General features: G+C 44.8%; 3 protein-coding genes across 8 annotated transcripts in view; 2 read left to right on the top strand and 1 right to left on the bottom strand.

Moving 5' to 3' along the window:
* Positions 1-27595: 27595 nt before the first annotated feature.
* On the top strand, positions 27596-46309 carry LOC138259700 (zinc finger BED domain-containing protein 5-like). The gene is made up of 3 exons (XM_069207592.1): positions 27596-27933; positions 28051-29017; positions 46199-46309. The coding sequence occupies exons 1-3, from the start codon at positions 27596-27598 to the stop codon at positions 46307-46309; spliced, it is 1416 nt and encodes a 471-aa protein (XP_069063693.1).
* A 99729-nt stretch (positions 46310-146038) lies between these two features.
* Positions 146039-393962, bottom strand: ACTR10 (actin related protein 10). 2 transcript variants are annotated; one of them, XM_069207450.1, is made up of 13 exons: positions 393809-393962; positions 363268-363340; positions 361340-361422; positions 351503-351611; positions 344148-344255; positions 342312-342379; positions 337874-337953; positions 325151-325186; positions 308227-308306; positions 308053-308126; positions 292300-292381; positions 257283-257484; positions 146039-147709 (listed from the first exon to the last, which is right to left on the bottom strand). In XM_069207450.1, the coding sequence occupies exons 1-13, from the start codon at positions 393883-393885 to the stop codon at positions 147528-147530; spliced, it is 1254 nt and encodes a 417-aa protein (XP_069063551.1). In that variant the 5' UTR covers positions 393886-393962; the 3' UTR covers positions 146039-147527. The 2 variants fall into 2 exon arrangements, with proteins under 2 accessions (XP_069063551.1, XP_069063552.1); XM_069207451.1 differs by having other exon boundaries at positions 393746-393913.
* Positions 393963-576409: 182447 nt separating this feature from the next.
* Positions 576410-576716, top strand: part of ARMH4 (armadillo like helical domain containing 4) — a 645165-nt gene continuing 644858 nt past the window's right edge. For 3 of the 5 annotated variants that reach the window (XM_069207447.1, XM_069207446.1, XM_069207445.1), the window contains exon 1: positions 576410-576556. The gene's annotated coding sequence lies outside the window, so the exon portion shown is untranslated. The remainder of the gene's footprint in view (positions 576557-576716) is intronic. The other 2 variants (XM_069207449.1, XM_069207448.1) reach the window with 2 other exon arrangements.

Genomic DNA, 576716 nt, shown 5'->3' with positions numbered 1-576716 from the left:
AAGCAGCATCTCTGACTATCACAGTTGGAGTCAGGGCTTGAGGGGCCCTGATCTCCCTAATTAGGACTGGAGGGGGGGAATTCTCCTCCAAGTCACTAGCTTCATCCTCTGGGAGGTCATCCTCAGAGGGGTTGGCTTTGTCAAACTCTGCCAGCAGCTGTGCTTTGGAAGGGCTTATGCCAACTTGTATTTTCTTTATTTTGCAGAGAGACCTTAGCTCCCTCATTTTAAGATGGAGGTAAGGTGTGAGGTCGAGTTCCATCACACTCTCTTCTACATTAGACATTATGGGGGTCATTCCGACCTCGGCGGTAAAAGTCGCTTACCGCCGGCCAGAAGGCCGCCATACCACCGCCGCGGTAAACCGCCACGGTCATTCTGACCCGCAACTGGCAAACCGCCAAAAACCCGACATCCACAAAAGTCCGCCACAACAAAGGTCAGCGGGAAACTGGCGATGACCAAACCTCCACCGTCACGCCAACAGAAATACGCCCATGCCATTCCGACCCACAAATCCCCGCAGCGGTCTTTCAACCGCGGTATTCCATTGGCGGTTCACACCGCCGCGCTCAAAATACACACACCTTTACAAAACACTACCACATTGGATAATTCAAAATACACACACCTGAGACACATACACACACCACTCCCACACACCCAATTAAATATAAAACACACACCCACATCACCCACAAACCCCTACGACCACAATTGCGAGTGAAGGACAGAGAGAGAGAGCACAGCATAGAGTACACCATCACACAGAGGCAAATCACAACATCACCCACACAATTTCCACGCACAAAACACCATACACCACCACACTCACCACAATCTACAACACATACACCACCCCTCACCTCATCCATACCACCCCATGGCACCCCAAAGACACCCCAGGTTCTCTGACGCAGAACTCAGGGTCATGGTGGAGGAAATAGTTCGTGTAGAGCCCCAGCTCTTCGGGGCACAGGTGCAGCACACCACCATTGCCAGGAAGATGGAGCTATGGAGCAGAATAGTGGACAGGGTCAACGCTGTGGGATAGCATCCACGCAATTGGGACGACATCAGGAAGCGGTGGAACGACCTACGGGGGAAGGTGCGTTTCATGGTATCAAGGCACAACATCGCGGTACAGCGGACTGGCGGCAGACCCCCACCTACTCCCCCAGAATTCACAGCATGGGAGGAGGAAGTCTTGCACATCCTGCATCCTGAGGGCCTCGCAGGAGTAGGCGGAGGAATGGACTCTGGTAAGTCAAATCTTCACCACTCCATTCCCCCCACCCCACCTGCATGCCAAATCATACCCCCACCCTCACCCCCACCCCCATCACACCAACTCCTTGCAAATGGCTCACCATCACATCCCACCCATCCCAAAACCTAGCCCTGCGTGCGTCCCCAAAGCATGGACACCCATCCCCAAAGCATGCCCACTGCACACACCCATCACCCCCACAAGCCACCGTCACAAAAGCCCCCACAAGGGAATGCCAGCACTGGGGGACACGGCCACCCACCCATTACACGAAATGCCACACACAGAAGCAATAACCATACTCTTATACCCCTGCAGGACCCGAACGCCACCACACCGCCACGGAGGGTCCAGAGATGTCCATCCCACCCCCAGAAGAGGCCCCCAGTGATGACAGCAGCTCTGTCTCCCTGGACCCTGATGACCAGCCCGGCCCATCGGGGACCTCGGGACAGTCGGTTCCCCACAGACAGCCACAGGCTACATCAGACCTAACCCCCTCTGGGAACACCAGCACAGCTCCCACCCAGCGGGCCCATGCCTCTGTCTCCAGGACACATCAATCAGCGGTGTGTCCACCACTACAGGGCACCCAGGTTGACCCACCACCCCAACAACAACAGGGACCTGGGGGCAGTGGTAGTGGGCACACCGTCCATGGGACAGAGGCCCAGGGAAACAGGGGAACATGGGAGGGCTGCTGTGCGACAGGGGAGGGACAGGCCCAGGGAACCGACTCTCCAAGAGGCCCTCTCCTCCATCATGGGAGCATACCACCACTCCCAGGAGACGATGGCTACGGTACTGGCCAGGTTCCAGGAGATCCAGGTCATGCAGGAGCAACAGTACATGGGGTTCAGAGAGGAACTGAGGAACATTAGTTCCGCAATGGGGACCATCGTTGTGGCCCTAACCCAGATAGTCACCACATTGCGGGACCATGTGGCACCACAAAGGGCCCCTGTGTTAGGGTTTGTGCACAGCAAAGAGCATGTCCCCTCTCACTGCACTAGTGGGTTCTGTAATAGCTCCCTTTTAAACTTACTATTGAAAGCCTTTCTTGTTATCTCACCTTCCCCCCCCCCTAGGCTTCTGTGTATGTTGTTTAATGTGCTGTTTTGTTTACACATTGGGCCTTGCTTTTACCAAGGCTTCTTTAAAACACTCCTCTCTAGGCCATGTGTTAATTTAACTAATTTGCATAATAACTGAAACTCTGCACACCTTTCAAGAACATGTGCAGCATATGAGGACCACACCCAGCTCTTCAAACCACACCCAGCTCTGCACACCTTTCAAGAACATGTGCAGCATGTGAGGACCACACCCAGCCCTGTCTATAAAAGGCAGCCCCCGAGCCTCACCCAGTGCTTGTGCTCGTCTACCTCCCGCTTACCTGAGGACAGATCCCTCGGCGCTGGCACTCCTGCTCTCTACAGACTTTCATTGGCTTCAATGGGCGCAGCTGCTGGCTCTTCCTTCTTCCGGTTTCCGGTTCCTCCTTGCCTCAGCCTCTCTCCTACAAGCAACCTGCAAAAGAGAAAGAACACAAGGTTAGACTGATCAGTATCTCTTGCCAGCAACAAGTAAGTGCAAAACTTTTATTACCTGAAAGAACTTTGACAACAATTTCTGGATTCGTGTATAGACAATTTGAAACAAGATACCTTCCACGAACATTGTGATTCACACTCTTTGTTACAAGAATACTTTGCGGAACTTTGTGAAGCAAACATTTTTTTATGGAACTTTTAAGAATCGAACCGTGGAAACCATTAACAGCAAGGCAAACAGTAAATCAAGGACTTGCACAAATTACATGCTGTATTTTGACGTAAAAGTACAGTATTTGTTTTATAAAAGATTCTGGAAATATGGGAAAAGTGAGTCTGCTATTGGCAATTTAGGCTTTAGTTATATTAAGATGAATGTTTGATATTGGTAATTCTGATAACGGTATTTGTTTAATGTTTTAGAAGCTTTAGAGTAATAGAAAGCACATCCCAGAGCAGTAACACATTCCAAACCTGGAAACTAGAGACCAGGATCCAAGAGGTACTTTTAGAAGAAAATTTCTAATAAATAAAGGGATAGTCAGGAACCCAGTTAGGAATAGGATGTACTTATCTGTTCTTTGTTTATGTTTCATTAGGCACCAGTTTCTACAGAAGTCAGAGAGGGCCGCAGATTTGTGCAGCACTTCAACAGTGGAAACGCAAGAACGCTGTTGTCTCTTTATTTTATTTTATCCACTTCCCCCCTTCCCTTGAGCTTCTGTTCTTAGTGCACTGTTTTAAAAACTAGTGTGCTGGAACAAGCAGTTTCAGGGTGGGGTCGGATTGTCTTCAACCTCCATCAGAACTGAACAAGGACTCAGGTGAGCTGGGCTTTGATACCCTGTCACTAGCCTGGACCAGGAACAGCCTACCACCTCCGCCGGCACTAGTGGACAGGAGGCCCCCACACAACGACAGGCCACCAGAACCCCACCTCCTGCAGAAGAAGAACCACCCCGCAAGCGGAACCTGAGATCTCACAAGAAGACAGAGTAGGATTGCAAGACCCCCGCCAGCAAACGATACCCCCTGATGTCATCCCACTGTCCCACATTGTCACCCTGTCCAACCTTGAACTGCCCCTGCTCCATCCTTCCACAGGCATATGGACAATGCACCTGTGCGACTGAGAACTGGACTCTGCCATGGACATTACTCCACCATCACCCATCCCCGTTTTACAATCATGTTCCTTAAATTTAGCACTTTAATTAAATCACTTCTTTCACTAAAAAAATCTTGAGTCTGCTTGTATTTTGAACAAATGTATTAGACATAACGGTGCCAAAATGTTCAGTTATATTGTGATGACAACATACCACTGTCACACAGCTGTAGTCCATGGGCAAACAAAGCAGAGGTCACGCAGTGGGGCCCACAGCTCTGAAAACGGAAGGGAAAGTCACAACTCAGTTAACAGGAACTGGGGGGGAACTCAGACAGTCGAGAGGCAGGAGACTTTAAGTAAATGTAAAATGGCGTGGTTGATTCGTACCTGTGTGCTACTAAAAATACTGTTGTATCACTGTGTCCCTTTTGTCTGTGTCGTCCCCGTCGTCCTCCTCCTCTTCACTCTCCACAGGCTCCACAGCTGCTACAACACCACCATCTGGACCATCCTCCTGCAGGAAAGGCACCTGGCGTCGCAAAGCCAGGTTGTGAAGCATACAGCAGGCCACAATGATATGGCTCACCTTCTTTGGTGAGTACATTAGGGATCCCCCTGTCATATGCAGGCACCTAAACCTGGCCTTCAGGAGGCCGAAGGTTCTTTCTATAATCCTCCTAGTTCGCCCATGGGCCTCATTGTAGCGTTCCTCTGCCCTTGTCCTGGGATTCCTCACTGGGGTCAGTAGCCACGACAGGTTAGGGTAACCAGAGTCACCTATTAGCCACACACGGTGTCTCTGTAGCTGTTCCATCACATAAGGGATGCTGCTATTTCGCATGATGTACGCGTCATGCACTGACCCAGGGAACTTGGCATTTACATGGGAGATGTACTGGTCAGCCAAACAGACCACCTGGACATTCATAGAATTATAACTTTTTCTGTTCCTGTACACCTGCTCACTTCCACTGGGGGGAACCAAGGCCACATGGGTCCCATCAATGGCACCAATGATGTTGGGGATATGTCCAAGGGCATAGAAATCACCCTTCACTGTAGCCAAATATCCCACCTCAGGGAAAATAATGTAGCTCTGCATGTATTTCATCAGGGCAGACAACACTCTGGACAAAACCTTAGAAAACATAGGCTGAGACATCCCTGATGATATGGCCACTGTTGTTTGGAATGATCCACTTGCCAAAAAATGGAGTACTGACAGAACCTGCACCAGAGGGGGAATCCCTGTGGGTTGGCGAATGGGGGACATCAGGTCTGGCTCCAGCTGGGCACACAGTTCCTGTATAGTGGCTCGGTCCAGTCTGTATGTAAGTATGACATGTCTTTCTTCCATTGTCGACTGGTCCACCAGCGGTCTGTACACGGGAGGATTCCTCCATCTCCTCGCAAGTCCCAGCGGACGGTGCCTAGGAAGGACAACAGCGAGAACAGAGTCAATCAACCCACAGGTACGTAACCACAGCTTGCACATTACACGATTCGCTATGCATTGAATGGCTTGTATGAGTGGCAATGCAAGGCCTAGGCCTGTGTGACGCTGTAGAAATTCAGCCATGTGGGCCCTTGAAATGGCGGCTGCCTGACCTGTGAAGTGTGACAATGGGATGTGAGGTCAATGCGCTGGCGTGGCACACCGTGGCGGTAGGCGGTCGAAGACCGCGGCGCAAAGCAGCATTGGTTAACATTGAACCCTATGGGTCTCAGGAGCCAATGACGATGTGCGCCGGCGGTCGCGGTACGCACCGCCGCGGTACGCACCGCCGCGGGCGTGACCGCCATTTTCTACTTGCTTAATCACTCGAGACCTGATCATCCACAGGAGAGGACCTATACTGCAAGTGCTGCTGTGAACTCGGTCTGGAAGAGACAATGGCTGCTGCGACTGGGGAAAGGGCCCCTGCCTTCACATCTGAGGAATTGGATAAACTTGTTGATGGGGTCCTCCCCCAGTATGCGCTACTCTACGGTCCTCCAGACCAACAGGTAAGTACACTGGGAGCACGTAGTATGGGCTATGCCTGTGTTGAGTGGGGTGGATGTAAGATGGTGGGGAGGGGAGCGAATGAGGAGTGCAACGCACGACAGATGAGAGCATGTGCCACATGGCAAGGTTGGGGAGGGGGGGCCGCGCACATCGACCATGCAGAAAAGTGATGAAATCTATTTTTCAACCCTGTACATGTCACATAGGTCAGTGCCCATCAGAAGATCGACATTTGGCGTGCCATCGCCAAGGACGTCCGGGCCCTGGGGGTCCACAACAGACGGGGCACCCACTGCCGCAAGAGGTGGGAGGACATCCGCCGCGGGAGCAGAAAGACCGCCGAGGCTCTGCTGGGGATGGCCTCCCAACATAGGAGGGGTGCCAGTCGTCAATTGACCCCCCTGATGTCCCGGATCCTGGCGGTGGCCTACCCCGATTTAGATGGGCGCGTGAGGACATCACAGCAGACACAAGGGGGTGAGTATCAGCACATTCCGCTCTATTAGCGCACAGTGGAGGCGTCTGTGTGGGGGAGGAGGGCTGTGGCTATCTCTAGGCCAGGCCGGTTTCTGTAGGCTAGGCCCCTCCGTTAGACATGGCCCTGTGCCCCCGCCCCCCACCTCTGTAGGGTGCTAAGTACAGCTATCCATGGCCCGGGCTCACCTATGTGTGCATTTGTCGTCCATAGACTTGTAGGCCAAGTCACTATCATTGAGTAGTGTACCCCGAGTGCGTGGCGTAGTGCAGGGGGCTTCTGTGTCTGTCCTCTCCGCCAACGGTGCTGCCAATGCATGCACTCAACATGTCTTCCTTTCTTCTCCCCACCCCTCTTTTTTGGTTTTCCTGTTCATGTGTGCATTAGCATCATCAGGCGGAGGAGAAGTGGCATCGGCGCATGAGGGAGCTGCATCTCACATGGCCCTGGAGGGCCCTGCAACCGACTCCGAGTTCACCAGTGAGACGGAGGGCGAGGGGGGCTCCACAACGGGGACCCGTGGAGACGTCAGCGACACCGACATGTCCTCGGAAGGGAGCTCCCTTGTGGTGGCAGCAACATCCGTGCCCACTGCAACAACAGGTACAGCGGCCACCCAGCGCACCAGCTCTGCCCTCCCAGCAGCCCCTCAGCTTTCGCCCCGTGCCCGCTCGGCCAGGAAGCCGGGCATCTCCTTCGCCCCTGGCACCTCAGGTCCTGCCCCAGTTACCCCTGCTGCCCTCAGTGCGGAGATCATTGACCTCCTCCAGACGCTCATTGTTGGGCAGTCTACCCTTTTGAATGCCATCCAGGGGGTAGAAAGGGAGGTGCATCGGAGCAATGCATACCTGGAGGGCATTCATTCGGGTCAGGCTGCCCATCAGCGATCGTTCAACGCTCTGGCCTCAGCACTGACGGCAGCAATTGTCCCTGTGTCTAGCCTCCCCCCTCCAACTTCCTCAACCCAGTCCCACTCCCCTGTTCCTCTGCCTATCCCAGACACACCTACAGACCAGCTTGCACACACATCAACACCCAAGGGAAGCTCATCCAGACATAAGCACCACAGATCACACAAGCATTCACCCAAGCAACATCCACATGCAGACACAGCAACACCCACTGCCTCCACTGTGTCCCCCTCCTCCTCGTCTCCCTCCTCCCTCCTCCCTCCCTGTGACGTCTCTACTCACACCTGCATGCACACCACCATCAGCCAGTACGTCCATCACCACCACACCCACCAGAACAGTCCGCACACGTGCAGTCACCACCCCCACTACCATTTGCACGTCCCCTGTGTCCTCTCCCAGTGTGTCTGTCACCCCCTCTTCCAAACCACACAAACGCAGGCAGCCACCCACTCAAAAGCCATCCACCTCACGACAGCCTCCGTCACAAGCACCTGCACCCAAAGACAGCACACTTGACTCTCCTACAACCACATCCTCTTCCTCCACTCCCATACCCACTACAACTACCCGTCCTTGTCTTTCTAAATTGATTTTCCTTTCCAACCTTGACCTCTTTCCAACAACTGACCCACCCCCTCCATCTCGTAAGACTCCAACCAGCACCTCAGCCACCACAAGCCCTGCACCTACTAGGACCATCGTTCAGGGCTATTGGAGTCCACCAGCTCCTAGGGCAGGAACATCGGCTAGCAGCAAGGGGACAGCCAGCCCACCCCCTGGGAAAAGAAGCAAAAAAGGGAAGGGCCGGCGCCACAGGCCTGAGACGGCTGCCCCCAAGGACACCAGCCTTGCACCGTCACCTGGCCCATCCACCAAGGGAGGCAAGGGCCCCAGAGATTCTTCCAAGGGAGGCAAGGGCCCCAGAGATTCTTCCAAGGAAGGCAAGGGCCCCAGAGATTCTTCCAAGGGAGGCAAGGGCCCCAGAGATTCTTCCAAGGAGGGCAAGGGCAGCAAGGCGAAGAAGTCCGGCAGCAGGCGAGCTGCCCAGGAGGGCCCCACCAGCCCCATTTGGGGTGTGACGGAGGACACCCAGGGGCCCAGGAGTCCAGCACAGGAGGGCCCCGCAAGCGATAGGTCGGATGGTGCCTGAGCGGGAATGATTGCCCAGATCTGGTTCCCTAGGAACACAAGAGAAGCACCGCTGAACAGGGCCCCGCCGTGAGAAGCACCGCTGAACAGGGCCCCGCCGTGAGAAGCACCGCTGAACAGGGCCCCGCCGTGAGAAGCACCGCTGAACAGGGCCCCGCCGAGAGAAGCACCGCTGAACAGGGCCCCGCCGTGAACAGGGCCCCGCCGTGAGAAGCACCGCTGAACAGGGCCCCGCCGTGAGAAGCACCGCTGAACAGGGCCCCGCCGTGAGAAGCACCGCTGAACAGGGCCCCGCCAAGAGAAGCACCGCTGGACAGGGCCCCGCCGTCTCTGCACCGCTCTGCTGGGCCCTTCCTGTCAAGCACCGCTCCGCTGGGCCCTTCCTGTCAAGCACCGCTCCGCTGGGCCCCGCCGTCTCTGCACCGCTCCGCTGGGCCCTTCCTGTCAAGCACCGCTCCGCTGGGCCCTTCCTGTCAGGCACCGCTCCGCTGGGCCCTTCCTGTCAAGCACCGCTCCGCTGGGCCCCACCGTCTCTGCACCGCTCCGCTGGGCCCTTCCTGTCAAGCACCGCTCCGCTGGGCCCTTCCTGTCAAGCACCGCTCCGCTGGGCCCTTCCTGTCAAGCACCGCTCCGCTGGGCCCCGCCGTCTCTGCACCGCTCCGCTGGGCCCTTCCTGTCAAGCACCGCTCCGCTGGGCCCCGCCGTCTCTGCACCGCTCCGCTGGGCCCTTCCTGTCAAGCACCGCTCCGCTGGGCCCTTCCTGTCAAGCACCGCTCCGCTGGGCCCCGCCGTCTCTGCACCGCTCCGCTGGACCCTTCCTGTCAAGCACTGCTCCGCTGGGCCCTTCCTGTCAAGCACCGCTCCGCTGGGCCCTTCATCTCAAGCACCGCTCCGCTAGGCCCTTCATCTCAAGCACCGCTGGCCCATTGGCAGGGCCGGATCTGTGTCGGGCAGGGCTTCACAAAGCACTCTGGGCACCATTCCTCCTCCATAACCAGTGGAGTCTGTAATCCACCAGATGGACTGTGGCTTTGCACTCCCCAGGATGGTACAGTGGGCAATCCACCCACTGTAGAGACTTGTGAGACTGTGGCTTTGCACTCCCCAGGATGGTACAGTGGGCAATCCACCCACTGAAAAGACTTGTGGGACTGTGGCTTTGTACTCCCCAGGATGGTACAGTGGGCATGGAGGCCCCTCGTGGATCTGGCGTCGTGGACTCATGTGGCTGAGGTGCCCCACCTTCCCTTCCCCCTGAGGTGCCTGTGGTTTTATTATCTGATGCCCCAGCAGTGTTCTCTCCAATGGAATCGGGTCTCGTGTGTGGGCTTTGCCCATGTGTTTATGCACATTGGCCCACGAACAATGGCATGTAGCCAAGATGTGCCGGACTTTTGGAATATGTATACATTGTTCATGTTGTGATTTATTTGTTTTAAAAATCTCATATTTCACTTAAGTTCAAATATGCTTTAATATACTTCTATTTTAATGATCAATTTATTTTGTCTTTGAATTATTCCGGTGGGTTTGGGGGGTGTAAATCTGACTTGTTGCTCTGCATTGGTTGTGGGGATTTGGGGGGGGGGGGGGGGGGTCGCGTATGTGTGTGCCCGTAATCTTTTCTCCTCCCCCCTCCCCTGTGTCGTAGGTGCAGTACTCACCGTTGTCTCCTGCGGCGGCGTTCGTGCTCCTGGTAGAGGAGCAGGTAGACAATCGCTGGTAGGATGTTTAATTCGGGTTCCATGCTGTCCAGATTCCTCGTGGAGTGTATAGAGGTGAGCGTTTTCCCGTTCGTGGTCTGTTTCCGCCGTGTTTTTATCGGCAGGGCTCCCGCCCCGGAAAAGGTGGAGGAATGGCGGGTCGTGATAGGGTGGGCGGTACATTGTCTGCCGCCTGTCTGTTGGCGGTGGCCGCCGCGCTGTTTGTTTGCCCCGCCGTGGCGGTCGGAGTGTTAAAGTGGCGGGCTGTGTTGGCGGTTCCCGCCAGGGTCAGAATTCCATTTTTTTTACCGCCTGCCTGTTGGCGGGTTGGCCGCCGCTTTAACACCGACCGCCAGGGTCGGAATGAACCCCTATGTTTCTAAAAGTTGGAATACTTTTTAAGAATCGAAAACTATCTCTAGAACTTAATTCAAACTTTCACAAAACTTTTAAACTCTAAAAGAAATGCTAACAGGGACTAACACAAGGCCCTAGCAGGACTTTTAAAAATTTAGAAAAATAGCTCAAATTGCAAAAATCAGTTTCTAATGAAAAGTTTTGGAATTTGGTTGTGTGATCAGGTATTGGCTGAGTAGTCCAGCAAATGCAAAGTCTTGTACCCCACCGCTGATCCACCAATGTAGGAAGTTGGCTCTGTATGCACTATTTCAAAGTAAGGAATAGTATGCACAGAGTCCAAGGGTTCCCCTTAGAGGTAAGATAGTGGCAAAAAGAGATAATTCTAATGCTCTATTTTGTGGTAGTGTGGTCGAGCAGTAGGCTTATCAAAGGAGTAGTGTTAAGCATTTGTTGTACATACACAAGCAATAAATGAGGAACACACACTCAAAGACAATTCCAGGCCAATAGGTTTTTGTATAGAAAAATATATTTTCTTAGTTTATTTTAAGAACCACAGGTTCAAGATTTACATGTAATACTTTAAATGAAAGGTATTGCAGGTAGGTACTTTAGGAACTTTGAATTAGCAAAATAGCATATACACTTTTCACATAAATCACATATAGCTATTTTAAAACTAGACACAGTGCAATTTTCAACAGTTTCTAGGGGGAGTAAGAGTTTGTTAGTTTTTGCAGGTAAGTAAACCACCTACGGGGTTCAAGTTTGGGTCCAACGTAGCCCACCGTTGGGGGTTCAGAGCAACCCCAAAGTTACCACACCAGCAGCTCAGGGCCGGTCAGGTGCAGATGTCAAAGTGGTGCCCAAAACGTATAGGCTTCAATTGAGAAGGGGGTGCCCCGGTTCCAATCTGCCAGCAGGTAAGAACCCGCGTCTTCGGAGGGCAGACCAGGGGTTTTTGTAGGGCACGGGGGGGACACAAGTCCACACAGAAAGAACACCCTCAGTAGCGCGGGGGCAGCCGGGTGCAGTGTGCAAACACGCGTCGGGTTTGTAATTGAAATCAATGGGAGACCAAGGGGTCTCTTCAGCGATGCAGGCAGGCAAGGGGGGGGCTCCTCGGGGTAGCCACCACCTGGGCAAGGGAGAGGGTCTCCTGGGGGTCACTCCTGCACTGGAGTTCGGATCCTTCAGGTCCTGGGGGCTGCGGGTGCAGAGTCTTTACCAGGCGTCGGGATCTGAGGAGCAGGCAGTCGCGGTCAGGGGGAGCCTCGGGATTCCCTCTGCAGGCGTCGCTGTGGGAGTTCAGGGGGGGCAACTCTGGCTACTCACGGTCTCGCAGTCGCCGAGGAGTCCTCCCTGAAGTGATTGTTCTCCACAAGTCGAGCCGGGAGCATCGGGTGCAGAGTAGCAAGTCTCACGCTTCCGGCGGGAAACGCAAGTTGTTTCAAAGTTGCTGCTTTGTTTCAAAGTTGCAGTCTTTGGTGAACAGGGCCGCTGTCCTCGGGAGTTCTTGGTCCTTCTAGAGCAGGGCAGTCCTCTGAGGATTCAGAGGTCGCTGGTCCCTGGGGAAAGCGTCGCTGGAGCAGTGTCTTTAGAAGTGGGGAGACAGGCCGGTAGAGCCTGGGCAAAAGCAGTTGGTGTCTCCGTCTTCTCTGCAGGGTTTTTCAGCTTAGCAGTCCTCTTCTTCTTAGGTTGCAGGAATCTGATTTCCTAGGTTCTGGGGTGCCCCTAAATACTGAATTTAGGGGTGTGTTTAGTTCTGGGAGGGCAGTAGCCAATGGCTACTGTCCTTGAGGGTGGCTACACCCTCTTTGTGCCTCCTCCCTGAGGGGAGGGGGGCACATCCCTAATCCTATTGGGGGAATCCTCCATCTGCAAGATGGAGGATTTCTAAAAGTCAGAGTCACCTCAGCTCAGGACACCTTAGGGGCTGTCCTGACTGGCCAGTGACTCCTCCTTGTTTTTCTCATTATCTCTCCTGGACTTGCCGCCAAAAGTGGGGGCTGTGTCCAGGGGGCGGGCATCTCCACTAGCTGGAGTGCCCTGGGGCATTGTAACACGAAGCCTGAGCCTTTGAGGCTATATGCTAGGTGTTACAGTTCCTGCAGGGGGGAGGTGTGAAGCACCTCCACCCAGAGCAGACTTTTGTTTCTGTCCTCAGAGAGCACAAAGGCGCTCACCCCATGGGGTCAGAAACTCGTCTCTCAGCAGCAGGCTGGCACAGACCAGTCAGTGCTGCACTGAACAATTGGGTAAAATACAGGGGGCATCTCTAAGATGCACTCTGTGTGCATTTTTTAATAAATCCAACACTGGCATCAGTGTGGGTTTATTATTCTGAGTAGTTTGATACTAAACTTCCCAGTATTCAGTGTAGCCATCATGGAGCTGTGGAGTTCGTTTTTGACAGACTCCCAGACCATATACTCTTATGGCTACCCTGCACTTACAATGTCTAAGGTTTTGCTTAGACACTGTAGGGGCATAGTGCTCATGCACCTATGCCCTCACCTGTGGTATAGTGCACCCTGCCTTAGGGCTGTAAGGCCTGCTAGAGGGGTGACTTACCTATGCCACAGGCAGTGTGAGGTTGGCATGGCACCCTGAGGGAAGTGCCATGTCGACTTAGTCATTTTATCCCCACTAGCACACACAAGCTGGCAAGCAGTGTGTCTGGGCTGAGTGAGGGGTCCCCAGGGTGGCATAAGATATGCTGCAGCCCTTAGAGACCTTCCCTGGCATCAGGGCCCTTGGTACCAGGGGTACCAGTTACAAGGGACTTACCTGGATGCCAGGGTGTGCCAATTGTGGAAACAATGGTACATTTTAGGTGAAAGAACACTGGTGCTGGGGCCTGGTTAGCAGGGTCCCAGCACACTTCTCAGTCAAGTCAGCATCAGTATCAGGCAAAAAGTGGGGGGTAACTGCAACAGGGAGCCATTTCCTTACATTGTATCACTGGGAAATGGATATGTGGATCAAGTCACAAGGTTTTGCTCATTTACTTGTATATCTTTCAAAGACAGGTGGTAACTATTACCTGAGGAAGAGATTTGCACGAATTATGCTTTGTTGTGATTAACACTTGGGAAGAGCTAAAAGCTCTCTAAGAAAATGTTGACACAGATGAAAAGAAAATGTGGATTAGAATGAAGTGTATGCAAAGGGAGGATGACATTTGGGGGTTAGTGAAAGCCAAATAGTCCTGCCAAACAACCAAATGGCTAGATATTATCATGGTCAAGCACATGTTGTGAGGGATGCTATGATTCATACTTTTAAGGAGTTTTAGTTCAATCCAAAGTTTAGAAAGGTTGCGGAAGCAGTTTCCCACTGTTGCATCACTTGCCAGCAGATGAATGTGGGTAATAGGACTGTGGTTAACATGAGCCACATTGGAAGAATGGTAGGTCCATGTAGCAGAATTCAGATGGACTTTATTGAGATGCCTATGTGCGGAGGATTGAGATACAAGCTGGTGACTGTTTGCATTTTTAGTCACTGGATTGAAGCCTACCCCAAACGACGGACTGACAGCCTTACTGTAGCAAAGCTATTTCTTAGGGAACTGAAACTTTGTTTTGGTTTTCCGGTCTCTTTAGAATCAGATAGAGGAAGTCACTTTAACAATGAAGTGATTAAATTACCATGTTCAGCCTTAAACATTGAGCAGAAGTTGCATTGTTGTTACCGCCGTGAAGCATCAGGACTTGTTGAGCAAATGAATGGTACCCTGAAGTTGAGACTTGCAAAGATGTGGGCTTCCACAAATCTAAAGTGGCCAGACGCACTACCGCTATTTCTGATGAGTATGAGAAACACACCCGGCAGGAAGACTGGACTGTCGCCACATGAACTTCTCATGGGCAGAGCAATGAGATTGCCAGAGGTTCCTGCCAATGCTCTTCTGAACATAACAGATGATATTGTGTTGGACTACTGCAGGGGTCTGGCTGATGTGGTTTCTCTTTCTCTCATCAGGTGGAGCCATCCCAAGATCAAAGCCACAACCTGAGGGTGGGAGACTGGGTTGTGATCAGAAAAAACATGAGGAAGGCTTGTTTGGTACCACGGTGGAAGGGTCCTCACCGAGTAGTACTGGTTACTACTACTTCTGTGAAGTGTGCAGGAGTTCTGAAACTGATTCATGCCAACCATACTCGGAAAGTACCCTGTTCTCTGGACAATGAAGAAGGTTTGTTGAGAGTACCAACAACTTCCAGACAAACTCCAGAATCAGAGAAAGAAGCTGGAGAATCAGAGACCGACTCTGAGCAGACCGAAGACAATCCAAACTCTCCTGTGAGGGACGAAAAGGAGGACGTACAGGAGAGTGACACTGAGCTGACTGCCACTGAGGTAGCAGGAGAGTCTAGTCAGAGGTGGGCTCACCATAAGCAGACAATCTTGAAAGACAAACAGAGCATTAACCAAGGGTCCACTGAAAGAAGAGAAGTGGCAGAAATCACAAGCTAAGAGAAAAGAATCAATTACAGTATCAACAATCAAAGAAGAAGTAGACACCACAAGAAGGGAAGATTTAAGTGATGGAGAGTTAAATGGAGATCGAAGACTAAAAAAAAGTGAATTGCATATCAAAGATACACAGGTCCTTAATGGGCATATGCAACAACTAGGGCCACATGTACAAAATATAGGTTTTGTGACTCGCAAATTGCCTTAAAGAAAAATGAGATGCATTTCAAAAACAAAAAACAAAAAGTTTTCTTTTCATTTTTTGCAGAGCAGGCAGTGGTCCTGAAAAAATCCCCATAGGCCCCCTTCCCATTTGCGAATGGGTTAGCACCAGTTTGATCGCTAACTCGGTCACAAAACAATCATACATGGGACTACGACAATTAGGAAGGGAACACCCCTTTTTAATTGTGACTAGCAAACCCTTTTTGCGATTCGGTAAATAGATCACCGAATCGCAAAAATGGGTCTGTACATCCCAAATTGCATTTTGGACATCGCAAACATCCCAATTCGCCATTTGCGACGTGCAAAATGCTTCGTACATGTTGCCCTTAGTGATTGTCATTTTGTTTTGATCATGAAATTCCAGGTCCATACTTTGGTATGTGAAGTTGGTCTATGTACTGAACTTTGAGAGTTCTGTGAAATGGAGAAGAGAAAAGAGACAACTGAAACAACCCGAAGACACTCTTGAAGTAAACTGATTTGATAAGCTGCTAAGTTGATTTTGACAACAGTTAACCAAATTGACAAAAGGTTCTGGAAAAAATACTGAAAGCTGTAAATAATTGCAAAGAAGACATTTGTTTTGCTGCATAGTTATACATATTTTTCCTTATTCTTTTCGAACCTTTAGAGATCATGAGTAACCACAACGAGCAGGTTAGAAAGAATAGGTGTTGTTAATGCATCGGTATTGGCTTAGCAATTGCGTGTATGATAGTATGTCTGCTGTTGATCGTGAGTATAAGCTTTCTTAATAAAGCTGTAGCAGATCATACCTCTGCTTCAGAAACTACTACTACACTTACAGAGTTAGACAAGTTAAAAAATGATGAGAAATATTTACAAGTATATAATCCACAAGATCTTTCCTCTAATGTTTTCTATCGCTTATTGCATGAATACGTTGAGACAATAAATGTGATAGAGTGTTATGTTTGCACGCAAATAACCTATCATAGTTTGTCACTAACATATGGAATTAGTTGCAGCCTTTTATTAACAAGGTTCTAAAACCAAGAATATATCCAGTATTTTTAGTCAACTCATGATTTGGTGTTTTTGTTTGTTGTTATTATTAGATACCTGAGTAGAGTGGCTAAGGAAAATAATATAGAATTAGTGAGGGGTTTCTTCGAACCACCACTGACATTTGGCACAGCTTACGCGCACAGGAACAATCTCACATGCTTGCTTACACCAATAGAAAAGAGTTTCTTAGATCAAACTGATGATAGGAGAAAGGCATTAAAGGAGAAATTAAATAAGGGCTTAGTGAAAAGGACATTAAATATGTCTCTGCATTTAGTGAAATTAAAACACAAGGGAAGTTAGCTTTAGATGTGCGCATGTAGGGAAGCTTTGTATATATAGGCCAAAATCTAAAACTGATACATTGTTTGTGCGAACAAGTGAATGCAGACATGTTTCTCTTCCAGAATAAACTGACTTTTATGTAAAATGGACAAGACCCAGCAATTCTAGGGGTTTATTACATATATGGACCAAATGCTTATTACCATCTTCCGAGAGGATGGTATGGCAAATGTTACTTGGGAATAGTTTTCCCAAAGATTCATCAACTTAAGAACCTGAATGAGACACCTAAACGGAATGAATTACACCTTGCTAGACCAAAGAGAGAATCTTACTCTGGCATAACTGGAGATATTTTTGGAGCAATAATTCATTCAGTGAGAGTTACTCTAAATTCTATGAAAATTAGAAAGTTGTCTACTATTATGGATAACATGCTAATTTTTCAGGAGCCATGATCCTAATGGACACAGAAATGGCTGTGGTAAGATCTATGGGCCAGATGTAAGAAGGCTTTTGTGCCTCGCAAACGGCGAAAAACGCCGTTTGCGAGGCGCAAAAGCCCTTACGCAATGCTGAAACACATTTTGTGAGTCGGTACGGACTCGCAAAATGTGTTTCAGACTTGCAAATAGGAAGGGGTGTTCCCTACCTATTTGCTGTCGCACCGCGATGTAGAGTTGATTTGTGACCGCGAAAGCGGTTGCAAATCAACTCGCCGTTACCATCCACTTGAAGTGGATGGTAACTCATTTGCAAACCATGGGACCCCTTCCACTTTGTGAATGCTCACAATAATATTTTTTCAGAGCAGGCAGTGGTCCTATGGACCACTGCCTACTCTGAAAAAAAACGAAACAAAAAGGTTTCGGTATTTTTTCTATTTGCAGCACGTTTTTCTTTAAGGAAAACGGTCTGCAAAGACAAAAAAAAAACAGCTTTATTGAAAATCAGTCACGGACATGGAGGTCTGCTGTCTCCAGCAGGCCACCATCCCCGTGAGTGCCTAGACTCGCTGTGGGGTCGCAAACTGCGACCCACCTCATAAATATTTATGAGGTGGGTCTTTGCGACCCCATAGTGAGTCGCAGAAGGTGTCTGAGACACCTTTCTGCATAACATTTTGCGAGGTGCAAATTGCGAGTCGCTGGGACTCGCAATTTGCACCTCGCAAAAAGTTTTCTACCTACATCTGGCCCTATGACTCTTCAGAACCACCTTACGTTAGACATCCTTTTACCAAAGGAAGGCAGATTTTTAAAAATGCTGAAATCACAACACTGTTGCACATTTATTCCTAACAATAGTAGGGAGATTAAGGCCCTCATTACAACCCTGGCGGTTGGTGTAAAAGTGGCGGTAATAGGCGCCAACAGGCTGGTGGTAACTACCGCCAAATTATTAACAATACGGTGAGAACTCAGATAGACAGCCACTTTACCACACCGACCGCCAGGGCGGAAACAACAGGCACCACGAAGTCAACGTTCCGCCCACTGTACTAAGACATGCCAATCCGCCACCTTTTCCGGGGCAGTACCAACGACATCAAAAGCCTGGCAGAAACACTGCACAGAAGGGAAAGGACTCATCATTAGAGACACAGGGAAGAACCACGCCGCCATGGAGCCCGAGCTGCATGTCTTCCCCATGGTCTTCTACGTGCTGCTCCACCACGAACACGAATGATGGCGAAGATGACGACGGTGAGTACAGACGCCTAGCACACGAGGGGGGAGAGGAAAAAGAGAGTGACGCACACACGCACAACACACACACACCCACCCCCAACACCATACACACAATCAGCTGAAGTACTAAAACATATTTACCCCGTACCTCGGATGAATAATGCAAGGACAACAGGAATTTACTAAAGTAAGTGTAATAGGATCAACACAGTATAAATAAGAAATATGCAATGTAACAGATATATACAATTGTACAGTTCAAGGGACACTGCCCAGTCCTCAGTGTGCGTGGGCCACAGGGCCACAGGCCAAATTCCAAGGCCCCACCTGTCACCTGCATCAACACGGAGAGAACACTGCAGGGGCATCAGTTGGTAAATAGGCAGGCACCTCAGGGAAACGGGGGGCCACCTCAGCCGGGAGATGAAACAAGACCACTGGTTCTGGAGGGGGGCATTGTGCCCTGTGCTCTTGATCCTGGGGAGGCTGGGGTTGGTGGGTGTCTTACCCACTGGTTCTGGAGGGGGCATCATGCCCTGTGCTCTTGATCTTGGGGAGACAGGGGTTGGTGGGTGTCTTACCCACTGGTTCTGGAGGGGGCATTGTGCCCTGTGCTCTTGATTCTGGGGAGTGCAAAGTCACAGTCTCTCGGGTGGGTGTCATACCCATTGGATTTGCAGGGGGCAGGCCACACAGCAGCCCATGGACGCAAGATTACATACCATCCGCTGGCGGTAACGGCTGCTCAGTGGTGGTAGTGGTGCTGCTGGTGGGGGGAGGCTCCAGCCCATCCCCTGCAGCCTCGGATGGCTGCACAACCATGGTTGGTGTTGGGGGCAACGTCAGAGTCCCTGCCCCAGGCCCCTTGCCCTTCCTGCCTGCTGGGTAGGGAAGAGGTCAATGGTGGATAAGAAAAGCTTTTTAGGGACAATGGGGTGGGAAGAGGGCAGAGGTTTGCGAGTGGAGGAAGACGTAGTGGTTGTAGAAAGTGTCTGTCTGCTGATTATGGGTGCAGATGCATGGGCTGGATGCTGTTGTGAGGTGGATGGCTGTTGGGTGTCTGAGTACTTGCGTTTGTGTACTTTAGGAGGGGGTGGGACAGACACAGTGGGAGAGGACACAGGGGACGTGTGCATGGCTGTTGTGGAGGTGTCTGCCAGTGAGGTGTGTGTTCTGCTAGGTGTAGTGGTGATGCTGGTAGTGTATGAGGATGCAGTGCATTCAGGTGTGTGTGTAGGCAGAACTGGGAAGGAGGTAGAGGAGGAGGAGAAGGGAGAGGGGACACAGTGGAAACTGTGGATGTTGGTATGTCTACATCTGGATGGTGTTTGTGTGAGTGCCTGTGGGATGATATGTGGTGCTTGTGTTTGCCTGTGCCACTCTTGTGTGTTGTCTTGTGTGCATACTCGTCTGCCTGTGGGCTTGGGATAGGTTGGGGTTGATGGGAATGGGAGTGGGAAGTGGTATATGGAGGGGGGAGGGGGGAAACAGGGACAATGGCTGCTATCAGAGAGGAGGCCAGAGCCTGGATCGATCTCTGTTGGGCTGCCAAGCCAGTGTGAATGCCCTCCAGAAATGCATTAGTTTGTTGCATCTGGGCTACCAGCCCCTGGATGGCATTCACAATGGTTGACTGCCCTACAGAGAATGATCTCAGGAGGTCAATAGCCTCCTCACTCAGGGCAGGAGGGCTAACTGGGGCAGGGACTGAGGTGCCTGGGGTGATGGAGATGCCCACCCTCTTGGGTGAGCGGGCACCGGCAACTCGCTGAGGGGCTGCTGGGAGGGCGGTGCTGGTATGGGGGCGGCTGTACCTGTAGCTGGGGTGGTCACAGAGGTGTCCGCCACCACCAGGGACCTTCCATCGGAGGAGGTATCTGTGTCAGAACTGTCCCCGCCAGTCTCCGACGTGGTGCTCCCCTCGCCGTCCGTCCCACTGGTGCTGCCACCGTCGGTGGACTCCACCTCCTGGGTCCTGTGGGATGCAGCTCCCTCCGTCGCCAGTAACTCTGCTCCTCCACCAGATGATGCTAATGCACAGAAGGACAGGGTGACAAAACAAAAAGGGGGTGGGGGAGAGACAAAGGATACACTTGGTCAATGGCTGCACCAACACCACTGTTGGCGTACACACCACCCTCACACACAGGGAACAGCCCTATGCACTATGCATTGCACTACCAGTGATATTGCTAGCCACCGAGGGATGGGGAGGGGCACACACCACCAAATGCAGCACTCCTGGGACCCACGCAGCCCTGACCAGTAGTGGATAGCTACGAGCTAGGTAGCAGGGTTATCCCTTCAGGACCCTTGCCACCAGGGGACCTACTCTGCAATGTCAGGCCTGGCCTAGGGGCACCCACTGACGCCCAACCCCACCCGGATACCACCCTACCATGCGTAATTTGTAATGATGGGTACTGTACTCACCCTCTTGAGGCTGCTGTGATGCCCTCAAGCGCCCATCCAGCTCAAGATAGGCCACTGCCAGTATGCGGGCCATCAGGGTGTTACGGAGGCTCTCATTATTCTGTTGAGACTACTGGATTTTGAGTGGCAGAATTGCCCGCGGTGTGGGAGACTGATTCTGACCCACTGCAGGTGACACCTGTCGCTCCAGTCCGGGTTTTGCTCCGTCCAACTAGCAGTGCCTCATCCCTTCCCAAGGGCAGGGATGACTGGGCAGCCGAGCGCATGTCATAATTGGTTTCTCAGGGAAGCCGTGGTCACTCAGGTCTCATCAGTTTCTCTCAGTTACGTTAGTCTCATATATAAAATGACAAACAGAGGCAGTATATGTTTCAATAATGATTTTATGGATTAAATCTGTTTATTGTTTTAAACATATCAACATATAAACAAAACACATCACAATATGATAAACACGCTGCAGGACCCCTTATTGAGAAACTCTCCCTCGACCCCCATGAGATCGTCCCTTTTGTGGCCATATCAGGAGGCCCCTTTATCAGTATCATCCATGCTACTCGAAAAAAAAGTGGGCCCTAGAGAAAGGTCCGTAGCGTTACAAGTCAAGTCTCATACTTGTAATACATGACATATCATTAACAAATAAAACATAAAACATTAACAGTGCTTCCCGTAAGAGACCCCGGCCCTTCATCTCTCCGGTCCCCACCCCATCCCCACCTCATTGCTCTCATTCTCCACAGGATCCTGTCAGTCAGGCATGCACCCAATAGTTCAGGTCAGCCCTAGTACTCGCAAGTACGCGGGGCATGTGAGCTCAGTAAATTCAGTGGATAGGATCTGGAGGAACAGTCTCCACAGCGTGGGCAGGTCACCCGTTCGCTGCTGAGAGACCAGGGTAAGCTTCTCCATCGCCAGAATGAACTACAGTTTCTGCAGCCAAGATACATATGTCGGTAGTCTATCTGTGCCCCACAAGGCTAGGATCAGCTGCAGCGCCGCATTAAGGGCCAAGGCCATCTGCCACCCCTTCAGCGATCGCAGAGGGAAGGTGAGGGGGTTAGGCAGACCCAGCAGGATATACAAAGGAAATCTAGGAATCGTAGTGTTGAACGCTGCATCAACCCCTTCTACAACACTCTCCCAAAATCTATGGAGCTTGGGGCAATGACACAACAAATGCACCAGTGTTCCCCTCCACCCACAGCCCCTCCAACAGAGGTTAGATCTAGTGGGGTCCCATGCATGCATCCTTGCTGGGGTGTAGTACCAGTAAGAGGTCACCTTATATGCTGTCTCTGTCCCAGCCGCATTATAGGCCGTGTGGTGTATTCTATAAAAGATACTATCCCACTCTTCATCAGAAAGTTCCCTTTCCAACTCCTTTTCCCATCTCAACTGTCCCTTAGTTTTAGGCGGGTGCCCCTCTCCCTGTAAAAACCTCTAAAGCTCTGAAATTACTCGTTTATCATCCTTCTTCATCAGGAGCCACTTCTCAAACGATGTTAACGGTCTGTCTATTAATGCCCTATTAGCCGGCAACAGGGCCCAGTGCCAAATCTGATACTACATCATCCTATCCGCCTCTGTCAAGCCGTAGGCCTCTCTCATCTGATCAAAGGGAATCACCCCTTGCTCATCAAAAATGCTCCACACCCTTTTACAGCCTCCCTCATACCAGCGTCGCAATCCCTCCCCTCGTAGCCCTGGTTCAAAGTCTGGATTCGTACCCATGGGTGTCATTGGAGATGGGAACGTCGTCAACCCCAACCGGCCTGCCACCGCATCCCATATGCGCAACGTCGCTCCCGTAATCGGGGAAGAGTAGAGTCCCCCCGCCCTGTGCCGACGCCGGTGCCAGGGATCCTTCCATATATGAGAGCCCGCCACCGCCTGGTCCATAAAGCACCAGTGTTTCTCAGTAAGTGGGCGACTCCACTCTAGAAGGAAATGCAGCTGTGTCGCCTGATAATAACGCAGAAGGCAGGGAACCGCAAGCCCCTCCTCCCCCTTGGACGATACAGGACTCGCCGCGGGAGCCGCGCCGGACGACCCTCCCAGATAAATCTCATAATCGCTGCTTGAAGAGTCACTATTGTCTGGGGAGGTGGGGTCAGCGGAAGCACCTGAAACACATACAATATGCGCGGCAGGACTGTCATCTTTACCGCCGCCACTCTGCCCAGCCAGGACAGTTTTAGTCTCCCCCAGGCCTCCAGGTCCCGCTTCACTTCCCGAACTAGCTTAGTGGTTACAGCAGTAGGCGCTAGGTCAATCCCCAAGTAAGAAAGCCGCGAGGACGACCAAAGAAAGGGGTAACGGGCCCTCAAAACCTCCTCTTTCTCCGGGATTAAGAATCGACCAAGGACCTGGGACTTCTGCATATTCACCCAGAATCCTGAGACCCGACCGAACTCAACAAGTATCACCATAAGCGCCGGCAGTGATGTCGCGGGCTCCGCCAGGGTAAGTATCACATCATCTGCATATAAGGTGATGAGGTGATGATCGGCACCAAACTTTATGCCAGAGACTGAAGAGCTATCCCGCAGGCGCTGCGCCAGGGGCTCCATGTATAGCGCAAACAAGAGAGGAGAAAGCGGGCACCCCTGTCTCGTCCCTCGCTTGATTGGGAACGGCAGGGAAAGCGTACCATTGACTCGGACCGCAGCCCTGGGGGACTGGTAGATACAACGAATCCACGCCATAAAGCCGCTCCAACACTTTAAAGAGATACGGCCAATGAACCCTATCGAACGCCTTCTCCGTGTCAATAGAAAGGAAGAGTGCCTCCCGGCGAGAACGATCCATTTTATCTAGCAAATGAAGCAGCCGCTTTGTATTGTCACTGCACTGGCGATGCGGAATGAAACCCGCCTGATCTGGGTCCACAAGACCCGACATGTAGAGATTAAGGCGATGGGCGAGTATACCTATAAATAGTTTAGCATCTACATTCAGGAGCGAAATCGGCCTAAAGGAAGCGCACTCCTCTGGGTCCTTTCCTGGCTTATGTATAACTGCAATGGTAGCATCGAGCATGCTGGGCGCTAGGGTTCCCGACTCCCGGAAGGAATTAAAGAGCTGCACTAAATGTGGCACAATTTCCACACTGAAGGTCTTGTAAAAGAGTGCCGTAAAACCGTCGGACCCGGGGATTTCCCCACCTTTAGACGCGAGATCGCTGAAATGACCTCTTCCGCCCTTATCGGCTGGTCCAATAAAGACGCCTCCTGCTCCCCAAGAGGGGTAATTGCTATGCCATCCAGAAATGGGTCTAGAGCCACACCGCCCCTGTCGTCCTCCACATAAACCCCCCGGTAAAACTCCGCAAATGCCTCTGCAATCCGATCACTTGTTCTTGCTTCCATTCCAGACGGGGAACGGACCGACTTTATCGCCGACGCTTCTCGCTGCGCACGCAATCGATGCTCAAAAGCTTCACACCTGTTGCTCCCAATATAGTATTTATGTTTAAGGCGTGCTATCGCGTACTCCGCCCTGTCCCAGTCTAGGTGTTTCAGTTGTTGCCGCACCTTCTCCAGCTCCCTCCAGATTCTGAGTGCTCCAGTGGACTTGTGGGAGCGCTCCAGTGCAGCCACCCTCTGCTCCAGCTCTGCCCTCTTCTCCCTCCTTGCCTTATTGTCTCTAGCTGACAGCGCAATCACCTGCCCCCTCACCACTGCCTTCAGCTGTGCCTCTTGTTCTGAGGCTAAAGAGCGTTCAGACACCTCAGGCCGGCAGGAAGGCAGACACTTTTCCTGCTGAGACGGTGGGCCTGAGAAACATGTGAGTGGTTTTACATTTATTATTAATTATAAGAGGCATGGGGACAGTTAGTTGAAAATTATTTTGGTATGAGAGCAAAAAGCCTAGTTTCAAAAGAAAGTGGTATTTTTTTCATCAAGCTGCATTGTGAAATTTGTGAGAGCAGCAACATGTGTTTTTACTTTGTTTAGGCCAGGGCAGTTTATATCTATAAAAGAGATCCTGTTATATTTTCTATAAATATGCACATTTGATTAGGGATCCTATTTAAATAAGCACTTTCAGCCATAAAAACAGTTGTTGACTGCTAAAGACGCTATACCTACATGTCTGCATTTAACTACAGAAAAAAAATTGTGTTGCACTTCCAGGCTGTCTCCGCATCAGCTTTTCCCCAACTGCAGTAGTAGACATTCAAATTACAGGGTAATTATTACACACATAACAGAGCCTCAAACTTCAAGATTAGATAATGGCTTTTTATTCATCTGTTTTTCATAATTATGTTTCTTTACTATCATGGATTCCCATTTTGATGCTCCAGCTTCTGATGTTCTTTTTTATTTGAATAGTTCACCTTGCTCTGACAGCATTTTCTTATCTTTAGAATAATTACCAGTTTAATATTTAATGCACCCATTTATTGTCAAACACATTGGCATTGTGTGCTGTCACATAAATATGATAAATAGATTAAAACAAATAACCATATAAATAAATAGAAATGACGCAAAAACACTACATGTTTGGTGTCAATGTCGCATATCAAACGTGGCCTAATGTTAAAGAGCCTCCCACTTCAGTCAGTGACTTTGGTGTGAGATGTACACAAGTTGACCATGACTGGAAGAAACCTCCACCTGGTGGCCATGTAGTGATGAGTAGAGACAAAACAAGCCTTTTAATGTCAGTTTGTTTCATAGTGGTTTCCTCCAGAAAAAAGGAAAGACTTCGCATTGTAAATAATTTTTTGTAATGGAATTATAATTGTGATTATATAGTGCTTCATACCTCTGCTGTGCTGCTCAAGTACGTATCTGTAGCGTGCTACACCTGCAACCACCATTGGGCAGTGCTTGGTTGGGAAAATGTTAAACAGGACCGGAGAGACCTTTTATTCTACCAGACATTTCCCCACTGAGCTGGAGGATGTTGTTGAACGTCCAGGCTGCCCCTGGCACCTCAGTCGCTTCCCCAGCTCCTCAATATTAATTACAGCAGGCACGGGAGGCTTGGAGAGAGAGAAAGAGGGAGCGAGGGAGAAGGAAGGTAGAGAGAAAGTGATCAGAGAGGGAGAAGAGGAAAGAAGGGACTAGAAATAGAGAATGGATGGAACGAGAAAGAGCTAGCATGAGGAGACCATGGACGTGGGGCTGGTTTAAACTTTTTTGCATGACTGCTTTTGATTTCTCAGTCCTGCCCTTGTGGTAAGTTGCAAGTTGGCTTGTGGGATTTCTTTTTGTGTCATATGTAAGTGCCCAGAGTAGTGTGTTATCCTTTCTTGCATCATAGTGCTTATGTATGTGATGGTAGAATTAAATTGAAAAATTGCACAGAGTCACTTTACATAAATTTAAGTGGAGATCTAGAAATCAACCAAGGAGTAAGTCAGTGGCATGCACTGAATACAGTCTGAGCACATGTTCTATTAATACATTCTCCCAAATATTTTTTGTATCTAAAATGTTGGCAAGTATGTGTATGTATTTAACTATTCTCACTGTCACATCAGCTGCTTATGCCACGTCCCCTGGCTGCCAGCAAACCATACACAAAACTTTGTTGACACTCTGGTTTAAATTGACTCTCAACCTCAACACAGATACAGGCAGTGTGTTGCATACAAATTGACTTTCTCACCTAACTCCAACCCTGCTCATATTTTCCCATACTGTTGTGGGAACCTCTCTGTGCAGTCAACAATGGACTACTTCCACGATGGAGGCCAAATGAATGAGCTAGCTATATTTAATTAAACTGAGCAAATGAAATTATCTTAAAGCAGCATTCATAAGATTGTCATATCCATGCATATGATTTGCTAGTGTCCTCTGTCTTTTCCACAAAAGCAGTGCTGATACAGTGTTAAAATCTTCTTACAGGAGCAGCTTGATCTCTAAATGTCAGAGCAGATGTAGTCTGGAAACAGCTGATGAGGGCAACCTGTAGTAGGTAAAGTAGTGAAGGTCTATTATGTGGTTACCAAATAGCTTTGCTAGAAATTGATTTCATAACCGAATGTTGTGATTCAAAAGACTTGTCATTTGTGGGTATCCTAAACAAACATAAGGACAATGGATCGATGGCTTAAACCTAAGCGGAAAGCCACTGAAGACATCATTGATGGACCATCATGCTCAAAACAAAGGCCCTCATTCTGACCTTGGCGGGCGGCGGAGGCCGCCCGCCAAAGTCCCGCCGTCAGATTACCGTTCCGCGGTCGAAAGACCGCGGCGGTAATTCTGACTTTCCCGCTGGGCTGGCGGGCGGTCGCCTTCAGACCGCCCGCCAGCCCAGCGGGAAAGAGGCTTCCACGATGAAGCCGGCTCGGAATCGAGCCGGCGGAGTGGAAGCTGTGCAACGGGTGCAGTTGCACCCGTCGCGTATTTCACTGTCTGCGCAGCAGACAGTGAAATACTTGTAGGGGCCCTCTTACGGGGGCCCCTGCAATGCCCATGCCAGTGGCATGGGCACTGCAGGGGCCCCCAGGGGCCCCGCGACCCCCCCTACCGCCATCCGGATCCCAGCGGTCCGACCGCCGGGATCTGGATGGCGGTAGGGGGGGTCGGAATCCCCGCGGCGGTGCAGCAAGCTGCGCCGCCGCGGAGGATTCAATGGGGCGGCGGTACACTGGCGGGACCCCGCCAGTGGTGCCGGTCCGACCGCGGCTTTACCGCCGCGGTCGGAATCCCCATTGGAGCACCGCCGGCCTGTCGGCGGTGCTCCCGCGGTCCTCCGCCCTGGCGGTCAAAGACCGCCAGGGTCAGAATGACCACCAAAGTGATTTAAGTAAAAAGAAAACGAAGTGTCGCAAATACGATGTTGAATATTTATCAATGGGTTTCACGTGTTCAGGTTCAGAACATGAACAACAACCACAATGCGTGCTATGTTATGAAATTTGTCAAATGAGGCCATGAAACCTTCTAAATTACGAAGGCACTTGGAAACAAAGCATAGAGAACATGCTACCAAATGCACAGAATTCTTCAAAAATAAAGAGCAAGAGCTCGGACAAAGTAGAAAAATAATTAAGAAAACTGCAATAGGATCATTTAAGGAAAATGCTCTTAAAGCTTCATATGAAGTGTCGATGCTCATAGCAAAAGCTGGAAAACCTCATACCATCGCTGAAGAACTAATAGTACCTGCTGCTAAAGCCATGGTGAGTGCAATGGTTGGAGAGAAAGCAGCAAAAGATTTAGATTTGGTGCCATTATCTAACAACACTGTAAAAAGGCGAATTGACAAAATGTCAGACAACATAAAATAACAGTTGATTGAAAGGATTTGTAAAAGTCAGTATTATAGCCTACAAGTAGATGAAAGTACAGACATAGCAAATAAATCTCATCTCCTGTGTTACGTTAGATACAAGTTTGAAAGGAACATTATTGAAGATTTACTGTTCTGCCGCTACTTGATACATGCCACTGCTGAAGAGGTCTTCAGCACTTTCAATGAATTTCTGACATCAAATGGAATTCAGTGGTCCAAATGCATAGGAATCAGCACAGATGGGGCTCGTGCCATGTCTGGGAGACTAACTGGACTTGTTGCACGAATAAGGGAAATTAACTCTTCAGTTGTATGGCATCATTGTTGCATTCATAGAGAATCATTAGCCACTAAGAAGATGCCAGAGGAATTAAAAAAGGTCTTGAATGAGTCAGTCAAAATTGTAAATTTGATCAAAGCTAGGTCACTAAATTCAAGGCTTTTTGAGCAGCTTTGTCAGTCCATGGATAGTGATCATCGTCAGCTTTTGCTGCATATAGAAGTCCGATGGCTGTTACGTGGTAGAGTTTTGTCTCGGGTTTTTGAATTGAGAGATGAAATCAGAGTATTCTTCACTGAACTGGAATCTCCATTTGCACTTGATGAGCGCTTACATGACTATACTTGGTTAGCCATGCTGGCGTATGTGGCAGACATCTTCACTCACTTAAATGTACTTAATTTGAGTATGCAAGGAGTTGGCATCACAATTTTTAATGTCGAAGACAAGATTGAGGCAATGATAAAAAAGTTAGACTTGTGGGCTCGTCGCTTATCACAAAGAAATTTTGATTCTTTTCGAAACCTGACGACGTTCTTGGAATCTGCTGATGATGAATTAGCAAAAGAAGTCTTGGATTTTTTTATCCAGCATCTTCAAGATATGCGGTGTAGTTTTCGTCAGTACTTTCCACTTCCAGATGAAAGCAAAAACTGGATTAAAGATCCTTTCAGTTTAGATATTGACAATTTAATGGGGCTGACATCAGCTGAAGAAAATGGTTTGATTGAAATCTCCACAGATAGTGCACTTAAGCTTCAATTTAAAGAAAATTATCTGGTGAATTTTTGGCTGTATGTACGAAAAGATTATCCTGAATTAACCCACAAAGCACTGAAGGTTTTACTACCTTTCCCCACCACATATTTATGCGAAAAAGCTTTCTCAGATCTTATGTACTTAAAAAATAAATACAGAAATCGCTTGGAAAATGTAGAATCTGATCTGAGGATTCAACTTTCCGAAATAAAACCAAACATTGAAAAGTTAGTCACCGAGATGCAGCACCACCTTCCCATTAAAAGTTTTTGAATTTTGCATATTTTTCAATATAAAATAATAAAAGCTTTAGTAATTTGAGTATTTATTTGGTGTGTACCTAGTTTGTGTATCTTTTGCGTATTACTGTTTTAATGTTTGAAATTTAAATCGTACAAATTGGTTGGGGGTCCCCGGCTTCCAGTACTGATTCACTGGGGGTCCTCGGGAGTCAAAAGGTTGGGAACCAATGATATTTATAGCTAGGGTCCGGCCTATTGGTTCTAAAACCCCCCGAGGAGTTGATGAAACATTGGTGACACCCATTGGTATCTACTGGCCACAATAACCACCCGCCAGGACGTGTCAGTGAAACATTAAATGTACCATTCTGGTCCCATTCATCGAGCTGATCTTCAGTTTCATTTATATATTTTTGCCATTTATAAACATTTCCAGGGGCAGGTATACTGGGCGTATTCAATTCTTTGATCTTTGCTAAGCCTAGACAACTTGTTTGTTGTACTGTTTCATTTAAGAAAGTCATTTGTACAGGTATCAGGCATGCCCTGAATAAAGCTTCCTCCCCCCTTATTTGCCAATGTCTAGTTCCCCACACACTTTTTAAGTCAATCGACTTCAGCCAATATTCTTAGCCTTCTATAGTCAAAAGGGAAACAAAGGATTCCGAATATATAAAGTTTGAATTCGTCAATAATATGTGTATGTTTTTAGTAGGTGGTAATTTGAAATAATACCACTCAGAATTTTTAACATCATGCCCAGAAAAGTATGTAAATTCTTCAGAATACTTTTTGGAACTCCCTTGTGGTGGAGTCAGACAATGTTCCCATTGTGTATAATTAAAAACAGTTTTGGGGCTGCTTGCTCTGTGTATGAAATGGTGCCCATAATAATTATAGCAAAACATATCACCAAAATTTTCTTTAGATTGATAAACATCTTCGTTCTCAAATACAGTATAATGCTGCAATTCGGTCATCATAGAATCAACTGTTTTCACATCCTAATCATCAGAAACAATGCCTGGTATTATTATATAAGTCATGGAAATTTTGAACACATCTGGTATTTGTTTAACCTCCGTGGGACCGTATATATCAAATGTTACTTTATCCCAAACAATCCCATCAAGAATTGGTATCGCGGAAATGTTCACAAAAGACAAGTCTCTTCGGACCTTGTGCGATGAAAAATGTGGTTTTAGGACCTCACCCACCAATTCAACTGTTGATTTTTCAGGAAGAAAATGACCATGTATTAACAAAAAGAAAGTGATGACAAAACTAATCCAAAGTAGGGAAGCTAGTACAGTCAAGGAAAGCCACAGATAGTTCCATGGAAAAATGAAGTATGTTATTTTAAGCCAGTTCATTAGTTTACGTGTTCTTGACAGTTCAGGTGTTGAAGAGGTGAATGAGTCTGAGACGCCATCATTGATGTCAGCAAAATATCTGGAAGCAGTTTGTGCAAAAACCAGAGCTGTGTTAGTTGGTGGAGTTGGTGTTTCTCGTGGTGGCACAGAATAAATAGCACCATCCGCTTGTGTTGAAGTTGCATCGAATCGATCAACCATTTCTGTATTATTTGATGTTAGTGGAACCAATGCAAGATCATTTTCCACCCTCCCCAAGCTCGGAGAGGTGTCGGTGTTACTGCTTACAACGTGTAGCGGGACTTCTTGACCAGTAGCTAGAGGGTTTCGGTAACTACTGGTTTTTCTTCTTGGTCTGCTGTGCAGAATCGGCCACATGGTGTAGTCTGACATTGTCGATAGAGACGAAACAATTTTCTTTGGCACCTGCCAACAGAGGTAGAATTACAGTTCTGGTACCGTGTAACCCCAAGACTGGGACTGGTGCTCAGTAAGAAGGACCAAATTCCTTTTTCACAGCGACCTTTTCACATACTTGATCCCCCAACTCTAGGAATCCAGCTGGTAGATGTTACAGGTACATCCTTAATTCCTACAGAGGCAGTACTGGCAGAAGAATTGTCATCACAGAACTGTTGTAATTCCTGTAAGACAGTGAAACGTTCATTTATGTCAAAAGGTGTATCTGGCGCCTCCATGCCAGGACCATCAAGATCTGGAACATACATTCGAGTTCCAAACAGGCACTCATATGAAGTACGAACCCCCAGGGACCTTCTAGGCAGATCGTTAAGTGCTCTCTGAACTCCATACAGGTGATTAAGCCAACTACGACCCATACCTAAAACTTTGGTTGTTAAGGATTGCTTTAAATCGCGGTTTAATCACTCCACAACACTATTTCCCTCGGGATGAAATGGAGACGAGTACTGGAGTTGGACCCCCAACGAAGCCATGGTGTCCCTGAACACCCTTGAGACAAAAGCAGGGCCCTAGTCCGAGTGGAAAGTTGCAACTGCATATGTACCGATAAAGACTCTCAAATCTTTAATAACTGTCGGAGTGTCAGCCGAGCGTTGTGGCCACACACATAGAAATCTGGAGCAAGAGTCAACAGCGACGAAAATATACTTGCATGCACTGTCCGGTGTTAGGGGACCGCAATGGTCCAAGTATACACACTGTAAAGGTTTATTTGAAATCAAGAGTACTGAATCTGAAATCTGCGGTGGGCGTTTGGCAGTAGAAACTTTAATTTGTTGGCAGATGTCACAACAAAGGACATACTGCTTGGTCTCTTTGTAAAGGCCTGGCCACCAATAGCGGGCTTGTAAGATTGAAATTGTAGCCGCCACACCAGCATGGGCAGATGCTACCCCTTCATGCGTTGCTTAAATCAATTGTGGTCTCACATCTCTGTTGGGAATATCTGGCACCCCTACGCCTGTTATCTTAACTTCAGTGTTCAGGGAACCTCACATTCGGTAGGAATATTTGTTAGGAAATGCTTTTGGATAGGGCGTACCATCAGCCGTATGTGTCTGTGTCCGGTTTTGAACTCAAACAAGTTACTGCAGCAACAGGAGCCACAGCCACTGCTGACTTTGCGGCTTCATCAGCCAGTGTATTCCCAGCAACGTGTATTCCAACGCATTGGTGTCCAAGTGTGTGTACAACATGGACATTTGGTAGCGTTTCTTTCAGATCTGCTACTTTTCCCTACAGAAGTCTGTGTTTAATGGTGTTGCCTTTAGAATCTCTGAACCCATTCTAGCGACAGTAATGCAGGTATTCATTGAAGGACTGGACACACTAATATGAATCACAAACAATCAGCGTTGTCTGTGCAGGATCTGTGTGTTCCAGTGCCATCAGCAGAGCTTTCAGCTCTGCCAATTGTGCTGTGCAATCCCCTGGGGTTTGCGTGAATGTATGCAGAGGACAAAATTTATTGTCCTCCATATGGCCGCTTACGACTGTGCAAGCAGCGGAATATTGGTGTTTTGTGCCAATTGCAGGTTGTCCAGAGCCATCAGTATACATGACTCTATGATATTGTTCGATAGGCAATGTATTTGCTGGAAATGGGTATTCTAGTTCGTACTGCAAAAATTCTTGAGTTTGTAATTTTAGGTCAAAAATGTAGTCTACATCAGGCTGTCAAAGACGTGGCCCATTGTGTCCAACGTGGATGTAATGCTTTTGCGTTTGGAACACTGGCTTTTGTGACAGCCTCTAGGGCTGGGATTGGGGAAACAAAAATTATAATTTTGCCCTGGGCTAGAGGTCTTTCTTTAATGACACCAATCTGTACAGCAGTGAGAATTTTCTCAGTGGGAGCAAAGCGTTGTTCTGCTGCAGAGTACAAGTGTGATTTGTATGCAATCGGGACTGTCTAACCTTCATTAAATGTCACATAGGTGAAACCGATGGCATCAGCAATTACTCTGATGACCAAGTGCGTTTTGTTGTCCCTTGTATGTAGATGTTGTGCTGCAAGCATGTCTGTCTGCAGATCTCTGAGAATACGTGTATGTTCAATAGTCCAAAATTTACTTGAAAAATCAGGACGTTTCAAGTCATGTAAAGGTTTTTGCTTGGAGCGTAATCTGGAATGGAAGTTCTGCCAAAAGTTAGGAAACCCAATAGAGAATGGAGTTTTTTTATCGTGTTTGGAGGTTGTAGTTATGCGCATCATTTTTCGAAGAATTGTGGCACTATATTCTGGCAGAAGAAACCAATGGAAATGTCCAGTGTTGTTTTGTATTTTTTACGGACTATATTGTTCATCAATGCTGTGCTATGTGAGTTTTGTTTAGCATATGTGCGTGTATGACTGTTTAAGTGTCTGTAGTCTAAGACTATTCTATATGAATGGTCTGGTTTAGCTACTGGGAATAAAGGATTATTCATTGGGGAAACACAGGGTTCCATTACGCCCTGGCACTCTAGTTGTGTGAGTATTACCCTTACAGGTGCTTTAGCATCATGTTTTATTGGGTACTGAGGTTGTGGTTGGGGTTGATTTTTAATAGGAATTACATGGTAGGGGGATTCTTTATCCCATCCTACATGATTGCGATATAACGCAGGTGCCTGTGCCAAAGCCCAATCAATGGCATAGGATTCAGCGAGTTCCTCCTGAACAAGGGGCGAAAAAGAATGTTTATTAACAGCTTCTCCGTATGGGCAGGTACGGACAAATTCAGGTGGCCAGTCTTGTTCGGACAATAAAACATCATATTTGTTTACTACACGATCCCAAAAGATTGCATCTATTATGCGTTCAATGTCTCCTTCTAACTGTAGCGTTACTTTATAAACCCTATCAGGCGTGGAGACATGCATGTCCGTGGTTTCTACTTGTAGAAAGTCATCAGTTGCTTTCACCTCCAGATGCTCTAGAAGACTCCGGCGAACTATTGTGACCTCTGCCGCGTTGTCTAGCAGTGCTAGTGCCAACTTCCTGTTCTTCAAGAGGACCCTCTTCTTGAGTGGCATGTCGAACTGCGACTGCTGCCACTTTTTTCTTTTTGAATTGGGGTTTTTGTTGGGCAGGTTTCTCTTCCTTTTTAACAGAAACCTCCAATGAGCATTGTGATTCCTGTCTCAGTTTCAAGTACTCTGTTGTAAAGAAATGGCTCCCTGTTGCAGTTACCCCCCACTTTTTGCCTGATACTGATGCTGACTTGACTGAGAAGAGTGCTGGGACCCTGCTAACCAGGCCCCAGCACCAGTGTTCCTTCACCTAAAATGTACCATTGTATCCACAATTGGCACACCCTGGCATTCAGATAAGTCCCTTGTAACTGGTACTTCTAGTATCAAGGGCCCTGATGCCAAGGAAGGTCTGTAAGGGCTGCAGCATGTCTTATGCCACCCTAGAGACCCCTCACTCAGCACAGACATACTGCTTACAAGCCTGTGTGTGCTAGTGAGAACAAAATGAGTAAGTCGACATGGCACTCCCCTCAGGGTGCCATGCCAGCCTCTCACTGCCTATGCAGTATAGGTAAGACACCCCTCTAGCAGGCCTTACAGCCCTAAGGCAGGGTGCACTATACCATAGGTGAGGGTACCAGTGCATGAGCATGGTACCCCTACAGTGTCTAAACAAAACCTTAGACATTGTAAGTGCAGGGTAGCCATAAGAGTATATGGTCTGGGAGTCTGTCAAACACGAACTCCACAGCACCATAATGGCTACACTGAAAACTGGGAAGTTTGGTATCAAACTTCTCAGCACAATAAATGCACACTGATGCCAGTGTACATTTTATTGTAAAATACACCACAGAGGGCACCTTAGAGGTGCCCCCTGAAACTTAACCGACTGTCTGTGTAGGCTGACTAGTTCCAGCAGCCTGCCACACCAGAGACATGTTGCTGGCCCCATGGGGAGAGTGCCTTTGTCACTCTGAGGCCAGTAACAAAGCCTGCACTGGGTGGAGATGCTAACACCTCCCCCAGGCAGGAGCTGTGACACCTGGCGGTGAGCCTCAAAGGCTCACCCCTTTGTCACAGCCCAGCAGGGCACTCCTGCTTAGTGGAGTTGCCCGCCCCCTCCGGCCACGGCCCCCACTTTTGGCGGCGAGGCTGGAGGGAACAAAGAAAGCAACAAGGAGGAGTCACTGGCCAGTCAGGACAGCCCCTAAGGTGTCCTGAGCTGAAGTGACTCTAACTTTTAGAAATCCTCCATCTTGCAGATGGAGGATTCCCCCAATAGGGTTAGGATTGTGACCCCCTCCCCTTGGGAGGAGGCACAAAGAGGGTGTACCCACCCTCAGGGCTAGTAGCCATTGGCTACTAACCCCCAGACCTAAACACGCCCTTAAATTTAGTATTTAAGGGCTACCCTGAACCCTAGAAAATCAGATTCCTGCAACTACAAGAAGAAGGACTGCCTAGCTGAAAAACCCCTGCAGAGGAAGACCAGAAGACGACAACTGCCTTGGCTCCAGAAACTCACCGGCCTGTCTCCTGCCTTCCAAAGATCCTGCGCCAGCGACGCCTTCCGAAGGGACCAGCGACCTCGACATCCTCTGAGGACTGCCCCTGCTTCGAAAAGACAAGAAACTCCCGAGGACAGCGGACCTGCTCCAAGAAGAGCTGCAACTTTGTTTCCAACAGCTTTAAAGATCCCTGCAAGCTCCCCGCAAGAAGCGTGAGACTTGCAACACTGCACCCGGCGACCCCGACTCGGCTGGTGGCGATCCAACACCTCAGGAGGGACCCCAGGACTACTCTGATACTGTGAGTACCAAAACCTGTCCCCCCTGAGCCCCCCCAGCGCCGCCTGCAGAGGGAATCCCGAGGCTTCCCCTGACCGCGACTCTTTGAATCCAAAGTCCCGACACCTGGGAGAGACCCTGCACCCGCAGCCCCCAGGACCTGAAGGACCGGACTTTCACTGGAGAAGTGACCCCCAGGAGTCCCTCTCCCTTGCCCAAGTGGAGGTTTCCCCGAGGAACCCCCCCCTTGCCTGCCTGCAGCGCTGAAGAGATCCCGAGATCTCTCATAGACTAACATTGCGAACCCGACGCTTGTTTCTACACTGCACCCGGCCGCCCCCGCGCCGCTGAGGGTGAAATTTCTGTGTGGACTTGTGTCCCCCCCGGTGCCCTACAAAACCCCCCTGGTCTGCCCTCCGAAGACGCGGGTACTTACCTGCAAGCAGACCGGAACCGGGGCACCCCCTTCTCTCCATTCTAGCCTATGTGTTTTGGGCACCCCTTTGAACTCTGCACCTGACCGGCCCTGAGCTGCTGGTGTGGTGACTTTGGGGTTGCTCTGAACCCCCAACGGTGGGCTACCTTGGACCACGAACTGAACCCTGTAAGTGTCTTACTTACCTGGTAAAACTAACAAAAACTTACCTCCCCCAGGAACTGTGAAAATTGCACTGTGTCCACTTTTAAAACAGCTATTTGTCAATAACTCGAAAAGTATACATGCAATTTTTATGATTTAAAGTTCCTAAAGTACTTACCTGCAATACCTTTCAAATGAGATATTACATGTAGAATTTGAACCTGTGGTTCTTAAAATAAACTAAGAAAAGATATTCTTCTATACAAAACCTATTGGCTGGATTTGTCTCTGAGTGTGTGTACCTCATTTATTGTCTATGTGTATGTACAACAAATGCTTAACACTACTCCTTGGATAAGCCTACTGCTCGACCACACTACCACAAAATAGAGCATTAGTATTATCTATTTTTACCACTATTTTACCTCTAAGGGGAACCCTTGGACTCTGTGCATGCTATTCCTTACTTTGAAATAGCACATACAGAGCCAACTTCCTACATTGGTGGATCAGCGGTGGGGTACAAGACTTTGCATTTGCTGGACTACTCAGCCAATACCTGATCACACGACAAATTCCAAAATTGTCATTAGAAATTGATTTTTGCAATTTGAAAAGTTTTCTAAATTCTTAAAAGACCTGCTAGGGCCTTGTGTTAGATCCTGTTTAGCATTTCTTTTAGAGTTTAAAAGTTTGTAAAAGTTTGAATTAGATTCTAGAACCAGTTGTAGATTCTTAAAAAGTATTCCAACTTTTAGAAGCAAAATGTCTAGCACAGATGTGACTGTGGTGGAACTCGACACCACACCTTACCTCCATCTTAAGATGAGGGAGCTAAGGTCACTCTGTAAAATAAAGAAAATAACAATGGGCCCCAAACCTACCAAAATACAGCTCCAGGAGCTTTTGGCAGAGTTTGAAAAGGCCAACCCCTCTGAGGGTGGCAACTCAGAGGAAGAGGATAGTGACTTGGAGGAAAATTCCCCCCTACCAGTCCTATCTAGGGAGAACAGGGTCCCTCAAACCCTGACTCCAAAAATAATAGTCAGAGATGCTGGTTCCCTCACAGGAGAGACCAACACCTCTGAAATCACTGAGGATAACTCCAGTGAAGATGACCCCCTGTTAGCCAGGATGGTCAAAAGATTGGCTTTGGAAAAGCAGCTCCTAGCCATAGAAAGGGAAAGAAAAGAGATGGGCCTAGGTCCCATCGATGGTGGCAGCAACTTAAATAGGGTCAGAGATTCTCCTGACATCCTAAAAATCCCCAAAGGGATTGTAACAAAATATGAAGATGGTGATGACATCACCAAATGGTTCACAGCTTTTGAGAGGGCTTGTGTAACCAGAAAAGTAAACAGATCTCACTGGGGTGCTCTCCTTTGGGAAATGTTCACTGGAAAGTGTAGGGATAGACTCCTCACACTCTCTGGAAAAGATGCAGAATCTTATGACCTCATGAAGGGTACCCTGATTGAGGGCTTTGGATTCTCCACTGAGGAGTATAGAATTAGATTCAGGGGGGCTCAAAAATCCTCGAGCCAGACCTGGGTTGATTTTGTAGACTACTCAGTAAAAACACTAGATGGTTGGTTAACTGGAAATGAAGTGTGTGACTATGTTGGGCTTTATAATTTGTTTATGAAAGAACACATTTTAAGTAACTGCTTCAATGAAAAGTTGCATCAGTATCTGGTAGACCTAGGTCCAATTTCTCCCCAAGAATTGGGAAAGAAGGCAGACCACTGGGTCAAGACTAGGGTAACCAAAACTTCCACTGGGGGTGACCAAAAGAAAGGGGTTACAAAAACTCCCCAGGAGAAAGTGGGTGACACTAGAAACAAAGAAAAAGAGTCCTCTGTAGGCCCCCAAAAACCAGAACAGGTGGGTGGGCCCCAAGACACAACCCAAAACAAAGGTGGGTACCAGGGTAAGAACTGGGATGCCACTAAGGCATGGTGCCACAACTGTAAACAGTCTGGGCACCACACCAAGGACACTTCTTGTCCCAAAAACAAACCCCAGAACAAAATTCCAGGGGTAACCAGTGTAGCCATGGGAGATGACTCCTCAGATGAGGAGGTCTTCATAGCCTTCAACTGGAAACAGGGCCCAACAGGTGAGTTGGAGATTCCAGAGGGAAGTAGACACTTCCACCACCTACTGGTGAATGGAATCCCCACCACTGCCCTGAGAGACACTTGTGCCAGTCACACTATTGTGCATGACAGGCTGGTGCTCTCAAACCAGTACATCCCAGGTGAGACTGCCAGGGTAAGAGTTAGCCTAGACCGGGTCACTAAGAGGCCTGTGGCTTTAGTACCCATAGAAGTGGGTGGCACTCTTAGCTGGAGAAGGGTAGTAGTCAGTACAGACCTCCCCCTTGATTGTCTCCTTGGAAATGACTACCCAGAGGTTAGTCAGAGCCCAAGAGAGGAACTGGTCCAGGGCCAGTCCTCTCCCAAGGATTCTGGAAGTCCTGCCTCTGCAGTAAATGCAAGCAGGCCCCAGAAGAAGAAGAAAAGAAAACAGAGTAGGAAGGGTGGACAACCTTTAGCCAAGGTTACAGCAAGCCAAGGAGATTCTGCTCCAGTAGGGGAGAACTCCAAAAATGGCCCTGATAAAGTCCAACCTGACCCACAAGAAGTCCTGGCTAGTCAGGCAACTGTTAAACCTGAGTGGGTGGCTCCTCAGCTAACAGAAGAAAGAGTGGAAGAAGGGTGTTTACTACAAGATGTGGTAACCCCCCACTCTAATACAGCAGACAGGCAACCTGAACCCAAAGAGGCCTGTAACTTAGCCCCTTCCCTTTTAGGTGAAGAGCTAAAGGTGTGGTTCTGGGCACTGACAGCTGTCAGTGGCCTCTGCTGGGTGTTAGCCTTTATGGCTGCACTATCCTTAGCATGGTGGTCTGACCCCATGCCAAATAGCAAGTTAGGCCCCCTGACCCTATTGGTCATGGTGGGGTTACTCCAGCTCTGGGTAACCTCTCTGGGTAAGCTAGGGGTAACCCTGGCCAAGATAAGGTTAGCAGAGGTGGATACCTCTAAGACCAAAATAGAAAGAATGGGTGGAGACATTGAAGAGGCAGACAAGAGGCAATTCAGACTAGGTCCTATCACTGTGGAAGTAGGTCAGTTCCCCAAAGGGAATGACCTGAACAGAAGGATGTAAGGCAGAGTAGGCCCTGCAACTAACCAGCCTATTTCTCCTACTCTTCCTCGTCTGACAGACTAGGAAGACTCTCCCAGCTTGGGCTGAGTCTCCTGGCCTGTGGGCTGGGGGGGGCTTGTGTAAAGAAATGGCTCCCTGTTGCAGTTACCCCCCCACTTTTTGCCTGATACTGATGCTGACTTGACTGAGAAGAGTGCTGGGACCCTGCTAACCAGGCCCCAGCACCAGTGTTCCTTCACCTAAAATGTACCATTGTATCCACAATTGGCACACCCTGGCATTCAGATAAGTCCCTTGTAACTGGTACTTCTAGTACCAAGGGCCCTGATGCCAAGGAAGGTCTGTAAGGGCTGCAGCATGTCTTATGCCACCCTAGAGACCCCTCACTCAGCACAGACACACTGCTTACAAGCCTGTGTGTGCTAATGAGAACAAAATGAGTAAGTCGACATGGCACTCCCCTCAGGGTGCCATGCCAGCCTCTCACTGCCTATGCAGTATAGGTAAGACACCCCTCTAGCAGGCCTTACAGCCCTAAGGCAGGGTGCACTATACCATAGGTGAGGGTACCAGTGCATGAGCATGGTACCCCTACAGTGTCTAAACAAAACCTTAGACATTGTAAGTGCAGGGTAGCCATAAGAGTATATGGTCTGGGAGTCTGTCAAACACGAACTCCACAGCACCATAATGGCTACACTGAAAACTGGGAAGTTTGGTATCAAACTTCTCAGCACAATAAATGCACACTGATGCCAGTGTACATTTTATTGTAAAATACACCACAGAGGGCACCTTAGAGGTGCCCCCTGAAACTTAACCGACTGTCTGTGTAGGCTGACTAGTTCCAGCAGCCTGCCACACCAGAGACATGTTGCTGGCCCCATGGGGAGAGTGCCTTTGTCACTCTGAGGCCAGTAACAAAGCCTGCACTGGGTGGAGATGCTAACACCTCCCCCAGGCAGGAGCTGTGACACCTGGCGGTGAGCCTCAAAGGCTCACCCCTTTGTCACAGCCCAGCAGGGCACTCCAGCTTAGTGGAGTTGCCCGCCCCCTCCGGCCACGGCCCCCACTTTTGGCGGCAAGGCTGGAGGGAACAAAGAAAGCAACAAGGAGGAGTCACTGGCCAGTCAGGACAGCCCCTAAGGTGTCCTGAGCTGAAGTGACTCTAACTTTTAGAAATCCTCCATCTTGCAGATGGAGGATTCCCCCAATAGGGTTAGGATTGTGACCCCCTCCCCTTGGGAGGAGGCACAAAGAGGGTGTACCCACCCTCAGGGCTAGTAGCCATTGGCTACTAACCCCCCAGACCTAAACACGCCCTTAAATTTAGTATTTAAGGGCTACCCTGAACCCTAGAAAATCAGATTCCTGCAACTACAAGAAGAAGGACTGCCTAGCTGAAAAACCCCTGCAGAGGAAGACCAGAAGACGACAACTGCCTTGGCTCCAGAAACTCACCGGCCTGCGCCAGCGACGCCTTCCGAAGGGACCAGCGACCTCGACATCCTCTGAGGACTGCCCCTGCTTCGAAAAGACAAGAAACTCCCGAGGACAGCGGACCTGCTCCAAGAAGAGCTGCAACTTTGTTTCCAACAGCTTTAAAGATCCCTGCAAGCTCCCCGCAAGAAGCGTGAGACTTGCAACACTGCACCCGGCGACCCCGACTCGGCTGGTGGCGATCCAACACCTCAGGAGGGACCCCAGGACTACTCTGATACTGTGAGTACCAAAACCTGTCCCCCCTGAGCCCCCCCAGCGCAGCCTGCAGAGGGAATCCCGAGGCTTCCCCTGACCGCGACTCTTTGAATCCAAAGTCCCGACACCTGGGAGAGACCCTGCACCCGCAGCCCCCAGGACCTGAAGGACCGGACTTTCACTGGAGAAGTGACCCCCAGGAGTCCCTCTCCCTTGCCCAAGTGGAGGTTTCCCCGAGGAACCCCCCCCTTGCCTGCCTGCAGCGCTGAAGAGATCCCGAGATCTCTCATAGACTAACATTGCGAACCCGACGCTTGTTTCTACACTGCACCCGGCCGCCCCCGCGCCGCTGAGGGTGAAATTTCTGTGTGGACTTGTGTCCCCCCCGGTGCCCTACAAACCCCCCCTGGTCTGCCCTCCGAAGACGCGGGTACTTACCTGCAAGCAGACCGGAACCGGGGCACCCCCTTCTCTCCATTCTAGCCTATGTGTTTTGGGCACCCCTTTGAACTCTGCACCTGACCGGCCCTGAGCTGCTGGTGTGGTGACTTTGGGGTTGCTCTGAACCCCCAACGGTGGGCTACCTTGGACCACGAACTGAACCCTGTAAGTGTCTTACTTACCTGGTAAAACTAACAAAAACTTACCTCCCCCAGGAACTGTGAAAATTGCACTAAGTGTCCACTTTTAAAACAGCTATTTGTCAATAACTCGAAAAGTATACATGCAATTTTTATGATTTAAAGTTCCTAAAGTACTTACCTGCAATACCTTTCAAATGAGATATTACATGTAGAATTTGAACCTGTGGTTCTTAAAATAAACTAAGAAAAGATATTCTTCTATACAAAACCTATTGGCTGGATTTGTCTCTGAGTGTGTGTACCTCATTTATTGTCTATGTGTATGTACAACAAATGCTTAACACTACTCCTTGGATAAGCCTACTGCTCGACCACACTACCACAAAATAGAGCATTAGTATTATCTATTTTTACCACTATTTTACCTCTAAGGGGAACCCTTGGACTCTGTGCATGCTATTCCTTACTTTGAAATAGCACATACAGAGCCAACTTCCTACATGTTCTTCGCTCTTATCGGCCACCTCTCTCATTTTGTTTTACCATTGAGTCCTGAAATGAGCGAGATTGGCGTGTATCAGGCATTTTTATATTATCTCTATTTCTGAGATTATATCTATTTTGTGGGGTCTCCGTTCGTGGAGATTCTCCTCTTTCTTTTATAGGTGTCTGTTGTTTTTTATCCCAGCGTTTCTAATTACCCTCAGGAGCTTGCTTGGAAAAATCTTTATTAGATTTGCCCTGAAATTGTGGTTTAGTTGGTCTGGCCCGTAGACTATCTCGACCAATGCTAGAACAGGTCTCTGTGATAACCTTTGGCAGCTCGCATTCCTGATCCTGTTGTGGAACATCACGGAGCCGCATGCGCACTGCTAATGCAACTGCTTCCCCTTTAAGATTACTTAAAATAATTGAGGATACTGCGGCAAAATTGCCCATTAGTTGCATTCCCAAATCCAGGGCCAGGGCAGCCCCGTATTCATCTTGAATTTGCTTCAACACTTCCGGCAAATTGGCAAGTGTTGGTGTACTGTGTGCGGTTGTATAGAGCGCTGCAAATAACGTGCCCCAGGTATTACAGTTATCCACTGTAGGGACCATCCCAAATGACAATCTCATCATTAGAATTCCATGTTTATCCTGAGGTCCCGTATGGGGAAATACTGCTTCCAGCGCATTTTTTTTTTTGTGCTAACCAAAACTGAGTTTCCTCTCGTTTGGCGGGTACCTTAGCCATGATCATGTATAGTCGCAGGGTTTATACCTGGCATGACTGCAATTGGTTGTGCTGGAGCAGCATGTGCTGGGTTTATACTTAATGTTTGCATCACAAACTGTACTAATCATCTATATGTCGCTGTTAGTTCAGTATATAAGTGACGAACCTCAGCTACTGCTAAAGTCGCTACTGCAGGGTGTGGTGTATAGGTGGTCAATAAAGGCCGGGTAGGATCATCATTACTTGGAGGACCTAACCTTACTGGTTTTATTGTGTGGGGTAGGGCACCATCAAGCCAATTATTATGTTCTTGATAAGATAATGGTATTTCTAAATATGCAAATGCCCTGTATTGTCCAGGTACGTTTGCAAGTGTATAATGATGAATTGTGTTTGCTGGAAACGTGACCCATGAATAAAAAAGTTCTGTTCTATAAGCTGGATGGGCATCCACCACGAATGTGACTGGACACCCCTGGGCCGTTAGGACATTTTCAAATAAATGTGCAGTCAGAGGTTGTCTCATATTGACTGCTATTGCTACCTGCTGCGGATTCACCATACTAGATAGAAGATATGTTCAGAGAAGGCACACCAAATAGGGTTTTTCCTTTTAAAGTTCAAGCTTGAACAACCTCCAGCACCAGATAGGATAACCTACGTAGCGGGGGCAGAAATCCTCAGTACCACGGACGTCTCTGTATACAGTACTGCGGTATCATTGTATATAACGAGACAGAGATACTCCGGAGGACCCAAAAGTTAGAGCCTGACCAAATGTTGGCGGCGCCATGTCACGTGGGCTCTCACTATTCTAATGAGACTACTGGATTTTGAGTGGCAGAATTGCCCGCGGTGTGGGAGACTGAGTCTGACCCACTACAGGTGACACCTGTTGCTCCAATCTGGGTTTTGTTCCAGTCAACTAGCAGTGCCTCATCCCTTCCCAAGGGCAGGGATGACTGGACAGCCAAGCGCATGACATATTGGTTTCTCAGGGAAGCCATGGTCACTCAGGTCTCATCAGTTTCTCTCAGTTACGTTAGTCTCATATATAAAATGACAAACAGAGGCAGTATATGTTTCAATAATGATTTTAAGAAAATGCCTGCTTCTTAGATTGCAAAGCATGAGCTGTAATAACCAGGACTACAAAGCATGACACTATGACGAGGAGAGTGAAGCACAAAAATAACGCTATCATATTGTCACTACGGTCAGTAGACTAACTCCTACCTAGGCTATAATAGAGCACAGCGTAATTCTGCCCTTCAGGTTCCCCTGGTAAGACATCATCCCCCATATCTGAGCAAAGGCCTGTGGTCTGCGTTAGCATCTGTAGCGAAGCATTCGGCAATCAGCATACAGCCATGGTTCTCTGGCTGGAATCTCCCTCTAACGTGCAAGGGACAAGAAGGTGTTTTTATAACAACACAGCTGATGTTCTGAGAAAAAGTCCCTATTTAAGGATGTGTGTTTTCTACAAATGTCGGAGACTAAACTTATACCAAGTTCACCTGCAATGTACCGTGCTGTAGCCTTGGAAGAAGCACACAGTGAGCAAGAATGTCTTGTTTGAGAACAGAGTGCTGGCCCAGGCAAAAACAGTTAGATAAACAAAAAATAAAACAAGACCGTAAAATTGGCTATTGTAACAATAATAAAATGAAGCCGAATAAAATATATCTAGGTTAGAGTGCACAGTGGCTTGGCCTAGTGTGTTAAAATAACGTGCATGGAGCTATAGCTAAAATGGCTACACAACAAGGGGAGTCAGGGTTCGATGGGCACCCCTTCCTCATTGGGAGGCCATCCCCAGCTGGGCCTCTGCTGTCTTCCTGTGTCCAGCGTCTCAGGCCCTCCCACCGTCTCCGATAGTGGGTGCGCCGCCTGTCGTAGACCCCCAGGGTCCACACGTCCTTGGCAATGGCATGCCATATACCCTTCCTTTGATGGGCGCTGACCTGCAGAGGAAATACACACAGGAAAATAGTATCAGTCAGGTAGTCCTGGCTGTGACACTTGTGGCCCCCAATACCCCTTCACATCACCATTTACACACACATGGCCCAACACACAACCTGTACGCCACCAAGGGGACATCCACCCACCCCCCTTACACGAGGTCTTCACACACCACTCCCTGCATTCATGCCACATGCATCGTGCCCACAGTGTACTCACCTGTTGGTCTGGAGGCCCATAGAGCAGTCCGTACTGGGGTAGGACCCCATCCACCAGTCTCTCCAACTCCACCGAGGTGAAGGCAGAGGCCCTTTCCCCAGTCACACGGGCCATGGTAGGTTCCAGACACAGATCACAGCAGCACATGCAGTGTAGGTCCTCTCCTGTTGAAGGTCAGGTAGCAAGTGAGGAATCAGATAGAAAATGGCAGTCACGTCCGCAGCGGTGTATACCGTTACCGCCGGCGTACATCACCATTTGGCCACTATAACCCATAGGGCCCTATGTTAACCAATGAGGAGTTGCACGGTGGTTCCCGGCCGCCTCCTGCAACAGCGCACAACGTCAGCGGAATTACCTCACTTCCACCTGTCCCTCCACACAGGATAGGCGGACGCCATTTCAGGGGGCAGGCCCTGGATAATTACTGCGTCACTGTTTAAATTTGGACATACAGGACAATTCTCACTGATCCATTACAATTTGACAGCATGCATTGTACTGTTGTGGCCCCATTATTCATCATTATTTGTGACCAGCTCCTCACTCTTTTGTCCCTTAGATTGCTACCGCTGCAGATGAATAGGAGAAGGAGACATACCCCCGTGTACAGATCCCTGGTGGACTTGGCAACAATGGAGGACAGGCACATCATCCTCACCTATAGACTTGACAGAGCCACAATCATAGAGCCGTGTGCCCAATCGGAGCCTGACCTGATATCTGATATCCGTCACCCCTTTGGGATCCCCCCTCTTGTGCAAGTTCTATCAGTGCTCAATTTCCTGGCAACTGGTTCTTTCCAAGTGACAGTGGGCTTGTCAGCAGGAATGTCAGAGCCAATGTTCTCAATAACGCTGATCAGAGTGTTGTCTGCCCTGATTAAACACATGTGCAGCTACATTGTATTTCTCTAGGTGGAGGATTTTTCCACAGTGAAGATTGACTTCTATGCAATGGGGCACATCCCAAACATAACTGGTGCGATTGATGGAACACATATTGCATTTATCCCCCCGTCAAAATGAACAGGTGTTCAGAAATCGTAAGAGTTTCCACTCAATGAATGTACAGATGGTGTGCTTGGCATACCAGTACATCTCCCATGTCAATACTAAGTATCCTGGGTCTGTGCATGATGCCTTTATCCTGAGGAATAGCAGCATCCTAAATGTGATGGGCCAACTACATAAGCACAGGGTGTGGCTAATAGGTGAGACCTGGTCCCCACCCAGTATATGTTGGTGTATGGGTATGGTGTGGGCCATATGGGGTAGTGGGTGGCTAACTGTTGTCCCTCAACATTTGCAGGTGACTCTGGTTACCCCAACCTATCATGGCTACTGACCCCTGTGAGGAATGCCAGGATAAGGGCAGAAGAACGTTACAATGAGGCAAATGGGCGAACCAGAAGGATCATAGTTTCTGAGCCTCCATCTAACAGGTGGATCCCTGTGCCCCTCACCCAAGAAGGTCTGGCAGATAATAGTGGCATGCTGCATGCTGCATGTTGTACAACCTTGCCCTGAGACACCAAGTACCTTTTCTGCAGGAGGAGGAGGCTGGAGATGCCCGTGTGGCAGCAGTGGACCCTGTGGACAGTGAGGATGAGGACAACAGCAGTGATACAGCAATATTTCCAATGACACACAGGTAAGACACTGTTACTTCACATTTCATTTTCATTATTTTGAAATACTTTGGCACTAGCATGCTGTTATTTCCCACTTCTATGCCCACTTACTGTACCCTTTTGGCAAGTCATTTTACAGATGTTGGTGCCTCACTATAGCTCCTGGTGTGATCACTTCAGGCAACTACAGGTCTTTCTTATGAGCTCATTTACTGTACAGTTGAATTGCAATGTTTGTACCTGGTTAAACGTGTACATACTTGAAAAATGTGACATACTCCATACTTGTATTTTTTCCAAGGGTGTTTATTGAAGTGCTAAGAAAAAGAGGGGCGAGTGCAATGGGATGGGGTGATGATGGAGGAAAGTCCAGTGTATTGTTCAGTCTATTTGTAGCACAGATGCATTGTCCAAGGGGGCATAGGAAGGGGAGCAATGGCAGTTCAAGGTGGGCAGGGTGACAGAGTGGGACACAAGGGTGACAATCAGGAGAGTCTAATTTCCTGGCGGGGGTCTTGGCAATAGTCTCTGGCTTCTGCCTGGATCGCAGGGAACGTTTGCGGGGTGGTTCTCCTTTTGCAGGGGGAGGAGTGCTGGTGGCATGTGAGTCCTGTGGCAGGGCCTCCTGTCCACTAGCCGCAGCCGAGGTGGAAGGCAGTTCAGATGTCTGGCTAGTAGCAGGGGCCCGCTGTTGTGAGACTGCCTCCCTCATAATGTTGGCCATGTCTGCCACCACCCCTGCTATGGAGACCAGGGTGGTGTTGATGGCCTGCAAGTCCTCCCTGATCCCCTGGTAATGTCCCTCCTGGAGCCGCCTGCTCTCCTGCATATTATCCAGGATATGGCCCATCGTGTCCTGGGAATGTTGGTATGCTCCCAAGATCTCTGCAAGTGCCTCCTGGAGAGTTGGTTGCCTAGGCCTGTCCTCCCCCTGGCGCACAGCAGTCCTCCCAGTTTCCCTGTTGTCCTGTGCCTCTGTTCCCTGAACTGTGTGCCCACTGCCACTGACCCCAGGTCCCTGGCTGTCTTGGGTATGAGGTGTGCCTTGGGGTCCATGTAGAGGTAGACACACTGCTGATTGACGTGTCCTGGGGACAATGGTATGGGTACGCTGGGTGGGTGCTGTGGTGGTGTTTCCAGGAGGGGGTGTGTGACTGGGCTTGGGTAACCGACTGTCCGGATGTCTCTGATGGGCCAAGTTGCTCATCCAGATCCAGGCGACCAGAGTTGCTGTCAACACTGTAGGCCTCCTCAGTTGGGGGACTGGATATTGCTGGCACCTCCTGTCCGGTGACATTGGCTGGGATACCTGTAGGGATGTAAATGCTGTGTTATTGTTTCTGTGTGTGACATATTGTGCATCGGTGGGTTGTCCTCTTTGGTTGTATTTGCCCTGGCAGCTTTAACTTGTGTAAGTTGGAATGTGGTGGGCTAGCTGATTCTCCCTAGTGTGCATGCTTTGGTGATAGGTGTCCATGCAGGCTGTGAGTGATGTCCATGCATTGGTAGAGCATGCAGGGCTTCGCAATGGAATGAGTGAGATATGATGATGGGTGTGTGGGAGGTGGTGGAGTGATGGGAGTGGGGGTGGGGGTATGTGATGGCATGCAGGTGGGGGGTGATAGTAGTAGAGAGTTGACTTACCAGAATCCAGTCCTCCTTCGGCCAGGTCCTCAGGATGCATGATTGCCAAAACTTGCTCCTCCCATGCTGTTAGTTGTGGGGAAGGAGATGGGGGTCCACCACCAGTCCTCTGTACAGCGAGTTGGTGCCATGGAACGTACCGTCCACCGTAGGTCTTTCCACCTCTTTCTGATGTCATCCCTTGTTCTTGGGTGCTGCCCCACAGCATTGCCCCTGTCCACGATCCTCCGCCATAACTCCATCTTCCTAGCTATCGATATCTGCTGCACCTGTGCTACAAATAGCTGAGGCTCTACCTTGATGATTTCCTCCACCATGACCCTTAGCTCCTCATCTGAGAATCGGAGGTGTCTTTGGGGTGCCATGGGTGTTGTGTGAGGTGTGTAGGTGAGAGTTTGTAGGGTAATGTGCTGGGGCGAGTAATGTGGGGTGCGTGAGTGGTGTATAGGTGTGAGTAGTGTATGGCTCTGGTTGTGTTTGTGGTCTTGCTGTCTCTCTCTGGCGGCTATTGTTTGAAATGGTAAAGGGTTGTGGGTAATGTGGGTGTGTGTTTTATAGTGGTGTGACTGGGTGTGTGTGGTTATGGGTGTCAGGTGTGTGTTGTTTGAATTGTCCATTGTGTTGTTATTTTGTTTGTGTGTGTGTGTATTTTGAGCGCAGCGGTATGTAGCGCCAATGGTTTATCGCCACTGAATGTCCGCTGTGGTGATTCGTGGGTCATAATGTGGTGGGGGTTGTTCTGTTGGTGTAACGGTGTGGGTTTGGATACCGCCAGTTTATCACTGACCTTTGGTGTGGCAGAATTGTGTATGTGGCTGAATAGTGACGAATTGGTGTGTGTGTCATAACATGGTGAGCGGATATCTGCCGCTGCGGCGGTATGTTGGCAACAGTCAGCATGGCGGTAAGTGGGATTTACCGCCAATGTCATAATGATGGCCTAAATGTTTTATTAACAAACTGACTAATATTAACTCTGACTTAAAAGTTTGGAAGAACCTGTAGTATGGGAAAAGGTTGGCACAGGTTTTGCTTCTGTGGGAAATTGGCTGGGAAACCTCGGGAAAGGTATAATTATGAAAGTAATGCAGATAATATTGAATAATGTGACTTGCATAGTTGGAATATGGGGAATTCATAAATTGTATAATGTGATTAAAATGCAGAAGTTGAAAAATGATCAGAGGAGGAAAGAAATTAAATTAGAAAGATACTTTGATGAAAATTGGAAAAAGAAAAGAAATGTGAAAGGTTATAATGAAACAACATTTTAGGTTAACAAAATTATGTTGTATGATGTAAGGTGTGATGACACATTTAGTCATCAGAGGAGGGATTGTGAAAGCTGAATTAATTACTAATAAATTTGCATTGATTAATAGCTAAGAATTTACATGAATTAATAACATAGAGAAAATTGTGTGTCTTAGAGAATGTGCCCACTTGAGTGGCCACCATGGCTTGTACGACAATTAGTAATGAATACACACTTATAATTAATGTACACATGTGGAATAAATGTATTAGTGGATCATGTTAACGTATTAGTATTATGTATTTGCTTAAATATAATAAGGTATTGATTAATTATGAGGTTTGGGCCAAGTCGACAAAGCCATATGCTAAGTTCCATGGCATAAAATAAATGTTCGTAAATGTTTTGTGAAAGCAGAGAGTTAATATTGTTTATTGTTCTCACGGAGCTGACCAATCGATTTTTAGATATCTTAAACTTTTCTCATGCAAACTACTTGCTGAAACGTCTACACTAGAAGTTGATACTTTGTAGACTTGAAGCGTGAAAAGATGCTGTTCCCAGCCCATCATCGACATGTGAAAGACTGTCTGGTTATATTTAAGATTCAGAATTTTGTGTTTATTGGTCCTACTGTGAACATACGATATTCTGACCAATGAGGGCGTGAGAAGATACTTTATGGAGTTTTAACTGAGCCTGACCGCACTTAGAAGATCTAGCCCATTTTTCCTTGTCTTTTGTTCAGTCAGTTCAGTCTAGTCTTGTTCTAGTCCTTTTAAAGGAGCTGAGCAGTTCCTGGTGTCTTTCCTAACTTAAACTTAGTTGTTAGTGCTTTTGATGCTGTTTCCTTAGTTTAATGTTTTCTGAGCAGGTTCATCTAACTTAGAGCCCACTGTGGCTGAGCCAATCCCTTTCACTGCCCATTGCTGACGGTGACCAGACGGATGCCAAACTGACGAAGAAATTGCAGCTTGCTGATCCTCTGAGGAGAGGTATAACGAGATGTTAATGATTCTGTTGTAGATTTTGCTCTTCCTTTTTAGGTACCAACTGCTATTTTGATGGAACTCTAGTTAAATGTTTCCCAAATTACTTTTTGACTAAATTGCTTTTGCATGAAGCCCAAACATGCTATTCTAATTGGAGGGTTAGTTAGCATGCCCAAGATATTGAAAAATGTTATTAACAAAGGATTGATTTTGTCCACCTGTTGAATCTAGATGTATGCTACCTCTGTTGTTCAGTTATTGATGTTAATTTGTACTGTAACTCTTGATTGGCTAATAATAAACGTTTTAGTTAAACTGAGGTTCTTCCGCTGCTTTGGTCAGCCTGCGTTGATTCTATATGCTTATCATTTGGTTTTGAGAATAATTTACCTGATATTAGCATTGTTAATAAAGGGAAATAAACTTTCTAATTTGACTAAAAGGCGTGGTTATTCATGGCCTCATGGGTCATGGTGCCTGAAAATTACGGACTCAAAGCTTTTGATAATTGATTATTTGAACATGTCATGTGGTTGCTGGTTAGTTTATGTGTAAAGATTGTGAACATGGTGGAATCACTCTAAGCGAAGTCAAAAGGTCCATCTAACCTCTAATGCGTCCCCTTTTAAATAAAGTACCAGAGATCAAATAAGGCCAGACGCGCTTGCACATGCAAATTGTGGTTGCAAACCTGTTGAAAGAAACAGCTTCAAAGATTCTTCTCACAGTAAAAAAGGAAACACAGTGTGACAAATAAGAGTCTCTTTTTATATATGTATTACTATACTATAAAGTACTGTTAGAGTTTATGCAAATTATATGCACCATAAACAATATATATTATAAAAATGTTATGTAAACACCCCACCAACCTAAAAATATAACAAGGCAATTAATAGAGACACATTCCAGTAACGATTAGTATATTCAGTGCCATGTTTGTCACCCATTCAATGTCTGGTTTGTAAGGTACTGTTCCCTTCATCTGCCCCAAGGGCAGCCCCACAGAACAGACACCACACAATGTCTTGCAGAATGCATATGTCTGGGGATCCTTCTTCTAGGATTCACCCAGTCTTGTATGCTTCTCTTTTGTTTTTACTGCAAACACTTCAACCAATAACAACGTGAAAAATAAACACTAAATTACCCCTAAGTCCAACCCATCCTATGTCTGACCCACCAATCAAGTCCCATCAACCCCTTTAAAGTGCACAAAACTCAAACTCCTTCCTCTTTCTTTACTGCTTAGCTATAGATAAGTGCCATTCTCTACTACTTGATATGCTAATATTGTCTGATATGTGCTCTAGCTTGCAGCGGCGCGCTTAAATGTGCTCAGCTACATCATCTTTTGCAGGTTTTACTTAGCCTGAGACAATGTTCTTCATCGCGGCACACTTCGTGTCCCCAGGTGCCCTTTCAATCAATGTGCCTTTAATTTCTTGAACGTGCAGTGAAGGCACGCATTTTGCATTAGTTATCACCTCAGGTGTGAGCGCATGTCTTATCTGTTTTTTCATTTTACTAGCATGAAGCGGGGATACTGACAGTGGCGGAGAGAGAGGGAGCAGACTTCTTTGTCACTCTAAGCTTTCTCATATGCACAGCCTCCCTGATCATCAAATTGGCTGTGTTCACACTTTCTACCACCAGGACAATCTGTTCAATGTCTTTGAGCAATCATCCTATTATATGCCCGGTTTCCCCTTATGCCCGACGGGGCTGCAATAATAGTTCAGAGCCTGCTCTAAGAGGTGTGTAGGTGCCTCCCTCCACAATTAGTCTGCCGGTTAGAGCAATATATATTTTGCTTTTTTGCACCTGGGGCTAACCCTCCCCCACAGCCTTGCCCTTTACCACTTTGTCTCTGCTGGCGAGGTTTCTGCTTGTGACAACATGGGCCAATATCCAGAGGATGATCAGTATGGGGAGTATGTTGAAGGGCCTTATGACCAGCAAATGGAAGAGTGCCTAGTGGAAGCCTTAGACTTCCATGTACAGGAGTCGCTCAATAAGGCGTTGATGAGTGCTCTTCATCGTTTTGCTCAGCCCATTTTCAACTTTGGTAGAAGAAAATTTGGCACAGGCTTGGGGTCCCCCACCCCAGTAGAGGTTAATATTTCAGAGCCTAGTACATCTCACAGAGACCCATTTGAGAAAACTATCAAGTTTGTCTTTCTTGATCATGGTTATGGATATTCGACAAACCAAGAATCTTCCACCTCGGGTCAAGACCTTCAACATACAACAGACGATTCAACTCCCTCTGACTCGGATGAAGAGCGCTTATTGAATCCGCAAGCTAGTGGGAAATGAAAACGGGTCACGAAATACAGGAGTGGCTTCCTACTTCCTTCAGAATAAGGACTTGCACTTCAATCCCAATGAAATTATTAATCCTAGATCATCAGGTGGGTCCCTTGCCAAGAGGTAGCTGAATATGTCCTGGTGCAACTGAAAAAAGGGTTTTAAAAGGTGGTACGCAATACTTTGCGATCTGGATGTCATAGATCTTCGCTTCCCGGGAGGGTAGCAGACACAACAGAACTAGATCCTAACATGGCTACTTTCTTAAAAAAATATGCCAAAGATCCAAAAAAGGGAATCAACAGGGCATGGAGTAGGTGCCAGGATAAGCGGTTAGATTTATCAGAATTTAGCAGTGCTGGCAAAAGAATCCTATGCTGCAGTGGACCCTGATCTTCTCTTGGAATGGTCTCAACGAGCTAAATGCTTGCTTGGTAATGCCAATTGCGCTATTTCTACAGAACGGTGTATGTAACATGTTAGAAATGGAGTCTCTAGTTGGCAGAGGTATTCACCTTTGTCCAAATAGGGACCACAATTCCTAGTCAGGGTAGGTCACACACAATCCACATTTTTCTGTGCCCATCCTCTGGGAGCTTAGCACTGAGCAGTCAGGCTTCACTTAGAAGGCAATGTGTAAAGTATTTGTGCAATAAGTCATACAGAAACACAGTGAAAAAAAACACAGTTTTAGAAAATTATATGATATTTATCTGGTTACATTATGGTCAAAACGATAAAGATTCAATAAGCACAAGTTGAGATATCACTTTTGAAAGATTAAAGATGGTCTTAAATCTCAGAAATCAACAGTTGTCTCTTATTTTCACATAAGTACCTGGTTTGCATAAAAAATAACCCGCACGGAAACAGGAGTGGAGGAGATACTTGCTAAAATAGGCAATGCGTCAGATTTTCCTGCGCGGCACAGACGATGCATTGCTTCTTTCCACGCTGCAAGTAGCTTTGCATCAATTTTCGGCACACAGTCTTGGTGCCTCACTGTGATGTGGGGATCTTTTTAACACCCAGGGACGATGTGTGGAAATCCTGGGCGTGCAACATGAAGTCACAGGTGTTGCGTCAATCCAGTGTGGTGATGCGGCAATTCTTCACTCAGGAAGTCCGGCTGCATCATACTGGATCGGCTGTGTGTGAAATTTCCGGTTGCAAGGCAGGCTCTGCATTGAATCTTCACTCCGGAAGTCGGGCTACGTCTTCCCGTTTCGGCTGTGCAGTGATTTTCACATCGAAAGGCAGGCTGTGCATTGTTTCTGGCAAGCTGTGCATCGCTTTTCGGCACACAAGGAGTTCCTTGAAGAGATTAAGTCTTTTTTGCCCCTGAGACTTGAGAAAACAGGAGGCAAGCTCAATCCAAGCCCTTGGAGAGCACTTCTCAGCAAAGTCAGAGGGCAGCAAGGAAGCAGGGCGACAGCAGGGCAACAGTCCTTCTCAGCAAAGCAGTCCAGATGAGTCCTTTGGGCAGCCAGGCAGTTCCTCTTGACAGGTTGCAGGTTCAGGCCCAGAAGTGTCTAATTTAGTGGGGTCAGAGACCCAGTTTATATACCCCAAAATGCATGTGAAGTGGGGGAGACTTCAAAGTGTGGTTTTGAAGTGCACAAGGTCACCTTTCAGTACAGGTCTGTCTGCCAGGGTCCCAGTAGGGGGTTTGGCAGTCCATTGTGTGAGGGCAAGTCACTAGCCTTTGAAAAGTAAGTGTCAGGCCCTCCACCCTTCCAGCCCAGAAAGACCCATTCAGTATGCAGATGAGTGCAGGTGTGACTGAGTATCCTGTTTTTTTTGGTTGTCTGAGTGAAATGTACAATGGAGCTGTCAACCAGCCCATCCCAGACGTAGACTAGAGACAGGCTGTAAGGCACAGATTGATTTTAAGTGCAGAGAAATGCTCACTTTATAAAAACGGCATTTGTAAAATAGTAATAAGAAACCCGACTTCACCAATAAGCAGGATTTTGTAATACCCTTCTGGCAATACTAAACATGACATATTTACCCCTTTCTGATCAGAATCTACCACTCAGGCAGTATGTGAGGGCAGACCTAATGCTAGCCTATGAAAGGAGCAGGCCTCACAGTAGTGGAAAATTAATTTAGGAGTTTTACACTACCAGGACATATAAAACACTCCTGTATACGTTCTGCCTTCTATCTACATAGCACCTTGCCCTGTGGGTTACCTAGGGCCTACGTTAGGGGTGACTTATAATTAGAAAAAAGGGAGTTTAAGGCTTGGCAAGTACTTTTCACTGCTAAGTCGAAGTGGCAGTGAACCTGCACACACAGGCCTTGCAATGGCAGGCCTGAGACATGTTTAAGGGGCTACTTATTTGGGAGGCACAACCAGTTCTGCAGGCCCACTAGTAGAATTCAATTTACAGGCCCTGGGCACATGTAATGCACTTTATTGGGGACTTACAAGTAAATCCAACATGCCAGTTGGGAATGAACCAATGTTACCATGTTTATGGGAGAGAGCATATGCACTTTAGCACTGGTTATCAGTGGTAAAGTGCACAGAGTCCTAAAACCAGCAACAACAGTGTCAGAAAAGTGGAGGGAGGCAGGCAAAAAGTTGAGGGATGACCACCGTAAGGTTTAACATCACTCCTAATTCAAACAGACCATAACTGGCCGAACTAGCTCCTTCTCACGCTGGACAATCTGATGATGATCTCTTGTTTGGAGACAAATTTGTCAAAGATGTGGCCACATTTTCCATATTGGATAACGCCCAAACAACAATTAAAAAAGTATTTAAAAGTGGCCTTTTCGCCAGGGCCGGATGCTCAAGAGGTCGTTCATCAGGCCATGGTTCTTACCAGACCACCCCTAAGCTATACTACACCGGCAGAGGCACAGGAACTTCCAATTACTCTGGTTCTGCCTATTTCTACCCCTCTTGCAACAGTAGTGGCAGAGGCCGCTTTAACAGGGACTGTTCCAGAGGCTCCTTTGTGATAAAAGCCTTTTCACCTCTCCAGACAAAATGCTGTATCCTTCTAAAGATGTACAACATTTCTGCGGGGACATATGTCAACAAGTTGGGGACAACTCGATCCCGACTTCTAACGAGATAGCCAAAGATTTCTGGCACTAATGCCTAAGTCATCAGATCTCAGTAACAGCAGAATACATACCAGGCAAGGTGTACGTAGTTGTGGATTGAAACCTTAATTTCTCCGGAATTCCAGTGACTGGACACTTCATCCTTGGGTTTTTTCAGTTTCTGACTCCACAATTGTTCTGCTTTCCTACTTATCTCGTATCAGAGCTTACAGAACATATCAAGAATGCACTTCTGAGTTCAAAGAAGACCTTTATAGTTGTTAATTCCTCCCCACCCACAAGTTCTTGAGGGACGAATTATTAGATTTCAAGCACAAAAGTAGTCACAGCATTAAAACAAAATATATCACAGTACTTCTCAGTTGCAATGTACACAGCAGGTTATATTTATAAGATATTGAATGCAAAGCGTATAAAATCAAATACTTCACCGTGTGAGAAACTATTTACAGCTTCATCTTTCTGGGGTCTGCAAGTTGATGACTCCGGACAACTGCGAGAAAGAGATTATCTACCCACACGGGAGACTGGCAACTGGCACCAAGTTCCAGCCCGAAGTCCAGCAGATTTCAATCTAATTCTCTGAAGCCCGAGTCATCCGTTACAAAAGCGTGCCACCTCCTCTCAGACTCGGGAAAACTACCCAAGCCTTTGGAGACTGGCCAGATCTCCTAGACTGCTCCTCTTCCCAGGCCTGAGCAGAAAGGAAAACACCAAATGTACTCTCTCTTATCAGGTCTAGTCTAGTGTGAGAAGAAAACATCTTGGTTCATCTTGTGCAAAAACACAGATTGGAAAAATACAGCTTGGATTCTCAACTGCAATGTCTAACTCCACGTTAAAGGCAATAGGCAGCTAACCTAAATATCAAATGTAATGTCTAATGTCATGTCAAAGCCAATAGGCAGCTGAACTGAATACAAAATGCAATGTCTAATATCATGTCAAAGCCAATAGGCAGCTGAGCTGAATACAAAATGTAATTTCTAATATCATGTCAAAGCCAATAGGCAGCTGAGCTGAATACAAAATGCAATGTCTAATATCATGTCAAAGCCAATAGGCAGCTAAACTGATAATGTGCTACTGGTGAACATTGAGCAACTAATATGCGCAGTGGTGAAACACAAAGTCATTGGTCAAACACCATTAATAGCATCACATTCCACCCTATGACCAATGAATTTTTGTTTCACATATCTCTTGTTTCAAACAAAAACAAAAAAACATCAGCACAAAAAAAAAAAAACATTATCAGCAAATCAGATTTGAATGATCAAAGCAATCACTGTAAAGCAATAGAAGTGGATTAACATATAGATCTCATAACCTTGCACATCAGAAACATCTACACAGAAAAGACTGAAACTTTTATACTCTAAATGAGATGATAGTGTCTCTAAAATAGCAATTTGATGCAGCATGAGTTCTACTCATGTAAAGGTGCACAGTCCACCTGAAAGGTTTGCTGGAAGGTAAGTGAAAGTCAGAGTTCCACATGAAAAAACACAGACAGTTAACTGTTAAGGTTGCTTAGTTCCAGTGGAAGAATGCAATCAAACAAGTTGAACTTGAACTGAAGGCGCCATTTGCGCAAAATGGATCCATGGTGCTTGTATTGTACTCAGTCAGGTTCAGGTTGGGGGTTCGGTCCCTTCCCCGACCCCACACGCACACACCCGAAGGGGGACCACACAGCACACTCAGGGACAGTGGCGAAACATGGTAGGATCTGCAAAAGAAAAAAGTATGACTTTTCTTGCAAATAACATTTGTCATTTGAAATGTACCCTTCCTCTTCCTTTCCCTGTTTTATAATCAGCAGGACATTTTTGGGGCCCTTTATTATGATTTCTGCAGGTTCTGGAGGCTTCAACCCACATCTCAGCACTGAGGTTTTTATCTGCTGTGCCACAGCTTCCTTTTTCTTTCACTGTCAGAAGGGCTGGGGCAGACTCATTCTTTACCAAACCTCCATTCACTGCACTTTTGACAATTTGGGCCATTCTGTCTCCAATTTGTATGTATAAATCAGATTCTTTTCCAATTATCAGCATAATTTTGATTTCTCCTTGGTAATCTGCAGCAATCACTCCCCCTAAAACCTGATCAATTTGCCATTTCTGTCCTGGTAACTTTCCTCTCTCCAACTGCTCTGTGACTGCTTGCATGACAGATTGCTCTTGTGCGTGCTGCACAGATTTTATCAAATCTAGGGGACTGTGCATCTCTCTCATCTCTGCCCACCTGTAAGTGTCTTTTTCTCTCAGCTGTTCACATTTCTGGTGCACCCACTTAGCCATCCCCACTAAATCAGAATTCTGGGTGAACACTTCTCTCTCTGAATTTTTCACTTTAACATCTGCAAGGGAATTGAACCAGTTAGGTGCAAGCCATGTGGAAAACCAAACGACTAAACCATTGGCAGTGAACCAAGAATCAGTGTAAAAATGACACATCTCACGTAGCTCTTGCTTTAAAATCTGACACACATTGTACAACACTGTTCCTTCTCCTGTGCCAGAAAACAACATTTCAGTCAATGAATCATTAGTCAAACAAACATGCTTTTTATCTTCAGTGGACACGAATTCAAATGGTGCACTCAATTTCACTGGTGACTCTTTTACCTGTGGTACTCTAGCCCTGTCTTGCAAGTACCAGATCCAGTGCATGATCCTAGCTAGGGGCACTCTTTTCTTCCCCTGTTCCTGATTTACATGTACATCAGTGTTTCCCTCTTGCACTGCGCAGAAACCTAGAGTCTGAATTATTTCATTTGCCAAATCACAAGCGAGCAGCTGCATATAATTTTTCCTAGTGACCATATACCAAAGTGTTAGGATTTCACTCAGATGAGGGCTATTCTGTTTCCAAAAATCAAACAAGCTAATGAAACTCGGTGTCTCTTGCTTAGTGCAAACAGTAAGAAATTCTAAAATCTTTCGTTTTACTTCATTTTGCAACGGTAACTCGTAAATCACATTCTGAGCTCCGTCGTTCTCGTCCGTGTTATCAGTTAAGGAATGCACTTTGACTGCCAAAAAACCTGGCTCACACGGAGGCTCAGAGCAGCTCAAAGCTGTCTTAACCCCCTCATTACTGGAATGGGAAAAGACGGATTCTTCTAAAACAGCATTTTTATAACTTTCAGCATTATCTTGCATTAATGTATTCTTGCTAATTTGCTCACGTAAATTCTCATTTTCATGTTCTAACTGCCTACATTTCTCCTGCATTTCTCTGTAAGCAGATAAAAGTATCCAAACCCTTCTGTCAAAAACAAAAGGAACATCATTGCTTCCAAAAGGCACATTTTCTAAATATGCTTTATCACAACAAGAAAACATGTTTCTTACAGGCAGTTTAACTACACATGCATTTTCAAACACGGTCTTCCCTGCTTCTGTAATTCTCCAAACAACAAAAAACAATTACACCTTTAAATTGTGCACGTAGAAATCTATAATTCGACCCTGCCCCACTTCTGGTACCAAAATGTTCTGCTTTCCTACTTATCTCGTATCAGAGCTTACAGAACATATCAAGAATGCACTTCTGAGTTCAAAGAAGACCTTTATAGTTGTTAATTCCTCCCCAACCACAAGTTCTTGAGGGACGAATTATTAGATTTCAAGCACAAAAGTAGTCACAGCATTAAAACAAAATATATCACAGTACTTCTCAGTTGCAATGTACACAGCAGGTTATATTTATAAGATATTGAATGCAAAGCGTATAAAATCAAATACTTCACCGTGTGAGAAACTATTTACAGCTTCATCTTTCTGGGGTCTGCAAGTTGATGACTCCGGTCAACTGCGAGAAAGAGATTATCTACCCACACGGGAGACTGGCAACTGGCACCAAGTTCCAGCCCAAAGTCCAGCAGATTTCAATCTAATTCTCTGAAGCCCGAGTCATCCGTTACAAAAGCGTGCCCCCTCCTCTCAGACTCGGGAAAACTACGCAAGCCTTTGGAGACTGGCCAGATCTCCTAGACTGCTCCTCTTCCCAGGCCTGAGCAGAAAGGAAAACACCAAATGTACTCTCTCTTATCAGGTCTAGTCTAGTGTGAGAAGAAAACATCTTGGTTCATCTTGTGCAAAAACACAGCTTGGAAAAATACAGCTTGGATTCTCAACTGCAATGTCTAACTCCACGTTAAAGGCAATAGGCAGCTAACCTAAATATCAAATGTAATGTCTAATGTCATGTCAAAGCCAATAGGCAGCTGAACTGAATACAAAATGCAATGTCTAATATCATGTCAAAGCCAATAGGCAGCTGAGCTGAATACAAAATGTAATTTCTAATATCATGTCAAAGCCAATAGGCAGCTGAGCTGCATACAAAATGCAATGTCTAATATCATGTCAAAGCCAATAGGCAGCTAAACTGATAATGTGCTACTGGTTAACATTGAGCAACTAATATGCGCAGTGGTGAAACACAAAGTCATTGGTCAAACATCATTAATAGCATCACAACAATGAAGTCCTTACCTGATGAGTATTTCTGCGTCACGTCTGAATTCTCATCTTCCTCAGTTTTAAAGTTAGAGACCATATCCTCTGGCGGGGACTTCAGATGCATTTCCACAGTCTTATATGGGGGGTTCTGATGTATGCTTTTCTCCCTTTCGCGATGATTCACAGACCCATGTCCCAAGTCGGACAAAGGACAGGGGAAATAGTCCTAGTAACTCTGTATTGGAGGGAACAATCGTGGTTCCCAGTAGCAATGGCCCTGTGTTGTGCCCCTCCCATTCGGATTCTGTCATCTCGGGACCTTTCTCTGGATCCAATGGGTTCTCCTCATCCTCTAATTCTGGAGGGATGATTGTCCCTCATGGCATGGAGACTATTGGGAGACTTTAACAAATCTCAGACATTTCAGATCACAGTAGGTTCTTCATTTCACAATCAATGGCCCCTAGTACACACAAGTGATATGCCTCTGGCTGGAAATGATGGGTTTGTTGATGCAATCCCCGATGTGTTGATCCCTTGAGGACCACAGTGCTAACAATAGCTCATTTTTATCCCACTTAGCCTCCCAAGGTCTGACTTGTAGAACAATTAACAATTTTCGATCTGCCATCTCGGCGAAACATCCTCAGATAGATGGCAAACGAGCAGGTGAGCTCCCCACAATAAGTAAATTACTACGAGGTGTGCACATGGTAAGACCCCCAGTTCCCAAATATTCAATTCTTTGGCATGTTAATGTGGTTCTCAAATTTTTGCAAGCTCAGCCTTCTAATGTAGATCTCTCCAGAAAGCAATTGTGTGCTAAACTGACACACTTACTATGTTTGATTTCTTGTTGAAGAGTGTCTGATGTCAAGGCTTTGGATACAGCAGGTAGAGTATTTACTCTCTCGTTCTGTTATTCCAAGTGTACTTTAAAAATGTATAAGTTATCCCAGTTTTCCAAATAATTTTAAACTTTGTGTTGTCAAGTATATCAAGGTTTATGAGAATATAACTTGAGAATTACGTAAAGACCAAGTTGGTCAACTGTTGATCTCTCTTCTGAAGCCGTTTGGAGGCCTTTGAAAAACTGTTGTTGACAGTCAGGGATGACTATGGCTATAGTGCCCCTCTAACTCAGGTATGGGGTGATTCGCTGGATCCTTCCAGACCCACTAATTCAGACTCCTAGTCCGCAAACCATACCAACAGCAATCAAGATAACATTCCAGGCCCTAGTAAAAAGAGGCGGGCTGAGCACCCCCCAGAGTCCCACAACACCCCTTAAGTGCTAACATATACCCCTGGATAGATTGTGCGTCCACAATCCTCTAGTTGGACCCCTCTGTAAGAAGTGACGGAATACATCCAGGAACACATCAGACAGAGCTTCAACGAGGAAGTGCACGCTGAATGTCCCAGGCCTCATCTAGCAGGGAAAGTTACAGAGACCCCAGAAGTGGAGCCCACAATGGTTAGCTTCGTAAAAAAAAGTGGGCTAAAGAGCCTAAGAAGGGCCTTGATAGAGCCTGGTGTTCGTGCTAGGCCAAGCTGTTATACATTTCCTGCCCCCTTACTGAAATTTTGGAGCTGGGCTTTCAAGCCAAGGAAACAAACTCCTCCATAGACTCAGACATTCTGGTGGGCTGGGCGCAACAGGTGGTATGCCAACTAGGAAATGCCATTGTGGCATCTCCACAGAGTGTCATCACTCTAGCCTGATGAGAATTGACCCTCAGCTTAATGATCTGTCATCTTCCGAAGCAGAGTCAGTGGAGCAGGGACTCCTCTTTGGTACTCTTTTTATTAAGGACTTAGCCAAATTTGCTGCAACATTCAGTTCCATGGACAAAGCACAACTGTCCTTAAAGAAGGTGTTCTGCAAAACGTTTTTACGCAGGCCTGGACGACTGCGGGGCCGATCGTCAGGCCGTTTCTCCCAACAGGGCTCCCAGCGAGATTCCTCCGACTGTGGTCATAGTTATGGGCAGTACCAATTGTCTGACAACATCTTCTACCCTACACATTCACATGCTGGACGTCAACATTTCTGTAAGGGGTACGGCAGAGGTCAACAAGGAACGTCACAAGACTCTTTCTCAGGTGAGCATTGTTTCTCATTCAGAAATAATCCTGGGGGGGGCAAGACAAGTTGGTTTTTACAAAATTGACAACTTCTGACCAAAGACTCATGGTTTCTCGAAACTATCCAGGGTTACAAACTGATATTTTACAGATCCCCCTCTCAAATGTGTCACCTCCCCGGAGCTACGTTATTCCCTACAAGAGCAAGAGGTCATCTTAAAGAAATTCGGTCCCTCTTACACAAAGAAACCAATGGCCTTTCTTCCCCTCATCCAGGAATCCTCATCAGCAACATTTTCTTGGTAGACCACAGAGGAGGCGGATCCCATTTAGTCTTAAATATAAAGGACTGGGTAGTGTACAGGCATTTCAAAATGGAGGGGATCCATATTTTACAGCACATTCTGCAGGAGGGCATTTGGATGGTCCGCTTGGACTTGAAGGACACATATTTGACAATCCTCATAATCCCTCCTCATCGTTGATTTCTACAGTTCATTTGGCTCTCAAGTTGCTTCAAGTTCAAAGTCCTGGCCTTTGGGCTCTCCTCAGCCTCTTGGTGCTTCAGCAAACTAATGAGGCCAACACGCCAGAGGAGTGAGGTTGATTATTTACCTCAACGACCTGATCCTAGTAGCCCAAGATCTGCAACTGGTGAGCCTCCACTTGTCCTGGACAATTCAACTACTCCAGGAGCTGGGATTTTTCATCAATTCAAGTTGTGTCTGACCCCTTCACAATCTATGGAATTATTAAGGTTTCAGATAGACTTGATACTCTTCCAATTGATTCTTGCGGTCCAAAAGAAGCAGAATATAAAAAAAGAACTGAGGTTGGCATTAAGCAAACAGACGATCTCGCTGAGGTCTGTGGCACGGATTTTGGGTCTCTAAGCTTCATCCAGGCAATATTTCCAGGTCCCCTTCACCACAGACCCTTCAGAGGCTCAAGATATTACATCTGCAAAAGGGCCTTTCCTATTCAGATCATAGTCTCCTGTCAGAGGAGGCCAGGACCTAGATGATTTGGTGGCTCGACCACATGGACGCCTGGAACAGGAAGGAGTTATTCGTCAGCTCCCCAGATGTTGTCCTGGAATCGGACTCCAGCACATGGGGCTGGGGAGCCATGTGTGGATCAATGACCATGGGAGGCCATTGGTCAGAGATGGAACTTCATCTCCACATAAACTGTCTAGAGCTTCTGACAGGCTCTTTCGCAATCAAGTCTTTTCCCTCATCAAACAGATTGTTGCATTCTACTGCAGAAGGACAGCGTCTGAGCAGTCAAGTATGTGAACAAGCTGGGCAGTACAAGGTCATGGTTGTTAGCAGAGATTGTGAAGGACTTCTGGCACTTCTTCCTTCAGCATCGGATCTCGGTTATAGCGGAATACCTACTGGGGGAGAGGAACTCAGTAGCTGATTGTATGCCCGATTTCTAGAGGATTTCAGCAATTGGAGACTCCAGCCAAGGGTGTTTTCATATCCCAATCGCAAGTGGGGCCCTTGTTCAGAGGACCTCTTCGCCCGATGACTAAACCAGAAATTTCCACAATTTTTCAGTTGGAGACCGGATCCGGAAGCGATAGCGACGGATGCTTTCCTACAGGATTGGTCTCTCCATCGAGGGTATGCCTTCCCCCATTCAGTATAATCCCAAGGGTCCTGGTTAAGATGCATCGGCAGAAAGCAAAGATTGTGTTAGTTACTCTGCTCTGGAGAGTACAGGCCTGGTTCCCAATCACTCTAGAGTTGTCATACGACATTCCAAGGTTACTTCTTGCTCAACACAATCTACTCCTGGACCTGGTAGGGACCCCTCATCTGTTGATCATATCGGGTCAACTTCGCTTGGTAGCCTGGAGGGTTTCCGGAGTCATTGGCAAATGCCAAACAGTTCTCCACAGACCTCCTTCTACATCAACCAAGCATTTAGTTTTTCTTTGTTGTATTGTTATTGGCTGCTTAATTTTCACGATAAAGAAAGAGAAATATAATCCTTGCCTCCTTGTCATTAATGGAACTGAAAATTCTTATTGTGTAAAAAATAACCCGCACGGAGACCGGAGAGGAGGAGATGCTTGCTAAAATAGGGAATGCGTCGGATTTTCCTGCGCGGCACAGACGATGCATCGCTTCTTTCCACGCTGCAAGTAGCTTTGCATCAATTTTCGGCACAAAGTCTTGGTTCCTCACTGTGATGTGGGGATCTTTTTAACACCCAGGAACGATGTGTGGAAATCCTGGGCGTGCAACATGAAGTCACAGGTGTTGCGTCAATCCAGTGTGGCGATGCAGCAATTCTTCACTCAGGAAGTCGGGCTGCGTCATACTGGTTCGGCTGTGTGTGAAATTTCCGGTTGCAAGGCAGGCTCTGCATTGAATCTTCACTCCGGAAGTCAGGCTACGTCTTTTCGTTTCGGCTGTGCAGCGATTTTCACATCGAAAGGCAGGCTGTGCATTGTTTCTGGCAAGCTGTGCATCGCTTTTCGGCACACAAGGAGTTCCTTGAAGAGATGAAGTCTTTTTTGCCCCTGAGACTTGAGAAAACAGGAGGCAAGCTCAATCCAAGCCCTTGGAGAGCACTTCTCAGCAAAGTCAGAGGGCAGCAAGGCAGCAGGGCAACAGCAGGGCAACAGCAGGGCAACAGTCCTTCTCAGCAAAGCAGTCCAGATGAGTCCTTTGGGCATCCAGGCAGTTCCTCTTGACAGGTTGCAGGTTCAGGCCCAAAGTGTCTAATTTAGTGGGGTCAGAGACTCAGTTTATATACCCCAAAATGCATGTGAAGTGGGGGAGACTTCAAAGTGTGGTTTTGAAGTGCACAAGGTCCCCTTTCAGTACAGGTCTGTCTACCAGGGTCCCAGTAGGGGGTTTGGCAGTCCATTGTGTAAGGGCAGGCCACTACTCTTTGAAAAGTAAGTGTCAGGCCCTCCACCCTTCCAGCCCAGAAAGACCCATTCAGTATGCAGATGAGTGCAGGTGTGACTGAGTATCCTGTTTTTTTTGGTTGTCTATGTGAAATGTACAATGGAGCTGTCAACCAGCCCAGGCCAGACGTAGACTGGAGACAGGCTGTAAGGCACAGATTGATTTTAAGTGCAGAGAAATGCTCACTTTATAAAAATGGCATTTGTAAAATAGTAATAAAAAACCCGACTTCACCAATAAGCAGGATTTTGTAATACCCTTCTGGCCTTACTATACATGACATATTTACCCCTTTCTGATCAGAATCTACCACTCAGCCAGTATGTGAGGGCAGACCTAATGCTAGCCTATGAAAGGAGCAGGCCTCACAGTAGTGGAAAATTAATTTAGGAGTTTTACACTACCAGGACATATAAAACACTCCTGTATACGTTCTGCCTTCTATCTACATAGCACCTTGCCCTGTGGGTTACCTAGGGCCTACGTTAGGGGTGACTTATAATTAGAAAAAGGGAGTTTAAGGCTTGGCACGTACTTTTCACTGCTAAGTCGAAGTGGCAGTGAACCTGCACACACAGGCCTTGCAATGGCAGGCCTGAGACATGTTTAAGGGGCTACTTATTTGGGAGGCACAACCAGTTCTGCAGGCCCACTAGTAGAATTCAATTTACAGGCCCTGGGCACATGTAATGCACTTTATTGGGGACTTACAAGTAAATCCAACATGCCAGTTGGGAATGAACCAATGTTACCATGTTTATGGGAGAGAGCATATGCACTTTAGCACTGGTTATCAGTGGTAAAGTGCACAGAGTCCTAAAACCAGCAACAACAGTGTCAGAAAAGTGGAGGGAGGCAGGCAAAAAGTTGAGGGATTACCACCTTAAGGTTTAACATCACTCCTAATTCAAACAGACCATAACTGGCCGAACTAGCTCCTTCTCACGCTGGACAATCTGATGATGATCTCTTGTTTGGAGACAAATTTGTCAAAGATGTGGCCGGATGCTCTAGAGGTCGTTCATCAGGCCATGGTTCTTACCAGACCACCCCTAAGCTATACTACACCGGCAGAGGCACAGGAACTTCCAATTACTCTGGTTCTGCCTATTTCTACCCCTCTCGCAACAGTAGGGGCAGAGGCCGCTTTAACAGGGGCAGTTCCAGAGGCTCCTTTGTGATAAAAGCCTTTTCCCCTCTCCAGACAAAATGATGTATCCTTCTAAAGATGTACAACATTTCTGCGGGGACATATGTCAACAAGTTGGGGGCAACTCGATCCCGACTTCTAGCGGAGATAGTCAAAGATTTCTGGCACTAATGCCTAAGTCATCAGATCTCAGTAACAGCAGAATACATACCAGGCAAGGTGTACGTAGTTGTGGATTGAAACCTTAATTTATTTGGGATTCCAGTGACTGGAGACTTCATCCTTGGTTTTTTTCAGTTTCTGACTCCACAATGAAGTCCTTACCTGATGAGTATTTCTGCGTCACGTCTGAATTCTCATCTTCCTCAGTTTTACAGTTAGAGACCATATCCTCTGGCGGGGACTTCAGATGCATTTCCAGAGCCTTGGATGGGGGGTTCTGATGTATGCTTTTCTCCCTTTCGCAATGATTCACAGACCCATGTCCCAAGTCGGACAAAGGTCAGGGGAAATAGTCCTAGTAACTCCGTATTGGAGGGAACAATCGTGGTTCCCAGTAGCGATGGCCCTGTGTTGTGCCCCTCCCATTTGGATTCTGTCATCTCGGGACCTTCCTCTGGATCCAATGGGTTCTCCTCATCCTCTAATTCTGGAGGGATGATTGTCCCTCATGGCATTGAGACTATTGGGAGACTTTAACAAATCTCAGACATTTCAGATCACAATAGGTTCTTCATTTCACAATCAATGGCCCCTAGTACACGCAAGTGATATGCCTCTGGCTGGAAATGATGGGTTGGTTGGTGCAATCACCGATGTGTTGATCCCTTGAGGACCACAGTGCTAACAATAGTTCATTTTTATCCCACTTAGCCTCCCAAGGTCTGACTTGTAGATCAATTAACAATTTTCGATCTGCCATCTCGACGAAACATCCTCAGATAGATGGCAAACCAGTAGGTGAGCACCCCACAATAAGTAAATTACTACGAGGTGTGCACATGGTAAGACCCTCAGTTCCCAAATATTCAATTCTTTGGCATGTTAATGTGGTTCTCAAATTTTTGCAAGCTCAGTCTTCTAATGTAGATCTCTCCAGAAAGCAATTGTCTGCTAAACTGACACTCTTACTATGTTTGCTTTCTTGTTGAAGAGTGTCTGATGTCAAGGCTTTGGATACAGCAGGTAGAGTATTTACTCTCTCGTTCTGTTTTTCCAAGTGTACTAAAACTAATTCAAAATGTATACGTTTTCCAAGTTTTCTAAATAATTTTAAACTTTGTGTTGTCAAATATATCAAGGTTTATGAGAATATAACTTGAGAATTACGTAAAGACCAAGTTGGTCAACTGTTGATCTCTCTTCTGAAGCCGTTTGGAGGCCTTTGAAAAACTGTTGTTGACAGTCAGGGACGACCATGGCTATAGTTCTCCTCTAACTAAGGTATGGGGTGATTCGCTGGATCCTTCCAGACCCACTAATTCGGACTCCTAGTCCGCAAACTATACCAACAGCAATCAAGATAACATTCCAGGCCCTAGTAAAAAGAGGTGGGCTGAGCACCCCCCAGAGTCCCATAACACCCCTTAAGTGCTAACATTTACCCCTGGATAGATCGTGCATCCGCAATCCTCTAGTTGGACCCCTCTGTAAGAAGTGATGGAATACATCCAGGAACACATCAGACAGAGCTTCAACAAGGAATTGCACGCTGAATGTCCCAGGCCTTATCTAGCAGGGAAAGTTACAGAGACCCCAGAAGTGGAGCCCACAATGGTTACCTTCGTAAAAAAAAAGTGGGCTAAAGAGCCTAAGAAGGGCCTTGATAGAGCCTGGTGCTCGTGCTAGGCCAAACTGTTATACATTTCCTGCCCCCTTACTGAAATTTTGGAGCTGGGCTTTCAAGCCAAGGAAACAAACTCCTCCATAGACTCAGACATTCTGTTGGGCTGGGCGCAACGGGTGGTATGCCAACTAGGAAATGCCATTGTGGCATCTCCACAGAGTGTCATCACTCTAGCCTGATGAGAATCGACCCTCAGCTTAATGATCTGTCATCTTCTGAAGCAGAGTCAGTGGAACAGGGACTCCTGTTTGGTGCTCTTTTTATTAAGGACTTAGACAAATTTGCCGCAACATTCAGTTCCATGGACAAAGCACAACTGTCCTTAAAGAAGGTGTTCTGCAAAACTTTTTTACGCAGGCATGGACGACTGCGGGGCAGATCGTCAGGCTGTTTCTCCCAACAGGGCTCCCAGCGAGATTTCTCCTACTGTGGTCATAGTTATGGGCAGTACCGATCGTCTGACAACATCTTCTACCCTACACATTCACATGCTGGACGTCAACATTTCTGTAAGGGGTACGGCAGAGGTCAACAAGGAACGTCACAAGACTCTTTCTCAGGCGAGCATTGTTTCTCATTCAGAAATAATCCTGGGGGGGCAAGACAAGTTGGTTTTTACAAAATTGACAACTTCCGACCAAAGACTCATGGTTTCTCGAAACTATCCAGGGCTACAAACTGGAATTTTACAGATCCCCCTCTCAAATGTGTCACCTCCCCGGAGCTACGTTATTCCCTACAAGAGCAAGAGGTCATCTTAAAAGAAATTCGGTCCCTCTTACACAAAGAAACCAATGGCCTTTCTTCCCTTCAACCAGGAATCGTCATCAGCAACATTTTCTTGGTAGACAAGAGAGGGGGCGGATCCCATTTAGTCTTGAATATAATGGACTGGGTAGTGTACAGGCATTTCAAAATGGAGGGGATCCATATTTTACAGGACATTCTGCAGGAGGGCGTTTGGATGGTCCCCTTGGACTTGAAGGACACATATTTGACAATCCCCATAATCCCTCCTCATCCTTGATTTCTACAGTTCATTTGGCTCTCAAGTTGCTTCAAGTTCAAGGTCCTGGACTTTGGACTCTCGTCAGCCCCTTGGTGCTTCACCAAACTAATGAGGCCAACACACCAGAGGAGTGAGGTTGATTATTTACCTCAACGACCTGATCCTAGTAGCCCAAGATCTGCGACTGGTGAGCCTTCACTTGTCCTGGACAATTCAACTACTCCAGGAGCTGGGATTTTTCATCAATTCAAGTTGTGTCTGACCCCTTCACAATCTATGGAATTCTTGGGGTTTCAGATAGACTTGATACTCTCCCAATTGATTCTTGCGGTCCAAAAGAAGCAGAATATAAAAAAAGAATTGAGGTTGGCATTAAGCAAACAGACGATCTCGCTGAGGTCTGTGGCACGGATTTTGGGTCTCCAAGCTTCATCCAGGCAATATTTCCAGGTCCCCTTCACCACAGACCCTTCAGAGGCTCAAGATATTACATCTGCAAAGGGGCCTTTCCTATTCAGATCAAAGTCTCCTGTCAGAGGAGGCCAGGACCTAGATGATTTGGTGGCTCGACCACATGGACGCCTGGAACAGGAAGGAGTTATTCGTCAGCTCCCCAGATGTTGTCCTGGAATCGGACTCCAGCACATGGGGCTGGGGAGCCATGGGATCCCCAAGTCGGGATCCCGACTTCTAGCGGAGATAGTCAAAGATTTCTGGCACTAATGCCTAAGTCATCAGATCTCAGTAACAGCAGAATACATACCAGGCAAGGTGTACGTAGTTGTGGATTGAAACCTTAATTTATTTGGGATTCCAGTGACTGGAGACTTCATCCTTGGGTTTTTTCAGTTTCTGACTCCACAATGAAGTCATTACCTGATGAGTATTTCTGCGTCACGTCTGAATTCTCATCTTCCTCAGTTTTACAGTTAGAGACCATATCCTCTGGCGGGGACTTCAGATGCATTTCCAGAGCCTTGGATGGGGGGTTCTGATGTATGCTTTTCTCCCTTTCGCAATGATTCACAGACCCATGTCCCAAGTCGGACAAAGGTCAGGGGAAATAGTCCTAGTAACTCCGTATTGGAGGGAACAATCGTGGTTCCCAGTAGCGATGGCCCTGTGTTGTGCCCCTCCCATTTGGATTCTGTCATCTCAGGACCTTCCTCTGGATCCAATGGGTTCTCCTCATCCTCTAATTCTGGAGGGATGATTGTCCCTCATGGCATTGAGACTATTGGGAGACTTTAACAAATCTCAGACATTTCAGATCACAATAGGTTCTTCATTTCACAATCAATGGCCCCTAGTACACGCAAGTGATATGCCTCTGGCTGGAAATGATGGGTTGGTTGGTGCAATCACCGATGTGTTGATCCCTTGAGGACCACAGTGCTAACAATAGTTCATTTTTATCCCACTTAGCCTCCCAAGGTCTGACTTGTAGAACAATTAACAATTTTCGATCTGCCATCTCGACGAAACATCCTCAGATAGATGGCAAACCAGTAGGTGAGCACCCCACAATAAGTAAATTACTACGAGGTGTGCACATGGTAAGACCCTCAGTTCCCAAATATTCAATTCTTTGGCATGTTAATGTGGTTCTCAAATTTTTGCAAGCTCAGTCTTCTAATGTAGATCTCTCCAGAAAGCAATTGTCTGCTAAACTGACACTCTTACTATGTTTGCTTTCTTGTTGAAGAGTGTCTGATGTCAAGGCTTTGGATACAGCAGGTAGAGTATTTACTCTCTCGTTCTCTTTTTCCAAGTGTACTAAAACTAATTCAAAATGTATACGTTTTCCAAGTTTTCTAAATAATTTTAAACTTTGTGTTGTCAAATATATCAAGGTTTATGAGAATATAACTTGAGAATTACGTAAAGACCAAGTTGGTCAACTGTTGATCTCTCTTCTGAAGCCGTTTGGAGGCCTTTGAAAAACTGTTGTTGACAGTCAGGGACGACCATGGCTATAGTTCTCCTCTAACTAAGGTATGGGGTGATTCGCTGGATCCTTCCAGACCCACTAATTCGGACTCCTAGTCCGCAAACTATACCAACAGCAATCAAGATAACATTCCAGGCCCTAGTAAAAAGAGGCGGGCTGAGCACCCCCCAGAGTCCCATAACACCCCTTAAGTGCTAACATTTACCCCTGGATAGATCGTGCATCCGCAATCCTCTAGTTGGACCCCTCTGTAAGAAGTGATGGAATACATCCAGGAACACATCAGACAGAGCTTCAACAAGGAATTGCACGCTGAATGTCCCAGGCCTTATCTAGCAGGGAAAGTTACAGAGACCCCAGAAGTGGAGCCCACAATGGTTACCTTCGTAAAAAAAAAGTGGGCTAAAGAGCCTAAGAAGGGCCTTGATAGAGCCTGGTGCTCGTGCTAGGCCAAACTGTTATACATTTCCTGCCCCCTTACTGAAATTTTGGAGCTGGGCTTTCAAGCCAAGGAAACAAACTCCTCCATAGACTCAGACATTCTGTTGGGCTGGGCGCAACGGGTGGTATGCCAACTAGGAAATGCCATTGTGGCATCTCCACAGAGTGTCATCACTCTAGCCTGATGAGAATCGACCCTCAGCTTAATGATCTGTCATCTTCTGAAGCAGAGTCAGTGGAACAGGGACTCCTGTTTGGTGCTCTTTTTATTAAGGACTTAGACAAATTTGCCGCAACATTCAGTTCCATGGACAAAGCACATCTGTCCTTAAAGAAGGTGTTCTGCAAAACTTTTTTACGCAGGCATGGACGACTGCGGGGCAGATCGTCAGGCTGTTTCTCCCAACAGGGCTCCCAGCGAGATTTCTCCTACTGTGGTCATAGTTATGGGCAGTACCGATCGTCTGACAACATCTTCTACCCTACACATTCACATGCTGGACGTCAACATTTCTGTAAGGGGTACGGCAGAGGTCAACAAGGAACGTCACAAGACTCTTTCTCAGGCGAGCATTGTTTCTCATTCAGAAATAATCCTGGGGGGGCAAGACAAGTTGGTTTTTACAAAATTGACAACTTCCGACCAAAGACTCATGGTTTCTCGAAACTATCCAGGGCTACAAACTGGAATTTTACAGATCCCCCTCTCAAATGTGTCACCTCCCCGGAGCTACGTTATTCCCTACAAGAGCAAGAGGTCATCTTAAAAGAAATTCGGTCCCTCTTACACAAAGAAACCAATGGCCTTTCTTCCCTTCAACCAGGAATCGTCATCAGCAACATTTTCTTGGTAGACAAGAGAGGGGGCGGATCCCATTTAGTCTTGAATATAATGGACTGGGTAGTGTACAGGCATTTCAAAATGGAGGGGATCCATATTTTACAGGACATTCTGCAGGAGGGCGTTTGGATGGTCCCCTTGGACTTGAAGGACACATATTTGACAATCCCCATAATCCCTCCTCATCCTTGATTTCTACAGTTCATTTGGCTCTCAAGTTGCTTCAAGTTCAAGGTCCTGGACTTTGGACTCTCGTCAGCCCCTTGGTGCTTCACCAAACTAATGAGGCCAACACACCAGAGGAGTGAGGTTGATTATTTACCTCAACGACCTGATCCTAGTAGCCCAAGATCTGCGACTGGTGAGCCTTCACTTGTCCTGGACAATTCAACTACTCCAGGAGCTGGGATTTTTCATCAATTCAAGTTGTGTCTGACCCCTTCACAATCTATGGAATTCTTGGGGTTTCAGATAGACTTGATACTCTCCCAATTGATTCTTGCGGTCCAAAAGAAGCAGAATATAAAAAAAGAATTGAGGTTGGCATTAAGCAAACAGACGATCTCGCTGAGGTCTGTGGCACGGATTTTGGGTCTCCAAGCTTCATCCAGGCAATATTTCCAGGTCCCCTTCACCACAGACCCTTCAGAGGCTCAAGATATTACATCTGCAAAGGGGCCTTTCCTATTCAGATCAAAGTCTCCTGTCAGAGGAGGCCAGGACCTAGATGATTTGGTGGCTCGACCACATGGACGCCTGGAACAGGAAGGAGTTATTCGTCAGCTCCCCAGATGTTGTCCTGGAATCGGACTCCAGCACATGGGGCTGGGGAGCCATGTGTGGATCAATGACCTTGGGAGGCCATTGGTCAGAGATGGAACTTCAACTCCACATAAACTGTCTAGAGCTTCTAACAGGCTCTTTCACAATCAAGAGTCTTTTCCCTCATCAAACAGATTGTTGCATTCTACTGCGGAAGGACAACATCTGAGCAGTCAAGTATGTGAACAAGCTGGGCAGTACAAGGTCATGGTTGTTAGCAGAGATTGCGAAGGACTTTTGGCACTTCTTCCTTCAGCATCGGATCTCGGTTATAGCGGAATACCTACTGGGGGAGAGGAACTCAGTAGCTGATTGCATGCCCGATTTCTACAGGATTTGAGCAATTGGAGACTCCAGCCAAGGGTGTTTTCATATCCCAATCGCAAGTGGGGCCCTTGTTCAGTGGACCTCTTCGCCTGATGACTAAACCAGAAATGTCCACTATTTTCCAGTTGGAGACCGGATCCGGAAGCGATAGCGACATATGCCTTCCTACAGGATTGGTCTCTCCATCGGGGGTATGGCTTCCCCCGTTCAGTATAATCCCAAGGGTCCTTGCTCAGATGCATCGGCAGAAAGCAAAGATTGTGTTAGTGACTCTGCTCTGGAGAGTACAGGCCTGGTTCCCAATCGCTCTAGAGTTGTCATACGACATTCCAAGGTTAATTCTTGCTCAACACAATCTACTTCTGGACCTGGTATGACCCCTCATCCGTTGATCATAGCGGGTCAACTTCGCTTGGTGGCCTGGAGGGTATCCGGAGTCATTGGCAAATGCCAGACAGTTCTCCACAAACCTCCTTCTACATCAACCACGCATGGGTGTATGACACCTACAAACGTTTTACTTCAACATGGTGACGATGGATGCATTGGTGTGAGGAACAGGGTTTAGATCCCTTTAGGGCAGATGTCAATGTTGTGATTAACTTCCATGCCTCTTTGCTGGCCTCCGGCCTGGCTTTTAGGTCCATTAACAAATATAGGTCAGGCATCTCAGCAGGGCATCTTCCTATTTCAGGAAAGCCAGTGGGAAAACACCTTGTGGTGTGTAAACCCATTAGGGGCATGCGTTTTTGTAAACATTCTCAAGCCAGATACACTTCCCTTTGGAATGTTAATGTGGTATTATCATGCCTAGAAAAGTGGCCAGAGAGCAAGTATTTTTGCAGCAAACAACTATCTGCCAAATTGACGATGTTGCTTTTGTTTGATATCAAGTGAAAGGGTCTCAGACATCAGGACCCTTGATCTATCTGCAGTTTCCTTCTTCATTTCTAGAGTGACACTATTGTACCCTGTGTTTCCTTATAATTCTAAATTATGTGTATTACAATGTCTTAAAGCTTATGAAGCTGTCATGAGTGAATTTAGAGGAGACCCTGGAGGTCAAGTTCTCATTGCCCTTCAGAAGTCATTTAAACCAGTCGCAGCTGCTACTTTGGCTAGATGGATGTATTAGTTAATGACCGAAGTCGGAACTGCTGGTTCCATTTTCAGAGCCCATTCAGCCCGATGAGCTATGGCTTCAAAATCATTCTCTTTGGGCTCACAATTAGAGAATATTTTGAGAGTGATGGACTGGCCATCAGAATCAACATTCACGTCCTTTTATTATAAACCAATTGTGGACATAGCTGCAGTGGTGGTAGGCCAGCTTTAATCCAGGATAATCAGAGCCTCCTGGCCTGACATGGAATAAAACTATTTTTTAGCATATGTGTTAAGAATTTTCAATTCTTTTAAGGACACAGAGGCGATACTCTATACTATGCTATACTATTTTTACATAAAGGCTAAGTATATAAGTTATTATTACCTTGTCAGATTGTTCAACATTGCATTCCCGCCCTACGTATTATTGAAATTATGATGCAGTGATTCAATTTGTCCAATTACTTTCAATAATGTTTTTTTGTCTGAATATGGATATTGTGGTTCTTTTTTCTGGCTTCCCAGTAAAGGACCAGAAATCAAGCTGAGTTAAATGATTCTCTTGGTATGTTTGGCCTAGTCGGCTGCTAGATTCCTTACAACAGATCTCTGGGGTCTTCCTTTTTCATCCCCGTTGGATGTGGATTCCGTACGACTATGGATGTTTTCTAATGAAATTGACTATTTTGTTAAGTTTTACCTTTGATGTTTTGACTTTAAACTGCAAAAAAGAGGACACTAAATGGACTATTCTATACATATAGGGACAGCTTTTATGTGATTGGGGCATGTGATATGGGTGACATGTTGATACATACATAATTTAGTTTTTCTTTGTTGTATTGTGATTGGCTGCTTCATTTTTACGATAAAGAAAGAGAAATATAATCCTTGCCTCCTTGTCATTAAAGGAACTGAAAATTCTTATTGCGTAAGCTAAAACATTTTTATTGTTTGTCCCGGAAGAGAAGGACAGTCAGTGTTACAGAATTAAGAATGTCCTAGTTATTGAGAGGGAAAGTTTCAATTAGGGCACTGAGGCAAGGATTATGCATTTCTTTCTTCACTTTAGCAAGTTAAAAGATTATGTGTAAAAAAATAAACAATCACGACATGTTCCATGAACACCAGGGTCAGGTAGCAATGACAACCAATAATCCATTCACAACACAGTCCGATGTGTATATATATCTGATGACTTCTGTTCCCCTTCCTCTTCTTCACTGTATGACGTTAAGGCTCAGGCTCCTTTTATCGGCTTTTGAATCATTGCCTATGAGATAATTAACAATCATTAGCACTGTTCCTCAATAGCACCCCGTTAAAACGAGTTAGAACAAGTCTACAGTCAGTACAGTAAAATCAAATTGATCACCAATGCACAGCATAACAAAATTAAGCCTATTTACCATACTTTCTGTAAAGAACTGCTTCTGGGTGGGTAGAATTATCTCCTCTGGAGGCTCAGGGTGACATAATCCTAGCCTCGGTGTCTTTAATAGAAATGGAACTTTCCTTCTCAATAGCCACGAAAGGTTTCATTCTATGTCAGGACCAGAGATGATGATTATGCATGTTTAAAGTTTACTTACCACCAAAGCTGTGGCATCTGAAATATATTTAAAGTAAAACCTATTAAAAGTGGACTCTGACACCCAGTCTGCCACCTAAGTGGATGGACGTAGATGCCATGGCCCCCCTTGAGGAATGTGCTTCAGACCAGTGGATATTGATACCTGCTTCCGCCATAATCCACCTTACCCATCTGGCAATGGAAGGGGAGAATACTGCCTTGAAAGTCTTCTTGAAGGAAATCAAAAGTTGTTGTTCCCCCGGTGGTCTGATCTCTGCTGTCATTTTCTCATAGGCTTTAAGGCATCTGACCACAAAGAGCTTAGGAGAGCCCTCCAAAGCTGAATATGTTACTGACCTGATATTTTTTTATTCCGCCTGGATATGGTGAATGTGACACTGTCTGGTGTGAAATCCCTTGCCGTGATATCCAAGGCCCTGATGTGAGAAACTCTCTTGCAAGAGATAAGGCAGAGTAACATAGCCAATTTTGCTGAAATCTCCTTCCTAGATAGGTATTGATTATCCTGCCACTTAGAAGTAACTGCAAGACCAGGTTAACATCCCAAAGGCCAGAATATCTGGGTTCCAGAGGTCTAGAAAAGTGAATGCCGTTCATTACCTTACGTCCCCAGGGTGTTCACCCATCAGCATGTTGTTTATGGGATAGTGCCCTGCCGAGATTGCTGATCTGAAGGAATTCACTGTGCAGTTGGACAGGCCCAACTTCGTTAGTTCTGCCAGGAAATTCATAATACCTGTAACTTCTGCCCCCATGGGATACAAGGATCTCTACACATACCAATGAAGCCACCTGCTCCAAGCTGACTTGAATTGTTTCACGGCACTGTCAGCCTAAGCCTGTTGTATGAGTCATTCAGCATCAACCGAAAGGTTGTTTTCCCATTTTTGCCTGAAAAATTAGGGAAAAAGGTGCCCTGTTGGCCATTGTTCCAACTGTTGTTTTGTCTGGCTTGAGGTTTGTAGGAGCCTTTGTTGGAGGAAGTGGCCAGAGGAGCGACCCCTTCCCCTTCTGGCCGCAGCCAAAACCTTCCCCAGGAAAATCTTTTTGATAGAGATCTGTCTGGGCCCTATCAAGAGATATCAACAAATTTGCCTAGCTCCTTCACAAACGGATCGCTGAAGAGGATGCCCTGAGCCACTGCCCCGGCCTGTGATGTCATTAGTTCCCCTAATTTAGGGTCTATTTGTATAAGCAGGGACCTACGTCTTTCAACAGAAAGGGCGCAGTTGGCATTGCTGAGCAGACGCACGGCCCTGTGCACCCAGCCCGTCACCATGTCGGTAGGAAGGGGGTACCAGTCTGTTTTGCATGTTCTGCGAGTTTGATTATTTTTGTGAGCGGGCCAAAGATGTCCAGAAGCATATCATGGCACACTCTCCAGGAAAGGCCAATTCCTTTTTAGGGTCCCTCATGTTTTTAGAAAGAAAAGTACACATTCTGGGGTCAATATCTAGAGTTGTCGCTGCTTTCCCCACGTGAAGAGGGTCTAGGGCACTTCACGTGAAGGCAATTTCTAACATCCTTATCTAAAAGTTGCCTGGTTTTACTGGCCACACATTTTACCACTTTGTGATCCGGCAGCCACTCAGATGATCTTGGATGCTATATGCCATCTGATTCAAACATTTCAGCGGAGCTTACATCGGCTTCAACAGAGCTTGAGGCCACAGAACCAGGGTGTCTTGGTTGCCCACAGTCATAGGGGGTGATTCTGATTCTGGCGGGCGGCGGAGGCCGCCCGCCAGAATTCCGCCCCCATTATACCGCTCCGCGGTCAGAAGACCGCGGAGGGTATTATGAGTTTTTCCCTGGGCTGGCGGGCGGTCTCCAAAAGACCGCCCGCCAGCCCAGGGAAAAACTCCCTTCCCACGAGGATGCCGGCTCGTAATCGAGCCGGCGGAGTGGGAAGGTGCGACGGGTGCAGTGGCACCCGTCGCGTATTTCAGTGTCTGCAAGGCAGACACTGAAATACTTTGCGGGGCCCTCTTACGGGGGCCCCTGCCGTGCCCATGCCATTGGCATGGGCACGGCAGGGGCACCCAGGGGCCCCGCGACCCCCCCTACCGCCATCCTGTTCATGGCGGCTTTCCCGCCATGAACAGGATGGCGGTAGGGGGGGGTCAGAATCCTCATGGCGGCGGAGCGCGCTCCGCCGCCATGAAGGATTCCCCCGAGCAGCGGTAAGTCGGCGGGAGCCCGCCGACTTGCCGCTTCTGACCGCGGCTGAACCGCCGCGGTCAGAATGCTCGTGGGAGCACCGCCAGCCTGTTGGCGGTGCTCCCGTGGTCGGTGGCCCTGGCCAGAATGACCCCCATAGTCTTCATTTGAGGAAATCTCATCATCTGAATCATCCTCCTTTTTGGTAGGGTACCTCCCTAGAGGGTCCAACTTGGGGGCAACAGTATCGTGATTTTCCCCAGGGAAATCTTGCTCCCAGTAGGGTGCATTCTTTAACGTGAGTGCACTCTCACGGAAAGTTTCTCTTAACCGATCAAAACCTTCCAGGTGCCCTGCTTCATGTTTCTTAGTTTTCTGCAGTACCGAGGAGGACATACCACTGGGACCTGCCTCCTCATCCTTAAGAACCCCCCGATTGCTCCCCAAAAACTTGGTTCATCAAAATGTCCACCTTCTCTGGTAGAGATTCCAGGGCTCTGGAAATCACCTGGAAGAACAACCTGTCCAATTCAGCAGGGAGATGGTGTTGTGGAGGTCGTTGTTCCTCAGTGGTAAAGTCTGGGGTATATGTATGATCACTAAAGGAATCCATTTGGAGGTTAAAAGCACCATTAAGCTGTAATGGTGTGCTCTTACATAAAGTTGTATCAGTCAGCCCCTTTGCACAGTGCTTGATCAGGTCCTACAAGGGACCATGCAGTAATTTATAAGACTAGTCACCAAGTGACGTAGACTTGTGAGCCTCGAGGGCTGGGAGTGGAGTAGTTCAACTGCTGTAGCGTGGTCAGGCGATGGTTGGTAGGCAGAAAGGAATTACCCTGCAGGGAAAACCTTGTATAATCTCCCTAACCTGCGACGGGACCCTGGGGCGCTGCCCAAAGAGGTTCCAATGCACCTGACAGGTTCCTACAGTGGCGCAAAAGAGCACCACCTGTCAGGCTCACATGGTAGAAGGAAAGCGTGCTCGGACTAAAGCCTACTGTGCGCAGTGATCACAATACCAATATCTCTATAACAATGCTAGTGAATATAACAGTACAACAATAAGGTACAATCCCCACTATAGTACCCCAAACAAGAATAGAATAAAGGAGGGACTTAACTGATGTGAGCAGTGAACAATGAGGAAGGGGAACAGACGTCATCAGATATATATATACTTCGGACTGTGTTGTGATTGGATTATTGGTCGTCATGGCTACCTGACCCTGGTGTTCATGGGACATGTAATGATTGTTTCTTTTTTACACGTAATCTTTGAACTTGCTGTCAATAAAAAGTGAAGAAAGAAATGCATAATCCTCACCTCCGGTCCTGACATAAATTTGAACGATTCTCTTTATGTTTTTTACTCCAGTCCTTCTGCTGGTATGTAGATTAGTTCTAAAAGTGTAGTGATTAAGCCAGGCATTCCAGGAATTGGTACCTCAACCTGCCCATGAAAAAGCCTTGTTCACAAGACTTTAGCCAGAAACTTCAATCTTCTACTGAGGTTTAGTTGCCATTTCTTTAATAGCATCTAAATTGAGATTTAAACTTAGGAGATGTGGCCTAATGTCCCAAACTGCCGACTTTTGAAATAAGGTTCCAGACCCTGCCTCAGCTCAACATCCTAGGTTTGTGGTAAATCACTAAGGGCCAGATGTATCAAGATTTTTTGCATTCGATTGCAGATCACAAGATTCCACCATTTGCGAATGCAAAATCGCCTTTCACGATGTATGAAAGGCATTGCAGTGCAATTTCAGGAGATCACATTTTTTTGAGATTCTCTAAAATTGAGACTCTGAAAAGGGAATCTCATATTGGGATTCCCTAAACAGGAAATCGCAAATAGGGAATACCTATTTGCGATTACCTATGTACATGTATCATAAATTTCCTAAATGCGAACTGGACATTTAGGAAATGCAATTACTACCAATTCCAGTTTCGTGGTAACCATGTGCAATTAAAAAAAATGCATTACACATGCTTTACATGTGCACAGTTTTTTTTCGGGGGTGCATCATAGGGGGATTTCGGCCCCCATCACCCTTGGATTTGCATTACCTACGTTGCGAATTCCTAAAAGGAATTCGCAAATGAGGAAGTGCAAAACCATTTTATGGGCCTTCATAGGGATGAATGGGGTCCCATTCTCTAAAAGCGATCCCCCAATAGCGATTGCGAATTTTAAGAAATTGCTATTAGGGATTCGCCATTTTCTTACATACCATTTTGCATTTCTCAAAAAGCGGTTTCTTAAAATTCACTATTTAGGAAATGCAAAACGGGTCTTTCCTACATCTGGCCCTAAATCACCCGGTGGCTTAATGTAAAGCACTCCAATACCCAAGGGCCAAGTTTGAGCTATAAAAAAAATGCAAAACATAAAACTATTTCTTCTGTATATTGGGGCTTGTCTACTCCCCGTACACCTTTTATTTTAATCAGACTGACATGTCAGTCTCTGTTAACTTTGCCACTCCCATTATAATGAAGACCAGCACAACAGCAATCCTGATATTTGCAGCCACCTTCAAATTGATGTCAAGGAAGCTCATATTGTGCTATCTTTTTGATATATATATGTATATATATATATACATATATATATATATATAGGTTTGTGCATTTCAAATGTGAGACCAGCAATAACGCCCCTATAATCTTTGTTGTTTTCAGCGAATTTCTAAGGTTTTTTAATACTATTTCCGATCTATAATGTCCCTGTAAACTCTGTTTTTTTTCAGTGAATTTCAAAGTTTTTCTAAAATCTGTTTCCTAACTATAATGTGCTTTTAACCTTAGGCTTTTTAGGTGAATTTCTATGCTTTTGTACATTTTATTTACTAACTATAATGATACATAGTATCAGGATAAAGTCAGTATTCTTTAGGCTGCAGCACCTAAAGCACCTATGTATCTTTCTGTGGCACAGGAATAAAGCATTACTTTAAAGAGTGTTGTATTCTATTTCTGCTTGTGACTTATTTTAATCAGTAGTGTAAATGTTATATCCAAAGCATATAGTACTGTTGGGAGAGCTGGCACATGGCCTGTCCAGCTCGTGACACCTCGTCCCTATGTGGCCCCTTCTGGTAGGTGTTTGGAATGTCAAAGGGTGATGTGGCAGTTGAAGGTATCAGTGAGCCGGAGGTGTCAGCGAGTGGCTGCCTGTAAGAAGTTTGGCATTATCTTGAAGAAAATACTGTCCACCACCCTGAAGTGTGTTGAGTCCTTTACCTCCCTGCAACAGTGAGCTTTGTAGAATTTCTTAAAATATATAGCAAACTATTAATATGGATGCAAAGATTATAAATTTGTTTAGTAATCCTATGTCTTAACTTTCATATTTGCACAATAAAGTACTATTTTTCATATTTTTATGGAATTCGCAGCGCTGGATCCACGGATAGTCCTGATACATGGTTCCTGGTTTTGGTCCAGGTGAGGATCCGCAGATTCAGTGTATTTTTTAAACTAGTAAAAACATATAAGGAGACTAATTAATATTTGAGGTAAGAGGTTTGCTAAAAAGTCATAAAAAGTTATATTCTAAAAAATTATTATACGTTACAACGTTGTTTAATACATACTTCTCGATTTGTGGTCACGTGACTGATCTGTGAATCCCATGTGACACAGCAAGAAAATTATTTTATTGGTTACAACACCTTTAATGCTTGCATACAGGATGTCACTCACAGTTCTTTTTCATCATTTGCGTGTGGTGTTAGAAATCACACCATCTGTAGTGAAATATGTGTTTTGACCACTGACTTTGTGTTGCACCACTTTGCACCTGGATTAGCTGTCCAGTGTTCAACAGTTGCAGACACTGCCATGTTAAATCTGTTCGTACTTTTCCACATTGTAAACTGTGCTTGTTTTCATGCACCTTGGGATTGTGGACAAACCCCAACTTGTTATTTTCAAAGCAGACCTAAACTAGCCAGCATGTTTGAATTGCTAAATGAAGGGGTTTTCCAGAAAGCTCCTTCTGTTTTTCTAAGATATAAAAAGACCCAGTGCGACAATGAGATTGAGAGTTACCTCAATCAGGATTCTTGACTTCGGATGCCTGATATCTGTCCCGTGAGGGTGGAGATCTCTTTCTCTTTTGCAGTCAAATGGGGTCATCATCTTGCTGGCATGAGAAAGATGAAGAACTTGGCAGGCCCTTGGCAGGCTAGTTTAGGTCTGCTTTGAAAATAACAAGTTGGGGTTTGGCCACAATCCCAGGGTGTCAAATCAAATCAAGGCAGTACCTTGCAGTCTGAGTACATCCTTATCAACCACAGACCTTGGTGAGAAAAAGCACGAAACCAAGCACAGTTTACAATGTGGAAAACTACGAACAGATTTAACATGACAATGTGTAATGCTACGATAATGTCAATAGGCAGCTAAACTGAATGCAAAATGTAGTCTGCAACTGGTGAACACTGGACAGCTAATCCAGGTGCAAAGTGGTCCAACACAAAGTCAGTGGTGAAAACACATATTTCACTACATTCCACCCTTTGATCAACGACTTTGTGTACCTCTCTCTTATTTTTTTCTCCCCCTTAATAAAAAAAAACATTACAAGCCATTGTACACAGCAACATAATGAAATGATAAAAGCAATGACTAGAAAGCAATAGAAGTGGATTAACGTAATGATTTTATAAACAGTTAAACCAGACACACCTACAATCAAAAGACTGAAGCTTATATATTCTTATTGGGATAATAACTGATTGAATAGTGTCTCTAGGACAGCAAGTTGGTATAGAATTAGATGGAAGCATCATGAGTTCTAATCATGTAAAGGCACACGGTCCACCTGTAAGGTTTGCTGGAATATAAGTGTTCCCATACAGAATAGTCAGCCAACTGGCAATTTTGCTTAATGAGACTGGCAGCAGTCATCAGGTGATAACAAGTACATGGTTTAGTTTGAAGAAAAATGTAATCAAACAGGTTGACAGAACATCCATGGTACTCTGTATTGTTCCCATGCAGAACTTGAATCTGTGAAGTACAATAGCGCAAAATAAATCCATAGGTTTTGTACTTTAAAAGCAGCAGGAGCGTTGCATAATGGTGATCAGTCAAGTTCAAGTTGGGGGTGCAGTCCCTCCACCGACCCCACACGCAAACGCCCGAAGGGAGACCACACAGCACACTCATGGCCAATTGCAAGTCGTAGTAAGATCTGTAAAAGAAACAAGTATGATTTTTCTTGCAAATAACATTTGTCATCTAAATTGTGCTTCCCTTTTTCCTTTCCTTGTTTTATAATCAGCAGGACATTATTGGGGCCCTTGGCTATAATTTGTGCAGGTTCTGGAGGGCCATTTGGGGATTCAACCCACACCTTAGCACTGGGGTGTTTATCATCTGAACTTCCCTTTCCTTGCACTGTCAGAAGGGCTGGGGCAGTCCCCTTAATCACCAATCCTCCATACACTGCACTTATGACAAGTTGGGCAATTCTGTCTCCAATCTGTATGAATAAATCAGCTGTTCTACTATTTAACAGAATAGCTTTGATCTCTATCTGCCCTGGTAACTTTCCTCTCCCCAATTGATCTTTGACTGCTTGTGGGACAGATCTCTGTTATGTGTGCTGACAAATAAGACATTGCAAAATCACTGTTTTTATCAATTTCAGGGGAATGTGCATCCCTCTAATCTTTTCCCACCTGTAAGTGGCTTTTTCTCCCAGGTGTCCATATTTCTGGTGCGCCCACTTAGCCATCCCCACCAAGTCAGAATTCTGGGTTGACACTTCTGCCTCTGAACTTTTGTCTTTGTCATCTGCATTGGAATTGAACCAGCTTTCTAATGAGTCAAAGGGACAATGAGCATCTCTGACTTTATTCTGTTCTAACATTTCCCAAATTTCCTGCCACAGCTCTTTGCTCCACACCTCCTTTGTGTCAATGAACCAGCTATGTGCATGCCATGTGGGAAGCCAAATGGCTAATCCATTGGCAGTGGACCAAGAATCAATGTAAATATGACAAGCCCCAGGCATCTCTTGCTTTAGAATCTGATACACAGCGTACAACTCTGCATATTGTCTACTTTGTCCTTCTCCTGTGGTATACAACACCTTTTCAGTAACTGGATTATGTAACACGGCTTTCTAATGCCTTTTAGTATCCACGTATTTGAATGAATCATTAGTGAACCAAAAATGCTTCCTATCCTCAGGGGACAAGAATTTAAATGGCACACTCCATTTCACTGGTGTCTCTTTTACCTGTGGTACCTCCTGCACCCTCTCCTCATTCTGTACAGGGGCTTCTGACACCTGTTCATGTAGGGCTGCAGTACCTGCTGGTCCTACTCGAGCACTGTCTTGTACGTACCAGATCCAGCGTATGATACTAGCCTCTTGTGCATGTACTATACGGTGAGACTCATCACCTACTGCATAATTGGTATTTCAGGTCTCAAAATTACATTATGACCTAGCGTTTTTTGCTCAGTATCCACTAGAGCCCAATAACAAGCCAAAAGCTGTTATTCAAAAGGAGTATAGTGCTCCCCAAAGTCAGGTAGTTTTCCAGTTCAAAATCCTAGGGGCATCCTCATCCTCCCCTCTTTCTGCCACATACTCCAATTTGTATATTGTCCCTGAACAGTTACATGTAACTCAATGTCTCCCTCTTGCACTGGCCACAAGTCTGAGGTCTATTGAATTATTTCATTTGCCAAATCAAAAGCACACTGCTGTTCTTTACCCCATTCAAACTCATATTTTTTCCTGGTTACTTTGTACCAAAGGGTTGAGATTTTACTCAGATGAGGGTCATACTGTTTCCACAAATCAAACAATCTCATGAAACTCCGTGTCTTTTGCTTAGTGCCAGGAGTAGCAAACTCCAAAATCTTTTGTTTTACCTGTAACAAGATCTCTCTATGTTCTGGATTCCACTGAATTCCTATACACTGCACATTTTGCAACAGTACCTGTGTCTTGTCTGAATTAATTGTACACATCGTACTCTGCAACAGTTGTCTGGATATACCAGTAACATCGTCAACTTCTTGCTGAGTGTAATCTTTTAAAAAATGCATTTCAACTCCTGCCAAAAACTGTAGGCTACTCTGCGCACGAACTACGTTCTTCTCATGCAGCTCACCCTGGCCTCCACCTTTTTTAACCTCCTCATTACTGGAATGTGAAAAGTCAGATTCCCCTGTAACAGCTTGGTAGATTTAAGCTTTATTTTGTAATAAATTGTTCTGGCTAACTTGCTCTCTTGGTTTCTTAATTTCATATTCTAACTGTTTATATCTCTCATGCATTTTTCTGCAAGCAGACAAAAGTATCCAACCCGTCTTTCTTATCAAGAACAAAAGGGATATCATTCCATTCAAAAAGCACATTTTCTAAACATAAAAACACATTTAGTACTTTTGTTTTATCCAAGCACCCATCCCAACATTTTGAAAGTGCTGATAAACAAGAAAACACATTTGCCAAGACATCATAAGGCATTTTAATTTCACATGCATTTTCAAACATGGTTTGCAGTGCTTCGCTTCCTTTAACTCTCTGAATAAAAACATATTTACACTTTTAAATTGTGCACTCTTAACCTCCAACCTCTCTCTTTTAGACTGTTCGATCTACGCCAAAATGTTTTTGCTTTCACTAATGACCGAGCTGACAAAAATCTCTGGAATGCACTTCTCAGTTCAAAGAAGACATTTATTATTATTTCATCACAAGGTTCCTAAAAAGGAGATTAGCATGTTGAAAGCACACGTTTAAAAATAGTCAGAGTAAAGAAAGGAATACACACCAAAATGGTTCTCCACTGCAATGTACACAGCAAATATATGTATTTACATTATATTATGCAAAGCAAATAATGAAGAAATTATTAATCACCGTAGGGCCTGCCAAGTTCTTCATCTTTCTCATGCCAGCAAGATGATGACCCCATTTGACTGCAAAAGAGAAAGAGATCTCCACCCTCACGGGACAGATATCAGGCATCCGATGTCAAGAATCCTGATTGAGGTAACTCTCACTCTCATTGTCGCACTGGGTCTTTTTATATCTTAGAAAAATATATGAGTTTTTTTTTCCAGAAAGCTCCTTCTGTTTTTTAAAGATATAAAAAGACCCAGTGCAACAATGAGAGTGAGAGTGACATGAATCAGGATTCTTGATTTCAGATGCCTGGTAGCTGTCCCATGAGGGTGGAGATCTCTTTCTCTTTTGCAGTCAAACGGGGTCATCGTCTTGCTGGCATGAGAAAGATGAAGAGCTTGGCAGGCCCTACGGTGATGAATTTTTACTTCATTATTTGCTTTGCATAATATAATGTAAGTACATATATTTACTGTGTATGTTGCAGTGGAGAATCATTTTGGTGTGTTTTCCTTTCATTGCTGTGACTATTTTTAAACGTGTGCTTTCAACATGCTAATCTCCTTTTTAGGAACCTTGTGGTGAAATAATAATAAATGTCTTCTTTGAACTGAGAAGTGCATTCCAGAGATTTTTGTCAGCAAAACACCATCTGATAGCAGTGGTGGCGGGTGAGATTTGAAAGTGGTGGGGGCGTAAATAATGGGTATGACTTTTATATAGCGAGTGAAGCAAGCAAGTTTATTGGACAAACAAGGGATCCAAGGAGAGTTCTCCTCCCAAGAAAAAAATTGAAAAAGATTGACAAATGGTGCATTTGAAAGCAAATGAATTTAGTGACAAAGCAAGATTTATAAAGCAGTAGGACCGTATAGTCGTAAAATACTAAACACATTAAAAACTGCCCCATATGTTACTGTATTCATACATTCAACAGTTACTTTAATGTGCAAATTGAACAGCATGACAACTTCAGTCACTTTAAAGTGTGTGCTTGGCCAGTGTTTTGCACTGCGTGCAGCATCAACTTCAGAAGAAAATGCTCTAACCAGGCTTCACGAAGCACACACAGCTGCTGGCTGCAATCAATCATACAGAAATATGTGCAGACAGGTCTTCAAGTGGGGTGAAAAAAGAGGGATCTCTCTAAAAGGGAACATGTCAAATACATTTCTGTGATTTCCATAGTTTGCCACTCGGTCTGTATTTTGGTTTCTCTCTAAGATGATATTGCGTCCAGAAATATAACACAACTGAAATACACCTAAACCTGTCAGTGTTATTGGCTTTGTCAATGGTTGTTAGCTGTTTAAGAAAAATGAAGAACAACAATGATTAGTTTTAAATAATTAACATTGGAAATGTTTCAATTCTGAAATTGTGAGACTGTGAATTAAGTATTATTGAGGGTATGGAAGGAGTATTGCCTTCAGGTATGTGTGCTTTACGTTAGATATGTATGCCCTTTTTCTCTTCACATCTCATCCATCTGCACATTTTCTAACCTCCTCTCTTTCCTATTCAGCACCCTCTTTTCACTCTCGCCTGAATGCACTCCTCACATCTCTCTCATTTTACCAACCCAAACATACACTGCATTCATTCACATTTAAGAACTTTATTTAATTTTGCTCTTGCCTTCTAAATATTTTGTACTGAACGCAGTGGCGACTGGTGACATTTGAAAGTGGTGGACGTAAAAGTTTAGGAGGAGTGCCCTGTAGCCTCCAACTATAAGGAGCAATCCTGACCTGCATAATGGCAGTGGGTTATCTCCTACCGGGAACATTTTGAACAAAGAATGGGGAAATGGTGCATTTTCAAGCAAATCTGAGAAAGCAAGAAGGTTAATAAAGCACCTGTGAAAGAGTAGTTGTGAGATTCTTCAGTAAAGTATTTGTAACAGTGTGCCCCAAATGTACCACCACCAAGCTACACACTACACTCTTACCACTTTAGTGCTGAATGTGTGTAGCTGTTACAAATTTGCAAACTCTTGTCCTTTGTGCACTGCTCCCCTTGTGTTTTTCACAATCCCCGTGACTTCAGTCAGGCACGCAACATTGATGACAGCACCCTCGCCCTATTCTGAAAATTGTTCCAACACCACTGCAGCCTTCAATCCTGGCAGACAAGATTAATAGACCTTCACCCAGTGCCTGTGCACGCACTTTCTCATTCTGGAACTGGGCCCAAGGGTGCTGATGGTAAGTATCACATTCAGCAACTTCACCTCAGGCCCAGATGGAATCTGCTCATCTGCTCTGCATTTAAATGGGGGTTTTGCATTTTCACTGCACATTCGATGCCAGAGGACAGCCTGCATAGTGCTGCTTGCTTGCACAAATACCTTCATTGAAGGAAGGCGCTTCTGCAACAGGGAACAGGAGAGTTTATTTCATGGATTTGTATGCTGGACTATGATAAGCACTTTTATACTAAAGCACTTTGCAACATTTAATGAGACAGTACAATATAATGAGAAGAGTACAAATGGATATTAATGAAATGAACAACAATACGAGATCTGAAAAGAAGAGTTGATGGTGAAAAGGAAGGATGGAAGCCTGTTAAGCATGCTGGTAAATAATAAAGCCACTGCAGGCTGAATCATTAAGGTAGAACAATGACAACTACTAGAAAGTGTTACATCTCTAGTTATCTTCCTGTTAATTAATATAGAGACGAGCTTTGGTAGATCAAAAATGTAGCAGCACTGCCAACAGTCTAAATGCTAAGCACATGAGTGTGGACGCTGATATAGATAGTAAACAAACAACTACAGCTAGATATCTAGATATCATGATAACATGAGACTGGCAATGGCCTAGATAGTAAACACAAGTTATGTCACTGGTCTAAATGGTAAAGGTATTCGTTCCTCGATTAATCTAGATAGTAAGCTGCTCACTATTGCCAGTAATCTAGATAGTAAACACAGGAGTACTGTCAGTGATGTAAGGTTAAGGTACTGCCGGTGAATTAAATAGTAAACACAAACGTACTGCTGCCAGTACTAGAGATGGTGCAGATGAAATAGTCTGGTGCTAAAGGCACATCAACAAAGCAGCAAACACAAACAGACAAATGAAACCGGAACATAAGCAACTTTTTCGCATGTGCGGAGATGCAGATTAACGCTGATGGATGTGAGTAGCCACTGAGACTGTCTTCAAAGCACAAAGTGAGAAAGGAAACGGGGCCCTTGAGTGGCTGCAGAGTGAATGTCAGGCATCTACAGCAATCTAGTCCATCACAGCAGACATAGGGGGTCATTACAACCCTGGCGGTCTGAGTCCGCCAGGGCTAAAGTGGCGTCCGTACCGCCAACAGGCTGGCGGTATGGAGACCCGTATTTCGACCGCGGCGGTAGCGCCGCGGTTGCACCGCCGGGGCTGGCGTTTTCCCGCCGTTTTAGCCCCAGCGGTGATAATCCGCCAGGGCAGCGCTGCAAGCAGTGCTGCCCTGGGGATTATGACTTCCCTACCGCCAGCCTGTTTCTGGCGGTTTGCACCGCCAGGAAGAGGCTGGCTGTAATGGGAGTCCTGGGGCCCCTGGGGGCCCCTGCCCATGCCACTGGCATGGGCAGTGCAGGGGCCCCCTAACAGGCCCCCGTGCAGCTTTTCACTGTCTGCATAGCAGAAAGTGAAAAGCGCGACGGGTGCAACTGCACCCGTCGCATGGCCACTACACCGCCGGCTCCTTTAGGAGCCGGCTCCTATGTTGCGGCCGCATCCCCGCTGGGCCGGCGGGCGTAAACTAGGTTTGCGCCCGCCGGCCCAGCGGGGATGTTGTAATGGGCACCGCGGGAGTGCGGTTACAGCTTGGCAGGCGGCAGAAGCCGCCCGCCAATGTTGTAATGACCCCCATAGTGTTTGCTAGACAATCGAATGGCTGAAGATGCAGCAGATGGCCCACAGCAATCGGGACACAGTCAGTGACACAGTGTTTACATAGTATAAAAGGCCACTATTTAGGACAGGGTTGTATCTTATAACATTGTACATACTCAACTTCAAACTAACTTTAAAACCCTGTCCTTTTGAAACTTCTTCCCAGTCCTCCTTTTCACTCATTCCCTCACTTTGCCTCCATTCACCCATCTTCCACTTCAATTCACCCACACATCCTTTTTTTCCTTTCATCCCCTGCCTGCTTCGGGCATCCCCCACGCTATCATCCTTCACCTGCTTCTTTCTCCCCTGCAAAAGGGTGGCCAGGCCCGCACTTGACTCTCCACCCTCCCCCATCTACTGCCACACAACCACGGCAGCAACCTGCCCTAATTGGCGCTCACCAAAACCCACACAATCACTCCACCAACCCATTCAAAAACCATTCCGCACGTAGGGCGGGTGGGTGGCCAATCTTCCGACCATGTGATGGGATGGCGCGGAAGAGGCCGGACCCTCCCACCTCAACCCTATATAAACCTTTCTCCTATCCCCAACCCCAAGCACCCTGGCCCAATCCAATCCCCTAACGCCACTTCCCCTCCCGAAAGCTCCCATGGAGAGACTAGACTGTGTCTGTTCTCCACAGGGCCCTCCATCGGGACACAGTCAGTGACACTGTGCTTACATAGTGTAAAAGGCCATTTATTTAGGACATGGTTGCATCTTATACATAACATACTACATACTTAACTTCAAACTAACTTTAAAAACCCACCCTTTTGAAACTTCTCCCCAGTCCTCCTTTTCACTCATTCCCTCACTTTGCCTCTGTTCACCCATCTTCCACTTCAATTCACCCACACATCCCCCTTTTCCTTTCATCCTGTGCCTGCTTTGGGATTCCCTCGCGCTATCATCCTTCACCTGCTTCTTTCTCCCTCCTGGAAGGGTGGCCAGGCCTGCATCTGACTCTTCATCCTCCCTCATCTACTGCCACACAGCACAAACCCGTTAGGCATTTTACTGCCCCACCAGCGAGCCCACTGCAACATTGCACAACTTTACACCTTTTCCTTGAGCCACATCCTTTCCCCCACAAGTCCCCCAAATTAAGCAAAGCTCTGTAAGATAATATGCATTGCCCAATTCAGACAGGTGCACACAATCCATCCTGAATAGCCTGCCTCCTCTTCTGTAGTGTCCTCGTGCTTCAGCACCTTAATACCATGCGCCCAGCAGAAAACCCTCATTGCTCTACTGAGTTTCCTCAGAGCCCTCTCGATAGCCCCATGTTTCATCGCCCCTCTCTACTTCCTCCTAGGTACAAACTAAGTCCAGACTAAACAGGCACTGTGCATCTTCTGACAAAGCAACTCCAGATCCCATTACATATGTTCTAGTAGGGTGAGCCCTGACAGTTTCACCAGGTCATTTTCCCTCAGGTGCTATAGCAGAAGATCCGGACCACCCCAGTTTGGCATCATTGATGATAGAAAAGGAAGCAAGTTACCCCACCTCATACCATTCTTCCCCCACCACAAGACTTTTTGACGGCTACTTAACAGTTCCAATGAGCGTCCATAGATCTGCCTCTCTGCATATTTAGCCGTCCAATGTTTGAACAAATGACCGACCGGCCGTCCAAGTGACCATCTTCCCACTCCTAGGGCCAGTCATGCAACCTGCAAAAGGAATAATTGTTAGTACAACAACTACAAATCCCCCCCACCCTTTTTATCCCAGTCCTGGTCCTGTCCTACTCCTCAGTACCTGCCCCACAAGTCACCTACATCATATATCGCTCACATCATCTAGACCTCCACCTACCAATTCGCCGAATGTGAGCCCAGCCCAACCCAGATGAGCTGCCGCTGTAGCAGCCCCTATTCTGAATGAATGTGTCCCATAGCACTGGGCCTGTCTCCCTATCCGTCTCCTATCCTTCTCAGCGCCATCTGCAAAACGGACAACAACTGGAATGCTGGGAGCTCCTCGCCACTCGAATGGCTAAAAACGCCGACCCCACCTGTCGTCCATTGTGACCGAAAACTGATCCACTCAACAACCGGACAAGCAGCTGTATACCCACCTTTCTTCAACCACACTCACTTCCCCTTTCCCAACTGATCCATCTTGGACTTTCAAAGCCATATGTCCAAACGCCCCCCTCGCAGTCATACTTCACCCACTTTCACACCTATGGACCTACCTACGCCCCAAAGCTCAGACACCCGAAACGCCCCAAAAAACATCCACACCATGCACAGCCTAAACAACACAAGTTCACGAGCGTCTGTACAACAAACTGGCAGCACATGCAACAGCTCCAACTAAAGGTCAAATGTAATGGGTTCCCACGCCGCCTTGTCCGTACCCGCTCTACCTCTAACCCACCCTTTCAACATTCTACCCAGAATATCATCTTTTGTTGCGTCGGAACCAAAAAACAATTTACCATAAAAAGACACACCTGCCAACTTGCCCCCAATGGTTGCGGGCAACAAATCTCTTTGTATCAAAAACAGCACAAAACGTAAAGTTCGAGATTGCAGCATGTCAGCACTCTGCCCCCAAAACTCTTCAAATATTCAAGACTCTGAAATTCCATCCATGCCAGACAATAACTCTTCCGAGTGGATTCCACTAATGACATCTCCACCAGCCCAATGATCATCACGCCCCCTACTCCAAAATGTTTGCCGGGGCTGCTGTCCTGTGCCGCTCTGCTCCTGGTGCCAAACTGCGAAACCGTTGCCACTGTGAACGAGAAAGGGAATCTGCATTGGCATTGTTTACCCCAGGAATGTGTGCTGCTTTAAATATGACATTTAAAGATAAATATCTGAGCATGAAACACCTCAATAAACGCAACACCCTCAGATCTTTAGCCCTGTCTGTTCACCAGTTTTACAACCGTCATGTTGTCCACGTGAAAAACTACCGTACTATTGGCAAGTTTGTCTCCCCAAACAGTCAAGGCAACCAACAGGGGAAACAATTCTAGAAAAGTAATACTCCTGCCTTGTGTCATCCAATGTGCTGGCCACTGCTATGCACACCACCGACCGTGCCAAAAAAGACCAAAACCCAAGGACCCGGCTGCATCCGAGAAGATTTGTACCTGCCAGATCATGTCCTCCTTCCGAAAATTCATGGAAACCCAATTGAACTGTGTTAAGAATGTCTCCCATACTCTGATGTCTTCTTGCAGACCCACCGACACACGAATCCTATTGTGCAGGAGGGCGGCACCTGACATAGCTAGTCCCAGGCACCTGCAAAATTTTCTGCCCCCGACTACCCAACATGTAAAGTTGAGGAAACCCAGGAGCTGTTGTGCCATGCGCAAATTGATCTTGTGCAGAGACCGGACCTACCTCAAAAATTCCAGAATATCTGCCACCTTTCCAACCAGTAATCATGCTACCAACGCTTCAGTGTCCAGTTCAATCCCCAAGAATGTCAGCACACAACTGGTGCCCTCAGTTTTTTCAGGTGCCAAAGGAACCCCATCTCCTGGGCCAGTCTTTTAAAACCTGTCAAAGCTCTCCTTCAAGACTCAGAGCCAGCCTTACCCATGAAAAGGAAATCATCCAAGTAATGTGTCACCTCACGATGCCCACACACTTTCACAAAAACCCATTGGAGGAAAGTACTAAAAGCCTCAAACAGTGCACAGGAAATGGCACAGCCCTTCGGGAGTACTCTGTCCACATAGATTACCACATCGAGCTGCATGGCCAATAATGCAAAATCCTCAGGATGGAGGGGAAGGAGTCGAAAAGCCACTTTAATGTCACATTTGGGTAGCTCAGACCCCCTGCCACACCCTTGAACGAGCCGAATGGCATCATCCACTAACGCGTACACCACCTCCGTGTCTTCCTGAGCTATGAAGTCATTCACCGATGCACCCTCCAGAAATGACAAGTGATGGATGAGTCAAAACTCACCATTAGTCTTTTTGGGCACCACACCTAGAGGTGAAATCATCAAAGTTTCCATAGGCCATTCGAAGAATGGACCCGCAATTCTGCCCTCTGCAACTTCTTTCGCCAATTTATCTGCTACCACCCTAGGCATTTCTTTGGCAGACCACAAATTGTCCGCCCATCTCTTCTGACACGGCCCTTGGTAACCTATCCGGAACCCTTCTTTGAAACCCCACTCCAGTTTGCACGCTATGTCCCCGTCCGGGTACATGCACAACCATGGCAGCAAGACCTCCAGTTTAATTGGCATAGGTGCCCTTTGGTGCAGGAGCACCTTGCATCCCTCTACACCTGTCTGTTCTCCACTGCTCTGCTGGACTGGTGAGTGAAATGTACTGCATGACCGGGTGTCGTGCCCGCATTTGGAATACTCATGTTTGAATTTACAAGGATGCATTGTGCAGAAACCCTTGTTAAAGTTCCAACATGCTCCTGAGCTAGTAATCTGGGGTCTCTGTACGTTACAAGCCCCACATTGGGTGGGACGGGACTGAAAAGGCTTGTACACCACCAGTAGGCCACTAGCGGTATGCGTTGATGCCCCAGAATGTGATGACGCCATCCACTGCATCCATAATCCTACTTCCCCCAGGATTTATCAGGATTCACGATGACGCGTGCCTGAAACTCCTCGTCGTAGCTCAGCCATGTAAAAACCCCAAAATGCATTTGGGCTTTGCGGATAATATCCATAGATTTAAAAAGTGCAAAGGCCCTATCGGGAAATTTCTCACAATAGATACTGGCATATATCAAAAAGGTTGAGGTCCAATTGTCCATAAAGATCGGTACCCTGAGCCGTCGAGCTAACTCCCGCTCCTTAGCCTGTATGTCTCTATGGAGTAGTTTGAAGACATACTTGTGCGGCCAAATCCTAGCCTTTGTCTTGTCAGCCACAAGGGAACTTAAAGGCATTGCAAGGCCCATATAAGGAAGCCGCTTCTTGTGCCCCTCTCCGACCTTGTCATCCCCCTCCTTACCGTCTCCTGTTGCTGTTCCCCCAGCGTCACCTGCAGTAGCCGTATCCTGTATTGCCGTCTGCTTACCGTCCTTAACCTGTGCCGCACTAGCGCCAGGTGTGTCATGTATTGATTGATCACCCAAACCTATGGACTTTGGCATTTTAGTCACAGCCGTAACTTGACCCTCGCCCAAACAGACCACCATCCTTACCTTGAACACAGGGAATCGTTCCCTTTGATGCTGGCAGAACCTGGCGACCACGCACCTCCTTGTGTGCTGCGTCTTGTAACGTCCCACTGTCCACATTCTCCTGTAAGACAGAAATTGAAGAGGGGGTTGCACCGCTCTTGCGCCCTTTCCCCTTCCCTTGTTTCCCCTCTTACCTCGCTTTCGCGAATCTCCCCTTCTTCCCATTCGTCTGGCTCATCCTCATAGTCAAGTTCCACCACTACCTCCTCCTCCATCTCACACTCTTCCTCATATCCCTTCGCATCCATTGCATCACTCCACTCGTCCTGAGCTTGTCCCACATGGCGTCCGCCATACTTTCGACCCGCACGTTCCTGCGCTGTAGAGAAGGCGGCCGAAGACCTCTCAATTGCTTCAGACCAACGTCCCATGGCCGCACAAGCCTCCTGACTGCTCTCCCGCTCCTATGGAACCCACACCCAACTGCCCTGCCCTGTCCCAGAGCCTGAAATGCCCACTGACCCCGCTTTTCCCACCTTCCTCTTGGACTGCCGCTCTCTACCTAAGGCTTCTTCCCTGTCCCTGCATAGCTGGGTCCACCTCTTATTCGTCTCCACCACAGCTCTCCTCTGTTCCCTAATCCTGGCCTCTATGTCCACTGTGGACCAGTCCTGTGCCTTGAGCTGCCCTGCTGCCACACATGAAGGCACCTCCTCACATGTCCAGGGGGAGCCCTCAGTGGCCCTAATGCCCTGCTCTGTCACACCCCCAAGCTCTGACTGCCAACCCTTTTGTCCTTTTTCTTTCCTGGGGCCCTGCCCTTGCCTACAGCCCTGGCTCCCTCCCTGCCCAAAGAGAGGTCACAAAGGGAGCTGCCCTGGTTACAGGGCCCAGCCACATCGCTCTCCTGCTCCCCTTGAGGGCTACACACCTGCCCCATGATATCTGGCCCAACCATGCCCAATGCGAGCTCCTCGCCGGGGGGGCCCCACCCATCCCCCATCGACTTCATGAACGGTATGCCCCTTCAAGAAAGGCTCTGGTTTGGAGTCCGGAGGGGTGGACGCACAGTGCCCCCCTCTGATTCCTTTCTTTGTGCCTGATCGGGTGAACCGCACGCTGCAATAGCAGCTGCGACGCTGCTAGAGGCTGCGCGCATAGGGCGCATCATGCCGACCAAAGCCTGGTCTAAAACACCAGGCCTGAGTAAATCAGCATGGCCTGCTTCGCCGAGCACACGAAGCGTGGCCGACCCAAGCCTGGTCTAAAACACCAGGCTTGAGTAAATCAGCACGGCTGGCTTCGCCGAGCACGCGAAATGCGACCCGCACCACAGCAGCATCATAGCTCTGAACCATGCCGCTGACCACTACACAACCCTCCTACGCCTACCTGCTTCCTACAGTCCTCCGTTCCACCAACTAAGCTACTCAAAACTCAGGACTGGCCAATCTTCCGACCCCACGATGAGCTTGTGCAAAAGAGGCATGTCCCTCCCACATCAAATCTATTTAACCCCTTCTTCTATTCTCATCCCCATGCACCCTGGCCCAATTCTGTCCTCTAATGCCACTTCCCCTCCCAAAAGCTCCCGTGGAGAGATTAGACTGCGTCTGCTCTCCACGGGGCCCTCCATAAAATACAGTCAGCACACAATTTATCTCTCTCGTCTAGTGAGGATGCAAGAGCCTGCACAGCAGAGCGTTAATCCCACAGAGCAAACAAGTACATTGCACAAGCAACCCATACTCAAGTTGTCCATTTCATTTATGTCTGTGCTAAATCTAGTTAGGAGTGTTAAGATAATTTAGAGAAAAGTGGAAAACTCATCAGCAAATGTCCAGGACTCCAATTGCTAGTATTCAATGGGTGAAAACACCCGTAATTTAATGATATATATCAATCTTGTTGTAAAAACAATTGTTGGTCCCTATGTTATGGGTCTAATCCTACCCTTTCAACAGTGTCATGTTTCCTCCAGTCACTAAATCTATCTAACTACTGTGATTTTAATTCAGTTGGGAGAAAAAAATTGTATAGAACAAAACAACTTTCTGTTTATCTTAAGCAGCATTTGATTCGAGGGTTGTGGGGTGGTTTTGCACTGGGGAGGGATGCCCAGGATAAGGGCGGGGTGGGAGGTTGGTGCAACTAAACAGACTGCCTAATGTTCATTTCGGTGTTGTAAAAGAAACACTTTTTAGTTTTTTATCTGAAGCTGCTCAGCTTTTCTTTGATGGTCGGAAATTGATTTCAGGTAGCGAGTTCCAGCTAGCGGGAGCTGCACCCACAAACAATTTATGTAGTGCGGTAGTCATTGTCGGGTCCAATTTGATTTTTTTAATTTAACCTGAAGCATGTCTTGCTCCTTAACTCTTTTGTCCCCGGGCAGACATTAAGGGACGCGATGGCACTTACTGTGTGACCAAGGCCATTCAAACCAAATACGTTTTGCCCCATTTTCTTCTCCTTATTTGTTACTGTGCAAAGCTGTGTGGGACGTGGGGACATGATGGTAATTGTTCTTTAAAGCGCATGAATACCCTGTGGATTATTGCAGTTTAATAAACCAAGCATGCTTTTTCATAAAGAGAAGGACTTAGCCTTTGCATAGTTACTCCCTAGAACGACTCAAGGCATTATTTAGGGGCACCACTGACTCTGCGAATGTGTTATCTCCTCGAGCCAACCATCCTACCATTGTCGCCCTGCGAATGCAGCCCAGAATCATCATTACCACGTGATGCCATAGAGCTGTGCGGTTTACTGGCCTGGTTGGATTGACAGTATATTTTCGGAAGTAATGCAACTGCCAATTTGAAAAGGAGACTGTTTCCTTAGGAGACAAGCCAGCACAAGTCTTACCTGATTTAGTGGTTAGCTCAGAACTCATGCGGTGCCTCCAGGAGTGGCGTGCATTGCTAATGGAAGTTGTTGTGACCATGCTTTGTTCGTCAGCGTACACTCGGCCCTCCAGCTCCACTCCTGCCTCTACTGAGCCAATCTTCATGCTGCTCCCTTGCTGTTTATATCAGTAAAAAATATGGAAGGAGTGCGAGGATTGACTCGGTCAGGCGAACCCAGCGCTCCTTCGGAGACTTGGAGGTTGTGGATGTAATCCCCTAGTCTCCTAACATTGCACTAGTAGGAGACGGTTCAAGTGCGCATGTCGGGCTGGGAGCATAAAGGCACCTGTCCAAACTGACTTGCACACTTAACTCCAAGGCCCAGCTGAATTTCTGTCAATCAATTATTAAGCCACCCACCATCCACGTCACCCTCACTCACGGAGAATGCAAACTTGGCCCAGGCGTGCTGAAATAAAACGAGTGCAAAGCAGCCGGGCTGCGGCAACTGATTGAAAACATTTAGGGGGCCCGATCCCGGGGGCACAAAACAACAAGGGGGGCAACGCCCCCATGCCCCAATAAAGAAACCACTCCTTTTTAATAGACTGTGTCGGGGCATTTGCTTTTGAATTGCTGTTTCTGCAATTGCATTGCTGTGTTTTTTCCTCAAATATGGCATCACCAGAAAATACAGAGAAGGACCACAGAGATATTTCATCTGAGGGAGGCCACCCACCACAAAATAAATATATATTCATGGTTCCCTCTAGAGAGAGAAGGTTGTGGCAAACGTGGTCCAGTGTACTCTTTGCAAAATATATATATATATATATATATATATATATATATATATATATATATATATATTGAAGGGCACTTCTAAGACATATAGTCATGGCACTAGCAACATGATTAAACACCTAAGAGCAATTCATCCTTGCTACCTGATGAGAGCACAGCGAGAAAATGATGCACTGCAAGCATCAACGTCTACTGCGGTGCAGGTAGTTCCTGGTGACCAGCTGCCACCTACAGCGCTGGATAACATGTCTGCTACAATTTGTGAATTTAGGGATGCTGGCACTTTTTGCACAAAATGCAAATCAGTTCTTACTGTTAGGGAGCAGTCCATCCCTGCAGTGATTGAGGGTAGAAGAAGCCATAAATGTAAATAATTTTTTGAGTTTCACCAAGTGATGCACAAATTTACTGCATTTAGTTTCACGACATCATGTTTTTTTTATTTTGTGTTAAAAACAAAGAAAAAAATACAAAAGAAATAACAAAATGTTTGAAAAACACAAAAACAAACCTCAAGTTTAAAAAAACGGTTCTTGTTAAAACCATCTTTTCTGGTTTAAAGAAAGAAAATCTATATGTTATATGCTTGTTTGTAAATATGTGACTTTGATTGGGTGTTTCATTGTTGTGAGAGGCTGTATTGGTGTGTGTCTGGATATGTCAGTGTATGTATCAGTGTGTGTGCTTGGGTGGGTTAGAGGCTATACTGGTGTGTTCCTGGATATGTCAGTGCATGTATCAGTGTGAGTCTGGACGTGTTAGGGGCTGCATCGTTGTGAGCCTGGGTATGTGAGTGGCTGTATCATTGCGTGGGCGTGGAGGGATCGTATTGGTATGTGCCTGGGTAAGTCATTGCCTGTATCTGTGTGTGTGCGTGGGTGTGTTAGAGGTTGTATCGGTGTGTGTCTGGGTATGTCAGTGCATGTAAGAGTGTGTGTGCCTGGGTGTGTGAAAGGTATTGATTGTGTCTGGGTATGTCAGTGCGTGTATCAGTGTGTGAGTGCCTGGGTGTGTTAGAGGCTGTATTGGCGTGTGCCTGGGCATGTGTTCTGCTTTACTTCAGACTGAGACAAAATGAAAGGAATGCCAAGAATGCAGCACTCTTGGTCTGAGTAATGAATTTATTAAGACGCTTCTCAAGTCTCATGCAAAGACAAAAATAACATGAGCTTTTATTTCAGATGCAAAAACACATGTGCAACTCTGAAAATAATCACAGCAGTGAAATAATACTGATCACAGAATTTAACAATGGTTATTATATATATTTATATGTATATATATATATATATATATATATATATATATATATATATATAGAGAGAGAGAGAGAGAGAGATATTACACATTCATGCATGCACAATACAAAGCTAAAAATAGGAATTTAAAAATGCATCACCATGGGGCTTGACAACATCATTCCTTTGTTTTCCAGCATCAGGCCGAGGAACACTCATAACCGAGCCAAAGGAAGTTTTTCCAACCACCTGGGATTCTGAGCAAGGCGTCCCCCCTCAGAATGAGTTCCTTTTAACCCAGTTGTCAAGCTTCCTCCCCTTATATACTTTAAACAAACTGGAGAGGAGAGTTCTAGAAACTACCCCTCACATGGGGTAAGTTGTTGTTCAAACGCTGGCCGCACCAGGTCCGTGTTGGAAAGGAGCACGCGTAAGACTGGCCAACTCTCACAGTGTTTTTCCAAGACCTAGCTGTTTCCTGCCTTACCATAAATATTCTCAGCCTGGTACATCTGATCTTCCATGTTCCTCACTCCCCCATGTTAGGTACCAATCCTTCAGTGAGAAAGAGCAAAAATATGTTGCTCAAGCTGTGCGCGGAAAAATACTTCATGGTGTGTGAAGCTAAGCAGAAGATGGAGTCAGTGGTCAAGATGGAGCTGGTGGTTAAATACCAATAGCATTATAGTATGTCACTGCCTGTATCTGTGTGTGTGCCTGGGAGTGTGTGAGGCTGTATCAGCATGTGCCTGGTTATGACAGTGTCTGTGTCAGTGTGTGTGCCTCAGAGTGTCAGAGGCTGCATCGGCATGCGTGTGGATATGTCAGTGCAGGTATCAGCGTGTGTGCTTGGGTGTGTTACAGGATGTATTTTTGTATGTCTGTGTATGTCCGTGCATGTATCAGTGTGTGTGTCTGGGTTTTTTGGAGGCTGCATTAGCATGAGCCTGGGTATTTGAGTGGCTGTATCAGTGTTTCTGCGTGTGTGAGAGATTGTATTGGTATGTGCCTGAGTATGTCATTGCCTGTATCAGTTAGTGTGCCTGGGTGTGTGTGAGGTTGTATTTGTGTGTGTTGGGGTATGTCAGTGTATGTATCAGTGTGTTCCTTTGGCATGTGAGAGTCTGTATCAATGTGTGCTTGGGCATGTCAGTACCTGTATCAGATGTGGGCTTCTGTGTGTTAGAGTCTGTATCAGTGTTTGCCTGGGTACGTGAGTGGCTGTATCAGTGTGTGTGCCTGACTGTGTGAGAGGTTGTATTCGTATATGCCTGGGTATGTCATTGCCTGTATCTCTGTGTGTGCCTGGGTGTGTGAGTGGTCATATCGGTGGCTATATCATTGTGAATGCCTCGATGTGTGAGAGACTATCGGTATGTGCCTGGATATGCCATTGCCTATATCATTGTGTGTGTTTGGGTGTGTGAGAGGTTGTATCTGTGTATGTCTGGGTATGTCAGTGCATATATCAGTGTGTGTTCCTTTGGTACGTGGAAAGTCTCTATTCATGTGTGCTTGGATATGTCAGTGCCTATATCAGTGTGCGTCTTGGTGTGTTAGAAGCTGTATCAGTGGGAGCCTGGGTATGTCAGTGCCTGCATCAGTTTGTGTGACTGGGTATATGAGAGGTTGTGTTGGTGTGTGTCTGGGTATGTTAGTGTCTGTATTAGTGTGTGTTACTGGGTGTGTGAGAGGCTGTATTGGTGTGTGCCTCGGTATGCCAGTGCATGTATTGGTGTGGGTGTGTTAGAGGCTGCATCTGCATGAACCTGGGTATATGAGTGGCGGTATCAGTTTGTGTGCCTAGGTGTGTGAGAGTTTGTATTGGTATGTGCCTGGGTATGTCATTGCCTGTATCAGTGTGTGTTCCTGGGTGTGTGAGAGGTTGTATCGGTGTGTGTCTGGGTATGTCAGAGCATGTATCAGTGTGTGCCTGGATGTGTGAGAGCTTGTAATAGTATGTGCCTGGGTGTGTCAGAGGTTGTATCGGTGTGTGCCTGAGTATGTCACTGCTGTATCGTCTCTGTGCCTGGGTGCGTGAAAGTTTGTGTCAGTGTGTATCTGGGTATGTCTGTGTCTATATCAGTGTGTGTGTCTGGGTGTATGAGAGGATGTATCCGTGTCTACCTGGGTGTGTTTTCTGAGAATTTATTGTTATTGAAGAACACTGAGAGAACTCATTAGTAAAATACATTACTACAATGGATGATGCAATTGATCTGTATGAAAAGAAAAAAACACAAGTATGAGTTAGAATTATAATTTATAAAAATGAGACAATATACTTACAATGTTAATAATGCATAATTTCATAATATGAACAGATTACTATACATTTCTTATGCTGTAATACTATGTTACATTAAATTTAAGCATTTCATTTTCCCTTTTGTACTATTCTCAGGTTTTATATGTATACACCATAACCGATGTACCGTATAAAGAATAATCCTTGAACAGTGGGGAAAAATCAATCATATAGATTGTAGAAAACAAAACAAAACTGCATACTGTGTCACTGTACACAAGCAACAGTGTGCTTGCACTCACTACAATTCTTCAAATTATCGTTTTACCTATACTTGCTGTACTAATATAAAGTTAAATATTTAAAAAATAACTCCTTCATCATTAGAAGCGCTACAGTACTACTAATAGATATATAAGACACCAGCATATGCAAAGCCTTATGAAGACATCACCCCTGGTAGGTAGGATGTCATAAATACTGATAATGCATCAACTAAAACTAAACTATTGCACTTTTACATGTGTAATCCTCCTTGGTAGCTTATAAGGCATTGTTTCTTTAAATTTCAGGTTGCTGTCATTACATTGTTTGAATACAGTTTTGCTTTTTAAATAGTCAGTGTAGTGTCCAGATATAAAGAAACTCCTTTATGAAACATGATAGCCATATGTTTTCCAGAAATAGAAATTTGTTCCGCTTTAAACTAAATAAAATCTATGTTTCCAGATTACTGCCATGTGCCTTGCATTATTATAGCATTGGGTGTACACGAGCATATCATAAGCCTTATAAAGACATCACCCCTGGTAGGCCGTATGATGTCATAAATTCTGACAATACATGTTCTAAAACTACACTATTTCACTTTTTCAATTGTAATTCTCCTTAAAACTTACTTTCAAGAAACAGAAGAAACAATTTGGTAGCTTATAAGGCAATCTTTGCTTGAACTTCAGATTGCAGTCAATACAATCTGTACATCCAGTTTTACTTTTTAAATAGGCAGTGTAGTGTCCAGTTGTAACACTAACTCCTTCACGAAATATTATAACAATAGTAGTATATTTTTTTCCAGAAATTGATATTTGTCTTGCTTTAAAGTTTGTAATCACTATTTTCAATGTAGTGCCATCGGCTCTGCATCGTTGTAGCATTAGAATAATATCCTTGCCACTTCTTCATATATGTAAAGTCGCCATAATATCCGTTCGACAATTTTTGCAGCTATTGTTTTGTGCAGCTTGTTTAAACAATCTGTCCAAATCACAGTTTTGCAAACTGATAGTGTTAGATAAATAAATAGTCCTGCATCTATTTCTGTATTTGATGTAAATGAGCGATCTTCACATTCATGGTTCCATGAGTAACCAAGTCCAAATAACTTCTAAATAGGTACTTCCTCTTCTTCTACAACACCAAACATCACCATTAAAAATTCCTGTGCATTTTCTTGAGTGTTTTGTGTAAGCTGTACAGATACAGTGCATACATCTAAAGGTCTTGAATGTGTGACGCACAATGTGTTTTAGTTCTATCACTGCGCACATGTTACAACAAAGCAAACAGTGAGAACACAATGGCCCTCATTCTGACCTTGGCGGTCTTTTCGCGAGACCGCCGAGTTACCGCCGCGGAGAAGACCGCCGACCGCGGCGGTATGCTGCTGTGCGCATTCCGACCGCTGGGAGCGTTCCGCCGGGAAACCGCCAGCAGCCACACTGGCGGTCGGCGGAAAAGTGGAGACTGGTCAACCTCCACCGCCACGCCAGCAGAACACCGCCCACAGAATTACGACCCACATATCTGTGTGGCGGTCTTCTGTTGGCGGTGTTCTGTTGGCGGTCACCTCCCCATGGCTCCCGTCGCCTCCCGGAGGACCAACGCACAAGGTAAGTTGACCGTCCGTGAGGGGAGGGGAAGGGGGGTGTTGTGTGATGTGGGCGTGCATGGGGGTGTGCGTGTGAGTGTGTAGAGGGGGTGTGTGAGTGCGTGTATGCGGGCGGGGGTGCTGCTGTGTCTATGGGTAATGTGTGCTGTTCGGCAGGTGCGCATGTCTGCATGTATGTGTGCGGGTATGTGTCCCCGTTGTGTATGTGTGTGTAGGGGGTGTGTATATGTGCATGTTGGGGGTGTGTGCATGTCGGGGTGCATGTATGTGCATGTCGGGGTGGGGGTGGGGAGGGGGTTCGTACCACCTCTGAGGGGTGGCAGGGGGGTCGAGGGTGTGGGGGGAGGACTCGGGTGGGTAGTGGGGGGTGGGGGAGACCCCTATCAGTGCCAGGGAAGGAATTCCCTGGCCCCGATAGTGCTTACCGCCATGGTTCGCATGGCGGTTCCCGACCGCCAGAAACCGCGGCGGTAGGCAGGGTCATGATACCGTTGGCGGTCTTGGGACGACCGCCGGGCCAGAGTGCGCAAACTCCAGCCCGGCGGTCATGACCGCCGTGGCGGTCGGAGTGGGGAAGTGGCGGTTGATCGCGGCGGTGACCGCCGCGGTCAGTATGCCATTTTTCTGACCGCCGGTCTGTTCGCGGTCCGACCGCCGCCTCTCCGCCGACCGCCAAGGTCAGAATGAGGGCCAATGTCTTCTGCTGTTTCGGTTCAATTACATGAACAACATGAATTGTTGTAAAAAGCATCTTTAGAACAACATCAGCATAGCAGTTGACACCAGAGTGCTTTGACAACTGGTAACCAACAATATCTGCCCATTGTCATTTTTCTTTTTCTTAACAACTTCCTTGTTGTCTTTCTTTTCTTTCTTTTGAGCAACATCCCTACAATCCTTTGAAAGTTTTTGCTTTGGACAAATGGTGCATTTTTCATAAACTGGATTCTGTCCTAAATGAGAAGCATAAACACTTCTTAATTGGTTGTATTATTTCAGACAACTTCGATCTGCATTTACTTTGCTGTCATCAAATTCAACAAGATTGGGAACGGGAATTATGTCTTATCTCGAGATAAGGCTACATATGACATACCGTCATAAAACACTCTACTACCAATATGTAAAAACGTTGCATCCACACTTAAACCTTGAGATTTGTGAATACTCACAGAATATGCTAGAGAAACAGGAAACTGTTTCACACATACAAGTTTTTCACAAGCACAAACATACAATAGATCTTCCTATCTGCTTTACACCATCAATCTGAGCAACTCTCTAGATATTTCACCTCATTCCTACTAGGAAAGCAAATTAAATCAATCACTTTGCCCATAGCACTATTAAATAATCATTTTTCAACATTTACATTTCGACGCAAGATTACTCTACAATTCTTACATACACTTAAACCTTTCTCTAATCCTGCAGTTCTGGAAACAGATTAATCTAGTTTCTCTTGTAGCTTTTCATTTAGGAATACTGTCACACCCTGTTGTTCCATTTTGTCTATTGCTGTAAGTTGCAAAAATTCGTCTTTTATGAATTCCACAATTCCAGCAATTGTTTGTTAAAAGAGACACACTCCTCCAGTGCAGGGATTAGACATACAATTGATTTCCTTCTTGAATGAAACCATCCATTGGCTCTGCTGCTGTCTTGTTTGTAAGAAACATTTTTTTCAGAAGCCGGCTTTCTAGGAGACGCTTCCCCTCCTTTGACAGAACTTCTACTCTAATATTCTTTCAAATATTTCCATATTTAACCCAGATTATCTTGTGGCGCATTTAAGGGGTGGCGCGGTGCAAGGAAGGGAAAGATTAATTTGAAAAAAAAACACTTACCTGAATCACCAGCGCTGTACCTCTTGCTTTCACTGCAGCTGCACGCACAGGCTTCCAGCCTGCCCTGCTGCCATTCTGAACTCTGCTCTAATGCTGCTGGCAGCATAACAGCAGCATTTGGATTGGCCAGGGTACCCAGCCAGAGGGCTCCAAGGCAGAGTGGGAGTCTCTGCCTGCTCACTCCAACCTGACAACACAGTGCCAGGTTTGACAGAGCCTAGTGTGCATGTGTGTTTGGCTGGCCTGAGACGGCTAGCAAAACATACATGTGCACTGAGGTGCTCGTCACAGCCTCATGTCACCGCCCCTTTTACTATAAAATGATAATAAATGTAGTTTATTATTGTTTTATACTAAATGTTTTTCACCTGCTGCTGCTGGGGGAGTGACTCTCCTCTGCCCTAGCGGAGGAGCCGCACCTGTATTTAGCACCAGATGTTTGTCGCATATTCCTAAATAGTTCTTTTAATTTGAAGTCTAACCAAATAGTTACATTTCCAATATTCCCCAAAGAATTCTGCGTTTCATTGGGGTCAGTGGTTTCAACACATGCTGTCCTTTGACCGTTGTAAGTTATAGTAGACCACCAAACACAATCATTTGTTTTCATTCCAATAGCACTTCGTAGTTGTAGGAAAGTACCCTCTTTTTGGCATGGTTACCCCCACTTTTGCCTGCTATCAGTGTGCTTAGACTGCTTTTACTAGGATCCTGCTATCCAGGACCTCAGGGATTGTGCTCTCTCCCTCCAGATTTGGTTACCTTGCACTTTTGTGCACTCCACAATTGGCATACTAGTGGCCCCTTATAAGTACCTAGTATGGGGTACTTAGGTACCCAGGGCACTGGGGCACAAGGGGTCTCATACAGTCTTCAGCATGTATTATGCTACCCATGGCAGCCCATGCAAAATGTGTCTGCAGGCCTGCCATTGCAGCCTGAAAGAAAAGGTGCATACACCCTTTCACCACACGTCACTACACCAGGTCATTGTATGTCACCCCTATGGTCGGCCCTCTTAGCCCTGAGGGCAGAGTTCAGGTCCCTGTGTTTGAGGGCACCCCTTCATGACCAGAGTGGCCCCTACGAACTCCAGTTTCATTGTACTGGACTTCGTAAGTGTAGGTAAGCCATTGTACCCGTGTACTGGACACAGGTTGCTACCTGTGTCCAGCTACATAACTGTAACTCCGAACCTGGGCATGTTTGGTATCAAACGTTTCAGAATCATACCCCAATATTGTTGCCAGTATTGGTTGCATGATTCCATGTACTCTGGGGGCTCCTGAGAGGACCCCCCAGTATTGCTCCTACCAGTCTTCCAGGGTTTTCCATGCAGCCCGCGCTCCTGCAGCCCTTCAGACAGGTTTCTGCCCTCCTGCTGCTTGACCTGCTCCTGATGGATCAGTGTTGTCTTATAAAAAAAGCCTGACCAGCTCAGGCCATTGAAGGCAGACCAAGAGATATCCTGTGGAAGAGGGAAGACAACACCCTCTGCCTTGGAAATAGGTGTTGCAAGGCTTTGGAGGGGTAGCTTACCCAAGCCACTGGTTTGCATTGAAGGGCACATTTGGTGCCCGCCTTCCATAAACCTGTTTGTACCAGCTCAGGGACCCCCAGTGCCTGCTCTGGTGCGAAACTGGACAAAGGAAAGGGGAGTGACCACTCCCCTGTCCATCACCACCCCAGCGGTGGTACCCAGAGATCCTCCAAGAGGCCACTTGATTCTGCCATCTTGAAACCAAGATGTGCAGAGGCCCCTGGGAGCATCTGCGCACTAACAGAAAGGCCTTCTGGTTTACCGCCGACCTCCACGAATCTAAGCAAAGCTGCTGAATACTTGAAAGAAAGTGGCGCCAAGATCGGACTCTGGACAACCTCACAGCCTTCAAAAACACCATCCAGACACAACCAACTCATCCGAGCCGCCAAAAGAACAGCCTTCAAAGACCGAATCAACAACGCACACAGCCAAAGGAGCTCTTCAACGTCGTGAAGGAACTCTCCAACCCCAGCTCCAATGCCAATGACATCCCGCCATCCCAAGACCTCTTCGACTCCCTAGCCTCCTATTTCCACCGCAAGATTACAGACATCCACAACAGCTTCAGCACCGAGACCCCCTAGCTACTACGAACAGCACAGATTCACCTCCAACCAACCTCCTGCTCTCCTGGACTCCCGTCAACGACAACTACACCATCGAAATCATGAACACCGTCTACTCCAGCTCTCCATCTGACCCCTGCCCTCACCACATCCTCAACAAAGCAAGCTCTGTCATCGCCCCCCAACTACGGAAGATCATCAACAGCTCCTTCGAGTCTGCCACCTTCCCCGAGAGCTGGAAATACGCCAAGATCAACGCCCTCCTCAAAAAACCCAAGGCAGACCTCACGAACTTCCGGCCTATCTCCCTGCTCCCCTTCCCGGCAAAAGTAATCGAGAAGGCTGTCAACAGACAACTAACCCACTTCCTCGAGGAGAACCACACCCTGGACCCTTCCCAATCCAGATTCCGCAGCAAACACAACACCGAAACCGCACTCATCGCCGCCACCGACCACATCAGAGCCAGACTGGTCAGCGATGAAACCTCTGCCCTCATCCTCCTGGACCTCTCGGCCACGTTCAATACCGTCTGCCATCACACCCTACGCTTACGCCTCAGCAATGCTGAAATCCGCGACAGAGCCCTGGACTGGGTCACCTCCTTTCTCACCGGCAGAACCCAGAGAGTCCACCTCACCCCATTCCGCTTGGAGGCCACCAAAATCATCTGCAGCGTACCCCAGGGTTCGTCCCTCAGCCTGACCCTCTTCAATGTCTACATGGCCCGCTCGCTAATATCGCCCGATCCCACAACCTCAACATCATCCCATATGCCGACTGCACCCAGCTGATCCTCTCCCTCACCAAGGACTCCGCCAAGACCCACCTCCATGAAGGAATGAAGGCCATCGCCAAATGGATGAAGAGCAGCTGCCTCAAACTTAATTCCGACAAGACGGAAGTCCTCATCTTCGGCTCCACCCCGTCTGCATGGGATGACTCCTGGTGGCCTGCCACTCTCGGAAGCACTCCAACTCCCACCGACCACACACGCAACCTAGGATTCATCTTGTACCCCTCACTATCCATGACCCAGCAAGTCAACACCATTGCCTCCTCCTGCTTCAACACCCTCTGCATGCTCTGAAAGATTTACAAATGGATACCCACAAAAACCAGAAGAACAGTCACCCAAGTTGGACTACGGCAATGCCCTCTATGCAGGAACCACGGCCAAACTCCAGAAGAGGCTGCAACGCATCCAGAACGCCTTTGCACAACTCATCCTGGACACCCCCACCACTGGCACATCACAGACCACCTGAAAAACCTGCACTGGCTCACAGTCAACAAGAGAATCACCTTCAAACTCCTCACACATGCTCACAAAGCAATGCACAACACCGGACCAGAATACCACAACAGACGACTCTCCTTCTATACCCCGACCCAGCATCTCCGCTCAGCTGACTTCACCCTCACAACCGTCCCACGCATCCGCAAAACTATAACCGGCGGTAGATCATTCTCGCACCTCGCTGCCAAAACGTGGAACACTCTTCCCACCCATCTGCGCCAGACCAAAGACCTCCTTACCTTCAGGAAACTTCTCAAGACCTGGCTATTCGAGCAGTAGCAGTACCTCTCCCCCACGCCTTCTCCCCTCTCCACTCCTCAGCGCCTTGAGACCCTCACGGGTGAGTAGTGCGCTTTACAAATTCCTGATTGATTCCTGATTGATTGATCTGAGTGGCCAGGTCAGGTAAGTGACGTGAGAGTCCCCTCCTGGTAGGTGGTCACTGTGCAAGGTGACCAACCCCACTTTTAGGGGTATTTAGGGACTCCCTTGCGGGTGGGACCCAAGATTTGACTTGCAAGACTCCACCATGACTCCTCTGCATTGTTTACTTCTGCTCCTGGTCACTGGAACCGCAAATGGACGCTTCAGGAACCGACAAGACTGCAACCCCTGAATCGACCTCGCCTTGCAGCACTGTTTCCCTGCCTCTTTCCAGCAACTGCAACATTTCCCTGGCTGTGCATCCTCTGGGGTCAGCAAGACTTCAACTGCACTAGGAAGCAAGAAGAAATCTACCTTGGAGTGAAGGAGTCACTCCCCTGCATCTGCAGGCACCTACAGCAATGATGTCTGGCTGCGTTGATCTGCTCTCCTCCGGAACTGCGTGGATCCTTCATCACAGGTGGTGGTCTGGAGTGGTCCCCTTAGTCCTCTCTGCCCTCTGTCCAACTTAGGAGATGGTGAGCCCTTGCCTTTCCTAGCAGTACAGTACCCCTGTGCACCACGACTCTTGCAGCAACCAAGGCTTGTTGTCTCCTGCCCAAAGGGACCTCAGTGCTCCAAGTAGCCCCAGCCCCCAGCACTTCATCCTTGCAGGGACAGTCACTCCTCTGCTGCTCCAGCGACGGGGACTCCTTTCCATGTGTGCTGTTTGGCCCTCCTTGCAACTTACTGTGCCTGCTATCAGTGGGTTGCCTGTGGGAGCTGCGACTGCTTCTGCTGACTCTCCTGACTGCTGAGTGTTAGACCTGGCAGCTTTTTAGGTGTCTCCCCTGTCTTTTTGCCTTCTGACCTCCTGGTTTTGGACTCTGTTTTAGCTGGTTTATTGTCTCTGCACACTTTACCACTGCTAATCCGTGCTAAAGTGCAAATGCTCCCCGTATAAATTGTACTGTGGATTGGTTTATCCATAATTGGCATATAGAGGTGCCCAGGGCCTGTGAATCAAATTCTACTAGTGGGCCTGCAGCACTGGTTGTGCCATCCACATTAGTAGACCTGTAAACATGACTCAGATCTGCCATTGCAGTGTCTGTGTGTTGAGTTTTGAAACTGCGAATTCGACTTGGCAAATGTACCCACTTGCCAGGCCTCAACCTCCCCTTTTACTACAAGTAAGGCACCCCTAAGTTAGGACCTAGGTAGCCCCATGGGCAGGGTGCAGTGTATGTTTAAGGTAGGACATATACTAGTGTGTTTTATATGTCCTAACAGTGAAATGCTGCCAAATTCGGGGTTCACTGCGCAAGGCCTATCTCTCTCATAGGTTAACATGGGGGCTGCTTTTAAATATACTTAAAGTGCAGATTCTCTTTAAGAACAGATACGATTTTGGAGTTTAGTATCTCTGAGCTCACAATTTAAAAAAACATCTTTTAGTGAAGTTGGTTTTTAGATTGTTAGTTTGAAAATGCCACTTTTAGAAAGTAGGCATTTTCTTGCTTAATCCATTCTGTGACTCTGCCTGTTTGTGGATTCCCCGTCTTGGTCAGTTTGACAGTTGGGCTGTTCACACCTCTCCTCTAGACAGTGACACAAAGGTGGCTCGGTGTAGCCTGCATATCTTGAATAGACATCTGTGCTGGAGGGGAGGAGTGGTCACTCACACCTGAAAGGACTGTGCTTGCTCTCACACAATACCATCTCCGAGTCTCTGGGGCCTGGCCTGGACAGGACAAGGAAGGATCTTGCAAATATTTGAGACTTTGCTTTGAAGTTTGCCAACTTCAAAGGCAGAACTGGGTATAAAAAGAAGACCCAAAACCCCAGACTTGTAGAATCTTTCTGGAATCAAGAGGAACCTCTGCAAGGAGAAGAGCCGAAGAGCCGAAGGAGGAGTACTGTCCCTTTGCTGTGCTGCTTTGCTAGATTTGCCTGCAGTTGCTGCTTCTGCCTGAAAAGAGTACAAAGGGTGAACTTTGCTGTGTGCCCTGCTTGAGAAAATTCTCCAAGGGCTCGGAGTAGAGCTTGCCTCCTGTTGGAAGTCTCAGGGACACCAAAGACTTCAGTTTCCTCGACCTGCAGCACTGGGAACTGTGTGTTTTGTGGTGTGGAGTTGCATAGCCCCGCTTCGCACCACGACCCTGGTCTCCCAGACGGGGACTTCACCGAGCCACTGCTCGCACCACGACCTGTGGGCCCGCACTCCAGCATCGCCTGCTCACGCCGCATCATGGGCATCCCCGACGAGGCCACTCCTGCTGACACGGGCGCCGCTGCCTGCACCGTGGCCTGTGGACAACGCTCGTGAGGTACACGAAGCACCGTCCCCTCCCACACCGCAGCCCTGGTCCACCGAAGCCAGCACCATCGATTCCTGTGTCATCACCAAGCATTCTGCCTGCACCGTGGCCTGTGGACACCGCTCGGGAGGGTCACGAAGCACTGTCCCGTCCAGCACCGCTGGCTTGGGCCTACCGATGACAGCGCTTCAGCAACGACGCCGCCGCCGCCTGCTCCGTGACCTGTGGACACCGCACATTGCACCGCCCCGCTTCACACCGCAGCCCTGGTCTCACCAACGCTACTGGACGCCGTCACCGAGCCGCTGCCTTCACCGCAGCCCCACGCCATCCACGCCGGTGTACCTGACTTCATCAGCCTGTAGTTCGATCCGCAACGCATGTGACCTCAAGGGCCCGATGACTCCTGCACTGACTCCAGGAACCAACACTGTGATGTCAGCGACACCGCTCTCCGGAGCTCACCGCAAGGATCACGACGCCCTGCAAATCCAAGGTACTGTGTGTGGGTCTTCCCGACACCGTAGCTGGCCTGCTACGCCGTGGCTGGCCTGAACTGTTGGTTTTGTTGATCATGATGTTGTGATAGCCCCAGGTGGAGCTATCGACTTCAAGGGGACTGTATTTTTGAGTAAATCTTGCAGAATTCATATTTTTATTAATGTACGTTGGATTTTTATCGTATTTGGTCTTGTTTAATACAGATAAATATTGGATTTTTCTAAAACTGGTGTAGTGTCCGTTTGTAGTGTTTTCACTTATTACTGTGTGTAATGTGCAAATGCTTTAGACATTGCTCCTGAGATAAGCCCGACTGCTTGTGCCAAGCTACCAAGTGGGTGAGCATGGGTTATCTGAGTGGGTATCACCATTATCCTGACTAGGGTGAGGGTCCCTACTTGGACAGGGTGCAAACCGACTGCCAACTAGAGACCCCATTTCTAACGCTGGGGGGTCAGCCTGGAGTCCCATCCAAGGGTTGAATCCCCTGGACCTTGCTGGTCCTCTTCAGCCCTGCAACTCTTATTTTGCCTCCTCATTTGCCACGGCTTGTTGGTGGTTCTCTTAAACCACTGACCATCTGCGACTCAACAACTGACGTGGGACACCATCTGCACTTCTCCAAGGACTCCGCTGCAGCTCCTGGACTCCACAGCTGGTCTTTTTCCCCCGTTGATCCAGATCTACATCCACAGAAGGGTGGGTAGTGGCTCTTACCCTAATGGTACACTCCATTGTGGACTGAACGCTGTCCCCTTCTTTTACAGGTCCTCTTCTTCCAGAATCCACCTTTGGTCTACTCCGGTCCTGTTCTTGCACAATCCATTACCTAAGTCCTCTTGTTAGTCCTTGGGAAAACCAGGTAATTACCTCTGCTCTCCTGGTCACTGGGGGTCACTAAGGTACTCACCTCTTGAGGTCCTGAGTTCTCAGAGCTCCCCTCTAACTACTCCATACCTTTGGGTGGGGAAAGTCACTTCACATTCTACTATTTTAGCATATGGTTTGGCCCTCCCCTAGGGCCCTATTTTCTACAATTCTTGCCAATGCTCGTTGTTTTATTGTTTCTGTGCTCATTTCTGATTGCTATTGTGTGTGTGTGTGTTTGTATATATATATATATATAGTGTATACTTACCTCCAGTTGGGGGACTGCCTATAAATAACCTAGTGTAGTGTTATTGTAATAAAGTACCTTTATTTTTTTAACAATGTGTGATTCCTTTCATGTATGATAAGTTACTGTGTGACTATTGTGGTATTGCATAAGCTTTGCATGTCTCCTAGATAAGTCTTGGCTGCTCATCCACAGCTACCTCTAGAGAGCCCTGGCTTCCTAGCCACTGTCTTCATTCACTAATAGGAGTTGCCTGGACCTGGTATAAGGTGCCAACACCATTGTTTTCCACCACACACCAGGCCAGCTTCCTACAGTAGTCTGTTAATATAATGTGTTGCATTTTCAAGTGTACAAAGGCAAGAATTAACTTTGAGACCATGCTCACCTCAACGCTGATTAAAAGTTAAAACTTTTTAGTACTCTTGAGACTTTATCACAAGCTTCACCGGATAACTTTTAGTAATCCCGCTTGTTGTCATGCTCCACGGGGAGTATGAGAAGTCAATGCAAAGTAATTCCTTTAATATTGTGTTCATCTAATTCAGTGGTTGCTGTTACTACATATGAAAAATTACACTATGTAGTCTTCTGTAGGAAAGCATTGAGAACTTGTATTAAAAAGCTTGTACCAGTGCCAGCTTGACCGCTGACATACGTGAGTATAGGCTTAGATGATGGGCATGCATAGTTTTTCTCACAAAGAAAAGGAAACACTCACCTCCAGAAGTAAGGTCCTTAGTTATGGAGGTGTTTTTTTTTTTCCTTGTTGGTTTCTGTCCCTGTCCCACTCCATTAGCAATTTGATTTGCAGAGGACGCTTTCTTTTGTGGTTTGCAAAGTATTTCTTCGAATGGAGGAGTCCATGCTCAACTCTGTCTTTGACCTTCATATATATTTATTTTTGCTTATTGTTTAGGTGTCCTACTAACTCTTCCAATTCAATACTTTCCTGTCTTGCTTGTTGCATTGCAGTTTCCACCTCATTCATTGCAAGTTTCAATAATTGGCTATCCAAGATGATCTTCACTTAGAGATCCTGAAGTTTGGCTGCTTTGTGAACTCTCCTTAGCTATCTCAGCAGCAATTGTTTCTTCCTCTTTAATCTCATCAGTTTAACATTCTTAAAATGTGAGGAAATACTGAGCACTCAATATTGTCCTTTGCAGCATTGAAAGAGTCTTCGTAGAAGTAAAACTCTTCAAATAATTTAGATTCAGAACACTAAAGCTTAAACAGTTGTAAAACTGCCAAAGAGAAAAATTCTTTTTTTCTGGAGTTTGTCAACTAAGTTTTCTGTGGTTAATTAAACTGCCTTTCGTGTGTCATACTAAACCACAATCGCAACCACTTACCGCAAATTTACCTTCATCTACATTTTCTGTTCAATTGTTTTTATATCTATGGTATTGAAGTGTTTCATAAAGACAAACATTTTCAAGATGTGGACTCCTTTTTTGATAGCAGGTGTCCACCAGGTCAAGTTCTGCAAGGTGATGAATTTCTGGAAAAGGCCTCAACCCTTTAGGGCTAGACGTACTCAAACAATTCCTCTTGACTTCGAGTATAACCTAGCTGAACTCAACCGGTCACAGCACTCATAGGATCCAATTTCTCTGTGTGAAAGCATCATCAAACTGAAGCTGTGCAATTTTTTTGGTTACAGACTTTTTAGCAGAAATCCCCTTCCACATATCTTTAGTCCTTGTCTTCTCTGATTTTGTTATATATGAATTCACAAAGCGAGCAACAACTATGGAGTTGTCTGCTAGAAACTGAATATCCATATTAGCATTCCACATCTTCAAAATGACAGGTTTGTAGTCATTAATCCATTTAGAAGCCTCTGTTCTTTTCAGGTTCTATGTGTCTTTTTTTCTGTGATTTTCAAGGAAGTGTATGTCTCACTGCAGACAAAAAAATGTTCACTCTTCCATTGGAAATTACAGGTCTTGGAAATCCAAAACGACATTGTGTAAATGTTTCCTTTAGCTATCAATTTCCACTGACAGTATCTCCTACACCTATGTGATTGAAAGCTTTGAATTTGATTTTTCAGGCCTTTCTCATCTGTCTTTTGGGAAGGCACATGAAACATATTGTTCTATGAAAGTAAGCACAGACTGGTGTCTGTTCCAAATTTTGGTGCATCTTTAATCCATAACAGCATATGAATATAAGGAGCATCTCTTGCTTGGTACTCTTTATGCCAAAGTAAAAAAACCTTGGTGTCTACCAGGCTTTCTGCAGGTAAATACCCCGCCCTGCTTGTCATTTCACTCAAACTAAAAGTAGCCTCTGGAGCTGGGAAACCTCTTTCTCAGATCCCGAGGCTATTTTTACAAAAAACAAATCCCTCTGTTGTAAACAGCAGAGGGATTTGGGGCTCATGTGATGAGGACGGAATGGTTCCGTCCTCCGTACACGAGTATCAGTGCACATGACTGAATCATTCCGTCATGCGCACTGAAGGGGTTAAGAGCTTTCTTTAGCTCAGTTGGTGGTAATTTCCCAGTCTTTGATTCCATAGGCATTTTTGCTTGAAAAAGGTGAAAAGACTGTATCAGTATTGTTTCATAAATATTTAAATGTCTAAGTTCCTCTGGAATTTGAGCCAAATCCAACGTATTATGTATTGCTCTGCCATGCATTTTGTTGTCCTCTTTTTATCATAGCAATATTTACATATGATTTGACGCATTGACAAATCGAAGCGCACCTCCACAAATAACTACACAGCAAATTCTAGACGCTTATCTCTCTTTTCTTGTTCAGTTTTTTAGAACAAATCAACATTTTGAGCGTGACTTTTGTAGTGAGTGCGTTGGCAACATATACAAACACAGTTTGGTTTCTCACTAAAACCTGAATTAAACTTTGCAATTTCTCATGCTGTTCTGCTTTCCTGCCCTTATCTCATAACCGAGCTTACAGAACCTCTCTGGAATGCACTTCTGAGTTTAAAGAAGACATTTATTGTTATTATTTCTTCACCGCAAGGTTCTTGAGAGACGAAATTAGTAGATTGGAAGCACACGTTCAAAAGTAGTCGCAGCAATGAAAGCAAAATATATCAAAGTACTTCTCAGTTACAATGTACATAGCAAATATATGTGATTATATTATAGCATAACTTCAAAGCAAAGCATAAAAGTCAAAATACATCACCGTAGGGCCTATAGCTCAGCTTCATCTTTCTGGGGTCTGCAACTTGATGACTCCGGTCAACTGCGAGAAAGAGATTTTCTACCCAAACGGGAGAGAGAGGCAACTGACGTCTCCGTTCCTGTCTGAAGTCAAGCAGATTCAATCTACCTCTGCTGTAGCCCAGAGTCATCCTTCCAAAAACGTGCCCCCTCCTCTCAGACTCAGGAAAACTACGCAAGCCTTTGGAGACTGGCCAGATCTCCTAGACTTCTCCTCTTCCCAAGGCTGAGCAGAAAGGAAAACACCAAATGTACTCTCTCTTATCAGCTATAGTCTGGTCTGAAGAACACAGCTTGGTCTATCTTGTGGAAACACACAGCTTGGAAATACACAGCTCATCTGCAATGTCTCAACTGCAATGTCTAACCCCACGTTAAAGCCAATAGGCAGCTAACCTAAATATCAAATGTAATGTCTAATGTCATGTCAAAGCCAATAGGGAGCTAAACTGAATACAGAAGGTAATGGCTAATGCCATGTCAAAGCCAATAGGCAGCTAACCTAAATATCAAATGTAATGTCTAATGTCATGTCAAAGCCAATAGGCAGCTAAACTGAATACAGAATGTAATGGCTAACGCCATGTCAAAGCCAATAGGCGGCTAAACTGAATACAGAACGTAATGGCTAACTCCATGTTAAAGCCAATAGGCAGCTAAACTGAACAAAACATATCATGTGCTACTGGTGAACATTGAGCAACTAATATGCGCAGTGGTGAAACACAAACTAATTGGTCAAACACAATTAATAGCATCACACATGCAAAGCTATCATTACTGATATCTATGTTTTGTTCTTCTACAGCTTGAATACCAACTTCTAATTTTCCCTGCACTCCTCTTCAGTACCTTAGAAAGGTAACTGAACATCTTCATACACTTTTTCTACCTCTGAGAGTGTACCATAAAATGTGCTTTATTCATTTGTCCTAAACATAGTGCTGGATTCTTTACAAACTAAAGTCTCCTAACTAAATTTCACATTCTAGAATGATGAAAAGGCAACATTTAAAAATGATGAAAGGTGCTTGAACACACTTTCTTGTATAGACATACCAGTGAATGGCTTTGTAAACTAGTATGTTTTCTCATTTTGCACTGATGCAATCCTTGCAACGCTGCAATTTTACGCTTCACACTTCTATTTGGAAATTGACATAGACTCAATATATCAATTGGTTCCTGGCAAACACTACAAATACTGCTACAGTCCCATTTATTCACCTGGGTATGTCTACACCTTCTTTGTGCCTCTTCAACTATCTCTTAGTTTACATTTCTAGAAACCATCACCTCCTTTGCAATGACAGTACCATCTTTTATCTTAAAGCACTGACCAATTGTTTCAACTGCATGCACTAATGTGTTGTCTTGTAAATAGCTTTCTTCATAGAAGAAAGGCTCTGTACTAGAAGTGTGCTTTCATTCACCTTTAAATTTTATGAAAATTACTTTTATTAATAAGCTTTCTTTCTCTTCATACGCAATACTATTTTATCCAGAGTACTCATTCTGTTGAGTATAAAGATAAATAGTTTCCGCTTCTAGTCAAATGCTTTATCAACTATGCCCTCAATATGTTGTTTTTGCTTTAGTGCTGCAGTATTCCTTTTATACTCCTTTATATTTCACACCAACTTCTGTACTATTGTTTTTCAAAACATTCTTATTTATGTTAATTGTTTCTGATTCCTTGTCAAACTACCTGTTTTCTCAGGAAATTTTCTTACTCTCAACGTCATTTACTCCTTGTCATTTCTCAGTTGATTTCAAACCTCATTTTTTATCAGCAACTTTTCCCTTATTTTGCATTTTCCCACATTTTAAGAAACTCCTTAGTTCTCTTACCAGCAACTGTTTTTTTCCTAACACATTCTCAAAATCATGTTCCTTTTCATTCTGAATTTTAAACATATAGTACTGTTTCTGTTGTTTCTTTCTTCTTTGTCTCTTTTCTGGCAATGTTAATTCACCTCTTTATAGACAAGTAGATATCTAGAAAGCATATAAATAATACATTTATGTTTACAGTGCATAGTATTATTACATTATACACTATATGGAAATAAATAGGTACATAAGTGGTAATCTAACCGTGTAACAGGTTGTATAAGTCTCCCAGTATGGATGTATAAATGTGTATATCGGTTACCATATGGATAGGTGACTAGGTGTCTCACTACTTGAGTACATATCTGAGTGAGTGTATCAGTACCTCCCTGAGCATGTGACTGGATATGTAACAAACTATGTTGTTGTGTAACTGGCTATTTTATTAACTCTGTAGGTCTCTATATGGTTATGTAGGTGGCTATATGGATTGCTTACTGGCTATGTTGTGGTATGTAACTGTGTGTAGAAGTGGCTCTGTTTCTGCTGGATATAAAATTACTGTGTAGGTGTGTGACTGACTGTGTAAGTACCTCTCTTGTTTTCTCACTGGGTGTCTGTATGGTTTTGTAAATAGGTATTTAAGTGACTGCATGGGTGGGTGACTGTATGTATAGGTAGGTATATGGCTTTGTATGTCTGTTTATAATTAGGTGCTGGGTACATGAATGGCTGTATATATCTGTGAGTGGACCTGACAGTGCTTGCATTGGGGTGTGAATGACTATGTAAGAGGATGTGTACATCAGTGAAACGTTTTATTGGTGTCCTCCTAGGTGTGCCAGGTACTGTTTGGCTACATCAGTGGTGAGTACATAAGTGGTTTGCTGAGATTGTTAGTGGTTGTGTCACTGAAGTGGTTATGCAGTGTGTAACAGGCAGTGTATGTCCCTCAGTATGGATGTATAAATGCATATATGAGTTAATGTATAGATGAGTGACTAGGTGTATAAGTGGCTAGCTGGGTGTGTGACTGGATGTGTAAGGGTCTCTTAATGGGTATATAAGTGGCTGTCTGCATTAGTTATTGACTGTTGAATATACATTTCTGCTCTGTTACTGATAAGATCCGCAGGTAGCAGTAGGTCAATAGTTCACAACAATTTCTGTCAGTTGCGTACTAGCTTCAAATTCGGCTGTAGCAGTAGACTGTTTGGAATTCTAAGCATATCCCAAACAACATAACTTTTGTTTCCCAAAGCCAATCACACAGTAAGTTACTTTTTTCAGAATACCACTACCTAGTTTAGTTTTAGCCACCTGCATATTTACACCATCCAATCAGATATATTTTTTGAACTTTTAAGTGTTGTCCCCCATTTTAACTGCCTATTGTTTTAAAAAGCGGATGTGTAAGCCCTTCTGTTGCTCTGTGACTAGCTCAGTGACTAGCTGTATTTGTTTTTTAAATAGGTATGTGTCTGACTGATGGTATAGCTATATGTTTCTACCTTATTGTGTACAGCATACATAAATGCATGTACATAATTCTGAGTGGATCTCACAGAGCCTGCATGAGTGTCTGAATCTCTCTGTGTTGGAAAATGGGTTATTGGTAAGGGCAGGTAGGTACCTACACTTAGCAATAGGCCACTAACCTCCAGTAAAGTCCAGTTAGGTCTCAGTAAATTAACCCCAGCTCAACCCTTGGTAGCTTGGCAACGAGCGTCAAGGCTTAACTTAGGAGACAGAGTGTAAAGCATTCAAATATCACAAAACAGTAATTAAATAAAACACAGGAAACAGTTTAAAAATCCAAAACCAATTTATAAAAATAGATTATATTTTTATCTTTAAAATGACACCAAAACGAATAAAATCGGATAAGGGGAACCGGAGATATGAATTTTTAAAGAATTATTATTTTTCTAGCGCTTAGAAACAAAAAGCGCCAATCGGGTCATCTGGTTGCACCTCGACCGGGGCAAAGTCAAAGTTTCAGGCCGACCGCGATGGAGCCCTGCTCGGCTACAAGTCGCGGGAGGCCTCGGTTAAAAAGTTACCTTCTGACTTAGTCTTTATTTTGAAGATTTTCTTCAGCGGGACGAACCTGCCAGTTGAATCCGACCTCCTGGAGCCCTTGTCCGGATACGCGATGCTGGATTCCTCGGTGGAGATTTTTACCTTCGGACTTAGTCGTTTTTTCGAGGTGAAAATCCTTCGACCGGGGTAAACCTGGATCTTGATCCGACGTCCATGGAGCCCTTCTCGGATACGATGGCTGGGAGGTCCCGGTCAACTTTTTACCTTCGGACTTAGTCTCTTTTTCGGAGATTTTTCTTTACCGGGACGAACCACCAAATCAGGCCGGGTCGCGGTTGAGGCAAGCCGGCTAGAATTTCCGCGGCGGGTCGGTCCCTCTCTGGAGCTTTTTTACAAAAATTCTCAAATCTTCTCCAAACTTCTGGGGCTTCTCCCAGATGTCTTTTTAAGGTTCTTTTGGGGTCCACAGCTCACCCCAAGGGTCCAGAAGTTCTGAGATGGTCCTTGGGGGGTGCGGACTACAACTCCCAGAATGCACCTGGCACAAACTCCTTTTTGGCCACTGGACAGTGGTCAGCTGGTCGCTTTCTTCAGGAGTTGGTGCAGGGGACTCTGGATAGCAATTTTTCACCTGTAGCAAACAGGGAGTCCCTCCTTGAACCAGTTGAAGCCAGGCAAAGTCCTTCTTGTGGTGAAGCCCAAGTGTGCAGCTGGTGCAGTCCTTCTGAGTGCAGGTTCCAGGTGCAGGCCAGGGGTCCAGCAGGGCAGTCCTTCTTCTCCTTTGGTTCTTCCTTGTTGGAATCTGATGGGGATCTGAGGTGTGGGTGCAGGCCTGCCAGTTTTATCCATGCTCCTGGGTGAAAAACAGGGGGGTCCTGGTTCTCCAATCAGGTGCAGGGTCATTCCCCCTGTGATGACCACTTCCTGGGAAGTGTGGCAAAAATCAATCCCAGGAGGCAACATTCTCTAAAAATCCAACATGGCTGAATCTGATTTTTGGAGGTTACATCTGGCTGAGCCCACCCACTGGTGTGGCTAAAAATCATAAACACACCCCTCTCCTGCCCTCTCCTAATCTAATCAAGGGGGCACCTAGTTGTCTGGGGTTGCAGGATGTGGGGGTGTTGCTGGTTGCTCCAAATGTCCTTCTCTGTCTTTGAAGACCAGTTTGGCAGCCCTCCCCCTTCCTGCCTCACCATCTGCTGAGGGGAGATTCCCTCCCACAGGCACATTCCTTTGTGTGAAGCCAGGCCACTTCACACCTCATCAAGGCAGCTTGGCCAAGCTTGCTAGAGCTGGCCAATCAGAGCACAGCAGCAAAAACAATGCAGGGCTGAAATGGGCAACTTTTCAGGTAAAGTTTAAAACTCTTTTCCTGAACAAGATATATTAAATCCAACAACTGGAAGTTGTGGGATTTATTACAACAATTAATTTGATACCAAACTCTTGGTATGCATCATTTAAGGTGACTTTAAAAATTAAAATAAAGTCTCCCCATTCTAGCCTATGAAGGCCATTTACTACAATGAGGGAAAAACGAATTTGGCTGTTTTTACCTCACCAGGGCTTATAAAACTATTTTTATAAGGTCCCTGCTTATAGTTACATGGCACCCAGCCCTAGGGGCACATAGGGCACACCTTAGGGGTGACTTATATGTAAAGATAAGGTAGTTTAAGACTTTGGAACTACTTTTAATTCCAAAGTCGAATTTGCATATAACTTTAATTTAAAAGCAGCCAGCAAGGCAGGCCTGCCTTTAAAATGACACTGGGCACCTCAGCAGTGCACCTATGGGTGCACTACCTATGCTGTGGTCCCTAACCCTACATGCCCTACCATATACTAGGGACTTATAGGTAGGTTAATTTAGCCAATTATAATTAGCCTAATTTGCATATCCATTTTACACAGAGCACTGGCCCTGGGACTGGTAAGCAGTACCCAGGGCCCAGCCAAGAGTCAGTAACCACCAGTATCTGTCCAAAAAGTGTGGGGGTGACCAGGGCAAAAAGGAGGACTTTCCTACACTCTGTAACTGTATGGATAGGGGAGTAAGTGTTTTATTGGTATCATTCTCACTATGTCAGTTACTGTCTCGCTAGATTTTTCTTGGGTTCATACGAGCTATTCTGAGACTATAATTGTATGCATGAGTGCCTGCCTATGTCCATGAGTGGGTACAAATTATATATTTACGTAATAATTCACCAACATCTACTTCCAAACACATTAATTCATTGCAGCTGAACCAAATGACTATATTTTCTCTTCACGTATTTTCTTTCTCCCCTGTATTGCTCATTATCTTTTTCCTTACTTTCATCATCTACCTTCCCTTTTATTTTCCCACTTACTCTTGTGTACAACCTAAACAGTTTATTTCCTTTATATATGCTCATAAATTAGTACATACAAATACTTTTTAAAACTACTACTTTATACCTGTGAGCTTTCTTTGCTGTTCTCTAATTTTATCTCAGTATCAGTTACAATTTCTTGTCACTCACAATCTAAAGTCAGAGGCACTGGAATGGTATACCACTCTCCATTAATGGCAACCATTCCCACTCTAATTTCAGTGATACTGCTGTAGTAAGCACATCACAACCTTCCCTTCAATTTTTAATTATGTTAGGTCACTTGTAAATTGTCACTCTTTATTAAACCTTTGTGAGATAGCCCAATTTGGTAGTGGTTTTGGGTGGATATGCGGTCCGCTGCAGTGCTCAGCGTGACCCCGTGTAAAATTGCAGTGGACCTGCGTATATACACAGGAGCCCGTAAAACCTAACAATCTCCTGTGGAAGCATAGTATATATAGTTTCCTTTGTATAAAGTATTGAATGTCAACCCAAACATTCCCTAATGAGCAATTTTCAGATTAACAGTCTAGTCCTTTTTGTTCCCATCCCCATGCTCTAATAGCTGCATTTCAATGGTCACCATGTTTGAAAGATCCACAGGTAGCAGTAGGTCAACAGTTCACAACAATTTCTGTCAGTCACGTACTAGCTTCAAATTCAACTGTAGCAGTAGACTGTTTGGAATTCTAAGCATATCCCAAACAACATAACTTTTTTTCCCAAAGCCAATCACATAGTAAGTTACTTTTTTCAGAATATCACTACCTAGTTTAGTTTTAGACACCTGCATATTTACACCATCCAATCAGATATATATTTTGAAATTTTAAGTGCTGTCCTCCATTTTAACTGCCTATCGTTTTAAAAAGTGTCTCATTCAGCTGCACCCTTCTCCTGTGTGCTACTCCTACTTTCCTCTAAAATGGTCTGAGTATGGATTGTGGTTCATAGTTTTGTGTTTCGGGCAGAGAGTGTGCTAAAAATGTGGTACTGACAAGGATATAGGTTTACCTAATGTAGACTTACTTGGGTTGGCCAGAGAGGACTAAAGTGGTATTAATGGCTGCCTTTGGTTAAAAGCATCGTGGATTGGCAACATCTAGACCTCATGATCTTGCACTGTAGTGACAATGACCTAGGCACAATTACTGGGGTAGGTCTTTAAATACTAATGAAGGACACCTTTGGTAAATAATTGGCACCTTTCCCACACACACTGCCTTAGTGTTATTTAACATTAGCAAAAGGCAGAATTGGGAGGGGGCAAACAAATTCTGTCCACAGATAGACAAATCCAGGAAACACATCATGGACTCTACATACCACAATGATTTACGCTTTAGATATGGATGGAATATATAGAAATGATGGGGTTCATTTCACAGAGAAAGGCAACAAGGTGTTTTTCAACAACTTGAGAATGCATCCTGTTACATGTGTAGTAATAACCTACACATCATAAGCACAAAGGCTCTTTCCAGAGCCAACCCTATTTCCAAACTCTTCCTAAATTGTTTTTCAATGCACTCTTTTTCTTATCTCACATGGATTCCTGGATTCACAAACCAAATGGAAACATTCAGCATGAAATAGCAGCACATTTTGAATCTGTGATGGGTCTGTGGTTGCATTCCTAACCCAAAGCATTAATACAAACCAGTAATACATTTAAGATACTCCTTATAACTGCCTACATCATATATCATAGAATTCGGAAATCACTGTCTACCTATGTGAGTGCTTTTCTCACTTCCTCTATGGATCTGTGACTGTGCATATGAGTAGGTATTTGAATAACTGGGTATATGAGTGGGTGTATTACTGCCTTTATGGGTATTTAACTGGGCTTCTGAATGGCTATATGGGCTTGTGAGTAGGTGTGTGAGTGTCTGCATGGTTCTGTGAGTGGGAGTGGGAGTGTCTGTGAGCGTGTGTGTGGTTGTCTGTGTGGCTCTGTGAGTAGCTATGATAGTCTTTGTGTGTTTCTGTGAGTAGATGTGTGAGCACATGTATGCGTCTGCGGGTGGCTGTTTAAATGTCTGTGTTGGTCTGTGAGTGGGTGGGTGTGTGAGTGTCTGCGTTAGTCTGTGAGTGGGTGTGTGAGTGTCTGACAGGGTCTGTCAGTGGGTGTGTGAGTGCCTGTGAGTGGGTGTGTGAGTGTCTACAAGGGTAGGTCTGTGAGTGGGTCTGTATTGGTCTGTGAGTGGGTGTCTCAGTGTCTGCATGGGTGTGTGAGAAGGTATATCAATGTCTGCATGAGTCTGTGAGTGGGCATGTGAGTGTCTTAGTGGGTCTGTGCGTGGGTGTGTAAGTCTCTGTATGCATCTGTAACTGTCTGTCAGAGTGTCTCTGTGGGTCTGTGAGTGGGTGTATGAGTAAGTCTGTGTGGGTGTGTAACTGTCTCAGTGGATCTGTCAGTGGTCATGGAAGTGTGTGTGGGTGTGTCAGTGGGTGTCTGAGTATTGGAGTGAGCATGTGAGTGTCTGACTAGGTCTGTGAGTGTGTGTGTGTTTTTGTGTGGGTTTGTGAGTGGGTGGGTGAGTGCCTGTGAATGGGTTTGTGAGTGTATACAAGGGTCTGTAAGAGCCTGTGTGGGTCTGTGAATGGGTGTGTGAGTACCTGTGTGGGTGTGTGAGTGTCTGCATTCATCTGTGAGTGGGTGAATGAGTGTCTCTGTGGGTGCATGAGTAGGTGTATTAATGTCTGTGTGGGATTGTGAGTGGGTGTGTCAGTGTCTAAGTGGGTGTGTGAGTGGGCGTGTGAGGGTCTTGGTGGGTCTATGTGTGGGTGTGTAAGTCTCTGTGTGCATCTCTGACTGGCTGTGTGAGTGTCTCTGTGGGCCTGTGAGTGGGTATATGAGTAAGTCTGAGTGTTTGTGTAACTGTCTCAGTGGATCTGTCAGTGGTCATGAAAGTGTGTGTATGGGTTGTCATTGGGTGTCTGAGAGTTGGAGTGAGCATGTGAGTGTCTTATTAGGTCTGTGAGTGGGTGTGTCAGTGTCTAAGTGGGTCTGTAAGTGGGCGTGTGAGTGTCTTAGTGGGTCTATGTGTGGGTGTGTAAGTCTCTGTGTGCATCTCTGACTGGCTGTGTGAGTGTCTCTGTGGGTCTGTGAGTGGGTGTTTAAGTGTCTGAGTGGGTGTCTGAGTAAGTGTGTAACTGTCTCAGTGGGTCTGCCAGTGTTCATGGAAGTGTGTATGTGGGTGTTCCAGTGGATGTATGAGTGTCTGATTGGTTCGCTGAGTGAGTTTGTGAGTGTCTGACGAGGTCTGTGAGTGGGTGTGTGAGTTTCTGTGTGGGTCTGTGAGTGGGCGTGGAAGTGTTTGTGTGTGGGAGTGTGTGCATGAGTGTCTCAGTGGGTCTGTGACTGGATGTGTGAGTGTCTGAGTAAGTGTGTGAGTGGGTGTGTGAATGTCTGAGTGGGTCTGTGGCTGGGGTTGTCAGTGTCTGTGTGGGTCTGTGTGTGCATGTTTCGGAGTGGGTGTGTGAGTGAGCATGTGAGTGTCTCCGTGGGTCTGTCAGTGGTTGTGGGAGCATCTGGTGTATGAGTGTCGTGAGTGGGCGTATTAGTGTCTGACATGGACTGTGAGTCGCAGTGGAAGTGTCTGTATGAATGTGTGCATGGATTTATGAGTGTCTCAGTGAGTCTGTAAGTGGGTATGTGAGTGTGTGTAGGTATGTGAGTGGGTGTGTGAGGGTCTCAGTGAGTTTATGAGTAGGAGTTTGAGTGTCTTTGTGGATCTGTGAGAGGGTGTCTAACAGTCTGGGTCTCTGAGTAGGTGTGTGAGTGTCTGACTGAATCTGTAAATGAGTGTCTGTGAATGTCTGTGTAGTTGTGTGTGAGTGTCTCAGTGAGTCTGTGAGTGGGCGTATGAGCATCAGTGTGGGTCTGTGTGTGGGTGTATGAGTGTCTGTGTGGGTTTGTAAGCGGGTATGTGAGTGTCTGACTGGGTCTGTGAGCAGGTATGTGAATGTCTGAGTCAGTGTGTGAGTGCCTCAGTGGGTGTGTGAGTGTCTGACTGGGTCTGTGAGTCTGTGTTTTTTTAAATCAGCAGGATTCGCTTATCCATTGTGGATTCACATGGGGGCTGCGCTGAGCACCGTAATGGATCCACGTAAGTGGAAAAAAATAGTTTTTAGGCAATTTGTTGCCCATCAGGGGTTCTTCACAGATCCCTATATTGCACCCATGGAGTCAGGGTACCCCTACCCAGACCCTTTATGTCACATTTTACTTTAATTTTGTCACCCTAGGACCATTCTCCGATACATTCCATGGCTGCTGCAACTTTCCAGTCAGGTTGCGACCAGCTAATCACAGCATTGCTGGAGGCGTGAGGATCCACAGAGCAGTCTCAGTGGATCCACAATGGATCCGCGTCCCTAGATATCAATTTTATTTTACTTTAATATCTGCAAAACTACTGAACAGATTTACACCAAATTACAAAAATCACCCTTTGTGGACCATGATCTAGCTTTCTACCAAAATTTGGTGTAATTCCATCCAAAGGTCCGGACTGTAGTTGTGTCTAAAATGCATGGGGCAAAACTGCTTTAGGACCCCACATTTTTTTCGGCCCCCGTGTGAGGAAGCACCCCAAAACAGCAGCTGTAGTGAGTGGCAAACTAGTTTCGAAAATTCCCTGAGGATTTGTCAAACTGCGTTAAAAAAAAATAGATATCCAGGGATGTGGGTCCTCCGCGGATCCAACTCTCCCCGTGCTGCTGATTGGCTGCCAACTCTTCAACAAAGGTGTGTTGGCAGCCATCTTGGGACTCGGCTTCAGCAGATGGTGGAGCTTGGGGATGGGGTCCCCCAGGCCAAGATCGCCCAGGGAGGGAGACATTTACTGAAAAAAACAAAGGTTACAGGGATGGTATAGTTAGGAAATAGAATTAAAAAACCATGGAAACTCATCTAAAAAACAAACGTTACAGGGTCGTTGTAGTTAGGTTCTGAATTTACTCGCACAAAACGAGAGAAATTCAGCAGTTATAGTTAGAGTTATTTTAACTAACTATAATTCGAGGCAAAGGTAACTATAACTCTCGCCCTCGCCATGCACTGCTGATTACCCCAGATATTACAGCACTCATGACAACTTTTATAACGTTAATAAAAATATCAATGAAACAAGTCAAATTATTGAAGAAAAAACTGCATGGCGGGGGTGCGAGTTGTGAAAAAAAATCACAGATTAATTCATACACTAAATCAATCACTCATGGAAGCACTCAGACACTCATGCACCCGCTCACAGATTCACTAAGAGAGTCATACACCCACTTTCAAACACACTCAGACACTCATGTACCCACTCACAGATCCACTCAGACACTTATGCACCAACTCACAAACCCACTCAGACCCTCATGCACCTACTCACAGACCCACTCACACCCACATGCACCCAGTCACAGACCGACTCACACCCTCATGCACCCACTTACAGACCCACTCAGACCCTTACGCATCCACTCACAGACCCACTCAAACACTGATGCACCCACTCACATAGCCACTGAAACTCTGCCAAACCCACTCACAGAACCACTCAGAGACTCATGCACCCACTCAGACCCTCATGCATCAACTTAGGGACCCACCCAGACCATCATTCACCCACTCACAGACCCACTCAGCCCCTGATGCACCCACTCACAGAACTACCCAGACCCTCACTCACCCTGTCACAGACCACTCGGGGACTCATGCACCCACTCACTGACCCACTCAAACACTGATGCACACACTCACAAACCCACTCAGACCCTCATGTGCCCACTCAGAACTTCACATACCCACTTACAGACCCACTCAAACACTGAGCATCCACTCACACACATGCTCAGTACTCATACACCCCTCTCACAGACCTACTCAATCACTGACGCATCCACTCACATAGACACTGAGAGACTGTTACACCCACTCACAGTCCCACTAAGAGTCTCATGCAGCCACTCATAGACCCACCCAGGCCCTCACATATCCACTTACAGACCCACTCATACACTCATGCACCCACTCACACACCTACTCAGACATTGATGCACCCACTCACAAACCCACTTAGACCCTCACGAACCCACTCACAGACCCACTGAAACACTGACACACCCAATCACATAGCCACTGAGACACTGTCACACCCTCTCACAGACCCAATCAGAGACTCACACAGCCACACACACAGCAAGTCAGATTCATGCACCCACTCACAGAACCACAGACAGTCTCATGCACTTACTCATAGACCCACTTAGGCCCTCACACACCTACCTACAGACCCACTCATGCACCCACTCACATACCTACTCAGACAATGATGCACCCACTTACAAACCCAGTCAGACACTCACGCACCCACTCACAGACCCACTGAAACACCGATGAACCCAATCACATAGCCACTGAGACACCGACACACCTTTTCACAGACCCACCCAGAGTCTCATGCACCCACACTCAAAACAAGTCGGACTCATGCACCAACAGACCCACTGACAGACTCCTGCACTCACTCACAAACCTACTCAGTGACTCATGCACCCTTTCAGACACATAAAACATCTAACACACTCACTGCCAGACCCACATATCTACGCATACATCCACTTACCAACCTATACAAGCAGTCACACACCCATTTTAAAACCATACAGATAATAGTTACAAAACACAGTTGAAATATACTAATAAAATTAAAAGTTACAGGGGAGTTATAGTTATAAAACAGAATTAAAAAACAGAAATTCACTGAAAAAAACAAAAGGCTACAGGGAGCAGGGTGCAGGGTGCGTGAGAGACATACACTTACACACCCACTATGACTCTCACACAGCCACTCAGAGACCCACTGGCACCTTCATGCGGCCACTCACAGACACTCACACCCAGACAGAGACTCTCACAGCTACTCTGATCCCGAGATATACCCTCTTACACCTATTCTCACACCCAGAAAGATAGGCCACAGTCAACTCCAAAGGGCAGTGCGCAGTGTAGTGTTGGGTGCTTAGGGGAGTAGGCCGCAGGGTGTGGCTGCATGGTGCAAGGTTGGGTGCTTATAGGGTGTTGGCCTCAGGGTCTGGCCAAGGGCTGTGCATGGCGGTGGTTGGATTAACGTACAGTAATGAAAATTACTATATGTTAAAAAATCATAGAGATTCACTGAAAAAAACAAAGGTTACAGGGATATTATAGATAGGTAAGAGAATTAAAAAAAAAACATAAAATCTCACTTAAAAAAAAAAAGGTTACAGGGATGTTATAGTTAAGCTCACATTTTAAACATACAAAACCACAGAAATTCACCAGTTATCATTAGAGTTATCTGAAGTAACTATACCTTTTGCCCTAAGGTAACTACAATTCACTGCCCTGGCCATGCACTGCTAATTTCTCCACAAATTATACCACTCATGACATCTTTAATAACATCCTTGATAATATCACTGAAATATTAACAGTAAAATTGTTGATGAATAACTGTAGATGGAGAGGGGACAAGTTATAGTTACCTTAGGGCACGAGTTATAGTTACTTCAGATATCTCTAACTATAACTGGTGAATTTCAATGGTTTTGTACGTTTAAAATGTGAGCCTAACTATAAAGTCCCTGTAACCTCTGTTTTTTAAGTAAATTTCATTTTTTTAATTTCTATTTCCGAACTATAACATCCATGTAACCTTTGTTTTTTCAGTGAATATATGTATATATTTTATATATGTATATATATCATCCAGTAAAAAAACAGGCTAAACCATATTTAAGGGTGGATTGTTATTTGGTGTTGGTTCCCCCATGACAAAAGCTATGGGTAGATTTGACCACTGAAAAACTTTGTTATGCCCTATTTGGAGGGGTTGTATATTGTTTTGGCATCCGTAATTTTATACATATTTTTTTAATGATATTAATTTATATTGATAATTTCTTTGTGGCAAAGCCCGGGCTCACTACTTTAGGCCAGCTTTCTTACAGTGACAAGCCATTAATAAAGGCTTTAGGTCTCCTTTGTTTACCAGGCAGAGTTATGTCACATGCCATGGTTGGCATCTGTTCATTATGAAAAGCTAAGACAAAAGCAGAAAGTCTGACTTATTTATTGAGAAAAACATTTTAAGGTCAATAGGCCGTTAAGGATGGATGGGAATTACCCTGTATTAAAGTCTGTAAACAGGCACTGAGTTACATAGGTTCTTTTGGATTACTGTAATAGGCCGGGGTCTGGTGTGGGTTAATTCTTTGAATAAATCCTAGGGGGGCACACGGTTTGTGCCATAAGAATCCTTGGTCAACTCTCATCCAAGGGTTGTTTTTTATACTGAATCAATACATGAATCAGTATTTCATGAAGTGCATGATTACCCAGGAAGAGAGTGTCTTGGTGCTAGCACAAATAGAAGCATACTGGATGTTATCTATTGTTTTGTAAGCTCTAAACGTAGGTATATTTCTAATTTCATGACTGTATTCTTGATGGTTACCTAGTAGGAAATGGTGTGTTCAAAATAGTAGGCCTGAGATTGATATTGCGATGAGCCCCTGATAAAGGATTTTGGCCTATTTGTTTCATTAGGAAAAGAGATGTCAAAGGCCATAGCTCCATTCTGTTTACTGTGATAAATTACAGCAAAGGCAGTAGGCCCGAGTTATTTGTTGTGGAAAATTGTGTCAACGTCAATAGGTTTTTAAGCGGGTATTGCTATTATGCTATGTTAATGCCAGTAGGCGAGCATTTTGTTACATGGAATCTCATATAGTACTGTGGTAAGCAAGGAGTTTAGTGTGGGTTGCATTCATTGGAAAATACCGGAGGTAGATGATTTATTTGCACTTGGATAAACCTTGGTAGACACTCTTAAAAAGACTTGCCAGGTGCAGTTGTCTTCTAGGGTCAGCCCTCTTTCGTCTGGTAGAGTATCATTCATGTTCTGCTTCTCTTCATAACAGCACATCACCAAAGGCAATAGGTTAGATAATTTCTGCTGTTGGGTCAAGTGTTCTTTGAATAACAAAAGTTTTTTAAATCACACATGCCTATCCACCTCAAAATTAGCATACTTCAGTGTCTGGGCTGGTGGCCAATCATGTTATTGCCCCCTTTTCATTTCTTTCCCTTTTTGTCAGAATGTTCAGGGACTATTTCTAAATTGGGCGGCCATCTTGGAGTGGTATTGTCATTATTTTACTTTTCCAAGATGAGTACCATGTTTAGAAGCATTATGTTGCCTCTTTGGAGCAGCAGAACAGTAATGTACTACAATTGTCTTGTTCATAGTGTAGCATTATTTTTACCGTTCCAAAAAAGCAAACATGTTGCAAGACCGCCACCCTCTGCTATGTTTTTTTTTTTTTTCAAACAAATGTCCAACAAGTTTAAGTGGTAGCTTGTTTTCTTTATTTCTACTTTAATTCTCATAATTTATCTACCAAACGTCCCTATCCTTGTTGAGTTTGTCTCTCTTTTATTGGCAATGGGTAAGTGGATGAATGCAAGAATGAGTCAGAGGAGGGATGAATGGATGTGAGTGCAAGGATGAATGAAAGAATACATGTATGAGGACTTTTGAATGCCTGAATCCACCAGTACCTGAGGTTATAAAACATACATTCTGATATTGCCAATGCTTGTTTTAGTTTCTAAAAGTTCTAGAGGCTGGTACTTGAATAAGCTATTGCGTATAATAATCTGTATTCTTTCTTCGCATTAGAAGACTGCCTCTTGTTACTTTAATAGTCATTTAGCATACACGGAGGAGCCTTACAATATCTGTAAAGTGATTTTTAATGTATTCACTTTGTTAAGTCCACACTTCAAAGTGACGCAAATACTGGATTTTGCTCATTTTCGCAATTTATTACTGGCCTGGATGTAAAAATGTCTGCTACGTCAGTAAAATACTGGTATGTATGCCAGCATACCCAGGTCGGGCAAGACACTTTAGTTTCTGCTAAAACATGTCATGTTTAAAATTACTTCTGTTTCAATGTTAGCTAATGGGTAATGCCCACATTCCTTTAATCTCCCTCTCTCCTGTTTCCAAATGTTGATGTCCATGTACTAGTCATGTGGCAAACCTATTACTGGGTAAACAAAACTATAAGACTTAACAAATTATATGAGCAACATATATCACTTAGCCAGAGCACACAACTCCTCTTTCATGCTGCTCAGCCAAGATAAGTGTTTTTTTTCTGAAGGGATTTTGCTTACATTTATGACTATAATTTTATGTTTTTTGTTTTCAGGTTTTGATAAGCGGTCCGACTTTGCTTGCACTGCTACCTTTCTGTAAATTCCCTCTATGGTTGTCGGGCTTGCCTGGCTTTCGACCTGTGGATCCAGCGGCCATGTTAGAGGAGTAGTGCGTCGGCTTTAAAGCCTCATGGGGCACAAAAAGTTGCTTGTTGGTCTAGTTCTTGTTGGTTTGCAACTTCTTGTTATTGACACTTATCTTGGCTTTGGAGGTAAGCTTGTGTTCTATATTATGGTTTGTTTGAGAATGAAGATGTTGGAAATGGGGTTTCTGGTTGGATAGGATAGGCACCTCCGCCAGGCAGAAACCACCACTCTAGTCAGGGCAAGTCAAATAAATACACACACTAAAGTAACCCTCTGGTAGCTTGGCACAGAGCAGGCAGGCTTAACTTAGGGTGCAATGTGTAAAGTGTTTTGTGCAATCCCACACACAGTAACTCAATGAAGATGCCACAAAAGGAATGGGACTCCACACAATATTAGAAAAATACTACAGAATACTTTATAGTTTTAAATTAGGTCAAAAACAGCAATAACTCAGTTGATTAGGCTTAAAATACATATTCGTGTCAGAATCAATAATTTGATATACTCCCGTGGTCGGGACAGAAAAAAAAGAAAGGAATGTTGTGGAGGTGCTTCATCTATGGTGAATACAGTACTTCCCCGGATGCGCTCTCGAGAAACAGCAGCCAGAAATGGGGGCTCTGTTGCAGTTCAACTTTCCTCCGTGGGCTGCAGAAATGTTGTTGTGAGCGGGACTGCAGAGAGGAGGTAAAAAATGAGGGCTCTTCTCATTGCGCCAAGACCCAGACTCATCATTTCAGGTGAGTAGTGGGGTCTAGGGCGGAAGCGGCTTCCCATTGGTAGACGATCCAAGTGCACCTGCACGACAGCTGGGCCGAAACCTGCTAAGCCCGGACAAAGCTGCGGACGGCGACACAGAGGGCAGAGGGAGGCCTCGCTTCCCTGTTGGAAGCAGCCCAAGTACCCGGATGCGACAGCTGAAAGACTTCTTCTGGCAGGAGCGACCTGAGGCTGGGTACCCCGGAGGGTCAAGTGCTCGGCGAAGGTCTCGGGGATGGTGCAGGACCACCGGGTCGATCTGAGGGGGAAAGGGTGCAGCGACAAAGGGCATTCCCTCAGGGAGTGGCTGGTTCTTGGGCAGATCGGCTGATCACTCCGTCTGCAGTGGACGTCTCCGCGGTTCCTTGAGACAGCTGGTCGCGGCTGATCGAGCAGAGTTGGACGCAGTTCGTGGCAGAGCAGGGCATGCAAACAAGGCCCTGGAGATACACTGGGGGATGCTTGGGGTGATGTTATGCTGGGCAGAAGTCAGCAGGCAGTGGGGCAGCCTAGTAATGTCAGGTAGCAATTCATAGAAAAAGTCAAACACAGTGAGGTGGCAGCCCTTCTGATACAGAAGCCTCTACTCCGGAAGGATTCCTTCTTGGTCCATAGGTGTAATACTGAGTGGGTCAGGAGGCCCACTACTTATACAGGAAAGTGCTTTTGATGTGGGGGATGACTAACAAAGAAATATTTTGAAGTGCGCAGGTCCCCCTTTCAAGTCAGCCTCGGCTCCAGGCAGCCAGTGAGAGGTAATCAGCCCTCTTGTGTGGACCCCAGTCTATCCCTTTGAGATGCACGTGAGAGATCCTCCCCAACTTCTTCCCCAGGAAGACCCAACAGAATGTAGAGGAGTGCAGATATGGCTGAGCAGCCTGTGTTGTGCATGCCTGAAGGGAATGCACAAGTGGAACTGTCACCAAACCCAAGCCAGACGTGTATTTGAGAGAGGCTGTAGGCTCACAGAGCAGTAAGTGCAGAGAAATGTCCATTTTCTAAAAGTGGTATTTCTAAAATACTAGTAATAAATCTGACTTTGTTAGTAAAGAGGAGTTATTATTACTATTTCAATGGTAGTAAGCATGACCCAGCCACCCATCTCATTTATTATAAGGAATTCCTAATGCTGGCCCATGAGAGGGGTAGGAGTCAAAGTGATGAAAAACACTTGAGGGGTTTTTAATGACCAGGAAATAGAAACTGGAAGGTATATGTACTGCCTTTTTACTTACATGGACCCCCTGCCTCATGGGATCCCCAGGGCCTACATGAAGGGTGACTTACGTGTAAGAAAAAGGGATTGTAGGGCTTGGCAAGAGGTTCTAAATGCCTAGTCGTGGTGACACTCTGCAGTGGCAGGCCTGGGACATGTTTACAAGGCTACTTAAGTGGATGGCACAATCAGTGCTGCCGGCCCACTAGGAGCATTTAACCTACACCTACAGGCCCTGGGTATGTGAATTACCACTCTACAAGGGACTTACAGGTACATTAAATATGCCAATTGTGGATACACCAAGATTACCATATTTTAGGTAAGAAGCACATGCACTTTAGCACTGGTTAGCAGTGGTAAAGTGCTCAGAGGCATAAGGCCAACAAAGAGATACAGCAACAAAACAGGAAGCAAAGGCAAAACGCTTGGGGTAAGACCACCCTAAGGATGCAAGGCCTTACAGAAGACATATGCGAATAAGATATCCTTTAGTATTCTGTACATGTGCATGATCAATTCCAGAAGTCTACTCCTGCTCATAAGAGGTTCCACCATTTATTCATTACTCACTTTACACCACTAGCGGGAGATGGGAATAGTCAGGTAGATATTAAGAAAGCCAGGGATTATATAGGTGAATGGGATATTTTTGTAAATCATTTATTTATGGTCTGGGCATTGACTTTGGAGGTGCTTAAGAGCAGCAGAAGTGCTTCACGAAGCAGTCGTCAATTGAAGCATTGTTTGTTTCTCTGTCTATTTCCCTCTCCCCCGCTGGACACGAGTAGCTTTGACTATTGTTGGAATCGGTTGTCTTTTGAGGAAGTTGGAACATAGCTTTGTGTTGTGCGCACACTCCTGCAGAAATCCAGGTGAGGTCCTGATGATGGTGGCCACCTTGTTGCATTTTTTCACAAACCCTGTTCACAGTCATGAGCATTCATGTGATACCCTAATACATTCTGGATGTTATAGATGTGGTTTGTTTTCATTTAAATAGTTTAGCAGCTCTGCCATCAGTGATATGTAGGTTACAAGCCCATCACTAGAACCAGTGTCCGTGATGACATAAAGCAAGATACTTCCCTTTTGGCCTTTGTTTTGTCTTGGCCCTCTTTCGGAGCTAGTGCTCCATTGTCTCAAGACCACTTTCTTTATCTTCTTCCCTCCCGCTCCAACATCTTTTTTCATTGCCTGTCTTTTTCTGTAGTTCCTGTCCACTTTGTTCTAAGCATTTGGTGCAAGGGTCTGTCCATTTTCCAGTTCATGCGCACTGCTGGCTTTTTTGGTTTGCGCGGTGCAACCCAGAGGCAGTTCGCTTCTTGTTGCAAAGTGTGTTCCGCCCACGTAATCCCCCTAGATTTTTCAGTCATGACTGCATAGTTTTTAGACTTTTACTGTGAGGGAGCCTCACTACCGGAGTCTCACGCACTGTAAATTAATGGTAAATGGACTGAAACTGCTAACTGCCAGTGTCAACTTTTTAAGATAAGGCTGCTATTGTGCAACTAGTGTAAGAAACTTTAGGCTTTTTACACGTAAACACATGAGCACACTGTTGTGCGCAGGCCGGTATCTGCACACAGGTAGCCTGTCACAGAAGGGACACTTAAGGGACTGGTACTGACCTGAGGTAGGCCTTACAATATGAGTGGGCATTCAGAGTGTAGGTCTGTAGCGCTTACTAAAGGCCTGTAGTACTTACAATGTACTACACGTTATCGGTGAGTTCTGTACTGTACAGTTTCTCCTCACTTGGGCCTACAGAGTTGGTTGATTATCCATGTACAGGTGAACATGCAGCCTGGGTGGAGATTTACAGTCGGTACAATCATAGCCACATTCATTATGACACTTTAAGAATTGTAATAGTTCTCTCACTCAGGACAAAATCATATTTTAGGACTTTGCCCCCCGTACTAGGCCAAGTTATTTACTATGCTTTCCAGTTGGAGGATTAAGGTTTACCACACAATGGGGCCATTAACAGTGCTTGACCCAGTTCCTGGGAAAGGGAATAGTGGGGATGAATCTACCTGTGTTAATTAGCTTGCCACAATGCACTTGGGCCTGGACAGCCCAGTCTCACCAAAACAGAGGAGAGCCAGACCGCTAAAGCCATACACAGGAGGGGCTCCCTTTGGAAGTTGTGGCAGGAAAGAATCAGGCAGGGAGTCAGCCTGGCACAGATCTGAGGTTCTCAGAAGCTCTTTCCACAGACAAATTGGAGTCGCCATATTACAGTGTCTCAGAATGCTGTGCAGGAGGGTGGGTACAGGGGTGGAGTGATGATGTGGCACCCTAGCATCGGCCAAGGGTGCCTGGCATCTAGAAATGTCCACATTTACCCCCTACTTAAGGAAGAAATAGATGAGAAGACAAGGGATCTAGGAGTGATGATGGTGAAAGAATGCTGAGCTGGAAGGAGAAGCCACTCAATGTCACTGCAAGGATGGACTGAAGGATTTTAACTCAAGCTGACCCCAGGACTAGGAAGAGTCTTTCCTCCAGGACCAGTTGCACTGCCCCTCTTATGCCCCCAGAGGAACAGATGGGGGAAAGGACTGGCTGGGGTGCCCAGAAGAGTTCACCTGGGACCCCTATCAAGGAGGTTAGCACTGACATATAGTGGCCCTGCAAGACAACCAAAGCCATGGGGGATAGAAAGTGTAGCAAGGAAGGTTCTTCAGAGTCATCAAACCATGCTCAATCCAAAAGTGTCCCTTTGGATGCCCAAAATAAATTAACCTGGTGGTAAGGCTGGCATGCAGGAGCAAAACAAGCCCAATAATGGCAAAAGAGTCCCACAGGGCCAGAGATACAGCTTGGTCTCCTGGGGGACCGAGCAATGCATATGAGTTGTGGTGCTTTACTCACATTTCTGAAAATTATCTGAGAGGGTTAAGCCACCCAGGTGTCACCAGAACCTTCATTTTGTTTATTTGAACAGGTAGGGGGCATGCTTGGGGCCCCCCTGCCCAGATTCATTCTCAGCCCAGGGACACTATCCCCCAGGACAGAAGGCAAGGCAAGGAGACTCACAAGACTGGCTAGAGCGCCGGGAGCACAACTAGTACTCTCCCGCCAGCCTGTGCCCATGTGAGGGGTGGAGGGAGGATGGTTGCTCCAGTCAGCAGTTCCCACTCATTTGGAGCACAGTTAGTAGAAGAACAAAGCAGTTTCCAGCACAGCCTTGTTGGAGGCTAAGTGCTGGGACGTGGAGCTAACCCAGCTGAATTGGAGCATCGGGGTGCCTGGTGGCCATGGAATGAAACAAGAGAACTTGGCACAAGGCTGCCAAGGTAAGACAAGAGCATTTCAATTTGCAGCAAAGTCAATCTTTTTTGCACACAGTGGAGCAACGGATGATCTCCTATGCCACTGTAAGTGCACAGCAATTTGCAAATTTCTCATTAGTGCCCCTGGAAGCGGCATTCGGGGCGATCCGGTCTCAGGCAATATTCAATTTACAGATTCATTGGGGGGAGCATCTTGGGAGCCATTTGCCAATGTGGGGGAGCAGAGTCTGTAGGTTGTGCCTAAGTGGACCCTGCTGGAGTGTTCTTTATCCATGGGATTTACCACGTTCCCTCCAATGGTCCTCTATTGTTTTGCCCTAGAGTGAACATCCCTGTGCTGTATCAGAGTTATTGTTCAGACCATGTGGTGCACAAGGTATCTTGGCTAGTCAGGGTTCTGTCAGCCCTTTGATCACCTGTAACACTTATTCCATACATGTGCAATTGGTCTCTTCTGCATTTCCCTGTTTTCCTCGCTGTGAGGGCTATACTCTTCATCTCACCCCATCTTTGTACCCAGTCTATCCATTATAAAGAGGGGGAGCCCCTGGTGATTTAAAGTAATCTGCTGTAACCCTCTTCTCCAACAAAAAAGGCCAATACTGGAGGCATCTTCGGTATTCTTGCGAAATCAAAGATCTTGAATATGAGGACAACTGAGTATAAGCGATTATCCTAACACAAAACAAGGCTCAGTTGATCTCCCTAAGCTACAGACTGTTTTGCCTGGATCTCTGCACCGAATACAGATATTTCTTGTATAGTGCTCACATTAGAAATTTTTTTTTTGTAGGTATTCTCAGTTTTAAAGCAAGCAAAGTAGCAGGGACAAATCAAGAATTTATTATGGCATGCCCAAGACTACACAAATCGATCAAGTGGTAAAAGTTGGGTTACAGATCTAGCAGAGATCTATCAATGTGCTAATTACTGATAGGCCACATCTCACCCAAAGGAATTATTTATGTCAATCCACAGCATACAGCATTTAATGCACACGCTGGAAATATTACAGAAAAGCACTTACAAAGAAAGGTTTAGGAAGTGGAATTTTTACCATAGAATGCAGCATAACACCACTGTGGTACAGAGTATGTATAGTTAAACTCCACCTCAAAAGCCATTTGTTACAAACGTTTTAACCACCAGTGCCCTCTATACTTTTATTTATATTGACTGGCCTTGATTTCATTACAGCATATTTTCCTGGGAAGGCAATGAACTTAAAGCATTGCAGCAACAACTATCATGTAAGGCAGAAATTGTAGGTTAATATAAATTTAAATTCTAATAATGAAAAATTTCCACTCTCAAATATCAGTGTCAATGTTTATTTCCTCAAATGAAATTCGGTATGCCAAAAAAGACAAAAGTTTTTAATAACCATAATCCTTTTATGGAAAATGCTTCATCTCTGCGCTTTACCATCTCTAAATATTGTAACTATCAGGTGGTCCTATTACCTAATTTAATGTCACTCCAGCTACTGAGCTGGAAGATTGAGTTGGCTTACAGAGATTCCAAAGTACGACTTCGAGATCTCATGTAGGTGTCAGGTTTCAGTGATCAACTCATGGGGCTATCTTGCCAAAAGTTCTAAAATTATTTTCCTGATGTACAACTACGTTGTAGTGCAGTATGTTGTCAAAGTCAAATTTTTCAGAAATTTGACACTATCATGTTTTAGGACAGATAGGGGATACTGCCTTTTTACTGGTTTCTAGCTCATCATTTAAGTAGAAGAAGAAGAGGGGAATACCTGCCTGTGTTTGTGGATTGCATATTCCCAAACCTTGGCAGACTCCTGGATTTATACAGCAACACATACTCAGACATGCCAGAAAGTTCAGCACTACAACACAAGTATCCCACAAGTGCCATATCCCTGTATTCCTCTCTGTGAGGGCTATACTCTTCATTTCACCCCATCTTTGTACCCAGTTTTTCCATTATAAAGAGGGGGAGCCCTTGGTGATTTAAAGTAATTTGATGTAATCATCTTCTCCAACACAATGGCCAATACTGGAGGCATCTTCTGTATTCTTGCGAATTCAAAGATCTTGAATATGGGGACAACTGAGTATAAGCGATTATCCTAACACAAAACAAGGCTCAGTTGATCTCCCTAAGCCACAGACTGTTTTGCCTGGATCTCTGCCCTGAATAGTAACAGATGTCCCCTACACAGATGCTGGTAACAACATAATCACACCTTTCAGTTGATTCTGAGGAAAGACTTCTGATCATTGAAGGTGGTAAGTGGCCATGGGCACCATTGATTTTCAAATATAGTTGCACTCTACACTACAATGTAGTTCCCTGTCACTTCACTGCTTTGTCCTAAATTAATTTTCTTGGCCCGGAGTTGTGGGGTCACCGCCCACAGGGGTACTAACTCGATCCAAAGCCTTTTGTATTTACAAGAGGTGGGTTTATTGAGTTCTCACGGATAGCAGAAATCTAAAGGCATTATTGTGACTGAAATACTAAGATCAATGTAAGTATTACGGAGAATTGAGCATTAGAGGGACTATTGCTTTAAGAATCTTCAGCTTTTGTCTGATTATGCACCTGTGACAATTAGAACATACATCTACGCCCAGAAACCCCTCCTTATAGGACCCAGATATAAGGGAAGAGTTTGACCACTCTCTGTAGAAGAGGTAAAATATGCCCTTAAAACAACTCTCCAATAACCAGATCCCAAGCCCAGATGTGTTTTCAAACACCTCTTGTGAGAGTTTGTGGCACTTCTCCGATTAAGTTGTGTAATTCTTTTGTTGACTACGCAGCCACACCAGCAACGATGGAATCTCTCCTCACTTTAATAGTAAAACCGGGCATTGTCCTCTTGAATAGTGACGTCAAGATTGTTCTCAAAATCTTGTCCACAAGGCTGAAAAATGAGTGGCCAACATTTGTGTCTTCAGTCTGCTTTTATTAGGGACAGAAATACTGGGGAATAATAGCAGGCTACCCTTAAATAGAATGCATAGAGCAACAGCCAGCACCACCAAGGTTCGTATTGGACAGTTTGTAGATTACAGATATTTGAGCATAACCTACCCTTATTGGAGAAACATTAGGTGTTAGTTTCTGTTTAATCATGTAGCTCTGTATTAAGTGACTTTGATCCAGTAATTAAAGGAATTGCTTTTATATAGAAATCAGTTTAAAAAGTTTGAAATTCATTTGGACAAAGGTAATTTCATTAGGAACTTTACATGATAAATTGTTTGCTACTTTAGAAACAACAGAGAATTACAGAATCAGTACACAAGAATCTCCAAGGTTGATGCTATTCAATCAGTATGTATATGTTTCATCCAAAATCATTCATCTAGGGATAATGTGAATCTTTTCCCAAAATATTTGTATTGTTCTATATATTATGAGTCACGTTTGACATGTATATTTCCATGTACATGTGATATCTATTACGTGATCTGCACGCCCCCCCCCCCCCATGTCATCAAGCTTCCACAACCCTAGTGGCATACAAAGCCTAATACCGTTTCATTACATCACAATTTAAGGGTTCCATTGGTTTCTCACCCACAAACTATTTCTTCAAACAGCCCCTCTCTCAAGTGGGATCATATAGAGAGCCTAGTCAAATATGGTATCCCACAACGGGATCTATGTTCATTCGGAATCCCTTCAGTGGTTTCCATGCCTTCTAAAAAAATAAGGGTAGAATCTATAACTGGTTCTGCCTGGTAGCAGGGGGATAGAGAAACAAGATACTTGGATAAATGTCTATCAGGTTATTTAACTGAGGATCCTCCTGTCTGCAGCATGGGTGGGTTTGAAGGAGGGGGGGGGGGGGGGGGGGGGTGAATACATAGCCTGGCAATAAACAGCACAATAACTTGATGCTGCAAGGCAGGTGGGTATTTCTGGACAACTGAATAATGATGTGTAATAATGTTTGGTTGCTACAATTTGTTCACCTTTGTAATGTTCAAATTCACCTGACTATATGTCATTATAGTGCTAATCCTATTAGATTATTTGCATTAGATTATGTGGTTTCAGGGTGCGGCCTCTTTATCAAAACCCTGGAAAGTTTGTCACATTTTAAACTCTCCTGTAAGCATAATCCAGTGGGTGGGTGGCAAATACCTGTCCATTATTGTTTTTTTCACCGAGGCTGAAACTGCCTGTTGGCACAAAGGAAATCTCCTGGGTGGATTTCCAAAAAAGGAGGGATTCATGATAGTAGCCATGTTTTTCTCTTTGGGGAGTGTGTTGCAGACTCTGGGTCCATAGACTGAGAAGAGCTGCCTTTTTTATTGTTCATTCTTATACCTTTTCATCTCCGTTCTGAAGACGTTTTAGCTTCTGTTGTAGAGCTGCCCACCTCAGGTGGTTTGATCATTGGCCAGATAAATTGGGTCGCTTATTTCTCATTAAAGCTATGGACTACAATTTGTTGGTCTTTTCTGGGGGCCTATATGAATTCATTAGTCTTTGTTGTTAATTGTGAGTGCTTCGGATGGGAATGTTTATTTGGCAGCTGTTTACTTGAGTTGATGGCCTAAATCGAGATGTGAGACGTGATGTCTGTTTGAGTGCGTCATATACCGGCTTGCAGTTGCAGAGTAAGGACAGCATGGCACATGCCTACTGCCTTTCTGAAAAACATGAGGCTGTGATTTGCAAACATATTTAAGAAACTAAGGCCCTGATCATCATCTGGGCGGATGGAATATTCCATCACAAACCTCATGGATATTCCATCTGCAATATTACGATTTCCACAGATTATAATGGAATCGTAATACGGCGGACAGGATATCCGTCATGTTTGTGATGGGGTAACCTCATCCACCAAGATCATAATTAGGCCCTACGATCTTTAACTGCTTTTGGTAAACAGAATTGTAATAACTGTGAAGAGGATTGGTTGGTTAGGGGATGTAGTCATTGGCCACATAAGGGTTCTTCATGGGGTGCGGAAGAGTACATATTACCATTACTGGTTAAAGAAAATCACCTATATTTCATCCAACTATGTACACTGTTAAAAAAAAAAAAAAATCTAAGATTTCCCCAAGACTTCTTTTGGCGAACTTAAGATCAACTTGTGCTGAAGTAAAAACGTGCATATGCTTTTCATATTCCACCTACCATTCAATTCATCACTTAATTCAGTCACGAACCCAAGCACACTCATGATCCATACACCTGACCACACCACTCATCCTTCCACTAGGTCTTATCTCCCTCCATCACTCATTTCAACTGTACCTCCACTCAGTGTCCTAATCCATTGATTGGGTAACCCCTGAAAGAATGCATGACGGCTTGGACCGATGATCACTAGTCAGTCATTTGGATTCTTTGCTCGGTCCTGCTTCCCTGTCCGCCAGAGGCACCACTGAACTAGTCATATGCTTCTTGACAGCTCTGGGGGGGGGTCCTGTTTTACGAAGCCCTTCTGGCTCCACCACGCTCTAGAATTGAAACTCCGGCCTCCTACCTGGTTTTGCAGCTACCATCAGATCTGTGTGTCATGTGCAGTCACCCCAGCCCATCTGGCTCAAATGGAAGATTAAATCTTGGATCCAGGAACAGCACATAACCTTACTCCAGGCATTACAGCTCTGATATAGCAGTTGGAACTGAGGCTGGTCTATCCTATCTGTTCAAACCAACCCACCACCACTAACCTATCCAATAAATTAAATAAACCTTCAAACCAAACGTACCTGTTTCTCTGCACCATAAAACACTGCCAGCCCACTACAAAAACTTTGCTTGTAGCAAAAGCTTCTTCATTAAACTGTAAAGAAACACTGTGATGACATAAAATGCAGCCTGCAGGAGCTCATTTTGATGACATGCAAATATGTTTATCACCAGGTTGTTTTACTCAAGCTGTTTTTTATACAACAAAGGAACATCAATGTTTGGATCTGAAGAACAAGGATGATAAGAATGATGTGTACTTTTTATTTTCAGAATATTGTACTACCTCCTTCTAGAAACACTGCCACTTAAAGCTCCTCTTCAACACTGTTGTGGACTACCAACTAAACCAACGCCCTGCTCCCCTATTGGCTTCACACTATCCTTTTTAGTAGGATACATTCTGGTGATTGCTGGGAAATCTCAGACACCCCCGCCTCCCCCCACCTCCGCCACAGTCCTCAAATCGCATGAGCTAAGGTACCCCCCCCCCCCTCCAGTCTACTAGGGTCTGTGCTTTTTCTTTGATGAACAATGGCACGTTTTGTCAACAGTGGACACACCTCTAAAAAAGGACTGAGACAAAGATTGAAGGGATGATCAGCTAATGAGAATGCTAGTTTGTTTATGTTCCTTAGCACATATTTTTACAAGAATGTTGAGTTGACCTTTGTAGCAAAGGTCTCCCAATTCTTGTAAGTGGTTTTCTTTCAAAACACTAAACCTCTGAGCAAAATTTCTTTCTTGAATGGTTATGTGGTTATAGAAAACACGTATTATTCACAGAATAAACCAACCGACTAGATACATTTATATGTGAATATTCTTTATTTGCAGAAAGCAGACAGCTATGGAGACATTTTTTCTGTGCCGCTAGAGACGTATTCTTAATAGTCAGCCATGGTAAAATACAATACAATATTGCTGCTGCTGCTTTCATCGTACATTTAAAGTAACAATCGCTAGGCATGTTTCTCTACTGCTGTACGAACTCTGGCCTCCTCACCATTCCGCAGCACTAGACTCTTTCTTGCTGGATTATATTACAGAGGACGCTTATGCAAATGCTAATGGACTGTGTGGCTACACCCAAAAAGCGCAGCAGTGCAATGTTTTTATCCGGCCGTTTTACAAGAATGGTTATATTTTATTTAATTTGTGATAAATTTAAAACTGCAGCTGCAAAAGGAACAATCGTTTGTGATAACGTAACAATAAAAGTGTTTTAGTAGATGGTTATACACTGAACTGCAAAGCAGTACTCAGCTACAACACTGTAATACAAGTTTACAGAACAGAAGCAACAAATGCCGTCGTAAACCAAACAAACCTTGAGAGGCGGACTTGCGTATTAAAATTGCAGGCTGGCATACATAGGCCAGGAGAATTACCATGAAGTGCACAATAGCCTTCTGCTGTCGAGTACAACACAGATTCGGTTGGTCTTAGTTTAACGTTATAAGTAACATGTAATAAAGATACGAATGCTCGGTTATAGAGTGTTGTCTGAATACAAGAGTCAAAATAAATTACATTGGACCACCATGCAACAAGCACCTACAATGTGTTCTGCTCAATTTCATCCTGTTTCTCTAAAGATTTAATGAAAACTGAAAAATATTAAAACAGTATAATTTAATCTTAAGTGCCAAGCTTTGTATACAGCACTGCAATACCAGACTTTCCAAAGGATTCTGATAATATAATGGTTAAGAAAAACGTAATCAATCTTCTCAGCCACTTGGAGTTTGCTAAAAGTGTAATACATATCTTCAGTGGTGGTACAGAAAGTGCTTTTTATACAGATGTACACTTGAGAGAAGACTAGAAAAGTCCACGAGAAAGCAGGGTTTATTGTGTGCTTTTTGCGCAACCACATACAAGAGCATTTAATTAGGACGACAGACCAACACAAAAAAAAAAAGAAAAAAGTCATACAAAAACCTTTTCCTCTTTTCAGTGGCACCCAAGCAAGACTGACGCGTCATGACTAAACAGATATCAGAATCATCAGTATTCTAGAACAAGGCAGTGCCTCCTATTTTTTTTATTAAGTTCACCACATTGGCAACAGTGGGTTCTTTTGAAACTGCAACAAGGTTTCCATTTACAAAGTGTCAATAAATAGCTACAGATAAATATCACTTTTAAGTGGGCGCTCAACTCTTGTGTGCAGTGGTGCCTGAAGGAAGACACAGAGATTCTGGGCCTTGCACATGTACTGGTCGAGTAGTAACTTTGCGGACAAACAATTTGCACGGCTCAAACTCACGAGATCCCATCTCAACAGCACTTCAGTTATTTTTCAGTTGAAAAGGCTCTTTTCATCATAGGTGGTGGTGCTTTACCTACATCAAACATAAGTTCCACATTTGAGTTTCTGATGCAGCACCAGTCAGGAATACGACCAGTCTGACTATAATATTCCTTTGAAATTGAGCGGCTGCCCAAGATGTCCTGTAGAGCTCCAAATATAGCTCCTGTAAAAACCAAAATAAAAACCATGTTACCAAAACCTGAGCATTGCGAGAATACCATATGGAGATGTATTTAAAGCAAGTAAGTGAGACGTAAAGTGAAATAATTTCCAAACAGAACTGCAAAGAGTCCCATATTGTGGTTCCACTGATCTGGAAGTTAATTAAGATCGAAGACTATATTTTAGAATTCCCTTATTCTGCAAGTCTTCAACGTTGTTGGATAAAGCACGCCCAGTAACATGTATCGCTACAATAAAATATTAATCAATTGTTTTAAGATAGCACTTTACAACAAATGTTTTCGCATTCTAATAAGAGCCATGACTATTATCCAGTTTAGAGGTAGTTAATGTTACTAAGGTAGAAAGGGGAAAGGCTCACCGGGATTCAAATTAGTGGTTTGTTGATCAGAGGGGCAACAGAGAATGTTAAACTCAGTGAGCCACCTTGCCAATGAACTATGCCATGATGAACAAGTTACTTACCTTCATTATTACTCTGGATACTCTACTTGCAGATTCCTTACCTTAAATTTCCACAGCTACCGGACTGGATTGAGAAAAGATGCTACAGCTATTCTCCACCAGTAAGTGGTGTCTGGCTCAGGCTAGATTCTAGGTATCACGCTGAAAACGACATTAACATAGCCATATAGACTGCGCCTGAAGTCAGTTCCTTATCTGTTTTTCTACACCCAAAGAGGTGAAGACTAGACTAACATCACTGACAAATAGTAATGCATTGTAACAAAATCTAAATTTAAACCTTATTATCATAACACCTAGGACAACTACCTACTCAGAACTGGGAAGTGAGTGGGATCCGTGAGGAATCTGTAGGTAGATCGAAAACTGCCAGAAAGATCTTTATTGAAGGTGATTAACTTGTTTGTCTGACGGATACTTCTACCTTAGGATTCCTTACCTCTTCAATCAATACCTCTCCCAGGAGGTGGGTCTCAAGAGATGGCCACACCAGGAAATCCTGAAGCACAGATCTTGCAAAACAGCCAACTCTACTGACTTCAGAGTCCAAGCAATAATGCCTGACAAATATGCGGACTGAGGCCCAACTGACAATCTGACAGAAGTCTAAGATAGCAACAACTCTGGACAGTGCATGAGAACAAGTTACTTACCTTCAGTAACGCCTTACCTGGTAGAGACATATTCTAGTTGCAGATTCCTTACCTTGTGAATTTTCCCCAGGCGTCAGATTGGATTGAGAGATTTTTCTTGAGACGTACCCTTGCATGCCGTTAGGTGGCATCGATAGGCTCTGCATCGGTCGTCGGCCGTGCCGAATATGACATCACAAGTCCTATGTAGGCCCCACCCCAGCGAGCTGACTTCAGTTTCTTTTCACGACTTTCCACGCCAGAAGCGCAAAGCCATAAATAACATTGACCACTGGTGCTTCAACACTAAGTCCCTGTCCCTAGAAATCAGTTTGCAGAGCGGAGAAGATTGGTGGGTCAGTAAGTAATATGCAACTAGAATATGTCTCCAACAGACAAAGCTTTACCAAAGGTAAGTAACTTGTTCATCTGACCGAGATTCCCAGTTGCAGATTCCTCACCTTGTGAATAGATACCCAAGCAATACAATCCCCGGAGCTGGGTTTGCAAACCAAGTATCAAACTAGGAACTTCTACAGGACTGAATGGGCAAAGTACAAGTCCTGACCGAACTGACTGTCCAGGCAGTAGTATTTGGTGAACGTGCTCAAGGATGCCCACGGTGCTGCCTGACGAATATCAAGGACTCGAACTCTGCATGCTGATGCAGTGGTTGCAGCTGTTGCTCTAGTAGAATGAGCATGCAAACCGTAAGGTGGTTCCTTCTTGGCCAGTGCGTAGCATATATTAATACAGTGTACGACCCACTGGGAGATGATCCACTTCTGCACTGCCCAACCTTTCTTCGCGCCCACAGAACCAACAAACAGTTTATCATTCACCCAGAATTCTTTTGTACAATCAAGGTAGAATGCCACCACTCTTTTTGGGTACAGGCGGTGGAGTTTCTCCTCTTACTTAGAAGGGTATGGGGTTGCATAAAAAGTAGGCAAGGTGATGGACTGGGCTACATGAAAAGGCGTGACCACTTTTGACAAAAAGGAAGCCCTTGTGTGAAGTACCACTTTATCAGGGTAGATGGAAAGGAACAATGGCATAGAGGATAATGCCTGAAGCTCATTCTCTCTGCAGGCAGATGTAATGGCCACAAGGAAGGCTATTTTTCAAACTGAGAAGATGACAATTGTGGAGAGGCTCTAAAGGAGCACACATCAGAAATGTCAAAAACAAGTTAAAATTCATTTGGGGCATAATGACTGAGGAACCATATGAGTAAGGCCCCTAAGGAATCTATTTACAATTGGAGACTTAAACAAGTACCTTTGATAAGGCAACCTCAAAAACGCATAGATAGCAGATAAGTAACCTTTGAGAGTGCCCATGGGAGAGCCCTGATGGGCTAAAGAAATTATAAGCAAGCGAATCCCAGATAGAGGGGCAGAAAGGGGTAACTAGACTTGAGTGTGCACCATGCCACAAATTTCTTCCGACGACAGGCATATACTGTTTTGGTGGAGGGATGCCTGGCTGCCAAGATTACAGACTTTGGGTGAAAGGACAAAAGCTGTCAACTGCTGCAGCTCAATCTCCACGTAGCAAGGGGGAGACTGGACAGGTTCAGGTGGAGAACCCTCCCCCGCTGTGACAGAAGCTTCTCCCGAAGGGACAGTCTGATCAGGAGTATTGGCCATGCTCAAAAGCTCAGGATACCAGAATCTTTCTGCCTAGTCCTGAGCCACAAGGATTACTTGGGCCCAGTCGTTGTTGATCTTCTTGAGAACTCTGGGCAGAAAGGTGTACAGAAGACCTGAGTTCCACTCAAGATGAAAAGAGTCGCTGAGCAATTGCTGCCTTACAAATTCCAACACGCAATACTGCTGACATTGCGCGTTCTCGGTGGAGGTCGAGCAAATCTAAGAATCTCCCCAGTGCTGAAAGAGTCATTGTGACACCTCTGGATGGAGACTCCATTTGTGATCAACTAAGCATTGTCGGCTGAATTCTTCCACTCTGACATTTTGAGAGCCCACCAGATGCTGAACCATTGGGCCCTGATGCTCCAGCCACATCCAGAGGCGCACAGCCTCTTGACAAAAGGCCCACGACCCCACTCCACCCCGTTTGTTGCACTACCACAAGATGCTGGTGGTGTCGGTGAACACTTGCATAACCTTCCCTTTCAGAGAGGGGAGAAATGCTTTCAATACTAGTTTGATTGCCCGGAGCTCCAACAGGATGATGTGGAGCCTGGACTCTGCCAGAGACCTCTTCCTCTGCCAGTGTCCTCTGAACTCTGCCTCTCCCAGGTGGGCACTCCATCCCAGGAGTGCCACAGCTGTCACTACTGTCAGATCTGATTGAGGAAGGGAGAGGGCTCTGCCTCTGGCCCAATCGAGGTTTGTTAGCCACCACTGCAGATCTTGCGCAGTTCCCTACGAGATCTGGACCATGTCCGAGAGATTCCCCTGGTGCTGTGCCCACTGGAACTTCCGGTCCCACTGCAGAGACCGCATATGCCACCTGGCAACTGTCACTAACAGGATGCAGGAAGCCAGGAGGCCCAGCAGCCTCAGAGCCATTCTCACCAAAATCCATGACAGAGGCTGAAACATCAGTTTTATAGCCTGATATTCCTGGACTTGCCGCTCGGGAGGGTAAGCCCACAACTACACTGTGTCCAGAACAGCTCAGATAAAAGGGAGTGTTTGAAAGGGAGTCAGGGGTCACTTCAGCACGTTTATAGTGAACCACAGCAAATGCAGGAGGTCTGCCGTAGGGTGTAGGTGGGAGACAACTGCCTGGGGTGAGCCCACCTTCAACAGCTAGTCGTTGAGGTGGGGGAAAGACAGAAAACCCTGACCTGCGCAAATGAGCTGCGACCACCGCCATCACCTTGGTGAACACCCAAGGGGTGCTGGTAAAGTCAAAAGGGAACACAGTGAACTGAAAGTGCTTGTGGTCCACCGTGAAGCTCAAGTAATGTCTGTCGGCAGGCAGATCGGGGATATGAAATTAAGCATCCTGCAAGTCCAACACCACCATCCAGCCTCCTGGATCCAGGGCAGATAAAATGTGAGTTAGAGTGAGCATTTTGAACTTCTCCTTCTTGAGGAACAGACTGGGGGACCCAAGGTCTAGGATAGGTCGGAGGCCCTTGTCATTTTTGGGCACCAAAAAGTGGAAGGAATAACAACCTCAACCTACTTCTAGCTCAGGGACCTTCTTTATGGCTCCCTTGGCCTTAACGTCCTCTCGGAGAAGTGCTAAGTGATCCTCCATCACTCGATCGTGGGATGGTGGCAGGGATGGAGAGGTAGTCTTGAAGTGGAGGGGGCTGACCCTTTGGACTATCTGTAAAACCCACTTGTTTGACATGGTGGACAGCTAGCAGAGCAGATGATGGCAGAGCCTGCCTCTGACTGTTCCCTGGTGGGGAAGTGTCAGACTAGGAATTTTAAGGAGGCAGAGGGGGATGGGGGGCAGTGGACTGGTCAGACCACTGGCTCCTTGAATCACAAGGATGGTGGATCCAATGTCTCTGGCCAATGCAGAGGTTGGGTAGCATGCGTGGCAAGGTGGCTGGAGGGGAACAAACCTGGTTGAGCACCCTTTCCATAGCCACAAGAGGGGCAAAAAAAGCAGACTGAGGTGGACAAGGGGCGGCCGCAAGGCCTAAGGACCTGGCCATAGAACGAGAATCCTTGAAGCGCTTGAGCGCAGTGTGCTTTCTCTTAGAAGAGATGGGTGCCATCAAAGGGCATGTCCAAAAGATTAGTTTGGACATCCCCGAAAAGCCAGAAGTCCTCAAACAGGCATAGCGCCTAAGGGCCACTGTCGATGTAACCGCTTTGCCCAATGAGTCGGTTGTGTTCAGTCCACATCGGATCATGAATGTTGCGGCTTCTCTCTCATATCAACGGTAATAGTACAGCCCCGGGCTCCTCCGGGACCAGTGCCAGCACTTGCGCAACTGTATCCCACAGTGTGTGAGAATAGTGGCCCAAAAGGCATGCAGTGTTTATGGACCGCAATGCAACGTTGGTGGAAGAAAACATCTTCTTTCCAGCTGTGTCCAGCCTCTTGAATTCCCTATCTGGGGGTTCAGAAAGGAAGTGGAGGCTTGGATAACCAAGCTTTAAGGGGTGGGGTGTTGCATCAGGAAACCTGGGTCGCCCGGTGCAGGTCGATGGTGGTGGGCAATAGTCTTGTTTACAGGAGCCCCTCTGCTGGGTTTGGACCAAGTACCCAGAAGGTTGTCCATAATGGCTTTATTAAAGGGGAGCAGAGGTTCAGTGAAGCAGCTTTGACAGGAGGTTAGTCCTGACTGCCACCAAAGGCAGCTCAAGGTCCAGGACCTCCGTTCGTCTCCACACCATCACTGAATGTGAAGTTCTCTCCTCTGTAGCCATGGTGGAGGGGGAGAGCATGCCAGTATCTGGAGAGGTATCCAGTCCACTGGCTTCACCCAGGTCTGTACGGCAGTCCATGGGGTCTTGAAGCTGGGATTTTAAAGGGTCCAGTGACCCCTCCCCTTCCTCACCTTAAACTAGCCATTAATAGTAAGGCTCAGGAACCCACAGAGGGGGCAAGGCCCCTGCTGGCACCAGTCGTACGATGCCCATCCGGCTCTATGTCCGCAAAAAGTATGGGGGTGATGCTGTCTGAGGCCACGAGTGGCACCAGGATCGTTGACAACAGAACTGGCGCTGGGGAAGGTCGAAGTGGTACGACCATAACTGGTTTGGATCCAAGAGTGGATCCATGGGTGCCCCTCGGAGCTAAGGCTGAAGCCACTGACACGATACCCAAAGTGACCTCTTGTGACTTCGCGGGCCCGAAGGCCTGCTAGCAGAGTCGGACTGTTCAAAGTTGAGAAACAGGGGTTCATAAAACTCTTTAAGCTGGGCAGGGGTCACTCCAGCTCCTGAAAACTCAGGAAGTGCAAAGTCGGCCCAGACACAGGCTCTACAGATGTGCCTCGATCGATGATGTTGCTTTTCCCTTGTTTCATCCGCACGGGGTGAAGTCGAAGAACGTTTCACCTTCTTCGGCTTCTTATGCCTCGACGTACCTGAACATCCCAATGACTTGGAGTGGGATACAGAAGAGAGGGGGCTCCGCAACTGATCCTGAGACCTTAATCTTGACCGATATCAGGACTTACAGGGAGTCGAGTGCTGGGCCACCATCAACTTTAGGGACCACTACCTCAAAGCAGTCGGATTTATGGCCTGACACGATTTCGGATCATGGTCGCAGCACTCCAGATACAAAAGGCACACAAGGTGCGGGTTACGTCACAGACATTGCCCGATGGCAAGACCAGCAGGGCTTTAAGCCTATCCCAGGAGGGCTTGAACCTAGTCTTCCTAGAGGACATCCTTTATGCACTAGGAGTTATTCAACTCAAAAAAGCTTTGAAAAAAGTGGTAAAAGGCCAGACAAAAAGAGACTGAGGGCTAGCTCTCTTTGGATCAGCGCTGGCTGGCACAAAAAGAAAAGAACTGATGTCAGGGCACATAAGACCTTTGATGTCCTATGCAGCGCAGGGGACGCAGACAACGGACACGGAGCTGATCAATGGTATCTGCCGACACGGAGAGGTACTGCTCGAGAAAAATCTCCAGATCCAGTCTGATGCCTGGGAAAAATTCATAAGGTAAGAAATCTGCAACTGGAAGTCTCTAACAGGTGAAGTCGCTTTTGCAGAGTGGGCCCTGCAACCTTCAGAGGGTTCCTTCTTGCAAGAGTAGAGCAAATCTCAATGCATAGTACAATATGTAATTGCTACCAGCTCTGTGAGGATCCAAACAATGAAATCATTCCTCCTTCTTAGTGGGATGAATTCAAGAGTAAGATGTAGACCAGGTAGCAGAGTGACTCGCATGGCCATTACTTCTGGAAGAAATGTAGATGTGTCCTCAAAAACAGCTTGACCAGAAAAGGAGAACACTAAGGTCCCACTGGGGCATAATGAACGTTGAAGGGAGAAACATGAACAACATTCCTTTGAGAAACTACATCACAGTTAGGGACCTGAACCACGAAGACTGAACTGGTTTACAAAGAAAGGCTGAAAATATGAACATGTAACCTTTAACTGTACTCAGAAAAAAACATTTGCTAAATGTGCCTTACAAGTATCGAAGTTCTCCTCAGCACATCAGAATACAGAACAGGACTAATGACCAGAGTAGACAAATATCGTAGAGGGTCGACATGGCGACGAAATGGCATCTACTACATCTAGTAGTTGATGCATGAACTTAGATAGCCCCACTCAATTTTAAAGTGTAAATGTGGAGGCTCTGGAGGCCCCCCTGCACCTTGACACAAGGTCCACCCTGAGCGGAAACAAGAGAAGAGGACAAAATTATAGGCTATTTGGAACGCATACCAAATCCTCTGCAGTGAATCTGTCATAACAGGAATTTTATGTTCCCAATCCTGCTATTGCCTCTGTATCAGAGGAATACTAGGGAATGCATAATGCAGTGACACAATCCCACCTCAGAGGTGATGCATCCCCTACATTTCCCTGCGACAAACCTGGAGGACGACCAACAATAGGCAATGTGCATTCTTGCAAGTGGTAAAGAGATCCACTGGTGAGATGTTCAGAATGCAAAAAAGAACAGTACCACCTACTGAAGCGATCAGCAAAATGACAATGATTCTGTTTGAGGACTGTCACAGTCAGAGAGCCTGCTAAATGGTTGGTAACAAGCCAGATTTTGTGAACCTCAAACCAGGTCCACAACCTTAGCTTTCTCGACACAGAGGGCACACACCTATGTCGCCCTGCTTCTTGGCATACCACTCACAGTCTTATTATCAGTAAGAATCTGAATAGACCAAAAACGAATAGAGTGTAGGGACACCTTCACCATCAATCATATTGCCCGCAACTCAAGGAGATTGAAATGGTTGCTCTGCTCCAACATGGCCACTGCTGGTGGAGTGCAAAAAGGTCTCTCACTAATGAGAGTCTCGCTGACCGACCGCTAAGATCTGTTGTTCCATACTGGGAGCTCTGGACATTGTCCACTGGAGTGCCCCAATGCTGAAACCATTGAAGAAGAAGGCACCAATGAAGGAGGCCCAGGTGCCAGGAAGAGTGAGTGACCAGGAGGATGGAAACCAGAAGGCCCCGCAAGCAAAGGAATGTCGGGCCCAGGAGAAGAGATCCCTCCTGAAACATTAAAATCATATAATGAATTTCCCTAATCCTCAGGGGAGGTGGGAAGGCCCTGAGTAATGTCATGTCTCTCACTGCACTGATTAAAAACAAGACATCAACGCTGTGTCAGGGGAAGGTGGGGACTACGTGACCCAGAACTCTTCCGGGCTAGGAGGCTCTGGCTACTCACGGTCTCGCAGTCGCCGGGGAGTCCTCCCTGAAGTGATTGTTCTCCACAAGTCAAGCCGGGGGCGCCGGGTGCAGAGTGCCAAGTCTCACGCTTCCGGCGGGAAACACGAGTTGTTTCAAAGTTGCTTCTTTGTTTCAAAGTTGCAGTCTTTGGTGAACAGAGCCGCTGTCCTCGGGAGTTCTTGGTCCTTCTAGATGCAGGGCAGTCCTCTGAGGCTTCAGAGGTCGCCGGTCCCTGGGGAAAGCGTCGCTGGAGCAGTGTCTTTAGAAGTGGGGAGACAGGCCAGTAGAGCTGGGGCCAAAGCAGTTGGTGTCTCCGTCTTCTCTGCAGGGTTTTTCAGCTTAGCAGTCCTCTTCTTCTTAGGTTGCAGGAATCGAAGTTCCTAGGTTCTGGGGAGCCCTTAAATACTAAATTTAAGGGCGTGTTTAGGTCTGGGGGTTAGTAGCCAATGGCTACTAGCCCTGAGGGTGGGTACACCCTCTTTGTGCCTCCTCCCTGAGGGGAGGGGGGCACATCCCTAATCCTATTGGGGGAATCCTCCATCTGCAAGATGGAGGATTTCAGAGTCACCTCAGCTCAGGACACCTTAGGGGCTGTCCTGACTGGCCAGTGACTCCTCCTTGTTTTTCTCATTATCTCCTCTGGCCTTGCCGCCAAAAGCGGGGCCGTGGCCGGAGGGGGCGGGCAACTCCACTAGCTGGAGTGCCCTGGGGTGCTGTAACAAAGGGGGTGAGCCTTTGAGGCTCACTGCCAGGTGTTACAGTTCCTGCAGGGGGAGGTGTGAAGCACCTCCACCCAGTACAGGCTTTGTTACTAGCCACAGAGTGACAAAGGCACTCTCCCCATGGGGTCAGCAACATGTCTGGTGTGTGGCAGGCTGCTAAAACTAGTCAGCCTACACGGATAGTCGGTTAAGGTTTCAGGGGGCACCTCTAAGGTGCCCTCTGGGGTGTATGTTACAATAAAATGTACACTGGCATTAGTGTGCATTTATTGTGCTGAGAAGTTTGATACCAAACTTCACAGTTTTCAGTGTAGCCATTATGGTGCTGTGGAGTTCGTGCATGACAGACTCCCAGACCATATACTCTTATGGCTACCCTGCACTTACAATGTCTAAGGTTTTGCTTAGACACTGTAGGGGCATAGTGCTCATGCACTTATGCCCTCACCTATGGTATAGTGCACCCTGCCTTAGGGCTGTAAGGCCTGCTAGAGGGGTGACTTATCTATACTACATAGGCAGTGTGAGGTTGGCATGGCACCCTCAGGGGAGTGCCATGTCGACTTACTCGTTTTGTCCTCACTAGCACACACAAGCTGGCAAGCAGTGTGTCTGTGCTGAGTGAGGGGTCCCCAGGGTGGCATAAGATATGCTTCAGCCCTTAGAGACCTTCCCTGGCATCAGGGCCCTTGGTACCAGGGGTACCAGTTACAAGGGACTTACCTGGATGCCAGGGTGTGCCAATTGTGGAAACAAAGTACAGGTTAGGGAAAGAACACTGGTGCTGGGGCATGGGTAGCAGGCCTCAGCACACTTTCAAATCAAAACTTAGCATCAGCAAAGGCAAAAAGTCAGGGGGTAACCATGCCAAGGAGGCATTTCCTTACACCCCCCCCCCCCAAATGAAAGAGGATGAGACTAACCTTTCCAAAGAGAGTCTTCATTTTCTAAGTGGAAGAACCTGGAAAGGCCATCTGCATGGGCATGGGCAGTCCCAGGTCTGTGTTCCACTATAAAGTCCATTCCCTGTAGGGAGATGGACCACCTCAACAGTTTTGGATTTTCACCTTTCATTTGCATCAGCCATCTGAGAGGTCTGTGGTCAGTTTGAACTACAAAGTGAGTACCAAAGAGGTATGGTCTCAGCTTCTTCAGGGACCAAACCACAGCAAAGGCCTCCCTCTCAATGGCACTCCAATGCTGCTCCCTGGGGAGTAACCTCCTACTAATGAAAGCAACAGGCTGGTCAAGGCCTTCATCATTTGTTTGGGACAAAACTGCCCCTATCCCATGTTCAGAGGCATCTGTCTGCACAATGAACTGCTTGGAGTAATTTGGAGCTTTTAGAACTGGTGCTGTGCACTTTGCTTGTTTCAGGGTGTCAAAGGCCTGTTGGCATGCTACAGTCCAGTTTACTTTCTTGGGCATTTTCTTGGAGGTAAGTTCTGTGAGGGCTGTCACTATGGATCCATATCCCTTCACAAACCTCCTGTAGTACCCAGTCAAGCCAAGGAATGCCCTGACTTGAGTCTGGGTTTTTGGAGCTGCCCAGTCCAGAATTGTCTGGATCGTAGGCTGGAGTGGCTGAACTTGGCCTCCACCTACAAGGTGTCCCAAGTAAACCACAGTTCCCTGCCTTCTTCTTCAGGTGGACCAGGGGATCCTGCCAGCTGGAGCTAAAGACAGCAATATCGTCAAGATAAGCTGCACTAAAGGACTCCAAACCAGCAAGGACTTGATTCACCAACCTTTGGAAGGTGGCAGGGGCATTCTTTAAACCAAAGGGCATAACAGTAAATTGATAATGCCCATCAGGTGTGGAGAATGCTGTCTTTTCTTTTGCTCCTGGTGCCATTTTGATTTGCCAGTACCCTGCAGTTAAGTCAAAGGTACTTAAGAATTTGGCAGCACCCAATTTGTCAATCAGTTCATCAGCCCTTGGAATGGGATGGGCATCTGTCTTGGTGACAGAATTAAGTCCTCTGTAGTCCACACAAAACCTCATCTCTCTCTTTCCATCTTTGGTGTGAGGTTTGGGGACTAAGACCACTGGGCTAGCCCAGGGGCTGTCAGAGTGCTCAATGACTCCCAATTCCAGCATCTTGTGGACTTCCACTTTGATGCTTTCCTTAACTTGGTCAGACTGTCTGAAATTTTTTTTTTGACGGGCATGCTGTCTCCTGTGTCCACATCATGGGTACACAGGTGTGTCTGAGCAGGGGTTAGGGAAAAGAGCTCAGCAAACTGTTGCAGGACCTTCCTACAGTCAGATTGCTGTTGGCCAGAGAGGGTGTCTGAAAAGATCACTCCATCTACTGAGCCATCTTTAGGGTCTGTGGAGAGGAGATCAGGGAGAGGTTCACTCTCAGCTTCCTGATCCTCATCTGTTACCATCAACAGATTCACATCAGCCCTGTCATGGAAGAGCTTAAGGTGGTTCACATGGATCACCCTCTTGGGGGTCCTGCTAGTGCCTAGGTCCACCAGGTAGGTGACCTGACTCTTCTTTTCTAGCACTGGGTAAGGGCCACTCCATCTGTCCTGAAGTGCCCTGGGAGCCACAGGCTCCAAAACCCAGACTTTCTGCCCTGGTTGAAATTCAACCATTGCAGCCTTTTGGTCATACCAAAACTTCTGGAGCTGTTGGCTGGCATCAAGGTTTTTGCTTGCCTTTTCCATGTACTCTGCCATCCTTGAACGTAGGCCAAGTACATAGTCCACTATATCTTGCTTAGGCTCATGAAGAGGTCTCTCCCAGCCTTCTTTCACAAGAGCTAGTGGTCCCCTTACAGGGTGGCCAAACAGAAGTTCAAAGGGGGAAAACCCTACTCCCTTCTGAGGCACCTCTCTGTAAGCGAAAAGCAGACATGGCAAGAGGACATCCCATCTCCTTTTGAGTTTTTCAGGGAGCCCCATGATCATGCCTTTCAATGTTTTGTTGAATCTCTCAACAAGACCATTGGTTTGTGGATGGTATGGTGTGGTGAATTTGTAAGTCACCCCACACTCATTCCACATGTGTTTCAGGTATGCTGACATGAAGTTGGTACCTCTGTCAGACACCACCTCCTTAGGAAAACCCACTCTGGTAAAGATACCAATGAGTGCCTTGGCTACTGCAGGGGCAGTAGTCGACTTAAGGGGAATTGCTTAAGGGTATCTAGTAGCATGATCCACTACTACTAGTATGTATAGGTTCCCTGAGGCTGTGGGAGGTTCAAGTGGACCCACTATGTCCACACCCACTTTTCAAAGGGGACCCCCACCACTGGAAGTGGAATGAGGGGGGCCTTTGGGTGTCCACCTGTCTTACCACTGGCTTGACAGGTGGCACAGGAGACACAAAACTCCTTGACCTTCTGGGACATGTTGGGCCAATAGAAGTGGTTGACTAGTCTCTCCCACGTCTTGGTTTGTCCCAAATGCCCAGCAAGAGGAATATCATGGGCTAAGGTCAGAATGAACTCCCTAAACTCCTGAGGCACTACCACTCTCCTAGTGGCACCAGGTTTGGGATCTCTTGCCTCAGCGTAAAGGAGTCCATCTTCCCAATAGACCCTATGTGTTCCTAAGGCCTTCAAGAGAGGGACAGGTTTCTTGTCCCTTACACAACTGCTCCCTTGAGGGTCCCCCTGGGCCTAGGAGCTCAACCTGATAAGGTCCTAACTCCATAGGCTCAGTTCCCTCAGATGGCAGAACTTCTTCCTGAGAAGAGAGGTTCTCTTTTTCTTGTTGTGTTGCAACTGGTTCCCCAGTTGGCTTTCCTTTTCTCTTGGTAGGTTGGGCCCTTTTTCCAGGCTCCAACACCACTTTTGCACCCTGAGCCTTGCACTGTGCCCTTGTCTTGACACACACCAGTTCAGGGATACCCAGCATGGCTGCATGGGTTTTCAGTTCTACCTCAGCCCATGCTGAGGACTCCAGGTCATTTCCAAGCAAACAGTCTACAGGGATATTTGAGGAGACCACCACCTGTTTCAGGCCATTGACCCATCCCCACTCTAAAGTTACCATAGCCATGGGAGGTACTTTAGTCTGATTGTCAGCGTTGGTGACTGGATAAGTTTGTCCAGCCAGGTATTGACCAGGGGAAACCAGTTTCTCTGTCACCATGGTGACACTGGCACCTGTATCCCTCAGGCCTTCTACACTTGTCCCATTAATTAAGAGCTGCTGCCTGTATTTTTGCATGTTAGGGGGCCAGGCAGCCAGTGTCGCTAAATCCACCCCACCCTCAGAGACTAATGTAGCTTCAGTGTGACACCTGATTTGCTCTGGGCACACTGTTGATCCCACTTGGAGACTAGCCATTCAAGGGTTAGCTGGAGTAGAGTTAGTAGTGGAACCTTTCTTGGGACAGGCCTTGTCTCCAGTTTGGTGTCCAGGCTGATTACAGCTACGACACCAGGCCTTTTTGGGATCAAAGTTTTTACCCTTGTACCTAAAATTGGATTGTGAAGAGGCTCTGGGCCCACCCTCCTGTGCAGGTTCTTGGGGACCTGTAGAAGACTCTTTACTATTTTTCCCTTTGGATGTCTCAACACTCTTCCCCTGGGGAGGCTTTGTGACCCCTTTCTTTTGGTCACCCTAGTCTTGACCCAATGGTCCGCCTTCTTTCCCAATTCTTGGGGAGAAATTGGTCCTGGGTCTACCAGATACTGATGCAGTTTATCATTTGAACAATTACTTAACAGGTGTTCTTTCACAAATAAATTGTACAGCCCATCATAATCATTTACACCACTGCCTTGAATCAAACCATCCAGTGTTTTCACTGAGTAGTCAACAAAATCAACCCAGGTCTGGCTCGAGGATTTTTGAGCCCCCCTGAACCTAATTCTATACTCCTCAGTGGAGAATCCAAAGCCCTCAATCAGGGTAGCCTTCATGAGGTCATAGGATTCTGCATCTTTTCCAGAGAGTGTGAGGAGTCTATCCCTACACTTTCCAGTGAACATTTCCCAAAGGAGAGCACCCCAGTGAGATCCGTTTACTTTTCTGGTTGCACAAGCCCTCTCAAAAGCTGTGAACCATTTGGTAATGTCATCACCATCTTCATATTTAGTTACAATCCCTTTAGGGATTTTCAACATGTCAGGAGAATCTCTGACCCTATTATGTTGCTGCCACCATGGATGGGACCAAAACCCATCTCTTGTCTTTCCCTTTCTATGGCTAAGAGCTGTCTCTCTAAAGCCAATCTTTTGGCCATCCTGGCTAGCAGGAGGTCATCTTCACAGAGGCTATCCTCAGTGATTACAGAGGTGCTGGACCCTCCTGTGAGGGAAACAGCATCTCTGACTAACACAGTTTGAGACAGGGCTTGAGGGGCCCTGATCTCCCTAATTAAAACTGGAGGGGGGGGGGGGGGGGGGGGAAACTCTCCTCCAAGTCACTAGCTTCATCCTCTGGGAGGTCATCCTCAGAGGGGTTGGCTTTGGCAAACTCTGCCAACAGCTCCTGGAGCTGTATTTTGGAAGGGTTTATGCCAGCTTTAATATTTTTTAGTTTGCAGAGAGACCTTAGCTCCCTCATTCTAAGATGGAGGTAAGGTGTGAGGTCGAGTTCCATCACTCTCTCTTCTGCATTAGACATTATGTTTCTAAAAGTTGGAATCTAAAACTATCTCTAGAACTTAATTCAAACTTTCACAAAACTTTTAAACTCTAAAAGAAATGCTAACAGGGACTAACACAAGGCCCTAGCAGGACTTTTACAAATTTAGAAAAATAGCTCAAATTGCAAAAATCAGTTTCTAATGACAATTTTTGGAATTTAGTCGTGTGATCAGGTATTGGCTGAGTAGTCCAGCAAATGCAAAGTCTTGTACCCCACCGCTGATCCACCAATGTAGGAAGTTGGCTCTGTATGCACTATTTCAAAGTAAGGAATAGTATGCACAGTGTCCAAGGGTTCCCCTTAGAGGTAAGATAGTGGCAAAAAGAGATAATACTAATGCTCTATTTTGTGGTAGTGTGGTCGAGCAGTAGGCTTATCAAAGGAGTAGTGTTAAGCATTTGTTGTACATACACAAGCAATAAATGAGGAACACACACTCAGAGACAAATCCAGGCCAATAGGTTTTTGTATAGAAAAATATATTTTCTTAGATTATTTTAAGAACCACAGGTTCAAGATTAACATGTAATACTTCAAATGAAAGGTATTGCAGGTAGGTACTTTAGGAACTTTGAATTAGCAAAATAGCATATACACTTTTCACATAAATCACATATAGCTATTTTAAAACTAGACAGTGCAATTTTCAACAGTTCCTGGGAGGAGTAAGAGTTTGTTAGTTTTTGCAGGTAAGTAAACCAACTACGGCGTTCAAGTTTGGATCCAAGGTAGCCCACCGTTGGGGGTTCAGAGCAACCCCAAAGTTACCACACCAGCAGCTCAGGGCCGGTCAGGTGCAGAGGTCAAAGTGGTGCCCAAAACGCATAGGCTTCAATGGAGAAGGGGGTGCCCTGGTTCCAGTCTGCCAGCAGGTAAGTACCCGCGTCTTCGGATGGCAGACCAGGGGGGTTTTGTAGGGCACCGGGGGGGGGGGGGGGAAGCACAAGTCCACACAGAAAGTACACCCTCAGCGGCACAGGGGCGGCCGGGTGCAGTGTGCAAACAAGCGTCGGGTTCTCAATGGGTTTCAATGGGAGACCAAGGGGTCTCTTCAGCGATGCAGCCAGGCAAGGGGGGGGGTCCTCGGGGTAGCCACCACCTGGGCAAGGGAGAGGGCCACCTGTGGGTCGCTCCTGCACTGGAGGTCGGATCCTTCAGGTCCTGGAGGCTGCGGGTGCAGTGTCCCTACCAGGCGTCTGGTTCTTAGAAGCAGGCAGTCGCGGTCAGGGGGAACCTCAGGATTCCCTCTGCAGGCGTCGCTGTGGAGGCTCAGGGGGGGCAACTCTGGCTACTCACGGTCTCGCAGTCGCCGGGGAGTCATCCCTGAAGTGATTGTTCTCCACAAGTCTAGCCGGGGGCGTCAGGTGCAGAGTGCCAAATCTCACGCTTCCGGCGGGAAACACGAGTTGTTTCAAAGTTGCAGTCTTTGGTGAACAGAGCCGCTGTCCTCGGGAGTTCTTGGTCCTTCTAGATGCAGGGCAGTCCTCTGAGGCTTCAGAGGTCGCTGGTCCCTGTGGAAAGTGTCGCTGTAGCAGTGTCTTTAGAAGTGGGGAGACAGGCCGGTAGAGCTGGAGCCAAAGCAGTTGGTGTCTCCGTCTTCTCTGCAGGGTTTTTCAGCTTAGCAGTCCTCTTCTTCTTAGGTTGCAGGAATCGGAGTTCCTAGGTTCTGGGGAGCCCCGTAAATACTAAATTTAAGGGCGTGTTTAGGTCTGGGGGGTTAGTAGCCAATGGCTACTAGCCCTGAGGGTGGGTACACCCTCTTTGTGCCTCCTCCCTGAGGGGAGGGGGGCACATCCCTAATCCTATTGGGGGAATCCTCTATCTGCAAGATGGAGGATTTCTAAAAGTTAGAGTCACCTCAGCTCAGGACATCTTAGGGGCTGTCCTGACTGGCCAGTGACTCCTCCTTGTTTTTCTCATTATCTCCTTCGGCCTTGCCGCCAAAAGCGGGCTGAGGCCGGAGGGGGCGGGCAACTCCACTAGCTGGAGTGCCCTGGGATGCTGTAACAAAGGGGGTGAGCCTTTGAGGCTCACCGCCAGGTGTTACAGTTCCTGCAGGGGGAGGTGTGAAGCACCTCCACCCAGTACAGGCTTTGTTACTAGCCACAGAGTGACAAAGGCACTCTCCCCATGTGGCCAGCAACATGTCTGGTGTGTGGCAGACTGCTAAAACTAGTCAGCCTACACGGATAGTCGGTTAAGGTTTCAGGGGGCACCTCTAAGGTGCCCTCTGGGGTGTATGTTACAATAAAATGTACACTGGCATCAGTGTGCATTTATTGTGCTGAGAAGTTTGATACCAAACTTCTCAGTTTTCAGTGTAGCCATTATGGTGCTGTGGAGTTCGTGCATGACAGATTCCCAGACCATATACTCTTATGGCTACCCTGCACTTACAATGTCTAAGGTTTTGCTTAGACACTGTAGGGGCACAGTGCTCATGCACTTCTGCCCTCACCTATGGTATAGTGCACCCTGCCTTAGGGCTGTAAGGCCTGCTAGAGGGGTGACTTATCTATACTACATAGGCAGTGTGAGGTTGGCATGGCACCCTGAGGGGAGTGCCAAGTCGACTTAGTTGTTTTGTCCTCACTAGCACACACAAGCTGGCAAGCAGTGTGTCTGTGCTGAGTGAGGGGTCCCCCGGGTGGCATAAGATATGCTGCAGCCCTTAGAGACCTTCCCTGGCATCAGGGCCCTTGGTACCTGGGGTACCAGTTACAAGGGACTTACCTGGATGCCAGGGTGTGCCAATTTTGGAAACAAAAGTACAGGTTAGGGAAAGAACACTGGTGCTGGGGCCTGGTTAGCAGGACTCAGCACACTTTCAAATCAAAACTTAGCATCAGCAAAGGCAAAAAGTCAGGGGGTAACCATACCAAGGAGGCATTTCCTTACACAGATATATATATATATGTATATCTATATATATATATAGATCAATCCATGTAGATAGATATATCTATCTTCATGGATATATCTATAGATAGATCTATATAGATATATATATATATATATACATAGATCTATATAGATATATATATATATATATATATATATATATATACACACACATAGATCTATCTCTCTCTCTCTCTATATATATATATATATATATATATCACTCTTTTCTTAGTGCATGTGTGGTTTCCCTGGGGGCTGCGATCGGCCCCCAGGAAAACCAGACCCACATATAAAGGTTTATTATATGCCTACTGCAAAGAGCAATTCTGTATTTTATGTAAATAGATGAGTACATTAGTAAAGTCAGCCACTACCTCCGCTATAATACAGATGAAATATATGTGCGGGTGGCTATGAAGAGAGGAAGAGCACGTTTGCTGGGTGGTAATGAGGGAATCCGGGGAGGAGGACATGGGAGTGGGGCACCAATAATGATTGTTAGACTGGGCGCCGGAGGTGCTAAAGACTGTGACGAATGGTATGTGACAAGGTGTTTGAGTGTCTTGAAAGAACGTGCTGATTGAGGGAAGCGCAGGTAAGGTGGCCTCTACTGTTGCACGTATCACACACACACACACACACACACACACACACACACACACACACACACACACACACACACACACCAGCAATTTTGGGACTGTCTATGTAGGCTAGTGTTTTAGAGCAACAGTTTAGCCAATAGCAGAGATGGCATCTTGATGGATGACTGCTGCTGACGTCACTCGGGTTATAGAGGACAGCTCTGACATAGGATCAGAGACTGAGACAGCATCTGAGGGACAGGACAATGGCGCAGACTCTGGGAGTGATTTTTCAGTTGGAGGAGTCCCATTGGATAACTCCTTCCAGTAAATTGTGAGGGAGGTGATGAGGGCGGTCCTGTTGTCCCTTCGCAAGCACAGTCTGTGCAACAAGGCAATAGTGGGTTAGCCCAACCCAGAGAGCAGGTGAATGCGGGGGCAAGCACAAAGAGGGTGCTCTCTTGGGAGCTCCCCAATTTAGTTCAGCCCCGAATTCCACTGCCCAAATTGTATTGTGGAGACATCAAAATTATCTATCACAAAACAAACTGGTTTTGTAAGGCAGGCACCTGTGTTTTTGGTCCTGGGTAAGCGGCTATATAGGGAAACATACTAAACCCAAACATTTCTGTAAACTAGACATCCGGGGGAGTCCACAGAGGTGTGACTTGTGTGGATTCCCCAAAGTTTTCTTACCCAGAATGCCCTGCAAAGCTGAAATGCTGAATAAAAACTATTTTTCTTGCATTTCTGTCACACAAACCACAGGAATATGCTGCGATCCACAAAATTCCAACCACCAAGCGAGTCCTCAGCTGTCCTGATAAAAACACTACCCATCTTGAGTGCCTATACTTAATGCCTGCGTAAGGAATGGATCACCCCAGGGTCAACAGTTGCCTCATGTAAGTACTAACATTGACCGTTGTGTGATCTATTCCAATCGTGGGTACTAGGCCTACCCCCACAACTGAGGTACTGTTTTTATCGGGAGACTTGGGGGGAACACTGGGTGGAAGGAAATTTGTGGCTCCTCTCAGATTCCAGAACTTTCTGTCACCGAAATGTGAGGAAAAAGTGTTTTTTGGCCACATTTTGAGGTTTGCAAAGGATTCTGGGTAACAGAACCTGATCAGAGCCCCACAAGTCACCCCATCTTGGATTCCCCTAGGTGTCTAGTTTTCAGAACTGTGCAGGTTTGCTAGGTTTCCCTAGGTGCCAGCTGAGCTAGAGGCCAAAATCCACATCTAGGCACTTTGCAAAAACAGCTATGTTTTCTTTGTGAAAATGTGATATGTCCACGTTGTGTTTTGGGGCATTTCCAGTCGCAGGCACTAGGCCTATCCTCACAAGTGAGGTATCATTTTTATCGGGAGTCTTGAGGGAATGCTGGGTGGAAGGAAATTTGTGGCTCCTCTCAGATTCCAGAACTTTCTGTCACCGAAATGTGAGGAAAAAGTGTTTTTTTGGCAAAATCTTGAGGTTTGCAAAGGATTCTGGGTAACAGAACCTGATCGGAACCCCACAAGTCAGCCCATCCTGGATTCCCTTAGGTGTCTAGTTTTAAAAAATGTGCAGGTTTGGTAGGTTTCCCTAGGTGCCGGCTGAGCTAGAGGCCAAAATCTACAGCTAGGCACTTTGTAAAAAACACATCAGATTTCAATGTAAAAATGTGATGTGTCCATGTTGCCTTTCCTGTCGCGAGCATTAGGCCTACCCACGCAAGTGAGGTACCATTTTGTATCGGAAGACTTGGGGGAACACAGAATAGCACAACAAGTGTTATTGACCCTTGTTTTTCTCTACATTTTTTACTTCCAAATGTAAGACAGTGTGTAAAAAAGACGTCTATTTGAGAAATGGCCTGTAATTCACATGCTAGGATGGGCACCCCGGAATTCAGAGATGGGCAAATAAACACTGCTGCTCAATACCTTATCTTATGCCCATTTTGGAAATAGAAAGGTTTTCTTGATACCTATTTTTCACTCTTTATATTTCAGCAAATTAATTGCTGTATACCCGGTATAGAATGAAAACCCATTGCAAGGTGCAGCTCATTTATTGGCTCTGGGTACCTAGGGATCTTGATGAACCTACAAGCCCTATATATCCCTGCAACCAGAAGAGTCCAGCACACATAACGGTATATTGCTTTAAAACATCTGACATTGCAGGAAAATGTTATAGAGTAAAACGTTGAGAGAAATGGCTGTTTTTTTCAGCTCAATTTCAATATTTGTTTTATTTCAGCTGTTATTTTCTGTAGGAACCTTGTAGGATCTACACAAATGACCCCTGGCTCAATTCCGAATGTTGTCTATGTTTCAGAAATACTTAGCTTTCCGGGATCCAGTGTTGGTTTCACACCCATTCCTGTCACTAACTGGAAGGAGGATGAAAGCACCAAAAATAGTAAAAATGAAGTATGTCCCAGTAAAATGCCAACATTGTGTTGAAAAATGTGGTTTTCTGATTCAACTCTGCCTGTTCCTGAAAGCTGGAAAGATGGTGATTTTAGCACCGCAAACCCTTTGTTGGTGCCATTTTCAGGGAAAAAAATCTCAAGCCTTCTTCTGCAGTCCTTTTTCCCCATTTTTTGAAAAACAAAGTTTAGGAGTATTTTGGCTAATTTCTTGGTCTCCTCCAGGGGAACCCAGAAACTCTGGGTACCTTTAGAATCCCTAGGATGTTGGAAAAAAAGGACGCAAATTTGGCGTGGATAGCTTATGTGGACAAAAAGTTATGAAGGCCTAAGCGCGAACTACCCCAAATAGCCAAAAAAGGGCTCAGCATTGGGGGGGAAAAGGCCCAGCAGCTAAGAGGTTAAAGTATTCTTGATTGTATTTTTATTTTAATAACAAAAAATATTTTAGCTTAAGTAAGAAGCTGCAACGGGGAAAAGGAAATGCAATGAAAAGCACTTAGGAGAAACCACTAACAAGAAAGCTCTGGGCCCACTTCCAAAAAATTGCACCTTATGAGATATTGATGTCCTCATTGAGAAAGTTCTGCAAATTTTACGCCCTGATCTATTAGGCGCAAAACCAAAACAAATCTAAAGTAGCCCCCTATTTAACAAAAAGGGAACCAAAAACGAATCCTCTACTTCCAATGTATCCCCCGCTTCCCATTTCCAAACATTTATTGCAGAGACTAAACACTGTACTAGCTATCCATGACCACCCCTAATCCAAACCCCAAATTCTGCTAGAATCCTCTATATCAAATCTTGTTTAAAACATTTCCTCCCTTTGGCCTTGAATGAAGATCCTATTGTGGAAGCTAGCTCAAGACCTGACAATACAATGCAGCCAGTAGTGGCAGATGAGACCAAAAACAATAAGAGATCTCTGGGTAATTATAAGTATCATGAGGGCAGAAATTGCTGACTTAAGAACTAAGGTCTGTATGTTGAAGGAGCATTCACTAGTAGGGTCCACAAGGATAGGTTGTGGTGTAGAACTAGGACCCCCGCAAACTGATAGGGCAGCTATTTTTCAACCTGTACCCCCACCAAGGATAATGCCCCTTTATACAAAAAAAATAAGTAACGCCGGGCCCTAGAATGCCATTACGGATATTGGTCCGGAATCTCTACCACATCATACCACTCATAGCTACCGGAAACCTTTACTATTCAATGCAGCTTTCTTGATTGTCCGTCTGGAATTACTCAGCGAGAAGAAGTCAGGAGTTATAAACTTTTAATCTGGCATGGAATCTTTACGTCCTTGTCCAAGGCTGCTCTTAACAACTAATTATAATTCAATCACCCCCAACCTACTCATATTCTGTGCGTTAAATGATTCACAACTGTCTGCCTTACCAATTTATCCAAGAAGCCATCGAGGGGTGGGATCATATAACGAACTTCCCCCCAACACCAGTACCATTTATTTGATGGGCATCCCTAAGATCCAGGTACATCCCTAGGGAAAACGAGGCTTCCTTAGTTAACAAAGCTATCCACTGCATCAGAAACATTCAAAAATGCTGCAGTGCAATTTGCTAGGATATTCTTGTGGCTACGGGGCTATCATCTGTGAGCGACATCTCAGATTTCATCAAGGTGACATTAGTTCATCCTTCTATTGTAAGCGGCCTTCTAACATTAGCAGCCCAAACATTTCCACCATCCAATTCATAAGTGCAATTTAAAGTCCACACTAGCAGCTCAACAGAGGGTCAACGGTTTTCGTGCTTTGCCTGTACGTTCCTTGTTGACTGACTAGAATCGCCTAGGAGTCCTATCCCACGTAAAGCTCTAAGGGCCAAAGTAAAATCTAGACAGGGGACTCCCAGAGGCCTTGGCAATACAACTGTAACTCAGTCTCGATTCTCCCTGATCAGGTACAAATAACTTGTCCTGCTGTAGGACTGTCTCCTACGCAAATTGGAGCATTTTCAATCCATAGGGTGACACCAACACCGCAAAAGGGAATCCAGACCATGACTAAAACTAATATTTGTGTTATGTTATGCAATATAGTGGGATTAAGGAGTAAAATGATACGATAAATGGGGTTTCATCAATAAAGGTGACATAATTATTCTCCAGAAAACCTGGGAAACTGAGCCATCCCATAAGCAAGGCTTCAAAACATTCTTTGTTCCAGCATTAAAATCTCAGGCTGGTATACCATCTGTGGGACTTGCCATGTGGCTCAGTACCACCCTTAGATGTTGGGTGAAGCAAATAGTTATTGATTCTCCTGATCCACTTGGGTTGGAGATTACATCCTGGAATGGGAAAAGAACATTTAATTTATATTGTGTACAGTAGAACGGTACCAAAGACGTCAAAAGTCCCCTTGTTTTATTACTGCTGAGGGACTGCATAAAGAAGGCTTTCAAAACAGCAGCTGTCATTCTGGGAAGTTACTTACACATAAGCTTTGAGCCCTTAGTTCTTCTGAGGGGCATTGCCGGTGATGAATACAGAATTTTGGGCATTCTGCAACCACTACACCCATGTACATTATCTTTGGCCAAGGTGGCTTTGCAACTGACAGACCTTTCCCTTGGCTGCCATCTGAGAGCTTGTAATGACCAAACTGTCTCTGATCTAGCCAGGCGTCCTACTTCCCGAAAGAATACCCACCTGAGTATAACTGATTACATATTTTTTTACTTATATTTTTGGACCGGAACTTACTGATTTGGAAATCATCCAACGATTTGAAAGTGACCACTTCCCTTTGGTACCTGTCCTTCAGGGTAAGTTTAACCAACGAGGTGGGCAGTCCCTATTACCCAAGAGGGATTTACTTGTTACTAACAATCGGAGGAATTTAAAGTAGGATTGTGTGGCCAGTAATGAGGGCACTTATGCCCAACTATAGCAACATCTGGGCCCAACTTTGTCTGTACTTCGGGATCCCAATTCCTCTCCATGCAAAATTGTAGATTCTCACAATACGACTTATGAGGAACTCAAAAACCCTTTCCTTATTAAACTGCCTTCTAAGTGGACTACAGTGCACCCATTAATCCCTCATGGTATGGTAAATCCTGTAGGACAGCAAAGTCACATTTAATTAAAGTAATTTAAAGTGGTTCATCAGCTGAAATCCGGGCTGCTAGACCTACGTATAAAACAGCCCAAAAATTGGTTAAAGTATCTTGGGATACATCTGTTTGGAGTGATATCCTGGACACTGTTCACTTGGGCAACCAGGCTGGTTTTTGGCACATGATTAGCCATGGATCAAAACATGTGCAATAAGGTCAGACAATAATATTTTACCCCAGGATTGGATTATCCATTACCAGGCACTCTATGGTCAGGATTCAAAATGCACCCTGCTGTAACTATCCAGGATCGTGACGAGTTGGCCAGCAATCCATTATTGCTAAGTTCCCTGGCTGTGAGGGACCAAGATGTTGACTTAGGTTTTTTTTCTCTGTGGCAGAAACAAGCAGTGCAATTTGTATGCATAAAGTGGGCAAGGCTCCTGGGCTGGAAAAGATGCCTGCCGATCTAGTAAAATTAGAGCCTGTTATTTTAGGGTTCCTTATTTAAATCATGTAGCCAATGCCATCATGGCCAGTGCCCAAGTACCTGCTACCTGCAAAGGAGTAGAAATAGTTTCAGTCTTCAAAAAAGAGCCTAAAATCCAATCCACCAAATTGTCGGACAATAAGCTTGATTGATGCAGCTCAAAAAATCTTATGCAAACAAATTCTAGACCGCCTCTTGATGTGGACTGAAGATAACAAGATCCTCTTCCAGTTTCAAGCAGGGTTTTGCTCCAAGATACGCACAATAGACTAGGTCTTTAGATTTCAGCTTTTAAGGTGGAAAGTGGTAGATAGCAACATGGGTAACCTTTACGTAGCATTTGTTGACCTAAAGGTGGCGTTTGATAAGGTCCCCAGAGATAAGCTCTGGCAAATCTTAAGAGATACAGGGCTACCATCTCCTCTTCTGGATATTATAGTGCATTTGCATACTGACAACTACTCGCAGATCAGATGGGGACCAAGATAAAAATCGCCAAGGGGGTCCAACAAGGTTGCCTTCTTGCCCCACAGCTATTTTGGCTATTTAAAAACAGCTGCATGGATTTTCTCCTGGGCTGCGAAGGTGACTCCCCACTTTTGGGGGGTATAAAAAACACCGGCCCTATTGTTTGTAGATGATACTTTATAAGTTTCCAAAACCCAGAAAGGAATAGAGACCTCGCTAACCAAGTTTAAATTGTTTTGTACCAATAATGGTTGGCCATTAACCCTAGTAAAATCACGTTCATGGCAATCCACCCGCACAGATACTACAGAGGGGCTTTGAGACTGAAAGGAGTGGACCTTGAGAGTGGATTCAGATTTTGACTACCCAGGAATTCGTCTATGCAGTAGAAATTCCTGAGTTAGCCAAATTACAAAGAGCACACTGTTACTAAATCACAGAGCAGCGGCCACTCTAAGATTTGCAAAAAAACACTTCCCTTCATCCTGTATCTCCTCTTTTAGAAATTTGGAGAGCCCAAGCAGTGGCAAGTGCAGTTTATGGGGCAGAACTTTAGGGGTATAGTAATATTGATGCTCTAGGGGTCGCAGAAAACAATCACCTGGGAACAGCACTTAAACGTTCACAGATTATCTCACTGGTTTTCATATTGGACTTGAATATGCAGCCCATAATGGCTAAAGTAAGGCCCAAACCAATTATGTATTGGTGGAAAATATGGTCAACCAAAGAGCTGTAACTGTATATGGTAGGTCGCAGAGATATCCTGGGTAGGCAAACGGGAGTAGTGATACTACCTTGGCTAAAGTACGTAAAGTAGACATTAACCTCCCTGGGCTTGATTTTCTTATGGAACAATCCTGCATCCTTCTCCCCTTCTTCCATTAAACATGTGAAAGCTTAATTTTAGGAGAACGAAAAGAGGAACATCATCCAATTATCTACTCTTAGCACATAAACTAACAGGTTTTTCAAGATAAAGTAAACTCCCAAGTTTGAGTCCTTTCTGGACGAGATCAAAACACCATTCACTAAATTCCCTTTTATAAAATTCAGGTTGGGTTCCCTTTCACTTGCTACTCTGACCGCCAAGTGGAGGGCCAAACCGAAGGCAACTAACTCTGCCCTATATGTATAACAGAATAGAAGAAACCGACTAACATTCATTTTTTTGTCCAACGTATGTCAGACAGTGCAAGTGCTGGATTGTGCCTCTCTCTGTCGTACCGTGGAAATCCGTCAATTTAGGGTTGCATTGAGAATTTGTAGGTTAGAAACTACAGGCTACATTGTATTCTCAGCTGGAAAGTATCTTGAATATTTTTGGCCTATTTGGACCAAGATCTTATCCTTTCTGATATCGACCTAGTTGGCAATGCCTAAAGTATTTTCATCTTCTGAGTTTTAACCTTGAGACACAGCTAGAATGGTCTCATATTGGATTCATACTACTGTAGGCCCTCGCTCAAATTTTTAAAGTTGAAGTTTTTAGTGTTTGAATGTCAAACAATTACTTTTCACGGAGATGCCCAAATGTCTTGCACAAACTCACTTATTATTGTATTTTATGATTTGTGTTCTATTTGTGAGCTTTATATGGCAATTTTATAATTGGATTTCTGATATGTTTTTGGACATGAATTTTTATTTACTGGATGTATTGTTATGTGAATGACTGGATATTGTAATTTGGTTATGTCACTTTTAAGGTGTATGACTAAAATAAAGTGTTTTGAAACTGAACTGAAAAGAAGACAATCTTGGGCACCAGGAGAGACCTGGGTAAGTTGATTAAAATCCCAAGTCGAATTGCAGGGCTTTCATGGTATTCAGATGGTCCAACACCACCTGCTGCGAGTCTGCCTTCAGCAGCCGACCACCAAGGAACGGAAATACTCATATACTCGCCCTGCAATGGCAAGGCGCAACCGCCACTATCACCTTTTTACAAACCTCAAGGGCCTATGTCAGTACAAACAGGTGGACCGGTCACTGGTAATAAACAAAACATACCACAAAGCACAGACACCTCCTGTGTGACTTCAAGATTGGAACATGAACAAACGCATCTGGCAAATCAAGGTACTCCATCCATTCTCCTAATTCCAGAATCAGCGCGTCAAAGACCCTTTAGTTGAGAATGGAACAAAAAATGTGTTCCTTCTTGGGCACAAGAAAATAGCAGGAGTAGCATCCCTGTCTAATCTGTTCGTATACTAGCTTCACAATTCCTTTTCTTCTGAAGGATCAGGACTTCTTGTTGCAGAATATGAACATGCTTGTATGACTGGGCTGAGAGAACGGGAGGAATGACTAGGGGAATCTCATGGAAAGGGAGGGCATTACCCGTTTGGATTATATGCAAGAACTGCTCCATTTAGGTGGCTTTTTAAGCCATCAAGCAGGGTGATACTTTCCCTCTAACAGGTCACCTGTGTCCCCTTGAGTGGAAACAAAAGGGGATTTGCAGGTAGAGTGTGGGAGGAGGAGGAAGATGTTGATAACCGTTGTTGACGTTGTCGGCCCTTAGATCCGTTGCACCCCTATAGTGTAAGAGAAACTGGTTCAGCTGATGTTGGACAGGTTGAGTGGGTTGATGCTGACAAAAAGGTATGCCCCTGGAGTATCCTTGAAACCTGCAGTAAGTACTGTTTGTGAAATTGGGTTAACTGGGGAAGTGAATCTTAGCACCCCTGCTTAAAACATTCTACGACCAAAACTGTTTTTCTGCCAAAGAAGATAGAGCTATCAAAAGACATGTCAATCACAGATGTCAGGACACCCCTGAGAAGTCTGTAGAGTAAAGTCAGGTATGACATCTGACCCATACTGAGGAGCACATTGATCATGCCACCGAGTCCGCAGTGTCTAGGTACAATCTCAAAATATGCTTTGATCCATTCTGCAATCATACACCAACTCAGCAAAGTTATCCATTATAACTAACTTCATTTGGGGAGGACGGTGCCACTGAGACCCAAATTCTACCTCTGGGAAAGTAACCAGCCTCCTCTCAGATCTTTCCATATATTATTAATATATAAATATATTATTAATATCTCTCTCTGCGACACGTTGACTGTTAAAATAAAGATGTGAACAGTCACAAATCAACATTAACTAAAATGAATCACCGGTGAACATTTCAGCTGCGCATGCAAGTAACTGTTGAACTATCAAATCTAACTGAAGCAAACATTAAATGGCATTTGTGCACACCAAACGAAAATAAATGCAACCTGCGTTTATAATCCCCGGGAGGGAATGTTGGACAACCTGCGGGTATACACTGCTTACTGGCAGCAACAGTAAATGCTGTAGAGACTATCCAGGAGCGAAAGAGGAGCAACAGAGGTTCTATCTACAACATTTTTTTAAACCTGCTGTGATACAAGTGAGATTTTTAAAGCATGCAGGGATAACAGTCATTGTTAGGACTTGCGTTAGCCAAGAACTTTTGATTTTACAAAAATATGTTTAACATCCTTGTACAAAGCAGCTTACAGCTACCTCTCTTCATCCACTGAGCTATTCTTGTGTCATTCATGTTTTGCTTCCGCACACTACAGCATACAGCGTTGCCAATGTGTCAACCTACTTCAAACACTGGCTAACTTCACTTTGAGTCACTGCATTTAACTTTCTTGTACACATCAGCATACAAGATGCCAGTGCAGTGTTTTTTTGTTTTTACTTTATTATTACATTAGGTTTGATTTTATTTGTAGAGCCTGCTGTGGCAACAGGACGCCTTCTATCAGATGAGGGTAAAGGGCACATTTCAGCTATATCAGTTCCTGTTTCCTGCCAATGCTGTTGTAAATTCCTTTAGAGGTGGCCTTTGTTTACATGAACTTTGAATCAATGCATCCCTAACTGTTTATCTGTTATTCCATCTTTACAACTTTCTTTCCTTCAGCTGCGTTTCGTCATTCATGCCTTCTTTCTTTCCTTCCTATGTCCTTTTTTCCTTCCTTCTTCCTTCCCTTCCACAATCTTCCTTGCCTTCCTCTTTTTTCCTTCCCTTCCACATTGTTTCTCGCCTTCCTCTTTTTTCCTTCTTTCCTTCTTGTCTTTTCTTTTTTCTATCTTTCCTTCTTGCTTTTCACTTGTCTTTTCTTTTTTCAATATTTCCTTCTTTCATGCCTTATTTCTTTCTTACCTTTAAACCTTTAATCTTTCCTTTTCTCTTTTTTTCCTTCTTTTCCCTTTTTTCTCTTCCTTTTCTCTCTTCTTTCTTCCCTTCTTTCATTCTCTCAGTTCTTTCCCTTTCTCTCCTTTCTTGTCATTCTTTCCTTTTCTCCCCTTCCTTCATTTCCTTCTCACTTACTTTGTTTCCTTCTTTCATTTGTTCCCACTTTCTTTCTTCTCCAAAGGTAAGAGGCTGGCAGCCAATGCCAGCCCCATTGGCTTTTTTAAAGACTGTGTTAGCTAAGACCTTTTGATTTGAATAAAGTGTATATAACATAGATACCAATAGAGGTTTTCAGTCAGGTGTCACCCATTAGTCTGTTCAATCATTCACACTGTTGTTCCACCCACTCCACCATGCATCAAGGGGCAATGTTTCAGCCCACTTCAGCCATTGGGCGACCGCTCTGAGTTATAGCTTGTTGCCCTTTCACAAGGAGCATCGCCATACACAAAGTAGATCCTTTCAGTGCCAGGAAGTATTATGGCAATGTGTGTGTTTTTTTGTTGTTGTTGTTTTTTTTTAGACCCAATCTATTTTTTTGCCTTTTTCCAATGTTTTTGTTTAGACTGTTGAGGGTTCGCAGCTTTCAGAACCATAACGTTTTGCAAAAACCATTACACAACAAGAATTGCCAAAAGGCTGGTGGCCAATGCCAGACCGATTGGCTTTGCCAATACTTCATTATTACGCGTTTATGCTATTCAAAGGCTTTTAGGGCAATTCGTGTTACAAATAATGCTTGTTAAAACATTTGAGTCAAACCAAAAGTTAATTAAAAAATAACTCTAAAAGAACTAAAAGTGATTCACCCAATGGCAAATGGTGAATCTCAAAGCAAGTTAGGCCTGTGACATTAATCAAAAGCTGACAGAGCTTAAATTCAACTACAGAGTGTATCTGGAGATTCTCCTGTGAGGACATTATGAAAAACTGCTTCTAAATGGAGAGTAGATGGCAAAAATCGAACTATATTAAAAGATATTTGTATCAGTTTGAGCTCTTTTCCAAGGAATAGACGAGCAAAATACATAACACATGGTACATATTAAAGCATTTTGACAAAAAATAACATTGTAAAATTGGTTGATTCTAGCATCAGTTCTATAGAGGTTTTGAGCTCTTGACAAAAATGTATGTACCTTGTACATATAAATATCGCCTCCCAATTCTGAGATCACATAGTGTGTTGTAATGTATGCAGTTAGGTTGCAGTGACAGCTAGGAAAACGCTGGAGTGTGGCAGGATAGTCATGGAAAGCAGGAGACCGGGGAAATATAATGTAATAGGAGGAGTGTATAGGATATCAACAACTTTATCCCAGCTTCAGGCATGTTGAGAGATGATACTCTTCTGTTCTGGAGAGCACATCATTAAATGCAGATTATGTTAATATTGCTGCTATTCACAGATAGCATGACTGCTATTAAAATGATACAGGGACGACGTTAGACCCCACTCAACAGAGTACGTTAAATCCTGGTTTGCAAAACATTGCAAGATCCTGCGTCGAGGATGCAGTGTACAGCAGCGGTTCTGAGGAAGCTGCGATGGGGACTCCTGCGTCATTGTCGAGACTGCTGTTGACAAGGGGGTGGCAATGCGAAGGCCTGCATCAAGCATGCATAGCTCAGAGATGGTTTTGAGGAGTCTGCGATGCAAGAATTGGCATCGGGTATGCATCACAAGTGGCTGGAAGAACTCCTTCTGCCCCCTCCCAGAAGACAGGGTCCAGGAGCTAGGTTCAAGGTGGCGGGAGCCTTTTCTGTCTCTGAGGCTCTGATCAGGCGGCCATCCAACTAGCCCTTGGAGTTACTTTGGTGGTCTTGGGTTCAAGATGCAGGTCCAGTTCTTTCACTCGGCAACAGCGGGACAATCCTCCTTGCAGAGCAACACAGCAGTCCTTATGAGTCTCCCAAGGTCCAAAGGTGTACTACAGAGCTGGATCTAAGGGTCCAATATTTATACCTGGTGCCAGCTTTGAAGTAGAATAATGTTCTGGAGCTTTCCACTCCCAGGTGTTTGGAATTTTATGCCTCCTTGTCCTGGCCCAGCTTGTCTGGGGTCACAAAAAAACAGTGTCAAACCCCCTTTGTGACAGTGCTCAGGCAGAACCTTTGTAATGTGCAAGTGTGGTAGGTGACAGCTCCTCCCCCTCATCAAGTCAGAGATGGCCAATCCTGCCAACACATATCCCCCATTTTCTTACTGTCTGGAAGCAATACACAACGGCCAACAGGCAGCTACACCTAGTTATGTGACCTAGGATACAGACTGCAGGCATCAAATGGTTGGGGCAAGAAAACTTTCTGTAAGTGCCATTTTCAGAATTGTGACTTGAAATTTGACTTTACAGTTAGATGATTTTAAATTACAATTCCACAGACACCACGTGTGACATTCCCACCTGCTCCTAATTGAAAGTTACGACTTATTAAATGTAATAAGATAACCCAATGTCATCCAAGGTAGGCCTTGCAGTAGTGAAAAATGAATGTAAGAGTTTTTTTTAATACCAGGACGTTTAAAAGTTAAAAGTACACATCCAACTTTTTACATACCTGGTGCCTGCCATATTGGGTATTTAAGGCTTACTCCAGGCATGACATATGTATTAAAAAGGAAGATTTGGGCTTGGCTAAAGGTTTACTTTATCAGGTCAAAATGGCAATTTAAAACTGTGCAAACAGTCTTCAATGGCAGGCCTGAGACCTGTTTACAGGGCTTCTTAAATGGGTGACACAGTAAATGCTCAAGGCTCACTAGTAGCCTCTAATTTACAGTCCCTGGTTACATGTAGTACCAATGTACTGGGGACTTACAGGTAAATTAAATGCGCCAACTGCAGTCGTGGCTCGCTGCGCTGTAAAGGGGCGGGGCAGCGTACAGGGTGGGGGTGGTTTAGGGGACTGAGGTTAAATATTAAATTATATTTAAAAAATTCAACTTACCTTCCTTGCTTCGCCGCCGCTCCTTCTTCCCCACAGGAGGCATAGACTCCCAGCCTGTCCTGTGACCAATCCTGCTCAGAGCAGCGTTAGGATTGGCTGGAAGCCTGTGCCTACTCTCTTCAGCCCGGCACACTGCGAATCTGAGTTTGGCCGGCCGGTAAAACATACATCCACACTGAGGGGAGTGCATGTGCACTCCCCTCATTCCCAATGCTCCGCCCCTTTCTCAACAAAATGATAATAAACATAGTTTATTATAGTTTTGTTGTAAAAGGTTTGCAGTGGCTGCTGCTGGCGGGGGTGGGGGGCGACGCTCCTCTGCCCAAGCAGAGGAGCTGTCCCTGGCCAAAGTGGGGGTAAGCCAGCTTTACCATGTTTGGAGGAGAGCACAAGCACTTTAGCAGTGGTAACGTGCACAGAGTCCTAAGGCCAACAAAACTGAGATCAGCAGAAATGGAGTATAGCAAACTTTTCAGGGAAGATTATCCTAAAACTGTCAGGTCTAATAGGTTAAGTTTGCCCTGTCAGGGATTCAGCCCATGATATGCACATTGCAGCAGACTAGGGGTATCTGAGAAATACCTTCTTCCAATTCCTAAGTATGCTAAGTGCAAGAGGAAACTCTTCAGTCCATACCAACAAAGTAATTAATCAAGAGTGTTCTACAGCATGCATTTTCAGGAAATGGTTATGATGCCTTCTCTCCATAACATACACAGTCACAAGAAAGTAGGGACCCTTGAGAAAGAAGGAGAATACTACAATAGACAATGGCAGGTACAGTTAAATTACAGCTGAAGCCAAAAGGAAACCCGTTGAACAGGTGAAAGTAGGAAAGGAGCATTAATTAAACTGAGGATATATGAACCTAAAAAAAAAAAACACTCTAGCGAGCGCGAACAGTGCAGCCCCTGAAAAATCAAATACCTAAAATATTCAAAGGCCAAGTTAGAATGAAACTTTAGTCAATCATGTAGTCCTTAAATTACCACCTACTCTTGAGATATCTTAGACTCTGGAATAGTTAACTCAAGTAACTATAACTCAAGCCCTAAGGTAACTATAACTCGCGCCCCCGCCATGCACAGGTTTCTCATCAATAATTTTATTGCAAATGTTGCAGTATATTATCAGTAATGCCATAGAAGGTGTACCCAATGATGTAATTTGTGGAGCACTTAGCTGTGCATGGCGAAGTCGTGAGTTATAGTTACCTTAGGGTGCAAGTTATAGTTACTTGAGTTAACCTTAACTATAACTGCTGAATTTCTATGGTTCTGCAAGAATGAATTCAGAACCTAACTATAAGGTCTCTATAACCTTTGTTTTCTTCAGAGAATTTCTATGTTTTTTTTAGCATGCATCCACGTAAATATAACCAGTGCCGCACATGGCCTGTGGCCGTGCGTGGTAGGAGTTGACCATGGACCGGCGCCCAACCCTCCTGCATTGAACCAAACCCAGCATACAGTTGGATGCAGTGGGTGGTTTTTTTTTCAGGTTTTCTCTGGATCTGTGGACCCACCACCTGGACCCACAGATCAGACAAAAAACACAAAAATGGGCAATTTCTTGCCCAAAGGGGTCCATACGGGACCCCTCTAAGTGTCCTACGGTGTCAGAATACCTGTATCCTTTTGTGTTTTTGTACTCTTCCTTTCTCACCCCCCTATCTGATGTGATCAGGTTGCGGCAAGCCAATCAGGGCCTTGCTTTTCCCCCGGATTCAAGTCCGGGTCTGCGTCCCTATATATCTATATGTTACATTTTAATATCTCAGAAACTACTGAACAGATTTACACCAAATCACAAAAAGCATGCTTTATGGACCAAGAGCTAGCATTCTCCCAAGCTTGGTGTAATTCTGTCTTGTGGTTCGGACTGAAGTCGTGTTCAAAATCTCTATGGGAAAATGCATGGGGATACATGCTTTGGCCCCGCCCCCTTTTCTGTGCCCCAACTTGACGGATCACCCCGAAACTTTCAAGACAGCAGCTGAACCGACTGAAGTATATGTTTTAAAATTTTGTGAAGATTCTTCAAGAGGCACTAAAGTTATTGGCAGAACAAAAAACACTCTTCCGATGGAACATTATATATATATATATATATATACATACACACACACACACGCCAACAAAAAAAAAACCAAAAAAACAACCAAAGGGTTAAAATATGTCACTGACATTTACGTGTTTTGGACTAAAAAAAATACAAAAAAACAAACAAAAAACCACCAGAAGTTATAGATAGCAGAGCTAACTCTAACTTGCCTCCTCGCCATGCACTGCTTATGACCTTGCATATTACATAATTTCTGACATGTTCTATGACATCATTTATGGCATTACTAATGACATCGTCCAATGAGTGTGTTAGTTTACTTTATAGTTTACATTTCGGTGCAGGACTTAAGAAATCTACTCGCCCACTCGCTATGGCGAGTCAGATTTTATCAGGTCGAGCTAAATTTAGAACCTACTCGCCCCTTCTGGCAAGTTGACAATGAACAGGTTCACTCAGTAAGTGAAGGGGCAATAAGGATGCCTTTAAATCTTGTTTTTATCTCTCACATTTGCACAGTTTTTAGAGGAAGAAGTCAGTTTACTTCTCTGACTGCAGGGTTCTAGGATTTTGTAAAGTGACCTGTCTGATCTGCTGTACAAAAAGTGTGAAATGAAATTAGGGTGTCAGATTTTTCCTAACACACAACATTTAAGTAGCTAATATGTCAACTGTATAAACATTTCAAAATATATTTCAGTAGTTGTGAAAGCCCTTTTTATGTACTTCTGTGGCATGAAAATGAAATTTAATAGGATGAAAGCAAATCAGAACACTTTACTTGGTGATGTGAAAATGATAAATGTTTTTCTGAAACCCAATTTTCACAGATTACTGTTAAAACACTATATAGTTTTAACAATAAAGCTGCAAGTTAGTGGGAAAGTTTTTGGCCATTTCAATGGGAAATTTACTGTCTGTAAATAACAGTGCAAGACCACATTATGCTTTAGTAACCTATTTATTAAAAGTGAGCGTTTAAACATTGACTGAGAAACACTCCTGCCCCTGCTCTAATGGCAATGCTATTATTAAACTAGAAGCAAGTCAGGGATCATGTGTACCCTATATGTGGTCTAAATTCTTATTATATATGGAGCAAACATTTAGTCTATTAAATCAAACAAAACTTTTTTTTGCACAGCAGAAATGCTGAACTCACATATTTGAAGGTGGGCTCATGAGAGAATGAATGGAAAAGGTGTGCTGTAGAATAAAAGATTTGCCTAGGATTCCACAATTTGAGACCACTTCCCGTCTCAAGTACATTTCAGTTAGGTCGAGTAGATTATTCAAGTTACTTGACCTGCAGGTCTAGTAAAATGTTTATGAATTTTCGAGGCCTGAGTGGGTAACTACCTATTTACTTTTCTACCTAATTTTGTACAGCATAGGTCCAGCTAATGGGTGTAAGTGTTTACAAAACACATGTGATCCTATTGCAACATAGGTGTGTAGAGATACTGAACATGTTATAAATCTATGTATTGAAGATTAACTCTGTGAGCAGGAGCAGTTGACGACTTGTGTTCATTATGTTCCACACAAGTTTTTTGGTACTGCAGAAAAAGTTTTGCAGGGTAAAGATTCTACGTACTACATACTAAGTATTGTTAACAGGCTGGAATTATTAGATAGAATCAACTCAGCTTAACATAGAAGACTTTGTGCACCAATTACTAACTCCAGGGAGTGCAGAATTATTAGGCAAGTTGTATTTTTGAGGATTAATTTTATTATTGAACAACAACCATGTTCTCAAGGAACCCCAAAAACTCATTAATATCAAAGCTGAATATTTTTGGAAGTAGTTTTTAGTTTGTTTTTAGTTTTAGCTATGTTAGGGGGATATCTGTGTGTGCAGGTGACTATTACTGTGCATAATTATTAGGCAACTTAACATAAAAAAATATATACCCATTTCAATTATTTATTATTACCAGTGAAACCAATATAACATCTCAACATTCACAATGAAAATGTCACTTACCCAGTGTACATCTGTTCGTGGCATCAGTCGCTGTAGATTCGCATGTTTTGCAATAGCTCGCCATCTGGTGTTGGGCCGGAGTGTTACAAGTTGTTTTTCTTCGAAGAAGTCTTTCGAGTCACGGGACCGAGTGACTCCTCCTTTTGTGTCCATTGCACATGGGCGTCGACTCTATCCTCGATTGTTTTTCCCCGCAGAGGGTGAGGTAGGAGTTGTATTGTAGTAATAGTGCCCATGCAATGGAGTGACTAAGTATGTACCTATATAAGGTTGAAATTATATATATACAAATAGTTGAAGGTAACTTCCGAACTGCTACAGGCTCCCGGGGAGGCGGGTGGGCACATGCGAATCTACAGCGACTGATGCCACGAACAGATGTACACTGGGTAAGTGACATTTTCAGTTCGATGGCATCTGTCGCTGTAGATACGCATGTTTTGCATAGACTAGTAAGCAGTTATCTCCCCAAAAGCGGTGGCTCAGCCTGTAGGAGTGGAAGTAGTCTGAAACAATGTTCTTAATACGGCTTGCCCTACTGTGGCTTGTTGTGCGGATAACACCTCTAAACAGTAGTGCTTGGTGAATGTGTGAGGCGTAGACCATGTGGCTGCCTTACATATTTCTTGCATTGGGATGTTTCCTAGAAAGGCCATGGTAGCACCTTTCTTTCTGGTTGAGTGTGCCCTTGGTGTAATGGGCAGCTGTCGTTTAGCTTTAAGGTAGCAGATTTGGATGCATTTAACTATCCATCTGGCTATACCTTGTTTTGATATTGGGTTTCCTGCATGAGGTTTTTGGAATGCAATAAATAGTTGTTTAGTCTTTCTGATGTTTTTAGTTCTGTCAATGTAATACATTAATGCTCTTTTGACATCTAATGTATGTAGTGCCCTCTCAGCTACGGAATCTGGCTGTGGGAAGAACACTGGAAGTTCCACTGTTTGATTTAGATGGAACGGTGAAATAACCTTTGGTAAAAATTTAGGATTAGTCCTTAGGACGACCTTATTCTTGTGTAGTTGTATAAAAGGTTCTTGTATTGTAAACGCCTGAATCTCGCTTACTCTTCTTAGGGAAGTAATGGCGATGAGGAATGCAACCTTCCAGGTTAGGAACTGTATTTCGCAGGAGTGCATGGGTTCAAAAGGTGGACCCATAAGTCTAGTTAGGACAACATTTAGGTTCCATGAAGGAACAGGTGGTGTTCTTGGTGGAATAATTATTTTAAGGCCCTCCATGAATGCTTTAATGACTGGTATCCTATATAGGGAAGTTGAATAGGTAGTCTGCAGGTATGCAGATATTGCTGCAAGGTGTATTTTAATGGAAGAGAAAGCTAGGTTAGATTTTTGTAAGTGAAGCAAGTAACCCACTACATCTTTTGGAGTTGCGTGTAATGGTTGGATTTGATTAATATGGCAGTAGCAAACAAACCTCTTCCATTTGGTGGATGGCCTTGTGAGCCAGCACCTCACAGGCAACACCGTCCAGTTACCAGGGACAGTACAGGGGAGGCTTTCGGGGCCAATACAGAGGAGGGCAATTCCCTAGGAATAGGGGAAAATTTCAAAGCCCCAAAACCCCTGCAACTAAGCAGTGACTCACATGTCACTCATCCCCTCCACACAACACCAGTGGGGGGAAGAATAGGTCATTATTACAAAGCATGGCAGGAAATCACTACAGACACTTGGGTTCTAGCAATTATCCAACATGGTTATTGCATAGAATTTCTACAATTCCCTCCAAACATGCCACCAAGAGCACAAAATTTATCACAACATCATTCCGAGCTCCTGGAGACAGAAGTTCAAGCACTATTGCAAAAGAATGCAATCGAATTAGTACCAAACACACAAATAAACACAGGAGTTTATTCACTGTACAGTATATAGATGTGGTTTTGCTTCAGAAAACATGCTATCTGTAAGGTTTTCACCATAGTATGAAGGCTGCAAGTAGTATGATCTTTAGCATCTTCACACCTTGTTATTTTAAGTGAATATTGGCTCTCTGGACAGATTTTTAATAGAGTGTACACTGCTCTTAGTAGATGCTTTTTAATACATTTTGGTTTATTTCTCATGACGGTTTCACTGTCTGCAAACAGTGCGGCACAGAGTGAACTCTCTCCATAGAGTAAACAGTGGTAACACTACCCACTTTTCTACTCATAGCCCCTTCGTTTCTCAATTCAGATACAATAACTATCAGGGGTTTGATGCAGGTAAATACTGTCCATGGTAGCAAGTTAGTTATGTAACAGGGCCTGCGCATCTAGATAAACTTGGTTTCCCCTTAACAGTTGTATACAGACTGATCATCTTGTGGAAGAAAGGTTACCCTTTTATCGGTGGTTCATAGTCAACATAAACACGGCTACCCATGAAGTATATGGCATACGGGAAATGTTGCACAGAACATCTTTGGGGTTTACCTTTTGGGGGGTTGTATGTATGATAGCAGTAATAATGCTTCATATTATTCTGAGGTATGTTGCACTTACTTTTTTAGCTCTTATGCTAAACCTGTTTAAAGAGCAATGGATACAAAAGAAGCTTGGATGATGTCATCAATCATGTCATCAAGGTCGTCATTTGAGATGTCATCAGTGATGTCATGTATGATTTCAAAGAACGTGTCATGAGTAATGTAATATGTGAGGTCATAAGAAGTGCATGGTGGGGCACAAGTTATAGTTCGCTTTGCTAATTATAACTGGGGAATTTCTGTATTTGTTTCGTTACTTTAACCTTTGGTTTATTCATTGAATTTGTAATGTTTAAAAAAAAAACAAGAAAAAAAAAACAAGTACAGATCTTGTTTTTTTAATCACACCTAACTATTTTAAACTTAGTTTTTTTCAGTGAATTTCTAGGTTATTATATTTTTTTTTGGTGTAAAGTAGTATTTTATTGTCAGATGTAAAGCCAACCCTCCACCGCGGACGACTGAAGGAGGTTTGGCCACAGGAACTTATGGTTTTTAAAGGGGAGTGAGGCTATATGGACCCCCCTCACCCCCTTCACCAAACCTTATTAGGCTCTGGGACCACATCATCCAAGGCTGTTTTTTCTCCTAGTTAAAGGGGAATGGCCGTGTGGCACCCCGCTCCACGAGCCTTAGTATCTTATTATGGGCCTGAGGTCTACATTCCCCAGGGGTGTCTTTTGTTTGTTTAATAAAGGTGAGGGGAGCCGTATGGCCCCCACCTCCCTCCCGAGTCTTGTTAGGCCCAGAGGATTCCAATTCCCAATGCCGCTATTTTTGTTTTAATAAAGGGGAAGGGGGCGGCATGACCCCTTCCCGAGGCTTGTTAGGCCCTGGGGACCCCCATCCCCAATGGGTCCGCAGGGCCTAACCATGATTCAGGGAGGGGGCCATGTAAAGTACCCAGTTGCAGTCGCCACTGGATAGTTATAGTTGGGTCAGCTGTTCCGTAGGAAAAGCAATTTTTGTGTTGCTAATAACTTTGGCCCCCATTTGACGAATTTCCTTGGAAACCTGTTACCTTTTGATTTGTTTGTGCATGGAAAGTTTAGGGGTGATCTGTCGAGTGGGGACTCAGAAAAAAAAAGAGTGAGGGTGTCTCAAAAGGCAAAATATACATGCATTTTCCATAGACTTCTTTAGAAAGGGCTACAGGAAATACTTCTGAATGGAATTTCATCTAATTTGGCAGGAAGCTAGATCTTGGTCTGCAGAATGTGCTTTTTGTGATTTGGTGTAAACCTGTTCAGTAGTTATTATCATTATTATTTTTTTTAGAAATTAAGGGTCAAAATAGTTGTATCTCTGGATGGTTGGGTTGCGAGAGGCGCAAAAGACTCTCACAGCAGCATCAATTTAAAAATGGAGCATTGACTTAGGGAGCTTTTTAAAATACGTTTTTATTGATTTTAAAACATAATCATAAACCAACAGTGCAAGGTTACAAGTTTACGAGGGGCAGACAGGATAGTGTAGTGGTCTTGAGCCATAAATCCCCCATCGCCAAGCAGTCAGGAGATGTCCTCTCCATAGCGCCAATGAACAGAATCATATCAACAAGCATTAGCATAGCCAATAGGTCTCAAGTATTCAAGAGCTATTGGCTTTGACAATGTGATTAACATGTTGTACATCAGCGTGGCTGCTGTTCAGCATGGCTAAAGGTTAGTGGAGTGGAATGTCGTAAAGTGGAGTGTGGAAGTAGAGTGTTGTACAGCACAGTAGGGAGAGTAGAGTATCGTAGAGTTCAGTGGTGGAGAGTAGAGTTCAATGGTTTAGTGGCAGAGAGTGCTGTGGAGTGGCGTGGGGTGGAACAGGGTGGAGTGGTTTGGAGAGGGTTATGTGATGGATTGGAGTAGAGTTGGGTGGACTGAATGGAATGGAGTGGGGTTGGAGTGGAGTGTGGTGGGGTGAACTGCAGTGGGGTGGACTGGAGTAGACTGGATTAAGGTGGATTGGGGTGGGTTGTACTGGATTGGAGCAGGGTGGATTGAAATGGGGTGGGGTGGATTGGAGTGGGGTGGGATGGATTGGAGTGGGGTGGGATGGGGTGGATTGGAGTGGGTGGGATGGGGTGGATTGGAGTGGGTGGGATGGGATGGATTGGAGTGTGGTGGGTTGGATTGGACTGGGGTGTGGTAGGGTAGAATTGAGTGGGGTGGAATGCACTGAGGGGGTGAATTGGACTGGAGTGGGGTGGACAGGAATGGAGTGAGGTGGAATGGATTGGTGTAGAGTGAGGTGGACTGCACTGACGTGGGGTGGATTAACGTGGTGTGGGTGGTTTGGATTGGACTGGGGTGGATTAAGGTGGATGAGCTCGGAGTGGGAGGGACTGGAGTGAGGTGAGCGGATTGTAATGGGGTGCATGTGGTTGGATTGGGGTGGATTGGAGTGGAATGGAGTGGATTGGGTGGACTGGATTGGAATGTGGTGGACTGGAGTGGAATGAGTTGAATTGGAGTGGGTGGGCTGGACTGGAGTAGGTTGGATTGTGGAGGACTGGAGTGGGGTAGATTGGATTGAAGTGGGGCAGATTGCTTTGGTTTGCAGTGGGGCAGATTGGAGTGGGGCAGATTGTTTTGGACTGGATTGAGGCAGATTGTTTTGGACTGGAGTGGGGCAGATTGTTTTGGACTGGAGTGAGGCAGATTGTTTTCGATAAGAGTGGGGCAGATATTTTGGATCAGAGTGGTGCAGATATTTTGGATCGGAGTGGGGCAGATCGGAGTGGAACAGGGTGGTGTGGATCAGGGTGAGGTGGATTGGAGTGGGCAGATTGTTTCAGACTGGAGTGGGCAAGTTGTTTTGGATAGTAGAGGGGCAGATTGATTTAGATTGAAGTGGGGCATATTGTTTTGGACTGAAGTGAGGCAGACTGGAGTGGAGTGGGAGGATCAAGTGAGGTGGATTGGAATGAGTGAGGTGGATTGGACTGGAGTGTGGCGGACTGGACTGGCGTGGGGCAGATTGTTTTGGAATGGAGTGCAGCAGATTGTTTTGGATTGGTTTGGGGTAGCTTGGAGTGTGGCGGATTGTTTTGGATTAGAGTGAGACAGATTGTTTTGGATTGGAAAGTGGAAGGTAGGAGTGTGACAGATAGTTTTGGAGTAGGAAGGATTGTTTTGGATTAGAGTGGAGCAGATTATTTTGGACTGTGGTAGGGCAGATTGCTGTGGTTTGTAATGGGACAGATTGTTTTGGATTCCTGCACTGGAGAGGTAAAGGTTTGTTTTGAATTGGAGTGAGGAAGATTGTTTTGGAGTGGGAAATACTGGAGTGTGGTGGGTTGGGAGGATTGGAGTGTGCTGAACTGGAGTGGAGTGAAGTGAGTGGTTTGGATTGGAGTGGGGCGGACTGCATTGGAGTCGGGTGGATTACCCTACATGATTATGTGAGAAAGCATAATTTTGAAAATTACACATAAGAAACAATTTTGCTTTGCAATATTTATAACAAGATAGTGGCCATCTTTTGATAACAGTGCCCACGAGCAATAACAAAACATTAGTGCAAAGTGAGAAAAGACTTGGCAAAAACAACAACAACAAAAAATTGCAATTTTGTTTGTCCTGCTGAGCACATTTTTGCCAGCCATGTGCCTTTTGTTTGCAGGGCATTAGAAGTTAAAAAAAAAAAAAAAACAGTACTTCAATCATGCTGGGAGCAGTGAATGGCACTGGTTAAATTGAATCTATCAGTGTGTGGTCCATGCTCCACTGACAGGAACGGAAATGATGATTTGCCAGCCATGACCAACTGCGAGGCTGTTAATAAGAGTGCCATGCAATTCAACAAATACGCAACAGGCAGACCCAAAGCCCTTTTCTAAATACATCAATGTCTCAAAAGCCATACGCATGTGCTAGCACATGCTATCTCAGGCTCGACCCTGAAAAGAAAGAAGTATGCCCATTCTATGAGAACCATGCCCACCAAACTTTTGCATGCTTCTTGGCACAGCCTTTCTCCTTTTTTGGCATCACAACGGAAGTTCATATCTTTCCTCCAAGTAGACAACGGAGGTGGACTTGGTGCCTGCCAGTACTAAGCAATGTCTTGTTTAGCTACCAGATATACAATGCTGGCAAACAACCTATGGTGTGCAGCATCTAGCCAACTGTCCATCATCTCAAGAAGTATCACTTTACAGACCAGCTCCGCCACAACCTCTAGTGTGCGTGGACTAAAGCCATTATGTTTTTTTTTTTTTTAAACGGGCAAGACCAAATAATATGGTAAAGGGATTCCATGGGGTCGCCACATTGTGTGCTTCTAGGTGAGCTTGTGTGCCCAATCCTCCAGAGCCTATCTAGGCTATAATATACATGTTGAAAATAGGATAATTGAATGTGCCAGAGATTAGACGGTATGGCTAGTGTTAGCGGCATCATCTTCGCATCCCGCCAGTCCTAGTCATCAGGTTTCTCCAAATTCAGACGTCCAAATTTCTCTGAGCTTTAGGAGAGGGTCTGGGGCATTAAGGAGAAGTGATCAGCAAAGTCGGGAAATTCCTTGGCGACCCAAAGGACCCATCCCCATCTTTACTTTCATCTCCAGGGGGTTTGCTTCGGGGACCTTCATAAGGAGCTTTTTATAGATATCAAAAGCATGTCACACCTGTAGGTGTCTGAAGAACTGTGACTTATAGAGATTGTATTCAACTTTGAGGAAGTCAAAGGACACCATGTGGTCCTTGTCCCATAGTTCACCCAGAGTAGTAACTCTATCCGGACTTGTCCCCTGGAATCCTTTAAAATGAAGTTTTCACTCCAGCCACATGCCTGCCCTCAGAGTAGCCTGCACTGTTGGTATCACCAGGCAGTGGATGTGGGTCAGTGCTGCCCCCCAGCACAAGAGGGGGATTTGGGAGATCTGCGATAGGGAAGCAGGGGGTTTCCTCCCATGAAGTAGGTTGCGAACACCTCAGTTCTCAAGCAGGTGTAGTTAAAGGCAGCAAAAAGAGTTGTGATGATCTCCGAACAGCCAATCATTGTTCTGTACCATTTGTGCTTTCTAATAGAGGCAGATATTAGGGGCACCTAGGCTTCCTTCATAGGGGAGGTGAAGCACTTACAGTGGAGGACTGAGTCACTTTGATGCCAAGTAAAACCTCATAGCCTTGGATTGTAGATCAGAGAAGAAAGATGGAGGGAGAATTAATGGATACATTTGCAATACTTCCAAGAATCTGGGTAGAATCAGCATGTTATATAAAGCAATTTAGCCCTGTAGGTTCAGTGTAAGAGTGGACAAGCTGTTCAGATCTGTGTGCGTCATGATTTGTGCGATCTAGGGAGCTTTTTTCCCTTCTGCCAATTCCCTCCGCAGGAGTAAGACTCCTGCAGGAGCAGGGTTCTGAATGGCTGCCAGCAACATCAGAAAAACGTTGCTGTCAGTCATTTCAGGACTCTGTGACATATTTCCCTGCCCTGAAGTAGTAAATTAAAAATCAATATAAGTGAGCAGGGTAGGAATACCATGCCCCATGGATCAGGGACTCCCATTGGATAAAAAATAATAATAATAATAATAGAAGAAAAAAAAAAAAAAAAAACACCAGCCTAGGGGAAGGCATTAATGCCTGGCACAGGCCACCCTCCCTGACCCATTGTACGCCTTGAGGAGCCCACCCCAGGGCCTAATTTAATAAGGGGGTTTGCGAGGCCACCCTCCACAAGCCATTATAGGCCCCCCCAAGAACCCACCTCCGGGGGACGATTTTCAAAAAGGGGAGGGTGCACGTCCCATTTTCCTGAGCCGTTATAGAAAATGATCAGGTAATAGTTAAAGTTCTAACTAAGAGGCCCAGACTCACATCTCGTGATGCAGATCAAAGAGGGACCAGTTGGACAAAAGTGATGTTACCAGCGATAAAAACAATATACATGTAAAGTATCCAAATTCTTCATTTTCCAAAAGTGAAAAACCTCTGAAAGGTACTTCCAACTGTAAAAGTGACCATGTTGTAAATATGTTAACAGTTCCTTACCAATAAGGTACATAGGAAGCATCAAACTGGCAGTACATAAACAGGGGTGTGGAATTCCTATATCCCGGTGCACTGGACATATTGTTTGGGGTCAAGGACAACAAGGTTTCATGTTTATTTTGTCCTTGGGACAAGTAGGCCCAACTTCCTGCAGCACAAACCCTTTGCCTGCCAGTTTACAGGGAAGGAAACGGTCTGCCGTTGAGGATTATAATCATTGTGTCCACAACAGGTTCATCAATGCAAAGCCTTTATTATTAGGGTGAGTGCTGTAAATAAACTTTGTAAGGTCACACTGCACTACTGACAGTGGTTCCAGTAAAACAAAATGTGTACACATATGTTTGAAAGTTTAACACTATGAGGCTACGTATAATGCTCCCAGAATGCTCTCTGATTAGATGCAAAAGTTTGCAGAACCTTGTAAGCAAGATTAATTCTTTGCTTTCAAAATAAAAGCTAAGAAAAAAAATTCAAGCAGGAAAAAAAACGTTTTGCAAGCTTACTGTGACATTTTAATTACTATTTCTTTGAAGAATCATTTTCTAAAATGTGTTGATACATGCTAGTATTTTCAAAAACATTCATAAAGGAAAATCAGCAAACCATTTTAAACACAATTATGGGAAACATGAAAACAAGCAAGCACTGGCAAAGCCAACCGATCTGATGTTGGTGGTTAGTCTTTTGGTTTTGTCAATGGGTGTTTTGTTTTCACATGACTTTTGCAACACTTTTTTGTTTTGGGAGCTGCCAGGCCCTTGCCATTGTAACAAACATTGGAAAAAAGCAAAAAAATATGTTGGTATTAAAACCACACAGTAGTCCTGAACAAAACTACTTTGTGTGCCAATATGCTACTTGTGATAAAGCAAAATGCTATCACTCACAGTAAAGCCAGCCGGTAAACGGATGAAGAGGAAAAACAAATTAAATATCTTGGTTAACGGTTGACCAAATTAGGGGCCCAATTCTTTAAGAAAGCCACAAAAGTGCACCCATGGCGTATGTCTTTGATAAAAACAAAATATCTTGGTTAATGGTTGACCTAATTAGGAGCCCTAATTTTATAGAAAGTCACAAAGTGCACCTATGGAGTATGTCTATGTGGCTTCATGAATTCAAAAAAATGTATAGAGGTAGACCAGAAATTTGTACTGCTCGAAACTATTTGTGAACTGTATTTCTGTCTTTTAGAACAAGCAAATATGCATGTCTAGATTTGTTCAGATGAAAATCTATTGAGCGTTTACAAGTTCACTTTCCCTCCAACCACTTTTATCCCAACCCTGGAAGAACTTCTGCTTCTGCCCTTGTCAAGAGTAAATTTAAGGTTTGCACAGACTCAAAAGCATTCCAGCCCTAGAATTATTGCTTACTGCTTCCTCCAGCCTCAGTATGTAGATCTGCAGAAAGGTGGCAAAATAACGAAACTGCTATAGTAATGCTTGAAATTGCTAGAATTCAAGCCCTACTATAGTATTAGCCCTGGCAAAATCAAAGAAGCTATTATCATAGCTCGTACGTAATGAGATCGCTGCCACACATGGCACCGAAGTGACAAGAAGATTTTTTGTTACAGGATATGTAGATTTATGAAGCAACATGACCCATCGATAAGTAGATATTTTGTTAAATTCCACACCCCGATAAACAAAGTTTGCAACTTTTGAAGGCTACAAACAACATGCACACCACATACCCAGTCACAAGAAATTGTTGGTAACACCATGAAGGCAACAGCAAATTGATGAAATGTAGGCTTACTGGTGCCATACCGAGAACACTGAGAGGAGGTGATCGTGAACAAACTTTGAGGAAACTAGAGTCTAGACATATTAGAAGAGGACACAAAGAAACCTAATGGGTTAAATACCGATGAGCAACTGAATGTCATCTGTGATCATTTTGTCCTGTGATAAACAATGTGCCTCTACAGCTGATGGGACAAGGGTATAATCTTTTGTTAAAATATGGTAATTTCAATGTTTTTTTTTTTTTAGATATTTGTCAAAACAGGAGGATCAACTGGGATGTTATAGCTGAAATTATATATATAAAACGGATGACATAGTCCACTGGGGCGTTAACTGAATTATTTGTCTGAAGGACAAAGTCCACATGAGCACAACTTCTAATGTGGGTTACGGATCTAAATGTTTTAAACTGCCAAGATGAAATGACCAAATTTATCAGAGTTTACTGTCATTGTTGCACTCGACAGTTACTGCCTACCATTTTAACTGCAAAACGGCAGCCATGCTATTTCTGGGGCCAGTGAATGTTAATGAGGCCAGCTATTGTCCCACCCAATCTATCCTAGTATTAATGGGGTTAGTGTAATGACCACTCGTTGAGTATCAGTTCTATCAATCACTACTAAACTTAGCACAAGCAACACTAACTGCTGTGGATGGGCATAGTTTCATGTTGCAGCCCCCTCCAGTGTACCTGTTTATGATATGTACGCATATATGTAGCAGGAACAAATCAAGCAATCTCTAATCAGGAATAGGCCTGTTAACTTGCCTTGTTCATTATTTATCACATCCTTCTTTATGAAGCTCATTCACAAATTGGTTAATGTATTTGAAATGAATCGGCCATCAGCAGTGGAATGGCTATTAAATATTGTAGGAGAGAAAACAGAGCACAACCACATGGAAATACATCTCTTTCTCCTCACCTTGGGTCAAAGTAATTGAAAAATTACAATGGGAATCCTTAACACTAAGCAAATAATCTAATTATTAGTTTGGTAGCAGACGTGCTTCGGACACTTATGTTTGCAACAGAAGAGAATGGAAAGTCTTGCATTTTTGTTTAACCTTTTTGTCCTTTATCTTTTCAATTAACTAAATTATACACTATCTCGACACTTAGAAGCAGCCCTAAGTGTATGCAGAATTTCACACATTTCAATAATCCAATATAGTGTTGCAAAGTAAATGCTGTTTGTTTGATAATATCCCTTTCATTTATGATACAATTTTCAAGATCAATCCTACATGATAAAAGCATGTTTCTCTTACAAGTGGGAAAGAGAAAGACACTATCTCTTCCAGAACGTAGCAGACATTTTATATACTTGGTCTTGAGGGCGGGGATTATACAGGTTGTCCAGTGCCCTTCCTTCAGATTAATGGTATGTCCTGAGCCACAGGTCAAGGCATCACAGCACAGCTTGCAGAAGAAGAGTTAATCCTTTGTGAAACAGGCATGTATGCATCTACACTACCCCTCCCTCTCCAAAAGGCCATCCCTTGCCCCACCAAGACACATAGGAAAGTAGACAAACATTTTATATATTTGTGTTGACTGGAGCTTAATTAAACTGAGCGTCAGCTCAAGGGATGACAGCAGTACTGTAATGTTCACAGAAGTCTGTCATGTCCAGAATTTCCAAGCAGGCAAAGTGCTAAAAAAGCATCACCGCAGCCTTGGTTCACTTTCCAAGCACAACGAAGCACTGTTGAGGAGGGAGACCAGGAACCCTGATACAGTTTAGGACAGAGGGGATCCCTTAAAGCAAGCAATGCCCTGGAGCTTGGTTTCCCAGGAGAGGGTCAACTACAGATAACAAACTAACCTAACTGCTGAGAAGTAGACTTACACCAAGAAGTTCTGGCGGACCAAGCAGGAAAAACAATCATCCCTGTAGACTAGAGAATCAACGAAGTAATGCAGATGAAAGTATAAACAGACAGCCACATAGCTGCATGGCTAATGGCAATAATTAGAATACCCCAAGCTAGAAAAGTGGTGGAACAAATGCAGGAAGAGTGATTAACGTTTTCACGTGGAAAGGGGACACCACATTCAGAAAAAAGGATGCACAAGTCCAAAATACCTGTCCCAGGAAAAAAGGTGATCTACAAAGACTTGAACTGATGAGGTCTGCAGCTCGCCAACGCAACACACAAAATTGATGGCAATATGAAACACAGTTTCCAAGGTCAATAGCATCTAAGTACGGCTGTACTCAAAGGGAGCACACATCAAAAATGTCAGAATCAAATTAAGGTTCCCCTGCGGCATACCTTATCGAGCATAAGGAAACGGACATGAAAGTCCATTAAATAAAGACATCACTATTGGTTATTTGCATTAAGAGGGCCAAGCAGGCTGGTCAAGATAAACCAAAAGAGAGAATAAGTAAGCATATCCATGCCAACAACAAAACCTTGCTAGGCTAAAGACAATACCAGCAAAAGAGTATCAGACAGTTCTGCCTTTAGAGGGTTGTTAGACCTGGCATCGGTTGCTGTGATTTCCACTGTCTTTTTTGCTTCTGACCTCCTGTTTGACTGTGTGCTACGTTTAGTTTTTGCTGGTCTTAGGACTCTAGGAACTTTACTACTGCTAACCAGTGCTAAGGTGCAAGTGCTCCCTGTGTAAATTGTATTGGTTTACCCAGGATTGGCATATCTGATTCACTAGTAAGTCCCTAGTAAAATGAACTATGTGTGCCCAAGGCCGGTAAATCAAATGCTTCTAGTGGGCCTGATTGTGCCACCCACATGAATAGCCCTATAAACTTGTCTGAGACCTGCCCCTGCAGTGTCTGTGTGTGAAGTGTTAAACTGCCACTGCCACCTGGCAACTGCACCCATTTGCCGCCAGGTCCAAACCTTCCCTTTTACTACATGTACGTCACCCCTAAAATATGCCCAAGGCAGCCCCATGGGCAGAGTGCAGTGTATTTAAAAGGTAGGACATGTACTGTTGTGCTTTACATTTCCTGATAGTGAACTACTGCTAAATTAGTTTTTCACTATTGCAAGGACTATCTCTCCCATGCACTAACATGAGGATTGCCTTGACATATATTTTAAGTGTAGAAGTGTGGCTCAATGGTTAGAGCGGCAGACCCTGATGCAGAAATCTGGCCTGGGACCAGGGTTCAATTCCCACCTCAGCAGGTTTTGGGCTCAATTTCCTCGGACCTGATAATTCCCGCATCAGTGCCTAATCTAATTCATGGGTCCCACTCACAGCACAGAAGCAGCAAGCAGTAGGCTAGAACAACAAAGCAAGTCAGAGTGTCATTCCCTCCTACAGCATCCAGCTCTTCTTCTGGGAAGAATGTCCTCAGTCCAGAAGTGTTCTAACTTTGTGGTGTCAGAGGTCCAGTACTTATTTCCATTTCTGTCTTTCAAGTAGGCAGACTTCAAAGAGAAGTCTTTGTAGTGCACAAGACCCTGTCTTTCCCTGCCCTGACCCCTGACACACTCCATGGGATTGGAGACTGCTTTGGGTGAGGACAGGCACAGCCCTGTTCAGGTGCAAGTGTCAGCTCCTCCCACTACTATAGCTCGGGAAGACCTATCAGCCTGGTGCTGGGAGTGAAATGACTGGACTTGGCTTTCTACATCCTAGTTTTCAAGGTTCTCCAAGGTCTTGAACTGTTAAGAAGTCTCAGGGCCATCAAATAAATCACCTGCCAGCACCTGGGCTCTCTTCCCGAGAGTCCCGATTGGCCAAGTGGTGCCAAATTCAGTTCCTGGGTCCTTGGAAGTGAGCTCTAGTGCAACCAGGAAGAAACTAAGTCCATTTACTCTAGAGTGACTTCGGAACTGGTGATGCTCTCTGAATCCGTGCCACAGCCCTCACCAGAGCAGTGGTCCCTGATGAGTGCAACGACCGTGACCTGCAATGTAGTCCCGACACCGCTGCAGCGCCTCCGAAGTCCCACCACAGCGCGAGTCCCGAATACCTTGTTACCGACATCTGTGTCACTGACATCCGTGCCTCCTGACTCCAACTTGCGTCCTGACATACTGGATTCATCGACCACGCCTTGTTGTAAGGAAGAAACGCCTCGCCACCAACGCCGTATTATCTCCCCTGCAATCGTAAGGAAACAACGCCTCACCTCCCCTGCCAGCAATAAGGAACTGACACCGCACCAGTGGCGCCTCACCTCCCTGACTCAGTGCAACATGTTTCTTCATCGTTTTCCAAGGTACTGTACCCGGGGTCCGTGTGGCTTAGTGACCGGCCCGCACTCTGGGAGTGGCCTCGGACTATTGGAAGAGACTGTCAAGATGTGGTGTTAGCCCCAGTTGGAGCTGTTGTGTTTCTAAGCACTATTCTATGATTTTAAGCTGTGAAAATACATACCTTTACTTATGTATGTTGGATTTTTGTCGCTTTGGACTTATTTTTCTCAGTTAAATATTGCCTATTTTTCTAAACTGGTGTGGAATACTTTTATGGTGTTTTCACTGTGTTACTGTGTGTGTAAACAAATACTTTCACACATTGCCTCTGAGATAAGACTGCTTGAGCCAAGCTACCAAGGGGGCGAAGCAGGGTTTATCTTAGCTAAGTGACTCCTTTTCCCTGAATAGAGTGAGGGCCCCTATTTGGACAGAGTGCAAATCACTGCCAACTAGAGACCCTATTTCTAACAAGGGTCAACTCACTTCTCTTCACACCAAGTGGCAAATTTAGCTCAATCGCCTAAATAGATATATGCTTTGAGGAAAAAGAGCGAGACAGCCAGAATGACATCCACCACTTTGGGCAGAAAAACTTCTCAGTTTGTTCCTATCAGTCTCCAAGCAGGGAGGTATAGACGTGGCGGTTTAAATGCAAAACTGCTGTTGCTATGGCAGATTTTCACATAGAAGCAGCTGAAATGGAGAACGTGCTAGCAGTTTGGAGCAGCATACCCTCTAGGTTCAGTTAGCATCTACTAGAATGAACCATGGTCTGTTCTGCTAGACTTTTTCAGCATCTGCATGGTCAGAGGTGTACAGGAGTAAAGGAGTTAGATGTCCCACTAAAAGCAGAACACAGCTCCTAGAGACATCTGAGAAGGAAGCATTAGAGCACAGAATGCTGGTCAATCAGTGTTTTGGAGGTGGCAAAAAAGTCTATTAAGGGCAAAACCCAGAAGGAGATGTCACTCATGGTGGGCAAGATCACACCTGCTGAGTCTGTCTGCTCTCATGTTGAGTGTTCCAGTTAGATGACTGACCTGTCAAGGAGATCAATGTGAAGTGCAGAACCTTAATGCCTACAGAGAGATGGCTTCAACGGACAATAGAGAGAAGGCGAGTGGGGGGCTTCAATGGAAAATGGACAGAGGGCTGGTGGGCGGGAACACAACATACAATGAGGATTGGCGGGAGGGAGGTACATGGAGGGGAGAGAAGCATACAAGGGAGACAGGTAAAAAGATGCATTCCAGTAAAGTGTTGAAACCAAAAGACAAAAGGAATGGCTAAAGAAACTGAGCAGCAGAAGGGCACAAGTAATGAGTCCATGCCCCAGAAGAGGGACAAACACACAAAAAGCAAGAAAGCCTATGGCAACTGACCAATAAGAAGCAAGCAAATGAGAGTGACAGTGAAGCCAACCGACTGTAAGCAATGGCCCACCTTTAAGCCTACTGTTTGAAAATAAAGCCTTGCAAGAGATAGTACATGCACTGTTTTCAGCGAGACCTAAAAAGGCATTCAGCTGCACAGTCCAGAAGACAGACAACACCCCTGGCACAACTGCAGCCTGTTGAGATTGATAGAATAAATTAAATGAAAGTAAGAGGCACCAAAAGCAAAGATTGGAAGGTAAGGGGAGTACAGAAAGGATACCCAAGTAATATTGGTCTCATTACATGTCACACTGCAGCATTTCTAATTGTTGAGATAAATTGTGACTTTCTAATTCATTAGGAATGATGCCCTCTGAATATTTAACAGCTAGCAAAAGATGCCAGAGAATAAACAGAGGTGCTATAAGTCTACGCATTGAGAGTAAACTCCAAAAAGCAGATAAGGATACATTGCTTACCTGTGATCCTAGTTTTCTTCCAGGGGAATCCTCATCAAAGTCATAAGCACTGGATGGTCCCGTCCATGCTCGGGGACCCCAGAGCACTTCTTAAATATATAAATATATGTATGTAGAAACCCTGTATGTAGTAGATGGATCGATGGATATTACCTACTGGCGTTTGCCAGTAGGTAGTTATAGTCAAGACCTAGTTTCCATCAAAAGTGTTTTTTTTTTTTTTTACTTGCCTATATCTTTGGCACAGTTTGACGAATCTTCACAATTTTGTAATTTTTTTTTTTTAAAGTGCTCCCTAGATTCTTGCAGTGCATGGAAAGTTTTGCGGTGATCCATCAAGCGTGGGAGGAAAAAAGGGACGGTCAATAAAAGTGAATTTCCCATTCTAGTTCCCATAGAGATTTTAGACAAAACTACAGTCCAAACCGCTGGATGGAATTACACCAAATTTGGTAGCTCTTGGTGCAGAAAGAGTGCTTTTTAGGTCCAGCGATGGCGTTCGGCCTCGTGTATGCTTTTAGTATACTTTTTATGGCTTAAAGTGATTTTATTTGTTGGTTGCAGTGTCCTTTAAAAATCTGTGCTCGCTAGTGGTCATTTCTGACTTCTTCTCCTACCATTTTCTGTTTCAGAGCAGTGAACAACTAATGTATTATTCCATTTTGGTTTATCTGTTGCTGTGACAGACTATTTTTGTTATTTCTTTGGTGCTTCCCTTTCACTGTGGGTATTTTAGGATGGTAGCTGCCTGCCTTTTATTGCAGCATTCCGTTCTTCCCATCTCCTCCCATGACGCTGACATTTGTTTTGGCTTTATTCCAGTGCTGTCCTGGTTTACCCCAGGCTCCTAAAATAAGCTTATTTTACATAAGAAACACCCAGTCGTTTAGCTCTCCGCTCACGAAAGCCACAATATACCCTTTCTGGTAGAATGTTGCTAAACCTAGAAGCAATGATGTAAAAATTGCTTAGCCTCGCATCGCATCTCGAGTCTCTCTCCAGGGTCCTTCCCTGCCAGCACTCACGACATCCACACACAGAGCATTGCTTATCTCCTTTATTGGGGCCATAAATCTTCTCAGGCTGCTCTTCTCGTTGAAATGCAAGGCAAGAATGCTTGCAAAACTTTTCATTCTGTTAAAAAATAAAAATAAAATACTTTTCCAGACTTATTGTCCAATTTCTGTTCAGACGTTTACACAACTGGAGGTAGTGCAGTCATCTTCTCGTCTCTCCTCAAAGGCTTGTTGTTATTTGGTGTAAATCTGTCCAGTAGTTTTGGAGAAGTTAAAGAAAATCCAAATCCAAAAATCCAAATTTGTATATCTAGGATCAGAATGAATTTGCAAATATTAATGATCTTGTGCAGAGATCAGATTGGCTGACAGCACTTCAACCAGGAAGTGTTGGCAGACATTTTGAGATTCAGCTTAAGCCGAGTCTCAAATATAAAAAAAAGAAAAGGGGCCAGGGAACCTTTACTTCACCCCATTATCCTTGGGACAGAGGGTCCCTCAATGACCCCCCAAGGGCTAAAAAGCATGTTTTTAACAAAAAAAACAAAGTTGAAGATCACAACTACTACCAGAAAATAAGATGAGGGCGCATGGGGCCCGCACTCCTTGGGCTTATCAGCCCCGGGACCTCCACCTCCCCAGAGCAGTGCTAATTAAGTATGCTGGGGGGCCTGAGCTGCATGTCCCCGCACCCCAGGTACTGCCACCTCCTCGGGACCAAAGTTTATAAATTAATGCTGGGGCCCACATGCCCCCCTCCCTCAGCCAGTGGGATACACCTCCCTGAGGTCCTGAAAAATAGGCATTCGGGTGGGCCTCCCGGGACAAAGGACCTTAATTGAATGCAGGGAGAGGACACGGCCGGGGACCACCACCTCCCCAGGGCAATTTGTTTAACTATCGGGGGCAGCGTGAGACACCACCGACCTGGGCTAAATTAAACAATGGAAGGGGGCTGTCTGAATGTCAGACATGTCTGGACACTGTGTAATAAGGAGTCACCAATGGCCTAGTCGTTAAGGTCACTGACCCTCACACTGAACGTCAAGGGTTCAAGTCTAGGTGTGTCAGAGGCTGTTCCCTGCTCTTTAGTTCTTTTCAACTTTAATTATATAAGGTACATCTCAAATACATTTTTTTCAAATAGTCAAAAAAATTCTCACTCTAAGTGGTGCGAGGTTGGGTGGGGGGGGGGGGGGAGGAGGGAGAGGTTACAGGAGGTTGGCTGCAGGGCCTGGCCGTGCGTGGCATTGGGTGGTTATAGAAGGCTGGCCGCAGGCGCTGGGGCCAACTTCCGCCGCGCATAGCCTTTGGCCGTGCACGATGGTGGCTGGATTAACATATAGTAATGTTTCATTGATATTTTCAATGACATTATAAAAGTTGTAATGAGTGCTGTAATATCTGGGGTACTTAGCAGCGCATGGCAAGGGCGCAAGTTATAGTTACCTTAGGGCTAGAGCTATAGTTACCTGAAATAACTCTAACTGCTGCGGTTTAGTGCGAGTAAATTCAGAACCTAACTATAAATTCCGTGTAACTTAGGTTTTATTCAATGAATTTTTTTTATTTTTTTATTTTTTATGTAAAGTAATTGTAATTAGCAGTCAATTTATTGAACCAAATGGCGAGGGTGCGATTCATAGTTACCTTAGGGAGTGAGTTAAAGTTACTTGAAATAACTAACTATAACTGCTGAATTTCTATGGTTTTGTGCAAGTAAATTCGGAACCTAACTATAACGTCCTGATAACCTCTGACTTTTTTCAGTTAATACAGATATAGATATGCATAGAAAAGGTAAAAAATGGCCAGATTACATTTACTTTTGTTTTTAAAAACCACATGACTCAATACACTGCATGTCAACAATCAAAAGCTGACCACTGAAAGCCTTCAAGAAAACTTTATTTAAAAGGAAAAGGAAACTGAATATGTGACACTGTTAACCAACAGGCTACCATTTAGATAGAAAGAATGAAACTTACACTGTGCCTTTAAGAGCGTTACAGCACCTCCTGTACCCCAACATGCCCCAAAGGTGACAGTTAGGTTAGGTAATTTTTACAAAAAAAAATAAAGAAACCAACATACCGAGCCTGTTGACAGCTGCAATGGCTTCCATTTGTGGAGGTGGGTGGATTGCTTATGACTTTGATGAAGATTTCCCTGGAATAGAACTAGACTTACAGATAAGCAATTTATCCTTTTATCCAGGAGATCTTCATAAATAGTCACAAGCACTGCCCATCCCACAAGATGCAGACTTAGAAGCCTAAAACAGCTCCAGCATTTAATCAAAACGATTCCTCAACAAAGCCTGTCCTACTTGAGTATCTGCTTTAGCATCTGAATCCATACAGTAATGCCTAGTAAATTTAGGAGCAGACTTCCAGGTAGCAACAAATTTCACCAATTGGAACATTTCTTAACAAAACTGCTGCAGCGGCTTTCCCTTTGTAGAGTGTGCTCTGGGTCTAACAGGTAATTATTACCTCTCAGTTGGATTAGAAGGATTAAGAAAGAAAGTAGATAGAGAAATATTCTGATTGATGTGAAAATCTGAGACTACTTTAGGAAGGAAGCTGGGATGAGTCCTCTTAAGGAAAGGCTATGTACCTGTAGATAGTTCTGCATTGTAGGAATCTTCATTGATAGCCATAAAACTTGAATAATTATGTGCCGTCTGCGCGGACCCTGGAACACCTTCTTCAAAAAATATTTAGAACATAGGAAATATCTGTATAGTCTTCATCACTGTAAATAATTTTCCATATAGTCACAGTGTAGACTGTCAGAGATGTATTTTCCTGGAGAATGATGTAGAAGAGTAGCAGGACATATATACTGCAAAAAAGGCCTTTTGATATCTGCAACACATTGTCATAGAAAAAAGGAGGGCCTTCACAGAGACCGCATGAGAGGAAAAGACAGCCTGATAGGATAATACTGAAAGCAAGAAAAAATGACCTGCACCTTTAAGGGCCCCAGAGAGACCCCATCCCATAATGCACTGCAGTGGCAGTTTGCCTGAGAGTGTCCGTTCTTTTTACTCGAAGCACAGGATAGTGAAGGTGCCTGACAGCTGGGTAGAAGGGAGGGTTTATAGAACTTAAGTAAAGATTCCTATGATGCAGAACTAAGTCTACAGGTATGTAACTTTTCCTTCTGCACCGTAGGATCTTCACTGATAGTCATACACTTCAATATAGTAGCAAGCTAATGGAAAAACTCCATAAAGCGGCTGTCAGGAATCCATACCCTGTGAGTCCATAAAGTGTTTGACTTGAGACGTATCAATTTTAACTAGGATTCAGAACCTTGAGGACAAGATAAACTATTTGAAAAGGTTTCTTAACATTTCTTGTCCAAATCTAGACTCAGCAAGAGTATCCTTGTCTAGGCAGTAGTGTCTTGTGAATGTGCGTGGAGACCTCAAAGTAGCTGCCTTACAAATGTCTAATATAAGGACTTGCCTAATCCAAGCCGTGGTAGCAGCTTTACCTCTTGTTCAGTGAGCTTTTGGCCTGTCTTACAAAGGTTTATTTGCTATCTGGTAACATAATGAAATGCAACAGACTATCCATCTAGCTATGGATTGTTTGGAAGTCATTAGAATCTGTCTTATAGAGTCATAATGTATGAACAGATGGGCAGAGTTCCTAATGGACTTTAATCTGTCTAAATAAAAGTGTAGTAATCTTAATGTCTCTGATACCAGCTTAGGCAAAAAAGAAGGATATGTACCGAAAACAACCTTATTGTGGTGGAAAACTGTTAAGGGTTCTACAGAAAAAAGAGCCTGCAATTCACTAACTCTACGAGCTGAGGTATTGCAACTATAAACAAGCATTTGCAATGCAATTGGTCTTGAATTTGCTAGAGTTAGAGCTACTGGCATTGTAAAGTCATAACAGGACTTTTCTTGCCACATAAATTGGTCCACCCTGCCTCATAATTTCATCTTTTCCAGCTGTATAATTCCAGTGGCCCTACATAGACATTTGGCACTAGACTGTAATGCTCAAAACAGCCCTTAGAGGGCACCATAACAAAAATTATAATTTGTAAGAAACATGGTCATGTAACCATGTTGTTAGCCCCGAGAGGGCATAACCTCATTAAAAAAAAAACAAGAGAAATGCAGTGTAACCATATATTTAGCCCCTATAGAGTGTTTTTAGGCTATCAGGCCTATTGCAATATTGTTACAAACAAGGCCTTAAAAACAAAACTTCTTCCTGCTGAAAAACAAAAGTTCTAGCCATGAGAAAGCTTAAAGGACACTGAATGGTGGGAGGGGTTATTATTTTGAGAGATGATGTAGACAGAAAGAGTGTTTTGAAGGTTGTCCCACTGTCCTACAACCACCACAGGCTGAGTTAAAACGAAAAAATATTTTATAAAAGTAATGCCCTGCAAAGCATTGTGGTGCGAGTTTGTGCTGATAATAACATAGTATGTTGCAATGCACAGAACAGCACCAAGCAGACACCACAATAAAAATAGCATTTGGAAGAAACATGGCCATGCAACTATATAGTCAGCCCTAAGAGAGCATAACCAATGAAAATAAATTGGGAGAAAGTAATGCAGTGTAACCATATAGCCCCTAGAGGGCATAGTGCATTACACATCTTCAAGGCTAGCAAGGCCAGAAAACCTACTGCAATGATATTGCAAACAAGGCCCAAAAACCGAAAGTTCTCCAAGCTGAGAGAGCTTAAAAAGATAATGAATGGTGGTAGGGGTTATTTTGGAGTCCTCACTAACACAGTGTGGGGACCGGAGATGCAGTGTATCCATATATTTAGCCCCTAGAGGGCTTGGTCCATTATACGTTTTCAGGGGTAGCTGACCTATAGCAATGTTATTACAAACAAGGCCCTTAAAACACAACCTATTCCCAGCTGTAAAACAAAAGTTCCAGCCATGAGAGCGCTTAAAAAGACACTGAATGGTGGGACAGGCTATAATTTTAGGGTCCTGACTAACCTAGTGTGGGGACCCCGAGGTGAACTTGAAGGAAAGAGTGTGTCATGCTGAACATTTTGGTTGTAGTCCCATTGTCCTAGGACTACCACAGGCTGAGTTATGAGCAAAAATGTTTTTAAAGAGTAATGCCCTGCAGAGCATTATTGGGCTAGATTCCCGAGTGCAGTGAATATTGCAGTATCGGCTCTCCCGGCTTTCGATTTGAGGATTTCTGTTTTCTGTAAAGCATTTACCAAATTAAAGTGTTTTAAGGGGAGAGTCACGAGTAATACCTCTGATTAGGTAACTGTGAACAATGTGACCAGTGCTCCAATACTGCCGATCGAGTTCACGCTATTGTGCCTGTTTGTGCTGTGAACGCCATGGTCAGCATAGGGCACGCTGGGGAGAGACAAAAAAAAAATAGTTTGCCCACACTGAAGTATATTGGCAATCCTGCAATAATCCATGTAACGGGGCAGTCTGCTAAGCATGACAACACCATAAGCAGAAACGTTTCCACTTACAAGCATAGCATGTTGTGGTGGCAGGACACTTGGCTTCTTTCAAAATGTTCATGCAATCTGCCAGGAGATTCAAATGTCTGTATTTGGTGACCTCAGGAGCCATGCTGCCAAGTTCAACAATTGAATTGATTGAGGGAGAATTTTGCCCTGAAGTTTGGAAAGAAGATCTGGTCCGAGTGGCAGATGTTTGCAATGGACTATGAATAACTGAAGGAGATCTATATACCATCATATTCTCAGCCAATCCAGAGCTATCAGTGTCATTGTGATCCGAGATCTCATTAATTTCTGAATTACTCGCGGAATAAGCAGAATAGGTGGAAAGGTGTATACAAATGGAATTGAAAATTCAAAAGGGCATTGCCCAGACAATGTGGTTCTAGAGCCCAGGATGCGTAGTCTTGGCATTTTGTGTTTTGGGCAGTGCAAACAAATCTAATGTTGCAGTGCCCCAATTTCTGAAGACATATTCCACTTTTTCGTAATTGAGGGCCCATTAGTCATTGTCCTCATGGCAATGACTGAGAAAATCCACCTCTAGGTATTGAGTTTCCAGGATATGAAAAGCTGTGATGGAAAGCCCTTTTGCTAGAGCCCAATGCCATGTTTGAGCTTGAAGAGAAAGCGGTCTTGATATTGTCCTACCCTGTTTCTTTATATGAAACACTGTAGTGGTGTTGCCTATCTGAATCATAAGGTCTTTTGATTCGAGAGAAGGTAGAGAGCTAGGTGAACAGCTTTCAGCTTCTCCAAATTTATGTGGCTTTTCTTTTTGAGACCAAAGACCTTGAATAGAAAGATGTCTCATATGGGTGCCCTGATCTGTTAATGTGTAGTTTGTGACAATAGTTTGAGTTGGTGTTGATTTCTAAAAGCGAACTCCCGCCAGAAGATTGTGGGAGTTGGCCCACCATGAGAGAGATTAACATACATTGATTGTCAGAAGAATCCAATCTTCCCAAAGACCTGTGTTTTGTGACCTTTGATTTCCAGGCATATTTGGAGAGGCCTCATGTATAGGCGTGCATTTAGGACTAAGGAAACACAGGATGCTGTTAATCCCAAAAGAAATGCGACCTGTTGGATCATTGGTTTGGTCTGCTTTATGAGATGTGCACACTTTACCTGAATTAATAACATTCTCCTCCAAAGGGAATAATCTTTTAGTTGCCCCCAGGAAGGTGAGACTGGTGTTGTTATTGATTTTGATGTATTGACATCAGACTCAGTGTTGCCAGGAGAAATGATGTTGTGGCATAATCTTCTTTTGCTTTGTGTAATGAATATGCTCTTATTAGCGAGTCATCCAAGTATGGATAAATGAAAATACCTTTTCTTAGCTGTGCAACTACCCCTGTGATGCATATGGAAAAGGTTTGAGGAGCTGACTTTAGGCCAAAAGGAAGTTGTAGGAAGTTGGCTCTGTATGCACTATTTCAAAGTAAGGAATAGTATGCACAGAGTCCAAGGGTTCCCCTTAGAGGTAAGATAGTGGCAAAAAGAGATAATACTAATGCTCTATTTTGTGGTAGTGTGGTCGAGCAGTAGGCTTATCCAAGGAGTAGTGTTAAGCATTTGTTGTACATACCCACAGGCAATAAATGAGGAACACACACTCAGAGACAAATCCAGCCAATAGGTTTTGTTATAGAAAAATATCTTTTCTTAGTTTATTTTAAGAACCACAGGTTCAAATTCTACATGTAATATCTCATTTGAAAGGTATTGCAGGTAAGTACTTTAGGAACTTTGAATCATTTCATTAGCATGTATACTTTTCACATAAAACACAATAAGCTGTTTTAAAAGTGGACACAGTGCAATTTTCACAGTTCCTGGGGGAGGTAAAGTAATGTTAGTTTTAACAGGTAAGTAAGTCACTTACAGGTTTCAGTTTTTGGTCCAAGGTAGCCCACCGTTGGGGGTTCAGAGCAACCCCAAAGTTATCACACCAGCAGCTCAGGGCCGGTCAGGTGCAAAGGTCAAAGAGGTGCCCAAAACACATAGGCTATAATGGAGAGAAGGGGGTGCCCCGGTTCCAGTCTGCCAGCAGGTAAGTACCCGCGTCTTCGGAGGGCAGACCAGGGGGGTTTTGTAGGGCACCGGGGGGGACACAAGTCCACACAGAAAGTACACCCTCAGCAGCGCGGGGGCGGCCGGGTGCAGTGTGCAAACAAGCGTCGGGTTTCCTTTAGTTTTCAATGGGAGACCAAGGGGTCTCTTCAGCGATGCAGGCAGGCAAGGGGGGGGCTCCTCGGGGTAGCCACCACCTGGGCAAGGGAGAGGGCCTCCTGGGGGTTACTCCTGCACAGAAGTTCCGTTTCTTTAGGGGCTGGGGGCTGCGGGTGCAGGGGCTTTTCCAGCCGTCGGGAAATGGAGTTCAGACAGTCGCAGTCAGGGGGAGCCTGGGGATTCCCTCTGCAGGCGGCGCTGTGGGGGCTCAGGGGGGACAACTTTGGTTACTCACAGTCGTAGAGTCGCCGGAGGGTCCTCCCTGAGTTGGTTGTTCTCCACCAGTCGAGTCGGGTCGCCGGGTGCAGTGTTGCAAGTCTCACGCTTCTTGCGGGGAGTTGCAGGGGTCTTTAAATCTGCTCCTTGTAACAAAGTTGCAGTTCTATTGGAGCAGTGCCGCTGTCCTCGGGAGTTTCTTCTCTTTCTTGAAGCTGGGCAGTCCTCAGAGGATTCAGAGGTCGCTGGTCCCTTGGAAAGCGTTGCTGGAGCAGGTTTCTTTGGAAGGCAGGAGACAGGCCGGTAAGTCTGGAGCCAAAGCAGTTGGTGTCTTCTGTTCTTCCTCTGCAGGGGTTTTTCAGCTCAGCAGTCCTTCTTCTTCAGGTAAGTTGCAGGAATCTAAATTCTTAGGTTCAGGGAAGCCCTTAAATACTAAATTTAAGGGCGTGTTTAGGTCTGGGGGGTTAGTAGCCAATGGCTACTAGCCCTGAGAGTGAGTACACCCTCTTTGTGCCTCCTCCCAAGGGGAGGGGGTCACATCCCTAATCCTATTGGGGGAATCCTCCATCTGCAAGATGGAGGATTTCTAAAAGTTAGAGTCACCTCAGCTCAGGACACCTTAGGGGCTGTCCTGACTGGCCAGTGACTCCTCCTTGTTGTTTTCTTTGTTTCCTCCAGCCTTGCCACCAAAAGTGGGGGCCGTGGCCGGAGGGGGCGGGCAACTCCACTAAGCTGGAGTGTCCTGCGGTGCTGTGACAAAGGGGTGAGCCTTTGAGGCTCACCGCCAGGTGTTACAGCTCCTGCCTGGGGGAGGTGTTAGCATCTCCACCCAGTGCAGGCTTTGTTACTGGCCTCAGAGTGACAAAGGCACTCTCCCCATGGGGCCAGCAACATGTCTCTAGTGTGGTAGGCTGCTGGAACCAGTCAGCCTACACAGATAGTCGGTTAAAGTTTCAGGGGGCACCTCTAAGGTGCCCTCTGGGGTGTAGTTTACAATAAAATGTACACTGGCATCAGTGTGCATTTATTGTGCTGAGAAGTTTGATACCAAACTTCCCAGTTTTCAGTGTAGCCATTATGGTGCTGTGGAGTTCGTGTAAAACAGACTCCCAGACCATATACTCTTATGGCTACCCTGCACTTACAATGTCTAAGGTATTGCTTAGATACTGTAGGGGCACAGTGCTCATGCACTGGTGCCCTCACCTATGGTATAGTGCACCCTGCCTTAGGGCTGTAAGGCCTACTAGAGGGGTGACTTATCTATACCTGCATAGGCAGTGAGAGGCTGGCATGGCACCCTGAGGGGAGTGCCATGTCGACTTGCTCGTTCTGTTCTCACCAGCACACACAAGCTGCAAGCAGTGTGTCTGTGCTGAGTGAGGGGTCTCCAGGGTGGCATAAGACATGCTGCAGCCCTTAGAGACCTTCCTTGGCATCAGGGCCCTTGGTACCAGGGGTACCACTTACAAGGGACTTATCTGGATGCCAGGGTGTGCCAATTGTGGAATCAAAAGTACAGGTTAGGGAAAGAACACTGGTGCTGGGGCCTGGTTAGCAGGCCTCAGCACACTTTCAATTCAAAACATAGCATCAGCATCAGCAAAGTCCCTGTAGGGAGATGGACCACCTCAACAGTTTTGGATTTTCACCTTTCATTTGCATCAGCTATCTGAGAGGTCTGTGGTCAGTCTGAACTAGGAAGTGAGTACCAAAGAGGTATGGTCTCAACTTCTTCAGGGACCCAACCACAGCAAAGGCCTCCCTCTCAATGGCACTCCAACGCTGCTCCCTGGGGAGTAACCTTCTGCTAATGAAAGCAACAGGCTGGTCAAGGCCATCATCATTTGTTTGGGACAAAACTGCCCCTATCCCATGTTCAGAGGCATCTGTTTGCACAATGAATTGCTTGGAGTAATCTGGAGCTTTTAGAACTGGTGCTGTGCACATAGCTTGCTTCAGGGTGTCAAAGGCCTGTTGGCATTCTACAGTCCAGTTTACTTTCTTGGGCATTTTCTTGGAGGTGAGTTCTGTGAGGGCTGTCACAATGGATCCATATCCCTTCACAAACCTCCTATAGTACCCAGTCAAGCCAAGGAATGCCCTGACTTGAGTCTGGGTTTTTGGAGCTGCCCAGTCCAGAATAGTCTGGATCTTAGGCTGGAGTGGCTGAACTTGGCCTCCACCTACAAGGTGTCCCAAGTAAACCACAGTTCCCTGCCCTATCTGGCATTTGGATGCCTTGATAGAGAGGCCTGCAGATTGCAGAGCCTTCAAAACCTTCTTCAGGTGGACCAGGTGATCCTGCCAGGTGGAGCTGAAGACAGCAATATCATCAAGATAAGCTGCACTAAAGGATTCCATCCCAGCAAGGACTTGATTCACTAACCTTTGGAAGGTGGCAGGGGCATTCTTTAAGCCAAAGGGCATAACAGTGAACTGATAATGCCCATCAGGTGTGGAGAATGCTGTCTTTTCTTTTGCTCCAGGGGCCATTTTGATTTGCCAGTACCCTGCTGTTAAGTCAAAGGTACTTAAGAATTTGGCAGCCCCTAATTTGTCTATTAGCTCATCAGCTCTAGGAATGGGATGAGCATCTGTCTTGGTGACAGAGTTGAGACCTCTGTAGTCCACACAAAACCTCATCTCTCTCTTTCCTTCTTTGGTGTGAGGTTTGGGGACTAAGACCACTGGGCTAGCCCAGGGGCTGTCAGAGTACTCAATTACTCCCAATTCCAGCATCTTGTGGACTTCCACCTTGATGCTTTCCTTAACTTGGTCAGACTGTCTAAATATTTTGTTTTTGACAGGCATGCTGTCTCCTGTGTCCACATCATGGGTACACAGGTGTGTCTGACCAGGGGTTAGGGAAAAGAGTTCAGCAAACTGCTGCAGGACCTTCCTACAGTCAGACTGCTGTTGGCTAGTGAGGGTGTCTGAGTAGATCACTCCATCCACTGAGCCATCTTTAGGGTCTGATGAGAGGAGATCAGGGAGAGGTTCACTCTCAGCTTCCTGGTCCTCATCTGTCACCATCAACAGATTTACATCAGCCCTGTCATGGAAGAGCTTAAGGCGGTTCACATGGATCACCCTCTTGGGGCTCCTGCTTGTGCCCAGGTCCACCAGGTAGGTGACCTGACTCTTCCTTTCTAGTACTGGGTAAGGGCCACTCCATTTGTCCTGGAGTGCCCTGGGAGCCACAGGCTCCAGAACCCAGACTTTCTGCCCTGGTTGAAATTCAACCAGTGCAGCCTTTTGGTCATACCACAACTTCTGGAGTTGTTGGCTGGCCTCAAGGTTTTTACTTGCCTTTTCCATGTACTCTGCCATCCTTGAGCGAAGGCCAAGTACATAGTCCACTATGTCTTGTTTAGGCTCATGAAGAGGTCTCTCCCAGCCTTCTTTAACAAGAGCAAGTGGTCCCCTTACAGGGTGGCCAAACAGAAGTTCAAAGGGTGAGAATCCTACTCCCTTCTGAGGCACCTCTCTGTAAGCGAAAAGCAGACATGGCAGGAGGACATCCCATCTCCTTTTGAGTTTTTCTGGGAGCCCCATGATCATGCCCTTTAATGTCTTGTTGAATCTCTCAACAAGGCCATTAGTTTGTGGATGATATGGTGTAGTGAATTTATAAGTCACCCCACACTCATTCCACATGTGTTTTAGGTATGCTGACATGAAGTTGGTACCTCTGTCAGATACCACCTCCTTAGGGAAACCCACTCTGGTAAAGATACCAATGAGGGCCTTGGCTACTGCAGGGGCAGTAGTCGACCTAAGGGGAATAGCTTCAGGATACCTAGTAGCATGATCCACTACTACTAGGATGTACATATTTCCTGAGGCTGTGGGAGGTTCTAGTGGACCAACTATGTCCACACCCACTCTTTCAAAGGGGACCCCCACCACTGGAAGTGGAATAAGGGGGGCCTTTGGATGTCCACCTGTCTTACCACTGGCTTGACAGGTGGGGCAGGAGAGGCAAAACTCCTTAACCTTCTGGGACATATTGGGCCAGTAGAAGTGGTTGACTAACCTCTCCCACGTCTTGGTTTGTCCCAAATGCCCAGCAAGGGGAATATCATGGGCTAAGGTCAGAATAAACTCTCTGAAACCCTGAGGCACTACCACTCTCCTAGTGGCACCAGGTTTGGGATCTCTTGCCTCAGTGTACAGGAGTCCATCTTCCCAATAGACCCTGTGTGTTCCATTTTTCTTGCCATTGGACTCTTCAGCAGCTTGCTGCCTAAGGCCTTCAAGAGAGGGACAGGTTTCTTGTCCCTTACACAACTCTTCCCTTGAGGGTCCCCCTGGGCCTAAGAGCTCAACCTGATAAGGTTCCAGCTCCATAGGCTCAGTTCCCTCAGAGGGCAGAACTTCTTCCTGAGAAGAGAGGTTCTCTTTTTCTTGCTGTGTTGCAGCTGGTTTCCCAGCTGACTTTCATTTCCTCTTGGTAGGCGGGGCCTTTCTTCCAGACTCCAGCTCTACTTTTTCACCCTGAGCCTTGCACTGTGCCCTTGTCTTGACACACACCAGTTCAGGGATACCCAGCATGGCTGCATGGGTTTTCAGTTCTACCTCAGCCCATGCTGAGGACTCCAGGTCATTTCCAAGCAAACAGTCTACTGGGATATTTGAGGAGACCACCACCTGTTTCAGGCCATTGACCCCTCCCCACTCTAAAGTTACCATAGCCATGGGATGTACTTTAGTCTGATTGTCAGCGTTGGTGACTGGATAAGTTTGTCCAGCCAGGTATTGGCCAGGGGAAAACAGTTTCTCTGTCACCATAGTGACACTGGCACCTGTATCCCTCAGGCCCTCTACACTTGCCCCATTAATTAAGAGCTGCTGCCAGTATTTTTGCATGTTAGGGGGCCAGGCAGCCAGTGTGGCTAAATCCACCCCACCCTCAGAGACTAATGTAGCTTCAGTGTGACACCTGATTTGCTCTGGGCACACTGTTGATCCCACTTGGAGACTGGCCATTCCAGTTTTAGCTGGATGGGAGTTAGAAGTGGTATCTTTCTTGGGACAGGCCTTGTCTCCAGTTTGGTGTCCAGACTGACTACAGCTACGACACCAGGCCTTTTTGGGATCAAAGTTTTTACCCTTGTACCCAGAATTGTTTTGTGAAGAGGCTCTGGGCCCACCCTCCTGTGCAGGTTTTTGGGGGCCTGTAGAAGACTCTTTACTATTTTTGTTTTTGGCTGTCTCACCACCTTTCCCCTGGGGAGGTTTTGTGACCCCTTTCTTTTGGTCACCCCCTGTGGAAGTTTTGGACACCCTAGTCTTGACCCAATGGTCCGCCTTCTTTCCCAATTCTTGGGGAGAAATTGGTCCTAGGTCTACCAGATGCTGATGCAGTTTATCATTGAAACAATTACTTAACAGGTGTTCTTTCACAAATAAATTGTACAGCTCATCATAATTACTTACACGACTGCCTTGAATCCAACCATCTAGTGTTTTTACTGAGTAGTCTACAAAGTCAACCCAGGTCTGGCTCGAGGATTTTTGAGCCCCCCTGAATCTAATCCTATACTCCTCAGTGGAGAATCCAAAGCCCTCAATCAGGGTACCCTTCATGAGGTCATAAGATTCTGCATCTTTTCCAGAGAGTGTGAGGAGTCTATCCCTACACTTTCCTGTGAACATTTCCCAAAGGAGAGCACCCCAGTGAGATTTGTTCACTTTTCTGGTTACACAAGCCCTCTCAAAAGCTGTGAACCATTTGGTGATGTCATCACCATCTTCATATTTAGTTACAATCCCTTTAGGGATTTTCAACATGTCAGGAGAATCTCTGACCCTATTTATGTTGCTGCCACCATTGATGGGTCCTAGGCCCATCTCTTGTCTTTCCCTTTCTATGGCTAGGATCTGTCTTTCCAAAGCCAATATTTTGGCCATCCTGGCTAACTGGATGTCCTCTTCACTGGAGTTATCCTCAGTGATTTCAGAGAGGTTGGTCCCTCCTGTGAGGGAGCCAGCATCTCTGACTATTATGCTTGGAGTCAGGGCTTGAGAGGCCCTGTCCTCCCTAGATAGGACTGGTAGGGGGGAATCACCCTCCAAGTCACTATCATCATCCTCTGAGTTGCCATCCTCAGAGGGGTTGGCCTTTTCAAACTCTGCCAACAGCTCCTGGAGCTGTAGTTTGGAAGGTCTGGGGCCCATTACTATTTTCTTTATTTTACAGAGTGACCTTAGCTCCCTCATCTTAAGATGGAGGTAAGGTGTGGTGTCGAGTTCCACCACATTTATCTCTGCACTAGACATTATGCTTCTAAAAGTTGGAATACTTTTTAAGAATCTAAAACTAGTTCTAGGTTCTAATTCAAACTTTTATAAAAACTTTTAAACTCTAAAAGAAATGCTAACAGGGACTAACACAAGGCCCTAGCAGGACTTTAAAGAATTTAGAAAAATTTCAAATTGAAAAATCAATTTCTAATGACAATTTTTGGAGTTTGTCGTGTGATCAGGTATTGGCTGAGTAGTCCAGCAAATGCAAAGTCTTGTACCCCACCGCTGATCCACCAATGTAGGAAGTTGGCTCTGTATGCACTATTTCAAAGTAAGGAATAGTATGCACAGAGTCCAAGGGTTCCCCTTAGAGGTAAGATAGTGGCAAAAAGAGATAATACTAATGCTCTATTTTGTGGTAGTGTGGTCGAGCAGTAGGCTTATCCAAGGAGTAGTGTTAAGCATTTGTTGTACATACACACAGGCAATAAATGAGGAACACACACTCAGAGACAAATCCAGCCAATAGGTTTTGTTATAGAAAAATATCTTTTCTTAGTTTATTTTAAGAACCACAGGTTCAAATTCTACATGTAATATCTCATTTGAAAGGTATTGCAGGTAAGTACTTTAGGAACTTTGAATCATTTCATTAGCATGTATACTTTTCACATAAAACACAATAAGCTGTTTTAAAAGTGGACACAGTGCAATTTTCACAGTTCCTGGGGGAGGTAAAGTAATGTTAGTTTTAACAGGTAAGTAAGTCACTTACAGGTTTCAGTTTTTGGTCCAAGGTAGCCCACCGTTGGGGGTTCAGAGCAACCCCAAAGTTATCACACCAGCAGCTCAGGGCCGGTCAGGTGCAAAGGTCAAAGAGGTGCCCAAAACACATAGGCTATAATGGAGAGAAGGGGGTGCCCCGGTTCCAGTCTGCCAGCAGGTAAGTACCCGCGTCTTCGGAGGGCAGACCAGGGGGGTTTTGTAGGGCACCGGGGGGGACACAAGTCCACACAGAAAGTACACCCTCAGCAGTGCGGGGGCAGCCGGGTGCAGTGTGCAAACAAGCGTCGGGTTTCCTTTAGTTTTCAATGGGAGACCAAGGGGTCTCTTCAGCGATGCAGGCAGGCAAGGGGGGGGCTCCTCGGGGTAGCCACCACCTGGGCAAGGGAGAGGGCCTCCTGGGAGTTACTCCTGCACAGAAGTTCCGTTTCTTTAGGGGCTGGGGGCTGCGGGTGCAGGGTCTTTTCCAGCCGTTGGGAAATGGAGTTCAGACAGTCGCGGTCAGGGGGAGCCTGGGGATTCCCTCTGCAGGCGTCGCTGTGGGGGCTCAGGGGGGACAACTTTGGTTACTCACAGTCGTAGAGTCGCCGGAGGGTCCTCCCTGAGTTGGTTGTTCTCCACCTGTCGAGTCGGGGTCGCCAGGTGCAGTGTTGCAAGTCTCACGCTTCTTGCGGGGAGTTGCAGGGGTCTTTAAATCTGCTCCTAGTAACAAAGTTGCAGTTCTTTTGGAGCAGTGCCGCTGTCCTCGGGAGTTTCTAGTCTTTCTTGAAGCTGGGCAGTCCTCAGAGGATTCAGAGGTCGCTGGTCCCTTGGAAAGCGTCGCTGGAGCAGGTTTCTTTGGAAGGCAGGAGACAGGCCGGTAAGTCTGGAGCCAAAGCAGTTGGTGTCTTCTGTTCTTCCTCTGCAGGGGTTTTTCAGCTCAGCAGTCCTTCTTCTTCAGGTAAGTTGCAGGAATCTAAATTCTTAGGTTCAGGGAAGCCCTTAAATACTAAGTTTAAGGGCGTGTTTAGGTCTGGGGGGTTAGTAGCCAATGGCTACTAGCCCTGAGGGTGAGTACACCCTCTTTGTGCCTCCTCCCAAGGGGAGGGGGTCACATCCCTAATCCTATTGGGGGAATCGATTTCTAAAAGTTAGAGTCACCTCAGCTCAGGACACCTTAGGGGCTGTCCTGACTGGCCAGTGACTCCTCCTTGTTGTTTTCTTTGTTTCCTCCAGCCTTGCCGCCAAAAGTGGGGGCCATGGCCGGAGGGGGCGGGCAACTCCACTAAGCTGGAGTGTCCTGCGGTGCTGTGACAAAGGGGTGAGCCTTTGAGGCTCACCGCCAGGTGTTACAGCTCCTGCCTGGGGGAGGTGTTAGCATCTCCACCCAGTGCAGGCTTTGTTACTGGCCTCAGAGTGACAAAGGCACTCTCCCCATGGGGCCAGCAACATGTCTCTAGTGTGGTAGGCTGCTGGAACCAGTCAGCCTACACAGATAGTCGGTTAAAGTTTCAGGGGGCACCTCTAAGGTGCCCTCTGTGGTGTACTTTACAATAAAATGTACACTGGCATCAGTGTGCATTTATTGTGCTGAGAAGTTTGATACCAAACTTCCCAGTTTTCAGTGTAGCCATTATGGTGCTGTGGAGTTCGTGTTTGACAGACTCTAAGGTATTGCTTAGACACTGTAGGGGCACAGTGCTCATGCACTGGTGCCCTCACCTATGGTATAGTGCACCCTGCCTTAGGGCTGTAAGGCCTACTAGAGGGGTGACTTATCTATACCTGCATAGGCAGTGAGAGGCTGGCATGGCACCCTGAGGGGAGTGCCATATCGACTTGCTTGTTCTGTTCTCACCAGCACACACAAGCTGCAAGCAGTGTGTCTGTGCTGAGTGAGGGGTCTCCAGGGTGGCATAAGACATGCTGCAGCCCTTGGAGACCTTCCTTGGCATCAGGGCCCTTGGTACCAGGGGTACCACTTACAAGGGACTTATCTGGATGCCAGGGTGTGGCAATTGTGGAATCAAAAGTACAGGTTAGGGAAAGAACACTGGTGCTGGGGCCTGGTTAGCAGGCCTCAGCACACTTTCAATTCAAAACATAGCATCAGCAAAGGCAAAAAGTCAGGGGGTAACCATGCCAAGGAGGCATTTCCTTACAGAAGTACTCTGTACTGCTAACGTTGAGACCCTACCACGAACCGTAGGAATTGTCTGTGATGTGGAATTATTGGAATGTGGACATACGCGTCCTGAAGGTCTACTGCACAAAGCCAATAATTTGTCCTTATGTGAGAGAAAATGTGGTGTAGCAAGAACATTCTTAATTTTTCTTTCTATATAAATTTGTTGAGCAACCTGAGGTCCAGAATAGGCTGAAATTGACTGGACTGATTTTTTTTTGGGACAAAGACGTATCTTGAGTACACCCCTATTTGTTTATGTTGTGGAACTTTCTCTATTGCTTTCATCTGCAATTAAAGGGATCTCTCTTGTTTGAGGTCATCCAAATGGGCTGTTGTGACTTGCTGTGGTGGCACTGATGGTGGAGTATTTGTAAAGCAAAGAGCATAGCCACTTCAAATGATGTTTAACACCCATTTGTCTGTTGTACTCTTTCTCCACTCTTCTGTGAAAAACGTTAACACTCCACCACACAGGAGTGGGAAACAGTGGAGAGGGTGTATGCTTCTTATTGCTTCAACTGAATGCTCCTGCCCTTGATCTGCGAGGGCCGATGCAGAGAAGATTTTTTTCTCTGGTATCTGTTCTGGAACGGCCTTTGAGCCTGCCTTTGCTGATGCTGGTATTGGTAAGGCCATCTAGAGGCTTGAACCCTATGATTGTAGCCTCATTTGTCCCTAGGATTAAACTGTTTAAAAACCTTTTTCTGTTCTTCTAAGCCTACCACCTTGAGTATCTTCAAACAAAGCATCCTCTCTTTTGTGTGTTGTCCGAAGAGGGAGCATCCAGGGAACGGCACGTTGGCAATTTTTAATTGCGTGCCTGGCTTCAAAGACGAAAGTCTTAGCCAAGACGTGTGTCGAAGTTAGATGCCATGTGAGAAAGCAGTGAACGACAGCTCCACTGAATCTGCTGCAGCACTCATGGACTGGTTAGAAATAAGGGAGCCCTCTTTAATTATCTCTACATAGTCTTGTTGTCGATTGGTTGGTAAATTGTCCATGAACTATTTCATACCCTCCCAAATCTCACGATGGTACCTTCCCAACAAAGCCACAGAGTTGGTGTAAGGAAATGCCTCCTTGGCATGGTTGCCCCCTGACTTTTTGCCTTTGCTGATGCTATGTTTACAATTGAAAGTGTGCTGAGGCCTGCTAACCAGGCCCCAGCACCAGTGTTCTTTCCCTAACCTGTACTTTTGTATCCACAATTGGCAGACCCTGGCATCCAGATAAGTCCCTTGTAACTGGTACTTCTAGTACCAAGGGCCCTGATGCCAAGGAAGGTCTCTAAGGGCTGCAGCATGTCTTATGCCACCCTAGAGACCTCTCACTCAGCACAGACACACTGCTTGCCAGCTTGTGTGTGCTAGTGAGGACAAAACGAGTAAGTCGACATGGCACTCCCCTCAGGGTGCCATGCCAGCCTCTCACTGCCTATGCAGTATAGGTAAGACACCCCTCTAGCAGGCCTTACAGCCCTAAGGCAGGGTGCACTATACCATAGGTGAGGGTACCAGTGCATGAGCATGGTACCCCTACAGTGTCTAAACAAAATCTTAGACATTGTAAGTTCAGGGTAGCCATAAGAGTATATGGTCTGGGAGTTTGTCAAACACGAACTCCACAGCCCCATAATGGCTACACTGAAAACTGGGAAGTTTGGTATCAAACTTCTCAGCACAATAAATGCACACTGATGCCAGTGTACATTTTATTGTAAAATACACCACAGAGGGCACCTTAGAGGTGCCCCCTGAAACTTAACCGACTATCTGTGTAGGCTGACTAGTTTTAGCAGCCTGCCACAAACCGAGACATGTTGCTGGCCCCATGGGGAGAGTGCCTTTGTCACTCTGAGGCCAGTAACAAAGCCTGCACTGGGTGGAGATGCTAACACCTCTCCCAGGCAGGAATTGTCACACCTGGCGGTGAGCCTCAAAGGCTCACCTCCTTTGTGCCAACCCAGCAGGACACTCCAGCTAGTGGAGTTGCCCGCCCCCTCCGGCCAGGCCCCACTTTTGGCGGCAAGGCCGGAGAAAATAATGAGAATAACAAGGAGGAGTCACTGGCCAGTCAGGACAGCCCCTAAGGTGTCCTGAGTTGAGGTGACTCTAACTTTTAGAAATCCTCCATCTTGCAGATGGAGGATTCCCCCAATAGGGTTAGGATTGTGACCCCCTCCCCTTGGGAGGAGGCACAAAGAGGGTGTACCCACCCTCAGGGCTAGTAGCCATTGGCTACTAACCCCCCAGACCTAAACACGCCCTTAAATTTAGTATTTAAGGGCTACCCTGAACCCTAGAAAATTAGATTCCTGCAACAAGAAGAAGGACTGCCCAGCTGAAAACCCCTGCAGCGGAAGACCAGAAGACGACAACTGCCTCGGCTCCAGAAACTCACCGGCCTGTCTCCTGCCTTCCAAAGATCCTGCTCCAGCGACGCCTTCCGAAGGGACCAGCGACCTCGACACCCTCTGAGGACTGCCCCTGCTTCGAAAAGACAAGAAACTCCCGAGGACAGCGGACCTGCTCCAAGAACAGCTGCAACTTTGTTTCCAGCAGCTTTAAAGAACCCTGCAAGCTCCCCGCAAGAAGCGTGAGACTTGCAACACTGCACCCGGCGACCCCGACTCGACTGGTGGAGATCCGACGCCTCAGGAGGGACCCCAGGACTACTCTGATACTGTGAGTACCAAAACCTGTCCCCCCTGAGCCCCCACAGCGCCGCCTGCAGAGGGAATCCCGAGGCTTCCCCTGACCGCGACTCTTTGAATCTAAAGTCCCGACGCCTGGGAGAGACCCTGCACCCGCAGCCCCCAGGACCTGAAGGACCGGACTTTCACTGGAGAAGCGACCCCCAGGAGTCCCTCTCCCTTGCCCAAGTGGAGGTTTCCCCGAGGAACCCCCCCCTTGCCTGCCTGCAGCGCTGAAGAGATCCCGAGATCTCTCATAGACTAACATTGCGAACCCGACGCTTGTTTCTACACTGCACCCGGCCGCCCCCGCGCCGCTGAGGGTGAAATTTCTGTGTGGACTTGTGTCCCCCCCGGTGCCCTACAAAACTCCCCTGGTCTGCCCTCCGAAGACGCGGGTACTTACCTGCAAGCAGACCGGAACCGGGGCACCCCCTTCTCTCCATTCTAGCCTATGTGTTTTGGGCACCACTTGGAACTCTGCACCTGACCGGCCCTGAGCTGCTGGTGTGGTGACTTTGGGGTTGCTCTGAACCCCCAACGGTGGGCTACCTTGGACCAAGAACTGAACCCTGTAAGTGTCTTACTTACCTGGTAAAACTAACAAATACTTACCTCCCCTAGGAACTGTGAAAATTGCACTAAGTGTCCACTTTTAAAACAGCTATTTGTCAATAACTTGAAAAGTATACATGCAATTTTGATGATTTGAAGTTCCTAAAGTACTTACCTGCAATACCTTTCGAATGAGATATTACATGTAGAATTTGAACCTGTGGTTCTTAAAATAAACTAAGAAAAGATATTTTTCTATATAAAAACCTATTGGCTGGATTTGTCTCTGAGTGTGTGTACCTCATTTATTGTCTATGTGTATGTACAACAAATGCTTAACACTACTCCTTGGATAAGCCTACTGCTCGACCACACTACCACAAAACAGAGCATTAGTATTATCTCTTTTCACCACTATTTTACCTCTAAGGGGAACCCTTGGACTCTGTGCATGCTATTCCTTACTTTGAAATAGCACATACAGAGCCAACTTCCTACATTGGTGGATCAGCGGTGGGGTACAAGACTTTGCATTTGCTGGACTACTCGGCCAATACCTGATCACACGACAAATTCCAAAATTGTCATTAGAAATTGATTTTTGCAATTTGAAAAGTTTTCTAAATTCTTAAAAGACCTGCTAGGGCCTTGTGTTAGATCCTGTTTAGCATTTCTTTTAGAGTTTAAAAGTTTGTAAAAGTTTGAATTAGATTCTAGAACCAGTTTTAGTTTCTTAAAAAGTATTCCAACTTTTAGAAGCATAATGTCTAGCACAGATGTGAATGTGGTGGAACTCGACACCACACCTTACCTCCATCTACAGATGAGAGAGCTAAGGTCACTCTGTAAACTAAAGAAAATAGCAATGGGCCCCAAACCTACCAAAGTACAGCTCCAGGAGCTTTTGGCAGAGTTTGAAAAGGCCAACCCCTCTGAGGATGGCAACTCAGAGGATGAAGATAGTGACTTGGAGGGAAATTCCCCCCCTCCAGTCCTACTTAGGGAGAGCAGGGCTTCTCAAGCCCTGACTCCACAAATAATAGTCAGAGATGCTGGTTCCCTCACAGGAGGGACCAACAACTCTGAAATCACTGAGGATAACTCCAGTGAAGAGGACATCCAGTTAGCCAGGATGGCCAAAAGATTGGCTTTGGAAAGACAGATCCTAGCCATAGAGAGGGAAAGACAAGAGATGGGCCTAGGACCCATCAATGGTGGCAGCAACATAAATAGGGTCAGAGATTCTCCTGACATGTTGAAAATCCCCAAAGGGATTGTAACTAAATATGAAGATGGTGATGACATCACCAAATGGTTCACAGCTTTTGAGAGGGCTTGTGTAACCAGAAAAGTGAACAGATCTCACTGGGGTGCTCTCCTTTGGGAAATGTTCACAGGAAAGTGTAGGGATAGACTCCTCACACTCTCTGGACAAGATGCAGAATCTTATGACCTCATGAAGGGTACCCTGATTGAGGGCTTTGGATTCTCCACTGAGGAGTACAGGATTAGGTTCAGGGGGGCTCAAAAATCCTCGAGCCAGACCTGGGTTGACTTTGTTGACTACTCAGTGAAAACACTAGATGGTTGGATTCAAGGCAGTGGTGTAAGTAATTATGATGGGCTGTACAATTTATTTGTGAAAGAACACCTGTTAAGTAATTGTTTCAATGATAAACTGCATCAGCATCTGGTAGACCTAGGACCAATTTCTCCCCAAGAATTGGGAAAGAAGGCGGACCATTGGGTCAAGACAAGGGTGTCCAAGACTTCAACAGGGGGTGACCAAAAGAAAGGGGTCACAAAGACTCCCCAGCAGAAGGGTGATGAGACAACCAAGACTAAAAATAGTAAAGAGTCTTCTACAGGCCCCCAAAAACCTGCACAGGAGGGTGGGCCCAGAGCCTCTTCACAAAACAATGGGTACAAGGGTAAAAACTTTGATCCCAAAAAGGCCTGGTGTCATAGCTGTAAACAGCATGGACACCAAACTGGAGACAAGGCCTGTCCCAAGAAAGGTTCCACTCCAAACTCCCATCCAGGTAACACTGGTATGGCTAGTCTCCAAGTGGGATCAACAGTGTGCCCAGAGCAAATCAGGGTCCACACTGAAGCTACTCTAGTTTCTGAGGGTGGGGTGGATTTAGCCACACTAGCTGTCTGGCCGCCTAACATGCAAAAATACAGACAGCAACTCTTAATTAATGGGACTAGAATAGAGGGCCTGAGGGATACAGGTGCCAGTGTCACCATGGTGACAGAGAAACTGGTTTCCCCTGGCCAATACCTGACTGGAAAAACTTACACAGTCACCAACGCTGACAATCAGAGAAAAGTACATCCCATGGCAATGGTTACTTTAGAATGGGGAGGGGTCAATGGCCTGAAACAGGTGGTGGTCTCCTCAAATATCCCAGTGGACTGTCTGCTTGGAAATGACCTGGAGTCCTCAGCATGGGCTGAGGTAGAGCTAAAAACCCATGCAGCCATGCTGGGTATCCCTGAACTGGTGTGTGTGAAAACAAGAGCACAGTGCAAGGCACAGGGTGAAAAAGTAGAGCTGGAGTCTGGAAAAATGGCCCAGCCTACCAAGAGAACAGGAAAGTCAGTTGGGAAACCAACTGCAACACAGCAAAAGAAAGGGAACCTCTCTTCTCAGGAAGAAGTTCTGCCCTCTGAGGGAACTGAGCCTTTGGAACTTGAACCTTATCAGGTTGAGCTCTTAGGCCCAGGGGGACCCTCAAGGGAAGAGCTGTGTAAGGGACAAGAAACCTGTCCCTCTCTTGAAGGCCTTAGGCAGCAAGCTGCTGAAGAGTCCAAAGGCAAGAAAAATGGGACACATAGGGTCTATTGGGAAGATGGGCTCCTGTACACTGAGGCCAGAGACCCCAAACCTGGTGCCACTAGGAGAGTGGTAGTGCCTCAGCTGTTCAGAGAGTTCATCCTAACATTGGCCCATGACATTCCCCTTGCTGGACATTTGGGACAAACCAAGACGTGGGAGAGGTTAGTCAACCACTTCTACTGGCCCAATATGTCCAACATGGTTAAGGAGTTTTGCCTCTCCTGCCCCACCTGTCAAGCCAGTGGTAAGACAGGTGGGCATCCAAAGGCCCCCCTCATTCCACTTCCAGTGGTGGGGGTGCCCTTTGAAAGAGTGGGTGTGGACATAGTTGGTCCACTGGAACCTCCCACAGCCTCAGGAAATATGTATATCCTGGTAGTAGTGGATCATGCTACCAGGTATCCTGAAGCTATTCCCCTTAGGTCGACTACTGCCCCTGCAGTAGCCAAGGCCCTCATTGGTATCTTTACCAGAGTGGGTTTCCCTAAGGAGGTGGTGTCTGACAGAGGTACCAACTTCATGTCAGCATACCTAAAGCACATGTGGAATGAGTGTGGAGTGACTTATAAATTCACTACACCCTACCATCCACAAACTAATGGCTTAGTTGAGAGATTCAACAAGACATTAAAAGGCATGATCATGGGGCTCCCAGAAAAACTCAAAAGGAGATGGGATGTCCTCCTGCCATGTCTGCTTTTCGCTTACAGGGAGGTACCACAGAAGGGAGTAGGGTTCTCACCCTTTGAACTTCTGTTTGGTCATCCTGTAAGGGGACCACTTGCCCTTGTTAAAGAAGGCTGGGAGAGACCTCTCCATGAGCCTAAACAGGACATAGTGGACTATGTACTTGGCCTTCGCTCTAGAATGGCAGAGTACATGGAAAAGGCAACCAAAAACCTTGAGGCCAGCCAACAGCTCCAGAAGTTTTGGTATGACCAAAAGGCTGCACTGGTTGAGTTCCAACCAGGGCAGAAAGTCTGGGTTCTGGAGCCTGTGGCTCCCAGGGCACTCCAGGACAAATGGAGTGGCCCTTACCCAGTACTAGAGAGGAAGAGTCAGGTCACCTACTTGGTGGACCTGGGCACGAGCAGGAGCCCCAAAAGGGTGATCCATGTAAACCGCCTTAAGCTCTTCCACGACAGGGCTGATGTCAATCTGTTGATGGTAACAGATGAGGATCAGGAGGCAGAGAGTGAACCTCTCCCTGATCTTCTGTCATCAGACCCAAAAGATGGTACAGTAGATGGAGTGATCTACTCAGACACCCTCTCTGGCCAACAGCAAGCTGATTGTAGGAGAGTCCTACAACAGTTTCCTGAACTCTTCTCCTTAACCCCTGGTCAGACACACCTGTGTACCCATGATGTGGACACAGGAGACAGCATGCCTGTCAAGAACAAAATCTTTAGACAGTCTGACCATGTTAAGGAAAGCATCAAGGTGGAAGTCCACAAGATGCTGGAATTGGGAGTCATTGAGCGCTCTGACAGCCCCTGGGCTAGCCCAGTGGTCTTAGTCCCCAAACCTCACACCACAGATGGAAAGAAAGAGATGAGGTTTTGTGTGGACTACAGAGGGCTCAATTCTGTCACCAAGACAGATGCTCATCCAATTCCAAGAGCTGATGAGCTCATTGATAAATTAGGTGCTGCCAAATTTCTAAGTACCTTTGACTTGACAGCAGGGTACTGGCAAATAAAAATGGCACCTGGAGCAAAAGAAAAGACAGCATTCTCCACACCTGATGGGCATTATCAGTTTACTGTTATGCCCTTTGGTTTAAAGAATGCCCCTGCCACCTTCCAAAGGTTGGTGAATCAAGTCCTTGCTGGCTTGGAGTCCTTTAGCACAGCTTATCTTGATGATATTGCTGTCTTTAGCTCCACCTGGCAGGATCACCTGGTCCACCTGAGGAAGGTTTTGAAGGCTCTGCAATCTGCAGGCCTCTCTATCAAAGCATCCAAATGCCAGATAGGGCAGGGAACTGTGGTTTACTTGGGACACCTTGTAGGTGGAGGCCAAGTTCAGCCACTCCAACCCAAGATCCAGACTATTCTGGACTGGGTAGCTCCAAAAACCCAGACTCAAGTCAGGGCATTCCTTGGCTTGACTGGGTACTACAGGAGGTTTGTGAAGGGATATGGATCCATTGTGACAGCCCTCACTGAGCTCACCTCCAAGAAAATGCCCAAGAAAGTGAACTGGACTGTGGACTGCCAACAGGCCTTTGACACCCTGAAACAGGCAATGTGCTCAGCACCAGTTCTCAAAGCTCCAGATTATTCTAAGCAGTTCATTGTGCAGACTGATGCCTCTGAACATGGGATAGGGGCAGTTTTGTCCCAAACAAATGATGATGGCCTTGACCAGCCTGTTGCTTTCATTAGCAGGAGGTTACTCCCCAGGGAGCAGCGTTGGAGTGCCATTGAGAGGGAGGCCTTTGCTGTGGTCTGGTCCCTGAAGAAGCTGAGACCATACCTCTTTGGGACTCACTTCCTAGTTCAAACTGACCACAGACCTCTCAAATGGCTGATGCAAATGAAAGGTGAAAATCCTAAACTGTTGAGGTGGTCCATCTCCCTACAGGGAATGGACTTTATAGTGGAACACAGACCTGGGACTGCCCATGCCAATGCAGATGGCCTTTCCAGGTTCTTCCACTTAGAAAATGAAGACTCTCTTGGGAAAGGTTAGTCTCATCCTCTTTCGTTTGGGGGGGGGTTGTGTAAGGAAATGCCTCCTTGGCATGGTTGCCCCCTGACTTTTTGCCTTTGCTGATGCTATGTTTACAATTGAAAGTGTGCTGAGGCCTGCTAACCAGGCCCCAGCACCAGTGTTCTTTCCCTAACCTGTACTTTTGTATCCACAATTGGCAGACCCTGGCATCCAGATAAGTCCCTTGTAACTGGTACTTCTAGTACCAAGGGCCCTGATGCCAAGGAAGGTCTCTAAGGGCTGCAGCATGTCTTATGCCACCCTAGAGACCTCTCACTCAGCACAGACACACTGCTTGCCAGCTTGTGTGTGCTAGTGAGGACAAAACGAGTAAGTCGACATGGCACTCCCCTCAGGGTGCCCTGCCAGCCTCTCACTGCCTATGCAGTATAGGTAAGACACCCCTCTAGCAGGCCTTACAGCCCTAAGGCAGGGTGCACTATACCATAGGTGAGGGTACCAGTGCATGAGCATGGTACCCCTACAGTGTCTAAACAAAATCTTAGACATTGTAAGTTCAGGGTAGCCATAAGAGTATATGGTCTGGGAGTTTGTCAAACACGAACTCCACAGCCCCATAATGGCTACACTGAAAACTGGGAAGTTTGGTATCAAACTTCTCAGCACAATAAATGCACACTGATGCCAGTGTACATTTTATTGTAAAATACACCACAGAGGGCACCTTAGAGGTGCCCCCTGAAACTTAACCGACTATCTGTGTAGGCTGACTAGTTTTAGCAGCCTGCCACAAACCGAGACATGTTGCTGGCCCCATGGGGAGAGTGCCTTTGTCACTCTGAGGCCAGTAACAAAGCCTGCACTGGGTGGAGATGCTAACACCTCTCCCAGGCAGGAATTGTCACACCTGGCGGTGAGCCTCAAAGGCTCACCTCCTTTGTGCCAACCCAGCAGGACACTCCAGCTAGTGGAGTTGCCCGCCCCCTCCGGCCAGGCCCCACTTTTGGCGGCAAGGCCGGAGAAAATAATGAGAATAACAAGGAGGAGTCACTGGCCAGTCAGGACAGCCCCTAAGGTGTCCTGAGTTGAGGTGACTCTAACTTTTAGAAATCCTCCATCTTGCAGATGGAGGATTCCCCCAATAGGGTTAGGATTGTGACCCCCTCCCCTTGGGAGGAGGCACAAAGAGGGTGTACCCACCCTCAGGGCTAGTAGCCATTGGCTACTAACCCCCCAGACCTAAACACGCCCTTAAATTTAGTATTTAAGGGCTACCCTGAACCCTAGAAAATTAGATTCCTGCAACAAGAAGAAGGACTGCCCAGCTGAAAACCCCTGCAGCGGAAGACCAGAAGACGACAACTGCCTCGGCTCCAGAAACTCACCGGCCTGTCTCCTGCCTTCCAAAGATCCTGCTCCAGCGACGCCTTCCGAAGGGACCAGCGACCTCGACACCCTCTGAGGACTGCCCCTGCTTCGAAAAGACAAGAAACTCCCGAGGACAGCGGACCTGCTCCAAGAACAGCTGCAACTTTGTTTCCAGCAGCTTTAAAGAACCCTGCAAGCTCCCCGCAAGAAGCGTGAGACTTGCAACACTGCACCCGGCGACCCCGACTCGACTGGTGGAGATCCGACGCCTCAGGAGGGACCCCAGGACTACTCTGATACTGTGAGTACCAAAACCTGTCCCCCCTGAGCCCCCACAGCGCCGCCTGCAGAGGGAATCCCGAGGCTTCCCCTGACCGCGACTCTTTGAATCTAAAGTCCCGACGCCTGGGAGAGACCCTGCACCCGCAGCCCCCAGGACCTGAAGGACCGGACTTTCACTGGAGAAGCGACCCCCAGGAGTCCCTCTCCCTTGCCCAAGTGGAGGTTTCCCCGAGGAACCCCCCCCTTGCCTGCCTGCAGCGCTGAAGAGATCCCGAGATCTCTCATAGACTAACATTGCGAACCCGACGCTTGTTTCTACACTGCACCCGGCCGCCCCCGCGCCGCTGAGGGTGAAATTTCTGTGTGGACTTGTGTCCCCCCCGGTGCCCTACAAAACTCCCCTGGTCTGCCCTCCGAAGACGCGGGTACTTACCTGCAAGCAGACCGGAACCGGGGCACCCCCTTCTCTCCATTCTAGCCTATGTGTTTTGGGCACCACTTGGAACTCTGCACCTGACCGGCCCTGAGCTGCTGGTGTGGTGACTTTGGGGTTGCTCTGAACCCCCAACGGTGGGCTACCTTGGACCAAGAACTGAACCCTGTAAGTGTCTTACTTACCTGGTAAAACTAACAAATACTTACCTCCCCTAGGAACTGTGAAAATTGCACTAAGTGTCCACTTTTAAAACAGCTATTTGTCAATAACTTGAAAAGTATACATGCAATTTTGATGATTTGAAGTTCCTAAAGTACTTACCTGCAATACCTTTCGAATGAGATATTACATGTAGAATTTGAACCTGTGGTTCTTAAAATAAACTAAGAAAAGATATTTTTCTATATAAAAACCTATTGGCTGGATTTGTCTCTGAGTGTGTGTACCTCATTTATTGTCTATGTGTATGTACAACAAATGCTTAACACTACTCCTTGGATAAGCCTACTGCTCGACCACACTACCACAAAACAGAGCATTAGTATTATCTCTTTTCACCACTATTTTACCTCTAAGGGGAACCCTTGGACTCTGTGCATGCTATTCCTTACTTTGAAATAGCACATACAGAGCCAACTTCCTACAGTTGGCAATGCCCAGATGAGTGGAAGCTGTGCGACACATTTTCTTTCTGATAGCATCCATCCTCTTGTTTTCTCAGTCTGGTGGGGCTGTGGTTTACAGAGCTGATGCATGTCTTCTCCTCACTGCAGTCACAATGAACTGAATCCGGTTTCAGATCGGATTTGAAAAAATTCTGGATCCTGCCACAAATCTGGATGTTGAACGGTGACGATGTTGAAGTCCCGTTGACATTCAGCTTTCTTTAGAAGGCAAGCAGGATGGAGCCAAACCTTTCAACGGTGGAGTTGATGTCTTTGATGTCGATGCATGGCATAGATGGGAATGGTGATAAAGAACTCTCCATTCTCTTTCACTCATTCTTCTCCTACTGGTCTTCCTTCATGTCCTCCTTCCAACCGCGCAGTCCGATGCCTTCTCCGTTTCAGATTGTTTTTTTTACATGTTTTCATACATATCACAGCCCTTAGTGAGGCATTGAGGAGACAAACACACCACACATACCCAGTAGGCATCACAAGAAGCCTTCTTTGTGCCACATGATAGACACTTTGCAAAGACAGCAGGCATTTTGACAAATAACTCTCCTCAGAAAATAAACAATCTGGAAAAATCTGTATTACTTGATAATAAAGGTGGAAAATGTTCAAGTAAAGTATTGAGAACTAATTTCTCAAAGAATGTAGGCGAAAAAACACCAGGGGTGTTCTGAGGTCCTGCCTGAAGGAGCCGGAAAAAAAAAATACACTCTCAAGCAAACTGCCACTGCAGTGCATTATGGGTTGGGGTCTCCCTGGGGCCCTTAAAGGTACAGGCCATGTTTTCAGGCTTTCATTGTTAGCCTATAAGGCTGTCTTTTCCTTTTATACTGTCTGTCAGGGGAAGCCTTTTTTCTATGACAATGCGTTGCAGATATCAAAAAGGCCTTTTTTCCAGTATATATATCCTCTTATATATATATATACTACTCTTCCACAGCATTCTCCAGGAAAATACATCTCTGACAGCCTACACTATGACTATATGGAAAATGATTTACAGTGATGAACACCATACAGATATTGTCCTGGATTCTTAATATATTTTAAAGAAGGTATCCCGGGCTCCACGCAGACAGCACAGAATTATTCAAGGTTTATGACTATCAGTGAAGGTCCTACGGCGCAGAACCACTCTATTAGAATGAAACACATATATGGTAACTCTGAACACATAGTTTGAATTTAATTTACCCTAAGGGTGGAAGTGATAGCCACCAAAAAGATGCTTTCCAGGTGCGGTGTTGCAAAGAGACTTTAGGGATTGGCTCAAATAGAGGCCCCATCAATTTGGAAAGGACAATGTTTAGTTTTCATGGAGGAGAGGGATTCCTGACTGAGGGAAAATACCTTTCTGAGGCCTTCCAGAAAATCCTTTACCTCTGGGCTTTGGAAGAAGGCGGTCTGAGATGCAGATTTCCTGTAGGCTGTAATGGCTGCAAGGCGTACTCTCATTGAAGAGAATTGTAACCCTGATTTAGCTAACTGTAGAAGATACAGGATTACTACATCTTCTTGACATGAGAATAGATTGTAATTATTATGTGCATAACACAAGTAAAACCTCTTCCTTTTGAATGTGTATGGTATTCTAGTGGATGGTCTCCTGTCCTCCCTGAGGATGTCTATACATTCTGTAGAAAGTCCTTAATTGCCATATTGGAGAAGTTCAGGCATCATGCTGTCAAGTTCAGGAATGAAAAATTTGGATTGTAGTATCTGTCCTCCTAACGTAAATAAGACAAGATATCCCGTCGGCAGGGGAGCCTCTTGTGGGGCCTGACCGCGAGGTGAAAAAGGCCCGTGAACCACCACTGGCGGTGTAACTCTGGAGTTATGAGATCGATACAACTTGGGGATCATTTATAGAATGAAAGAAATTGGTGGAAATGCGTATAGAAATTTTCCTGACCAATTTATCAATAGGGTATTCCCCTTTGACCCTATCTGGGAGAATCTGGACGCATAGGCTTGGCATTTTCTGTTGGTGATGTCTGCGAACATGTCTATCTGCGGATATCACCATTTGCAAAAGATATCTTCCCAGACATCGCCGTAAAAAGTCCAGTCGTGATTGTCTTGAAAATTTCGTCTGAGGTCATCTGGCTGAATGTTCTGAATGCCTGGCAAATGGGCGCCTGTTATCGTGACATCCCTGGATAGAAGCCAATTCCGGATGATCTGAGCTTCGAGAGAAAGAGGACAAGAATGAGTTCCTCCTTGTTTGTTGAGGTAATGCATGGTCGTCATGTTGTCAGTCTGGACAAGGGCGGAGTTGTTTGTGATTGCTGGAAAGAAAGACTTCAGAGAAAGATAGACTGCTCTCAGTTCCAGTTTGTTAATATACATTTTTTACTTGTCTGACCAAACACCCTGTGTGTGAAGAGGACACATGTGAGCTCTCCTCCCTTGGAGAGAAGCAACCAGGATCAAAGTCTGACTGGGTGGGTCCTGATGAAATGGTAGCCATTCCATCAGATTGCGTGGCTGGGTCCACCATGGAAGAGACTGACATGCAACTTGAGATAACATAAACCTGTCCTGCCAGCAGTTGGAGAGTTGATTACACTGATCTTCTAGGCACTGCTGGAGGGACTTCATTTGTAACCTCGCATTTAGGACTATGAAGAAACACAAGACCACTGACCCCAGCAGAGATGCTATTTATCTTGTAGAAGGATGATGAATCTGCAGAAGATTGCGACATTTCAGATTGATGGATGATAGTCTCTCCTGCAAAGGATACACCTTGCAAACTGTGTAACCAGTGTAGCCCCCAAGTAGGGCAGTGTCTGAACTGTAGATTTGTGGAAGTTGATTCAAAGCACCAAACGTGTGAGAATTTGTACACTGATGTAAAAATGTCCCCAGTTTGTGATCGAGCGGAGCTCTTTATCAGCCAGTCATCGAGATAAGGATGCACAATGATCTTTTTCCCCCTTAAGAATGCTGCGTCGACGACCATTCTTTGTTAAAATGTTCGTGTGGCTGACTTGAGGCTGAATGGGAGTACCTAGTATTGATAATGCCGAAATCCTACTTTGATACTGAGAAAATTGCGATATTTCATGGAGCTAGTGGTATGGAGGTATGCATCTCGAAGGTCTAACACACACAACCAATCACCTTTGTGCAACTGCGGGTAAATTTGATTGTAGGAAGTTGGCTCTGTATGCACTATTTCAAAGTAAGGAATAGTATGCACAGAGTCCAAGGGTTCCCCTTAGAGGTAAGATAGTGGCAAAAAGAGATAATACTAATGCTCTATTTTGTGGTAGTGTGGTCGAGCAGTAGGCTTATCAAAGGAGTAGTGTTAAGCATTTGTTGTACACACACAGGCAATAAATGAGGAACACACACTCAGAGACAATTCCAGGCCAATAGGTTTTTGTATAGAAAAATATCTTTTCTTAGTTTATTTTAAGAACCACAGGTTCAAATTTTACATGTAATACTTTAAATGAAATGTATTGCAGGTAGGTACTTTAGGAACTTTGAATAATCAAAATAGCACATACAGTCTTCACATAAATCACATAAAGCTATTTTAAAACTAGACACTGCAATTTTCACAGTTCCTAGGGGAAGTAAGAGTTAGTTAGTTTTTGCAGGTAAGTAAACCACCTACAGGGTTCAAGTTTGGGTCCAAGGTAGCCCACCGTTGGGGGTTCAGAGCAACCCCAAAGTTACCACACCAGCAGCTCAGGGCTGGTCAGGTGCAGAGGTCAAAGTGGTGCCCAAAACGCATAGGCTTCAATGGAGAAGGGGTGCCCCGGTTCCAGTCTGCCAGCAGGTAAGTACCCTCGTCTTCGGAGGGCAGACCAGGGGGTTTTTGTAGGGCACCGGGGGGGGACACAAGTTAGCACAGAAAGTACACCCTCAGCAGCACGTGGCGGCCGGGTGCAGTGTGCAAACACGCGTCGGGTTTTCAATAGGAACAATGGGAGACCAAGGGGTGTCTTCAGCGATGCAGGCAGGCAAGGGGGGGGCTCCTCGGGGTAGCCACCACCTGGGCAAGGGAGAGGGCCTCCTGGGGGTCACTCCTGCACTGGAGTCCGGATCCTTCAGGTCCTGGGGGTGCAGAGTCTTTTCCAGGCGTCGGGATCTGAGGAACAGGCAGTCGCGGTCGGGGGGAGCCTCGGGATTCCCTCTGCAGGCGTCGCTGTGGTGGCTCAGGGGGGGCAACTCTGGCTACTCACGGTCTCGCAGTCGCCGGGGAGTCCTCCCTGAAGTGTTTGTTCTCCACAAGTCGAGCCGGGGGCATCGGGTGCAGAGTAGCAAGTCTCACGCTTCCTTCGGGAGATGCAGTGGTTTTAAAGTTGCTCCTTTGGAAATAAAGTTGCAGCCTTGGGTGAACAGGGCCGCTGTCCTCGGGAGTTTCTTGGTCCTTCTAGAGCAGGGCAGTCCTCTGAGGATTCAGAGGTCGCTGGTCCCTGGGGAAAGCGTCGCTGGAGCAGTGTCTTTAGAAGTGGGGAGACAGGCCGGTAGAGCTGGGGCCAAAGCAGTTGGTGTCTCCGTCTTCTCTGCAGGGTTTTTCAGCTTAGCAGTCCTCTTCTTCTTAGGTTGCAGAAATCTGAGTTCCTAGGTTCTGGGGAGCCCCTAAATACCAAATTTAGGGGTGTGTTTAGGTCTGGGAGGGCAGTAGCCAATGGCTACTAGCCCTGAGGGTGGCTACACCCTCTTTGTGCCTCCTCCCAAGGGGAGGGGGGCACATTCCTATCCCTATTGGGGGAATCTTCCATCTGCAAGATGGAGGATTTCTAAAAGTCAGGGTCACCTCAGCTCAGGTTGCCTTAGGGGCTGTCCTGACTGGCCAGTGACTCCTCCTTGTTTTTCTCATTATCTCCTCCGGCCTTGCCGCCGAAAGTGGGGCCGTGGCCGGAGGGGGCGGGCAACTCCACTAGCTGGAATGCCCTGGGGTGCTGTAACAAAGGGGGTGAGCCCTTGAGGCTCACCGCCAGGTGTTACAGTTCCTGAAAGGGGGAGGTGATAAGCCTCTCCACCCAGTACAGGCTTTGTTACTAGCCACAGAGTGACAAAGGCACTCTCCCCATGTGGCCAGCAACATGTCTCGATTGTGGCAGGCTGCTAAAACCAGTCAGCCTACACGGGTAGTTGGTTAAGGTTTCAGGGGGCACCTCTAAGGTGCCCTCTGGGGTGTATGTTACAATAAAATGTACACTGGCATCAGTGTGCATTTATTGTGCTGAGAAGTTTGATACCAAACTTCCCAGTTTTCAGTGTAGCCATTATGGTGCTGTGGAGTTCGTGCATGACAGACTCCCAGACCATATACTCTTATGGCTACCCTGCACTTACAATGTCTAAGGTTTTGCTTAGACACTGTAGGGGCACAGTGCTCATGCACTGGTGCCCTCACCTATGGTATAGTGCACCCTGCCTTAGGGCTGTAAGGCCTGCTAGAGGGGTGACTTATCTATACTGCATAGGCAGTGTGAGGTTGGCATGGCACCCTGAGGGGAGTGCCATGTCGACTTACTTGTTTTGTCCTCACCAGTACACACAAGCTGGCAAGCAGTGTGTCTGTGCTGAGTGAGGGGTCCCCAGGGTGGCATAACATATGCTGCAGCCCTTAGAGACCTTCCCTGGCATCAGGGCCCTTGGTACCAGGGGTACCAGTTACAAGGGACTTACCTGGATGCCAGGGTGTGCCAATTTTGGAAACAAAAGTACAGGTTAGGGAAAGAACACTGGTGTTGGGGCCTGGTTAGCAGGCCTCAGCACACTTTCAAATCAAAACTTAGCATCAGCAAAGGCAAAAAGTCAGGGGGTAACCATGCCAAGGAGGCATTTCCTTACATTGATGTAGAACCAAAATCCTGAATTCCCTTTGAACATCCTCTTTTAGCATTAGGGTGTTGATTTCTGATTGCAAGAGGTCGATCTGATACCAGGATATTTTTGCCGGTGGAACATTTGGAGGAGGGTACTTAAAGTGAAGAGAATAGCCATTCTGTACAATATTCAAGACCCATTTGTCTTTGGTAATGGACTTGATGGTGATGTACAATACTTCCTCCTACCGGAGCTGGAAACAGAGAAGGGGGAAAAAAATCCTCATTGCTTAGCAGAAGGCTTTCCCGTAGTTGTAGGCTGCTGCTGCTCAGAACCTCTTCTGGATGGTCTTCGAGGATGGAAATGGGAGAATGACTGCTGCTATTGTTGATGCCAGTGAGGGACTTGGACCCTCTGTCTGAAATATCTCCTGTCGTAGGGCCTGTAAGACTTGGGGAATTCCTCTTTTTTTTCCAGGCCTACCGCTATTAGAGTGTCCCATTCAGGCTTCATCATGGACATCTCATCAGAAAGTGACCCAAAAAGGGTGTTGCCTGAGAAAGTGAGGTTCAAAATCCGATGCTGAGCCTCCAGCTTCAGCTCTGCAACTAAGACTATCTTCTAGCACATATGCTATATGGACAGCCATGTGCAGCCAAGTCCAAGGGATTCACAGAGGCACTTAGAATTTTGTTATTGACTAGGTACACTTCATTAAGGGCCTCCAAGAAGTCTTGCCTATTTTCTTTAGATAACTTTTCAGTAAATCTGGTTATGAATCCCAGAGGGATCTATCAAAATGCCCTAAGAGAGCTGAAGAGCTAGCCACTTTCATAAAAGATGCTGATGTCCCACACATCTTTTTGCCCAGCGCATCCATGTGCTTGCTTTCTTTGTCTAGTGTGACGAAAGATGAAGATGAGGAAGCCAAATGGGACTTTCTTAATGCTCCTACCATCACCGAGTCTGGAGGACGATCAGCCTGGAGCAATAGAGGATCTTGATCAGGAGCCTTATATTTCTTTAGATTTGAGATGGTGCTGATCTCAAAGAGGCTGGAGTTAAAAACAACTACATTGCTGGTTCTAGAAGACCAGGCACTAGAAGCAAGAGTGGTCTTGAAGCTGTCATGTGATGTAGGTTTCAGAAATCGCAGAAGATGATGTTGCCGTTGGAATGTCTATATTGAGTTTTGTAGTGCCTCTAATCAAGACATTGTTAAATGTCAATAAGTCATCAACCGGTGACACTCATGCTGGAGGTGTGTCAGAGGGTGGGAGAGTAATCTCTTACTGATGACTTAGACGTTGTAGAGTAGGTTGGCGCTCGTCTTGTGCGAGATCTGGGCCTTCTGGATCTAGATGTTCTGTGAGATTTGTTATGGTGGTGAGCTGGACTTCTAGATCTCCTGGATACTTGAGGGCTTCTACATGGCTTAGTTCTTGTAGCCGTCGGAGGCACAGATACTGTGCTGGAAGAGAACCTTGGTGAAGGTGTTCTCTTAGGAGATAGTTTAATAAGCCTTGAAAGAGAATATGCCTGAGAATGTTCAGAGTTAAATGTTGCAGCACTGGTCTCTTACACAAACTTTGTAGCCATGTTTGTGTAACATGAATAGGAGATCTGGACCAAGAGGATGATCAAGGTCTTGATGAAACAAAATCCGCTGATGGAATCTAGACATCTGGAAACTTCTGTTGACCTTCTGCAGCCTATGCACCAGTTGATGTTGAAATGTGCTCCTTCGACATTGAGACTGGTATTTCCTTATGTTTCAACGTGTACTTTTTTGTTTCCACAAATGTTATTGCATTTTAACAGTAGCAGGTACATCTTATCACATATTGTGACACACAAGATTTAACATCACAGAATATCAGGTTACATGGCCTTACAAGGGACCAGAGACACATAAATGAATAAATCCTGCTACCGTTGCATAAACTCGCACCATGCCCTCCCCTCTCCCCTCAAACAACTAGCAAGTGCACTCCACTATGATACACTGTGTGTTTCTTGGGCTTTTCATAGAAATCCAGTACAGGTTAATAAGGTTGAAAATGTGGGCAGGATTAGGCAGTTCAGAATGTAGATTAAGAGTGTTGAGTGTCATGCTAGCCTGCGTGTATCAGGTATGTTCGGCGACCCACAGGGTGACTGGTAAAAGAAAGAAAAAAAAAGTGGGGGGCAGTTAGTGTGGTGTGAGCACATCTCCTTGGTATCCCACACTCATGGGTAGGTTGCATAGTTGTGTACATCAACGTTCCCCTCCAATTGCCCCTTAAACCTCTTCAAGTACAAGTCCCATTCCAAGGATATAGGTGTTCTGCGCAGCCCTCTAAATTCTTCTTGTTGCAGCGCCCTACTCTCAGCCAAACTCTACTCTGTCACCTCCTCCCGCCATTGCGTCATCTGTGCGGGGTATTGGGGACTTCCAGTGCCGTGTTATGGCGCATTTGGCCAACAATAAGGCCAAGTCTGTAAAACGTGTGGACACCCTGGCTCTCTGGTGTCGGGGATAAAGACCCAGTATTCATGTGTCCGGAGTCTGCCAGTGAGAGTATCTCGTCAGATCTTTAAGGGATCGTGCTATTCCTGACCAGTATATCATCAACCCTGGACAATTCCACAACATCTGTAGCAGATCGGTGTAAGGAAATGCCTCCTTGGCATGGTTGCCCCCTGACTTTTTGCCTTTGCTGATGCTATGTTTACAATTGAAAGTGTGCTGAGGCCTGCTAACCAGGCCCCAGCACCAGTGTTCTTTCCCTAACCTGTACTTTTGTATCCACAATTGGCAGACCCTGGCATCCAGATAAGTCCCTTGTAACTGGTACTTCTAGTACCAAGGGCCCTGATGCCAAGGAAGGTCTCTAAGGGCTGCAGCATGTCTTATGCCACCCTGGAGACCTCTCACTCAGCACAGACACACTGCTTACCAGCTTGTGTGTGCTAGTGAGGACAAAACGAGTAAGTCGACATGGCACTCCCCTCAGGGTGCCATGCCAGCCTCTCACTGCCTATGCAGTATAGGTAAGACACCCCTCTAGCAGGCCTTACAGCCCTAAGGCAGGGTGCACTATACCATAGGTGAGGGTACCAGTGCATGAGCATGGTACCCCTACAGTGTCTAAACAAAACCTTAGACATTGTAAGTGCAGGGTAGCCATAAGAGTATATGGTCTGGGAGTCTGTCAAACACGAACTCCACAGCACCATAATGGCTACACTGAAAACTGGGAAGTTTGGTATCAAACTTCTCAGCACAATAAATGCACACTGATGCCAGTGTACATTTTATTGTAAAATACACCACAGAGGGCACCTTAGAGGTGCCCCCTGAAACTTAACCGACTATCTGTGTAGGCTGACTAGTTTTAGCAGCCTGCCACAAACCGAGACATGTTGCTGGCCCCATGGGGAGAGTGCCTTTGTCACTCTGAGGCCAGTAACAAAGCCTGCACTGGGTGGAGATGCTAACACCTCTCCCAGGCAGGAATTGTCACACCTGGCGGTGAGCCTCAAAGGCTCACCTCCTTTGTGCCAACCCAGCAGGACACTCCAGCTAGTGGAGTTGCCCGCCCCCTCCGGCCAGGCCCCACTTTTGGCGGCAAGGCCGGAGAAAATAATGAGAAAAACAAGGAGGAGTCACTGGCCAGTCAGGACAGCCCCTAAGGTGTCCTGAGCTGAGGTGACTCTAACTTTTAGAAATCCTCCATCTTGCAGATGGAGGATTCCCCCAATAGGGTTAGGATTGTGACCCCCTCCCCTTGGGAGGAGGCACAAAGAGGGTGTACCCACCCTCAGGGCTAGTAGCCATTGGCTACTAACCCCCCAGACCTAAACACGCCCTTAAATTTAGTATTTAAGGGCTACCCTGAACCCTAGAAAATTAGATTCCTGCAACAAGAAGAAGGACTGCCCAGCTGAAAACCCCTGCAGCGGAAGACCAGAAGACGACAACTGCCTTGGCTCCAGAAACTCACCGGCCTGTCTCCTGCCTTCCAAAGATCCTGCTCCAGCGACGCCTTCCGAAGGGACCAGCGACCTCGACATCCTCTGAGGACTGCCCCTGCTTCGAAAAGACAAGAAACTCCCGAGGACAGCGGACCTGCTCCAAGAAAAGCTGCAACTTTGTTTCCAGCAGCTTTAAAGAACCCTGCAAGCTCCCCGCAAGAAGCGTGAGACTTGCAACACTGCACCCGGCGACCCCGACTCGGCTGGTGGCGATCCAACACCTCAGGAGGGACCCCAGGACTACTCTGATACTGTGAGTACCAAAACCTGTCCCCCCTGAGCCCCCACAGCGCCGCCTGCAGAGGGAATCCCGAGGCTTCCCCTGACCGCGACTCTTTGAACCTAAAGTCCCGACGCCTGGGAGAGACCCTGCACCCGCAGCCCCCAGGACCTGAAGGACCGGACTTTCACTGGAGAAGTGACCCCCAGGAGTCCCTCTCCCTTGCCCAAGAGGAGGTTTCCCCGAGGAATCCCCCCCTTGCCTGCCTGCAGCGCTGAAGAGATCCCGAGATCTCTCATAGACTAACATTGCGAACCCGACGCCTGTTTCTACACTGCACCCGGCCGCCCCCGCGCTGCTGAGGGTGAAATTTCTGTGTGGGCTTGTGTCCCCCCCGGTGCCCTACAAAACCCCCCTGGTCTGCCCTCCGAAGACGCGGGTACTTACCTGCAAGCAGACCGGAACCGGGGCACCCCCTTCTCTCCATTCTAGCCTATGCGTTTTGGGCACCACTTCGAACTCTGCACCTGACCGGCCCTGAGCTGCTGGTGTGGTGACTTTGGGGTTGCTCTGAACCCCCAACGGTGGGCTACCTTGGACCAAGAACTAAGCCCTGTAAGTGTCTTACTTACCTGGTAAAACTAATCAAAACTTACCTCCCCTAGGAACTGTGAAAATTGCACTAAGTGTCCACTTTTAAAACAGCTATTTGTCAATAACTTGAAAAGTATACATGCAATTTTTATGATTTGAAGTTCCTAAAGTACTTACCTGCAATACCTTTCGAATGAGATATTACATGTAGAATTTGAACCTGTGGTTCTTAAAATAAACTAAGAAAAGATATTTTTCTATATAAAAACCTATTGGCTGGATTTGTCTCTGAGTGTGTGTACCTCATTTATTGTCTATGTGTATGTACAACAAATGCTTAACACTACTCCTTGGATAAGCCTACTGCTCGACCACACTACCACAAAATAGAGCATTAGTATTATCTATTTTTACCACTATTTTACCTCTAAGGGGAACCCTTGGACTCTGTGCATGCTATTCCTTACTTTGAAATAGCACATACAGAGCCAACTTCCTACATTGGTGGATCAGCGGTGGGGTACAAGACTTTGCATTTGCTGGACTACTCAGCCAATACCTGATCACACGACAAATTCCAAAATTGTCATTAGAAATTGATTTTTGCAATTTGAAAAGTTTTCTAAATTCTTAAAAGACCTGCTAGGGCCTTGTGTTAGATCCTGTTTAGCATTTCTTTTAGAGTTTAAAAGTTTGTAAAAGTTTGAATTAGATTCTAGAACCAGTTTTAGTTTCTTAAAAAGTATTCCAACTTTTAGAAGCATAATGTCTAGCACAGATGTGAATGTGGTGGAACTCGACACCACACCTTACCTCCATCTACAGATGAGAGAGCTAAGGTCACTCTGTAAACTAAAGAAAATAGCAATGGGCCCCAAACCTACCAAAGTACAGCTCCAGGAGCTTTTGGCAGAGTTTGAAAAGGCCAACCCCTCTGAGGATGGCAACTCAGAGAATGAAGATAGTGACTTGGAGGGAAATTCCCCCCCTCCAGTCCTACTTAGGGAGAGCAGGGCTTCTCAAGCCCTGACTCCACAAATAATAGTCAGGGATGCTGGTTCCCTCACAGGAGGGACCAACAACTCTGAAATCACTGAGGATAACTCCAGTGAAGAGGACATCCAGTTAGCCAGGATGGCCAAAAGGTTGGCTTTGGAAAGACAGATCCTAGCCATAGAGAGGGAAAGACAAGAGATGGGCCTAGGACCCATCAATGGTGGCAGCAACATAAATAGGGTCAGAGATTCTCCTGACATGTTGAAAATCCCCAAAGGGATTGTAACTAAATATGAAGATGGTGATGACATCACCAAATGGTTCACAGCTTTTGAGAGGGCTTGTGTAACCAGAAAAGTGAACAGATCTCACTGGGGTGCTCTCCTTTGGGAAATGTTCACAGGAAAGTGTAGGGATAGACTCCTCACACTCTCTGGACAAGATGCAGAATCTTATGACCTCATGAAGGGTACCCTGATTGAGGGCTTTGGATTCTCCACTGAGGAGTACAGGATTAGGTTCAGGGGGGCTCAAAAATCCTCGAGCCAGACCTGGGTTGACTTTGTTGACTACTCAGTGAAAACACTAGATGGTTGGATTCAAGGCAGTGGTGTAAGTAATTATGATGGGCTGTACAATTTATTTGTGAAAGAACACCTGTTAAGTAATTGTTTCAATGATAAACTGCATCAGCATCTGGTAGACCTAGGACCAATTTCTCCCCAAGAATTGGGAAAGAAGGCGGACCATTGGGTCAAGACAAGGGTGTCCAAGACTTCAACAGGGGGTGACCAAAAGAAAGGGGTCACAAAGACTCCCCAGCAGAAGGGTGATGAGACAACCAAAACTAAAAATAGTAAAGAGTCTTCTACAGGCCCCCAAAAACCTGCACAGGAGGGTGGGCCCAGAGCCTCTTCACAAAACAATGGGTACAAGGGTAAAAACTTTGATCCCAAAAAGGCCTGGTGTCATAGCTGTAAACAGCATGGACACCAAACTGGAGACAAGGCCTGTCCCAAGAAAGGTTCCACTCCAAACTCCCATCCAGGTAACACTGGTATGGCTAGTCTCCAAGTGGGATCAACAGTGTGCCCAGAGCAAATCAGGGTCCACACTGAAGCTACTCTAGTTTCTGAGGGTGGGGTGGATTTAGCCACACTAGCTGTCTGGCCGCCTAACATGCAAAAATACAGACAGCAACTCTTAATTAATGGGACTAGAATAGAGGGCCTGAGGGATACAGGTGCCAGTGTCACCATGGTGACAGAGAAACTGGTTTCCCCTGGCCAATACCTGACTGGAAAAACTTACACAGTCACCAACGCTGACAATCAGAGAAAAGTACATCCCATGGCAATGGTTACTTTAGAATGGGGAGGGGTCAATGGCCTGAAACAGGTGGTGGTCTCCTCAAATATCCCAGTGGACTGTCTGCTTGGAAATGACCTGGAGTCCTCAGCATGGGCTGAGGTAGAGCTAAAAACCCATGCAGCAATGCTGGGTATCCCTGAACTGGTGTGTGTGAAAACAAGAGCACAGTGCAAGGCACAGGGTGAACAAGTAGAGCTGGAGTCTGGAAAAATGGCCCAGCCTACCAAGAGAACAGGAAAGTCAGTTGGGAAACCAACTGCAACACAGCAAAAGAAAGGGAACCTCTCTTCTCAGGAAGAAGTTCTGCCCTCTGAGGGAACTGAGCCTTTGGAGCTTGAACCTTATCAGGTTGAGCTCTTAGGCCCAGGGGGACCCTCAAGGGAAGAGCTGTGTAAGGGACAAGAAACCTGTCCCTCTCTTGAAGGCCTTAGGCAGCAAGCTGCTGAAGAGTCCAAAGGCAAGAAAAATGGAACGCATAGGGTCTATTGGGAAGATGGGCTCCTGTACACTGAGGCCAGAGACCCCAAACCTGGTGCCACTAGGAGAGTGGTAGTGCCTCAGCTGTTCAGAGAGTTCATCCTAACATTGGCCCATGACATTCCCCTTGCTGGACATTTGGGACAAACCAAGACGTGGGAGAGGTTAGTCAACCACTTCTACTGGCCCAATATGTCCAACCTGGTTAAGGAGTTTTGCCTCTCCTGCCCCACCTGTCAAGCCAGTGGTAAGACAGGTGGGCATCCAAAGGCCCCCCTCATTCCACTTCCAGTGGTGGGGGTGCCCTTTGAAAGAGTGGGTGTGGACATAGTTGGTCCACTGGAACCTCCCACAGCCTCAGGAAATATGTATATCCTGGTAGTAGTGGATCATGCTACCAGGTATCCTGAAGCTATTCCCCTTAGGTCGACTACTGCCCCTGCAGTAGCCAAGGCCCTCATTGGTATCTTTACCAGAGTGGGTTTCCCTAAGGAGGTGGTGTCTGACAGAGGTACCAACTTCATGTCAGCATACCTAAAGCACATGTGGAATGAGTGTGGAGTGACTTATAAATTCACTACACCATACCATCCACAAACTAATGGCTTGGTTGAGAGATTCAACAAGACATTAAAGGGCATGATCATGGGGCTCCCAGAAAAACTCAAAAGGAGATGGGATGTCCTCCTGCCATGTCTGCTTTTCGCTTACAGGGAGGTACCACAGAAGGGAGTAGGGTTCTCACCCTTTGAACTTCTGTTTGGTCATCCTGTAAGGGGACCACTTGCCCTTGTTAAAGAAGGCTGGGAGAGACCTCTCCATGAGCCTAAACAGGACATAGTGGACTATGTACTTGGCCTTCGCTCTAGAATGGCAGAGTACATGGAAAAGGCAACCAAAAACCTTGAGGCCAGCCAACAACTCCAGAAGTTTTGGTATGACCAAAAGGCTGCACTGGTTGAGTTCCAACCAGGGCAGAAAGTCTGGGTTCTGGAGCCTGTGGCTCCCAGGGCACTCCAGGACAAGTGGAGTGGCCCTTACCCAGTACTAGAGAGGAAGAGTCAGGTCACCTACTTGGTGGACCTGGGCACAAGCAGGAGCCCCAAGAGGGTGATCCATGTAAACCGCCTTAAACTCTTCCACGACAGGGCTGATGTCAATCTGTTGATGGTAACAGATGAGGATCAGGAGGCAGAGAGTGAACCTCTCCCTGATCTTCTGTCATCAGACCCAAAAGATGGTACAGTAGATGGAGTGATCTACTCAGACACCCTCTCTGGCCAACAGCAAGCTGATTGTAGGAGAGTCCTACAACAGTTTCCTGAACTCTTCTCCTTAACCCCTGGTCAGACACACCTGTGTACCCATGATGTGGACACAGGAGACAGCATGCCTGTCAAGAACAAAATCTTTAGACAGTCTGACCATGTTAAGGAAAGCATCAAGGTGGAAGTCCACAAGATGCTGGAATTGGGAGTCATTGAGCGCTCTGACAGCCCCTGGGCTAGCCCAGTGGTCTTAGTCCCCAAACCTCACACCACAGATGGAAAGAAAGAGATGAGGTTTTGTGTGGACTACAGAGGGCTCAATTCTGTCACCAAGACAGATGCTCATCCAATTCCGAGAGCTGATGAGCTCATTGATAAATTAGGTGCTGCCAAATTTCTAAGTACCTTTGACTTGACAGCAGGGTACTGGCAAATAAAAATGGCACCTGGAGCAAACGAAAAGACAGCATTCTCCACACCTGATGGGCATTATCAGTTTACTGTTATGCCCTTTGGTTTAAAGAATGCCCCTGCCACCTTCCAAAGGTTGGTGAATCAAGTCCTTGCTGGCTTGGAGTCCTTTAGCACAGCTTATCTTGATGATATTGCTGTCTTTAGCTCCACCTGGCAGGATCACCTGGTCCACCTGAGGAAGGTTTTGAAGGCTCTGCAATCTGCAGGCCTCTCTATCAAGGCATCCAAATGCCAGATAGGGCAGGGAACTGTGGTTTACTTGGGACACCTTGTAGGTGGAGGCCAAGTTCAGCCACTCCAACCCAAGATCCAGACTATTCTGGACTGGGTAGCTCCAAAAACCCAGACTCAAGTCAGGGCATTCCTTGGCTTGACTGGGTACTACAGGAGGTTTGTGAAGGGATATGGATCCATTGTGACAGCCCTCACTGAGCTCACCTCCAAGAAAATGCCCAAGAAAGTGAACTGGACTGTGGACTGCCAACAGGCCTTTGACACCCTGAAACAGGCAATGTGCTCAGCACCAGTTCTCAAAGCTCCAGATTATTCTAAGCAGTTCATTGTGCAGACTGATGCCTCTGAACATGGGATAGGGGCAGTTTTGTCCCAAACAAATGATGATGGCCTTGACCAGCCTGTTGCTTTCATTAGCAGGAGGTTACTCCCCAGGGAGCAGCGTTGGAGTGCCATTGAGAGGGAGGCCTTTGCTGTGGTTTGGTCCCTGAAGAAGCTGAGACCATACCTCTTTGGGACTCACTTCCTAGTTCAAACTGACCACAGACCTCTCAAATGGCTGATGCAAATGAAAGGTGAAAATCCTAAACTGTTGAGGTGGTCCATCTCCCTACAGGGAATGGACTTTATAGTGGAACACAGACCTGGGACTGCCCATGCCAATGCAGATGGCCTTTCCAGGTTCTTCCACTTAGAAAATGAAGACTCTCTTGGGAAAGGTTAGTCTCATCCTCTTTCGTTTGGGGGGGGGTTGTGTAAGGAAATGCCTCCTTGGCATGGTTGCCCCCTGACTTTTTGCCTTTGCTGATGCTATGTTTACAATTGAAAGTGTGCTGAGGCCTGCTAACCAGGCCCCAGCACCAGTGTTCTTTCCCTAACCTGTACTTTTGTATCCACAATTGGCAGACCCTGGCATCCAGATAAGTCCCTTGTAACTGGTACTTCTAGTACCAAGGGCCCTGATGCCAAGGAAGGTCTCTAAGGGCTGCAGCATGTCTTATGCCACCCTGGAGACCTCTCACTCAGCACAGACACACTGCTTACCAGCTTGTGTGTGCTAGTGAGGACAAAACGAGTAAGTCGACATGGCACTCCCCTCAGGGTGCCATGCCAGCCTCTCACTGCCTATGCAGTATAGGTAAGACACCCCTCTAGCAGGCCTTACAGCCCTAAGGCAGGGTGCACTATACCATAGGTGAGGGTACCAGTGCATGAGCATGGTACCCCTACAGTGTCTAAACAAAACCTTAGACATTGTAAGTGCAGGGTAGCCATAAGAGTATATGGTCTGGGAGTCTGTCAAACACGAACTCCACAGCACCATAATGGCTACACTGAAAACTGGGAAGTTTGGTATCAAACTTCTCAGCACAATAAATGCACACTGATGCCAGTGTACATTTTATTGTAAAATACACCACAGAGGGCACCTTAGAGGTGCCCCCTGAAACTTAACCGACTATCTGTGTAGGCTGACTAGTTTTAGCAGCCTGCCACAAACCGAGACATGTTGCTGGCCCCATGGGGAGAGTGCCTTTGTCACTCTGAGGCCAGTAACAAAGCCTGCACTGGGTGGAGATGCTAACACCTCTCCCAGGCAGGAATTGTCACACCTGGCGGTGAGCCTCAAAGGCTCACCTCCTTTGTGCCAACCCAGCAGGACACTCCAGCTAGTGGAGTTGCCCGCCCCCTCCGGCCAGGCCCCACTTTTGGCGGCAAGGCCGGAGAAAATAATGAGAAAAACAAGGAGGAGTCACTGGCCAGTCAGGACAGCCCCTAAGGTGTCCTGAGCTGAGGTGACTCTAACTTTTAGAAATCCTCCATCTTGCAGATGGAGGATTCCCCCAATAGGGTTAGGATTGTGACCCCCTCCCCTTGGGAGGAGGCACAAAGAGGGTGTACCCACCCTCAGGGCTAGTAGCCATTGGCTACTAACCCCCCAGACCTAAACACGCCCTTAAATTTAGTATTTAAGGGCTACCCTGAACCCTAGAAAATTAGATTCCTGCAACAAGAAGAAGGACTGCCCAGCTGAAAACCCCTGCAGCGGAAGACCAGAAGACGACAACTGCCTTGGCTCCAGAAACTCACCGGCCTGTCTCCTGCCTTCCAAAGATCCTGCTCCAGCGACGCCTTCCGAAGGGACCAGCGACCTCGACATCCTCTGAGGACTGCCCCTGCTTCGAAAAGACAAGAAACTCCCGAGGACAGCGGACCTGCTCCAAGAAAAGCTGCAACTTTGTTTCCAGCAGCTTTAAAGAACCCTGCAAGCTCCCCGCAAGAAGCGTGAGACTTGCAACACTGCACCCGGCGACCCCGACTCGGCTGGTGGCGATCCAACACCTCAGGAGGGACCCCAGGACTACTCTGATACTGTGAGTACCAAAACCTGTCCCCCCTGAGCCCCCACAGCGCCGCCTGCAGAGGGAATCCCGAGGCTTCCCCTGACCGCGACTCTTTGAACCTAAAGTCCCGACGCCTGGGAGAGACCCTGCACCCGCAGCCCCCAGGACCTGAAGGACCGGACTTTCACTGGAGAAGTGACCCCCAGGAGTCCCTCTCCCTTGCCCAAGAGGAGGTTTCCCCGAGGAATCCCCCCCTTGCCTGCCTGCAGCGCTGAAGAGATCCCGAGATCTCTCATAGACTAACATTGCGAACCCGACGCCTGTTTCTACACTGCACCCGGCCGCCCCCGCGCTGCTGAGGGTGAAATTTCTGTGTGGGCTTGTGTCCCCCCCGGTGCCCTACAAAACCCCCCTGGTCTGCCCTCCGAAGACGCGGGTACTTACCTGCAAGCAGACCGGAACCGGGGCACCCCCTTCTCTCCATTCTAGCCTATGCGTTTTGGGCACCACTTCGAACTCTGCACCTGACCGGCCCTGAGCTGCTGGTGTGGTGACTTTGGGGTTGCTCTGAACCCCCAACGGTGGGCTACCTTGGACCAAGAACTAAGCCCTGTAAGTGTCTTACTTACCTGGTAAAACTAATCAAAACTTACCTCCCCTAGGAACTGTGAAAATTGCACTAAGTGTCCACTTTTAAAACAGCTATTTGTCAATAACTTGAAAAGTATACATGCAATTTTTATGATTTGAAGTTCCTAAAGTACTTACCTGCAATACCTTTCGAATGAGATATTACATGTAGAATTTGAACCTGTGGTTCTTAAAATAAACTAAGAAAAGATATTTTTCTATATAAAAACCTATTGGCTGGATTTGTCTCTGAGTGTGTGTACCTCATTTATTGTCTATGTGTATGTACAACAAATGCTTAACACTACTCCTTGGATAAGCCTACTGCTCGACCACACTACCACAAAATAGAGCATTAGTATTATCTATTTTTACCACTATTTTACCTCTAAGGGGAACCCTTGGACTCTGTGCATGCTATTCCTTACTTTGAAATAGCACATACAGAGCCAACTTCCTACAATCGGTGTCTCTCCGGCGACCGCAAGGACACTCCGCTTCTGCGCTCGAAAACATTTAATTTATTTTGTATGGGGTAAGGTATGCTCTATGTATGGGATATAGAAAATTGAATTAACTTAAATCTGGATTTCTCAATACAACTTTGTGGGCTGTGAGCCAAGCTTTCCGTTCGTTGTTAGTGATTACACTGCCTAGGTCGGTCACCCATTTAGTGCGGAGTGTGTTTGGGGATATCCCCAGGTGTGCCATCAAGCCTCTGTACAACCATCTGATTAAATGACTGCTGTGGCCCATTGTGTCCAGCGAGAGGAGGAATTCAAATGTGGTAGGTTCTGTTCCCTCCGGATCTCATTATTTTCGAATATTGCGTAATACTCCCACAAGTATGAGAAAAATTGTGTCAGGGAACCCATGTGTATGTATAAAATCGGAGTGTGAGACAGCATTGACACCCTCATGGTTTCAGAGTGCTCCCAAGGTTCTAAACGCTGAACCACTGCAAGACGGATACCTCTCAGTGGTATGCTCGAGCGTATGAGATGGGCGTATGTGTATAACACAGTGCCTTATGCCAATACACTGTAGCCACTTGCAATATAGGGATTGTTGCGGGTGGCTAGTGTGCCAAGGCACAGCAACCTATGCAGCTGCCCATTTTGCACCTGAGTGGGCATGAAGCCCGTTTCATGTAAGTTATATCCTGCTAGCCAGTAGGCCATCCATTGCAGCTTGCCAGCCACACAGTACGCCTTGAGATCAAACCTCTCATGTCGCCTTCCAGTACTGATAACTGCAATTTTGGCAAGCTGTACCTGCGACACCCCGCCCCCATGTCAGCTCAGTCAGTAGGGTGTTCAACATGCAAAACTCCGAGGCTGGGACCACCACAGGCAGATTAACAAAGTAGTAGGAGGACCATCTTTGCCAGTGCCATTCTACAAGCTACAGAAGGGGGCAGTGTAGTCCAAAAACGAATTAGTGGCCTGAGGGAGTTGATTGCCAGTGTGAGATTACTTTCTAACACATCTCAGGGGGCACAGTAAATGTGGATTTCTAAGTAACCAAATGTATGTGTCGCTATTGGTATCAAGGCACCCCAAACTCCAACATCTCTTGCCCCAGGTCTGTCAGGAACGCGAAAGCACAGGATTTATCAGCATGGACCTAAAGGCCGGAAAGCCATCTGAACTCAGAGGTCTTTCAGCTATGCTAGACAGATCCTGTCGTAAGTCCATAAAATAGAGAACCATATAATTAGCATAAAGTGAAGTAGCCTGGGTCACATCTTTGACTGGAATGCCCCATTCTGGTACATCCTGACGTAACAGCTGCACCATGGGCTTAATCGCTAATACAAATACCCGGGGAAATTGTATAGGGTGCGGAGATGCACGCTCCTGTTTTTGCCCTCGCTGTAGGTTGAAAATATAGAAGCTGTACCCATTTGATGTAGGAGTCAGGTACCTCGTAACATGTTAGTGTGGCAAGCATAAAGTCCCAATCTAGCGTATCAAACATGTGGCGGATATCTAAAGATAAACAGCTAGCGTGTGGATACTGACCATAGGTGCTGTCTATTATATGAAACAGATGCCGTATATTCAACGAGGTGTTTTGTTTTGGCACAAAGCCGCTCAGATCTGTGTGAATAAGCTGTGGCAGGTGAGGAAGCAGGCATTTCGCTAAGATTTTGCTCAGGATTTTGTACTCTGATTTTAAGAGGGACACTGGTCGGTAAGAGGCCAACTCTAGGGGGTTCTTGCCTGATTTTAACAGGGATGTGACTATAGCTTGTGGTGTTGTCAGGGGTAGGTGTCCCGCCCGTAATGAATCCAAGTATAATTTTTCCAGTTGTGGAGCCAACTTGTGCAGATACGTTGCAGAAAACTCAACATGGAGTCATCTGATCCTGAGTTTTATTATGGGCCATCTCCTTAATTGCTTCCTTAATCTCACCCACTGTAATTTTAGTTACAAGAGTTTCTGGATCTGATACACTTTTCCTCGACAGGAACGTGTGCTACTCAGGTATGCGGCCAGTGTGGCGGTAGGTGGAGCGACAGGGGCACTGTAGAGGTCAGCATAAAAATCCCAAAAAGAGGTGCTGACGTCTATCTGCGTGGAGACTATGCTGAGTTAGAGAGTGTATGGCAAGTATCAGGGTTGGGGATTGGGTGGGGTTAGGCGAGCTAGTAAAGCGCTGGCCCTGTCAGCTGCAGAGTGAGCCCTTTGAACATAAGCTCGGTGGTCTATTGCTCTCAATCGTTCTAGGCCCTCTGCATGTATTATTCTAGCCCCCTGTAGTGGTGTTGGGTCTGCTTCCCCCTGACCACTGTCTCTTCTATGTGGGTCATTGTATGTTCTACCTTTCTGAGATTCGCTAGGGCTTCGTGTTGAGCCCCCTTCAATGTGCCGATTGAGGTGCCGCGAATGACTACCTTAAAAGCTTCCCACTCGTGTAGTAGTGCTGTAGCTGTCCCCATATTTTCAAAAAAGTTGTTGTCTATGGTTTTCGCCAGCGATTCTCTAAAGGAGCGTCTTCTAGGTAAGTGGGCTGTAGTCTCCAGGTGGGTATGAGTGTTGGTATTTTGCCCATTGAAGTGTCAACTCAGGGGGTCATGATTGAAGAGTATCTTGGCGAGGTAGGTGATGTGCATTACATCAGACAGAAGTTGTGGGGAGCACAGGAATCTATCTATACTCATATGCAGCATGTGTGGGTAAGAGTAGAAATAGTACTCCCGGAGCCCTATATTTCGTGCCCGCCAGGCATCCCCTAGTGACCAGCCCGGCATCCACTGTTGTATGGACACTGCTTGCCATATTGCCACTGCGCCAGGTAGAGGAGGATGGGAGCGATCCAGGGAAACTTCAAGTACTGCGTTAAGGTCACCAAGCAAAACTCATGAATGTTGCTCTCAATCGGCTAGGACAGTCATTAAGTGTGCTCTATAGGCCTCCTGCTCTGCGTTAGGTGCATACACACAGCCCAATATCAAGGGTTCCCCATCCAGTGTGCCCTCAATGAGAACATATCTGCCCTGCGTGTCTACGCACGTCTCTTGTGCTGTGAAGAGTACTCCCACCCTGAACCAGATTGCAACTCCTCGGGCATAGGCACAAAAAGCTGTGTAGAAGAGTTGGCCACACTCCTCTTTTGTAGCTTTTGCACCTCAGATGTCAGGAGGTGCGTTTCCTGTAAATAAACTATCTGTGCATGTCTCCTATGTAACTGTGCTAGCATTCTATGGCTCTGGTGCAAGGTGCACAACCCTCTCACATTCAGGATGTTATAGGAGGCCGTACCCGGTGTCATAGTGTGATATATGGTGACCAATATAGTGGGATCTGCATCTAGCCCAGTCCATTGCATATGTAATCTAGTAGTGGAATAGGCAACTTGCATTAAACATATAACAGTCCAATTCTCGGTCCAGCGCTGTGTTGTTGTTCGACCAAACTATGTATACAACCTCAACATTTTATACAACAAACAACTTGTGCCTACGCTCATGTGGGGGTTGCAAGCCACCAGTTATTAAAGCAGTCCTCACTCTACAGCAGGGCTGCAGCTACAGCTACAGCGTCATGGGGGGGGGAGGGGGGGACTACCCAGACTCATGGCCCCAAACCAATCTATGTACTGTGGTCTTGCCCATACAACCCAATAGTATGGGAACCGTGTGACATTAGGAATTGCAAATAACCTTTTTTTAGCAACACAGAAGTCATTAATTTCCCCACACACTGTAATAATGGAGAATATCTGTAAATAGAGTGTGATAGTTACAGTCAGCCCAGAACGGGTAGATCTGCTCCGTCTGGGTATATGTTACGGTCAGCCAAGAAGTTCAAGATCATTAGCCATTGAGTCAGATTCAGAAACACTGTCTTTCGAAGAGCTGGAGCTATTCAGATTGGTATTAGTTCGGAATTGGGAAGCCGATTTGAGCGCCTCCAGGTAGCACAACAGTGCCTGCTGCGGCGAGGGTGTGGTCTCTTGGTCTATACCTAGACTGGTAGCTGGCTGACGATTACGCCATCTCCTCCAGGGCTTGGGAAGATCCTGGATCACATTCACCAGCTTACCAAGATTTGGGACGTTTTGGTCCAGCCACTTGCAAACTGCTTCCGGAAAATCAAAGAAAGTAGCCCGCTTGTCATAAGATTCTGAGCTTCGCAGGGAAGAGCAAAGCGTATGGTAAACCAGCTGCTCTCACGTTTTATTGCTTGGAATGAAGAGCGCTTCTGCTGAACCAACATGGTGTAGTTGGGGAGTAATACAATTTTTACATTTTTTACTAGAATGAGGTATTTCTCCCGGGCTCTCTTAGCAGTACATCACGGTCCCTGTAGTTGAGGATTTTTGCCACTATGGGTTTGGGAGGCATTCCTGGGTTAGGTTTTTAAGTGGGAACCCAGTGGGCTCTCTCGACCACAAGTATTTCAGAGAGGCCCGCTGATGCCCCCGCATTCAGGAGCCAGTTTTCTCTGCATTGTGTCAGCATTTGGCCCTCTGTTCCCTCTGGAAAACCTAAAATTCAAATATATTTTCTGTGAGCGCTACCTTCAGCGTCTTCCGCAAGCTCCATAAGTAGTTTGATTTGATGTATTAGTTTAGTGATCTGTGTGGCATGATCTTCTTTAGCAGGTCCCAAGATAGAGACAGTGACTTCGTTTGACTTGACTCTATCCACTAGTTTGCGGTGTTCGTCTTTAAGTAATGATATATCAGTGGTAATCGCTCCCATCTGCTGCTCGATGGCGAGTCGGGACTCCCTTATTTCCAGCAAGTTAAGGTCTAACTTGTCCTGGGGTGGGGTGCAGCTAGTAGGAAGGATGCAGGACACTGCGATATGAGTCGAAGAGCCCTCCGAGTGCAGGAAGCAGGAGCGTGTCGGGGAGCTCTGCGCTACGGTTTTGGATTTAATTCTCCCCATGACTGTCACCAGTCAAGCATGTTCACCTCTCAATATCCAGTGCTAGTGGTGTTATGCCTGTAGTGAAGAGGTACTGCCAGTCACTCCCCAACACCACACACTGTGTACGATACTAAGATGTTGCCTCCACCATTCGATGCTCCGTCAATGTGCCCAGCTACAGAGGACCCCAGGCCACACAAACAGAGGGAGCTGTTCCCATGTGCCACACTGCGGACTTTACTGAGTCTGGTTATGCACTGGAGGGGAGAATGCCTAGGCGGCAATCGCAGGGCCACCAGTAGCAGTATGTGGCGGTACAGCTCTGGCCAGTACTTAATTTCAGCGGTGGGAATTCCTCTCAGCAACAGGCCCTGAAATCAGCACCACGGTCCCCCGAGGACGACTCAGAGGGCCTCTGCGACACACCGGAAGTCAAGTCACCTGCAGGTTAATAAGGGTCTCCCATCATTGTGGCACTACACTCCCTCCACAGGGCCGCCAACGCCAGACCAGGCCCACCAGCCCAACAGAGGAGTAGGCCGACAGGCCCACACTTGCTGTGCAGGCCCTTCTGCTCCCACTCACCCCCGGGTAGAGATCGCCAGCCGCAGCCAAGTCTTCCTCCCGACTTGCCAGGCACCTCCAGGAGAGGAGCAGGATCCTGCGGGTCTGCCCGCCACCACCAGCACCACTGTTCGGTATTACAGCTCCACCTCACTGCTGCTCAGGATCAAGCTGCAGCACCCGGGCTGGCACACAAGATGGTCGATGGGCCTCACGGCGCCTCTGTGTTCTGTGCCTCCAATCTGTCCGCTGTGCCATAAGTGAACAACGGCCCTCCGATTACAGAGGCGACCTCACCCTCCAGAGGCCAGTCGCTGCCACCCTAGGCCCCACAGAGGCGAGGGTCGACGGGCCCACCCTGCTCGCTCTCACCACCGGGCCAATGTCATCCGTATGAGCTGGTTCTCCTCGCGTCCAGTCCTGCACTGACCGGGGCAGAAGCAGGGACTTTTCCTTCTCTGTTGTCGCCAATATCGTTTCCCATGCACCGGCTCCACACACCAACCTCCAGCGCCAGGGTGGATCACCTGTGCCGGCGTGTGGCAGCCAAGCTGGGTCTCGCTCCATATATCAGCCACGTTGCAGCGCAGTCAATAATGACCGCCCCAAGACTTCTGCCAGAGCGGCCACCACAATCCCACTTACAGGCTGAACCGTGGCACTACAGGGGAGTGCTATAATGATTTAATCGGGGCTGTGGCCACATACTAATGCAGGATTAACAAGGATTTCTGGGGCCCGGCCCAGGAGCCTCAGCGCTATGCATCTGCCATCTTGGATGGCTAGTCACGTCGCCGTCGATGTCAAATGTGTACTTGATGTCAATGGAAGCTTTACAGTGTATGGGTGCTTGTCAGATGTGGATTGTCTCAACGGTCTATGTGTCGACGCTGAGGAATGTTGCCAGCGTTGACTTTACTGGTGAAGTCCGCTTTGGCATTGGGGAATGCCTTGACGTTGACTGGTGATGTTTCTTCGACATGGTATATCAAATGTGTTCCAACGTCGACGGATGAGCAGACCCCATGTTACACTATGTCTTCGATGTTGACAGCAAACAGAGTGGAATTTTTCTCAACGTCTTACCTCTCAACATCGTCCAGGATCTCGTTTTCTTGTGTTCCTCTTTCTCTGTGGGGTGTATTTGACCCAGAGGAGGGGTCTTTAGAGGAAGAATGATGTTCCTCAAAGCATACTGTTGATCCGCTCTCCTGCAGTTGATGAAGCCTGATCTCTGTGTTGTTCAAAATGTGCTTGGAAAGCTTCTGGCAGTAATGACAGGAATCAGAACGATGAGAGTCTGGAAACCATACAATACAAACTGCATGAGGATCAGTTTGTACTTTTTTCTTGCCACATGAAGGGCACTTCACAGAGTGAAGGCATTTTTGGAAAGAAATAAAAGCTATTTTCTGTCAAAAAACAGGCTAACAGTACAGTAGATACTGGTAGCTGTGAATGAAAACCGTTTGCAAAGGTTTGAAAGGTTTTAGTATGATCTTTCGGACAAAACAGTCAAAACCGGAGAGCTCAATGCTCCAGAATCCTAACTGAAGGTGCAGGAAAAATTAACTGATCTAACTTTCACCCTTGGGGCATGATGGGATGCAGGTGTACTGTGATGTTCTTAATGGCACAGTGCCAGTTTTATGCTATCTTTTCCAGTGGCAGCCTATTGGTTAACAATGTCACATATTTCCTAAAGTTTGAGTAAGATTCACCTTTCAGTATCAGCCTTAAACATTTGTACTCATAATAAAAAAAAGGGAAATTAGTCTGGCTGCAATCGAAACCTGAACGCTCAATGTGTAAGAACTATAACTTCTTGTTTTTTAACCTATTTTTTGGCCCTTTACGGCCTCTCTGGGACTGCAGGGAAGCCTCCAAAGGCCGGTCCCATTGTTTCAGCAACAAAGGAGCTGCTTTAATCAGCAGCTCCTTGATTGGTGAAGCAAACCTTTCATCTCTTTTCCCTGCACACAGACCTGTGTGCAGGGGACAGAGATGAAAGGTCCGGTTTTTGACAGCAGGACAAACCGGAGTGTTTTCTGTGACCTGGCTGCAGCTTCAAAGCTGCTGCCAAGCCACAGCTAAATCCCAGGGTTAGGCACCTGGGGACATAGCAGCAGCCGGCCCTACAGGATGGTGGTCTCCAGGACCATTAGTGGGTGGACCCCGCCATTGAAGGTATACCCCGGGGAGGTGGCGGTCCCCGGGGCTAATGGGTATACAAAACGTACCCCGCCTTTACATTATTTATTATATGAACTGGGGATGTGGTGGTCCCCGGGGCTGCAGGAGGGCCCTGCACCCCCCCCCCCACCCCCCCACAACTCACATTAATTTCCCTGAGCTGTGGGAAGACTAGGAGGGCCACCTATTAAAAAACAAAAAAGTGCTCCTGGGACCTGGCACACATGGGGCTTAGTTAAAAACGAGAGCCTGTTTACCGTGGATTTGCAACACCGGCGCGAATTTGCAGTAAAGATTATAAAACAAAAAATGCTTTTTAGACCTGGGAGAGAGAGAGGGTTCCTTTGGGACCTTAGCACCACAGCTTAGGTGTCAGGGTGTTTGTACCCTTGCCCCAATTTCTTTTTTTTTTTCCTGGGACTCTAGGTGCTGACAGCCAATCAGATCTCCGCACGAGATCGGGAGGGACGCGAATCCTTTGCATCCCTAGATATACAAATTTGGATTTTCTTTAATTTCTCGAAATCTACTGAACGGATTTACACCAAAACAAAAAAGATCGCTTTCTGGACCAAGACCTACCTTTCTGCCAAATATGGTGCAATTACGTCCAGTAGTTTCGACCCTATCCCTGTTCAAAATCACTATGGAAAAATTAACGGGGAAAAAGTGTTTAAGGGGGCCCCCCTTTTTCTCTCCAACCCCTTCTCCCCCCTCCTGCCCACTCCCCCCAGACAGATCACCCCCAAAACCTTCCAGACAGCGGCACAAGAGAACATTGTATTTTCTTGGAAAATTTTGAAAAGATTTGTCAAGTGGCGCCAAAGTTATTTGCAAAACAAAAAAGGTGTTTTTTAATAGAACCTTGATCGTAACCATAACTATCAAGTGATGACTGCCACTTGGTAATAGAATATTTAAGAAGTGCTCTTGGGTCCCCACGCGTGGGCGGGACTATTCAGTACTTAAAACTATTAATGAGGATCCCCTGGAAGAGAAACTTCATTAACCTCTCTATCACTCTCAGTAAATACATTATATATTTTAGGTATAATTTTTTGTCAGCTCTTACCTCCAAGCCATGCCACGCAATTTGGCTTTGCAGGTGGATTGTGAATTCTGAATGTCTTGGTTGCTAAAGCCTCTTTGTATTTTGGTTTTTCCACTAAATATCTGATCTCTGCCATTAATCTGTGCAGAAATCCAGGTAGCATTGCAGTGCCACCTATTATTACCAGGTTTTCAGCCAACTGCTTCCTTGTATCTATTGGACACTATAGAAAATGATACAAAGAAAAACGTATGCATAAAGTTAACTTTAGACAACATGTGAACAAGTTACAAAGAAGCATTTTTATCACACCTGTACTATGCGCTATATGCACTCAAGAATAGTTTGTACAGCAAGGTTAATACCAGGTTGCATTAAAGTTTTGATAACAGTGTCACACTGATTACAGTCAACAGAAAACTACATCTCTTGAATAAGGCAAACACCACAATACTGACTCCTCTCAATCTGATAACTCGATACAGAACTATGATGAATTTCATTTCTGGGTTAGTTATATTTATTAATGATATGTAGGAAGTTGGCTCTGTATGCACTATTTCAAAGTAAGGTATAGTATGCACAGAGTCCAAGGGTTCCCCTTAGAGGTAAGATAGTGGCAAAAAGAGATAATACTAATGCTCTATTTTGTGGTAGTGTGGTCGAGCAGTAGGCTTATCAAAGGAGTAGTGTTAAGCATTTGTTGTACATACACACAGGCAATAAATGAGGAACACACACTCAGAGACAAATCCAGCCAATAGGTTTTGTTATAGAAAAATATCTTTTCTTAAGTTTATTTTAAGAACCACAGGTTCAAATTCTACATGTAACATCTCATTTGAAAGGTATTGCAGGTAAGTACTTTAGGAACTTTGAATAATTACAGTAGCATATATACTTTTCACATAAAACACAAATAGCTGTTTTAAAAGTGGACACAGTGCAATTTTCACAGTTCCTGGGGGAGGTAAAGTAATGTTAGTTTTTGCAGGTAAGTAAACCACCTACGAGGTTAAGATTGGGGTCCAAGGTAGCCCACCGTTGGGGGTTCAGAGCAACCCCAAAGTCACCACACCAGCAGCTCAGGGCCGGTCAGGTGCAGAGGTCAAAGAGGTGCCCAAAACACATAGGCTTCAATGGAGAGAAGGGGGTGCCCCGGTTCCAGTCTGCCAGCAGGTAAGTACCCGCGCCTTCGGAGGGCAGACCAGGGGGGTTTTGTAGGGCACCGGGGGGGACACAAGTCAGCACAAAAAGTACACCCTCAGCAGCGCGGGGCGGCCGGGTGCAGTGTGTAAACAAGCGTTGGGTTCTCTGTAGGTTTCAATGGGAGACCAAGGGGTCTCTTCAGCGGTGCAGGCAGGCAAGGGGGGGGCTCCTCGGGGTAGCCACCACCTGGGAAAGGGAGAGGGCCTCCTGGGGGTCACTCCTGCACAGAAGTTCCGTTCCTTCAGGTGCTGGGGGCTGCGGGTGCAGGGTCTTTTCCAGCCGTCGGGACTTTAGGTTCAGGCAGTCGCGGTCAGGGGGAGCCTCGGGATTCCCTCTGCAGGCGTCGCTGTGGGGGCTCAGGGGGGACAACTTTGGTTACTCACGGTCTCGGAGTCGCCGGAGGGTCCTCCCTGAGGTGTTGTTTCTCCACCAGTCGAGTCGGGGTCGCCGGGTGCAGCGTTGCAAGTCTCACGCTTCTTGCGGGGATTGCAGGGGTCTTTAAATCTGCTCCTCTGTAACAAAGTTGCAGTTCTTTTGGAGCAGTGCCGCTGTCCTCGGGAGTTTCTTGTCTTTCTTGAAGCAGGGCAGTCCTCTGAGGATTCAGAGGTCGCTGGTCCTTGGGAAAGCGTCGCTGGAGCAGGTTTCTTTGGAAGGCAGGAGACAGGCCGGTAGGTCTGGGGCCAAAGCAGTTGGTGTCTTCTTTTCTTCCTCTGCAGGGGTCTTTCAGCTCAGCAGTCCACTTCTTCTTGTAAGTTGCAGGAATCTAAATTCTTAGGTTCAGGGAAGCCCTTAAAAACTAAATTTAAGGGCGTGTTTAGGTCTGGGGGGTTAGTAGCCAATGGCTACTAGCCCTGAGGGTGGGTACACCCTCTTTGTGCCTCCTCCCAAGGGGAGGGGGGTCACATTCCTATCCCTATCGGGGGAATCCTCCTTCTACAAGTAGAGGATTTCTAAAAGTCAGAGTCACCTCAGCTCAGGACACCTTAGGGGCTGTCCTGACTGGCCAGTGACTCCTCCTTGTTTTTCTCATTAGCTCTCCTGGACTTGCCGCCAAAAGTGGGGGCTGTGTCCAGGGGGCGGGCATCTCCACTAGCTGGAGTGCCCTGTGGCATTGTAACACGAAGCTTGAGCCTTTGAAGCTCACTGCTAGGTGTTACAGTTCCTGCAGGGGGGAGGTGTGAAGCACCTCCACCCAGAGCAGGCTTTGTTTCTGTCCTCAGAGGGCACAAAGGCTCTCACCGCATGAGGTCAGAAACTCGTCTCTCAGCAGCAGGCTGGCACAGACCAGTCAGTCCTGCACTGAACAATTGAGTAAAATACAGGGGGCATCTCCAAGATGCTCTCTGTGTGCATTTTTTTAATAAATCCAACACTGGCATCAGTGTGGGTTTATTATTCTGAGAAGTTTGATACTAAACTTCCCAGTATTCAGTGTAGCCATTATGGAGCTGTGGAGTTCGTTTTTGAAAGACTCCCAGACCATATACTCTTATGGCTACCCTGCACTTACAATGTCTAAGGTTTTGCTTAGACACTGTAGGGGCATAGTGCTCATGCACTGGTGCCCTCACCTATGGTATAGTGCACCCTGCCTTAGGGCTGTAAGGCCTACTAGAGGGGTGACTTATCTATACTGCATAGGCAGTGTGAGGTTGGCATGGCACCCTTAGGGGAGTGCCATGTCGACTTACTCGTTTTGTTCTCATCAGCACACACAAGCTGGCAAGCAGTGTGTCTGTGCTGAGTGAGGGGTCCCCAGGGTGGCATAAGATATGCTGCAGCCCTTAGAGACCTTCCCTGGCATCAGGGCCCTTGGTACCAGGGGTACCAGTTACAAGGGACTTACCTGGATGCCAGGGTGTGCCAATTGTGGAATCAAAAGTACATTTTAGGTGAAAGAACACTGGTGCTGGGGCCTGGTTAGCAGGGTCCCAGCACACTTCTCAGTCAAGTCAGCATCAGTATCAGGCAAAAAGTGGGGGGTAACTGCAACAGGGAGCCATTTCTTTACATGATACAATACAATATGGTAAATATCCATTCTAAATGTAAATAAAGATACCTCACTCGTACCTCCAAAAGCTTGATAGTGGAACAGGCGAGGCTTATAGGACCTTGATATCCTCCTTTAAGACTATGGAATGGGTCTTCTGTCCATAGCTCACTTCTGTCATCTCTGTCGGACCCCCTGTTCACCACAGAGAGAATCCACAAACTAAGAATGTCCGGGAGAACTAGGAGATACCATTATGTGAGCGCTTATTAAGAATTTGGGGGCATGTTGGTACAAGTGCCAGAGACACTGGCCATAAAGGTTCACACAAAGGACATTGTCTGGCAAGAAGTCCTTGGCCTACTACAGTGGGTCCTGTGATTTTTGGTTTCTCTGGAGACTTGAAGACGACACACCTAAATGTAGGTATGATTTGGAGTTTTGGAATACTATTACACACTTGCATCTTTGTGTGCAACTGCATTATATTTCTTTGTAAAAGATTTGCTACACTGCTGGTAGCACTGGGCCATACTATAATGATCGAGCTTTGTCAAATTCCCTTGTCTTGATTTTGAGTTTCTGAATGCTTGTTAGGCAAAGGAAAAGACACAAAAACGAAAGAGTAAGTGCTGAAAGATATCAACATTGACATAACAAATGTCACCTTTCCGTTGAGAACTCTTAGTGGTGTTTAGGAAGACTGAAGACCATACTTAATAAATTCCTCCATCTGTGTTCCTGGTTCAGTTGCTCCTCACTAATCATAGCATTTCCAATCCAAATGCAGAGGTATGAGGAACGGAGGGAGGATTAAGAGACTAAACATGCCTAGACTTTGAGATGATTACTGGACACCAATCCAACATTACCTTTAACATGTTGGGACATTGGGCTGGAGATAACACACTAGAGACATACGAATTACGCTGTACTTTTCAATGCTCATATCTGCAGCCTCTTCTACAGACTCATGACCATTGATGAAGGGAATGCAGACCCTTTGCAGATTTCCTAGCAAATAAAATAGTCTATTGGGTATACTCCTGGAGCTCCAAGGTATAGGACTTCCTAAAAGCATCCCAAAGGAATCAACCAAAATTACCATATGCAGTTTTACACATATGTACAGTGTTTATATTTAATTATTTTGTGTTTATTGTTAGTGATTTGTTTCAGTCTTTGTGAAAATGTCTGTAGTTTGCAGACCCACCATACTATGTCTTCCATTTAAACTAAAAAGAGAAACCCAGTCAAAAGTAAACATATCTACCTGAAAGCCAAGCACAGACATAGACTATCACATAGAACAGGATTGTACAACTAACTGTGGCAAACTCTCCAAAACTATACTACACACAGCAGAAGGAAAGGTAAATTACCTTTAATATTAGTTTTTATCATATTTCCTTCAAAACATTAATAAAAATTAAATACTTCTGCCTTCGTGCAGGATCGCATTAGATTTATCTCTCTATTAAAACTATTTTTTCATATTTTTCTTACAAAAATATACATGGTTATATAGGAAAGCAAGACTGTTTTTAAACAAAGATAGCAACACTGCTGGTAAAACTCCTTCCTTTTTACCTTTTTAAAAGGAAGAAGATGAAAGGAAAAAGGTTATTCAGGCCTACAACCTAATAAGATGAGCCCGCTGACTTATTAAGGAAGCAAACTCACACCATGGACCCAAAATGCAGGGCAATTCCAGATGCATCCATAGCTTTCCTCAATCGAGGCCTCTGCATGTCAGTAGTTTTCTCTCATAAGTTAATCTTTTTTAAACGAGTCACCAGACCTTACTTGATCAACCTAAAAAAGAGCTTTAGGATTACTACGGGTCAGGACTTTGGCTCTATCCACGTGTTCGTGTACAGGAGTAGCTTTTGACTGGGCCGAATACTGTGTTTCCACAGAAATAGAGCTTCCCCCAAAGCATCTGTGTTTATTTTGTTTGTTGATCCAGCTGCCTGAGCTAGCAGCAGTGTGGCTACCTTAGAGAACGCTCACTAATGCACATAAAGTATCAAGCTTACAATCGGACTGAGCTTAACCTAAAAAGTCTTAGATAAAGTAGTTAATTAAGAGTATTTGTTTTCCTCTCGTAGAAGCAAATATGAGGTATGCTTTGCTGTTTTCTTGGCCAGCAGGTTTTGTTTCTTTTTCAGTCCAGCAGCCCTCCTTTTCCCTTCCATCACTAACTTTACACTTCAGAGTGCTGTTTTGTTTGTAAGTATGGAATGCCCCTGTCTAATGCATTTTTACATACTTTAACATGAAAGAATAGTGTTTTTTGTTTTTAATTCCTACAAAATCTTTTTTTGCTTTGGAAAATTAGAACACAGCAATTTGCCTAGCCCCTGGGTTCAGAAATGCAGGTGGTATGAGATGTACTAATGTTTAGGAAATAAAACCCCAAATCTCTTTTAATCGGTTTAAAAATATGGATTTTGAAATATGTATCTGTTATTTATATAATAGATGCATTTGATACTAGGTCATATGAAAATGCCCTCCCGAAAAGCACTTTTCCAAACTGCAAGTTACTACACAGCCAACTTTCATGGTGTCTCTGCTACATGCTGAAATTAGTTTTAGCGTGATGCTTAAGGGAGAATCATGTGGGAAAATGCATACGAGCTCTCTACAAAACATAGTTCAGCATAATCTTAAACAATACTTATGGAACTAGCAGCTGGATAACCTGCAGAAAATATTTATAACTATTTGTTTCCAGATGCAAGATACATAGAATAAAAAATGAATTGTTATAATGGCAGCAAGATAAACAGGTGGAAAGGGTCAGAAGATTATTTTTTTTAGCTGGAATTTAACACCAGCCCGATCCATAGAACGGTGGATGCATATAAGGCATGGTTGAGGGGAAACCTAGTGGGTTTCTCTGCTGCCTGGAACAAGGAGAAGAGGCAGAAGAAGGAACAGCTGGAGGCAGATATCACTAGACAGGTGGCAGCCTTGAATAAAGCCACTCTGGGGGATGATTCAAGAGCTAAGTAAGGGCTAGCCTTAACGTAACACCAGCTAGAGTTCAGGCTGATGATGGAGGAGAGAACGCTCATACAATGGGAGGCAAGCAGGTTGGGGGGATTATGAATATGGAGAGAAGTGTGGGAAATTGTTGGCCTGGAAGGCAAGAACGGAGAGAAACATGTGCAGGATAAGGTATAAGGATCCAGCATACTGGATAACAAAGAAATCAAACAGGAATGTCATAGTTTTTTCAAACTTGTACGCAGAAGAACTATCTTGTGATACAGAGAAGTTAGGTAACTGGCAGATAAGCAAGCACCTACCTAAGATCAGTTAAAAAAGTTTAAACCAGGAGACCACTGGGGAAGAGATTTTTAACACTATTAGGAAATCCAAAAGACGTAAATAAGCTGGCCCCTGATAAGATTCCAATGAAATATACATATTCTAATAAAAGGAATGATCCCGATCTGGATAAGACTGTTCAATTCTATCCTACTGGTCGGGTCACCTTTGACCGGGTCTTGGAATGAGGCAACAATCTCCCCGATATTAAAACCTGATAAAACCCAGTAAAAAGTCAGTTATACAGCCCAATCGCCTTGCTGAATTGCGATTATAAGATCTTTGCGAGTACTTTGTCTGTAAGGTGATTGAGTGCTCATGCATCAAGATCAAAAGGGATTTCTCCCGGGTAGGACATTACAGGAATTGACAAACTCCTTGATAGGTTCTATACATTTGGCAATAACATCAGAAACCTCTTTAGTCATTTAAACACTTGGCGCAACCAAAGCATTCGACAGAGTGAATTGGGAAGTTTTGATAACAACTAAGAAACACTTTGGGATAGAAGACGCATTTCTTAAAGTTATCAAGCAAATTTATAACTCTCTAAGGGCCCAAGTGCTGGTGAATAATAATTTAATGGAGCTGATCAAGACACAGAGAAGCACCAGGCATGGGAGTCCACTATCCCAGCTCCTCTGACTTATAAATAGAACCCTAGAACCCTTAGCCGAAAGTCTAAAAAGAAATGAGGAAATTAAAGCCTTTTCCATCGTTGATTTCTTGAAGAAAGTAGCATTATATGCTGATGACTTAATGGTGTACACCTCTGAGGCAGAAAGTGCCATCTTACAAACCACACTAAGAACGTTATTTGGGAAATTCCCTGGATACAAAGTCAACAAATCTAAGTCAGAAATAATGACCTGGAACGCATACTGGGAGGGAGTCGAGCATAAAAGAGAGATGAGATACCTAGGAATAAGAAATGCAGGACTTGGGACAGGGGTCTAAAAACTGGGGGGCGGGCCCCCTAGGAGGGACTCAAGTGATTCCCCGGGGGCACCAGGCTCTGGCCAAAAAAGCATTATACTTATACCAGTGTTTTGTTTCAGTGAGCAGTTGTTAGCCACTCTGTAATGGGCCATCACTTACATCTTTTGTCATTTATATCGTGGTTGGGAGAAGGTGTCAAAAAGGAAGGGACTCCAAATATTCTTCTAACCCCTCGTGCCCATTTCTAATAATCACACTGTGGATCCTTTTACATGTTCCTAAGGCCTGCCTTACCAGAATGATATGTCTGGCAATCACAGATTTAAAATTGCAATTAAATATGTAACAGAACTTAACTGCAATGTTCAAATAAGTGTAGACATATTTAGACTTAGTCTAGACATATTTAATCATTGGCAGCTTAATAAAATAATTGTGACAAATTTTGAGGGGGGCTGAGGCTTAGCCTTACCGATACAGAGCTCTACTGCTAAGCATTTCAGTTGAAAAACTGCAGGATGCTTCTCCTCCACCCTAACTAATTATCAGCAGGGAGTATGTATAGAGCAATGTTAGCTGGCTAATCAAGGGAGGGTTACTCCTATAAGTTCAGTGCACCAAAGTTTTTTAAGGAAGTGCAGCTGAAGTGCCTTCGATCTGCTGCAAGCTTATGTTATGAGATTCAATCATTATTGAGGATTCATTACTACAGTAAGCTATCGCCAATTTGGAACTCCTAGCTGTAAGAAAGACTAACTTGTGAGGCCTTTGAGAGAGAGAGAGAGTGGCATTTACAAATGGGGGCAGGTAGTGTAAGATTGTAAGGGATTTCATGGAACACCTGGCAAGAAATCAGCAAGGGTACATTATCCAGATTTATGTACTATCAGTTGACTGCCAGGTTGGGGACCCAAATATGGATTTATGTAGAGACCCATGCAATGGAGGAGGATCTTCGGGAACCCCTCATTAAAAAAAAAAAAAAAAAAAAAAAACAGAAGTAGCGCTTAGGTATCATCATCTTTTAAATGCAGCAGATGAAAACATGAAATCGCCTCATCATGTCTGGGATGGATACTTTCCAGATGCAAGGGTGGCAAGTATCTTGGCGATTTCTTTATTCAGTGGTGAAATCTGCTGCCTTAAAGAACCACCACTTTTTCACTCTACACAGAGCCTTCTGATCGCAGACGAAGCTGGCCAAATTCAACGGAAGTGGTCAAGTGAGGTGCCAGAGAAGTGCAAATCAGGCAGCAGAAGACGTTCATTTATTTGTGACTTGTCCGGCTCTTAAGGCAAAAAGTGGGTAAGGCAATATCAGATCTTTCAGGAGTGATGCTGGATGTAAGCCTGACGGTAATTTTATTTGGTGTACTGTGGAAGGAGGGGAAAGCCGTTAAGTTGGCAGCAAACCAAACAAAACTAATTTTCTTTCTGTTTCTCCTGGCAAGGAGAGAAAAATTTAAAAAGTAGCGTCAACCTGAGGCTCCGGCGTGGGGCGAGTTGTGGAGCGAGAAAAGAAAAGTGAGGAGGAAAAGGGAAAGGTACAATCTTATTTCTGTGGCCCAGCTGAACTTCGGTTGATGGCAGAAAACCTGTCCAATGATTACACCTCCTAAGTCAGTATCGGAACGGGAGGTACCACATAGACCCGAAGTCAAATTACTGACTAACTGGACTGTCTCTATCTTGGAGCCAAGAACAATACATTTAGGATACTTCCGTTCACGGGAGAGCTCTTTCCGAACTTAAATGAGGACAAAAAAAACAAGGAAGAATCGTGTGGGAAAATGCATAGGGACTCTCAACAAAGCAAAGTTAAGCATAATCTTAAATGTCTCCGGTAGAACTAGCAGATGGATAACATGCAGAAACTAGGTGGCACTGTTTGTTCCCAGATACATAAGATACATAGAATCAAAATGAATTGTCATTAAGGCTGCAAGATAAACAGTTGCCAATGACAGCAATACCAGTAGCAGAAACCGTATACTATTTGAAGCATCATGGTGCTGAATAGGCATGAGAATGTTATTTGTCAGGCCGCCAGGTAAATATCAGAGGACGTTATTGAATTGGCTGTTCTGTGTTAGAGACAGTGGGCTAAGGAGCACTGTATGGGCGTTAGCACTGAAATAGCCAGTGCTGCTGCAGCATTGAGGCCATCTGCAGATGTATATGAGAGTCTAAGCATTGCAATAGCAGTCACAGGTGCGGGATAGAGATACATTAGGTATACTGTGTGCAAGTACAAACACCGACAAATCAAGGGGTGCTTCTGGACAGGACATAGGGGCACTGGCGGAGTTAAGCACTGTGAAATGTTGCTGCAGACTTAAGGCGCATCAGCTGTACTGTTTCTCTATGCAAGATGTGTAGGTCAGGTGTGCACTCCTGGAGCTGAGTGTGGGTCTTTTTTCTGCAAGAAGAATGAGATACATTAGAAGAGGTGTGTGTATACATAAGCCTAAGCACTGTAGCAGTACCCCCGACCGATGCTGTTTTGTTTTACATCATCCTATAGGTTTCCTTTATTTTTGTCTAATTTGCCGTGTCTCTTCAATGCGGAGAGAGGTGTTGAACGGCTTCCCAGCGCTCAAGTATAACGTGGCCCACTGTGTGTTACACATGCACCAAATCCAGCAGACAACCTTTTTATTGACTGTTTAGTATTTAAATAGCAAACCCCAAACCATAAAAGAGTTTAATTTAAAAAGGTGACACTATACTGGAAACCAGAGAGGCATATAAATTAAGGTCAGAAATTCAGATAGAATGTTCAGTATTGACGTAGGCAGATAGAGCGACATTTATGTATATCTTTAAGAGTCTGCAGGTTTCTAGGTTAGACCCATTATCCACTAGATTAAACTGCGTTACTTTTAATAAGCATAAATCAAACCCGATCATCTTGCAATCACAAAGTCCTTCTTGCTTCATTTACATTCTCGGCACACCTCAAAAATGCCTGCCCCTAGGAGCGTGAGCAACAACCATGTCCATCATCAGATGTGCACATTTGCTTTTTACTGCAAGACGTATGGCCTGTTTAAAGGAAAAGAGACTATGATAGATTCCCTGGGTGTTTGCGTGAGCACACTCGCAGGCTAACCTGTACTTACAACCGGGCTGTGAAGGAAGGACTCTTTACACCATGTGGTACTTAACAACCAAAGGAGGGGACCACAGTAGACACTCACGTTTGGAATCACTGTTTGGGGCTGTTAAGCAGGTTTGAGGAATTTTGTAGTGTAGGCTTTTGATACTGAAGTCTAAGCTGGTTGTGCTATGCTAATTGGAACTGGCCCCTTTGTAGTGAAGTCAGCGGCATTTGACAAAGTGCGTTAGCACATCTTCAGGGGTAGAAAGGGCTATATATTAATTGCTTGATAATGCAAATAAAATTTGATTCAGTGTATTTACGTAGCTCCTAAGAGAATTCAAGACAAAGCATCAATCCTTTATGTAATACAGGGTAAAGATAACCCACTTAGTGGCTAAACTGTGCAACCAGGAAACCCAAACCTGGGATGAATCCAAGCTTCCACCCTTGACAAAATTGTGTGATTATTCCACTGTGCCTCTTTTGCCTTTATCATTACATGTAAGAGCATGGTGAAATGCATCAGTTCAGGGTGTGTGCTGTAACAAAACTTCCCTTGTCTATAATGCTCTCTCTATGCTTTCCTCTATCTATATTACAAACATGGACCACATTTTAAGCTGCACATGATAAAAACCTTGTCCCTTGGTTCACCAGCGGCAGAGCGGAAAGGGGTGGCATCCGTGGTCAATGGTGGGTACTCATTTTGGATGCTGCAGACTCCTATGTGGTTGATTGTATGTTGGTTTCCAGTTAATTCTATTCTTTCCAGCCATTGTGATATAAGTTTACCCCGGACAAAGTAGCTGTGTCGAATCAACATCATTATTTGGAGGAGTCTTGTATAGATACAACACACTTTCAACTATGAACAAGCTATGGTGTAGCATCAATCCAAGTTCAGCCTGTGTGCAATATACATCACTTTGGAAACCGTGCTTCATGGTTTACAAACAGCCGACTCTTTATGCTCAGCTGCTTGTGAGAACCACCACTCACTTTGTTTTGGAAATGTCAAAAGTGACAGTGAATGAGGTGGCAAGAAAAGGTGACCCATGACCCTAAGCCATTCAAACCTCTCTGGGCCCAGCTGCTGTGGCTACCCCATGCCTCCCTCAGCTGAGCTCAGTCATCATCTTCCATCTGGGGTCTCTCCTCCCGTCCTACTTCAGGAGCAGTCTGTAGGGCAAGGGTTAAAATGCAAAGCGCCTTACGGTAAGATTCTGTGTGCCTTAAATTACAGATCCATAACCTGAATACAGAATGTAATAAAAGGATGAGATTTGTGGCTTTTACAGAGAGCCTACCCAGCCTTCGATTGGTCTCCTAAAAGCAAGAATATTAGAAATACTTTCTTACTCTTCAATGTTTTCAAGGTTCACTTAAATTGTATACGTTCCTTTAAAAACTGAACAGGCTTGTCTGTGTTCTCCTTCTTTGTTCTTATGGAGAGGCAGACAGTGCAGGATGTTAGTGCGCATCAGACTGCCGTGCTCACCTCGGAGTCATTGGACTTAGGTAAGGGCAACTCTTAATCAGATACCCCTAGCCTACCCCTGTCCACATTCCGGGTTAACTAGTAGTATCCCCATCCATACCTTTTGACTAGCCCATCACTGGGAGCACCACAGAGATGGTTGTAGCCAGCTGCACTCTAGTACCACTATACAACACTCTTGTGGTGTCTCGACCCTACCAAGCCCTAACAGCACCCCTTGCCGAGACCACTAGGGATTTCATTAAACAAAGCTCTGCGTTACAGGTAGTTCCTGAAGAGGACGGGAGCAGCCCCTTGTCATTATGCAACACTGTGTTCTACACATAAATCTTAATTTAGAAGAACTCCATATGAAGTATGTGGATGTATAAGATTTGCACGCAGGAATAGTGCAAAGTTTTTAGTACTGTGGGCGAAATAGCATTTTGACATTGGAGAGCTCCCATATTTTTCCTCCAGCACGGGTAAATCTGATAAGGGATGAAAATGAACCGGCAACAGTGAGATAAAGAGCAGGGGGTGTCAGGAGTGCATGAAAAGGGCTTGATGTGGAATCAGGACTTCACAGCCTTGGTATTAAGTACACCCAGCAGTCAATAGCACCAATCACAGGCTTCGGAGCAAAAATCAAGTACTGCATACATCTTTTCACCCTCATCTTTGAGCTATACACCAACGCCATTTCCTCAAAAACTTTTCAGAAAACAGAATGGACAAATGGGAAGCGCTCTTCAGAAACCAAGATATATCCAGGTATTTACACAACATTCAATCTCACACCAACACCTGTGACTTCAGTCTGCCCATTATATGCCAAAAATCCCCTCTGCCAAGGGCATCTCTCTTCCCTGGGCAAATAATTCATCCATCAATGTCCCTCTGAGAAATAATATAGAGAAACAGAATATTTAATGAGAATACCAAGAGAAAATATACTCAGTTACAACTGATCATATACACCAAACAATTGCAACCCATACAGCAGTAAGACTTATTAAAAAAAAACAACACGAAGAATGTGTAATCATTGGTAGCACGGAGCAAGAATAAGAACGTAATATTTCCGCTGCCCTTCACCCCCCAACAACAACCATCTAACCGCCTTTCACCTTAATTAGACACACAACCACACTTGAAAGACGAATATCAGTACCAATGCAATAATAATAAAACCACGAGTTGAATTAGCAATGCATAGACCACCATCAGACAAGATTTTGTCATTCACACTCCTAAGTGGTAAAGGAAAGACATTTGAGGGCAAGCCAGAGTTTAATTAATATTTAACCCTCACGTGATAATGCACCACGCAAAACGTATCTGCACTAAACTTTTGAGTGTGTTGCACAAAAAGGGATTACAACTCCTAGACTGCCTAATTCTGAGCCACTATTTTAATGCAAAATACGCAGAGGTTATTTAACACTGCTAGACAAAGTTGGCCTATTATTCGATCTGGCAAATTCTAGAGACTATATCCAGGAACGATTTGAACGACTAAGGAAACTAGTTCAGTGATGGTGCATGGCAAGGAATGAAAATGTCACTTACCCAGTGTACATCTGTTCGTGGCATCAGTCGCTGTAGATTCGCATGTTTTGCAATAGCTCGCCATCTGGTGTTGGGCCGGAGTGTTACAAGTTGTTTTTCTTCGAAGAAGTCTTTCGAGTCACGGACCGAGTGACTCCTCCTTTTGTGTCCATTGCGCATGGGCGTCGACTCTATCCTCGATTGTTTTTACCCGCAGAGGGTGAGGTAGGAGTTGTATTGTAGTAATAGTGCCCATGCAATGGAGTGACTAAGTATGTACCTATAGAAGGTTGAAATGATATATATACAAATAGTTGAAGGTAACTTCCGAACTGCTACAGGCTCCCGGGGAGGCGGGTGGGCACATGCGAATCTACAGCGACTGATGCCACGAACAGATGTACACTGGGTAAGTGACATTTTCAGTTCGATGGCATCTGTCGCTGTAGATACGCATGTTTTGCATAGACTAGTAAGCAGTTATCTCCCCAAAAGCGGTGGCTCAGCCTGTAGGAGTGGAAGTAGTCTGAAACAATGTTCTTAATACGGCTTGCCCTACTGTGGCTTGTTGTGCGGATAACACGTCTACACAGTAGTGCTTGGTGAATGTGTGAGGCGTAGACCATGTGGCTGCCTTACATATTTCTTGCATTGGGATGTTTCCTAGAAAGGCCATGGTAGCACCTTTCTTTCTGGTTGAGTGTGCCCTTGGTGTAATGGGCAGCTGTCGTTTAGCTTTAAGGTAGCAGATTTGGATGCATTTAACTATCCATCTGGCTATACCTTGTTTTGATATTGGGTTTCCTGCATGAGGTTTTTGGAATGCAATAAATAGTTGTTTAGTCTTTCTGATGTTTTTAGTTCTGTCAATGTAATACATTAATGCTCTTTTGACATCTAATGTATGTAGTGCCCTCTCAGCTACGGAATCTGGCTGTGGGAAGAACACTGGAAGTTCCACTGTTTGATTTAGATGGAACGGTGAAATAACCTTTGGTAAAAATTTAGGATTAGTCCTTAGGACGACCTTATTCTTGTGTAGTTGTATAAAAGGTTCTTGTATTGTAAACGCCTGAATCTCGCTTACTCTTCTTAGGGAAGTAATGGCGATGAGGAATGCAACCTTCCAGGTTAGGAACTGTATTTCGCAGGAGTGCATGGGTTCAAAAGGTGGACCCATAAGTCTAGTTAGGACAACATTTAGGTTCCATGAAGGAACAGGTGGTGTTCTTGGTGGAATAATTCTTTTAAGGCCCTCCATGAATGCTTTAATGACTGGTATCCTATAAAGGGAAGTTGAATAGGTAGTCTGCAGGTATGCAGATATTGCTGCAAGGTGTATTTTAATGGAAGAGAAAGCTAGGTTAGATTTTTGTAAGTGAAGCAAGTAACCCACTACATCTTTTGGAGTTGCGTGTAATGGTTGGATTTGATTAATATGGCAGTAGCAAACAAACCTCTTCCATTTACTTGCATAGCAGTGCCTGGTGGATGGCCTTCTGGCTTGCGTTATGACTTCCATACACTCTTGTGTAAGTTGTAAGTGTCCGAATTCTAGGATTTCAGGAGCCAGATTGCTAGATTCAGCGATGCTGGATCTGGGTGCCTGATCTGTTGGTTGTGTTGAGTTAACAGATCCGGTCTGTTGGGCAGTTTGATGTGTGGTACTACTGATAGGTCTAGCAGCGTTGTGTACCAGGGTTGCCTTGCCCAAGTTGGTGCTATTAATATGAGTTTGAGTTTGTTTTGACTGAGTTTGTTTACCAGATAAGGAAGGAGAGGGAGAGGAGGAAAAGCGTAGGCAAATATCCCTGACCAGTTCATCCATAGGGCATTGCCCTGGGACTGCCTGTGTGGGTATCTGGATGCAAAGTTTTGGCATTTTGCGTTCTCTTTTGTCGCAAACAAGTCTATCTGAGGTGTTCCCCAGAGCTTGAAGTAAGTGTTCAGAGTTTGGGGGTGAATTTCCCATTTGTGGACCTGTTGGTGATCTCGAGAGAGATTGTCTGCGAGTTGATTCTGAATCCCTGGGATAAACTGCGCTATTAGGCGAATTTGGTTGTGAATTGCCCAATGCCATATCTTTTGTGCTAACCGGCTCAACTGCGTTGAGTGTGTCCCCCCTTGCTTGTTTAGATAATACATTGTTGTCATGTTGTCTGTTTTGACGAGAATGTATTTGTGAACTATTATTGGTTGGAAAGCCTTTAGTGCTTGAAAAACTGCTAGCAGTTCTAGGTGATTTATATGCAGTTTTGTTTGATGTACGTTCCATTGTCCTTGTATGCTGTGTTGATCGAGGTGTGCTCCCCACCCTGTCATGGAAGCATCTGTTGTTATTACGTATTGTGGCACTGGGTCTTGGAAAGGCCGCCCTTTGTTTAAATTTATATTGTCCCACCATAGAAGCGAGAGGTAAGTTTGGCGGTCTATTAACACCAGATCTAGAAGGTGACCCTGTGCTTGTGACCATTGTGATGCTAGGCACTGTTGTAAGGGCCTCATGTGCAGTCTTGCGTTCGGGACAATGGCTATGCATGAAGACATCATGCCTAGGAGTTGTAATATCATCTTTGCTTGTATCTTTTGTGTTGGATACATGCGTTGTATGATGTTGTTGAAGTTTTGAATTCTTTCTGGACTTGGAGTGGCTACTCCTTTTGTTGTGTTTATTATGGCTCCTAGGTACTGTTGTACTTTGCACGGCAGGATGTTTGATTTTGCGAAGTTGACGGTGAACCCCAGTTTGTAGAGGGTTTGTATGATTTGATTTGTGTGGTGTGAGCACTTTGATAACGAATGGGTCTTGATTAGCCAGTCGTCTAGATACGGGAATACATGTATTTGCTGCCTTCTGATGTGTGCAGCGACTACTGCTAGACATTTTGTAAAGACTCTTGGTGCTGTTGTTAAACCGAAAGGCAATACTTTGAATTGGTAATGTATTCCTTTGAATACAAACCTTAGGTATTTCCTGTGCGATGGATGTATTGGTATATGGAAATACGCATCTTTGAGGTCTAAGGTTGTCATGTAGTCGTGTAGTTTGAGCAATGGTAGCACTTCTTGTAGTGTGACCATGTGAAAGTGGTCTGATTTGATGTATGTGTTTACTATCCTGAGGTCTAGGATTGGTCTTAGCGTCTTGTCCTTCTTTGGTATTAAGAAGTACAGTGAATAAACTCCTGTGTTTATTTGTGTGTTTGGTACTAATTCGATTGCATTCTTTTGCAACAGTGCTTGAACTTCTGTCTCCAGGAGCTCGGAATGATGTTGTGATAAATTTTGTGCTCTTGGTGGTATGTTTGGAGGGAATTGTAGAAATTCTATGCAATAACCATGTTGGATAATTGCTAGAACCCAAGTGTCTGTAGTGATTTCCTGCCATGCTTTGTAATAATGACCTATTCTTCCCCCCACTGGTGTTGTGTGGAGGGGATGAGTGACATGTGAGTCACTGCTTAGTTGCAGGGGTTTTGGGGCTTTGAAATTTTCCCCTATTCCTAGGGAATTGCCCTCCTCTGTATTGGCCCCGAAAGCCTCCCCTGTACTGTCCCTGGTAACTGGACGGGGTTGCCTGTGAGGTGCTGGCTTGTGTGGCCTGACCCCGAAACCCCCCTCTAAAGGGTGTCTTGCGGAAGGTGCCGTAGTTTCCTCTGCTCTGCGGGGAGTAGAGTGCGCCCATTGCTTTAGCAGTGTCCGTGTCCTTTTTAAGTTTTTCTATCGCTGTGTCCACTTCTGGACCGAACAGTTCTTTTTCATTGAAAGGCATATTGAGAACTGCCTGCTGTATCTCTGGTTTAAACCCAGACGTTCGTAGCCATGCATGCCTTCTGATGGTCACGGATGTATTAATTGTCCTTGCAGCTGTGTCTGCTGCGTCCATGGAGGAGCGTATCTGGTTGTTTGAAATGTTTTGACCTTCCTCAACCACTTGCTTTGCCCTTTTTTGTAGGTCTTTGGGTAGATGTTCAATGAGGTGTTGCATCTCATCCCAATGGGCTCTGTCATAGCGCGCAAGTAGTGCTTGAGAGTTGGCGATGCGCCACTGGTTTGCAGCCTGTGCTGCGACTCTCTTTCCAGCTGCATCGAACTTGCGGCTTTCCTTATCCGGGGGTGGTGCATCCCCAGATGTGTGGGAGTTGGCCCTTTTCCTAGCTGCTCCTACAACGACGGAATCTGGTGGCAGCTGTGCAGTGATGAAAACAGGGTCTGTAGGGGGCGCCTTATACTTTTTTTCCACTCTTGGTGTGATTGCCCTACTTTTGACCGCTCCTTAAAAATTTATTTTGCGTGCCGGAGCATACCAGGGAGCATAGGCAGGCTTTGGTAGGAGCTGTGGGTGGAGGAGAGGGTGTTGAATAAAAAGTCATCCTCGACCTGTTCTGAGTGGAGGCTTACATTGTGAAATTGTGCTGCTCTAGCCACCACTTGAGAATACGCAGTGCTGTCTTCTGGTGGAGATGGCTTCGTAGGGTATGCCTCCGGGCTGTTATCTGACACTGGGGCGTCGCATAAGTCCCATGCGTCCTGATCCTGGTCACCCTGGCTCATGGTGGTGTGAGCTGGGGAATGTGATGGAGTTTGTGCTGGTGAGACGTGAATTACAGGTGGAGGAGAGGGTGGTGGAGTAACTTTTTTCACCACCTTTGTTTGTGGTGTTTGTTCAGTTTGGAACTCCAGTCTTCTCTTTCTTCTAATAGGGGGAAGGGTGCTTATTTTCCCTGTTCCCTCCTGTATGAAGATACGCTTTTGCGTATGGTCTACATCGGTAGATTGCAGCTCTTCCTCGAACCTATGCTTTCGCATTTGGGAGGTTAGTGAATGCTCCTCTGTATAAGAGCCTGAAACTGGGTCGGTTGCAGGTTGTTTTGGCACCGAAACCCTGTCTGCATCTTTTTTCGGCTCCGAGCTGACTTTTCTTTTTTTCGGGGCCGAAACCTCTCGGCGTCGATCTTCGTCGGTGCCGCTGTCTCGGCGTCGAGCCGTGTCTACACCGCTATCTCGGTGTCGATGCTTGTCTCCAGCACTTTCTCGGTCCCGAGAAGGCTGCGTACCGGTGTCTCGACCGGAGTCGGACTGTCTCGGCACTGTTTGGGCCTTTTTCGGTGCCGACAGTCGGTCACCGAATTTATGGGTCGAGCCATGGCCTGGTGGCAGTGGCGTCCCCTGGGCCTTGTCAATCTTCTTATGTGTTGTTTTCGACGTCTTACTCACGGTTTGTGGGTCATCGAATTCCTCGGAGTCCGATTCGTGGATCGAGAAGGTACCTTCCTCTTCTTGTTCCTCGAACTCTCGGTGGGCTGTCGGCGCGGACGCCATTTGAAGGCTTCTGGCTCGACGGTCTCAGAGTGTTTTTCGGGACCGGAACGCACGACAGGCCTCGCAGGTGTCTTCACTGTGCTCAGGTGACAGGCACAGGTTACAGACCAAGTGTTGGTCTGTATAGGGGTACTTGTTGTGGCATTTGGGACAGAAACGGAACGGGGTCCGTTCCATCGGCGTTCTTCAGCACGCGGTCGGGCCGACCAGGCCCCGACGGGGGATAGAAAAACTACCCCGAAGGGCACCGGAGCTCTTCGATCTTCGATGCGGTGTTGAATCTAACTACGCCGATCCCGAACGCAACAATACCGACGAAAATCTTCCGAATTTAGCTATCTTTCCGTTCCGAAACTCGGAGCGACAGGAACACGTCCGAACCCGATGGCGGAAAAAAAACAATCGAGGATAGAGTCGACGCCCATGCGCAATGGACACAAAAGGAGGAGTCACTCGGTCCCGTGACTCGAAAGACTTCTTCGAAGAAAAACAACTTGTAACACTCCGGCCCAACACCAGATGGCGAGCTATTGCAAAACATGCGTATCTACAGCGACAGATGCCATCGAACCACTGTTTTCTCAAAATAATTTTTGCACTCTAACATTATTAACAAGTGTACAAGTTATTATGACCAAAACATGGATGTGAGTAGAAAAACCTATCACCTACGTTACCAAACAGAAGTGCTGTCTGCAGGATGACTGCACCTGTGTTAGCTAACCCAAGCCCTGAGCTTCCGTATGATTTGTGACCGATTTCAAAAACAGACACAGTGCCAGTAAATATATCAAGGCTAATGTAAGACAAATGTAATTATTCAGTTCATTCATGAAGTGCTATACCCGGTAGACCAGCTCTACACCAGTTGTGAGAAGAGGGTTTTTAACTATCTTAGGCACTTAGCAAGGCACAGACCTAGTCCAGTGAGACCTTTGCAACAGCTGAACTCACTCCTCATCCTGCTGCCAGGCAGATCCTGAGCACATCCCATGCAGGGAATCCATACAAAGTCTCACAAGAGACCAGACGTGATTCTGGAGATGGGACACAAGAGGGAATGGAGCTCACCACAGACGTCCAGGACCTGTAAACCTTATAAAAGATCACTGGCAAATTACATTTTGGAACATCTGTTGTCAACGTAGAAGAAATTCCCAAATTACTTTGATGAACTGCCACGGTGATAGATGAATACAATAAATGTGTAGATTATCTGGGGTACTTTTCAACATACTGTCTGCTAGTTTAATGTGGCAAAATCCTTGGCAAGCAGAATTGTTACATATGTAACAGTTTTAACATCTCAGAATTTGCTGACAGACCCACCACTGGAAAAAGACTATGAAGCACGAGAAAGAAAAAGCTCCAACATGCCATGTGAACAGGCTTATTCACAGAACTATTTTAGTACAAGACAAGAACTCGTGAGCATACATCCTGTTTATACTTCATTTGAAAGCCAATTTCAAAGAAGTCCAAGATGTCAATAGAGACTAAAATAACACATTCAAAATATAAGAGTGGAATGCCATGCTATCCGTGGGCTGGTTGCAGGACACTAGAAGATCAACAGGGCTCTATTTTAGTTTTAATCGTTTTATTACATTTTTGAGCAGACATCATTTAAGCGGCATCTTCACCTAGAGCAAAACGCTAATCAAACCCTGCAAACCCTCTTTCTCCTGGGTCAAATCTAGCATGCAATTGCTAGAAAGATCTGCAGAGATCGCCACAGACATAAAGATCCAGTCAGATTACATCATGATCCAGGAGCCCCCAGTGCTCCCAATCAGCTTGGGCAGGTCAAGCCTGTATTGTCTTTGGTCAAGTACCTAAGCGCCGGGTTCCATAACTTACCAAATTTGTATCCCTCCGGTTGCATGTGATTTTCTCTATGGCTATCAACTGCCACCTCTTCTGAAAACCAATTTCTTTTGTGGCACTGGCATTTTTACTCTATGTCCCCAAGGTTGTCTGTTTGGCTGCTATCAGTAGTTGGGAAATCATGTTACTCAGAGCAGAGTGCAAGGGGTAAGTACCTTTAATCGGGATTGCCAGGAAAACAGAATCTGTGCCACAGTTCAAGTCTGTCTCTTCAAATTCTCTTATAACTGATAACCCACAGCTTACGATCTTGGGGCATGACCACACAATGTGCATTATGCTGCCTATGCCCCCCGCATTGCCTCAAGCACAGCTTTGAGCATGAGTTATTTCAAACGTACAGTCTGGCAGGTGCATAGTGCCATCTTTGTTCATCTGCCTTGTGCATGATGTGCAAAGTTTATAACTTGGATGAAAATAGTTTCTCACAGTTTCTGATCGAATTGGATTCCTACATTTTTTTCTTAGCTAATTTGGTTTGGATATTTGTGATTAGTCGATGTCATATTTAGTGGGGTAAAGAGCTTCGAGACTAAGAGCAGAGTTGTTTGTATGAACTTTTGGAGGAAGTTAGTGGATAAACATTTGCGTCCCTAATACCAGGCGGTGAGAACCAATGCAGAGTGGTGGTACATTCGAAACCCGAAAGTTGACTTTGATATCTTTGAACTGTCTAATTATTCCATTATGAAAAACATTTCAGAGTCTATAGCACTACCCCCATTGTCCACTCATGGAGGCGTTGTAGGTCTACACCTGATCAAAAACAATGTTGCCTGTAGGAAAGTGGCTGTTTGACATGGTTACCCCCACACAATGTTTTGCCTGGTATCGTTGTGATTTCGACTGAAAGTGCAGTGTATACCTGCTAACCAGGCCTCCAGTGCCAGATCTCTTTACCAAAACTGCACAGTTGGTTCCCTAATTGGCAAAAGTTTTAGCACCCTCTGTAAGTCCCTAGTAAATGGTACCCCTGGTACCTAGGGCCTGGGATACTAAAGAGGGTTCCTAAGGCTGCTGCACGAATTGTGCCAACCTAAGGGACCCCCTCACCAAGCACAACAGACTGCCATTGCAGGCTATGTGTCTTGGTGCAGACAAAAGTGCAAACATGACATGGCAAACAGCCTACGTGCCATGTCCCCTAACACCTCATGCAATATATGTAAGTCACCCGTCTACCAGGCCTTACAACGCTAAGGCAGGATGCATTAAATAACATGTAAGGGCATATCTGCCTGAGCAGATAAGCCCCTGCTATGTCTGTCGATTCTCAAACACAGAAAGTGACCAGGGAAGACATTTTAAATGCATGTGCTGGACACTGGTCAATACGAGTTCCCCAGCTATATAATGGCTTCACTGAAGATAGGGAGGTTTGGTATCAAACATCTCGTATTGGTGAACCCAAACTGATGCCAGTGTTGGATTTAACAATACATGCACTCAGAAGGCACTTTAGAGGTACTCCCTGAAACCCTACCAGCCTCTGGTGTGCTCCTGACCAGTTTCTGCCAGTCTGCCACCCAAGACACCATTCTGGACACCCAGGGTGAGAGCCTTCTGCTCTAAGGAGGTCCAGAACAAAAACCTGTCTGGGAAGAGGATGTAACACCCCCTTCCACAAGATGACCTGCTGATTAGCCTCCCTAAGGCAGCAACTAGCCTCAAGGGGTTGCCACCTTAGAAATGCGGTTATGGCCCCCCTCACCGAATAGGAAGCCAACCCGCACCACCCCCTGACCAGAGCCCATCTGGCACCTGGATGGGTGTGAAAATTAGTTAGTCAGGTAGGCGTGCCATCCCCAGGCTAGTACCACCCCTAAAGTGGGCTACTGCGAGGTGGGCATGACTTTTCAGAAATAGTCATCTTTGCGATGGCATACTTAGGAGTTCTGAGACAGGGTTATGCCCACTTCCCACAGGAAGTGGTCATATAGGGGGCGTTGCTACTACCCTACACACCTCTAAATTCAGCACTTAGGGGAGTCCCTGGCACCAGAGAAGCAGATCCTGATGACCTAATAAGACCAAGGACACTGAAGAGCTGCAACATCAGAAGAGGAGAAGAGAATCAGCTTCCCTGGTACCAACCCTGCCAGCCTGTCTGCATCCTTGGTCAAAATGTGCACCAAAGGCGACTCGTCCTGCATTTGTGACTCCAGAAACTTGGGCGCACTGCCTGTGTTTGACAGACTCAAGACCTCCTGTGAACAGCAGACCTGTTCACCAACAACCTTCAAAGAAGGGACTCTGAAGCCTCTGGAACAGCCAAAACCAGCCATGTGAAGTCAACACTGCACCCGCTGTCTCCGACCTAAGTTGAAGTGGACCACCAGTGCCAACAAGGTTCCCAAGCCTTCCAGAGTCAGAGTCCATCGCTGTTTCACCCCTCCTGGACTCCCAGACGATGCCCGCAGCCTCAGCACACAGCCCCCCTTTACCGAGATTGCTCCAGTCAGAAAAACACAACACCTTAGGACACCTCTGCACCCGTCGCCCTTGAGCTGTGGAGAAGAGGATCAAAGGTGCCTACCAGTGCCCGACTGTTGGTTTAGTCCAGTGGGCCTCCTGGCCAGAGCCTGCAGTCTTTTCGTAGTGAACGATCTCCAAAGGAATGCATTGGGCACCCAACGCTGTTTTGCACTCTGCACCCTGCCGCCCCTGTGCCACCGAGGGTGAAATGTGGGTGCTCCCTTGGACCTTGCTCATTACTCACCTTAACCCCAGGAAAGGGGTCCTGTACGTCACTATACTCTATCTGATTGCAGAACTTGTTTTTACTCCCATAGGATAACATAGCAGAACTCAGAAATGACACTGTATACACTTTTTAAAGTGAAAAGAATTCCTATTTAAAAACATACATATCTGAACGATTTTTATCTGATGCCTAAACAGATACCTGCTATTTTTATAAATTGCTGCAAATCTCCTTCTTGAGTCATGTGTCTCATTTATTGACCATTGTGTGCATTTATAGATGTCTTCCACTCTGTGTTAAGCCTAAGGCTGCTCGTCAACCCTGCTCCTAAATAGAGAACTTTGGGATTGCATAGCAAGTCCTGGCCACTCACTGGTGACCCCCTGGACCCTTCACACTGTATTCCCATACCACACAAAAGGCAGGCTTCCTACATTGCCCAACACTGGAATCATGGGCTAAGGATGTGTAGTGAAGACAATATTTCTAGTCAGATAGTCCCAGGTATAAAAAGTAACTCTAATAATTGGAACACATATAGACTGCAATAACACTGACATTTCGGAAGCCGTAGAACTTCTGCCAAGGGGCACGACATTAAACTTTGATCCAATGTGCATCACACCTTGTCTGTCTCCCCCTTGAGCCATTCTATTGTGTATCTAAGTTGTGCAGCTTTGCAGTAGCTACAAATGTTTGGGATGCCAAGGCCTCCTTGCTAGAGATGCTTATTAAGCCTGGGTTTCTTCCAGTCCCAAACGAAGATGTTGAAGGTGTCCTGTATCTGAGCTAGTTCCTTCTTTACGAGTGTAAATGGTGAGGCTTTAGAACAGATAGAAAATTTGGGTAAGAACAGCAATTTTGAGGAAAGCAATCCTGCCTTGCAATGAAAGAATGCATGAGCCACCTTGAAAACCTAAGAGCTTTGATTGTTTTGGGCAGAAGCTTAAAGTTACACTCTTGAAGGTCTGGAGAAGGAACAATTCCCAAACAGGTGAATTCTTTGCGGGTCCACTGGAAAAGGGTCCTCTATAGTAAGAAGCTAGCGAATGTCTTTAAGCATGTTGGAGGAGTCCCAGCAATTTGTTTACATTAATTTTAAGGCACCGGAAGTCCTCTAATATCAAGATTCATTCTTGAAGGACTGTCTGGGAGTAGTGAGTGTCAGTAAAATATTGAAAGCTCAAGCAGAAATCCTGTATGTGGCTCTGTAGAAAGGAATGACCTGGATCGCCTTATTTAACAATCTTTGGGAGTAGAGGTTCCAGGTAGACTGCAAAGAACATCAGTGATAATGGCCAGTCCTCCCTCATGCCCCTGTGTATCTCTAGTCGGAAGGTGCTCTCGCAGCTCACCTGGACCCTAGCACATGGAGTGGCATATAGTTCCTCTACCCACTTTCAGCATATGGGTCCCAGCCTCGTCCCAGAATGGGTCACTCTCCTCATGCCCTAATCCACCCCGTCACACACTTTTCCATCATTGAGAGAAAGGAGGACAGTGCCTTGGCGTCTTTTCTTTGCAATATCAATTAAGTGAGGAGCCTTGTAGTATGTCAAAGCTTGTAGAATGTTTAAGAAGTCATAGCATGTAGAACTTAGAATTGAGAAGGGTAGGGATAGAATCCAGCAGAGAGGACGACGGAGAGTGAGGAGAAGGAGAAGTTGGCAGAGCTGGATGGGGCCTCTGTAAATAAATAAAAGCTACTTTGTGAATCCGAATGACTCACCATGATTTATGGACCCAACTTTACACTGGCGACGAAGTGGGATACATTTTTTTTTTTCCTGAAAACGGAGGCCTCAACAGTATTATCATAGCAGAATAACAACGGCGAAGTTCCAAAAGCGACGGAAAGGTGAGCGGACTTTGTGAACAGCTTAAAACTGTTCTACTCGTCTTTATTAATGTAAAAGGAACATTTAAAATCCCTCATTGACGAACATTTCCGCTCGACGAACGTCTACTTGGAAACTGTTTCCATGGAAACGAACTAAAGCTCATGCGCTCAGCTGTGTTTGTTGAGACACGCGCTTAACTCGCGTTTGTCTTGTTGTCACAGCAACGCATGCAGCGTCCTTTTAGCAGCGCTCAGCTGTGTTTGTTATAGACACGCGCTTGTCTTGTTGTAATATCAACGCGAGCTGAAAGGCGGAATACGCGAGGACTACTAGTGTGTCCTCAAATACTTTATTAACTGTGCAAATCCTTAAATATTTTGGACAAACTGATGAGCACTGTGTGAAATAATCATTTCTCAAATTGAATTCTGCTACTGCCGAGCTTTATAGTCTACAGTACCATGAAAATCACCTTAAATTAAACTGTTCCTGGAACCAAATGTTTGAACTTCAGAGCCAATAAACCACTGGCCTAATTCTAATCGTATAGTTAAAGTGGTCTTTCAGAACAGGTGTGACGCAATGCAGAACGTCACTGCGCCCCCCTTTTTCCTCGCTTTACCAGGAGAGCCACCTATAAAATGGCAAAAGTGGAAAAAAGTATTTGAAAGATATTCCAAAGTATGTGGTGCATCTCTTAGTGTAGAAAGGAAAACTGCTCTATTACATTGCTTAGGTTCTGAAGGACAGGAAGTTTTCGATAATCTTCCAGACATAAGTAATGAAGATCTAAATGAATATGAAAGTTGTATCGAAAAATTGGACAGACATTATGTTACCAAAATTAGCACAATACTTGAAAGATATCACTTTGGAAGGCGAAACCAAGAAGAAAATGAATCAGTGGAGGGATATGTTACAGCATTACGGAAATTAGCATCTTCATGTAAATTTGGAACTTTGACGGAGGAAAGAATCAGAGATCAATTTATGTTAGGCTGTAACATAGAAAGAGTAAGACATGAAATTTGGCAAAAAGATGATCCATCACTAGACGAAGTTTTGGTTTTGGCAAAAGAAATTGAACATTCCCTTAAATGTCTAGAGACCATCAAAAAAGAGGAATGCAAAAATGATACTGTACATATAATTCAAAATATTACGGGAAACAAATAAAGACCAGAAGGACAGAATTATAAAAAAGAAAGGAAAAATAAGTTTATAGGAAATTGTTTTCGCTGCGGCAGACACGGTCACATGGCCAACGATAAAAACTGCCCCGCTATAAAGGTGATATGTAGGTTGTGTAAGAAGAAAGGTCATTACTCCAGTGTGTGCAGAACGAGAAGTGGAAAGAGCAATGTCTTTGAAGTTAAGAAAGACTTAGATGCGGGAGAAAATGATGACTTCGAGTGTGGTCAAATAATTCTACAAGTTGAAAGAGAGAAAAAAGGAAGGAAAGGCCCAATTGATGAAGTCATGATAGATGGAGAAAGAACCAGAGTATTATTTGATTCTGGAGCCAAAATCACAATTGTTTCAATAGAATTCTATGTGGGAAAACTAAGAAACAAAGTTAAGTTGTTCAAACCGGATATTACACCCGTTGCATATGGTGGTGAACCAATTAAGCTCCATGGATACTATTGGGGTTTGCTTGAGTTTGAACGAAAGTTCACTAGTGCAAAAATTTACGGTTCTAAGAAAGGAGACAGTGTACTCAGTTGGTTCCACCAGAAAGACTTGGGGGTTATTCTTGATCCCAATAGTGAACCACCTGTGAAGACAAGGGATCAAATCGTCATCAACGCTATTGGGGATCAAGGAAATTCTATTAACCAGAAGCTCATAGCAAATGATGGATTTGTTATGGGACTAAAGACAAAATTTCCTTTGGTATTTCGAGAAAAATTAGGATGTCTTCAACATTATGTGCATCGCATTCGACTGAAGGAAGGTGTGAAACCTGTATGCAGCAAAGTTCGCGGAGTACCTGTTGCTCTACGTGAAGACATGACATTGGAACTGGAGAGGCTGCAGGAAGAAGGAATCATAGAGGAAGTTGAAGGAACTGAGTGGTTGGCGCCAGTAGTTGTAGCCAGGAAACCAAATGGGAGTATACGCTTATGTGTGGACTTAAGAGAATTAGATAAGAATGTGATTGTGGATAGGTATCCCATACCCAATATTTCTGATATGTTGTTGCTGTTACAAGGTGCTAAGGTGTTTTCTACCATAGACCTGACATCGGCATATCATCAGATTAGGTTGACTGAAGAATCCAAGGACCTTACTGCATTCATCACACCATTTGGTACTTTTAGGTATACCAGATTACCGTTTGGATTAGTGTCTGCGGCCTCTGTATTCCAACGAATTATGGAGAGGGTTTTGAAAGATCTTATTGGTGTGAGAGTGTATCAAGATGATGTTTTAGTATATGGGAAAGATCAGGTCCAGCATGAAAAGAGGGTTGTTAGTGTTTTAGAAAAGTTGGAAGAATTTGGGTTGACTGTCAAGTTAGAAAAGTGTAGGTTTTCTAGTAAATCTATAGAATATTTAGGTCATACCATAACTGGTGAAGGCATATCCCCAAAAAAGGAGCTAGTAGATGCTATTGACAGACTACAATCGCCATTGAATAAGGAAGAACTCATGACATTTTTAGGTATGGCTGAATATTACAGTAAATTTGTGAGGGCTTTTGCTGAGAAGAGTGTATGTATGAGACAATTATTACGGAAAGGAGTAGAATTTGTGTGGAATGAAGAGTGTGAAAATGAATTTGGAGAAATAAAAAAGGAAACTGTGAAAGCTCCCAGATTGAGAAATTTTAATCCCAATCTGCCCTCGATCTTAATAACAGATGCAAGTGCGAAAGGCTTAGGGGCGGTGTTACAACAGGGTGGCAAAAATGATGATCAAGTTGTATTATTTTTGTCACGAGCCTTAAGAGATGCAGAATTGAACTATAGTGTTATTGAAAGAGAGGCGCTTGCTGTTCATTGGGCAGTGAGGAAACTTAAGAATTTGTTGTGGGGAAATAAGTTCGAGGTAAGGACGGATCATAAGCCCCTTTGTGAAATTTATAAAAGGAAAGGGGTAGAGGCAGTGTCTAGCAGAATCACTAAATGGGTTGTGTCCCTACAAGATTTTGAGTTTGATATAAAGTATATTCCGGGTGCACAAAATAAGGTAGCGGACACACTATCAAGATTAGTGTCAGTAGGTGAATTGGAAGAAGAGAAAGAAACAGATTGGGATACCGAAATGGTGTGTGAGATTGAGGAGAATGTCACTACACTTTCGTCAAAACCAAAGGAGAGATGGCAGAGAGAAAGTGAGTCTGATGACACCTTAGTGAAAGTGATATCTTTAATAAAAGAAGGTTGGAAAAACAGGAATGAAGGAAGTAGTGAAACACAAAAATTCTGTGAGTTGTCTAGTGATGATGGGTTTCTATTCAGAGGTACGAAATTATTTCCCCCCACCACATTGAGGCAGGAGCTTATTTCTCTTGCTCACACGGATCATCAAGGAATGTCCAAGACCAAAGGGAGATTACGTTTGACTTATTGGTGGCCAGGTATGGACTCCCAGGTAGAAAGATCAATCAGAGAATGTATGCAATGTATCATGAGTGAGAAGACTGTGAAACCTAAAATTCAGCCTATGGAAGTAAGGGAACGCCCCACTCAGCCGTGGGAGGAGGTTGCCTTGGACATTCTGGGGCCGATCCGTGGGGAAGGTTGTGAAATGTACCTATTGGTACTAGTTGATCTGTTTTCCAGGTGGCCGGAGATTAGATTTACTAGGAGTATTGAGACTAATCAGGTAATTGATTTTCTTAAGGAAGTGTTTGGGAGAGAAGGGCTGCCTAAGAGCATTCTTACTGATAATGGGGTACAATTGGTATCAAAGGAAATGGAGAAGTATTTGGCTGACTGTGCTATAATCCATAAAAAGTGTGCATTATACCACCCCAAAACCAACGGCATGGTGGAACGATTTAATAGGGTATTGAAGGAGACTATAGCTTTAGCTAAGGTTGGTGGATTGAGCTGGAAGAAAGAAGTGATTAAGCGGGTTGAAGCATACAGAGTCTCGCCTCATGCCATTACTGGGAAAACACCTTTTGAGTTACTCAGGGCCAGACATCCTAATACTTTGGTGTCACCTAGGTGGGTCAATGCCATGGGAGCAAGAACTGGGGTGGTAGTGTCGGATGAGACTTGGAGACAGGACGAAGAGAAAAAAATAAAAGAGCGGAAGGAATATTTTGATCGCAGGAAGTCAACTCGCACAACCAAAGTTAAGGTTGGGGATTGGGTGTTGATTCGCAAGCCTGTGAATAAAGGAAGGAATGTTGATAAAGTTAAACCTTTAATGGTAGTGAGGCTGTTCAAAAATGCAGTAAGAACGGAGGATTCCAAGATATGGAATTTAAATCGTGTAATGGTACTAAAATGTAAAAATGTATGGAATTGATTTACATGTATACTGTTGTGTTTTTTTTTCCTCTTTCTCCTTTGCTTATTTCTCTTAGTTTGTAAAGGGGGGAGGAGAGTAGTATGTCAAAGCTTGTAGAATGTTTAAGATGTCATAGCATGTAGAACTTAGAATTGAGAAGGGTAGGGATAGAATCCAGCAGAGAGGACGACGGAGAGTGAGGAGAAGGAGAAGGTGGCAGTTGGTGGAGCTGGATGGGGCCTCTGTAAATAAATAAAAGCTACTTCGTGAATCCGAATGACTCACAGTGATTTATGGACCCAACTTTACATAATTAATGAAGATCTAAATGAATATGAAAGTTGTATAGAAAAATTGGACTGACATTATATTCCCCAAATTAGCACAATACTTGAAAGATATCACTTTGGAAGGCGAAACCAAGAAGAAAATGAATCAGTGGAGGGATATGTTACAGCATTACGGAAATTAGCATCTTCATGTAAATTTGGAACTTTGACGGAGGAAAGAATCAGAGATCAATTTATGTTAGGCTGTAACAAGCCAGTTTGGTGATATTCAATGTGGATGGAGCAGGGAAAAATACCATCTGGTCCGCATGAATTAGACATGGTAATATGGCCTCCATGTGGCCCACCTGAACCTTTGCAAAAAAAATTATATTGATATTAAGCAAGCAGAACAATCTGTATGATGAGCACACGGAAGTGTCCTTTTCTAGTTTCAAGAGAATAGCAAATGATGCCTCGATCACATGGGTTAGACTCTGTGTAGGTTTTGAAGTATTATATAACTTAGGCAGCAAGGGAACAAGCAGTGGGCAAAACGTTTTTAGAAGCACCTGCACAGCAATTAGGGCCAGGTATACTGTATTTTAAATGTTTGATTACTGTCAGTATGTCCGCTACAGAGATAGGTTCATCTAGACGTTATACCTCATTGACTGCTACATAGGGGAGAAACTTTGATCATAGGTACTATGCGGCATCTTGGGGAGGGGGAGTCCAAAAGTTGTGCTTTATAGGAGGTTTCATATTTGCAGAAAGCTAACTGTGTTACTCCTCAGATGTTTGAACACTCCACAGGTATTTTTTATTCCCATTACCACCCTTCGTGTTCACGTGGCTTGCAATTTGTCAACTAATAATATTCCGCTTTGTTTCCTTTTTTATAGTTGTCCTGGCTTGTGCTAAAATGTAATTCACCTTTTCATATTCATGCGTGAATAGTTGACCTCTACTGCCATTGGCTGCCTGCCCAGTTTTTTTTTTTGGGGAGAGGTTAGCTTTATGCTTCTGCTTAAGGATATCAGCTCTGACCTTTGCCTTTCTAGGTTAACCTCCCTCATGTGTCTCAATCGACTTGCCTCTTGGATTAATTTCTTTCAGAGCAGTGCCTTCATTGCATCCCATATTGTTTGCAAACGTATTCTCTGTTATAGCCTCCCAGATTTCATGAATGAATACCAGGTCTCTAAACAGAGAATCATTCTGACACCAGGTTTTGGGCCTGCATGTCTCACCTATGTTTGGCCTCTCCAAGTCCAGCAGAAGGGGACCATTGTCTAAGACAGTCTGGGGAAGCTGGTTCACCTCACGGATGTTAGCTACCAGCTTTTGACTGATGATGACATATCAATCCTCAAACAGGTTTGAAGTGCCGCAAAGAAATTAACTGGGTATCTGTGGTGCCAAGCGTCCACTAAGCCAAGGTCATGGAGTAAAGATTTAATCGCGGGAGACAGAGTGGGTGTGCCCCCAAATTGTTGATGTGTTTGATCTAGGGTGGTGTGCATTACACAGTTGAGATCTCCACCAAGGATCACAGGTGACTCTGAAAAGCCGAAATGCCCTGGGTGGCAAACTAATTTCTCCTGTATCAAATTCGGGCAAAGATGGAGGCAATGGTAACTGGAGAGTGTTTCCAAGGGCCTGCCACCAATAACAATATTTCTTATTTATTAGATTTCACTTTGAGCTCAGTAAACTGGAGTTTACCTTTTATCAATACAGCCATTCTGCCCTTTTTGTTGGGACTGCTGCATGGTACTGTACCATGAAATAGCTAGAACTCAAGCAACGTTGGTCAATTTTTTTTTTAGTAGGCAAAAATTTCTGCACTGGAACATTTAAGTTCTCCCGGTATACAAAGGCATCTCTCAGGTCCAGGGTATGCTGGAGTCTGGGTGCTCGTCCAGGGAATCGCCCTTCCCCGTGGTTGTTTGGCAGAGATATGTAAAGACGCTCTCCCTACCCACAGCAATTTCTTTGATACCTGGTTTCATATGTCATTGTTTGTAGAATCCTGATGCCTATTGGCATCTTCTTTCATGACTGGGCTTCTTCTACTGTTCCATTTCATTATCAGAGTGGCCTACTATTTTGTGGTCTTCCCCAAGGGAAGCTAGGGACAGCTGTTTGCCCTTCCACTTGAAGATAAGCTGGATTGGGCGGCCCCAAGAAAGAGCCTGAAACAGCAGGATGCCGGAGAAAATTAAGGATATGGGATCACCTGTGCAAGCTTATGCCATTATAGTCTATTTGTTGCCAATAAAACGGACCCTGGTCAACACGTAAGAAGCACCCATTCCCACTCCCCAATCCCTTCACCCCAACTCCCCCTACCACCATGACTATTGTTGGAAAACCCTACATGTTCTTTCCAGCTTACTTGGTGAACATTCAGGCATTTACAGAATTACTTCAAAAAGGTTCTGCACACAGGCTGACAGTTCAGTCTGCGAGATAACTAGAGCAGTGGTTCCCAACCGGTGGTCCAGGGCCCCCTGGAGGTCCGAGAAGCCTCCTCAGGGGGTCCTCGACTGCTTGGAAAATTAAATATTATTAACAGATTAGGTTCCCAACTTTCAGTAATGACTCAGTGGGGGGTCCCCGGATTCCAATAATGATTCAGTGGGGGTCCCGGGTTCAATAATGATAATGTGGGCGTCCACAGAAGTCAAAAGGTTGGGGACCACTGACCTAGACGTATTCTCCTAATGCGGAAAATGTTTCTATGAGGTCTATTGTGGAGTTCTCACATTACTCTTGGAGTGTGATATTCTGCTCCTCCAGCACCAACATGTACTGCTGCAATTTCTCTTAGTCCTCCATTTGTTTGAAAAGGTCTTCTTCACCTCTTCAACCCTGTCTAAATCTGCCACATCCCTTCTCGTCTTCTGTAGGTGCCCTCGGAGGTCAACTTTAGAGAGGGCTTGGATCCTCTTATCTGTTGGCAGGCTTGAAGAAAAATAGTCTTTATTAATGCCCATGTTTTGTGATGGATTGGCCTTCAGGGCTTGGTGTGGGGTCTCCCCTGTTCCTGCCGCAATTTACATGCCGTTGGATCATGTTCTGGGGTCCCAAGAAGTCTTTTACTATTCTCTCTTGGGTCTGCCAACATGCCCGTTGTGCCATTGGTGGGGTGCAGGGCTCCTGCTCCTCGGGACGACCCACCTGGCACTGATATTAGGATGAGAGGGAGGTGACCATGAACTGTTTCCTTCTCAGGGTAAAAAATGATCTTCACTCAGCAGAGTGGATATTCAATGAGAGCATTGCCGCTATTAATAAATTAGTGTTTGAGGCAGTGTATATCCTTTGTTTCCAATTTAAGTGTTATCATGGACTGTAGTGTTAATATCGCTCCTGTACTCCACAATACTAGCTGCTGTAATTTGTTCCAGTCATCAGTGTGTCACCCAGGGAGCCCCGCTCACCTGTAGATCTGTTGGCACTCCCCAATCTTGACTTCTCAGTACTACTTAACAGTAGATAGTGCTTATACCTAGGCGTGCCTGACAAGTGGGATCCATCTCAATGTCCAGAAGTTGTGTAAACTCCAAACCTGTTATGGATGCCGTGAGTCCTCAATGCGAGGACGGAGGTAATTTGCTGTTTCAGTTTCATGTGCTGGCCATGCCATGCGAGGCTTCCATCTCTCAGTGCTATGTGGTCTCTCCTCAACCTTCTGCCTCCAGAAGCAGTGGACCACTGTGAGCCAGAACCCTCCACCCCCCCATTGCGTGGTCAGCCTGTCAGGTTTATTGGTATAATTGGGCGATGTTGCTCGGAGCTCTCTGGGGCCCCCACTCTCAGCTCTCTACCTGCGCTCCCCGCAGACCAAAATTACTTAATTGTGGGGTTTATCTGTCGCCCCACAGTCAACATGCCCAATCAGCCAGGGTACCACAGTTGCAGCAGCATTTTTCTCTCTGTCTTGGGATGCATGGCAGCTGCTGTGTTGCCCAGCACCAATCAGTATGTCCGTGGCCCAGTCCTGGATTTCTCTCTTCAACTCGCATAGTTGTCCTACTAGATTAGAATCCCCAGTCCTGCGCTTGGGATGGCTTGGGATACACAGTACCTGAGCAGAGCTCTCTGGTATGCGTCTACCATCTCTGGCGTTTAGCCACATCCCCCAAGTCAGTTATTTTAAATAAGAAACTGGTCCAGACGGTTTCATGTTTTAAGGAACCACTCAAATAGTTTTGAAGTTTGCAAGTGATAGTCACTGTGAAGAAGACTGCTTATCAACACATTTGTGAGGCAGGAAGCACCAGGCAAAGAAGTGGCATTTATAATTTTAAAAGTAGTATATTGCTTTGGGGATGACTGATGAAAGGTTCAGCAACATTCGGGAACATGTCTTCAGACTTTTCACTCAATATAAAGAAGAAGTTAAAGCTGAATGGGAGTTCTCTGCACTTTTTTAAAGCATGTACTTAGATACATCATTCAACTACAGATTCCAAACATACACAGGGACTCAATCTCAGCCGGATTCTACACCAGTTTTCATGCCTGTCAGATTACGAGTCTCCAAAGGGTGTAGAATGCAGCTCTAAGTGTCCTTTACGCGCTTCACTTAATTGCTTTATCTGTTCTGAGAGAGTTTTGGTCATCAGCTTGCTATTCCCCAGGCCTTGGAAAACAGCAATGCTCCATTCAGAAATGTGCACTCTGCCTCATCTTCTAGAACTCAAGCTTTAAGGGATTTAAAATTGATAACACACCTCCTCCCTCTCCACTCACTCGGCAGAGTATACATTTGTACTTGCTGTCATTCAGAGGGTTTTTAAACGCATTTTCTAATAATGCTTCTGTTCATTTATATCTTCCAACTTCTCAATTTTGTGGTTTTTAGATACATACACATGGATTTGATGTAATAAGTAAATCACACATAACCACATGCTCAATACCTGTATGAGTGAATCCAGTATTAAGGTTGCAACCGATTTCTCCTCGTTATCCTGCTCAAAAAGGATTTCTACAACTGAATCTCTGTTGGGAGGAAAATGAAAAGTCAACATCTATGCATATCACTTGTTTTGGTGGAGCAATTCTAATTACTTTACACCAAACAGAACAATTTTACCTCAATTTACTTTTGCAACAGGGTAGGCCTAATTTTGCCACCTGGATGGCATACCATTCCAAATTATTGCTCAAAGGTATCTAAGTTATAAGAAGCATCCTTCAATTGTCACAATGGTCTTTTTCAAACTGATTTTCGAAAGAGTGATTACTGTCGTGCAGTACACAAAGTAAATATGAAGGGACTGCCCATGGAGTCCATTGCTGTAAAGATCTATGTATAAAATAATTATGTTGTGATAATTCAAGTTCGTAGCAATCTAGCCATACAGTAGAACACTGGAAAAATAAATGAAAGCTCAACTATATCATGAAGTATTACCATTTACAATATTTGTAAAATACTAGAAATAGATGGAAGTAAGAAAGCTACTGCTAATGGCACTTAATATTGCGCAAGTGGCACATAATATCATGGGCACAGACCCCAATTCATTTTAAAATTATTAAAGTTTAAAGTGCTGGCAATCTGTTAACAGGAAAATAACTAGGGATGCAATAAAATGGAACTTTTAATACTTAATGATGCAGCCTACTGATAATTTGAGTCAAGCTGTACATGTCAATTTGCATACCACAGTGCACGATTTGCATCTTGCAATAAGAATTAACTAGTTACTCAAGCGTATTAACTCTCCTATTTGTGTTTTGTAATATTTTCTTTGGAAAATGTTGGCTGACTTGCAGCAGAAGTGGAAGTGAAAGAAGTGGTGTGCGCTTGTTTTAGTGAGTGAGTGTGCCAGAGTGTGTGTATGGGAGTGAATGAGTTGGAGTGAGAGAGTGGGAGTGAGGGAATATGTGGGTGGGTGGGTGTCTGTCTGTCTGTCTGTCTGTCCGTCCGTCCAGGAGAACAACAATGATTATCACTGGTACCCAGTTCCCCTATCTTACTCCTTATCCCTTTGTTGTAATTTTAATGAATATCAATAATCATCATCACATTCATACATCACAACTGAATTGGAGCTAATCCTTTATGCTAAGGTCGTTATGTTCACTTAATAGCATTAATTCTATTAATTAAGGGAGCCTGAGTGGAAGGTTACAAAACAAACATATGTTTTCAGGTTGCATATACATCTTTGTAGTGAACAGATTCAACCATTTACCAAACAGATTTTTTTTAAGTTGGATACTATTCTATGGCTCTGAGGGAACAGAACACAGCAAGTGGGAGACGATAACCAACAAGAGTAACAAAGCATAAATATCATATTCACTTCAGATGGGCAGCACTTCCCCAGTTTTACTTATGTCATTCTTATGAACCCAATTTTGCAGGAATGGATAAAAAAAAAGCAGACAGCCTAAGAAGGAAGACGAAAGTGGGCAAGTTTGCATACAAAAGGAAGATCCATTGAAGCTTTCATGTGGAGAAAAAAGTTTTCTGAATGCAGATTTTAGCATGGGGTGAAATGGATAAAAACAACTATCAAAGTATATATCACTTGGTTGAACAAATAACACACCACAAGTCTTTCTGTAGTCCTGTATACATCTAGATAGCTTCTGCAACAGCCTTCTTTGATAACTGTTCAAAGTGAGGTAAAACCAAAGCCAACTAATTTTATAACAGGGGCTAACTTAATGCCATCAATAATTCAACAGGAAAAAAGTGAGGTGCCCAAATCAGGTTTTTAGGACTCAGGTGATCATGGCTAATACAGTTAAAAGTATGGTGTTCATATTCTGTGGATGCAGTAGTAAGGTCGCTGCAAGAATGCAATTTCTTTGCCTCTAAAAATACATCCCCAAACTGTCATATGTACAGTTCAGACTGGATGTTAAAAAAAATAAATACCACATGTTCCCAATTTCACTATATACAATGGCAGGTTAAACATCTACAGCAACACAGGAGTATTGTATGTATTAAATCAATCCAACAATTGTGCCCACAATTGCCGATGGGAAGATCCTTAAGTAAGGAGATGGTTCAAAGTGACCTGCCAGACATAGGGGCTGATTATGAGTTCGGCAGATGGCGAATTTCTGACAGGGAGGCTGCCGCCATACAGGGTACCTTCCCACCAGCCCCATTAAGAGTTTCTGGCTAGGTCAGCGGGTGGAAACCGGAGTTTCCACCCGCTGGCCCAGTGGGACACAGCCTACAGCATTGTTTCCGGCTCATAATCGAGCTGGCAGCAATATTGTAGAGTGCAGGGTTCACCAGCACCCTCACAAAGATTGCGAGGGTGCTGGTAAGGGGGATCCCAGCACTGCCCAGGCTGGTAGTACCGTCATGAAACCGCTGGCAGAGAAGGTGGTCGTAATCCCCAGGCGGAGAAGGGGGTCGTAATCCCCAGGGCAGTGCTGCTTGAAGTGGGTGTCCTGGCAGATTAGGACCGCTGTCAACTCCAGACTGCCAGGATCTCTGATCCTGGTGGAGCTGGCAGTTCCCTAGTGGCCCGGCCACCAGGTTTGTAATGTGGCCGTCGGATCACTGCATTGGCCGCGGTCTGACTGCCATTCGCGAGTCTGGCGGTCTAGTGACTGCCAGACCCATAATAAGGCCCATAGTTTTTTTTAATCAGTGCATAGATGCCCACGTGGTATTTTTGTATTCCTCAAGCAAAGAATGTTTTTTTGCAGGAATACGTCTCAAACCCATTAGAAGGAGAGAAATCCAAGTGACAACCTATCATCAGTTTTTGGCAAATTGTTTGGGGGTAACCCAAAAACAAAGTTACCTCAATTTTTGAGGTGCTCAGTTTTTTGTAAATATAAATGTTAAACTGTTCTCACATTTTGCTTAGTGTGGTGACAGCCTCAAGACATATGGTCTCTGTAACTGTAGGACATTCTTTGCAAGGAACCACCTTAGCAAGCTGAGCAAACTAATGCAGACAAAAATGTAAGGTAAGTTATTACCAACCTAGTTAAAGGGAAATTGTAGTTGACAGTTATGTTCAGTATGCAGTCACCAATTGATGAACCAGTTGTTATCATTGAGCCATTATTATAACTATTGGGCAAGGGTGGTTCTCTTTCATGGGGTTGAGGAAGTTTAATATGGCAATGAACCCCAGCATAGTTAGTACTAATAAGAGACCAAAGTATAGGGTGGTAGAGGTTCAAGCTGAAGAGAACCACGCACAGGAGGCCTTGGGTTTAGTGGACAACTAACCTAGTTTCATGGGATAGGTAGGGGTAAAGATATGGGAAAGATGACAATTATGCATTCCATCCATCCCTGCACATACAATACTACAGGGTATATTTTGTGCTGTGATCCTGCAGAGGATTAAATCAAGCTCTGAAAAGGCTTGCAAAAAACTTCCATCCTAAAATTCTAACTGAGCATCATTACCCAGTAATTTTAGATTTTGTTATGAATGACATGGTCAGAGGAGGACCCACTGAGGGATCTTTCATCAGTTTCTGATTTTGAACCCAGAGTAGGGGCAGGCGATATCTTAGGTGACCTACATTTCATAAAGGTCATCTGGGACTCTGTGCCTGCAGTTCATGCAGTGGTGCTGAGCATGACACCAGTAAATCATTTTCGGGACTGACCAATGTACAAACAGGTCAGTTCGGACAATTCAGATTTGGAGCACGTCACTGTCTACCTATCTCAATAATATTCATTGGGTAGGTCGAAAACTGGGACTCACTTCCACTGGAGGCCATCAGAGAGATGGTGGCCTGATGATGTCAGTGGACCACCTTGCTCTGAAATTGCCCTTCAGTAAACTATTTCTTTTTTAAATGCAGCCCGTTTCCGTTTTAAAAAACAAACAAACATGGCAGTATTTCAAAACTAAAGTTACTTTTTTAAATTCATGTGAGAGTTGCCAGTGGTTGTGTGGACGAATACCTACTCCGTAAAAACTTTTTTTAAATTCACCATAGGGAATGGGACCTAATGGGATCTCTTCCCTTTGTAAATGGGTACCCATCCCAATGTGTTTTGTGACTGAATTTCGGTAACAAAACCTTGATCCTATGACCTGTTTTGATGGGAATATGACAGCTATATTTTTAACAGTGGATGAACTACACTAATACAAAGGTCTGCAGATATTAACAATTCCTTCAAGTGAAACACTTATAGAATCTGAGGCACAGTCATCTTTGAGAACATGTCCATCAAGAATATATGATATAGATCTTAAGGTACAGGATTGGCCTAATGTCCCTTGACTGTTTGGGCCAATTAAGTACCCGGAGCAAAATTCTAAGGTACAGGATTGGCCTAATGTCCCTTGACTGTTTGGGCCAATTAAGTACTCTGAGCAAAATTCCAGGACAGGACCAATCAAATAAATCATGGGATTTGGGGCCCTATGGGGAGCAAGACTCCACCTTCGGTGCAAGGCATTTGGCATACCGCCTGCTAATCTTTGTGGAGTTTGACAGCGTTCTGAAGTAGGAGCACCCACCTTTAGCTTTTTAAGATAGTTCAGTACTGCAGGTATCCAAACGTCTTTTGACAAGGTGAGTTCTCAACAAGCAGGACATCCAGGTAAGTGCCTCTGAAGAGTCCTGCTTGAAGTCTGTGGAACAGGGGGAGTGGTCCTCAAACCAGTACTAATTTCACAAACCGATACTACTGGTTAGAAATCCATCTTATGTGCCAGGCAGTAGTCTGTCATGAAGTCAATACAGATTTCACATGCCTGATCAAGAATCCCACTTCCCTTAAAGTGCATCCTCTCAAAGTAGACAGCTTCATGTGCTGTAAGTGATCATAACTCGACGTAAACAGCAGGAACTCAGTAGACATACATTCCCAACAAGATATGTAAGTCTGCTCTGGTTCAGCCATTGAGAAAAAATGCCACACCAAATACAATACTTAACGTTGATATCTATTGTCATAGAATGATGAGAAGGTAATCTTTTTCTAAAGATAAATCATGCTTGGAGGACAGACAGGAAACATATTTCTGGGAAGGAGAAGATAGCAAAACAAGTCCACATCTAACAAACGTGGGTTTTCAAAACACCTCATCAACAGGGATGCCAGAGTCTTCTTGGGTTCACTAAAAGTGGTTCTCCACTCCACGGTGAGACTTCTATCATCTATAAAATTATGATCACACCTCCCCAATACAGTCTATGCACTAAGCTTTTTTTAAATAAAGCACACTAATGCAACTTTGGGAAAACACCTCTGTTTAAAATAGTAAATAAAAAAATCAGAGATAGTGCAAAGAAACAATGCCTGGCTCACTGGGGCACAGAGGAGTGCACAGAAAAGTGAAAGAAATACAGAGGAATCCCACTCTGTGAAGAAAGTGTGAAGGTTTGGAAAAGGGAATCCAGAGGAGTTAAGCCAGTGAAGTCCTACTGAAGGATGGCAGCCAGGGAATGGACAAGAGGTGTAAAGGAGAAGAGAGGAAATCAGACAGAGGAAGTGCAAAGAACATGTAGTTAAGACTACAAAAAGTGCAAAGGAATAACAGCGAAAGAGCACCGAGTAGCAGTTCACTTGACAAAATCAGATGAAATGCTAGTACTAGTTAAATTTGGGGAAGGCATCAATATAAATTTGGAAAGGGCATATATGGTGTAAGCAGGTATTATCAGGGAACAGGCAAAAATAAAGAACGTATATGAAGTTGAAGTAACAACATACGGTCTGTTAATATCAATTTTTGAAGCACATAATTCCCTTTCACCTCTAACCCTAATTACATGCTGTGTGTATTATTTGTTAGGAGCTAATTGGGCAGAACATGTGTACATTATTTATTTGTTATTTATAGATAAGATTGGAAATGTAGTTTATGAATTTTCCTCCACCTTGTCTGTGTCATACAACCATTAATTGTCGTTTTTGGCTACTTACTGCATATTTCTCCTGCTGAATCTTGAGTGACAAGATGCCACATTCCCAATAATTAATACATTGGGTAATTATTCATGAAGTGTTACTTCTATGATAAATGCTTTAAATGATGTATTCATTGTGTTGAAATTCTTCAATAGAGGTCAAATCAATTTGGGTGGCAGAGGAGAGAATTCCCTGCCAGGCATATGGAGTGCAAGGAGGACCTGAAAATACAGTATGCAGAAGAGCAGCTACAATGAAATGGGAGTACAGAAGGAGGGACAGACTAGAGGGAGACTGGATGTGCAAAACATGGCAAGCAGTATGCAGATCAGAAGTGGAAGAGTAGACTCTGAAAGAAGGAATAGGAAGTGAATAACAGGCAGTAAGTCTGGAGAGATTCAGAGTGAACTGTTTGTGCGAGGAGGTTGCATGTACAAGAGCTGTATTCTTTATTGTTGCATTTGCTTTCAAGAAGTCAGAGCTGATGCGCTCTGCTCTCCGCTTGCTATGTAGGCAAACACATTCACAGAGAAATTGAAGGCTGCATGTGGAGAAGAAAAAACAAGTGGAAGGAAGCCTGTTTGAAATTACCTCAGAGAGTCATTTAACTTCTCACCGACTTCAGAAATTCTTGACTTTCTAAACATAGCTACAGTTTACTAGGGCAAATATTATGCCCATTAACCCACAGAGGTTTAATTTTATGCTTTGTTTAGAAAGTCTATGGGCCAGATGTACCAAGGCCTTATGCATTTCTTAACGGGCCGAATCTCAATTTCGACGTGTTAAGAAATGCAAAATAGCCTTTTCCTATGTACAAAGGCCTTTAGGGAATCATTGAATGCGATTTCTACCCTGTAGAAATTGCATTTTCTACCCTATAGAAATCGCATTTTGCGATTCTCTAAATAGGTAATCGCAAATAGGGGTTTCCCCGTTTGTGATTTCTTGGCACATGTACAAAGCATTTTCCAAACGCAAAATTAGCATTTAGGAAATGAGATTACCATCGACTTCAAATCGATGGTAACCATATGCAACTGAAAAAAAAAAAAAGATTTTTCTGGTGCTTTTTGAAGTGCATGAAGCGCACACATGCCCCTAGTACATATGTGCACCTTACATCTGCATCACTTTTTTCAGAGGGCAGCAAGGAGGGGGGCCTTAGGGCTGAACGTCACCTTTGCTTTAGCATTTCCTAATTTGTGATTTCATATTAGGAAATTGCAAATTAGGAAATGCTAAACCATTTGGATAGGAACAAATATTTTGATATTACCTAAATAGCGATTTCCTAATAGCGAGTCCTACACTGTAGGAATCGCTATTAGGGAATATCTATTTTGGTACATACCATTTTACATTTCCTAAATAGCAATTTCTAAGGAGTCGCTATTAAGGAAATGCAAAATAAGTATTTTGAACATCTGGCCCATAATTCTTTCCTCAATTACTAGTGTAGCTAGTTTTTCCAAATATTAATAAAAGTTATACATTGAGTTACAGGTGATGCTTGGCGAGTATGGATTTTAATTTATTTGTTTTACAAAGCGTTGCACAAATGTTGGATTTGATCACTGGAGGCGTGAGGTTTCTCACTGAGGGGGCCAGGACTTTGTGAAGGTGAGTTGTGGGGTAGTCCTGATTTATTACTGGATGAAGGAGTGAAGTGAGACCAAAGTTAGGCTCTTATGAAGCAGCCAGATTTTCTGCAGTGTGTTTTTCATTTAAATCAGACTTGGACAAATAAAAGTCTGTTACTTGATCTTAAAATACAAGTTGGAAAAACAGCTTGGGAGCAATTCCCGAACATATTCGAACTCAGATTTGCCTCAAACGTTTGAGGACTGAGCAGATAAACTGGAACTTTACAATCCTTGCAACCAGAAGCCAATGTAGTTCTTTAAGGGCTGGGGTGACGTGGGAGCATATTTGAAGATGAAACAGAGTCCAGCTGGTTTATTTTGCCATTTCTGAAGCTTCATTTTCTTTTTCGTTGGTGCATCAGCAAAGTCTTTATTACAATAGTCCAGTCTAGAAAGCACCAGCAATTTGGTAAATTCAATGCAATGAGGCATGTGAAGCAGGCGTGACACACTTCAGTGCAGCATGCCATCATAATTTGTATTTTTGGTTGCCAATGAAGTGCAATGGCCAAATGAGAGTCAATCCATGCTCAAGATTTTTTTATTTTTTTGGGAGTCGGCTAGGAACCAGCTCCTCCGGACGTATGATGGGGAGTGTGTTACACATTTTAGGGATTTATTATCTTGATCCGTTTATGTATTGGTGGATTTCCTTCATTCAATACTGAACTTGTTTCAGATGGGTAGAGATGTTTGGAGACAGGCACTGTTGTTATCCAGATGGATAGGTAATTGGTAGGGGTGTGGAATTCCTATAACTGGACACCAAGGACATATTGTTTGGGGTCAAGGATAACACATTTCAGCTTTATTTAGTCCTTGGGCAAGTATGCTCAATCCCCTGCAGCACAAAACCTTTGGCTGCCAATTTACAGAACCACATTATTAAGAAGGGAAGGGAGTTGTCTGCAGTTGAGGTAATATTTGTGTTCATATGTTAAGGCTGTTTGAACTTGTATTTATGATTCATTAATGCAAAGCCTTTATTATTAGAGTGTGTGTTTTAAATAAATGCTGAAAGCTTGAACTGCTATACTGACAGTGGCGCCAGTAAAAAAAAATACGTTTGCAAAGTTTAACAATATGAGGCTACGCATAATGCTCCAAGAATGCTCTCTGATTAGATGCAAATATTTGGAGATTTGCTAAACTGTGAAATTCTAGGTACCATTTATTTGAAGCATCATTTAGTAAAATGTATTGATGTACGCTAGTATTCCCTAAAAATATTCATCATAGAAGGTCACTGTAACCGGTTTCAATAAGATTATGGGAAACAATAAATAAACAAGAATTGGCAAAGCCAATATGTCCGACATTGGTGATTAGTCTTTTGATTTTGTCAATGCGTGTCTTATTTCGGCATGGCTTCTGTAAAACTTTACTGTTGTGTGAGCTGCTGGGCCCTCACTATCGTTTTAAACACTGGCAAAAAGTAAATTTGCCATAGTAGTTACTGGCACTGACCAAAGCTACTTTGTGTGCTGATATGCTCCTTGTGAAAGAGCAGATTGCAGTCATTCACAGTGAGGCCAGTCGATAGATGGGTAGAAATAAACCCCAAAGGTCTCGTTTAATGCCAGACCTAATTCGGGGCTCAATTCTTAAAGAAAGTCACAAAAGTGCACCTGTGGTATATGTCTTAGTATTAGTGCAGATTTACGTATTTCATGAATTTGCAAGAATTTACCTAAATACACCAGGAAATCGTACTCCTAGAAAATATTTGTGAACTGTATTTTAGCACAAGAAAATATGCATATGTAGATTTGTACATGCAAAAATCTATTGAGAGTTTACAAGGCCACTTTCCCTCCAATCACAATTTTCACCAACCCTGGAAGAAGTTTTACTTCTGACCCATGTCATGAGTAAATTTGCAAACTTTTTCATTGTGGGAAAATATTAGAGAAGAGCCAGTGAAACCCCTTAAAACATGAAAGTTAGTAGGTTTGCACAGACACAAAACGGCATAACAACCCTGGTACAATTGCTTACCACTACCTCCAGCCTCAATATGTAGAGCAGCAAAATAAGGACATTGCTAGTATACATGCATTACTATAATATTAGCCCTCGCATAATCAGAGAGGCTATTATCAGATCTCTTATATAATGAGATTGCTGCCATTATTTCTTGCGCTACATGGCACCAAGGGGACAGGTGTTTTTGTTGTTGTTTTTTTTACAAGTTAAGTAGCTTTAAAAAGAATCCTGACCCACTGACAAGTTAATATTTTAGTAAATACCACACCCCTATATTGGATATTAGCTGCATCCATTTGAAACTGTAGATGGTATTGCAAAATAAGCTCAGCTAGCAGTCCTATGCAAACAGCAGAGAGACAGAGGAGCTCCACTGGGACCCGGAAAGAGGACCTGGGTTTAACAGTTAATGCAGAGGAAGCAATCTGATATGTCGGCTGTGTATAGTCAGGTAGGAGTGACAGGATTAGAGAGCCATTCTGGAGATCCTACTCAATTCTCTAAGCACTGAAAAAAAAAATTGTGGTCCATGATGTTACGTTATGGCTGTCTGCTGGGTTTCTCGGATGTGCTGTTGTGGCTTCTGTCCCCATCCTTGGTCTGCTCTAAGATTCTCAGTCATGCAGCATCAAGTTTGATTCTATAAATATTGATTCCATGTTATGTTTACCAGAAGAAAGTTACAGCAAAGGCTTTTTTTCGCTCAAAACACTTAAATGGTTTTCCATGATAGAACAAGCAAAAAAGATTTAAACAATGCAGAGATTCTTTGCCAAAGAAGACAAACTATGGAAGCATTTATGGCATGGAAGAGAAATGGGTTTTTGCTGGTGCATTTAGAAGGTAGAACAGGTGACATACATACAAAAGAATGTCCCTTGATGTATATTAAGAGGGAGGAAGTTTAAAACGAAGAAGGCATATCTCCTAAATAGGGAAAAGTAGGAGGCCACTTGAAGGCTCAAGTTACATTAATGCACAAAAAAAAAAAAATCATATGTTGTATAGTGTGAAATGTTTTCATGGTACACCTTTTAGGGCAGATTTAATGGGCCACCAAAGTGTGGTTCACCTTTAGGCAGACTAGAAGAGGGCGTTTCTTTCTTGAGGCCAGTATTTTGAATGCAAAATTTCACATACATTATGATATTCTCTCGGTGAGACTAGAAACCAAAAAACTGGAACACCTTTACATTGTTGGAAGCAAGTGGGAGCAGACACATCTGTGGACAAGAGTGGACATCACGGAAAAGGAAGAAGAATATCAACTATGTTTGCACTGGCAGTCTAGGTCAGGTTGACTACACTGTAGTCTAGGAAATGAAATTGTTACTTGTAGGAGTAGAGTTTTTTGGAGTAATATGCTGTACATTAATCTACCATCTAGTGGTTGAGTCTGGAATTGTGTCTCTCTGTATTTTTATTTTCTTCTTGGCATCGTCGACCATCATTTGGTGGTGTGCCTGTCAGTTTGTGATATCAGACATGAGCCATTGTTAGATTCTTTTTTTTTCCCCAACAGCCTCTTGACGCTTAAACTTCCCCTTCCTTCTGCTGTGTTGTTGGCTCTAGGAATTGCCTGTTCGACTCATCTCATTTCTGGGAATGTGCATCCATAAAACATAAAGCTGTAAAACGTCTCCTAAAGGTAAGTAATCAATTAACTCTGGATGCATGTGCACTGATTGTATAACGGTATGCATATGCGGAGGGGGGGAGTCCGAAGACCGCCGTATTTGGAGCCACCCAAGGATTTCCGCCCAATTAAGGGTGGAAATCCAACACCGTCGGTCTGACCGACAGCGGGTGAGAGGCGGTTCCTCCGCCAGCACCGCCACGCCAAAAGGACTTCACCCATCATATTCTGAGACATAATACGGCACGGTGGTGGCAACACGGACACCCATCCCCACGCGGACACCCATCCCATCCCGGATGACCACCTCACCCAGACAGGTAAGAGGAGCGACCGAAGTGAGGGGGGGATGCGCAGTGCATGTGTGTGGTGTGTGCGTGTCGGAATGTTTGTGCGTGTGTGTGAATGAATGCGTATGCAGAGGGGGAGTGTGTGAATGAATGTATATGCGGAGGGCGGAGTGTGAATGAATGCGTATGAGGAGTGTGTGAATGAATGCGTGGAAGGGGTGGGGGTGTGAATGAATGTGGATGGGGGTACATATGTGTGAGTGTGAGAGGGTGTGTGTGTGTGTATGTCAGTATGAGGGCGAGGGGGGTGTTTGTATGCGTGCGGTTGGGTGGGGGTGTTTGTACAGATGTGTGCAGTTGGGAGGGGGGGGTGTTTGCAAGTGTGTGGATGGGTTGGGGGGTGTCTGCAAGTGTGTAGTTGTGTAGTGGTGCCTGTGCAGGCGACAGGAATGGGGATTGCGGTCACCGGGTGCGTTACCGCCAGGGTTTTCATGGTAGGGCAACCATCGCGAAAAGGCTGGCAGTTTGCTGCCTCTTAATATGGCCGGCGGTCTTAGGCCTGCCGTCGGCCAGGAGGAGCTCACCGCCGGCCATGGTGGTCTGACCGGACTGGCGGCATTGTGGTGGTTTGGCTTCATCCAAACCGCACAACTCATAATCCGGAGGTCTTTGCCGCCGGTTCCGCGATGGTTAGACCGTCATTGCGAGTTTGACGGTCTCATGACTACCAAACTCATAATAAGGCCCTGAGTCTGTGTAACGAGGGGATGGGCCGATGTGGAACACGTGGGATGCAGGACGCCATCATGTTCATGAGTTTCATTACAGTCCTCACTGTCAGAAATTGTCCCCTCTAGTAGACATGCAAGTTCGGTCTTTAAATGCCAGGGATCATTTGAATTCAGTCTCAGTCTCAGTCTCAGTCTCAGTCTCAGTCTCAGTCTCTCCCTCCCTCTCTCTCCCTCTCTCTCCCTCTCTCTCCCTCTCTCTCCCTCTCTCTCCCTCTCTCTCCCTCTCTCTCCCTCTCTCCCCCTCTCTCCCCCTCTCTCCCCCTCTCTCCCCCTCTCTCCCCCTCTCTCTCCCTCTCTCTCCCCCTCTCCCTCTCTCCCCCTCTCCCCCTCTCCCTCTCTCCCTCTCCCCCTCTCCCCCTCTCCCCCTCTCCCTCTCTCCCTCTCTCCCTCTCCCTCTCTCCCTCTCCCTCTCTCTGTTTTCTCATGAATACTTTCACCTGTTCCAGAGTTAGGGATGATTTTTCCATGTTCATGAGGGAATTCCAACCTATGAACAATAAGCAAGAATGTGTGTATATTCCTTTGGCATTGCTTTTGCAAACTCACCTTTACTAGAGGGTCATCTGGGTAGGAATTAACATGGATCCCTCCGCTTCTTAAGTGCGTTTTGTGAATACTTTGGGTGTAGACTTGATCCCAAAAGGTAAGACTGTGACTTGGTACTGAATCCTGTCTACGATGATCTTGAGGCAACTGCTTGTGTTGCTGGTTCATCAGTATGAGCAGTTGGGCATCCTTCATATCCACTGTGGCCATGCTCTCTCTCTTTCTGAACAGCTGTATGACGTCTTGGAGTGTGGTAATTTTGAATCATTGCATCTTTATATACCTGTTTAGTACTCATAGGTCTGGTGTTTGTCTTGGTGATTGATCCAGCTTCGGCACCAGGAGGTATTAAGAGGGTACTCTTTGTATGGCCTGTTTTTGGAACAGCTGTTTTAGCCAAGACAGCTCTTCTGGAGAAGCCTTTTCAGTTTCGGTGGCACACAATGATTTTTATTGTCAGTTTGATGCAATGTTCGTGTTGCACTAGGTTTAGTATCCATCTTTCCGTGGTGGTTGGCACCCACTTGCTCACGAATCCATCTATCCTCACTACCCCTGGTGTTTCAGCGGGGATGAGGGCCCTGAGTGAGCGAGTCACTTACTAGTTGTTGATTTGTTGGAGGACCTCATTCACCACCAGCCCATACAAATGTTCCCCGGTGAATGGCATGTTGAAAGCAGACACTTTGAGCAAGGCATGCCTCCTTAGTGTTGTCCATGTGCACATCTACTTGTGGTATTTGCACTACCGAGCGCCGATTTGAGATCACCTTGCCTTCCTGTATGACCGCTTTTGTCCTCTTCTGGTATTATTCTTGGAGGTGCTGCATTAGATTTTCAATTTCCTGCCACAGTTGGAGGCCTTATTGATTGAGGAGGGCACTAGAGTTTCCAGTGAGTTGTGGCCCCTCTCTCCATCTTCCTGCTGACTATCTCCACCCTCTTACTCTCCCTTTCTAGGAGAGGGCCTGTAGATGTGGGGTTGTTCCGTTGTATACTAGCAGTTTAGACGATGACTGAGCCAGCCGTGCATAGCCCCTAGTAAACAGAGGATCTTTTGACAACTATTTATACTTTTTCTTGACTGGGGGATGACTTCCTTCAAGGAAGCAGGTTTTCAAAAAGACTTATTTTTGACCAATATCTTGACAGCATCGAGAGATACAGGCTCCTCTTCTGGCTGGGCACCAGCATCTGCAGGAGGAAACATGATTTTAACTCCTTTTTTTGAAGCTAGACTCCTGTATGTGTCCGTAGCTCATTTTTTTCAGCGACTTGTGGGTTAGGTAATCTTGTAGCAAAGGTCTTGAGAGATACGAGTCTATTGCTGCTTCTGCGAGTTGGTGTTGAGCTCCTGCTATGCCTCTTCCTGCGTACTATCCCCACTATAGGCCATTTCCTAGTTGTCTCCTCCCTCCATGTAGAGGAACTGATCCTGCTCCTTGCTATGTGGCTCTGGCGTCTTCAAGGACTTGTTGAAGTCATTCTTCTTTTGCAAAATGGCTGCCATTTCCGCCTTGAGTCGGCAAATTTTGCGTTCGACCTGGCTCGTCCGTTGTTTTGTCTCAAGGGTCATTGGCTTCCTCCTTGCCGTCGAAGGCTCCTTGTCATTCGACTTCATATCCCTCAAATTCTCTTCATCACTCTTGCACATTGAAGCAGTCTCTGAAGGTCTGCCTTCTGTGGTGTCTGAGATCTTGGACCTATTGCTGCACTCCAATTGTCAAATGTTTCACACTGAGGGAGGTTTTTAGGGATTTTTGAGTCCATCTTCAAAGGCTCGGTCCCAGTGTGTGAAGTGTCACCTCTTAGTGTCTTTTGGTGTCTGTCTCATTTGCCACTTTTCTCGCCACCCCCGTCTATCGAAGCCAGTGACCCGTCCTCTTGTTGGAGTCTCCTAACTTTGTGAGCTCTTTATGCTCTGGGGTTTCATCCTCTTCCTCGCTGGATAAACCAATATCTTGGAGTGAGATGTGTTTTTGCTGCGTCTGCATAGTTGCATAGTGTGCCTACTGTTGTTTTTGTGTATCCTTCAAGTTTTCTGACTGAAATACAGTGCATGCCTCACAACCCTCAGCCCTGTGGTCTTTAGGTAGGCACAAGTTGCACACCTAATGACTGTCCTTCTGCACAAACTTGTGATGACACCTGGCACAAAACCTGAGGGGCGTATTCTCCATGTCGCCTGAAGGCCCTAGGTATCTGGAAGAACTTTCTCCGACCGTTCGGTCAAGTGGCAGGTCCCTCAACAAAATTCTTGGTTCGGACAACGTTTTAGCTTGACTTTGCCCTTTCCTTTGTTTTCCGTATCTCCCTTCCGCGATGTACCGTTGACATGATCTTCAATTCGATGGAGCTCCTCCATTCTGCTTCCAAACCCAATGGCAGAAAAAAAGGATCTAACGAAGGTAACCAGCTCAGAAACGTCCCGGGCGTATGACTGACATCACAAGGTAGTAGGCACACCACTAAATGGTTGATGATGACGCCCACAAGAAAAGGAAAAAAAAAGACGAATGCACAATTCCTGACCCAAACAGTAGCTAGCAGAATAAGGTACAGAATGTGAATCTAGAAAAGATTCATGCTGCAAAACATGCTTTAAAGGAATATAAACATTCAGGTGTTTTTTTAATATAGCATGGCTTGTATATTTCAGAGCACTCCCAATTTTTTTTAGGTACGGAAAATGTGGCAAAGGAGGATATAAATGTTAACCGATGATGACTCAGTTCAGTCAAGTAGGTTGGGGTTTTACATTTGACAGCGAACCATTATAGTTCTGTGCTCATCTTATGAATTTCAACATGACTTCCATAAGAGATTATTTGCTAAAGGAGTGTACAGTACATCACTACAAACTAGATTATGGTGAAATATTAAATTTGGAGGAAAACTGACCTGATTGATCCATTAACATGTAAAATCTTTTCTCCATTTAGGGGGTAGTCAACATCAGGAGGTGGTGCAGGCCGCTACAGAAAAGATAAATACACATAAGCACAGATGAGAAGGAAAAGTAAGGTATTAACAAATATGTATTTTTAAAGGCAAAAAATGACATCCTCATCTCACCTGAGCACTGCCATCAATGTTAAACTTTGCTGCTTGAATGTTCAGTCCACGTTGAAGGTCACTCACAAAACATGTACGGACTAAAAAATATGAAAACGATAAATTAAGTAATAAAATAATTAAATAGGCTTCTTTTCAAATATAAACGGTAAGCAATATGTGGACAAAAGGGCAGTCTAAGCACTGCTGAAAGACAAAAAACAACATACGTTACAGTTTCTATTTTGTAAAAGACCTGAACTTTTTTTTTAACAGGGTCTTTTTCCCAATTTGGGGCTTTAATGTGTCGGGGAAATATAGTATTTTTTTTTTTACATTGACAAGTGTAGAGTGCAGAGTACAACAAAAAAGAGGAGTTAAAAAAACAGCCAAGAGTAACACATTCTAATAGAGGCCTTATTGCACTCTGAAGTAAAACCAGAGGTGGTGTTCTCCACCAGTGAATTAAGTAGCTATGTGGAGTCTTCAGGGGCCACATTAGGTACTGCTTGACCTCCATGACATTTTTAAGCTTAACTGGGAAATAACATTCCAGCTTTCACCCTAAGCAAGCCATTTATGTTGCCTCAAATCTTTTCCTTCATGGTTGTTATACAATGAAGTTGTACCTCTCAAATGCCACCTATCCTTTTTGTTTCACATTGGAGGATCAACTACTAGGACCAGCAAGATCATGGAAGTGGCTCATTTGATTCTTTTCCTCTAACCTCAGTTTAATGGCAACTACATCTTCATTAAACGTCAGTATTAGCCCTGGATTTTCACAACATCCTAGGACATAGATTTGATTTTAGCTATGTTGTAGGAAAAGTAGAATCCAATGGAGATACAGTGGCCTCTAGTTTTATAACTGCTTGTGTGGCTTCGAAAACTTAAAGTTGTGCAATGTTTAGTAGAAGCTTCACTAATGGGAAAGGCACCTTATACAGTAATACCCATTTTTACTGTGCATCTGGTTTATCTATGCTTCTAAGATTTTTTAAGCATTTTTTCTGCCATGTATTCCTTGGTAGCCTTAACGCAAGATTACTATTTCTTCAGCATGCACAAAGGCATTCTCAGGCCTACAAACACTGCTATGCCATTCCTGGCTTCCTAGAATACACCAATGTGGTTTCCATTGGTAGATAAGTTTTACCCCAGAAAGTGGGTATTCATAGATCCAACTTACTGGTCTGAGTGGCTCCATTTGGGGACAACCTAGACGCCCAGGGCAGAAAGTTTGCTTGCAGTCAGAAGTATCAGCAAAAGTGCAATTATCCATGTAACAGGGTTGATGGGCAAGGCGGTAACAAAACTGTCTTAAGGAGGGACAAACAATGATAACAAGGGATCTTTGGAAGGAAACCCATAAACAAGTGATAGTGATGGGCGTGCATTGAGGGTGGTTAAAAGTCCACAGATACACCCAACAGGCCAGAGCACTTGTGTGCTCATCCTAAAAAATGGCCACTCGGAGGCAGCTCTTATTTTGATAGTAGGACTGAAATAAGACCATTGTAAAACTAAATAGTTTGGGGAGAATGTGTGTTCTTTCAAACACAGTTCACCCTCTTCGACAAATGCCATTGTTTAAATGTAGCAGATGAATAAATTATAGATCACTTGTACATTGTTTCCTCTTGAAGTGATTTCCCACATATTCTGTGGTGCTCCCAGAGGCCCTCTAGTTTAAGGAAAAAAGGCTTCTTGGACACAATGTCACAGGTTTATGTGCATGTACCAAATAAGGACAGCCCAGTAACCCCAAGGAAATATATATATATATATATATATATATATATATATATATATATATATATATATATATATATATATATATATGTGTATGGAAAATGTCACTTACCCAGTGTACATCTGTTCGTGGCATCGGACGCTGCAGATTCACATGCTGTGCACTATCCTGCCATCTAGTGTTGGGCTCGGAGTGTTACAAGTTGTTTTTCTTCGAAGAAGTCTTTTTGAGTCACGAGACCGAGGGACTCCTCCCTTTCGGCTCCATTGCGCATGAGCATCGACTCCATCTTAGATTGTTTTCCCCGCAGAGGGTGAGGTAGGAGTTGTGTATATAGTAAAGGTGCCCATGCAATGGAGTAAGTATGTATGTACATAATGTGTATAAAACTAGTAAGTATTTACAAAATTTACAAATTTACAGGTTTTATTCAACTTAAAACGGCTACAGGCTCCCGGGGAGGCGGGAGGGCGCATGTGAATCTGCAGCGTCCCATGCCACGAACAGATGTACACTTGGTAAGTGACATTTTCCGTTCGATAGCATGTGTAGCTGCAGATACACTTGCTGTGCATAGACTAGTAAGCAGTAATCTCCCCAAAAGCGGTGGCTTAGCCTGTAGGAGTTGAAGTTGTTTGAAATAATGTTCGTAATACAGCCTGTCCTACTCTGGCTTGTTGTGTTGTTAACACATCTACACAGTAATGTTTTGTGAATGTATGAGGCGTAGACCATGTGGCTGCCTTACAGATTTCTGTCATAGGTATATTTCCTAGAAAGGCTATTGTGGCGCCTTTCTTCCTAGTGGAGTGCGCCTTTGGCGTAATAGGTAGATCTCTTTTTGCTTTGATATAGCAGGTCTGAATACATTTCACTATCCATCTGGCAATGCCTTGTTTGGATATTGGATTTCCTGCATGAGGTTTTTGGAAGACTACAAACAATTGTTTTGTTTTGCAAAACTGTTTTGTTCTATCGATGTAATACATTAGTGCTCTTTTAATGTCTAATGTATGTAAAGCTCTTTCGGCTACTGAGTCTGGTTGTGGAAAAAAGACTGGGAGTTCCACTGTTTGGTTTAGGTGGAACGGTGATATAACTTTTGGTAAGAATTTGGGATTTGTACGAGAACTACTTTATGTTTATGTATTTGTATAAAGGGTTCTTGTATAGTAAATGCCTGTATTTCACTTACTCTTCTAAGAGATGTGATAGCTATTAGGAAGGCTACTTTCCACGTTAAGTATTGCATCTCACAAGAGTGCATGGGTTCAAATGGTGGACCCATGAGTCGTGTTAATACAACATTGAGGTTCCACAAGGGGACTGGTGGTGTTCTCGGGGATATGATTCTTTTTAAACCCTCCATAAATGCTTTGATGACTGGGATTCTAAAAAGTGAAGTTGAATGTGTAATCTGCAGATAGGCAGATATTGCTGTGAGATGTATTTTAATAGAAGAAAATGCTAGTTTAGATTTTTGTAAGTGTAATAAGTAGCTTACAATGTTTTTTGCGGAAGCATGTAGTGGTTAAATTTGATTATTATGGCAGTAATAAACAAATCTTTTCCATTTGTTTGCGTAACAATGTCTTGTAGTAGGTTTTCTAGCTTGTTTAACGACCTCCATACATTCTTGTGTAAGGTCTAAATGTCCAAATTCTAAGACTTCAGGAGCCAGATTGCTAGATTGAGCGATGCTGGATTAGGGTGTCTGATCTGTTGTTGGTGTTGAGTTAACAGATCTGGTCTGTTTGGTAGTTTGACATGAGATACTACTGACAGGTCTAGAAGTGTTGTGTACCATGGTTGGCGAACCCGGGTTGGTGCTATTAGTATTAGTTTGAGTCTGTTTTGACTCAATTTGTTTACCAGATAAGCAAGGAGTGGGAGAGGGGGGAAAGCGTAAGCAAACATCCCTGACCAACTCATCCATACCGCACTGCCCTTGGACTGAGGGTGTGGATACCTGGACGCGAAGTCTTGGCATTTTGCGTTTTCTTTTGTTGCGAAGAGGTCTATTTCTGGTGTTCCCCAGCGTAGAAAGTAAGTTTGTAGTATCTGGGGATGAATTTCCCATTTGTGTGTTTGTTGGTGAGCTCAACTCAGATTGCCGGCCAACTGGTTTTGAATCCCTGGGATGTATTGTGCTATTAGGCGAATGTGATTGTGAATCGCCCAATGCCAAATCTTTTGTGCTAAGAGACACAGTTGTGATGAGTGTGTCCCTCCTTGTTATGTTTAGGTAATACATTGTTGTCATGTTGTCTGTTTTGACAAGAATGTGTTTGTGGGCTACTAGTGGTTGAAATGCTTTCAATGCTTGAAACACTAACAGTTCTAAATGATTTATATGCAGTTGTTTTTGCTGAACATCCCAATGTCCCTGTATACTGTGCTGGTTGAGGTGTGCTCCCCACCCCATCATAGAAGCATCTGTTGTGAATATGTATTGAGGCACTGGGTCTTGGAATGGCCGCCCTTGGTTTAAATTTATAGGATTCCACCATTGAAGCGAGAGGTGTGTTTGGCGGTCTATGAACACTAGATCATGAAGTTGACCCTGTGCTTGTGTCCATTGTGTTGCTAGGCACTGTTGTAAGGGCCGCATGTGTAGTCTTGCGTTTGGGACAATGGCTATGCATGAAGACATCATGCCTAGAAGTTTCATTACAAACCTCACTTGACAGTGCTGGTTTGGGTACATGTTTAACATTATATTTTGGAAGGCATGTACTCTTTGTGGACTTGGAGTGGCAATCGCCTTTTGTGTGTCGATTGTTGCTCCTAAATATTGTTGTATTTGGCACGGTTGTAGATGTGATTTTTGGTAGTTTAGAGAGAACCCTAGTTTGTGTAGGGTTTCTATGATGTATTGTGTGTGTAGAAAACACTGTTGCTGAGTGCTGGTTTTTATTAACCAATCGTCAAAGTAAGGGAATACGTGCATGTGCTGTCTCCTGATGTGAGCAGCTACTACTGCAAGGCATTTTGTGAATACCCTTGGGGCTGTTGTTGTCCCGAATGGTAACACTTTGAATTGGCAATGCACGCCTTGGATTACAAACCTTAAGTATTTCCTGTGGGAAGGATGTATGGGTATGTGGAAATAAGCATCCTTGAGATCTAATGTTGACATGTAGTCTTGGTTTTTGAACAAGGGAATCACGTCTTGAAGTGTCACCATGTGAAAGTGATCTGATTTGATGTAAAGATTCAGTGTTCTGAGGTCTAATATGGGTCTCAGAGTTTTGTCTTTCTTTGGAATTAGGAAATACAGGGAGTAGACACCTGTTCCTTTTTGATGGTTGGGCACTAGTTCTATTGCTTGTTTTTGTAACAATGCTTGGACTTCTAGTTGTAACAGGTTTAAGTGTTGTTTGGACATATTGTGTGCTCTTGGAGGCACATCTGGTGGCAATTGTAGGAATTCTATGCAATAACCATGTTGGATAATGGCTAGGACCCATGCGTCCGTAGTTATGTGTTCCCAGTTGTGGTAATATGGGTAAGTCTCCCCCCTACTGGTGTTGAGTGGTGGGGGTTTGTGACATTGAAGTCACTGTTTGGTTTGTGGGGTGTTTGGGCTCTGGAATTTCCCTCTTGGTTTAGGGAATTGTCCACCCCTATATTGTCCTCGAAAACCTCCTCTCTGATACTGGCCCTGATATGTGGGTCTGACTTGTGAGGTGGAAGGCTCTGTGGTTTGGGAACGAATCCCCCCCCCCCCCTAAAGTGCGGCTTTCTAAAAGTGCCTCTGCCCTGTGGGGAGTAGAGCGCGCCCATGGCTTTGTCCGTGTCTTTTTTGAGTTTTTCTATTGCCGTATCGACCTCCGGCCCAAACAATTGTTGTTGGTTGAACGGCATATTCAGCACAGCCTGCTGGATTTCTGGCTTAAATTCGGAGCTCCGTAACCATGCGTGCCTACGAATGGTTACTGCAGTGTTCACTGTCCTTGCAGTCGTGTCTGCTGAGTCCGTAGCCGACCTTATTTGGTTGTTAGAAATAGTTTGACCTTCCTCAACAACCTGTTGGGCACGTTTTTGGTACTCTTTGGGAAGGTGTTGAATGAGATGTTGCATTTCATCCCAATGTGCCCTGTCATATCGAGCCAGTAGAGCCTGAGAATTGGCAATCCGCCATTGATTGGCTTCCTGTGCTGCCACCCTCTTGCCTGCTGCATCGAATTTCCTTGTCGGGCGGTGGTGCGTCTCCTGAGGATTGGGAGTTTGCCCTCTTTCGGGCTGCTCCCACTACCACCGAATCAGGAGTTAATTGTTGAGTGATAAACATAGGGTCCGGTCCGTTGGGGGAGGTTTATATTTCTTCTCCACCCTAGGCGTGATGGCTCTGCCTTTTACTGGGTCCTGGAACACTTGTTTGGCGTGTTTTAACATGCCTGGCAGCATTGGCAAGCTTTGGTATGAGCTGTGAGTAGATGACAAGGTGTTAAACAAAAGTCGTCCTCTATGGGCTCTGCATGCATTGCTACATTATGAAATGTAGCTGCCCTTGAAACCACCTGCATATAGGCAGTGCTGTCCTCCGGTGGTGACGGCCTTGCCGGGTAGCAATCGGGACTATTGTCCGAGACCGGTGCATCATACAAGTCATGCATCCGGGTCATCCCCGTGTGTGTTGGCAACTGCATCATTGGTGGCGTTGCTACCGGGGACAGTTGTGGCGAATGTAATGGAGATTGCTGTGGCGAGAACCTTGGTGGGGTTTTCTCTTTAGCCACTTTCGCTTTTGGCTGCATTTACGTCTCATGGAATGCAAGCTTACTCTTGATTTTTATTGGAGGAAGAGTTTGAATTTTCCCCGTGTCCTTTTGTATGTGCAACCTTCTCTGGGTATGGTCTGGCTCTCCCATGCCCAGTTCTTGTTCAAATTTGTGCCCTTGCAACTGAGTTGAAAGGCCTTGCTCTTCTGTATAGGAGCCTGGTTTCGGCTCCGAGGCTGCATGTTTCGGCACCGAAGCTTTTTGTACAGTATTTTTCGGCTCTGAGAAAACCTTCTTGACTTTAGGGGTGCCGAACTCTCTGTGCCGAGATGGTTCGGCGCCGGTATCTCGACCGGAGTCAGATGTCTTCGGCTGCTGGGAGGCCTTTTTCAGTGCCAATGTTTGGTCACTGTGTTTTCGGGTTAAGCCATGGCCTGTTGGCGGTGGCATCCCTTGGCGTTTATTATCTTTGAGTGAGTCTTTGCCGGGGCTGGTTTACTCACAGTTTGTTGCTGCGTCTTCGGCTGCTCACTTTCGGACTCGTCCGAGTCTCAAATGGAGAACCTCTGCGCTTCCTCGACGTCGATCTGCTCGGCCGGTGTCGACGCCATCTGGAGTCTTCGAGCTCTTCGATCTCGTAGTGTTTTCTTGGATTGAAATGCCCGACAGGCCTCGCAAGTATCCTCCCTGTGTTCCGCGGATAAACACAGATTACAGACCAAGTGTTGGTCTGTATAAGGATACTTTGCGTGGCAGTTGGGGCAGAAGCGGAAGGGGGTCCGGTCCATGAGGTTTGAAGATGGACGCGGTCGGGCCGACCAGGCCCCGCTGGAGAATGGAAGCCCCGAAGGGCCACCGGAGCGCTTCTTTCTTCGGTGTCGATGTGCTAACACTAAGAGCGCGAACAATACTGTCGAATTTTCCGATAACTAACTAACTTTCACAAATCGAAATACGGAGCGAAGAGGAACACGTCCGAACCCGATGGTGGAAAGAGAACAATCTAAGATGGAGTTGACGCCCATGCGCAATGGAGCCGAAAGGGAGGAGTCCCTCGGTCTCGTGGCTCGAAAAGACTTCTTAAAAGAAAAACAACTTGTAACACTCCGAGCCCAACACTAGATGGCAGGATAAGGCACAGCATGTGTATCTGCAGCTATACATGCCATTGAACATATATATATATATATTTTTTTCCATCCCTGTATCATAATTAATGAAAGCCTGGATAACAAAAATGAGCAAAAATAAACTTAAAATTACTCACAAATATATAAATAAATAACACTGATAGAACAAGCAGCCAACGCACAGCATACAACAAAACAAAATCATTAGATATTATAAATCCACCAGGAACTTTGGTGGCATAAGCGTCTCTGCCATTAAAACAAAGCAGTCACGGAGCAACTGAAGAGGCTTCACGGACCTCCAGGGGTCCCTGGACCACAGGTTGAGATCCACTAATCCAGACAATAGTATCCTACTCCAGGTAAACTAAAATGCTTGAGTGGGAGAGGTAAAGCCGTTTTTTTTGTTTTTTTTAAGATAGACAGACCAGCATCAGCGTTGAAATGTGTTTCTTGAACTGTAAACTACACATATTCCTCTGAAAGCATTTTACTGTAGCTACAAGTTCAGGTGGGACAAAGACTTTTCCTCACTACCAATCAGGACCACAGGCAAAATACCCAGTCAATATGTCTATTTTTCAGAGGATAAGAACCTTATTGGCATTTTCTTTAAACACTTTCCTGCCAGGCCTATTCCCTCTCAGGTTCCAGGCCTTTTTTTTGCTATTTGAGGCAGTTCGCGCTTAGGTCCTCAAAACTTTTTGTCCACATAAGCTACTGATGCCAAATTTGCGTCCTTTTTTTCCAACATCCTAGAGATTCTAGAGGTACCCAGAGTTTGCAGGTTCCCCTGAAAGAGACCAAGAAATACAGCAAAACTTTGGGAAAAAAGGGATGCAGAAGAAAGCTTGTATTTTTTTTCCTGAAAATGGCATCAACAAAGGGTTTGCTGTGCTAAAATCAACATCTTCCCAGCTTTCAGGAACAGGCAGAAAATCAGAAAAACACATTTTTCAACACAATTGTGGCATTTTACTGTGATATTTCCCATTTTTACAATTTGTTGTGCTTTTAGCCTGCTTCCAGTTAGTGACAGAAATGGGTGTGAAACCAATGCTGGATCCTGGAAAGCCAAACATTTCTGATAAGTAGCCACAATTCTGAATTCGCCAAGGGGTCATTTGTGTAGATCCTACAAGGTTTTCCTACAGAAAATAACAGCTGAAATAAACAAAACTGAAATGGAGGTGAAAAGAACAGCCATTTTTCTCCACGCTTTATTCTGTTACTTTTTCCTGCGATGTCAGATTTTTTAAAGCAATATACCGTTACATCTGCTGGACTCATCTGGTTGCGGGGATATTTAGGGCTTGTAGGTTCATCAAGAACCCTAGGTACCCAGAGCCAATAAATGAGCTGCACCTTGCAATGGGTTTTCATTCTGTACCGGGTATATAGCAATTCATTTTCTGAAATATAAAGAGTGAAAAATAGGTATCAAGAAAACCTTTGTATTTCCAAAATGGGCTTAAGATAAGGTGTTGAGAAGCAGTGGTTATTTGCACATCTCTGAATTCAGGGGTGCCCATACTATCATGTGAATTACAGGGTATTTCTCAAATAGACATCTTTTTACACACTATCTTACATTTGGAAGGAACAAATGTAGAGAAAGACAAGGGACAATAACACTTGTTCTGCTATTCTGTGTTCCTCCAAATCTCCCGATAAAAATGGTACCTCACTTGCATGGGTAGGCCTAATGCCTGTGAGAGGAAACATGGACAAATCACATTTTTACACTGAAAACTGCTGTGTTTTTTGGAAAGTGCCTAGCTGTGGATTTTGACCTCTAGCTCAGCTGGTACCTAGGAAAACCTAGAAAACCTGGACATTTTTCAAAACCAGACACCTAGGGGAATTCAGAATGGGTGACTTGTGGAGCTGTCAGCAGGTTCTGTTACCCAGAATCCCTCGCAAACTGTAAAATTTGGAAAAAAACAAAACACTTTCTTCACATTATGGTGACAGAAAGTGCTGGAATCTGAGAGGAGCCACACATTTCCTTCCCCTCAGCATTTACCCCAAGACTCCCAATAAAAATGGTACCTCACTTGTGTGGGTAGGCCTAGTGTCCACGAAAGCAAAGGACCCAAAACACAACTCACACACATCACAATTTCCCAAAGAAAACAGAGCAGTTTTTTGCAAAGTGCCTAGCTGTGGATTTTAGCCTCTAGCTCAGTCGGCACCTAGGGAAACCTACCAAACCTATGCATTTTTGAAAACTAGAAACCCAGGGAAATCCAAGCTGGGGTGACTTGTGTGGCTCTCAACAGGTTCTGTTACCCAGAATCCTTTGCGAACCTCAACATTTGGCAAAAAAAACACTTTTTCCTCACATTTCGGTGACAAAGTTCTGGAATCTGGGAGGAGCCACAAATGTCCTTCCACTCAGCATCCCCCCAAGCCTCTCAATAAAAATTGTACCTCACGTGTGTGGGTAGGCCTAGTGCCCATGACAGGAAATGCCCCAAAACACTATGTGGACACATCAAATCTGTCAAATACAAAACTACCTTTTTTTGTTGTTGGTGGTGGGGGTGGGGGAGGGGCATCTGCGTTTTTGGTTTTGGGCTCAGCAGCCGTATAGGGAACCCTACCAAACCCAAACATTTCTGGAAACTAGACACCTGAGGGAGTCCAGGGAGGTGTGACTTGCGTGGACCCCCCACTGTTTTCCTACCCAGAATTCTCAGCAAACCTCAAATTTAGTTTTTTTTAAAAAAATCAAATTTTTCCCAATCACCGCACCGGGACAAATTTCATACCACCCAATGTTCCCCTCAGTCTCCCGATAAAAATGATACCTCACTTATAAAGGTGGGCCAAGTGCTTGTGACAGGGAAGAGCCAAACATGTCGAAATTGAGGTGGAACTAATGCGGGTCCAAAAGGGCCGTTTGAAAACATTTTAGGCTGACAAGTGGGGCAAAATTTTTATCGGTATAGATGAGACAATGCTGGATGGTAGGAATTTTGTGGATTCCTGAAGATTCCAGAAGATTCCATCACAAAAGTGTGGGAAAATGTGGGATTTGCAGCAAAGTTGGAGGTTTGCAGGTAAGAAAATGGTGTGGGGTGCATGTGAAGCACACCGCCCTGGACTCACCCAGATGTTTAGTTTTCAGATGTGTCTAGGGATTTTTCTACATGGCAGCGTCCCAAAGTCCAAAAAGTGCAGCCCTCACCATTCCAAGAGGGACGATTTTGAGAGTTAGCCAAGCTCTCATGGCCCACATGTAAAACCAAAACCCAAAATAATCAAATGTGCAGGGGGAAGGGGGTAGCTGAAAGACTGCTACCCCCTTCAGTTGGGGTGGGGGCATAACCATGCCCATACTGGTTGGTAGCCACCACTCCACTATTTTTTTTGTTTAATTTCCTAGCATATAGTAGGTTTTAAGCCCCGCACGGGGAGTGAATCAGTGTAATTGCCCCATCTGTCCACTGGTGGGCAGAACAACTTTGGCCCCATTTATTTGGGGTGGGGGTATGGCACCCCCACCCTCTTTTTTTGAAAAAAATCGTCTCTGATGGGATTTCTGCCCCCCCTCCCCCCCTTGGGGGCAGATGGACCTTCCTCAAATAGGCCAATCTGCCCCCAAGGGGGGTCCAGATATGGCCAATAGTAATGTGCCCAGATGGGGAATGACCCTTGCCAAAGGAGCTGCCCCCCCCCCCCCAAAAACAAAACACACACACCAATCCCTGATGCCTAAGTGGTTTCTGCCCCCCTTGGGGGCAGATCAGCCTAATAGAAATAGGCCGATTTGCCCCCAAGGGGGGCAGAAATGGCCTAAAATAAATTTCTCCCCCAGGGGAGCAACCCTTGCCTAAAGGGTCACTCCCCTTGCATGAAATTGGTGCAAAAAAAAAGAATCCCTGGTGACTACTGGTTTCTTCCCCCCTTCGGGGCAGATCGGACTAATAAACATAGCCCGATCTGTCCCCAAGGGGGCCGAAATGGCCTAAAATAAATTTGCCCCCAGGGGAACGACCCTTGCCTAAGGGGTCGCTCCCCTCTTGTGAAACTGACCTAAAAACTAAAAATCCCTGGTGTCTAGTGGTTTCTGCCCCCAGCCTAATAGAAAATAAGCCGCTCTGCCCCCAAGGGCGGCAGAAATGGCCTAAAGTTAATTCTGTCCTCCTAAGGGGTCGCTCCCCTTATAAATAAATAATAAAAAAATAGTAATGTAATAAATAAAATAAATAAATTGTCCCCCTGGGGAGCGGCCCTTGCCCAAGGGGCCGCTCCCCTTATTCAATAATAAAATACAAATAAAAAATACAATTTCCCTGGTGTCTAGTAGCATTTCTGCTGGCCGATCGCACTGCAATCGGGCAGTAGAAATGCTGAGAGACATGAAAGGAGAGGAAAGGCCTTGTGATGTGATCGGTAAAACATACAACTACCAGCTCAAAGTCTGAGCATCGGTTTCCAACCATTTTTGTGCAATATCTATTTAAGGAAAGGTCAGCCCTAGACTGATTGATGCATTAACATCCAAGTGATCCATCATGCCGAGAAGCGTCAGTTTCAGAGTGAGACTGACCTTCTATTCTTGTACCTTCAAGATAACTTGATATCCTCGACCAAAACCACTGAGCGACAACACACCTCCACACTGTGGACCTCATTACAAGTCTGGCGGTCCTAGGACCGCCAGAATCGCGGTGGCGGTCCGGCCTCCACATTATGACCATGGTGAACGCACCACTGTCGGACCGCTGGCACCGCCACTTTTTCGCCGGCTGACGGCCTAGCAGTGCCAGTGGTCTTAATCAGCCAGGGCAGCGCTGCAAGCAGCGGTGCCCTGGGGATTACAAGTCCCCTGGCTTTTACATGGCGGTTGCACTGCCATGTAAATGCTGGCATAGACGGGGTGCCGGGGATCCCTGCACTGTCCATTGCCCATACACTTAGCATGGGCAGTGCAAGGGCCCCCATGGACAACCCAGTCACGCTTTTCATTGTCTGCTTAGACGACAGTGAAAAGCGTGATGGGTACTGTACACCCGACGCACCACAACATTGCCGCCGGCTCTATTACGAGCCGGCATCAATGTTGTGGGCTGTTTCCTGCTGTGCAGGCAGGCAACTCGTAATCAGGGCCGTGGGAGGGGTGCCGCATAGATGGTAACCCGACCGCAGGGGTTTGGCGGGTGGGCTTTTCCACCCGCCAAAATCATAATCAGGGCCTGTGTGCTAAAGTGGGCCCCTGAAAAGGCTAAAGACCATTAAAAATGCCGCCCTAAGACTCATACTCAATCTCCCCTGCCCCACTCACATCTTACCTCATGAAGCTTCAATGGCTCCCCATTCACAAATGCACTCTTCAAACACTCACAAAGCCCTACAAAACACTGGACCCGAATACCTCAACAGCCGCATACACTTTCTTAATCCATTCAGACTCTTTCGCTCAAGCTTCACTCTCACTTGCACAAAGACACCCCTGCTTTCACAAATGTAGAGCAGTAGGTCGCCTATTCTCCTACATCGCCCCCAAAAAATGGTCTGACCTCCCACTAAAAATATCAGAGCTTCCTCCTTGCTGCTGGAGTTTGGCAAGAATCTAAAGAACTGGCTCTTTGAATAATGTGGGGACAACATGTCTTCACATCGGCCCAAGCACCTAGATACCCTCACGTATGATTAGAAGGCTCTAAAATTCAACATAATATAACTTTTTGCCGTGCAGCAGCACACAAAGGAGTGGGGACTCTTCTGCGTTCGCCACTCGTGGACTCTGATATAGTGCAAGCAGCTAAGTAATTAAATTAGATGAACTAGTACCTACTCAGATGGCCCCTTCTTGAGAGTAAGGCGAGGAGGAGAGGGGCCATCAGAGTATCCTTCCACTCCTCATCCAATGCCTCACACCCATATCAACATCCAAAGCAGACTTAAGATACAAAAACATATCTGGAATACATATGACAATGGTTCTGTGATCCTGTAGGCCTTTCTGCAGCTGAATGTACTAGTTGGATGCTTTGTCAAGTGTTGGCTGGTTAATTTTTAAAGTGTGGGATGCTAATCCATGTCCTGAATTGGAACAAGTAAGCAACCAGAGTGAGTCACTGTAGAATGATTGAGGCTGGGCGGGTCTGCTTGAGAATATCTGAAAACAAACTTGGCATAATGGGCATTTTATAGCTCTATTTTCACAAAAATTTGGTAAAAATCCTGAGAGTCTGAAGATCAACGTTTGTGCTGTGCTAATCAAACGCTACCATCACTGGGTGCTTGAGACGCACCCTCCACAACAAAACCTTCACAAAATGATGACAAAAAAACTGGACTTACTTAAAATATAACGTCTTCTAAATGTTAGACAGAGCTGTAAGCATTGTAAGCAGTAAACACATGAGTATGGAAGGTCACCTATCCTACATATTTTTAAATCATCCTTCTCAACTGAATTTTCCCATCGAGCCTCTACCAAGTATATTCTCAGACAAATGTTACAACTGTTTCTCTACAAGGAGGAAGGGGCAGGGTAAACAAAGCAAAGATTACACAAATCTCACAATCACAGGCCACGGACATCTCAGCTGGACAATTTTAATGATTCAGACAGCAGTGCTATGAAATTGCCAAATATAAGATAATATACGTAGGATCCCACACCTTATTGAGAAAGCAAATAAACACAGTACCTCGCTGCTTATCCAACAAATGACACATAGAAGGCATTTGACCGTGTGGAGTGGGCCTTTCTCCAACAGGTCTTAGAAAAGGTGGGGATAGGACCTACAATGCAAAAACATATCTGGGCACACTATCAAAACCAAGGGTGAGACTCATATTCAAGGGAGTGAAGACAGATAGCTTTGCTCTGACTCATGGGACAAGACAAGAGTGCCCCACTATTATTTGCTCTCTCCATAGAGACTCTTGCTCAGTTGATTAGGCAAACCCCCTGAGTACAGGGAATGAGTAGAAGGAGAGTACAACACAAAATCCACTTGTTTACTGACAACATCTTACTGACACATTTGAAACCCCCCCCGCCCAACCCTTCCCCTCTCCCTCCCGTAAATAAGAGCAATCTGACCCCTCCTACACGACTATGGCACCGTCTCAGGTTTCAAAATACATTTAAAAAATAAGGAATCTGGGAATCAACACCAAAGGATAGGTTGGTGCAGAAATAGAGACCCTTCCTCCCTTTAAATGGGCAAAGAAATCCATTGGATATCTAGGAGTGCAGATTACCCCAATGCTTCAGGGGCTGTACAGGGCAAACTACCTCACCATCGTAAGAGAAGTGAAAAATGACCAGAGCAGACAGGGACCACTATTCATATCATGGATAGTAATGAAGAAGGCCTTTAAAATGCATGTGCTTTCTAGGTTGCTATATTTTTTCCAAGGCGTACCTGTGGCAATCTCTGCACAAGATAAGCATTTATTACATAAGTGATGCAATCAATTTGTTGGGCAAAAAGCAGACCCAGATTAGCGAGAAAGGTCCTCCAAACAACCAGGAACTCTGGTGGCATAAGCGTCTATGCCATTATAACATATTTTGCTGGCATCACAACTTTGCATCGCCTTTAAATGGTCCCTCAGTCACAAAACAGTGGCTATTTTGGAAATGCATTTTGTTGGCAGATCCCTTTAGGACCTTCTCAGGCTCCCTAAAAATATGCAACCAAAAGTACTCTATGTTTCTATGTGTCAGACGTGTTATGGCCACTAAGGAATTGTGGGAGTTGTCCTCTAGGTCCCTAACAAGCATGACCTCCTCCTCCCCTTTTAATTCAGATCCTGAGCAAACTAGATATCTCTCCGCCAATGGACACAACTCAATTAGCCACATGGAGGCAGGGGGACTGCACTATTTTGAGGTATCTCCTTCACAACACCACAGTTAAATCCTTCACCCAGGACCGGACAGATTTCAAACTATCTGAGAACAGCCCTTAGATATTTCCAGTTTCATCCCTGGGGGATGCACCCGCTGAATAGAGAGATTCAGACGAGGGAACTATTGTATTTTGAAAAACAGTTTCCCACCTATGACTCTATGAAAGGCCTGCTATCAGATATATACACAACACTTAAGGCTTTGCCAGTAAATCACAAATGGCTCTTCGTGCAGAAATGGAAATCAATACTCCAGGGGAATGCCACACGAAGAATGGACGAGGCTTTGAAGAGACACCCTCCGGCTGATTTGCAGCATTCAGGGAATGAAGACTTGTTATCAAATCAAGTATAGCTGGTATATAATTCCATACAAAATAAATTCTATCCACACATGGACATTTGTTAGAATAAGGGCTAGAGGGTATGTTTATACTCATTTGATGGTCCTGCCCGGTGTTAGCAACATTCCGGAAAGAAAGCCTGAGACACATAAAGGAGGAAAAGGGGTCTACCAATCCCAGAAGACCCACCACGGCCCTTCTGGGCATTTGACCACAGGGATAGAAGGAACTGAATACGTGCCAATGACCTGCCATCACCCATACGTTACTGAGTGAAACAAGAAATACCATTGCTCTTGAAGACCCCAAAAAGCCTTGATGTGCAGGCATGGTCCCATAGACTATGAAATGCCCTGCCATGGAAATGCTCTCATTTAATCTAAAAGACAAACACAATAAATGTTTAACTGCTTGGCAGTCCTTGATGTGCTATCTAAAAGAAGATGCATCTAATCTGAAATGCCCTCGCTCACTGAGAGCACTTGAGACTTTCCGGGTCAACAGAACACTAGGACCCTGAACACTCTTGAACCGGCAGTAATTATTTTTTGGCAACCGGAAAATCTTGGACAGTGCTGTCAAATGAACACTAAGGGAATGCACTGCACGTAGTCGGGTAGCGGTAAAATGGGGATGTTCACAATGTTAGGGGACCTTATCTCAATGTATTACTGCTGGATGTATTTCTATCTCTTGTGAAAATAATATATATGTTTTTATTTTAAAAAGATGCATTAACAATCTTGATGTTGCATACAGTAACTTATACAATTATACAGACCAGTAATATACATTGAAATAAAAAGAAGAGTGACAACAAGCAGAAAACTGATTGTGATATTTTGAGTGTTACCCTTTCCATTTCATTTTCTTTTCTTGTTCAAAATAACAAGAAGACGTGTTATCAAACAAGAAAATATTTGACAAATCAGTTCATGGCGTCTAATGTACACATAACTTTCAGAAACCCCCCTTTCCAAAATGTACACTGTTGTTAGTACCAGCATTCATAGCAATGATCAGTCTTTGATCAATGGGAGGACCAATTCAATAGAACAGAGTTATACAGAAGAAAAATTAAACATTTTATTTTTAAGTGAGGAATCTTACCTTTAATGTCTTCAACGATGGCTTCTGAGACAGAACCTAATAAATGATTTGGGAAAAAAAAATTCAACAATGTTTGCACAATACAAATGAACTATGCACACCATCAAAAATATAGCTACTAGACCCTTCACTCCCAATTTAGACTTCAAAAGAATACAGAGATTCTAATTAAACAGCACAGGACTAGATTTCAACGATAAACTTGGTAGTAGTATTTTGAAAGCCAAGTCATAAACATAATGGTTCCCACACTTTAAATCTAAGTTCAGTGGGACTCCACATTAAATGCAATGAAACATTTTAATTTTCCTACGTCACAGTACTGTAATTGAAAGTACCAACAGAGTTCATTGTCCCCCACAGTTAATCAGAGCTCTATCTTCAGTTGCCCAGTCTGGTTTAACTTCACTTTCTAGATCTCATAAGGATTAAGATAGTGGTAATGTTCTTATTCCTTTGGGATTAAAGTGCCACAAATACAATTATGTAAGCTGTTTTTCCTTCTCCCTTCATAGAAAATACACAAGAGGTCACTCTTTCACCATAATCATGTAGCAATACAGAGATCATAGTGCATAAAGAAGACAGTTAGCATAACGTGCAAAACAATGCTGAGTATCTTAAAGCCTGTCTTTTGTGTATGTATGCAGACTCTTCTCAGAAATTGAACCTGAGGGACTTGCTTAAGTAAACAGCAACATCTTCCATCAACCTTAAAAAAGAATACCCAGCAATCTTTGAAGCAGGCTGCTTAGCCAACACACATTTAATGAGGAAACACCCGATACAGTGCCACCAAAACAAGTTTGACAAAATTGGATTTCCTAAAAGTTCTAGGTATAAGGAAGTAAGTAAAGTTATAAAGGTTTTTCACCAGTCTCTCCCCAAAAATGAAATGCTGCATACAAAAATGAAACTGCTGTGAGAAAGAATACCTTTCCAAAGGTTATCAACATATTCCAATACTTGTGTGAACACATTGCTTTAAGAAATCCATGGAAAACAGTGCATAATACTGCCACTGCAAAAGAGCATGATGCAGCAATACTAGTAAAAGTAGCTGAGAAAGGGATGCAAGAGAAGAGGAGCATGGTGAATAGCAATCCTTTGAAAGGCACCTGCATATAACAAAGGATGGAAGAGACTGGTCTGCCACACATCTACAAAAATATAAAAACAAGGATAAGAAAGAAAAAAAATTATTTGTTTTAAAACAGGCAAACATCCATATGCCAGTTGAGAAAACTCAGTGACAAGGTACATATAAACTGAAACCAGTCTGGGGTTGCAGGTTTCCCTTCAGAGGAGACTTGGCCTGGCAGTCCTGGCTGGACTATTCCTATTGGTGCAGAAACAAGCCTGATTTTGTACGAGGGAAGTTCTTGTCTGGAATGGGCAAAAAAACAACAATGGCCAAGAATGCAGTCCAGAGTAATGACCAGCGGCTGTGATTAATTCAAGCATTCCACCCATCACCTCTTAGGTTCCCTCGAGGGAGTGTTTCCAGTCACCAGTGTTGCTGCTAATGATATACTTAAACGAACAAAAGGTGATGGGATGAACGTTTACAATAAGTCTAACTACTGGCAATTGCTCCGTGTAGAATTTCAACCAGTCATTGTTTTGCCCACTACAGGGAGTGCAGAATTATTAGGCAAATGAGTATTTTGACCACATCATCCTCTTTATGCATGTTGTCTTACTCCAAGCTGTATAGGCTCGAAAGCCTACTACCAATTAAGCATATTAGGTGATGTGCATCTCTGTAATGAGAAGGGGTGTGGTCTAATGACATCAACACCCTATATCAGGTGTGCATAATTATTAGGCAACTTCCTTTCCTTTGGCAAAATGGGTCAAAAGAAGGACTTGACAGGCTCAGAAAAGTCAAAAATAGTGAGATATCTTGCAGAGGGATGCAGCACTCTTAAAATTGCAAAGCTTCTGAAGCGTGATCATCGAACAATCCAGCGTTTCATTCAAAATAGTCAACAGGGTCGCAAGAAGCGTGTGGAAAAACCAAGGCGCAAAATAACTGCCCATGAACTGAGAAAAGTCAAGCGTGCAGCTGCCACGATGCCACTTGCCACCAGTTTGGCCATATTTCAGAGCTGCAACATCACTGGAGTGCCCAAAAGCACAAGGTGTGCAATACTCAGAGACATGGCCAAGGTAAGAAAGGCTGAAAGACGACCACCACTGAACAAGACACACAAGCTGAAACGTCAAGACTGGGCCAATAAATATCTCAAGACTGATTTTTCTAAGGTTTTATGGACTGATGAAATGAGAGTGAGTCTTGATGGGCCAGATGGATGGGCCCGTGGCTGGATTGGTAAAGGGCAGAGAGCTCCAGTCCGACTCAGACGCCAGCAAGGTGGAGGTGGAGTACTGGTTTGGGCTGGTATCATCAAAGATGAGCTTGTGGGGCCTTTTCGGTTGAGGATGGAGTCAAGCTCAACTCCCAGTCCTACTGCCAGTTCCTGGAAGACACCTTCTTCAAGCAGTGGTACAGGAAGAAGTCTGCATCCTTCAAGAAAAACATGATTTTCATGCAGGACAATGCTCCATCACACGCGTCCAAGTACTCCACAGCGTGGCTGGCAAGAAAGGGTATAAAAGAAGGAAATCTAATGACATGGCCTCCTTGTTCACCTGATCTGAACCCCATTGAGAACCTGTGGTCCATCACCAAATGTGAGATTTACAAGGAGGGAAAACAGTACACCTCTCTGAACAGTGTCTGGGAGGCTGTGGTTGCTGCTGCACGCAATGTTGATGGTGAACAGATCAAAACACTGACAGAATCCATGGATGGCAGGCTTTTGAGTGTCCTTGCAAAGAAAGGTGGCTATATTGGTCACTGATTTGTTTTTGTTTTGTTTTTGAATGTCAGAAATGTATATTTGTGAATGTTGAGATGTTATATTGGTTTCACTGGTAATAATAAATAATTGAAATGGGTATATATATTTTTTTTGTTAAGTTGCCTAATAATTATGCACAGTAATAGTCACCTGCACACACAGATATCCCCCTAACATAGCTAAAACTAAAAACAAACTAAAAACTACTTCCAAAAATATTCAGCTTTGATATTAATGAGTTTTTTGGGTTCATTGAGAACATGGTTGTCGTTCAATAATAAAATTAATCCTCAAAAATACAACTTGCCTAATAATTCTGCACTCCCTGTATGCTATCTCAGAATGCCCCCCCTGCCCCCCCCCAGCAAATCATTTATCAGCCTGCTCCAAGAGGAACAGGCCAGCCTAAACTGCCAGGCTGGGTACTCCCTGAACTGGAAAAGCTACCCAAGACCAGATAAGATGTGGGCCCCTTACTCACCATGCCAGAGGAACCAAGCTACACCAAAGTGACGAGCCCCAATCAGACTAAAACCAGTCCTGGGTTGCTGAGTTGCTTGTTTTCTGGTAATACAAGGAAGTCATGTTTACCCCCCAAACAGGGAGGTTACACAGGTGTGAGAACGAATTGCACACCACAACAGAATGGAGCCAACTAATGGACTTTGGTGATTTAGAAAACGATGTTTAGAAAATATACTCGTTTTTATGATCTCATAACAAAACAATTAAATAATGAAACATTATAAAACCCAGACAGAGCATCATCTCCAATCCCCTCAAGTTTGCAAACATCAGCTGTAACCATTGGGTTCAATCTTACTGTGAAGCGCTCACAATACAACAAAAGCCATCTACAACTTTTCCCACTGTTTATGGTAATAGTGCTAAGAATCTCCATTCGTTCCCTATTAAATTCAATTTTGCTCCTGACATCGAATCCAGGCTTCCCAAATCTTATCCAATTTGTGTTGGGCAGCCATGACTTGCATACACACTTCTTTTCATTGCCATTTACAACTCAATATATTTACACCAAACATATATCTCTTGGAGGCATGGGTGCACCATGATTGTGCTCCATCATAGGGTGCCACCATTAGACCTAGATATGCACAGTTTGTGGTATGTCGCTCTAAAGTCTGCAAATTCCAAATTTCCAACAGCTTTAATTTAGCAGATAGATCAACTGGGAACCCTTACATTTTAACAAGTAAGTCTCCTACTGGGTTCTGGGAAAACTTGAACCTTTGGTTTCCCTCCCATCCACAGCCACTGAGGCATATTGCAGAGGTATGTTTCCCCCATGGTAATATGTGTGCTCTAGTGTAGTATAGCCAATGAAAACCCTTCCTGGGGGATCAATAAAAAAACAGTACATATTGCTACTTCCCTCAGGTACACAAGTGCTTCTTTCCAGTCCCAGTCTGGCAGGGGACCTGCATCAGTTCATCTGCTTAAACCTCATGCAAGTCAGTGTATCAGGCAAATCATTAAGTACTGCCTTATATATCAATGAGTCTTCTTTCCACACCTGGCTTGAAAGGGGAGCTACTTGAAAGACCTATTAAATACATAGAGTGGGATTTGGCACCTTCAAGATCAGAATTTACGGTCTTTGTATGCTTCCGTACATGTGCTTTATCATTCCAGATCCCATGTAGTAGTGGCACTGTAATGCAAGAAGAACTATTCTACATCACCAAAGTACTCTGAATTGTCACACATTGAGTTCCTGATCACACACATGAACTGTACAAAGAAAGTCATTTTTGTTTTGTTTGTCACTGCAGTATTGTTTTGGTCAGGCATCAAAATGAAAGCAAGCTCTTTCGGCTTTGCAATTGTTTGTTTCATAAGTGCTCATGCACGATTGTGCTTTTCACTGGGGAACATTCTGGATGGTTTCTACTAGCAACAACATAGTTCTGAAGGTCCTACTACCGTTAGAGGAATCTAAGTAATTTATACACCCCCAGTTCATATTCTGAGTAGAGCTGTTCAAACGATATCATTCCCTTGGAACGCAGAGGTCTCCTACTTTAGTTATCCTAATTATATGCCCGCAACTGAACCCCTCCAAACGTGTTAAATGTTTGAGACTGGTACTAAACTACAGTGGACATTTCTTTGGTTATTAAGAAATGTAAACATCAATTCAATGGCTGCTTTCCAAGAGTATATTAAAGACTGCGGGTTAGAGCAGTTTTTTCCGGAATCTGGATGGATATTTGGTATGTGGATACCGTTTATTTCACATTGCTACTTGGCTGATAGTGAATGATATTTGCTGCAATGAGGCAAAAACTCAGTCATTCAGTATCGCCAATTGGGAGGCGCAAGAGTACTTTTGTATGTGAGGCACCTCTAGTCCACCTTTAAATAAACTACTACTGAGTGTTGCAAGAGAGGTAGCGGGTGAACCTCCATCTTAGAAGAGAGTGCAGAAAAACACATTTCGATCAATAGTGCATTTTGAAGAACACATAACAATCTCAGAAGCACAGTAATTTGGTAAAATGCTGCTCTTCTAAGAAGGGAAAACAGGAGTGAATTCGAGTGAATTCAAGTGAATCGGGTTCTCCCTTGCTTCCTAAAATACTGATATGTTGGTATTATATATGTATTCCTTACTTCTGGATTTGTGAATCCCCCAGTATCTAAAGTTACTACCCGAAATTTGAAAGAGGAAGCTGGAAAGTAAGGCATGTGCCCATTTATTCCTTTACAATAGCAGAGTTTATACCCAATTAATTCCAAAGACCAAATAGTCACCATCATTCTTAGTAATGTATAAGAATGCCAACTGCCTAATCAGGATCGGCCTTGCACAGAATGATGACATCTGGCAACGTGGATATTCTGTCATTCCACATTTCCTTCCATCTAATTCCTAATTAAGTCTCTCTGTAGACAACACATCAGTGGTTCCAGAAACAGTGCAAACAGGAGCGGCGGTAGGGTGTCCTTGCCTGCTGCCTCTGTAACTCAAATTAATTTAAAGGAATAGAACTGGCTTTAATTCTAGACAGCAGTAGATGTGTCTAGACTTGTTTCCCTAAACATGGACAAGGCTACAACAGGGCAGGAGAGTAATTCAGTTCACAGAAATATTTATGTGCATTAGAATGGACAGAGAAGTGTTATTAGCCTTCCTTAGAGTTTTGCCAAGGATCAACCTACCAACGGAAGCAATAAAGCTTCTATGTTTTCAATGAGTATTCAAGAAGCCATTAAGTTTGAAAGATCTAGCTCTCATTTCTTCCAAGACCTGATTAAAATATCCACCTATGATGAGTGAGGCTTCTAGTAATCACATTAACCAGGACTGACGTATTTTACGGATCAATAGCTGCAGTTCTGGGAGAGATACACTGAGACAACGACCACTCTTTTGCCATCCCATACCCCCAATTTCACAATGTAACTTGCCTGAGAAATCATCCATCGCAACGAGGGTATGTTTATTGTAGAAATATTACACCGGACATGTAGGTATTGAGTATACAGTCAATGCTCCTGTTAATTTTACTGCACAGACCATTCACATTCCAGGCAAGCTGCAGTCTCAAATTATTGTTTTATATGCCATTTCTACTGTAGTTTAGTCAAGGTCACTGGATAGTGTGCCCTACCCCCTCTCATGCATATGCTTCAAGACAGACCAGTCAACAAACACAACAATCTTTTAAATTCTAGAAGCATCTTACTCTTTCACACAACAGGTCTACAACTACTAACAAACCTAGAAATGGTTTCTGTCATTCGATAGTTAGTCTAACTTAAAACGAGGTTAGTGTTAACCTTTTTCAGCAATCAATGAGGGGTAATCTACACAGGAGTACATTTTCATCTGGTACTATCATTATCGCCTGCATTATGTAATGCGCAGTCCAAACTATTGAATATCAAATGAGGGCTAAAAGGTAATTTGCTAGTCGTATGCAAGATGATTTATGAAGCTACTCCATGGGGACATAGGCAACAAATAATCCAAACATGTTCATCGAGTCAATGGACTGCATCCACAAAGCAGTGGAGAAACCTGTCAAAACATTAAGGAAAATTTAAAGATTTACATTTTTCTCAAATCTCATCCCACCGCAATTTCTTCAGTATCAAAGTCAATTTACTGTGTGGTTTGCTAGTCTGATCGTTGTCGATGTCTGTCTGCTTACTGACTGAAGTTCAACCTCCCAATTGTTCCAACTCCATTAGAGTTCAGAAGAATTAACAGCCTGTAGTGTCATCCTTCTTCTTTTATATTGTCGGATTAAGTCTCTGACTTCTCGTTTTCCTTGATATTTGGCAGTCATTGAGCCAGTTCCAGCCTTAGTCTGCCAAGAGAACATGCAAGATTTTATAATCAGCAGTGATCTGTAGACAAGTAGAAAAGTCTATCATATATTTTGAACGCTTGTCAAAGAGCTTCCTTGACTGCCTCAAAATTGTACTGACGTTGTTCTTTGGTTGTCGACAATGACAGTGAACTGGAGGATTCATGTGTTTTCATAGAGAATTGTTCCCTTTAATCAAATAACGTGAAGACAGCACCTCAGTATTTGTAACTGAGCAGTGTGCTATGATCGTCCTTGACGGTGTCCAGACAGGTGGGGAGCAATGTCAAAGTAGGTGCTGCTCCTTGTATCCTACTCCAAGGATCCACCTCTGACCTGTGGACCTCAGAGCCACAGTTTTTCCCTACGTTGGGAGTGATCAATCACCCCAGGAACAGGGTGCAGTGGGGGTTCAAGGATATACTCAGGACACTCCGGTGTTAAGCATTAGACATCTTCAAACAACCTCTAGAGATAGGCAGTCTCACGAGAAGGCCAGTAGGGGAAGGTAGAAAGTATGCTGCTTAACATCCCTAGTGTGATCCACTTGCACCACCCTCAATGCTTCCCCTGCAGCCGCCCAATTTGCCTTACCACTTTACATCCCATAGATGGCTCCTGCCTTTAATTCAGTTGTCGGCTGATTTCACAACGGTAGCTCGGGGTACCAATTCTGCTTGGACACCTTTCAGGGCTACTCTTCAGGGCCACCGTAAAACAATTCTTCTCCTCTGTTTGTCCAAAAGACTTCTCCACTGCCAGGTTCAGGAATATTCATTCATACAGCTATTTTGCAGGGTGAACCGAGTATTTAAACAGTAGGCAATAGAAATTTCTCTAGCTAGCGACCATCTTCGACCGCATCTAAGCCAGTTTTTAACCTCTCCATCGCAGCACTAGAGGAGTCTGATGAGGCACAGACGACTCCGAAGTTGTCAGAAATAAAATGAGAACGAGTGTGTGCTTGGGAGCTGGGGGTCGTTCCAGGGATGCTGCAAATAATCCCACAGCTTCATTGGCAGTGGTTTTGCAAGGGAAGGCAAGGAACAGTTCTAGCAGAGGAGCCAATGAAGCTGCTCGATAGCTTAACAGTTCTGTAATCTAGACAGCAAATTGAGGTATGTGGTGATTTATTCACTAAAGGATTAGTTTACATATTTAAATTTATACTTTGCCTTGTCTTTTATGTGGAAGCAAGGCTTGGCAGTCAGGAGGCTAAACTATTACGTTAGTATTGCTACGCAAGTCATAAATACACAAATGTTTGAACGCAAAACTATCTGTGCTGTGTAAAAGAGGAATGAAGTACAAAAGGGTAAACTGGTTGTAGGAAGTTGGCTCTGTATGCACTATTTCAAAGTAAGGAATAGTATGCACAGAGTCCAAGGGTTCTCCTTAGAGGTAAGATAGTGGCAAAAAGAGATCATTCCAATGCTCTATTTTGTGGTAGTGGGGTCGAGCAGTAGGCTTATCAAAGGAGTAGTGTTAAGCATTTGTTGTACATACACAAGCAATAAATGAGGAACACACACTCAGAGACAATTCCAGGCCAATAGGTTTTTGTATAGAAAAATATCTTTTCTTAGTTTATTTTAAGAACCACAGGTTCAAGATTTACATGTAATACTTCAAATGAAAGGTATTGCAGGTAGGTACTTTAGGAACTTTGAATTAGCAAAATAGCATATACAGTTTTCACATAAATCACATATAGCTATTTTAAAACTAGACAGTGCAATTTTCAACAGTTCCTGGGGGAGGTAAGTGTTTGTTAGTTTTTGCAGGTAAGTAAACCACCTATGGGGTTCAAGTTTGGGTCCAAGGTAGCCCACCGTTGGGGGTTCAGAGCAACCCCAAAGTTACCACACCAGCAGCTCAGGGCCAGTCAGGTGCAGAGGTCAAAGTGGTGCCCAAAACGCATAGGCTTCAATGGAGAAGGGGGTACCCCGGTTCCAGTCTGCCAGCAGGTAAGTACCCGCGTCTTCGGAGGGCAGACCAGGGGGGTTTTGTAGGGCACCGGGGGGGACACAAGTCAGCACAGAAAGTACACCCTCAGCAGCGCGTGGGCGGCTGGGTGCAGTGTGCAAACACGCGTCAGGTTTTCAATAGGTTTCAATGGGAGACCAAGGGGTCTCTTCAGCGATGCAGGCAGGCAAGGGGGGGGGGGGGGCTCCTCGGGGTAGCCACCACCTGGGCAAGGGAGAGGGCCTCCTGGGGGTCGCTCCTGCACTGGAGTTCGGAACTTTCAGGTCCTGGGGGCTGCGGGTGCAGAGTCTTTACCAGGCGTCGGGATTGGAGGAGCAGGCAGTCGCGGTCAGGGGGAGCCTCGGGATTCCCTCTGCAGGAGTCGCTGTGGGGGCAACTCTGGCTACTCACGGTCTCGCAGTCGCCGGGGAGTCCTCCCTGAAGTGTTTGTTCTCCACAAGTCGAGCCGGGGGCGTCGGGTGCAGAGTAGCAAGTCTCACGCTTCCGGCGGGAAACGCAGGTTGTTTTAAAGTTGCTCCTTTGTTACAAAGTTGCATTCTTGGATGAACAGAGCCGCTGTCCTCGGGAGTTCTTGGTCCTTCTAGAGCAGGGCAGTGCTCTGAGGATTCAGAGGTCGCTGGTCCCTGGGGAAAGCGTCGCTGGAGCAGTATCTTTAGAAGGGGGGGAGACAGGCCGGTAGAGCTGGGGCCAAAGCAGTTGGTGTCTCCGTCTTCTCTGCAGGGTTTTTCAGCTTAGCAATCCTCTTCTTCTTAGGTTGCAGGAATCTGAGTTCCTAGGTTCTGGGGAGCCCTTAAATACTAAATTTAAGGGCGTGTTTAGGTCTGGGGGGTTAGTAGCCAATGGCTACTAGCCCTGAGGGTGGGTACACCCTCTTTGTGCCTCCTCCCAAGGGGAGGGGGGAACATTCCTATCCCTATTGGGGGAATACTCCATCTGCAAGATGGAGGATTTCTAAAAGTCAGAGTCACCTCAGCTCTGGACACCTTAGGGGCTGTCCTGACTGGCCAGTGACTCCTCCTTGTTTTTCTCATTATCTCCTCTGGCCTTGCCGCCAAAAGTGGGGCCGTGGCCGGAGGGGGCGGGCAACTCCACTAGCTGGAGTGCCCTGTGGTGCTGTAACAAAGGGGGTGAGCCTTTGAGGCTCACCGCCAGGTGTTACAGTTCCTGCAGGGGGAGGTGTGAAGCACCTCCACCCAGTACAGGCTTTGTTACTAGACACAGAGTGACAAAGGCACTCTCCCCAAGTGGCCAGCAACATGTCTGGTGTGTGGCAGGCTGCTAGAACTAGTCAGCCTACACGGATAGTCGGTTAAGGTTTCAGGGGGCACCTCTAAGGTGCCCTCTGGGGTGTATGTTACAATAAAATGTACACTGGCATCAGTGTGCATTTATTGTGCTGACAAGTTTGATACCAAACTTCACAGTTTTCAGTGTAGCCATTATGGTGCTGTGGAGTTCATGCATGACAGACTCCCAGACCATATACTCTTATGGCTACCCTGCACTTACAATGTCTAAGGTTTTGCTTAGACCCTGTAGGGGCATAGTGCTCATGCACTTATGCCCTCACCTATGGTATAGTGCACCCTGCCTTGGGGCTGTAAGGCCTGCTAGAGGTGTGACTTATCTATACTTCATAGGCAGTGTGAGGTTGGCATGGCACCCTGAGGGGAGTGCCATGTCGACTTAGTCTTTTTATCCACACTAGCACACACAAGCTGGCAAGCAGTGGGTCTGTGCTGAGTGAGGGGTCCCCAGGGTGGCATAAGATATGCTGCAGCCCTTAGAGACCTTCCCTGGCTTCAGGGCCCTTGGTACCAGGGGTACCAGTTACAAGGGACTTACCTGGATGCCAGGGTGTGCCAATTGTGGAAACAAAAGTACAGGTTAGGGAAAGAACACTGGTGCTGGGGCCTGGTTAGCAGGCCTCAGCACACTTTCAAATCAAAACTTAGCATCAGCAAAGGCAAAAAGTCAGGGGGTAACCATGCCAAGGAGGCATTTCCTTACACTGGTTGATCAGTATAGGGAAAGGTGCGGAAGACATTGTGACGCAAAGGGTTAATTAGCTTGAACAGTGTAGATGAGCGTGATGCCTGCCAAAGCCAGAGCAACGTGGAAGAAATTCACGATGTTCGCTTTCAAGCTTGTTTTCTTTTGACATTCCGTAGATAAACTTATTCGCAGCTGCATGTGTGAGAAACAGGCTGTGAAGGAGATTCAGTCTCAACCTTGAGAACGAGACCACAGTAAAAGATGGAATGAAAACAATGGCCAGGGAACGGCAAGGCAGCCAAGAGACATGTACTGATAACATAGCTAGAAAATACTGGAAGGGGACAGAATCCAAGCTTCAGGTTACTTAAACACTGAAAGGTGGGTGAGGGAATTGAAGCTCGCAGATGGAGTTGTGAAACTGTCATCTTCAGACCCAGAGCTGCCTTCCTGTTGTGCTGTTCCAAGACCGTGACGCTCGAGGGGGAGAGAGGTCCAAGCGGGCGGTAGAGGGCTTCCCAGCATTTCGTGGACTAAGTTAAGTTCCACCCAGGGATGAAAGGCTTTTGTTTCTCTGCTCTAATATTATGATTGATTATTATGCTTGCAATGTGTTTATAATCTGAAGAATTCAGCTCGTTTACAGTTTTTCCTTACTGAACATCGTAGTGTGAGCCTGCTACAGTAATTGAAATATGCATTTTAGTGTGCAGTAAATCAAAGCTCATCTGAAGTATTCAACTCGTTTATATTCTGCTTCCTGAACATTGTAGTGTATCACATTTTGGTATACAATTATTCCAAGTTTATATCTGTCAATGAACTCTTTGCTCAGATGTATACATAGATGCTCTTTGTAGTGTACTTATATATAAATAAATAGATGCTTTTTCATTGCTATTCTTATTCTGTCAATGAACTCTTTGCTCATAGGTATACATAGATGCTCTTTGTAGTGTACTTATATATGAATAGATGCTTTTCATTGCTATTCTTATTCCACTATTGTTGATGTGCTAAATGCCTGCATTTACATGAAATTCTAGTAAAGCTAAATTGTATTCATAATTGGCGTGTGGTCCTTCGTTGAGCGTCCTTATTGACTTAAACCAAACATGTGTCAATCAGTCACCTGGATAAGACACTGGTGCAGGTTATACCTATAGGGACTTCACTTCTGGTGGCACACAAAATGCTGTATGGCATGTATGAACATCTCTGGAACCACTTAATACATATCCAAGAACTGTAGTGAATCCCAGCTTGGTATTCATGGGCATTTAAAGAGATCATATCAGGAGAATGAAAGAATCTTATAGAAAAACAATTAGTATGATCCCTCAGGTTAGGCTGAAGGTGGTATCAAAAGGTGGATTCCAACAATGGCTTCACACAGAAGACATCCTAAATTACATGTCGTCATTGGTTTTTAAACTTCAGGATGTAATCTTTCAAGATATGTAATATTTGATCTTGGAAGGAAAACAAAAAATGCAGAATGCTATGTTCAATAAAGAAATTAATATAAGGAACATTACCCATCACAGATGGAAGTGGCTGTCCCTTTGCCGTGCCCGTATCAACAGTGCATTGCTCTAGTAGTTGAGTTTCCAGCTCCCTAAAAGTTTAAAAATAACAAGTCAATAAAAATATAAAACAGTTTAAACACCACGTCACTTTTCTTCTATCTGCAAGTCCAAAACAGGGATGTTCTTAAGCTGCACATTGGACTAGGAATACAGACATTTAAAGTTTTTTTTTTCCTTAGGTAAAAAGAGGACGCGACTTGAGCACTGGTATATTTTTTCTCCCTCTTCTCTGTTGTCTCACCTCTTGAACAGCACTGCATAAACAAGAGCCAAAAGTGCAAAAATTACACACTGTGCAGCTCAGCTACGAATAAATGATAAAAGGACCCAGTCTGGAACATGCTATGTTACGCAATGTTTATAGAGCACATAGCTCACTACTGGGAATCACCAAAGCCGGTTTTGGTCAAAGAGTTTTGGACTGTCTAATCAAGGGTGCTCTATTGGGGCAGTTGGGTCTTGTGACAAGCCACCTTACCCATGTTTGTGCACCAAAGGGAGTGGCAGGGTTTGCAAACCACATAATCCATGTGCAATCCATGTGCAAAAACAGCGAGCGGTGGAACCTCTGAAGCAGGAGGGCAGAAGAGGAATAAGACTTGAGACCTTCCACACCATGCTGAAGTTCATGTGTGTTCTAGCCAGACTCTGGGTGGTACAGTGCAATCTACTTTCTTACCAATGTGGGAGCAATAGGGAAGCCAGAGGGTGCTTGCATCTTATTGTGTCGTTATCCCCATCTTCATGTCTTCCTATGTGTATGCTCTCTAATGTAGGTGAAAAGTAAATGTTTTAGTATTTCCGTTACGACTGTACCTGCATCACTGTCTACATATGCTTGCCCAGCTCTTTGTTTTTCCTCTCTTCTACCTCATTTGCCTGTGACCACGCCCTTATGTGTGTGTTCACGCCTCACTGTCAAGTGGTGGAGAAGGAAGTGAATACAAGAGACGGGTACTATAGTCATCCAAACAAACATCCTCTAATTGGCCAGAGACTTCCATTGTGAGACGACTACGTTAACTTTCACCCTAATGGACAACGGCTCTACGTGACCTCTGAGAAAATGTTTTTGGGTAAATTTCAACTTTGAAAATCCATCTTACCCAACCTGCTCCCTTAAAATTTCCAGGCATTCACCAAGTTTTCAAACCATCAAAGAGATTGTGGTAACTCAAAATCGCAATCACCAATTTGGTTTTCATAATGGATCACATAGACCACTCTTTTCTTTTAATTTTTCCTCTCCATCCTCATCCGTAGCACTATTCTTTCCTGCTTTTTTCTCCTGAGGTGGTAGATTATGACCTTCAGCCGTCTGACCTCCCCTGCTTTTTCTCCTTTGCTGTGAATCCATCTTATTCTCTCTCCTCCTCCTTCTTTGTTTTTGTTCTGTTTGATTGTGCTTGAGGAAGAGGTACTCACGTACTTGCCTCTAATGTCCTTTATATTTACTGACACTATTTCCTTTCACCCCAGAGCTTTGTCATCTAAACGACCCGTTTCCCAAAATCTTAAATCCTTTTTCCCTTCCCTTCTACATTCCACTCTCATATGACTTCCCCATTTTTCTTACTAGTTTCCCTTTTGCTGCTGCCTGCCATCTGTGGTCACTAAATAGTTTGGGCCATGTTAGAAAGTGGAAAAAGGAATAACACACCTATAAAGTTTGTCTTTTTCTTTTTCCCATCACTCCAACTTTTGAATTAAAAGCTACACAGACTTACTTTTTTTTTAATTGTCTTCCTGACCGAAGATTTGCTCCCCAACCTTAATGTTTCCCACTTTTCTCAAAATTTTGTTTAATCTCAGAAATGTTTGTTCCCTTCACGAAATGTCTTTACACCTCTATCATGTTTCAGTATTTGCTAAATGTAGCTTTTTTCCAATTATATTAAATACTACATAATGACAGTACTAACACTAAAGTAAAATGCTAGTAAAGAACAAGTTTAAAACAACGTCTCCTTAATTCCAAACTCCTGTTACAAGACACAATAACAGTTCCTATACTTCTTTAGGCACTTTGAATATTTGTTTGGGAAATGATAAAACCATTTATGTCTAAATCTCATCAGATCAATGAGGTGGACATTACTGCTGAATAAAGGAACCAGGAAACAGCCTCTTTTCTCCCTTCCAAACCAACAATTCCCCTCCATTAGACCGCAACACACATCACCACTCACATCAGCAGTGAAGGACAACTGTGAGGTGCTTTATGCCCAAACGGTTGGAGTAATCCTGCTTCCGATACTTTTCAGGTCTTTTACAAATATAAGTCAAGGACCCTAAGATGCCTTAAAAATGATGGACCTAGTAAGTCCAGTGAAAGGAAGTTAAAAATGGGGTCCCTATTTTTCCAAATTGCTGTGGAGCACCAAGCATCTCAGAAATGACCTTTGGTAGCTAGTGGTACCCCATGAGATCCCAATGGTCTGCTTTCCTGCTACCAATATATCAGACATTGGTATAAATAGAAATGCATCCTTTGGTTAAGAGATGTCTGAAATGGTGCCTACAAGTTTGGTCTCAGGGTTCCCCTGTTGTGTGCTCAATACCTTCTAAAACTCCCATCAGAAATCCTCAACTTTAGGGCAGTTATACAATTAAGTATGTGATTGTGCTTTGTGAGTCAAAGCTCCTCCCAGCAGACAGCAATTCAATAGGTACTCATACTGTGCAGCATTAACGGGGAGTAGTGTCACCTATAAATGTTATATGTGGTGTTTCCGTCCACTTTGCATCTGCTTTGACAGTGGACATTGTTTTATGACACATCTCCATTATTCCTCAGTTTTTGATAATGGAGCTATTATCTGGTGGCTGTTAGTTTAAGACCTTGGGGCTGCCTTAAGCATGGCTGAATTGATCAGTTTCAGTGAGCTGAAAGTCCTAAATCATGCATTGGGATTTTTCTAAGTAGCACTTAACTGACTAGGTCTCTTACCAAGGTCAATCACCCACCTTCTATTTTGCAAAATCCCCTCCAATCACCACAGGCAAGAAGTCCTTGTTCCAAAAGAACAGGATGATCAGTGAGGGCTCTTTCATCAGCCTTCCCATCTCATACCTTTGCTGTCTCACGCCTGCAGTGTTGCTCGAGTCATTGGGGAGATAGACGATCTGCTACTCCTCTGCTAGTTTGAGATCCAAGAGACCTCACAAAGTGGCTGCTCTGTTTCTCAGTGTCTATCCTCAACCGCTCCATTTTATATTGCATCTGAGAGGCTTTATAACACCATTTCAGTTCTGGAACCCCCCGGAACCCCTCTACTGATATCAACAGCCTTTGAGAGATTGAGATTCTAGTTATTTTCTGGATCAGATCAATATCTTGCACATTCTTTGCAACTCTATGAAAGTTCTGCACAAACAGGCAATGGTAAGTCTGAAAAAAGTATAGAATATTAGGCAATAATTCATCATGATGAAGCCAATTGTGCCTATCCATGAGACTGCAACAGTGTTCCACCTCTGCAGAACTTTCTTAATGGAATTTGGCTGCTCCCTGTACCACTTCTTTCTCTTAGGTGGTATGTAAACCCACTGTTATATAGCCCCTCAGGTACTTTACTGGCCTCTACTGCCATTTGATAGACATTTTCCCCTTCAAATGCTCCATCATGTTCAGATATAAGGCCAAGTTAAACACCTCCGATTGGTCATGTTCATCTTGAAACCTGCCCCAATATTTGTAGCTTCACTAGGAGCTTGGGGACTAAGGCTGTCAGTTTCTTTAAAAAACATTTCTGTTTTATTGTTTTTCTATTTATATACACTCAACTGCACAGTACAAATATGAGGTTTTAAATGTAATAGAGGTTTAAGCACGTCATCAGTGGCCATAAACAATTCAAATGTCGATCTGATCTTTTGTGGTCTGGGACTGTCACCGATTTGTTGTGGCAAAATGTTCGACCTTCAAGAGGGGGGGCATAGGACAACCCTGCCTCAATCCCGATCTATGTCTATCATGCCTGCCAAACAAGTTATGGGAAACAACATGAACAGACAACATATTGTGGACTACTGTCACAATTTTAAAACTACACTCATTGGCAATTCGAGGAATATTCATGCTATAGGCTCACAATTTTGAGGTGGCAAAGAGATGCGGTTCAAAACATTTACATAGTAAATACAGACAGAGGACCACTGTAGTGCAAAGAACGATTAACTGCTTTGGTTGAACAGAGAACACACCGTTTATCTGATATTTCCCGCTAGGCATCCACACAAGTTATAGAATTCTGAGTAAGCAAATTAAACAACAATGTTGTTGTTTACAGAAACGCTTATTACAGGTGTGGTCAAACAATATTATAAAAACACATACTTTATATTTGTAAGTCACACGAATATATGTCTTCTCATGAACACTTACTTGTGAATAGCCCTTCCGCCTAGGGGAAGGGCTTCCCAGCAATTCAGAATCGGTATTCCTTCATAAATCTGGATGGAGCTAAAGAAATTCTAACAGTATAACAACACAAACAATGTTTTGCACAATACAAAAAGGGTACATTTTCACAAGCAGTCCCAAAGCAAAGGAGCAGAGCTGAAGTCTTGAGTACTAGTCTTGTTCAACAAAAACAGCAAGAGACTGGAGCCCATTCATATATGCTTGTTGTAAAGTAAATTGCTGTATGACTGTGCACCACAGTTGAGTAACCGGCCCACTGGATAGTGGTTGGTTCTAATAGGCAAGATGCTCAGAGGCACATTTTATCAGTGTGCAGACCAGAATCACTCAGGCGTTCCCAGTGATAGCTGCTGGGAATCGCAACCACAGGACAAATTCACATGCTTTGGTCCAAAGTCACGTTCTTCAGCAAACTTATGCCTGAAGGTGAAATTTTGTAAATCTTTTCAGTCTAATTACCCACTAAGAGGTTCTGGATCGGATTGATGGTTGAACCTAAACATGACAATGCAAAACAGTTACTTTTTCACATGTCTATACAATGCATGATTTCACTGTAGGATTAAGTTGTAGCTGATCATCAAATTTCTTGTAAGATGAGGTTCTTGTTGCTAGCTCCACACTTCTTAACCATGAAACGGTCTGAACCTTAGCTGCTATTACTACGGCTGAAATCTGTGCCTGTAGGTTAAATGTACATGCAGTGCTTAACCAACTGAGCAACAAACAGCTTAACTTGTCTGTCTTTGTGTGTTTACATGTATTTGCCCGTGTGTCTAGGCTTTGTGTGCATACATTTATAGTTTTGTGAACTCATATGTTAACGTTCCTGTGTGCCATTCTTTTCTCTATTTTATCAGCAACTTCAGACAAACTCCCTTTCGTGAGAATGCCATTGCATCAACAATTGTCAGGGGGCCTCACACTCCAAATGTCAAGGTACTTGGTCTAGAGACCACTTTGCTTCGTTGAATACTGATCAAATCCCCTAATATTGGATCAAAGCATTCCTGGACCCTTCCGCAGATGAGTTCTACTTCTAATACCTGGGAAGTTTACCTTACTCTGAACATCCATAAGTGGCTCTCCAAAGCATACTTCCTCAGCCTCACTCTTAAGAGTCAACAATTCAGCCAATCATTCAAGCTACAATCTCAGCTGACCAAGTGCGATAGTGTAATTATAATAATAAAACCAGGACACTTCCAATGCCTCATTCTCTGGATATGAAACCTCGAATTTCTTCTAAAGACTTACACTTTGCATTACTATCTAGGTTAATTCAAGTAGAACATTTATTGCTCTACCATCCGAGGACTAAAGATGTCCTTGTATAAGGGGACTAATTGTTATAAATACCCTTAGCAATTGAAAAAGTCACTAAAAAGGCATTAAAAAGGTTTTTTCAAACTAGTGTTCCTACAAACGTTCATTTTTAAATAAACTGTTTGCAATTGTTTTGTTTATATTTGCAAAGATTATGAATGCTGTAGCATAAAAAGCTTACCTTTCCTAGGTTTTTTTGCAATACAAAGAGAATAACAGGTAACCTTCCGAGTGCTTAGTATGCATTGACATGCAAAACCTTTTATTTTAATAATTTAATTCCCTGAGACTAATCCACCATCCATGACAACCTCCTTTATGATGCAGAATACTTAGGGACTAATTGTTTAGGTGGACACTACTTTTTACAGTTTTGTGTAAGACAGAATTTCTAGATTTGGGGCGCTATATAAAACGAACTATAAATGGGATGCAATGTTTTCTTGCCAATAAATGTTCATCAAAAGATACAGGCAACACCAGACTTTCTGCATATCCACAGTCCAGGACCATGGCTGAATTAATTCCAAGAGTCAATAAAGACATCAAATGGGTTGGAGCAAACAGAACTGATGGAACCTAGAACAAAACAAATCATACAGATTAATATTTTAAACAGAAACACGAATATCAACATAACTTTAGTAACACAATGCAAATCTTTCAAATACAAATTGCCACATTAGTTTGTAAGCTACCTTGGACATGTTGTAAATCTTCTGAAACTATGAAGTTGTTGTTTTTACTGCAAGTGTTTGAGGTAGCTACAGGATCAGTTAAGGATCAAGCCAGCTATGGTTTCCATGTTCAATAGCTCCATTTACACAACATAAACGCCAACAACTGTGGAGAGTTTATCTAAGAGGAATGCCAAAGTAAGCATTTTCCTTAACCAAACTTTGTGAAATATTCCTTTTACTTGCAGTGGACATACTCAAAAACATGTATACAAATACAAGTTAACTAAATTTAAACAAATGATCAAATCAGATGGGAAAATGTAGGTGTAAAAGCATTTGGGTCAATAAAGGTGGACACAGAAAACTGGGAACTCAAAAAACCCTGACAAAGAGACATGGCCCTTAGTTTAATGTCAGCTAGCTCAGAAAATTCAGGACTAATCAAAGCAGCCAGACTGCTGAACTCACACCCAGCTGCCATTCGGACAGAACCCAAACTAGCTAGGTTTAGGAAAGTGTTATAATGAGGTAGCTGGCAGGTCTTCAGTAATGTGTAAATGTTTATTTACTTAGTGATTCTCAGACGTGGTGCCTCCTCCACCAGTCAGAAGATAACTGCCAGTGGATGGAACTGCCACACACAACCAATCAACTCAGAATGTTATAGGGTAGACATTCTTCCCCTAAACTTACATTACGAAAGAAGGTCACAACAGAAAGGTACCAAAAGCTACCTTTCCAAACAGTAGTACTAACTATTCCCTCTTTCACTTCAGGTCCATTAATATTAATTGATCAGCACCAACAACCTTACCATTAGTGAGCTATACAAATAAATATACCTTAAAAGATCACTTAAGTGTTTGCAGCTTCAAGGAGAGCATGGATATTTACTGCTCCCTTTTGTACTCTCAGTAAGGGTTTAGGGAATACATCTGAAAGCCAACTAGGCATGGGTTTATAATGTGTTCACGAGTAGAAAATCCTCAAAGTGGTACATTTCATAATGATGCTCTTACATGAAAAGTACCATCTTCCACAATGCTGCCGATCTGGGGAACAAAGAAAGTGAGACATCAATTATGAAACTGCAGTGCCTGACACTTGCTACTGGGAGACATTAGAGTCCCATGTCTTTTATCCAAATGTCTGAAGAGTAGATTCACCGCAGCCTAACACCTACCTCTGTGTGGGCTTCACATTCGGACAAGTAGTATTAAACCAGAAAGTGACTATTTGTAAAAAAAAAAAAAAAAAAGATTGCAACATGACTGCTGATGGGCTAAGATTTATCAGGGCCCAGGTCACTGAAATATATGTAAATAAAAATCTAAGCACTGGACTAAGATAGGTTCAAGTTAAAAAGGAAACACCATAAGGAAAATAATTCTAGAAGTGCTCATCTGAAAGATCTAAGTTGTGGAGAGAAGGGCTCTTGTCCATCAGGACAGAACATGATGTGCCACTGAAGAGAACCTGATGAAAAATGATTTGAATGATGGTTTAACAAAACCTGAGCACAGATACTGCCATGTTTTATTGCCGCTCACAGGTCATCCAGCAAGAGTGACTATGACAGGTTCTGTCAGTTGCTGGGCAGAAGTATAAAGAAGATACTGGCCCACAACAAACATTTTGCTCTGTTCAGTAGCTCTCCCCACTAGCCTGCTGAGCATATTACAAATGGGGCACACAACTGAGAGAAATGTGGAATCCAACATTTGGTTCATAAGGAGAGGAAGTGCTTAGAAGACCAGGGGACCACACCTCAGATGAGGGAGCAAATTATGAGTTGATGACGTATAGTACTTGCCAGTTCCTTTAAAGAGGGGAGGAACAAGCCTGGTGCGTTACAGAAGGTACATTCAAGATGGGAACAAACAGGAGTTTGGGTCCGAAATAATGATCAAATCGGTCAGAAATAACCTGAGAATTGTCTCTCCTAAAATGCAAGTGAGAAAGCAATGAACATGGGTATGCACCAAAGACTTGCAACTTTGGAGATAAAAAACACAAATAAGAAAACTATCACAAGATGCCTTGTGTTGTAAATTGAGAAATGCCAGATTTCTACGTTTAGTTAGCCTACCTGAAACTGAGTAATGTAATTTAGGTGTCTAGTAAATGTTTCTAGAAAACAAAATGTCTTTGCTGCCCTAACCAAGGCATTGGGGAGTGGGAGCAGACTTTACAGTTAAACCAAGCACTCTGTTAAGCACTGCTAATGGAGAATAAATCGGATGGTCTAGATTGTTTGAATGATGGTGCAACCATTTCTAGGAACGTAATGGGCCAAACTTATTTGATACAGCCCTATGGTGAGCCACTGATTCACAGATGAACACAGAAAGAAAGAATATCCCCTTTTAGCAGCTTTTTCCAGATCCTGGTCAGAATCACAAAGCGGTTAAACCATCTCATTTCAAACATCTGCAACTGTTGAAATTTCGGGTTAACAATAAAATGTGTTAAGGGGGTACTCCTGCAGGCAGAAGCTGTTTAGGAGAAAACTATAGACTCTTGGTTGCCTACCACATTATGGTAAAACATTTGTAGCGAAAATAAATATTGTCAAGAAAAGAATCTTGTCTTTAGGATACATATTATTTGAAAAATATTCAACGTAAGAAATCCCACTCCTTTAATAAAATGTTTCCTGGTTGCTTATCGTATAAGGTGTTTGACTTTATGTACTGTCTTAGCCAGATCTAGTAGTACAATTCAAAGATATTAACATATTGCACTATTTATTGCAATGGTATAATAAGCAACTACACATTACAATATTAGGTTTCAAACACCCAATTTACACAATATACAACCTTACATCTCTGTCAATGGTTTTAGACATGCTGTGGAGCATCGCTGATGTTGTGCAGAATGGCTAATAAACAGGAAATAATAAAAGCATACATGGCCAGTTGCGTCATTTTGTAGGTGCATGCACCAAGAATGCGTTCCAACAAAATGACTAACTGTTTTTTTGTTTTGTACACCGATCCAAATTGATAAGAGCATGGGGGTGGGTGCAGGACGCAGTTTGGAAGAAGCAACACACAGAGTGGAACCTATTGGGCAGAAAAACAACAGGAGGGTGGAGGGACACAAGGAGAGGGCAGAAGCAAGACAGAGGGGGCAGGTGGGCGGGGGAGCAACATGGAGGGCTCAGAGAGCAAAGCAACCAGAACAAGAAAAATGGTGGGGGTGGTAGAAGTGAACAAGAGATTTCAATGAGAGTTAAAGCGCACAGCAGTGGCTCGAAGGGCGGATCTGTTTAAAAGTGAAAGCGTATGTAAGACCAGCTGGAAGGATAAAGTTGTGGAAAATGATTTTTTTTATAATTCTATGGAAGAAAAAAAAAGTACTGAGAGAAGAAGAAATAAAAAAGGTCAAACACGCTGAATAGTAAAAACACATGCATTCTCACAGAATCGTTTAAAAGCAAGTGGAACAGTGAATCTGTATAAAACTTTAAAAGCACTCAGCGTGGCTCAGAAGAACAAGCTTTGGCAAACAGTTTTGACTATAAGAAATCTATTGGCTTTGTCAATGTTTTTTACATGTTGCACAGCAGCTGAGCTGAGCAACATGGCTTAAAGTAAAAAAAAAAAAAAAAAAAAAGCACTATAAAGCGGCCAGCATTGACAGAGTCATAGCGCCTGTTTTTTGTGGGTTTTTTTTACAAAGCCAATATATTTCGCATAGGCAAAACTTACTGGCTTGGCCAATTCTTGTTTTAAATACAAGAGATTTTACAAACATTGGTTTGATGGGAACAGCACTGTTTCAAGTGTAAAACCGTTCCTAACTTATTAAAAACACTGCATATATCCAGCCAAGCTCTCAACAAATACACAATGAACATAAACAGGAAATATTAAAGACCCCTCTCTGGTCTGTTTGCTACATTTGAAACCCCTGTTGTCTTACCAGATGTGCTGGGAAAGCCCATCAATTGTTTACCTAAGATTAGATTCCAGGGCCTGTTGGAAGACTTGAGGGGGTGGGGGGTTGCTCTGAAAGATATCTTGTGACAATGAGTCACTTACTTGGTAAAAGGTACCTTGTCCCGGGACTGTATTTGAATGCTGCCCCATAATTGGCTTGGCAGCGGGTGATGGACTAGTGTTCCAAAATGTAGGAGCCAGTGTGTGTAGCCTAGGGATGCCCACAAAAACATCAGAAGAAATGGGGTCCTTGACTGGAGTGAATGTCATAATTAAAGCAGCAATATAATTTTAACGGTAAATACATCATTGGGTTCTCTCTCATGGGTAGTTGAGCTTACAGCTATATGTAGAAATGCCCAAAAGAATGGAATTGATATATTGATTAAAGGATGGGTGCCTAATATTTTCTTTCAAAAGGCGAAATCATCCAGGTCTCTGTAGTGTCAGAGACTACGTATGTACAGCAAAATTTCAAGTGTTTCTGTGACAGCTGCTTGCTGACAATGAGGAATTGTGGAATATTCCCATTTCGATAGCCCACCACTAGGCAGTCTTTGCTCAATGACTAGCCCTTAATTTGAAATCTAAGAGAAGTCCTGCCATCTTGTGGACTTTCAACATGTGAGTCAATACTTTTTCATCTAACCGTATAATATGTTGTTTAATAGGGTGTCTCATTTCCTTCTTCAGTGGTTTATTTAAATTAGTGATTATAATATTTCTTATATTTGAAAGCCTTTCCTCAAAGATTTTATCAGTAATTTGTGGCATGCCTCCCTTAACTTTCATAATGTCAACCTCCTTAGCTACATATTTCCTATTTCTGACCTTAGCTAGACAAAGGCCAGAATTGCATTGTTTTGCAGTTAGAGCGTTTGCTCTGCCTTTTTGTGGAAGACAATATTTGGTCCGTGATAGTCTCCATGGTGCAGAGGGGGGACTAATGACTCAATTGCAGTTTGGACTTTCTTTGTCTAGTTTTTGCACTGGCATATACATTTTTCATATTTTTTTTCACCTAAGTTGCGCCTGAAATTGAGCTCTGAGACACTCTTGTAAGCACTCAAAGTTAGTACAACTATGTAGCTCTCTGAGGATCCAGCCCTTTTGGGGGCTTCTTAATTTCTTATTCTTCCCGTTGTGGGATTTCTGTGCACGAGTTCTAAATACAGTTTAGCTGTTGCTTGGGCAAGAGCAGGGCTTTGTGTCACTTACATATTGCTGAGGGATTCAGGAGTTTCTACTTCCCAATTACAAGGATTTCAAAGCCCTCAAGTGTGCCTAAGGAAATTTTCATGCTACCTCTCTCAAAAGGATTAAAAGGTATACCACGCTCAAGCTAGCAGGTATGGCTGGGGAGCTAACTGGACAACAGAGGGAGCCAAGGCACTCAGGAGAGTGCTCAGATTTTTGTAATTGTGTGTTTACATGACCTTTTGGCCCTTTGTGACTAGGTATTTTTCATAACTCAAGGGCTTAATTTTCTCGAGCAAGGGAAAGGTTTTCTGCCTGTACAGCAGAGGGTATGGCCAAGTGGGTTCCAGCAAGTATTATTTTTATGCAGTGAGATTTTATGGGAGCTTGTCACCTCTACAGTCACCTTCATTGCCTGTAATCTTTCAAAATTGTTCTGTCAATTCAATTAACTAAGGGGGTGGTTTGAATGAAGTGAGGCTGTCCTACAACCTATATATTTTTTAAGGTGACTGAAAAGTTCACTCATTCACCTATCACTTTTCTCTAAGATGGCCATGAACGGTCTGAATAAGAAGGTGTACACTGTAGACATTTTGTGCTTTTATTATTTTTCCTGGAGGCATCGGACTATTCTCCTATTCATGGGTCACTTTCCGTAGGATTTTTTTCTATGTACGAATCACAGGGGTGGAGAGGGAACATCGCTATACCCAGGACCTTAGGTCTTTTGATGCCAGATTGCTCTGGAAACATTTCTGAAATTCCCCTGTTTAATCTTGAACAGAGGCTGGAGCAAATGATTGGCGATTGGAAGGGCTTAATGGGTTACAAACCCCAGACTGACTGCAGGATGCTTTAAGTGTCTTGGCTGGCTTATTTGAATTAATACAACAGGTATCCAAGTTACCTGGCGCTCTACCATTTCCCATAATCAGTTCCACAAATTCCTCTCCTTGCATGGCTTTCCACCCCGCTCTCTTGACTTTCCTGCAGTGCATGTTCTTATGCACTGCATATCTTACTTCATAATGCAGAATTAAGCACTCAGCTACCCAAGCTCACATTCCCAGACATTGCATTCTGCTTCTCTGTGAAGTGGAAAATGCACCAAGGGTGCGAGGAAAGCACCGGAAGAGGAGAAGTGACAGGTGTGGTAACTGATGCAGGTGTACACATGAAGTGGTAGTACGTGTGGTCAATGATCAAAGCTGCACTGTCCACTTCAGCAATCTGTGCATGCCCAGTGCTTGGACACAAATACTTTGGCGTAGCAGTTTCGGCTGCCTGTACCCCAGAATCATACCCCTTTACCTGGCTAACATCTAATAAAGTACTTGTTCTTCTCATCCATTACAATCCCTACGTCGGCCATTGTTTAGGATCAGTTTACTGGCGTCTGAACATGAAATATTTCTGAAATAACATGCTGTTCACCATGTGATCTAGGCCATCATGAAAAACCAACCTCTAATGTTGCAGTGGACACGCACTCTTCAACCCGGGCTCAGGTGGCTATAGATACTGCTACAACTTTTGATCTACTCGTAAATAAAGGTGGTTTTGTCATAATATACCTAATGGTGCTAGGACTTTGAATCAAAGACAAATTCTAACTTTTAGAACAAGTGCCATCTACGTACCCACCAGAAAGAGTAATCTTCCTCAATGCTCAGACAATTGAGACAAAGATAAAATTAATGGGCAAACATATTCTAGAAATGTTTACAGTGAACATCCGCAACAGAAAAAAATGGACATTTCACTAAACATAAAAACATGAATAAGCACCTTCAAATTTAAGACAAATTTTCAATAATGTTCCATCAGCCCTGTGAAAAGAAAACTGAAGACAACAAACATGCTATTATCAAAGGTGTTAATAGGCCCATACAAAGACGAAAATGGTCAGGATAAGGGGAACATCACTTATGAATAATACATATTGTAGGTTTATCCTAAATTCAACTTGTGACAATTGGTCTCAGTGCAGCAAACATACCTCGAAATATTTGAAAAGAACACTTGTCAGTGTTTCTTTAAAGTGGGAGGGGCACAAAACTGATTCTACAATGACCACACGCCGATCCCTTGGATTCACTAATAGATGTCTGTAGGAAACGAGAGAAAGTAAAAAGTAAAATATACAGCTTGCAAAGATTACAAACATTCTGAACATTCAAAATTATTTAGGACAAAAAAATCAAGTGTAATGCAACTCCCATAATATTGATCATGCGTGTTCAAAGAAAACAGTGGAATTTTAATGATGAACTGCATTTCAACACTCAAATTTTGGAATTTATAATTTATTGGTTTATTGTTCGAGTAGGACTTTTGAGTCCTGAGGGATGAGAGCCATAACATTTCTCCCAAGGTGCTGCTCAGATATATTGGCCCTACAGAGAAACTGAGGTTTTTAGAGAACAGTGTGAACCTAGAGTACTGTCATACTACACATATAATAATCAGTAAGGTATTGTCTACAAGGCACAAAACCTTCAGTTGTAACGGGCACATCAATGCAACAAAGGGAAGAATCAAATCTTAGCTGCTGGAAGGAACATTTCAATGTGAAGGGACGGCTGGAAGAGTTGTCGCCTGGGGATAGTTCCAGGCGGGGTGCCTCCAAATGTAAGAGAATGAAGAAGTATTGCAATTAGCTTGTGGAGGATAGGAGATAGCTAAACAGACAAAGCTCCTGAAAAACATTTAACATGACTGAGACTCGCAGGTGAAATTTATGTGTTTGGTGACACGTTAATGAAAATTTAATATGCAGGTCTTTGAAACCACCATTCACTATCGCATCGGCTACCACAAACACAAAGGAGAAGCATAGAGTGAGTGAGCCCTGTGACTGATAAATCCCAATTAGAAGAAGCAGGTATGACCTAGTCAAGCAAGAAAAAGGGCACTAAACACGGTGAAAGGTGAACAGGAGGATCCTACATAGTGGTTATAGAGAAGCATACCCTGAATTCCACTTTGGAATAAACATACATTTTTTAAACAAAAACTATTGGTTTTAATACAGTATAACGTAACAGAACATAATACATAGCTTTGTCTCTTTGTTTGAATATAACTTCTTGGCAGGACAGGGTGGCTATTCCATTGGTTTGTGACAATTATCAGCATATCTTCTATGTATATCTAGGAAGAGTTTCCCCCAACAGATTCTCTGAACTAAGTGCAAACCGTTTAACACACTCAGACTATCTGCACTTTATTCCACAATTGAAAATGGCACTGCTCTTAGCTAATGTCAATGTGTCTTGTCACCTACAAATCCTGAACATGGCAAGATCTACATGCCCTCCATTTTTCAGTGCATCTTAACATTTCCATTCTTTAATAATCTTCAATTCTTCCTATATATTATGTTGCTACTTATCTTACAAATCCTCTCTTCAGAGCCCGTCCTCTCATTAGTTCTGCTGCTCATTTTTATTTCATAGTGGATGATCTTCTGACATCTAACTCCACCCAATCCAAAGTGCAGTCCATACCTCAATTTGGCCTAATTTTCCTGTTCTAGAGGCAACAGACATTACAAATACTAATTTGGCTGCGGCCAATCTGTACATATTCTTACGCCTGGCTAGCCTTCAAGAAGGCATGCAGTTTTCAATCCTGTAGAGATTAACGGCTAAACTGGTAAAATGCTATTCCTGTTTCTGTGATTCTTCAGCTAACATGACCCTTTATTCCTGCACTGCCATCCAACATGTGTAGCAGGGAAACACAAGTCATGCTCCAAACCTACGCTACGTTTTAAAAAAAAGAATATCAGAACACAAATTATTATCCAGAGAAATTTGTTTTTGTACCATTATGCATCATAACACCAGATATACAAGAACATGCAGAAGTATAAAATGTATTTTAAAGAAAGCAAAATTATATGTTTATCGAGGGGGAAACATGAATTATTCACCAATATTTTACACACCGAATTAGACAGATTTTTTAGTACTGTAACCCAGCAAGAAACTATTATCCACCAGAACAACTTCAGGTCTATAATCTGTGGCCCTCAATATGAGCGGCCTCTTAATTCTGAAGAAATTGGGAGCTCTGTGGTGTTCCTCGGACTTTTTAATTTTCTCAAGGAGATTTCAGCAACGGAAAGTCAAAAACTTTGTGTGAGAGAATTGAGGGGAAATTCAGACTTGGAAGTACTATTTCCCCCTACAATTCCTCATTTCTAAAGGGGTCCGCACAGCCTCAATAGTAATTGCCCAGATTTTCCATACCTGCGGATCTACGGAATTACTGATAACTCTGAGTGTTGGGCGAAATGCAAGCAATTTTCTGGGTCACTCAATATGTTCTGCCAGAATACCAACTCAATTGTGAGAGGGCCCATATGACCATAAAAACAGTCTAATGTACAAATCTCTAGTGCACAATGGCAATGCTTAGGCCATTTATGTAAAGCTTAAGCCACTCTCCCCCATATTTGCTTGGCTGGCACCTTGTTTTCTGCCATACAGGTCAGAGACATGAAAACAAAAGTATTGGAGGATTTAAAAGTGCTACTATTATGGTGATCAATAACTTGTTACCTGTAGCAATAGTCCTACAGGTTCATATATTTTGAAATGATCAATGTGTAGTAACTGTTCTAAGCAAGGTTGGAGGCAAGAATGCGTTTAATAATAGAATGTTAAAACAGATTACCCATTTGTGCAAATGTTCTAAAATCTAAAGTGCAGAAATTAGTGATTTGCCTACATTGCCTTACAAAAAGTGGCTTCTCACCTTTTGAAGTCTTATGCCTGCTAGCCTTCATAGAATTGGTGCAGTACTTGCCTCAAAACATACTGAGGTTTGCCTCCGGTGTTAGAAAACGTGGTTTTGTATCCAGCCCCTTTATGCTACGAAATCACTAGTCTATTACTGAGTGTCCCCAATTACTTATTTTCACTACTGGACAAGGTCTTAAACTTTGCAACCTATAAGGTAAATCAAGCCATACTTTTAACCCACTCTACTACAGCAGGTTGCCTTGTTCTCTGCCAAAACCAGAAGACTATGTAAGCTATTTAGGCCATAATTAATGCCGTCTATGATATATCCCTGAACTACCTTTCAGATTCCTCGGGGTGAACTAGGATTTGTCAACTAAACCCTTCTATCTACCCTTACCCATACAGTCCAGCACTGAATCTAGGTTAAAGTCCTGGTACCTTATAGTAGTCGCCCACTGGAAAACACTTCTACCAGTCATCCAGGCAAGCAATTCACTCCAGGGGTTTGAAACAAATAAAAAGAGGCACCTCCCATTACTAGCAAGCAAAGAGCAATTTAGGTTTCAAATTACCAACAAACTTTGTAAACAGAAATAGGTACAACGGTGCGTTTGTTTCTTTTATGTTATAGTCTGTTTAAGTTGACAGTCCATGCTACTGTCGGACAACGGCACATATGAATCTTACTATAATCACTTACTTTGGCTTTTGTAAACACTCCATTCAACCATGGTGCGAGGTATTGTTGCTTTATCTAAGTACAATATTTCTCGTAGAAACAACAGACCAACTAAATAAATGAATAAAATTGCTTCAAATCAGCAGCTGGATTTTTACATGAACAGTGATCAAAATGTAGGAGCACTTCAAAATAAGTAAACTTTTGTGGCCTAAATTCCCACTAAATGTTTGTAAAATATCCAAAACGAATATTTCTACTTCACTATTTCACCAAGAATAATCACCAAGAATAATGCTGTCCAACAGTGCTGTTACTCCAGACCCACCTCCTCTGTTGAAGAACCTCTAGGTAGTTTCAGAAGGGGGAAGACTGATGTAAGCAATACCTTCTGCACACTGAATGAAATTAATCATCACATTATGCCCTTGCTTTAAGATACACTTACTTTTTTTGACAAACTTTTTATTGACTTTCCACAGAGTTGAATTGGTAACAATTATTACAAGCATAGTATATGACGTTAAACATAACACTTCACAATGACATTTTGACAATATTCTTCTTGTAAGTAGGACTAAATGACTTGTGGAATCCATGCCTGCGTTGACTCTCCTCTCGCTCTCATCCAGCTCTTCCCTTCCTTGTCGACTTCCTATACCCTTTGTTGGTAGACCATGAGCGGTTCGGGCAGGGTTCCAGGTGTTTAAACCTAGCTTCCACCAATCCCTTCCATATCTTGTAGTTTTTTTATGGCAGCCTCTCACCTTGTTTATTGGACATTCCATGCCCATGCAAAAGCCCAATCCTTTAGCCCACACCTCGACCAATGGGTCGGCCACCTGTTCCCAGGCCTTTGCAAGGCTTTTGCAATATCTCTCTTGGGTACTATTAGGCCCAACCATAGGAGTGCCCTCCAGTATCATGCACCACCAAACTTATCGGTCATGTGAAGTAACACCAATCTGGAATCTTTTGGAATTCTCAAGCCCAACACTCTCTCCAATCTCCCCAAAATGCCTTCCCAGAAGGGAGAAAGAACAGGGCAGTGCCAAAACATGTTGGGATAGGTTACCCGGAGAGCTACGGCATCTTAAGCACCCTCCATCCGATATAAATCCCATGCGACAGAGCCTGGCCCTGGTATAGCATACCCAATGGAGCAGATTTAGCTATATGTGTCTAAACTGTGAAGCTATAACTGCCTCTCTGGGAGCCTCTTGGGTTTCTCTCCAATCTTCATCATCCAGTTCTCCTAAATCCTGTTCCCATGCCCTGCGTACTGCCAACATGAGGTCTGGTACATTTTTTAACAACATATTGTATGTTTGTAATAGCTTATTTTCTTTTGTTTTCATGAGGAGGAGCTTAGCTTCCAATGATTTAAACTCTGGTATCTCAGTTGTGGCCTGAAGCGCCAGCATCAGCGCCTGCTGGAGTTGCAAGTATCTGAAAAAGCGTATTACTCAAGTAACTCCTGAAAGGATTTCAACACACCACTGTGTAGAACATCCCCCAGAATCAAGATTTTGATATTGTCAACGCCACAAAGCCTCACACAGGCACGACCTGCGGAAGGTAAGCGCCGCGCCATAGAGCTGTCTCTAATGTTAGCCTGTCAATCCATCCAGTAGTTTTTTTTTTTTTTTTAACCGCTGCCCATACCTCCAGCCCCACGCTGGTAGCCGGTGGAAGAGAATCGGGCTCAGCGTCCCCATATAACATGTGTGGGAGACTATGTACCCGAAGTCTTCTCATCAAGGGTGTAGGCCGGGTCCCCGAACCACTGGTTGTTGATAATAAGAAGATGGGATGCCCAACAGTACAAATAAGCATCCAACGTGGCCACTCCGCCCTCAAACACTTGTCTGCAACACTTTTCCAGTGAGCTGCGTGGTATTACACCCGCCCCCAAGAGCAGTGTCTGCAGCAGGGCATTAACTTTCACAAAGAAGGAAGGGGCAATCAGAAAGGGGTGATTTTTGCAACTGACATAAAAGCTGCTGCAGTGCAACCATCTTAAAGATGGTTGTGCGTCCAATCGAGGTCAATGGAAACGTATTCAATGTAACGTCCCTCGATAGCCGATCCATCTGTGGTACCAGGTTGCCATAAAATTAACACTTCGCATTCCCAGTAACAAAGACTCCCAAATCCCAGAATTTTGAGGACTGGATCAGTATCCCCAACGCCCATGGTATATCAGCCAGGCATGAACCTATGGGGTAGATCACAGATTTCCAGGGGTTAATCCGTAGGCCAGATTATATGCTGAATACATCTAGCATCTGCAGCGCCCTAGTCCCTGATATGGTTGGATCCCAAAAATACAGAAGTACATCATCTGTGTACAAAGATAAACGGTCGCTCAACATGTTGCCCCACTCAAAGCATCCATACAATGAGTCTATCGTACACAAGCTGACAATGGTTGAATTATCACTGCAAATAATAAGGGGGACAAGGGGCACCCCTGGCGGGATATATATATATATATATATATATATCTATATATATATATAGATATATATATATATATATATATATATATATATCACTCTCTCTCTCATGAAAATAGTTGATGAACTTAGGTCCACAGCCCACTTCGGCGAGAAGAGCAAACATATAGGCCCAATCAAGAGTCGAAGGTCTTCTGAAAATCGACTTACATTAAGGCTCTATGTTCCTCCACTGACCCGCTTAAGGCGATCGCATTATGCATGTGCCTCAAACTGTGTTAAATGGCCCTCCGCAACATGAACCCTGACTTATTAGGAAGAATTAGATGCTTGATGACTTTCCCCAGCCAATTAGCCAGCATTTTGGCCCATACCTTTACTTCCACGTTCAAGAGTGTTCATCCCTTTCAGAGTGCGTACGCATAACATGCATGTTCATCTCTCTGCATTTCCGTAAGGTCAGGGCTGAAAACCTTAAAGCAAAAACTCACCATGGAAATAAGTGCAACACATGAAATAAAAAAAAGAGAACCAGTATTAAGGAGCGTTTGCTAAGTATTAGCTTGAAAACACCTCATTTAAGTGCCCACATGTACACGAGTAACAAGAAATTGAGAGGAAATTGCTCCTAAGTGCAGGCCATAGTGAGAGTTCTTGCCATGCTAACAGTGCATGTTTTGTGTCTCCCCCTCTCACAAAATTTGAAGACTATAAATACAGTTCAAAATGTTAACACCTTTCGTACAATAGCATGGGGCTCTGCAGAAGATATGATGCATGCAATTTTCATCTCATGAGTAAAGTGTTTGGCTTAGGAGAAGAGTCATTTTTTTTTCTTGCCATTTTATATTTTGGACAACCTTTTAGAATAAAGGCAGTGGGGAATACAGTATGCTACAAGACATTTTAGAGACTGGCTTAAATAAAATAACCAGAGGCACAGCATAATTGGAGCTTGGCTATGCAAGTTGGGCAACTAGTATTTTTGCACTTATAAAAGCTCCAAGTCAGTGCTCACCAACAAAAATAGGATGTCTATTTCACTTACCTGATTTAATCTGACCATTTGCAGCAAAACATGTTTCTAATTGGCTTTGGTAAAATTATTTGCCTTTATTGAATTAATACAGGCTTTGTTCACAACAACTGTGCATAGCATAAATAAAGCACATATGGATGGCAATGTTTGAGTGACGACTGAGACAGGGAATAACTGTTATTTCACTAAGTGCCACGGACACATTTTTAGAGCATATTTGGCAGGGGGATATCCAGGAGGTCTCCATTCTTCTATAATGTGTTGTGCTATTCTGGAGACCCAGAATGTACAGACCTACTGGACATTATATTTCATATATCTGTAAAAACTTAACGAATCAGTAGAAAATCATACATTTAGCCCGCCCTCTCAACCATGCTTTGAGACGATTCCTTAAAATCTATTTTAACAGTACTTTTCTTTGCATGGTCACTATTCCAGGGAGAAGGAGAACTCTGGAATAAGAATGGCTCATGCTTCAATAAGCCCATGGTCAGGGGCTATGCTTCTGGAAGGCAGTGGTGACCATTTGAACCATAATATGTTTCTATGGCTCCCCATATCTGTTGTCGGATACATAAAGTCTGGAAAGCTCTCCATATTATGGAATGATAAACGTGCCTAGCTGAACGACTACTTCATTACTTTTTCTCGCAACTGCCCAAACAGAGAGAAATACTGAGGAGTAATCTGTAGGATACTAAAATCTTGTTTCAAAGAGTTGTAGCTAGGTTGGTATTGAGGAGTGTAAACCTGTTTTGTCTGCTGATGGAACCATGCACAGATAAGGAAGAACAACATCCTGGACTAGGCAGAAGTATAGGAATACCTTCGGAATAAGGTTAGAAGGCCAAAGAACTATACGAAGAAGAAGCCCAACTTTCTAAAATAGCATGCAGAAGTACTAGTGACTAAGATGATTACCTCTGCAGAAAACACGTGGAGGGGAACCTCCACCCGAAGTTTAAAAACAGACAAATCTGAAGACCAGAAGAAAGGGGCCTCAATCAAAAAATAGCCATATCAAAACTCTCCAGCACAATGGAGGTTTGCGGCTCAATTGAACTTTTTCTAGACTATGGATCACTAAAATGTATGATAGCATTAACTGACCTCAGGCATTTGGGAAATAGCGTAAAAGGAAAATGTGATAAAAAAATGTAACAGCCTAAGAAAATTGCAGGAGAGCGAAGTAAGAATCTTGCTAAAGAAAAAAAGGCAAAAAGACAAAATAATGCTATAACCATTTGCACATATAATACCTACTCAGCCAGTTTTCTTCAGAAAATGTACCAGCAGAGGGAGTGAGGGAAGTAGTGAGGGACAGGAAGAAACCAAGAGCGGAATGTTGAGTACTTCAAGTCTCAGCCCATGATGCAATAACAACAATCAATAGTCACAAACTAGGGTTGGGCCCATGTAAAGTGGGGGGGAAGACTGGGCCACCAAAGCACTATATACAGCGAAACAAGACCTTTCCCACTAACTTAAGAAAGACTCAAGAAAATCAAAGAAACTTAACGGCAACCATCAATGCCTGCTGCCAAAATGGAAGACAATAATCAATTAATGAAACACTGTACGATTTAAATATATTTTCAGTTTGGTCTATGTAAACCTTAGAAAAAAGCAAACATTTCAGTATGTTAACATTTTTCATATAACTCATAATCACACGAGATAAATGTAAATGAGCATTCACACAAGTGAATGTTTGTAAATGTGATAATAACAATTCAAGTATGTACATTAGATTAAACAACAAAAGCTAACAGAAACGTGTGTGAGGGGGCAGGAACGGGACCAAGTACAGAACATTCCGTATATACACAGGTGGTCACAACATTTTCATAGAAACATTTGCAAAACCGTTGTGAATTTTCAGGGGCCAAAAAGAATCAGAAAATTAGGAAGGTGTCAGCTGTTCAGTCTTGGTGCCCTTTCACTGGAATCTAATGTAAATTTAGAAAAGTGCAAGTTTCTTGGCCCAAATACTGTCAATATGTTTGGACTTACAACCTTTCAAGGTCTACTCAGGACAAGGGCTGGTGTTATCGTCTATCATAATCCAAGACCCACATGGAATACTTTGTATAGCCTGTGTACAAATATAATTTTCTGGACTGGTGCCCTAACCCCCCACCCACCCCTTTGTTACCTTTTGTTGTTTAATGAAATGTACATATTTGAATTGCTTTTTTATCACATTCAAAAATATTCACTTTGGTGAACGCACATTTACTTCACCGGTGATGGGGTATATGAAAATATCTGTTAAGATAGATTACGATATTAAAATGTTTCCCCTGTTCTATGCTTTACTTGTCCAAATGAAACAATATACATAAGTATTGAAGTATTGCATTTAATGATGGTTGTCTTCCATTTTGGCCACAGATTGACTGCCGGTCACAGTTAGTCTCTTTGATTTTCTAGAATATTTTTTGAGATAGCGACAATGGCAATCATGGCATAAATTTGTGTCTCAATAGCATGAATTTGTGTCTACTAGCTGAAGACTGTGCATTATATATTACTCAAAACTTGCTTAGTACCATATTCACCCAGTGGTAGCTTCTTAGCGTTAACAGGGCTGCAAGACTCCGACAAACTGTAACAAGCGAATGCTACTCAAGAGAACATTGTGTACCTACAGCTTTTGCCTTTCCCTTGTTTCTGGGGCAAAATCCCTTTATTAAGAGCTGTACAGAACAATGGAAGATCAATTTCTGTACAACTTGACATGACAAATGAACTTCCCTCCTAAGAACATCGACTTATTTTTTATCACAACATTGAAATATTTAGCATTAGCTTCTGAATTCAAACTATAGATAAGGCCCTATACGAAATATGTATGCATGCAAGTAAACACAAAAAAGATGAAACGGGAAACCATGCTTACCTGAAATAGAGCATGTGAATAAATTCCTTTAAGTAAGAATACAACTCTTCTGTATTGATATTGTACTGAACAACTTTGATAGGCTGCAAAAAAAAGATGTATTTTTAATGAAGAATGCGGACTTAAATGCAATGTTGTGTGTGAATGTCTATTTTCCAAGTGCAGTGTCTCAAGGAATGAAAACCTCGAACTAGGTAAGAAATCCACACCAAATAATATACCATGCTAGTAAAATAAGCACTGGGAAAACCAGTAGGTCTGGCATTGGCTGCCAACCTTTTGCTTTTTTTTAATGGTTTTGGTAAATCTTTATTATAAAAGCCATTACAAGAATGGCCACCTATGCTTGCACAAGAATACACACACATGCCCATTTGGATGGCCAACTTGAAATGGTTTTTGCAACATTTTACAAGACTATTTAGAGATGGTCATCTATTCATCTGCATGGGTGCACTTGGGTTAACATTTTTTTATGTTTTTCACTGAAGTAAAAAAATAAAAAATAAAAAATCACTGACCAATCGCCACCCATGCATGACCATGCGTAAGCAGGCATTTGTGAACGTTTGAATCTTTGAATGTAAAATACATCCAGATCTGTCATGCTTCGCAATAGCTGATCTCCTTCTTAATGATCTCTTGTTGATGGTGGGAGTCAAAGTATTATTATCGGAATGGAAAACTGCATCAGAGATACCTTTGAAGAAATGGTGGACCTGGCTGCATTTTACCAGGAGTTCAGACAGCTCACTATATTCCAAATCACATTCTCTACACAGATCAAGGAAACTCTGGGACAGTTCTGATGAATACAGGAAAGTAAGCACGGTTAATTCTCATAGGCTTTACTGTCTACATAACACCTTAAATAACACAGTATCAACTTAGCTCTCCCACAGACCATGACCGACTTAGGAAAAATTCTGAATTCTCAAGTAGATATGACACTCTAGCAGACATAAAAGTGTATATTGATCCGGCGGACATTTAATCAAGCTACGGTTCCACACCTCTTTCCCTACCTCCACCCTACCTCTGCCTTTTTCACTTATACTTCGCTCTATCTTTCTGTCTTCTGATACAAGCACACTTCTTACTTGGATATTAACTGCACCGGGCTCAAGTATGCATAACTACAACTCCATGCCTTCTACTGAAGTCAGAATAACTGTAAGAATTCCCAGCTTACTGAATGATAGGTGTCCTAGCACCCCTAACTTGAGGCAACAGGACCTGCTCATCTCCACCAACCTCAACTCTTCGCACAAGGGACTCTACACTCAGTTATAATTATATGCCCACTCTTCACTCAAACTTTGTTAAACAAACTGATTATGTGCAACTCAGTGAATAATGTCAGGGCATGCCAGCAATCATGCAACTGGTGCAATGCTTTGTACCACTTATAAAAGAAATCTCTTGGAAATAAAAACGGTGGGCACGCATGCATGCAGGTGCATGCCAACGTACTGGCAGCCATTTTAAAAAACAATTATGCATTTCATGGAACATATGAAGAAACACGAGAGGCTAGGTAGCATTGTATGGGGTGCTGGTGATCCATTGCCACTGTACAAAAAAAAAAAAAACATTGGCTAAAAGCAAAACTATTTACATTTTAATCACAATCCACATATTGTGACAGTTTCTGTCACTGAAGGGAAACACTTTTCGTGTACGTGTGCACCTTATGCAGGAGCAAAATACCATCAGTCACAGTGAATTTAGCCAATGGCCCAATGTGGGAGAACCCACTGCCCCATACTGTAGGGGGTGGAAGACAAACATGACAACAGACCCACGGATGGAGAGGGCTGACAGTCTCTAAACAGTTATAATACATATCATTTTAGTAAAATCATAAAGGTCTTGGTTAGAGACAAAGCTTAAACAACAATTGTGTAATGGCACTGAAATATAACCACCTTTGGAAATTCAGGTTTCCTTATTTCACTCGGTATTATACATCGCGGCCCAGTTTCACCAGCAAATCCACACCTAAAAAATGAAAAACCCAACAAATTTGTTTATTTAGAGAGTTTTATAAAGAACAAATATGCTTCAAGGTTATCAGACAGCTGTACAGAGCAACCCACAAAGGTTGTTACATAAAAAGTAGAATCCCATTACATTAACCAGAAAAACACATCAGGGGTGTGGAGTTTTTTTAAGTAATCTACTTGTCCAAAGGACAAAAAGTGACAGGAATCTACTTGTCCTATATAGACATTTACTCGTCCAACGACATGCTAAAAAAAGTATATATGTTTTAGTACAGAAACATGCTTACACATTTTATTTTATTAAAACAAAAGACATTGTTTCCAACAATCTTAACGTAGGCATGTGGAATTCCTACCGCCTGATGCCCAAACATATTGTTTTGAGTTAAGGGCAACAAGTTTTCATGCTTATTTTGTCCTGGGGACAAGTAGGCCCAACTGCCTGCAGCACAAACCCTTTACCTGCCAGTTTACAGAGAAGTGACTGTCTGCAGTTGCGGTAATGTGTGTCCATATGGTAATAATGTTCGAACTTATATTTATGGTTCATTATTGAAAAGTCTTTATTATTAGGGTGCGCCCTGTAAACAAACGTTAAAAAAAAATTTTTTTTACACATATTTGAAAAGTTTAACGATATGAGGCTAAGTATAATGTTCCCAGAAGGCCCTCTGATTAGATGCAAATGTTTGCAGAAGCTTTTAAGCAAGAGGGCTGATTCTTTGCTTTCAAAATAAAATGTTTAGAAAAAATGCAAGGAGGGAAAAAACATTTTGACATTTTAGGTGCTATTTCTTTGAAGCGTCATTTAGTAAAATGTGTTGATGCATGCTAGTAGTCCCAAAAATTATTCCTAATAGAAAATCAGTATAATAATTTCCAACAATACTATGAGAAGCATGAAAATAAACAAGCACTGGCAGAGCCAACCGATTCGATGTTTGTTGTTAGTCTTTTGGTTTCGTCAATGTATGCCTTGTTTTGACATGGCTTTTCTAACACTTTATTTTTGTGGGAGCTGGCAGGCCCTCACCATTGAAACGAACACTGTAAAAAAGCAAAAACAATTTTGGGTCTCAAAAAGCACACATTTCCACCAGTACTACAACAAAGGTCCTGAAGCCCTTGCTGTGTGGGGGAAGGTGGCCCTCCAGGGGACCCCCTCAACACAGCATCTGCCATGAGTGAGTCTGGAGGAGGGGGGCATCCATGTTCTTTGCAGAGGGGACCCCTCCAGTTTCGTTATGTCACAGATTGCCACAGTAGTTCCTAGCAATGAACAAAACTAATTTGTGTGCCAATATGCTCCTTGCAGAACAGCAGAACACGATCACTAACAGTAAAGCCAGCTAATAAATAGAGAAATAGAATTCTAATAAAAACAAAATGTCTTAGTCAACGCCAGTCCTAATTAGGGAGGCAATTCCTAAAGAAAGGAAATTGTACTCCTAGAAAATATTTGTGAACTGTATTTTAGCACGAGCAAATATGCACGTGTAGATTTGCTCATGCGAAAATCTATTGAGCGTTTACAAGTTCACGTTGACTTCAACCACTTTTTTCCCCAATCCTGGAAGAACTTCTACTTCTGCCATTGTCAGGAGTAAATTTCCAACCTTTCTCGGTATGGGAAAAAAATTAGAGAAGAGCTAGTGATCATCCTTAAAACATGCAAGTTAGTACGTTTGCAGACTCAAAGGCATTCCAGCCATGGAACTATTGCTTACTGCTTCCTCCAGCCCAATACGAAGATCTGCAGAAAGGTAGCAAAATAAGAAAATTGCTAAAGTAGGGATTGAAACTGCAAGTATTCAATCCCTACTATAGTATTTGAACACAAGCTTTATTCGGTCACATTTAACCATCAAAGCAAAATAAAATCACAGCAAGTAAAATACTAGTGTACATAATGAATACACAGATAAAAAAAAATTACGAAGAGGAAACAACAGTCATAAAAATAAAAAAAAAGATGATTAAAAGGACATAAATACATGTATTCCTTGACATGCTGCCACTAGGGACTGTCTAACCGCCTTAGTAAAAGTGAGAAACTGTCTCTCATCAACATCCTGGATACAGCTTACAATATCTCATATTGCTTTTTACCATCAGCCGGGGAAAGGTCACGACAATCCTAAAACTTGTATGTATAGTAAATAGATAAATGAGTTAAGAACAATAAATCGATTGGGGGCAAATCATTTTGTTTTTTTTTAAAAAACGAGTACGTGTGTACCATGCGACCGCGAGGAACTTGCTGACCGCACATATTAAAACAGGAGAGCTGTCTCTCATCAGCATCCTTTGCAGTGTCTCAGGCCCATGTTCCTGCAAACTGGACGAATCCACTTCCTCCGTGCAATCCCATAAGCTGGGCAAATAAACATAAAATGTACTATAGTTTCTGGAGTACAATTGCAGCTGGGGCATAGATCTATTGTCAGAGCAGGTCGCCAGGTACTAGTAAAGGACTTCAGTGGTAAACACCCGTATCTAAATCGGGCATACACACTTTTGCATAATAGGTCAGGAATTAGATCCAAGAATGGTTCAAAGTGAGGATACCACTTGAAGTCAAGAAATTGTGATGTCAGTCGACCATGTGACGTGCATAACAAATAGTTTTTCCTAACACAGGACAAGTAAACTGATTTCAGATGTTGCTTCTGGGCCCTCCCTAGGTTATGTGGGTGTCTCCAAAAATCCCCAACTCCCAGAATTTGGAACCACCTCGAGACATGCTTGAGCCAGGGAATAGAAAGTGCATTTGGTCTACCTAAGATGTCTTGTAAAGATTCCTTATATACAGCTAACTCAGGGGTAGTCCAGATGCCACCCAAAAGAGTAAAGGTCTTAAGGCTATTACATCAGAAATATGGGAGAACCCGAGATCCAGAAAAACTGGGATCAAAGGAGTATTACGAGAGCATGCAAGGAGAGTTCTTGCAAAGTTGTTTTCCCCTACAGATAATTTTCTACCATTGGAAAAACCCTAAACCTCTGCACCATAAGACACCGCACCCTGGGCCTTTGCTAAAAAAATCTTGATAGCTGGAGAAACAAGCTTTCACTGTAGTAGATTTGTAAAGACGCAGGATAGCCCCAGATCTGTGCTGAAGAAGTGCACTACTCTTATCAATCTGGGCCTCCCATTGCATAGCGTTAGTAATTCTTAGCCCCAAGTAATCAAGAGAACATACCTCACTTAAGGGGACCTCATTAAGTGAGATAGTACATCTTCTGGTGGGGCCCCTACTAAAGATCATACTTTTGGTTTTGCTGGAATTGAGCTCCAATCCATAGTCTGCACAAAAAGCACAAAATCTATCCACCAGAGCCTGGAGACCCATAAGGGTTTTGGAGATCAAAAGTGAATCATCAGCAAATAATAGGATCGGAATTTTTTGGTCATTCAAAGAAGGGGCATCATTTCGGCAGGCAGACACAACTTGCACCATTTCATTAATGAACAAAGAAAAGAGAGTCGGAGCAAGGACACAACCCTGGCGCACCCCGCCTAATATCTATTCGATCTGTAAGTTCACCCCGATTGCCCCATCTCACTCGTGCATAGGTGTTCTCCTGCATCCTTTGTATTAGATGTACTAAGTTCTCCGGGGTACCAATTTTATACAGAACTTCCCATAACTTCCCTCTAGGGACCAGGTCAAAGGCAGAGCTAAAATCCACAAAGGCAACATAAAAAGTTTTGTTTTGCTAGAATGACATAATTACCAGAATAAAAGGGAGAGCCTGAAGACCTGGCCCACTGTACTAATCCTGGAACGAAAACCAGCCTGAAGTGGGGATAATACCTGGTTGTCCTGAACCCATTCCATAAGCCTGTCTAGGACTTGCTTAGCAAACATATTTTGCAGATTATTGATGAGACTGATAGGTCTGTAGTTAGCGGGTGAACCCACATCGCCCTTTTTATACATGGGAATTATTTCCGCCCCGTGCCACGTTTCCGGGATAGGACCACCTACTGCTATAGCATCTGATAATGTATTTATATACCACGTCCAAATGACGGGTTCAGATTTAAACAAGTCCCCCGGTATCTTGTCGGGACCGGGTGCCTTAGCCGGTCTTAAGGAATTGATGGCGGCTGTGGTTTCAGCCATTGAAAAAACAATGTCCTCTGCAGAACCATCAGCAGATATTCTACAGTCATCGACCCCATAGCGCAATTCGCCCTGGGATGAAGTCGTAGGGCCTGTTGTACAGGTAAGGCATAAAGCTCGGAGAAGTGGGCCACCCATCTTTCGGGCTGGATATGCATACTAATAGTGTTGTTGCCCCCTCTAGGTCTACTAGCCAACAACCTCCAAAAATACCTGCTATCTGGGTTCTCAATTGCATCCAGCATCCTCTGCCAACTAACATGTTCCCAATCTTTCTTGGCTAGTTCCAAGGCCTTATTGTACCAGAGTCTAGCATTTCTGATCACCCCCCAGGAATTCATTTCAAGGGCAGATTTTAGATTAAGCTTCGCATAAATACAGTCCTGATTAAACCATTCCCTTGATTGGGTATAATCGGGGGAGTGCCTAGAAGTGATTTCCTTATAGAAAATGCCCTGTAGGGTACTTGCCATTTCTGCATGAATACTCAAGATTGGAATGTTACCGGCCTCTTGCTTATCAAAACTGGAGAAGAGTTTTAAAAAGGATGCGTAGATTTCCTTGACCAAGTATGGATTTGACATTACTTTTGGCCAGCTAACACCAGTCTGTCTATGATTCAAAAGGGGACTCTGAACATCAGTGGTCTCAGAGTTCTGAACTCTCCTAAACGCGTGACTAGTTAAAATAAGGCATAGAGTGTTGTGATCACTGTCATGACGGGGTTCTACCGTCATATCTAGGGTGCTGGTCCAAAGCCTAATATCCACCAGGAAGTAGTCGATGGTGCTGGAAGAAAGCCCTCGCTTGAAGGTGAAGGCAAGATTTGAATCAGATCTGGTGCGGCCATTGCATGCTTAGTTCAAATCTAAGGCAGAGGGAAGTCATCTGTGAAGCAGCACATGAACCAATACAGTTAGCGTTCTCTTTCAGGTGAGGAATACCCAAAAGTTCATCCTCCTCAATTGTCAAATTGCTATTAAGGTTATTCGGTTCAAAAGTGCAGTTCATGTCTCCTGCAACCACCAAATAAACTGATGGATGCAGGTGCTCCATATATTCAGCTAACTGGGCAAGTACTTTGGGCTCTACACCTCGAGAAACAGACCTTGCATACACATTAATCATGATCAATTTAAAACCAGGTTGGAATGTAAGTTGGACACCCAATAGGTCATACGAATTAAAACATTTTAGTTTCTTGTTCAACAAAATCATAAGACCCCCTTTCGATCTGCCAAAACCCCCAGATGCAGGTTGGGCCGCAGATAAATATGTTGTGAACCCATCTAAATAGATGAACTCTTCAGCCCAGGTTTCCTGAAGTAAGCATATATCCTGCTTATTGATGAAACTAACCCACTCTGGGTCTCCCAACCTTTTCCCAATCCCTGCCACATTCCATTACATAATGGTGAGTTCTGGACACAGGGTCTCAATACTGGCTCCTGAATGTGAGATATTCTCTACATTACCGATCCACTCTTCCCAACCGACCTCGGTATCTGCAATGGGAATCCCTGCAAGAACAGCAGTATTTATCAATCCAGGTCAGATAAAGAAGGGGAGGGATTCTCTGTCATGGTTGGAAGACAGTTCCTATATGGATATTGGGCCCCTCCCATATAGCCATCACATGAAGTAGAACAACTACTAACATTACCACAAGGTGGATACATGTGGAGAGTAATACCAGTTCCTCTACCAACCCTCAAGGAGCTAGTACGTGTATCAAAGGCAATAAGATTATCCACCAAGAGGTTATCCACGAGGAGAATTGAGATGAAATCAAACTCCGATCCTGGTTGACCATGTCTGCACACCTCCAGGATGTCAGACCGGATGACAGAGAGACAGTTCCTCTGCGTCCGTAACCAATAGCTGACCTTATTGGTGAGGGAATCCTGTGTCTCTTTGCAACCAGACGACAGTCTGGGGACCCCTGTCATATAAATGTAACCACCTTTCCTCCTCCAACCATTTCCCCCTTCATATCATACACCTGAGTTCATCTTGGGGGGCCAGGGAGGGGGCTCAAGATGGTCTGACGGGCACCTGCACACCTGTAACTCCCTGTGAGCCCTTACTGATGTCAAAGTGACGGGGTATAATCTGCTTCCCTAGTCCATATATACTCCCATTTGTATGTGGAACTAAATCGGGCATTCGCCCAGTTGGAACTAGCTCAGATAGGCAGCTCGCTTTGCCGTTTACCACCGTACTTCCGGGCCTTACATTGGGCACTGGGCGTGCGGGAGGGCTGACCACTTCAACACAGGTATCTAACACAACTGGCATAATAAACACCCCATCAGGAACAGGAACAGGATTAGGGTCACCCTCATTAGACACTTTGCAGTTGCACACTGCCCTCTGTTCAAGAAGTCCAGTAAATTTGTTCAAGATTAATAGTACCAAGGACTTTAAATCGTCCAGCTACTGGGAGATGGTAGCCAGATCCATGTGGTTGCACTTTCCTGTCCTGGGACAAAGGTGAATGAAGGATGGAATTCTACCTTCCTGGTTCATCAGGGGATGTGTGCAAGTCGCGTTCTGGGGGTTCACTGACTGCAGACAGGGCTGAGAATCTGTTAGAACAAGGAATATCAACAGGGACTAGGACCTCTGGGCTTGGAGGGGCTAAATCCCCAACTTGAGGACATTCAACGAACTCCATACAGAGGGTAAATCTCCTCATAGGAGGTGTTAATATCTGCACTGCAGGAGGAGGGTGAAAATCCACCTCTACAGCCAATTGAGGCATCTGTGGTCTTTTCTTAAAGAGGTCGGGAAACTTCTTATGGGAGATGGTGTCGAGGCTTGAGGGGGAAATAATGGAGGGGCTCCTCAGCATAGCCTCCACCTCCTCAAACAACGTGTCGATAGCTTTGAATCGATTGCTGCTGGTATTGGAATGGCTATCCACTTTCCCACTTAGCCGTTTCTTGTGCTTCTTTATACCAGAATGGGGCACGGGAATGTCAGCTGCCTTCCGTTTCCCCATGGCTTAGACAAAATAATGGGAGGTATTGAGAAGAAAGAGGGAGGAGTAAACAAATGCCAGGGAAAGTGCAGTTGATCACCTTACCTAGGATGCTAGCACCCTGGAACTTGAAAGGTTGGTCCAGCTCAGGCTCGAGCAGGCGATGAGGGGCGAAGACGGGCGAGTCTTGGCCCGGTCTTTGCCCAGACACGTGCCTGGGTGCATCCCACGCGCATCCTGCACAGTGAGGCCGGAGGTCCCTGAAGTAGGGCCAGAGATGCAGAGAATGCTGGGGGGTGTGGTCCCTTCTTCCCTCAGCAACAGTGCCAGGTGTCCGTAAAGCGCACATCCCACGCAGCGAGGCTCGAGGCCCCTGAAGTAGGGCCGGAGATGCAGAGAATGCTGGGGGGTGTGGTCCCTTCTTCCCCCAGCAACAGTGTCAGGTGTCCGTAGAGCACGCGTCCCGCGCAGTGAGGCTCGAAGCCCCTGAAGTAGGGCTGGAGCTGCAGAGAATGCTGGGGGGTGTGGTCCCTTCTTCCCCCAGCAACAGTGTCAGGAACTCTTACACAATGAGATTGCTGCCATAATTTTTTGCCGCACTATATGGCATCAAAGGGACAAGTAGATGTTTTTACAGGGCAAGTAGATTTAAGAAGAAACCTGTCCCATGGGCGAGTAGATGTTTTATTAAATTCCAAACCTCTGTTAAAGTAAACATTGCTTGAAATTAGCATTATACCTGTCTACCCAAACGTTCAGGGACACAAAATGATGTTTAATAATTAATTCCTGGTAACTTTGTCCTCAGCTTCTACAAACCAAGCTGCAGCCCATTTGTTTGGACTGATTGCTCTAAAAATCACCACCATAAACGTCAGTCTACAGTTATGAACAGTATGACTTTTTAGACTAGTGAAGTAGGAAGGTTTTTTTGTTAAGGTGGAAAGCTGGAGCAAAATGTTCCTTAGGTGATACTGGTCCAATGTAGTTGTGCCGGACTCAGTGTATCACTCTGTATGCAGGTATAGGTCTGCATGACAAAATGAAGCAGCATTTGTATGCACACTTGTACTGCTACCTGCATGGCAGATGAGTGCATTAAGGATTTGTCAGGTCGCATGTATAGAAATAACACCTACAGCAAAGTCCTGATTAGGTATTGTTGTCACAGTACTCTCAACTTCTTAAGAGTGTCCTTTATGCAGGCTTTTGAAAGTTATGAATAACAAAGAAAGATATCCCACAACAACCTGATGGCTGTAGTCCTGACAGTGTTCTTTCACAACTGTGCTCATATCTGGTGATATGGCATATCTCACATAGTGGAAATATGAGATGGTTTTGGGTGAGACATTAGTGCATTTCAGAAATAAATACTTTAGTTATTTTTTTTAAATCTCCTCTTTTTTATTGTAAGACTCTGCTGAGATACAGCTCATACAGCCAGTACACAACTGGGTGGTGTCATTCAATAGATTTTGAATCTATGAAATAAAGGGTCCAAACAAACATCACTGCAATAGGTGCATTAACCCTCTTATCTACGACCACAACTGGAACCTGTAATCAGTTCTTTACATACTACATACTCTTGAGAGAAGAGTGAGTGCCAACCAGGCTGATGATGAACTAGTCTGCTTGAAGGGGGGGGGGTGGGGGGGGGTGCTGAAAGATCCAGGAAAAGAGAATGGGTCCCTGCTAATCAGAGCAGTAAAAGACCATGTCCAGCAGTTACAATCCCTACTGTAACAACTTGCAAACTGTGCAAAAGGTTAGTGATGATCTCACACACAAGACACACATTCTGCAAAGTCTTGCACCCCTGCCCAGATAAGACACTTTTAGCAGACACATTCTACAAAGGCCTGAACTCGCTGCAGATCCCCACTGCACAGAACGGAACCTGCCAGTGCGCGCACACACACACACACACACACACACACTTGCACATCAACACACACTACACAAACATCTTTGCACAGAACCCCCTCCCACCTTGCACAGACACCCTCCCTGTAGAGACTCAGACAAACAGCACAGACACAGTGCAGCCATATCCATCCTGCAGAAAGATACACACACATACTGCAAAGGAAGGGCCACGCAGACACTCTCCTTTCAGAGAGACATTCTGCAGAAGCACATCTTTAAGACTTTCACACAGATGCTGTACCCTGTACTCTATAAACTTTCTGCGGAAAATGCTCATCTCCAGCAGGTCTCCCTTCCAGCAAATACACAACCCTAATGGTTTACATTGATGCCAGTACAAAGTTGTGCACAGACAGAAATGAATGCTTCAACAGTCGGGCTGTCGTGACACTGGCCTGCTGGGATGAGAATGTTGCGGAAAATCTAGCAAAGTTTAAGGGGGTCTCAGGTCCACAGGCTGTAGTTCAGGGGCAGAGTACTAATAGATTTACGGCATAAGAGATCAAGGGTAGAAAAAAAGCAAGAAAGGACCTGGATGAGGATGGAGGGCAGGCGATGCGAATGAGCCGAGCAATGGCACAATAGAACCACAAATCGTTCTAGTGCCAGAAGCATTAAAAGTCCTGACTGGGCAGATATGTGAGGGGTAGACGTGAAGAGTTGCAAGGGGCTCAAACAGACACAGGAAAGGCCCAAGGGCTAGTCATCAGAGGACACCGGGCGATCAAAATATCCTAGGTCAAGGATGCATTTAGCTGGCATGAGAAGTCAGAATACTGACACCATTATGTGGCCTCTTAAAATCATGTTGAAATTGTGCTCTTGCCCCTCATGTTGCTACCCCTTCTGACCTCTCAGAGAGCCTGTATGCTTCAGACTTGTGGGAAATGAGAGGAAAGGCTACTTTTTAAGCACGCGCACGTACACAACTAATGCCTCCACAGTGCTATACCTGAGGTGGGTTCAGCATGCCCCCTGCCAATCCTAGACTAGACTCGTAGTATGGCTTCTGGCCAGTTGGAGGCCTTCACATCTTTTTAAATGTACAGAGATTTGTATCGGTGTTCCTCATTGGCTTAGTACCAACGTGCCACAACTTTGCCCCTTCATACCGAATTGAATGTCTAGTTGTCAGTCGGACACAAAAACAACAAATCGTCTTGTTCTTGGCAGAAAATAGCATGTCTCGGGCATCAGGTGTTACAAACTGCTCACCCCTGCACATGAACAATATGTTCACAGTCCAAGATCACCTTCATGGCAATGAGCCTAATGACAGCTGCATTTAGGCAAGATAATGTCCCTGGGGGTAAGGGTCTCTAGTTGTGCTAGATCAGAACATTATGTTAGGAATGTGCTTAGTAAAATCCTCTCAACCTTTTTCTTGATAGTGCTTGTCAGTGTATTAGACTGTATCTCCAACAGGAGTGAGTTCAATTTACAACAAACATATCTGGCCGGCGCAATTCCTCACTAATATTAACAGAAAGTGAAAAGGAACCATTATAGCTGCCAATAATTCTGAAAGCAAAAACTGGCGAAATTCTTTTGGTACGATGGGGAAGTCGAATTAAGTGCCATTTTGATCAAAAGTGTAAATTTGGTCTTCTTTTCTGCAGACCAAATGCCGATCTTTCAGACATACAATTCTTATTTGTGTTCTTGTTTAATAATCCCTATTTACGCTCTTTTTCTGCTCATGGAGAGAAAGAATGGCAGAAACTGACAGAGAGAGATAAATTTACTCCACCTGCAGCTAACATGGCTCCATCCTGCCAAACTCAACTACTAATTTAGGATTTCTGGCATTGTATTTATTGAGAAATTTCAAAGACAGAACTGTAAGAAAAAGAAAATGCCTAATATAGGAAAGTAGCTTTCAGGTATGCTGGGGGTAATCACATGAAACTACATCAATCATAAAAAAAAAATACCTACCTCTTACTGATAACATTTTGTTTGTCTTTAGAAACAAGAGAGAGATGGGTAGTCCCAAAGCTGTCACTATCCTATATTCCCTGCAACCTATAATTTTCAGTGCAAACAATCTTTGGCGACAACAATCATCTATCATAAAAAATTACCTAACTCTTACTGATAAAATTTGACTTGTCTGTAGAAACAAGGGAGAGATGGGTAGTCCCAAAGCTGGCCCTATCCTATATTTCCCTTCAACCTATCATTGTCAGTGCAAACAATCTTTGGCAAAAACAAAACATTTGGCCTTGGTAAGCATGTGATATTTGTTAAAACCTTTGTACAGTAAAAAAAATAAATTTTCAAATATATAAGAAATATACAAAAAAAACACTGGCAAAGCCAATAAGTCTAGCTAATGTGCAAGCTCAGTGTAGCTGTGCAACATGGATAAAAGTAAATTTAGAAATAAAATGCTGGCCACGTCGTAGAGATTTATTTTTCTAACTTTACTTGTTGTTATAGCTGTGCTGCTGTTCAACATGGCTAAAAGACATTGACAAAGCTAAAAGCTTTGACATAGGAGATTCCTATTGACTTTGCTAATCCTTATTTTTAGGTCGAGAGCACAAGCGCTTTACGAACTGTTGTTACCTATCTGTGGGCTTTTAAGCACACCTATCTCACACCCATCACTTTCACTTGTTTGTGGGCTTGCCTTTCAAAAATCCCTTGATGTCATTGGTAAATGCTTATGTTTGTCCCTCCTTGAGGCGGTTGTGTTACCCTTTTGCAGACTGACTGATTTTGCACGATTGCCCATATACTTCAGCATGGGTGAACTATTTTTTTCTTTTTGTCTCTCCCCATTGGGCATCATGGCAGCCATGGCACTAACAGCATGAACAGTACACACTCCCCTGACGGTATTTGTGCGCTGGTCACATTATTCACACTGTTACCTAATCAGAGTAATTTCTTTTAGTTCTCGTTTTCGCACTCCATAGCTTTCCCAAAAACACTTGTAATTGAAAAATGATTTAGTAAACAAAACAAAAACAAAAAAAACACACAAAAAAAACAAAACACAGAAATCTGCAACGCAACTCTCCCGGCACAGAGGGAGAGCAGATACTACAATATTCTCTGCACTAGGGAACACTCACCCCATAATGCTTTGCAAGCATTCTTTTTCAAAATGTTTTGCCCATAACTCAGCCTTTGGTGGTCCTAGGCCAATGGGACTACCACCAAAACGTTCAGCACCATGTACTCTCTCTGTTTATGCCAGTCTCGATTCCCACAATAGGTTAGTGGGGACCACAAAATAATAACCCCACCCACCATTCAAAGCGTTTTTAGGCTCTCTTATGGCTAGAACTTTGTTTTATGGCTGGGAGCAGGTTGTGTTATAAGGGCCTTAGTATTGCATAATGCTTTGCAGGGCATTCTTTTACAAAACATTTTTGCTCATAACTCAGACTGTGGTAGGCCTAGGACAGAGAGAGCAAATTTTATTAATAAATTAGTAGCATAGAGATTAGCATATGATGATTAATTAACCTGCATTTAAAAGTCTAACAGAGAAAATACACATGTTGTAAAATGTGCATGTTTTAATTATGATGGACCATGTGGCCGCCATTCATATTAAGCACCACGTTTTAACATGAGAGTTTGCATTTTATTAAATGATGTATTAAAATGAGTTCACAAAAGAAAAATCAGCCCTTTTTGTGGAGTCTCCCAGTCCTTGAAAAAACTGAAAGTAAGATTTACATAGCTTTTCTGAAGAGAATTACTGCACAACCACGTACCCAAAGCTGGCGCATCACAAGAGAGGCCAGCCATAAATTGATCTATTTGACAACTAGAAAGTTTCCAGATAGACTGCACTCATAAAAACATAAAGCACTCCAATACCTTTGGGTCGGATTTGCGCTATATAGAAGCAACACCTCATGACAGTGGGACAGGTACAGGGTGAGTAGCCACAGCGACGCATGAGGGAGCAAGCAACAGCAAGAGGAGGGTGATTTGGGGGGCAGGAGAAGCAAGAATGCAGATAGGGAGTAGTGCAATTTGATACCCATGAAAGCGCTGTGGATGGAGCAGCAGGGAGGGAAAATGGAAGGGGGCAAGCAAAAGTACCTCACTCATGTGGGGAGCAGCGGATGAGTACATATTAACCTGAATCAATCTGTGCTACATCCTTGCTCCACGGCAAGCATCGGAAGGGACGTTTTGGCTGCACTGGCCAATGAATGTGCCTGCAAAGAAGAATGACGCTGAAGCAGATAAATGGTATGCAACGGGTGGGCTCCAAGCCCTTTTTGAATACAAGAGTCTCTTGCAAGCTAGACACATGTGCTAGTTCATGATCTTGCAGGCTCAATCAACCCTTAAAAAAAGGAGTGGACCAGATGTCAGGCACACCAGTCTTCACATAGAAGTGCACTTCTTTTTAGGAAACTGTGCACGTGTTGAGGAAAAAAGGGTATTTCACAGTGTAAGAGAACTACTGGAGGAAACCGGATGATCCACTGTTGTAAGATGTATACTGTGGTTGGCAGAAGCAAAATGGGAACCATATCTGACAGACCCATGAACTAAAAGGGTGACCAAAAGAACAGCATCTATGTACACATGTAGGTATTTTTATTGGAACTGTTTTGGGAAATGTAAGGCTGACAACATTTAAATCTCTCTCTGGGTCAGACAAAAAACAGAACTCCTCAGCCATCTTAGTTAACGTATGCTAGTAAGGTCAATAACAATATAAGGGTCTGCAGGAACTGAGTGAATGTATTGAGATGGCAGCACAATACAAAATAATTCTGAAACTGCCTGTATATGTTTCTAACTGAGATCAGTGTACAACATATTGGTCATACATCTGATTCATGGCAGGTCTCAATCAGTTTTGCATTCTTTCTATTTCAATAATTTGATTTGAGGGCATTAAGATGGGCAGTAACAAACACATTAGTGGCAAACCTACTACTGCAAATGCTTTATTTTAAAAAATAAAACAGCAATTCGGATTGTCCAAAGAAGAGATATGCTGAAAACGCTTTTGAAGACCATTAAAATGGCTAAAAAGATGAGTAATTAAAAAATGTGGACAACCTCTTTCAATGCAATTGCTTTTGTTTTTACAATAGTAAAAATATCCCACCAACCTTGACTAACACACAAAGCGCAGGCAGCGGCTGTTTAAGTTCAGATGCAGCACAAACACCAGAAGCAGTAGGTGGTTCCCTCACACAGCAAGCACAGATGACGACAGATTTTGTGGCTGCTGATCCATCAGACTGGACTAGGAGTGGTGAGCAATGCACCAGATACATGGCACAGAGAGTGGCTCATATCAACCAGTAATTATGCCAACTTGGCACATACATCTCTGGTGGAATCTGCTCCCTTTTCACAGTAGTAGTGGAGTGGCAGTATGGTAAAATGCAACAACAAATGATGCTGGCCAAGATCACAAAAACTTCACCAGGGACATGTTTTTTTATGGTATGGCCCGTGACATATGTTTGAGAGACAAAGTCAGTGTGGGAAGTGATAATGTAACACAACGGCTGTGCAATGGTTTTGGGATGTTTCACATCCTGAAAAAGTGAAGGGTTTCAGCAATATTATGAAGCCACCTTTCGCAGTTGAAATAAATGGTTGGTTTTCACTGCAACTTTAATGGAAAGTGATGCTGTCGCCTTGAAATGTAGCAGCATTTGCTTAAATTAGAAATCCATAACACAGCACAAATATAATAACACAAGACAACGCAATCACACAACAAGAAATAACAGGAGCCAACAGAATAACTACAATAGAACAACACAATGACAAAAGAACTATAGTAAAACACACACCATAGCCTTGCACAGCAACACAGTACAAAAATAACAGTTGAAGCGCGAATCGCTGCCACAGTTCAGAGGAGGGCAGGAGCCCTTTAAATTCAAGACCGCACTCCCGCCTCCGCGGGAAGCGCGAATCGCTGCCACAGTCCAGAGGAGGGCATGAGCCCTTTAAATTCAAGACCACGCTCCCGCCTCCGCGGGAAGCGCGAATCGCTGCCACAGTCCAGAGGAGGGCAGGAGCCATTTAAATTCAAGACCGCGCTCCCGCCTCCGCGGGAAGTGCGTATCGCTGCCACAGTCCAGAGGAGGGCAGGAGCCCTTTAAATTCAAAACCGCGCTCCCGCCTCCGCGGGAAGCGCGAATCGCTGCCACAGTCCAGAGGAGGGCAGGAGCCCTTTAAATTCAAGACCGCGTTCCCGCTTCACGCGAATCACTGCCACAGTTCAGAGGAGGGCAGGAGCCCTTTAAATTCAAGACCGCGCTCCCGCTTCGCGCGAATCGCTGCCACAGTTCAGAGGAGGGCAGGAGCCCTTTAAATTCAAGACCGCGCTCCCGCTTCGCGGGAAGCGCGAATCGTTGCCACAGTCCACAGGAGGGCAGGAGCCCTTTAAACTAAAGGACGTGCTCCCGCTTCGCGGGAAGCGCGAATCGCTGCCACAGTCCAGAGGAGGGCAGGAGCCCTTTAAATTCAAGACCGCGCTCACGCCTCCGCGGGAAGCGCGAATCGTTGCCACAGTCCAGAGGAGGGCAGGAGCCCTTTAAATTCAAGACCGCGCTCCCGCTTCGCGCGAATCGCTGCCACAGTTCAGAGGAGGGCAGGAGCCCTTTAAATTCAAGACCGCGCTCCCGCTTCGCGGGAAGCGCGAATCGTTGCCACAGTCCAGAGGAGGGCAGGAGCCCTTTAAACTAAAGGACGTGCTCCCGCTTCGCGGGAAGCGCGAATCGCTGCCACAGTCCAGAGGAGGGCAGGAGCCCTTTAAATTCAAGACCGCGCTCACGCCTCCGCGGGAAGCGCGAATCGCTGCCACAGTCCAGAGGAGGGCAGGAGCCCTTTAAATTCAAGACCGCGCTCCCGCTTTGCGGGACGCGCGCGGGCGGCGCCCGGGCCAAGGGCGGGCCCGTCTTTCGCCCGTCATCGCCAGGAAGAGACTGGGCTGGGCCCCCTCCCTTTCTTTTTTCGCTTTTATTTTTATATTTTTCTGAGGCACTGTTCTATGGAGAGTCGCAGACTTAAGGAAGGCAAGGAGGAGCCACCTGATATTTGGGTATTTAAAACTTATCTCTAAACCAGTTTGTCTCCTGTACCCTGCTGACTGATATAGGCGAAACACACGCAAGGCGTAAGTAAGGCCTACTGCCCTACAATTGCAGGGGGCTCGGTGTGGCATAAGGTTGTGGCTTGACAATCAAATCAAGTAGGATCCGAGTATAATTTGGTTCTATTTTTCCCCAGTCAGGGGGACTGAGTTTGATATAGCTGTTAAAGAAATACACGGCGCCCTATTTTGGATAAATGGATTGGCTTACCCAAATGGGAAAACGTAAGGGAGACAATGGGGGAAGGGAATCCATTCAGGAGCCCCCCCCACCTAGGTTAATAACAAGCTACCTAACTTCTGTAATGGGTGCCATTGAGACAGAGATAGGGAGAGTAGAAGCTACTTTAGAGTCGTCTCTTGAGAAAGCAGGAAAAGGGGGGTGGAGGGGAGGACACTGCCGGCAACATCTTCATTGAATAAGACTAAGAAAGGAAACCCTTGTGTAATATCAGAAATTGATTTAATTACTCCTACAACTCCAGAGAGTCCACCCTAAAAAAAAAAGCAGGCAAATAATTCCCCCCCATACGGCAGTAACCCCCATACAGCAAGTTGGATCTCCTGTAGACAGGGATGGCTTTGGAGAGTCCCTATCAGGAATTAAGAAGATCAAGAGTAAATGTCTTTCTAAACCTCAAAAAAAAAAAAAAAAAATTATAGGGAAACACCCTAAAGACTGTAAAAACTCGGAACCAATTATAACTTGTTTCTCACAAATTGAAGATCAACTTAGAGACATTAAAAAGCTGTGCTCATCAGTCTTGGAGAAAGTGGCTATTCTCGAGCAGAAGGTTGAATTTATAACAAATATAAATCCTATACCAATGAGGGCAGAACCTCAGAACAATCACTCCATCCCTGAATGTTTACTAGCTCCGCCTATTCATCAGCATCGAAACTTTAGAACGACTTCTGCCCAGAATTCAACCCATAAACCCCTGAACGTAGAGATACTGCAGGATTCCACAAACTTACAGTCTCAGTGGGGCACAACCAAACGGGAAGGCCTGGCGGGCCAGGAGATTACAAGAACTCAAGTAGCCTGCCCGAGGATACCACTAGCATGTGCCCCCTATATTCTAATCCTGGAAAATGTCCCCATATTGGAAAATACCAACCCCGAATCCCATGTATCACTGTTAAATAAAGTAAGTCATTGGGTAGGAAAACACACGGGAGGGCGGGTTGAGTTCCATAGGGACATTTTAACTGTAAGAAGGGTACCTTGGGTTGGCTCATCCCCTAAAACATCACCTGGGGATTGTATTATTATAAACTTTAGGTCCCCCTGGACTGTCAATGCTTTGTGCCACCACCTTTCAACTATGAGACCATCTGTAGGGCTTATAAGAGTCCAACGTTTGACTAAGTTTATCTCCCCGTTCTCAAACCCACGTTATCCTGATTCAACCTATTCTGGAATCAGAATCCCAGCAACCCTGGTCTCTCTAACTCCCCTGACACTGCCCAGACATTGTCTAATAGGTATGAGCCCCTGACCTCACTAGAACAGTTAGATTGACCATTAGTAACTGAGCCATCTTTGCAAGTATCCTTGGAGACAAACGTACTCCCACAGTCCCCCTTTGAATCTAAAGGAGTCCCTGATATACATAATACACAGGGTATGGCAGCCCTAGGGATTATTTCCTGGAATGTTGCAGGTTTAAAATCAAAAATTGGAAACCCTGACTGAATAAAATTAGTGACGGGAAATCTCTTTATCTGTTGCCAGGAGACCTGGCTCACAGAAATACCGCATATTAATGGTTATACCACATATTGTGTTCCTGCAACTAAGGCCCCCGCAGGTAGAGCTAAGGGCGGTTTGGCTACTTTCTTATCTGTGGAGGCCGGAGGGATGGAAGCACGTGTTGTGGGTATATCCCCTTTTTTCTGGCCTTATCTCTGAAATTAGCGGAGCCATTCGATATACTACTGATCAATTACTATATAACACCTTTGATAACTCGGACATTAGTGTGGTCAGTAGTTTGGAGACCCTAATACATAAGGCAACAATTTCTAGTAAAAAGGACCTAAGAATAGTATGGGTTGGTGATTTTAATGCCCATTTGTGCGAGTCAGAGTTCTTTGACTGTTGCGGACTTCTGGACGAGAATGATAATCCCATTCAACATTTTAAACACTCCCCATATGGGAACGCCCTTAACTCGTTGATAACAGTAAATTCTCTTTTTTTCCCACACCAGCTATTAGAGGGATACCAACATTTGAAAGGGGGGGATACTCATACTACTATTGACTATATTATTTATTCTAGAGAATTGTCCTCTATTACAGGACAATTCAGGGTGACCCCAACTTGTATTAGTGACAATAACCCCTTATCCATTGTGATCAATTTAGATTTGACAAGCGACTAAAGAAGAGGGAAGCGATACCCTGCTATGAAGTTCTCATCCCAAAAAGGGCTCACAATCAAATGGGGAAAAATAAACAGTAATCATTTTTTTAAAGATTTATTCCCGAATAAATGGTCAGATATTATGACATCTCTGGATGAAGATAAAGCCCCCCATGAAATTATGCGTGCATTCTCTTCTCTGACAAAATATATGGCGGAGAAATTACAGCCTTCACGTGCTAATAAAATCCATGGCCCAAGATGGTTTAACCATGCATGTACCACTTCCTTAAGCAAGCTAAAAAAAAACAACCAATGTATTTCCCAAAGATCGACAAGCAATTAAGATTGCTAGGAAAAATTATAAAGAAGCTCTTGCCAAAAGGAAAGTCGAACTAAGTGAATCTGCGTGGGAGGAATTGATGGCTGCAAGGAAAATCAAAGATACAACCGCATTTTGGCGTGTGGTTAATTCTTTATTATTGAATGATAAACATGAGTCGCCTATGGATACTGTTATACCAGCCAAGACTTGGGTGGACTATTTTTAAAAAACTTTCGCCATAGAGACAAATGTTCAATCAGAAATGTTAAACTGTCTGAAGCCTGTAGGAAATGATCAGCTAAGTTTGGCTTTTAGTAATATTATAAGTGTGGATGACGTTAAACAAGCAATTCAAGATAGCCCCTCTGAGAAAGCTCCTGGCCCAGACAGAATTCCTGTTGACTTATATAAAGCACTTCCAGATTTCTGGGGACCATTGCTAACAAAGGTCCTGAGATCGGCTGTGGTAGGCCCTCTAGTAGATTCTTGGAAAGAAGCGATCATTGTCCCGATTTTTAAGAAGGGAGATAGGGCAGACCCCTTGTGCTATCGCCCAATCTCTTTACTGGATAGTTCAGTTAAAATTTTAGGCAGAGTGATTTTAAATAAGTTAGAAGAATGGGCGACTAATTCTCACTCCCTCTCAGAAATACAATTTGGCTTTCGCCCAGGGGTGGGCACAGTAGAACAAACTCTTAATCTGACTCCAGAAATATACTAAAGCCAAAAGGGGCTGTATACATAGCATTTATGGATCTGTCCTGTGCCTTTGATACAGTTAGCAGGGAGAAATTGTGGAAGGTAATGCTGGGTATGGGCGTGGATAAAGATATAGTTATATTACTTAGTAAACTGCATGCCTGCACAGAGGCTCGTGTCCGTTATTCCCGGGAGGGATGTCTGACAGAGAAATTTCCCTCACAAAAAGGGGTCAGACAGGGATGTGTTCTTGCCCCCTTTCTCTTTCTCCTGTATATAAACGGGTTGGAGAAATGTCTTTGTGAATCAGGGAAGGATTCCCCAGTTATCAATAATTCTCCAATCCCTGTACTCTTGTATGCGGACGATGCAGTACTCATTTCAAGGACAGCAAATGGCCTTCAGATTTTATTGAATGCTTTTAATACTTTTATGGGGAACCTTGGTCTTAAAATTAACAGAACTAAGTCATTTGTTATGAAGTCCGGACCCAAATTAGCAAAAACGAAAAAATTTATTTTAGATGGGCATGAGATACTTAAGGTCCCACATTTTACGTATCTGGGGGTCCCCATTGATGTAGATTTTAACTGGAAGTTTTTAGTTAATATACGCTCAATACAATTCCAAAAAGCCATTGAAGCTGTTTTTAGGTTTGCAAAAAGACTCCGGCATAAACCGGTTAAGGAAATGATGATTGTTTTCTCTTCTAAGTGCCTCTCTATCGCGACATTTGGAGCTGGGGTTTGGGGGCTTGCAGAATGTACAGGACTCCAGATTATAGAAAATAAATTTTTAAGAAGGTCATTATCAGTCCCTCAATCCACATCAGTAAAGTTCTGTCATAAAGAAGTAGGTTTGAGACACATATCTAGCTACATAAAACTGCAACCTCTTATATTGTGGGTAAAAATCTGGACTAAGCCTGAAGCGCTTTTATGTAGAAAGGTGATACAGGACTGTCTCCTTCTGTCACGATTTCTAGATATACCCTGGCTTAGATATGTTTATCTCTCTCTCTCCTATCATTAGGATTAGGAGACTTTTTCTTGAAACCTGATACTCTAACAAGACAGGACGTTAAGAAGGTGAAAGATATATTCTGGCAGAGAAATCAGGTCATGGACCCACCTTCTAGTGCAATGAGACTATGGACGAGGTATGAGATACAACAACTTCAACCAAAGTTGTATCAGACTATTATCAACCATGAGCGACAAAGGTTTTTACTTACAAGACTACGGCTAAATACTTTACATTATCTGGTAGCATTTCCAGTCGCTGGAACCTGGTTTAAGCACCTTCCTCCTTGTTGTTGCGATGGAAAAACATCTCAGAGTACATTACATTTTATGCTTTTTTGCACTTTATATGCTGCTCCCAGGAAAAGGTTTTTACGTCCGTTATTTCTGTTTAACAGTATTAGAACTAGCCAGCTTGCTTATTCCTACTTACATGATCTGGGAAATATGGATATAATCCAGGCTGTGTTAAATTTTATATATGCTGCTTATGGTGTTCGGAAAATGTATTAATAACGTTTTTAGAAATTTTTATGATTGAGAAATTTGTATGTTATTTATTTATTTTATGTCTTTTATGGTCTTTTTGCACCGAATAAAGTAAAGTAATGAATAAATGAACAGTTAAACAAAAAAACACCACAACATAAACACAAGACAACTTAATAAGAAAAAAACAAATCACATCCCTCTACACTAACACAAACAAACACAACAGAATAATGAAGCAGCACAACACGGTACCACAAACCAACACAGTAAGACATCAAAACATTAAAAAACATTAGCACAAAACCACACAAAAACAAAAAACACACAAGACAGCACAAACAATCTGGCATAATAACCCAATCGTGCTGTTGTGTTTTTGTTATTGTCATGTTGTGCTGTTTTGTGTTGCTATTTTAGTGTCTTCTGTTCTTGAGTTGTGTTTATAAGTTGCTGCTGTGCTGCGTTATTTGTTTGTTGTGTTGGTATGATGTATTGTTGCTGACGTGCGGTTTCGATGCTGTAGGTTTTGGTGTTGATGTTCTGTGTTGGTGTGCTGTTTGAGCCCACTCTGCCACTTTCGTCAATATGATTCACAGTAAATGAAGCTTCAGTGCTGGTGCAGCACAAGACTTGCAAGTCTGTGGACTCCCACATTTGGAAATATTTTTATAAGTTCTTGAAGCTTTCTAGCTTCAAAAGATTTTATTTTTATTTTTTTTACTCACAAAGGTGCACTTTTACTTGCCACACCACGTAGTCTCAAGACACTTGATAAAGACAGATGGCACAGAGAACAAGACACTTGAGGCCAGAAGCTCATTGGAAGGGATTTTTTTTTTTTATCACCAACTTTTTTTATGCTTAAAAAGATATGCAACATCCACTGGAATACAGATTTGGTGATCATAAGAACTATACTGTAACCATAGGAACTCTGGAGTACAGTACTGAAACTAAACCGACTTCTCAACAGCCTTTCACTATGTTGGCACTCCATGGTATACGTACCGCCTCCCCCATATTTTATCATGCTTTTGAGGGCACCCTCATACCTTATATATCGTCTTTTCCTGGTGTGCACACCAGTCAACTCCCCTCCATCACGTCAGCAGTGAGGGAGTGCTGGCTGTTACCACTGGCGAGCGATATCACTTTTCGCCACGAAGCAGATCACGCCCAGGAAGATTTATTCGGAGCTCACCAAGTGCCTCCAACAGGCCCAATGGTGCCACCCGGGGACTCAATTCTACTGAGTGGTCGAGTACTGCTGAGAATTCATGGCTCATCCTTGAAGGAGCCTAGAGCCGGGTAATCCCAAGCCATGTGGTAGAAATCAGTGTCAGGAAGAGAACAGCGAGAACATGCAGCCTGGGTTATTCGGCCCATCTGTCGTAGACAGGTAAGTGCCATGAAGCTAATTGATTTCAATCATTCGTAACTACAATGATATTGCCAGTTCTCTTGGAGCCAAACATGCCTCTCTCCAGTCGTCATCATCTAACTCAAACAATCAGCCCTCCCACTTCCGCCTGAGGGGAACCCATCCGGTGCGTTAATAATCAATTGGCGATAGATCACCAATAATGCTCCCTTGCCTAAGCACTCTATAACAAGGTTTGCCTCGAGCGGATTGAATTCGGGGATTTGGGCAACCCAGAGGATATGGTCTCGCAAGGCATAACACAGCTGGAGGAATCAAAAGAACCGAGTATGGGATAGAGCGTATTGGTCTCTCAGTCCCTGAAAGGACATTAAAGTCCCTCCTCGGCAAATGTCCCTGAGGTATGTGATCCCTATCTGGGATGGGGAAAACCCTCAAGACCCGAAGCTTGCTGAAGCCAGGTGCCCCACCACAGAGGAGTCATATCTGTCAGACGGCGGTCCACCTAGATTAGACGCAAGGCTGCCCTCTAGCAGAGCCCTGCCACTTGAGTACAGGAGGGCATTGTCAACTACAACCAGCCACCATAGAGCAGGTTTGAGAAGTCCCTTGAACACCAACAAGTGAGCTTGAGTCTGTATGCGGGGTCATCCCACCCCCCTGTAATCCATTCATTTATGGGAACCAGATGTGCAGCAAGATAGTATCCACAGATATCAGTCATGCCCAGGCCGCCGTCAAAGGGAGACTTCCGTGCTGAGACAAAGGCCACGCGGTGTCGCCCGCCCACCCTCCCGAACAAAGGACATCAGCTTGGAGGTCAAAGAACGGAACCAGCCCCGGGGGATCAGATATGGGAAATTCGTTAGAATACATAAGTACCGGGTGAGGCACAACATTTTAAAGACTGCTGTAAGTCCCAGTGAATTAAAGGGTAGGTGCTGCCACTTGGGTAGGAAGGGGACGAAAGTTGAGGGACCAGGTCAAGTTCATCAGGCATGAGATATGAACCCCCAGGTACATAAACGAGTTTTAATGGACTAGTATGTTGGAGGACTAACGTTGCCGTGCGGCCTCCCCCGCCACCATCATAAGGGACTTATGTGCATTGATCCTCAGACCGGAGGCTTTCTTGTAACGACAAAGGATTTCAAGACACCCAGGGCCGGAGGCCTGGGGGTCATTGAGGAAGAGTATGTCATCTTCATATAGGGGGAAATCAATCTTCGATACCTCCCTCCCAGTGGCAGCCCCAAATCAGAGCGTCACAGCGTGTCAGGCGTGCCAGGATCTCTATAGCCACTGCCAACAGCAGCATCAAGGTAGTTTCTGGGGGAGGGGCCAGTATTAAGGATTGGAGTGCCTGTAAAGTCAGCTGCAGGAGCTGTATAGGAATATATTATTGTGCCACCATGCGCCCTTCAACCCCCACATACCTTCCGTGGGAGCCTTCATGCACCTTAGTTACTGTCAATGGAAGGTTTTTATGCAGAAGAATTGCAACCGCTCGCGAACCTCTGGTGAAGCCCGTGTGATAGACATGGTCATACCCAAATCGACCTAGGAAAGGGCATTGGGGGCCTAAGAGGTGTGTCTTCTGGAGTAGGACCACATCTGATTTGTATCTTTAGACAGCACAGTACTGCTGATCTTTTAATGCAATCCAAAAGGCCTTTTACATTCCTTGAGATTAGTTTAATCTTCTGAGAGGCTAGTGAGAAATGGGTGTAACTGATTAACTTCGATCAGTGGAGTGGGCCAGTCAGTGCAGGGATACCCCAGAGCCTAACTCAAAAGACAACGGAAATATAGTGGAGAGCTTGCGTGGTAAATAACTGAAAAGAAGATACAACAAAACAGCAGTCCCACTCAAAACAACACAATAACCCCCTCACCCAAACAGGACCCACACTTCCTTTCTTGAAGCACCAGTAGCCAATAAACAAAACGTGAAATAGAAAAATCCAGGGGGAACTCAAGTGGCCTCCTAAGTCACTCTGTGGAGGATCTTGATGCTTGACAGCAGTTTTAGTTATTGAATTTGAAAGTAGGGCCTGCAAACATTTAAACTATATCTAAAATAAGTGAGATGAAACAATCCTCTCCCTTCAATCAAGGAGCCTGACAATGAGGTATACATTACCACTCCTGGTAATCATGGTCCTAGTTAGCCCCTTGGTAAACAGCTATCTCCACCCATTCAGAAGGTTAAGGAAGGGGTCAGGTCAAGGAATCGGCCACAGTGAGGACCTGAACGGCAGTGGGGTGTCATTGAGAGTCATATCTGGCTCTGCTTTACTCAGGTTCCCATCCACAGGAGGTGGGTCCACTGAGGCCTGTCTCCCACCTTGGCCATGTGGAGGGGATCGTAGTTCTAAATAAGTAGTGACGGATTCTACCTCAGGCCTTTCAAAATGCACAAGTTTGTTTTTCCCAGCTCTACCCACCTTTCGAGACACAAGATTTATGTGCGCCTTCAGTTTTGAATGGTAACCTTATTAAATGTAGTTGCTAACCTTGCTCACTCACTCTTTCAAACTTTTCAAAGGCACAAACCTGACACAAGTCTGCATTCCAGCCCTGTCTCTTAGAATTTCGTTAGGGGCAAGTCCCACCTAATTTAAGGACACATTTTGAGAGGTCTCTGAATGTGAGTACACACCTCAAATTCCACATCCTGGATTGAAGACTCACACCTTGAAATCCTCATTATATTCTTAAAATGATAATTTATGGCAAAGTTGAGAGAAGTTCACACTTTGAGACAGTCCGACCTTGGATGATCAGTGGTCACAAACTGAGAAACCAGCCTACCCCTCAACTGGCTGTGCCATGAATGCTTGCTAACAGTGACTGAATGCATTAAAGCAACAGAAGAGTAGAGTGCTAGTAAAACAGTCACACACTAGCAATCTATTTGATCGCATTCCAGTCCACCTAATTGTTTGCCCTCTGTACCACTCTAAACAAGGATTAACACTATGATTGAATATAGCATCAGTTATGCTGCTTTGGAATGATGTAGTAGCTCATGCACCCAGAATCTGTAGAAGAAATGTAAGCTTGACATGCAAATCCTTATGTGATTCCCTTATCCATTTGTGGTTTTATTGTTTATATTTTACTACTTCCGCTGCCGTTCCCACTGAAAATGCAAGAACACAAGTGTCAGTATTTAAAATACAAATAAATAAAACAGGACTGTAGATGCCATTTCAACAGCCATAGGTCAAAAAGATATTTCTGAAATACTTCTTTCCCCACATTACGACTCCTGCAGTAAATCCAGGAAGCAATGCTACCCAAGGAGCAAAGATACTGTGGGATTTCATTGTTTTCAGTGTGGTGTTATTCCCCCCTTTCCTGAGACCTCGGAATGGGGTATAATGAGGCAATACCTCACAATTTCTCAAATGCAAACTGGGGGTTTGGAATCATTATTCTGGATCACTGCTGCTTTTAGGGACACAGACTGAGTTACAGCAGACAAAGTCATTGGCATGTAACCAATATTCTAATGCGTTATGGGATATCTCTCACATCACATCAGGTCGATCAAGTTATACTAGTAAACCAGTCTTCAATATTTTGCAAAATGAAAGACTATAATCCTAGAGGGGACAATCTCACTGGCATGGTCATGTTGTGCATGGTGCCTTAAAGAATATTTGTAATGGAGAGAGACATGTTTGCACAAAATAAAAATAAAAACTGAGTTGGGTTTGGTTCCACCTGAACTAACAGACTCTGTAGCTCAGGTCCATAACACATTTTGATACAATGGCCGTCAGCCATCCTTGCCAAGTGTCGCACATTTTGTGTTAGACTAACACATTTTGATACATGTTGTTTACAACTTGAAGAGTTCCCTTCTTCCTGGCTATGTAAGTTATTCATGGGAGACCCTAGCTTCCTCAGGCTTGAAGCAATTATCCTGACTATGTTAAGGAGAGGACCATAATTCGGACTCTGTCGTTAGTCTCTCATGTAACTGTGTGCATGATGTTCCCGGGTACACCAGATTCTCCACTGAAGTACTGGCAATGTGATGGCATCGCTCCCGGTTGCAGAAAGGGCTCACCAATATGCAGCTGTTGTGTGTCTTAGACCATCAGGCACAGTATTGCAGTGTTCCCATCCTTCGAGTTCAGCTTGCACGATCTTACTGCAAGACATGTAAGTGCCCTTTGTCTCCTTTGACTAGCATGTATTCCATTGTCTGCGAGGATAAAGTGTGTGAGCCATGAGCACAAACTGCTTGCTGGGTCATATGTCAAGCACCCGCCTTGCAATAAAATCACGGTCGATAAACAGGTCAGAAGGGGCAAGGAAGATTAGAAGTAGGGTGCACTCCTATTGATAAAAGGGTTTACAGAATGAGATGTAAACATATGAGTAGCAAATCAGAAGGTTCCATGCGGATGCCCTCTTCACCCCTCCAACTCCCATTTCCCATCATCCTGTGAAATAAAGCTACAACACTGTAATTTCTTTACCGTATCCATGTTGTAAAACATATTTGTTTTTTTGGTCCATTTAGAAAAAAGTTGAAAGCTTTGCTACCAGTATGTAAGGTCTATGGAAATCTAAAAGTACATATCGCAGTTTAAAAAAATTTGTGGAGCATGACAGTGCTAATGTTATAAGGTTTACGCTGAAAAAAAGGGTCTCCTCAAGTATGTACAAATTGTTTTACTAAGTCGGACACCAACTTCACAGCTAAAGGCTGGTACCCTGAATTAACAACCTAAACTATGTTCATTAGACCTACTGAATGAAAAAAGCAGTTACCTAATTAAAGGCTTAAGCATGACAGGCTCCCCAGCACATTCCTTCCCCTAAATATAATGAAAATCATTCTCCTTGAATCACAGCCAGTGATTCCAGTGACTGAGATCCTACCCATCAAAAAGGTTCACTCCCAAGCAATCTGAAAAATCCTACTTTAAAATAATACTAAATCTATAGGCACTCACTGTCTTTTTACATTCTCACCCTACACCTCACAAGTACGTATCCCACAGGGCTCAGCAATTACACCCCTAGTTTTTAATATTTATATAACTTTTAAATATAACATGTTTCCTCTACCTGACCAAATTATTCTCTCTCACATGCTATAATTATGTCAATATTATTCAGACCATCTTAACACTACCTGACTATGGTCTAATGGCTTTTGGTCACTGGATCCTAACAAATACTTTCAAACTCAACTCTGCAAAAAAACTATAATACTCGCCTGTGGCGCCTGGTAAATTCATACCTTCTTGGCCACTTCAAATTGGTCAGCGCCCAACATCGAGTAAAGTGAGAAGCCTTGACATGGTTAGGTCTCAAAGCTCTCACTATAATCACTAAATGGCAAGTAATGACTTTCCTATTATGAAAATACTTAAACGTATCTTCCCCATACTTAGGCCTTTCACATAGGAGACAGGTAACAGTGGCTCTAGAGATATATTACATCTGGATTATGCAAACGTGGCCTACTTTAGTCTTTCTAAAAAACTAACTGGCAGACTACAAAGATTCCAGAATGCAGCTGCCATACAAATCATGAACCTAAATAAAGGGAACATTTTACCTTTGCCCTTAAAGTGCATCACTGGTTACCAGCTGCACGAACAATACCTTTCAAATCCTTCTGCACGGAATGGAACCACAATCGTTACAAAACAAACTCTACAACCAAAAAAGGTTCCAGGCCTCGAAAAATCATAAAAATGTTAATAGACCTGCAGATCGAGTAGCTTGAATAATCTACTCGACCTAACTGTAATGTACTTGACCCGAAAACGGGTCTCAAATTGTATGATGCTAGGCAAATATTGTGTTTTACAGTTGCCTTTTTCTTCATTCTCACATGATGCACCTTCAATTATGTGAGTTCAGCATTTCTGCTGGGAAAAAAAAATCCTCTTTTGTTTGATTAAATACACAAAAATTGCTCCATGTATAATAAATCTAGCACACATACAGGGTACATGTGTTCCATGCAAGACTTTCCTCTTAGTTTACTAATAAATTTGCCATTAGAGCAGGAGTGTTTCTTAGTTTATGTTTAAACACTCACTTGTAATAAGTATATTACTAAAGGATGATGTGGTTGCGCACTGTCATTTACAGTCAGTACAATTCCAAAAAATGTCCAAAAAGCTTCCCACTAACTTGGAGTGTTACTGATAAAACTAAAAAATGTATTCACAATAATCTGTGTAAATTGGGTTTCAGAAAACATTTACCATTTGCACATCATCAAGTAAAGTGTTATGTCTTTTTTTCCATCCTATTAAAAAAAAAAAAATCATCACACTGAAGTACAAAAAATGGTCTTTCACAGCTACTGAAATATATTTTGAAATGTTTGTAAAGTTGACTTAGTTATATAAATGTTGTTAGGAAAAAGATTATACCAAAAGCCTTTCACTTACCATAGATCAGACAGTTCACCTTACAAAATCCTGGAACTCTGCAGTCACAATGGAAAAGTATTTCCATTGCAAGAAAACAAACTGACATTTGACCTCTGTCTCTGAACACAGAGCAAATGTGACAAGAATAAGATTTGAAGGCATCTTAATTGCTAATTCGGTTTCTGAATGAACAGAACACCTCTGAATCTAAAAATAGCTCCACATTATAAAATAAAATTCACCAATGCCAGTGGTCCAGTAGTTTTTTCCAGCCCTGGTTACCTCAAATCACCTAGGTCCCCATAACTAATAAACCTGCTTTTGGTTGCAGCCTATCAGTCAGCATAGGTGTCAGGTTTGCTAAAGACATCTTGGGGACTTTCAGAAAGTTGACCTAGGAATGCCTTCTGCCCGTTGATTGCTATTGGCTTTGTGGTTTGTAACTCATGTTTTCTTGTTTTCCATTTGCTCGCTTTATTTGCTTTAACCGCGCCAGGTTCAGTTCATCCCTCCCGTTGCCTAAATCGTGTTTACTGTATTCTTCCATAAACTTACTTTCTGTAAACAGGGCTTCATATCTTGTCACATTTGCTGGGCATTCAAAAACAGAGGTAAAAAAATCAAGCTGTGTCTTCCAGGGATTTTGTGTTCACTCTGTTTTTAATGACTTTAAAGTGAGAGTGTTTACAGGAAAGAGGAATGCGGATTACTTCCTCGTTCATCGCACCGCATGCAGACATGGCATGTTTAATTACCCATGTTTGGAATACAGCAGTAGAGACTTCTCCGTGCTACTCCCACATGTGGCATGTTTGCTCTACTTTTGTGTGCTTGGAAGGATGCGTTATTAAATGTGAATGAGGGGCTGTCTGTGAAGAGTGGCATATTTTATACATGTTTATTGCTTGGAAGCTGACTCTCCAACCCATATTCACTCACTCCTTCCCCAGAATAAACATAGGGAAAAAAATAACACTGAAAACAATAAAACAGAAGTGTGCCACTAATATTGCAATGCACTGCTAATGGCGCACTGCATCTTATGCACTGCACCCCACCTCCCCTTGGGCATAGTCAAGCACTCTAGCCAATCCTAATGCACTGCATACTCACCCTCTCACAGAAAATGCCAACCCCTGTCAACGTGTATTTATGGGGCGATGATAAAGTCCATGAAATAGCTGTCAGTTATAGGTTCATAGCCATCAATCACTTTGCCTTCTGGGCCTTTTTTAAAGTCATTACATTCCACAAACGAACTGACACTTGTTATTGTTGCCTAATTTCTTCAAACTGTACTATACACATTTTCCACAAACTGGTATGCTGTGAACAATCACCGTCCACACATAGGTGGGCCCTGCTCAAAAAGGGTCTCCTTGCACAAAGGTTGGTGCAAAGCGACTAAAAAGCATACTGCTCTTGTCCTCCATTCTACTCTCCTACACCATGAGCGAAAATGTACAAATGGGAAAATTACATTCAGTCCCTTTTCTAAATCAGCAGGGTTTAAATGCCTCTATGGCGCTTGAATCATAATATAGTACCCCAAATACACAGACTCCACCGTCTTCACATTCTCTCCAGAGGCCGTGACGCCGATAACTCACTTGGTGAATGCTTCCCCCAAGTCTATGATGACAGCGGTCTTCTCGCCTCCACTACCCAGACCCTCGTACAGCGGCATCTTTGCAGCCCCCAGAAGCGACTGTTTCACGTAGGCCTAGCGCACGCGCAGATAGGCACTCTGCAAGGGTTACGGATCACTTCCTGCTGGCTCTGCGCCTGCGCACTGACACAACACCTTTGTCTCAAGATGCTTGACTGACTGCCTCACGGAAGTGCCTGTGTTTCGATTCTTTCTTTGAATCTCGCAAGAGGGGTTTATAAATATGCGTACCCCTAATTTTTTGAGGAACGTATAATTTAACCCTCAAACTGTAGCCTTCGAATTATTGGGGAAATTCGATTTTGAATTTAACGCTTTCGGGAAGAGTTAAAAGGCAGCGCTGCGGATGTGTAGCTGTTTAGGTCGCATTGCACATCCCAGACTATCGTGAGGGCTGGAAGTTGATCTTCGAAGCAAGCCGCTGGAGTTATACCGCTGAGAGGGGAAGGGTTGAACTAATAATGCGCCAAGAAAAGGCACTTATTCAGCATAATGCGGTCCGTTTTGTGACAGTATTACTTCATTGTTTTGTAATTTTATACCTGGTAAAATAGTGTTGACCACATTAGTAACAAATTAACAACCAAATACAGCAGTAAGCAAATTAAAGATAACCAATTAAACTTTGTGAAAAGCATTCAGGTGCGCAGGAACCCTGGTCACCATATATTTTTAGTAACTTTTTATCCGTTTAGGCTAGAAACATTTTTTGTTAAAATGTGCAGATTATGCAGCACATGATGGGTCACATGGCAGAGTCGCCAAATACACAATTATGCGAAAATCGCTGCACCTGCAGAATCGCATAATTCCAGCGACCCTGATCTTAAACACTTGGAACACCAATGTTCATAGGAGAGACCTTTAGAATAGTTATATGAAAACAAAGAAACAGGAAAGGACGAACGTAAATGAATCCCACACGAAGAACTTCATCGCTTCTATAATAAAGCAGGACTATATAATGTTGTAATTTGCAGGCTGTAGTTTATCCAGTAATTTTTCCACATTTTGCGCTCTGAGATTTATCTTTAGCTTGTTAAGTGTAGAACAACGTTGTTATGTACTGCCACATGCATGCTGGTTTTTGTTAAGTTCCATCTGTTTACCATATTTTTTGTTTTATCATGCAAAAATATGCCAAAAATAATGACATAAAAACAAGCAATGTGGGACAGAACCAGGTGTGTGAAAAGTTTTGCCTTAGCAAATTTCCAGTAATTTTTGGGACTACTAATATAAATACCTTCTCCACCTCCTCCGTGCCTCCTGGTCACCAAGGTTTCTGTGTGTGAGTTTTCAGCTTAGAATAAAAAAAATCTATCAATCGCGCCAAGAATTTTTCAATTCTATTAAGGACACGGAGGCGAGGATTATGCTTCTCTTTCCATGCTTTATTTTTAACAGCAGCCAATAAAAACCATGGAAAGTAAAAAACTACATGACCCAACACTAGTCATATCACGTGATGAACCATAGAGGAGGAAGCCTATAAAGTGTTGCCTCACACCCAGCCACTCCTCTTTCTTTGTCCAAAATTTGCAACAGAAAAGTCAAAGTCTTCACATGAACGTGAAAACGAAAATCCTGAAAACAGAAGAACTGGCATCCAACTTGACTAGAAGGAGAACGATATCGGGACAGTCCGAGCTACTTCTCATCATTTCCTAGGAAAAAGGAAAAATTCAGGCCATAAAAACTGAATATCATAAGAGATACTTATATCAACTACTCAGTAGGGTGGGATAGCACTGAAGTACAGTAACTTGCACATGAACTCAATAAAATAATATGTATCACAATAACCATATACAACAGTGCAGCGGGATAATCCTCGCCTCCGTGTCCTTAACAGAATTGAAAAATTATTTGCGCGATTGCTAGAATTTTTTTAATTCTATGTCAGGACCGGAGGCTCAGATTATGCTTGTTCAAAGCTGATTTACAACCACCGATGCAATATCTACAATAGGTTTACAATAAAAGGTTTTAAAAGTCGACGGGGAAGACCAGTCCGCCGCCTTTAAAATGTCCTCTAAACGAGAACCCAAAGCTAAAGATTTTGAAGCCATAGCGCCTCTGGCAGAATGAGCACCAAAAACAGGAATATCAATGCCTGCTTCACTCAGTAACCAATGCATCCACCTTGCAAGGGTGGCTGAGGAAACAGGATGATATGGCTTAACTAAAGAAATGAGTAACTGACCCCCCATATCAGAACAAAATTCTTCTGTACTCACCTCATAAGCTCTAAGGCACTGCATCACACAAAGTTTGGGATTGTCCACAAAACAGGGATAAGAAACAGTCTTCAGATTGCATTTAGTTCTACGTGAAATAGAAAAAGAAACCCCATCAGGGGAAAAAACTCTCCCAGCCAGATCCAGGGCCTTAACGTCCGAAACTCTCTTACAAGAAATTAAGCATAACAACATAGTTAGTTTAGCTGACAGCTGTTTCCTAGACAAAAATCTATTGGAAGGCCAAGCTTCTAAAAAACAAAGAACAATATTCACATCCCAAAGGGACTAATAACGAGGACAAGGGGGATTGGAAAATCTGATACCTCTCATTAACTTACACACAATTGGAGACTCTCCAATGGGTTTACCTTCCACTGGTAAATGACCTGCCGAAATAGCAGAACGATAATTATTGATAGAGCGATATGCTAGACCTGACGCTGCAAGAGAGGATAAGAAATTTAGGACCAGACAGCAACCTGCTGAAGAAGGATCCGCACTCCTAGCACTACACCAAGAACCCCATTGCTTCCAGGCCGAAGCGTATCTCTTGTGAGTACTGGAGGACCAGGAACTTGCAATGAACCCAGAAGACTCTTGCGAAAGCCCTGTGATGCTCCATCTTTCCCGGAAAGACGCCAAGCCACCAGGGATAGCTGACCCGACAGGATTAAAGGATGTAACAACCCCAGAGGGTCCTGGAGAAGATTCTCCCGGAAGGGAAGAAGGATCGGATGATCGCAGCTCAATTCCATTGCCAACGGGAACCAAGCCTGAGATCTCCAAAGAGGAGTCACCAGGACCAACTCCGCTTGTTGACGCCTGATCTGAGCCAGGACCCTGGGAATCATCAAGAAAGGAGGAAAGGCGTAACTCCGTTCCTGTGACCAGTCCTGAAGAAAGGCATCCGTCTTTGACGCTTCCGGAGCTGGTCTCCAACTGAAAAAACGTTTTATCTGCCGGTTGAGGCGAGACACAAACAGGTCGATTGAAAAGGGGCCCCACCATGCAGACAGAGTCCTGAAAACTCTGGAATGCAACCTCCAATCGCTGAAGTTTCTCAGATGTCGAGAGTTCCAGTCCGCTACCAAATTGTTGGTCCCAGGAAGGTACTCCGCCACAACTGAAATCCTGTGCTGAAGGCAAAAGTGCCAAAACTCTTTGGCTATCTCCGCTAGAATGCGGGAACGAGTTCCTCCCAACTTGTTGACATATCTCACCGCCGAGATATTGTCCATGCAAAGGAGGATACAACAGTTCGCTCTGATGGGAGAGAGACTCTTGATTGCAAAAGAGCCGGCTAGGAGTTCCAAACAATTGATGTGGAGGCTCAACTCCGTGCTGGACCATCTGCCTCCCGTGGACACTGATCCGCACCGGGCTCCCCAGCCCCAACGACTGGCGTCGGATTCTATCACTACATCCGGATAAGAGCTGAAGATGGCTCTGCCGTTCCAGGCTTCCATATGATCTAACCACCAATTCATCTCTGCACGAGACTCCTCTGATAGGGGAACCTGATCCGCATAACGGAGGCCTTTCTGAAGATGAGATATCTTCAAACGTTGAAGGGCTCGGTAATGCAAGGGACCCGGAAAGATTGCCTGAATCGAAGAAGAAAGTAGGCCCACAATGCGGGCAATCGCCCTCAAGGATACAGTCTGTTTGGATAATAGAGACCTCAACTCTCTCTTGATCGAATGAATCTTCCCGGGGGGAAGAATCAATAGAGACTGCATCGAGTCTATCTGGAACCCCAGAAAGTCTATCCGTTGAGATGGGACCAGACTGGATTTTTGGGCATTGATTATGAAACCCAGATTCTGAAGCAGAGACACTGAACATTCCAGATGGGACAAAAGAAGGCCTCGATCCTGGGCCATGATCAGAATGTCGTCTAGATAAATAATTAACCTGACCCCTTGGGACCGAAGGAATTCCACGACTGGGCGCATTACCTTCGTGAAACACCAATGGGCAGAAGACAGACCAAAAGGGAGAACTTTGTACTCGTAATATACGTTCTCCCAACAGAACTGGAGAAATCTCTGATGCGGAGGAAAAATAGGAATGGTCAGGTAAGCGTCCTTTAGATCTAGTCGGACCAACCAGTCTCCCTCCTGGAGAACGTCTCTCAGCAAATGGATGCCCTCCATCTTGAAATGACGATATAGCAAAAAAACGTTGAAGTCTTTTAAGTTTAACACCAGGCGAGAACCGCCACCTTTCTTGTCTACTAGAAACACTGGGCTGACAAAGCCCGAAGGGTGACGAGGCACTTTGACAACGGCGCCCTTCTTTACCAGAGCTGAAATTTCTGCGGAAATGAGACTGAGTTCTTGACGGGAAAAATATACCTGCCTGGGAAGGCATTGTTGATACGGGGATTCGTAAAATTCTAGCATGAATCCCTGCACGGTCTCTAAGACCCAAGCATCTGAGGAAATCAGGCACCAAGCCTCCAAGAAATTCTGAGTTCTGCCCCCCAACATTACCCCTGAACTTACAATCAAGCTCACCTGTGGCTCCCGAATCCTGGGAGAAATATTGCTGGCATTTGGCTCTCCCCCTGCGGAATCTGCCCCGACCATATCTTGGTCTCGACGGGTAGAAGGTGGAGGAGGAGGAATCGTACTCCTGGAAACCTCCTCTTCCTTGCTGGTAGAAGCCACGTTGAGGGCCTTGTTGATTGAAGCGGACGAAGGCACGCCCTCTGTAGCGTCCGGCCCCTCGAAAAAGTGGACGTAGCACTCTCCGGATGGATCCTTGTGCCTTGTCCAAACTGGCGTAAGTGGAAACGAACTTGGAAAGTTCTTTCATAAAGGGGGACCCAAACAGCAAACCTTGGGCCACGGGGCCTGATTCAGATGCAGCGAGGTCCGCCAATTTGGTGTCTAGCTTCATCAACACAGATCTGCGACGTTCCGAAGAAATGGCGCAATTGGCATTGCCTAAGAAGCAAAGAGCTCTCTGAGCCCAACCAACTAGAATGTCCGAATTGAGAGGATCCCCGGACTCCTTGGCCTGAAAAGACAATTCTAAGATTTTTGTTAAAGGACCGGAAATATCCAACAGCTTATCTTGGCATATGCGCAATGCACGATCTATACCCTTCTTAGGGTCTTTTGCGGATTTCTTGAGGAATCTGACCAGAGTAAGATCTAATTCGGGTGTCTCTGTAACTTTATAGGGAAAATCTGGCCTGGGGCACTCAGACCTCAGCCTGGAGCGAATATCCTTATCGAAGCTGTGTCTAATGTGGGCCTCTACATAATCCGCTATCTCAGGGGGTGGTAACCACAGTGAAGATCTGGGATGCACTATGTCCTCTGGTTCGAAAGTCAGAACCTTAGGGGCAGGAGCCTCCTGGTGATGAGCTTTCTTCTTGCGCTTACGAGGGGGGCATCACCCTGCTCGGAGGAGTGTTCGGAGGAAGAAGAAGAAGCTGAGTCACTAACAGCTTTCTTTTGCAATCCTGCATTATAGTCATGCTCCCTTGCCATGTTCCTTATAAGGGATTCAAAGTCCGCAGCACGCGGGTTAGTAACCTGTTTAGAAGCTTGAGTGTCTGATGAAAGGGAAGATTCCCCAATGGGTTGGGCGCTTGCCGGGGCTACCCAGCCTTGCTGCTCCACCAAACCCAAAAGATGGTGTTTGATGGGTTGAATGGCTTGAGCTAAAGCCTGATTGACTGAGTGATGCACTCTTGCATCAAGAGCATACACCAAATCTTGGTCAAAAGACCCAGTTGTATCATCCAGATAGTACAATTCTTCGGCCTGGTCATCATAGCCAGCCATACTGTGTAACAGCAGAATGTGCTCCAAAGGAGCAGTCAAATAGTCTTAAGAAGCAGGGCAGAAAAAACAAAATAATCAGATAAGATGTGGAGGGAGCTGCCCTGTGAAGAGGATCAATAACCCTGGTAGCAGGCCCAGCCTGAATAATATTTATTTCAACCCCAGTGTCCAGGCACTGGGGTGTAGGTGGGGAGCTGAGCCGATGGTTATAGAGAACAAGCAATTAATAGCACAGCAGCGCTAGCCTTTGAAGAGGCAGAGCCTCTGTAGCAGCGCTAACACGAGCGTGAAGAGAATCGGCCTAAAAGGGGCTTAAATAAGTGAAAACACGCGCTCCGTTATGAGCGCTAGCTGAAAGGAGGGCTCCCTGGGGGAAAAGCAAACAAAACTCCACTCGGCTGACAATGTCGCGCCGCACCGCGCGGCGCGAGCCGAGCGTTCGGCACAAGCCGCGCGTTCGGCTCGGGCCGCGCTTCGCGTCTCTAAGACGCGGCGCGCCCCGAGCCTTTCTTGCACCCTGCGAGGCCCCAGGACTTACTAGGGGCCTCGCGCTGCGCTCTCCCTCCGTCTTGTTGGGGTCTCCTGACCCTTCTTACCTGTTTGGGGCTCCTTTTTCTTCTCTTCTGTCTTTCTTCCTTTTTGGGTCTGTTTTCTCCTCTGTCCTTTATGTCTTTTCCCCTTCCCAGGTTACCTCTGTCTTCCCAGCATTCCTCCTTCCCTATTCTCTATGGTTTCTGCTCCAGTCTATTCTATCTACCTTTCCCTATTCAAGATGGTGTCCTTTTTCTTCCTGTGGGTCACTTCCTGTTTTATGGTATTTAAGGGTGGTTTTTCTTTTCCTCTTTGCGCTGCAACACTCTCTGTTTCAGTTAGTGTCCTCGCTCCTGATTTCCTAGCCCTTGGCTCTGGATTTCGCCATTTCTGTGTTACGTCAGTTCCTTTGATTCCTGTTCCTCTGTTCTTGTTCCAGGAATCCCCTGCGAATCTTCTGGGAGGTTTTTCCTCTTCTTCTGAAGGGGTTTTTCCCTCTGGCGCTACTTTCTCACGGTCACGGTCTGTCCTTGGCGTTTCCTCGCCTACAGCACCGTGGCTACCAGAAAGAGTCGCCCCTTTTTGGGCCAAAGTCGAACCCTCAAGATCCACGCCTCAAGATCTGCCAACTCCAGGCGCAAGCAGCACGTGAGTCGTGACAGATTGCAGCGCCTAACCATCCCGACGTCTTCTAACACCATGGAAGACACTGTGGTAGCTGCTGCGGATCCGGATCAAGCTCTGCTAACTACAATTCAGCAACAAGCTCAAGAATTACAGCAACTACGCAGTGAGAATGCTGCGCTGCGACAGGCCTTGGCTTTCCGCAGTGGTGATGTTCCGACGCTCTCCGCCTCTACCCATCGTTTTTCGGGTGAACCAACCAAGCTGCGAGAGTTCCTTGACTCCTTGACAGTGTACTTTGCCTTCCGACCCACCCAATTCTCCCATGACAGAGCAAAGGTGGGTTATCTCATCAGTGCCTTATCTGGTCCTGCCTTGGCCTGGGCAACCCCGATGGTATCATCTAACGATCCGGTATTGTCGGATTATTCCGCCTTTGTGAACCGCTTCAAGCTGATGTTTAGTCGTCCGGGATTGGAGGCTTCAGCAGAAGAGGCCTTATGCGATATTCATCAAGGTTCACAAGATGTCCTTCAATACATTACACGCTTTCGTCAACTAGCGGCAGAGACCACCTGGGTGGAACGTACTTTGGTGACTTTGTTTCGTAGAGGACTCAAAGAAGAAATCAAAGACGAACTAGTACATTCCACCAGAGTGGAAGATCTTCGTGGCCTGATGGATCAAGCCCTCTCCATCGAGTATCGCCTTCAGGAACGGAGAACAGAGAAGAGAAAGAGCAGAGGGTCTTTTCAACCAAGCACCTCACGAGTTTTTCCGCATCGTTCTGAGGAACCTCGCCCTCCTGTCAGAGACACCGAAGGAGAACCCATGCAGGTGGATACAACTCGAGGCCCTCTCTCCCCTAGCGAACGAGAAGATAGACGAAAGAAGGGTTTGTGTTTATACTGCGGATCTGCCGGCCACATACTGCGTACCTGTCCAGTACGTCCATCAAGGCCATCGGGAAACGCCGCTTCCCGTCCTCTGTAAGAAGGGAGGGGACGGGATTAGCAGCTATACCTTCCATCAGTTCCTTCAACGACAATACCACATCCTTGTTCACTTTACCAGTAATGTTACAATTACCTGATGGCCGTCAGGAGAAGACTATGGCACTACTAGATTGTGGAGCTAGTGGCATTTATATGGATAAGAAGTGGGCCACCACTCAACAAGTTCCTATACAACCTAAGGAGGTTCCAGAACAAGTTCACACGGTGGATGGATCTTTGATATCATCGGGTCCAGTAGATACAACTACCCTGATGCTGAATCTACAGATCAGTAACCATCAGGAACACATTTCCTTTGATCTTATAACTTCCCCCAACCATACCATCATTCTTGGAATCCCGTGGTTCATCAGACATAATCCATATGTGAACTGGGCTACCCGGACGGTTTCCTTGTCTTCACAGTTCTGTCATGAGCACTGTTTTGCTTCAGACAAGTATTGGTCGCCTAAGAGGTCAATAATCACGGAGGGTACCACCGGTTCGACCATAAATACAGTCCAAGGAGTTCCTGAACACTATTTGGATTTTCAAGATGTCTTCCAAAAACCTTCCAAACCTGTGTTACCTCCACATCGAGATTACGATTGTGCTATTCCCTTGGAACCTGGCACTATCGTTCCTTTTGGCAGGATGTATTCCCTCACGGAAACTGAAAAGGAAGTACTAAAGGAGTATTTGGATGAAAATATTCAAAGTGGTCTTATTGTTCCATCGTCTTCTCCGGCCGGGGCTCCTCTCTTTTTCGTACCCAAGAAGACAAAGGACCTTCGCCCTTGCCTGGATTTTCGAGGCCTGAATAAAATAACTATTAAAGATCGTTATCCTTTGCCTCTCATAAGGGACATTTTAGAGGCAGTCAGAGGGGCCCAACGGTTTACCAAACTAGATCTACGGGGAGCCTATCACCTCTTACGCATTAAAGAAGGAGATGAGTGGAAAACGGCCTTTAGGACTCCATTTGGTCACTTTGAATACAGGGTAATGCCTTTCGGTCTTACTAATGCCCCGGCAATTTTTCAGAGATTTATGGACTCAGTATTCTCGGATCTCCTGAATCAGACAGTTGTAATCTACCTTGATGATATTCTTATTTATTCCAGAAATCCAGAACTCCATTCTTCCCATGTTAAACAAGTCCTTCAACGACTCCGGGCACATCAACTATTTTGCAAACCCGAAAAGTGTGAGTTTGACCAGACGGAAGTCAAATATCTAGGATATCATTTAAGTACCACCGGAGTAGCCATGGATCAAGAAAAGGTACAAGCTATCCTAGATTGGCCTTCTCCATCTTCCATTAAAGAAACACAATGCTTTCTAGGATTGGCGAACTTCTATCGACAATTCATCGCAGACTTTGCTAAACAAACTAGCCATATAACTCACACTTTAAAGAAGGAAAATCTTATTAAAGGGTTTGTCTGGACTAAAACTGCTGAAACAGCCTTTCAGGAATTAAAGAAGGCATTTACACAAGCTCCCATCTTAAGACATCCAGATACCAACAAACGATTTATTGTCGTCACCGATGCTTCTGAAAAAGCCATTGGTGCCGTTCTACTCCAACAACAAGAGGACGATGGTCTTGAACATCCTGTTTTCTATTTGTCTCATATACTCTCTATTGCAGAACAACATTACTCCGTATTGGAAAGAGAATTGTTGGCTCTGAAAACAGCTTGTATTGAATGGAGGCAGTTTCTGATGGGTTCCAAAGAACCTTTCGAAGTGAGAACAGACCATCGAAACTTACAATGTTTACGAAATTTCGTATGCCAAAATAGTCGTCAAGCTCGTTGGGCCTTCTTCTTCAGCCAGTATGATTTCTACATTACATATATTCCTGGCTCCCAAAACATTCTGGCTGATGCTCTATCGCGTCGTTATCCAGATTGTACTCCTGTCCCAGCTCAACCCCTACTGGAACCTAGTAAGATCATTGGGGTAGCCCAGTCTTTTCTGGAGGAGGTACAACTGGAGTACCCCAATCTATCTGATGATGAAATAGAGAACTTAAGGCCTCTTTTACATAAGAGACAAGGATACTATTATTATCACGATCTGTTATTCGTCCCCACTAACAGAGTGAGAGAAAAGGCATTACAAATGTGTCATGATTCACCGGTTGCTGGTCATAGAGGCATCAAGGCCACACAAGAACTGTTATCACGATTTTTCTGGTGGCCTACTTGGAAAAAGGATATTGAAACATACGTTCAGGCTTGTCCCACATGCGCTCAAGTCAAGATTCCCCGAACCAGACCTGCGGGTTTACTCCAGCCCTTGCCGGTTCCGCCAACTCCATGGCACACCATCTCCACCGATTTCATGTGTTCGTTACCACTCTCAGCAGGAAACCGGGTAATCATGGTCACTGTGGACTCTTTTACTAAGATGGCTCACTTCACTTCCTTGAAAAAACTACCTACATCCCAAGAATTAAGCCAGATATTCATTGAACATATCTTCCGTCTTCATGGACTTCCTCATACTCTTATATCTGATAGAGGACCTCAGTACATTTCCCGGTTTTGGAGGTATTTTTGTAAGACACTAAACATAGATAGAGCTCTGTCATCGGGCTTCCATCCTCAGACCAATGGACAGACCGAGCGTCTGAACCAAGGCTTAGAACAATACCTTCGTTGTTTTTGCAACACAACTCAAAGCAACTGGAACACTTATCTCCCTATCGCTGAATTCTCTTATAATAACTCAGTCCATAGTGCCTCCAAGACCACTCCTTTTTTCTGTTCTTATGGTTTTCATCCTACCTCTTTTCCTACTTCTTCTCTGTCTCCCACTCCCTTACCCGCTATTACTCATTTTTCCAAACGTCTTCTACAAATCCATAGACTGATTCGTTCTAATCTCTTACACACCAAGAGATATATGAAGAAAGTAGCAGACAAGAAACGTAGGGCCACTCCGGACTACCATCCACAGGATAAAGTTTGGCTTTCTTCTAAATTCTTACCCTCACGTCTGTCTCAGAACAAATTCACACCTCGCTATTACGGGCCTTTCCGTATTCTCCAGTTGCTTAATCCTGTCACTATCCGTCTTCACTTGCCTCACACATGGAAGATTCATCCAGTCTTCCATGTCTCCCAACTCAAACCTTATGTACCAGATCCGTATTCCCGTCAGTTTTCCTGTCCTCCTCCAGTCTTAGTGGATGATGTTCCTGAATATGAGGTTCAGGAGATTTGTGACTCTCGTCTTTTTCACACCCGTCTGCAGTATCTGATTCATTGGAAGGGTTATCCTCTCAGTGAGTGTTCTTGGGAAGATGCATCTTCTGTTCATGCTCCTCTTCTGACTCAGCGCTTTCACCGTTTATTTCCTTTCAAACCAGGGCCTTCGGGAGGGGGGCCTACTGTCGCGCCGCACCGCGCGGCGCGAGCCGAGCGTTCGGCACAAGCCGCGCGTTCGGCTCGGGCCGCGCTTCGCGTCTCTAAGACGCGGCGCGCCCCGAGCCTTTCTTGCACCCTGCGAGGCCCCAGGACTTACTAGGGGCCTCGCGCTGCGCTCTCCCTCCGTCTTGTTGGGGTCTCCTGACCCTTCTTACCTGTTTGGGGCTCCTTTTTCTTCTCTTCTGTCTTTCTTCCTTTTTGGGTCTGTTTTCTCCTCTGTCCTTTATGTCTTTTCCCCTTCCCAGGTTACCTCTGTCTTCCCAGCATTCCTCCTTCCCTATTCTCTATGGTTTCTGCTCCAGTCTATTCTATCTACCTTTCCCTATTCAAGATGGTGTCCTTTTTCTTCCTGTGGGTCACTTCCTGTTTTATGGTATTTAAGGGTGGTTTTTCTTTTCCTCTTTGCGCTGCAACACTCTCTGTTTCAGTTAGTGTCCTCGCTCCTGATTTCCTAGCCCTTGGCTCTGGATTTCGCCATTTCTGTGTTACGTCAGTTCCTTTGATTCCTGTTCCTCTGTTCTTGTTCCAGGAATCCCCTGCGAATCTTCTGGGAGGTTTTTCCTCTTCTTCTGAAGGGGTTTTTCCCTCTGGCGCTACTTTCTCACGGTCACGGTCTGTCCTTGGCGTTTCCTCGCCTACAGCACCGTGGCTACCAGAAAGAGTCGCCCCTTTTTGGGCCAAAGTCGAACCCTCAAGATCCACGCCTCAAGATCTGCCAACTCCAGGCGCAAGCAGCACGTGAGTCGTGACAGACAAGCGCGAATAATTGAAAGGCCCCCCGGGGCAGAATAAACAAACGCGGCTGTTCACAGGGGCACGATGAACAGAAAGGGCTCCGGAGAAGCATGCATAAGAACAGCACTGCTCCGGCCAACGCGCTCACGTAGCGTGCGTGTAATAAAATTGGCAATAAAACTTTAAGCACCAGCAAAAAGAGAGGACTGCGCGGGAACACGCGAGCCCTCGCTCCCCTGCTCCCACTCCACAATTTATAAAAAGCGATCCAAAGGACGCTTTAGAAAGGAGGGAAAAACCGCTCCATACATTTTAACAATCGATAACAGATAAAAAGACAAAAGCACTTAACTGGCTGTGAAGCAGCAAAGAAAGAGGAGTGGCTGGGTGTGAGGCAACACTTTATAGGCTTCCTCCTCTATGGTTCATCACGTGATATGACTAGTGTTGGGTCATGTAGATTTTTACTTTCCATGGTTTTCATTGGCTGCTGTTAAAAATAAAGCATGGAAAGAGAAGCATAATCTGAGCCTCCGGTCCTGACATAGAATCAGTCTCCCCTCCCCCAAGTTGTTGCATGGAAAACAATGATAAGCAAAGCCAATAAGTTGGGCCATGGCAATCTTACAATGTTTTAATATTTGGTAAACATTTGGAAAAACTGTAAAAAATACAAAAATAAAGAGAGGCCAGTAGCCCAGGTACACTTGCACTTGCTCAAGCAGCAGTGTGTTTGTGATCTGGAAAAAAGCATTACTTATAGTGTAAGACAGCCATCGGATGTCGTTCCAAACCCATTGCAGACATGCTAACAGAACCAATTGAGGCAGGAGTTTCTTTTTTTTAAGCCAAAAACGGCTTTATTTTAGCTGTCTTCCACCTAAAATTGACTGCTTCAATATAAGTCAATCTGGAGCAATACATTCTCCGGATTTATTTTTCAAAATATTTCACTTTGCTGTACTGTAATGTTGACATGTATGCCATTGTCTCATGCTGTATGCGGTGAACAGAACTAAGATGTAAATGGCAGTTGAACAGACCATTTGATGAAGAGGTCAGGCCGCAAGCCTATGTGCTTTGATATTTATGTCTTTTTATTTTGAAGTTTTTGGAAAATATGAGTTTGGTGAGACAGGCTACCTCTAGGTGAGGTCTAAAAAGTTTTTCAGCATCTATCCTGTTTCAGAGTTTTCAAGAAAATAATGATACCGTTAGTTTGCCTGGCTGTAAAAAAACAGAACATCCATTTTTAGGACAGGTTCCACTAGTGAGGAAATATTTCCAGTTTGCTAGAAGAAACTATTTGACTGGATAAACAAAAGAAAAGTAGGAAAGTGCAAACTGCAGGGAGGTACATGAGTGTGGACTATGCATGTGTAATGCAATATTTGAACACCCCCACTAGGAACTTCTTATGTATTACAATAAGAACAGATAATTAAGTTTATTTTTACTTGTGCGTTGTCAGAATGCCGTTCAAATAAAGGACGTCAGTCTTGTTTTGCATCCCACCAAAAGGTGAAATTCCACACACCCCTTACAAGGAATAATGTAACAAGCATTATTATTAACAATTTACACAGGGCTTCAACTAATCTGCATAGTCAACAAATATCAAATTACTGTCACAATTCTGTTAGGAAGAGCAAAGACCATAGAAGCAGTGGCTGTTCCAGATAAAGATTGTGTTATTGGTCCGTGATTTTGTTTCCATTCTTACCTTATGTAGGCTACTTAGTTTCTTGATGACACCAGTTGTCTCGAGGGCTGATCAAAGGTACTCAAGGTGTTGTAGGTGTATTATTTTATAGTTCATGCAAGCTAGCTTATACTATATTTTGGCTTCCGACAAAGAACCCTTAGAACAGTGCTGGACAAGAAAGAATTCCATTAGTTGATTCTGGCTAACACTATGGTCCTTACAACATGTTGGGAGTCACTGGGTTGGAGAAAGGGTTTACGTTTCTTTACAGTGTATTTGTTTCCCAACCCCTTCCCTCTGTTAGTTCTTCTATTTTTTTACCAATTTTTTTCTGATAACTAACTTTATTAAGTTTAATGACAATAGTCCAGACTGCTCAGAGAGCACGATAAAGTACACTGGGAATACATTGTATGACACCCATGCAGCATCAGTTATAAATCAGTGGTAGGTACATAATAGAAAGCAATTATAGGGAGACATGAAGTTCAGTACCTCACTTCCATCAACCTAGTTGACCCAACCATTTACCCTAAACTTGCTCATGTTTTGAAGGGCAACCTCATGTTTCATAGATGGGGTTCTCCTGCATCGCACACCAGAGTAGTCCCTTGCGGCATTGTGCCATGGTTGGTGTCGTTAGACTTTTCCACTTGACTACTATATCACACTTAGCTACCATAGTGGCTATGCCCAGGAACACCCTATCCATGTGATAGCCCTGGTAGCCCTCCAGAATCCCCAGCAGAAGGACCAGAGGAGTGTCAGGGACCTCCCATCCCAAGACCTGAGTAAGCTCCCCTGTTACATTTGTCCATTATTTGTTTATCACAGTGCAGGTCCACACCATATGGTAAAAATAGGCTGGGGTCTTTGAGCAACGAGAACAATCAGAGCTCGGGAGCAGGCCAGCTCGATGCAGTCTAGCGGGAGTAAGGGAGGCTTACCAATTTAAGACAGCCTTGTTATAAAGCGGACTCCTTAAGACTCCAAAGAAGCCTGAAAATGTGCAACACAGACTGGGTAGCTCTAAATGTAAGTATGATACTTTACCACAACCTATAATAGTTCTCTTGTGCACATCTTGGACTTCGGTTTAGATTGATTCTAATCAAATGGAAAATACAAAATAGCTTTTTTTACCTCTACGTTATTTTACATGGCAGTGCACAGGCTTCGTAACCTTTGCAACTTTGTAAACTGGCTGCTGTGTGAGTCTGCATTTTCAAAAAGTTAGTCCATTGTTTATGTCAATGTCAATCCTTGTGTAGATTGAAAGTGTACTGTATGCTGAGCCTGACATAGTAGAGTCAGGCACTTGAGCTGTGATCCTGGGCAAATCATTTAAGCTCCCTTTTGTAGGAGGCTGGCCTGGCTTATAGTGGCTACCAATGGTACTTACACCTTGTGCCAGGTCCAGTTATCCCTTATTAGTAGATTAGTAGTGTTCTAGCAGCTTAGGCTGATAGAGGTAGCTATAGCAGAGCAGCGTAGGCTGAACTAGTAGACATGCAAAGCTCCTACTATACCATTTATATATCATATAGGTACTATATCATAGAAAGACAATACTCAGAGTTACTAAAAATAAAGGTTCTTTATTTTAGTGACAACGTGCCAAAATATCTCAGAGAATATACTCCCTTAGGAGATAAGTAAAATACAGAGAATATACACAACAAACCAAATCAGGTAAGTAAAACAGTCAGAAAGTAGTGCAAACACTGTAGAATACAATAGGATGCAATAGGCCTAGGAGAAACACAAACAAAATACTAAGAAAGTGGAATGCGAACCAAAATGGACCCCTAGGCTAGTGCAGTGTGTAGAGGGTCACTGGGAGTATAAGACAACCCTAAGGGTATCCAAGATACCCCACCCCAAGACCCTAGAAAGTAGGAGTAAAGTACTACTATTTCCCCTGAAATACACTAAAGTCGTGATAAGGGATTTTGCAAAGACCACAACAGACTGCAAAGCACTGAAGACAGATTCCTGGACCTGACGACCTGCAAAGGAAGGGGACCAAGTCCAAGAGTCGCGAAAGTGTCCAGGGGGGGCAGGAGCCCAATAAACCCTGGATGAAGGTGCAAAATGGCTGCCTCCGGATTGAAGAAGCGGAAGATTCTGCAACAATGAAAGGTGCTAGGAACTTCTTCTTTGTGCAGAAGATGTTCCACGGCATGCTGGAGGATGGAGAGTTGTTTCCTTGGCAAAATACCACAAATAAGCCTTGCTAGCTGCAAGAGTCACGGTTGAAGAAAAAGGGTGCTGCCCGGGCCCAGGAAGGACCAGGATGTCGCCACTTGGGAGAGGAGACAGAGGGGCCCCTCAGCAACGTAGAGAGCTCATGCACAAGCAGGAAGCACCCGCAGAAGTCCTTGAACACAAGTTCAAGAAGTCTGAACACGGTGGTCGTCTCAACACTGCAAAAGAGTGTCCCACGACACTGGAGATCAACTGAGGGAGCTGAGTATCAAAGGACAGAGTGCTGGGGACCTAGGCTTGGCTGTGCATGCAGGATTTAGTGGAAATGTGCACAGAAGCCCTTGTAGCTGCAGAACACGTGGTGTACAGGATTACTGTTTGGAGAGGGGAGGCAAGGACTTACCTCCTCCAAATTTGGACAGTTGGACCACTGGACAGTCTGGGTCACTTGGGTCCCCCAACTGTGTTCCAGGGGCCACACTTGTCAGGATGAGAGGGGACCCAGAGTACCAGTAAAGCTGAAGTTTGGTGCCTGCTGAAGCAGGGGGGAGATTCCATCGACCCACGGGAGATTTCTTCATGGCTTCCAGTGCAGGATGAAGGAAGGCAGCCCCCAAAGCATGCACCACCAGGAAACAGTCGAGAAAGTCAGCAGGATTAGGCGCTACAATGTCGCTGGTAGTCTTCTTGCTACTTTGTTGCAGTTTTGCAAGCGTCCTGGAGCAGTCAGAGGTCGTTCCATGGCAGAAGTTGAAGAGAGAAGTGCAAAGGAACTCTGGTGAATTCTTGCAAGTCGTTATCTGAGGAAAAGCCCACTGGAGAGACCCTAAATAGCCCTTAGAGGAGGATTGGCCACCCAGTCAGGTAAGCACCTATCAGGAGGGGTCTCTGACGTCACCTGCTGGCACTGGCCACTCAGAGGTCTCCAGAGTGCCCTCACACATCTGGATCCAAGATGTCAGAGGTCTGAGACACACTGGAGGAGCTCTGGGCACCAACCCTGGGGTGGTGAAGGACAGGGGAGTGGTCACTCCCCTTTCCTTTGTCCAGTTTCGCACCAGAGCAGGGACTGGGGGTTCCCCAAACCGGTGTAGACTGGCTTATGCAAGGAGGGAACCATCTGTGCCCTTCAAAGCTTTTCCAGAGACTGGGAGAGGCTACCCCTCCCCAGCCTTTAACACCTATTTCCAAAGGAAGAGGGTGTAACACCCTCTCTTAGAGGAAATTCTTTGTTCTGCCTTCCTGGGACTAGGCTGCCCAGACTCCAGGAGGGCAGAACCCTGTCTGTGGGGTGGCAGCAGCGGTAGCTGAAGAGAAAACCCCAGCGAGCTGGTTTGGCAGTACCCGGGGTCAATAGTGGAGCCACGGGGATGCATGGAATTGGCTCCCCAATACCAGATTTGGCATGGGGGGACAATTCCATGATCTTAGACATGTTACATGGCCATATTCGGAGTTACCATTGTGAACCTACATATAGGTATTGACCTATATGTAGTGCACGCGTGTAATGGTGTCCCCGCACTCACAAAGTCCGGGGAAATGTCCCTGAACTATGTGGGCCACCTTTGCTAGTGCAAGGGTGCCCTCACATTTAGTAACTTTGCACCTAACCTTCAGCAAGTGAAGGTTAGACATATAGGTGACTTATAAGTTACTTAGGTGCAGTGAAAATGGCTGTGAAATAATATGTGCGTTATTTCACTCAGGCTGCAATGGCAGTCCTGTGTAAAGGATTGTCTGAGCTCCCTATGGGTGGCCAAAGAAATGCTGCAGCCCATAGGGATCTCCTGGAACCCCAATACCCTGGGTACCTAGGTACCATATACTAGGGAATTATAAGGGTGTTCCAGTATGCCAATTGAAATCGGTAAAAGTGGTCACTAGCCTATAGTGAAAAATGTAAAGGCAGAGAGAGCATAAGTACTGATTAGCAGAGTCTCAGTGACACAGTTAGGCACTACACAGGTATACACATTCAGGCCACAAACTATGAGCACTGGGGTCCTGGCCTAGCAGGATCCCAGTGAGACAGGCAAAACACACTGACAAATGGGGTTTTCACTATGAGCACTGGGGCCCTGGCTAGCAGGATCCCAGTGAGACAGTAAAACACACTGACATATACTCACAAACAGGCCAAAAGTGGGGGTAACAATGCTAGAAAGAGGCTACCTTCTCACAACTTTGCTTACAGAAAATGAATGTGTCCTTTTGTAATGTAAAAGGTGCCCCTGTAAAGCACTCCAGTACCTTTGGGTCGTGTTTGTGCTATATAAAACTGAAAACAAATTGTGAGCATTCCAGATTCTTTGCTGTTGTCTCTATGAAACAAACAAAGCCTGATGCGAGTCTTGCCCTTCTGCTCACCAACCTCTGATGTTTCTTTTGTTCAATAATCTTATTGATCCAGTTGCCTAAATAGAATGTATAATTCTGCAACTATCTATGTTACAGATATAGATAGTGTTTTTATTAATCTCTACCCAATTTTGTGTTTAAAGTGAAAAAGAAAGCACATTTGAATTTTTTTGGGTGCAGTTTGTTTCTTGGAGACTTTTCATTTGTACTTTGTAATAAGCATCTGTCACCTAACCACAGACACTATAAATACTTCAGTTTACTAAGCACTCTTATTTAATATTATTGTCCATAATCTACCTGGACTCTGCAGATGGGAATAGCTGTTGTTGATGCAGAGTACCAGCTTCCAGAATTTTTTGTTGGGTGGTGGCTGGGTTGGGGAGTTGCTCGAGCTCTAAAAACGTTTACATGGGGGGGTGAGGGCTCAGACTAAAAAAGTTTGAAGACCTCTGCAGTAGAATGTCGTGCTCAGTTAATGAATAAATCCCCATAACCATAATAATCACTTTCAATGCAATAGGTCTAGCATCTGTAAGAGTTTGAGCTATTGGTATTGTAAGTGGTATTGTAAGTGTACTAGAATATAATTCCAGTGGTTTTATATATAATTAAACCATGTTTTTTTCCTTTAGCAGCAAAATATGATCATGTTGCTATTTTGCATTCAAATTCAAACTGTTCTGCTAATGAAAGTAGAATTACACTTTAACTACTCTATTATTAAAGTTGAAGGCTGGTTAATATATGTTTAAAAAAAAAAGCCAAAATACAGCTATAGGGGAGAAGGTTCTCTAAAATGTTAAGAGTATTTTAAAGTAATAATGTTATAAGGATGTTATGTTGTGTTGAATTATGGTTATAATTGCAATAAGGATATATTATTCAAATATATACAAATATTATATAAGCTGTTTATAAACCTTTACTAGAAATATACTTCTGATATTAGATTGTAATGTTGATAATAGTCCCTAGAGAACACAATACTAAAACTAGCTTTTCGAAGAAATATGGTCATGTAACCTTATTTTTTAGAGGGCATTACTAAATGAAAAGATAATGGCAGTAAGTGATGCAGTGTAATTATATATTTATTCTGTATAATGCATAGTGCACCCATTTTAGGTGTATGAGGCCGATTGAAATAGTAATACAGATAAGGCAGTGAATACAAAAACTACTCCTGGCAGTAAAATAAAAGGTCCAACTATGATAAAGCGTAAAAGGTATGGAATATTGGGAGAGGTTAGTATTTTTGGTTGTGTACTGATCTAGTTTGTGAATGTAGAGATGACATAGATATAAATACTATGTTGTGTTGAATGTTTTTATGGTGGTTTTATTGTTATAGGACCTTTATAACTTGAGTTATGATTAAAATATTTTGTAAGAGGAATGCCCTGTAAAGCACTATAGGGCACGTTTTCTGAATATAGTGACTATTGTATTGGCTGTAGTTTGCAGGAAAATTCAACTTATGGTACTAGAATGTCATGTTTTTAAAGTATTTAGAGGCCATCCTGATAAAAATAGTATTTTGAAGATTTATTGTTAGTCCCTTTGTAGGAAAGTCCTCCTTTTTAACCTGGTCACCCCCACACTTTTTGGACAGGTACTGGTGGTTACTGACTCTTGGCTGTGCCCTGGGTACTGCTTACCAGTCCCAGGGCCAGTGCTCTGTGTAAAGTAGATATGCAAATTAGGCTAATTATAATCGGCTAAGTTAACCTACCTATAAGTCCCTAGTATATGGTAGGACATGTAGGTTTAGGGACCAGGGCATAGGTAGTGCACCCATAGGTGCACTGCTGAGGTGCCCAGTGTTATTTTAAAGGCAGGCCGGCCTTGTTGGCTGCTTTTAAATTAAAGTTATAATCAAATTCGACTTTGGAATTAAAAGTAGTTCCAAAGTCTTAAACTACCTTATTTATACATATAAGTCACCCCTAAAGTGTGCCCTATGTGCCCCTAGGGCTGGGTGCTATGTAACTATAAGCAGGGACCTTATAAAAGTAGTTTTATAAGCCCTGGTGAGGTAAAAACAGCCAAATTAGTTTCCCCCTCATTGTAGTGAATGGCCTTCATAGGCTAGAATGGGGAGACTTTATTTTAATTTTAAAAGTCCCCTTAAATGACAAATACAAAGAGTTTGGTATCAAATTAATTGTTATAATAAATCCCACAACTTGCAGTTGTGGGATTTAATATAACTTTTTCAGGTAAAGAGTTTTAAACTTTACCTGAAAAGTTGCCAATTTCAGCCCTGCATTGTTTTTGCTGCTGCGCTCTGATTGGCCAGCCTCTGGCAGCCTGGCCAGGCTGCGTTGATGAGGTGTGAAGTGGCCTGGCTTCACACAAAGATATGTGCCTGTGGGAGGGAATCTCCTCTTAGCAGATGGTGAGGCAGGAAGGGGGAGGGCTGCCAAACTGGTCTTCAAAGGCAGAGAAGGACATTTGGAGCAACCCAGCAACACCCCCACATCCTGCAACCCCAGACAACTAGGTGCCCCCTTGATTAGATTAGGAGAGGGCAGAAGATGGGTGTGTTTATGATTTTTAGCCACACCAGGGGGTGGGCTCAGCCAGATGTAACCTCCAAAAATCATTTCCAACCATGATGGATTTTTGAAGAATGTTGCCTCCTGGGATTGATTTTTGCCACACTTCCCAGGAAGTGGTCATCACAGGGGGAAGGACCCTGCACCTGATTGGAGAATCAGGACCCCCCTGTTTTTCACCCAGGAGCAAGGATAAAACTGGCAGACCTGCACCCACACCTCAGATCCCCATCAGATTCCAACAAGTAAGAACCAAAGGAGAAGAAGGACTGCCCTGCTGGACCCCTGGCCTGCACCTGGAACCTGCACTCTGAAGGACTGTACCAGCTGCACACTTGGGCTTCACCACAAGAAGGACTTTGCATGGCTTCAACTGGTTCAAGGAGGGACTCCCTGTTTGCTACAGGTGAAAAATTGCTAACCAGAGTCCCCTGCACCAACTCCTGAAGAAATCAACCAGCTGACCACTGCCCAGTGGCCAAAAAGAGTACATTCTGGGAGTTGTAGTCCACGCCCCCAAGGATCATCTCAGAGCTTCTGGACCCTTGGGATGAGTTGTGGACCCCTAAAGAACCTTAAAGGAACATCTGGGAATAGATCCAGAAGTTTGGAGAAGTTTGGAGAACTTTTGAAAGAAAGCTCCATAGAGGGACCAACCTGCCGCGGCAACTCTAGCCGGCTTGCCTCAACCGCAACCCGGCCTGATTTGCAGGTTTGTCCCGGTGAAGAAAATCTCCAAAAAAGAGACTAAGTCCGAACGTACAAAGTTGACCGGGACCTCCCAACCAGCGTATTCGAGGAGGGCTCCAAGGACGTCGGATCAAGATCCAGGTTTACCCCGGTCGAAGGATTTTAACCTCGAAAAAACGACTAAGTCTGAAGGTAAAAATCTCCACGAGGATTCCCACGCCGCGTATCCGGAGAATGGTTCCAGGAGGTTGGATTAGACTGGCAGGTTGGTCCTGCTGAAGAAAATCTTCAGAAAAACGACTAAGTGCAAAGGTAAACTTTTGACCGAGGCCTCCCGCGGCCTCTAGCCGAGTCGGGCTCCATCGCATTCGGCCTTAAACTTTGACTATGCACCGGTATAGGTGCAACCAGATGACCCGATTAGCGCTTTTTGTTTCTAGGTGCTAAAAAACAATAATTCTTTAAAAATTCATATCTCCGGTTCCCCTTATCCGATTGTATTTGTTTTTGTGTCATTTTAAAGATAAAAATACAATCTATTATTATACATTGGTTTTGGATTTTTAAACTGTTTCCTGTGTTTTATTTAATTACTGTTTTGTGATATTTGAATGCTTTATTTTACACTCTGTCTCCTAAGTTAAGCCTTGTCGCTCGTTGCCAAGCTACCAAGGGTTGAGCTGGGTTTAATTTACTGAGACCTAACTGGGCCTAAGTGGAGGTTAGTGGCCTATTGCTAAGTGTAGGTACCTTCCTGCCCTTACCAATAACCCATTTTCCAACACCCTTGATGGCATAACCAAATGAAATTAGAATGGCAGAAAGGAATGCAATATAATGATATGTTTAGTTTAAGTGGTATAGTGTATTATATGTTTTTTAGCATGTCTACTGTAATATTATTTCAAATAAGGGTCTTAAAACATAAACTACCTCCAGTTTTAAAAGTAATGCTCTGAAAAGCATCACAGGTGTGTTTTTTTGAGGGCAGTGAATAGTGTAGCGGCTGTAGTTGTACCAGATTTTAAAGCACTCTACACGCTGTTGAAAACAGCCTGTAGAGTGTCTTATAATAAAAGTACCATGTGGAAGAAATATGGGCATGTAACTATATCGTGAACAATTAGTAGGCTTACGTATATGAAAACAGACAGTATAATGACATGTGTGTATGCCTATAACTTGTTTTTTTAGCTAAATAATGTAAATAAAGTATACATTGTTTAATTCTTTATTTTGTATTATTTGCAGTAAACAGTTCTTATAACAGTAACATTTTTTTGAAAGTTACAATATTGATACATTTAAATTTGTGTAAATGTTTCAATTGTATCAATTTCTTTTACAATCTATTTGATACTTTCATTGCAGAAAATGATTTCTAGTTCTGTTGGTAGATGTTCTATTAATTCATCATCAAAGTGTTTTGCTTGTGGATTGATAAAGAACAAATCTATTAATATTTCCTTTTTTATGTCCATAGATTGGAAGGTTTCATCATTTTGTATTGCGTAGTTAATATTTTTTTTTTTTTGTATTTTTTTCAATTCCATATATGAGGATCATTAAAGTTTCTTCCGGTGGTTGTAGTTGCTGTAAATAAAAAAGAAGAAAAGGGTTTTTTAGTTTTATGGGGTCATATATTTAAAATTGTAAAAGGGAGGTTTTTTAATTGTTAGTAGTAATTTTAATATATTTTGTCTGTATATTTTTTATTATGTAAAAAATGTTTGTAGAGATAAATAGATATATAAATAGATGCTAGTTTGATGGATAATGGTGATAGATATTTTGATAATATATACTCTGATAATAGATGATTAATTGTTAGATGGTTAATAGATATAAGGTAATACAGAGTAATAGATAGATATTAGATAGATGGGTATTAGGTAAATAGATTATAGATGTTTGTTAGATGTTTAGATTGATAGATCCATGGCTATTAGATGGTTAATAAAAATATTTATAATAGGTAATGGATAGATAATAAACAGATGTATAATAGAGAGTTAATATTTAGATGTATAATACGTAGATGGATAATAGATAGTTTGATAGATAGATGGCTAGGTAATGTTTAATTGATGTATAATTTGTAGATGTTATTTTTTTAGATAATGGATATGTTATAGATAGATGGATGATAGACAGGTGATAGATGGAAGATTGATTTTTAAAATTTATAGATAGATCAATGATAGAAATATAGATAAATCGATAGATGGATAGATAGCTAGGTAGATAGATATATAGATGGATGAATAGATAATTTTGGAGGATGTATTTTTTATGAATAGTTTTGTTTGTTTTATTATTAATAGATATATGGTTAATATATCAAGATGTGCAATAAGTAAATTGATAATAGATACATAGTTTGATATTTAGATATATAGATATAATCATAGCGAGATAGATGGAATAATAGATATATATTTTAATATGTTTTTGGAAAAATAATAAATTGTTACTGGGTAGGTTATTAATAGATGGAAAGATAATCTTTAATTGGTTTTAATAGGTAGATTGGTAGTATACATGTATATTATTTTGTATATAGATAGTTATATGAAAAGGTAATAAATATTTAATAGTTGTATAGGTAATAGATATATGTATTATGTAGGTAGATTGTTGGCTAATAGGTTTGATGGATAAGAAATAATAAGTAATATGTATAGATTGTTATTTATTAGATGGTTAATATATATATGGTAATAGATTGTTAGATAATGTGTAATAAATGTATAGATATATATGAATAATAGTCAGTTAGTATGAGAGATATCTAAATAGATATATAGTTTATAGCTAAATGAATAGTCGATAGATGTTAATGTAGGTAATATGTAATTGCAGCATAATATATAATTGGAAAATATTTTTGTATATATATATCAATTACCTATATATATATATATAAATATATATATATATATATATATATATATATATATATATATATATATATATATATATATATAGGTAATTGATAGATAGGGAATATGTAGAAAAGTGGATAATATAGGGATGGATTATAGATAAAATTGTAATGGATGGATAGTTAATGTTTAATTGATGGATTATATGTAGATGGGTATTAGATATTTAGATAATGGATAGATTATAGATAGATGGGTGATAGTTATTATTTAGATGTATAGATGTTTAGATAATAGTTTGTTGGATAATAGTTAACATTAGTGGAGCAATACCACTGACCTGGTCAGTGCATTGCTCTACCTCCCGTGGCTCCACCGTCTAAGTAGAGCCGTACTGGACAGCGGCTAAACCGCGGCCCTCATCCTCCTGGACCTTGCGGCCACGTTCAACACCATCTGCCACCGCACCCTACGCTCACGCCTCAGCAATGCTGGAATCTGCGACAGAGCCCTGGACAGGGTCACCTCCTTTCTCACCGGCAGAACCCAGAGAGTCTGCCTCCCCTCATTCTGCTCGGAGGCCAGTGAAATCATCTGCGGCGTACCCCAAGGTTCGTCCCTCAGCCCTTCCCTCTTCAACGTCTACATGGCCCTGCTCGCTAACATCGCCCGATGCCACAACCTCAACATCATCTCATACGTCGACAACACCCAGCTGATCCTCTCCCTCACCAAGGACTCCGCCAAGACCTACCTCACACAAAGGAATGAAGGCCATCGCCGAATGGATGAAGAGCAGCTACCTCAAACTCAATTCGGACAAGATGGAAGTCCTTACCTTTGGCTCCACCCCCTCCGCATGGGATGACTCCTGGTGGCCTGCCACTCTCGGAAGCACTCCGACTCCCACCGACCATGCACGCAACCTAGGATTCATTTTGGACCCCTCACTATCCATGACCCAGCAAGTCAACGCCATCTCCTCCTCCTGCTTCAACACCCTCTGCATGCTCCAAAAGATCTACAAATGGATACCCACCGAATCCAGAAGAACTGTCACCCAAGCCCTTGTAAGCAGCAAACTGGACTACGGCAATGCCCTCTACGCAGGAACCACGGCCAAACACTAGAAGAGGCTGCAACACATCTAGAACGCCACTGCACACCTCATTTTGGACATCCCCCACCACTGCCACATCACAGACCACCTGAAAAACCTTCACTGACTCCCAGTCAACAAGAGAATCACCTTCAAACTCCTCACCCATGCTCACAAAGCACTGCACAACACTGGACCAGAATACCTCAACAAACGACTCTCCTTCTACACCCTGACCTGTATATACACTCCGCTAACCTCGCCCTCGCAGCCATACCACGCATCCGCAGAACTACAACCGGCGGTAGATCATTTTCACACCTCGCCGCCAAAACGTGGAACACTCTTCCCACCCACCTGTGCCAGACCAAAGACCTCCTTACCTACAGGAAACTTCTCAAGACCTGGTTGTTCGAGCAGTAGCAGCACCTCATGCCCTCTTTCTCCCTCTCCCCTCCTCAGCACCTTAAGACCCTCACTGGTGAGTAGTGCGCTTTACAAATCCCCTGATTGATTGATTGAACAGATAGATGATTAATGGATATGTGGATACTAGATTATTTTATAATAGGTAGATGGATAATAGACAGATGGATATATATAAATATACATATATATAGATATATAGATAGATTGATAGTTTTGAAGATAATAGATAATTGGGTAATAGATAGATGTATAGTAGTTAGATAAATAAATGTATAGATTAATTGTTAGTTATTTTAGATGTTGTTTAAAATGTTTTTGAGTGAAGTATACATTTGCGAGCTAAAAGAACGAGTGTTGTTTAATGTTCTGTTAATTTAAATTTTTGTATGTTTTTTAGATATGTGTATATGTAGAATTTGTGGATGGAATTAGATATTAGATATATGATAGTTGTGTAATTTGATTTTTGGAGAGTTTGATGATAGATGTAAAATAGATGTATGGATAATATTTTAATAGGTAATGTATAATGGATGCACAATAGATATATATATATATTATATTGTTGTATTATACTTCTATTGTTTTTTAAAGCAATATATATTTTGATAATAGATATATAGGTAATATGTAGACAGGTAATAGATCAATAGCTAGTTTTATGGGTAATAGATATTAGATGTTTCTTATTTAGGTGGGTAATATTTATGTAGATAATTGTTTATTGGATAATATTTAAGTTAATGGATAATAGTTTAATAGATAGTTTGTTAATAGATTGTTTGTTAAGATATTCATAAAATACAAATTTAGAGAAATATATATATAGTTATAAGGCATATAGATAATAGATATATGAATAATAGATAGATTTGTGTATAATTAACAGATAGATAGAAAAATAGATAGCTAGTTAATAGGGAGATGTCTAATGGTTATTTTTGTAGATAATGTGTAGTAGATGTATGATAGATAGATATATGTTATTTTTTAATTAGATTTTTACATTTTTCGATCTGTATATAATATATTTATAGGAAATATGTAGATAGGTAATAGATGGATATGTAATAGACAATAGATTTTCGGGTAATGTATAAAAGATATGTGGTCACTAGTTATATAGGTATAAGTTAGATGGTTAATAGTTTGATGAATAATACATAGGTAAATGGATAATATATAATATATATTTGTATAATAGATAGTTTGTTATCAGTTGGATATGTTGTTAGATACTTTGCTTAATCTATAGATATTGGTGAATAAACATATAGCTAATAGATAGGTATATAATTAATAGTTAGTTATAGATAGTCAAATAGCTAGATAGATATATAGTTATATCAATATATATGTATAATTTTAGATTGTTAGATAATAGCAGTGGTCCCCAAACTTTTTTGACCCGTGGGTCCCTTGACCTATTGGCAGTTGGCTGCGGCTCCCCACTGTGTTATTTTTGTTATGGCGAGTGGGGGAGTGGGGTGGGGGGCATGTAAGCCCGGCCTCTGGAGTTCTTCCATTTTGTTCCCTCAAAAATACTTGGGAGGAACTATGAAGGTACTATAATCATAGATGCAGCAAAATAAAAAAATATAACAGTTGTTTAATAAAAAAAACCTTTCATTAGTTAAGACAGAAAGAATGCCCTTCAGCACTGTGGTCTGCATAATGATTTTCATTAAAACTATGTGTTGTTACTTAAAAATTGCCTCCAGCAGAGGGAGCTCTCCTTCAAGTCATTCTAGTTGTCAAGGAGCCACTTTTGATATATTAGAATGCAGCTCCACTAATCGTCTCAACTATATTTTACTTTCAAGTACTTTACTAAAGTACTTTACTAAATGTTCCAACAGCCACCATTACCGTAACTCTGCTTCTGCCTCTTCTAGTGTCTGATGGAGTCATTGCACTCTCCTGTCTCAGACCTCAGTATTTGTCAGCAATCTCTGATTCCTTCTCACTATAGTCGTGTGTCACAGTTCGTGTCAATTCAGTTCTTATTATGGTACAAAACTCAGATGGAGGTCCACATAACACCATATCAAAAAAGTAAAAACACATTTATGCACTAAACATGTTGCATACTATCATAGTTATAAGAACTTATTCATACACTACAAGAGATGTTAAAAAGTCTTCCCACCAACTAACATTAACTAAACAGTGCCCTTCAGGATTAAATAAAATATATTATTAAAACAATACCACAATTTCCTTAAAAGTGACACCGTACATACTTAAGTCCAACACGTGCCTCTGTTTTTATTTCTGCATTGCTCATAGTTTGTGTTAACTGTTCTGACAGATAGAAGCAATTCCTGTGCTATTTTGCATGTCGCACTGCCATCTAGTGGTACTAGAGGGAGTTTCATCTTAGCAAAACATGTTTGAAAGACAGCTTGAAAAACAAAAGAAATTGCACTCGGAATATTGAGGCTTTACGTCATGGTGCCCCTGGGTAGTTTTGGAGGCGCACCAGGGTGCCACGGCGCACAGATTGGGAACCTCTGGATAATAGTTTGATGAACATTGTCTAATAGATATTTTGATAAAATGTTTGTTGAATAGCTAGATGTTTAATAGTTAGATGTACAATAGATATGTAATAAAAAGAAATTAGATCATGAAAATGATAGTTAATAGATAGAGAGTAGTTATTATTTTTTCTTCTCCGCAGTATGCTGTATTTAGTTGTGTTTAAAACTTTTTCCTCATTGAACTCCTGTACAGTTACATGGGTTATTTTAATATATTCTCCAACTTTGAATTGAAATTGTGTACCTTCTCTCCATAATGTTATTTTAACAGAATCGCTGGTGTCCTTTATTGTTCTAGATTTTATTTCTGTTTCTTGTCCTCCAATAAATACTTTTTTATCTTCTCCTCCTGTAAAAATTACAATAGTAAAGATTAATTTGTAAATGATTGATTGTTTTAAATGGCTGTTGGGTTATCAATGGAAGACTTGTGCATCGTGTTCTTTTTTAGTGGTTTTGTTTTCCAGTGCTGTAGAGTGTATTTTAGTTAGAAGAATAGAGTGAAAAAGAGAGACATAGAGAAAGTGATAGAAAGAGAGAAAGAATAAGAATGAGAGAGGGCGACAGAGGGAGAGGGAAATAAATAGAGAGACAGAGAGAGAAAGAGAGAGTGAGAGAGAGATGTATAGAACAATAGATAGCGAGAGAAAGAGAGAATGTGAGTGATAGCGAGAGAGAGGGAAATGGCACTGGAGAGGAAGAGAGAGTGAATTAGATGAGTTAGAGTGATATAAAGGGAGAAAGGCGGGGGGATATAGAAATAGAGAGATTTAGAAGACGAAGTGATAGTGAAATAAAAAAATTGAGAAAGTGAAAGAATGAGAAATTGATTAAGAGAGAGGAGTAAGAGAGAGTAGTGAAAGATAGTGGTAAAGAAAGTAGAAGGAGAGAGTTAGAGAGAGAGAAAGAAAAAAGACTGACAGAGATATTAAGATATAGATAGAACGTAAAAGATAGAGAAAGAATAATTTAAAGAAAGAGTGAGTCAAAGAGAGATAAAAAGAATAAGTGAATGGAAGCGAGAGAAGGGGAGAGAGGGAGAATAGAAAGAGAGTGGAAAGAGATATAGAGAAAAAAGAAAAATAGATAATGACAGCAAGGAAGAAAGAAAGAGTGAAGTGTATGAGAAAGTTTAAATTTTCACCTTTGTGACTGTCCCACAAACTGTCATTAGTGTCTTAATTTTAGCTCCTTTGATGGCTTTAATTGCTGATGTTGGTGGAGCTGGTGGGTGTAATAAAATCTTTGCTTCTTGTCTAATTGATTCCGGATTGTTAAAGGAGATACTCTTGTTATTTTTGTTTCCTTTGTTAATAATATCGCTTTGTTTTTTTACCAGATAATTGCGAATTAGTATTCCATTATTTTCCTTAGTTAAACTGTAATAGTCTTCCTTATAGCAAGTTGCTTTGATACTTCCAGTTGTATCTGTCAATGCCAAATGATATAGAACTTTGTTTTCTTGTTTTACTGTTTAGTAATAAGTTTTGTTTGTACAATTGATTATATTTGGTTGTATTGCTTTTTTATATGGTTTGTTGTCCTCCATTGTTTTTTCATTAGTTTCTTGAATTGACAGCATCTGAAAAAAGAAATAAAAATGTTACCAAATACTTTTTTATTTTAAATTGGTACTCATAAAGCTTTGTGATCACTACAATATGATTCTAAAGTTCCATAGTCTTTTATATGGTAATTAGTGTACATGTGATCTAATATTGTTTGGTAATTTGTGGTGTAGGTATTGATTATTTGTTTGCATTGAAAGAGTATGTGCATAAAACTTTGTAGTAAGAAAGTCTGTTGGCATTTGTTATTTAAATATATATTAAAAGCATCCATAATGATATATATACAATTGGGGGTAGAAATTAATTAAATGTGTTATTTAGTGTATTAATGTTTCTATTGGTATATGTGGTGGTTTGTATAAAATGATAATTAGATAGTGTAGGAAAGTACCACCTTGCCTGGCATGCTACCCCCATATTTCACTGTATATATGTTGTTTTAGTCTATGTGTCACTGGGACCCTGCCAGGCAGGGCCCCAGTGCTCATAAGTATGTGCCCTGTATGTGTTCCCTGTGTGATGACTAACTGTCTCACTGAGGCTCTGCTAACCAGAACCTCAGTGGTTATGCTCTCTCTGCTTTCCAAATTGTCACTCACAGGCTAGTGACCAATTTCACCAATTCACATTGGCATACTGGAACACCCTTATAATTCCCTAGTATATGGTACTGAGGTACCCAGGGTATTGGGGTTCCAGGAGATCCCTATGGGCTGCAGCATTTCTTTTGCCACCCATAGGGAGATCTAACTATTCTTACACAGGCCTGCCAGTGCAGCCTGAGTGAAATAACGTTCACGTTATTTCACAGCCATTTACCACTGCACTTAAGTAACTTATAAGTCACCTATATGTCTAACCTTCACCTGGTGAAGGTTGGGTGCAAAGTTACTTAGTGTGTGGGCACCCTGGCACTAGCCAAGGTGCCCCTACATCGTTCAGGGCAAATTCCCCAGACTTTGTGAGTGCGGGGACACCATTACACGCGTGCACTATACATAGGTCACTACCTATGTGTAGCGTCACAATGGTAACTCCGAACATGGCCATGTAACATGTCTAAGATCATGGAATTGTCACCCCAATGCCATTCTGGCATTGGGGAGACAATTCCATGATCCCCCGGGTCTCTAGCACAGAACCCGGGTACTGCCAAACTGCCTTTCCGGGGTCTCCACTGCAGCTGCTCCAGACAGTTTTCTGCCCTCCTGGGGTCCAGGCAGCCCTGGCCCAGGAAGGCAGAACAAAGGATTTCATCTGAGAGAGGGTGTGACACCCTCTTCCTTTGGAAATAGGTGTGCTGGCTGGGGAGGAGTAGCCTCCCCCAGCCTCTGGAAATGCTTTGATGGGCACAGATGCTGCCCATCTCTGCATAAGCCAGTCTACACCGGTTTAGGGATCCCCCAGCCCTGCTCTGGCACGAAACTGGACAAAGGAAAGGGGAGTGACCACTCCCCTGACCTGCACCTCCCAGGGGAGGTGCCCAGAGCTCCTCCAGTGTGCCCCAGACCTCTGCCATCTTGGAAACAGAGGTATTGCTGGCACACTGGAGTGCTCTGAGTGGCCAGTGCCAGCAGGTGACGTCAGAGACTCCTTCTGATAGGCTCTTACCTCTCTTGGTAGCCAATCCTCCTTCCTAGGTAGCCAAACCTCCTTTTCTGGCTATTTAGGGTCTCTGCTTTGGGGAATTCTTCAGATACCGAATGCAAGAGCTCACCAGAGTTCCTCTGCATCTCCCTCTTCACCTTCTGCCAAAGGATCGACCGCTGACTGCTCAGGACGCCTGCAAAACTGCAACAAAGTAGCAAAGACGACTACTGCAACCTTGTATCGCTTCATCCTGCTGGCTTTCCTGCCTGTTTCCTGGTGGTGCATGCTCTGGGTAGCCTGCCTCCTTGCTGCACCAGGAGCTCTGAAGAAATCTCCCGTGGGTCGATGGAATCTTCCCCCTGCAACCGCAGGCAACAAAAAACTGCATCACCGGTCCTCTGGGTCCCCTCTCAGCACGACGAGCGTGGTCCCTGGAACTCAGCAACTCTGTCCAAGTGACTCCCACAGTCCAGTGACTCTTCAGTCCAAGTTTGGTGGAGGTAAGTCCTTGCCTCCCCACGCTAGACTGCATTGCTGTGTACCACGTGATTTGCAGCTGCTCCGGCTCCTGTGCACTCTTCCAGGATTTCCTTCGTGCACAGCCAAGCCTGGGACCCCGACACTCTAACCTGCAGTACACAACCTTCTGAGTTGTCCTCCGGCGTCGTGGGACTCCCTTTTGTGACTTCGGGTGGACTCCGGTTCACTCCTCTTCTAAGTGCCTGATCCGGTACTTCTGCGGGTGCTGCCTGCTTCTGTGAGGGCTCCCTGACTTGCTGGGCACCCCCTCTGTCTCCTCATCCAAGTGGAGACATCCTGGTCCCTCCTGGGCCACAGCAGCATCAAAAAACCCTAACCGCGACCCTTGCCACTAGCAAGGCTTGTTTGTGGTCTTTCTGCGTAGGAACACCTCTGCAAGCTTCTTCACGACTTGGGACATCCATCCTCCAAAGGGGAAGTTCCTAGTCCTCTTCGTTCTTGCAAAACACCAAGCTTCTTCCATCCGGTGGCAGCTTCCTTGCACCCTCAGCTGGCATTTCCTGGGCTCCTGCCCACTCTCGACACTGTCGCGACTCTTGGACTTGGTCCCCTTGTCTTACAGGTACTCAGGTCCGGAAATCCACTGTTGTTGCATTGTTGGTGTTGGTTTTCCTTGCAGAATCCCCCTATCACGACTTCTGTGCTCTTTGGGGGTTGTAAGTGCACTTTACACCTACCTTACAGGGTCTTGGGCTGGGCTATTTTTCTAACCCTCACTGTTTTCTTACAGTCCCAGCGACCCTCTACAAGCTCACATAGGTTTGGGGTCCATTTGTGGTTCGCATTCCACTTTTGGAGTATATGGTTTGTGTTGCCCCTATACCTATGTGCTCCTATTGCAATCTATTTTAACTTTACACTGCTTGCATTACTTCCTTTTGCTATTACTGCATATTTTTGGTATTGTGTACATATATCTTGTGTATATTTGGCATCCTCATACTGAGGGTACTCACTGAGATACTTTTGGCATATTGTCATAAAAATAAAGTACCTTTATTTTTAGTATATCTGTGTATTGTTATTTCTTATGATATTGTGCATATGACACCAGTGGTATAGTAGGAGCTTTGCATGTCTCCTAGTTCAGCCTAAGCTGCTCTGCTATAGCTACCTTCTATCAGCCTAAGCTGCTAGAAACACCTCTTCTACACTAATAAGGGATAACTGGACATGGCACAAGGTGTAAGTACCTCTGGTACCCACTACAAGCCAGGCCAGCCTCCTACATTGGTTGTGCAGCGGTGGGATAAGTACTTTTAACTACTTACCACTTTGTCATTTTGTACTTTTAATAAGAGAATATACAAAACAAGTTCAGTGTATGTACACCTAATCAAAAAAGTTTTGCTTTTCTTCTCTTACACTTTCTGCTAAGTGCTGAAAAGTACTCCTAAACTTTCTAAAAGTTTCAAAAAGTTTGAATTTTTTTTTTTCCTGTTCTTTAAAAAGTCCTGAAACTTTTTCTCTCTTCTCACTGTCTCTAAACCTTCTTCTATCATGTCTGATGTAGGAACTTCTCTTAAAATGGTCAATACTACTTATGACAATCTAAACATTAAGAGCCTAAGGAGTCTCTGCATTGATAGAGGTTTAGTGATAGGGAAGAACCCCTCTAGAGAATTTCTGTTTAACATGCTCATTGAGAATGATAAGTCCCTAGCTGGCACTTCAACTGAGAAGTTAGTAGATAGCTCACACTCTGACTCAGGGGAACCCCTTGAGGGAGGTGTGGAGGGTTCTCTTCCAAATCTGCCCCTTAGCAGACCTCCTAGCAATGCTGGTAGTAATAGAAGCTCTCATCATAGTAGGGATGCTTTTGTTCATGGAGGCCAGGGTGTTAGAGTCCAAACTATTAGGGACAGATCTCCCTCTGTTATTTCCAATTTGTCCTCAGTGTCTAAACATTCCCAACCCACCCACCCTGAAGACAACATGTTAGAAAGGGAACTCAAAAAGTTGAGAGTGGAAGAGACCAGACTGAAGCTTAAACAGCAACAGCTGGCTCTAGACGGTGAATCCCTAGACCTGGAGAAGGAGAGACAGAGATTGGGGTTTGGACCCCATGGTGGCAGCAGCAGTATTCCTGATAGCAATCCTGTGAGAGAGCATGATTCCAGGAATCTGCACAAGATAGTTCCCCCTTACAAGGAGGGGGATGACATTAACAAGTTGTTTACTGCACTTGAGAGGGCCTGTATGGTACAGGGGGTCCCTCAAAGGCAGTGGGCTGCTATTCAATGGCTATCTTTCAATGCAAAGGGTAGGGATAGGCTCCTTACTGTTAGAGAAAGTGATGCTAATAATTTTGCAGTTTTGAAGGATGCACTCTTGGATGGATTTGGCTTAACCACTGAACAATACAGGATTAAGTTCAGAGACACCAGAAAAGAGTCCTCACAAGACTGGATAGACTTTGTTGACTGCTCAGTGAAGGCCCTGGAGGGGTGGTTACATGGCAGTAAAGTTTCTGACTATGAAAGCCTGTATAATCTTATTCTGAGAGAGCATATTCGGAATAACTGTGTGTCTGACTTGTTACACCAATATCTAGTGGACTCAGATCTGACCTCTCCCCAAGAATTGGGAAAGAAGGCAGACAAATGGGTCAGAACAAGAGTGAATAGAAAAGTTCATACAGGGGGTGACAAGGATGGCAAGAAGAAGAATGGTAAGTCTTCTGACAAGGGTGGGGACAAATCTAAAAATGAGTCTTCATCAGGCCCACAAAAACACTCTGGTGGGGGTGGTGGGTCCAAATCCTCTTCAAATCAAGTAAAAAAGCCTTGGTGTTATTTATGTAAAGTAAAAGGCCATTGGACAACTGATGCTAGTTGTCCAAAGAAAAACACCAAACCTCCCACTACCACAACCCCTACTGCAACCTCTAGTGCCCCTAGTAATAGCAGTGGTGGTGGGAGCAAACCTACTAATAGCCAATCTAAGGGAGTAGCTGGGCTTACTTTTGGTAATTTAGTTGGGGTTGGTCTTGTTAGGGAGACCACAGAGGCTGTGCTAGTCTCTGAAGGTGCCATTGATTTGGCCACCTTGGTTGCTTGTCCCCTTAAAATGGATAAGTACAAGCAACTTCCCCTAATCAATGGTGTTGAGGTTCAGGCCTACAGGGACTCAGGTGCCAGTGTTACCATGGTGATAGAGAAACTGGTACACCCTGAACAACACCTACTTGGTCACCAGTACCAAGTGACAGACGCTCATAACAACACTCTTAGCCACCCCATGGCTGTTGTGAATCTCAACTGTGGGGCGTTACTGGTCCAAAGAAAGTTGTGGTTGCTTCAGATTTACCTGTAGACTGTCTACTAGGAAATGATTTAGAAACATCAGCTTAGGCAGAAGTGGAGTTGGAGGCTCATGCAGCAATGCTGGGCATTCCTGGGCATATTTTTGCTTTGACAAGGGCTCAGGCCAAAAAGCAAAAAGGACAGGGTGACTTGGATCCTGGAACAATGGACCAAGTGCTCCCTAAAGCTAGGGGTAGCAAGGGTAAATCCCTACCCACTATCCCTCCCTCTACAGAAGATTCAACTTCTGAGGAAGAAGAATTTCCTCCCTGTGCAGAACCTTCACCAGATGAGCTGGCAGCAGACACTGCTGAGCTTTTGGGTGGAAGGGGGCCTGGCAGGGAAGAGCTGAATGTGGCACAGCAATCCTGTCCCACATCCTGTCCCACATTAGAGGGTCTCAGAAAGCAAGCTGTCAAGCAGGAAAATGGGGATGTCAGTGACTCACATAGAGTTTACTGGGAGGACAACCTCTTGTACACAGAGGCAAGTAACCCAAAACCTGGAGCAGCCAGGAGATTGGTCATTCCCCTGCAGTACAGAGAGTTCCTCCTAACTCTGGCACATGACATTCCCTTGGCTGGGCATTTGGGCCAGATTAAAACATGGGAAAGGCTTGTCCCCCTGTTTCACTGGCCTAGGATGTCAGAGGACACAAAAGATTTTTGTAAGTCTTGCGTGACCTGCCAAGCCAGTGGCAAGACTGGTGGCACTCCAAAGGCTCCCCTTATTCCACTACCTGTGGTTGGGGTTTACTTTGAAAGGGTAGGGTTTGACATAGTTGGCCCCCTTGACCCTCCTACTGCTTCAGGCAATAGGTTAATGTTGGTGGTAGTGGAACATGCCACAAGATATCCTGAAGCAATTCCTCCTGGGAATCTTTTCCAGAGTGGGTCTTCCAAAAGAGGTTGTATCAGACAGGGGTAGCAACTTTATGTCTGCATACTTGAAGGCTATGTGGAAGGAATGTGGTGTAACATAGAAATTCACCACACCTTATCATCCACAGACAAATGGACTGGTAGAGAGGTTTAATGAAACTCTCAAAGGAATGATAATGGGACTCCCTGAAAAACTCAGGAGGAGATGGGATGTCCTGTTACCCTTGCCTCCTTTTTGCTTACACAGAGGTACCCCAGAAAGGAGTGGGCTTCAGCCCCTTTGAACTCCTCTTTGGGCACCCTGTAAGAGGTCCACTAACACTTGTGAAGGAGGGTTGGGAACAACCTTTAAAAGCTCCTAAGCAGGAAATAGTGGACTATGTACTTGGCCTAAGATCCAGAATGGCGGAGTACATGAAAAAGGCCAGTAAAAACCTTCAGGCCAGCCAAGAGCTCCAAAAGCAATGGCATGACCAGAAGGCTGTTCTGATTCAGTACCAACCAGGACAGAAGGTGTGGGCATTGGAGCCTGTGGCCCCAAGAGCACTCCAAGACAAATGGAGTGGACCCCATCTCATTGTTGAAAAGAAGGGCGAGGTCACCTACTTGGTTGACCTGGGCACTGCCAGGAGTCCCCTTAGGGTGCTCCATGTCAACCGCCTAAAACCCTACTATGACAGGGCTGATCTCACCCTGCCCACTAATGACCGAGCTGACAAAAACTTCTGTAATGCGCTTAATAGTCCAAAGGAGACATTTATTATTTCACTACGCAAGGTTCCTAAAAGGAGATTAGCATGTCAAAAGCACATCGTTTAAAAATAGTCACAGCAATGAAATGAAAGCATATGTGATGCTATTAATTGTGTTTGACCAATGACTTTGTGTTTCACCACTGCGCATAATAGTTGCTCAATGTTCACCAGTAGCACATTATGGCGGTCATTACAACATTGGCGGTAAAAGCCGCTTACCGCCGTGCAGAAGACCGCCAATACACCGCCGCCGCCGCGGGAGACCGCCACAGCTATTATGACACACATCACGGAATCCGCCGAAATTCAGACACCCACACAAGTCCGCCACACCAAAGGTCAGCGATAAATATGCGGAAACAAATCCTCCACCTCCACGCCAACAGAAACACGCCCATGCTATTACGACCCACGAATCCACGCAGCGGTCTTTCAACCGCGGTATTCCATTGGCGGTACACACCGCCGCACTCAAAATACACACACCTCTCCAAAACACCGCCACATAGGACAATTCAAAATACACACACCTGATACACATACAAACACCACTCCCACACATCCAATACAATGTAAAACACACACTCACATCACCCACAAACCCCTACGACCACAAATTAGAGACGAAGGCCAGAGAGAGACAACACAGAATAGATAACACCATCATACAGAGGCACACTACACCATCACCCACACAACATCCACGCACAAAACACCACATACCACTACACCCACCACACTCATCAACACATACACCACCCCACACATCACACACACCACCCCATGTCACGCCAAAGACACCCCCGCTTCTCCGAGGAGGAGCTCAGGGTCATGGTGGAGGAAATCATCAGGGTAGAGCCACAGCTATTTGGCGCACAGGTACAGTACACATCCATAGCCAGGAAGATGGAGCTATGGCAAAGAATAGTCGACAGGGTCAACGCTGTGGGACAGCACCCAAGAAATAGGGAGGACATCAGGAAGAGGTGGAACAACCTACGTGGGAAGGTGCGTTCAATGGTATCCAGGCACCACATTGCGGTACAGCGGACTGGCGGCGGACCCCCACCTCCTCCCCCACAACTAAAAACATGGGAGGAGCAAGTCTTGTCCATCTTGCATCCTGAGGGCCTCGGAGGAGTCGTCGGAGGAACGGACACTGGTAAGTCTAATCTTCACTATCATATCCCCCACCCTACCTGCATGCTATCACACACCCCCACCCTCACACCCTCCCCTATCACCCTAACTCCTCACTAATCTACCCATAACACCAACCACCCATCCCAACCCCAAGACCTGCATGACACAACTAAGCATGGACACCCATCACTAAAGCATGCCCACTGCACAGACCCACAACACCCCCCAACCATCACCACACAAGCCCCCACACAGGAATGCCTGCACTGGGGTTCACACACACCCATCCATTGCACACCATGAAACACACACATGCAATAATCATGTTCTCATACCCCTGCAGGAACCCGAAGGACCGTCACCACACCAGAGGGTCCAGACAACACCACTCCACCCCCAGAAGAGGCCCACAGTGACGACAGCAGCTCTGCCCTACTGGATCTTGATGACCAGCCCGGACCATCGTGGGCCTCAGGACAGTCGGTTCCCCTTGCCCAGCCACAGCCCAACACCGAACTGCCACCCTCTGGGAACACCAGCACAGCACCCACCCAGCGGACCCATACCTCCCTACCCAGGACAGGTCAATCAGCGGTGTGTCCACCAATACAGGGCACCCAGGCTAACCCACCACCCCAACAACAACAGGGACATGGGGGCAGTGGTAGTGGGCACACGGTCCAGGGGACGGAGGCACAGGAACACAGGGAAACTGGGAGGGCTGCTGTGCGACAGAGGGAGGACAGGCCAAGGGAACCCACTCTCCACGAGGCCCTATCCTCCATCATGGGAGCATACCACCACTCCCAGGAGACAATGGCAACGGTCCTGGAGAAGTTGCAGGAGACCCTGCACCTGCAGGAGGAGCAGTATTTGGGGTTCAGGGAGGAGCTCAGGACCATCGGCTCCGCCCTGGGCACCATCGTAGGGGTGCTGACGGACATTCAAAAGACCTTGAGGGACACCGTGGCACTCCAAGGGGCCCATGACACTAGCCAGGATGACGAACTGCCCACCAACTCCGCCGGCGCTAGTGGACAGGACGCCCCGCCACAGGACCACCACACCAGCACCCCACCCCCTGCAGACGGACAACCACCACGCAAGCGGGCCCTGAGATCCAGGAACAGGACAGAGCAAGATGGCAAGACCCCCACCAGGAAATAAGACTACCTTGATTGTCCCCCCACTGTCCCACTTTGTTACCCTGTCCAGATTGGAACTGCCCCAGCTCCACTTCCAATGGCCAGATGTGCAATGTACCTGTGAGACTAATAGACTGGACTCTGCCATGGACATTATTCCACCATGACCTCTCCCCATTTCACAACCCCCCTACATTTTTATGCACTTCAATAAACACCCTTGAAACCTCAATAATATTGGAGTCAGTCAATGATTGTGAACTTTTTATTGTCAATTACAGTGTTAAAAAAGGTTAGCCATTGTAAGGTCAACATACCAATGTCACACATCACAAGCCTTTCAAGGGTGCAAGCTGTTGACACGTAGGTCAACACATTAGTGAAACTGAAATGGAAGGGGAAAACTCAGTTAACAAATAGGGAGAGAAATGTAGGTACAGGATAGAGGTAGACGTGTGAAATGTAATATAATGTGAAACATGAAATTGTACTCACCTGTGTCTCATTGAAAATATTGCTGTATGACTGTCTCCCTGTTGTCGTTTTCATCTTCATCAGCTTCCTCCTCATCACTGTCCACAGGCTCCCCAGGCTCCCCCGCTGCAACAACACCGTCATCTGGATCATCCTCCTGCAGAAAAGGCACCTGGCGTCGCAATGCCAAGTTATGGAGCATGGAGCAGGCGATGATGATGTCGCACACCTTCTTCGGTGAGTAGAATAGGGAGCCACCTGTCATATGGAGGCACCTGAACCTGGCCTTCAGGAGGACGAAGGTCCGCTCGATTACCCTCCTAGTCCACCCATGGCCCTCATTGTAGCGTTCCTCTGCCCTGGTCCTGGGATTCCTCACTGGGGTCAGTAGCCAGGACAGGTTGGGGTAACCAGAGTCCCCCAATAGCCATACAAGGTGCCTCTGGAGTTCATCCATCATATCAGGGATGCTGCTATTCCACAGGATGTAGGCGTCATGCACTGAGCCAGGGAACATTGCATTTACCTGCGAGATGTACTGGTCTGCCAAACAGACCATCCGGACATTCATCGAATGATAACTCTTCCGGTTCCTGTACACCTGTTCATTCCTGCGGGGGGGGGGGACCAGAGCTACATGGGTCCCATCAATGGCACCTATGACGTTGGGGATATGTTCGAGGGCATAGAAGTCACCTTTCACTGTAGGCAAATCCGCCACCTCAGGGAAAATTATGTATCTCCTTACGTGTTTCAGCAGGGCAGCCAACACTCTGGACAAGACGTTGGAAAACATAGGCTGGGACATCCCTGATGGCATGGCCACTGTTGTCTGAAAAGACCCACTTGCTAAGAAATGGAGCACTGACAGCACCTGCACATCAGGGGGTATTCCAGTCGGATGGCGGATTGGTGACATCAGGTCAGGCTCCAACTGGGTACATAGTTCCCGGATTGTGGCACGGTCAAACCGGTAGGTCACGATGACATGTCGCTCTTCCATTCTCAACAGGTCCACCAGCGGTCGGTACACCGGTGGATTCCGCCATCTTCCAATATGTCCCAACTGACGGTGCCTAAGAAGGACAACAGCGAAAAAACTGTCAGCATTCTTCCAGGTATGTACCCACAGTCATACACAAGACCACACCAGACAATTAACCCATCCGGGAAAGGTTTTGAGTGTAGGCCTCGGTATGTGTGACGCAGTAGTAAATGAAGCCATGTGGGCCCCTGAAATGGCGGCTGCCTGACCTCTAAAATGGGACAATGGAATTGTGGGGTAACTGCGCTGGCGTTGCACACCGTCGCGGTAGGCGGTCGTAGAGCGCGGCGCAATGCTGCATTGGTTAACATTGGACTCTATGGGTCCCAGGAGCCAATGAACAGGTGCGCTGGCGGTGATGATGCGCACTGCCGCGGACGTCACCGCCGCGGATGTCACCACCATTTTCTATCTCTTCAATCACTAGATACCTGACCTTCGACAGGAGAGGACCTACACTGCTAGTGCTGCTGTGACCTCGGTCTGGAAGCGACGATGGCTGCTGCGTCTGGGGAAAGGGCCCCTGCCTTCACTGCACAGGAGTTGGAGAAACTTGTGGATGGGGTCCTCCCCCAGTATACGCTACTCTACGGTTCTCCAGACCAACAGGTTAGTACACAGGGAGCACGTTGGATGGGCTAGGCCTGGGTGGAGAGGGCTGGGTGGATGAGGGAAGGGGGCATAGTACATAGAACAGTCATGCATGGGGATGAATGGGCCACAGGGATAGAGTTAGGAGGGGGCCAATTACAACGACGGTGCAGTAGGTAATGACTGTTCCTCTTTCCTTGTGCATGTCATGTAGGTCAGCGCCCACCAGAAGAGGGACATTTGGCGTGCCATCGCCAAGGAGGTCCGGACCCTGGGGGCCTACCATAGACGGGGCACCCACTGCCGGAAGAGATGGGAGGACATTCGCCGCTGCAGCAAGAAGACGGCGGAGGCTCAGCTGGCGATGGCCTCCCAACGTGGGAGGGGTGCCCGTCGCACCATGACCCCCCTGATGTTCCGGATCCTGGCGGTGGCCTACCCGGAGTTGGATGGGCGCTTAAGGACATCACAGCAGACACAAGAGGGTGAGTTCAACCTCATGCAATGGACTTTGCGTGCTGTGGAGCTGTCTGGGTGGGGGTGGTGGGCTGTGGGTGTCCCTAGGCCAGGGCGAGTTAGGTAGGCAAGGCCCCTCCGTTATGTAGGCCATGTGGCACTCTAACCCATCTAAAAAAAAAGGCAAATTGATGTATAGTTGCCCCTTTGCCATCCATGTGGGCAGATGTCTACCATTGCCATGTAGGCCATTTCCCAGGAATTGCATGTGCAGAGGGCAGGAGCACGGCGTAATGCAGGGGGCTGCTGCGTTTGTCTTGTCCGCCAACGGTAGCGGTATGCCATGCACTAAAACTCTCTTTCTTCTGTCTCCACCCTTTTTCTGCTCTCCCTGTCCTTCTGTACATCAGCATCATCAGGCGGAGGTACAGTGGCACCGGAGCACGAGGGAGCTGCATCCCACATGGCCATGGGGGGCCACACCACAGACTCTGATTTCACCAGTGGGACGGAGGGCCAGGGGTGCTTCACGTCGGCCACAGGATCACCAAACAGCGACACGGACTCGTCCGCCTATGGGAGCTCCCCTGTGGTGACGGCACCATCTGTGCGCCCCACTTCTACAGTTACAGCCGCCACCTCCCCTACCAGCACCGCCCTCCTAGCAGCCCCTCAGCGTTCGCCCCGTGCCCGCTCACCCAGGAGGGTGGGCATCACCTTCGCCCCAGGCACCTCAGGCCCTGCCCCTGTCACCCCTGCTGCCCTCAGTGAGGAGGCCATTGACCTCCTCAGGTCACTCACTGTTGGGCAGTCTACCATTGTGAATGCCATCCAGGGTGTAGAACGAGAGTTGAAACACGGTAATGCATTCCTGGAAGGCATTCATTCTGGTCAGGCTGTCCTTCAGCGAACCCTGCAATCTTTGGCCTCAGCACTGATGGCAGCCATTGTCCCTGTGTCCAGCCTCCCCCCTCCAACTTCCTCCACCCAGACCCAATCCCCTGTACCCCAGCCCATCCCAAGCACACCTACAGACCAGCATGCACACAAGTCAACATCCAAAAGTAGCTCAAGCAAACATAGGCACCACACTCACCACAAGCACTCACACAAGCATCAGACCCATACAGACACAGCAACATCCACTGTCTCCACTGTGTCCCCCTCCTCCTCTTTTCCCTCCTCCCTCCCAGTCTCGTCTACACACACACCTGCATGCACCACATCTACAGGCACTAGGACTCGCACCAGGACACCCAGCACCACAAGCCGCTCACCTGCACTCACCACCTCCACTGCCATATACACGTCCCCTGTGTCCTCTCCCAGTGTGTCTGTGACGCCCCCTCCCAAAGTACACAAACGCCGGCAATCACTCACCCAACATCCATCCACTTCACAACAGCCTCCAATACCTGCACCCAAAACACCTAAAGTGACACCTCCTACAACCACCTCCTCTTCCTCCACTCCCAGAGCCCCTCCAACTACCCATCCCAGTGTACGTCAGAAACTGTCCCTATATCAAATTGACCTTTTTGCCCCCCCCCCTCCAATTCATCAGTCCCATCGTAGCGCCTCAGCCAAAATGCCTCCAGTACCAGTGGTGCGTGTTCCAGGTTTTTGGAGTGCCCCGTCCACCAGGGCAGGCAGTAGGACCCGGAGCCAAGGCACTGTCAGCCCACCCCCCTGTGAAGGCTCCGAAATTGGAGATTGGACGACGGGACCCTGTCAAGACTCCTGGTGGTACAAACAGTGAAATGGGATCCAAGGCGATTGGTGAGTCATCTGTAACTCAAAAGAAGGTGGGGAAGGTCCAGAGGAAGTCTCCCCAACCTGTTGTGAGTGTCACGGTGGAGAAGTGCGCCATCATTTCCGGCGGTCCAGACACAACCACCAGCACCCTTGTTACTGGTCAGGAGACCACCGCCAGAGTCATAGCCCAGGAGGGCTCAAGTATCGTCACTGGTCCGGAGACCACCGCCAGAGTCATAGCCCAGGAGGGCTCAAGTATCGTCATTGGTCCGGAGACCACCGCCAGAGTCATAGCCCAGGAGGGCTCAAGTATCGTCACTGGTCCGGAGACCACCGCCAGAGTCATAGCCCAGGAGGGCTCAAGTATCGTTACTGGTCAGGAGACCACCGCAACCGCCGGAGTCATAGCCCAGGAGGGCTCAAGTATCGTTACTGGTCAGGAGACCACCGCAACCGCCGGAGTCACAGCCCAGGAGGGTCCAGAATCTCACAGCCCCGCTGGGCAATGATGGAACGTCATGCCACACACCAATGTCCAGTGTGGAGATCGTCATGCCACACACCAATGTCAGTATCTGAACCGCCATCTTAGGCTACCGCTGAACAGTCCATAGGCAGCCATGGCAAAGCACCGCTGAATAAGGCCAAGACCGCCATGGTGAAGACCGCTGAACAGGGCAAAGACCGCCATGGCAAAGCACCGCTGAACAGTCCATAGGGAGCCATGGCAAAGCACCGCTGAACAAGGCCAAGACCGCCATGGTGAAGACCGCTGAACAGGGCAAAGACCGCCATGGCAAAGCACCGCTGAACAATCCATAGGCAGCCATGGCAAAGCACCGGTGAACAAGGCCAAGACCGCCATGGTGAAGACCGCTGAACAGGGCAAAGACCGCCATGGAAAAGCACCGCTGAACAGTCCATAGGCAGCCATGGCAAAGCACTGCTGAACAAGGCCAAGACCGCCATGGTGAAGACCGCTGAACAGGGCAAAGACCGTGTGGGTATGAATAGTCCGGCACATCAGGCATTGTTCTCCCATGTGCAGCTGGGACAGTGACAGGACTGGTACTTTCACGGGGAGACTCATCCAGTCTGGGCACCAGTCCCCCTCCAGAACCAGTGGAGACCTGCATCTACCTGAGAGACTGTGGCTTTGCACTCCCCAGGATATGGCAGTGGGCAATCCACCCACTGTAGAGACTTGAGAGACTGTGGCTCTGCACTCCCCAGGATATGGCAGTGGGCAATCCACCCACTGTAGAGACTTGAGAGACTGTGGCTTTGCACTCCCCAGGATGGCACAGTGGGCAACCCACCCACTGTAGAGACTTGAGAGACTGTGGCTTTGCACTCCCCAGGATGGCACAGTGGGCAAACCACCCACTGTAGTGACTTGAGAGACTGTGGCTTTGCACTCCCCAGGATACATCAATGGGCATGGAGCCCCGTCGTGGATCTGGCTTCGCATTCATGTGGCTGAGGTGCCCCCCATTCCCTTCCCCCTGAGGTGTCTGTAGTGTTTCTATCTGATGCCCCGGCAGTGTTCTCTCGGATTTTGGTCAGGTATCTATTGTGGGCGTCGCCCATGCATTTTTGGACTGTTGGTGCACGGACATTGTTGTGTACATATCTGCACTACTTCTTGTTTTGTACATTTATTTTTTACAGATTTTGTGATATATATCCGTATATTTTTTAACGAGTAGTATATTGGCAAAATACAAAGTTTGGCCGCTATTCGCTTTGTCATTGCATTCTTCCGGGGGGGTTGTGGGTTGTTACTGTGATTTTTGTGACTGCATTGGTGTGTATGTTGTAATATGCAAGTGTGGGGGTGTTTGGTGGGTGTCCCCGTAACTTTTGCCTCCCCCGTGTCGTAGGTGCAGTACTCACCGGTATGTTCTGCGCCTACGTCGCTGTTGGTCGTAGATGAGCAGGAATGCAAGGGCAGGTAAGATTTGTAGTTCCGGGTCCATGGAGTCCTCGTTCCTCGTGGGATGTGTTGAGGTGAGCATTTTCCCATAGCAAAAGCTGTTTCCGCTGTGTTTTTATCCACGGTGAATCCGCCCCGGAAAAGGTGGCGGATTGGTGTGTTGTGATAGTGTGGGCAGTACATTGTCTTCCGCCTGTCTGTTGGCGGTGACCGCCGCGCTGTTTGTCTGTACCGCCCTGGCGGGCGATGTGTTAAAGTCGCTGTCTTTGTTGGCGGTTTCCGCCAGGGTCGTAATTCCATTTTTTTGTCCACCGGCCTGTTTGCGGTATTACCACAGCTTTAACACCATCCGCCAGGGTTGTAATGACCACCTATATGTTTTGTTCAGTTTAGCTGCCTATTGGCTTTAACATGGAGTTAGCCATTTCATTCTGTATTCAGTTTAGCCGCCTATTGGCTTTAACATGGAGTTATCCATTACATTTTGTATTCAGTTCAGCTGCCTATTGGCTTTGACATGATATTAGACATTACATTTTCTATTCAGCTCAGCTGCCTTTTGGCTTTGACATGGCATTAGACATTACATTCTGTATTCAGCTCAACTGCCTATTGGCTTTGACATGATATTAGACATTACAGTTGATATTTAGGTTAGCTGTCTATTGGCTTTAACTTCGAGTTAGACATTGCAGTTGAGACATTGCAGAGATGTCTGTGTTTTTTCCAAGCTGTGTTTTTCCACAAGATGAACCAAGCTGTTTTCTTCACACCAGACCTTAGCTGATAAGAGCACTTAGATTTTGTGTTTACCTCGCAATCCAGTCTGAGAGCGGAATGGCTCAAGAGAACTGGCCATTCTCCAAGGTCGTTCAGATCTCACACTGAGTTTGCTTTTAAGGATGACTCTGGGCTACAGTGAGTTGGATTCAAATCTGCTTGACTTCAGGCTGGAGCTAGACGTCAGTTGCCAGTCTCCTGTTTGGGTAGATAATCTCTTTCTCGCAGTTGACTGGAGTCATCAACTTGCAGACCCCAGAAAGATGAAGCTGAATATAGGCCCTACTTGCCCATACTGTGATGAATTTTGACTTTTATGCTTTGCTTTGCTATAATCATATATATTTGCTGTGTATATTGCAACTGAGAAGAACTGTGATATATTTTGCTTTCATTGCTGCGACTACTCTTTTTAAACGTGTGCTTGAAATCTACTAATTTTGTCTCTCAAGAACTTGTGGGTGGGGGAGAGTTAACAACAATAAAGGTCTTCTTTGAACTCAGAAGTGCATTCCAGAGAGGTTCTGTAAGCTCCAATAGGAGATATGTAGGAAAGTAGAACATTATGCTGTAGTCGTCAGTTTTGAGAGTCAAATTGGAGATTTCTACGTGCACAATTTAAAAGTGTAATTGTTTTTTGTTGTTTAGAGAATTACAGAAGCACGGCAGACCATGTTTGAAAATGCAGTGAAGTTAAACTGCCTGATGGTGCTGTGAGAAACATGTTTTCTTGCTGTGATAAAGCATATTTAGAAAATGTGCCTTTTGAAAGCAATGATGTTCCTTTTGTTCTTGACAAAATTCGCCAGAACACATTAATGCAAGATAATGCTGAAAGCTATAAAACTGCTGTTTTAGAAGAATCTGTCTTTTCTCATTCCAGTAATGAGGGGGTTAAGACAGCTGTGAGCCAGTCTGAGCCTCCGTGTGAGCCGGACTTTTTGGCAGTTGAAGTGCATTCCTTAACTGATAACACGGAGAACAGAGCTTAGAATGTGATTTACGAGGTACCGTCGCAAAATGTGCAGTTACTGGAACAAGTAAAACGAAAGATTTTAGAGTTTCTTACTGTTTGCACTAAGCAAGAGACACCGAGTTTCATTAGCTTGTTTGATTTTTGCAAATAGTATAGCCCTCATCTGAGTGAAATCCTAACACTTTGGTATAAAGTTACTAGGAAAAAATATAAGCAGCTGCGCGCTTGTGATTTGGCAAATGAAATAATGCAGACTTTAGGTTTCTGTGCAGTGCAAGAGGGAAACACTGATTACATGTAAATCAGGAACAGGGGAAGAAAAGAGTGCCCCTGCAAGACAGGGCTAGAGTCACTGCAGCCCTACATGAACAGGTGCCACAAGCCCCTTTTCAGGATGTGGAGAGGGTGCAGGGAGTACCACAGGTAAAAGAGTCACCAGTGAAATTGAGTGCACCATTTGAATTCGTGTCCCCTGAGGATAAAAAGCATGTTTGTTTGACTAATGATTACAATTCATTGATTGAAAAGTTGTTTTCTAGCACAGGAGAAGGAACAGCGTTGTACAATGTGTGTCAGACTTTAAAGCAAGAGCTGTTTGAGATGTGTAATTTTTACACTGATTCTTGGTTCACTGTCAATGGTTTAGCCGTTTGGTTTTCCACATGGCTTGTACATAACTTGTACATAACTGGTTCAATTGTCTTGCAGATGTTACAGAGAAAAATTCAGAGTCTGAAGTGTCCACCCAGAATTCTGACTTAGTGGGGATGGCTAAGTGGGTGCACCAGAAATGTGAACAGCTGGGAGAAAAAGCCACTTACAGGTGGGCAGAGATGAGAGGGATGCACATTCCCCTAGATTTGATAAAAACTGTGCCGCAACCACAAGAGCAATCTGTCCCACAAGCAGTCACAGAGCAGTTGGATAGAGGAAAGTTACCAGGACAGATATGGCAAATTGATCAGGTTTTAGGGGGAGTGATTGCTGCAGATTACCAAGGAGAAATCAAAATTATGCTGATACCTAGAAAATAATCTGATTCATTCATACAAATTGGAGACAGAATGGCCCAACTTGTCAAAAGTGCAGTGAATGGAGGTTTGAAAAAGAAGGAGTCTGCCCCAGCCCTTCTGACAGTGCAAGAAAAGGGAAGCTGTGGTGCAGCAGATAAAAACCTCAGTGCTGAGGTGTGGGTTGAAGCCCCAGATGACCCTCCAGAACCTGCGGAAATAATAACAAAGGGCCCCAAAAACGTCCTGCTGATTATGAAACAGGGAAAGGAAGGGAAAGGGCACATTTCAGATGACAAATGTTATTTGCAAGAAAAGTCATACTTTTTTCTTTTGCAGATCCTACCACGTTTCGCCACTGTCCCTGAGTGTGCTGTGTGGTCTCCCTTCGGGTGTGTGCGTGTGGGGTCGGGGAAGGGATCGAACCCCCAACCTGAACCTGGCTGAGTAAAGTACAAGCACCATGGATCCATTTTGCGCAAATGGCGCCTTCATTTCAAGTTCAACTTGTTTGATTACATTCTTACACTGGAACTAAGCAAACCTTAACTGTTAACTGTCTGTGTTTTTTCGTGTGGAACTCTGACTTTCGCTTACATTCCAGCAAACCTTTCAGGTGGACCGTGCACCTTTACATGAGTAGAACTCATGTTACATCAAATTGCTATTTTAGAGACACTTTTCTGTGTAGATGTATCTGATGTGAAAGGTTATGAGATCAATATGTTAATCCACTTCCATTACTTTACAGTGATTGCTTTTATCATTCAAATCTGATTTGCTTACAATGTTTCTTTTTGTGTTGATGTTTTTGTTTTTTGTTTTTGTTTGAAATAAGAGATATGTGAAACAAAAATTCATTGGTCATAGGGTGGAATGTGATGCTATTAATTGTGTTTGACCAATGACTTTGTGTTTCACCACTGCGCATGTTAGTTGCTCAATGTTCACCAGTAGCACATTATGGGGGTCATTCCGACCCTGGCGGTCCATGACCGCCAGGGCCGGGGACCACGGAAGCACCGCCAACAGGCTGGCGGTGCTTCCAGGGCCATTCTGACCGCGGAGGTAAAGCCGCGGTCAGAAAAGGGAATCCGGAGGTTTCCCGCCAGATTTCCCCTGGCCCGGAGAATCCTCCAAGCAGCGCCGCCATGGGGATTCCGACCCCCTTCCCGCCAGCCTGTTTCTGGCGGTTTACACCGCCAGAAACAGGATGGCGGGAAAGGGTGTTGTGGGGCCCCTGGGGGCCCCTGCACTGCCCATGCCACTGGCATGCATGGGCAGTGCAGGGGCCCCCTAACAGGCCCCAGCAGGATTTTCACTGTCTGCTTTGCAGACAGTGAAAATCGCGACGGGTGCTACTGCACCCGTCGCACCCCGGCAACACCGCCGGCTCCATTCGGAGGCGGCTTCTATGTTGCAGGGGCTTTCCCGCTGGGCCGGCGGGCGCCCTTTTGGCGGTCGCCCGCCGGCCCAGCGGGAAAGCCAGAATGGCATACGCGGTCTTCTGACCGCGGAGTGGCCATTTGGCGGTGACCGCATGGCGGGGGGCGACCGCCGCCCGCCGCGGTCAGAATGACCGCCTATATGTTTTGTTCAGTTTAGCTGCCTATTGGATTTAACATGGAGTTAGCCATTTCATTCTGTATTCAGTTTAGCCGCCTATTGGCTTTAACATGGATTTAGCCATTACATTTTGTATTCAGTTCAGCTGCCTATTGGCTTTGACATGATATTAGACATTACATTTTCTATTCAGCTCAGCGGCCTATTGGCTTTGACATGGCATTAGACATTACATTCTGTATTCAGCTCAGCTGCCTATTGGCTTTGACATGATATTAGACATTACAATTGATATTTAGGTTAGCTGCCTATTGGCTTTAACGTGGAGTTAGACATTGCAGTTGAGACATTGCAGAGATGTCTGTGTTTTTTCCAAGCTGTGTTTTTCCAAAAGATGAACCAAGCTGTTTTCTTCACACCAGACCTTAGCTGATAAGAGCACGTAGATTTTGTGTTTACCTCGCAATCCAGTCTGAGAGTGGAATGGCTCAAGAGAACTGGCCATTCTCCAAGGTTGTTCAGATCTCACACTGAGTTTGCTTTTAAGGATGACTCTGGGCTACAGTGAGTTGGATTCGAATCTGCTTGACTTTAGACTGGAGCTAGATGTCAGTTGCCAGTCTCCCGTTTGGGTAGATAATCTCTTTCTCGCATTTGACCGGAGTCATCAACTTGCAGACCCCAGAAAGATGAAGCTGAATATAGGCCCTACTTGCCCATACGGTGATGAATTTTGACTTTTATGCTTTGCTATAATCATATATATTTGCTGTGTACATTGCAACTGAGAAGTACTGTGATATATTTTGCTTTCATTGCTGCAACTACTCTTTTTAAACATGTGCTTGAAATCTAAAAATTTTGTCTCTCAAGAACTTGTGGGTGGGGGAGAATTAATCAATCAATCAATCAATCTATTTATAGAGCGCACTACATACCCGTTAGGGTTTCAAGGCGCTGAGGGGGGGGGGGGTAAACTGCTACTGGTCGAAGAGCCAGGTCTTGAGGAGTCTTCTGAAGGCGAGTAGGTCCTGGGTCCATCGTAGGTTGATTGGGAGAGTGTTCCATGTCTTGGCGGCGAGGTAGGAGAAGGATCTGCCGCTGGATGTCTTTCGGTGGATGCGGAGGACGGTGGCGAGTGGGAGGTCTGCGGAGCGGAGCTGGCGGGTGGGGGTGTAGAAGCTGAGTCTGTTGTTGAGGTAGGCAGGTCCGGTGTTGTGAAGTGCTTTGTGTGCATGGGTGAGGAGCTTGAAAGTGATCCTCTTTTCAACGGGGAGCCAGTGGAGGTCTCTCAGGTGGGGTGTGATGTGGTTGCGGCGGGGTACGTTGAGGATCAGTCGGGCGGAGGCGTTTTGGATGCGTTGGAGGCGCCGTAGTATTTTTGTCGGGATGCCTGTGTAGAGTGCGTTGCCGTAGTCTAGCCTGCTGCTGACGAGGGCCTGCGTCACTGTTTTTCTAGTGTCTGTTGGGATCCACTTGTAGATCCTGCGGAGCATGCGGAGAGTGTTGTAGCAGGAGGAGGTGACTGCGTTGACTTGTTTTGACATGGAGAGGGAGGAGTCGAGGATGAAGCCCAGATTGCGTGCGTGGTCGGCAGGTGTTGGTGGGGTTTCTAGGGATGTAGGCCACCAGGAGTCGTCTCAGGTGGAGGGGTTGGGTCCGAGGATGAGGACCTCCGTCTTGTCTGAGTTCAGTGGCAGGCGGCTGTTTCTCATCCATTCGGCAACGGCCTGCATTCCCTCGTGGAGGTTGGACTTGGCGGTGTGCGGGTCTTTGGTGAGGGAGAGGATGAGCTGGGTGTCGGCGGCGTAGGAGATGATGTTGAGGTTGTGTTGGCGGGCTACTTGGGAGAGGGGTGCCATGTAGATGTTGAATAATGTTGGGCTGAGGGATGAGCCCTGGGGTACGCCGCAGATGATTTTGGTGGCTTTGGAGCGGAAGGGAGGGAGGCGGACTCTCTGGGTTCTGTCGGAGAGGAAGGATGTGGTCCACTCGAGGGCTTTCTCTTGTATTCTGGCTTCGGAGAGGTGGGTTATCAGAGTGTGATGGCATACCGTGTCGAAGGCGGCTGATAGGTCCAGGAGGATGAGGGCTGAAGTTTCGCCGTTGTCCATTTGGCGTCTGATGTCGTCTGTGGCGGCGAGGAGTGCGGTCTCGGTGCTGTGGTTTTGTCGGAAGCCGGACTGGGAGGGGTCCAGGATGTCGTTGTTTTCGAGGTGGCGAGTCAATTGTGCGTTGACGACTTTCTCGATGACCTTCGAAGGGAACCGGAGTAGGGAGATGGGTCGGAAGTTCTTAAGGTCCTGGGGGTCTGCTTTGGGCTTCTTAAGGAGGGCGGAATTAACAACAATAAAGGTCTTCTTTGAACTAAGAAGTGCCTTCCAGAGAGGTTCTGTAAGCTCTGATAGGAGATATGTAGGAAAGCAGAACAGCATACCAAAATGATTCTCCACTGCAATATACACAACAAATATATGTATATATATTATAATGCAAAGCAAATAATTAATAAAAATGCATCATTGTAGGGCCTGTCAGGTGCTTCATCTTTCTCCTACCAGTAAGCTGATGACCCCATTCGACTGCGAAGGAGAAAGATAGATCTCTACCCTCACGGGAAATCTATATCAGGCCTCTGACGTCTGAATCCTGACTGAGGTCTCTGAATCCCCCACTGTCGCACAGGGTCTTTTTATATCTTAAAAAACACAAAGAAGGAGCTTTATGTAAAAAAAACCTCTTGTTGTGCAATAAGTATTCAAACATGCTGGCTAGTTTAGGTATGCTTTGAAAATAACACATTGGGGTTTAGCCACAAGCCTAAGATGTCAAGTCAAAGCAAGGTCCTGCCGTCTGAGTACATTCTTATCAACCAAAGCCCTTGGTGAGAAGAAGCACGAAAACAAGACAGAATGTAAAGTTTACAATGTAGAAAATTACGGGCAGCCTTTAACATGGCAGTGTCTAATGCTACGATAAAGTCAATAGGCAGAATTAAGCTAAGGCTAAACTGAATACAAAATGGAGTCTGTAACTGGTAAACACTGGATAGCTAAGCCAGGTGCAAAGTGGTGCAACACGAAGTCAGTGGTCAAAACACACATTTCACTACAACAACCAAATGACACAACAACACCTCAACCACAACACTTCAAAAGCACTGTCATTCATCCACAGTACACATCCCCACTTGACAAAGCATATATACACCACAACCTAACAACACCAGAGAACCACCACACACAATCACACATCCATACAAGGCATACGTCATATCCCGCCAACACACATCACAACTGATCTGACATTCTAATGAATACCCACTCACACACCCAGTACAACCATACAAGGGCACACAACACTCCAAATAACACATGTCAACACAATCACTGCACACAATATCAACATTATTCCATGTCCCAAAATCATACATGCCCATCACACAATACACAGCCATCATAGCGGGACTAATGCAATGCACACACCCACACATGCTGGCTAGACACAACTGGTAGCACAACCACCACATACACAAAACGTACTCGCACATAAACAAAAGCAGCCATAAGGAATGAAAGGCAGGACAGAAAATTGACCTTGGAACCAACAACTGGTTGGCCCAGATGTATGGCAATAAATAGATTAATATGAAAATATAACTATGTACATGATAAGTGACCATAGGCCAGTCCAAACACATATGTGCTGCAGGTACATATGGCACATTCCAGTGCACCTACTTGACTCCTGACTGTCATACAACCTCCATAGCTAGGGGCATCAAGGGGGCAGGCAGGCACCTCAGGAAACGGGGTAGAGGGGGGGTTTGGGTTTCGGTTTGGGAGGTGGATCCTTGGGCTTGGGACGGGGAGGCTTAGGTCGAGGCTTGGGGAGGGCTTAGAACTGTTGGGAGGTGTCTACTTCTTGACTGGGGGAGGGGCATGGGTACCTGCAGGGGGGCCGAGGAGGACTTGGAGACGGAAGGGCTGGACTTGGGAAGGGGAACAGAGCATCTGGGTGGGACCCACGGGGTGGGAGAGGATTAGGGAAAAGGCTCAACTCAGAGAGTCAGAGAGGAAACATTTCTTTGACACACGGGATGGGTATGGCAAAAGGGTTTGGGAGTGGAGGGAGAGGGAGTGGTTGCCTGAGGTGTTTTGGGTGCATGTGTGTGCGACGTATGCTTGTGTGTGCTGGGTGTCTGTTGGGTGGGTGGGAGTGGGTGTTTATGTGGTTTGGGAGGAAGGTGGTGGAGGTGCTGGGAGATGCTGTGGTGGATGTGTGACTGTTGGGGTGGTGACTACAGATATGGGGGATGTGCTGCACGTAGGTGTGACTGTGGTTGTGCTGTCTGCGGATATGGTGACTGGGGTGGATGTCTGCGGGCTGCTACTGTGACTGTGGGTAGGATGGGAGTTGTGGCTGTATTGGTGAATGCTGGTGTAGTATCTGCAGGTATGTCTGGTGTAGTGTCAGTGAAGGGAGGTGGTGGGGGAGTCAGTGCAGGTAGTGAGCATTAGTGTGTCTGCAGGTGGGTGTTGTCTGTGTGCATGCCGGTTGTGGGTCTTGTGGGGCTGGTGTCTATCAGCGTTATCCTTGGATGTCGAGGTGGATGCATGCTAGTCTGTCTGTGTGCTTTGGCTGGGACGGGAAAAAGGGGAATGGGATTGTGAAGAGGAAGGTGGAGCGGGGACAGGAGACAAAGGGTGATAGTTAAGAAACTCAAGTCACAGACCACACAGCACCTGCCATTCTAATCACATGCCTGGCTGAACCCTCTGTACATATATGTCATAATGGAAACAATTACTGATGTAACCACAACATGAGGCACCACCATACAGGTGACACCTCATGTGTAGAATACATGTCTGGAGAACTGCCATGTCAATACATGTACCAAATTCCAGAGGAACCTCAGCAGTCACTGAACACAGATACGTCACATAACTTCATGCATGCATAAGCAGCTACAGTGAGCTACATAGTACACATGAGATGGCCACTGATAATCCCTGAGTGCAATGTAGGAACTCCTAAACATTAGCCAGCCACAAATAACATCATAGGTCACCTAACATTCCACTGACATGCAGTTCCAGTTCTACACCATGTCTACATGAGTAAAGTAACAGCACTAAAACCTTTCCTGACATGTGATTACCTGTACCTAAGTCTAGACAACTCACATATCCCACTGAAGAGATATGTACACATGATATACACATGGAATTACACGACTACAGTTGCAATGACAACCTATCCTACAGCCAACACCTGTATTAGTAATTGTAGCACAGCTAAACCATTAAATCTTGAAATTAGAAGTCATTCAATAACAATTCTTGTTCAAACTGCCCACATCAGCTAGGCAGAGGGTAGCACTGATTGACCCACTCTATATCATGTGACCCCAAGTAGCCATTGAGACATAACGTAGGCAGATAATAACATATGTGTCACTGTTGTTGGTAGGAGATTGACACACATAGCATGGACATTGCATAATGTCAAAGGGTAGCTCTGCCTAGCCACTTACTCCCTCAAGAACAAAGCCATTGGGATAAATGTGATTTGTTCATATGTCAATGCCATGCATGAAAATGACATATAGACAAAATTAGAAACTCAAAGTAGAACAGCCTTCCTTTACTACCTTCATATATCACATAGTATGTAGATGATGAGACAACGTGGACACATCTACAGACCCATATGTCCTATACTGGCCATATCTGTGGAGTGAATCAGATGCCTGCCTCACTTGGAGTCAATACCTGTAACAGGACAAATGTTACATAGCCCCTGTACAAAATATTTCAAGCACTCAGTTGCAACTACAGGTGATCAAGCGAGATGGGAGTGCTCAGACTCCTTAGAGCTACTAGAGCACATATGCTGAAGGAAGGATAAGGACATACTCTATGGGTAGGATGAAACAGCCCCTCACATCCATAAAAATGGCTGGGTGGAGTCACACATGTGGCATTGTCATCTGAGCATCTCCACATGCAGTCATAGATATGTCATGACACAGGTTAAATAAACGTACACGTAGCAATAGATGAATTCCAGTTCTACATCTAATAGTCAGGCAATGAGGTAATACATATTCCCACTAATCTACATACATGTTGCACCTACAACATTGTTACAGCTGCTACAGTGTGGCTGCTAACACCATACAACCTGAGCCAAGGACAAGGATACCGCAAATACTTAGCCCAGTGTGGTTGCTGTGCTGTCCTCAACCACCCATCCACCTCAGGGTAGGCCACTGCCAAATTGTGGGCCATTATGGGGGTCAGGGTCCGATAGGCACCCCTTCCTCATTGGGAGGACATCCCCAGCTGTGCCTCCGCGGTCTTCCAAAGCAGCGTCTCATGTACTCCCACCGCTCGTGACAGTGGGTGCTCCGCCGCCAGGGTCTGCACTTGCTTGGCAATGGCACGCCAGATCCCCTTCTTCTGATGGACATTCACCTGCAGACTAAAAGAGAAAGTCATGTATACATGCACCATACCAAGAGGTTTGGTCACTACACATCTGTCACTGCAAGTCGGCACACATACACATTCTCTCTGCTCACACGCCTCACAATGTGGCATCTGCTTGAATCAATACCCTTACCAGTTCACATGCCCGAATACACGTCACACGCAACACCTATCACACATGACTGGGCCATTGAACTCACCTACTACTCTGGTGCCCCATATAGCTGTCCAGACAGGGGTAGGACCTCCTCCACAAGCTTTTATAGCTCTTCGGGGGTAAAGTTAGGGGGCCTATCACCTGCAGGATGTGTCATGATGGCTCCTAGAGGCAGTACAGAGCAGCTCACGTTGTGGAGTTCTTGCTGGCAACAGTGTCAGGAATCAAGTGAGCAATACTGCTGAAAATGGCAGTCAGGGCCTCCACGTACAGGACCATCACTGCCGGTGGTTATGCCTATTGGCCCCAGTCCACCAAAGGCAGCAATATTAACCAATGATTAGTTGCACTGCGGTTGCTACTGCCTCCTGCCATGACGACTTCCACTGGCGTACTCAGGTCACTTCCAACTGGCCACCACAGTAGGTCAGGCACCTGCCATTTTGGGCACATGTAATCGATGGATGTGCTAAATAATCTGTGTCAGCCACTTACTTTCCCTTTTTTCAGTGTAACTGTATGTAGGGCCATCGTGGTTGTGCAACATATTGTGACATTCTTTACACAATTACGTGTTGTAGCTGTCTATATGTTGAGAACTATGCAAAGCGCCACAGCTAGGTATATGTAGATGACAATACATGTGTAATGAGTCCATGACAGCATATGTTTCAAATGTACATTCCAATGTACATGTAAGCAATGTGCAGCAATAAGGGTGAATTGGGTGCATATCTATGGTCTGTATTTTATATGTCAGCAGTCCCACCACACCTCTACAGATATTAAGTGTCAGGTAATATACAATGTGTTAGTGATGTGTGCATACTGCATAACTCATTGTACATTCTCTCCACTCAACATAGTTATCCTGCAATGAGGAGAGTGAGACAACCACCAGTTTACCATCCACTAGTTGACTTGGCACCCATGGAGGACAGGCGTGTCATCCAGACATATCATCTGAATCACCATACCATCATGGATCTATGTACACAGTTGGAGCTAGATCATATGCCAGCCATTTGCAATCCCTATTGCATACCTCCCACCGTTCAAGTCCTGTCAGTGCTACACTTCCTTGCTACAGGGTCCTTTCAGAATACTTTTGAATTAACATCAGGGATGTCTCAGTCTGGTGTTGAATGATGTATTGTGTGAATTGTTAAAGCACCTGGACAGCTACATCAGGTTACCCCAGAGAGCGGATTTTGTGTTTGTGAAGGCAGACTTTTATGAGATGGGACACATTCCTCATGTGGTATGAGCGATTGATGGCACCCATGTAGCCCTGGCCCCTCCCAGTGCCAATGAACAGGAGTATAGAAACAGGAAGAACTACCACTCAATCACTATACAAGTGGTGTGTCTTCCAGACTAGTACATCTCACAAGTCACAGCCAGGTTTCCTGGATCAGTGCATGTTGTCTACATAATGCGGAACAGCAATGTCCCACATCTGATGGCACGACTGCAAACAGAGAGGGCCTGGCTACTTGGGAAGTATGTATTGTATTGTGTTATGTCTCCTATTATCACATCATAGGCAGTCGCTGAAGCTATTTATGTTTTGTTCTACCACAGGTGACTGGCTATCCGAACCTTCCTTGGCTGTCAACACCAGTGAAATACCCAACCACGCCAGGGGAACTCTGTTTCAGTGATGCCCACAGGAGGACAAGGCGTGTAATCGAGTGAACTTTCGGGCTCCTGAAGGCAAGATTCAGGTGCCTGGACCAATCTGGAGGTGCCCTCCTCTACTTGCCTCACAAGGCATGCCAAATAATTGTTGCCTGCTGCATGCTCCACAATCTAGCCCCAAGACATCTGATATCATTGATAGCAAATGAGGGGGTATTGTTACATCTGATCCTAACATTCACTTCTGGAATTGAATTTCTAGTATTGAGCTATGTTTCTTGCATTCTCCTATCCTCATTTCCTTCCACTCACTGAAATTGTATTTTCCTGCGTGCCTCTGCAACCTATGGCTTGAGGTATTAATTGTCAGTAGGCAATGTTAGTAGATGACAGACATGAGAGTTGTTAATGACAGATAGCAGGTGAGTTGGATATAGTTACAGGGGGATGTGAACTTGTTTGTACTCCATTAATACACGTGGAAATGTGACTGCTTCATCCTTTCCAAATATCAGTGGGGTTCGGGTGATGTGAAATGGTATTGTTCATATCAGTTGAAGTATGTGGCACTTGTGTGAGGAATAGAGCATGGCCTTGGCTACACAGTGTGTGGAGTAGTTTGTGATGACCATGGGACTCACTGTGTTTGTATTCTGACGTTGCTGTACAAGGTGCAAATTACTGTAAAGTGAGAACGCAGTCAGAACATTGCTCCAGGTATATGCCCTATGTTTGTGTAAGGTTAATGTACTAGGTCCTCGGTTATGTCATATGTGTGTTCCATGATCATGTAGCTATGTTATGGGTATGTGATGAGTCGGTACCTGTTGCTATAAATAGTTCCATATTGGACGCCCCTGCTTTGTAGGTGAGTTACCATGGGCATGACTTATGTTAACAGTGTTTGTGTGCCACCATGCCTTCCATCCTCATAATATTCTCTGTCATGCTCCATTTGCAGAATGGAATACTGACTATACTATGGTGTTGGCCTGGATTGAGAACTCTCAGACACCTGTACTGTGACATCTCTGTTGTAATATGTCTCATGCTGTGGGAGGCTCAGTCTGATGATCATCACACTGGCTGGTCGATGCAGGGGGGCATGCCTTCACCACAGTTGGTAAGCATAGCAATTGTTGAGGTATTAATAAAGACACATATACACTAGCTGTGCTCAATTTTGATTAATTGTGCATATCATGATGAATAAGGGCAAAATCAAAGTTGTAAAATGAAACAAGCATTTTCAATGCAACGGGTCTCGCATTTGTTCGAGTTAGCGCTATTAAAGCAAAAAACAAAAACACAGCGCGATCACGCTGCGTGGAAAATAAACAGATAAAGTAGTCCGTACCCCAGGCTGAAAACATCGAGCCTCGTATGTTTTTAGTACTTTACCGGTGCTGTGTAGGAGGCTAAACACCGGAAAAGGCATGACGTATGCATGCCTTTCACAAATGATAGCAAGCGGATTTTAAAAGGCAAGCCCACAAACCAATGTAAGTGACTGACGTGGCATGGGTGTAGTTTGAAGCCCAGAGAGAGATTACAGAATGGATGGAGCGCTTTGCACTCGCCCATAAAAAGGAGTGATGATTTAGGTCATGGTAGATATATTCATCAGAATAGCAGCTACACCTGTTGGTTACACAGGTCCAGTGTCCCTGTGCCATGGGAAAATGGAGCAATGTCTCAGAGCAGTCTACAGGGCGCATCAGTGGCACACAATGCTGACATATCAGGCGAGGCTCACTTCCTGGCAGTGGGTTTGGTCTTGGCATCTGCTCCAGCCGGATGTCTGGGTGGTCGTCCATATTTGCGGGATGTTCTTCAGTTACAGAGGGAGGGGTGTCTGAGGCTTGTGGTTCCCCTGGCAGAGCTTCCATTCCACACACTAGCTGCTGCAGATGTAGATGGGGCATATGGTAGGTTGCTAGTGGAAAGAGTCTAATAGTGTGTTGAGGAACCAATTAGGGTGGTATTTATGTCCCTCAGCACCCCTGCAATGTTAGCCATGGTGGCATTATGTGCCTGTCACTGATGCATGACGTCATGGTGCTATTCCCTGTGCAGCCTTTGATTCTCCCCCAACATGGTGATAATTTGGAACATCCTGTCCTGGGAACTTTAGTATTCTCCCAGGACTTGGGAGATGATTTCCTGGTCAGAGGAGACCCTTTGAGGCCCCACCCTTTGGCATTCCTCCCACACACCCTACCCCCAGCTGCCTGTGCCCCTGGCACGGTGTGCCCACTCCCAGTGGTAGCATAGCCTTCATTGTCAGGAATGTAAGGTTAGACTCAGGTTCCTGTACTGAGGGGTACACAATAGATTAAACTGACCTTGGGACACAGGTTGGGGAGTGAATGGTTGCTTGTGATGTGGTTGCACCAGGGGTGGGGAGTGTTGATATGGGCAGGGTGAGGCAGGGAGTCGTTGACTGACCAGGTGTCCCAGATGGGCTAGGTTATTTGTCGTTGTCCAGACATTCAGGCGTGCTCTCCTCACTGGGGCCTTCATCCTGAGGGGGACTGGCAGTGTCTGGTATCCTCTCCATGGGGGCAATGGCTGGGTTACCTGTGGAGGGAGTGAGACACAGAGTTCAGGTTGGAATGTGTGTTAGATTACCTCTTATAGAGATGCATGGCAGTGGCTCTACATGATTCCCTCCAATCACATTGACAGATGCTGCACAGCATACCTTTGTTGTACATGCTACTCTGACTTGATTTCTATACTCCATGTTGGGAGATGTCATATAGGCTTGGTACAGATTGCACTGCAGATGAGTTTTGTTATTGTCTAATAATTGACATGACTGTTTACCTCTTTTACCTAGTGATTTGTGAGGCTTGCTAGATGTCACAAATTATACCTGTACAATACATAAGTGTGTCCTAGTGGGAACACAGTATGTGAGTGTGCAAGGATTATAGTCCTGTATCTAGATGTGTTGCATATGTGTCGACTCAGCCATCCTACTTTCCTACACAGGTTAGTCTATTTAAGGCTTGGGATCTTTGATCTGCGGCCTTTAGGAATGGTCACTCAGCTGTAGCTGTATGTTGTTTTGTATGCTATTGTGAGTGTGCCATTGCATTTCTGTCATTGCCATGTTCTGGTCCTCACTAGGTCAATCTAGATGGTGTAGCTAGTGCTTTGGTTGTACATGCATGAAATGTGATGTGTTGTGCACATTCAAGATGTTCAGAAAATAGTGTTGGTGCATTATGGGAGTCGTAGAGATTTCAATTTGGCAGTCATTAATGTGCCATTGCCAAGGGTTCTGGGGCAGTTGGGCTGGGTGGAGTAGTGGCATGCAAGAGAGGGAATTAGGTGAATAGGTGGGAGGTGCTGTGGGTACTTCAGTGAATGAGGGACTATTTGGGTGGTGAGGAGGCATGCAGGACAATACAGTGGTGTGACATGTCTGTTGTAGGTACTTACCAGACTCCAGTCCCCCAGGTATTCCAGTCAGGCCCTCCAGATGCTGTATGTCCAAGACCTTACCCTCTCAAGATGTGAACTGTGGTAGAGGAGGTGGAGGCCCACCGCCAGTCTTGTGCACGACGATCTGGTGATGGAATGCACCTTCCCCCATAGGTCGTTACACCTCTTCCTGATGCCGTCGATTGTGAGTGGATTGCTGCCTACTGAGTTGACCCTGTCGACTAATTTTTGCCACAACTCCATTTTCCTGGCAATCAATGTCTGTTGGACCTGTGCTCCAAACATTTGTGGCTCTACCCTGACAATTTCGTCCACCATGACCCTCAACACCTCAACAGTAAAACATGGGTGTTTTTGAGGGGACATGGTAGTGGTGGTAAAGACAGTGAGGAAGAGATTAAAACAATGAATAATGTTTGTGAGGATGTATGGGTGCTGTGCTGTGATGTGAGTGGGTGATGGTTGATGTGTATCATGTGATTTTGTTATTTGTGTGTTGTGTATGTTGTGCAAGTGTGGGATGTGTGCTAAGTGTAATGTGTAGGGGTGCCTATTGTATGTTTAGCTAGTTATATTTCCTTTGCTAGTGTCTGGCTGTGAGTGGCGTTCTGGTGGCAAAGGATTGTGGGTTGTGTTGAGGTATGTTATATAGTGCGGTGAGTAGGTGTGTCGGGTGTGTGGATATATGACAGGTGTCGGGTATTCAAAATACCCGATGGGATGTGGTGTTCTGCTGATGTGAATTTTGACCGTGGTGGTTCGCACTGCCAATGGTTTTCCACCATGGAAGAACCGCTGTGGTAATTGTGGCTCGTAATCTGGTGGGTGGATTTTTGCTGGGCTGGCGGTGCTGGTGATGGAACCGCTTCTTTCCCGCCCTCCATTGTCATGGCAGTCTTGAATGTTTGGTGTTGTTTTGGCAGTCTTCACTGTGTGACTCTTAATACGGTGGTCGGATGACCACCAACATGGCGGTCTTTTGGCTGCCGCCACCACGGCAGTCTTCTGAAAAGACTTCCAAAGTCGTAATGAGGCCCCTGATGTTGCATTATATGGTATTGTTTTGTGTGTTGTGTTAGTTATTGGCGAAAGCAGATGTGTTAATGTTGTTCCATTATTGATGTTCATATTTAAATTTAAAATAATTTTATTACTTTATTATATTTGTTATGATGTTCATCAACTATGTGTTTAACTTCAAGATATCTTTCTAAGTATGTATTGCTGTTTGAAATAATTTTTTTCTTCTCTTCATGGATAGTATTGCATTCACAAATCCCTATAATAATTTTCAGAGTTATTGTTTTTATTAAATCTGCAGTAACATTTATTGTTTTTTTGTGTATAATTAAGCTACCAGTTATTTCTATGTGTATATTTTCATTATCATTGTTTAAGTTGTTGATTTCAATTTCTTTCTCATCTTATGAAATATGTTTCAGTGTGTAAATTTTCATTATCATTTTGAAATTTTGCTTGTTTACTTGTGTTTTTATGATTAAACTTAGAAGCATAATCTGCTAAAGTACATTGTTCTAATACTTTTGTCCGTTTGCTATATTTTAATATATTAGCAAAATGCATTTTAGTTGATGTATCTGGCAATGAATGTATAGTTTCTTGGTCTTTCATTTAATAGATTCTTTTTTCTGGAGGGTTTGTATTAATAAATACAAACGACCGTGAACTTTTGCGTAGTGGTATTTGAAAAATAAGGTAAGCAGCTTCTTGAGAATTTATTTCTGTACAGTTTAGGAATTTGTTGCCTATGTGCTTAAGTGGTTCTTTCATATTACTATTGTAGTAGACCTCCTTTGCTGCCTATGCAATTATTTTACTCATGCCTCTTTGTGATTTACTGATATATAAAATTATGTAACCAGCACAAGCATAAGTATCTTATATAAACTGTAAGTCTATGTTTGCTTTCCAAGATTGTAAAAGAATTGAATTATAGTTATTAATAAAACATTCTGCTGGAGTTCTCCTTAAAAAATGATGTTCTGTCTAATATTGATCTTATACATGTAATATATTGTTGTGTATTCAAATGTATAATTTGTAAAACGTTTTCGAATTTTATATGTTGACAATTTGGTGTATTCATATTTTCATGAATGTTTTTAATTTGTTCTTGCAAAGGTTTGTCTGTTGTGTCAAGTACTAAAGGTTCAAGGATCATAGTTTGTGGTATCAGATATTCAGGGTATTGATATTTGCATGTTCTTATTTTTTTTTTTGTCAGCAAATTTTGGTGTGTGCATGTCTTTGTAGTGGTATTACATTTTTTATCTGTGAGTCTTCAGATTTTGCACATGTGATATATTCATCAATAAACTCAATTACTTCTTCTATGTTAGTTTCCGTCTATGGGGGTGCATTTTCAATCCATAATAAAGCATGTATATGTGGGGTCCCTCTTTGCTGAACTTCTACTCTATAAATGTAGTCAATTATTTTGCCTATGGGGTTGGTTTCATGCATTAAAATGCAATTGAAAAATTTCGAACTTGAAAATCGAAATGTCTTGCACATTTCATTGAATCTTGTTGCATTAATTTACACTTAGTTTCCAAAGACATATTTTCAAACTCTTCTTCTGAGTATTCATTTAATTTTTGTATTCTTAATAATATATTTATTAAATGCAGCCGCTTCCAATTTATAGTAGTGCTCAAGATGGCCATCGCGAAAGCCAGGCTCCCTCTGCCAGGTTTGGATCCTATTCTTTCCGTATAGGCATGGCTACAACAGCAACAGTACGAGGATTGGGTGAGGACCAGATACAAAGGCTGGGCCGCTGGGGGTCAGGTGCATTTAAGGGTTAAGTCTGACCTACAACTCCCAAGCATAAGGCTGACCCCTCCATAAACACCCCTCCTCTTTTTATTCATGGCCAGCCCCCCGTTGCTGGGCAAAGAGTATGGATTATTGGCCACTCATTCGTATCACAGGCACAGCAGTGGGCCGCATGGAAGGACAGCAGAGGACTTGGGTTGAAGAGCACGGCAGTGTCAGGGCTGGGCCAGCTGGGGATGTGATGGGACCGATTGCTCCCCACCGTGCAGACTGCCTTGAAGCAGGAAGGTAGACCGTACACCGTAGTAATACAATTGGACAGAACAATCTGGCTTGCCTGGGTAGGAAGGACTTTTTGGGTGCAATGGCATCAGGCCTCACAGCTGTAGCATGACTGCTATGCTCTGCAGACATCTTCTGGTCCAAACTTATAGCACGATCAGAGTCGAGGGGGGCCAAGGATCATGGGGCAGTGGAAAGGTCCAGAAGAAAGTTGAACATCGCCATGGCCAAGTTATGCAGAGCCAGCTCCTGGAGTTTTGTGAGGCAGAGGTTCATCAACCTTAGGACACAAGGGTTTTATGAGTCAGATGGCATCCACCTCACAGGTGCAGGCATGGACATGTTGTAGGAAAGTACCATCTTGCCTGGCATGTTACCCCCATATTTCACTGTATATATGTTGTTTTAGTCTATGTGTCACTGGGACCCTGCCAGGCAGGGCCCCAGTGCTCATAAGTATGTGCCCTGTATGTGTTCCCTGTGTGATGACTAACTGTCTCACTGAGGCTCTGCTAACCAGAACCTCAGTGGTCATGCTCTCTCTGCTTTCCAAATTTGTCACTAACAGGCTAGTGACCAATTTCACCAATTTACATTGGCATACTGGAACACCCATATAATTCCCTAGTATATGGTACTGAGGTACCCAGGGTATTGGGGTTCCAGGAGATCCCTATGGGCTGCAGCATTTCTTTTGCCACCCATAGGTAGCTCTGACAATACTTACACAGGCCTGCCAGTGCAGCCTGAGTGAAATAACGTCCACGTTATTTCACAGCCATTTACCACTGAACTTAAGTAACTTATAAGTCACCTATATGTCTAACCTTCACCTGGTGAAGGTTGGGTGCAAAGTTACTTAGTGTGTGGGCACCCTGGCACTAACCAAGGTGCCCCCACATCGTTAAGAGCAAATTCCCCAGAGTGTCATGACTACACAAACTTGCCAAGTCAAATCAAAGAAGTGCATGAGAAAAACAAAGAGATATCCTCAGTGGAGACAGCAAAGCCCAAACTGGAAGAAGGTTTGCAGAGTAATCTTGCGCTTATTTCAAAGGAAGAATCAAGAAGAGAAGATCCAAGATGGCCGCTGTGAGTCTGGAAGGTTAGTTACAGTTCTAGTCTTGCAATCGGTTGGTTGCTAGGTTACGAGCTCTCCAGCTGGAAGCCTTGCACTTCAACTGAGGTCTGACAGGAATCAGCTGTGTGGAGAGAGAGCGCGCTTCAGAACAGAAACTCCTGTGAGGTAAAATTACATTTGAAGATTATATTACAGAAAACGGATAAATATTGTCAAGGTTTATTCGAAGAGTTTGATAGTAGACCGTTCCCGTGGAAGTCGGCAAGGCTACAGAGTTAATGTATGAATTAACCTTATGTTTACAAGGTTCTTGTTTAAGATGTTAAAGTCAAAGAAAAAACAAACTTTAAAAGAGCAAGTATCTACAAATGTCAAGGTTATAAACAAAGGCCAAGTTTAAAGGAGAAACGAACTGTTAACAAATAAGCATTTACAAATTCAATGGTAATAAACCAAAATAGAGTTTAAAAGAGAAAGGAACTTAAATAAACAAGCATTTACAACTACAAGTTATCGACAGATGTCGAAGTAAGGAAGGAGAAACTAACTGTAATAAACAAGCATTTACAAATACAAGTTATCAACAAATGTCGAAGTAAGAAAGGAGAAACAAACTTTAATAAACAAGCATTTACAAATACAAGTGTTGACAGAAGTCACAATAAGACAGAAGAAATTAAATAACATCAGCTGATTTGAAGAACGCATTATCACCAAATATATATATATATATATAGCAAGGAAAAGAGAAATGAGGGCAGTAAGGGTGAGAGGCGCCGCACTTCTAGGCAGTAAACATATAGTTTAAACAGAATAAATAAGTACGAGGAAAGTCCGGTGCAAAACGGCCCGGTGCTTTACTGCCCAGTAGGCACCAAAGCGGGTACTAGGAGTACCCTAGAACAAAATGGGACAAAATGGCCACAGCACACAGAGAGTAATGTCCAACAGTAAAGCAAGAAAAGATATTCCCGGTGTGGTTCTGTGGGTTGGGAGAAGTATGAAGTTGAAACGAGTCTCAAATCCTGTTTGCAGATGGTGTCTTTATTTGTAGGTGCTTAGAAAGCATTGAGTCATCGTGGAGATACAGCCAACACGTGTTTCGTCACACAGGTGACTTCATCAAGGCTGTAATACAGTAATGACAGCAAACATTGGATACATATGTGTGTATTGGAATCTGGTGTGAAAACCAGAAAACGTTGTGTTTGTGTAAGTGAGCAATTGGTTAACATGGCTATAAAGGTGAGTGGTGGTGGGATCCAAATTAAGAAACATGAAGTTACTAGGTAAATCACCGTGGTCATGTGGCATATGTCTAAAAACACAAAGTGTTGGAAAGTTTAAATTATAAGCACTAAATAGCAATATAAGCACGCAATTGGTATGCAATTGGGAGAATATTGCAAGACTAAGAGAAAGCAGGGAGAGAAAGTAAGTAGAAACAACAAAGGGGAGATACGACTAGGTGCAAGGTGGAAAAAAGGAGAAGTAACGAGGGCGGTGGGCCCCGGAGGGCATAGTGGAGGGGTAAAAAATTTTTATTACCTGGGGCAGCTGGCCTAAGTAAGTAAGTGGTGGCGTTTCGTAGCGAAGTTGCTCTGTGATCAGTTGAGTGGGATGGAAAGAAAGTAAGTAGGATAAGCCAAAGAAAGAAAGAGTAATGGAATAGATGGAGGGGATAGGTAATAGTGTGTAACAGGACAGTTGGAAAAAAGCGTAGAGAAATAAAAATAAAGATAAGGTAGTCCGGAGGAGAAAATGGTGAGAAAAGTTGGATTGGAGAGAAAGGAATAGCTATATGAAAAGATATAAGATAAAGTTGGTCAGTGAGAACATACCTGAGTTAAATGGTAAAGAACTGTAATAAGTGTGGCTGCGCCAGGCAGCTGCAGGTACGTAAGTAAAAGGCTTGTGTGATAATGAAGATTGAGGAGGCCCTGATAAGCCTGTAAACATGACCTAAAATAGTACCAGGGAAGAACAAAATAGAGTGTAAAGAGAGGGCGGGATGGCTGGCACCGGAAGATTTGAAAAGGAAATTGATGTAAAAGAGAAGGTAAAGAAAAAAACGAAATGCTAGCGTAAATGTGATTCGAATGAGGAGTAAACGCATTGGGAAACCGGCATGCATACATTGTAAGTTGAGAATGCTCGAGCGGTTGGTAACTGGTTATTGTGTTAAGGGAAAATGCGCCAGAGTTGAGGTCGCAACCAGTTTAAAGAAACAGAGTCGGGGCGCGCGGTGATATAATATTGGGCACGTGGCCCCAATTTGGATAAATCATGGTTAGAAGAGTAAAAATAGCCCGAGTCGTGGTGGACGGCTGTTGAGGGCTAGACAAAAATGAATCGTGGTTAGAAAAATGACCGCAGGAGCGTGGGCATAAACTCAGTATGTGGGAAAGGCAGGAGTTAAAAGATGGTAATTGCGGTGAGACAAACGCTATGAAAAAAGTTACAAAGGCGAGTCTCGATCTAGGAAAGTAATAGGCATAATACGTTGACTGGTAGCGGTGAAAATTGACCGCAGGAGTGTGGGCATACACTCAGTAAGTGGGAAAGGCAGGAGTTAAGAGATAGTAATTACGGTGGGAATACCGCTATGAAAAAAGTTACAAAGGCGAGTCTCGATCTAAGAAAGTAATAGGCACAATACGTTGACTGGTAGCGGTGAAGACAACGTTACGAGATACGTTATAAATTATAAAGGCGAGTTAGACACTTACCAGGAAGAAGCGTAGCGGTGAGCTATCCGGCAGTCGCGAGAACGTGTAATGGTCTGCGAGGGGAATTGCTAACTAATTAAGTAGACTACACCAACATACACATAGATCTCTTTAAATTCATACGTAACCTCAAACTGAAGAAGTTCTTCCACAAGAAACCTGACACCAACAAAACTGCTCATATGACACTACCCACTTGCAAGCAAACCATTGGGGACCTTCAGGATATCCATACGGTCCTCTCCCTGGATAACACATCTTCACCACCACCCAGTTTTGATGAACTATTGGTTGAACTCAACATTATACCCAACTTAGATGTCAACAGTGGGCTCAAACCCAATTCCATGTTTGTCCCTACGTTACCTCCAGACAATCACATCGACGTCTTCTACAAAGCCGTCAGTACGGAACTCTACAACTTGGAGGACAAAAAGAGCACATGTACCCATAGACCTTCCAATAATCTCAACTCCGATGAACTCGGTGCGCTGCATAAACTCTCCACATGTCCAGATATAGTTATCAGGGAGGCTGACAAAGGGGGCAATGTTGTTGTCATGAACAGGAGTGACTATGTTGCAGAAATAGACAGACAACTTAATGACACCCAGGCCTACTCTCTACTACCGAGTAACCCTCTTTCCAAAATTACCAGCATGATCAGAAAGAAATTGACATTTTGGAAAAATCACTGTCTCCTGACTGATTTAGAACACAGATTTCTGAACATCGAGGCGCCCCGGGCTCCCTGTATATACATTTTACCAAAAGTCCACAAACCAGAGGGTTTTCCTCCTGGCAGACCCATTATTTCAGGGATTGGTTCACCTACGGAACATATCTCCGAGTACATTGACTCCTTTCTCCAACCCTTGGTACACAACCTTCCGTCCTACATACAGGACACCCGCGATCTGTTGTGTCAATTGGAAGACATCGATTGGTCAGAAGACTTTATGTTTGTCTGCCTCGACGTCAGTTCTCTTCCACACATCCATCCCCCTGGAAAGGGGACTGGAAATGCTCCAACTTACGCTTAGTACCCGAGATGCCACATTATATGATCACACACGCATGCTTCTTGACCTCACACGGTTAGTACTAGAGAACAATGTATTCTTACATGATGGCAGATGGTTTCGACAGTGTCAGGGTGTAGCCATGGGAGCTAAGTTCTCCCCTTCATATGCCAATCTCTACATGGGTCAATTTGAGAAAATACACTTATGGTCCAACTGCCCGTCAAACCTCACTGAACACATCCTTTATTGGGGTAGATATATTGATGATATTCTGGCTATCTGGACTGGCAACGTTTCGGACCTCAATATACTCATTGAACACCTCAACACCAACGATTTCAACTTAGTTTTCACTCACAAAGTGGACACTACTAAAATCGAGTTCCTGGATTTACTTCTGTACATCACCAACAACAAAATCATGTCAAGACTGTACAGGAAACCTACTGCCTGTAACTCTGTCCTACATGCTCATAGCGCCCACCCCCTTTCATAGATTAGAGCCATCCCATACGGTGAAATGATCAGAATTCGACGCAACTGTACTGACAATGATGTTTTTAAACAGGAGCTTAAGAACCTGACTTATCGCTTTCAAGCTAGAGGGTATACCAACAAACTCATCTCGGTTGCCAGCAAACGCATACTTAACAAAAACCAACACGATTTACTGATTAAGAGCCGCAGAGAACCAGTGGTCAAGGGCTTTTCTAACAGTAGACCGGTCTCCTTCATTACCCAATACGGCCCTGCAAGTAAGGATGTGCTGCGTATTCTCAAGAAACACTGGCATCTGTTAATGTTGGACACATGCCTCAAGGACTCAATAGGCGTGTCTCCAACCATCGTACATAGCAGAGGTCGGACCCTTAGGAACATTCTGTGCCCTAGCTTTCTCTGTCCCTCACCTCTGACACCGTCTACAGGGTGGATTCCTGTAAAACCGAATGGTTTTTACAAATGTGGCTGCTGTATTTCCTGCCAACTAGCCCTTAACAAAACCACTTCCTTTTCCTACAACACCGTGACCACGCACCACATCAAGACTTTCATGAATTGCAACACAAAGTTTACTGTCTATTGTCTGATATGTGTATGTGGTCTGATCTATGTTGGCAGCTCGATACGCCCACTGAAGGAACGTATTCAGGAACATATCAGAGCCATCAGAAATGCTAACATTAACTATCCTATGGCTGTTAATTTCAACACTTCACACGGGGAACAGGATCTCCTGAGCCTTAGGTTCCATGGCATCACTCAGGTCCCAAATTCACCGAGATGGGGAGACAGAACCAGAGATCTACGTAGATGCGAGTCTAAATGGATCATAAAACTTCGCGCAGTTGAACTAGGCCTGAACACGGATCGTGAACTTCACTTTTTTCTCGCATGATTCGCCATTCCCCCTGTCTACATTGTACACATTAATATTTCCATACTTCAATAAGACTGTGAACTACTGTATATCCCATTAATGCACGTATGCTTTTATACAAATGTGTTAACTGTTGCACTTATTTAGTGCACTTCATGGTCTCTATTTTTATATGTTACTTACCATCACAATTGTACAGTGCACCTATATATACTGATTTGATTATTGTATCTTTTCACTGCAACACATGTGAATGGCTCATATACCTAAACCTAATATTCCCTAACTCTAATAATACTGTGGACTACTGTATATCCCATTAATGCACTTATGTTTCTATACAAATGAGTTAACTGTTGCACTTATTTACTGCACTTCATGGTCTCTACTTTTATATGTTTTACTTACCATCACAATTGTTCAGTGCACCTATATATATATATATATATAGATTTGATTGTTGTATCTTTTCACTGCAACACATGTGAATGGCTCATATACGTTTCATTTATCGTCTTCTGTCGTCCCTGCCCAGCAATGTACTATTACACTCTTTTAATATCTTTGGACACCATTACATTGTCACGTCCTCAAGTCCTGACTCTATCTTTCTCACCGGTGATCTAGGCACTTTCTCGGTGCCTAGCACCAACATAGTAATTGTCGCATCCTTATTTACTACTTTACTGCCTTTGCTTTTCCCATTATCATTATTTTACGCTATCTCCGAGTCACACACAAGATGGCCGCCGTTTTAACCATTATAGCCCAGTCACACCCAAGATGGTCGCCGTTATAGCCATTTTAGCCAAGTCCCTCTTTCATTTCTGCTACACTTCTACCTTCTACTTAATTAGTTAGCAATTCCCCTCGCAGACCATTACACGTTCTCGCGACTACCGGATAGCTCACCGCTACGCTTCTTCCTGGTAAGTGTCTAACTCGCCTTTATAACGTATCTCGTAACGTTGTCTTCACCGCTACCAGTCAACGTATTATGCCTATTACTTTCTTAGCTCGAGACTCGCCTTTGTAACTTTTTTCATAGCGGTATTCCCACCGTAATTACTATCTCTTAACTCCTGCCTTTCCCACTTACTGAGTGTATGCCCACACTCCTGCGGTCAATTTTCACCGCTATCAGTCAACGTATAATGCCTATTACTGTCCTAGATCGAGACTCGCCTTTGTAACTTTTTTCGTAGCGTTTGTCTCACCGTAATTACCATCTTTTAACGCCTGCCTTTCCCACATACTGAGTTTATGCCCACGCTCCTGCAGTCATTTTTCTAACCACGATTCATTTTTGTCTAGCCCTCAACAGCCGCCCACCACGACTCGGGCTATTTTTACTCTTCTAACCATGATTTATCCAAATTGGGGCCACGTGCCCAATATTATATCACCGCGCGCCCCGACTCTGTTTCTTTAAACTGGTTGTGACCTCACTCTGGCGCATTTTCCCTTAACACAATCACCAGTTACCACCCGCTCGAGCATTCTCGACTTACAATGTATGCATGCCGGTTTCCCAATGCGTTTACTCCTCATTCGAATCACATTTACGCTAGCATTTCGTTTTTTTCTTTACCTTCTCTTTTACATCAATTTCATTTTCAAATCTTCCGGTGCCAGCTATCCTGCCCTCTCTTTACACTCTATTTTTTTCTTCCCTGGTACTATTTTAGGTCATGTTTACAGGCTTATCAGGGCCTCCTCAATCTTCATTATCACACAAGCCTTTTACCTACGTACCTGCAGCTGCCTGGCGCAGCCACACTTATTACAGTTCTTTACCATTTCACTCAGGTATGTTCTCACTGACCAACTTTATCTTATATCTATTCATATAGCTTTTCCTTTCTCTCCAATCCAACTTTTCTCACAATTTTCTCCTCCGGACTACCTTATCTTTATTTTTATTTCTCTACGCTTTTTTCCAACTGTCCTGTTACACACTATTACCTATCCCCTCCATCTATTCCATTACTCTTTCTTTCTTTGGCTTATCCTACTTACTTTCTTTCCAGCCCACTCAACTGATCACAGAGCAACTTCGCTACGAAACGCCACCACTTACTTACTTAGGCCAGCTGCCCCAGGTAATAATTTTTTTTTACCTCTCCACTATGCCCTCCGGGGCCCACCGCCCTCGTTACTTCTTCTTTTTTCCACCTTGCACCTAGTCGTATCTCCCCTTTGTGTTTCTACTTACTTTCTCACCCTGCTTTCTCTTAGTCTTGCAATATTCTCCCAATTGCATACCAATTGCGTGCTTATACTGCTATATAGTGCTTATAATTTAAACTTTCCAACACTTTGTGTTTTTAGACATTTGCCACATGACCACGGTGATTTACCTAGTAACTTCATGTTTCTTAATTTGGATCCCACCACCACTCACCTTTATAGCCATGTTAACCAATTGCTCACTTACACTGGTTTTCACACCAGATTCCAATACACACATATGTATCCAATGTTTGCTGTCATTACTGTATTACAGCCTTGATGAAGTCACCTGTGTGACGAAACACGTGTTGGCTGTATCTCCACGATGACTCAATGCTTTCTAAGCACCTACAAATAAAGACACCATCTGCAAGCAGGATTTGAGACTCGTTTCAACTTCATACTTCTCCCAACCCACAGAACCACACCGGGAATATCTTTTCTTGCTTTATTGTTGGACATTACTCTCTGTGTGCTGTGGCCGTTTTGTCCCATTTTGTTCTAGGGTACTCCTAGTACCCGCTTTGGTGCCTACCGGGCAGTAAGGCACCGGGCCGTTTTGCACCGGACTTTACTCGTACTTATTTATTCTGTTTAAACTATATGTTTACTGCCTAGAAGTGCGGTGCCTCTCAGCCTTACTGCCCTCATTTCTCTTTTCCTTGCTATGTTCTTTCTGAACAGGGTGAGCCGCACTCTAGCAACACGTACTATTTAAACGATATTATCTGTGTTTCTTTTGATCGAAAGGAATACCCTCTTTTTAGGTTACTCAACATGGCTTCCTTTGACGACAACCGGGACACCCTGGCTGCAGAGCTTTTCTCCAAGAAACCCCTAGCTCCCCGCACCACAGATCCCACACCTTCCACAGAAGGACTAAGACAGAAATTCATCAAGCTAGAGAGGCTAAGGAAACAGGAACTAGCCCGCTGGTGGGACATTACCACTCTTAAACGCTATTTGGAAATAAAACAAGTACCCAGAGGTCTACGAGTGATTATATTCCCATCACTTGAAGACCTTGACCCTGACTTACTTGGGGAATGGGAACACCTTATCTCCTCCACCTCTTTCATTATGATTAACATACTGATTAAACATTCGGACAGAAAACGTACCAAACTACTTCTAGACATTACATCCCTGGAGGAGGAGATTAAAAATCTCAACCTCCCAGAAGCAACTGACAAGAACTACACTATTATGAGGGAGATTCTCACTGGTTACCAGCTATACATAAAAGATAAGAAAATGCGAAAACTTGTCAGAGATGACAATGATTACAATAATGGCAGGATCTACCCTTTTGCACGAAAGTTCGATCAGGTTAACAAGGATTCTAGCATTAGACCCACCAATACCTATACGCCCGCTGGGTCTATCACGGGTAGTTTATCAGATATCTCTAATATATCCAGTGATTGCTCAGACCCACCTAGGGAAGGGTCCTCTACCAATATGACTCCACAAAATACAACCCAACAATCAAATTCTTTTTTAGAGGAACTTGGCCGATACAGGAAGGGACTTCGACAGAACTACAACAGATCAGGCACAAACATAGACCCACCCGCAGGGGGGGCAGGAAACGCCACAACAAACACCAGGGGGGGCATGACAACGCGTTCCACCACAATAACTCAGAGGCCATGAGTGATCTCTCCTTGCAACTTACCCCCAACATTTTGGAAGAAACAGTTCAGGTTATGAATCTTTCCAGTTTACAACTGTCTATGCATGAAATAAATGTCTTAAAAAAGGGTCTGGGCTTCTGTCCTTCTTCTAAACCTGACTACACCAACATACACATAGATCTCTTTAAATTCATACGTAACCTCAAACTGAAGAAGTTCTTCCACAAGAAACCTGACACCAACAAAACTGCTCACATGACACTACCCACTTGCAATCAAACCATTGGGGACCTTCAGGATATCCATACGGTCCTCTCCCTGGATAACACATCTTCACCACCACCCAGTTTTGATGAACTATTGGTTGAACTCAACATTATACCCAACTTAGATGTCAACAGTGGGCTCAAACCCAATTCCATGTTTGTCCCTACGTTACCTCCAGACAATCACATCGACGTCTTCTACAAAGCCGTCAGTACGGAACTCTACAACTTGGAGGACAAAAAGAGCACATGTACCCATAGACCTTCCAATAATCTCAACTCCGATGAACTCCGTGCGCTGCATAAACTCTCCACATGTCCAGATATAGTTATCAGGGAGGCTGACAAAGGGGGCAATGTTGTTGTCATGAACAGGAGTGACTATGTTGCAGAAATAGACAGACAACTTAATGACACCTAGCCTACTCTCTACTACCGAGTAACCCTCTTTCCAACATTACCAGCATGATCAGAAAGAAATTGACATTTTGGAAAAATCACTGTCTCCTGACTGATTTAGAACACAGATTTCTGTACATCGAGGCGCCCCGGGCTCCCTGTATATACATTTTACCAAAAGTCCACAAACCAGAGGGTTTTCCTCCTGGCAGACCCATTATTTCAGGGATTGGTTCACCTACGGAACATATCTCCGAGTACATTGACTCCTTTCTCCAACCCTTGGTACCCTTCCGTCCTACATACAGGACACCCGCAATCTGTTGTGTCAATTGGAAGACATCGATTGGTCAGAAGACTTTATGTTTGTCTGCCTCGACGTCAGTTCTCTCTACACATCCATTCCCCTGGAAAGGGGACTGGAAATGCTCCAACTTACGCTTAGTACCCGAGATGCCACATTATATGATCACACACGCATGCTTCTTGACCTCACACGGTTAGTACTAGAGAACAATGTATTCTTACATGATGGCAGATGGTTTCGACAGTGTCAGGGTGTAGCCATGGGAGCTAAGTTCTCCCCTTCATATGCCAATCTCTACATGGGTCAATTTGAGAAAATACACTTATGGTCCAACTGCCCGTCAAACCTCACTGAACACATCCTTTATTGGGGTAGATATATTGATGATATTCTGGCTATCTGGACTGGCAACGTTTCGGACCTCCTCAATATACTCATTGAACACCTCAACACCAACGATTTCAACTTAGTTTTCACTCACAAAGTGGACACTACTAAAATCGAGTTCCTGGATTTACTTCTGTACATCACCAACAACAAGATCATGTCAAGACTGTACAGGAAACCTACTGCCTGTAACTCTGTCCTACATGCTCATAGCGCCCACCCCCTTTCACAGATTAGAGCCATCCCATACGGTGAAATGGTCAGAATTCGACGCAACTGTACTGACAATGATGTTTTTAAACAGGAGCTTAAGAACCTGACTTATCGCTTTCAAGCTAGAGGGTATACCAACAAACTCATCTCGGTTGCCAGCAAACGCATACTTAACAAAAACCAACATGATTTACTGATTAAGACCTGCAGAGAACCAGTGGTCAAGGGCTTTTCTAACAGTAGACCGGTCTCCTTCATTACCCAATACGGCCCTGCAAGTAAGGATGTGCTGCGTATTCTCAAGAAACACTGGCATCTGTTAATGTTGGACACATGCCTCAAGGACTCAATAGGCGTGTCTCCAACCATCGTACATAGCAGAGGTCGGACCCTTAGGAACATTCTGTGCCCTAGCTTTCTCTGTCCCTCACCTCTGACACCGTCTACAGGGTGGATTCCTGTAAAACCGAATGGTTTTTACAAATGTGGCTGCTGTATTTCCTGCCAACTAGCCCTTAACAAAACCACTTCCTTTTCCTACAACACCGTGACCACACACCACATCAAGACTTTCATGAATTGCAACACAAAGTTTACTGTCTATTGTCTGATATGTGTATGTGGTCTGATCTATGTTGGCAGCTCGATACGCCCACTGAAGGAACGTATTCAGGAACATATCAGAGCCATCAGAAATGCTAACATTAACTATCCTATGGCTGTTCATTTCAACACTTCACACGGGGAACAGGATCTCCTGAGCCTTAGGTTCCATGGCATCACTCAGGTCCCAAATTCACCGAGATGGGGAGACAGAACCAGAGATCTACGTAGATGCGAGTCTAAATGGATCATAAAACTTCGCGCAGTTGAACTAGGCCTGAACACGGATCGTGAACTTCACTTTTTTCTCGCATGATTCGCCATTCCCCCTGTCTACATTGTACACATTAATATTTCCATACTTCAATAAGACTGTGAACTACTGTATATCCCATTAATGCACGTATGCTTTTATACAAATGTGTTAACTGTTGCACTTATTTAGTGCACTTCATGGTCTCTATTTTTATATGTTACTTACCATCACAATTGTACAGTGCACCTATATATACTGATTTGATTATTGTATCTTTTCACTGCAACACATGTGAATGGCTCATATACCTAAACCTAATATTCCCTAACTCTAATAATACTGTGGACTACTGTATATCCCATTAATGCACTTATGTTTCTATACAAATGAGTTAACTGTTGCACTTATTTACTGCACTTCATGGTCTCTACTTTTATATGTTTTACTTACCATCACAATTGTTCAGTGCACCTATATATATATATATATATATAGATTTGATTGTTGTATCTTTTCACTGCAACACATGTGAATGGCTCATATACGTTTCATTTATCGTCTTCTGTCGTCCCTGCCCAGCAATGTACTATTACACTCTTTTAATATCTTTGGACACCATTACATTGTCACGTCCTCAAGTCTTGACTCTATCTTTCTCACCGGTGATCTAGGCACTTTCTCGGTGCCTAGCACCAACATAGTAATTGTCGCATCCTTATTTACTACTTTACTGCCTTTGCTTTTCCCATTATCATTATTTTACGCTATCTCCGAGTCACACACAAGATGGCCGCCGTTTTAACCATTATAGCCCAGTCACACCCAAGATGGTCGCCGTTATAGCCATTTTAGCCAAGTCCCTCTTTCATTTCTGCTACACTTCTACCTTCTACTTAATTAGTTAGCAATTCCCCTCGCAGACCATTACACGTTCTCGCGACTACCGGATAGCTCACCGCTACGCTTCTTCCTGGTAAGTGTCTAACTCGCCTTTATAAGGTATCTCGTAACGTTGTCTTCACCGCTACCAGTCAACGTATTATGCCTATTACTTTCTTAGATCGAGACTCGCCTTTGTAACTTTTTTCATAGCGGTATTCCCACCGTAATTACTATCTCTTAACTCCTGCCTTTCCCACTTACTGAGTGTATGCCCACACTCCTGCGGTCAATTTTCACCGCTACCAGTCAACGTATTATGCCTATTACTTTCCTAGATCGAGACTCGCCTTTGTAACTTTTTTCGTAGCGTTTGTCTCACCGTAATTACCATCTTTTAACTCCTGCCTTTCCCACATACTGAGTTTATGCCCACGCTCCTGCGGTCATTTTTCTAACCACGATTCATTTTTGTCTAGCCCTCAACAGCCGTCCACCACGACTCGGGCTATTTTTACTCTTCTAACCATGATTTATCCAAATTGGGGCCACGTGCCCAATATTATATCACCGCGTGCCCCGACTCTGTTTCTTTAAACTGGTTGTGACCTCAACTCTGGCGCATTTTCCCTTAACACAATCACCAGTTACCAACCGCTCGAGCATTCTCGACTTACAATGTATGCATGCCGGTTTCCCAATGCGTTTACTCCTCATTCGAATCACATTTACGCTAGCATTTCGTTTTTTTCTTTACCTTCTCTTTTACATCAATTTCCTTTTCAAATCTTCCGGTGCCAGCCATCCTGCCCTCTCTTTACACTCTATTTTTTTCTTCCCTGGTACTATTTTAGGTCATGTTTACAGGCTTATCAGGGCCTCCTCAATCTTCATTATCACACAAGCCTTTTACCTACGTACCTGCAGCTGCCTGGCGCAGCCACACTTATTACAGTTCTTTACCATTTAACTCAGGTATGTTCTCACTGACCAACTTTATCTTATATCTATTCATATAGCTTTTCCTTTCTCTCCAATCCAACTTTTCTCACCATTTTCTCCTCCGGACTACCTTATCTTTATTTTTATTTCTCTACGCTTTTTTCCAACTGTCCTGTTATACACTATTACCTATCCCCTCCATCTATTCCATTACTCTTTCTTTCTTTGGGTTATCCTACTTACTTTCTTTCCAGCCCACTCAACTGATCACAGAGCAACTTCGCTACGAAACGCCACCACTTACTTACTTAGGCCAGCTGCCCCAGGTAATACATTTTTTTTACCCCTCCACTATGCCCTCCGGGGCCCACCGCCCTCGTTACTTCTTCTTTTTTCCACCTTGCACCTAGTCGTATCTCCCCTTTGTTGTTTCTACTTACTTTCTCTCCCTGCTTTCTCTTAGTCTTGCAATATTCTCCCAATTGCATACCAATGGCGTGCTTATATTGCTATATAGTGCTTATAATTTAAACTTTCCAACACTTTGTGTTTTTAGACATTTGCCACATGACCACGGTGATTTACCTAGTAACTTCATGTTTCTTAATTTGGATCCCACCACCACTCACCTTTATAGCAATGTTAACCAATTGCTCACTTACACAAACACAACGTTTTCTGGTTTTCACACCAGATTCCAATACACACAAATGTATCCAATGTTTGCTGTCAGTACTGTATTACAGCCTTGATGAAGTCACCTGTGTGACGAAACACGTGTTGGCTGTATCTCCACGATGACTCAATGCTTTCTAAGCACCTACAAATAAAGACACCATCTGCAAACAGGATTTGAGACTCGTTTCAACTTCATACTTCTCCCAACCCACAGAACCAAACCGGGAATATCTTTTCTTGCTTTACTGTTGGACATTACTCTCTGTGTGCCGTGGCCATTTTGTCCCATATATATATATATAGCAACATAAAACCAATCTCTAACAAAGGTTGAGAAGTTCTTCCAGAATCAGTAATAAGCATTTTTTTTTAAGAAGAGCTATCATTTATAGAGAGAAGCAAGGCTACAGAGAACTCAGGGTGAGTGAAGAAATAATAGAATTAAAGAGAATTAAGTGTTGAGAGTAGAAAGTGAAAAACTGATGTTGTATGTGCCTCATAATTGCGACTGTGACTCTTGCAGGTGCTGTATCCAATCTTAGATGTGAAGAGGCAGACTGAGTACTGGCGTTCATCATCTCTGTGGCAGTCTCTCTACCATCCCATTCCCCTTTCCCCCTCCGGGGTACTCAGCACGAAGGATTAATATTTGTTGTGAGTAGCTTGGGTCGGGACTGAGGAGTTATCTTCTGCTTCTGAGGAAATCGAATTGAAGTATCCTGACAGATTGAAGTGCCATCACCCTAATTTTAGGGAAAAAACAGATTTACTCCTGAGCAGAATGGCAGAAGGAATTGATATAAAAGCATTAGCCACCGTTTTGGAAGGGTTACAGAAACAATTAAATAACACCATAGAAGAAACAGTCCAAATAAAACAGCGAATAAATGAGTTAGGGAACACCGCTAAATCAAATGAATCTGTGTTTTCACAAATCCCTAGCCCTTCACAGTCTGCAGGTATATCCACTCAAGTAATTCATGCGGTTTCCCCTATTATTCCTTTGGCTCAACCCGAGCGCTTCGGTGGGGATCCAAATAAGGCGCAGATTTTTCTGACCCAATGCTCATTGCATTTTTTATGTAGACCAGTCATTTTTTCAGAAGACCAGTCCAAAGTGGCATTTATATTGTCTTATCTGACAGGAGATGCGGCCGCATGCTCCATGCCAATAATTTCCAGAAATGATCCTGTTTTATATAATTTCCAAAATTTCAAGGAACAGTTCTTAAGAATATTTGATCGGCGAACTGCAGCTCAAGCCACTGACAATGAACTACTGGAAATCAGGCAAGGTAATAAAGATCTAGTAGCCTATCTGGCTCATTTCAATAAACTAATTGTAGAGACTGCCTGGCCGGAGTCAAAAAGAGCCACCATATTTTATCGTGGACTGTGAGATGAATTGAAAGATGCCTTAGCACAAGTTCCAAATAGACCCACCGAAATTTCGGAGTTAATTGATCTTGTGTTACAGATTGACCACCGGTTAACTGAACGAAGAGCAGAAAAGAGAAGAGAGTATCGACCATTTCCCCTGAGAATTTATCGTGTAAGAAATTATCATACGAGAGCCGGAGAAGGGATAACGATAGAAGAACCAATGCAAATTGGTTCCATCCGAGGTCCTTTATCTAAGGAAGAAAAAGAGAAAAGAAGAGTGAATCAACTATGTTTATATTGCGGTGCATCTGGGCATTTTGTTAAAAACTGTCCCAAGAAATCCAAAGCTCTTCAGTCGGGAAAAGGAGTTGCCCTGATGAAAGCAGAACCCAAGACAACTCCTTTAGATCAACGAGTAGCGAATACCTTACAAACCGCAGCGCCACATTTGGTACAAACAGTATCAGTTAAGACTCTTGAGAAGGAAATTCAAGGGATCTCAGTTATGATAGACTCTGGAGCTACGGGCAACTTCTGTGATATCAAATACGCTCGTAAAATGGGTATTCGATTTATCAAGAAATCTACTTTGGAAGTAGTAAGAGCTGTGGATGGAACCAATCTTTCTTCAGGACCCATTTCCCATGAGACCGAACCAATTCAGATGCAAGGTTTTGGTGGACATCAGGAGCAGATAATCTTTAATTTGATAGATGCTCCACAATTTCAACTCATTTTGAGGCCTGCCCTGGTTTACAGAACATAATCCACAAATTGATTGGAGCAAAAGAACGATCAAGATGAATGCCTCTTACTGCAAAGAGAATTGCTTTCATGATGGAGTGGAAGTGTCCACCAAGTCCCAAGCGGCCTGTTTATCATCACACTCTTCAATGATCTGTGCACTAAAGACAGCAGAAATCCCAAAAGAATATGAGGATTTATTTGCTGTTTTTGATGAAAAGGAGACTGAGAAATTACCACCACATCGACCCTACGACTGCAAAATTGAACTGGAGCCAGGTGCGATATTGCCATGTAGCAGAATATACGCATTGACCGAAGCAGAGAATCAACATTTAAAGGTGTATTTGGATCAATATCTTGCTAATGGTTTTATTCGTCCTTCTGAATCTCCAGTGTCATCCCCACTATTTTTCATACCAAAGAAGGATGGGAGTCTTCGAACTTGCATTGATTATCGAGCCCTCAATCAGATTACCATCAAGAATCGATACCCACTGCCTTTAGTGTCAGTTTTATTAGATCAAGTAAAGAATGCTAGAATCTACACCAAATTGGACCTGCGAGGAGCATATCATTTGATTTGAGTGGCTTCAGGGGATGAATGGAAAACCGCTTTTCGGACTCGATACGGATTATTTGAATATCAAGTGATGCCTTATGGGTTATGCAATGCTCCCGCTGCCTTCCAGCATTTCGTTAATGATATATTACGAGAATTCCTCGACCGGATTGCCGTGGTTTATATAGATGACATTTTAGTCTTTTCCGACAATCTACAGGAGCACATTTCCCATGTTCGATCCATCCTCACAAGGTTGCAAGAAAACCATCTCTATGTAAAATTGGAGAAGTGTGCATTTCATGTGGAACGAGTTGAGTTCTTAGGATTCATTTTGTCACCAGAAGGAGTTAGAATGGATCCTGCCAAGATAAAGACAGTGCAACATTGGCCTTCTCCTTGCAATGTCAAAGAGATCCAGAGTTTCTTGGGGTTCGCTAATTTTTATCGAAGATTCATATCCAATTTTTCTCAAACAGTTACACCCATTACTCGATTGTTGAAGAAAGGAGTGAAGTTTGAGTGGACAAAAGAAGCTGAAAATGCTTTTAATTTTTTGAAGAATTCCTTCGTCTCAGCTCCAATCTTGCTCCACCCCAATCCAGATGAGCCATATTATGTGGAGGCAGATGCTTCAGATGTTGCCATAGGAGGTATCCTTTCCCAGCGTCATAAAGATACAGGTCAATTACATCCAGTGGCCTATTTCTCTCGAAAATTAACACCACCAGAGATAAATTATTCAATTGCGGATAAGGAGCTATTGGCAGTCAAAGAAACTTTTCGTGAGTGGAGGCATTACATTTTGGGAGCTAAGCATAAAGTGACCGTTTACACGGACCACCGAAATTTACAGTTTTTAAAATCAGCTCGAACTCTAACAGCTAGACAACTGCGTTGGTCCCTATATTTTGCAGACTTTGATTTTGTTATCACTTTCAGACCAGGAAAAGTAAATGGGAAGGCAGATGCTCTATCTCGAATTGATACCGGTGCAGTTAAAGAGCCTCCAGAAAAAGAATTGATTATTCCACAAGAGAAGTTCATATCTGCCATATTGTATGAAAATTTAACCAAAGAAATTCAAGAAAACTTAACATTCGAAGGAATGCTGAAGTGGTCCAAACAAGGCCAAGGAAGAGAAATCAAAAAAGGTTTGCCATACTTTAAAGGTGCACTGTATGTTCCGACTATGGAGCTGCAAGAAAAGATTCTTCAGGCTTATCATGACGATCAATTGGCTGGACACAAAGGAATTCAAAAGACTCAAAATCTAATACAACGAGAATTTTGGTGGCCAAAAATGAAAACTCAGATAAGACAATATGTGCCAACTTGTGACAAATGTCAAAGAGGGAAATCAAATAGAACAGCTTCACAAGGTCTGTTAAGACCTTTGCCCACTATACCCCATGCCTGGCATACTGTTACTATGGATCTTATAGTGGACCTCCCTAGTAGCCAAGGTTTTAACACTATCCTAGTTTTTGTAGACACTTTCACTAAAATGGCGCATTTCATTCCTTTGAAAGAAATTCCTCGAGCCCCACAGGTTGCACAGTTGTTTACACAACACATAGTACGCGCCCATGGTATCCCAAAAATTCTAGTTTCAGACAGGGGGTCCCAATTTGTTTCTCGCTTTTGGAAGGCCTTTAGTAAAAGATTAGGAATTGATTCTCGTTACTCTACCAGTTACCATCCTGAAACCGATGGGCAAACAGAGAGAGCGAATCAAGAGTTAGAACAGTATTTAAGACTCAATTTATTCGATAAAGAGAAGGAATGGCCCGAGTTGATATGGGCAGCTGAATTTGCTTACAATAATGCTGTTCATTCCACCACTGGGTTCACCCCCTTTTATCTGAACCATGGTAGACATCCTAATGTAAGTTGGGTAAAGAAGATGATTCACTGCCTGCAGTAGAAGAGATGGTGAGGGATTTGCAGACCACGTTAGTTAGGGCTAGAAAAAACATCATTCAAGCAAAAGACTCATATAAGACTCAGGCTGATAGAAAAAGAAGAGAGAGCCCCATTTATTCGAAAGGAGACAAAGTTTAGTTATCCACTCGTCATTTACGTCTCAAAGGAAATCGCAAATTTCAGCCACGATTTATAGGCCCATTCAAAGTTGACAAGATGATCAATCCAGTGGCAGTTAAATTGCAGTTGCCAGCTCATCTAAAGATACATCCTGTTTTCCATGTCTCCTTGTTAAAGAACAGTCCTCCAAATTTACGTCAAAACTCCCCTCCAATTCCTATCCAGATTAGCTCTGCAGAAGAGTATGAGGTCAATCAAATCTTAGATTCCAAAATCCGTAATGGCCAGCTTTATTATCTAATTGATTGGAAAGGTTATGGTCCAGAGGAAACGATCCTGGGAGCCGCACGAGTATGTACATGCTTCAAGATTAGTGAGAAACTTTCATAGAACCTACCCAAGCAAACCTAAATTGGAGAACTGTTCCTTGAGGGGGAGTACTGTCATGACCACACAAACTTGCCAAGTCAAATCAAAGAAGTGCATGAGAAAAGCAAAGAGATATCCTCAGTGGAGACAGCAAAGCCCAAACTGGAAGAAGGTTTGCAGAGTAATCTTGCGCTTATTTCATAGGAAGAATCAAGAAGAGAAGATCCAAGATGGCCACTGTGAGTCCTGAAGGTTAGTTACAGTTCTAGTCTTGCAATCGATTGGTTGCTAGGTTAGAAGCTCTCCAGCTGGAAGCCTTGCACTTCAACTGAGGTCTGACAGGAATCAGCTGTGTGGAGAGAGAGCGCGCTTCAGAACAGAAACTCCTGTGAGGTAAAATTACATTTGAAGATTATATTACAGAAAACGGATAAATATTGTCAAGGTTTATTCGAAGAGTTTGATAGTAGACCGTTCCCGTGGAAGTCGGTAAGGCTACAGAGTTAATGTATGAATTAACCTTATGTTTACAAGGTTCTTGTTTAAGATATTAAAGTCAAAGAAAAAACGAACTTTAAAAGAGCAAGTATCCACAAATGTCAAGGTTATAAACAAAGGCCAAGTTTAAAGGAGAAACGAACTGTTAACAAATAAGCATTTACAAATTCAATGGTAATAAACCAAAATAGAGTTTAAAAGAGTAAAGAACTTAAATAAACAAGCATTTACAACTACAAGTTATTGACAGATGTCGAAGTAAGGAAGGAGAAACTAACTGTAATAAACAAGCATTTACAAATACAAGTTATCAACAAATGTTGAAGTAAGAAAGGAGAAACGAACTTTAATAAACAAGCATTTACAAATACAAGTATTGACAGAAGTCGCAATAAGACAGGAGAAATTAAATAACATCAGCTGATTTGAAGAACGCATTATCACCAACTATATATATATATATATAGCAACATAAAACCAATCTCTAACAAAGGTTGAGAAGTTCTTCCAGAATCAGTAATAAGCATTTTTTTTAAAGAAGAGCTATCATTTATAGAGAGAAGCAAGGCTACAGAGAACTCAGGGTGAGTGAAGAAATAATAGAATTAAAGAGAATTAAGTGTTGAGAGTAGAAAGTGAAAAACTGATGTTGTATGTCCCTAGTAATTGCGACTGTGACTCTTGCAGGTGCTGTATCCAATCTTAGATGTGAAGAGGCAGACTTAGTACTGGCGTTCATCATCTCTGTGGCAGTCTCTCTACCATCCCATTCCCCTTTCCCCCTCCGGGGTACTCAGCACAAAGGATTAATATTTGTTGTGAGTAGCTCGGGTCGGGACTGAGGAGTTATCTTCTGCTTCTGAGGAAATCGAATTGAAGTATCCTGACACGGAGTTTGTGAGTGCGGGACACCATTACACGTGTGCACTATACATAGGTCACTACCTATGTATAGCGTCACAATGGTAACTCCGAACATGGCCATGTATCATGTCTAAGATCATGGAATTGTCCCCCCAATGCCATTCTGTCATTGGGGGGGACAATTCCATGATCCCCCGGGTCTCTAGAACAGAACCCGGGTACTGCCAAACTGCCTTTCCGGGGTTTCCACTGCTGCTGCTGCCAACCCCTCAGACAGGTTTCTGCCCTCCTGGGGTCCAGGCAGCCCTGGCCCAGGAAGGCAGAACAATGGACTTCCTCTGAGAGAGGGTGTAACACCCTCTCCCTTTGGAAATAGGTGTGAAGGCTGGGGAGGAGTAGCCTCCCCCAGCCTCTGGAAATGCTTTGATGGGCACAGTTGGTGCCCATCTCTGCATAAGCCAGTCTACACCGGTTCAGGGATCCCCCAGCCCTGCTCTGGCGCGAGACTGGACAAAGGAAAGGTGAGTGACCACTCCCCTGACCTGCACCTCCCAGGGGAGGTGCCCAGAGCTCCTCCAGTGTGTCCCAGACCTCTGCCATCTTGGAAACAGAGGTGTTTGTGGCACACTGGACTGCTCTGAGTGGCCAATGCCAGCAGGTGACGTCAGAGGCTCCTTCTGATAGGCTCTTACCTCTCTTGGTAGCCAATCCTCCTTCCTAGGTAGCCAAACCTCCTTTTCTGGCTATTTAGGGTCTCTGCTTTGGGGATCTCACCAGATAACGAATGCTGCAGGAGCTCACCAGAGTTCCTTTGCATCTCCCTCTTCACCTTCTGCCAAAGGATCGACCGCTGACTGCTCAGGACGCCTGCAAAACCGCAACAAAGTAGCCAGACGAATACTAGCAACCTTGTATCGCTTCATCCTGCCGGCTTTCTCGACTGTTTCCAGGTGGTGCATGCTCTGGGGGTAGCCTGCCTCCTTCTTGCACCAGGAGCTCTGAAGAAATCTCCTGTGGGTCGACGGAATCTTCCCCCTGCAACCACAGGCAACAAAAGACTGCATCACCTGTCCTCTGGGTCCCCTCTCAGCACGACGAGCGTGGTCCCTGGAACTCAGCAACTCTGTCCAAGTGACTCCCACAGTCCAGTGACTCTTCAGTCCAAGTTTGGTGGAGGTAAGTCCTTGCCTCACCACGCTAGACTGCATTGCTGGGTATCGTGTGATTTGCAGCTGCTCCGGCTCCTGTGCACTCTTCCAGGATTTCCTTCATGCACAGCCAAGCCTGGGTCCCCGACACTCTAACCTGCAGTGCACAACCTTCTGAGTTGTTCTCCGGCATCGTGGGACTCCCTTTTGTGACGTTGCATGGACTCCGGTTCACTCTTCTTCCAAGTGCCTTTTCAGGTACTTCTGCGGGTGCTGCAAGCTTCTGTGAGGGTTCCCTGACTTTCTGGGCGCCCCCTCTGTCTCCTCATCCAAGTGGCGAAATCCTGGTCCTTCCTGGCCCACAGCAGCATCCAAAAACCCTAACCGCAACCCTTGCAGCTAGCAAGGCTTGTTTGTAGTCTTTCTGCATGGGAACACCTCTGCAAGCTTCTTCACGACGTGGGACATCCATCCTCTAAAGGGGAAGTTCCTAGTCCTCTTCGTTCTTGCAAAACACCAAGCTTCTTCTATCTGGTGGCAGCTTCCTTGCACCCTCAGCTGGCATTTCCTGGGCTCCTGCCCACTATCGACACTGTCGCGACTCTTGGACTTGGTCCCCTTGTCTTACAGGTACTCAGGTCCGGAAATCCACTGTTGTTGCATTGCTGGTGTTGGTTTTCCTTGCAGAATCCCCCTATCACGACTTCTGTGCTCTCTGGGGGTTGTAGGTGCACTTTACACCTACCTTACAGGGTCTTGGGGTGGGCTATTTTTCTAACCCTCACTGTTTTCTTACAGTCCCAGCGACCCTCTACAAGCTCACATAGGTTTGGGGTCCATTCGTGGTTCGCATTCCACTTTTGGAGTATATGGTTTGTGTTGCCCCTATACCTATGTGCTCCTATTGCAATCTACTGTAACTTTACATTGCTTGCATTACTTCCTTTTGCTATTACTTGCATAATTTCGGTTTGTGTACATATATCTTGTGTATATTTCTCATCCTCATACTGAGAGTACTCACTGAGATACTTTTGGCATATTGTCATAAAAATAAAGTACCTTTATTTTTAGTATATCTGTGTATTGTGTTTTCTTATGATATTGTGCATATGACACCAGTGGTATAGTAGGAGCTTTACATGTCTCCTAGTTCAGCCTAAGCTGCTTTGCCATAGCTACCTTCTATCAGCCTAAGCTGCTAGAAACACCTCTTCTACACTAATAAGGGATAACTGGACCTGGCACAAGGTGTAAGTACCTCTGGTACCCACTACAAGCCAGGCCAGCCTCCTACACATGTTCTAATTAAACATATTGGGAGCGTTAGAACAAATAGGTTACCAATAGAAAGGGGATAACGGGGGAGCTGCCTGTGGTCGGGTAACTACATACAGAGAGGCGGAGATAAAACACAGCCGGACGGAGAGCACAGTACCCTAAAGAAGGAGAGCTGCTCAGGTGGTCCTTGGGATGCCTCTTGGCAGGGTCACGGGGAGCAGACAAAAGGCCAACAAGGGGTTAGCAGCAGACGGACACAGCACTTGCAGCCTGAGCTAGGACAAGGGGCCACCCACTGTGATTTGGTAGGAATGGAAGCCTAGCCACAAAGCGCTGACCACCTAACCAAGGGGCTCTCAGGAGGAAAGGCTGCGACTGAACACAGGCGTTCAGTCACACAACACGCGGACCTCCGGGCAACGTCAAGGACAAAGAAACGTGCATTGATAATAAGGACCAATATTGTGATGTTTATTTATTGATGATGTACAGCTAATAAACGGGGACTGTTTATATCCCAATTATGTCTCCCATTGTTTGTGTTACATGGAAGAAGGGAGGGTGGAGCAAAATAGGGGTGATTGATGGAACAGCCGGGAGGGAGGATGGCCCCGTAGCACATCTGGGTGTTTTGGATTTCCTCTTTACCAATCACCTCTCTAGTGAAAATGCTGGAGATCATGATTAGTGTAGTGAAGAGATCACAAAGCAGTAACTTGGGATGGTAGTTTATTGGTTACAGAGGGAGAGCATGCACATATGTCCTTCATCAGATGAGTCTACACCAACCATCTTTTCCAACAGTCCTTACCACATTCTATAGAACTTACATGTCATCATTTTACATTCTACCTATGACATATTGAACATTCAAACACTAACATAAATACTACAACCCCAAATATCTTCCCCCTTCCACACCAATAATATTTTCACTAAAATGATAAACTGCTAACAACAGTCAAGGAATAATAACATGCAATTTTTTTTAAAACTTCAACAGCAAAGAATGCTAGCATTGTACCTCTGAGTTTAACTAAATTGCTATAATGTATTATTCTCATCATCAACCCTCTATAAAATCCTTCAGTTTCGTTGGAAGTACTACGGACCTTCCCGATGGTGCCACCTTATCTCCCATAGCAGATTTGTGCTGGTTTAACATTAGAGAAGACTTATTTCCACATTTGATCACATTCCTCCTTGATTCATGCCCACTCCCTTGAAGAGACGAGTTTCCCATCCCATACGAACGATCCATGATCACTTGACTTCTGACCCCCTCCATGACAAGATTTTATTACATTTAGACAATTTGCTAAAATTCCAAATCTTGCCATTACCGAGTTTGGCTGAATATGAAAACACTTTGTGCACCTTGATTGGTTCAGAGAAATGGCTTCTTAACACTCCTGTCCAATATGATTCTTACCCAGTCATCTTCTTCAAGATTGACATCTTTAATGCAGTGTTTGTTGTCATAGTACTCTTTCTAAGTTTGGCGTGCAGTCTCTAAATTTGTCCTAACAACTTCAGGTGACCATTTATGCTGAACTTCCTGTGACATCCAAATAGAATTATCTCTAGTAAATGGGTAACGTCCTTTCAAAATCTTAAAGAGGCTGTACCCTGTCACGGTGGGTGTAATACGGTACGGCCACACTAATTTGTCTAGTTTCTGCTCCCAGTTCTTCCATGTGTTAATGGCAGCTTGAATACTTTCCATATTCACTTTGTTGAACCTTTCAACTGCACCATTACCAGCAGAATGAGACACAGGAGTCCTTTTCTCCTAATTCCATCCCTGAACAGGAAATCAGTAAATTTCTGTGCCAAAAACCGGGGACCCTTGTCACTCAACAGCGACTTGGGAATCCTTTCTCTCAGAAATGTTTTTTACAGGAATTTGACAAAACATTCTGCATCTTCTCGATCACACGCTTGTAACTCTGGCCATTTAGAGTATGTATCTAAAAGCACAATTATGTTTTTAGGGACTCCTTTTATGTCCAGCACTGGTCCTAAAATGTATATTACCAACACTTACCAAGGGTTTGAAGGTATCTCACTCAACCCAAGAGGTGGTCTAATTACCACTTGTGTTTTATCAGCCTTAGTGCAATGCTTACAGTTCCTTAGAAACTTTTCCATGCCCATATCAATTCCTGGCCACCAATATGAACTCTTAATCCTCCATTTAGATTTGACAATCCCCAATGCACTTCATGCATCAAACTTGAAATCCTCTGACGGAGACCTTGTGGAGGTACCAGTCTATTACCTCTAAAAAGAAAACCAGCGTCTGAAATTGATAATTCCACTTAAGGTCCCAAAACATCTTGATTTCTTCTGATATCTTCCCTTTATCAGGCCATCCTTGCAACACATATTCCATCTCTTTACTCAGAATTAAGTCTTCTCATAACCAATTGCCCATTCTTCTCTTGAAATGGCTGCAGTTTCGCAATCCACAATGGCCACACTGTAATCCTCTCAATCGTTGGTATCTACTTCTTTCATTTGTAATGGTGATCTACTTAAATAACCTGCAACTTTATTCTTCCTTCCTGTTAAGTACTCAACATCATATGCATAATCAAGTAAGCCTAATGACATTCTGTCCATGCGAGGTGTGGCTTTTATAGATCCTTCTGTGGAAAAACTTTTACCAATCGTTTGTTATCCATATGTAGGCTGAATTCTGTACCCCATAAGTACTGCCTAAATTTGTTTATTGCCCATACACATGCTAGCATCTCTTGCTCCATTACAGAATATTTCTCTTCTGGTGCAGAAAGAGAGAGAGAAGAAAACAACACCATACTTTCTACATCATTGCTAATGTATTGAGATAATACAACTCCCAAACCTTTTCCACTGGCATCTGTGGTCAAGTCTGTACTAGCCTTTGGATCGAACCCCTGTAAAAGGATGGCCGTACATATATCCTTTTTAATTCCTTCAAACTCATTTTGTAGCAGCACACTCCACTCTAAGCTTTGCCTAGCTTTCAATACCTGTCTCATTTGATGTGTTTTTTCTGCAAACCTTTCCACAAACTTTGCGTACAACTCTGTGAGCCCTAAAAATGACTTCTTATCCTCCTCATAAGTAGGAGCAGGAGCATCTCTGATTGACTCTGTGATCTTCCCTTTTCACTGGCTTCATGATGTAAATATGTTACAAATTGCCTGCAGAATTTGCTTTTATCTAATTCTGCTGTCAATCCATATGTTCTGAGTTTTTCCAACACTTGTATAATGTACAATCGTGTCCGTTTTTGCTTTTCCCCATGATTACAATATCATGTTGGACGTAGGCTACTCCAGGAAGATCTTTCAAGAGTTTGTGCATCAGCCTTTGGAGCACTGCTGCTGCTGACGCTAATAAAGGCATGCAAAGTAATTGGAAGCAACCTATAGGTGTTATAAAGGCTGTAAGGCTCTACTCTCAGGATGTAAAAAGTTCTGATGGTAGGCTGAAGTCAAATCAATTGTTGAGAACCACTTATCCCCCTTAGTTCTAGCCAGAAATTCACTAATCCTTGGCAAGAGAAAGTTATCTACCACAGTGTTTTTTAGCAAGGTCTTTTAAGTCTATACACAATCTTATCTTACCATTGGCCTTTTTAGCCACTATCAGTGGCGCGAGCCACTCTGCACTCTCTATAGGTTCAATAACACCTATCCTTTCTGACTTCTCCAACTCATAAATAACCTCATCTTTAACCCTCAATGGAATGTTCCTAACTGTATGGCAAATTGGTTTGGTATTCTTCTTCAAAATTATTTGGTGGACAAAGCTTTCCAATCTGCTTACCGGTCCCGAAAATACCTCTGGAAATCTTCACCTTAGTTTATTCTCTAAAGTCTGCTCCGATTCTTTTAATAAAAGTGCTTGGTCCACACTATTGGGATTCAACAATATATTCAGTGCCTTTTGATCCAAAACAGATGGCCCCACCTCCACTACATACAATTTGCTAACTGTTTTCCTCCCCTTGAATTCAAAAGGTAGAACACCCTGACCCAGCACTGGAATTTTCTCGCCTGTGAATGTGACAGGATGAATGTCAGTATTTTTCAAATATTTTCTTATGACCTCACAAAATGTTTCCTTCCATATTTTCTTATTAATGATGGGATATGGACAACCTGAATCAGCTACAATGGTGTTGTTAACCTCTCCAATAGTAATTTCACACACAGGTTTGTTCTTAGGCTCTATGTTCAAATTTACTACAGGGCATTCTACACACAGAATAGCTTCAATGTCATTTTTATAGTCTTAATTTGACTGCTCGGACTCTGTCTTCCTTGAAATCAGTTTTACACTTTGTGACTTCCTGTTCTTTTTCCTACACAGTTTAGCATACTGCCCAATCATTCGGCAATGTAAACATTAAGCCTTTAGGGCAGGGCAATTCTTACCACAAGCAAGATGATATTTATTACCAAATCTAAAACAACTAACCTTCTTGGTTTATATGGATTAAGAACATGTAATGGACGTACCAGTTCTGATTTGAATACTGCACCCACTTTTTAGCGAGGGCTGCTTTCTAGTCTTATTGACTATTTCTTAGTGGATGTTAGGCTTTGGTCCTTGTCAATAGACATGAAGGTGGACCCTCGTCGTGACCATAATCCTCTAATCCTTACTTTAAACACTAATGTGTTTAGGAGATTGCAGAATATTCATATTACCGAGGTCCCAGGACCTCTCCTGAACAATAGGCATACCCGTGTTAGCTGGCCAAAAATGATGTCTAACCCCTACTTGACTAAGAAAATCTATCTATTCTTTTTAAATGTTATGGCCGGCTATGAGGAGCATGAGGCTAGTGACATTCCAATCCTTAGCATTCACGAAGAAATGGTAAGGAACTTGCAGGACATCTTTTTATAGGAAGACTACTACTAGGCAATCCTCTGATAATTTTAAAGTTAGGGAGTGGTTTAACAAGGACTGTTCTAATGCTAAATCAGCTCTAAAATCAGCCATTATGACTCGATCATAGAGGGCACTTAGAATAGCTAGACTCACTTATCATAAACCTTTAATTCTGGCAAAGAAAAGTTGGGAAGACATTATTTGGCAGAAATTGCTAGATGCAACTAAACTTAATGACAATGGGACTTTTTGGAAGTTACTGTCCAAAAGACACAGAGGGGGCAATGGTACTATCTGTACGTATATTCAACCTGAAAGATGGGTAGAATATTTCTCCCAACTTTTTGAACCACCTACTATTTTTATGATGCAGGAGCCCCTCCCCTTGCATCAGGCCAACATGTGTTATGAGCTTGTTGATCAAGGAATGTATATAGGTAGCCCTGAAGATTGTATTGTCTTTTCTATGACGGAAACTACAGCTGATATTAATTTTCTAAAATCTGGTAAAGCACCAGGCCCTGATAAGATACCGGGGGATCTTTTTAAACCTGAACCAGTAATTTGGTCCTGGTATATAAATATTTTTTCAAATGCCATAGCTGTGGGAGGCCCAATTCCCAAAACTTGGAAATAATCCCTATTTATAAAAAGGGTGATGTGAGTTCCCCTGCTAATTATAGACCAATTAGCCTTATTGATAATCTTCAAAAAATCTTTGCTAAGCAGCTTTTGGATAGGCTGCTGGACTGGGCACAAGATCATCAGGTGCTATCTCCACTTCAGGCTGGCTTTCGCCCAAAAACCAGCACGGTGGATCAGGTCTTCAGGCTGACTCTCCTATATTGGAAATATGTGGGCCTAGCGAAGCAAAATTTATATGTTGTTTTTGTGGACCTTCGGTCTTCGATCTGGCCCCCCTACGCAGAATAGGTACCCCAGTCAATATAATCTATCTATTACAACGGCTGCATGAGAATACATATGCCCAGGTGAGATGGGGTAGTCTGGGAGAGCTAACTGATCATATAGCCATCCAGCGGAGGGTTCGCCAAGGATGTATCCTTGCACCAACTCTTTTTACTTTATTACTTTACTTTATTTATTAATGAGGTGGTGCTCGCTGTGTCGTCTTGTCAAAATGACGCTCCCTCCCTTAATGCGCAAAAAAATCCTATTTTACTTTTTGCAGATGATTCTCTTCTCATCTCTAAAACTCCCATGGGTCTTCAGATCCTTGTTGATAGGTTTAATGCCTTTTGTGCAGATCATGGCCTGGAACTTAATGCCAGAAAAACCAAACTGATGGTACTAAGTACAGGACCTGTTAGGAGATGCACTATTACTTTAGATGGGGCTCCCTTAAGTAAGGTTCGTTCAATAGATTACTTGGGAGTAAGAATTACAAACAACATGCAGTGGGAGGACCAGATTAGTAAAAGTGTATCACTTCTTCAGCATAGGCAGGTGCACATCTGCGTTTTCACAACAGCACTGCCATGAAAGCTGTCTCTCCAGCTATTAAGATCTATTTGGCAAAAGCCCAGAGTGCTGCGGCCTATGGTGCTGAGGTGTGGGGCTTTTCTAATACTAACAAATTGTCTGTGGGCTAAAATAATTTCGCCAGAGCTCTTCTTGCATGTCCACGTAGTACACCCCTGACTCCGTTTTTTTTTTAATCTCGGGTTTAATCGCATCTCAGATGTGATAGCCCTGAGACCCTTACTTCTTTGAGTAAGAATTTGGACTACACCAGAGCTCACTGTCTATAGGGACTCCCTTCTTGACATTCTAAATAGACCCAATGTAGCCTCTTTCCCTTGGCTTAGGTATGTGTCTAAATGGTTTCGTACTTTGGGACTTGGGAATTACTGGGAGAACCCTCAGAATCTGGGGAAGGCCCAGAAACAATCTTTGAAATCAGTCTATTGGTCTTATGTTAGGAATAATTATTCACTGTGTATATCACATGGACGATTGACAACACAATTTCTTGATTTAAAATGGTATCCCCAGTTTGAATCTTATTTGGATTTTATTCCTGATTTATTAGGCAAGAGCTTGTATGCCCGTTTTAGATTTGGATGTCTACCGTTAAAGTCCCTAACCGTTAGTTGGAGACCACTACCGACGTCCGATTTATGTCCTGGCTGCAATCATGTTTCTGAATCTGTTGCACATTTTATGTTTTTTTGTCCAGTGTATGCCCTTTCCCGGCATAAATGGATACGTTCAGTTTGCCAGAATATGGGCATAAGACAATGCAGTGTTGCCCTTGGGATATTGAGGAGTGATACTTCACCTGTCTTAATCTGTGTGGTTAGCAAGTTCCTTGTGGCCGCATGGTATATACGTATTCGTCTTTAAAAAAATTCATTTTACTAGCAATTGCTGTTTTTTAACTTCTCTTATCCATTTATTCATTTTGTATATCATTTTTGGATTGCTGTGGTTTTATGCTTTCATGGTTATTTATGACGAATAAAGCTTGTGTTGAATTGAATTGAACTAACCTTCTTGTCACGGACTGGCCCCTTGAACTTCAGTTTTGTGCCTTCCCCATCCTTTATTTTATTCATGTGCTCCTTTGAAACTTTACATATCATTGTATTCTCCCCTTCTTTAAGATCAGATGTGGTGCCTGCCGTGCTGCACATCTCCTAGAGAGTTCAATTTTTTTAACCATAGCAATTATATTATTAGGTGATGAATCGCCACTTACCCAAAGCCTCCCTTGTAATTGTGAGCCATTGGTATGCATGATGATTTGATCACCTATGAGATCATCATGCAATATAACAAACTTACAAGAAATAGCTAATTTTTTCAAGACAGACACATAGGTCCTCATTATGACATTGGCAATAAGTCCCGCTTACCGCCATTCCGACTGCCGCCAACATACCACGACTGCGGCGGTATGCCGCTACCCATAATATGACATACACATAGCAATCCGTCACTATACAGACACAAACACAAGTCCGCCAGCCCAAAGGTCAGTACTAAACTGGCAGTACCAAAACCCACACCGTTACGCCAACAGAGCTACACCTACAGCATTATGACCCACGAATCACTGCGGCGGACATTCAACTGCGGTAAACCATTGGCAGTACATACCGCCGCTCTCAAAATACACTCACACATATAAAGCAACACCACATTGGACAATTCAAACTACACACACCTGACACTCATACACACACCACACCCACACCACTATAAAACACACACACATTACCCACAACCCTTTACGACTAAAAGAAATTGACAACTGAGAGAGAGAGACACACCAAGAGCACCCACAGAACCAGAACCCATACACCATCCATGCACCTCATAGCACACACCTCAACACATCACCCCACATACCCTCATAAACACCACTCACACTACACCCATGGCACCACAAAGACACCCCAGGTTCTCAGAGGAGGAGCTAAGGATCATGGTGGAGGAAATCATCTGGGTAGAGCTACAGCTATTCGGATCACAGGTGCAGCAGACATCCATTGCCAGGAAGATGGAGCTATGGCGGAGAATCGTGGACAGGGTCAACGCCATGGGACAGCATCCCAGAACAAGGGATGACATCAGGACCTACGGGGGAAGTTGCGTTCCATGGTTGCAAGACACTAGATAGCTGTATGGAGGACCCAAAACTAACAACATGGGAGGAACAAGTCTTGGCAATACTGCATCCTGAGGGCCTGGCAGGAATAGCAGGAGGACTGGACTTGGTAAGTCAACTCTCTATTACTATCACCCCCCCCCCACCTGCATGCTATCACATAACCCCACCCCTACCCTCACCCCATCATCCCACCATCTCACATACACCCCACCATCACAACCCACCCATACCAGTACCCAGCACTGCATGCACCACCAATGCATGGACATCACTCACAGCCCTGCATGGACACCCATCACCACAGCATGCACACTAGAGAGAGTCATCTAGCCCACAAAATAACTACTCACACAAGTCAAAGCTGACATGGCACTCACAACCATACAGGGTAACACACCCATGCACAAGATGTCAAACGCAGAAACATTAACACTGCATTTACATCCCCACAGGTTCCACACCTGACGTCACCGGAGAGGAGGTGCCAGCAACAACCAGTCCCCCCCAGAAGAAGTCTGCTCGCCTTGATCCTGATGACCAACCTGGCCCATCAGGGACCTCCGGACAGTCGGTTACCCAGCCACAGTCCCATACTACCACAGAGCCTCCCCCTCAGGAAACACCACTACAGCACCCACCCAGCGGGCCCATGCCTCTGTCACCAGGACACGTCAATCAGCAGTGTGTCCACCACTACAGGGACCCCAGGCAACCCCACAAACACAGGATGATCAGGGACCTGGGGTCAGTGGCAGTGGGCACACGGTTCAGGGGACAGAGGCACAGGACAACAGGGAAACTGGGAGGACTTCTGTGCGACAGGGCCAGGGAACCGACTCTCCACGAGACACTCACCAACATCCTGGGAGAATACCACCATTCCCAGGAGACGATGGGCCAGATACTATGGGCCAAGTTGCAGGAGACCCAGCGGCTGTAGAAGGGACAGTACATAGGGATCAGGGAGGACCTGAGGGACATCCATACCAACCTGGTCACCATTGCAGGGGTGCTGGCAGATATGGCCAACACCATGATGGAGGCAGTGGCACACGAACGGGTCCCTGACACTAGCCACACCGATGAACAGCCCTCCACCTCCGCTGACGCTAGTGGATAGGAGGCCCCTCCAGAGGAACAACAGGCCACCAGCACCCCTCCCCCTGCAGAAGGAGAACCCTGCGATCCAGGCAGAAGCCAGAGAACATTGCCAAGATCCCCGCCAGGAAATAAGACTCTCCTGATTATCATCCTTGAGTCCCACTCTGTCATCCTGTCCACCTTGAACTGCCATTGCTCCACTTCCTATGCCCCCTTGGACAATGCACCTGTGATACAAATAGACTGGACTCTATCCTGGACTTTCCTCCATCATCAACCCAGCCCATTCCACTACCCCCTCTACTTCTTAGCACTTAAATAAACACCCTTTTAAAAAATACAAGTATGGAGTATGCCAAATGATTTAAGTATGTATTCCTTTAACAATCTGTAGACATTGCAATTAGACTGTACAGTAATGTATACATAGGTATGGCTGTATTGTGCTGCAGTCAATTCACCAGGAGCCAGAGTAGGGCACAGATATCTGTAAACAGACACGTCTAAGGGTGCAGTAAGTGACCATAGTAGTGGGAACAGCAGCCTGCCAGTGGAAATTTACAACACAAAACTGCAATGGAAGGTGAAGTTACAGTGCCTTACCTGTGTGTCACTGGAAGTACTGTTGAATGATAGATGTTCTGTTGTCCACATCCTCATCCTCTGCGTCCTCTTCGTCACTGTCCACAGGCTCCATTGCTGCCACATGCCCATCTACAGCCTCATCCTCCTGCAGAAAAGGCACCTGGCGTCTCAAGGCAAGGTTGTGCAACATGCAACATGCCACAATGATCTGGCACACCTTCTTGGGTGAGTAGCATAGGGAACCACCTGTTAGATGGAGGCACCAAAACCTGGCCTTCAGAAGGCCAAAGGTTCGCTCTATAATTCTTCTTGTTCGCCCATGTGCCTCATTGTAACGTTCCTCTGCCCTTGTCCTGGTATTCCTCACTGGGGTCATTAGCCATGAGAGGTTGGGATAACCAGAGTCACCTGAAAATATTGAGGGATACCTTTTAGCCAGACACTCACCCTTAGGGCCAACCCCACACCCATATACCAACATACACTGAGTGGGGACCATGGGCTTACCTGTTAGCCACACCTGGTGCCTCTGGAGTTGAGCCATCACGTATGGGAATGCTGCTATTCCTCAGGATAAAAGCATCATGCACAGACCCAGGATACTTAGCATTCACATAGGAGATGTACTGGTCCGCCAGGCACACTATCTGAACATTCATCGAGTGAAAGCTCTTTCGATTTCTGAACACCTGTTGATTTCTCTGGGTGGGGACAAAGGCAATATGTGTACCATCAATTGTCCCAACAATGTTGGGGATATGTCCCATTGCAGCTCTCACTGTGGCCAAATCCTCCATCTGGGGGAATACGATGTAGCTGCACATGTGTTTCATCAGGGCAGACAACACTCTGGTGAGCACATTTGAGAACATTGGCTGTGACATTCCTGCTGTCAAGGCCACTGTCACTTGGAAGGAGCCCCTTGCCAAGAAATGGAGCACAGATAGGACTTGCACAAGAGGGGGGATCCTAGTGGGCTGAAGGATAGCTGAGATCAGGTCTGGCTCCAATTGGGCACACAGCTCTTGGATTGTAGCCCTATCAAGTCTGTAGGTGAGGATAATGTGCCTGTCCTCCATTGTTGCCAAGTCCACCAGGGGCCTGTACACGGGGGATGTCTCCATCTCCTATTCATCCTCAGCGGTTGTAATCTGGGGGCAAAACGATGAACAACTGGTCAGTTTCCGACATTTCCTCAATGTACAATGCATTGCATATTGTGACAAAAACAGTATGTTGATGTTTAGTCCCAAAATGTGCTTATGTCTGCTGTGACACAGTTAGGTGCCATGGCCTGCCCCCCACCCTGAAATGGCAGAAGCCTGTCCTGTGTGGAGGGACAGGTGGAAATGAGGTATTGCCGCTGACGTTTTGCGCTGTTGCGGGAGGCAGTCGAGTACCGCCGTGCAACTCCTCATTGGTTATCATTGGGCCCTATGGGTTACAGTAGCCAATTGTGATGTACGCCGGCGGTGACGGTACGCACCGCCACGGATGTGACTGCCATTTCCTATCTGTTCACTTACTTGCTTCCTGACCTTCAACAGGAGAGGACCTACACTGCAAGTGCTGCTGTGACCTGTGTCTGGAAGCGACCATGGCTCCAGTCACTGGGGAAAGGGCCCCTGCCTTCACCGCTGCGGAGTTGGAGAGACTGGTGGATGGGGTCCTACCCCAGTACCGATTGCTGTATGGGCCTCCAGACCAACAGGTGAGTACACTGTGAGCACGATGCATGGGGCATGAATGCATGGAGTGCTGTGTGTGGAGGCCTCGTGTAAGGGGTGGGGGTGGTTGAGGGTTCCTGGGGAGCGTGCTGCATGTATGGTGGGCAATGTATGTGCGTAAGGGGATGGGAGGGATATGGTGGGCCCACGAGTGTAACAGGCCGGACGGTATGACTGATACCATTTTCTATTTTATTTTTCTGCAGGTCAGCGCCCATCAGAAAAAGGGTATATGGCGTGCCATCGCCAAGGATGTGCGGACCTTGGGGGTCTACGGCAGGCAGAGCACCCACTGTTGCAAACGGTAGGAGGGCCTGAAACTCTGGGTAGGGAAGATGGTGGAGGCCCAGCTAGGGATGGCCTCCCAACGAGGACGGGGTGCCCGTCGAACCCTGACCCCCCTGATGTTCTGCATGTTGGCAGTGGCCTATCCGGAGCTGGATGGGCGCTTGAGTACAGTTCTCAATATAATACTTGCACGTGGAGGAGTGGTCTCTGGGTGGGGGATGTGCGCCTGTTGGTGCCCCTAGGCCAGGCCAGACATTGCAGGGTAGGTTCCATGTTGGGCAGGGGCTGATGCACTCCACCTCCAAACAAGCTAGTGGGCATCCACTACTGGGCAGGGATCTGTGGGTCTCCGGTATGCTGCAACTGGCATTAGGTATTATTGTTTATGGCCTGGTGACTAGCATTGTGACTGGTAGTGCATCGCCTAGTGCGTAGGGCTGTTCCCTGTGTATTGTGTACACCAACGGTGGTGTTGTTGCTGGCATTGACCAAGTGTATCCTCTGTCTCTTCCCCCCACTTTTGGTTTTGTCACCCTGTCCTTCGGTGCATTAGCATCATCTGTCGGAGGAGCAGAGGCACCGGTGACAGAGTGAGCTGCATCCCACAGGGCCAAGAGGCCGAATCCACCGATGGGCAGGGCACCAGTGGGACGGAGGGCGAGGAGAGCACCAAGGCGGAGACTGGAGGGAACAGTTCTGAAAGCGATACCTCCTCCGATGGAAGCTCCATGGTGGTGGCGGACACCTCTGTGACCACCCCAACTACAGGTACAGCCGCCACCCCCGTACCAGCACCGCCCTCCCAGCAGCCCCTCAGCGAGTTTCCCGTGCCCGCTCACCCATGAGGGTGGGCATCTTCTTCGCCCCATGCACCTCAGGCCCTGCCTCAGTTAGCCCTCCTGCCCTGAGTGAGGAGGCTATTGACCTCCTGCGATCCATCTCTGTTGGGCAGTCAACCATTGTGAATGCCATCCAAGGGCTCGCAGGGCATTTGCAATATACAAATGCATTCCTGGAGGGCATTCACTCTGGTGTGACAGCCCAACATAGATCATTCCAGGCTCTGGCCTCCTCCCCGATATCAGCCATTGTCCCTATCTCTAGCCTCCACCCTCCAACTTCCTTTACCCAGTCCCATTCCCCTGAACCCCAACCTATCCCAAGCACACATTCAGACCAGCATGCACCCAAGACAACACCCAGGAGTGGCTCAGGCACACACAAGCACCACACATCAGACCACAGGCACTCACACAAACACCATTCAGAAGCAGACATACCAACATCCACTGCCTCCACTGTGTCCCCCTCCTCCTCGTCATCCACCTCCCTCCCAGTAGCGTCTACACTCACACCTGCATGCACTAAATCCTCATCCACTCCCACCATCACGCCTATCACTATACGCCCCTCACTGGCAGTCACCACCCCTACATCCATGCACACGTCCCCTGTGTCCTCTCCCATTGTGTCTGTGCCCCTTCCTCCCAAAGTACACAAACGCAAGCACTCAGACACCAAACAGCCATCCACCTCACAACAGCATCCAGCCCATGCACCTGCACCACCCTTGACCTCTTCCCTACCCCTCCTCCCCATCCTTCACTTCGGGCCAGGGTGTGCAGAACCCAGGCCAGCACCTCAGCCACCCAGTCCACGGCCACTGTAGTTTCACACTAACTGCAGGTGTGAGAGGCTCCAAGGAGACACCCATCAGCACTGGCAGTGTGCCTGCTGCAGCTGCCAAGGTGAAGGGCAAGGAGGCACCACCAGCTGCCAAGGGCAAGGAGGCACCACCAGCTGCCAAGGGCAAAGAAGGACAGGAGGCCTGGTGCGTGTGACAGGAGCGGAGCCCCCACCACCAACCATGGTGCTTCAGTCGTCCAAGGCTGCAGGGGAAGGGCTGGAGCCTCCCCCCGCCACTGGCAGCACCGCCACTAGCACCGCTACCAGCACCGCCACCTGCACCGCCACCAGCACCACTGGCAGCAGCACCAGTGGGCAGCTGTCCAAGCCTGCAGGGGAAGGGCTGGAGCCTCCCCCCACCACTGGCAGCACTGACACCAGCACCGGCACTGCCACCACTTTGCAGCCATCACCACCGGCAGATGTACTGTAGTCCTGCCTCCATGGAGTGTTATGCATCCTGCCCACTGCAAATCTTGTGGGTATGACACACAGGTGAGAGACTGTGACCTTGCACTCCCCAAGTGCTGCGTCACAGTGCACAGAGCACCCTCCAGAACCAGTGAACGGAGGCATCCACTCACCCCCTCCTTGCCAGGATGAAGCACACTGGGCACAAGGCCCCCTCCTGAACCAGTGGAAGAAGGCATCTACTAGAGACTGTGGCCTTGCACTCCCCAGGACCAAGCAGTGGGCAAACCACCCACTTGGGAGACTGTGGCTTGCACTCCCCAGGACCAAGCAGTGGGCAAACTACCCACTTGAGAGACTGTGGCTTTGCACTCCCCAGGACATCACAGAGGGCATGTAGCTCCCTCCAGGACCAGTGGCGTTGTACCATCTTCTGGCTGAGGTGTCCCCCATTTCCCTTCCCCCTGAGGTGCCTGTGTATTTTCGACCTGATGCCCCAGCAGTGTTCTCTCTGTATTGAGGCAGGAGTCAAATGGGGCATTGGCCTATATGATATGGCCCTGTGGCCCACGAACATTATGGACTGGGCAGTGTCTCTCCATTTGTATATATATATAAATACTGATTTGATTTTTGAGGACGTATTTCTAGTATTTTATTCATTACACTCACTTTAATCACGTCCTTTTGTCCTTGCATTATTCCTGAGGGGTACGGGGTGGATATGTAATGTTGTTGCATCTGTTTGTGTGTATGGTGTTGGGGGTGGGAGTGTTGCATGTTGCATGTGTGTGTCACTCTCTTTTTCCTCCCCCCTCCCCTGTGTGCTAGGCGGCAGTACTCACCGTGGTCGTCGTCGCCGGCGTTGGTATTCCGGGTGTAGGAGGAGGTAGATCAGCATGGGGATGATCTGCAGTTCAGGCTCCATGGCGTTGTGGTTCTTCCTTGAGTCTCCAGAGGTGAGTCCTTTGCCTTCTGTGTACTCTTTCCGCCGTGCTTTTGATGTTGTTGGTACCGCCCCGGAAAAGGTGGTGGATAGGCCAGTTGTAATAGTGTGGGCGGTACATTGTTTTCTGCCCGGCTGTTGGCGGCTACCGCTGCGGTGCTTGTTGCTACCACCGTGGCGTCAGTGTGTTAAAGTGGCTGTCTGTGTTGGCGGTTTCTGCCGTGGTCATAATTCCATTTGTTTTACCCACGGCTTGTTGGCGTTATTACCGCCGCTTTATCACTGACTGACAAGGTTGTAATGAGGGCCATAATCTTCAAGGGGTTCAGATTTTCCTTGCTTCCGTTTAAAGAAATTGAATTTGTCTATCGCTGCACAAACTGCAGATTGATAATAGTTGTCCAGATCCTCTAATGCATTTATGAACACTTCTTGGGCCTGGTTTATCACCAGACCTGGTTTTCTTTTCCATTTGGTTAAATACCCGTAAGCCTTCTGGCCCTAAACTATGTAAAATAATATTCTTCTTCTTAGAAGCAGTAAAATTGGCCAACACCTCTTACTCAGTAGCTGAAATGTAATTTAAGAAGTACTCCTTCCACTCTGGCCATTTCATCTGGGGCTCTCCTGGACCCATTAGAAACGGCAGGGGAGGAATGAGTGAAAATATTTGGGCACACATGACAACTATGTGAATTATCAATACTAGGTAGGTAATACACACATATATATAATTATATAAAGAGAATAACTTGAAAAAAACACTGTACAGTACACTTAGATGTTGGTACAGTCCAATTTAGAATTGAAAAGGAAACCAATAGGTTATATATATTTTCTGACCATATAGTAATAGATTCTACTTAAAAAGTGTATAAAATATTATAACAACTCCACAACAGTATTAACGTTTACTTGTACAGAGGTGTGTATGTAACTGGTGATGTCTGTTGTCACAGGTAGGTGTGCGTATCACCGCTTTTAAGGTTGACACGCTTAGAGGTGTGCATCTCGCCAGAAGATAGAGTGCCGATGTGCTGAGTGTTGTTGAGTTGACATGTTCCCAAAAAAAAAAAACTCAGTGAATTATCCTGGATATGCTTTAAAGGTGTGCATGTCACCATAATATGTACTGCAACTCCAACATGTGAAGACACGCTCCAGGGTGTGCGTACCACTGCTGCTGTACATGACGAGCTCCAAGTCCAGAAGGTGGACCTCTTCTAAAATGGCAAATAGTGTGATGACGTATGACGCAACCGAGCAAAAGTCCATAAAGCCGACTTCTCCCAAGATGGTGAACAGCATGATGACGTATGGCATAGCCGAATATATGTGGAAGCTAGTTAACGCATTAGTTCTCTGGAGCTAGGCCACGCTCTGCCCTCCTGTTCAATTGCTAAGCGCTCATGAATAATCTGTAGCTCGAACACTAGCCCTCTGAGCTAAGCCACGTGCCGTTCCAATGTCCTGCCGCTAAGCGGGTGTACGTATATTTTTCTACGAGGAAATGCACTATGAAGAGTATCTAATTTTTGACTACTCTAACTCCTCACACGTGTCTGCCCACTCTCCCTTAATCTCACCAATGTGCGCAAAGGCATAAGAGTGTGCCAATGAATTCCTTGAAGAGGAAACTTCAGATCTTCCTGGAACTGCTGTACTCAGGTGGGTTCGGGACGGTCTTCCCCTAGTTGCCAATTTGTAGTGAAGAGATCATGAAGCATTAACTTTGGATGTTAGTTTATTGATTATAGAGGGAGAGCATGCAGATACGTCCTTCATCAGAGGAGCCCGCACCAACCGTCTCTCCCAACAGTCCTTCCCACATCTTACAGAACTTACATGTCATAATTACACATTCTACCCATGACATATTGAACATTCTAACACTAACATAAATACTGCAACCCCACAATTATTTTACTACTTGATTCAGTCATGGCACATATATTTTTGAACATTATATTACCTGGCCCAGATTCACAAAGCTTTTTTTCTAGACCGAATTGTGTAAAAGACATGAACTCAATTTGAAAAATAAGGAAACTATTTAGAAGTGAAGGATAGTCAATGTTTTGCATGCAGAGAAATCACCTGACAGGGCAGTAGCTCCTACACTTATGCATGTTCTTTAGCATTTGTCAGTAAAAGCTAAAGGAGTAGTACTGACAGATCAGACTGGGACAGAAAATAGGTCCAGACACATAAAAGAAGTGTCACCCATTAGTTAAATAGAAAGCTAACAATGTGACCCAAGTTTGCAAACTGGTCCAGTTTTGAGCGTGTAAGGACATGGTACATAAGTGTTTTGTAAGATATGTAAGACTGCTTGGATGCAAGCTTGTTGCACGCAATGCTTGGTGTAATATTATGGAAATCAACAGTAAAATTCATACCAACAGACCATAAAACAGACCCATAAACAACAAACAAAAGGCCCACACACAGACCGGTTAGACCAGCCTGTTGGCTCACTGTCTGCCCTAAAGGCCAGTCTAACCCTGAGTACTAATATTTCCCATGCTAGTGTCAGGAGTGATCTGGATAGTGATGCAGCTGAAATGTTTTTGCTACCTTCGACGTCTCAATGATCATCTATTTGTAACAATCGTTGCATTTTGTTATTTGAAGTTCTTGCATATTAACTGTAAAGTGTTGCACTGAAAGCTTATAATAACGTGCATACAATGTAGACAAGTGATTTTAAGTGATGTGGTATAGCCCTAAAACGTCAGGTATGAATAATTCATTTGATTTCAGGTGTTTCTTTAACATGTTAATTAATAGTTTTCACTAAAAGGATAATTAATTTCTAAAAAGAAATGGTTTAAATGTTACATGCAAATGTTAAAAATGCATTTTTGGATTATAGCTAATGAAATGTATTACCAGAGTTATTACGTTTTAAATCTTATGTAACTTGAACACTGACAAAGCTTATTAATTATGAATTTATAATTCTGAATGTTATATGTGCCCTGATTGATATAAATGAATGTGCCATTTTAATTCACTTTAGTTATCCTATGGGAGGCTTGCAAGGCCCTGTTTCATAAACTTATAGAAAAATGTTCAGTCATTCTTCCTAGTGTGTTATTCGTTTCAGATTCCGTTCCCATGAAATGCTAGCTTGGATATAGATGTCCTGTTGTTTTATGCATAGTAAGCATGAGAAAGTAACCTTGAACCCAGTACATTGAGAAACTATGGAAATGTACTATATATACAATTGTTCCAACCCATACAGATGAGCTAAGATGGAGGCCTTTCCCATGATGGACTTGGGACTATGTCCGTATGTTGCAGTTCCGTGTCATGCAATGGACTTTGATTGGACAGTGAAATCTTCTGATTGATGTCATGCAGTGGATAGACAAATCATCAGTTTGATGAGCAGCTTTATGCTTGCCACTCTTGCCCTGGAATTCTCCACTTGGCTTTGCTTGGACTCTGAGAGGTACATATCTCTCTACCCTTACCCTTCATTTCTAGTGCTTGGCATTCTCCACTTGGCTTTGCTTGGACTCTGAGAGGTACATATGTCTCTACTCTTACCCTTCATTCTCTATGCTTTGCTGAGACTTAGAACTGTTTCTCCTGACCCAAGTAGAAGACTCTTGAACAAGCTTCTGAAAGGCTGACACCTTCCCTTTTTACCTAGTTTTTGTCAACCGTGGTGTAGGAAGTTGGCTCTCTATGCACTATTTCAAAGTAAGGAATAGTATGCACAGAGTCCAAGGGTTCCCCTTAGAGGTAAGATAGTGGCAAAAAGAGATAATACTAATGCTCTATTTTGTGGTAGTGTGGTCGAGCAGTAGGCTTATCAAAGGAGTAGTGTTAAGCATTTGTTGTACATACACACAGGCAATAAATGAGGAACACACACTTAGAGACAAATCCAGCCAATAGGTTTTGTTATAGAAAAATATATTTTCTTAGTTTATTTTAAGAACCACAGGTTCAAATTCTACATGTAATATCTGATTTGAAAGGTATTGCAGGTAAGTACTTTAGGAACTTTGAATAATCACAGTAGCATATATACTTTGTTCATAAAACACAATAAGCTGTTTTAAAAGTGGACACAGTGCAATTTTCACAGTTCCTGGGGGAGGTAAAGTAATGTTAGTTCTTGCAGGTAAGTAAACCACCTACAGGGTTAAGATTGGGGTCCAAGGTAGCCCACCGTTGGGGGTTCAGAGCAACCCCAAAGTCACCACAACAGCAGCTCAGGGCCGGTCAGGTGCAGAGTTCAAAGTGGTGCCCAAAACGCATAGGCTTCAATGGAGAGAAGGGGGTGCCCCGGTTCCAGTCTGCCAGCAGGTAAGTACCCGCGTCTTCGGAGGGCAGACCAGGGGGGTTTTGTAGGGCACCGGGGGGGACACAAGTCCACACAGAAAGTACACCCTCAGCAGCGCGGGGGCGGCCGGGTGCAGTGTGCAAACAAGCGTCGGGTTCGCAATGTAAATCAATGGGAGACCAAGGGGTCTCTTCAGCGGTGCAGGCAGGCAAGAGGGGGGGCTCCTCGGGGTAGCCACCACCTGGGCAAGGGAGAGGGCCTCCTGGGGGTCACTCCTGCACTGAAGTTCCGATCCTTCAGGTGCTGGGGGCTGCGGGTGCAGGGTCTTTTCCAGCCGTCGGGATTTTAGAGTCAGGCAGTCGCGGTCAGGGGGGATTCCCTCTGCAGTCGTCGCTGTGGGGGCTCAGGGGGGACAACTTTGGTTACTCACAGTCTCGGAGTCGCCGGAGGGTCCTCCCTGAGGTGTTGTTTCTCCACCAGTCGAGTCGGGGTCGCCGGGTGCAGTGTTGCAAGTCTCACGCTTCTTGCGGGGATTGCAGGGGTCTTTAAATCTGCTCCTCTGTAACAAATTTGCAGTCTTTTTGGAGCAGGTCCGCTGTCCTCGGGAGTTTCTTGTTCCTCTTGAAGCAGGGCAGTCCTCTGAGGATTCAGAGGTCGCTGGTCCTTGAGAAAGCGTCGCTGGAGCAGGTTTCTTTAGAAGGCAGGAGACAGGCCGGTAGGACTGGGGCCAAAGCAGTTGGTGTCTTCTTTCTTCTTCTGCAGGGGTTTTCAGCTCAGCAGTCTTCTTCTTTGGTAAGTTGCAGGAATCTAAATTCTTTGGTTCTGGGGAGCCCTTAAATACTAAATTTAAGGGCGTATTTAGGTCTGGGGGGTTAGTAGCCAATGGCTATTAGCCCTGAGGGTGGGTACACCCTCTTTGTGCCTCCTCCCAAGGGGAGGGGGTCACATTCCTATCCCTATTGGGGGAATCCTCCATCTGCAAGATGGAGGATTTCTAAAAGTCAGAGTCACCTCAGCTCAGGACACCTTAGGGGCTGTCCTGACTGGCCAGTGACTCCTCCTTGTTATTCTCATTATCTCTCCTGGACTTGCCGCCAAAAGTGGGGCTGTGTCCAGGGGGCGGGCATCTCCACTAGCTGGAGTGCCCTGGGGCATTGTAACACGAAGCTTGAGCCTTTGAAGCTCACTGCTAGGTGTTACAGTGCCTGCAGGGGGGAGGTGTGAAGCACCTCCGCCCAGAGCAGGCTTTGTTTCTGTCCTCAGAGAGCACAAAGGCTCTCACCGCATGAGGTCAGAAACTCGTCTCTCAGCAGCAGGCTGGCACAGACCAGTCAGTCCTGCACTGAACAATTGGGTAAAATACAGGGGGTATCTCTAAGATGCCCTCTGTGTGCATTTTTTTATAAATCCAACACTGGCATCAGTGTGGGTTTATTATTCTGAGAAGTTTGATACTAAACTTCCCAGTATTCAGTGTAGCCATTATGGAGCTGTGGAGTTCGTTTTTGACAGACTCCCAGGCCATATACTCTTATGGCTACCCTGCACTTACAATGTCTAAGGTTTTGCTTAGACACTGTAGGGGCATAGTGCTCATGCACCTATGCCCTCACCTGTGGTATAGTGCACCCTGCCTTAGGGCTGTAAGGCCTGCTATAGGGGTGACTTACCTATGCCACAAGCAGTGTGAGGTTGGCATGGCACCCTGAGGGGAGTCCCATGTCGACTTAGTCATTTTCTCCCCACCAGCACACACAAGCTGGCAAGCAGTGTGTCTGTGCTGAGTGAGGGGCCCCTAGGGTGGCATAAGACATGCTGCAGCCCTTAGAGACCTTCCCTGGCATCAGGGCCCTTGGTACCAGGGGTACCAGTTACAAGGGACTTACCTAGGTGCCAGGGTTGTGCCAATTGTGGAAACAATGGTACATTTTAGGTGAAAGAACACTGGTGCTGGGGCCTGGTTAGCAGGGTCCCAGCACACTTCTCAGTCAAGTCAGCATCAGTATCAGGCAAAAAGTGGGGGGTAACTGCAACAGGGAGCCATTTCTTTACACGTGGTTAGTCATCTTTTGCCCCACATATAATTTTTCCATTTTTTTTTTGCCCTTTTCATTTTTACGTTTTGCCCTCATGGTTTTTATCCATGCACATGCTGTCCTTTTGTTCTAGCTAGCTAACTTAGATGACTTTTCTATTGCCTTAATGCTTAAAAGAACTGAACAGCGCTTGTTTTAGACCCATTAAATAATTCTGTTGATGTTTTGTATTACTATTTTTGAGTGTTTAGTCCTTTTGATGTTAGTTCGCTTACAGTTTTTCAGTCGCCTTGTCAACCCATGGTGATTCTGTATCTTTATAGTCTTGTTTTGAGAATCATTTTCATAAATGTGAGCCTTAATGTGTAATAAAATCCTTAACATTTTTTCAGACTTGTGTTTTCCTTGCATGGCCACAAAGGTCATACTATCAATTTTGAATAGTGCTGTTTGAGATTTGATACCTAATTTCTCTACCCATTATGCTGGGTGAAAGGACTCATTGACCTCGTTAAAAGCATAACTGAAAAATGCTTTACCAAATTGCATTGGGAAATTTGCGAATGCCCACACAGTTATAACTTTGATGTTATTTAAAAACCTCTTTATTGCTTTTTCTATATTTTTTGCACTTCTAAACTTACACCTGTGAAGTGTGAGCAGGAATGAAATGGAGTAGGGTGTGTGTTACTTTCTTTATATCCTGTTTTTTCATTCCTATAGCATCTAGAGAGAGCTCCTTCCCTGCTAAGGGAACAGTATATGTTGAGAAACACACATCTTGGAGCAGTGTTTATTAAAGAAAGCTGTGTGCTAGTGTTGGTGCAAGGCCATGGATGAACGGCCTTGGGAGAACCTTAAAATGATCCTATGCAGCTATAGCAGTTGAAATTAAGAGTAAGATGGACTTCAGGGCCCTGACATCAGGAGAAGTAGAGAGGACAGGTGCAGAACTGCCCTAGAAACTGAGCCGACAGTGGCATGATTTAAGCCCCTGCATACTTGTGGCACTGGCTATCCCCAACCCTTCAGGGGCCCAATTCCTTCAGAAGGTCCCCTTCAGCCCTAAAGCCAATGAAAATCTCTGACTTAATGGAGTTTTGTGTCCCCTTCACATTTTGCAGGTAGCCCACAATGTTATATTATGCCACAGGAGTGGGGGTACTACAATACAGAATCAAGGACACACACTGTCTGCAAGAACAACATGAGGTTCCCTTCGCCCTCTGGAGGAAAAGACACATCACACAGACAGTCCATCTGTGAGTGAGAACAGTGTGAAGGGGGTTCATGGAGTATACACGGAGACTTGGGTAGCACAAATAGCAGAGGAGATGTTGCCCGACGAATGGAGTTGTTAGTCCAATGAGCAGTGAGGAGATTGCTGGTTGGATGCAAGCTCAAAGAGCACAACAGAGCCCAGAAGTGAAGCCATTTTGCTGTGCCTAACCAGTGTGGTAAGGAGAGAGGGGTAATCGACCCGCAACAGACATGAAAAGTCTTAAAGGGACATCTAGCTCATTAGTCAATCTCAGAATCCTGAAGGGCCATCTGAAGGGCCATTCAATCTAAGGAGTCAATTTGAGAGGGGCCTGGATCTGGTGGGCAGGAGAGCCCATGTCTCATAGCTCAAAGAATCTGAGGTATGTAAGATGCTTTGGGGAAGCACAAGTCTGACAAAAAGGAACAGCAGTGAATGGGATCCAAGGCTATTTCAGGGATCAGGCGATTACCAGACCAGGAAATACTTAAAGAGGGTTAATGAGCCCAGCCTTGAGGATAGATCCTGAAGAGGAGGTGAGTTCTAAGGGAATATACATTGTATAGTAATTTAGCAGGGCTTCAAGGACCCCAGTGGGGAGTTGGTGATCACAAAGAACAGAGAGTTGAACAGTTTTCCAGCAGACAGAGACAATTGCAACAGGTACAGGCATAAATAGAGAGAAGAGGCTGTGATGACGCCTGATGGGTTGATTCTCACATCTTTTCATGGGGACAGGGTAGCTTCCTGAAGAACAGCAAAGTGGCATCCTGAGCATGTAGTATGATGGGTGGAAAAATCAAGCCCTCTCAGTTAAAGACATTATGGTTTGAGTGTTGTAAACCAAAGGAAGCCCACAGAAAAATAATAAGGAATATGAAAGTCCAGCTTCTGGATCCTCACCTAATAGCAAAAAAATATGAATGTAGAATTGCAATATATTTAATTGAACCCCTCTTCAATGGATTATTTTTCTCCCTGTTTGCTGATCCTAAGATTAAGCTAAAAGAAGTGAAGGGAGAATTGAATTGCCTGGATGGACATGTACATTATTTTGAAGAATTGGGTGGATTAGAAGTCAATGGAACAAGAAGTCTTGTGGACTGTGAAGAGCAGAATGCTATCCTTTCAGAGACGTTTGAAGACCTAGAAAACTGTTCTTGGTGAAACTATGTAAGAGTAAAGGAGGGGAACTGAAGATAATATGCTGTGGTCTCAATAGAGTTAGAGAAAGACGTGAGCTAGATCATTTCCCAACAAGCACTTTTTACCAATATCTTACAAGCATCTAGTACGTCCAACTACTGGAGATGTCCGTGGGGCAAAGGGAGCAATGTGAGTGTAGTAACAAGCAAATTATTTTCTAGCAAATCATTCAGCAATGATCCTCCTAAAAGGAATATACTCACAACATTGGGACCACAGATTAGCCAGCAGGATTTATCTAGGGAAGGAATGCAGAAGAAAATACAAAGAAAGCTCTTCAGCTCATTGACTTTGCAAAGGAATGTGTAAAGAGGGCATAGGTTGGGAGGGAAAAAAACTGTTGACAGAGTGGAGTGGGGCTTCCTAAATGATACCCTGGGAAGGATGGGTTTACGTGAAAGTTCCTCTGAGGGGTACTAGCAGGGTATCTGGCAGTGAAGGACTGACTATAACTCTTTGTGATACACTATGTCAATGGCCACGTTCATAGAGGGGCCAGACATCGATACCCCAGAGTATTGTCTGTCTTACAGACCTATTTCTCTACTAAATATGGAAACTAAATCTATACATATATTTTGGCCAAATATTTGGGTGATTTCATGCTTCATCTGATCCATCCTTCTGATACATCTAGATCAGGTGGAAAAAATAGGTAAGAAACTAGGAGAGTACACTGGCAAAAAAATCATACACGTTATAGACATTATTAAAATGGGAAGGAGGGAGCCCATACTTCTCTTCCTAGATTCTAAAAAGGCTTTCAACAGGAAAATTGGCAGTTCCCATAGGAGATGTTCAAAGGGAGAGAATTTGCAGACAGATTCCTGACTTTGATGATGGCAACAATGCCTAACATATAGTGAGGGTGTTGTAGTTTGGACTCTTGCTCTGAGCAAGACTGCTGGTTTAAGGATGAGAGTACTTTTGTTTGTAGGCGACTACGCCTTTCCTACAACAAGTCGCAACTGTTGTCCCAACCTTACCGGCTCACTAGCAGCACCTCACCAGAAACACAATAGTAAAAGGTGATTTATGGCAGCCGTTACGCATGGACTCCAGAATAAGACATCTCAGGGAGTGTCGTGGTTAAACGGAGATTATCCTTTTCTCACAGATATATCATGTCTCATACAAACACAGGCAATGACAAAGATGCAGTAGAGTTTCAAAAGTTTTTATTTACCATAAGTGCAATTTGCGATAAGTTGAATCCGCTGCAATGGTTAGGATAATGAATAATGCAAGAAACAGAATTGTGAAGACAAGAGTCATTATTACAAAGACCCCCACCATCTTGTAATATGTAGAAAAGACATACAGGATGTAATATGCCCTAATACCCTAATGTGAAAGGCCTAACCTCCTACCTAAAGGAGAGATGGGTTTGTTAAACCTAATCTGCCAATGCCATGTCCATGTCCATGATAGGAGCCCCCAACCCTTGTTACCTTGGAATTAGGTCTCTATCTCAGACTCCGCAGGGACACGAAGACTAGGTCAGCGTCAAGACGACTGCAGCATCGGTATCAGCGATGGTGGCGATGCCCTCTGGTCGGAATCCCTCTGATTATCTGCCTAAAGTGTGATGTATTTATACAGATCTACAAGGACCCCTGACGTAGGTGTGTTCCTAAACAATAGATAATAGACATGCTTGGGACGGCAATTCATATAAACAATCCCTCGAAAGTATAGAGAGGGAAAATCCCTAAGTGTGAACACCTACTGTTTGTTTGTCTTTGGTGCTTGATCTTGACGCCTTGACACGGTGACACTGATAATGTTACCCATAATAAGTGGCCTAACTATAAACAAGGCAGCCATCTTAGAAGAAATAAATAATTAAATGGGCTAAGACAGAACAAGCTAAGTAGGTTAAAAGTCACTAGGTGACGGGGGCATGAGTCTGAAAGCCAGAGGCTAAGCTAACTCCTGTTATCCCATTAAAACGAACTAGGTTTCACTACACCCTCCCCATTGCCGTAACAGGTATGACGAAGGTACAGGAACCCAAATGCTAAAACTTGTTCTGAACTAAAAGCTAAAAGCAAAAAACAAGCTAAAAAAATCTTTAGAATATGTTAAAAACATATTAAAACAAATCTGCTAAAACACATACAGAGATGTTAATGTCAACCACGACATGCACAGCGTGCAAAAGCAAATGTCAATCTAAATGCATAATTTGGAATCAGGAATGGCAAGTCAATTCATCAAATTATTTGCTGTACGCATGATCTTGAAGAATGTCATCGAAGTCACCAACCAAGGATCTAAAAAATGAGTCAACATCATCTGATGTTAAGTCGAGTGCTGGGCGGACAAACGGATCCACAGAGCAGTAGTGAGCCGTATTTCCTGGTGTATCGTTATCCGTTGCAGTCTCCTCGTCCATGATAGATCTCAAAACGGAAGGCTCATAGGTGGCCTCGCGGAGCAACCTCAGTCTCAAGCGGCATGACCGTGTATGAACCCTCATCGGGAACATCAGCAGTTTGTGGTCCACAGGAGATGTTGGTGCAACAGCAAGACAGACCATAGGCAGATGTTCAATGAGACACCATATGCAGTGGAAGACTGGTTGTACGCACCAGAGAAGGGGCCGAAATTACAACGACCAGTCATGCTCCAGTTCCACCAGCAAAGGTGCACCGAAGATCCGAACCATGCGCTCACGGCACAGTGGAGTTGGTGGGAGCGGCTCCATTGCTCTGCGTTGCTGGAAAGAAACAACCACTGCGAATCAGAAGAAATAGCAGTAGTAGTCTGCCAATCAAAGCCAAAATAATCGGAAAGCCACCAAACACACTTGAAAAGAGAGAATGGATGGCTGATGGGATGACTCCGAAGACAGTCTGGAAGATGGACATGAAACCAGACCCGACAGCCTTAAAGAAATGAACAATCCCAGTGGTGCTCAAAGCATTGAATATTCTGGATACCAGTTCTCCAAAGTGTTTGGGGAAGTTGGTATTTAAAAGGGTTTGTATCTCGGCTGATGATCTCGCAATCTGGAGAGCATACGTCTCCTTTGCGGATGTCAAGGCGACCTGTTTTTGAAACAATAGCGCCTTTAGCCTACTCAGCTTGGCAGAGTTCACATTAATAGTATCTATGTGGGGCCACATGTCAGATACTTTTATCTCTTGTGTCGGGGGTAACAAAACATGTCCACAACACGTAACGACCTTCGAGACCGAGATTGCGTAGGCAATGCCTGGTCGCATGCCGCAACAACTTTGATCGTTCAGTACCACATAACTTACATTGGAAAGTACATGAAATACCGGGCGAATCAAGGGGACGGGAGTACCCTTCAGAAAACAGGCCAAATTCGCGACCCCCGCATCGCAAAGACCGTGAAGAGACACCTGCTTGCATATCATAGAATGACAAACAGCAGTCTCACATTCGCTTCCGCTAAGAAAGACCTCCTTTTCGCCGTTCAGACATCTATAGTCAAAGGGCAACTCCCACTCTTCCTTAATAAAGCTATCTCCTAGTTGCTCATATCTTCCCACTGCAAGATGTTTCAGGCAGCTCGAGAAACGAAAGGTCGAAATCGGTAAATTAATGATGCCATGTAAGAGCCAGATAGTTGAAGGACTCTCTGCTACCGTGAAGGGCAACTTATCTAACTTCTCTACTTGAAGCAGGGTGAAACTAGCCTCCCTTTTAGCCATTGTCGCTTGTTCCTTGGAAAAATTAAAAGCAGTGAAGAATTCACTCCCATTAATATACTTCCATGGAATGCGGCCACTGTTCAGTGTCTGTAATGTCCAACCTAGCTGCATGATGGAACGTAGCTGTGTTTGCCCATGATATAACCGGGACAAGTCTGTCTGAGTGATATCAATAGCAGACGACACCATATTTGATAGTGAATAAATCCTGTTGGACAGTGTATTCATGCCGTTGTCGACAACAGCTAATGTTTTTTCTAAATTTTCTTTATCTAATTGCCTTAAACGCGCAGCAGCCTCAATCTGGGAAAGTTTCCAAATTTCATTGGACATAGCATATAAAAACCTTATTGAGCGCTGTTTCCTAGGACCTAGCAGAAAATCCTGCAAGTCTATATTTTCTGAAAGAGTGTTCAGGTGTTTCTTAACTGCGGCTAACATGTTCTTTTGTACCCATTGCTGGCACAGCTTACCCACACTGTATGTTGTAACTATACCTGTATGGTGACCCGATATAAAGCGAGGGTCTGGCCTGTTAATTGAAAAACCCCTGAAGAGTTAAAAAAACGCACTTGACATTCATTAGTGTCAGTGGGCCATATTAACCACCCGCCGGGACTGGAAAGTGAAGAATTATAGGTACCAGCCTTAACCATTGCATCTAGCCTTTCCTCTGTGATATTAAGGAAGTGTTGCCAATTTTTAAACCTTGCCGGAGTAGGGATACTGGGCGTGTTCAGATCCTTCATTTTCGCTAACCCCAGACAGGATGTCTGCTGAATAGTGTCATTTAAGAAAATCATTTGCACAGGAATCAGGCATGCTCGAAATAAAGCCTCCCTACCCTGTATTTGCCAATCTTGTGTTCCCCATACACTTTTCAAGTCAATAGTGCTCTTCCAGTATTCGTAGCCCTCAATTGCGAGCCCGGAAACAAAGGGATCTGAATAAATCAGTTTTGTATCAGTTAGCAAAATTTTCCTAATTTGTGCCGGAGGTATTTTAAAATAATACGACTCTGCTTTTCTTGTATCATGCCCAGAAAAGTATGTACATTTATTGCTATAATTCTTTGGACTCCCCACCAGTGGTGTAGAAAAGTGTTCGCACTGTGTGTAGTTCAATACTGGCCTGTATCTAGTGGCACGGTGTAGGTAGTAATGTCCCCAATTGTTATAGCAGAACATTTCACCATAATTCATAGTATAATCATGTACATCATCACTTTCAAAAGCAGAATAGTCCTTCATTTCAGTTAGCATGGAATCAACTGTTTGGACATCCCAATCATCAGAGACAACATCAGGTGTAATTACATCAGTCATTGAAATTTTGAACACAAATCGTATTTGAATAATTTCTGTAGGCCCGTATATATCGAATGGAACTTTGTCCCACACAATCCCATCAGTAATCGGTATTGCTGTAATATTTACAGGGGACAAATCTCAGACCTTATGTGAAGAATGATGTGGTATTAAAACTTCATCAACAGGCTCCACAGAGGAGCGATCAGGAATATAGTGACCATTTATAAGTAAAAAGAAAATAGTCACAAAACCAATCCATAAAAATAATGCAAAAAATGTCAAACAGAACCACAAGTAGTTCCATGGGCATATCAAATAGTTATTTTTAAGCCATCGATACAGCTTACTACTTTTTGAAACATTGTCAATCACAGTAGTGGATGAATCTGAAATAAAATCATCAATGTCAATGAAATAGCCAGAGGTAGTCTCTGCAAACACAGGAGCCGGTGTACTCTGGTCCACTGCACGTGGAGGCTCTTGGTAGACAACGTCATCAGTCGGTGATGTGTTTGTGTAAAATACAGCTAAATCTTGAAGCGGGGTGGTCACTGAAGATCTGACTGGAACCAATAAGAGTTCTTTTTCCGCCCTCCCCATGGTCGAGGAGGTGTCTGGAACAGCAGTTGACATTGTTGCATAGTCTATAGTAGTGATGTTCATCCTACTATGCAGATGGATGTCCTGTTGGGTAGTGAGAGGGGATCGGGAACCATCCATGGGTCCTCCTGGTCTACTGTGAAGGATCGGCCACATGGTGTAGTTTGATGTCATCAATGGAGATGAATCTGTTCGTCTTAGAACCAGACAGTGGTGGTAAGATGACAGTCCCGGTGCCTTGTATTCCCAAGACTGGTACAGGTGCTCTGTATGATGGACCGAACTCCTTCTTCAGAGCGATCTTCTCACGAACCAGATCCCCAACTTTAGGAATCCAGCCAGTTGAAGTTTTCGCTAAATCCCTTATTCCTAAGGTGGCAGCACTTGCAGATAATTTATCATCATGAAATTGTTGAAGCTCCTGTAAAACAGTGAGACGTTCTTTTATGTCAAATGGTGTTTCTGCTGCCACCATACCAGGGGCATCAAGATCTGGGACATACATAGGTATCCCAAAGAGAACCTCATATGGAGAGTGTCCCCCCAAGGACCGTCTTGGCCGATTATTCAGTGCTCTCTGGACCCCATATAGGTGGTGTAACCAACTGCGGCCTGAACCTAATACTCGAGCTGTTAAGGACTGCTTTAGATCACGATTCCGCCTCTCCATGACCGAATTTACCTCGGGATGGTATGGTGAGGAGTAATGGAGTTCAACACCCATCGTCCCCATGGTGTCCCTGAATGCCTTAGAGGCAAATGCTGGGCCCTGGTCCGAATGGAATGCTGCAACCGCATATGTACCGACAAAGATCAGCAAATCTTTTATAACAGTCCGGGCGTCAGCCGACCGCTGTGGCCATACCCACAGGAATCTAGAACAGGAATCTACCGCTACTAAATGTATTTGTATGCACCATCAGGCTGTAAGGGACCACAATGGTCTAGGTACACACACTGTAGAGGCTTGTCGGACACTAAGAGGGATGTCTGCGGTGGGCATTTGATATTAGAGCACTTGATCTGCTGGCAAATGTCACAGCAAAGGACATACTGCTTTGTTCGTCTGCATAGACCAGGCCACCAGAAGCATTGCTGTAGGAGTGTTATCGTGGCCTGTATACCAGCATGTGCAGAAGCGACACCCTCATGCGCTGCTTTAATTAGATCTAATCTCTGGTCTTCATTGGGGATCACTCGATCTCCAACCCCAGGAATCGTTGTGTAAGCAACATTCTGTGCACTGATATGGTAAGTATAGTTTGTAGGGTATCCTTTCGGAAGGGGCTTGCCTGCAGCCGAAGCTTTAACGGCAATCAATATTTCATTATCCATGCTCGTTTGTGAATGAGTCACTGCAGCCACAGAAGCCGTAGCTACTGCTGTTTTGGCCGCTTCATCAGCCAGTGTATTACCGGTAATGTGTACTCCTATACGTTGGTGTCCCAACGTATGGACTACATGGACACACGGTATCTTATCCTTAAGATCAGCCACCCCCCCAGAATGTTTTGTGTTTAATGGTATCCCCTTTAAAATCTCTAAACCCGTTCAGTTTCCAATGATTGAGATATTCATTGTATGACTGGACGCAGTAATATGAGTCACAGACTATCAAAGTCTGGCATCCTGTCTCAGTATGTTCGAGCGCTAGAATAAGAGCTTTAAGCTCAGCCAACTGTGCTGTGCAGTCCCCTACAGTCTGCGTGTAAGTATTGTGAGGGTGGAAAACTCTTCCATCACTCCACTCACGGCTGCTCAAGCTGCCGAGTATTGATGTTTAGTACCTACAGCCAGTTGCGCCGAACCATCAGTGTATATGACAGTATGGTAGCTGTCTAGTGGCAAGATATTTAGAGGAGCGGGGTACTCTTGTTCATACTGGAGAAATTCTTGTGTCTGAAGTCTTGGATCGAATATATAATCGACATCCTTGGCGGTTAGAGACGTTGCCCATTGAATCCAACGTGGATGTAAAGCTTTAGCGTTAGGAACGCTTGCTTTGGTGACAGCCTCTAAGGCCGGCACCGGGGAGACAACAATAATACGTTTCCACTGGGCAAGTGGCCTCTCTTTTATGATGGCCATCTGAACTGCCGTCAGAATCTTTTCTGTAGGTGCAAAACACTGTTCAGCATTTGAGTATAAATGTGATTTATATGCAATGGGTACTGTGTCATCCTCATTAAAGGTGACATACACCAGCAATTATTCTGATGACCAAGTTTGTTTTATTGTCACGTGTGTGTAAGTGTTTAGCTTCTAGCATGTCCTGTTGCATGTCCCTAAGGATGTGTGTGTGTTCAATTGTCCAGTGTCTGCTAGAAAAATTGGGCTGAACTAAGTCATAAAGTGGCTTGATGCGTTCTGCATAATCTGGAATGTATGTTCTGCCAAAATTGAAGAAACCCAGTAATGACTGTAACTTCTTAAGTGTGTTTGGAGGCTGTAGTTGAGCACATTTCTCTAGAAAGTGCGGGCCAGGCTCTTCCCTTCGTTTGATAGCTCATATCCCAGGAATAATACGCTAAGAAAGGCTATCTTGCTTTTCTTAAAATTGAATTTGTAACCGAGGTCTGCAAATCCCAAAATGATCCGATCGACCCTCTCAAGATGAATGTTGAGGACGTCGTCTGTGAGATATATGTCATCCACATAGGACAACACCTCGGAATCAATATCATGTAATATTGATGTTACACGGGCTGAAAATAGTCCTGGGCTATTTTTATAGCCTTGAGGTAAACGACAAAAGCGTTTCTGAGAGCCAAATGAGAATGCACTTAGGTCCCGACTTTCATGTGCTAAATTCTGGCAGAAGAATCCATTAGATATATCTAATGTGGTTTTATATATTTTACGCATAATATTGTTTATCAGTGCTGTGCTGTGTGAATTTTGCATAGCATACGTGCGTGTATGACTATTTAAGTGTCTATAATCAACGACTATTCTATATGAATGGTCTGGCTTTGCAACAGGGAATAACGGATTATTCATTGCAGATGTACAGGGCTCAATTACTCCCTGGTACTCAAGTTGGGTGAGGATTTCCTTCACCTGAGCTTTTGCTTCATGTTTGACAGGATATTGTGGCTGTGGTTGGGATGTAGACCTACCGGGAATAATATGACAAGGAAACTCCTTGTCCCAACCTACATGATTGTGGTATAGCACAGGTGCCTGCGCTAAAGCCCATTCATCAGCATAGCCTTCTTTTGCTGCTTCCGGAACAAGATCGGAGAAAGAAGGCAAAATGACATCTTCCCCATGCGGGAGCTTGCGGACGTGTTCAGGTGGCCAGTCTCTTTCGGCCAATAGGATATCACTAGTAAGTTCATCCCAAAATATTACACTAATAGTGCGCTCCACGTCTCCCTCTATCTGAATTATTAAATCATAAACCCTATTGGGGGAAGTACGCGGCCATCCGCTGTTTCAACCGCGACGTAATCACTAGTTGCTGTCGCATCCAGATGATCTTTCAGACTCTGGCAACATATCGTGACTTCTGCCGCGCTGTCTAACAGAGTCACTGCCCACGTCTTGTTCCTCAACAGTGTTCTCAATTTTACTGGCATTTTTAACTGTCAGTGCTGCCACCTTCTTCTTTTTAAACTGTGGCTTTTGCTGAGGAGTCTTTTCTTCTTTTTTAATGGTAGACTGTGGTGAGTCTTTCTTCTCTTTCACGTATTCCGGACGTCGATCTTGACGGCCCCCTCTCTCGCTACGTCTATCCGGTGCATCCTGAAAGGAACGAGAGGGACATGAATCAGTATATCTGTCTGGAGTTTTAATGTTCTCCCTATTTCTGAGATTATATCTCCTTTCGGAGTTCTCCAGGTGTGGAGAATCAGCTCTCTTATTTCTTCTTCTTTGAAATCCTTTTGTTTGTCCCAGCACTTCTTAGAGCCCTCTTGTGCCTGCTTTGTACCCTCCTTGTGGGCGGTACCTTGTAACTCCAATTTCTTAGGTTTGGCTCCCAACTATCTCATCCTATACTAGTATAGGTATCGGAAATTATTTTCGGTAGCCGTCTCTCTTGTTCCTGGTGTGGAGTTTCCCGGAGACGCTGGCGAATTGCCAGTGCTACCGCTTCCCCTTTAATATTACTGAGTATTATTGAGGATAAGGCGTCAAAGTTACGCATTCATTTCATCCCCAAATCCAGGGCTGGTGCAGCCCCATGCTCATTTTGTATTTGTTTTAACACTTCCGGTAAATTGGCAAGTGTCAGGGTACCATGGCAGGTATATATGGCAGCGAAGACTGCACCCCGTGTGGCACAGTCATCCACCGAGGGAACCATCCCAAAAGGCAAGCACATAGTGAGCAATCTATGTTTTTCCTGTGGTCCCGTATGGGAAAACACAGCTTCCAGCTGATTCGTTTTCTTTGCAATCCAGAACGGTATTTTTTCCCGTTCCATGGGAACTTTACCCATAATAGTATGCACTGTTTGTGGATTAATCCCAGTAGCCAATTGATAACCACCAGCTACTGGCGGTGCTGGACGCGCTGGTGTTGTGTTCAATGTTCACAGTACGAACTGGACTAATCGTCTATATAATGTCACTAATTCATTATATAAAACTCGTAGATCTGCTATTGGCATAGTCTGTATGCCTGGGTGAGGTGTGTATGTGGCAAACATAGGCCATGTAGGTCCATCATTACTTAAGGGACCTAACCTCACTCTTCGTAGTACATGTGGTAGGGCGCCTTCGAACCAGTTCTGATGCTCCTGGTATGTGAGCGATATTTCATGATACTGGTATGCTTGTTATCGTAAAGGTACGTTTGCAACTTCATATGTGTGGAATGTGTGCGTTCTTTGGTCAACCTCAGGAAAGGTGACCCAACAGTAAAATGTTTCTGTTTGGTATGCTTCATTAGCTTCTATTATCAGAGTAACATCCCCGCCCTCATCTGTAAGGCCATGCGTTCATAAATGTTGTGTTAGTGCATGTCTAGCATTTTCAGGAATGTCAATGGTGTCAGACATATTTGTTTAGAAAAAACGGAACACCAAAAATGGGTAGTAAAGTCCTTTTATGAGTTTGAGCTCGAACAACCTACAGCTTAATCAGGTGTTACCTTTTCAGCTGAGGAGGATTCTCCCAAAGACCACGGACGTCTCCGTATAATGGTACTTAGGGTACCTGTTGTCTGTGAGACAGTGATAGTCGGGGTATCCGTAAATTAGTGCCTAAACACCATCGTTGGTGGCGCCATGTCGTAGTTTGGGCTCTTGCTCTGAGCAAGACTGCTGGTTTAAGGATGACAGTACTTTTGTTTGTAGGCGACTACGCCTTTCCTACAACAAGTCACAACTGTTGTCCACACCTTACTGGCTCACTAGCAGCACCTCACCAGAAACACAATAGTAAAAGGTGATTCATGGCAGCCTTTACGCATGGACTCGAGAATAAGACATCTCAGGGAGTGTCGTGGTTAAACGGAGATTACCCTTTTCTCACAGATATATCATGTCTCATACAAACACAGGCAATGACAAAGATGCAGTAGAATTTCAATAGTTTTTATTTAACATAACTGCAATTTGCGATAAGTTGCATGGGCTGCAATGGTTAGGATAATGAATAATGCAAGCAACAGAATTGTGAAGACAAGAGTCATTATTACAAAGACCCCCACCATCTTGCAATATGTAGAAAAGACATACGAGATGTAATATGCCCTAATACCCTAATGTGAAAGGCCTAACCTCCTACCTAAAGGAGAGCTGGGTTTGTTAAACCTAATCTGCCAATGCCATGTCCATGATAGGAGCCCCCAACCCTCGTAACCTTGGAATGAGGTCTCTATCTCAGACTCTGCAGGGACACGAAGACTGGGTCAGCGTCAAGACGACTGCAGCATCGGTATCAGTGATGGTGGCGATGCCCTCTGGTCGGAATCCCTCCGATTATCTGTCTAAAGTGTGATGTATTTATACAGATCTACAAGGACCCCTGACATAGGTGTGTTCCTAAACAATAGATAACAGACATGCTTGGGACGGCAATTAATAGAAACAATCCCTCGAAAGTATAGAGAGGCAAAATCCCTAAGTGTGAACACCTACTGTTTGTTTGTCTTTGGTGCTTGATCTTGACGCCTTGGCGCGGTGACACTGATCATGTTACCCATAACAAGTGGCCTAACTATAAACAAGGCAGCCATCTTAGAAGAAATAAATAATTAAATGGGCTAAGACAGAGCAAGCTAAGTAGGTTAAACGTCACTAGGTGCCGGGGGCACGAGTCTGCAAGCCAGAGGCTAAGCTAACTCCTGTTATGCCATTAAAACGAACTAGGATTCACTACAAGGGTGAGAGTGAACACTTTGAATTCCTCAAATATACATGTGGATAGACAGGAGTACCTGTTGTCACCTCTATTATTTAGTCTCTACCTGGGACTGGCTTGCAGAGCGGACAACAGATGCATATAAGGGACCAGGTTGGGGAGGAATTCCTTCAAATTACACTTGTTCATGCACACTATCTTAGTCTTTCTAACACACCAGTCTTTGCTTCTAGCAGGAATTAAAACAGTTTAGAGAAGTCTCCAGCACCAACAGAAAAACATATCCAAGTAAGAAGCCTTTAAATCTAACTGTGTTACCCTAACCAGTGACTGGCATCCAAATGTAGATGCCATTTAAATGAAGCACCACCTCCATTTCATATCTGAATCCAATTCACCCCCAGTCTAGGAGACTTAATTGAGATGAACTACCATGGGTTTAGCACTGCAATATATTTGAGAAGCAGAATAGCAACATTTAAGATGACAGTTTAGACAAGAGTACTACTCCTCTCCTAAGGCAGACACTGGCCAAAATTCAAAGGATAGGGACCGATTTTGAGGAAGGGAAGCACCCACAAATTGGGTTAACACGCAACATGTTGCTCCCTCACAATTGTTAGTTGTAGTGTTTTTCCAAGCCTGCAAGCTACTGTGCTTGCTAGAGTAGCCCAGAGAGTACACAAAAAGTTATTAATACTTTACAGATCACACTCTAGCCGGTTGCTCATTTGGGAGGTTCCATGGAGAAGGGTGGTTTAATCAATTCACTATTCCCTATTATGACACTATCTGGGAACACCAATTTTCAGCCAGGAATAGATAGGTTAGCCATTGGAAGATTAAAAGAAAGAAGTATTAAAGTTTGGGGAACCTCTTTATAAAGGGGCGTACTAAGCTGCTGTGGACTTCAGGCTAGTAGAAATCAAAAGGTGCCAATACTTGCAAGTTTGCCAAAAGGCACTGCAGCTCTCAATGAAGTGGGCGAATTTGGAGAGATCCTGCAAGTGGATAAGGTTTGCACAAAGTATTGGAAACCCAACATTTGGCATTTAAAATATATATGGTTTTCTTGGTGTCAGAAAAATTGCCCTTTTGGAAACCCTAGATAATGAATTAAAACTGGTGCGACCAATGAGCGAGATCTTAAGGAAAACAAATGAAATGATGAAACATGCAATAGAGGATGGAATATTGCCTTACAATAGTATGCCAGTGGCATCACACTCTGACTTGCCTAAATAACACAGACTACAATAGATCAGAGCATTGTTGGCTTTGCTCCTATTGTCAGACCTTTGACAGTCATCTTTGACTGACATAGAAGGGCTTCAAGAACTAGGTTCCCAGGAGAGCCAGCAATATTCATTTTAAGTTGGTTCTGAGAAGTTTATTGGGAGAGAAAAAAGGTGTACCAAGACCGATGTTCTTAAAATAATATTTAAGAGGCCTTTATATAGATCTAGAAGCAGCCTGTGTTCCCTTAACAGTGTCCACAGTGGCTACTGGTGTTTATTACTAGGGTTCCATGTGTACAAATTGGATTGCCAATGTACTCCCTTGACTCTCCAAGACTTCCAAGTGTGAGCAGTGAAGGTTTATTGTAGGAGATAGATAAGGGTTTGCAACTAAGATACTGCCCAACTCAATAAATTAAATGTCCACTTGTCGCGTAGGCTCTCATTATTCTAATGAGACTACTGGATTTTGAGCAGCAAGATCGTCCACAGTGTGGGAGACTGAGTCCGACCCATGGTGGGTGACACCTGCCGCTCTAAATCTGGGTTTTTCTCCGGCTAACTAGCAGTGCCTCATCTCTACCAGAAGATAGGGATGATTGGGCAGCCGAGCGCATGACATATTAGGCTTCTCAGGGAAGTCGTGGCCACTCAGGTCACATCTGGTTCTCTCATTCACAATACAGTCTCATATATAAATGACAGACAGAAGCAATACATGTTTCAATGATAGGTTTAATAAAACGACTGCATCTTAGATAGCAAAGAGTGAGCTGCAATAACCAGGACGACACAACATCACAGTATTAAAATGGTGACGAGAAGAGTGAAGCATAAGAATGACGCTATCATATTGTCACTAGGATTGATGGACTATTTCCTATCTAAGTCATAATCTGAGCACAGCATGTTAAGCTCTAATTCTGCCTTTCAGGTTCCCCCGGGAGGACATCAACCCTCATACCTGAGCAAAGGCCTGTAGTCTGCGTTGGCATCTGCAGCGAAGCATTCAGCAATCAGAATACAGTTGTGGTTCCCTGGCTGGAATCTCCCTCTTAACGTGTAATGGGACTAGGTAGTTTTTTTATAATAACACAGCTGATGTTCTAAGAAAATGTCCCTACGTAAGGAGGTGTATTTTCTACGAATGTTGGAGACTAAACTTCTACCACGTTCACAGGCAATGTACCAAACTGTCGCCTTGAATGAAGCACAGAGTGATCAAGAATGTTTTGATTGAGAACACAGTGCTGAACTAGGCAAAAACAGTTAGATAGATGAAAATAAAACATGACTGTAAAACTGGTTATTGTAAAAATAACAATGCAAAGCCGAATAAAATATATCTAGATTAAAGTGCACAGCGGCCTAATGTGTCAAACTAACGTGCATGGAGCTATTTCTAAAATGGCTACATAACACCCTCCCCTTGTCAGTTGAAAGTGGTTCAAAGCCAAAACTAAAATCTCATAGCTAAAAGATCAACCTAAGATATAAATAAAAACTACGCCAATCTGGACAAGTTAAAAGGACACACAAGCATACTACATGGCAATTTAAAACATGAGCATGTGACTTTATAATTGAATCAAAAGGACATTTCAATTTAGAAAAGTTCCAAACTAGGTACGAGTCAAAGAGAACAAGAGATCTTCCACTTCGGCAGATGTCAAAGCCAGAAAGTCCTCGCCAAAAACGATCAAGGAGCAAGTGTGTTCCATAGCCCTAGTGTCAACGAAGGCGGCACCCCGTGGAGTGTCCATTGATGAGTTGTCGACAACTTCCTCCAGGAAGGATAACTCATAATTAGCTTCACGCCGCAAACGCAACCTCAACGCGCATGTCTGGTAATAAACCCTCAGCGAGAACATCAACAGATCAGCATCTACTGCAGGCAAGCGCTGCTGTGAAAGACAGACTTCCAGTGCATGTTCGAAAGAGCACCAGAGACACCGGAACACGGGCTGCACACAATACAAAACCGGTCTGAATGACAAAGACCAGTCACACTCCAGTTGCTCCAGGAGTGTTGCTCCAAAGTACTGCATCATTCGTTCACGACACAGCTGCGCTGATGGGATGGCCGTCATTTCTCCTCTTTGTGGTGGGACAGCCATTGCGTATAAACAACAGCAACAGCAGGATGCCAGCTAATAAAGCCAAAGTTATCGGAAATCCCAAACAAATACTACAGAAAATTGAGTGGATGGCTGAAGGTATCAAACCGAATACGGAGGAGAAGGTGTGAACGAAACCAGAAGCAACAGCTTTGAAAAAATGTGCAATTCCAGTTGTACTGGACCCATTAAATATTCATCCCACGAGTTCACCAAAGTGTCTCGGAAAATTTGTATTTAACAGGGACAGTATTTCTGCTGATGACCTTGCCACTTGAAGTGCATAGGTCTTGCGCGTAGATGTAAGGGCCACATGCATTTGAAAAAATAAAGCCTTGAGTCTTCTTAACTTGTCAAAATTCACGTTTGAAGTAGCAATGTAAGATCAAATATCAGCTACCTCCCTAAATTTAGTGGGGGGGAAATAGTACGTTCCCGCAGCATGTAACGACCTTAGAGACCGAAACAACGTAAACTATTCCAGCCCGCATGCCACAACAGCCTTCACTACTGAGAAGACGTAGCTGCTGTTTGAAAGCACCTGGAACGTTGGTCTAATCAAGGGAACAGGAGCTCCCTTCAGATAACAAGCCAAGTTCGCAGCAGAGGCGTTACACGCCCCATGCAAGGACAGCTGTTTACAAATCATTGAATGGCTGACTGAAGTCTCACATTCATTACCACTAAGAAAGACTTCTTTCATGCCATTGAAGCATTTGTATGAGAAGTGAAGCTCCCACATCTCATGAATGTAACTATCTCCCAACTTTTCATATCTGCCTACCGGAATGTGTTTTAAACAGAAGGTGAATTGAAGTGTAGAAATAGGCAGATTAATAACCCCATGTATTATCCACTCAGCAGATGGTATTTCTGCCACAGTAAAAGGCAACTTTTCTAATTTCTCTATGTTAAGCATGACATAAGTCCCTTTCTTCTTAGCCATTAGTTGTTGTTGTTGCGTTAAATTAAAGGAAGAAAATATCTTTCTTGCACTGACATGCTGCCATGGAACGCGACCCACCTTCAACGTTGGAAGCGTCCAATCCAACTGCATAATGGACCTGATCTGACTCTGTCCATGGTATAAAGAAGACATATCTGATTGTATAATGTCTATAGCAGAAGAGACAATGTTGTTTATGGTGTGTATCCGGTTGGACAAGGTGTTAATCCCATTATCCACAACGGCTAATGCCTTTTTTAGATTTTCCTGATCTATTTGCCTTAACCGGGCCGCAGCATCTTGTAGGGAAAGTTTCCACATTTCATTGTATACTGCATATAGGAAACGCTTCCTACGTGGTGTTCTGGGGCCTGACAAGAAATCTTGTAGGTCAAAGGAGTTAGGCAGGAGACTGAGGTGTTCTCTAACTGCTTCTAATGGGGATGATTTTAGCCACTGCTGGCACTATATGTTGTAATTATACCCACATGCTCTGGTGATATATAGCGAGGGTCTGGCCTACTCGTCTTGAAACCCTCCGAGGAGTTAAGAAAAGGTTGGTGACACCCATTGGTATCTATTGGCCACAATAACCACCCGCCAGGACGTGTCAGTGAAGCATTAAATTTACCATTCTGGAGCCACTCATCAAGATCATTTTCTGTTGCATTTGTATATTTTTGCCATTTATAAAACTTTGCGGTGGCAGGTATACTGGGCATATTTAATTCCCTAATTTTAGCTAAGCCTAAACAACTCGTCTGTTGTCCGTTTCGTTTAAAAAGATCATTTGTACAGGAATAAGGCATGCTCTAAACAATGTTTCCTTTCCCTTAATTTGCCAATTCTTTGTTCCCCACACACTTTTCAGATCAATTGATTGGAACCAATTTTCATAGCCTTCTATTGATAACCGGGAAACAAAGTATTCTGAATATATAAATTTGGTATTGGTCAATAACATATGTATGTCCTTAGTAGGAGTTACTTTAAAATAATATGACTCAGCATTCTTTGATTGTGCCTAGAAAAATATGCAAATTTTTCAGAATATGTTTTGGAACTCCCTTGAGGCGGAGTCAGGCAATGTTCCCATTGCGTGTAATTAAAAACAGTTTTTGGACTGCTAGCTCTATGTATGAAATGGTGCCCATAATAATTATAGCAAAACATATCACCATAATTTTCTTTAAATTGGTAAACATCTTCGTTTTCAAAGACAGTATAATATTGCAGTTCAGTCATCACAGAATCAACTGTTTTCACATCCCAATCATCAGAAACAATGCCTGGTATTATTATATCATTCATTGATAATTTGAACACGTACGGTATTTGAATAACTTCCGTGGGACCATATATATCAAACATTACTTTGTCCCAGGCAATCCCATCAGGAATTGGCACTGCGGAAATGTTCACTAAGGATAAGTCTCTTTGGACTTTATGTGATGAAAAATGTGGTTTCAAACCAGTGCAACTGTCGATATTTCAGGTAAAAAATGACCATGTATTAACAAGAAAAAGGTAATGACAAAACCAATCCAAAGTAGAAAGGCTAGGACAGTCAAAGAGAGCCATAGATAGTTCCATGGAAAAATAAAATATGTTTCTTTAAGCCAGTTTTTAGCTTACGTGTACTTGACAAATCACCTGTCGAAGAGGCGAATGAGTCTGAGAAATCATCGTTGAAGTCGGCAAAATAACCAGAGGCAGTTCGTGCAAAAGACAGAGCCGTTGTCAGTGGTCGAGTTGGTGTTTCCTGCAGTGGCACACTATAGACAGCACCATCCGTTTGGCTTGAAGTCGAGTTGACTTGGTCAAATGTTTCTAAATTAGTTGACGTTAATGGAACTTATGCAAGATCATCCTCCACCCTCCCCATGCTCCGAGAGGTGTCGGTGTTGGTGTAAACAACTTGTAGAGGAACTTCTTTGCCAGTAGTGAGAGGGATTCGGGAACTACTGGATGTTCCTCTTGGTCGGCTGTGCAGGATCGGCCACATGGTGTAGTTTGACATTGTCAAGAGAGACAAAATGATTTTCTTTGCCACCTGCCAAAGGTGGTAGAATAACAGTTCTGGTACCGTGTATCCCTAATACAGGGACTGGTGCTCGATAAGAGGGGCCAAATTCGTTTTTCACAGTGACTTTTTCACGTACAAGATCCCCAACTCTGGGTATCCAGCCGGTAGATGTTACAGGCACATCCTTAATTCCTGTGGAGGCGGCACTTTTAGAAGAATTATCATCACGGAACTGTTGCAATTCCTGTAAGACAGTGACACATTCATTTATGTCAAAAGGTGTTTCTGCTGCCTCCACGCCAGGACATCAAGATCCGGAACATACATTTGAGTTCTGAACAGGCACTCATATGAAGTACGACTCCCCAGGGACCTTCTAGGCAGATTATTAGTGATCTCTGGACTACATACAGGTGGTTAAGCCAACTACGACCTGTACCTAAGACTCTGGCTGTTAAGGATTGCTTTAAATCATGGTTTAATCGCTCCACAACACTATTTCCCTCGGGATGAAATGGAGACGAATACTGGAGTTGGACCCCCAGCGAAGCCATGGAGTCCCTGAATGCCCTTGAGGCGAAAGCAGGGCCCTGGTCCGAATGGAAAGCCGTAACTGCATATGTACCGATAAAGACTCGCAAATCTTTAATAACAGTCCGAGCGTCAGCTGAGCATTGTGGCCACACCCATACAAATCTGGGGCATGAATCAACAGCGACTAAAATATATTGGTATGCACTATCAGGCGATAAGGGACCGCAGTGGTCCAAAAAACACACATTGTAATGGTTTGTTTGAAATCAAGAGTGGTGTCTGCTGCGGGCTCTTGGCAGTGGAAACTTTGATTTGTTGACAGATGTCACAACAAAGGAAATACTGTTTAGTCTCCTTATAGAGACCTGGCCACCAATAACATCGAAATTGTATTCACACCAGCATGGGCAGTTGCCACCCCTTCATGCGCTGCTTTAATCAATTGTGATCTTATGTCTTTGTTGGGGATGTCTTGTACACCTACGCCTGGTACCTTAACTTCAGCATTCAGCATGCTTCCCATACAATAGTGATATTTTTTAGGAAATCCTTTAGGATATGGCGTACCATCAGCCGTAGCGGTCACGGCAGCCCAAAAGTCTGTGTCTGGTTTGGAACTCAAGCGAGTCACTGCAGCTACAGTGGCTATGGCCACTGCTGACTTTGCGGCTATATCAGCCAGTGTATTTCCAGCAACATGTATTTCAACGCGCTGGTGTCCAAGTTTGTGTACAACATGGACATTCGGTAGCGTCTCTTTCAGGTCAACTACTTTCCAACACAGTAGCCTGTGTTTAATGGTGTTGCCTTTGGAATCTCTGAACCCATTCTGGCGCCCATAATGCAGGTATTCATTAACCCCTTCGCTGCCAGGCCTTTTCCCCCTCCTGTGCCAGGCCCTTTTTTGCCTATTTGGGGCAGTTCGCGCTTAGGCCCTCATAACTTTTTGTCCACATAAGCTAACCAAGCCAAATTTGCGTCCTTTTTTTCCAACATCCTAGGGATTCTAAAGGTACCCAGACTTTGTGGGTTCCCCTGAAGGAGGCCAAGAAATTGGCCAAAATACAGTGAAAATTTCGTTTTTTTCAAAAAAATTGGAAAAAGGGGCTGCAGAAGAAGGCTTGTGGTTTTTCCCCTGAAAATGGCATCAACAAAGGGTCTGCGGTGCTAAACTCAGCAGCTTCCCAGCTTTCAGGAACAGGCAGACTTGAATCCGAAAACCCAATTTTTCAACACAATTTTGGCATTTTACTGGGGCATACCCCATTTGTGCAATTTTTTGTGCTTTCAGCCTCCTTCCAGTCAGTGACAGGAATGGTCATGAAACCAATGCTGAATCCCAGAAACCTAAACATTTCTGAAAAGTAGACAAAATTCTGAATTCAGCAAGGGGTCATTTGTGTAGATCCTACAAGGGTTTCCTACAGAAAATAACAGCTGAAAAAGAAAAATATTGAAATTGAGGTGAAAAAACCATCAATTTTTCTCTACGTTTTACTCTGTAACTTTTCCCTGCAATGTCAGATTATCAAAAGCAATATACCGTTACGTCTGCTGGACTCCTCTGGTTGCGGGGATATATAGGGTTTGTAGGTTCATCAAGAACCCGAGGAACCCAGAGCCAATAAATGAGCTGCACCCTGCAGTGCGTTTTCATTCTATACCGGGTATACAGCAATTCATTTGCTGAAATATAAGGAGTAAAAAATTGCTCTCAAGAAAACCGTTGCATTTCCAAAAAGGGCACAAGATAAGGTGTTGAGGAGCAGTGGTTATTTGCACATCTCTGAATTCCGGGGTGACCATAGTAGCACGTGAATTACAGGGAATTTCTCAAATAGATGTCTTTTTTACACACACTCCTATATTTGGAAGGAAAAAATGTAGAGAAAGACAAGGGGCAATAGTACTTGTTTTGCTAATCTATGTTCCCCCAAGTCTCCCGATAAAAATGGTACCTCACTTGTGTGGGTAGGCCTAGCACCCGCGACAGGATATGCCCCAAAACACAACGTGGACACATCACAGAAAACAGAGCTGTTTTTAGCAAAGTGACTACCTGTAGATTTTGGCCTCTAGCTCAGCCGCCACCTAGGGAAACCTACCAAACCTGTGCATTTCTGAAAACTAGAGACCTAGGGGAATCCAAGGAGGGGTGACTTGTGTGGCTCGGACCAGGTTCTGTTACCCAGAATCCTTTGCAAACCTCAAAATTTGGCTAAAAAAACACATGTTCCTCACATTTCTGTGGCAGAAAGTTCTGGAATCTGAGAGGAGCCACAAATTTCCTTCCACCCAGCGTTCCCCCACGTCTCCCGATAAAAATGATACCTCACTTGTGTGGGTAGGCCTAGCACCCGCGACAGGATATGCCCCAAAACACAACGTGGACACATCACAGAAAACAGAGCTGTTTTTAGCAAAGTGACTACCTGTAGATTTTGGCCTCTAGCTCAGCCGCCACCTAGGGAAACCTACCAAACCTGTACATTTCTGAAAACTAGAGACCTAGGGGAATCCAAGGAGGGGTGACTTGTGTGGCTCGGACCAGGTTCTGTTACCCAGAATCCTTTGCAAACCTCAAAATTTGGCTAAAAAAACACATGTTCCTCACATTTCTGTGGCAGAAAGTTCTGGAATCTGAGAGGAGCCACAAATTTCCTTCCACCCAGCGTTCCCCCACGTCTCCCGATAAAAATGATACCTCACTTGTGTGGGTAGGCCTAGCGCCCGCGACAGGATATGCCCCAAAACACAACGTGGACATATCACAGAAAACAGAGCTGTTTTTAGCAAAGTGACTACCTGTAGATTTTGGCCTCTAGCTCAGCCGCCACCTAGGGAAACCTACCAAACCTGTGCATTTCTGAAAACTAGAGACCTAGGGGAATCCAAGGAGGGGTGACTTGCGGGGCTCGGACCAGGTTCTGTTACCCAGAATCCTTTGCAAACCTCAAAATTTGGCTAAAAAAACACATGTTCCTCACATTTCTGTGGCAGAAAGTTCTGGAATCTGAGAGGAGCCACAAATTTCCTTCCACCCAGCGTTCCCCCACGTCTCCCGATAAAAATGATACCTCACTTGTGTGGGTAGGCCTAGCGCCCGCGACAGGATATGCCCCAAAACACAACGTGGACATATCACAGAAAACAGAGCTGTTTTTAGCAAAGTGACTACCTGTAGATTTTGGCCTCTAGCTCAGCCGCCACCTAGGGAAACCTACCAAACCTGTGCATTTCTGAAAACTAGAGACCTAGGGGAATCCAAGGAGGGGTGACTTGCGGGGCTCGGACCAGGTTCTGTTACCCAGAATCCTTTGCAAACCTCAAAATTTGGCTAAAAAAACACATGTTCCTCACATTTCTGTGGCAGAAAGTTCTGGAATCTGAGAGGAGCCACAAATTTCCTTCCACCCAGCGTTCCCCCACGTCTCCCGATAAAAATGATACCTCACTTGTGTGGGTAGGCCTAGCGCCCGCGACAGGATATGCCCCAAAACACAACGTGGACATATCACAGAAAACAGAGCTGTTTTTAGCAAAGTGACTACCTGTAGATTTTGGCCTCTAGCTCAGCCGCCACCTAGGGAAACCTACCAAACCTGTGCATTTCTGAAAACTAGAGACCTAGGGGAATCCAAGGAGGGGTGACTTGCGGGGCTCAGACCAGGTTCTGTTACCCAGAATCCTTTGCAAATCTCAAAATTTGGCTAAAAAAACACATGTTCCTCACATTTCTGTGGCAGAAAGTTCTGGAATCTGAGAGGAGCCACAAATTTCCTTCCACCCAGCGTTCCCCCACGTCTCCCGATAAAAATGATACCTCACTTGTGTGGGTAGGCCTAGCGCCCGCGACAGGATATGCCCCAAAACACAACGTGGACATATCACAGAAAACAGAGCTGTTTTTAGCAAAGTGACTACCTGTAGATTTTGGCCTCTAGCTCAGCCGCCACCTAGGGAAACCTACCAAACCTGTGCATTTCTGAAAACTAGAGACCTAGGGGAATCCAAGGAGGGGTGACTTGCGGGGCTCGGACCAGGTTCTGTTACCCAGAATCCTTTGCAAATCTCCAAATTTGGCTAAAAAAACACATGTTCCTAACATTTCTGTGGCAGAAAGTTCTGGAATCTGAGAGGAGCCACAAATTTCCTTCCACCCAGCGTTCCCCCACGTCTCCCGATAAAAATGATACCTCACTTGTGTGGGTAGGCCTAGCGCCCGCGACAGGATATGCCCCAAAACACAACGTGGACACATCACAGAAAACAGAGCTGTTTTTAGCAAAGTGACTACCTGGAGATTTTGGCCTCTAGCTCAGCCGCCACCTAGGGAAACCTACCAAACCTGTACATTTCTGAAAACTAGAGACCTAGGGGAATCCAAGGAGGGGTGACTTGTGTGGCTCGGACCAGGTTCTGTTACCCAGAATCCTTTGCAAACCTCAAAATTTGGCTAAAAAAACACATGTCCCTCACATTTCTGTGGCAGAAAGTTCTGGAATCTGAGAGGAGCTACAAATTTCCTTCCACCCAGCGTTCCCCCAAGTCTCCCGATAAAAATGATACCTCACTTGCGTGGGTAGGCCTAGCGCCGGCGACAGGAAACACCCCAAAGCGCAACGTGGACACATCCTAAATTTTGGAAAAAAACAGAGGTGTTTTTTGCGAAGTGCCTACCTGTAGATTTTGGCCTCTAGCTCAGCCGGCACCTAGGGAAACCTACCAAACCTGTGCATTTCTGAAAACTAGAGACCTAGGGGAATCCAAGGAGGGGTGACTTGCGGGGCTCGGACCAGGTTCTGTTACCCAGAATCCTTTGCAAACCTCAAAATTTGGCTAAAAAAACACATGTCCCTCACATTTCTGTGGCAGAAAGTTCTGGAATCTGAGAGGAGCTACAAATTTCCTTCCACCCAGCGTTCCCCCAAGTCTCCCGATAAAAATGATACCTCACTTGCGTGGGTAGGCCTAGCGCCGGCGACAGGAAACACCCCAAAGCGCAACGTGGACACATCCTAAATTTTGGAAAAAAACAGAGGTGTTTTTTGCGAAGTGCCTACCTGTAGATTTTGGCCTCTAGCTCAGCCGGCACCTAGGGAAACCTACCAAACCTGTGCATTTCTGAAAACTAGAGACCTAGGGGAATCCAAGGAGGGGTGACTTGCGGGGCTCGGACCAGGTTCTGTTACCCAGAATCCTTTGCAAACCTCAAAATTTGGCTAAAAAAACACATGTCCCTCACATTTCTGTGGCAGAAAGTTCTGGAATCTGAGAGGAGCTACAAATTTCCTTCCACCCAGCGTTCCCCCAAGTCTCCCGATAAAAATGATACCTCACTTGCGTGGGTAGGCCTAGCGCCGGCGACAGGAAACACCCCAAAGCGCAACGTGGACACATCCTAAATTTTGGAAAAAAACAGAGGTGTTTTTTGCAAAGTGCCTACCTGTAGATTTTGGCCTCTAGCTCAGCCGGCACCTAGGGAAACCTACCAAACCTGTGCATTTCTGAAAACTAGAGACCTAGGGGAATCCAAGGAGGGGTGACTTGCGGGGCTCGGACCAGGTTCTGTTACCCAGAATCCTTTGCAAACCTCAAAATTTGGCTAAAAAAACACATGTCCCTCACATTTCTGTGGCAGAAAGTTCTGGAATCTGAGAGGAGCTACAAATTTCCTTCCACCCAGCGTTCCCCCAAGTCTCCCGATAAAAATGATACCTCACTTGCGTGGGTAGGCCTAGCGCCGGCGACAGGAAACACCCCAAAGCGCAACGTGGACACATCCTAAATTTTGGAAAAAAACAGAGGTGTTTTTTGCGAAGTGCCTACCTGTAGATTTTGGCCTCTAGCTCAGCCGGCACCTAGGGAAACCTACCAAACCTGTGCATTTCTGAAAACTAGAGACCTAGGGGAATCCAAGGAGGGGTGACTTGCGGGGCTCGGACCAGGTTCTGTTACCCAGAATCCTTTGCAAACCTCAAAATTTGGCTAAAAAAACACATGTCCCTCACATTTCTGTGGCAGAAAGTTCTGGAATCTGAGAGGAGCTACAAATTTCCTTCCACCCAGCGTTCCCCCAAGTCTCCCGATAAAAATGATACCTCACTTGCGTGGGTAGGCCTAGCGCCGGCGACAGGAAACACCCCAAAGCGCAACGTGGACACATCCTAAATTTTGGAAAAAAACAGAGGTGTTTTTTGCAAAGTGCCTACCTGTAGATTTTGGCCTCTAGCTCAGCCGGCACCTAGGGAAACCTATCAAACCTGTGCATTTCTGAAAACTAGAGACCTAGGGGAATCCAAGGAGGGGTGACTTGCGGGGCTCGGACCAGGTTCTGTTACCCAGAATCCTTTGCAAACCTCAAAATTTGGCTAAAAAAACACATGTCCCTCACATTTCTGTGGCAGAAAGTTCTGGAATCTGAGAGGAGCTACAAATTTCCTTCCACCCAGCGTTCCCCCAAGTCTCCCGATAAAAATGATACCTCACTTGCGTGGGTAGGCCTAGCGCCGGCGACAGGAAACACCCCAAAGCGCAACGTGGACACATCCTAAATTTTGGAAAAAAACAGAGGTGTTTTTTGCGAAGTGCCTACCTGTAGATTTTGGCCTCTAGCTCAGCCGGCACCTAGGGAAACCTACCAAACCTGTGCATTTCTGAAAACTAGAGACCTAGGGGAATCCAAGGAGGGGTGACTTGCGGGGCTCGGACCAGGTTCTGTTACCCAGAATCCTTTGCAAACCTCAAAATTTGGCTAAAAATACACATGTTACTCACATTTCTGTGGCAGAAAGTTCTAGAATCTGAGAGGAGCCACAAATTTCCTTCTACCCAGTGTTCCCCCAAGTCTCCCGATAAAAATGATACCTCACTTGTGTGGGTAGGACTAGCGCCCACGAAAGGAAAGGGCCCAAAACACAACGTGGACACATCACATTTTTTTATAAAAAGCAGTGCCTACCTGTGGATTTTGGCCTGTAGCTCAGCCGACACCTGAGGAAACCTAGCAAACCAGTGCATTTTTGAAAACTAGAAACCCAGGGGAATCCAAGATGGGGTGACTTGCGGGGCTCTGACCAGGTTATGTTACCCAGAATCCTTTGCAAACATCAAAATTTGGCCCAAAAAACACTTTTTCCTCTCATTTCGGTGACAGAAAGTTCTGGAATCTGAGAGGAGCCACAAATTTCCTTCCACCCAGCGTTCCCCTAAGTCTCTCGATAAAAATGGTACATCACTTCTGTGGGTAGGCCTAGCGCCCACAAAAGGAAATAGCCCAAAACACAACGTGGACACAACATATTTTTTCGCAGAAAACAGAGGTGTTTTTTGCAAGGTGCCTACCTGTGGTGTTTGGCCTGTAGCTCAGCCGGCCCCAGGGGGGGGGGCAGAAATGCCCTAAAATAAATTTGCCCCCCCAACCCCCACCCTCCCCCGCCGGGAGCGACCCTTGCCTACGGGGTCGCTCCCCCTGCGTGACATTGGCACCAAAAAACAAATCCCCGGTGCCTAGTGGTTTCTGCCCCCTTGGGGGCAGGTTGACCTAAACTCAGCCAATCTGCCCCCAAGGGGGGCAGAAATGGCCTAAATACAATTTGACCCCAGGGGAGCGACTTTTGCCTGATGGGTCGCTCCCCATCTCTAAAAAAAAAAACAAAGAAAAAAAAAAAGAAAAAAAAGAAAAATTCCCCTGGCGCCTAGAGGTTTCTGCCCCCCCCGGGGGCAGATCGGCCTAATGATAGGCCGATCTGCCCCCCGGGGGGGCAGAAATGGCCTAAAATAAATTTGCCCCCCCAACCCCCCCCCCCCCCCGGGAGCGACCCTTGCCTACGGGGTCGCTCCCCCTGCGTGACATTGGCGCCAAAAAACAAATCCCCGGTGCCTAGTGGTTTCTGCCCCCTTGGGGGCAGATTGACCTAAAATTGGCCAATCTGCCCCCAGGGGGGCAGAAATGGTCTAAATACAATTTGCCCCCCCAGGGGAGCGACCCTTGCCTGATGGGTCGCTCCCCATCTCTAAAAAAAGAAACAACAAAAAAAAAAAACACAAAAAAAATTGCCCTGGCGCCTAGAGTGTTCTGCCCCCCCCCCCGGGGGCAGTTCGGCCTAATAATAGGCCGATCTGTCCCCCGGGGGGGCAGAAATGGCCTAAAATAAATTTGCCCCCCCAACCCCCACCCCCCCCCCCGGGAGCGACCCTTGCCTACGGGGTCGCTCCCCCTGCGTGACATTGGCGCCAAAAAACAAATCCCCGGTGCCTAGTGATTTCTGCCCCCTTGGGGGCAGATTGACCTAAAATTGGCCAATCTGCCCCCAGGGGGGCAGAAATGGTCTAAATACAATTTGCCCCCCCAGGGGAGTGACCCTTGCCTCATGGGTCGCTCCCCATCTCTAAAAAAAGAAACAACAACAAAAAAAAACACAAAAAAAAAATTGCCCTGGCGCCTAGAGTGTTCTGCCCCCCCCCCCGGGGGCAGTTCGGCCTAATAATAGGCCGATCTGTCCCCCGGGGGGGCAGAGATGGCCTAAAATAAATTTGCCCCCCCAACCCCCACCCCCCCCCCGGGAGCGACCCTTGCCTACGGGGTCGCTCCCCCTGCGTGACATTGGCGCCAAAAAACAAATCCCCGGTGCCTAGTGATTTCTGCCCCCTTGGGGGCAGATTGACCTAAAATTGGCCAAGCTGCCCCCAGGGGGGCAGAAATGGTCTAAATACAATTTGCCCCCCCAGGGGAGTGACCCTTGCCTGATGGGTCGCTCCCCATCTCTAAAAAAAGAAACAACAAAAAAAAAAAACACAAAAAAAAAATTGCCCTGGCGCCTAGAGTGTTCTGCCCCCCCCCGGGGGCAGTTCGGCCTAATAATAGGCCGATCTGTCCCCCGGGGGGGCAGAAATGGCCTAAAATAAATTTGCCCCCCCAACCCCCACCCCCCCCCCCGGGAGCGACCCTTGCCTACGGGGTCGCTCCCCCTGCGTGACATTGGCGCCAAAAAACAAATCCCCGGTGCCTAGTGGTTTCTGCCCCCTTGGGGGCAGATTGACCTAAAATTGGCCAATCTGCCCCCAGGGGGGCAGAAATGGTCTAAATACAATTTGCCCCCCCCCAGGGGAGCGACCCTTGCCTGATGGGTCGCTCCCCATCTCTAAAAAAAGAAACAACAAAAAAAAAACACACACAAAAAAAATTGCCCTGGCGCCTAGAGTGTTCTGCCCCCCCCCCGGGGGCAGTTCGGCCTAATAATAGGCCGATCTGTCCCCCGGGGGGCAGAAATGGCCTAAAATAAATTTGCCCCCCCAACCCCCACCCCCCCCGGGAGCGACCCTTGCCTACGGGGTCGCTCCCCCTGCGTGACATTGGCGCCAAAAAACAAATCCCCGGTGCCTAGTGGTTTCTGCCCCCTTGGGGGCAGATTGACCTAAAATCGGCCAATCTGCCCCCAGGGGGGCAGAAATGGTCTAAATACAATTTGCCCCCCAGGGGAGCGACCCTTGCCTGATGGGTCGCTCCCCATCTCTAAAAAAAAAAAAAAGAACAAAAAAAAAAACACAAAAAAAAAATTTGCCCTGGCGCCTAGAGGTTTCTTCCCCCCCTGGGGGCAGATCGGCCTAATAATAGGCCGATCTGCCCCCAGGGGGGGCAGAAATGGCCTAAAATAAATTCCCCTCCCCCCCAGGGAGCGACCCTTGCCTAAGTGGTCGCTCCCTTTGCGTGAAATTCACGCAAAGAAAAAACTCCCTGGTGTCTAGTGGTTTCTACCCCCCTTGGGGGCAGATTGGCCTCATCAAAATAGGCCAATCTGCCCCCAAGGGGGGCAGAAATGGGCAAAATATAATTTTCCCCCAAGGGGAGCGACCCTTGCTCCCCACCAAAAAAAAAAAAATGAAACAAAAAAAAAAAAAATGGTCCCTGGTGCCTAGAGGTTTCTGCCCCCCCTGGGGGCAGATCGGCCTAATAGTAGGCCGATCTGCCCCCAGGGGGGGCAGAAAAGGCCTTCCCGAAAATATGCCCCCCTGGGAGCGACCCTTGCCCAAGGGGTCGCTCCCTTTTGACAATAACAATAAAAAATAAAAAAAATCCCTGGTGTCTAGTGGTTTCTACCCCCCTTGGGGGCAGATTGGCCTCATCAAAATAGGCCAATCTGCCCCCAAGGGGGGCAGAAATGGCCAAAATATAATTTTCCCCCAAGGGGAACGACCCTTGCCTAAGGGGTCGCTCCCCACCTCAATAAAAAAAAAATGAAACAAAAAAAAAATAAAAAAAAAAAATGGTCCCTGGTGCCTAGAGGTTTCTGCCCCCCCTGGGGGCAGATCGGCCTAATAAGGCCGATCTGCCCCCAGGGGGGGCAGAAAAGGCCTTTTCAAAAAAATGCCCCCCCTGGGAGCGACCCTTGCCCAAGGGGTCGCTCCCTTTTGTCAATTTCTACGAAAAAAAAAAAAATCCCTGGTGTCTAGTGGGGTTTCAAAAACCGGATTGCAAGCAATCCGGCTTTTGAAACCCTCGGAGGGACTTCAAAGGGAAGGAAATACTTTTCCTTCCCTTTGAAGCCCCTCCGGGCCTCCCAAGTGATTGAAAAAGAAATGCTTTTGCATTTCTTTTTCAATCGCGCTGGAAGCAGAGCTTCCAGCGCGACGAGGGAGGCCCCTGTGACACATCAGCGCGCGCGCGCGTGCTGACGTCACAGGGGGGGGTGGGGGGGGTCGGGGGTGGAAGGGGAAGGTCTTCCCCTTCCATCCCCGACTTGGGGGGGGAAGGGGGGTGCACGGGGGGCGCGCTAGCGCACCCCCAAGTTCCCCTGTGCCATGGACGAGATGATCTCGTCCAAGGCACAGGGGAACTGTAGCCTTGGACGAGATCATCTCGTCCAAGGCACAGAAGAGGTTAAAGAATTGGAAACAATAATATGAATCACAAACAATCAGCGTAGGATGTGCAGGATCCGTGTGTTCCAATGCCATCAGCAGAGCTTTTAGCTCAGCCAATTGTGCTGTACAATCCCCTAGGGTCTGTGTAAAGGTATGTAGAGGACAAAATTTGTCGCCCTCCATGTAGCCACTTACGACTGCGCAAGCAGCAGAATATTGATGTTTAGTTCCAATTACCGGTTGTGCAGAGCCATCGGTGTACATGACTATATGACACTGATCAATAGGCAAAGTATTTGCTGGAACTGGATATTCTATTTCATATTGTAAAAATTCCTGAGTTTGTAAGTTTGGGCCAAAAATGTAATCTACATCAGTGGCTGTCAGAGACGTAGCCCATTGTATACAACGTGGATGTAATGCTTTTGCGTTTGGAACGCTAGCTTTTGTAACAGCCTCTAGCGCTGGGATTGGAGAAACAACAATAATGCGTTTCCCTTGGGTAAGAGGTCTTTCTTTAATGACAGCCATCTGCACAGCAGTGAGAATTTTCTCAGTGGGAGCAAAGCGTTGTTCTGCCGCTGAGTACAAGTGCGATTTGTATGCAATCTGGACTGTCTCGCCTTCATTAAACGTCACATAGATGAAACCAAAGGCCCCAGCTATTACTCTGATGACCAAATGTGTTTTGTTGTCCCTCGTATGTAGGTTTTGTGCTGCAAGCATATCTGTCTGCAACTCTCGAAGTATACGTGTATGTTCAATTGTCCGGTATTTACTTGAAAAATCCGGACGTATTAAGTCATATGAAGGTTTTATGCATGTAGCATAATCTGGAATGAAGGTTCTGCCAAAATTTAGGAAACCCAATAGTGAATGTCGTTTTTTATTCGTATTTGGTCGTTGTAACTGTGCGCATTTCTCCAAGAATTGTGGTGCTAGGCTCTTCCCTTCACTTGACAGCTCATATCCTAAGAACATGATGCTGAGGAAGGCTATTTTTGTTTTTCTGAAGTTAAATTTGTATCCAAATTCAGCAAACTCTACAACAATGCGGGCTACCCATCTTAAATGTTGTAGTAATTCATCATCCGTAAGATAGATATCATCTACGTAGGACAATGCTTCAGGGTCAATCTCGTGCAAAATAGCAGTGACTCGAGCCGCGAACAGTCCTGGGCTGTTCTTATACCCCTGAGGTAAATGACAGAATTTTTTCTGGGAGCCTAGTGCACTGAAACTTGTTGAGTCTCTACTCTCAGGAGCTATATTCTGGCAGAAAAACCCATTGGAAATGTCTAGTGTTGTTTTATATTTTTTTACGCACTATATTGTTCATTAGTGCTGTGCTATGCAAGTTTTGGATAGCATAGGTGCATGTATGACTGTTTAAATGTCTGTAGTCTAAGACTATTCTGTATGAATGGTCTGGTTTAGCTATGGGGAATAATGGGTTATTCATTGGCGAGACACAGGGTTCAATCACACCCTGGTACTCTAATTGCGTGAGTATTTCTCTCACTGGTGCTTTTGCATCATGTTTTATAGGATACTGCGGTTGTGGCTGAGGTTCACTTTTAATTGGAATGACATGGTAGGGGGATTCCTTATCCCATCCCACGTGATTTCTGTATAATGCAGGTGCTTGTGCCAAAGCCCATTCAATGGAATAGGATTCAGCAAGTTCCTCTGGAACAAGGGGCGAGAAGGAAGGCGTAATGGCTTCTTCTCCATATGGGCAGGTACGGACAAAGTCAGGTGGCCAATCTTGTTCAGCCAACAAGACATCATATACTTTTATTATGCGATCCCAAAAGATTGCATCTATTGTGCGTTCAATGTCTCCTTCTAACTGTAACGTTACTTTGTACACCCTATCAAGCGTGGAGACACGCCTTCTAGGCAGATTATTAGTGATCTCTGGACTACATACAGGTGGTTAAGCCAACTACGACCTGTACCTAAGACTCTGGCTGTTAAGGATTGCTTTAAATCACGGTTTAATCGCTCCACAACACTATTTCCCTCGGGATGAAATGGAGACGAATACTGGAGTTGGACCCCCAGCGAAGCCATGGAGTCCCTGAATGCCCTTGAGGCGAAAGCAGGGCCCTGGTCCGAATGGAAAGCCGTAACTGCATATGTACCGATAAAGACTCGCAAATCTTTAATAACAGTCCGAGCGTCAGCTGAGCATTGTGGCCACACCCATACAAATCTGGAGCATGAATCAACAGCGACTAAAATATATTGGTATGCACTATCAGGCGATAAGGGACCGCAGTGGTCCAAAAAACACACATTGTAATGGTTTGTTTGAAATCAAGAGTGGTGTCTGCTGCGGGCGCTTGGCAGTGGAAACTTTGATTTGTTGACAGATGTCACAACAAAGGAAATACTGTTTAGTCTCCTTATAGAGACCTGGCCACCAATAACATCGAAATTGTATTCACACCAGCATGGGCAGTTGCCACCCCTTCATGCGCTGCTTTAATCAATTGTGATCTTATGTCTTTGTTGGGGATGTCTTGTACACCTACGCCTGGTACCTTAACTTCAGCGTTCAGCATGCTTCCCATACGATAGTGATATTTTTTAGGAAATCCTTTAGGATATGGCGTACCATCAGCCGTAGCGGTCACGGCAGCCCAAAAGTCTGTGTCTGGTTTGGAACTCAAGCGAGTCACTGCAGCTACAGTGGCTATGGCCACTGCTGACTTTGCGGCTATATCAGCCAGTGTATTTCCAGCAACATGTATTTCAACGCGCTGGTGTCCAAGTTTGTGTACAACATGGACATTCGGTAGCGTCTCTTTCAGGTCAACTACTTTCCAACACAGTAGCCTGTGTTTAATGGTGTTGCCTTTGGAATCTCTGAACCCATTCTGGCGCCCATAATGCAGGTATTCATTAAAGAATTGGAAACAATAATATGAATCACTAACAATCAGCGTAGGATGTGCAGGATCCGTGTGTTCCAATGCCATCAGCAGAGCTTTTAGCTCAGCCAATTGTGCTGTACAATCCCCTAGGGTCTGTGTAAAGGTATGTAGAGGACAAAATTTGTCACCCTCCATGTAGCCACTTACGACTGCGCATGCAGCAGAATATTGATGTTTAGTTCCAATTACCGGTTGTACAGAGCCATCGGTGTACATGACTATATGACACTGATCAATAGGCAAAGTATTTGCTGGAACTGGATGTTCTATTTCATATTGTAAAAATTCCTGAGTTTGTAAGTTTGGGCCAAAAATGTAATCTACATCAGTGGCTGTCAGAGACGTAGCCCATTGTATACAACGTGGATGTAATGCTTTTGCGTTTGGAACGCTAGCTTTTGTAACAGCCTCTAGCCCTGGGATTGGAGAAACAACAATAATGCGTTTCCCTTGGGTAAGAGGTCTTTCTTTAATGACAGCCATCTGCACAGCAGTGAGAATTTTCTCAGTGGGAGCAAAGCGTTGTTCTGCCGCTGAGTACAAGTGCGATTTGTATGCAATCGGGACTGTCTCGCCTTCATTAAACGTCACATAGATGAAACCAAAGGCCCCAGCTATTACTCTGATGACCAAATGTGTTTTGTTGTCCCTCGTATGTAGGTTTTGTGCTGCAAGCATATCTGTCTGCAACTCTCGAAGTATACGTGTATGTTCAATTGTCCGGTATTTACTTGAAAAATCGGGACGTATTAAGTCATATGAAGGTTTTATGCATGTAGCATAATCTGGAATGAAGGTTCTGCCAAAATTTAGGAAACCCAATAGTGAATGTCGTTTTTTATTCGTATTTGGTGGTTGTAACTGTGCGCATTTCTCCAAGAATTATGGTGCTAGGCTCTTCCCTTCACTTGACAGCTCATATCCTAAGAACATGATGCTGAGGAAGGCTATTTTTGTTTTTCTGAAGTTAAATTTGTATCCAAATTCAGCAAACTCTACAACAATACGGGCTACCCATCTAAAATGTTGTAGTAATTCATCATCCGTAAGATAGATATCATCTACGTAGGACAATGCTTCAGGGTCAATCTCGTGCAAAATAGCAGTGACACGAGCCGCGAACAGTCCTGGGCTGTTCTTATACCCCTGAGGTAAATGACAGAATTTTTTCTGGGAGCCTAGTGCACTGAAACTTGTTGAGTCTCTACTCTCAGGAGCTATATTCTGGCAGAAAAACCCATTGGAAATGTCTAGTGTTGTTTTATATTTTTTTACGCACTATATTGTTCATTAGTGCTGTGCTATGCAAGTTTTGGATAGCATAGGTGCATGTATGACTGTTTAAATGTCTGTAGTCTAAGACTATTCTGTATGAATGGTCTGGTTTAGCTATGGGGAATAATGGGTTATTCATTGGCGAGACACAGGGTTCAATCACACCCTGGTACTCTAATTGCGTGAGTATTTCTCTCACTGGTGCTTTTGCATCATGTTTTATAGGATACTGCGGTTGTGGCTGAGGTTCACTTTTAATTGGAATTAGATGGTAGGGGGATTCCTTATCCCATCCCACGTGATTTCTGTATAATGCAGGTGCTTGTGCCAAAGCCCATTCAATGGAATAGGATTCAGCAAGTTCCTCTGGAACAAGGAGCGAGAAGGAAGGCGTAATGACTTCTTCTCCATATGGGCAGGTACGGACAAAGTCAGGTGGCCAATCTTGTTCAGCCAACAAGACATCATATACTTTTACTATGCGATCCCAAAAGATTGCATCTATTGTGCGTTCAATGTCTCCTTCTAACTGTAACGTTACTTTGTACACCCTATCAAGCGTGGAGACACGCATGTCTGTAATTTCTACTTGTATAAAGTCATCAGTTGCTTTCACCTCCAGATGCTCTAGAAGATTCAGGCGAACTATTGTGACCTCTGCCGCGCTGTCTAGCAAGGCCAGAGCCCAGTTCTTGTTATTCAAGAGGACCCTCTTCCTGTATGGCATGTTGGATTGTGACTGCTGCCACTTTTTTCTTTTTAAATTGTTGGGCGAGTTTCTCTTCCTTTTTAACAGAAAACTCTGAAGAGCATTGTGATACCTGTATCGGTTTCATGTACTCTGTTCTTCGCTCTGATTGCCCACCTCTCTGATTTCTTTTTTCTGATGAGTCCTGAAGGGAACGAGATTGGCGTGTATCAGTATATTGATATCTATCAGGCGTTTTTATATTATCTCTATTTCGGAGATTATACCTATTCTGTGGGGTCTCCATACGGGGAGAGTCTCCCCTCTCTTTCTTAGGAGTTTGTTGCTTTTTATGCCAGCTTTTCTTATTACCCTCAGGTGCCTGCTTGGGGGTATCTTTGTTCGATTTACCCTGAAATTGTGTTTTTTGTGGTCTGGCCCCTAAGCTATCTTGATTAATACTTGAATAGGTCTCTGCTATTATTTTAGGCAGCTCTCGTTCCTGATCCTGCTGTGGAACGTCACAGAGCCGCATGCACACTGCTAGTGCGACCGCTTCCCCTTTAAGGTTACTTAAAATGATTACCATGGCAAAAGTGCCCATCAAATGCATCCCCAAATCTAGGGCAGCCTCATATTCTTCTTGAATTTGTTTCAACACTTCTGGTAAGTTGACAAGTGATGGTGTACCGTGTGCGGTTGTATAGAGCGCAGCAAATACCATGCCCCAAGTATTACAATTTTCTACTGTAGGGACCATCCCAAGAGGCAAGCACATTGTTAATATTCGATGTTTATCCTGAGGTCCAGTATGGGTAAATACTGCCTCCAGCGTATTAATTTTCTGTGCTAGCCAAAACGGAGTTTCCTCTCGTTTGGCGGGTACTTTACCCATGATAGAATGTACAGTTGCAGGATTTATACCTGGCGTTGCTGCATGTGGATGTGCTGGGTTTGTGTTTAGTGTTTGCATCACAAATTGTACTAATCGTCTATACATCGCTATTAATTCAATATATAAGCGATGAACCTCAGCTACTGCTAAATTTGCAACCGCGGGATGTGGTGTATATGTGGCCAATAAAGGCCAGGTAGGACCATCATTACTTAGTGGACCTAACCTTACTGGTAATATTGTGTGGGGTAGGGCGCCATCAAGCCAATTATTATGTTCTTGATAAGATAGAGGTATCTCTAAATATGCGTATGCTCTGTATTGTCCAGGCGCATTCGCAGGTGTATATTGGTGAAATGTATTTGTGTTCCCATCAACTGCTGGAAATGTGACCCAAGAGTAAAAAAGTTCTGTTCTGTAAGCTGCATGAGCGTCCACCACAAATGTGACTGGACCCCCCCGGGCCGTTAGGCCATTTGCTAATAAATGTGCTGTTAGATGTTGTCTCATGTTAACTGCTATTTGTACCTGTTGGGGATTCGCCATGATAGTAACACTATGAGTTCAGAGAAGCCACACCAGAAATTGGGTTTTCCTTTTAAGGTTCAAGCTTGAACAACCTCCAGCTGTAGTAGGATCACCTACACAGCTGTGGTGGAAATCCTCAGCACCACGGACGTCTCCGCACACGGCATTGAGGTATCATTATAAATAATGAGACAGATATGCTCCGGAGGGCCCGAAAATTAGAGCCTGACCAAACGTTGGCGGCGCCATGTCGAGTTGGCTCTCATTATTCTAATGAGACTACTGGATTTTGAGCAGCAAGATCGTCCACAGTGTGGGAGACTGAGTCCGACCCACGGTGGGTGACACCTGTCGCTCTAAATCCGGGTTTTTCTCCGGCTAACTAGCTGTGCCTCATCTCTACCAGAAGATAGGGATTATTGGGCAGCCGTGTACATGACATATTAGGCTTCTTAGGGAAGTTGTGGTCACTCAGGTCACATCCGGTTCTCTCATTCACAATACAGTCTCATATATAAATGACAGACAGAAGCAGTACATGTTTCAATGATAGGTTTAATAAAACAACTGCATCTTAGATAGCAAAGCGTGAGCTGCAATAACCAGGACGACACAACATGACAGTATTAAAATGGTGACGAGAAGAGTGAAGCATAGGAATAACGCTATCATATTGTCACTAGGATTGATGGACTATTTCCTATCTAAGTCATAATCTGAGCACAGCATGTTAAACTCTAATTCTGCCTTTCAGGTTCCACCGGGAGGACATCAACCCTCATAACTGAGCAAAGGCCTGGAGTCTGCGTTAGCATCTGTAGCGAAGCATTCAGCAATCAGCATACAGTTGTGGTTCCCTGACTGGAATCTCTCTCTTAACGTGTAATGGGACTAGGAAGTGTTTTTATAATAACACAGCTGATGTTCTAAGAAAATGTCCTACATAAGAATGTGTATTTTCTACGAATGTTGGAGACTAAACTTCTACCACGTTCACCGGCAATGTACCAAACTGTAGCCTTGAATGAAGCACAGAGTGATCAAGAATGTCTTGTTTGAGAACACAGTGCTGAACTAAGCAAAAACAGTTAGATAGATGAAAATAAAAAAAGACCGCAAAACTGGTTATTGTAAAAATAACGATGCGAAGCCGAATAAAATATATCTAGGTTAACGTGCACAGCGGCCTAATGTGTCAAACTAACGTACATGGAGCTATTTCTAAAATGGCTACACAACACACTGATAGATGCATGCATCTTTGAAAAGGAACTTGCCTTTTATTTACGTATGGGGAAATTTGACATTAACACAAGGACTGCAACACATCAGACAGTCCTGGCACCATCTGAATCCTGGCACCTTCTGAGGCTGAGTACAATGATAGAGTTTTATAAGTTTGAGGAATAAAACATACACTCACCTACAACTGGTGTTTGGTGAGGAGGATAAAACATACATGCCAACATTTTGAAGAGAAAAGTGGGAGATTGCTAGAAAAAAATCAGGAGAATGTATTTTCCCCATTGACTTCTAGTGGGGCCTGAATCAGGTTACAGTTATGTTGGGATTTGCAAGTCTGCTACTGCCGGATCGGATATTAGATACGCAAGTATATGTTTTTTTTCCTTACCTGTCAGGAGCACGGAAAAAGCACTAGGGCAGGCAGAGAGAGGGTGATGCAAGTGATGTGCCCTGGCCTACAGGAGCAGGTTACTGGCAGTGTGTACTCTGAGTTACACAAGGCCAGGCTCCGTCAGATGAAATCCACAGGGGAATCAGGTTTTTACATGCAAGAATCAGGGGGTAGGAGACTAGCGTTGAAATTGGTAATCTCCCGTCTGAATTGGGACGGTTGGCACGTATGTGTAAAGAACCAGAACCCGCAACTGGGCTGGAGGAGGAGGTATGGAGGGGAGGGGAAAGGTATCGGGAGAGATAGTCGAGGAGAATTGGGGAGGGGAAGGAGAGAGGGAAGGAGAAGGTGGGTGGGAAAAGACTAGTAAAGGCTGGTGAGTGCAAGAAGTAACGCAAGGGGATAGCCAAGTCTACTGTCCTTCGGACTACTTGCCAGCCAGTCTAAGCACCCAGAGATACTTATGAAAGGCGAGCTCCTGAAAGTTACAGGCTAGGAACTGCGCACATGAGCCCCACATTTTATCAAGTTAGGGTAATGTTCCTTCCACAGAGGCTGTGATGGCTTCCATCGCCAACGTGTCCCACATTCCACATAGCCAGTCTTAATATGTTGGCTCTTTGTCCTGGCCCCAATTCTATAAGAGAACTTGACGGGCTGCCCAATGAGCCATTGTAATCACCTTGCCTCTATCAGACTTCAGTGGGTAGATCAGGAGGTTAGAAAGCCTGAACAATTGTAGCTCGGAAAACTAGAGATGTCGGCAGTAAAGATCTCATCTGCATCCTTGAGGACCTCCTCCCAGTATATCTGGAGTTAGGGGCAGTGCCAGAGGAGATGTGTAAGTAAGCCACCTGACCACAGTGACACAAATATAGATCTGTTGTGCCAGCTTTCCATTGTGCCACTCTAGCTGGGGTATAGTACGAGTAGAGTACCAGTAGTGGGCCAGTTTCAGCAGAGATTCCTTCCAGACTGAGCTAATAGATGAACTGCGTGCTCTATGAAGTATGTCAACCCATTCCGGAAGTGTGAAAGTGCAAAATAGTTTGGCCTCCCATCTCTTCTCAGCTGAGGACTTGCTGCTGTCTATGGGTGAACTCAGAAATGTGTAGATATTGGAGAGCAGAGGTTTATCGTTTGTTTTAGTAAGTAACCAATTTTCAAATTTAGTAACAGGTGTACTGGCGTGAGGTTGGATGGAAGGGCATGAAACCCAGTGTCTAACCGCTACATAATGCCAATACTTGCTATCTGGGAGGCTGTAGGGATCTTGAAGCAGTGGGAAGTCTAATGTCCCTAAGTGAACATAGAGGTCGCCAATGCGCTTGCAATTGGTTGTTTCCCACTCATGATATTCTGTCCCTGTGTGCGCAAGCAGAAATGCTGGGCTTCCCAGAAGGAGGTGAGCGGAGAAATAGGTGAGGACAGCCATTTCGTCACCATCCCTCTGTCCAACGCAATCAGGGTCGATCTTGTAATGGGAGAGATGTACACCCCTACTGAGCGATGCTTTTTGGGGAGCCACAGAACTTTCCAAATATGAATCCCCTGCTATGGCACGGTCAATGAAGCACCAACGCTTTTCTGTTAGAACCCTGCTCCAATCAACCTTATAACCGAGGTGGGCAGCTAAATAGTAGTGCATAAGCAGGCCACCACCCGAGATCGAGAGGTATGTTTATTTTCTAGCTGTGCAGGCTTTCTCATCATTCTAAATGTATGACTCTATTGTATGCTGTAATTGTGTTAGCTCATGTGGTTTTGGGGCCAAACGGAGCATCTGCATGACATATAGGAGCCTGAGTAGCAGTGTCATTTTTAAAGCAGCTAGTCTTCCCATCTAGAGCAGGCCACCCAACTTCCAGCTCACAAGATCTTTGTGGGCTGGGGCTAGGAGGGAGGGATATTTACACTCTTCTGTCTCCCTAAGAAAGGACAAAGTGAGTTCTGAGTGAGGCACCTTTTTACATGCCCATTGGAAGGCAAAGCTCCATTCCAGAGTGCCCTGCTCTGACTGTGGAATGGTTAGGATGAGCATTTAGGTATTTTGAAAGTTCACTTTGAAACCAAATGCTCCTCCAAAGGCCCTAAGATCTTCCATGAGAGGGAGCATTGAGGTATTGGGTTGAGCCAGTGAGATCATCACGTCATTGGCATATAGGGCCAATTTATGCTCCTGTGAGTCAAAGGGGGTACCTTAAATCAATGGTTTCACCCCTATCGAGTCTGACAGTGATTCCATGTAAAGTGCAAAGGGAAGTGGGGACAGGGGCAGCCCTGCGTAGTTCACTGACGATCGCAAAGGGCAGGGGCAGGGGCAGGGTGCCACTAAGTTATACATGGGCACTCAGGTGCATATAGTTACTCCAAACTGATGTTAGAAATTGTAGCTTAAGGCCTGCCCTTTCCAGCACCAGCCAAAGAAATGGCCAATGCACCTAGTCAAATGCCTTCCATGCATCGATAGACATAAGTAATATCGTCATCTTTGTCCATAAGGTGGAGAAGGCATTTGGTGCTGTCACTACAGTGTCTTTTAGGGGTGAAGCTGGCTCGGACCAGGTCAATTAATTCCTGCATGTAGGGGTTCAACCAGGCAGCCGAGACCCCTGTAAAGAGCTTAGCATCTACATTTAAGAGGCAATGGGGTGGTAAGAAGCACACTGAAAGGTATCTTTCCCGGGCTTTTGTTTGACTGTAATAACTACTGCCCTTGTGGAGGGGATGGGGGAGCATGCCTGAGTCCCCTATGGGGTGATAGAGGTGGACAAAAAGTGGGGCAAGTTGTGGTGCAAAGAGTTTGTAAAGCTCGGGTGAAACCATCTGACCCCAGTGCTTTACCAGGCTGGAGTTTGGAAATGATTGCAAGAACCTCATCAAGTGGAAGATCTGCCTTAAGCTTGAGGGCATCCTGATCAGGAAGGTGTATAAGGGGCTCTGGAAGCAGATACCCTTGGCAGACCTCTATTGGTGTCTCTTCAGCTTTGTAAAGGGTGGCATGAAAACTCAAAAAGGCCTGGGTGATATCTCTGCCCTGGTGGGCTCTACTACCATCTGCCAGGCTAATTTATAAAATCCAATGTTTCTGAGAGTAGGCTCTTAATTTGTGAGCGAGAAGTCACCCAACCCTATTGCCCTCTGCATAATAGTTTTGCTTAGTCAGCCCTATCCCAGTCCAGTACCTTGAGTTATTTCCTGCCAAAGTTCAGCTGTCTACGCACTCTGTGTGTGCCTCAGCTTCTTTTGAGACCCTGACTGGGGCTTCCAAGTCATTCCTCTTCTCCCATTGCTACTAAGTGAACTTTGCAGAGATCGCAAGAAAAGCCCCCCTGACAACCCTTTTCAGCGTATCCAAGAGGAGGGAAATGGACATGTCAGGTGTGTCATTATCCACAAGAAAGTGCTTGATTATGTCCTGAATCTATTTTTTAGTGGCGTTGTATGTGAGCAGTTTGTAGTTAAGCCACCATCAGTGGCCCTGAACCCCACTGCCAGGAACAGTAAATGTGAGTGTGATTGGGGAGTGATCGGTCAATGCCACCTCTTCAGTGTCAGTGTGTCACAGGGTCACCAGAAAGCTTGGGGAAACTAGGAAATAGTCAATGCAGGTGGACGTCTGATGGGAAGTAGAAAATGTGTATCTCTTGGAAGTGGGGTGCTTAGTGAGCCAGGCATCCGCTGGGCCCACATCAATGAGCAATTTGAGGCCAGAGTCTGTGAAGGCTCCTTCTTGACCCACCCTCTGTAAAGAGGATGGCCGTGTACTAAGTCGCCCCCCCACCACTACACCAGGATCAGAAGTAGCTGTCATCAGCCCCAGGACCCACAACACAAACTGTTCCTAGTGATCATTAGGGGTATACAATGTGGCAAGAGTAAAGATATGAGCATTCACTGTGAGGCAAATAGCTTGGGATGCATTACATGGCCATGGAAGTGGCTAACTAGGAGTATAGCAATCCCTGCAGTCTTTCTTGGGCCGGAGGAGAAAAAATGGTTGTCAAACCAGTGGGAGTAGAGCCTTCCCCCATCCCTTCTGATGAGGTGTGTTTCCTGCAGAAGAGCGATATCACAATGAAATTCCTTGAGAAAGGCAAGGACAGCCACTTGTTTGGCAGGTGAATTGAGGTCCTTGACATTATAGCATGGTACCTTGACCATCCGTGGGAAACAAAGGGGGTGTGCAGTATACTGGAACCAGGTGCAGGTACCCTGTGCAATTCATGGCGGCACCATATCTTCAAGGCAGTAGTGGCAGCAAGGAAAGGGACCTCCTAGTAGGGGTGGCTATTGAACTTGAAAAGAGCAACAAAACAAACCACCACTCCCTCCATGAGAGATCCAGCAGTCTAAGGTTCGGAGTCGTGGCAGCAACTATGTTGAAGCGCGAAAGAGGAATCAGATAAGGGGGAAGCCCCACCTGCCCGGATTAGTGACTTGAATGGCTAAACTGGTGGTAGTGGCCTGACTGCATTCATATTGAGGTGGAACAATTGAAAGTTGATAGGGGCTGTATGTAAACCAAAGCTGAAGGTCCACAGGTCTGGGCCAGTCCGATGTAGAGTCTTGGTTGGTGTCTCATAGCCTCTGAAGGAGTGTGCTGTGTTCACGTTGGCTTTCCACCAGTGTGGGTTTGGAAGCAGCTCTCCATGAGCAGTGTCACTGTGTGCTTTTTGCACTAGGTTGCTGAACCAGGGATGCACGCAGCTCCCCCCATGGTGCCGTCCTGGATCTGATTGCAATCCAAGGACCTCGTTAGCCTCCTCCACCATGCGGACCATTTGGGTTTAATTTTTTTTCCTAACAAAGGTCAGATGGAAGAAGTGCCCCCTTTTGTATTTTAAGGTGTGGTCTCAAAGATAGACGGTGATCTGTCTGAACAGATGGTGTCGCTGTAGGGTATTAGGGAACAGATCTTGATAGAACCATACCTTTTGACCTTCAAACATCACAAGACTTTGGTCTCTGGCTGCTGCCATTATGGCTTCCTTCATTTTGTAGTTGTGAATACAAGTTAAGATGTCCTGAGGCGATACCAGTGGAATAACTGGGCAGCCTGCTGTGTGTGGCTGTCAAGCACAATCTCTTTCTCTGCCAACTCTGGATGTATGTGGTGGAACAGGTGGGTAATGTAGCTCTCTAGGTCACCCCATCAGCTTGGAGGAGGACTCCCTTATTGCAGATGTTAGAGTGTTGCAGTTTGTTCTCCAGATATTTCAGATGGAGCTGCAGGTCCAGGCCCTGAGCTCTAAGCTCCAGCAGCTCTTGTCTGTGGCCTTTCAGGTCTTCTTCCCAGGCATCTCCACCTGTCCTGATTTGTCACATCCTTCTTGACCTCCTTGATGTCCGCTGTTACATCATCCTGGAGTGCACCTATGTCATTGTGGAGCTTGGTGAAGAGGGATTCCATGAATGGCCGGATGACTAGGGCTAGAAGATCATCTGCACTGGCCCACTGGTCTCCAATGTCACCTGGGGATTCCCAGCAGGCTCCTCTACATGGGGGTCGGTCTTCTTCACTGCCACTATTGTGAACATATCCTTAAACATGGAGTCTTTCTTTGCTCTGTGGGCTGCCATAGCTCGTCGGTGGGGAGGGAGGAGGGACCCCTTGTGGTCAGGGCATCTCAGTCAGGTGCAGTTGGACCATGGCCGTGTGGTGTGTGCGCAGAACAGAAGACCATCCATGAGAGAGCTCAACGCAGGCGTTCATAGTGGGAGGTGACCTGTGCCCCACTCCTATCTCAGTGATCTGGGATCCAGGCCCCCAAGATCCAGGCTCTTCATGGTCCAGGCCCCCAAGAAGGTATGTAAATGGCATGCGGCTGTGCTACAGTGGCAAACTGAAGCACAGTCTCCCCCTGGGGAACAACAGGAAGGGTGGAAGGGGGAGCCCCAAACTTCTCCCAGGGCACACAAGGACCCCAGGTAGTCCAATAGTCCATAAAGATCCACGTGCGTAAGGTGGCACTCCCTCCATCAGGCGCACCCCAGCTCGCTTTGGTCGGATCCGCAGGGAGAGGGGTCCCTCCGCACACCAGGGCCTACATTGGCACCAGCTGTGTCCTAAAACTCGACTACACCACAGTTTGGAAGGGGAGGGTCTCAGCAGGCCCCATGGGGAGGGCACCACTTAGGGCAGGAGAGCATCAAATAGAGTCCAGGCAACTGAACTGGTGGGGCTCACGGCATGTCTGAACCCCTCCAGTCCCCGCGCTCTCCCTGTTGCCAGATCATGAAGGGGGGCGACAACAATCAACCAGGTCAACAACAGCAGCCCCGCCAAAATCTCAAGAAAAACATTTAGTGGCAGGGGCTGCCAGTCAGCCCATGACCTCAGGGAGGGTCCTCACAGGGCCTCCCACAGCGTTGTGGCCCCTTGAGACATGGCCGCACTGGTGCTGGTGGTGTCGGGCAAGGGAGCTTTGTGGAGGAGCTCCTCTTGGCCGCACCCCTCTAATGTTATCTTATAGAGAAAGGTTTAGGCCAGGAGCAGCTTCTCCACTATGCCAGCAGCAGGAGCTGCAAACCTTTAAAAATAAAACGATAATAAACAATCTTTATAATTGTTTTATTTTGTAAAGGGGCGGGCCATTGGGGTGACAAGCAGTGAGGGGAGTGCACAGAGCACTCCCCTAAGTGTGCATGTATGTTTGGAACGGCCGTCTCAGGCCGGCCAAAAACACATGCGCACAAGGGCTCTCTCCAATATGGCACTGTGTTGCCGGGTTAGACAGAGCAAGCCCAGGCTCCCAGTCTGTGTTGGAGCGCCCAGACAGGGAGCTCCATCCAATCATAACACTGCTCTGAGCATCATGATTGTCCGCAGGGCAGGCTGAGAGCCTGCAAAGCAGCACAGAGCGGCGGAGAGCGGCGGTGAGGTTCAGGTACTTTTATTTAAATTATTTTTTATTTTTGTTCTATTTGCCCCCACCCCACCACTATTCCAAGTCGCCAGCCGCAACTGGTTTAGGTATGCTTGGCTAACTTCAGAAGTCCTCAGGATGAATGTCTTATCCCAAGGTTGTAATAATAAGTCCTGTTCAATGCGGCAATGCGGTAAATACATAAGTTGGCTATGATAATCTGTTCTTGGCCTTAGTTTATTACTAGCCTTTGGTCCTCTGGCCTTTGGTACACAGAGAGACAGTTCAGTGGGTTTGAGCCTGGGTTGTACACAATCTGGCAAAAAGTTTCCTAATTTAAGAATATCTGTTTACCTGAAGAGTTATACACTCCAAATGAGAGGAGGGGTAAGACAAGTTGAATGATGTAAATTTAGGGCCCTAAAGGACTGGTTTCTAAAGTCTCAATGTCCCGTTAATGAGACCATTGGAGCTCTCAGGTAGGCAACAGTAAAACATTTTTGTAAACATTGTGAGGGTAAAATGCAGTTGATAAGGTGAAACCGGATATTACAAGATATGACAGCGAACTAATATTGAAGGAAACGGAAGCAAAATGTATTTGCTGCCTTGTGATGCTTCAATCACAGGGGCCAAACAAGGAAGTAGGCCTATCAGTACTGAAAGGATCAAACTTTCTGTTTGGAGTAATTATGGTAGCTGAATCTGAGATATAAAAAGGGCATATACCACACAGTGTGGATTACTAACTTTCTGTAACTAAAAGCTTCTAAATAAGTATTCTTTCATTAATATAAACATGCTTATTTCCAGCATATTGAGTTCCCAAGGAAACTAACATAAAAGAGTGAATTACATCTATGAAATGTTGTGTAGTTGTCACAATAATAAAGTATGGAATGCATTTTTAACTAATTGCACGAGAAGGGAGACAACCAATGTTAATGTAGAACATGGTGAAATGTAAGAGTTTCAAGCATGATAGCGTGTTTGTCAGGATGCTTTAAATACTTGATTACACGTCTCATCATCTAGGGACTCAGTGACAGAGATCTCTGTAGGGTAATTAATGATTGGGTAATTGTATTTGAACCATAAGATTCTTAATGGATATCTGTGTCTGAGACTCAGTTTGAATAACATTTAACTAATGCCCTTATGAAGAGCATAGAAAAAGGCGTGAAACGTGTGTTGGTATGAAGATGTGTTTAAACAGTTTTAAACTGAGCTCAGATCAATGGAAGCAGTAAATAAGTAGTGGAAATTCTCATACCAAACCTATGGATCTTTTGAGCCTACCTAAGTCTTGGTTCACAGCATCCATGGACTTTATAGCAGAGCTACCCAAGAGTCAAAACTTCACTGTCCTCCTAGTAGGTGTTTTACAGTGAAAAATCCACCATACATGTCAAAGTTATTAGCTATGGACGTATATGCAGTGAAAGGTTTGGATACAAATCTTATAAACAATCAAGTCCTCAGTACTACTGGAACATACTGTGTGTAGTTGCTCATCATAAATCTAACTTGAGATAGTCACAACCATTTACTGTATGCACTTGATAGCAACACAGTGGACCCGAGATGCAAAAAAGTGACAGTTCAGGTGGATATTTACATCTCTACCAGAACATACTTTTTACATTTTCTTTTTACAATTGACAGGCATTCCCAGAAGAATGCATTGAAAGCTTCTCCAGGAGCAGGTTTCCAGAAATACAATTGGGAACGCCATGTGAAATTCTGTCTGGGGTCCTAGCCCTCCTGTGCAGAAATGTACATGGCATGTATTTAAGTACCAGGGAATGCAGCCAACTGTGCGAATACACATTTTTCTTAAATGTTTTGTACAGGGAAACATTTTTTTTCATAAGGAAATCCTTTGTCATACACCCTCACCAAATGTGGGAGTAGTTGGTTCATCTCCCTTCGTGAAAGGGGAAATACTACAGCCAGTGGTTGTAATAAATTTGCAACCATTTCCAGGGTGGAAAGTAGTTAGATTTACTGCCCACAAATGTATGTTTGTGGGTACTCACAAATTTACAAGGTATACAATGCTATTTTTCAATGATATTCACTGCTGCAAATTTCGCCACAATTGTGGGGGAGAAATCTATAAAGATAAACCCACTTACAACTCCCAGTAATCCTTTTGTAATTTCCTGTCAGATGTAAATGAGATTTATTTCCAAGAATACCATTTGAATCAGGCCCAATATATTTTTCAATTGTTGGCAATGGTTGAAGGGATATTGAGAGCACCATTGCTTTTTGCTTTATTACCTACAAGATATAGGGATACTTTTGAATATCTATATTGGTGGGACTGATGTATCTTTGAGACTCTCCATACCAGTGGCAAAACCCAGGTCTTCTCCATCCGCCCAGATCTTCCTGAAGACAAATGCTCTAATTTAGGGCTCAAGTACGATTCCCCCTTTAATTCCTGATTCAGCTGAAAGTATTTTAGCAGAATCTGGAATTACAGGGAATGTAGGAATGCTGCATTCTTAGTCATTTTAACTTTGGACATTTCATCAGCTAAAACTTAGTGAAACTGACATTTTTTAAGCTTTATTTATAATTTTCAACAAACAATAGACAATGTTGTAAATGATATTCAGTGTATAGGAGATAACAGGGATGATGGTATAGACTGGAATATTTCACGGATATTATGATACTGAGGGATGGAGGGCATAGGCAACATAGAAGATAAGATCTGTAAGTAGGCAATTAAATGAGGTAGTATCTAGACAGGTCATCAGTGTTCGGACATGTTATGAAATCATGTTGCCGAGATGGCAGCCACCTGTTGTTCAAGTCCAGTGTAAGCACGTAGTTCCTCAGTGGTTGCCAAATATCACTGGGTCTGGAAGTGGGGGGCTGCAAGGTGGCGTAGACCTCGCTAGGTCAGGCGCAGAAAATTAGATCATGTGTACAGTCAGTTTTAGTGGGCACTCTACTACTGAACCAGCACACAAACAACAGCACCATAGTAGAGAAACGTCTCACACGCCTCGATAGAGTTTTGACATACCCCAGTAGGATAATCACAGGGTCCACAGTGAGCTCTACCATTACAGAAAAGGTTGTTAGAATCTGTGACCAATATGCCTGGATAGTGGGCAAATTCCATGTAAGATGTGTGAAGTCTTGTGGAGTTGTTTACGCCCGGTATAGAAATTTATAGTGCAACAGTTTATGACATTGGTTAAGGGAGAAAAACTTTGAGTGCATCAAAAACTCCACTGGGCATGGTCGGAGAGGGTGCAGGGCAAGTGAGTGACATCAGTAAGCCAGTAGTGCACCCCTCAGGAGACACACCAGTAGTCTAAGTGGGTCCAGACATTGTGTGGAGTTGAGTAGAAGGTGTAGTCGGTGTCATCTGTGTGACATTTGCGCCATTCATCTGCTAGTGATAGTCAGAGACCGAGGCCTGTAATTTTCGATGTGCTTGGGGTTTGTTGCTTACGTGAAAGCCAGAGGAGTCCACAGTTGGGTCATAGGCTAAATTAAAGTATCCCCCCGTAAGAATTAGCTCTGTGTCGGTCCTACCCAACGAGGCGGAGAGGTCGCAAAAGAACTCTGGTGAGTTTATTTTGGGTGCATAAACACTATTCATTAAGATTGTGTGACCAGTCAGGGTGCCAGTCAAAAACACATATCTTCCCTCCGTATCAATGACACTGCTGTGATATGTGAAGGGGATGATCTTATGGATAAGGAGTAGGAGGTGTAGTATGCAAAGTATCTGTGTGTCCCCATGTGTTTGCAAATGAGCACTCGTTTCTGGGAGACAGGGGTGTCTCCTGTAGGAAGGCCAGCTGTACTTTAAGTCTGGACAGATTGGAGAGTACCTGCTTCCCTTGATAACGCGTCCCAACTTTGATAATTTAACTTACACGGGGACTCGTTTTAGGCCAATTAATCTTTTGACCCTGATTGGAGACTTCCCAGAACGAGATATCTGTACAACATTTGCAACCAATAGATCAATAACCTCATCAATATTCACCATAGATAATCAATCCCATTAATCAATAACATTTAATAAGAATCAAACAAACCATGACCTTTCAGCCATGAATAACCACGCAAATTTAATCAAAGTTAGGATATTTATTCCCTATTTGTTACAATCTACTAGCATATTTATTAGTCTCAATACCAGCAAACACATCAACAGAACTGTAATATGGCAACTTGAATAAGACTTAATCAAAGCAAAAATCAAGAACATCAGAACAAAGCACGACGTCAACATGAATCAGCTTTTAGCAGAGTATCATTAGTACATTATTCAACAAAGCAAGAATCCAGTCATTTGTCTATCTGCATCAATTTAGTAAACTCCTTAACTAACCTCTAATTAGCATCAGTATGTTGGGCTTCATGCAAAACAATTTAGCAACATGAATTTGGAAAACATCTAACTAAGGTCTCTATCAAAAGAGCAGTTAGGACCTAGAAAGAAAAGGCAAACAGACAATTACAATGTATCATCAGATAGTTACCCATCCGACTAGGGCAGCATACAGCTTCAGTCTTCGTCCTCAGGACATCAGTCGATTCGCCATCAGCCAGGATAGAACAGGCAAGTTTCAGCAGGGTATAGTTAAGAAAAGGTTCTTCCCTCATAAGGAAGAGAAGTGTATATCAGGCAAGACAGGATGAGGATGGTTTGAAGTAAAAGACAAAAAGTCTCTCAGAATAGCAAAGGATGACAAAGGGATGGCAGGGAAAGAAGTCTGGTAATGGCTGATTTCTCCTAGTCTCACGCTGTTATATTAAAATTGTCCAACAAGTCTCTAATTTCCCATTGGGCAATATTTGGTGCATCGTTATCTCTGTCCAATCATCCGTCAGACACCTTACTAGAATTTTCACCTAAGACAGTTCTCACGTAGTTTATTGGCTCCTCTGATTGATGTCTTCATCGGGTAGAATGTCAGGTAAGAAAAGTTACACTCGTCTCTCCAGTCAGTAGTTCCATTGTCTTCTCTTAGTCTAGGCGACCTTGTACCTGTTGCGAATTACACTGTTGCATTCAGCAAGAATGTCTCCTTGAGCAAGTCGGGTCTCATGAGAAAGAATTTACTCTGGCTACACACACACACATCTCTAGCTTCTGAAAAAGTACAGCTTCATGTCCTTCAGGAAACAGCATATTGCACGTTAAAAACACAGTTAATATGAGACCAGGCAGCTAGGCCCAGACCCTTGCTAACTAAGGCCTAGTAATTAATTTAGCAAAACCTTAACACATAACTCTTAATTAGGATACGCTAATACAAAAACCATACATGAGTACATTATAAATTCATTATTAGTCAGCTTCATTAATCATCGTATACATTGGTGGCCATTCCCCGTGGGCACATTTCAAACGCATGCTTTACATTAACACATTTTCTATGCGGTTTCATTATCCATCATCTTGCAAGCTTTTCATGTTAATATCAATTATAAAAGTCACACTCCAACAATCCCTCCTCTGATGACTCTTGTCATCACACAAATCCTTTTCCCTTTTCAATTTTCTTCATTTAAACTCTTTCATCTCAATTTCTTCCCTCGACTTTGCCTTTCCATATTTTGCTCTGAACATTTTCTCCCTTTTCTTTTCTTCCCTCCTCGCATTATGTTTTGTCAATTTCGCTCTAACTCTTTTACTAATTTTGCATGACAACCATAATCCAAATAAACAAGCCAAAACAATCAATACTCCCTGTATTATTATTGCCAATATCCCATGCCAAATATTACTAAACCAGCTTCCCACTTTAGCAAGTCCCTTTCCAACCTTTTCCCAAACTGCAGGTTCTTTCAGTTCCTTCAAATCTGTACTATGTCTTGTTACGTTAGTAAGCATACTTCTAATCTCATTACTATTGTCAGGTATGTAGGCACAGCAGTGATGCTCATTAAGCATCTTACAGACTCTGCCATTTTTCGCTAAAAGAATGTCTAAAGCAAGCCTGTTTTGAAGAGTCATAGCCCTCTCCGCAGCAAGTTCAGTATCCATCAGGAGTATAGCTCCTGTAAAATTTGTCAGCATGTTATCCACAATAGTAGAGGACTTTCGAATCTTTAGCGAATTCAAGATAACTCCTACTGAAGGAATTATTGCTCCAAATATATCTCCTACTACACCAGCAGCAGTCTCTCTCCTTTCTCTAGTATGATGCAATTCAGACAGTTTCGGAAACTTCTTCAAATCCTCTAACTGATATATCTTTGGGAAAACTATCCCCAGATAACATGTCCCATACCATCCCTTTGGAAGACGGTAATAAGCATTATGTCCACAAATATGATAGACCCCAGGGATCGCTGGATCCTGTCCATTTAACATGAATGTCCACTTACTCTGGAACAAAAACACATGCTTACACTCCCTCGTTCCCACAAACACATTGTCATAATATGACTTTGGTCGCGTAATGCAAAGCTAACCTACGTGTAGTGTGTCTAAAGCTAATTTCCCCTGCTCCCTAACTGCACTATAGCTCTCACTACTAATAAAAGAGCGTTACTGCAATCCTTTCTCTAACTTCCCCTTCAAAGCCCTTCTTCTATCTTCCGTGTGATCTAAAAAGCTTTTCTCTACGGGTGTAAGCAAACACGTCAAATTATTGCGGTGTGCATAGGATGTACTAATTGTTAATGTTGCTTCAAAGAACCCTTTAATCAATCTTATGGCATAGTATTTAGCTACACTATTCAGATCCTCTATAATAGGCACATAAGGAAACACAAGGTTGTGGTTAGAATAAAAGTACTGTATCTCTTCCTGGTTATAGAATCGAGTTAGTAACAGGCTACAGCTTATCCCATAAGTTAAAGGTAAACTATGGTAGGTAACTCCCTCTTGCACTGAAACAGGAATTTGTGTACACTCATAACAATTTTTTGCATCCATGGTGTCAACATACTCACTCAGCAAGCAATAGAAAACTTTAGTAGACAGTTCCCCTTTTGTGTTAGTTCCCTCATGCAAATATCTTGTGTCCTGCTCGAACTTTTCCCAAGCTGTTAGGTCTCAGGAATTGTAGCATTGTTAGTTTTGTCCTTATCTATCAAAGGCTTACCCACAATCAGAACTATAATGAATATCACACACACGATACCCAAAGCAACACCCAAACATTTACAACGCCTACTTCCCATCTCATCGGCCCTAGTGTTAGCCATGATCTATAAAGAATCAGAAAGTGGATTATTATTAATTCGAATATCAACTAATAAAGGGTGGCTAAAATCTTTTGTTTTTTTTTCAGTGAGGCAAGGCAAGCGAAAGTCTTTCTGCAGCAATTATTTACAGCTTTCACATTCACTCCCCGGTCCTTGTCAATTCCGGTTAGCAGCTTGTCAAAATCAATTTTCAAAAGTCAATTCAGGTTAACAGGGTCTCATCCGGTGATTTATCAGTCTCTTTTGTCAACTTTATTTAGCTCAATTTTCACTTTAACACAGTCTCTTCATCTGGCCAAATTCAGGTACCATAGTATTGACCTGGGACTTCTCGATCAAAACAGAACGCCAAGAACTCTTGTTGCCACTCAGCTGACGTTGCATATGCCCATTCAGGACCTGCGTATCTTCTGTTTGCTACTCTCTTTCTTTTCAACTTGTGCTCACCCTGCAATTCTCCTTCACTCAGATATTCTGTCCTTGTAGTATCAACTTCTTCCTCTATTGTATCGTCAACAACCACCTTTCCTTTTGTCAATTGCGACTCTGCCACTTATCACCTTTCAATGTCCCTTTAACTTTTTGTCTTTCCTGATGCAACCCTTCGCCCTCCTCTGACTCTATGGGGTTTTCTTTTGTTGGACCTGCAGTTTGCTCAGGAGGAGTCTGAACACTCTGACTCTCTTCCGCCTCAGTTCCTTCGCCTTCTGGATCTGTCAGGGCCTCTACTTCAATACCGTATCCGTCTGCTTCTGGGAGAACCTCTCTCTGGGTCGGTTCTCCTGGCGCCTCAGTTGAGAGAGGCTCACCGTCACCCCTTTGGGTCTCGTCTCTTATTTGAGTGACCAAGCCATCCTCAACGGGCTCTCCTTCAGTTTCAGTTCCCCTTTGATTACTCTCCGGCCCTGAGAATTCCTTTTCTGTAGCTGTTATTTTCGACAGCTCAATTTCCTCATCAGTTGGACACGTCACCTTTTTCGTGTGACTGGCATGAATCCAGTTTGAAATTCCCGCACACTTCACAGCAGTAGTAGTCGTCAGTATTACTTGGTATGGCCCCTTCCAACGTGGCTCCAAACACGACTTCCTCACGTGTTTCTTGACAACGACCCAGTCACCAGCTTTCAGGTTGTGACCTGGATAATTTATCGGTGGCAGTGTGGTGGCCTCCACCTGGTGAGAGAAAGAGCGGACCACATCAGCCAGACGCTTGCAGTAGTCCAACACCATATTATCCGTGATATTCACAAGTGTATTTCCAGGTACTGCGGGCAGTCTCATAGCGCGGCCCATGAGAATTTCATGAGGAGACAGTCCTGTTTTCTTGTTGGGTGTATTTCTCATGGACATTAGCACTAAGGGCAATGCATCAGGCCATTTCAAATTTGTAGCTGCACACATCTTTGCCATTCTTCACTTCAGGGTACCATTCATCTGCTCCACTAATCCTGATGCTTCAGGGTGGTAACTACAATGCAATTTCTGCTCAATGTTCAATGCTGCACACAAGAGCTTAACCAACTCGTTGTTGAAGTGACTTCCTCTATCTGATTCTAAAGTGATCGGAAACCCGAAACATGGAATCAATTCCTTAAGCAGCAGCTTTGCTACTGTGAGACTGTCATTTCTGCGTGTAGGGTAAGCTTCAATCCAGTGACTAAAGATGCACACAATCACCAACACGTATCTCAGACCTCCACACACAGGCATCTTGATAAAATCCAATTGCATTCTGCTAAATGGACCTCCTGCTCTCCCAATGTGGCTCAAATTCACCACGGTCCCTTTCCCCGCATTCATCTGCTGACAAATGATACACCTGTGACAGATCACTTCTGCGGCTTGCCTGAACTTCGGGTTAAACGAATCAATTTTGAACAACCTGATCATGGCATTCCTCCCAATATGTGCTTGTCCATGGTAAAACCTTGCAAAATGTGACAGAAGACTGTTTGTCAAAACCATTTCTCCCTCATCTGAAACCCACAAATCATCTGGTCTTTGTACACATTGCATCTTAAGCCAAGAGTGTTTCTCATCTCGACTGGCACGTCCGTGCAACAATTTTAATTCCTCCAATGTGTCAACCCCCCTTAATGCGTAACCTGTGCATGTCTCATTTTCTGTTTCAGGTAACAATTCCCACTGATCCTTGAATGATATACAGTTCAATGCGCAAAACCTTGCGACTTGATCCGCATATCCATTTCCCATTGACACAAAGTCTTGTGATTTCACATGAGCGCTGCATTTCACCACGGCAATTTCATGAGGTAACTGAATCGCGTGCAACAACTCCTTAATTCTTTCACCATTTTTCACTGGAGAACCATAGGAAGTCAGGAAACCCCTCTGTGACCACAGCTGGCCAAAATCATGAACAATTCCAAATCCGTACCGGCTGTCAGTATAGATAGTAACCTTTAATTGGGCAGCAGCATGGCAGGCTCTAGTAAGAGCAACCAATTCAGCCACTTGAGCAGAATACACTCTTTCAAGCCAGGATGCTTCCAGGATACCAGTGATTGTACACACAGCATATCCAGCTCTCAGTACTCCGACTGAGTCTCTCAAGCATGAGCCATCAACAAAGATACTGTGGTCATTTTCTTCCAATTGGGTATCTTTAATATCAGGTCTTGGTTTGGTGCACAGTTCTGTTACCTCAAGACAATCATGTTCTACATCATCAGCATCCTCAACTTCTGTGTCTTCATTTGGAAGCAAAGTTGCCGGGTTCAGCACCATACATCTTTTTAAAGTTACATTTGGTGATCCCAATATAATCGTTTCATATTTTGTCAGCCTTGCATTTGTCATGTGCACCGTTTTTGTTCGGGTTAACAAAATCTCAACTGAGTGTGGGACCATAACTGTCAAAGGATGTCCCATCCCTATGCCCTCACACTGTGTGAGGCTTTGACCAACTGCTGCTACTACACGCAGACAACCCGGTAGAGCTGCTGCAATAAGGTCCAAAGTAGCTGAAAAATATGCTATTGGACCTCCATGGACCTGAGTCAAGACAGACAAAGAACAGGCATCACGTTCATGACAAAACAGGACAAAAGACTTTGGGGGTTATTCCAACTTTGGAGGAAGTGGTAATCCGTCCCAAAAGTGACGGTAAAGTGACGGATATACCACCAGCCGTATTACGAGTCCATTATATCCTATGGAACTTTTAATACGGCTGGTGGTAAATCCGTCACATTTGGGACGGATTACCACCTCCTCCAAAGTTGGAATAACCCCCTTTGTGTAATCAGGCATAGCTAAAGCTGGAGCCCTACACATACACTCCCTCAGCTCGATAAATGCCTTCATCTCTTTCTCGGACAAAGTTATGACATCTGGGCCATCCTTAACCTCCTTAACCATCAGTCTTACCAATGGCTTTGAGATGACTGAGAAATTTGGGATCCACTGGCGACAGTAGCCCACCATTCCCAGAAACATCCTAACATCTCTTTGTGTCGTTGGAGGACTCATCTGTAGTATGGCGGTTACTCTTTCCTTGGATATTTTCCTCGACCCTTTCTCAATTAGAAGACCTATGTATTTCACTTCCTTCTGACAGTATTGCAGCTTCTTGGGGGACACCTTATGCCCATTCTTTCCCAAGTGGTTCAGTAAGGCAATGGTATTGTACTTGCAATCATCTCTTGTTTTGGATGCAATCAACAAATCGTCAATGTACTGCACTAGAGTCGATGGAAAAAGCAATTCCAATGACTCCAAATCTTTCTTCAGAATTTGGTTAAAGATGGAAGGTGATTCCGAAAACCCTTGAAGAATTTGACAACCAACTGTAGACCTTGTCCAAGAATTTGAAACTGAAAATAAACTGGCTGTCCTCATGAAGAGGCACAGAAAAGAATGCTTGGGACAAATCAACAACTGAGAACCATTCTGCATTGCATGGAACCTGGAACATGATCACAGCTGGATTTGGCACCAATGGGCAACATTTCACCACTATATCATTGATCTTTCTCAAGTCTTGTACAATATGAACCTTCCCACAAGGCTTTCTCAGTCCCATTATTGGTGAATTACATGGACTGCTCATCACTTCCTTCAGGACCCCTTGCTTCACAAAGTCTGCAATTATCTGCGTTACCTGTATGAGGACATCTTGCGTCATATGGTACTGTGGTACCTGGGGAAACACAGCATTTGGCTTCACACTGACCTTGACTGGTTCTACTCCTTTTATCAGTCCCACTTCCTTTCCTGTCAAGTCCCACACTTTCTCTTTGACTGTCCCCCGCAAGTCTGCTGGCAGATCAGTCACTGTAAACATGGGGAAGAAGCTTATCAGAGGGTACTCCTCACCTGTCGTCTCCATCTCAGGCTCGGAGATCTGACCATCATCCCCTTCATTGTCACTGTTTGTCTGCACCTCGGTCCCTTCATTGGTAAAGGTGATAGAACAACTTGTCTTGCACAGTAAGTCTCTCCCCAGTAGGGACACGGGACTTGAGTCACATACCACAAATCTATGCAACCCCTGAAAGGTGCCAATCTCAACTTGAACTGGATCTGTAATTCTGTTAGTCAGGAGCTGATTTGCCACTCCTACTACCTTTATTGTACGTTCTGAAAGTGGCAACTTCGGAACCTCTGCACTTCTGACTGTAGAACGTGTAGCTCCTGTGTCAACCAGGAATGAGACCTTGTGACCCATCACTTTCCCCTGCACGTAAGGTCCTTTCTGGTCTACATCTAGGGACGCTGCAAGCCTACACTCATCCGACCATTCTTCGTTTATTCCATTCTCACCACACAATGGGAACTGTAGTATCGTGTTACTTTGATTCATTCCTTGACCTGTGACCTGTTGAGGAAGCATCACCTGTTGCTGTCCCATTGGTGCTAAGGACAACTGCATTTGCTGTCTAGGTACCACAGGAATCTGCTGTTGCCCTTGCTGCATCTGGACTGGTTGTACATGCGGCATCTGCACTTGTTGCATGGGTTGAATACCCTGCATCTGAACCATGTTATTTTGGAAGTTCGGATTAGGACCCCTCATTCTTGGTACTTTAACATTTTGAAACGTACTGACATAATTGCTTTGTTGAACAGCACCTTCCTGCACCATCATCGGGCACTCCCGCTTCCAGTGTCCGACGCCCCCGCAAGCATGACAAGGCAACACCTTCTTCATCCCCTGCACATCATTTTGAACTACTACAGTATTCATATCTGGACCACGGTTCACAAAACCTCCTCAACCTCTGCCTCTCACTTGCGACTGAAACATCCCGTTTCCTTGCGGCTGTTGCACCATCTGCTGTAAACCATTTCCCTGCATCCCTGCTTGTGCTGTCTTAATTTGCATCACCATCACTTTCTCCTTCAACTTTTTCTGTTTCAATTCAATTTCGTCACTACAGTATCTCGCATACTGCAACACCTTATCAATCGGCTTCGCTTGCCAACAGATCAAATGATTCTTAATCATCTGGCTAATCTCTGGTCTCAGTCCTTCAACAAATCTGAACACAAGGTGATTCATGTCCTTTGGCTCTATAACCTCTGTACCACTGTAGTGCTTGAACACTTTCAACAGCCTCTCATAGTAGGCATGTATCGACTCTTTGGCTTCCTGTGCCGTTCGATCAATCTTTTGCCAATCAATATTCTGTGGCAACACCTTCTGCTTCAAGAACTCAATCACCTTATAGTAGTATCTCATTACATCAGGAGACAGTGCTCCTGTGACCCTGTCCCTTGCCGGTTCTGCGGTTGGCCAATCAACACTTCTCTTGCACTCAAGCCACAAATCAGCTGGAACAATAATCTCAAACAGGGTATTCAGGTCTTCCCAAAGATATTTTGCAAGCTTCACAAACCTGTCTGTCTGCTGATACCACTCTGTCGGCTTCTCCCTCAGCCTGGGAAAGTCATTTGTGAAGGACAGAATGTCACCCCTTGACCATGGTACATGGACAACAACCCCTCCAGCTGTCTCTCTCATGGGTAGCATTTTTATGGTACCGGTATTGGGCACTGATTTCGCCTGTTGCTGCTCCAAGCTGTCACTTTTCCTTTTATCTCTTTTCTTTGCTGATCTGCCTTCCCACTTGTCTAATGCTCCCCACACTTGTGCACTCTGCAGTATTTCTTTAAGGAGTGCCTTCATCCCAGTAGATCTCATGTGATCAAAATCCTTAGGCTCAAAGTCTAACCTGTAACTTCTCTTCAGATATTATTTTCTAGGTCTATACTGTATTTATCTGCCAAGTTTGCCAACCTCTGGTGCACTTTGCTCACTTCTTTAGTTATCTTCGGGCACAGATACCTCAATTCCGCTTCAGTGTATGAATCTAACCTGTTCACTCCCATGCTCCCTTCAACTAGCTCAGCTGCTTCCATGCCCAACCTCACAAAATTCAGGTATTCCTCTCTTTCCGACCGCTCTGCTGTTGCAGGCATAGTCTGTTGTGAATTAAACTTGTCTAACCATTCATTCAATTGCTGTGCTGTCAATCGCTGTAAAGAGATATTCCCAGCCTGCATTACCGGTGTTTGCGGCACATTTGCACTCGAGAACCCTTGTCCGTTATACAAGTGGCTTTTCCCCCTTGAGCTCCAGCTTCTTGAGTTATTGCTGAAAACATCGTAACCCCGTCTATTATCTCCCTTCTCCACATCCTGTGTTCACATCCTAGTGTCTTTTCTGCTTTCCTCATTCTCCTCTCAAATTTCTGTTACCGTTGTCTTATGGCCATCAATTCCCAAATGGCTAATGCCTCAAACTGTGCTGGCCTCGGAGGTGGCTTTTGCTCATTTAATGCCTTCCGCAAATTCTCTAAGATCATTATATTGAATGACCCATTCTCCAGAAAAGCCAAACACACATCTTTCTCTGTTAGTTTGCACCATTGCTTTAGCCAAAGACATGGCGCGACTCCCCTCTCCTCCATTACGGCATAAGCCGGTGTATCCTCTGGCAGTGTAGGCTCCCCTACACTTGCAGTAATGTACACATCTCCCCTCAAAGCGCTCCTTAGAGCCTTGAAAAACTTTATTTTAACGTCTTTTATTTCGTTTACTACTGAATCAGGAAGTGACTTTAATTCTCAGAACACTCTTCGCTTACCTTCTCAACCAATTGACTCTCACAGGCGGCTGCCAATCTGTGCGCGACCCTTCTCACTAACTGACCTATCCCAATGCGGCTCCAATGACGTCACACTCACACACACAGCGGCTGATAAAGTCTTGCGGCTTGTCTCCCTCACTCTCTGTTCACGCAAAAACTAATGCAATATATTGCGAGCACTTACAAAAACTCAAATTTGCCGGTTTACTACAGGAAGGGTAACACAGTCGCTTCAGAACTTTACAGAGATTTCACTTTTAAGCCTCTGCCGCTACTCTCTCCTTCTCAGATCCCACATCCGCAAGCAAAATTTGACCCGCAAATTTTGCTCTAGACTTGTCAATGGTTCGTCCTAGTGCACTTTAGAACTCACCAAATCTCCATCGAAGTTTTCACTCGCACACTTTTGACTCAAACTCGACTTGTCAACCACGCCCAATTGACCTATTAAACCGTGCAAATTACAACATAAACCAAGTGTCTCATACACTTATCAATATACTCCGGAGTCTTAGACCACGCAGGGTCCGTACATCACCAACAACCACGTGGACAATTTTTTTAGCACAAAGCGCCACACTCACATGAAGTTCGCCGACTTCCCTACTCTCATACTGCGGAGTACGCACACTCCTACTAAAACATTACCTCGCCTAAAATTCTCACAAACCTCACAATTCACCTGCGGTATGCATAAGCTGTGCAAGCGCAAACCCGACGTCACTCACACTATCACTAGAACGCCGAGAACATACCCAACTCACTTCGGCAAGCTCCGAGATTCCGGGAAAGTCATTTGGGACTTAGAGGCACATCATCTTTCCAATTTGCATTATATCGGAAACAATTCTCAAACAATGGTCCCTCGTCCTAGGGCCCCAAAGGGCCAAAACCGTCCTCTGCTACCAGAACTGATAACACGTCCCACCTTTGATAATTTAACTTACACGGGGACTCGTTTTAGGCCAATGAATCTTTTGACCCTGATTGGGGACTTCCCAGAAAGAGATGTCTGTACATCATTTGCAACCAATAGATTACCTCATCAATATTCACCATAGATAATCAATCCAATTAATCAATAACATTTAATAAGAATCAAACAAACCATGACCTTTCAGCCATGAATAACTACGCAAATTTAGTCAAAGTTAAGATACTTATTCCCTATTTGTTACAATCTACTAGCATATTCATTAGTCTCAATACCAGCAAACACCTCAACAGGACTATAATATGGCAACTTAAATAAGACTTAATCAAAGCAAAAATCAAGAACATCAAAACAAAGCACGACGTCAACATGAATCAGCTTTTAGCAGAGTATCATTAGTACATTATTCAACAAAGCAAGAATCCAGTCATTTGTCTATCTGCGTCAATTTAGTGAACTCCTTAACTAACATCTAATTAGCATCAGCATGTTGGGCTTCATGCAAAACAGTTTAGCAACATGAATTTGGAAAACATCTATCTAAGGTCTCTATCAAAAGAGCAGTTGGTACCTTGAAAGAAAAGGCAAACAGACAATTACAATATATCATCAGATAATTACCCATCCGAATAGAGAAGCATACAGCATCAGTCTTCGTCCTCAGGACATCAGTCGATTCGCCATCAGCCAGGATAGAACAGGCAAGTTTCAGCAGGGTATAGTTAAGAAAAGGTTCTTCCCTCATAAGGAAGAGAAGTGCATATCAGGCAAGACAGGTTGAGGATGGTTTGAAGTAAAAGACAAAAAGTCTCTCAGAATAGCAAAGGATGACAAAGTGATGGCAGGGAAAGAAGTCTGGTAATGGCTGATTTCTCCTAGTCTCACGCTGTTATATTAAAATTGTCCAACAAGTCTCTAATTTCCCATTGGGCAATATTTGGTGCATCGTTATCTCTGTCCAATAATCCGTCAGACACCTTACTAGAATTTTCACCTAAGACAGTTCTCACGTAGTTTATTGGCTCCTCTGATTGACGTCTTCATCGGGTAGAATGTCAGGTAAGAAAAGTTACACTCGTCTCTCCAGTAAGTAGTTCCATTGTCTTCTCCTAGTCTAGGTGACCTTGTACCTGTTGCGAATTACACTTTTGCATTCGGCAAGAATGTCTCCTTGAGCAAGTCGGGTCTCATGAGAAAGAATTTACTATGGCTACACACACACACATCTCTAGCTTCTGGAAAAGTACAGCTTCATGTCCTTCAGGAAACAGCAAATTGCACGTTATAAACACAGTTAATATGAGACCAGGCAGCTAGGCCCAGACCCTTGCTAACTAAGGCCTAGTAATTAATTTAGCAAAACCTTAACACATAACTCTTAATTAGGATACGCTAATACAAAAACCATACATGAGTACATTATAAATTAATTATTAGTCAGCTTCATTAATCATTGTATACATTGGTGGCCATTTCCCGTGGGCACATTTCAAACGCGTGCATTACATTAACACATTTTCTATGCGGTTTCATTAGACATCATATTGCAAGCTTTTCATGTTAATATCGATTATAAAAGTCACACTCCAACACCCTTACTTGGGGTTATTAAGACCGCAGATATTACAGGTCACAAACGTAATGTCCAGCCCAGTCAGTTCCTACAGTTGTTTCGGGTTATAAAAATATATGGTGGGTGGCATGTGCATAAGGTATGATATGAGTGGAATAGTGGGATATGCAAGAGGAGCATTAAGGTAGTGATAAACCCCAACTAGAAAACACCCCCCACATCAAAAAGCATCTGGTGAATCCCAATCAAAGCACAAAACAAACAATCATGAACATTACAGTGTACACCACAGTGGGGTGTCAACAACCGGTGCCGATGCCCATTGGAATAGGATGTGGCATGAACTGAGTTTGGTCCAGCTAAGAGAACAGTAGTGGGCTCTTGCATCACCAGAAGAATATAACTTGAAGGGTCTACTTATGAGAACAATAGTCCCAAGATATCGTCGGAGACACAAATGTGTATGTAGGGGGGCCCTTGATCAGTTCTGGTGCACTGGAGCCTGAAGAGCAGTCTGGGGTTATGTTGCGTGCAATCCATCCACTTCACTGCATTGTTTGTAGAAGGTAATGACATCCATGGGTTTGTTGAATGTGCAAAATCTGCCATTAATTTCCCCCCGCAGGCAAACTGGATCCAGCAGACTGTACTTGAGGCCATGCTCTCGTAGAGCATTCTTAGCATTCATTAATTTGATTCTCGCCTCCTAGACTGCCGGGCCAAGGGTCCTATTCAGGCGCTCCACAACAAAGGTGTCGGTGAACAAATTCTCCCAAACAGTTTTGTGAGTGGTTTCTAAACAAAGAGATCTGGTCATCCTATATTTGTAGATTCTGGTACTCCCATTATATGGAGGTTATTACAGTGTAATTGCACCTCTAGATCTCCATTCTTGTCCATTACTTGTTTCAAGATTCGTTTGACGTTCTTCAGTCGTTTTGCTATGTTGGCGGAGTTGACCACCATTTCAGAGATGCAGCATTCTGCGCCTTCAAGCTGAGTGGTGTGGCGGTCAATACACTTATCCATCCAATCAAGACGATTAGTCAGGGTGTCAAAACGGAAGTGGATGGAACAGAATCCAGCCCACAGCTTGGCCATGATATCTGCGGTGCCCTCAACAGGTTTTGCAGGCAGATCCTCTTCTGAGTCTGAGAGCAAGCGTTGCTGTTGCCTGGCGCCCTTAGGTTGTTCGAAGTTGAGCTTCTTCTGGTGGGGATCCCTCCACCCCATCTTGGCTGTGTGTGCTTAGTAGTAACGCCAAGTATATAGGGGGTCGGGGAGCTCAGATTGTGGATGGTCAGGCAGTAAGCATCTCCGCCTTAATGTGGAGCTCTGCACGATGCGCATTGCGGCCTGTCACCCGGAGTATAGCAGAGCCACGCAAGTATGATTAGTGGAGTGAGAGGCGTGTGTCACTTTGTAAGGGGAATATTAACCCCTGTGCTTCTAAATTTGAGAAGACAGCCATGCTAAGCAACGGCCAGGGTGTAGGCCCCTGTGGAAGTGGAGTTGTCGGGGGCTGTTTGGGTCCATCTGTGCGTTGCAGTTTCCAGGGGCATTAATATCATAAACACCAAGTGCTGTCTTTCGTGACTATACTACCAACCTGGGCAGAACAGGTGGCATGGTGGATGCTGAGGCTTGCAGCCCCAACAAGTCTACTATGCACAGTGGGCTGCACCGCCTTAGTTTGTCGGCCCCAGCGCACAGCACTCCTCTGGGTATTCAGGCCTTCCCTGCAGCGCTGATCTCCTGCAGTTATTCGCACCTCAGGGTTGGGTGTTTTCATCAGGAATTCGGCTTGTTGGCGGCTCCCAGAGGGACTCACTCCCGGGACCCCAGCAGGTGGGTGGGCTGCCTTGGCATCGCTCAGTGTGGGCTACAGTCTGTGATTGGGACTATCGGCCATACAAAGCAAAGGCGCATAGGACTCAGCGGCCCCGCCCTCAGGCTTACCTGTGGCCCCTGTCGCCGCAGGGCCTTCGAAGACCGTGTCAGCTCACAGGCCTACCTCCTTACTAGTCTGCTGTCATCGTGGTTGAGACCATGCTGGGATCAGTATCGAGGTCCATGGGGGGTTCTTTAACATGGAAGCTTATCAGAGCCCCTGTTGGAAAAGGGCTATCTGCCTGTCCGAGTATTTTCAGGGTATTCAACATTGAAGCTTCACTGCCATGTTGGTCGACAGCGTGGCTACACCCCTCAGTGAAATTGATGTTGAAATATATGAGGGTCTACTTTACAACTGTCACCCTCTCGGCTCCTGCTTGCTCCCTCTCTGGGACAACTTTTTAATGTGCTAACACTGCATGCACAGGCACATACAATTCTGACTTTTTGGTTATGCCAGTGCTTGTTTCAGGAGGAGCATATGCAAAAAAGAAATTGGCAAAACGTGCTTAAGCCAAAAAAGAAAAGAAAACACACAAGCCCTGTGTGGAGAGCAGTGGGAACTAACAGAGGGAACTAAACAATAATCTCTATTAATGTACATAACTCAAGTAAAGAGATACACAATACCCTAAACAATAATTGACACTTGCTAAGAAATAATCGAACCCTAAGGCAGAGCAATAGACAATAACTGCATGAGAGCACAATACAATCTTAATTTAAATTTAAATTACAAACTAAAATTATTAGACGTGAATAGCATGAGACATTACCACAGCCAGTTTCATTTCTTTCTCACTATGACGTTTTCAACCTATGTTGTACTATGTCCAAACCAAAGAAGAATGTTGGCTGCAAAATACGTCCAATTAATGTCCAAATTCAATAACTTTACAGGTTACAAGTATTGATATTGGATATCTTTACAGGTATCCAATATCAATATATTGCATACACTACCATAGAGATATCACCAGATTCAAATTCGGTGGCATTGAAGAAGTTTAATTTGAGCTGAGAATTACAGAGCACCACAGTTATGGAAAAGAAAGAGCCATTCGATTATTGGTTATGCACAAGTAGAGAGAGGACATAACATAGATCAGGAAATTACTCTGATATGGGCACTAGTTAAACTCAATACCATGTAACTGTTATACAACAGTGTGATTACAAACTGCAACTATTAATGTCGCTAAATGCAACCTTCTCTGTCATTAATGACCTACTTTGTGACCCCAGGTCTTTGTTCCATGCTACACATGTAAGGTACATATTTGCATGCTATTCAACGCTCTCACCTTGCTCTTTATTATAGTAAGAAACAAAGTTTATTTTCTCATTCTTGACACACACACACACACATATATATATATATATATATATATATATATATATATATATATTATTCTTATAAATATCCTCTTACATCTCCATGTGTTTAGATGGTGAGTGGAGCTTTGATTTGAAACTTCAGTACTGAGATGTACGACCCTAATTGCATGTCACTTGACATCGCAGCAGTTGCTAGGTATTATATGATCAGCAGAAAAAGAGTTTTAAGAAGTACTACTGAGAGAAGGGTTTAGGCTCCCCCTCCATGTTGGTCCTTTTGTGCAGCATTTTTGGTCTTCCACTGAAAAAAGAGGTGCTTATATTGCACTTTTTAGCTTGCAGAAAGCTTTTACTCAATACAACATGAGGACTGTGTTGATTTAGTGACAGGCCAAAGATCAAGGCATTGGGGCTAATCTGTTTACTATGAAAAGTCACAATAATGACAGTAGAACATGGACAGCCAGCGTGCATGCCGAGGAGGATACTTCAGAATCAGGAGCATGCCGCCTTCCTGCCAACTCCTGCCAAAGGGGTCCTCAACTGCCAGAGAAGGTTCCCATGTCGCCCAAGGTAATTTGCCTGACACCAGGGTGCAGCACTTCTGATCCAGTGCTGAAGTCACCTGAACAAAGGAGCCTCAGGCAGAGCCGGGTGCACCTGTGGGAGAGTCGGCTCGTACCTAATGTGGCACATTTTGTAATACTATTACTTCATAGATATGTACCTTTTCATTTGTTAATATTAGGGCAAAGGTTTCACCTCATTTGTACCAGCTTAACATTTAAATACTGAAATCAGCAACTGAAAGATGGCCAGTCAACCTTCGCGTAGGGCCTTCCTCTGCATTGCAATACGTGTCACAGTGATTTCAGTAAGTCTTGATATGTTTGATCTAGAAGCATTTTTTTGTTAAAATCCGCAGATTATGGACAGATAATGGGTTATGTGACAAATGTGGCAAATCTTCAGTTGTGCAGAAAAGGCTCCAGGATTGCTTAATTCTAGTGACCATGTTAATAGTAAAAAAGATATGTAAAAACGGATGGCCTTTTAAGGGTGGACTATTATTGCACTGTGTTAAAACCAGTAGACAAGAAATGTGAATTAATGCACAAGACAAAGGTCTTTTTGTTGGTGAAACCCTGCATAAAAGCCCTGGAGTGAAAGATTAAACCTTGCTAGATCGTCTTAGAAAGGGTTATATCTGGTTTGGCAGTTGTGGTTTTGTATGTAAGTGCATGTTTAGGTGCAGCATTTAGCATTGTATACTAAAGTGCTTTTTATATTTGGCCTTTTCAGCTTTAGCTGTTTGCCAGGCTCTTGTAATTACAAAACATAAGAATACATGCTTAAATATACGTACGTAGAGGGGCTTTAGATCGGTCCTCTTCAGCCATTGTGAGTGCCATTCACATTCTGTTTCTGCCCGTGACAGCATATAGCATGGAGCAGTGAACAAGCACACTTCAGCCATTGGTTCAACTGCCCTTTGAGTGATGCCATTTTGCCTGTTCACATGTGCACTTTTACTTGAAATTGAGTGCGCTTCAGTGTCAGGGCTGGTGGTACAGTCACTTTAATTTTGTATTTTCTCCCTTACAGGTCTCCTTTGTTATCTTCCTTTTTTTAATGTATTTATTTGAGTGCCTAGCAGCCCCCTAGACAGTGTTACTGTACAGCCCCCCTGCAGCTCTCTTCAACTGCAGTGCATCGCTTCCTGCTCAAAAACCAGGCAGCTATCTAGGAAAAGTATTTTGATGGAGTATCATTGTTTTACTGTTCTAAGATAACTGCCAGATTTACAAGCAGCCTGTAAGCTATCTTGGATAGGTACATTTATTCACTACACTAGGATAGGTTAGCATTTAATGTCTATACTCAGTACAATTCCATGATGGTTTCTCCTGGTATTTTTAATTTTGCACTCATTTATACTTGCAAGCAAAGGCTTGCCATGTTTATGCAGCACTATTATTTTTCTTTTCTACTTTTATCTTTTAATTTATCTTGCATAAGCTAGTTGAGTTTGTGTGTTGCATTGTGGATGGATGAGTGGGTGAATGCAAGAATGAGTCAGTAGTTGGATAAATGGATGCACCAGTGCAAGGCTGAGTGACTGAGTGCATGTATGATAAGATACTGAGGGCCTCATTAAGAGTCTGGTGGTCCATGGACTGCCAGACTCGTGGTGGCGATCAGATCGCCGCCGACATCCTGGCGGTGCCGGCGGTCTTAATGTGCCAGGACAGCGTGGCCCTTCGGATTACGACCTGCGTTTCTGCCAGCCTTTGCATGGCGGTCGGACCACCATCTAATGGCTGGCAGAAACGGAGTGTTGGGGGCCCCATGGGGGCCCCTGCACTTGGCATGGGCAGTGCAGGGGCCCCCATGGACAGCCCCTTCGCGCTTTTCACTGCTCGAATTACGGGCAGTGAAAAACACAAAGGGTGCTCCTGCACCCTACATACCACAACATTGCCACTGACTCGATAACCAGCCGGCGTAATTGTTGTGGTGAGTATTCTGCTGGGCCAGTGGAAAGCTCATAACAGGGCCGGCAGGCGTGAAACCGGAGTGGCAGTTTTCCGTCCGAAAGAGTTTGGTGGGTGGTGTCGAAATGAAGCCTTGAGTATCTACACTTATCAGTGACTGACTATGCACTCTCATTTATAAGAAGCAATAAACTAATACTTGAATATTTCATTTGAACTGGGACATGATGATTTAACCTCACTGTGCATCTTAACAAAACGCTATTTGTTTCTTTATTGTCAGAAATACATCCTACCAAGATAGTCTCAAAGTGTGAGAAGTCTTGAAACATGTCTTAAAACACTCACTGTAGGATGTTCACATGAAAAACTAGGTAACTTTTTTATGTATCATGGGTCACATAGGTTGCTTTCTGGCCTGATACGTGAACAGTAATGTATTCTTGCAATAAACTAACACATCACAAATGTTATGATGCTCACTTTGTAAATTAGTATTAACTCCTTTATTATGACTCTCTGTACCAACACTGATGTAAACCCTTGGAATCATAGTTCCGCGTTCACATTAATTACCTGCTGCACTCTTTCTCACATAGATTGTGGTGAAAAGCTTCTCTCAAGTTACGGACAGACCACAGATATGGGTATGTATATATGTATGCAGTATTTGTATTGCACAAGCCTGGTCGAATGGCAACGAAGTGCTGTACAGAGGTGTGTCTTCAACTCTTTCTTAAATTGGGAGCCATCAGAGAAGGTGAACTTGTCAGCCACATATTCAGGGTTGCAAGTTGTGATGGCTTTGTAGATAAGGCAGCAGGTTTCTAATAAAGCCTAGGAAGGGGAGCCAGTGGACTGTCATCTGGTTGGGTTTACAGACCATATTTCTTCAGGTCCTTCATGAGACATGCTGTGGTGTGTAAAATAAGTTCTTGTACAGTGGCTTCAACAGCTGAACAGTAATTGAGTTTCCATTTCAGTTTTTTGGTCCTATGAGGTTCCATAGATGGAAAAAGGTATAGAATACTTAAGGGAAGCTAAGCCCACACATACAAGGCATTTATGAATGCATGAATACACACTCAAATGCAGGCATGTACGCTCACATGGACACACTCTGACACGCATGCACGTACGCAAGGGTTCACACAGGTATGTAAGCACATACTAACACATATCCACAGCTAACACATTTAAAACACAATTGTTACTGTTTTATATCGCAATAAAAAATGGGTCTCACTGTTTGCTTCGACTTCTTTCTCACATAGCCTAAAAAGTCAATTATAATAGATTTGCAATGTCACACTGAGAGCAATATAAAGAACACAGCAGGAATATTCATTGAATGGGAGCAGATCCAGTCATGTTCTTAGGTCAACAGAACTTATAATTACACCCATACATACTTAGGGCCTGAGTCACAAAGGTACACTTTTGTGTAAGTTTCCTATTTTTTATCATTCACAAACAAGGAGTTTAATTTTAATACCCGTAATTATACGTCACAGTCAGGGCCGAGAACTCTGCACAAAAAAAATAGGACAGGCCTATCTTCTTATGTGCAGAGTTCTCCACTAGTAAAACTAAACTCGTAGTTTGTGAATACCTGTGTTTGTTATGCGATACTTGCTGGGGTATGCTTTCTAGTCTTTCATTTGTTTAAAAACTGTTATTTAAACTGACCCTTCAATCAATGACCCAAACGTGCACCTTGACAAAGTCCAGAGAGTCATAAACTACAATGGGTGACACTTGTTTCCGCTGTGATCTAGCAAGGACAAGAGTCAGAGTGAAAACAATAAATAAAATTAACCTAGTCAATGTGACGGAAATAGACAAGCCATGAAAATTAAAGATACCAGCACGGGTGTCCGAGGAGAGCGTGGAAAGCAACGAGAATCAAAACTGAAATATGTTTACATATTAAGTAATATATTATCAGGTAAGCATGGAATTGGAAATACTGCCAAAAAAGAACATAGAATTTGCCTTTTGTACTGTTTTCCTGTTTGCGTGAGTTCAAAACAATTAAAAATGCGAGACATTAAATAAGGCGTATTAATGGAAAGCCGCTTTTGTCACTGCTGATTTTTTTCATTTCAAAAATACATTTTTCTCTGCACAGCTATTTGGTTCTCTTGGGTTGTATAAAGCACTCAAATGAAATAAGGAAAGCAAGAGGTAACTCTGGTATTTTTAAGAACAGTGAGCCTGTCTGAACACTGCATGGCGGTTCATTACCCGTGTCTGACGTCTAGTGTGCCTCCCCTCGCATTTCTGGTATCTCAGTGGCCAGACTGGTTCCTCTGCATTGCTGAATGCAGATTTCAGAGCGCGCACACCATTGAGCTCTCATTCTACGTTGACTCTGGTGCTGGGCAGAAGAGGAACCTGGACAGAAGAAATGTTCCTCCATCTTTTAGCCACCAACGACCAGATATGAACATTTGCCGATGTCTGAATTTGAGGGATTTGAGACTTAATTAAGGTATTTGGAATTTTTTTTTAACTGGCCCAAAAAAAAAAATCATTTTCCAGAGGCGTTTTACTGTTCATTGCTACTCTCTCTGGGGTTGGTGTCAATTTTGCAGGACCCAACTAACGCAATGTTCTTTCCTGTCTCTCACTGTCCCTACCAGTGGGGGAAA

The sequence above is a fragment of the Pleurodeles waltl genome, chromosome 9 (assembly GCF_031143425.1).
Source record: "Pleurodeles waltl isolate 20211129_DDA chromosome 9, aPleWal1.hap1.20221129, whole genome shotgun sequence".
In the NCBI taxonomy this organism is placed as follows: Eukaryota; Metazoa; Chordata; class Amphibia; order Caudata; family Salamandridae; genus Pleurodeles; species Pleurodeles waltl.
This window is presented reverse-complemented; position numbering and strand designations above follow the sequence as displayed.

Coding starts and splice junctions, on each gene's coding strand:
- LOC138259700 (XM_069207592.1), top strand. CDS start 27,596: ATGAAACCTTCTAAATTACGAAGGCACTTGGAAACAAAGCATAGAGAA. Junction 27,934..28,050: donor AAAAGGCGAATTGACAAAAT/GTCAGACAACAT, acceptor GTGTTACGTTAG/ATACAAGTTTGAAAGGAACA. Junction 29,018..46,198: donor AATTTAAAGAAAATTATCTG/GTGAATTTTTGG, acceptor GTATTTCTCTAG/GTGGAGGATTTTTCCACAGT.
- ACTR10 (XM_069207450.1), bottom strand. CDS start 393,885: ATGCCGCTGTACGAGGGTCTGGGTAGTGGAGGCGAGAAGACCGCTGTC. Junction 351,612..361,339: donor ATTCACATGCTCTATTTCAG/GTAAGCATGGTT, acceptor CGTTTCCTACAG/ACATCTATTAGTGAATCCAA. Junction 292,382..308,052: donor CATGTTAATGGATCAATCAG/GTCAGTTTTCCT, acceptor TCCTCCCAACAG/AGATTCAGTTGTAGAAATCC.